This window comes from Ovis aries, chromosome 2 (assembly GCF_016772045.2).
Source record: "Ovis aries strain OAR_USU_Benz2616 breed Rambouillet chromosome 2, ARS-UI_Ramb_v3.0, whole genome shotgun sequence".
Taxonomy (NCBI): domain Eukaryota; kingdom Metazoa; phylum Chordata; class Mammalia; order Artiodactyla; family Bovidae; genus Ovis; species Ovis aries.
Window position 1 is genome coordinate 19,378,063 of NC_056055.1, and position 576,716 is coordinate 19,954,778.

The window sequence follows — 576,716 nt, forward strand, 5'->3', positions numbered from 1 at the left end:
CTGTGCCCGCGCAGCTGTTTATTTTATATGTATATTAGACTGAGGGAATAATGTTAGATAAAAAGTAAATATAAGCAATTTTCTTATTAGAGTTCAAAATCGGTCATAAAGCAGCAGAGACAACTCACAACATTAACAATGCATTTGGCTCAGGAACTGCGAATTAACATACAGTGCAGTGATGATTCAAGTAATTTTGCAAAAGAGATGAGAATCTTGAAGATGACGAGCACAGTGTGTGGTCATTAGTATTTGACAATGACCAGTTGAGAGCTCTTATCGAAGCTGGTCTCTTATGACTATGAGAAGTTGCTGAAGAACTCAACGCTGACCATTCTATGATTGTTCAGCATTTGAAGCAATTTGAAAAAGGAGAGAACACTTTCAGGATGGAGTCAAAAGAGATGTGACATTGGGACAAGTCAGAGAGACTACAATCATGAGTAGGATCAAGTGTGTGATTGCTAGCATAAAGATGGAGGATGCAATATGAAATGAGAAAAGCAGCTGATTTTAAACAGGGGAGAGATGCTTCTGGCTAAAAACCAGCAAGGAGACAGGGGCCGCAGCCTTGTTATCACAAAGAACTGAATCTGCCAGTAACTGAATGTGCTTAGAAGCAGACTCTTCCCAGAGTCTCCTGGTAAGAGCCCAGAGGCAATATGGCTTGTTGATTTCAGCCTTGAGAAAGTCAGAGCAGAGCCTATGTTGACTTCTGACCTACAGAACTGTAAAATAATAAATTTGTGTTGTTATATACCACTAAGGTTGTGGTAATAAGATATGGTAGCAATGGAAAATTAATACACTGTTCATTTTGAAAATATATATTTAGACTAGTTTTACTTTAGATTTTAGAGTGACTGAGTCTCTTCCTTTGGGCAGTATTTTCCTGGAATTATTGTGTGTATGTATTTGTGTGTGTTATTTCTCACCATTTAATAGATAAGAACTCTAGGAATAAGAGTCGAAGGAGAATTTTTCAAGAAGGCTATTTTCTAAACTTCTAGTCTAAGTGTTAGAAAAAAGGGGTTAAAAGTAAAAAACAGAAGCAGAGTCACAGATACAAAGAACAAAAAGTGGTTGCCAGCAGGAGAGTTGGGGAGGTATAAAATAAAGATTAAGAGGTACAAACTACCAGTTAAAAAATAAATAATTCAAAGGAATATAATATACAGCACAGGGAATATAGAATATTTTATAGTGATTTTGTATAATGTATAATCAATAACAATAGAATAATTGTTTTACACCAGAAACTAACATACTATTTTTACTCAACTAACAAACATTCTATTTTTACACAGCTTCAGTAATGTCTGACTCTTTGTGACCCTATAGACTATAGCCCACCAGTCTCCTCAGTCCATGAGATTCTCCAGGCAAGAATCCTGGAATGGGTTACCATGCCCTCCTCCAGGCATCTTCCTGGCGCAGGATTGAACCCACATCTCCTGCACTGCACGTGGATTCTTTACCCACTGAGCAACCAACTGCACTTCAATTGAAAAAAAAAAAAAAAGTAGCCCTTGGTACCGTATAAAATCTGCCTAACTCACTATGATTTAGGGTCCACATAAAGGTTTTGAGACTACGGTAATAAGTAAAATGTTAGAAATAGCATTTGTGCTATTTTTATGTAGCAAAAACTCCAGTATTCTAGTATTCTTACCTGGAGAATCTAATGGACAGAGGAGCCTGGTCGGCTATAGCCTATAGGGTCATAAAGAGTCAAACATGACTGAAGCAACTGAGCATGCATGTAGTTGAGTTAAAATAGTACATTAGTTTCAGGAGTACAACAGTTATTCTGGAATCTTCCTGTTACATATTTCACTTTGGAACCTGAATTAGTAGTAGGTTGCTGGTTGAAGACTCAGAATTGAACTCCTAGTCATCTTCCTTTTCATGCTTTAAACACACACAGATTTTGATGTCATTTAAAAATTTAAAATTCTAATTTTTTAAGATCAACTGTCTCTACTCTCTCGTATCTTTTTATGGTAAAATATTTATTAACACACAAAGAGAAGGAAAAAAAAATATTGTTCAGGTAATCACTCATTTGCCCTTGGTGTGCTGTTTCTTTATAAAGTAACTGAAAATGCCACAAACTACTTAGAAATCAATTCCTGAAATCTTAAGTACAAGGGATAAAAGGAGTGTGTGAGTGATATGTGTCTGTGTGACATGTGTCTGTGAGACAAACTTGTCAATTAGAATGTAATTTCCAAAAAAGCTCATTTTTACTGATAGTTTCTAATGAAGAAACTGTATAATGGAGAATTAAAATTTTTAAAATTGTAATAATGAGTTTGATTTAACTTCTAACTCGAAGGAAATTAAACATTTTGAAACATTATTTTTATTACTGATAATTGCAACCAAGAAGTAAATATATTTTAAATTATTTTATATGATGTTCATTATTCTGGGCATTTTGAGAGGAAAAAGATGCTCAATGAAGTGTAAGGAAGAAAAAACTAAAGTTTATGAAATAGATTATTTTATTCAATGTTTAAATAATTGGCATTCAGTAAGTCTCATCTACTAATGAGGAACATGGTTTATAGTAAATCAGACCTTTTCCAAAGTTATATAATTTTCAGCAGTAAAAAGTGGGACTCAGTTCTAAGAATGATGGTCATTTAAATTCATGCTTTATACAGGATGAGACTCAGTTTGTGACTTTTATAAGACTAAAATTCAGTTCTTAATATAATGTAGCTAAAAGTTTAAATAAAACCCCAAGAGTACAATGTTTAAAACAAGAAAAAGGAAGAATATAATTCAGTGCTATATACCTATTCATTATTTATCTACACATTCATCCATATAACAAATTTTAGTTGATTACCTATTACTGTGATCTCTCTGTAAGCATTAGGATAAAATAGAGAATAAGACAGACAAATTCTCTGTCACATTGAGATTATATTCTGGTGGGAGAATCAGACAATGAAGATAATAAAAGAAGTCCTTAATATATACCTCTATATTGGACCTAAGAAGAAAAATCAAGCAAGTGTATCAATCAGAATAACAATAGTAGTAAAGTGCCTGTAAAATCGTAGTAGTTCAGAACCCAAAGAATTATTTCTTACTCATTCTACCAGTCTCTCATGTGTAACCGGGAGAACTCTGCTCTCTACAGTTAGAATTTGGAATGACTGCATGGCCACTAGCTCAAATACTGGTATATAAAATGTTCACTTCAAACACTGGTGTAGAAAATATTTAAGCAGAAAGAGTTCTTAGAAATGTCTTATAAAACCGATTAAATCTTCTGTCCTAGATGTAAATGTATTAATTTCATAATACATTGGCCAGAGGTCACATACCACCAAAACAAGTTTCCAGGAAGTGAAAGAAAGTGAAAGTGAAAGCCGCTCCATTTTGTCTGACTCTTTGCAACCCCATGGACTGTATAGTCCATGGAATTCTCCAGGCCAGAATATTGGAGTGGGTAGCCTTTCCCTTCTCCAGGGTATCTTCCCTACCCAGGAACTGAACTAGGGTCTCCAGGAAGTACAATGTTTCAAATAACGGAAATGGGAAGAATTGGAAACTTATTGTTGAATGTCGTGCCCCTAAAAGATGTGCTGAAACCCTAACCCCTGGTACTTGTGAACGTGACCTTGTATGGAAATGGAGCCTTTGCAGATATCAAGCTAAGATAAAAACCATAAGGATGGACCCTAATCCATTATGACTGGTGTCCTCATAAGAAGAGTATAACATGGACACAGTGAGACACAGAGAAACACTACATGAAGATTGTGGCAGATACTGGAACTGATACATCTATAAGACAAAGAATGATGAGGGTTGCCAGCTATCAGCAGACAGAGAGAGACATTAGAACAGTTTCCCTCAGAGCTCTCAGAAAGAAACAAGGCTGAAGATAGCTTCAGTTCACACTGATAGTCTCCGAAAGTAAGAGACAACACATTTCTGTGTGGTAAGCCACCTAATTTGTGGGTGCTTTGTTATTAGCAGCCCTATAAAACTAAACAAGTACTAATGATTACCTAAAAAGATATAATGCAGGGGTAGCTAATGTATAACAAGAGAAATTCTGTCTAAGAAGGTGCTATTTGAGCAGGAATATGAAACAGAAGGGTTTCCCTGGTGAATCAGATGGTAAAGAATCTACCTGCAATGCGGGAGAACTGGGTTCAATACCAGGGTTGGAAAGATCCCCTGGAGGAGGGCATGGCAACCCACTCTAGTATTCTTGTCTGAAGTGTCCCCATAGACAGAGGAGCCTGGCAGGCTACAAGGCCAGGGGTAACAGAGAGGTAGACATGACTGATTAACTGAGCACATGAAACAGAAATGTGAAAAAGTGAAGGGGTGAGCAATATTAAATCTGAGGAAATGTGTGCTCAATGTCAGTTACCTTGACATTCATGTTACATAAGTTTTGACATATAAAAACCAACTTGAATCCATAAACTACGTACTAGGAATTTTCTAGGACTTAATAGACTTGTAAATTCCAGGAAGGCTTAGGAGAGACATTATGTTTGGCTTGCTTTTCTATCTACTATCTTCCTTGAGTTACTGCTTGTATATATTCAGTTCAATTAAGTTCAGTCAGTCAGTCATGTCTGACTCTTTGCAACCCCATGGATTGCAGCTTGCCAGGACTCTCCCTGCCCATCACCAACTCCTGGAGCTTACTCAGACTCATGTCCATTGAGTGGGTCATGACATCCAATTGTCTCATCATCTGTTGTCCCCTTCTCCTCCCACCTTCAATCTTTCCCAGCATCAAAGGTCTTTTTCAGTGAGTCAGTTCTTTGCATCAGGTGGCCAAAATATTGGAGTTTCAGCTTCTGTATCAGTCCTTCCAATGAATATTCAGGACTGGTTTCCTTTAGGATGGACTGGTTAGATCTCCTTGCAGTCCAAGGGAATCTCAAGAGTCTTCTCCAACATCAGAGTTCAAAAGCATCAATATTTCAGTGCTCAGCTTTCTTTACAGTCCAATTCTTACATCCATCCATGTCCAGTTCTAACTGTTGTTTCCTGACCTGCTTAAAGAATTCTTAAGAGGCAGTTCAGGTGGTCTGGTATTCCCAATTCTTGAAGAATTTTCCACAGTTTGTTGTGATCCACACAGTCAAAGGCTTTGGCATAGTTAATAAAGGGAAATAGATGTATTTCTAGAACTCTCTTGTTTTCTCCATGAAACAATGGATGTTGGCAGTTTGATCTCCGGTTCCTCTGCCTTTTCTAAATCCAGGTTGAACATCTGGAAGTTCATGGTTCACGTACTGTTGAAGCCTGGCTTGGAGAATTTTGAGCATTACAAGCCTGTGAGATTGGAGAAGGCAATGGCAACCCACTGCAGTACTCTTGCTTGGAAAATCACAAGGAAGGAGGAGCCTGGTAGGCTGCAGTCCACGGGGTCGCTAGGAGTCAGACACAACGGAGCTACTTCACTTTCACTTTTCACTTTCATGCATTGGAGAAGGAAATGGCAACCCACTTCAGTGTTCTTGCCTGGAGAATCCCAGGGACGGCGGAGCCTGGTGGGCTGCCATCTATGGGGTTGCACAGAGTAGGACACGACTGAAGCAACTTAGCAGCAGCAGCCTGTGAGATGAGTACAATTCTGTGGTAGTATGAGCTTTCTTTGGCATTGCCTTTCTTTGGGATTGGAATGAAAACTGACCTTTTCCAGTCCTGTGGCCACTGCTGAGTTTTCCAAATTTGCTGGCATATTGAATGTAGCCCTTTCACAGCACCATCTTTCAGGATTTGAAATAGCTCAACTGGAATTCCATCACCTCCATTAGCTTTGTTCATAGTGATGCTTCCTAAGGCCCACTTGAGTTCACATTCCAGGATGTCTGGCTCTAGGTGAGTCATCACACCATCGTGATTATCTGGGTCATGAAGATCTTTCTTGTACAGTTCTTCTTGGACTGCAAGGAGATCCAACCAGTCCATTATAAAGGAGATCACTCCTGGGTGTTCATTAGAAGGACTGATGCTAAAGCTGAAACTCCAATACTTTGGCCACCTCATGTGAAGAGTTGACTCATTGGAAAAGTCTCTGATGCTGTGAGGGATTGGGGGCAGGAGGAGAAGGGGAAGACAGAGGATGAGGATGGCTGGATGGCATCACCAATTCGAAGGACATGAGTTTGAGTGAATTCCGGGAGTTGGTGATGGACAGGGAGGCCTGTTGTGCTGCTATTCATGGGGTCACAAAGAGTCCGACACGACCGAGCAACTGAACTGAACTGAACTGAACTCTGTGTATTCTTGCCACTTCTTAATATCTTTTGCTTCTATTAGGTCCACACCATTTCTGTCTTTTATTATGCCCATCTTTGCAGGAAATATTCCCTTGGTATCTCTAATTGTCTTGAAGAGATCGCCAATCTTTCCCATTCTATTGTTTTCCTCTATTTCTTTGCATTGATCACTGAGGATGGTTTTCTTATCTCTACTTGCTATTCTTTGGAGCACTTCATTCAAATGGGTATATCTTTCCTTTTCCCCTTTGCCTTTCACTTCTCTTCTTTTCACAGCTATTTGTAAGGCCTCCTCAGACAACCATTTTGCCTTTTTGCATTTCTTTTTCTTTCAGATGGTCTTGATCCCTGCCTCCTGTACAATGTCATGAACCTCCATCCGTAGTTCTTCAGGTACTTTGTCTATCAGATCTAATCCCTTAAATCTATTTCTCACTTCCACTGTATAGTCATAAGGGATTTGATTTAGGTCATACCTGAATGGTCTAGTGGTTTTCCCCACTTGTTTCAATTTCAGTCTGAATTTGGCAATCAGGAGTTCCTGATCTGAGCCACAAGTCAGCTCCTGGTCTTATTTTTGTTGACTGTATAAAGCTTCTCCATCTTTGGCTGCAAAGAATATAATCAATCTGATTTCAGCATTGATCATCTGGTGAGGTCCATGTGTAGAGTCTTGTGTTGTTGGAAGAGGGTGTTTGCTATGACTAGTTCGTTCTCTTGACAGAACTCTCTTAGCTTTTGCCCTGCTTCATTCTGTAATCCAAGGCCAAATTTGCCTGTTACTCCTGGTATTTCTTGACTTCCTACTTTTGCATTCCAGCCCCCAGTGATGAAAAGGACATCTTTTTTGGGTGTTAGTTTTGGAAGGTCTTGTAGGTCTTCATAGAACTGTTCGACTTCAGCTTCTTCAGCATTACTGGTAGGGGCATAGACTTGGATTACTGTGATATTGGATGGCTTGCCTTGGAAATTAACAGATATCATTCTGTTGTTTTTGTGATTGCATCCAAGTAATGATTTCAGACTCTTTTGTTGACTATAATGTCTACTCCATTTCTTCTAAGGGATTCTTGGCCACAGTAGTAGATATAATGGTCATCTGAGTTAAATTCACCCATTCCAGTCCATTTTAGTATTAGAGGGCAATTATTGAATATTTAAATCAAAGGACTCTATCAGTATGAAATAGAAGGAAACTATAGTTTTGAAATTTCAGTCTAGGTATTTACCAAATGCTATTTTCAGCCAAGCAGTACTCTTGCCTGGAGAATCCCATGGGCAGAGGAGTCTGGTGGGCTGCAGTCCATGGGGTTGCTAGGAGTCGGACATGACTGAACGACTTCCCTTTCACTTTTCACTTTCATACATTGGAGAAGGAAATGGCAACCCACTCCAGTGTTCTTGCCTGGAGAATCCCAGGGATGGGGGAGTCTGGTGGGCTGCCATCTTTGGGGTCTCACAGAGTCGGACACGACTGAAGCAACTTAGCAGCAGCAGCAGTCCTTTTAACAAGAGAAATATCCTCCTCTACTCTTTAACAGGAGAAGTTCAATTTTAGATATTGCTGTTCAGGTGCTAAATCACGTCTGACTCTTTGTGACCCCATGGACTACAGCACACCAGGGTCCCCTATCCTTCACTATCTCCTGGAGTTAGCTCAAATTCATGTCCACTGAGTCGGTGATGCTATCTAACCATCTCATCCTCTGCCACCCCCTTCTCCTTTTGCTTTCAATTTTTCCCAGCATCAGGATCTTTTTAAATGAGTCAACTCTATTCACTCTTTAACAGAATAAGTTTGAATTTAGATATATTTTGTTTTAATTATCTTTGAGCTAGAAGGTTAAAATAGCTTTAATTAAGATCTTAATTTGTATTTCACTAAAAAATACTCTGCAAAAGTCATTAAGACATAACTCCTGAGTTTGAGTAGAGCAGATGAAAGGAAGATTAAGATATACATCACATAATTTACCAGTGGAAAATACTGTATTTTCTATTATGTTCTTTCAGGTCTAGGAGGAAAATCTCCTAGATTAATTTTAAGTCTCAAGCTGAGGTTAACTACCCTACTTGGTGAGCAATGGAGCAAGTTAAATCACCAGATTATATGGTTACAATTTCCTGAGGGTCATTTTTCTCAAACAGTGATTTAAAAAAAAAAATTAGGAAAGTCTATGAACATGTTTCTAATTTTAACAAAATTATGATATACAATGCTCTCAGGAAGTGTTGCGGTTTTCTCAAAAGTAGAAAAAAATGAATTATGGGCAGTAACTGGAAATTTTACTTATTTGTTATCAGATATTTCATGTCACTTATTTTGATACAAATGCAGCACAGTACCTTAGCAAGCACATGATCACTAGCTAGCTCAGTTAGTGCTGGCCAGCTAAGGAATATAATTTGGAATTATAATTGTTCCTCATCCCTGTGGCAGCCAGCACGGTTCTTTTTTTCTTCTTGTTTTAATGAGTTTGTCTAGTTATGAGCTAGTGTGTGTGTCTTTTTAATTCCATTTATATGCAAAAAAAAAAGTTTCCAGAAATTAGTTCAATAATCTGTTTCAATGTAAAAACTAAGTTAAGTGTGCAAGTAATTTCTGCTTAAGAGTTTTCCATAAGACAAACTTTTTTGGTGAGTTTGTATGATTTTTAGTGTCAATTCTTATTTTAATTTTTAAAGTTTAATATTTTTACTGTTATACACTAGACTGAGGTCTTCTAGAAAGAGTTTGACTTTTTAAAAAAAATTTCCTTAAAAGTCATTTTCAGATATGCTGTATGGAATGAAATGTGGGGTATTGGTAAATCCCCAGACTGTGCAGAATGCAGTATGTCCTAACTAAAAAAAGGAAGCAGTAAAGGGTGGGGACAAAGAACCTTCATTTTTCAAAAAAATGAAAGCTCAAGATGACCATTTATTTGTTCTAAATCTTATATTTATACTTTCGGAAGAGCTTGATGATTGACAAAGATAGATAAACAGACTGTCACTCAGCACATGGGTTTTGGGAGGACATATTAACACTTTAGAAAAAGTTAGATGTGAAATCTAAGTACTGATGGCCTCTATCCTTGGCAGACTCAATGATGAGAATGGTACTCAAATCATTCCCACCACACGTTGAAAACATCTGCTCTTTTTTTTTTCATTCTCCCCAAAATCATCCCCACTGTGTTAGTATACTGTATTGGTGTTTTTCTTTCTGGCTTACTTCACTCTGTATAATCGGCTCCAGTTTCATCCATCTCATCAGAACTGATTCAAATGAATTCTTTTAACGGCTGAGTAATACTCCGTTGTGTATATGTACCACAGCTGATGGACATCTAGGTTGTTTCCATGTCCTGGCTATTATAAACAGTGCTGCGATGAACATTGGGGTACATGTGTCTCTTTTAATTCACGCCCAGCAGTGGGATTGCTAGGTCATAAGGTAGTTCTATTTGCAATTTTTAAGGAATCTCCACACTGTTCTCCACAGTGGCTGTACTAGTTTGCATTCCCACTGACTGGTGTGAAGTGGTACCTCATTGTGGTTTTGATTTGCATTTCTCTCTTTTCATGTGTTTGTTAGCCATCCGTATGTCTAGCAGGGCAATTAAATTGGGAACAGGTGAGATGGGTAATGATACAGAAAGCTTGTTCTAGATCAAATGTAAATGTTCTCATCTAGGGTAAAATACAAATCAACATCTTGAAAACAGAGTTGAATTGTTATTATCTGTCAGGGACAAACAAAATGCATCAGCTGAGGGTAAAAACCAGGGTAGAGTCAGTATAACAGTATAACACTGTTCCCAAAGTTGGCTTGTTTAGCAGATATTATTTGAGACTAAAGCAGTAAATATTTTATCTATATATTATTATTGGACTTCCCTGGTGGCTCAGATGGTAAAGCGTCTGCCTACAATGTGGGGCATCCGGGTTTGATCCCTGGGTTGAGAAGATCCTCTGGAGAAGGAAATGGCAAGCCACTCCAGTACTCTTGGCTGGAAAATCCCATGGATGGAGGAGCCTGGTAGGCTACAGTCCATGGGGTCGCAAAGTCAGACACCATGGAGTGACTTCACTTTACTTTACTTTTACTTTACATATTAGAACTTTTACTATTCACACATATAAAACATTTATTGAGACCTATTTTATGGAGAAGGCAATGGCCACCCACTCCAGTACCCTTGCCTGGAAAATCCCATGGACGGAGGAGCCTGGTAAGCTGAGTCCATGGGGTCGCTAGGAGTCGGACACAACTGAGGGACTTCACTTTCACTTTTCACTTTCATGCATTGGAGAAGGAAATGATAACCCACTCCAGTGTTCTTGCCTGGAGAATCCCAGGGACAGGGAGCCTGGTGGGCTGCTATCTACGGGGTCGCACAGAGTCAGACATGACTGAAGTGACTTAGCAGTGGCAGCAGCATTTTATGCCAGACACTGTTCTACAAACTGAAAATGAAACTTGCACTGGAAGGAGAGATCTGTTCTTAGGCACTATTGCTAAGTCACTTCAGTCGTGTCCGACTCTGTGTGACCCCATAGACAGCAGCCCACCAGGCTCCCTCGTCCCTGGGATCTTCCAGGCAAGAACACTGGAGTGGGTTGCCATTTCCTTCTCCAATGCGTGAAAACAAAAAGCGAAAGTGAAGTGGCTCAGTTGTGTCCACTATTAATGGAATTCAATTAATTAGCCAGGGTTCAAATTTATAGCATTTATGGAGATAGAGCACCATCATCAATAACTTTTATTCTTGGTTCAGATTTTTTCCCCTCAAAATCATAGGCACTCTTCCATTTACTTCTTTCAGTTAGAGAAGACATAAACCTAATTTGTGCTATTTTGTATACAAGCCATGTTTTGATGTATACTTAAATATTTTTCTTTCCTTGTGGTTCAAATATTGTTACCAAAAAAAAAAGCAAAAAATAGACAACACTGGATCAGAGATCCCTTCATCTTATCACATGACACTAGTAATTTGACCTCAAAAGCAGTTAATGCAACCACCAATATTGGTAACATAAAAACATTTTAATATACCACATCTCTGTAGCAGCATCTTGAGCTCCTTTCTTTAGGTAATCTTCCTAATATAGCTTATAAAACAGTGGTTTAAATGCTGCTGTTTATATCTACATATTCGCATGTGTCTGAATTCTCAAAATACATAATGATGCCAAAACAGAACAGATAAATTGTCTGCATGTTAAATCTGATATGGAGTGTCAGCTCCCTTTAATTCAGCACCATTTCCTAAAATTGAAAAGACTGTATACAGTGTTCTTGTTATATTAACTGAGACAGGTAAGTAATTTTCCCCTGCGGTAAGTAATGTAAATCATTACTTTGAAAATCAAACAGCACATATATAATATGAAGCCAAGGGGAAGTTTGCATGGTTTTTGAAAGGGAAAATATGAGATAGGCCAGGCAGCTTGGGTTGTGCCCTCAGATTCTCTGGAGAATAGTTTCTGTTTTGCCATTAAAGTATTTCTTTGAAAAAAATTTCAGAATTGTTTTAATTAAGAGTAGTAGACAGTTATCATAAAGAATTCATAAGTATTTGTATTTAACTCACCTCATTTTATCAGTTTCTTTGCTCTCCTTGAGCTGAAGTTCGTCCTGTCTTTTTAGCGTTTCAGGTCATTGTGAGGACAGAATTTAACCTGCAGGTGAAAATGATCTGCTAGTGCATCAGTGAATCAAGGCCAGCTCTACCTCCTTTTTCAAATCACTTGGCGTTTCACAGGTTCTGTGGAGAGGCCTGGAAATGGCCTGACTGCACTGTGGGATGCATAAGAGTTTATTTGACTCTGGCACTCAACTTTCACTACTGTGGTTGAATTTTTTCCAGCAAGCCAGATGGTATTGGATTATATAGATCATAAAGAATAATTGGTATGTAATCATTCACCTAATGCCTTTTTTACTCTTATTTTGCATGGGACACAAAGATTGGTGCTTCTATCATAATATAGAAATTAGGCATATGAAGACAGAGGAAATGCCCTTTACCTGCTCTGAATCAGAATGAGGGATTAAGCGGGAATGAAGGAATGTTCTTAAGAGTCTATTTATGTATTTCTAAAGAGTTTATTTTCCCACTGTAGATGCGTTTCAGCCAATCAGTCAATACTCTCTGGATTGGTAAAAGTAGAAGATTAAGAAGATGGTGAAGAGGCAAAGAACTCATTCATTTTGTCTTTGTTTATTCCTCTTAAAAGAATATTTAGTAGTCTAATCTTCCTGAAAGGATCTCTCTATATCAACAAATATTTATTAAACATCTTTCAAGGAATGATTCTGTGGCTTATTATGACAAATCAGACACTTCCTTACCTTCAGAAACTTGGAATCTAGTGAGGAAGACAGATATGTGCACAGTTAGGTTCAATAAATGGTAAGAGATTTGTCCAAGGTCCAGTGCAGCCTTGTGTTGGGGGATTAACTCCATCTAGACCTGAAGCCAAAAAAAGGCTTTATATGGTACAGCAGCACCATGCATACAACTTTCTGCAACGATGATATTCTCATTGCACTGTCCAGTAAGGTAGCCACATGTGACAACTGAGCATTTTTAAAATGTGCTATTATGACAGAAAAACTGCGATTTTAAGTTCATTTAATCTTAGCTAATGCACAGTTAAATTTAAGCAGCCACAAATGGCTCATAGCTACTATATTTGCCAGGGCAGTGAGGGAAGGTACTTTGAGTTATTTTTGTCTTTATTCTCCTTTGTTATATTTTTATTCTGTAAGTATATGTTTGAGATGTGGGTGGAACTCTCAAATGAAAAGGAATAAATAGTTCGCTCCCATTTAAAAAAGCATGTCCTCTCTTTTGCTTGATGAAAGAGGTTTGATGACTAAGAACTACGTTGAATCTCATTCTTTTAATTCACTTCAGCTTTGGCCTTCCCAGGTGGTGCTAGTGGTAAAGAAACTGCCTACCAATACAGGAAACTTAAGATATGCAGCTTTGATCCCTGGGTTGGGAAGATCCCCTGGAGAAGGGCATGGCAACCCACTCCAGTATTCCTGCCTGGAGAATCCCATGGACACAGGAGCCTGGCACACTACAGTCTGCGAGGTCACACAGAGTCAGATGACTAAAGCAACTTAGCAAACATGTATGGGGACATTCAAATTCCAGATACCTGGATTTGCTTAGTTCTGTATAGGATAGCCAGGTCACTAGATGAGGAATGATTTCAGGATTCTTTGTTTACCATACTAACAAGCTTGCAAGTTGCTTTGGGGTAATAGATATGGAGAAATTATTTTAAAAATTGAAGGTACTTATAATCTAAAGAGAAAAGAATTCCTAAAAACTGGAAATTAGGTATTACATATGACTCCTCTTAAAATTCAATGTCAAATGTCATATTTTTATTGCTTATGAAGTTAACAGAGAAGGCAATGGCACCCCATTCCAATACTCTTGCCTGGAAAATCCCATGGATAGAGGAGCCTGGTGGGCTGCAGTACATGGGGTCGCTAAGAGTCGAACACAACTGAGCGACTTCACTTTCATTTTTCACTTTCATGCATTGGAGAAGGAAATGGTAACCCACTCGTGTTCTTGCCTGGAAAATCCCAGGGATGGCAGAGCCTGGTGGGCTGCCATCTATGCGGTCACACAGAGTTGGACACGACTGAAGTGCCTTAGCAGCAGCAGCAGCATGAAGTTAAAATTTTTTCTTTAGGTTTATTGGACTTTTGTATCCCTCCTTTTCTGAAAATTTCCTTGAGTTTTATTCCATTTCTCAATTTGCGTACATTTATTCAAATGTAAGGACTTTACAGTTTTGAGACATTATCCTTTGTCATATACATTGCAAATATGTTTGCAGTTTGAGCTTACATTTTGTCAATGGTACATTTTTTGGCAATGAAATATTTTAAAATTTACCTAGTGTTTGTTGGTCTACTTACCTAGTTTTCTTTTTTTTTATTTTCTTCCCCTGTCTGTTGTCACACTTAGACATGGTGTACTATACCAAGATTATTCGCTTCCAGAAATTGTTACATTTGTTACATTTAAAGCTTTAATTTTTCTGGCATTTACTATTATGTATGATGTGCAGTGTGAATCTAATGTTACTTTTCTCTCTGAATGGCTAGCTATTTGTCCCGGAAGCATTCATTAAGACATCCATCATTTTCTCCAATCTGATATAAAATGTCACCTTTACCATAAGCTGTTTAAAAGTTTTGTATTTTCTGTCTTGTTTTATTGATCTGCCTTTTTTCCCCTGAACCAGATGCCACAGTGTATTTTTTATTCTATGTTTCTCTAAATGTCAGTGTCAAGAGTAAACTGGTATCCTTTCTATCACACTTCTTTAAGATAAGCAGTTTATGTTGCCTTTTGTTTTTCCTGCATCGTTTCTCTCTCCTCCCCTCATACATACGTCAGTGTTCTTTGGATAGAATATGAATTTTTCATTCATTTAAAAATATATTTTGTATTATATATCTTTAATTTGATATTAATTTTTCCATTTACATTAAATTAAGTACTAGTTTGAAAAAATGTATATCCATCTGTATATATATGTGTGTCTGTATATACATGTGCCTCTATATATGTATATGAATATATGAGTGTGTTCATACAGATATACATCACACTTTTCTAGGTTTCAGTGCTTGTCATAAGTCCTTTTAAACTATTAATTTCCCTCCTAATTATCATACTTTTCTTTCTTTCTCTGTTCATATCTTCATTTTTTTTTTCCAAAATGTATGGAGACTGAGCATATTTTTTAAGATTTATTTTTGACTGTGCTGCGTCTTTGTTGCTGCATGAGCAGGGGCTACTCTTGTTGTGTTGCCCAGGCCTCGCATTATGGTGGTTTCTCTTGACGCAGAGCACAGGCTTTAGGGGCATGGACACAGTGGTTGTGGTGTGTGGGCTCAGTAGCTGTAGAGCATGGGTCTAGTTGCTCTGTGGCATGTGGGATCTTCCCAGACCAGGGATCAAATTCAAGGGCCCTGCATTGGCAGGTGGATTTTCAACCACCAGGTCACCAGGGAAGCCACTGAGCATATTTTTAATATTTTCTCATTGAGTAGAGTTGTTCTGTTGGCTTCACGTGTGAAATGTAGCTCGGTTTCATTTAACATTCTTGATTCCAATTTTTTTCTATATATGTCTCATATTTAGTGATGCAAAGAAGTAATATAGAAGTAAACCTGATTTGTGTCCTTATATAAATAATGTGTTCATTCTCATCCTTCTTTTCTTTGTGGTTCAAGCATTATTCTAGGGTTTCCCTGTATATAGTTCTTTATTTAAAATTGATGAGGACTTCCCTAGTGTTCAGTGGTTGTGAATCTGCCTGCCAATATAGGGGACACAGGTTCAATCCTTGCTCCTCCAAGAAGATCCCACATGCTGTGAAGCAATTAAGTTTGTGCAACACAACTACTGAGCCCGTGCTCTAGAGCCCAAGTACAGCAGCTACTGAAGTCCACTCATTCTAGAGTCTATGCTCTAAAACAAGGGAAGTCACTGCTGCTGCAGTGATAAGCTTGTGCATCATAACTGAAGAGTAGCCCCACCTCTCACTGCAACTACATTTTGCACAGCAATGAAGACCCAGTGCAGCCAAAAGTTAAGTAATTAATTTGAAAAAATAAAAAATAAAATTAACTTAGGGACTTCCTTTGTGGTCCAGTGGTTAAGACTCAGTGCTTTCAATGCAAGGGGAGTGGGTTTGATTCCTGGTTGGGAAATTAAGGCAAAAGAAAAAGAAGTTTAAAATTGATTTATCCCGGAATATGACAATTCCTTACACTTTTTATTGATAGTTCTTTTGATCAAGAACTTTTCCATTTATGTTTTTGGTTATTTCTTCTATTTTTTTCTTATTACAATAATATCAGATTACTCATATTATGGCTTTCCTTTAGTTTTCCTGATTTTATCATCTTATTTCACATTATTTATTCACATAGAAATTTCATCTGAATTATGCCGTTATCAAAATTGAAGGTTGCATCACTAAATCAACAGTATGAAGAAGCAATTCTTTGTTGACTGTCCTTAATGTGTACTTTAATGCTGCTTTCATAAAATAACATTGTTTATTGGATAGTTCCAGTGTTTTCTACATTTCCATGTGTGAAATTTAATATTATCTGAGACTCCCTCCCACAAACATAAAGAGAATATTTCCCCCTCTAATGTAATTGCAATTGTGTTTCCATATACTTCAGCTGTCATAATGCCAGGACCATGCTTGCCATTATAGTTTCTTTGTTTGTTTGCTTAGCAACTGTAATCTTAGATACAACATAATTGCTTTTCTCCTGTTTAATAAAATGATAGTCTTTTAAAATGTGGTTTTCATATTTATCTGTTCACAATAGTCATTGAGTATAATGAATTTTTGTAAACACATGAAATGTTTTCTATTTTGCATGCTTTGAATTCTTTAGGACTTGTTGTTCTTCTTTAGTAATTGTTAGGAATACAGGTTCTGCAGCTAGCTGAAATAGTTTTATACCCTGGCTGGGCAGCCAACCATCTGTATGACCTTTATTTTATCTAGGGAGCCTCTCTGCAACTCCATGTGCTCAACCTCACTATGGGGATAATAGCAGAGCATACATTTTGGGGCTCTTTTGAGGATTATGCAACATTCCTTTCTTCATTCACTCAGAAGATATTATTGAGTACCTCCAACTTACAAGCTACAGTCTAGGCAGCATGCATGGAACATAAACAAAATAGACAAAGTTTCTGTCCTCATGGAGTTAATTTGCATCCTGGTGGTAAAAAGATGAATAAACATACAAACAAAATAAATTTAGGATTGCTTCAAGACCCTGAATTTGCTCACAGATAAGAGAGAAATTGATTATATTTTACAATTCCTAGAGAGAGCATCATTTTGAAGTATAAGAGTTTAACCTATATCACCATTATCAGAGTATTTTGTGGTTTTATGCATGACTGTGGAAAGCCTGGATCCCACAGTGCTGACCACTCTTTGTCATGCTATTATATCAGAAGTGTGTGTGTGTGTGTGTTTGTTTGTGTATGTGAGTATGAGTTCAGAGAAGCATGAGGTATAACTCTAAGAACTATTCCTCCTAAAATGTTCTTCAAAGAGGACTCTAGAGGCCTCAGTCAGGCACTAATAACAATGGTGCAGTTTTCCAAAAAAGAGAAACAGAATATAGTTAGTCAGAGACCTTGGGAGATGCACAGGAAAAGACCCTGTATTGGGCATTTAAGGGAATGTAGATGATATGGATAGCTCGCTACAAACTCAAGGGATAACATCCATGCAGGTATTCAAAAATAAGTACTCAAAGAGTTTCAATTGTCCAGCGATACGGTTGTAATACAATGTGCATTTCCTGCCAGTGAGTGGTGGTTGATGAGTCGTTTGGATAAAAATGAATGTAACTATTAGCAAAGCTGAAGATGATATGGTTAATGTCATGGTAATCACTAAGGAAAATGGATGCAGTATAACTAACTGAGAGGTCTGATTTTTCTCCTCTATATCATAATTATCTAGTGAATATAAATCAAAATGTGTGATATCTTACCTCTCTGTCAAACTGCCCAAGCAAAATTAACTGACCAGAAAGGAAACCAACTGCTGATATTTGCTTCATTTGTACCATCCTGCATCAGCTGAATGATACAAATTAAATCGATCTCGGTATTTGCACCATTTTCAGATACTGTAGCAAGGTTCCTGATGAATCCATTGTGCTTGCACGCGTACTAAGCTGCTTCAGTCGTGTCCGACTCTTTGCAGTCCTCTGGACTGTAGCCCACCAGGCTCTTCTGTCCATGAGATTCCCCAGGCAAGAATACTGGAGTCAGTTGCCATTTCCTTCTCCAGGTGATCTTCTCAACCCAGGAATCAAACCTTCATTTCTTATGTCTCCTGTATTTGGCCGGTGGTTTCTTTACCACGGGCTTCCCTGGTGGCTCAGAGGGTAAAGGGTCTGCTACAATGTGGGAGACCCAGGTTCAATCCCTGGGTCAGGAAGATCCCCTGAAGAAGGAAATGGCAACTCACTTCAGTACTCTTGCCTAGAAAATCCCATGAACTGAGAAGCCTGGTAGGCTACAGTCCACGGGGTTGCAGAGTCGGACACGACTGAGCGACTTCACTTTCACTTTCTTTACCACTAGCACTACCTGGGAAACCCCCATTGTGCTTCAGTTCAGTTCAGTTGCTCAGTCGTGTCCGACTCTTTGCAACCCCATGAATCGCAGCATGCCAGGCCTCCCTTGTCCACCAACTCCCGGAGTTCATTCAGACTCACATCCATTGAGTCAGTGATGCCATCCAGCCATCTCATCCTCTGTCGTCCCCTTCTCCTCCTGCCCCCAATCCCTCCCAGCATCACAGATTAACAAATGAAAATTATGCCTATACTGACTGGCGTGTCTTATAACTAGGTAAAACCTGGAAGATAATTTCACAAGTGGTTTTGTGTCCTTTAATACTGTAACTTTCTGGGTTAGTAAAATAGTTTCCAGAAAACATGATCCCTTCCATTCAATATTCTTGCTCAGAAACACAATTATTTTTAGATCTTTATATAATACAGTAAAGTATAGAAAATAAAGATATCAGCAGACTTTTAAAGAGAATGTGAGTACTCATAAACATTTATTCATTCCAAAACATTTAGAGTGCTCAAAATCCACCCCCCCCAAATGATAAGCCGGTGTATAAATAATTGAAATTCATGTAATGATGCATTCAATAGTGATGGGTCTAGAGTATCAAAGAATTTATAAGGGAAAGTAGTAAGGCAAATTTTCCTGGATGGGACAAGAAACAGGACATTTCAGATAGAGATCACCATGTGCAAATTATTCAAGGAAATCAATGTTATTCTGAGTCTGGGTAACTGAGAAGACTGGTGAATCTGAATTATACGGTCCCATAAAGAGAATGAGGAAGATGAAAATCTCAGCTGAAAAAGCTTTTGCCACAGTTCCAACCATGGACATATAGAATGTTTAGAATGTTCCTTAGAGGAAAGGTCTGTGGTCTTACTGCTTTGTCAGTTGCTCAGTCTCCTCCTCATCTGAATAAAATTTGTGGGCATATAGATCAACATAAACTTAGGAATGTCACAATACAAATTTTCTTTGGAACTGTAACAAAAGAAGAAAAATGTAATTACTGGTTTCTTTTAGATTGTATAATCACATGCCTTTTTGCATTGTCACTAACATCATAAAAGTGATGTTACAGCTTAGAGTTTACAGTGTTCTTTTATATAATTTGCTTGTTTCATAATCACTACAACTATATTAGAAGAAATCTGAATTGAAAAGTACTTACAAGATGTAGTTTGGGGTTTAGACACAGTGTCATATATTAAGTGTTAAACATTGTTACATTTTTTTTTTCAAATTCAGACAATTTATTATTTATGAGTAGTCATAGCTCAGTAAAAAGCTCTCAAAAAAAGTAACCATCCTTGATTTGTAACACTGGTAATTTCCTTGGTCTATTTACTCATCCTATTGGTAATTTCAAGCCATGGACAGTCTAACAACTGGTTCATAAAATATCTGTGTGTACAATGATTGGCTCTCCTACACTGGCATTGAGCTGGTATACACACCATTGTATGCAGGCACATATCATGGGCAATGTTATTCACAACAGATAATACTACTAGAGTATTTATTGTGTGAATATTATCTATTATGAATAACACTGCCCCTGAAAAATATATGAAAAGAGATTATTATTGTCCCCATTTTCATATAAGGACCTGTTGTTTGAGAATGACTAAGTCATTGACTGCAAGTTCTAGAAGAGCAGAGTCAGAATTTGACCCCACGGTTTTTGACCAACCATTATAAACCTTTTCTGTATCAAAGGTTATATGCTGGATAGAGTGTTAAGGTCAAGCTGCCTACATAGGAAACATTTATAAGAAAGAAAAGAAGGGAAGGAAAGAGAGCCATAAACAGACATACAGAAAGAGACACAGAGCAAAAGGAGAGGAAACCCCTTCCACATCCCTCAAATAGAGACCTTTGTTAGCCTAACTAGGTCCATAAAGCATTTCAAGAGGTATACAGAGGATCTGTAACTCGTACAATAGTAAACCTATCCCATCTGATAGGAAAAAGAGAAGCAACAAAGGCAATAAACCTTCAAGACATCGAGATTCCTGGGCTGTATAGGTTGGTGAAGCTCTATGGATGCTAAAGGTATGTGGTTATTAAAAGGGTCTCTTTCTAGGTTCCTCAATAAGTTACAGAGTTTTGACCTTGGTTTTGTTTCCTCCCTCTGGATGAAGAGTTATAGACTTCCATGTAGGATAAAATAAACCTTTCCCCAAGTTATCTCATTTATCCATTTCTGCATTAAAGAAACTATAGGCCTACCAAGCCTTGCTGGTGAGAATTCCCAGACCTAAGGCAGGGGACGATGTTAGCAACAGTATAAACCATAATTCTTATTTTGATGTCTGCATCTCAATTCCCAGTGCACAATTTCTGCTTTAAGAGCTTGAATATCAAGCATGTTTAATGTGATCATCTCATGCAGGTTAGAAAGGAAATTAAGAGATCTTAGCAAGTGGCTGAGAGTTATAAGTCTTCATTAGTGACTCAGACCTGCCCTGGGCTTACAACAATCTGTTATAAAAGATCATGAGTTAGAGCTCACTTTATCATCCTCTTTTTCTCTGAAGAGAGGACTGAGGTTCAGAGAAGTTAAATAACTTTTACAAGTTCACATAGCAAGAAAGGGCTTCCCTTATGGCTCAGCAGTAAAGAATCTGCAGGCAGAAGACACATGTTCAACCCCTGGATTAGGAAAAGCCCTTGGAAAAGGAAATGGCAACCCACTCCAGTATTCTTGCATCAGTTCATTTCAGTTCAGTCGCTCAGTCATCTCCGACTCTTTGTGACCCCATGAATCGCAGCACGCCAGGCCTCCCTGTTCATCACCATCTCCCGGAGTTCACCCACACTCACGTCCATCGAGTCGAAATCCCAATCCCTGGGATTGCAGAGTCAGACACAACCACACAACTAAACAATAAAGAAACATTAGTAAGAAAAAGTAGGCAGAAATCCATGATCTGTAACTTCAAATCACATTCTTTATCCACAATACTATTCTGGAACATGGGAAACCACAAAAGTTTCAATATCCAATACTGTACTGCAAATTACTACACAATTGATCCATAGCATATTTTTTATCTTACATATCTGGGGGTTGAAAATGAAACAGTATCGGATCAGCTCAAATATGCTTTTCTCAACCACTTTATCTACCTATCTATTTATCTTATCTTTCTTTAAAACAAACAATACTACATGATGGATTCTCTGTCAGGAGCTGATAAATAAAAAACAAGAGCTCAACATTTTGGAAGTAGATACCCTTCATGACAATATTATAACATGGGTGATAAATTACAAAATGAGCACATAAAGGGAATAAATAAGCTTTGATTTGAAGATTTGAAAATGCTTTCACAGAATTAATGACATTAGATATGTAACAGAAGATGAGGAGGTATCCTTAAATAGGAAGAGAGAGAGAGTTTTAAGAACAATTTAGATAGGGCATGAATGGCTTCACTTCTGGAGAAAAGAATTCCTTTGGGGAAGAATGGGCTGCAGAGTTTTGTAGAAGCTCTTCATATTAAGGAATCTGACCTCAATTTGTAAGCAATGAGACATTAGAATACAGTGAAATCATTTCATTAATTTTTTTCAGGCACTCCAATGTTTCCTTTATTGCAAATTATAGATCAATGTACCATATACCTTATATTTAGACTGACATGTTTTTTTATTTTCCCCAAAGTCAAATCTATAGGTACAGTGCTATTGCTTTAGAATACCCCATATCTACTTTTTTCCCCCCATCCCATTTAATTTTGACTAAAATTAAATGAAAGCACTAAAGTTAGGCTAGGATAGAGAAATATTTGCTTCTGTACTTCTAGTGATAAATAATGTTCACTCACTACAGCACCAGAAGTGGGGATGGAATGGAGCCCAAGTATCAGCAAGACTCTTCCAGACTTGATGGGATGTATTGACTATGTATGGGCTTTGTGAATATGGAGTGATAAGGAGAGGCAGAAATAGAGAATAGCTGAAATTTCTAAAACTGGAAAACCATTAGTGCCAGCAATCAAAAAGATAGTAAAAGATAAAATGTCTTCTGATCTTAAGATGTGAGGCAAAGATGCACTGTAGAAATATATAATTTTATTGTTATTATGTGTATGACCTCTTAGCATACATAATATATATATGACCTCTTAGAAGTCATACATTTTAATTGCATGAATGTCTCCCTTCATAAAGTCCTTCAAATTAACCTGCTAAGTCGCTTCAGTCGTGTCCGGCTCTGTATGACCCCAGAGACGGCAGCCCACCAGGCTCGTCTATCCCTGGGATTCTCCAGGCAAGAACACTGGAGTGGGTTGCCATTTCCTTCTCCAATGCATGAAAGTGAAAAGTGAAAGTGAAGTCGCTCAGTTGTGTCTGACTCTCTGCAACCCCATTGACTGTAGCCTACCAGGCTACTCCATCCATGGGGTTCTCCAGGCAAGAGTACTGTAGTGGGTTGCCATTTCCTTCTCCATTCAAATTAACCTATTTATAAATAAAGTTGCATATTTTAATTTAGTGATATTTATAATTTGAAGCTAAATGATCAAATTGTATATGTGCACACTGACCAAGCAGCAGGTAGATCCAATATGTAATTAACTTAATGGATTTGGCTATTACATGAACCCACCATTAGTTAAAGAGCAAAGGAAAGATCAATTACTTAATACTATGAGGATTTTTACTATAATTATGAGATCAACTAAAATCTTAGGTCAGATTTCCTGCAAATGAATAACTATAAAACTGAAAAGATATATAACTTTGCTGTCTTAATTATCTATGAAAATAGTTCAAGAGAAATATAATTTTGCCTCATTTTTTGGACAGATTACCCACAAAACTAAATAATTTTGCTTTAATCTTGGGTCCACATTGTCTGCCTCAAAAGTCAATACTTGTAAGCATCTGACAATTATATATCTAGAACAGATTGGTGAGGAAGACTGAAGAAAATTGTGTGGCAGCTTCGTTAATCAGCAAGGCCTTTGGATGGATTTTATTCCACAGTTAAGTCTGATCCAGGATATTCTGCATTTAATGGAAAGAACTGGTTCAAGAAGCAAAACGTTCAGGCTGTAATAACAGCTCCGTTGCTAATTAGCCTAAGAACTTTGTCAAGGTAAAAGCTGTCTGAATCTTAATAATCTCATGTATAAATTACAAATAATGATGCTTGCCTTACCAACAAAACACTTTGAATGCCAAAGTCATCATATATGAGAGTGGAAGAATCTAGAACATACATCAGTATATAACAGTGTGAAGCTGTTACAATCAGAAAAGTGAACTGGAAGCTCTGTACAATTGAGAGGAGTAATTGCAGCTATTTTTCTATATAGTCTCATTCCTATACCTTCCACCTGCTTTTTTTTTTTTTAATCTAGTCTTGTTTCCATCACTGATTCTGCATAGTTTCAAACTTAGGTTGGAAAAAATATAGGCTAGATATATGTTTTCTGATCTTTGCAGACCAAAGATTCAATCTGTTAGATCCTTTGTGCTTTCTGAGGAAAATAACTACTGGGGCTGATTTGTTAATGTTTTGTATAGACCAACTAAGTTTAGCTTGAAATGAAAATAATATAAACAATCAAAGCAGTAGTAGTTAACTATTGAGTACTTTCTCTGTGCCAGATACTGTTTTAACATATTAACTAATGAAATTTTCTCTATAACCCAAGTAATTTTGAAAATTATTTACTCTCCATACCCTGACTCAATTAATGAAACTTATTCCTCTGTTTTTTTGACTTGAGTTTGAGGTTGGTCCGGTGACTGGCTTTGACCAAAAGAATATTAGCTGATGTCATGTGAGTGAGGGCTTGAAAAGTTATTGCATGATTGGACTTGTTCTCTTGGGCTTCTGTTACACAGAAGGAACTTGGCTGCTGATCCCAGGAGGAGTGGGATAAATATGCAAATCAGAGACATTCCAAATAAACAATCATTGGCTGGGTTTCATCTGATCAAGCATATCCCCTCTGACCACAGAAATGTGAATTAAGTACAGTTGACCCTTGAACAACACAGATTTGAACTATACTAGTCCACTTATATGAGGATTTTTTTTTTCAATTAATATGTACTATAGCACTACATACTATTTCTACCCTTTATTGACCCATCTTTGCATGAAATGTTCCCTTGGTATCTCTAATTTTCTTGAAGAGATCTCTAGTCTTTCCCATTCTGTTCTTTTCCTCTATTTCTTTGCATCGATCACTGAGGAAGGCTTCCTTATCTCTTCTTGCTATTCTTTGAAACTCTGCATTCAGATGCTTATCTTTCCTTTTCTCCTTTGCTTTTCACTTCTCTTCTTTTCAGAGCAAATTTTAAGGCCTCCCCAGATAGTCATTTTGCTTTTTTGCATTTCTTTTCCATGGAGATGGTCTTCATTACTGACTCCTGTACAAGAACACGAACCTCGGTCCATAGTTCATCAGGCACTCTATCTATCAGATCTAGGCCCTTCAATCTATTTCTCACTTCCACTGTATAATCATAAGGGATTTGATTTAGGTCATACCTGAATGGTCTAGTGGTTTTTCCTACTTTCTTCAATTTAAGTCTTAATTTGGCAATAATGAGCTTATGATCTGAGCCACAGTCAGCTCCTGGTCTTGTTTTTGCTGACTGTATAGAGCTTGTCCATCTTTGGCTGCAAAGAATATAATCAATCTGATTTTGGTGTTGGGAATCTGGTGATGCCCATGTGTAGAGTCTTCTCTTGTGTTGTTGGACCTCATGCGAAGAGTTGACTCATTGGAAAAGACTCTGATGCTGGGAGGGATTGGGGGCAGGAGGAAAAGGGGATGACAGAGGATGAGATGGCTGGATGGAATCACTGACTCCATGGACGTGAGTCTGAGTGAACTCCGGGTGTTGGTGATGGACAGGGAGGCCTGGCGTGCTGCGATTCATGGGGTCGCAAAGAGTCAGGCATGACTGAATGACTGAACTGAACTGAATAGCACTACATGATCCACAGTTGGTTGAATCAGTAAATGAATCAGAACTATGGATAAGGAGGGAGGGCTAACTGTAAATTTACACACAGATTTTTGACCTGAGTTGGGGGTATGTCAGCACCTCTAGCCCCTATGTTGTCTAAGGGTCAACTGTAAATGTTTATTATGTTGTATACCATTGAGATTTTATGATTATTTGATGCATATCATTGTTTTAACCTGTATGAGTGTTGACTCATACAATAAGGTGGTATTATTATCCCCATTTAATAGTGGAGGAAATTGGAACATAGAATAATGATTTTTAAGGAATCACACTACTAAAGAAGCACTGAGCAGGAATTTGAACCAAAACAATTTAGCTCCAGTACAGTAAAGACCAGGAAATTAGTGCATACTATTTGGATTCTTTTCTTACAACAAACTCAAAATCTACCACAGATATGTTTAGAGGTTTTGTTTATTTTTCTTTTTAAACACTTGTACTGATTAAAAAGAAATTCCCCAAAGCATATTGATAACAAAGACTGATGTCACAGGATTAGCAGTAAAGTGAAAATATGGACATATTTTAATATGAAATTAATATAGGCATATTATTAAAATAATTACTAAATACTATATTACTGTTTTAGTATTAAATAGCCCCAAGTTTCACTACTATTTTCTACTCCTATTCTATCCAATCAGTTCCATCTCTCCTTCTGTTAAAACTGACAAGTGTTTAATTTTTTTTTCTGTAATGTTAGAAGATGATTTCTTAAAAGTGCTTTTTTGAGTCTATGGGATGACATTTCCTTTAATTAGTACTCTGTTTTCTTTCCAGACCTTCACTATTTCTTTTTATGTATTCTTTGTCTTTGAATGAAGCAAGAAATATACATACTCAGAGCCTGTAGATTGTTCTTGGACACCCTCTAATATTTAGCTGGGTGAAGATTGAGTCTCTCTGATCTAAGGCAGAAGAAATGTTTATACTCCACAATTTTCAGCATAATTCCAATTTTTTAGCAGTTATTCATTTAAGTGAATCTTTTGTTTTGAGATAAAATTATCTTCTTTCTCTCCAGCCTTATTCTTTTGACTTGTGATCTAATGGGTGTAACACACATAACACACACACATACATACACATTTTCTGCTCCTATTGTTTCCGTAATTTCTTGGAATTTTATTCCAAAAGAGATTCTAAATACTAGTTCTGATTCTGCTCTGGAGCAGTGATTATATTTTGTTTCTGAAAGCATTTAGAAATTTGATCAGGGAGATATTTGTCAGCTCTACAAAATCATCACTTTTATAGCTGAGGCATGGTTAAACCCATACTTCTGATTAAAGTGAAGCTTCTGTAGCTAAATCAGAAGGCAGAAAATGACTAAGAAACAAAGTGACCTCCAACCTTCATTTTTTTTCTTCCTGGAAATTTCTGTTTTTAAATGTAGTATGTTGCCAGGAGGTAAAACCAGAATATGGCCTTAAGAGTATATTTATACTCAACTCATGGGTAGAATTATTGCCTTCCAGATATTGGAGTAGAATTTTCTTAAAGTTTAAATTTTTATTTGCTTTCTAGGTAACAAAACAGAGGTTAGTGGAAAGATAGCAGAGTCTTTTTCAGGGGTAAATAGATAGATATCCTATTAACTGGAGGTCTGAGGTTTTCTTTGAGCTATGCTATCATTTTAGTATTCTACTAATTTTTTTTCTCCACTATGACTAACTGTCCTGTTTTCCATGTATGTGGCCCACCAGGCTCTTCTGTCCATGGGATTCTCCAAGAATACTGGAGTGAGTTGCCATTTCTTTCTCCAATGATCTTCCCAATTCAGGGATTAAACATGCATTTCTTGCTTCTCTTGCATTGACAGGTGGATTCCTTACCACTGCACCACCTATTTTCCATGATCAATAATTATTTTAATTCAGTAATCTCACAATAGTGTTTGCAGAGCAAAAATACCATTGTTAACTTACCTCATTTAAACTCCTTTGGGAGTTTAGAACTGGAAAACCTTAGGAATTTGTAGGTCATTTCCTTTTTATAGATGAGGGCTAATAGTTTACATAAGACAAACAAAAATTTAGTGTTAAACAAAGGACTAAAACTTGGGCACTAAATCACTTAACCCAAGTTACACCTCTTTGGCATATTGATTATACTAAGCTGATTATTTTTAAGAAAAAGCAGACATAGGAAAAACTGAGTTATCCTTTTATAAGAAATATTTACATTTATCAGGGAAATATCCATTTATAAGGATATCTCCCTCCCTGAACCATGAAGAGAAGGATAATCAAATCTCTAGAAACCGTTATCAGTTGAGAAGAGAATGGCTTAAAACTGCATAAAAACCATATCCTTGTTACCATGCTTTTCCTAGTCACTTTCTATAACTGACCCCCCACCCTCAACATCTTTTTTTTTTTTCAGTTCAGTTCAGTTCAGTCGCTCAGTCGTGTCCGACTCTTTGTGACCCCATGAATTGCAGCACGCCAAGCCTCCCTGTTCATCACCATCTCCCGGAGTTCACTCAGACTCACATCCATCGAGTCAGTGATGCCACCCAGCCATCTCATCCTTGGTCGTCCCCTTCTCCTCCTGCCCCCAATCCCTCCCAGCATCACAGTCTTTTCTAATGAGTCAACTCTTCCCATGAAATAGCTAAAGTACTGGAGTTTCAGCTTTAGCATCATTCCTTCTAAAGAAATCCCAGGGTTGATCTTCAGAATGGACTGGTTGGATCTCCTTGCAGTCCAAGGGACTCTCAAGAGTCTTCTCCAACACCACAGTTCAAAAGAATCAATTCTTCAGTGCTCAGCCTTCTTCACAGTCCAACTCTCACATCCATACATGACCACAGGAAAAACCATAGGCTTGACTAGACGGACCTTAGTCGGCAAAGTAATGTCTCTGCTTTTGAATATGCTATCTAAGTTGGTCATAACTTTCCTTCCAAGGAGTAAGTGTCTTTTAATTTCATGGCTGCAGTCACCATCTGCAGTGATTTTGGAGCCCAAAAAAATAAAGTCTGACACTGTTTCCACTATTTCTCCATCTATTTCCCATGAAATGATGGGACCAGATGCCATGATATTCGTTTTCTGAATGTTGAGCTTTAAGCCAAGTTTTTCGCTCTCCTCTTTCACTTTCATCAAGTGGCTTTTTAGCTCTTCTTTACTTTCTGAGATAAGGGTGGTGTCATCTGCACACCTAAGGTTATTGATATTTCTCCCTGCAATACTGATTCCAGCTTGTGTTTCTTCCAGTCCAGCGTTTCTCGTGAGGTACTCTGTGTAGAAGTTAAATAAGCAGGGTGACAATATACAGCCTTGATGTACTCCTTTTCCTATTTGGAACCAGTCTGTTGGTCCATGTCCAGTTCTAACTGTTGCTTCCTGACCTGCATACAGATTTCTCAAGAGGCAGGTTATGTAGTCTGGTAGTCCCATCTCTTTCAGAATTTTCCACAGTTTATTGTGATCTACAGAGTCAAAGGCTTTGGCATAGTCAATAAAGCAGAAATAGATGTTTTCTGGAACTCTCTTGCTTTTTCCATGATCCAGTGGATGTTGGCAATTTGATCTCTGGTTCCTCTGCCTTTTCTAAAACCAGTTTGAACATCAGGGAGTTCATGGTTCACGTATTGCTGAAGCCTGGCTTGGAGATTTTTGAGCATTACTTTACTCATGTGAGATGAGTGCAATTGTGCAGTAGTTCGAGCATTCTTTGACATTGCCTTTCTTTGGGATTGGAATGAAAACTGACCTTTTCCAGTCCTGTGGCCACTGCTGAGTTTTCCCAATTTGCTGGCATATTGAGTGCAGCACTTTCACAGCATCATCTTTCAGGATTTGAAATAGCTCCACTCGAATTCCATCACCTCCACTAGCTTTGTTTGTAGTGATGCTTTCTAAGGCCCACTTGACTTCACATTCCAAGATGTCTGGCTCTAGATTAGTGATCACATCATCATGATTATCTGGGTCGTGAAGATCTTTTTTGTACAGTTCTTCTGTGTATTCTTGCCACCTCTTCTTAATATCTTCTCCTGTTAGGTCCATGCCATTTCTGTCCTTTATCGAGCCCATCTTTGCATGAAATGTTCCCTTGGTATCTCTAATTTTCTTGAAGACGTCTCTAGTCTTTCCCATTCTGTTGTTTTCCTCTATTTCTTTGCATTTATCGCTGAAGAAGGCTTTCTTATCTCTTGCTATTCTCTCAAACTCTGCATTCAGATGCTTATATCTTTCCTTTTCTCCTTTTCTTTTCGCCTCTCTTCTTTTCGCAGCTATTTGTAAGGCCTCCCCAGACAGCCATTTTGCTTTTTTGCATTTCTTTTCCATGGGGATGGTCTTGATCCCTGTCTCCTGTAGCATAAGACATTCAGGTAATGACTGGCTATTTCAAGACAATTACTTAGTGTTTCTGAGTATCCCCAAGGGATATGGGGGTATGTGTGCATGCTGTGCTAAGTTGCTTCAGTCACATCTGACTCTTTGTGACCCTATGGACTGTAGTCCGCCAGGCTCCTCTGACCATGGGATTCTCCAGGCAAGAATATTGGAGTGGGTTGTGATACTCTCCTCAAGGGGAGCTTCCTGACCCAGGGATCAAACCTGTGTCTCTATATATTATTAAACTTTTGTTGTTGTTGTTAGTGTTTCTTATATCAATATAATTATTATTTCAATTTAAGTATTGAAACCAAGCAGGATCCTGTGGAGCCCTCCCAGTTACAAATCCTTCCTCCACCCCCTGGTTCTTGTCTGTAAGAAATATGTTTTATTCAGCCTCTTAGACCTTTCCTGAGTTCCAAAGGGCAGACTCAAACAATTGCTAATTAGGTAAGTGAGGAAATGCAGAAATAAAGGAGGAACAGTCTTGAAACAATATTGCAGTGATGGGGGAAGGTCCTGGCTCTTCCTGAATAAATATACATAACGATATCTTTGAGTTCTTTCACAGAAAATAAGGTTCCCTCTCAGGTGGCAAATGGTAACCTCAGTCTAAGCACAAGATTCCTGGAATACCACCACCCCTTTACCTCATCACCAATTAACCAGAAGAAAGTCCCACACCCAGGAACCCTTACTCCAAATTTTGCCTATAAAAACTTCTTACCTGAAACCATCAGGGAACTTAGGTTTCTTTGTGCATGAGCCACTCGGTCAGCTTCTTGGCCCTGCAGTGGACTCATCTCTGCTCCAAACTTGAAGGTTTCAATTTGTTTGGCTTCACTGTGTATTGGGTACACAAACTTGCATTTGGTAGCAAGACCAGCCAAAGAACCTAGAAATGCAAGAGGAAAATTGTTCTGCCTATACAGTTTCAGCAAAAGCAAGAGTAAGAACTGACTCATTTGAAAAGCCCCTGACGCTGGGAAAGATTGAAGGCAGGAGGAGAAGGAGATGACAGAGGATGAGATGGTTGGATGGCATCATTGATTCAATGGACATGAGTTTGAGTAAACTCCAGGAGTTGGTGATGGACAGGGAAGCCTTGTGTGGTGCAGTCCATGGGGTCTCAAAGAGTAGGACATGACTGAGCGACTGAACGGAACTGAAATGAATAAGGTTTCAATGGCCACAAAAGGATCATAAACCAGTGAAACCAGCTGGACACTGGACCAGCTGGACAAGGATGCTGCAGCTGAGATCCAGAGACCTTTGTCAAAAACTGGCAGAAGGTAAGAATCTTACCATGTCAGTCTCCTGAATCTCTGCTGGCAGGGTTTGAAAGGTAGTGAAAATGGTGAGAGTCTTTTCTTTTACCAAATTTAGATTAGCAAGAGAAAATATTTAAGTGAAATTTTTTTCATTGGGTATAGCAACTTTGGTAAAAAGTTGTTATGGGTACTCTTGTTTTCTATTAATACTTTTCCTCTCAAAAAAAGTTTTATTATTTTCTTTTTTCTCTGCCATCTTATTTCATGTACTGAGAGCTTGGCTTTATGATTAGTGAGAATATTCTCTCCTGTCTCCACCAATTAAAAGATATATGTATATATATATGTATATATATATATATATATATATATATATATATATATATATATATATATGTACATCCTACACCAGCATGGATCTGGTAGACAGCAAAATGGTCTGTGGATCTGATAAGCCAGATAATCAGAAGCAAATAATACCATCATGGCCTGGGACAGCATCTCTCTTTGGGGAGTTTGTCATAAAAGAGTTTCACTCCATAAGAGTCCTTTGTTATCTCAACCTTCATCACCAAGTACTGCAAAAATCCCATTCCAGGGATCTGAAACAGCTTAGTGTTACAGATTACTGGGTTTATAGCCAGAGGCATCTCACATTAGTATGGGAAACTAGAGACCCTATTTTCACTATACCATTCTTACTGCCTGTAGAATAAAGGGCTTTTGCTTTCTTAGACTATCCATATTGAAGTGGACAAAGAATGTTCAAACTACCTCACAGTTGCACTCATCTCACAAACTAGCAAAGTAATGCTCCAAATTCTCCAAGCCAGCCTTCAACAGTATGTGAACCATGAAATTCCAGAGGTTCAATCTGGATTTAGAAAAGGTAGAGGAACCAGACATCAAATCGTCAACATCCATTGGACTAGTGAAAAAGCAACAGAGTTCCAGAAAAACATCTACTTCTGCTTTATTGACTACACCAAAGCCTTTGACTGTGTGTATCACAAAAAATGTGGAAAATTCTTAAAGAGACGGGAATAACAGACCACCTTACTTGTCTCCTGAGAAATCTGTATGCAAGTCACGAAGCAACAGTTAGAAGCAGACATGGAACAACAGACTGGTTCCAAATTGGGAAGAGAGTACGTCAAGGCTGTGTATTGTCACCCTGCTTATTTAACTTATATCTAGAGTATATCATGAGAAATGCTAGGCTGGATGAAGCACAAGCTGGAATCAATCTGGGAGAAATAGCAATAACCTCAGATAAGTAGATGACACCACTCTTATGGCAGAAAGTGAAAGAAAAACTAAAGAGCCTCTTGATGAAAGTGAAAGAAGAGAGTGAAAAAGCTGGCTTAAAACTCAATATTCAAAAAATAAAGATCATGGCATCCGGTCCCATCACTTCATGGCAAGTAGATGGGGAAACAATGAAAACAGTGGGAGACTTTCTTTTTTGGGGCTCCAAAATCACTGTGGATGGTGATTGCAGCCATGAAATTAAAAGACACTTGCTCCTTGAAAGAAAAGCTTTGACCAACCTAGCCAGCATATTAAAAAGCAGAGACATTACTTTGCCAACAAAGGTCCATCTAGTCAAAGCTATGATTTTTCCAGTAGTCATGTATGGATGTGAGTTGGACCATAAAGAAAGCTGAGTGCTTTAAAATTGTTGCTCTTGAACTGTGGTGTTGGAAAGACTCTTGAGAGTCCTTGGATTGCAAGGAGATCTACCCAGTGAATCCTAAAGGAAATCAGTCCTGCATATTCATTGGAAGGACTGATGTTGAAGTTGAAACTCCAATACATTGGCCATCTGATGCGAAGAAGTGACTTATTTGAATAGACTTTGATGCTGGGAAAGATTGATGGCAGGAGAAGGGGACAAGAGAGGATGAGATGTTAGAAGGCATCAGTGGCTCCATGGACTTGAATTTGAGCAATCTCCTGGAGTTGGTGATGGACAGAGAAGTCTGGCAGTGCTGCAGTCCATGGGGTCACAAAGAGTCAGACTCAACTGAGTGACTGAACTGAACTGATGAAAGTAACTAATTTAAGGGCCAGGTCTTTAGTTTTGAGTGCTGTAGAGTGAAAAATTTCAGACTGATACAAAACCCACAGGTCATTTTAAATGCTGTGATTAAAGAGCCCTCCTTCACATAGGCTCTTTAATTACCCTATATAATCTTACAGTTCCAAAACTGGAAAATAGTTCAGAAGGCCTTATCTATTTCTGTTTTCAGCTTCCCCTCAAGGGTTAAGATGCTGGAAAAAAAAAAAAAAAGGTTAATTAACAGGATAATGGGAATAAGCCAAGGGGAGAATCAAGGGACTCTTCTTGACAAGGTGGAATTTTTCTTAACAATTACTGCTGCTGTTGCTGCTGCTAAGTCGCTTCAGTCGTGTCTGACTCTGTGCGACCCTATAGATGGCAGCCCACCAGGCTCCGCCATCCCTGGGATTCTCCAGGCAAGAACACTGGAGTGGGTTGCCATTTCCTTCTCCAATGCATGAAAGTGAAAAGTGAAAGTGAAGCCACTCAGTCGTGTCTGACTCCCAGCGACCCCATGGACTGCTGCCCACCAGGCTCCTCCATCCATGGGATTTTCCAAGCAAGAGTACTACTGGAGTGGGGTACCATTGCCTTCTCCTAACAATTACTAATGTTACCTAACTCAAGTATGGGTGCTCAAAAAAATCAGTCTTAATTTGTCTCTCTTTGGTAGCAATGAGAGTGATTGAACAGAGAAATTATGTTTCAGCAGAAACTATAATACCCATTTGTAGGTGTTAGATTTCAGTGCTGTTCACTGTCTTTGAGATTTCATTATTTACTTTTAAACTGGGCTGTACCCCAGTTTCTAGATTCTAGTTTCCTCTAAATATCTGGTTTTGACTCTCCAAACTAATGTTTCCAATTTTATCCCATTCTTTTGACTAGGAATCGCTAAAAACAAAAATTGCCGTTTTATTCCCTACAGCCCTGCAAACTGAAGCTATAAGACTTGAAACAAACTTCAGAGAAATTATCACAACAGCTCATGTTTAGATAATCTTTGTACCTGTTGCTGTATGGTCCAGAAAGTACCAATTTACCTGATAACATCATTGGAGACATTCAAACTCCAAACCTGGAAAATCCATTTTGGAGGCAATCCATCCAGATTGCCACTGTCTGCCCTCTCTTTATCTGAAGATGCTTCAGGCCTGGCATCTAGAACTCTTCTTTCAACTGGTAGTTCTCAGGACTCATAACTTCACAAAACTCACAGCCTTCAACATCTCTGTCTTTAGCTGAAGATGGCATTAGCCATATCAGTTTTACTCAGTATCTTCAATGGGTAAAGAAGATATTCATGTTATTAAACTTTTGTTTTTCTTCTATTAATCTGTCTTATATCACATGATTTTTTGTTGGCCAAGGAAATTATACTGGACACTAATTGTGAAAAAGTATGAAGTTTGAATTGTAGGGAGGAAACTCAAATGATGAGCATATGTGTATATATATATGTATATGTGTGTGTGTATATATATATATATATATATATATATATAATGACAGGATGTTAAATATCATCTCATCTAGTACTAACAACTACCTTGCAGTATGTAATATTCCCCCTCATTGAAAGGCAAGAAAAATACTCAACTGAAGCATTCACTCACTTGTTCAAGGTCACACAACCAGTAAATTCAGAGCCTTCATTTTAATTCAAACTTGGAGAGTGTATTGAATCGCACTTCCTATTTTTATACACTGTTTACTTTGTCAAATTACTCATAATCCTGGCATCTTAGCTTCTGCATTTTTTAAAAGAAAAAAAAGAAGATGAAAAAAGTTATTACCTATCTGATAAAATTGGTGTAAGGATGAAATTGGAGAATGAATGTGGAAATGCTTTGAAAACCGTATTATGCAATACTATTAGATATTATTTATATCCTCTTAAAGTAGTCATCATCACCAGGTTTACCATCACATTTAACACTTAAATGCAGTCAAGCATGACAGAGTTAGGTCTGACAAGGGAGAGATAACAGCAAGCTAAAGTGAATGCTGCCTAATCCCTATCCACTCATCCATGGTTGCTGTGAATTGATAATACTCCTCCAAATTTTCAACCTTAGTTCAATAGCATCAAAAGTCCGATGAAAGAGTGAAGCTGTTCAGCCTCAAGCAGCATTTATCTGCAGAGGTCCATATCTTTTAGCTTACAAAGTTGTAAAAACAACTTGCCAAGATGAAAGACGTGAAAATATTTCCTTACGTTTATAGCAGGTTATCCTACACTGCAGATGTACTGACTTTGCCCATGCTGATAGGACACCTATTGGCCACTCTTAAGTGTGAAAAATGGAGATTTTGCCAAGTTAGGATGGGAGGTTAAAACAGTTTGTCTTTACCAAAGGGGACATTTTTTAAAAGTAAGAATGTTGTTGGAATTATTTTGTTGACTTCATGTATAGTTTCTCATCTTGATTTCCATGTATTTGTACTGTGTGTTCTTTAAAATAATTGTCATTTTTGAAGAATGGTATCTGTTTATATTTTGCAAGTATGTTTAAACATGTGGTTGAAAAATTCTGTTGAGTGAGGGAATTTTTTAGGGATACAAATGAGTCTCACACACTCTCAAATATGTTTAAAATAATAAGATAAAAATAGAAATATTAAAATAATATTTAGACTAGATTCCATGTTGTATAGCTTGTTGAGAAAACTTGTATAGAGAGAAGGATAAGCATCCTCCTGATAAACAGATAAAAAACTGAGGCTCAGAGAGATTTCATGTTTTCTTAATGTTACACAATTGAACTCCATGATGTTCAAGCTGGTTTTAGAAAAGTCAGAGGAACCAGAGATCAAACTGCCAACATGGAATTGCTGGATCATGGAAAAAGCAAGAGAGTTCCAGAAAAACATCTATTTCTGCTTTCTTGACTATGCCAAAGCCTTTGACTGTGTGGATCACAATAAACTGTGGAAAATTCTTCAAGAGATGGGAATACCAGACCACCTAACCTGCCTCTTGAGAAATCTGTATGCGGGTCAGGAAGCAACAGTTAGAACTGGACATGGAACAACAGACTGGTTCCAAATAGGAAAAGGAGTATGTCAAGGCTGTAAATTGTCACCCTGCTTATTTAACTTCTATGCAGAGTACATCATGAGAAACGCTGGACAGGAAGAAACACAAGCTGGAATCAAGGTTGCCAGGAGAAATATCAATAACCTCAGATATGCAGATGACACCACCCTTATGGCAGAAAGTAAAGAAGAGCTAAAAAGCCTCTTGATGAAAGTGAAAGAGGAGAGTGAAAAACTTGGCTTAAAGCTCAACATTCAGAAAACGAAGATCATGGCATCTGGTCCCATCACTTTATGGCAAATAGATGGGGAAACAGTAGAAACAGTGGCAGACTTTATGTTTTTGGGCTCCAAAATCACCACAGATGGTGACTGCAGCCATGAAATTAAAAGACACTTACTCCTTGGGAGAAAAGTTATGACCAACCTAGATAGCATATTCAAAAGCAGAGACATTACTTTGCCGACTAAGGTCCATCTAGTCAAGGCTGTGGTTTTTCCTGTGGTCATGTATGGATGTGAGAGTTGGACTGTGAAGAAGGCTGAGCGCTGAAGAATTGATTCTTTTGAACTGTGGTGTTGGAGAAGACTCTTGAGAGTCCCTTGGACTGCAAGGAGATCCAACCTGTCCATTCTGAAGGAGATCAACCCTGGGATTTCTTTGGAAGGAATGATGCTAAAACTGAAGCTCCAGTATTTTGACCACCTGATGCAAAGAGTTGACTCATTGGAAAAGACTCTGATACTGGGAGGGATTGGGGGCAGGAGGAAAAGGGGACGACAGAGGATGAGATGGCTGGATGGCATCACTGACTCGATGGACGTGAGTCTGAGTGAACTCTGGGAGATGGTGATGGAGACAGGGAGGCCTGGCGTGCTGCGATTCATGGTGTCGCAAAGAGTCGGACACGACCGAGAGACTGAACTGAACTGAACTGAACTGAAATTTAGGATTCAAATATATATATAAGGAAATAACAGGGAAGAATTTTATATTTTGGCATATTCAGAGAATCTTTATTTAAATAGATTTATTGGGAAGTTAGACATTTCATACAACCAAATTCCCAGATAAGGAATTTTTATTCCTTTGTATACCTCCCACTTAACTCTTTAGTTTTAGCACTTAGAAGAAAGTGTACTAGAGATGAATTTAATATTTACTTTCTCTTTTCCTTGATAACTTATTATCATTTAGGTCAGTGGACTTCAATTCAAAAATGCCTTTAGAATTATATACCAAGTGGACTGTTTGCCCCTACAATAAATGGTCTGCTGTATATTTGTATTGAGCAGAATTAATTTTTCTGCTTCTAAATTATTAATTGTTGTTTGCTTTCCATCATATCTATTTAGGAAGTAACATTCCTCCATCCTTTTATCACCAATCTCAATCTTTCTACTTTGCTATTGTAGGGGAGAAAAAAAAAATTCCCTCTTCAAGATTCTTGGCTGAGAATAGATTCGCAGGAAAAAAACAAACTGAAATTTAATAACATGTATACCTCCTGTATACATGGGTCATATCCAGGAAAACAAAGTAACTCCATGAAATGGTTCAATCCACCATCTTAAAATATTATCTCCTGCTAAAGACAAAATATCAGAGAAGGCAATGGCACCCCACTCCAGTACTTTTGCCTGGAAAATCCCATGGACGGGGGAGCCTGATAGGCTGCAGTCCATAGGGTCGCGAACAGTTGGACAAGACTGAGCGACTTCTTTCACTTTTCACTTTCATGCATTGGAGAAGGAAATGGCAACCCACTCCAGTGTTCTTGCCTGGAGAATCCCAGGGACAGGGGAGCCTGGTGGTCTGCCGTCTATGAGGTCACACAGAGTCGGACACGACTGAAGTGAGTTAGCAGCAAAGACAAAATATATTGGAGAGGTGGATTGGAGCAAGTTACAGGAGGTTTTCAGGAAAAGCATGGTAAATAAGGACATGTTGCTATTATGCAGATTTAAGTTATTGCCTTCTCTGTAACAGTCAAGAGATTTAGTAACCCTTCACTCTTACAAACAGGAAATTTCCCTGATAAATGTAAATTTCTCTTACAAAAAAATGTAAATTTCTCTTCAGATTGATTTTCAGAACTTCTTCTATATCTTATGTTTCTTAAAAATTGTTGTTGTTTAATCACCAAGTCATGTCCAACTCTTAGAGACCTCAGGGACTGTAGCCCTTCAGGCTCCTCTGGCCATGGGATTTTCCTGGCAAGAATACTAGAGTGGGTTTCCATGCCCTCTGTCAGGGAATATTCCTGACCTAGGGATTGAGCCTGGTCTCCATGTCTCCTCCATTGGCAGGTGGGTTCTTTACCACTAGTGCCACCTAGGAAGACCTTGCACACACCCTAATCTTGTCAGCAACTCCACTCTTTTGAAACTACAGAAGAAAGAACACAAGACTGATACTCTTGTCTGACTCTGCAATTTCTCTCTACTCACTGGGGAAGGTGGCACAGTTCTTGAGGCGCTAGGCTACTGTATTCCTCCTTTGCCTGGAAAAGTAATAGAGACACTCTTTCTCTTCCTTCACTCGGTCTCTGTATTTCTATTTGGCATTGGTGCACAGATTTTGGCAACATCTCCTCCACAGGCAGGCAGCTTCTTTACCACTGAGCCACAGTTAGCCCTAAATAATCCTTATGCCAAACAAGCATACTTGTGGATTCCTCTTCACTGTTCATTTGTTTTCAAATAAAGGCAACTTACTTAGAGTTGAGCATTTCCTTGAGTTAAAATCCACAAAATTTAATGAAAAAAAATTGCTAACATTGTAACTAAAGAGTTTGTTTAAATTCTGTTTAAATTCCATGTTTTCAGTTATATTCTGAGAGGTTATAATATATGTATATTTAATAAAACTTCCTAATAGTGACATGCTATTGGTTCTCAACTGAGAATTTATTTCATAATATTCATGATATGCTATGAATAATTTTTACTAGCCCTCTTTGTGTTTTGTTTTGTTGTTTTATTTTGCCACAACACAAATCTTGCTTAGTTCCTGAACCAGGGATTGAACCCAGGTCCTCCAGCAGTGACAGCACGCAGTCCTAAGCACTGGATTGCCAAGGAATTCCCTGGACCAACTCTGCTTAATTTTTTTCCACATTTTTCTTTTTTGGACTCTTGTACAAATCACTTTTCATTATGTTTGCACAAAGCATGGAATTTCAATACAAAGATGTACCAAATAGAGACACTGGAGAACTGGAGTTCAAAGGTGATTCTCTGAATAATAAAAGAGGAGTGATAAAAGGAATAGAAGAGAAGCCATTGTGGCCACCAGGGTAAGGCCTAATTATTCTTGCCCAAGGCAAAAGAGAAAAGGGTTCCTGGGATTTTTTTTTCCCTCTACATTTGGTACCTTTGATGTAAACAGATTCCAGTGAAAACTGGCCAGCCCCTTTCAGCCCAGTGGAAACGCCTTAGGGTCTGTGGAGGGGAGGGGTGAACTGGTCATCAGGTAAGAACTGAATTTCAGGTGTTTTCTCTGACTTGACACTAAATTAAGCCTAGAAAACATTAGTAAAATGGACGTAGGTGAGAGTGGTGGCAAATGCTAATGTGTGCACAGGTGCTACATTTTCAAGGGTAGAAGATAAAGAAGCCTTTTAGGAAAATGTTTGGTATGTCTCTGACTCTGAGGGCAGTTGGGGGACAGCTTACTTGCTCACTTTTTTACTTTCTTACATCAATCTTGACCCAGAATTCAGTCTCTTCACTGGTTTTCACAAGATAACCTCTTATACAGTAGAATTTTGTGACTTTCTTAAACTTTACTAAAGAACCAGATGGATGTTCAGAAAAAAACTGTACCAAGAAAGAGTTTCCTTTCTTTTTCACTCTTACCTTCTCTATTCCTCCTGTAATTTCATAATGTAGAAGAATTTTCTCCATTAATGTTTTGGTGCTGGCTACTGTGTCTACCTAAGAAAGCCTTTTAAGACATTTTTCATAATATGAATTATATTAGCTATTAAAATGCATGAATGGTTTAGTAGACTTTATTGTTACATACTCACATGAAATTCCTTTTACTTTTTAATTATGAAAATTTCCAAGCATATGGGAATAAATAGCACTTTACCCAGCTTTAAAAGCTATCAAGATTTTTCTACACATACTTTATTATTTCTCCCTCTTTTTTCTATCACTGAGATGTATCAAAATACTTTATTTTTAAATTCTTCAGTCTGAAAAAAAAGGACAGTTTGAAAATCCATAGTGCTTTATCATATATTTTACTTATTAACAAGTGTTTAGTGATATTTTATAACCAATACATATTCCAAGTTCTCTAGTTGTTTAAAATGTTTCTTTTTCATAAAAATCAGCATACTCTCCAAGTCCACTATATCTTCTAACATGTTTCTGCTTTATATATGAAAAATTTAATAGTTTTTTTTTTCTAGTTTAATATATTTGGGGTAAATCTACTGAAAGCAAAAATCAAATAGAAGAGGAATGTTGCAGATCTCAGGGAAAGAGCCAATTGTGAAGAATGAGGGTGAGAAAGAGGAGGCATATCTCAGCAAGTACAGCAACAAAATACAATTTTTAAAGCAGAGAGCATTGCCTTAGGACCTGTGCAAATTTCACTGTAGGCTATTTTTCAAAACTTAGAACTTTTCTGAAATTTTCTTAGTTCATTTTAACTTTGGGTTACTGTTTTCATCTTTTTTTTATGACCACATTTCCTAGATGTGTGCTGCTCATCTCTTGGGATATCATTTATTTCAAAATGAATTTTATGTTTTGAAAGTGCATGTTTGTTTGATAATTCTAGGGTCTTTGACAGCTAAATTGCTCTCTTATTGCTTGAATTCCTCACAATCTCCTTCCTGATTCTCCTTATTCTTTTTGTTTAGCCCACACTTCGGTTTCCAAAGGCTTTTTCCAAGTGTTCCCAGTTCTCAGATTCCCACTCAATGCATGATCTCCTGTAGGTGAGAATATAGCAATTTACCAAGGCCCCTCACCTTTTCTGCTTGTCACTGTTCTAAATACTGTCCAGTTGCTCATGATGTTGGGGAGTACTAATCATATTTATCCATATTTTGAGCTGGTGAGGATTACTTTTTTACCTAATTCTGTTTAAGATGTCCATATATTTGTTTTGATTTTATTTCACTATTTTCTCTATTTTTAAAGACAGGGAAATTTCTCTAATTTTAGGGAAATAGAGGATAGAAAGAAAGAAATAGATGATTGATAGATAGATAGGATGAATGTCATGTCTTTTGCCACTGGAAGAAGTATCTGTATACAAGTGATAAAAATTCGTTACACTTTGAGTGCACTAAGTTGTCATTTCTGAAGTCAAATTGATTATATTCTTTTCAGCCAAAGATGGAGCAGTTCTATTCAATCAGCAAAAACAAGACCAGGAGCTGACTGTGGCTCAGATCATGAACTCCTTATTGCAAAATTCAGACTGAAATTGAAGAGAGTAGGGAAAACCAATAGGTCATTCAGGTAAGACCTAAATCAAATCCCTTACGATTATACAGTGGAAGTGAAAAATAGATTTAAGGAACTAGAGCTGACAGACAGAGTGCCTGATGAACTATGGATGGAGGTTCGTGACATTGTACAGGAGACAGAAATCAAGACCATCACCAAGAAAAAGAACTGCAAAAAAGCAAAATGGCTATCTGAGGAGGCCTTACAAATAGGTATGAAAAGAAGAAAAGCAAAAGGCAAAGGAGAAAAGGAAAGATAAACCCATTTGAGTACAGAGTTCCAAAGAATAGCAAGGAGAGATAAGAAAACCTTCCTCAGTGAACAATGAAAAGAAATAGAGGGAAATGATAGAATGGGAAAGACTAGTAATCTCTTCAAGAAAATTAGAGATATCAAGGAACATTTCATGCAAACATGGGCTCAATAAAGGACAGAAATAATATGGACCTAACAGAAGCAGAGTATATTAAGAAGAGGTGGCAAGAATATACAGAAGAACTATACAAAATAGACCTTTATGACCCAGATAATCATGATGGTGTGATCACACACCTAGAGCCAGACATCCTGGAATGTGAAGTCAAGTGGGCCTTAGGAAGGATTACTATGAACAAAGTTGGTGGAGGTGATGGAATTTCAGTTGAGCTATTTCAAATCCTAAAGGCTGATGCTGTGAAAGTGCTTCACTCAATATGCCAGGAAATTTGGAAAAGCCAGCAATGGCCACAGGACTGGAAAATGTCAGTTTTCATTCCAATCCCAAAGAAAGGCCATGCCAAAGAATGAGCACACTACCCCACAGTTGTACTCATCTCACATGCTTGTAAAGTAATGCTCAAAATTCTCCAAGCCAGGCTTCAACAATACATGAACCATGAACTTCCAGATGTTCAAGATGGTTTTAGAAACAGTAGAGGAACCAGAGATCAAATTGCCAACATCTGCTGGATTATCGAAAAAGCGAGAGTGTTCCAGAAAAACATCTATTTCTGCTTTATTGACTATGCCAAAGCCTTTGACTGTGTGGATGACAATAAACTGTGAAAAATTCTGAAGGAGATGGGAATATCAGACCACCTGACCTGTCTCTTGAGAAACCTATATGCAGGTCAGGAAACAACAGTTAGAACTGGACATGAAACAATAGACTGATTCCAAATAGGAAAAGGAGTATGGCAAGGCTGTATATTGTCACCCTGCCTATTTAACTTATATGCAGAGTACACCATGAGAAACACTGGGCTGGATGAAGGACATCCTGAAATCAAGATTGCCAGGAGAAATATCATTAACCTCAGATAAGCAGATGACACCACACTTATGGTAGAAAGGAGCCTCTTGATGAAAGTGAAGGAGGAGAGTGAAAAAGCTGGCTTAAAGTTCAACATTCAGAAAACAAACATCATGGTATCTGGTCCCATCACTTCATGGCAAATAGATGGGGAAACAGTATTAGACTTTATTTTGGGGGGCTACAAAATCACTGCAGATGGTGACTGCAGCCATGAAATTAAAAGATGCTTCCTCCTTGGAAGGAAAGTTATGACCAACCTAGAACCAGAGATCAAATACCCAACATCCACTGGATTATGGAAAAAGCAAGAGAGTTCCAGAAAAACATCTATTTATGCTTTATTGACTATGACAAAGCCTTTGACTGTGTGGATCACAGTAAACTGTGGAAAATTCTGAATGAGATGGGAATACCAGACCACCTGACCTGCCTCTTGAGAAACCTGTATGTAGGTCAGGAAGCAACAGTTAGAACTGGACATGGAACAACAGACTGGTTCCAAATAGGAAAAGGAGCATGTCAAGGCTGTATATTGTCACCCTGCTTATTTAACTTATATGCAGAGTACATCATGAGAAACACTGGGCTGAAGGAAGCACAGGCTGGAATCAAGATTGCTGGGAGAAATATCAATAACCTCAGATATGCAGATGACACCACCCTTATGGCAGAAAGTAAAGAGGAGCTAAAAAGCCTATTGATGAAAGTAAAAGAGGAGAATGAAAAAGTGGGCTTAAAGCTGAACATTCAGAAAACGAAGATCATGGCATCTGGTCCCATCACTTCATGGGAAATAGATACAGAAACAGTGGAAACAGTGTCAGACTTTATGTTTTTGGGCTCCAAAATCACTGCGGATGGTGATTGCAGCTGTGAAATACAAAGACACTTACTCCTTGGAAGGAAATTTATGACCAACCTAGATAGCGTATTGAAAAATAGAGATATTACTTTACCAACAAAGGAGGTCCGTCTATCAAGGCTATGGTTTTTCCAGTGGTCATGTATGGATGTGAGTTTGGACTGTGAAGAAAGGTGAGCACCGAAGAATTGATGCTTTTGAACTGTGGTGTTGTAGAAGACTCTTGAGAGTCCCTAGGACTGCAAGGAGATCCAACCAGGCCATTCTAAAGGAGATCAGTCCTGGGTTTTCATCGAAACGACTGATGCTGAAGCTGAAACTCTAATACTTTGGCTACCTTATGTGAAGAGTTGACTCACTGGAAGAGACTCTGATGCTAGGAAGGATTGGGGGCAGGATGAGAAGGGAACAACAGAGGATGAGATGGCTGGATGGCATCACTAACTCGATGGACATGAGTTTGAGTGTACTCTGGGAGTTGGTGATGGACAGGGAAACCTGGCGTGCTGTGATTCATGGGGTCGCAAAGAATCAGACACGTCGGAGCGACTGAACTGAATTGAACTGAGACAGCATATTAAAAAACAGAGATATTACTTTGCCAAGAAAGGTCTGTCTAGTCAAGGCTATGGTTTTTCCAGTAGTCATATGAGAATGTGAAAGTTGGACTATAAAGAAAGCTGAGTGCTGAATAATTGATGCTTTTGAACTGTGGCCTTGGAGAAGACTCTTGAGAGTCCCTTGGACTGCAAGGAGATCCAACCAGTCCATCCTAAAGATCAGTCCTGGGTGTTCATTGGAAGGACTGATGTTGAAGCTGCAACTCCAATATTTTGGCCACCTGATGTGAAAAGCTGACTCATTTGAAAAGACCCTGATGCTGGGAAAGATGTAACACCTATAGATAGCAATGTTTGTTTTTAGGTTAAAGTTATAGTTATGCTTAACAATGTTATTATCACAATATAAATTCTAGATATACAAACACTGACTTTCAGGAATGTCTCTTTTAGAAAGGAATGAGTGGATTACTTTTGTTATACTTCTTAATGTGAGGATAAAGCTGATAGAAGTTGGGGGCATCTTTTACCTGTAGTGGTGGTGCTGGGTCACACTTTGATCCATAGAGTCACAATTGGTGTTCATGTAAGTCCCGTGAAGATAAGATGAAGAGTTTATTACGACAGAAATTAGGGGAGATAATGAACTGATATGAATATGAAAGAACAGTAGAAAGATTTCTTCTAAAATATACCCTTAATAAGCTATCTATGAAAGGTAGCTGGCTCTCAAGGACTGTCACCAATTTCTTTTGTGGGGTACTAATAGGGAAACATTGGAGAAGGCAATGGCACCCCACTCCAGTACTCTTGCTTGGAAAATCTCACGGACGGAGGAGCCTGGTAGGCTGTAGACCATGGGGTTGCTGAGAGTCGGAAACGACTGAGCGACTTCAATTTCACTTTTCACTTTCCACTTTCATACACTGGAAAAGGAAATGGCAACCCACTCCAATGTTCTTGCCTGGAAAATCCCGGGGATGGTGGAGCCTGGTGGGCTGCCGACTATTGGGTCGCACAGAGTCAGACACCTGAGGCAATTTAGCAGCAGCAGCAGCAATAAGGAAACACGATTACTTATATTAATGGGATTGAAACAAGGGATTACACATTACTAAAGACAGTTTATGAATGTTTTGTCTAAACATTACTCTCAGTTTGTACTCAGCCCAGTTGTTTGTTTTTCTACCACATTGGAATCTTTATTTTTTTTAACCCCCAAAATAACTGACAGAATCCAGATTATAAATTGGGATGTACACCACTGATTAAATGACTGTTATCATGATTTTTCTTAGTTTAGAATGTATACAGGGAAGGCTGAGTCTGCATGAAAGTGATTGTCAGTGTATTCAGTATACTTCTACATGCTGTCCTGGGATGAAGATATTCTCTAGTTTTCAGCATTGGAGATTGCAGCAGGATGTTTTGTTCACACAAGGAATTTTATCAGAAAACAAGTGTGTCCACAAACATCAGAAGGCAGCACCCAATAGGGATTCAAATAAGACAGAGAAAAATGTCTCGCTTGTCCAATGAACCAGTCTACTTCTTAAGAGCATCACTTGCTCCTGTATCAGAATGTGTCTTTAACCTGTGGCTTTATACTATCACTACCATATCCTTCATCTAGGGCCAAAGGAAGGCTCGAAGTGGGAAGACACTGCTATTGACTCCCGACCCTATATGCCAAGATATAGAAGTTCTCCAGCTGTTGCTCTATGGCTATAAGAATAGTAGAGACTTTATATTAGGAAACTTAATTCATAGATATATTCTTGGGGAAAATGGGTCAAGAGAGAAAAAAATACCAGCATTAAATTCCTAGGGTTGAGTAATATCCATTTCAAAAGGTGGCACTTTTAGGTTTTTGTATTAACAAAAAAAAGTAAGAAATAGAAAGATTATAAAAGGAAAATGAAACTTTACAGGAAGAGTTGATTCAGATGCATAGGCATTACTTCGCTGACAAGCATAAAGACATGAGATGGTATTAAAGATTAAATCTTAGGGCTACAGCGCCAAATGGGCTTTCAAGGTGGCTCAGTGGTGAACAATTCACTTGCCAATGCAGGAGATACAGGAGACCTGAATTCGATTCTGGGGTCAAGAAAATCCCCTGGAGAAGGAAACGGCAACTCACTCGAGTATTTCTTGCCTGGAAAATTCCATGGACAGAGGAGCCTGGTGGGCTATAGTCCATGGGGTCGCTAAGAGTCGGGCACGACTGAGCGACTTCACTTTCACTTTTCACTTTCATGCATGGAGAAGGACATGGCAACCCACTCCAGTGTTCTTGCCTGGAGAATCCAAGGGACAGGGGAGCCTGGTGGGCTGCCGTCTATGGGGTCGCACAGAGTCGGACACGACTGAAGCGACTTAGCGGCAGTAGCAGCAGCAGCTACATTTTCTATAAAGAAGGAGAACATATTCAGAAAAAAATGTGAAATCACAGTAGCTAATTGGATTTGGTAAAACAATTGAATGCTTAAAGTAAGTTTTCAATCAGAGACAGGTACTAGAATTGCTACATTTGATTTGGAATGCAATTACTGATTAGGGTTATGGGATACTGATAATCTCAGCAACTGCAAGGGGATAGTGTCATCTACATAATGCTTGTTATTCCCCCATGAGTACACGGCGAAAGCACACAGTCCTAACTGCTGGACCACCAGAGAATATTCTAAATGAGTTTCATCTGTACTTACATTCGCCAACTATTTCTTGAGCATCTTAAGTACTCTGGTAGGCATTGGAGAATCCAGTGATAAACAGCTCACTTTCTAGTGGGTAAGACTTTAAAAAAAAAATTGAACTTATAATAGTAAATAGCTTGTTGAACCTACATGCTGGCATATATACACATATGCCCCATTTAACTCTCATACTATTGATTTTGGCTTCATTTCCTTGCCTGTGAATATTATTTGAAATCTTGATTCTGTCATCTACTATATAAGCTCTGTTTCCTCTTCTTTTCTTTGCTCCCATTAACTCATTTTATGTATGGAATTCATAGCTATTTCATTTATATTGTCATTGAAGTAAGTAATAAACAATTCAAGAGCATAGCTTTGTGATTTTGTAGTGGAATTTCTTCTCCTTAAATTATAATCAGTAAAATATAGAGAAAATGTATCAAACTGCTTTTATCTTCAGTCTGATCATATACAAATTCATAAAACTAGTATTTATCTCTGGAGACCTATGTGACAATTAAATTGATATTCTATTACTGTATTCAAAGTTCCTGGCACATAATAGGGACTAACTAATTACTTAAGCACCAAACTATGACAAAGGACCTAAGTCATCCTTTCTGATTATTATTCATCTATTGCTCAAACGTCTATTGAATATCAAGTCTATTCCAAATATTTTACCAAAGCCTACAGATGTTCCGAACATTAAGATGCCTTTTCAAGTTTGTGATTAATTATGAAAGATAAATAATTGAAAAGCTTTCAAGCAAGATATGCATGCATATGTGCTCAGTCATATCTGACTCTTTGTATCTCCATGGAATGTAGCCCACCAGGCTCCCTTGTCCATGGGATTTCCTGGCAATAGTACTGGACTGGGTTGCCATGCCCTCCTTCAGGGGATCTTTCCGACCCAGGGATTGAACCCACGTCTCCCGCATCTTCTGCATTGACCGGCTGTTGCATTATCACTCAGTCATTTGGGAATCCCCAAGCAAGATATATAATAATATCAATCAATTTCATCCATATTTTTCTACATCATTTACAAATATGCTAGCTGATTCCTGTTGATGTCATTTCAAAACCTTGAGATCTAGCTTCATCATCTAAAGGTGAAGTTCAAATTTCAAATGATACAGAGCAAAACCTTTTAAAGTCAAATTTAAATCTATCTCTCATCTCACTTTATCTCCTTGTGCCTTGTGTAAACACTGCTCTCTAACCAAACCAACTGCTCACCATTTCACATGCATATTAAGCTCCCTTTTGCTGCTCTGCCACAGTTTTGCACAAGCACATTTTTCTTTCCAGGTCTGGAGTTCTCTTACTCTCTTTTCTTTACCTGGCAAATTCCCATTTCAAGAATACATTTAAAAATACCTACTGTTATGAAGACTTTCTGATTTTCCTAGGCAGAGGGAGCACTAGCCTCCTCCAGCTTTCTAAAATATATTGTATTTGCCTCTTCTATATTAAAGAAAGATATTAATCTTTGTACTAACATTTTCTTATGACAAAACTGTATGACAATATGTGAAATGTTCAATTTACTTAATCATTTTTACATTGTATAAATGTGTTTTGCTTTTTATAACTTTCTTTCAGACATATTTGTTCTTGTAATTTTAAGATAACTGACAAATGCTGAATTACTGAATCAACACTCCATAACTTTTATCTAGTTTCTGTCATATTGTTACTTTGACTGATATTTAAATGCACTGAAGTGTCTGGAACTGTAAAGAAGCCACTCTTTATGAATCAAAGGGTATTAATGCCATACAAATAATCACCACATTTCTTTCTATCTGAGTCTTGTTTGTTTTTTGATATATAAAGGAAGTCTAATTTAAGATGATAACCATCTGTGTGATATCTTCCCAGCAGCTGTTCTATCTTGCTCATTTTGAGAGTCTGATTTCTCTAAACCAAGAAAGGTTTTATGCAAGAAAGTTTTAATGATGCACAAATAATACACTTTAACCTTTAAAGCAAATACCTTGAAATTTACATCTTTAGATGGTTGTCACATGTCAAAATTTGTATCTTAAAGGATCCAAAGATGCTTTCATTACTCACAAATATTTTGACTTCTTTGGAACAGTCTCTGAAGACATATTAACAAAAATAATTATTTTACACTTTCTTTCCTACTAAAATATTCATCACCTCACTGATAAGTTGAATTGTTGACTGAGTTATTTTCTAATTGCCCAAAGGTTAAACATATCTTCAAATTATGAATGCTGAAAAAAAGGGTTTCTGAATCTGAAGTTTCCAAGGGAGGGTTTCAATTATTTTTAAGCATCACTGAAATAAGTACAATCTTCTAGAAGAAAATTACTTATAAGATGATGAACTCATTTTTTTCATTTTTTGTATATCTACCAACAAAATCTCCTTTATTGTCTTGGTGCTCTGTTATGGTCTTTACAGACTGAGACCTGGGGACAGGAGTTGACGAAAAGAGGGACGTGCCCAAGTCTCGAGTGAAAAAGGGTGCTTTATTTGTGGCAGCTTGTGTTTATATATCTTTATACAGTGAAGCTTTAGGTAGCAAAATTTATTGGCATTTCACAATTTTTAAAGAATTTTCACATGACTATTTTTCATTTCTTTCATTAGCATTATTCACTGCATTGTAAACAGGTAGTTTTTAAGCATCCTTATTCTACTTATGAAATGACAATCCACTCCAGTATTCTTGCCTAGAGAATCCTGTGCATGGAGGAGCCTGCTGGGCTGCTGTCCATATGGTCGCTCAGAGTTGGACACGACTGAAGCGACTTAACATGCGTGCATGCTTTGGAGAAGGAAATGGCAGCCCACTCCAGTATTCTTGCCTGGAGAATCACAGGGACGGAGGATCCTGGTAGGCTGCGGTGTATGGGGTCGCACAGAGTCGGACATGACTGAAGTGACTTAGCAGTAGCAGCAGCATTCTAATAATGATTCCATGACATTCAAGATATGATTTACTTTCGATACCAAAAGGACAGTAGATGATGAAACTGAGACTATACTCCAGACTCTTAATTTCTATTTTTAGTCTCTTTTTACTTCTCATACTGTCTTCAAGCTGTTAGGATTCCTTATCATCTGAAAATGCCTCCAGAACTTTGAGTTAATTAACCTGACATAGTAGAAGACTTTGTAAATTTCTGTACTTTATAATAAGTGGTCTCATGCCTATAGAGAAATATAATAGGCTTCAGTCTCTAGTACTTTTATATATATTTTTCCATTAGGCAGTATATTATCTATGATAATGAATTCTCATGTTTTATTGCATGTACAAACAACTCAGTCAACTTAGCGTATTCAGGGGTTTTAACCACCTTGAATAGTCTTCTGACTAATTAATTACTGAGCTAACTGCTTGCAGCCCCAAAAAGACATACTATCTTCCCAAGTCTGATAATATATATATTTTTTAACCTATGGATAAATATAAAAAATTAAATACCAAATCTTGCAATCTTGTATTATTTCAGGACTCTTAAAGCACTTTAGCCACTCAGAAGGCCGATGCTACAAAATGAATTAGGAAAATTGATTTATTAAGTCCCTTTCCATTTTTATGCATGTAACATAATGAGTGTCTCCAGATAAGGTACTCCAGGGAAACTGCTAGTTAGGATGCTCAGGAAAGTTTGAAGTCTCTAAGGCTGCCTTAGAAAGTTCTATGTTATGCCAGATGGTTTTCCAGAATTCTAAGATTATTATAAAATTCCCAGGAGCCCATGAGGCAGATCAGAAATTTAAGTAGAGTCTGGATCCCTTCTGCCACCCGGTGTATACTGTTGACTTTCAGAAACTTGATTTTGATTCAAGTTAGCAAATACTTAAATTCTTATCTACTATGTACCAGACACTTGGTGAGACTGGAAACAACAGTGACAAACCCATGGTCCCTGCCTTCAAGCATTTTATCCTCTAATAAGAGAAATAGGCAAGTAAACAAACTAAGTCTGGTAAGTACAAGAAAAAATATGTGCAAGACATGGATGGAAAGAAGAGAATAACAAAACTATGGAAGAAACTTCTTTCACACTGAGCCCCATTTACCTCCCTTCATCACTTGGCACAGTCTGGGGCTGGAAATCAAATTATTCCACAGAGTGATTCACTGAATTGCAAAGTACCAAATATGCATACCAGTATGCTGAGGTTTCCTTGGGACATAACATACTATCCTGAAATCTCCGACCCTGGAGAAAATTGGAAACCCCATCTAAAAAATGCTGTTAAACCCTTGACTTTAGAATTAGATGCCTGGATATGTTTCTCTTTTGTTAGCACAATAACTTAAAGACAAACCATTAGAGTCTATCTTTGTATGATTTTATCAAATGATTCCTTTGAATGATTGCACAAGGTAAGAAATAAGGTGTAAGTCATTGACACAAAAATATATTACTCAGGGACTAGTTGGGAATACAGATACAATGCTAAGTATATTCAGTGGAAAGGGATTTAAAAGAGGGGAAGTAGAGGTTTGGGCAATATTTGAAAGGGCTGTAAAAGCAGAGGTCAGGAAAGCTACTACTGAAAATATCAGCTTTTATTAGCACAAAAGTTGAGGAGTTTCAGGAAAATTCCAGTAAACCTAGAGTTACAGTCAGCTTGCAGCTGCCACCAACTACTGAGCAGAGAGCCTGGCACACAGTAAGCACTCTGTAAATAATGGAAGTTTTTATTTTTGTTGTTGTTGTTATTATCATCATCATCATCTTATTTGCTGAGTAAAGCATAAACTATCTGATACTCAACCTGGTATTTACTCTGAAAATATACTAAATTCAAAATAAAATGGCAATTCTTAGGGGAGAGTAATGAATAAACTGGCTTTTCTTTTCTGGAGAGTGGGAGTGTGGGAACACTAGAGTATTAACCAATCAAGGAGGGATGTATGGCTCTGTGTGTGTGTGTGTGTGTGTGTGTGAATATTTGAATAATACTTTGTCTCTCCTCATTTATCCTTTCAAGTCTTCCTCAAATGCTTTGTCATCGACAGACTCTCACTGGGATCAGGGTTCTAAGAGAGAGCAGGGATCTTCCCATCCCAGGAGTTGAATCCAGGTCTCTCTCATTGCAGGCACATTATTTACCACCTGAGCCACAAGGGAAGCCCAAGAATACTAGAGTGGGTAGCCTATCCCTTCTCCAGTGGATCTTTGTGATCCAGGAATCAAACTGGGGTCTCCTGCATTGCAGGCAGATTCTTTACCAACTGAAGTATCAGGTAAGCTCCTAGGAAATGCTATACTGCGTTTATGTTAAATGGATGACAGACTGTCATATGCTTGCCAAAGTTACTCCTAGCATATCTACAAATTGAATTGCTAATTTTCTTTTTATTGTTTATCAATATTTCCTTGTTTATATTTTAATTTCAAGAAGAATATATATGGAAAGAAAGGCAAGAGTTATTCTGTAAATGATAAGCCAATTTAAGAGATGGCACTTTAACTTTGGGTGGGAAAGTGACAACATTTCAAATGGTTCAAAGCACAAACTAAAATGAGACTAGACCTAGGTTTCAGCTCCACCTTTACCATTTATTAACTGCATACTTTTGAGCAAGATATCTAAACTTTTAAAATTTCAGTTTCCACATCTGAAAAATGGGGATGTGTGTGGATTTTTACTCAGTCCTGTGTGGCTCTTTGTAACCCCAGGGACTCTAGCCCACCAGGTTCCTCTATCCATGAATTTTCTGGGTAAGAATACTGGAGCGGGTTGCCATTTCTTACTCCAGGGGATCTTCCTGATTCAGGGATCGAACCCATGTCTCTTGCGTCTCCTGCATCATCAGGCAGATTCTTTACCACTGTACCACCTGGAAAATCCTGGGAGCAATAGTGCCACCTGGGGATAATATCCTTCAAGTTGCTCAACAGATTAAAATAAATAATGTATAAAGACTACTGGGCAGGGAGCCTGGCATCCAGTAAGCACTCAAAAAATAATGGAAGTTACTTTTGTTGTTGTTGTTATTATCATCATTATCATCTTATTCACTGAGTAAAGCATAGAGTATCTAATACTCAATCTGGTATTTACTCTGAAAATATATTCAAAATAGAATGGCAATTCTTAGAGGAGATTAATAGGCTTTATTTCCTGGAGAGTGGGAGTGTGGGGACACTAAATAGAGTATTAGCCAATCAAGGAGGAATAGGTGGCTATGTGTGAATATTTGAAAGGCTGTCAAAAACAGCAAGAAAAGCATGTTCAGGCTCATCAGTTCAGTTCAGTTCAGTTGCTCAGTCGTGTCTGACTCTTTGTGACCCCATGAATCGCAGCACGCCAGGCCTCCCTGTTCATCACCAGCTCCTGGAGTTCACTCAGATTCACATCCATTGAGTCCATGATGCCATCCAGCCATCTCATCCTCTGTCGTCCCCTTTTCCTCCTGCCCCCAATCCCTCCCAGCATCAGAGTTTTTTCCAACGAGTCAACACTTCTCATGAGATGCCAAAGTACTGGAGCTTCAGCTTTAGCATAATTTCTTCCAAAGAAATCCCAGGGTTGATCTCCTTCAGAATGGACTGGTTGGATCTCCTTGCAGTCCAAGGGACTCTCAAGAGTCTTCTCCAACACCACAGTTCAAAAGCATCAATTCTTTGGCGCTCAGCCTTCTTCACAGTCCAACTCTCACATCCATACATGACCACAGGAAAAAACATAGCCTTGAATAGACAGACCTTAGTCGGCAAAGTAATATCTCTGCTTCTGAATATAATGTCTAGGTTGGTCATAACTTTTCTTCTAAAAGGAGTAAGCGTCTTTTAATTTCATGGCTGCAGTCACCATCTGCAGTGATTTTGGAGCCCAAAAAAATAAAGTCTGACACTGTTTCCACTGTTTCCCATCTATTTCCCATGAAGTGATGGGACCAGATGCCATGATCTTCGTTTTCTGAATGTTAAGCTTTAAGCCAACTTTTTCATTCTCCTCTTTTACTTTCATCAAGAGGCTTTTAGCTCCTCTTCACTTTCTGCCATAAGGGTGGTGTCATCTGCATATATGAAGTTATTGATATTTCTCCCAGCAATCTTGATTTCAGCTTGTGTTTCTTCCAGTCCAGTGTTTCTCATGATGTACTCTGCATATAAGTTAAATAAGCAGGGTGACAATATATAGCCTTGACGTACTCCTTTTCCTATTTGGAACCAGTCTGTTGTTCCATGTCCAGTTCTAACTGTTGCTTCCTGACTGTGCTATGCTGAAGCAGCCGTGAAGAGATACCCCACGCCCAAAGTAAGAGAAACCCAAGTAAGATGGTAGGTGTTGCAAGAGGGCATCAGAGGGCAGACACACTGAAACCAGACTGACAGAAAACTAGTCAATCTAATCACACTAGGACCACAGCTTTTTCTAAGTCAATGAAACCAAGCCATGCCTGCGGGGCAACCCAAGACGGGTGGGTCATGGTGGAGAGGTCTGACAGAATGTGGTCCACTGGAGAAGGGAATGGCAAGCCACTTCAGTATTCTTGCCTTGAGAACCCCATGAACAGTATGAAAAGGCAAAATGATAGGATACCAAAAGAGGAACTCCCCAGGTCATTAAGTGCCCAATATGCTACTGGAGATCAATGGAGAGATAACTCCAGAAAGAATGAAGGGATGGAGCCAAAGCAAAAACAATACCCAGTTGTGGATGTGACTGGTGATAGAAGCAAGATCCGATGTTGTAAAGACCAATATTGCATAGGAACCTGAAATGTCAGGTCCATGAATCAAGGCAAATTCGAAGTGGTCAAACAAGAGATGGCAAGGGTGAACGTCAACATTCTAGGAAACAGCGAACTAAAATGGACTGGAATGGGTGAATTTAACTGAGATGACCATATCTACTACTGCGGGCAGGAATCCCTCAGAAGAAATGGAGTAGCCTTCATGATCAACAAAAGAGTCCGAAATGTAGTACTTGGATGCAATCTCAAAAATTGCATCAATTGGATCAATCTCAAGAATGATCTCTGTTCGTCTCCAAGGCAAACCATGCAATATCACAGTTATCCAAATCTATGCCCCAACTGGTAACACTGAAGAAGCTGAAGTTGAAAGGGTCAAGCTCATAAATGTGTGATAATAAGATATTTTGGGGAAACTGAAATAGTTCAGTTTAGCTGAAGTTTAAAGTTTGATAATGGGAAGTGTGTTATTTATGGTTTTCCAGAGAAACAGAACCAATAAGATCTATACGTATATATGATTTATTATAAGAAATTGGCTCACATAGTTATGGAGGTTGAGACATCCCGCCACCTGTCCTTTGCAAGCTGGAGACCCAGGAGAGATATTAACTTAAATTCCAGTTCAAGTCGGAAGGCTTAAGGATCAAGAGAGTTGATGGTCAAAATTCCAGTAAAAGTACAGAAGACCTCAGCTACGAAAACAAAACAAAACAAAACAAAAACAAAAACAAAAAAACAGTCAGGAAGAATGAATTCTCCCTTATTCTATATTTTACTCTATCTTGGCCTCCAGCGGATTGATGAAGAAAACCAGCATTGGGGAGGGCAATCAGTTTTATGCAGCCCACTGATGGAAATGTTAATCTCATCCAGAAACACCCTCACAGACATAACCAGAATAATATTTATCCAAACAAGGAAATGGCAACCCACTCCAGTATTCATACCTGGAAAATCCCATGGAGAGAGGAGCCTGGCAGGCTATATAATGCATGGGATTGCAAAGAGTATGATGTAACTTAGTGACTAAACAAACAACAACAAAAACAGTAGACAACCCTATGACCCATCACAGACAGGGGTTGCAGAGAAAGCATGACACAATACACATAATTTATCTGTAATGAATTGGGCTAAAGAATCTGGATTTTATTTTATAGGCAAATAGGTGTCAATGAATACCTTGACATATCAGATGTGGCTGAAGCAAGATCAGTCTGTTTAGTATGTGAAGAATGAATTATAGGGGGAGAGACCTGAATCAGAGAAAAGAGAATAGAGATAACTAGGCAGCAGTGGTGGGAATGGAGAGGAGAGGATGCCACTTGGCTTGATGTGTACACTAATGTTGAGGTAGAGGTATCTAGTAGACACTATAGATCAGAAGACACATCTAGACTGGGGATTTATAATTGGAAATCATCTGGTTGTAGAATGTTCATGGGAGTGGATAAATACTTCTGGAAAATGTGTAGAATAAGAAGAGAAATGGGCCACAGATGGAACATAAGAGGGGAAAGAGGTGAAAACACAGGATGGATGAAGGTAAATAGCAGAATGTGAGCCTGGTTTAAAGAATAAAAGCTTAATGCACATGGAAGTGGGAATAGAGTGGGGACAAAAGCCATCAGGGGGTCCCAGCTATCATCACAGACAGGAACAAAAGCTCAGGGATTTGAATGACTGGTCTTATATAAGTCTCAAAACTTTGCCACTTCCTTATTTTTGTTGTTTGATTTTCCCAGTCCATTTTACCACTGTGATCATCACAGAAGCCATACAAGGAACGTGTCTCTAATTATTTTGAGGCCAGTAAACAGAAAATGTGAAGAGACAGCATTTCCCCTGCAGGAGCCCAGAGGATGGAGTAGGAAAGCTTAACTGAAATGGAAGGAGACAACCATGCAGAGTTCATGCTCCAAAGGAGAAAGAGCATTGACACTGAACCTAGCCAGCCTTTTCCTAACAGACTGGTTTTAAGATATGAGAATGATTTAAGAAATCCACCTCAGATATGCAGATGACACTACCCTTATGGCAGAAAGTAAAGAAGAACTAAAGAGCCTCTTGATGAAAGTAAAAGAGGAGAGTGAAAAAGTTGGCTTAAAGCTCAACATTCAGAAAATAAAGATCATGGCATCTTGTCCCATCACTTCATGGGAAATAGATGGGGAAACAGTGGAAACAGTGTCAGACTTTATTTTGAGGGGTTCCAAAATCACTGCAGATGGTGATTGCAGGCATGAAATTAAAGAACACTTACTCCTTGGAAGTAAAGTTTTGACCAACTTAGACGGCATATTAAAAAACAAAGACATTACTTGGCCAACAAATGTCCGTCTAGTCAAGGGTATGGTTTTTCCAGTGGTCATGTATGGATGTCAGATTTGGGCTGTGAAGAAAGCTGAGCACTGAAGAATTGATGCATTTGAACTGTGGTGTTGGAGAAGACTCTTGAGAGTCCCTCGGACTGCAAGGAGATCCAACCAGTCTATTCTGGAGATCAGCCCTGGATGTTCTTTTGAAGGAATGATGCTAAAGCTGAAAATCCAGTACTTTGGCCACCTCATGCGAAGAGTTGACTCATTGGAAAAGACTCTGATGCTGGGAGGGATTGGGGAAAGGAGTAAAAGGGGATGACAGAGGATGGGATGGCTGGATGGCATCACAGAATCGATGGATGTGAGTTTGAGTGAATTCCGGATGTTGGTGATGGACAGGGAGGCCTGGCGATTCATGGGGTCGTAAAGAGTCGGACACAGCTGAGGGACTGAACTGAACTGATACACATGTTCCCCATCCTGAACCCCCCTCCCACCTCCCTCCCCATACCATCCCTCTGGGTTATCCCAGTGCACCAGCCCCAAGCATCCAGTATCATGCATCGAACCTGGACTGGCGATTCATTTCGTGTATGGTATACATGTTTCAGTGCCATTTTCCCAAATCATCCCACCCTCTCCCTGATGGTAAATTTTATATTACATTATTTTGGCATAATTAAAACTAAAAAAAAAAAGTCCTATAGATTTCCTTCTAGTTATTATGGCAAGAAAGGAGGTAGGTGAGTGGAAACAAATTTTAGTGATGGAAACATTTGGCAGGAATATCCCCTGGTGTCCGTTTTCCGAAACCTCATGGTAATGAAGTAGACACAGCAGGGTGAGGGACCTCTAACCTTTTGTGTTCAAATTTATCTGTCCCTGGTGGAAGAACAGAGGCTTCTGGGACTTGAGTTGAAGAAGTAAAGATTCAGGTAACTGCTTGGCAGACATTTATTATTGAAACCATCTTCCTTCCTATTTTATGTATATCTCTCATCAAATAGGAAACCATATCACTGCTGACTGTGGAAACCACTTTTCAGTTTAACTCGATAACCTTTGCCCAGAATCAACTCGCATTGACTTCAGTTTAGAGATAAGAGGCTGTTGCAGTATCTATGATCTCCCTTTGAAACCACACAGAGTATTAGACTGGCACATTTTCATGTAGTACTCTTAGTCTAGAATAAGTGTTTTCTCACTTATTGATATTCCAACAGGACTATTTCCTCTGTCTTTTGCAGTAACTTCACTGAAATTGTCTGCTAATTTGAGCAGTGTTATTTTTCACCAACTGAATTCTTAGGATGAGTGATTTTTTTTGCTTTATCTTTATTTGAATATTTGATGAATAAAATATTGTGGCTTGACAACATGCTTTTTTGGCTGTTTTGACTAGCAAATGAAACATTTGTCTCTTACAGGAAAGCAACCTCTTCCCAATACTCCAATTTCGTTTAGTTTTGCTTTTACAAATGATAGCCTCTCATTTTAACTCAGTGCTCTTGGATAAAGCACTGGACTCTTTCTACTTCTCCAAGACCTCATGGCTGGATTGTATGACTATTGTCTAGATTTATTGAAGGAAGTCATATTCACTGCAAATGTCACTTGCTTGATTCTCAAATGTTCAATAGCAACCTGGATTTCTATTTCTGCAATGTGGTCCCTGTACTTCAATTCCAGTGTTAGAAATGTTACCCCCATCTCTGCGCTATGCTTGGGCTTCTCTCCAACAGCTTACCTTCTCTGGGTCCCATACTCACTGTCCCTCCTCTTCTTTGTTCTCATTATCCCCCCTCTTCTTCTCCCCTCCCCCAGTTTGCTCTTATGACAATGTTCCATGATGACTTCTTTTCCCAAAAGATCTCAGAGATTTCCAAAAGCATTACTGAGTAGAAGCAGGCTTATTTTTTAATTTTTATTCATTGGTGAATGACTTTAGGAGTGGGGATTTCCACTAAATCAATATTTATCTATATTCATTAGGGTATATGTCAACACATATAAATGTATAGTATTTCTGTTGTGTGTGTGTGTGTGTTAGTTACTTAGTTAGGTAGTTAAAATAGGAAAAATGAGTCTGGAATGGTGATGGCTGGTGGCTAAAAGTCAAAGAAGGGAAAAGCCCAGGAAAATAGAACAAAGAAAGGTCTGAAGAAGGTCTGAAGACCAGAGTGAGAATGGCAAGTAAAACAAACAGCCTTCATGGCTAGTCCAGTTTACATAGGGAAGGCTCAGGGGGAGGAGAAAAAAAAAAAAAAAAAAACAAACCATTAAAAAAGGAGCCAAAATTGAGCAGGGGTGGGGAGGGTTCTTCTTTTCTCCTCATGTCTTTTGGGTCAGTCCGCCCTCATGCCTCAAGGATGCATTTTCCTTTGCTTGCCAAATAAAACTGAGCTGTAACATGGAGCTGTAACACTGGTCTGTCCATTGCTTCAAATTTTTGTTGCAGTGAGACAGAACCAGGGAAGTTACACACTCCCCTGACGTTTCCAGTTAAGCAAAATCAATAAGGATTAGAAAACTTATACCCATGCCTGCAGCAGTAACTAATATCAAATATTGAAAACATGAAAGAGTCTACTGTAAATTGAGTTCTAATTTTGAAAAGGGCAGAGAGGGAAATACTAGATATAAAAATAGTATCCCTTTCTGCTGATAGAATGCCTGTGTGGAAGATAGATCATACTTGATCTGGGAATAAAAAACAAAAACAGAGAACCCAGTTGAAGAAGGAATTCATAGGGCCTGGACTCCATCTTTGGAGAAGACAATGGCACCCCACTCCAGTACTCCTGCCTGGAAAATGCCATGGAGGAGGAGCCTGGTAGGCTGCAGTCCATGGGGTGGCTAAGAGCCGGACACGACTGAGCGACTTCACTTTCACTTTTCACTTTCATGCATTGGAGAAGGAAATGGCAACCCACTCCAGTGTTCTTGCCTGGAGAATCTCATGGACGGGGGAGCCTGATGGGCTGCCGTCTATGGGGTCGCACAGAGTCGGAGACGACTGAAGCGACTTAGCAGCAGCAGGACTCCATCTTAGGCCTGTTCATGCTGATCATGCTCAGCCAGCTTTCCAATGGACTCTGTGCTTAGTGCCTATGAAAACAACAACAGAAGGATAAGACCCCCTGAAGACAGGGGAACCTTGAAGATCATATCTAGGTTACTCATCACCTAAGAGAAAACATACACTAATCACCCCTTCCTCCAGACAGGCCATAAATTTTTCTGTATCTGAGTGTAACCTTGGGTTTACTGATTATTGGCTAATTGCTTGACTGTTTGAGCACATAAGCACATAGCACATGAATGATGGCGTTATTGGGATTGTATTTTCCTTAGTTTATGTAAGTCTCAAGGAATTTGGACTGGTGGGTTCAGACACGTACACATGGGGTATAAAAGATTTTCACAAATGTTGGTCAAGGTCCTTGGCTTAGAGGAGACTCTGCCTTGGGCCCACTGGTATAATAAACTGCACTCCACTATCTGCATTGTCCTTCTGAGTGAGTTTGTTTCCCGGAACACGTGGCTACAACACAGTTACAACTTCTAGAGAGCGCAGTTACAACCAAGGGGTGAAAGTCAGTAAGAAGAAAGATTGTGAACCCATATTACCTAAGAATGCCATGATAATTTGAAAGGCATAACAATTTGAACTTGTCTTATGAAATAATGGTCTTCTTCATCACTAGAAAGTTTAAGTAGAGGATGCTGGTTAGTGATATTGTAGACAATACTTCTTTATTAAGTAGTGATTGGGTTGGACAAATAAAGAAATACTCATTGGGTTCAAAACCAAAAATATGTTTGGATTTCTATGGTCTAAACATAATCAGTGAAACATAGTGGAAAAGGGTACTAGATTTTGAGTCAGAAAAGCTATCATTAATTTCTGGCTTTGTTATTAATTAGAAGTATGACTTTGAGCAAGTCATATAAGCTTGCTGCTGCTGCTGCTGCTAAGTTGCTTCAGTCGTGTCTGACTCTGTGTGACCTTATGGACAGCAGCCCACTAGGCTCCTTTGTCCACAGGGTTCTCTAGGCAAGAATACTGGAGTGGGTTGCCATTTCCTTCTCCCCATGTAAGCTTGCTGAGCCTTATTTCCTTCATCTATAAATGTTGATAACATTAATATCAACCCATGGGGGAAATGAGAATAAAATCTGCGAATAAGTGAAGTACCTAGGACATACAGGGTACTGAATGGATCTTTTGGATAATCCATAGCTATTGATTCTGGGCCATTTTTACCCAAGCAGCAATCTAAACTAGGAGGAGATGAGAGGTTGTTGCTGAGCTATGAAAGATGCCAGGATTCTTGTCCTCCAGAGGAAAGGAATTCAATCCAGGGCCAGTGATGAGGCTTGATTGCTTATGGCTTTTGTATAATAAAGTTTTATTAAAGTATAAAAAGGATAGAGAAATCTTCTGACATAGACATCAGAAGAGGGCAGAAAGAGTGCCCCCCTGCTAGTATTTAGCCAAATGTTATATAGCTACTAGCATGCTGCGAGAAAGGAAATGTCTCAAAACTCAGAGGCTGGCACCAAGCCCCTCACCCACAACACACATTTTGAGATAACACTGGCATAAGGTGGATTGTCCCTGGCCATAAAATGATTGGCATAAATCTTTTAGAAAGGCAGGTTTTCAAGCAAAGACATAGTCTCATTAACATATCTTGAGAGAACATTTGCATGAGTAAAACATACTGGTTTGTCAAGTAGATTCTGGGTCTTAGCTGAATGGACTTGAAGACAGAGTCTAGGGTAAATACTTTGTTCATTAACATAGCTTTTGAAAAATATTTCCATAAGAAAAATGCACTGGTTAGCTCAAGGTTTGAGAAAAGTTAAGTTCAAGTGGAACCAGATGTCATCAAGGCAACAGAGAATTTTAAAAGAAACCACGTGGTTTTTCTTTTTATAACCCTGTCTGCGCCAGGATCGAGTTGTCAAAATCATAACAGCAGTCACATTGTGACTTTAGTTCAGATGTCAGTTACTAAATTAATCAATAGACAGCAGAAATGCACCAAAAACGCAGTTCACAAAGATCTATTGAGTGCTTACTAGGAGTCAGACAGTGAATCTCATCCCCTAATACATTTAGAAAAAAAAAAAAAAAAAAGCCCTGAGGTAGCATGCAAAATAATGAATTAAGATTTTAAAGTGCACTTCAAATTTTGGCTGCTTTTCTCTAAACTTAAAATTAATCTTATTCTGGCTTTCAACATCTTCCTGGTGAAGATTATTGCAGCAAGGGAGCATCATGCCTAGTTACTTTAAAATTGTATCTTTGTTGGAAGTATATTAATATGTATTATACCACTGCTGTCCTTAAAATGAAAATAAACATTTTACCTGGTTTTCTTCTTTTTATCTAACTGAATTTTTGCATATTATTTTTTTCTCTTAAATATACACAAATGCTTAAGGGAGAATTTTAGCATAAGTTCACATTTTCTCAGCAAATCTGTCAGGAAACATTTTAATAAAGAAAACTTTTCAGTTTTTTTTTTTTAAAACATGGATAAGACACATCACACACAATTATTTTTAAATCCTTTTCAATTGAAGACTATATCAGTTGGGGCTCAGTCAGGAAACAAACACCACATTCATTTGAATAGGAAATTTCATTTGAAGAATTATTCAATTAATAGGAGTTCTTTGGAAGGAATGATGCTGAAGCTGAAACTTCAGTAATTTGGCCACCTCATGTGAGGAGTTGACTCATTGCAAAAGACTCTGATGCTGGGACGGTTGTGGGCAGGAGGAGAAGGGGATGACAGAGGATGAGATGGCTGGATGGCATCACCGACACAATGGACGTGAGTTTGAATGAACTCCAGGAGATGGTGATGGACAGGGAGGCTTGGTGTGCTGCGATTCATGGGGTCATAAAGAGTTGGACACGACTGAGTGACTGAACTGAACTGAAAGATAATTCTTAAAAAAATACAAGGAAAAAGCAGATACAGGGAGCAGACAGTAAGTACCCTGAGGACTAATGCAGAATACTCAAGGAAGGAAAAAAGTTACAAGAGGCACCTCCACCCTGAAGAATGAGATCTAGATCTCACTGCAGGAGTGGCTGTGGCTGTGGTCTCCTGGATGGTTGAGATGTAAGTGGGGATGCCACAAGCTGAGACTAGTAAACAAAAAATGGCTCATTGGCCTGCCCACAAAACATTCCAGGAACCTGCCTTCTGGGGTGCTGTTGAAGACTCTAGGCAAACAGCCCATTGGGGCATTTTCAAGACTGGCTGGGAAAGCAGTTGTGGCAAGAGTGGAACTTGCTGGGAACCCCACTGTGCTCAAACAAACCCCAGTTTGCACTAAATTTCATGGGAAACCACTGGTGGAAAATTCTGAAAAGGCAGAATGCTACACCTGCAGGAATTGTCCTGAACTCCCTAGAAATACAGCCATGGTATCAGTAAAACTCCCTGGGAGGTAAACACCACTGGGTGCTCTGTATGCTGACCACCACTGCAGCAGCAGGAAAGGAGCTCAGTAGGGTGAGAAGCAGAAGCCCCTTCCTCTGTAATGTCCCTCCAGCATCCTCTGCTGACAGAGTTTCACATCATGCCAGCTGGCGAGAGGAATGTTTACAGGATCTGACTCTCGTATCACGAAGCAGGGCAATAAAGGATGGATTTGTTGCTGAGAGGCAAAACATTGAAAACTGGCACAGAGGTCATTAATAACTTTTATCTCTGGAAATCTGGGTTGCTTGCAATGAATTATGCAAATTAACAGAAGTCTGAAAACTGAAAAGTAGAATAAACTTAGAGCTAAAGTAAGAATGCAGAATACAGGTAATACTGTGTATACTAAAGGATTAACCTTCTGAAAGAGAAGTTTTGCCTTTGCTCCTAGCCCTGTGAAGGAAACTTCTAGGCCTTTACAATGTTCTATCTGATAAATGTCTTTTGGGGGTCCATGGATCATACAAGACAGTGTATGCTAATGATGTGACTTATGGTGGAGGCCTTAAGTCAAGCAGAATTGGCTTGACTTCTGGAGGTGCTGGAGGTGAAGGTCAGCCAGGCAAGCAGTAACCCACGTCTATGGAATTTCCTCCAGGAAAGATTCTAGACATTGAAAATTGTGTGAACCTCTGTGGCTGGTAATACCCTGTTCTTGTTGTCACACATCATTGATGAAAGAAAGAATTGCCATCCACACAACTCCATTGTGACAGGAGAAATGGAAGCTTCACACCTGATTTTTCTTGGCTCCTGTTCCATGTGCCTTTTTCTATTCCTGATTTTAATCTGTGTCCTTTGACTGTAATAAAGCATAACATGAGATGCAGATTCAACCCCTGGGTTGGGAAGATCTCCTGGAGAAGGGAATGGCTACCCACTCCAGTATTCTTGCCTGGAGAATCCCATGGACAGAGGAGCCTGGCAGGCTATAGTCCATGGGGTTGCACAGAGTTGAACACTAATAAAGTGACTTAGCACAGCACAGCATAAGTGTAATAGCTCATGTTCAAGGGGAAAGAGGAATCACTGACCTTCTATTAGCTATCTGTTTATCATATTTACGAGCTATCTATTGCTACATAATATTCACTACAAAACTTAGCAGTTTAAAACAACACATATACATTATCTCACAGTTTCTGCAGGTCAGGAATCCAGGCCTAAGCCCTCTGCTTCAAAGTGTCTTACAAGACTAAAACAGTGCAAGTTGAAGCCATGGTCTCAATTGAAGGCTCAAATGTTTCCAAGCTCACTAACGTTTCTGAAAAGATTCATTGTCTCAAAGGTTGGTGTACAGAGGGCCTCATTTCCTTACTGGCTGTCGGCTGGAATCCACCCTTAGCTCTCTGCCACATAGTCTTGCCTAGGGCAGCTCAAAACATGGTGTCTTGCTTCATCAAAGCAAGTACAGGAGAAGAGCCAACAAGAGAGTACCAACAAGATAAAGTCACAATATTTTATGGTCTTATTTTGCAATTGACATCCCATGTTTTTGCCATATTCTATTTGTTGGAAGCACGTCACTAGGTTCAGCTCACTCACAAGGGACAGAATTCCATTAGAGTATGAGGAGACTAAGGTCATTGGGAGCCATTTCAAAACCTGCCTACCACAATCTTAGGAGGACTGATTAAAATAATGGCTGCGAAAATACTTAGAATGTATTTTTGCAAGAATTAGAGTTATTAGTCCACAAAATACAGTTTTTGCTCTGATCTTTAATTTGAATTCCTATCCTAGTAAGTTACATTTTTCTCCCATCTTATTGTCTAATTGGAAGTTAACCTGGCTGAAGCCAGGTTCATTCTAGGGATTAGAGCCCTGCCAAATCCCTGAACACCAAGCATTAAAGTTGATGTAATTATTTCTAGTGTCAGGCATTGCAGATTACTATGTAGCTTGATTCCCCATTACTGTCTTATTGTTGGTTTTGTTTCTGGCTCTGAAACAGAGCCATTTGCTGAACTTCTGGGGGCCACACCTTGTGTGCTATGCCAAATTCCTATGGTCAGCCTTCTGTGAAAGTACCATACTTGACAGGATTTGCTCCTCCCTAATTAAATGTGTGTTCTGGGGTCTGGGAAGGTTTATATCATGCTACATTCCAAACCAGGCTTGACCAGGGTTCTATAATTAGAACATGATGACTTTGTGAAAAGTGTGTGACCCCAGCATTTTCACCGTTTTAGGATAGAGAAGTAAGGGATAATTCAGTGAAATTACTGTGTGTGTGTGCACGCACACACACACACACACAGACACACACACACACACACACACACTATGGAAATGAATGAGCATGGGCATTTAAGAAAAAATAACAGTGGTTCTGAAGCAAATGTCTATGTCTTAATTGAGAAATCCAATCATGGAAACTAAGAGTGCCCATGAAGTTGGAAAGATTATTTAGCAAAGGAAAATATTCATGATTAATAGTTTTTCTGTAAAGACTGAACTCAGTTTCCTATGTTACTGGAATTTTGTCATTCTTAAGGTCAATTTCATTAACTCCATTCTCTTTTGGTCAAGCTAGACAGTTGATCTCCATAACACAAAAGGAATTTATAATGCACACTACTTTATGAAGAGTCAGTTACATAATTGGACCTTTACATGCATATGGAGTTCCTTAGGTTAACCAGCAGTTGTTAGGGCATAATCCTCTGTGAGTTTAAGTTCCACCCAAATTTTAGAGCTTCCTTTGATTCATTGTGGAGAAGGAAATGGCAACCCACTCCAGTATTCTTGCCTGGAGAATCCCAGGGACAGAGGAGTCTGGTGGGCTACAGTCCATGGGGTTGCACAGAGTCGGACACAACTGAAGCGACTTAGTAGCAGCAGCAGTTGATTCACTGAATGATTATAATAATTTTAACAGTGTTTCCCAGTCCTAGCTCAAACTTCAAACAATTATTTCATATAATCTTAGAGCAAGTTTCTGATTCTTTAAGTTATAAATGACAAAGATTCAAACTCCGGCAAGGCTTTAAGTGTGTTTACAAGGAGATTTTCCAATTCTGCTTCTCACTGCATGATTTTGCCTTTCTAGACCTAATATTACAAGGGGTTACAGGAAAGATGCTTCCATTGAGAGGCACATACGACTGATTAATGAAAAATTGAATCCTACTAGAATCTTTCAACCTTTCAAGAATCCACATCAAATTACTTCAGTAGACAAGGTTATAGTTACCAAACAACCAATAAAACTAAGAATGATTCACTTCTTTCTTGAAAAAAGCACCATCCAAAATTTTCTTCACATACTTAAGACTGTACCTCCCCAAACTGTTGTAGGCAGACTTCTAAGATGACCTTAAAATTCCCACTTGCTCCCCCACATCCACTCCATGCCTGCTCCAGGGTACACATGCTGTAATTTTCTCCCATTGAGTGAGCGTGGAGCATACAAATATGACTGATGTTACTTTCATGATTTGGTTACATTTTATTAGCAAAAGGAAAGAAATTTTAACAGATGTGATTAAGCTCCCTAATCAGTTAACTTTAAGTTAATCAAAAGGGAGATTATAATAGGTGGTCCTACCATAACAGGTGAGCCCTTTAAAAAACAGGTTAGAGAGGTAATAGACTTGAAATAGCAGATACTCTCTTTCTTCTCCATTGCTGGCTTTGAAGAAGCAAACAGCCATGACATCTATTGCTGCAAGGAATTGGATTCTGCCAACAGCAACATGAACTTTTAAGATCTCAGGACTCAAACCTTGGATATGACCATCGTCCCAGCTGACACCTTGATTTCAGGTTTATAAGACCGTAAGCAAAAAATTCAACTTACGCCGCACTCAGACAGTTGACCTATAACTGTGAAGTAATAAACACATGCTTTATGTGCCTAAATTTATGGTAATTTATTATGCAATAAAGAGATAACTCATATAGACTTTGATATCTGAAAGTGAGATAGTGCTATTAAAAAATACCTAAAATGTGCATGTGACTTTGGTACTGGAAATTGGGTGAAAACTAGAGCAACTCTAGAGGGCATGATAGAGAATACATAAATGGCCTTCAGCAGACTGTAAGTGTTATTACAGACCATAGAAGCACTGTTGCTGAGGGTTTAGAGAAGCGAGGAACATGTTATTGGAAGCTGGGGAATCCTTGTTATGAAGTGGCAGAAAACTTAGCCAGATTTTCTCCTGCAGTTAAGTGGAAAACAGAACTTGTAAACAATGTGACTGGTTATGTAGGTGAGATGATTTCCCAACAAAGTATTGAAGTTGCTGCCTGGTTTCTTCTTGAGGCTTAATGTAAAAGGTGAGAGGAAAGATAAATTGAGAAGACAATTCTTAAACAAAAGGAGCTAGGGCCATATTATTTTCAAAACTCTCAGCCTATCTGGATGACTAAAAAGTTGGTAAAAGTCAGAAATATCAGCTGAACCTGTGGCATGAAGAAAGCATTGAGTGTGATTGTACAACCTTTGGCTAAAAAGATTCTGAAAGATCAAAAAGTCAGAATATTCACTCACACTAAAGGCCCTTTATTAGATCCTCGTTGACCCCTTCAATCAAACCAGAGGCCTCTAGGAAATTTAAGAGTATTTGACTTTTAGCCATTTAGCAGGACCGAATGAGAGAGAAGGGATTATCTTTAAAAGATCTGTGGGTGTGGCTTTTGTTCAATGGCGTGAAACCCAGTGAAAATCCACACAAGATCCTCAGAGTCCTTACAAAAAATTGTTTCAGCAGAAACACTGCAAGCTTGGGCTAAAACAGGAAAAGTAAGAAAGGAGGTTGTCAAAATCCCAAGATTCTGCTGAAAGAATGCAAGATAGTGCAACCAGTCAGCTGAAAACATGTTCACTCATATAAAAGGAACGATGGATGACTCAGCGGGCAGAATGAAGAGCCCCAAAGCTGAGTCTGGAAGCCATGGAGGATCATTCCTGGGTTTTGAAACCTAATCAAGAATCTCTGGCTGGACTTCAGAGCAGAGATGGACTAGTGATTCTTTTCTACCTTCCATATCCCCTCTTAAAACAAAACAAAACAAACAAACAAACAACAACAACAAAAACAACCCTGGAATATTTATAGCTATTATGCTATGCCTGTCTCACCACTGTGCATTCACCACTAGGGGTTGATAACCTGTCTCTATAGTTTTATAGGTGTGCAGACAGAGAGGAATTGAGTCCCAGAGGTTAAGAGAATATATCTTAATATTTAAAATATTACATTTTACATGTACTTAAGAGATTACATCTGGGAGCCTCAAGCTCACCTGGATGATTTGGATGATGAGATTTTGAACTCTGAGCTGATGCTAAAATGGAATGAGACACTTGGAACCTTTGGAAAAGATTAATGAACTTTGCATGTGTGAGGAAAGTGAATCATTAGGGCCAGAATTTGGGCTCCTGTAAGAAAAATTGTAAAATTGCTCCTTTAAATGTGAAAGCTGTGATTATGATGACTATTATCATAATTATTAGATTATATTACATAATGATTTTTTGCAGATGCAATTAAAGTTCTCTGTCAGTTGATTTTACATTAATCTGAAGGGAAGTTATCCTGGGTGATCTGACTTAATCTGGTGATTCCCTTTAAAAGAGGGTCTAGGTGCTTCCCAGGTGGCACTAGTGGTAAAGACCATGTCTGCCAATGCACTGCACATAAGAGATGTGGGTTTGATACCTGGGTCAGGGTGCTCCCCTAGAGAAGGGCATGGCAACCCATTCCAATATTCATGCCTGGAGAATCCCATGGACAGAGGAGCCTGGCAGACTACGGTCCATAGGGTTGCAAAAGCAACCTATGGACAGGACTAAAGCAACTTAACACACATACACAGGGGTCAGAGAACTTCTCCTATTGGTCTTAACAAGTGAGGAACTATGTTTTCCCTCATAGCTCAGTTGGTAAAGAATCTGCCTGCAATTCAGGAGACCCTAGTTTGATTCCTGGGTTGGGAAGATTCCCCTGCAGAAGGGATAGGCTACCCACTCCAGTATTCTTGGGCTTCCCTTGTGGCTCAGCTGGTAAAGAATCTGCCTGTGATGCAGGAGACCTGGGTTTGATCCCTTCATTGAAAAGATCCCCTGGAGAAGGAAAAGGCTACCCACTCTAGTATTCTGGTGAGAATTCCATGGACTGTCTAGGCCATGGGGTCACAAAGAGTGGAACATGACTGAGTGACTTTCACTTTCACTTTCATGTTATAGAAAAAATGCATGAGAGGGCAAAGTAGCAAGGACCTGAGGCTGGTCTCATGTTATGGAGAACAGCCCCAGCTGAGAGCTAGCAAGAACATGGGGTCCTCAGCTCATAAATGAAAAGAACTGAATTCTCACAACAACCATACCAACTTGGACAGAGGACCCTGAGTTCCATAAAGGAAGGCAGCCTGGCTGACAACTTCATTGCAGCCTTGTCATACCCTAGCAGAAGAACCACTTAAGCTGAGCCTGAACACCTGACCCCAAAAGATTGTAAGATAATAAATATATGCTGTCTTATATATATATATGCCCTTATAAATATATGCCCCTGCATTTGTGGTAATATATTACAATAACATTAGACAACTAGTTAGTCAGGGTTCAGCCAGAGAAGCAGAAGCAGTAGGATGTTGCTTATGTAATTGAGATGGCTAGCCAAGCAAGTCTGAAATCCATAGGCTGGGCAGGCATGAAGGGAAGGGCAGGAATGCTTTATCAAATGTACTGAAACTGTTTTCTTCATTTTGTGGTTTGTCTTTTCAACTCCTGATGAAATTAATCCTTTTTTCCCCTTATATTTAGTGCCTTTGTGTTCTATTATCTTTTCCTAGTCCAGTGTAGGTGAAGACAGTCACCCATATTTCCTTCAAAAAATTTATTATTTCACCTTTCACAATTTGATATATACTACATCTAGGTTTAAATTTATATATGTTAGGAAGTAACGTCAATGTTCATTGTTTTCCAAATTGATATTCAATTTATCTGATGCTATTTTTTAAGAAGAAGATTTTTAACATTATATTTAAGTGATGTGTTTGTCATAAATTATTAGCTGGTTATATATTTCTAGATTTTCTATAATGTACCATAGGTCTATCTGTCTATCTTCTGTCAGTATCCCACTGTCTCAATTACTATGGTTTTGTAGCATATTTTGATAACTGTTAGTGTATATCCTCCAGCTTTGTTATTATTAAGAGTGCTTATGCAGATGGTGACTGAAGCCATGAAATTAAAAGACACTCCTTGGAAGGAAAGTTATGACCAACCTAGATAGCACATTCAAAAGCAGAGACATTACTTTGCCAACAAAGGTCCGTCTAGTCAAGGCTATGGTTTTTCCTGTGGTCATGTATGGATGTGAGAGTTAGACTGTGAAGTAGGCTGAGTGCCAAAGAATTGATGCTTTTGAACTGCGGTGTTGGAGAAGACTCTTGAGAGTCCCTTGGACTGTAAGGAGATCCAACCAGTCCATTCTAAAGGAGATCAGCCCTGGGTGTTCTTTGGAAGGAATGATGCTAAAGCTGAAACTCCAGTACTTTTGCCAACTCATTCGGAGAGTTGACTCATTGGAAAAGACTCTGATGCTGGGAGGGATTGGGGGCAAGAGGAGAAGGGGACAACAAAGGATGAGATGGCTGGATGGCATCACCGACTTGATGGATGTGAGTTTGAGTGAACTCCGGGAGTTGGTGATGGACAGGGAGGCCTGGTGTGCTGTGATTCGTGGGGTTGCAAAGAGTCGGACCCGACTGAGCGACTGAAGTGAACTGAATCTTTTTGATTAAGATTGCTATTATTACCACTGGTCCCTTGCATTTTCATAACAATTTTGGAGTCAGTTAGTCAATTTCTACAAAATAATTCTGGGATTTTTGATTGGTTTTTCACTGACTCAAGATAAATTTGGAGATACTTTGTATCTTTATAATATTACATCCATGATAGTGGTCTATCCTTTCATTTATTTAGCTACTGTTTCAATTCTTTCAAATTTTATTTTTTTTTAAATTTCTGGTACTGTGGTCTTACCTATAATGTTTTTAGATTTCAAGACACTTTATGCTTTTTATGTCACTACAACTGACATAATTAATTCTTTAATTTTCTCTTACCTTTTTACTAGTCTATAGTTACACAATATAGTTATAGCACTGGCCTTGTATCAGTGTCTTTGTTACACTCAGTTATTACTTCTAATGCTTTAGCTATAAGTTCTTTTGGAGTTTTCTTCATGGTAGTATTGAATAACTGTATGTTGCATTGAAGATACCAAAAATGAGGAAACAGTGAAACTCCCCGGTTACAGGACGACATACCCTTTTCTTTTCTTTTTTTTTTTTTTTGAGAGTGAAACATATAAGTACAGATCAAATTACATATTAATAAAAAAAAGCTGTGACAAACCTAGACAGCATATTTTAAAGCAAAGACATCAGTTTGCCGATAAAGATCCATATAGAAAAAGCTATGGTTTTTCCAGTAATCATGTATGGATGTGAGAATTGGACCATAAAAAAGGCTGAGTGCCGAGGAATTTTTGTTTTTGGATTGTGGTGTTGGAGGAGACTCTTAAAAGTCCCTTGGACGGTAAAGAGATCAAACCAGTCAATCCTAAAGGAAATCAATCGTGAATATTTATTAGAATGACTGATGCTGAAGCTGAAGCTCCAATACTTTGGTAACCTGATGTGAAGAGCCAACTCATTGGAAAAGACCCTCATGCTGGGAAAGATTGAAGGCAGGAGCAGAAGTGACAACAGAGGATGAGATGGCTTGATGGCATCACTGCTTCAATGGACATGAGTTTGAGCCAACTCCAGGAATGACGAAGGACAGGGAAGCATGGCATGATGCAGTCCACGGAGTCACAAAGTGTCGAACATATCTTAGCAACTGAACAACAAGCTTCATAAACCCCTCTGTGAAAGTGAAAGTCACTCAGTCGTGTCCCATTCTTTGCGACCCCATGGACTATACAGTCCATGAATTCTCCAGGCTAGGATACTGGAGTGGGTAGCCTTTCCATTCTCCAGGAGATCTTCCCAATGAAGGGATCAAACTCAGGTCTTCCACATTGCAGGCAGATTGTTTACCAGCCGAGCCACAAGGGAAGCCCAAGAATACAGGAGTGGGTGGACTACCCCATCTCCAGAGGATCTTCCTGACCCAGGAATTAAACCAGGGTCTCCTGCATTGTTGGTGGTTCTTTACCAACTGAGTTATGAGGGGAGCCCCATAAACCCCTTTGGTATATATAAATTCATACATAACTTTTAATATTGATAGTACTGTACTCCCTGTGATATCGTCTTTTGCCTTCTAATATATTTACCAAATAGCAGTTAATATTTACTTATTGCTTAAATGTTAAGAGAAAAAGAGAAAATCTATCAGGTTGGCTCTCTCGGCATAACAGGCCATCTTCTTCTTTTTTTCCCTAATGTTTTTAAAGTATGACTTCACTGTTCTCAGAGGTGTTTAATCCCATTTCATAATCAATGAAAAAGAGCATGGAAAGACGTATTGTTCAGGTGTTTTAACTAAGGTTAAGTGAGACTAGAGAGTCTGCTGGAGACATCCTGATAATTATCTCATTGTCTGTTATGGTGGTTACCACAGCAGTCTGCCTCATGCTTCCTCTTCACAAAATTTCATGTGCTATCTCTTTACTTAATTTTAAATAACAGCAATAAACAGCTATTTCTCAGAAACAAGTGACTGGAAACTAACACTTGGCAAATTCATGGCTCAGCTTTAATCCCCTCCCACCTCCTTTTTTTATTAACTAGACTGTTATACTTAAAATTAAATCCTCTCCTGGGCTCACAGCTGATACTACAAACACTGCTAATTGGACAGACTGAAGTGTGAAACTAAATATATATGTTGTCATTTTACTCAACAGTTTCTGGAAAACGTATTGCAGGTAAATCAGCAGGCGTTAGCAAAGCTTTCAAGAAAGTAAACATGAGCATATTAAACCTCATGATGGATATGTTTTCCTGCCAGAGCAAAGCAAGCATCTGACTTTTGTAACCATTACTGAAGCAGCATAGATTTGTCATTCTGAAAACAAGTGGGGCTTTTACCTTACACAATTTTGAATGTTTTGATTGATTTTTGGATAATAGCCTTCCCAACCATTTTTTCCCCCTCCAGCATTTTGTCCTTTCTGATTGTCCCAAAAGGAGTGCCAAATATCTCCTATTAAGTTATTTCAATATATAGTTTTAAATGTCTTTCATTGTGTTGATTATACAGGAGGATCTTGTGAAATATGTGTTTAATGGCCAAAGCAACAGGATATTTCACATTGTTTTTCATTCTGGAGCCTCAGTGAGATAGAAGCATTGGAAATCAGGTAACTAAATACTCAAATCAGACATGATTAAATGACTGAGCAACTAAGCACAACACAGCAGATACTTAGCAAAGAAAAACCTCATTAGAGTTTCTTTGGGACCCAGGGTGATATCTACTTATGTTGCAGAAACCAGTACTCAAGAACCCAAGTGTCTCACTCGGAGAGTTGAAGGACTCTGGTTTATTATGCCGGTGGGCCCAGAGGAGTTAAAACTCCAAGGTTTGAGCCCCAAACAAAGGGGTTACAAAGTTTTTATACCCGGACAGGCATGATTAAGCAGGTTTGCAGGGACTGGGTGATTGGAAAGAGCAGGACAAGTGTGAGTGAGGTAAGCTCCAGTTCCTAGTATTATAAGTCCCCACTTTCTGAGATTATGTGACCTACATGATCCAGACTTTGCAAGGAGCAAGCTGAGTTACAGAGGCAGAAGGAGCAGGAGGTTATGTAAACTTTTAACTTTTTATCTTCATTATCCCCCTCTTGATGCTTCTATCACTCATTGTAGAAAGCATCATTTCATGTTTTGGTAGGACATTCAGAGCTCCCCATCGTTTAGGGGGCTATATTGAGCTATTATCATTTGTAACTTTATGGATTCAATTTAGGAGGTTATGAACTGGGTAATGGCATGGAGAATACAAGGGCCTAACAAGAGCACCACAAAGAACATGAAGAGAGGAACGGTTAAAGGGAGAAGCCACAATGCCCAGCTCCAGATATTGTTCCAATTACCCCAGGAATTTGCTAGTTCCTCTCTCCTTTTCATGATTCATTCCTTTAGCTATTGGGCCAGGTCCCTGCTTGTTCCTGATTGGTTTATATGAAAGCAGCATTCTTCATTCAAGAAGAGATAGAGTCCTCCCTTTTCAGTTGTCAGTAGGTCTAGCCCTCTCCTATTCTGTAAAACCACCACAGGCAGAGAATCTAGTTGGTCCTATAAGGCCACTAAAGATTTGGCTACTCTCTCTACATCCTCTGTGAAGTCCTTGGATAGTGTCTGGTAGAAGGTAGTTGATGAAGCAATTACTCCTAGTCCCATGCCTATCCCAGTTGTAATTCCCAGACCAGCTAAGTAGGGGTATAAACTGGATGGCTCTTTTTGACTGTGTATGTGTCCACTCATCCTCCCACAAACACAATATGGGGCCACCTCTATCAAGGCCTTTTCTTTATTTGTGGGACAGATGCTTACTTGCAGACAGATGTCTACCAGTCAATTAGATGGGTATCTTCACCTTAGCTTTCCTCAATCCCCAGATGAGGTAAAGTGAGAGTTTGGTTGTTAGAGACAATATTCATCTGGAGATGGAGGAAAGCTAAGGTGAAGACACCCATCTAATTGACTGGTAGACATAAGTAAGCATCTGTCCCACAAACAAAGAAAAGGCCTTGATGGGGGCAGCACCATATTGTGTTTGTGGGAGGATGAGTGGGCCACTCACCTTTGAAAGCTTGATTACATTTGCCCCTGGCTAAACTACCTACAGGTTCAGTTCCTCCATCATTTATAAAGCATTCTGGAGCCTTAAGATAAATTGCCCTTAAGACTGGCCCTTGTAAGGGTGGATCTACAGGAGCTCCCATAGCTGTTGTTTTATTCAATAGTACTGGTATAACTAAGTACTATGGAGCTCCTAAGGATAAGCAAAACCAGCAATCCCTGGCCAGCTGAGGACTGATGTCATTAAGAAGGTGATGAGTTGCACTGAGAACCTGGTATAGACGAGGGTTTAAGGGAGAGTTAACTCTGTAACCTGGGCCATACTGCCATTAGGCAGAGCGTCAATTTTCTAGGGCCAAGTTGGTCCATGATTTCGTTTGTCTGCATTGTTGTCCCTGTCCAGTAGTCTTTTTTTTTTTTTTTTCATTTATTTGGAAGACAGACACCTGTTCTAGGTTGTAACATTTGCATGGCATTTGGGGGTACATGGAGGCACAGGGGCATGATGGCAATGCCATGGTGTTGGAATACTGCCTAGGCTTTGGATCCTCTGGTGGAAGAAAGGTAGTGGCAGCAGGGAGCATAACTGAAAAATATTTTTGGCACCCAGGTCCCCGGATATACATTTCATGGTTATGAAGGCAGTAGGTGATTGACCTATAGGATTGGCTATCTATACATTGTTCTATCTGATGGTTAAGTAAGTGATTTTTCCAAGCGTTGGCTGTAATGTTGACAGGTGTATGAGGGATAAGGAATGACACCATCTGTTTCAGAAAGGGACACCAAAAGGCTGTAAAGCAGCCTGCACATAACCGATAACTGAACACTAGCAAACGGTTTTCTCCCCCTCCTTGGGTTGTCACAGCTATAGCAACTGAGCCTATCATGAAGGGGGTCAGCTATACTGAGAGCGATTTAGTTAGTAAGGCAAATGGATCATAAGAGATATCTAATAAGAATGAGGCTTCCCACTATGGTGAGATAACAGACAGCTAACCGCAGCTTCTGACTCAAATCCCAGCCCTGGGGTGCGACTGAAGCTAGTCCTGTAGTGAAGAGCATAGCAATAATACCAATCAGGGATAGAGGCCAGGTTTGACAATGAAACTCCATTGATATTTTGATAGCCAGATCCTCAAACTTCCACCATGAGTTGACCAGCCAGCTGCTGGAGTGTGGCTGGAGCAAGGCTGAAGAATCCTCAAGCTTCTGCTGTGTGTTGACTAGTCAGCTTCCAGAGTGACTAGAGCAGGGCTTAGTGTCCTTTGTGGATGAGGGCCATTGCTTTTGGAACCAGATCTTGAGGGGATTTTCAGGGTCCTGAAATGCTTTCCAGGTGTTTTAATCACAGGAAGCTGCTGCTTTCTCGACTCTGGTGTGGTGGATCCAAGGGATGATGCCTGTAACTGTAACAGCAGTTGCGGTTGCCAGGACAACCATGTGAGGGCCTGTCCAAACTGGCTGAAGTGGTTATTTTTTCCAGTCTTTAACCCATACCTCATCTCCTGGCTGATAGGGGTGAACCCAATTGCCCAGAGAATGGGTGTCCTTTCTAAGGTGCCTCGGGAGACATGGAGGAAGACTTTTCCCAGTGCCTGAGGATGTTGGGACATCTTCAGGGCAGCTAATTGTTGGGGGTTTCCCTTGAGTTTTCCTATTACTGGGGTCGTTCTCCCATATAAGATCTCAAAGGGAGAATAGCCTGAGGATCTCAGGGTGTATTGGCCAAGGGTAATATGTCCAACCAAGATAACTGGGTCTCCTGACAGAGTTTAGCTAATGTAGTCTTGAGGGTCCAGTTCATGCATTCAACTTTCCCTCAGCTCTGTGGCCTGTAAGCAGTGTGAAGCTTGAGCTGCCTGTCTTGGATGAAACTGCTTTCATCAGTGAGCAGTTCCAGTTCTGGGCTCTGGAGAGGAATGTCCATCAGGTCCAGTCTGCTCGAGTAAATCTCATCTATGACCTCCTCATAGTTACGAGCAGGGGTTCCCGCTTCCATAGGTAAAAAGATGGCAGTGTTCAGCATCTGCAGTCTCGAGTTGGACCCGTGGGTTTTTGCAAAGCAGTCTTTGATAGTGAATTATCCTGGAGTTGGTCAGTCACTTATGCCCCTGGCTGTTCATCAGGGCACTAACAGCATGGGGAACCTTTACATTTATATTTTGTCCTTGAATAAGCTTATCTGCTTCCCTGACCAAAACCGCAAGTGGCAGCTGATGCCTGGAGACATGGCAGCCACCCCATGGCCACTGGATCCAGTCACTGGGACAGGTATGCGACCAGGCTGTGCCATGGCCCAACTGTTTATGTGAGGATCCCCAGTACAGTATGATTTTTTTCATGTACAAAGAGGTTAAAGTCCCATGTCACATCTGGCAGCCCTAATTTTGGAGTGCTGCTCAAGAGTCTCTTATCTCCTTGAAGGCCTTTTCCTGTTCAGGTCCCCACTCCAAGGGGTCCTTACTGGATCCTGCTGTGGCTTTAAACAAAGGCGTGGCAATTTCAGAGAAACCCGGTATCCAGATCCAGCAGAATCTGGCAGCTCTGAGGAACTCATGGACTTCTGTTTTGGGGTTCCGCCGAGGTATTGAACAGATAGGTACTTGACCTCCTGTCTGCAGATCTAAGACTTTTTCCATGACACCTTGTACCTTACGGTGGAGAGTAGAGCCAACAGGGCTTTGGTGCCTCTCCAGCAGTCCCCTTGGGTGGGACTGGTTGCAACAAGTCATCCACGTACTGGATTAGGATGCAGATGAAAGTTTCTTTGGGAAAGGCAGCAAAGCCTGGAGCCAGGGCTTCACCAAACAGGGTAAGTGAGTTTTTCAAGACTTGTGGCAGTTGGGTCCAAGTCAGCTGTGTCTTTCTCCTGGTGTGTGGGTCTTCCCATTCAAAGGCAAACAAGGGCTGGCTGGCTGTTGACACCTGGTGGCAGAAGAATGTGTCCTTGAGATCGAGGCAGGTGAACCAGCTTTCCAGAGCAGGTAAGAGACTCAGTAAAGTGTAGGGATTTGGGACCACTGGATGGACGGTGTTCACTGCAATGTTGACAGTGTGGGGGGTCCTGGACAGGGCGGTAAACATTCCCTCCAGACTTTTTGACTCGTAAGAGTGGAGTGTTCCAAGGAGACTGATGTTCAGTTAAGATCTCGGCATCTCACAGGTGCTGGATGTGGTTCTGAATTCCCAGGCATGCCTCCATGGTACTGGATATTGCTTCTAACAGGAGTGGCTCCTGACCTTAGGTCCACTATAATAGGGGCATGTTTTTTGGCCAACCTGGGGGCCTCTTCTCTGCCCAGACATCAGAGAATTCTTTTAATAGTCTGGGGGGATTTATTTGTTCCCTCCCTGAGGAATAGAGATGCCATTCATCTTCTCTGGGCATGGTCACTACCATCATCAGAGCCAATTGTCTCCCCAGGGTGAGACAGGCTTTCTGGGGCAAAGGTGATTTGTGCCCCCAGTTTTGTCAGTAAGTCTTTACTCAGCAGGGGAATGGGACATTCAGGTAAGCAGAGAAATTCATGAGTCACCAGATGGCCCCCTAGCTGACATGAACAGGGCTTGCAAAATGAGCAGGCTGCCATGTCCCCTGTGGCCCCAACAATAGTTGCTGTTTGGCTTGTGCGGGGAGCCACAGGTGTGGTTACCACAGAGTGCTCAGCTCCAGTATCCACCATAAAAGTCACTGATTGGCCCCCTACTTTCGTAGTGACTGTGGGCTCCCGGGGGCTCAGGATCAGTTAGCCCAGTCTTCCCTAGTCTGATTCTGCTCTGGCCAGGCTTATAAGGTTTTGGATGGCTGGTTCAGGTTGGTACCTTTCTTCGTTGGGTTGACTGAACTTCTTCGACCCTTTAGATATCCCTCTGGGATGAGGGCACTCATTTCTCCAGTGTCCGGTCTCTTTGCAGTAGGTGCACTGGTAGTGGCGTAGTGGTGGTCTCTTCTTAGTTTCCCCTTTCCACAAGGGAACAGTCTGTTTCACTTGATCGGAGCTCCTCAATGCCGCTGCCAGCAGGGCTGCTTTCTGTTTCCTTCTTTAATCTGCTTTTCATTGGGCTTCAAGGTCTAGGTTTGCAAAGACTTTGTTTGCTAACTCCAGGAGCTACGTGGCACTCATTCCAGTGAAACCTCCCAGCTTTTGGAGGTTTTGTTGGATGTCTGCACAGGATTGAGCCACAAAGGCAGCGTTAATCATCCATTGATTCTCGGGTGTCTCAGAGTCTAATGGGGTGTATGTCCGGAGCTCTTCACACAGTCTTTCATAGAAATTGGTGGGAGTCTCATCCACTTTTTGGATTATCATTGTAATTTTGGACATATTGATGGGCTTTTTGGCTCCTGCTTGAAGTCTATGTAGAAGGGCATCAAGGTAGTGACCCAGGGTTTCTTGTCCTTCTCTGGTATTGAAATCCCAATTAGGTCTCATCTCTGGCATCATTTCTTGTGCCCATTTATCTACATCTAAGACCTCTGCAGGTCAGGTGGTGTGCCTCCTCATTTGTCTCGGGCTCCTCTGCTCCAACTCAGCCGAGCCACCAGTCCGGCGGCTCAAGGGGCCAGCGTGGCTGGAATCTTGCTGGGGCTTTCAGAAATGTTGTAGAAACCAGTACTCAAGAACCCAAACACCACACTCGGAGAGTTGGAGAATTCAGGTTTATTATGCTGGTGGGCCCAGAGGAGTTAACACTCCAAGGTCTGAGCCCTGAAGAAAGGGGTTAGAGTTTTTATACTTGGACAGGCATGATTAAGTGAGTTTTCAGGGGCTGGGCAATTGTAAAGAGCAGGACAAGTGTGAGCGAGATAAGCTCCAGTTGTGAGTCCCCACTTTCTGAGATTATGTGACCTACATGATCCAGACTTTGCAAGAAGCAAACTGAGTTACAGAGGCAGAAGGAGCAGGAGGTTATATAAAATTTTAACTTTTCCTCTTCACTTAGGTAACAAGATTTTCTTTTCCAAAATTTTATAACTACATTCAACTTCCAGTTAGACATTATTGACTAACTTTTAATTTAGAAGAGACTCAAGTTAAGGATAATGTTAGTTTTCTCTTCATGACAATCTTGATTCATTTTCTTCCACCTGTGAGAATAAATTTTATAAAAGGCAACATCCAGGTACTCTTGATTTCTGGCTTCCACGTGGTTTTGACCAGTGACATGCACTACCAGAAGACTAGAAAACAGGAGAAGGAAGAGGCTGGGTATTTATTTCCTTTTCTCCTTTATACCAGGTCACAGTTATGTCAGTTGTTGTGTTCATCTATGCAAGACTTAGTCTTTTTGACAGACAGCCCCTTCTCTCAACAGACTCCAAATCACTGTTTCTTGCCCTTGCCCATTCAGCTATAATGGTACTAATGATCCACAAATTTGCTAATCTCTGAGCATCATTCCTCATTGGTTCTGTTAGCCTTGTCCACATATCTATAAATAATTCTTTCTTATACTCTCTAATTAAACTTTTGAAGATGAAATCTGTTTTCTGGTGGACTATTGAGAGAGAAAATAATTGGCAGCAAGGTTGGACTCAAGAATTAAAACCTCAAAATGGAATTCTGGGTTTTCTTGTATGTAATTGAATCACTGCATGGACAATATTGACACTGGTAATTGATATTACATAATGACAACAGATATTTTAAATAATCAACATTGGTTGCATCAGATGAAGAGTCAGTGGAGGGCAAGCCAATTAGAAGACAAGGGAAAAGTGGCACTTAAGAGTTTGTATTTGCTTTTTTTGTGTGTATGATGGCTTTTTATCTAAATAAAAAGATGAAAATGGAATATGAATGGCATGAGTGGACCGTGCTGGTCTGTGCTCATTTATATCTATATGCGTTTTATTTGTCCTTCTTTCCACTGCCATGTGCTTTAGGAGGTTGTCTTCTACAGATTGTACCACTAAATATCTTTGCTACCTGGCTACTATGTTAGTATTATCTCCCTTAATCAAGATTCATCTCTATAAGTTACCTTTCACTGAATTCTTTAAAAGTCTTTGTTGTGCTGTTTCCTGCCATGACACTGACTGATAAGACAAACTCCCCAAAGTACTAAATGGAAGCACTGGATCTTCTTGACTTTGCTCTTTGTAAGTGACATTGTCTTAGGAGACAGGGAGTCTGAAGTTAAGTACTGGTTCCTCTTTCGAGGAATCTTTCTGTGATTCTGTTTTGTTTACTGTTAGCAAAGAGCCCCTATTGTGTGAACTGCACATCCATATCGAAGACTTGGTATGGTATCTGGACAACAGGGGCCTGTTAGCATATGGACTTTATTGTTTTTCTGGGAACAACTGCAGCAAGCTGTTATACTATGAGAAATGAAAATGGCCATATATCATTTTCTAAAAATGGTGAGAAAGAAGAGAACACACTAAGAAATTAAGAGATAATAAAAACTTATATATCTTAGTTCAAGATACTGGATGACTATTGGTAAAGAGAAAAACTGATTCTGACAAAGGTGGAAGTTTCTTAAACTGTCCAGTTTCTGGGAAACATTTCAAATTGCAGGAAAGGGAATAAGCTATGAAAAAGATAAAGACTTTCTTCTACAGTGTTTGAGAATCATAATAGCTTGGGAGAAATCCACTTTGAAGCCTCAGTATTGGCTACGGTGAAAAGAGCCAACAGTGGCAGGAAGGGGACTGTGTACCATTTTTTATATTTGCAGCATCAAAAAGAAACAGTCAACATGGGCAGGTAACAGGTATAAGCTTGTAAAGACCTTAAAGGGAGAAATTTCTCATTAAAATTTCAGTTTTAGTATTTGTAATACTGGTTGAGGGGTCAGAGTGAATACCATTGTGACTGTTAACACTTTTGGTTTGGTTTAGGGATTCTTATTAGAAAAGACTCTGATGCTGGGAAAGATTGAAGGCAGGAGGAGAATGTGATGACAGAGGACAAGATGGTTGAATGGCATCACCAACTGAATGGACATGAGTTTGAGCAAGCTCCAGGAGATGGTGAAGGACAGGGAAGCCTATCATGCTACAGTCCATGGGGTCACAAAGAGTCAGACATGACTGAGCAACTGAACAACAAAGGGATTCTGTTATACGTATTGACTGTTATAGAAATATATTGAACCACTACTGTGTGCCAGAAGGTGTATGACACTTGATATACTTTATTTCATTAATGCTAATAACTTTTCAAAGTACTTCTATGCTTATTTTATATATAAATAAACTGAATATGAGTAAATTTTATTAACTCACCTAAGTTACAGACCTATTAGGTCCGCAAGTCTAGACTCAAAACTTATTCTCAGAAGTCTACACTCAAAACTTATTCTTAGCATATAATCAATTCTCAACATTCTCACTGGCTAAGTTCCAATATTGGTCAGAGATTGTGTTTTAGAATAAATTTCTTTCCTTTCACTGTAATGTTACCCTTGGGTTTTTTAAATATTTTATTTCTTTTCCTTTTTTTTTCATATAGCAACTATATGCATCTTCCATCCCAGGTGGAATGAGGACAACTTCAGAAAGGCTGAGGCCAACCCATAAAAAGAAATAGAGCAAAGAGAACAGAAAGTGAAAGATCGGACAATAGCTTAATAGCTTTTAGGCAGGATTCAGGCAAAATCTAGTTGGTTTGCATTGTTTTCTTCAGTTGGTCTCTGGTATGTTTCTGTCACCTGTGACAAAAGAATGCCAACTGTGAATTTCTGAGAAGATAATGATCATTATCTTGGGAGTCTGAAACATTAGCCTAATGACATGCTAATTAAATTGGCCTCTTTTTGCTGGTGGACTGGCTTTTGCATTGATTTTATTCTTTAGATATTTCCCAGTTTATGAAAACAAGAAAGCAAAACATTTTTCTTTGTAATTATTACCAAACACATATCTTATTGATAAGATACTTTAAAATCTTTCCTGTGATTTAGCATAGAACTCTAATATATTCCTAGGATTAGAGTTCTTTATGAATTTTTACCACTTAAAACCTTTTCTAGGGGATGGACCTTCTATTCATGAAAATACCAAACCTGTGCCTAAGGCTTCACTCTCCAATTTCAGGCCTTACAATTGACACCTGATTTTTGTCTTCCTGTATCTCCAAATAGCATCTCCTGAATATCTTATTACCTTTGTCCTTCCCCTTCTACTAGTCTCAACACAGTCAAACTTTCTATGATATATTTTGGATGTGAGCCCATCTTTTTCAACTCAACTACTATTAACTGCTGTTGACTTTATATCTTTTGTGCATGCCATGCCTAACTGGTTAAGTATTATTGCTCTCTGCTTTTCTTCTCCTACTCCTGACTCTTAATCTGACAGTTGCTGTTTCCAATCTCCTGGATCAACAATTATAACATATAATGCACTTTTGCCTCCATGCAATTCTTCCTAATATTCTTTTGGCAAGGAAAAAACATTATGGCTAGTCTTTTTTGCTAATGGAAGAGAAACATGACATTAACTTCTAAGATGGGTTTTAACAAAACATATTGAGATTTTTTCTACCCCATCAACTTATAGACTAAACAGGTGTGTGTCAGTGTTTGTGAAAACACTGATCTTCAAAAAGTTATGAGTGAGAGTTGGATCTGATAACACAAATTAAATATTCAATTTATAAACTATTCAATTGGCTGCTAAAGGAAGTGTTGGCCAGGAAAATAAGGCAGTGTTATCAGATCCCAAAGTTATTATTTTTTAGGCCACTTAAAAGAATGTGGTTAGAGGAAGAAAAAGTTAAATGAATCTTAAATCCCTTGTCCACATCTACTTTTTAAAGATTTAGACTATGATAGAATAGCAGATAATTTTTCAAAGGATTACTCTATAGAGGGTGGGACTATAAGTCCTACTCCCTTTAAGCCAACCAAAATTGAGGAGTGGCTATCACCCTAAGCTTTATGAAAGGGGTTTCACAGATACTGTCCAGAGGGCTTGGCGTATGTCTCCACTAATATCCAGATGTTAGTGGATCCATATACAATTCCACAAGGAAATGAAGGCATTAAGGGATAGGCTAGTTCTCTGTTACCCTGTGAGCAAAAGTAGAGGTGGCTTTGCTGGATCAAACATGACCAAATGGGAGAGAGAGAGCCATCCTGCCTGCAATAACTTCTGAAGTGGGAACGATAGTCAAATTAAGAACAGGGTGCATTTTAAACAGTTATAACAGCAACAGAAACAACAGTAAAAACAAGATCTGAGTGAGGTCTTGCACAGATCATGGAACATGCAGTTTGTTGTTCTTGGGGAACAAAGGAATCTAGGAAAGGACTAAAGAGCAAAGGAGTCACATTTAAACATCTGCTCTGCCCAGAAGGTACATAACCAATATGAAAGAGAAAAACAAAATATAGTGAAGCAAGGGCTTCTTCCATAATGTGGTTGGGGTCTCATCCAATCAGCTGAATGCTTTGAAAGAAAAACACTGGATCCTCCAAGGTAGAGGGGATTCTGCTTCCAGAGGACTTTGATCTCTAGCTGCCATGTCAACTCTTCCCTGGGTCTCTAGCCTCCTGGGCTGTCCTGTAGTTTTCAGATTTGCTAGTAATATGGGGTTACACAGAGTCAGGCACAGCTGAAGTGACTTAGCAGCAGCAGCAGCAGTACCCAAAATACAGTTAGCCAGGTCATTAAAATAAATTTCCCTCAGTCTATGTAGATGTATACCTTGGTTTTATTTCTCTGGAGAAGCCTGACTAACATCTATCCAACTTCTGAATCTATTCAATTTTCTTCATCTGACCATGGATAGACGGCAGAAAATGAACCTATACTTTTTTTTTTTTTGTTAACTTGATGAGGTAAGGAAATGGAAACATGAGAAATGGAAGAAGGACAACCTTCACTTTCGCCAGGTTCTCACTAATTAAAGGACTCAAGTGATGGAGATGATATTTACTTTATATCAGTTTTGATTAATATTTGGACATGGACTTTTTTACAGACCTTTTTAATGAAGAAAGAAAGTTCATTCAGAAAGAAAATTTCTCTTATAAATGTACAGTTGGTTCAATCTTTAAAAATGGAATTCAGTTATGCAACTGCCATCTAAATTAAGAAACAGAATGTTAGCAGTATAATTTCAAGGGTAGAAACAAACAAAATACATTTGCTTTCTCATTATAACCTGTGATTCATAATTATTTAACAGAAAGGTTGTAGAGTTAATATTTCCATCTGATTCTTCAAAATGCAAAAAGAGCAAAGTGCATGCCCATGTGTGTTTTTGTGTATGTGTGTGTATTCAAATAATAAAATGCTAGCATTTAAATTAAGGATTTGATTTTATGCTTTAGATCTCTTCTGATAATATATGCTACATGTTCAACATAATGTTCAAAGTGAATTCAAATATCCCTTATCACAATTTTTGCTAAATTCAAACATTTTTTAATTGTGGTTCATGGGGTCACAAAGAGTTGGACATTACTGAGTGACTGAACTGAAAACTGAACTGAACCATTATTTCTCTCAGCCAAACAAAACACGTGTCAATTCAGTAAAACAACTACTGTGAATTGAAGGCAGAAATTCAGTGAATCATAATTTATTTTCCTGATTTTCATTGAATTGGCTTAATTGCTTGAATTGACATTGACATGAAATGTCTTGTCACCATATAGAAATAGCCTCTTAATTTACAGATCAAGCTTTCTTTTTCTTATCCTAGGTAGTATTGTTAGGGGAAGCACACTGACTGAGACCGCTCACCCTGGCCAGGCACCATAGTAACCATTTGCATGAGTTGTTTTATGACAGGAGATCCTGATAAGGAATACAGAACTAATAAGCCACCACCAACTGGAAGAGTTCGGGAAAGGTCTAAAGGAGACACCATGTGTCCGTCCACTTCCCAGAATCCCTCTCACTAGCATCCATCTTGGCTGAGCAATGAGTGCGCCACCAGGAAAGACTCTGAATTAGAATGATTGGCCAAAGACCACCCAATCCCCATCACCATAAAACCCGTCATTGCAAGTCACGTGGCAGAGCAGTTCTCCTGGGTTCCCTTACCCTATTGCTCTCTACCCTGTGCCCTTTCCCAATAAAATCCCTTACTTTATCAGCACATGTGTCTCCTTGGGCAATTTATTTCCAAGTGTTAGACAAGAGCCCCATTTTGGGCCCTGGAAGGGATCTGCCTTCCTGCAACAGTATTTAATAATTGTTACTGTGTGGTTTTCTATTGGTGTAATGTGATAATTAAAGTAATTAAAGAAAAATCGCTTTTTCAAAAGACAGAACACTATAATCCATCATAAATGAGTAGTAAGTGTCCACTATTTATTAACTGGTTCCCATAATTAATTATTTAATCAAGGTATGGCTTAAAATCCCTAACAACAAATTGAATTTCATGTCTACAAATATCTCATGCTGATTTAGGAAACCTTTTCTAACAAATTTCTGCGTATTTTTAAAAACCCCAAGCAAGTTTTGGATTGTGAGTTTTCATTAAATTTAAGCCCTATGAAAAGGTAGCAAAGAATAAATCTGTAAATTGCCTATTAGTTAGCATAGCTCCAGGCACACAGGCATATTTATTAAATATTGTTTGGTAATTTCATGCTGGAAATGAGGAAATTAATAATATATAGCACAGTAATTGTGGCTTTAATATTTTTATGAAAATACATAAATTGGGTAGTAAAAATAACATTTACTATTATACAAATGTTTACGGAATGCATTCATATTTTCCAGTCCATTTTCTATTATTATACCATTTTACAGATGAATAAACAGGCTCAGTAAGGTATTACCATTGCAGGATCTATGCTCTGTTCACATTATAATAAATGAGATAGTTTTATTTTAATTAGACAGACTCACTATTGTTTCCCTAGTAGCAGCGCAAAGTAACAGGTGCCTCAACTACAAAGGCTGCAGGATGAGGACAGGAAGAAAACAATTCCTAGCTTAAGGCATTGAATTAGCCCATTTCTACCTAAACAATTACTCTGTTTACTAAATGTGAGTTGAGACTCAAATCCTAGCATTAAATGAATTCTGGTTAATTTACAAATTCCAGGGGAAAAAAACAATGGAGAAAATGTAGGAAATGTCAACCTGGTTGTGGATTTATTCCTCTAATTTTTTGCACCAATTGAAATGGGCTGGAGTTGTAATGGAATTAGCCCAGAAATGAGAATTTGCACAGTACTAATTTACAGACACTGGTATAGTCCAGTCTGTAAAACCATCTTTCTTCCTCTAGTTCTGATTTATGTCTGGTCCTTAAGAAGTATGGAACATTATGTTTCTAAACATGCAGTTTTTTTCATCTAAGTTATAGAATGAGACAGAAATTCAATGTTCTGTGGAATGCTTTTTTTTAAAGGAATTGCTTTACAATGGTATGTTGGTTTCTGCCACACACCAGTGCAAATCATATATGTATGTCCCCACCCGCTTGAGCCTCTCTCTCACCCTGACTCTGCGGAATGCTTTACACTTTAATTTTATTATAAAGCAATCTGTTGAGGATATTAGGTGTAGGTATTCTGCTAAATTGTATGCTACACTGTCAAAGAGGAAAATAGTATAATTAGCAAGATAAATAGCTTAGCAAAGTGACATTCATAAAATAAATAAAATAAATATACAAATACCCTTGAAGGGTTAGAAAGTGTTAGTCGCTCAGTTGATCCAACTCTTTGCAAACCCACGGACTGTAGCCTGCTAGGCTCTGTGCATGGGGATTCTCCAGGCAAGAATACTGAAGTGGGTTGCCATTGCCCTCCTCCAGGGGATCTTCCCAACCCAGGGATCAAACCCAGGTCTCCCACATTGCAGGTGGATTCTTTACCATCTGAGCTACTAGGGAAGCCCCAAATACTCTTATATATTCCTTGTGACTCAAATGGTAAAGAATCTGCCTGCAATGAGGGAGACAGATTCAATCCATGGGTCGAGAAGATTGCCTAGAGAAGGGAATGGCTACCCCCTCCAGTATTCTTGCCTGGGAAATTCTATGGACAAAGGAGCCTGGTGGGCTACAGTCCATGGGGTCTCAAAGAGTTGGACATGACTGAGCTACGAACACTTTCACTTTCATATATACAATTAGGAGTTATAAAATATAATGAAAAAGTGATTATTGTCTTAATAAATTTGTAAGACCCATATAAGTCATGGTAAAACATATTTATTAAGTAAAATTTGGGGCCCTGGTGAAGATGGTTACCAAATTACAAGATGAGACAATAAATTTTATTTCTTGCATGAGAATCCAGTGATTTCAGGGCCACCCAGAGGAAAGAAATTAAGCGACAATAAATGCAATCAAGAATATTTTTTAAAGTAGGTAGATAATGGGGGCTCAGTTCAGTTCAGTTGCTCAGTCTCATGTCCTACTCTTTGTGACCCCATGGACTGCAGCATGCCAGGCTTCCCTGTCCATCAGCAACTCCTGGAGCTAACGCAAACTCGTGTCCATCAAGTCGGTGATGCCATCTAACCATCTCAACCTCTGCCATCTCCTTCTCCTCTCACCTTCAATCTTTCCTAGCATTAGGGTCTTTTCCAATGAGTTAGTTCTTTGCATCAGATGGTCAAAGTACTGGAGTTTTCGTTTCAGCATCAGTCCTTCCAATAAATACTCAGGACTGATTTCCTTTAAGATTGACTGGTTGGATCTCCTTGCAGTCCAAGGGACTCTCAAGAGTCTTCTCCAATACCACAGTTCAGGAGCATCAATTCTTCGCCATTCAGCTTTCTTTATAGTCCAACTCTCACATCCATACACGACTACCAGAAAAACCATTCTTTTGGATAGACAGACCTTTGTTGGCAAAGCAATGTCTCTGTTTTTTAATACACTTTTTAACGGGAGTTACAGGCATATATTGCTAAAGTTATTTTGTTTTAATAACAGGGTAGACAACTCAATTTTGTCTTTTTACACACTTCATGAGGTTCTCACAGCAAGTGTACTAGGGTGATCTGTCATTTGCCACCTCCAGTGGATCACATTTTGTCAGAACTCTCCAATATGACCCATCCATCTTGGGTGGCCCTATATAGCATGGCTCATGGCTTCACTGAGTTTAGCAAGACCCTTTGCCACAAAAAGGCAGTGATCCATGAAGCTTACATAATAAAATATATTCATTTCCTTAGCAACAGTTAATTTTATTATTGTTATAGCTTATATATCACATTCAACATTTTAGAGCCCTCCAGGTTCTTGTTAATGAAGCAAACAAAGGAAACAGATATGTAGGTTTTAAGTGATTCTGAAAATTGCTTAGTTCTTTCCCAATCAGTGTAATACCTAAGTAAAGAAGCAGTACAATGTTTCTCACTAGAGTGAGGTTCAAAATCACCCAGGAAACTGGTTAAAACACAAATTGCTAGAGTTTCTGATTCAGCTGATGGTTTAGAGATGGAACAAAAATATGCACTTCCAAAAGCTGCAGATGCTGCTAGTCCAGGGACCTCACTTTTTGGACCACTGAAGGAGAAACTGCTCTGAAGTAAAGAATGCTAGGTTAAAAAATTAATTTCATCCCTTATTGGTACTGCAGAATACTTAGTCTGCTTGGTATCAAATCTATTCTAACCTTATTTTCTCAATTGTGAAAAAGGGAAAATTATACCTATAACAAAGCATTGTTGTGAGATTTAAGTTAGACTAATACATATTGAAAACACTTAACACAGTATCTGAAAAATGACAGATTATACAATAAATATGATTTCCCATTTTCTCTGTAGTAATGGATATTTCAGTGTTTTTCACTGTATCTTAACTTTCTTTTCCATTCCATTTATTAATGATTTCCTGATAATAGGTTTTAAACATGAAATACTTTAAGTACTGAATTTAAAGTATTAGAAAACTCTTTCCTAGGTACAGTAAGTCTCCTATATACAAATGAGTTCCATTCTGAGAGTGTCTTCATAAATCCAATTTGTTTGTAAGTCCAACAAAGTTAGCCTGGGTACAGTCTGTACTGTAATAGGTTTATAATAAAATAATGCATAAAAATAAACAAAAATAGAGAAAACATTTTAAATCTTACAGTAGAGTACCATGAAAAGTACAGTAGTGCCATATAACAGCTGGCAAACAGGGGCTGGGATTGAGTGAGCAGGCAAGAACAGTTACCAACTGGAGGGGAGAGAGGAGGTGGGAGATGGTAGACCTGAAGGATTGTAAGCAATAGGAGAAGGAGGGCAAGCTGCAATGTCACTCATGCCTGATGTTGACGGCACAGGTTCTGGTTCCTTATTGGAGATTCAGTTCTATCTACCCTCTTGAAAAAATGATCCAGTGATGTCTGGTTAAGAGCTCCTTTTTCCTCTTCACAGATGATGTGATAGCACTGGACTGCATTCTGAATGGCTGCCGCAGTCTTCATGTACTGCGCTGTTTGGGTCCTGTACCTCGAAAATTAACAATGTCTCCTTTATTTTCCAAATAAAGAAAATCCCCTTGACATTTCTTGTGCTGTGAGTCTCTTGGGTTCTTCAGTTACATCTTCTTCCTCTTGTCTCTCTTTGTCCTTTCTCTGAGACTCCAATTCCATTAAGTCTTCATTAGTGGTTCAGACTTGATTAGTGGCTTGGACTTCCCTGGTGGCTCAGATGGTAAAGTGTGGGCCTACAGTGTGGGAGACCTGGGTTCAATCCCTGGGTCGGAAAGATCTCTTAGAGAAGGAAATGGCAACCCGCTCCACTATTCTTGCCTGGAAAATCCCATGGGCAGAAAAGCCTGGTAGGCTACAGTCCATGGGGTTGAAAAGAGTCAGACAGGACTTCACTTTCACTTTCACTTTCTTTCTTCATTAGTAAGCTCCTCACGTTGCATAGCAAGGGGTGCAATGATCTTGATCTTGCTTTTGCAGATCTTCCTTGAAATAAAGATACTGTACTACTGTACTGTGCAGTAAAGTATATGAGCACACAAGCACTTGTAGAGGATGCACGCATGTGACAAAGCACGTGAACTAATTTACATGATTGAATATGCAAACGCAACTTTGCATCTTTGAAAGTTTGCCACTTGAAGGTTTGCCCGTAGGGGACTTAATATATAGGAAAACTAATTACTTAAAAAGTTTCAAGAGTGTTCTTCAAGACTGTACAAATTTGAAAATTCAAGTTTTATCATAGTTGTTAAACCCGAAATATGTGTAGAATATTGCATCATTATAGACTCTATTTCTTCCGTTTCCCTACCACTCATAAGACTTCTAAATGATTTTTTCAAATATTCTGGGTATCAATTGATTATATTACTACATAAAGAAAAATTTGGAAAAAAAGTTTTGCAAATTAATAAATTGATGGACCTGTCATAGACACAGAAGAAAATTTTATTTAGGAACTTACACAAAGCTTGGGCTTCCCTGGTAGCTCAGAGGTTAAAGCATCTGCCTGCAATGCGGGAGAGCTGCGTTCGATCCCAGGGTTGGGAAGATCCCCTGGATGAAGGAAATGGCAACCCACTCCAGTATTCTTGCCTGTAAAAATCCCATGGACAGAGGAACCAGGTGGGCTATACTCCACGGGGTAGCAAAGAGTCGGACCTGACTGAGCGACTTCACTTCACACAAACTATATTTTTAAACTATTGCCATTTTTATTTAGTAATTGATACACTTGTTTTAAAAACAGAAAATAATTTTCACAAAAAGAAATTATATTTTCTACTCACTATAAATATATAGTTTATGTCTTCATTGATGTTTCTTTGTCTTCTGTGTGTGTGTATTAAGACAACAGAGAGAGAGGATAGGCTTTCAGCTTGTTGGACTGGGGTCAGTTTTAAACTAGTAAATTTGAAAAAGTCAGTTTAATCAGGGAATCTTAAAAGTACGTTATTTATATCAAACTAGTTTAGACATACATGTTTACTGATTCAGCCACACTCTAATGTAGGGCCAAGGGAAATTCATAACACTTAAGCTGACTGGATGAAATTTCACTCTGTTATCTCATAAGCCATACTCTTATTGCATGCTCTAGAATCCCAGTTTTAGGTTTTAAGATGGGTGGAATGTTAGAGGAGAAGCATTCTGGAGTTTTATTACTTGTTATAATATTTTAAAGATGTTTGTAAAATTGTTTATGATATTTTAAAAGTTGTATTTACTGGGACTTTGCAAAACATTCAACTTAGAACTCATAGGAGTTGAAAATTTTCATATTAGTATTTTATAATATCAGATTACATAGTATCTTATTAAATTATATCATCAAAATAATGAGTACAGCTGTTAAAAACAGTGTTAGGAATAAACACAAGGGACTTGCCACTTATCTGGTGGGTGAAGAAAGGTAATATATACTCCTTGTTTTGCTACAATATATGATGATATTTTTTAAATTGGACCCTGATGCTAGGAAATATTAAAAGCAAAAGGAGAGATTAAACATGGCAGAGAATGAGATGATTGGATGGTATCACTGACTCAATGGACATGCCTTTGAGCAAACTCTGGGAGATAGTGAAGGACAGGGAAACTTGGTGCTGCCATCCATGGGGTCGTAAAGAGCTGGACATGAGAAAAAAAAAAAAAAAAAGAGTTGGACATGACTTAGCGACTGAACAACACAACAAGGTAGAAAATCAATATATCAAAAATATTTCATGGTTATTGATACTTATTGTACTATAACCCCTCACTTTTAAAATTCCTAATTTTGATTAATCTCCCTCGTTGTTGTTTATGTGTTGTTGATTAACTTCTGAAAGTGCATGGATATATATTTCAACGTCTCATGTATTTGTGAATGTTTTTCCAGTGTAATTTGTGAAAAGTGAAAAAGTGAAAGTGTGAGTCGCTCAGTTGTGTCCAACTTTTGGGACCCCTTGGACTGTAGCTCACCAGGCTCCTCTGTCCATGGAATTTTCTAGGCAAGAATTCTCTTCTAAAGGGGATCTTCCTGACCCAGGGATTGAACCTGATCTCCAGGGATAAAGTCGGTCTCCTGCGTTGCAGGCAGATTCTTTACCATCTGAGCCACAGGGAAGCCCTGTAACTTGTATACAACGGTTAATTCAGCTCTGTTAAGCCAAATAAATATATTTATTTCAAAAATATTTCCTTTTTGTAGCTCTATAGAAGAGGAAGTGTTATCTTTTGACTTTAGGTGTTGCCATGGATATGTTTAATATACATTTCTTTGTAGATTCATTACTTTATCTTTCTGGATTATTATAAATACTTGCAATATATAAATATTCATACACATACTTCTACTTATTTTATATTACTTGTTTAAATCAACAGTGTAGTTGTGTTTAAATTAATTCTGCTACGTATTTAGTTATAGATGCTAATCTTTCTTGAGAGATGATACACTAAAGTGCTTTAGAGAACAGACTGCAGAGTCTGACAGCCTCAGGTTTAATCCTTTCTATATCAACATAGCAACTTTGATCTGAAGCAGTTGATCTCTTGGTATGTTGGTTTTCTTGTCTCTAAATGGGCATGATAATCCTAACTCTCAGCCCTAGAGTTCTGTGAGGCTTAACTGAACTAATGAACAAATTTGTCCAGGGCAAGTTGACCGTGGCAAGCAGAATTTAAGCGACAAGCACAATGTGACTATAAGCTTTAACTTTACTTCTTTGCCTCGTGAAAACTTATTTTCTCAAAATTATTTATTCCCTTCGTACGCAGTATTCTTGATCTGTTCTTGAGGCCTCTAAGCTATTTTCTAAAGATTGAAATTTTCTCTCTGATTTGAATTTTTACAGTATCCAGACTTCTGTTTGCTACTTTCTTTGAAGTTCTTAATTGGTAATTGTGTTTTTAATTTTTATGCTCTTTTTATGTGTCAAATCTTCCCTCTCTGTGAGTGTATGGTTTATTTAAAAGTAACTGTATTTTCTCAAGCCCTTTGCATCATATGAATTTTAAGTTTCCTTCAATTTAGAACTTGTTTGCAATAAATATTTCAAGACATAACAGTAGAATCCGAAGAATGATGCCCAAATGCCAGAAATGTCAAAGACTTAACAATCAATAGATATGCAAATGAAATTAAAGAATGAACTGAGTCATAAAACATAAAAAAATTTAAAAAGCAAAGAAATTAATGGACTTGCTGGCAAAATAATTAAAGCCAAGCTCCACAAGCTCCACTAAAACTTGGAAGAGGCAGTGAAAGAAATGCTGGTGCAAATTCCAGTTAGTGGAATTTCTTGCCTGGAGAATCCCACAGACATAGAAACCTGGCAGACTACAGTTCATAGGTTGCCCAGAGTTGGACATGAATGAAACGACTTAGCATGCATGAATGCACTCTAGGCATATGGGATCTTAGTTACACAATCAAGGATGGAACTATAGCTCTCTGTATTGGAAGCAAAGAATCTTAACCACTAGACTGCCAGGGACGTCCCCCCATGTAGCATTTTTGAGTGAAATTTATCTTTTCAAATTAGGGACTGTTAACAGAATTTAAGCAGATTTTTCTGCACTAAATTCTTGATATAAATGAAATTTTAGAGTTAGCTTTTGATGACTGATTTATATGTTCCCATCTGTATTATGTCTAGATATTGTTTACAATTTCTGGAATGTGGTTGGCCCTGTTCCTAGTTTCTCCTTGATTTTAGCATTCCATTGACTAACTGAGTGTGGAAATGTGTATAAATGTACTGGATGTTTCTGTTCAAGTCACTGCATTTCCTTGAAGTCTCATCCAGCTACTTCAGTCTTCCACATTCAGCTTTATCTCTATATTGGTCTATTTTCTAAGCAATTTGTTTTGATATATTGCTTTATAAAAATGATTCTTGAATTTCATTTAGAACAAATAAATAAAAAATTTCCTAAAATGCAGTTCTCACTACTGTGGTAAATTCCCCCCACCCCCCATACTAGAATTAATATTTTAAGTTTCTTACAATGAAAAATATTTTTATAGGCCTGTTGTGTTATTAAGTGATTATTGTATCTGTTCATAGATTGCACAACGGCTGCATGTGTACACCTCATTTATGTCAGTAAGCAGGGTCAATGATATATTTTTGTTCTCCCTAACAATATGTTAATAATTTTTGCTAAAAGAACTTACAGTTTTTAAGCAGAAATGAGGTTAGGAGGGTGGTGAAGCTGGACCTTCATAAGTACTACCAAGTATTTGGAATCATTTATCTCAACTTTTGGAAACAAGAAAGAACAACCTGATTCTGTTGCTTAGTTGTCTAATTATATGTGGACAAATATATTTCTACAGCTTTTCAAAAGTTCTATAGAAGAAATTTTTTAAACCAGGGCTATCAGATTGAAATATGAAAGTCACAAATATGAGCCATATATGCCATGGAACGTTTTCTAGTCATCACATTAAAAAACAAGTAAAGTTAATATTAATAATGCAAAAATTAATATTTTATTTATCTAACATATTTAAAATATGTAATCAACATTAAACACTGATGAGATTTTACTCTTTTTAAAATACATATTCAGTGCAGTCTGGTATGTATTTTATATTTACAACACATCTCAATTTTGTCTAGCCAGATTTCAAGGGCATAATTGCCACAAGTGGCCTGTGGCTCCCATACTGGACAGTGAAGTTTTAAATCCTTACTAGAAAGAATGGATAAAGTACAGAAACCAAGATATACTTCTTCTTCACATGTTTCTGTTACTCACTTCATATTCCAGGGAATAATCCATCATTCCTTGTCTTCATCTGCTGTAACCATGTGGCATTAATTGGTATTATAGTCCTCAAAGTCATACAGTGTTTTTCTCAGGGAGGTGGGAGAGGCTGTGAGATAATAAAAGAATCTTAAAGCTAAACGTTGTGTTCAAGGAGTTTTGAGTCACCTGATGTGAAGAGCTGACTCTTTGGGAGAGATCTTGATGTTGGAAAGATTGAGGGCAAGAGGAGAAGGGGACTACAGAGGATGTAGTTGGCCGACATCATCAACTCAGTGGACATGAGTTTGAGTAAACTCAGGGAGACAGTGAAGGACAGGGAAGCCTGGCATGCTGTAGTCCCGGGATCTCAAAGAGTTGGACACAACTTAGCAACTGAACAACAAAGCAAAACAAAACAAACCAGAATAAAACACTAACTACCTTTCAGTCAGGGACACATGGATCTGTCCCTCTGATAAGTATAAATATGAGAAAGAGTGCTATAAAAGGTGTGATTAAAAATGCCTTACTATGTTTTCACTGAAGTGCTTGTTCTGCTTCAGGACTCCAACCTCACTTTGATTAGGGAATGTTCCTCTTTGGGACTGGCAGATAATTAATTAATATACTTATTTTCTAATGCTATTGCAATAGTGTGTTTCCACCTATTGCTTCTGCAAGTGGTTCAATAGGAAAAGAAACAGGAAACATAAACATGATCTGAAAGGCTCTATCATAATTTTTAATAAGCTAGAAAAAACACTTATCATATGGAAAGATGACTTGTTGCAATACTTATTTCTATGTTTTTTTTCAAGTTTAGTGACCATGTAATGATTATCTTTGCTACCTTTTCCTTTATCCTGAACAAATATGTAATCCCTTGCTCAACTAGTAAAACATATGCTAATCAACATTGTTTAGTGGTTATCTAATATTACCTTCTAATTCTTCTTTTTTTAAGTTTTAAACATCTTGTTCATTTTACTTTCATTATGTTTATCCATAGAGAAGTGATATTCAGGAAACTTCTTTCTCAATAAAATACATGAGTATGTAACAAAAGAAGTAATTATTCAATGAATTAATCATACCATTATGTTTGGTAATCAGGCATGTTATATCATTTCTTTGATGTGAACCTCAATTGGGAACAATCTATCTTATCTGTCATTGCATTGAATTTTATTAAAAATTAAAAGTCTCGAATCTGTAATGAAGTTAAAGATCAAGGACATGTCCAATAATATTTTATTCACACTGCAGCTGTGCTTTGGCCTTTACATACTTTACCTGCATTTTGAGATTAAAAAATCCCATTTTAGACTCAGATCTTTATACAGAAGCAACTCAGAAATAATAGTTTAATCCTTACATATTTTTATCAAATATTTAAAAGCAAACTCTTTATTAATGACTATGTGATACATTTAGCAAGATGATCAGAAGTGACACTATAAAAATATTAAGCAGCATTTTAGTGTCTATAAAATAAAGTACAAAACAGTACTAGATCTCTAATAAGAACCTATAAAAGTCTACTCTGGTGTGATATCATGGGAAAGGACAAGATTATTTGAAAACTGACTTGAATGAAGAGTGTGCCACAGACAGCATGAGATTTGAGCAACGCACTCCAGCACTTTTGCCTGGAAAATTCCATGGACGGAGGAGCCTGATAGGCTACAGTCCATGGGGTCGCAAAGATTTGGACACGACTGAACCACTTCACTACTTCTTCTTTCATGGGCTAATCCCCAGCCAAGTATGCCAGTACTTTAATTTTTATTTTTAAAAGTTGTTTTAAATTATATACCCTAAAGTCTGGGAATCCTGCTCTAAATTAAATTACAGAAATTTTTCTTTAATGGATGGGAAAAACTCACTAATTTTCCAGCCTGCATTACAGTTCTTGAGGCTGCCTATCTGTTACTTTCTAAGAGAAGATCAGTTTACAAACATTGTTTGATTGCAAAACAAAAAAAAATTCTGAAGAACAGCATCTTCTCTAAAGATTAGTTATGATAGTTGCTTCGTTTACTCACCACTTCTCATCAGGGATGGCTTTGAATCTCAAATTGGTCTATGTCTTTTTTAGGGCTTCAAACAAACCTGACCCAAATGAGTATAACTAGACAGCTAGTGTGGAGAGGACTTCAATTAAATGTTTATGAGCAGGAAAAAGCAGATGTTATCTAATAACACCTGTTCAAGGAACAGTCTGGGGGAAACCTGTAGCCTTTTGGCTGTACCTGCTGAAAACATCTGGAGTGGCCACCCTTACATTCAGATGCACATTGGCATCTGTGTCAAGTAACATATATCACACATAAAATCAATAACAACATGCCATTTTGTACAAACCAAATTTTTTAAGGAACCTACCACATTTCTTATATGCTATTTTCTGATCAAGTTTTCATATTAAACTTGTCACTATCCAGTAAAAAATCTTTGATAAATTTAATGAATTAAGATAAATGTTCCAGTGCATCATGTTCACTTATATAATTTATATATAAAAATCTGCCTAATTCAGCTCTCAGAATGTTATGTTTTGCCCCAAGCTGATAGTGATGGCAGGGAGGTCAGAGTCGCATCTTTTCCCATCCTCAGCTCTACATCTGTCCTTGTTAAGATCAAAGGGAATCTTGAGTGCTAACTGTGCCTCTGTAGGATGAGTCAGCCTGGCTGTTTCTGGAGTTCCATGGACAAGTATACAGCAGAGGAACATAGCGGGTGGAAAATAAACTGCTAGTGAATCGTTGACGCTGCAGATATGCCTTCTTTAAAAAAATATTTTTGAAAAGCAGCAGTGTAATGTTGAAGTTTACCTAAGGGAGTGGGATTACCATCCCTACTGCAGTTTCTGTCTCCATGCTACTTACTGTGTGGTTTCTGAGGGCAGCACCCCCATCGCATGACAGCTTGTGAGAATTGTAAAATGAGAATGTTTTGAACAAGATCCTAAGGTGATTCATATATATATTAGTTTAAGAATCACTGTTGGGTCCCATATTTTCCATCTTCTAAATTCCAGCTCATATTAGTTTCCTTTATTCTTGCATGCTGAGATTGTGTACCCATTGATGGCATATATTCTGATCCTCTGACTCTAGGGTGTTTGTGCTAAGATGTAGCATAAATAACTTGTGGTGATAAAAGTTTATCTCTTGATTAATCTCATTTTCCCCATCCTTCTTGAGCAAGCCTAATTTAGACCATTGCTACAGTTCAATGATCATTACAGTGAAGTTTCCCAAGTAATTAATATCCATCCTTCTCATAAGCACAGCTTCACAATGTCATGAAACTTAGTCCTGTGAACATGTTGCATCAAGTTCTGTTGAGCATCTCTGGTAGGAGATATCCTCAGCTGTATCTGGGATCATGTTCCAACATTTGCTCCTTGGCAGTGTAGAGTCACATTGCTAAAACTTTTCCTGGGTCAGCTTTCAGTTCTGTTCAGTTCAGTTCAGTCTCTCAGTCATGTCCGACTCTTTGCGACCCCATGAATCGCAGCATGCCAGGCCTCCCTGTCCATCAACCAACTCCCGGAGTTCACTCAGATTCATGTCCATCGAGTCAATGATGCCATCTACCCATTTCATCCTCTGTCGTCCCCTTCTCCTCCTGCCCCCAATCCCTTCCAGCATCAGAGTCTTTTCCAATGAGTCAACTCTTCGCATGAGGTGGCCAAAGTACTGGAGTTTCAGCTTTAGCATCATTCCTTCCAAAAGAAATCCCAGGGCTGATTTCCTTCAGAATGGACTGGTTGGATCTCCTTGCAGTCCAAGGGACTCCCAAGAATCTTCTCCAACACCACAGTTCAAAAGCATCAATTCTTCGGTGCTCAGCTTTCTTCACAGTCCAACTCTCACATTCATACATGACCACTGGAAAACCATAGCCTTGACTAGATGGACCTTAGTTGGCAAAGTAATGTCTCTGCTTTTCAATATGCTATCTAGGTTGGTCATAACTTTTCTTCCAAGGAGTAAGCATCTTTTAATTTCATGGCTGCAATCACCATCTGCAGTAATTTTGGAGCCCAAAAAAATAAAGTCTGACACTGTTTCCACTGTTTCCCCATCTATTTCCCATGAAGTGATGGGACCAGATTTAGGCATGCTAATTTGCTAAGTCCCAGGAGGTAATTTGTTGATTTGTCACAGCTATCTTGTTTGTGACCATCTGCCACCTTAGGAGCAAGTTAGTAGAATTAATTTGTGTCTATTCTGGAAGCATTTTTTGGAGGGAGGATCCTAACTATCTTCACTCCTCTGAATGAATTTGACACATGAATTTGAATTAGGATATATGATTATCAACTCCCACATTCCAGCTCTGAGTTGGGGTTGCCCTAATGGGTTATTCCTTAAGGATAGCCAATGCTACTTCCTTTTCTACTAAAAGTGAGATTTACATCAGGGAAGATTAGGAAGATGCCTGCAGATATTCTCTGCCAAATGAGGTTTCCTAGGAGAGTTTTACTGTAAATAGTCCCATTACTATTTTCTATAACCAAGCTTGGTTCTTCCTTTTCTGTAAAGCAGCTGCACGGTAAACAGCTCTTTTCAAAAGCTTCTTGCATTTATAACACATGTGAGGAAGATTTTTATTTTTTCTGGTGGTCAGAATTTGATTTTTGTACACCACAGGTGTTCATTTTATTGGGAACTCATTTGATTCTGCCCGGCAGATAGTTGCACACCCTGAAGCACTTTCTGTTTTAATGCTGCAAATGTCTCCTAAGCCTGAGTGGCTCCTTGACAGTGTTTTACACTGCCCTGCCGCATAGTCCTGTTAGTATTATAACATCTCTGTGGTACAATCTAGCCATGGTTTTCTGGCAATTCAGTTGCCAAGGGTATCCCCAGTTTCAGATGTGATATAGTCTCAGCACTTGCTCTGTTGTTTATCTACAACACAACCTGTGCCCTGAACCTGCATACAATAGAACCTGTATAATAAAATCTACAATAGAAGAGCAGATTCTGTTCTACAATAGAATCTACTGATAAAGGCGTTCTTTATCAGTAGATAATACTCATAAAGGGGTTCTTTACCAGTAGATAAAGGAAAATATGGGCTTCCCAGGTGAAGAGCTGGTAAAGAATTGACCTGCCAAGGCAAGAACATTCTTTGGCATTGCCTTCCTCTGGGATTGGCAAGAGACGCAAGAGATGCAAGTTTGATCCCTGGGTAGGGAAAGTCAAAGTGAAGTCGCTTAGTTGTGTCCGACTCTGCGACCCCATGGACTGTAGCTGGCAGGCTCCTCCGTCCAAGAGATTTTCCAGCAAGAATACTGGAGTGGGTTTCCATTTCCTTCTCCAGGGGATCTTCCCGACCCAGGGATCAAACCCAGGTCTCCCACAATGCAGGCAGACTCTACCTTCTGAGCCACAAGATCGCCCAAAGTAAGAAATGGCAACCAATTGCAGTATTCTAGCCTGAGAACTACTATGGACAGAGGAGACTGGCAGCCACAGTCCATGGGATCACAAAAAGTTGGACACGACTGAGCACACACAACACACAAGAAAACATACATTCTGCGCAGTCCTAGTATTGATCTCCTGCTGCTGCTAAGTCGCTTCAGTCGTGTCCGACTCTGTGCGACCCCATCAATGGCAGCCCACTAGGCTCCTCTGTCCATGGGATTCCCCAGGCAAGAATACTGGAGTGGGTTGCCATTTCCTTCTCTAGTGCATGAAAGTGAAAAGTGAAAGTGAAGTCCCTCAGTCGTGTCCAACTCTTAACAACCCCACGGACTGCAGCCTACTAGGCTCCTCGGTCCATGGGATTTTCCAGGCAAGAGTACTGGAGTGGGTTGCCATTGCCTTCTCCAATATTAATCTAAGACTTCCTATACCCTTTCTGCAAAACCTTTGATTTTAAAAGAAAGTTTGTGTCAATGGATAGATAATGTTTTCACACCAGCTTTCTCTCAGGTTATTCCTTACTTATATTTAGGAAAAATTTGGAGTAATTACTTTATGCAACTGTAAATGATGCCCAACTTTCTATCTGTAACTTCTAACCAAGAATAGTCAAGATAAGTACACCTAAGAAAAGCTTATAAAACCTTTTTATTTTAAAGTGTTATTCTGTGAACTAACACAATCAATATTGTGTAAATTTAGTATTTCCTTCATTTTTCATTAACCTTTCATCAAATAATTTAGCAGTCACTTGTGAGAACAAAATCTTGAATGAAATCTTGGGTAGTAATTTAGTCTAAGATGTAGATGGATATAGCACTGGAATTTAAAAGAGTCCTGGGCAAGCCCCACTGGTAACCTGTATGCTAGCTTGGGTCATCCTGCCCTTCAATGTTCCAATTATAAACTGGAAAAATTCTGTTCTACATAGAATGTATGTATGTATAAAGACACAATGGAATATTTCTTTTGTTTTATGAATTAAATAAGGTAGGAAAACCTACAAAATCACAGTTTTTTTTTCTTTTGAAATTTTTATTTCATATTGAGTTATAGCCAATTAACAATGTTGTGATATTTTCATGTGAATAGCAAAGGGACTCAACCATACAAAGACATATATCCATTCTCCCTCAATCTCTCCCCACCATTGAGGCTGCCATATAACATTGGGCAGAGTTCCATGTGCTACATAGTAGGTCCTTGTTGGTTATCCATTTTAAATATAGCAATGTGTACATGACCATCTTAGACTTCCCCCAGCAACTATGTTTGTTTTCTAAGTCTGTGAGTCTCTTTCTGTTTTGTAAGTAAGTTCATTTGTATCATTTCTTTTTAGATTACACATGTAAGGAATGCCATACAATATTTTTCCTTCTCTGCCTGATTTACTTCACTCAGTATGACACTCTCCAAGTCCATCCATGTTGCTTCAAAGGGCTTTATTTCATTCTTTTTAATGGCTGAGTAATATTCCATTGTACATATTGTACCCCATCTTTTTTATCCATTCTTCTGTTAGTGGACATTTAGGTTGCTTCCATGTTTTGGCTATTGTAAACAGTGCTGCCATGAGTATTGAGGTGCATGCCTCCTTTCAGATTATGCTTTTCTCTGGATGTATGGCCAGGAGTGAGATTGTAGGGTCATATGGTGGCTCTATTTTTAGTTTTTTTAAAGGAAACTGCATACTGTTCTCCATAGTGGCTATACCAATTTACATTCCCACAAACCATGTAGGAGGGTTCCCTTCTCTCTTCACCCTTTCCAGCATTTATTGTTTGTGGATTTTTTAATGATAGCCATTCTGGCTGTTGTCAGGTGATATCTCACTGTAGTTTTGATTTGCATTTCTCTAATAATTAGTGATGTTGAATATCTAATAATTAGTTGATGTTGATGGCCTGTTGGCTATCTCTGTGTCTTCTTTAGAGAGATGTCTATTTAGGTCTCCTGCCCAGTTTTTGAATGGGTTGTTTTGATGCTGGGTCATGAGCTGTTTGTAAATTTTGGAGGCTAATCTCTTATTGATCACATTTGCAAATATTTTCTCCCAATATGTAAGTAGTCTTTCTGTTTTTTTTTTTTTAATTATTTCCTTTCCTGTGCAAAAGCTTTTGTATTTAAGTAGGTCCCATTCCTTTATTTTTTTCTTTTATTTCCATTATTCTGAGAGGTGAACTGAAAAAGATGTTGTTGTGATTTATGTCAGAGAGTGTTCTGCTTATGTTTTCCTCTAGGAGTTTTATAGAGTCTGGTCTCATATTTAAGTCTTTAATCCATTTTGAGTTTATTTTTGTGAATGAGTTAAAGAATGATTTCATTTCTTTTTTTTTTTTTTCACATGTTGCTGTCCAGTTTCCCATTCATCATTTGTTGAAGAAACTTTCCAATATTGTGTAGTCTTGCTTCCTTTTTCATAGATTATTTGACCATAGGTCCATGGGCTTATTTCTGGGGTTCTATCCTGTTCCATTTATCTATATTTCTATTTTTGTGCCAGCACAATACTCTTTTGATGACCATAGCTTTGTAGTAGAGTCTGAAGTCATGGAGCCTGATTTCTCCAGCTCCATTTTTTTTTTTAATGCTCTTTATTTTTTTACTTTACAATACTGTATTGATTTTGCCATACATTGACATGAATCTGCCATGGGTGTACATGAGTTCCCAATCCTGAACCCTCCTCCCACCACCCTCCCCATATCATCTCTCTGGGTCATCCCAGTGCACCAGCCCCAAGCATCCTGTATCTTGTATCGAACCTAGACTGGCGATTCATTTCTTACATGATAGTATATATGTTTCAATGCCATTCTCCCAAATCATCCCACCTCTCCCTCTCCCACAGAGTCCAAAAGTCTGTTCTATACATCTGTGTCTCTTTTGCTGTCTCGCACACAGGGTCATCATTACCATCTTTCTAAATTCCATATATATGTGTTAGTATACTGTATTGATGTTTTTCTTTCTGGCTTACTTCACTCTGTATACAGCTCCATTTTCTTTCTCAAGATTGTTTTTCTATTTGGGGTCTTTTGTGTTTCTATACAAATTTTGAAATTTTTTTCTAGTTCTGTGAAAAATGCCATTGGTAATTTGATAGGGATTGCATTGAATCTATAGATTGCCTTAGGTAGTGTACTCATTTTCACAATATTGATTCTTCCAATTCACGAACATATTATATCTTGCCATCTGTTTATATCTTCTTTTTCACAATATTGATTTTCACAATATTGATTCTTCCAATTCATGAGCATATTATATCTTTCCATCTGTTTATGTCTTCTTTGATTTCTTTCATTAACATCTTATAGTTTTCAGAGTACAAGTCTTTTGTCTCCTTAAGTAGGTTTATTCCTAGGTATTTTATTCTTTTTGATGTGTAAGTTTTTAAAACCTACAAAATCACAATTTTAAAAATTTCATGAGAGAAGTGAGATCAAAGAAACCTACTAAACTAAAATTCTGAAACTGACAAGCTCCCTTTAAGAAAAAAACAAAACAAAACAGACATACTGCACTCATCATTGATGAAGAGGAAGGAAGGGAAGTATGTTGCTACAGTTCAAGTAGGAAGACAAAATATTATCTTTTAAAAAGAGAAGGGTCTATGCTGGCTAGCATGTCTGTGAACCATCCCTAGGATCCCTAGACACACTAGAACATGCAAATATCTGTAACTCTTTTCTAGTGTGCCTTAAAAGAACACAAATGTGAAAGATTGGAGGCAAGAGAATTGAGATACCTGTGTATGGCACCTGTGTATCAGGCAGGCTGATAGATGCAGAATGAACAGAACTCCACAAGTACTCCAGGTCTTCAGAGAGTATGAAGTGGTGACTACCTGTGTTTAGAGAACGGACAGGAGAGCTGGTGAAAGAGACTCCCCCTTGAAGTCTAGGCAATCACTGTATGTGATATCTGAAGCCTGAACAGAACAAAACAAATATCCTGGGTTTTTCACTGAGTATGAATCATGGTCAGACACAGCTGGAGAGTGTCAGGAGTACTGAGAGAACTCCATGAGTCATAGGTACATGGGTCTTACTGAAATATAAGGACCATCATGAAAATTGAGAAACCCCATAGGCATTTTGACACTCAAATTGAATATATGGCAGCAGGACTTTTGTGGCTTGGGCAGAGCCAGAAACCTGAGAAAAATCTGGGAGTTAGGCACAAGGCATAGAATGTTGGCAGAATCATGGTCTCCCAAAGATATTGAAGGATTTCTCAGGGGCTTCCCCAGTGGCTCAGCAGTAAAGAATTCACGTGCAAGGCAGGAAACACAGGAGTTGCAGGTTCAATCCCTGGGTCAGCAAGATCCACTGGAAGAGGAAATGACAACCCACCATAGTATTCTTGCCTGAAAATCCCATGGACAGATGAGCCTTGCTTGCTATAGTCCATAGGATTGTGAAGAGCTAGGCATGAATGAGCATACGTGCAAACATTCACACAGGTGTCCATAGTGGTATAGAATCTGCCAATGCAGGAGATATAGGAGATGTGATCCCTGGGCTGGGAAGATCCCCTGGAGAAAGGAATGGCAACTCAGTTCAGTATTTTTGCCTGGGAAATCCCATAAACAGAGGAGCCTGGTAGGCTACAGTCCATGGGGTCACAGAGAGTCGAACACAACTGAGCGACTTCACTTCACTATATACCTCTAAGTTAAGGTAACTTGTTATATAGCAGCAGTAAACTACCTGATGAAATCTAAGAACACAGTAAGAGAGCTTAGAGAAGTCATTCAACCATCCCATATATTATCCTGGGTATGAGGCAGCAGCTGCCTATTGCTGGGAGAGCCAAAAAACGAAAAGAGGTCTCCCTGAGGTGTATGTACATGGAGTCTGCTGGAAGCTGAGGGAAAGGTAGGAGAAATGAAATCCCTCAAGTTTCCCAGAACCCAAGATTTGCCAAAAGAGAGATTTTTTTCTGTCATCAAATAATCTGCAGTCTGTAGTAAACTAAATCTAACTAAAGTTACCAAAAAGCCTAATCCTTGCTCAATATAAACCAGATTGAATCGCTTCCCACCCCCAATCTGTCTACCCATCTGCCTAAAAGAAAAAGAGGCATGCTTGTTTCTGAGCATAAATATTATTTACTTTAACCTTTAATGTTATATTACATATAATATTGGCACTCAGTTTAAAAAATATGAGAATTCTGAAGATACAAGACCATATGCTTTGTCAAGAGAAAAAAATGTCCATAGACAGACTCAGAGATGGACAAATACTAGAATTACCAAATAAGTGTTGTGAGAACATAATTATAATAAATATATTAAAACAGCTAGTAGTAACAGTAGATAACATGCATGAAAAAGACATAGAGATGAGAATTACAAAAAAGAGAAAAACTAAAATGTTATATATAAGAAACACAACATAAAAATAAATACGGTTTTTGGATAGGCTAGAATCAGTAGACTAAACATACCAGGGGAAATAATCAGTAAGATTCAGTCAAGTCAATAGAAATGACCCAAACAGAAACACAGAGAGATAAATGAGTAATGGATAAGCAGTGCATCTGAGATCTGTAAGGACACTATGAAACAGTCTAGAGTGCATGTAATGGTATTTCTAGAAGGAGAAAAAAGAGAAAGAATGGAGCAAAAGAAGTGTTTGAGTGTATATTGGCTAATAACTTTTCAAAACTCATAAAATACTTTAGTCATAAACCCAAGATGCTTATAAAACATCAATTAGAGTATACTGACCCACTACAAAAATAATCATACCTCCAGACATCAATGTAGACACATTGCCACAGATGAAGGTAATGACACAATCCTGAAAACAGAATAAAAATATATAGTACACAAGGGAAACAACAATATGAACTATGGCCGAACTATTTTCAGAAACAACAGAAGCCAGAAGGCAATAGCACAGCATCTCTAATATGATAAAATAGAAAAAAAATAATCCCATCAACCAAGATTTCCATATCAAGCAGCACACTCTTCAAAAATTAAGGCAACATAAAGACATTTTTCTTGACCAATGAAAATTGATTTTGTTTCTATAAGATGTATAACACAAAACATGCTAAAGAAATGCCAAAGGACATTAGGCCAAAAGGAAATTATGCAGAGAAAACCAGACAGTTTGTGTAAGAATTGAGAATCTTAGGAAGTACTTGGCAAATGTGATAGGAAATAAAGAAGCTATATTTTGAAAAAAAAAAAATCCTCTCTTTCAATGTAAATATATCTATTTAAAGATTGTTAACTGTTTAAGAATACTGAGAATATAATATAGAGTTTATAATGGGTGTAGGTGCAAAATATATGAGAACAAGATGTTAAGGGTGGGAGGATCATCTTTGAAAGTGTATTGTTATAATAATCTTGTGTTGTTTATGAAGTGGTAAAATATTTTTCGAGGCAACTGGTGATAATTTAACAATGCATACATGGAGCCCCATATTATGAAGAGTTAGAACTAACTAAATCACACAAAGTAGCATAACTATACAGTCAAGAAGAGGTAAAATGGAGTTCTTAAAAACAAATAAACAAAAAAATTCTGATAACAGAAAAGAAACAAAGATTATGACCAAAAGAAATTAAACTGTAAGAAGACAGACTTCAGCCTAAACATGTGAGCAACTATATTCAATGTGAATGGACTAAGCACCTTAACTGAAAGGCCTGGACTGTCGAACTTGATAAAACACAAAGCAGTTGGTTGGACTAACTGACCAACTACATTTTTTTAATAAGAAATTCATTTTATAAGCACTGGCAGTTTTAAATGTGGAAAAATATATGAGTTATATAAATATAAATTTATGTATAATTAATCTGGCACAAGTCCTAATCATTTGGGTGGATGGATTTCATCTAGCCAAGGATATTTTGGGGTATATGTCTCCCCTTAACCTCTCTGACCTCAAGTCCATGCATCTGTGGAACTGATTCAATTTATATGAATCATTTTACCACATATAGCATGTTGTCACTTTGTAGCATTATGTTGTGATATATTGAAAAAAACAAACAAACAACCTAATTTCTTTACTCATGTTAAGCCATGCCATAGAAGGTTAACAGAAAGAAATTTTTCCGAAAAGGAGTAGATAGTGATGTTGAAGGCTGTTGATAGGCAGTCAATGAAGTGTATATGTCGGAGAGATTAACAGAAGAAAATTGCTAACTTTGGAGCTGATATGGGGCAGAAATCAAATGCCATGAAATTTCTAACCTCATTTGGACTCTAGTGTCTTTAATCATCTTTAGATAATCTTTAATCATCAGTCTACTGAAATAACTTTTGCCTTGTTGCTACTCACAGTATAAGGCTATTTTCATAAGTCTGCATATTTTGACAAATAGAAGATTTAAATATAGTGGCAGTCAAATTTCTAAGAAGAGTGAGGGTAAGGATCACATAGAGGTGACAGTATGGCCAAGGAGGCAGTGGTGAAGCAGAACAAAGGATGCCTGTGGAGGGAGGTTACAGCATGGTCTAAAGTCATGGAAATGGCGATGGACGTGGTTATAGGACTAACAGTTGTGGAAGTGGTGATCGAGTTAAGAGAGGCTATAGAGTGCCTCTCTTCTTTATGTATAAACAAGTAAATATATTGAGAATAATAGGGGCCAGGAAGGGATTTGGGGCTTCCCTGGTGATTGAGAGAGTAAAGGGTTTGCCTGCAATGTGGGAGACACAATCGAACTCAGGTTCGATTGCTGGGTAGGGATGATCCCCTGGAGAAGGAAATGGCAACCCTTTCCAGTATTCCTGCCTGGAAAATCCCATGGACGGAGGAGCCTTCTGGGCTACAGTCCATGAGGTTGCAAAGAGTCAGACACAACTGAGTGACTAACACACACATAGGAAAGGATTTGCATATAGAGAAAGAATCCTGGGCCGTTGAATTGGAAGGGAAGTTAGAAGTATGAAGATTTTTTTTTTTTTTAGTGCATATTGATAGAACTATTTGGAAATACAGATGTACATATTTTTCTTAACCATTATTTTCTATAGGCTGAGAAGGCCCAAAAGCAATGGTGCCCCAGTAGCAATGAGCACAGTGAGTACTGAGATCCTTGTTTCTAAATACCAGCCTTCAGATCATGCATGGATGTGACAGTTGGACTGTGAAGAAAGCTGAGCACCGAAGAATTGATGCTTTTGAGCTGTGGTGTTGGAGAAGACTCTTGAGAGTCCCTTGGACTGCAAAGAGATCCAATCAGTCCATCCTAAAGGAAATCAGTCCTGGGTGTTCATTGGAAGGACTGATGCTGAAGCTGAAACTCCAAAACTTTGGCTATCTCATATGAAGAGTTGACTCATTGGAAAAGACCCTGCCTCTGTGAGGGATTGGGGGCAGGAGGAGAAGGGGACAACAGAAGATGAGGTGACTAGATGGCATCACCGACTCGATGGACATGAGTTTGGGTGAACTCTGGGAGTTGGTGATTAACAGGGACGCCTGGCATGCTGTCATTCATGGGGTCGCAAAGAGTCCGACATGACTGAGCGACTGAAGTGAACTGAAAGGAATCAGAGCTCCTTATAAAAGTGGATGATTCTGGGACTGGGTCAGAGAAAGAACAAGATGAACCTGGAGCGTGTTGTGCCAAAAATAAGGAAATGCTAAAAGAAGATAACCTTTGCCAAAAGGCAAAGGAACAATCTTGAAAGAGATCCCACTTACCAAATACAGGAATATTTGACCAAAACATGTGCTTTATTATTTGCCATCAGTAACAGTGGTTTTATCTTCTGAGTTGCTTGTGGATATGAAGGCTGGAGGATCAATTTGTTAAGAAAAAGAATATTCATAGTCTTACAGTATCACCTCACAAAATATGTAATTAAAAAGGAAATACAGTCACTCTATGGTAGAGAAACCAGGCAGATAATAACTTGACCCAGTGTTCAAGGTTAACATAACCAGTGATAGGATGGGTCAGCATGATCTATCTCCTGAGGTGATGCGCCCAAAGAGCATATCACCTCCATGATATTCCAGCCCAGGGTACATGGCCTGAGATGGGTAATAAGGAAACATCAGATGGACTCTGGTTGGTTGTTATTTTATCAAATGAAATGTCTGTATTTTTTTTTTTAACTGTGAAAATAGGAAAAGTCTGAAAAACTGTTCAGGATTGAAGAAGATTGCAGAGACGAGACAACTTAATGCAATGCATGATCTTGGATTGGTTCCTAGACCAGATAGGAAAAAGAGACATGGTTGACAACTGATGTCTTTGAATTTGGTTCTGTGATCTGGATGGTAGTGTGCTATTGATGTTAACTTTCTAATTGGAAGGACTGAAGAGATGTTATATATAAGTAACTTCAAGCAAAATATTTACATACTAGCATGTTTGGAAATAATGGGCAATAAATCAATAGGAGAGATAGAGAATAAAACATTAACAATTAGGAAATCTGGACATAGGGGACTGTTTGTATAGTTATTAAAATTTTCTGAAAGTTTGAAATTAATTCAAAACAGATAATTTAAAATAAGTAAATATAGCAACCTCCTACATAATTAAAAATAGCATTTCCATGATGTTTTATTTATTACTAATAAATTGGAAGGGATAAAGTACTCATAAGATAGGATGGATAAACCAAGCAATTTAATATGATAAAATAAACCAATTAAATATGATAAAATGAATTGTGAATACTGTTTTCCATTGAGCAAGTTGCTAGGCAGTAAAATGAAGATAATTTAGATAAATATTGAATATATATATATATTTTAATTCAAAGTATTACCTTGTAGCTTTGGGGATTTTTTAAATTAAAATTTATCATTTGAACTATATTTTGTTGTTAGAAATAAATAACTAACATTTAAAACTAAGAAGGCATGACTGGGAATTTATCCAGACAACTGGAACTGAAGACAATATATTCCAGTGACAGCAGTGGAATTAGCTTTTGCCTCCACATTTATTATTTTACTTGTATATTGATTGACCAATTCAATCAAAGTGGAAGCAACAGTTATACGCTTCATGTCAGGAAAAACGGATGAAAATAAATGGACTCTGCCAAACAATCCTGTCTGTAACATGGTGCTAATTAATAATATGACAGATATTTCTTACCATCAGACTGATCAAATTTAATGAGAGCTTTTGAAACACTGGCACCATCTGCATATTTATTTTGTAAACTCATGAAGAACTGGGTAAATGACATCCAGTATGAACAATGTTAGGTAAGGGTGAAAAGTATTTGGAGAAAAATAGGAAAGATGAAGTATTATAGGTCAACTGAAAACAAAAGAAACAGGATGTGACAGCAATCCAGTATATGAAATAAATATGATTAAACTGAGCCCTGGGTTTGTGTGTGGAGGAATCATAAAACATAGCAGGAGTCATATTTTTCTTAAATGAAAAGAAATACAATATTAAAGACCACCATTAAAATAATGCAAAACAAGCTCCCAATTTGTAAGATGATTATACAAACTTAATAAATATCTACTAAAAATGTGAGTGATACTTATGATTATGAAGAATATGTGAGACACATTGTGTCTAATACTTTTGAAGTGAAGTGAAAGTCACTCAGTCATGTTCAACTCTTTATTACCCCATGGACTGTACCTCACCAGGCTTCTCTGTCCCTGGAATTCTCCAGGCAAGAATACTGGAGTGGATAATCATTTCCTTCTCCAGGGGATCTTCCCCACCCAGGGATGGAACCCAGGTCTCCTGCATAGCAGGCAGAGTCTTTACCATCTGAGCCACCAGGGAATTTAGATTATTTTTAACTAAAGTTGAAAAAGTGCAAGAGATGCAGAAATGAAAAAAAAAATGCATGTGAAAAATTCTTTTATTTTAAAAAGGAAAAAGAAACATTTCTTGTTTTGAGATTAAGGGAAATTAATTGAAAGGAAAACTAATATTCAGCCAACTATTGGGCATTAGTGCCTTGTGGAGTTAATTCAATACAGTGTATAACCTTTACTATGTGAAGGTGATAAGACTGATTTGGAATTATAAAGCATGTGTACTGAGTCTTTTATAAAAATAATGGTTATCGACTGGTAATTGTTCAACCATACTCTCTGTCTGAATCTTATAACCATTTATACTCAAAGAATACATTAGAAGCTGCATCTCCAGCCAGTTTTAGAATCAGGTCTATGATTGAGCTTCATCAGACTGCTGCTTTAATTGATTCAACTGATGACTGTCACAGGACAGCCTATAGGGCAGTGGTACTAAAAATATGATCCGCAGACTAGCAACATCACTGCCATATCTGGGAACTTGTCAAAATGAAAATTCTTGTGTACACAGACTTCCTGAATCAGAAAAGGAATGGGGCTGGCAATCTGTGATTTGTTAAGATTTGAAAGTGATTCTGATGTACAAGAAAGTTTGAGAACCACTACTATAAGTTGTTTTTTGATTTGTCCATGATGGTGGAGGAAATAAGAGTGGCCAGTAATTTCTTGAAAATATTTCTTGATCATTTGAATTCACAGGTCATTTTTAACCTTCCGACTGACAAGAGGTTTCTGTTGCTTTAAAAAATGTGCCCTTTACTTGGCATATCCTGCCCAGTACTCGTAGGAATTCCTTTCACTTTGTTGGACAATGTTGGAGAAAGAAAAATAAGCTGACACAAAGCAAACATTAAAGTTTACAGATTATTCATTAAGGCTAAAAGTCTTCAAAATCTCATTAACGTTGTGTAACAGTAATTTCAAAATGGAGGGAAATGGGCCAGGCTTTTCAATCTAGAAACCAAAGTGTTCTTTTTGTTATCTTCTGTTATTCCCAATATAGGGCTCTATTATTAGTTTTTAACAACTATTGTGTGCCCCTAAAACACAATAGATTCACCCCAGCAATGCTGCTTTTTTGCTTCCTGGCATTGCCCTCATCCACTCCACTGTGCTCTCACCATTTCCTTATTTTGCTTCTTCCCACCCAGCTCCTTATATAAAACTGCATACAATGTGACAGTTATCATGGTATACAAAACATATTTAGCCCTCCTTCCAGTGGCATTTACTGAATAGTTCCAGATGTTACCCTGGTTACCCATTCCTTCGCAAACAATAATGATGATCAAGTAATAACTAATATATAACAGGAGCTAATTTTGTGCAAGGGAACATCCTAAGAATTTTACTTTCATCTATGAACTTAATATGTAGGCAAAGGACTTGATAAAGAAAGAAAATCAGGAAGTAAAAAAAAAAAGAAAATTTTCTAAACAAAACAAAAAATACATAGAACATATTTACAAGATCAGTAGAATTATAATTGCTTATATCAACATAATAATTTTTACCTTCAGACATAATATTTGAAAGAAAATTGTAAGATAAGTATGTTTTAAGGAAAGCCAAATATGACATATAAAGGATTTCTTTGCATGTGACAAAGGACAGTACATAGGTTAATGTATGATGTGCATTAATATATGATGTGGCAAAGGATTATATGTAAGTACAAAAAGGAAAATATTGGAAACTATTTCACCGAATTAAAAAAAAAGTTAAATGCCAAATCAGTTTCCTGTAGCAAAAATGTATTCCCAAACACTCATTTTTATTTTCCTTTCTCTGGATTTTTGTTTCACAGATACTTTCTTTAGAAAGACACATCTTACTCCAATTGTTTATACCTCTTTTAATATCTCTTTTCATAATTCCATACAACCCATGGTGTACCTTGGTTTTAGAGTAAATTAAGTATCTCTAGTGAATATTTAAATAAGAGGCTTTTAAAAAATAAAAGCATAGTTTGTTTCTATAATGCTTGGAAATCCATTTTTTTCTAATTTAATGTCTTGGCCTATCACTTACTCACTATGTGATCTTAGAAAAGTTACTTTAGGGATTTCCCTGGTGGTCCAGTGGCTTGAGACTTCATGCTTTCAATGCAGGGGCCAGGGTTTGATCCCTGGTCAGGGAACTAGATCCAACATACCACAGCTAAGTTTGCATGCTGTAACTAAAGATCTCACAAGCTGCAATGAAGATGGAAGATCCTGCATGATACAATTATATCCGCGGAAGCCAAATAAATAAATAAACATTAAAAAAAGAAAAGTTACTTTATGCATGAGTTCATCTAAAAAATGGAGAAAATAGTAGTTTCTAAGTCATAGATTTATTAGAGGAACAATAGGGCTTAGTTTAATTCAGTTCAGTCACTCAGTTGTGTCCGACTCTTTGCGACCCCATGAATCGCAGTACGCCAGGCCTCCCTGTCCATCACCAACTCCCAGAATTCACTCAGACTCATGTCCATCGAGTCAGTGATGCCATCCAGACATCTCATCCTCTGTCGTCCCCTTCTCCTCCTGTCTGCAATCCCTCCCAGCATCGGGGTCTTTTCCAATGAGTCAACTCTTCACATAAGGTGGCCAAAGTACTGGAGTTTCAGCTTTAGCATCATTCCTTCCAAAGAACACCCAGGACTGATCTCCTTTAGAATGGACTGGTTGAATCTCCTTGCAGACCAAGGGACTCTGAAGAGTGTTCTCTAACACCACAGTTCAAAAGCATCAATTCTTTGGCACTCAGCTTTCTTCACAGTCCAAATCTCATATCCATACATGACTATTGGAAAAACCATAGCCTTGACTAGACAGACCTTTGTTGGCAAAGTAATGTCTCTGTTTTTTAATATGCTGTCTAGGTTGGTCATAACTTTCCTTTCAAGGAGTAAGCGTCTTTTAATTTCATGGCTGTAATCATCATCTGCAGAGATTTTGGAGCCCCCCCCCGCCCCAAAATAAAGTCTGACACTGTTTCCATGGTTTCCCCATCTATTTGCCATGAAGTGATGGGACCAGATGCCATGATCTTAGTTTTCTGCATGTTGGGCTTTAAGCCAACTTCTTCACTCTCCTCTCACTTTCATCAAGAGGCTTTTTAGTTTCCTCTTCACTTTCTGCCACAAGGGTGGTATCATCTGCATATTTGAGGTTATCGATATTTCTCCCGGCAATTTTGATTTCAGCTTGTGCTTCTTACAGCCCAGCACTTCTCATGATATACTCTGCATAGAAGTTAAATAAGCAGGGTGACAATATACAGCCTTAATGTACTCCTTTTCCTATTTGGAACCAGTCTGTTGTTCCATGTCCAGTTCGAACTGTTGCTTCCTGACCTGCATATAGGTTTCTCAAGAGGCAGGTCAGATGTTGTGGTATTCCTATCTCTTTCAGAATTTTCCACAGTTTCTTGGGATCCACACAGTCAAAGGTTTGGCATAATCAATAAAGCGGAAATGGATGTTTTTCCTGAAACTCTCTTGCTTTTTCGATTATCCAGCGGATGTTGGCAATTTGATCTCTGGTTCCTCTGCCTTTTCTAAAATCAGCTTGAACAGCTGAAAGTTCATGGTTCACAAACTAACAATAGGGCTAATATGTGTTAAATGCGTAGACTAGTATTCATGACATTATAAGTTCTCGGTTATTGTTAGCTATTATTATTGCTTTTATGATTACTATCAGAAAATGAATATAGAAAGTCCACAACCTCAGCTAGTAATTGCCTTTGTTTATATGAAATGGAAGGTTATAAGCTATATTGTAGCTAATTTAATGAACTTTATGAACTTGATTTTCCACTTTGCAATGACAGCTGCAAGCATTCTTATATGGCTTCAGGTAATGCCATGCACTCTTTGTGATGTATGGAGTTAAAGGCTATTAATTTATACTTTAAAAACAGCCAGGTCAGCCAATACTAAACAGTGAAATTTTCAATGCCTTGGCCCTAGTCCTGTTTTCCCCAGCTCTGTGTAACTAGAATTAAATCTTATCCCTGTATGTAGGTTGCCATGCCAGCCAGCTAGGAAGGGGCAGTTGACGCTAACTCTAATCAGCTGGGACTTGAAGCTATTTCCTCTGATCTGAGGGATAGGGTGGATCATTTTCTTTTGCCTCTTCTCCATTATAAAGTCAACTTCTCACCAGCCAAACCCAGAATTTCAGACTATCTGAACTTCAACTACTGTCAAAGCCTGAATAACCAGAGAGCTCCAAATATGGAACCTATTCCTAGTTTTAGTGATTCCCTAGGAATATGCTTCTTCCTGGATTCTCTCTCCTTAGTTCTGGCCCAGTTACTCTGCCAACTAACACATGACCTTCTGAAAAACTGAAGTTTAGATCTAAATATCTTCCATGTACTCATGCCAAAAGTTATGTTGGTCTTTGTTTATGCCAATCATGTTCTTCAGGACCAGAAATTTATTGGAAGCTCAGAGTCTTTAGCACATTTCCCCCCTGATATCACCCATCTGACCAGAATCCTAAAACTTTAACTTTTGCTTTAATTTTCCACTGTTCTCCAAAGCCTATTTAATAGAATAACTTCACCAACAAAGTTGTGGGAGCTTAGATTTAGACTCCTCCAGACATCATGAGTGCTCATGATTTTTCTCTTTCCTCCTAAGGGATAATATAATGTCATTTGCTTGGCATTTGGACAGCTCTCCCAGCCCAGAGCATGTATCTCTACCTATTCCTTTCAGCTATTTACCTCATTTTCCAGGAACATACCACACTGTATGTTGTTGGTGTTTTAGTTGTTAAGTTGTGTCTGAATCTTTTGTGGACCTATGGACTGTAGCCTGCTAGCCTGCTAGGCTGCTCTCCCCTGGGATTTCCCAGGCTAGAAAACTGGAGTGTGTTGCCATTTCCTTCTCCAGGGGATCTTCCAGACCTAGGGATTGAACTCATGTGTCCTGCATTGACATTGGGGGATTCTTTACCACTGAGCCACCTGAGAAGCCCTTATCATAGATATACAGAGATAATAAAACCAAAAATATTGTTACAGTCTGTGCCTTAAAGTATAGTGGAGTATTTCTCATACTCTATTTATGAGTGGTCCCAGCAGGATTAAGAAGCTTAATTTGTACCATCTTCTATGATGTTATACAACTACATGGAGGTAGAGGGTAATATTACTCTTGCTGCACAGGAGATTTAGCAACAACAAGCTGGATTTACACCCAGCAGGAACTCTACAAAAGGCTGTTCAATAACAGAATGAACATTAGTCTTAAGATCTGGTTCTCTATATAGAATATTTCCCATTTGTGTCTTCTGGGTAAGTTCTTAGCAAACACAGTAGAAATCTCTAGATGTAATTATAGTTCAAAGGGTGTAGGGAAGGAATTCTTTAACTTTTAATTAAAAAGTATCAGTTCCTATTAAGCACCAGCAGGGTGTCTATCACTCACTACAGGAATTTAAATCAATAATTTAGAGGAAGAATTAAAACATCAGCCAAAGAAAGAAGAGGTAACTGCCCTAGGAAATTTTATTGGCAAAGGCTAGAAGATGTAATCAGATCAAACCAAAGTTCATAGTACTCTTAATCATTAGGGAAATGAGCAATACATATTTATTGGGCAATCAAGTTTATTAGAATTGGAAGTGTATAAGAAGAATAAAGTGATAGCTTATTAGACTGTCAGTAAAGTAACATGGAGAAAACAATTTGGGGCATGCTAAAAATGTCAAATATATACATGAACGTGAAAGTGAAATTGCTCAGTTGTGTCCAACTCTTTGCGACCCCATAAACTGTAGCCTACCAGGCTTCTCTATCCATGGGATTTTCCAGGCAATAGTACTGGAGTGGGTTGCCATTTCCTTCTCCAGGGGATCTTCCCAACCCAGGGCTCGAACCTGGGTGTCCCGCATTGTAGACAGATGCTTTACCATCTGAGCCACTAGGGAAGTTGTCTCAAGTCCATACAACATATATGAAAATATATATAAAATTAGAGGTAGAAACAAACTTTGGAAAGGATTATAGTATGGGCTATAAGATATACATTATGTTTCACTCAGAAATACTGTTTTAAAGAGAAAAAGCAGAAATAGTCTTTTGAGCATTTTCCTTATTTGCAAAGCAGAGATGATGTTAATGTCTAACAAAAAATGACAATGAATGCATTACAGAACCACTCAATTAAATGTTATGCAGTGAATATATTATAATTCATATGAGTGATGAGCAAAATTTGAAAAAATAGAATTTAAATAGAATTTAAAATATGTACACTAATTATAAAAATGTGAATTATGTATGTATATAGACAAAGACCAAGGAAGATTATGCAAAAAGATGAAATCGCTCACTCTCAGTACATAAATCAAAAATGATATACTTTTCTTTAGGTATCTTCTATAAGATTGTTAAGATAACATTGAAATTTATATGTGTAAATAGATTGGTACCCTATTTTCAAGATTTTTCATGAAATTTTCAATCCTAACTCTTGTAAGTCTCTATATGAATTCTTCACAAGTGGCTAAAGTGGGAATTCATCTTTAATTTTCAAATTTAGAGTTAAGTTGGGATCTTTATGTGAAAAATATGTTAATACTTATATTTCATATATTTATACACATCATATGCAGTATATATTTTTCCAAAGATATAAGTTGAAGTATATATTATCTTCTTCTTTTATTCCTTCTCCAGAGTATTAAGGTTTAGCAACACATTTTAATTCAGACAGATTTCAAATATTGCTTCATTAACAGTCTCACATTTGGCATCCTTGCTATAACTGCAGTGTGTATTTTGTCAAAAGATGCTCTGTAACATCCCTGGAGACTTAGTTACTGTGTGCCTTGCCTGTAACCTGGGCAAGTATTAGTGTAATGTCTGATATAACAAGGGCATATTTTCTTTGAACATTTTTCAGATACTATTTGACAGAAATATCATAGTAAATTACTTCTGAAACCATCAATGCTTGGACAAAAATAATACACTTATAGAAATATGATAATATGAGAAAATATTATTTTATACTAAAAATGTAAACACTAGTATTCATGATTTTATAGCCACTTAGGAAAATATATAAATTTTAATCCTCTTTCCATATGTTATATTCAATTATATTTTATAAAATATACTAAATTTCAAGGAGGTATTATGGACCCTTGGCATTCCTAGAAGAACACATCTGTAGGAAATATATTTATTGCTTTATTTTTCTTAACTGCTCTAACTAATTTCAAAATGGTTTTGGGGGCTTCTTAAAAGAAACTTACGAATATGCCAAGAACAAGTGCACAGCAGCAAAAGGATTCAAAAATTAAAAGAAAAATGAAAAAACCAAAAACCATAAAACAAAAAACAAACATATACAAATTCTTCGTAAAGGAATCTGCTTGCAATGCAGGAGACCTGTGTTCAATCCCTGGGTTGGAAAGATCCCTGGGAGAAAGAATGGCTGCCCACTGCAGTATTCTTGCCTGGAGAATTCCATGTCGTGCAAAGAGTTGGACACTACCGAGCAAATAACACTTTCAATTTCAAAGGAAGTTGCAATATTATTAAACTTAATTCTATTTATTATTCTATTATTCTATTTATAATGACCAGAACAGAAAGGAACATGATGGTTTACAGAACTCTAATTTTAAAATATTTTCCTTATGTGCAAATACTTTACTAGCCCTTATCTTATTGAAGAATTTAGTGCAGGTTTCATACCATGCGATCCTTGCCTATCTTAGCAAACTCAGGCCCAAAACTTGAAGTCATCCTGGTCCCCTCTCTTTCTAACACCTGCCAAATCCAACCCATCAGCAAATCAAACAGGTCTACTTTCAAAATGTATCCATAATCTTACACTTTCTAACCACATTTACAGTTACTTTCCTAGTCTAAGACATCATCTCTGAACTGGATTATTTCCATAATGTTTTAATTAGTCTTGCTTTGGCACTTACTCCTCCACAATTTATTTTCATCACAGCTGATAGAGTGATTCTGGCATGCAAAAACAGATAGATCATTGCATTCCTCTTCTAAGAACACTCTGGTGGTTCTGTGACTAAAGAGTTATAAGGCCCTACCTAATTAGGCTCCTACTACTTCTCTCTTAAACATCTACTTTTTGTTTTGATTGTTTTGCTCTAATTGCACTGAATTTTATGCAGTTTCTCAGATCCACCAGGCATTTTCACACCTCAGGATATTTGACATTTTTTCCCCCCTTTGCTTGGCATGCTGTCCTCAGAGAGCTCCATGCATATCCTGCTCCCCCACTTCAGTTCTCTTATTTAATGAGTATGACCATCAATTATAAAGTCACACTCCTCTCTCCTACTTCCTGTTCTCTTATATTGCCTTACTTTGCCCTCCAAAGAATGTATTACCATATACTATTTGTATGAATACAATTAATTGTTTATTTGTGATAGGATGTATATAAGGAGAAACCAGAAGAGTAAAAAAGAAGTCCTATACTGGTGCTTTGATTTTGTTGAAGTAGCCAAATGGTATGGGGTAACCCTAAACTTCCACACATTTCCCTAGTGGATACTTTAAGCCACTTAAAAATAGAATCTCATCTCAATTCTCAATTATGCAGAAATGGCCTAAAGAGGTATCATTGTACTTTACATATCAGGTAGCATCTAACCATATGGGTATCACATATCCTTGGCACAGCTGTCTTGTTTTGGGTTATTTGTAATGTTCATGGATCTTCTAAAATATTTATCCTCTAATCTGAAGAGACTGAGTTTTCTTCCTTCTTCTACACTTCCTTTCTTCTTCCATATATATATATATATATATATATATATATATATATTTTTTTTTTTTTTTAAAGGTACCAATAGCCCCTTTCCTTTTCTGAATACATGAACTGTCTCTTGCAGACAGAAATCTTGCAGCCACTTGCAGTGGGTCTCAGCCTATCCAAAGCTGGAAAGTTTTGACTCTGAATATTCAGAATTACTAGTTTTGCTTCCTCCTTTAGTCTTCTGACTCCCACTTTCTCTGTGCTGATGGAGAAAGTGAATCTGTTTTCTGTTCTTGGTTAAGCCACAGCCTACTTTCCAGTACGGATCATATGACCTTTGGGCTAGATAGAACCCTGTCTCCACCATTATTCTCTGATGGATGAGAAACTGTTAAGATGAATTGTTTAAACTGGTTCTATTATAACTTCTGATTACATACTGTGAAGTGGCGAAAATTTGCAAATTTATTGTAAATAGGCTTTTTCCAGTGACCTGTTGGTTTATGCTTATCTTAAGATACAAAATATTGTAACAATGGCCTTTTAAAGCTGAGTTTTATTGAGCCTTATAGGGGTGTCATATGCCTTTTCTGTTACATGTTGTTATGGGGATATCTTATAGTCAGGAACTGTAATTGAGCAGAATGCCCCCCCTCCCCATCCCATGTCTTCTGCCTGCTTTTTGTTTGTAGAAAAGCTGTAGTCTCCCAGGCTTCCCTGAGTCACAATGGTTGGTTCAATAGTAAATGGCTGAAAGGATGTGAACATATAGTGACAACAATTCCAGCTTGGATGGTCATGGTTTGGAAAGTGAAAAACAACAATTCAAAGCCTATTGGATACAGCAAAAGCAGATCTAAGAGAAGTTGATAGCAATATGAGATTACCTTAGGCAACAAGAAAAATATCAAGTAAACAACCTAACATTACACCTAAAGTAACTAGAGAAAGAAGAACAAAGAACATCCAAAGTTCGTAGAAGGAAAGAAATCATAAAGAACAATAACGAAAAAAATTAAATAGAGACTAAGAAAATAATAGAAAAGATCAGTGAAACAAGAAGTTGGTTCTTTGAAAAGACAAACAAAATTGATAAGCCTTTAGCCAGACTCATCAAGAAAAAAAGGAAGAGGGCTGAAATCAATAAATTCAAATGAGGATGAACTTAAAACCCACACCACAGAAAAACTAGGGACCATAAGATACTACTTGTTGTTTAGTCACTAAGTCTTGTCTGACTCTTTGTGATCCCAAGGACTGTAGACTGCCAAGCTTCTCTGTCCATAGGATTTTCCAGGAGAGAATACTTGAGTGGGTTGCCATTTCCTTCTTCAGGGGATCTTCCCGACCCAGGTATCAAACCTGCATATCCTGCATTGGCAGGAATTGGCAGGAGGATTCTTTACTGCTGAGCCACCAGGGAAATCCCCATAAGAGATTATGACAAGCAACTAGATGCCAATAAAATGCACAACCTAGAAGAAATGGACAAATTCTTAGAAAGATCTAATCTCCTGAGACTGAACTAGGAAGAAACCGAAAATATGAACAGACCAATTCCAAGTGCTGAGAGTGAATCTATGATTTTAAAAACTCCCAAAAACTAATGTCCAGGACCAGATGGATTCATAGGCAAACTTTACCAAAACTTTAGAGAAGATTTAGCACCTATCTTTCAAAACTATTCAAAAAAAAATTCAGAGGAAAGAACAGTTCTGAATTCATTCTATGAGGCCACCGTCACCCTGATACAAAAAAAAAAAAAAAAAAAAACAGACAAAGACACTACACACAAAAAAAATTACAGTCAAACAACACTGAAGAATATAGATGCAAAAATACTTAACAAAATACTACAAAACTGAATTCAATAATACATTAAAAGGATTATACACCAAAATCAAGTGAGATTTATCCCAGAATTGTAATGATTTTTCAATGTCTGCAAATCAATCTGTGTGGTACACCAGATTAACAAACTGAAGAATAAAAACCATATGATCATCTCAATAGATGCAAGAGCTTTTGGTAAAATTCAGCATCCATTTATGATAGAAACTCTCCAGAAAATGAGAATAGAGGGAACATAGCTCAACAAAATAAAAGCCATATATGACAAACATAGCTAATATCACACTCAGTGGTGAAAAGATGAGAAAGCATTTCCTACAAGATCAGCAATAAGACAAGGATACTCACTCTCACCACTTTTATTCAGCATAGTTGTGGAAGTTGTAGACATAGAAATCAGAGAAGAAAAATAAATAAAAATAATCTAAACTGTAAAAGAAGGTATAAAACTGTCACTGTTTGCAGATGATATGATACTATACATAAAAAATCCTAAAAGATACTACCAGAAAGCTATAAGTGCTCATCAATGAATTCAGTAAAGTTGTAGGATACAAAATTAAGACATAAAAATCTGTTGCACGTCCATACAATAACAACAAAAGATCAGAAAGGAAAATTAATGAAATAATCCCAACCCCAATTATCATCACATCATAAAGAATAAAATACCTAGGAAATAAACCTACCTAAGGAGGCAAAAATCTGCACTCTGAAAACTATAAGACGCTGATAAAAGAAACTGAAGACAACATAAACATGTGGAAAGATATACCATGTTCTTGGATTAGAAAAATCAGTACTGTTAAAATGGTTATACTACTCAAGTTAATCCACAGATTCAAAGCAATCTGCAGATACAATGCAGTCTCTTTCAAACTACCAATGGCATTTTTCATAGAACTAAACCAAAAATCTTAAAATTTGTATAGAAAAAGCAAAAATCTTAAAATTTGTATAGAAATACATAAGGCCTCGAATAGTCAAAGCAATCTTGAGAAAGAACAACAGTTAGAGAAATCTGATCCCTGACATCAGACTACAGTCATCAAAATAGTATGGAACTGCCACAAAGATAAACATACACATAAATAGAACAGGACAGAAAATATATATGATCTAACTGCCCATCAACAGATGAGTGAATAAAGAAGATACACTACATATATATAATGGAGTACTACTCAGCCAAAGAAAAGAAAGAAATAATGCTACTTGCAGCAACATAGCTGCAACTAGAGATTATCATGTTAAATGAAGTAAGTCAGAAAGGGAAAGAGAAATATCATATTATATCACTTATGTGTGATACACATATAAAGGCAATGCCAAAGAGTGTTCAAACCACCACACGATTGCACTCATCTCACACACTAGGAAAGCAATGCTTAAAATTCTCCAAGCCAGGCTTCAACAATACATGAACATGAAAACAACCTAGATGTCCATCAGCAGATGAATGGATAAGAAAGCTGTGGTACATATACACAATGGAGTATTACTCAGCCGTTAAAAGAATTCATTTGAATCAGTTCTGATGAGATGGATGAATCTGGAGCCGATTATACAGAGTGAAGTAAGCCAGAAAGAAAAACACCAATACAGTATACTAACACATATATATGGAATTTAGGAAGATGGCAATGACGACCCTGTATGCAAGACAGGGAAAGAGACACAGATGTGTATAACGGACTTTTGGACTCAGAGGAGAGGGAGAGGTGCGATGATTTGGGAGAATGACATTCTAACATGTATACTATCATGTGAATTGAATCGCCAGTCTATGTCTGACGCAGGATGCAGCATGCTTGGGAATACATGAACTTCCAGATGTTCAAGATGGATTTAGAAAAGGCTGAGGAACCAGAGATCAAATTGCCAACATCTGCTGGATCATCGAAAAAGCAACAGAGTTCCAGAAAAACAGTGCCTTCTGTTTTAGTGATTATGCCAAAACCTTTGATGTGTGGATCACAACAAAATGTGGAAAATTCTTAAAAAGATGGGAATAGCAGACCATCTGACCTGTCTCTTGACAAACCTGCATGCAGGTCAAGAAGCAACAGTTAGAACTGGACATGGAACAACAGACTGGCTCCAAATAGGAAAAGGAGTAGTTCGAGGCTGTATATTGTCACCCTGCTTATTTAACGTCTGTGCAGAGTATATCATGTGAAATGCTGGGCTGAATGAAGCACAAGCTGGCATCAAGATGGCCAGGAGAAATATCAATAACCTCAGATACACAGATGAAACCAAACTTATGGCAGAAAGTGAAGAACTAAAGAGCCTCTTGATGAAAGTAAAGAGGAGAGTGAAAAAGTTGACTTAAAACTCAACATTCAGAAAACTAAGATAATGACATCTAGTCCCATCACTTCATGGAAAATAGATGTGGAAACGATGGAAGCAGTAACACTTTATTTATTTATTTATATTTTTTGTCCCCAATATCACTGCAGATGGTGATTGCAGCCATGAAATTAAAAAACTCTTGCTCCTTGAAAGAAAAGCTATGACCAAACTAGATGGCATATTAAAAAGCAGAGACATTAGTTTGCCAATAAATGTCCATCTAGTCAAAACTATGTTTTTTTTGGTAGTCATATATGGATGTGAGAATTGGACTATAAAGAAAGCTAAGCACCAAAGAACTGATACATCTGAACTGTGGTATTGGAGAAGACTCTTGAGAGTCTGGACTGCAAGGTGATCAAATTATTCAATTCTAAGGAAATCAGTCCCAAATATTCATTGGAAGGACTGATGTTGAAGGTGAAACTCCAATACTTTGGAGACCTGATGTGAATAACTGACTCATTGGAAAGGATCCTTATGCTGGGAAATTGAAGGTGTGTGGAGAAGGGGACAACATAGGATGAGATGGTTGGATGGCATCACTGACCTGATGGACACAAGTTAGAGCAAGCCATGGGAGTTGATGATGGACAGGGAAGCCTTGCATGCTGCAGTCCATGGGTTGCAAAGAGATGGATATGACTGAGCGACTAAAGTGAACTGATGTGTGATACAAAGGAAACTTTCTATGAAACACAAATGGAATCACGGATACAAAGAACAGATTAATGGTTGCCAAAAGGGAGGGGTTGGAGGAAGGATAGAGAAGGGGTTTGAAGGAAGGACAGAGTGGGAATTTGGGGTTACAGATATAAACTTTTACATACAAAATAGATACGAAACATGGTCTTACTGTATATGGCAAATAATATTTACATGTATATACACATATATGTATATGAATCACTTTACTGTGCAGTAGTAAGTAGCACAACATTGTAAACTAATTTTCAATTTAAAAAAAAAAGCTCATAAATAAACCCATGCATCTATGGTCAATTCAGTTCAGTTCAGTCGCTCAGTCGTGTCAGACTCTTTGCAACTCCATGAACTGCAGCACACCAGGCCTCCCTGTCCATCACCAACCCCGGAGTCCACCCAAACCCATGTCCATTGAGTCAGCGATGCCATCCAACCATTTCATCCTCTGTCATCCTCTTCTCCTCCTGCCCTCAATCTTTCCCAGCATCAGGGTCTTTTCAAATGAGTCAGCTCTTCGCATCATGGGGCCAAATTATTGGAGTTTCAGTTTCAACATCAGCCCTTCCAAAGAACACCCAGGACTGATCTCCTTTAGGATGGACTGGTTGGATGTCTTTGCAGCCAAGGGACTCTCAAGAATCTTCTCCAACATCATAGTTGAAAAGCATTAATTCTTTGGTGCTCAGCTTTCTTTCTAGTCCAACTCTCACATCCATACATGACCACTGGAAAAACTATAGACTTAACTAGATGGACCTTTGTTGGCAAAGTAATATCTGTTTTTTAATATGCTGTCTAGGTTGGTCATAACTTTCTTTCCAAGGAGTAACCGTCTTTTAATTTCATGGCTGCAGTCACCATCTGCAGTGATTTTGGAGCCCAAAAAAACAAAGTCAGCAACTGTTCCCACTGTTTCCCCATCTATTTGCCATGATGTGTTGGGACTGGATGTCATGATCTTAGTTTTCTGAATGTTGAGCTTTAAGCCAACTTTTTCACTCTCCTCTTTCACTTTCATCAACAGGCTCTTTAGTTCTTCTTCACTTTCTGCCATAAGGGTGGTGTCATCTGCAATCTGAGGTTATTGATATTTGTCCTGGCAAGTTTGATTCCAGCTTGTGCTTCATCCAGTCCAGCATTTCTCAAAATGTACTCTGCATATAAGTTAAATAAGCAGGGTGACAGTATACAACCCTTGACGTACTCCTTTTCCTCTTTGGAACCAGTCTATTGTTCCATGTCCAGTTTCAATTGCTGCTTCCTGACCTGCACATAAATCTCTCAAGAGGCAGGTCAGGTGATCTGGTATTACCATCTCTTATTTTCCAGTTTGTGGTGATACACACAGTCAAAGGTTTTGGCATAGTCAATAAAGCAGAATAGATGTTTTTCTGGAACTCTATTGCTTTTTCAATGATCCAACAGATGTTGGCAATTTGATCTCTGGTTCCTCTGTATTTTCTAAATCTAGGTTGAACATTTGGAAATTCATGTTTAGCATATTATTGAAGCATGGTTTGGAGAATTTTGATCATTACTTTACCAGTGTGTGAGATGAATGCAATTGTGTGGTAGTTCGAGCATTTTTTGCCATTGCCTTTCTTTGGGATTGGAAAGAAAACTGACCTTTTTCAGTCCTGTGGCCACTGATGAGTTTTCCAAATTTGCTGACATATTGAGTGCAGCACTTTCACAGCATCATCTATTAGGATTTGAAATAGCTCAACTGGAATTCCATCACTGGTCAGAATGACCATCATTAAAAAGTCTGTAAATCATAAATGCTGAAGACAGAATGGAGAAAAAGGAATTCTTTTTCACTCTTAGTGGGAATGTAAATTTGTACAGCCATTATGAAGTGTAGTATGGAAGTACTTTAAAAAGTTAAAAACAGAGTTGCCATATGATTCAGGGATCTCACATGCATATATCTGGAGAGGACTATAATTAAAAAAGATACATACACCCAGTGTTCTTGCAGCACTGTAATAGCCAAGACATGGAAAAAACCTCTATGTCCATCAACAGATGAATGGGTAGATTTTGTATACACACACACACACACACACACACACACACACACACACAATGGAAAAATATTCAGTCATCAAAAAGAATGAAATAATGTCATCCGTAGCAACACTGATGCACCTAGAGATTATCACACAAAGTGAAGTTACGCCAAACAGAGAAAGGCAAAGATCATATGATATCACTTATATGTGATATCCAAAAAAAAAAAAACAAAAACCCAAAACAAAACAAATGAACTGCTTTATAAAACAGAAATAGAGCCACAGATACAGAAAACAAACATGTTTACCGAAGCAGGAAGGGGGAGGGGAGGGATAAATTAGGACTTCGGAGTCAGTATATACATACTACTACGTATAAAATAGATAAACAAAAAGATCTACTGTATAACACCTGGAAGTATACTCAGTATTTTGTAATTATATATATATATATACATATATATATATTATATAAAATTGAATTGATTTGCAATACACCTGAAACTACCACAATATTGTTAACCAGCTACAATTTTTAAAATATTACAAAACAAATAATTTGGCTAGAACTGGTAACAATTTAAATAGTAAATCAACCTTTTGCCAGTTACCGAATCTTTATTTCCTTCCTGAAATATATAGGTAACATGATCTAACGTGCATTCCTGAGTTGTTTTACAGATCCTAAAACCCCCACCAAATGGAAGAAGCGAACTGCAAAATGACCAGTTACATGTAGCCTAAGACCAGCTGGAACCTAAGAACTGATAATGTTACTCCGTGACACTGTCCTGTTATCTCATCATCAACCAATCAGAGAACTATGCACCAGCCAACCATACACAATGTGATTCTTCTCCTTTCCCTCGCCCTTAAAACTTTTCCCTGTAACTCATCAGGGAGTTCAGTTTTCTGAGCACTAGCTGCCCCACACTTTTTGACTGGTGCCAATGATAAATGCTGGAACTGCCTTCACTACAATCCAGTATCAACAGATTGGCTTTAGTGTGGACCGATGTTTGGTAAAACAATCACTGCCATTACTGCTGTCCTGAACTTCCAAAAATAGAGGGTTGAAATTTTAACTCTTGATACCATTTACTGAATGGAATTAGAAGTCTTCCTATGACTTATGTGGTGTTTTATATTTTGGAAGGATATTTTTCAGAACATGATACGTTTTCTATAATGTTCTTAGGTTTGAGTTTCCCCTTAGAATGATAAAGAAAAGGTACAGAGTTATGACTCAAGTCATGTGAAAACTTCCTATAGCAACTTCCCTAAAAAATAAATCCTGGCATAATACTTAAACTGCATTTCCACATGCCAATCACAACACATCAGGGCTTCTCAGAGGCTGAGAGAGACCTAGGCCATGTTAACTTTCAAGGATCTCAGTATGTTATACCTAGAGCCAGAACTTATTTTTGACATTTAATATTTAATATTTAATCCTGTATACCAAGGATATTCATTAATGGTTTATTTTAACTAAGAAACAATAATGCAAGCACAAAATAAATAACAAACCCTGAATGTGCCGTCCAGCACCAAAGACTCCTTATACTCCTGTCATGGAGTATACTCCTGTCTGTTCAGTTCAGTTCAGTCGCTCAGTCGTGTCCAACTCTTTGTAACCCCATGGACTGCAGCACACAAGGCTTTCCTGTCCATCACCAACTCCTGGAGCTGACTCAAGCTCATATCCATAGAGTTGATGTCATCTAACCATCTCATCCTCTGTCGTCCTCTTCTCCTCCCTCCTTCAATCTTTCCCAGAATCAGGGTCTTTTCCAATGAGTCAGTCCTTTGCACCAGGTGGCCAAAGTATTGGAGTTTCAGCTTCAACATCAGTCCTTCCAATGAATATTCAGGACTGAAATATTCAGGACATAAAGAAAGCTGAGCACAGAAGAATTGATGCTTTTGAAATGTGGTGTTGGAGAAGACTCTTGAAAGTCCCTTGGACTGCAATGAGATCCAACCAGTCCATCCTAAAGGAAATCAGTCTTGAATGACATCCAACCATCTCATCACTGACTTAATGGACTTTGAGCAGGCTCCAGGAGTTGGTGATTGGCAGGGAGGCCTGGCATGCTGCAGTCCTTGGGGTCTCAAATAATCAGACATGACTGAGCAACTGAACTGATCTGAAGGTCAAGTGGTCTGGTATTCCCATCACTGTAAGAATTTTCTAAAGTTCTTGCTCTTATGGGAAGACAACATGGACTGTGGCATTGGTAGACCAAGGTTCAGATCCAGCCCTTGGTTCATTTCCAGCTGTCCCGTGTCAGGGAAGATGTTCAGAGACTCAACACACTCCTTCCTCTAGGACAGGATTTCTCTGCTATTCTTCGTGTTTGGAGTAAGATGGTGGAGTAGAAGGATGTGCACTCATCTTCTCTTGTGAGAACTCCTAACTACAACTCGCTGCTAAACAGTGGACTGGAGAATGTTGGATTGAATCAAATAAAGATATTCCACATCCAAGGGTCAAGGAGAAGCGCCAGCAAGATGGGAGGAGGGGCGAAATCATGTTTAAAATCAAATCCCTTACCTGCCAGAGACACTCAGAGGGCTCAATCAAACCTTGTGCAACCCAGGACCCAGAGACCCCATAGAGACCGAGCCAGATAGGCTCACTATCTTGTATCAAAGATACTTATAGATATCTAAGGGATCTGGTGACAAGCCATAAAATGATCTTATCTCATTTTTAAGTGGTTCCTTCTGACAATCCTGACGAGAGATTCAGGGGTCAACTCTTATTATTCCTATTAATTTTTATTTATTTTCTCCTCTGGCCAAAGCTATAATTTATCACAATATATTCTATTTATCTCTCCCTCTGTGATTACTGTGATTGGCTGAAGGAACCACATGGCAATCTGATACCCAACTACATACTTGATATCTCTGGATCTCTAGGAGGAATCTCAAAATTAACATGAACAAACAACTTTTTTTCCCCTCCAACTTTATTGAGGTACATTTGAAAAATGAAAATGATATGTATTTAAAGTATAAACATGATTATTTGATATACAAATTCACTGTGAGATATTTACCACAATCAGGTTAATCAACACATCAACCATCTCATATAGTTACCTCTTTTTTGGTAGTAACAATGCTTAAGATCTACTCTTTTAGCAAATTTGAAGTATACAAAATAATAGTATATTAACCATAGTCACCATGTTATGTGTTGGATCTTCATAACTTACTCATCTTATAACTGCAAGTTTGTATCCTATGACCAATATATTCCAATTTCCCTTACTCCCTAGCCCATGGCAACCACCATTCTACTGTTTCTATGAAACTGACATTTTTTGTTTTGATTGCTCCCATGTCAAACCTGTTTTCCTTATCTTCAGTTTCAGTTTCAGTTCAGTCACTCAGTCGTGTCTGACTCTTTGTGACCCCATGAACTGCAGCATGCCAGGTCTTCCTGTCCATCACCAACTCCTAGAGTCCACCCAAACCCATGTCCATTGAGTCAGTGATGCCATCCAACCATCTCATCCTCTGTTATCCCCTTCTCCTCCTGCCCTCAATCTTTCCCAGCATCAGGGTCTTTTCAAATGAGTCAGCTCTTCGCATCAGGTGGCCAAAGTATTGGAGTTTCAGCTTCAACATCAGTCCTTCCAATGAACACCCAGGACTGATCTCCTTTAGGATGGGCTGGTTGGGTCTCCTTGCAGCCAAGGGACTCTCAAGAATCTTCTCCAACACCACAGTTAAAAAGCATAAATTCTTTGGTGCTCAGCCTTCTTTATAGTCCAACTCTCACATCCATACATGACCACTGGAAAAACCATAGCCTTGAGTAGATGGACCTCTGTTGGCAAAGTAATGTCTTTGTTTTTTAATATGCTGTCTAAGTTGGTCATAACTTTCCTTCCAAGAAGTAAGCGTCTTTTAATTTCATGACTGCAATCACCATCTGCAGTGATTTGGGAGCCCAGAAAAATAAAGTCAGCCACTGTTTCTACTGTTTCCCCATCTATTTTCCATGAAGTGATGGGACCAAATGCCATGATCTTCGTTTTCTGAATGTTGAGCTTTAAGCCAACTTTTTCACTTTGCTCTTTCACTTTCATCAAGAGGCTCTTTAGTTCTTCTTCACTTTCTGCCATAAGGGTGGTGTCATCTGCATATCTGAGGTTATTGATATTTCTGCCAGAAATCTTCGATTCCAGCTTGTGCTTCATCCAGTTCAGCATTTCCCAAGATGTACTCTGCATAGAAGTTAAATAAGCAGGGTGACAATATACAGCCTTGACGTACTCCTTTTCCTATTTGGAACCAGTCTGTTGTTCCATGTCCAGTTCTAACTGTTGCTTCCTGACGTGCATACAGCTTTCTCAAGAGGCAGGTCAGGTGGTCTGGTATGCCTATCTCTTTCAGAATTTTCCAGTTTATTGTGATCCACACCTCATCTTACTAAATATTAATAAATGGTGCCCACTCTTCAAATTGTGGAAGACAAAATCTTAGCCATCATCAATGGAGGTATACTTCTTGGTGCTTTTGCTGTCTTTTATCCAGTTCCCTGGTGGCCTCAGACAGTAAAGCATCTGCCTGCAATGCAGAAGACCCGGGTTTGATTTCTGAGTTGGGAAGATCCCCTGGAGAAGGAAATGGCAATCCACTCCAGCACTCTTGCCTGGAAAATCCCATGGACGGAGGAGCCTGGTAGGCTATAGTCCATGGGGTAGCAAAGAGTCAGACATGACTGAGCGACTTCACTTTCACTTTCATCCACTTCAATGCCTAATGTTGGAGACTTAAAAGGCTCAGCCCTAGACCTTCCCTCATTCTTGACCTAAATTATCTCACTAGGAAATCCATTGACTCCTAGCGCTTTAAATGTCATCTGTAATATATATTATCTGCCTTTCTTTTCTTTCTTTCAAGATTGGCATCCAAAACATAAACAAGTTCCTACAGCTCTACTTTAAAAAGATACTCAAAATCCCTCTATTTTTTTTTTTGTTTACTCTGTGATGACCCTAATGCAGGACGTTATTATTTCTTTTAGGGACTACTGCAGTGACCTCCTAACTGGTTCCTCTGCTTTTTGTCTTTCTCTAATAAAATTTATTCTCTTTATTCAAGAAAAAATTAAAAAAAAAAACAAAATCAACATGATAAATTATATTATCTTACTCTCTTGCTTAAAAGCTGCCAATGGCTTCTAATTACATACATAATGAAATTCAAATTCCTTATACTGACCTACAGGGCTCTATATGATCTAGCCTCTCTCAACTTTGTTGATCCAATTTCTTACCATTTTCTTCTTTATCCTCTATCTTCAGTCATAGAAAACTATCCCCCCGCCCTCCCCGCCTTAAACATGGCAAACATGTTTGTGAATGTATCTGCACTCCCTGGTTTCCCTATGAGAAATGCTTTGACTCTAGATACAGAAGACTCCTCTTCCAACCAAAGTAAAATAATTCATCCTCTTTTACCTCCAGTTACTATATGGTATAACATCCTGTTCTATTTTTATTACAGCACTCTCTGAATTATATTTTATTTTTATTATTTTCTGCCAAGATAATGCTAGGATGTCAGCATTATAAGTGTAAGTATCTTGTATGTCTTGTTCACTCATCCATCCACAGAATCTACAACAGGGTCTAGCATTGCATAGGAATGCAACTTAGATTCAAGCGAATTAATGAAATATATGTCATTAACCGCTCTTGTTCCTGAATCCTCACATTCTTCAGAGTTTACAAAAGACTGACAAAATTAAATTCAACATATTAAATACTTCAATAACATAAAAACAAAACAAACAACAAAAAGCCTGACAAGCCATTTTATTGCTATTTTCATTTCTAATTGTATAATTTTGATGTGTATATGGCTTAAGTGTTATTGATCATTGTTTCGTATCAGGAGTGTCCAGCATATTTGGTTTGGCATTCCAAGGAGAGGTGTTTGGATGCTAGGTAAGCCTCAAAAGGCTCTAGGCTGTTTCTTTTGGGGCATAGATGTAATGTGGGGCATTGTGGCAGAGCTGTGTATGCAAACTATCTGCAGGTGAAAAGTGTTACTGTTGAAGCCATATTTTCATGAGTTAGAGAAGAGATAATCAGTTGAGTGAGGCAATAGAAATTTTCACCCTCACTTTTGAAGTTTGGGGGTAGCTTACAAAGATTAAGCTTCTACAAGACTTCTGGAAATTTTGCCCTGTTTCTTCACTAGATTAAGACACTGACTTTTCCAACATAATCCTAGGACACTTCCCCAGCATGAACTCCCAGGCATCCAAGGATCCTCCTCTTTACTTCAAAATCCTGACCCCACTCTAGTGATATCCTGAGTTCTCACAGGTACAGTCACTTTATTCCTATGTTCAGAAGGAAATTAAAAAAAGAAAAATGTCTAAACAAGCAACTGATAACCCTACTGTCCTTTTGATTCTTTCATAAGCAGTCTTGTTGGCTCATTAAATTCAAAGCCATGAGTCATTAAAATAAAATTCTTCTTTCTTCAAGGTCAGATAGCATAAAATATTCTCAGAAGGTGAAGGGGACATCTATGCATTATGACCCTCTAATACATCAAAATAAAGAAATGAAAACAAACCAGCTCTGCTTTATTAAAAGTCATATTTCATATTTCAGCCATATTAAAACAGGCTGAAAGTTTATGCTATTAAGGTTGAAAAAAAATCCTTCCTTCTCAGTGTTGAGGAATAGAATAGAATGAGTCAAGTAGAGGGGATTAAAGAGAATTTAGCCCTGCCCTTGGGGAGTTGCAGAACCAAGTGTTTAATCTTAAAGGGTGTAAAGAAGTTCCCCCGACCCCCCAGCCCTTATCCTTTTGTTGAGAGTGCAAAACTGGCATTGGTTGGTGTTAACCAGCTCAGTACAAAATGAGATTCAAAAGGAGCTTTAAAAAATTATATCCACAGGAAGCCCTGAAGCAGCACATTTAAAACAATCCTGCATTCCTAATTCAGAAGACAAGTGTGACCAAGGCAAAACAGGCAGATCAGCAGTTCCTACTCGCTTGGTTTCCCTGAAGGTCCTCAAAAATGAGACGTTCTTTCAGAAATGGATTCTGACTGAGGCATGATGCCACAGCACACTATATCATCCTAACAGGCTGGGACCTTTCCCAGGGGCTTGTCTTAATGATAATGCCACACTGGATGATGTCATAAAGCACATACTCACTTAGAAAGTTAAATCAAAGTGTGGTATTACAATACTTTCATGAGATTCTCATTGATTTTTAAATCTTTACTCTGATTTTTTTTTTTCATCCAAAGGAAACCCAGGAAAATTTTAAATTACTTCTCCTTAATTATAATCATATAGTTAAACAGACAAGAGATTTGGAAAGACAGTTTTGTATCAGGACTCATCTTCATCCCTTATCAGTTGACAATGGGTGGATAATGGAGGGTTGGGCCTCTTTGGTGGCTCAAGTGGTAAAGAATCTCCCTGAAACATGGGAGACCAGGATTCAATCCCTGGGTGGGGAAGATGCCCGAGAGAAGGGAATGGCAACCCACTCCAGTATTCGTACCTGGAGGATCCCATGGACAGAGAAGCTTGGCAGACTACAGTCCATGGGGTCGCAAAGAGTCGGACACAACTGAGTGACTATACTAGTACTATTAATGAGGAAAATGAAAGTGAAGTCGCTCAGTCTTGTCTGACTGTATGCGACTCTATGGACTGTAGCCTGCCAGGCTTCTCCGTCCCTGGGATTTTCCAGGCAAGAGTACCAGAGTGGGTTGCCTCTTCCATCTCCAAGGGATCTTCCTGACCCAGGGGTTGAACCCAGGTCTCCCGTATTGCAGGCAGACGCTTTACCCTCTGAGCCACCAGGGTTGATATCTAATCAGTTGATGACCACAGCCAAGTCACTAAACTTTCCTGAACTCCCATATCTTTATCTATAATAGGAATGATAATAAAAATAATTCTCATGCAGGGTTGGTGTGAGACTTAAACATTATGCACAATTCCTTTGTATACTCTAAAATCACCTTCCAATTCTTATTCATGTTTAACTTTCATAATCTCTACTAACATCCTGTAAGTGCAGGAGTTAGTGCCTACAGTTCAAATATGTGGTCTATGATCTACTAGCATTCTATGAAGATCACAGAATTTCAGTCTCTGGACTGGAATGCACTTGAGCAACATCAAATCAAAGCACTCATTCAGTAGTTCAACTTTCTCTACAAAGTCCATGATAACCAACTACCTGAACTTCTTCAGTTAACAGGTAACTCACTACTTCAGACGGCTTTAATCATTTGTCAGCACTAACTGTTGGAAGGGACATCTTCATCCTGAGCTAAAAGTGATTTCCTTCTAACTCATCCAGTCATTTTAGTACTACTCCAGTTTTTCATGTAGTCAGTCTGTCTGTTTTATATAAATCTTTATAATACAGAGTAAAACCCCCTTTCAGCAATATATCAGTAGTTAATAATTTGAAATTTTTCGAAAGATAATACTTTTACTTCATATCTGTAGTAAAATTGGATAAAACATACTCCATTATCTATTTTTCCCATGACAAATTGAATAGAAAAGTGGTGATGTACACCATACTTTACCCACTCCTATAGATGTCACAGGATTTAGTACCTCTAGTCTCAATATGTGGGAAATGTGTGCATATAAGTTAGTTAGAGGATAAGCTCAAATATTGCATAAATCAAAGGTTTGGGAAATCAACAACTTAAAGAGCTTTACTCAGAGGATAATTTCAAATTGCCCATTCCCATTGCTGGCAAGGCAACTAGGTTCAAAAAGGAACTATTACATACATCCTGACATTTCTTCATTTTATTTATACAAAGATACTAGATTGCTGATTGAAATGTGCTTGTATATTTGACTTAATAGCTAATTTTGTGACTTGGAAATAATCATCTTTGAGAATTTTAATTTCCATCTTGTAAAACTGAGTGATAGTGGTCAAGTTGGAATAATTACTTAGTATCTATTAGATCCAGTTTAAATGACTTATTTTGAGATATATTTAACAGAATGTATCCAAGATTATAATACTAAAACAAATTAATAAATAGTATTCAATCATCATAGACTAACAAATAGTTAAATTCCAGGGAATTTATTTCTTTTGAGTTAAGAAAAAGATACTCTAAATTCACATTTTCTTATATCACAAGATGTTCTTCCTATTTTACAATTGAGAAAGAGAAGCTCAAAATAATTAAATAATTTATCTAGCTCACATTGGTAGTGAAGGAACTGTCAATCAAGCAAATGACTGCTTACTATCAAGATAATTACTCAACACTGCTTCTGATTCAAGGATATATGTATATATTTTTGATTTTTGATAATATTATGCATGGTTTGTACATGTGGACTGTTTTATTTTCTTATATTTATAAACCAATTTAGGCTTAAATATGGGAGCGATTATTTCTACCAAAGCTGTGTTTATTAACATAATACAAAGAATATTTTCATTAATGTTTCTGACACTTTTCTAAGTGATATAGAGTTGGAAAAGATCAAAACAAAATTAAATTAAAATTTACAGCTCAATACAGAAGGTAAAGAGGAGTTTTCAAAAACACAGTTCACCTTTCATTCCATGTCTACTAATAATTTATTTGAAAAATACCAAACCTGACAAAAAATGAAACAGCTTTGATATTTGAAAGCAAAATAATTGAGTTTATTCATTCTCACCCATCCACAGCCAAGTTTTTAGGGTATGATGATTTATGCTTCTTATATCTTGCCCACCTCACTCTTGTTTGCTGGTTGGATATATTTAGCACTTCTATTCCAATGACATTATCAAGGTGACACTTAGTGGCTCTTCCTTTCAACAGTCAATGTACTGTACCAAAAATTATATATTAAAATCTAATGCCATGTTTTACCTTGAGGCTGAGTTCAGTAGGTAAACTCAAACTAGAAAATACTTCAAAGTAAACTTGAAATAAATAGCTTTCCATTAATCATATACTACATATATGGTATTATTTTTCTTTTCATTTAATTCACCTACATGTAACAGTACACTTTTTGGCAGTGGAAGCAATAGAAATAAATTAATAAAAGAATTGAATAATACAACCTTCTATCTTTGACTATTATAAATACAGTCTATCTATTCTTTTCAGGGTTAAATATACCCTTATTTTAAATGCGGGCAGGCAGTGGAAAATAAATTGTCTTTTCCCACCACCATTTTACTTCTGGGCTTTTTCTGTCCTGTTTTAAAAGAGTCTCAGATATGTGACTCTTGACTCCATTCTTTCTATAATAAAATGCTAAATCTGGTTTAGTGTGATATTATGAATCTGGAGATACAACCACATTTTCTCAAGAACCTATTAAACTCAGCCAACAGCAACTTATCATTAAATGCTTCAAAATAAAAATGTAGTCGGCTTCAAAATGCATAAGCATCTTGTGTGTATTGCAAGCCTTAAATATAAAAATTGGTAAGAGAGTAATATAAACCAAGCTGTTTTTAGTCAGGCAAACTTTAGTAAATACCTCACTTCCTATCTCCCGCACTATCACTTTTGAATATCTGCACAAAGAGTATTCCTTCAGTATTACTAAATTTAATTTAACTTATATAAAAGCATTTAGTGATATATATCTTACGTTCAAGATGATTTACTGATTAATACATTCAATTTTAAAATGCAGTCTATATTGTTAAGTGCAAAACAGTATGATTGGACATATAAACATACTTTAACCAATGAAAGAATATAGAAACATGTCATTAGATCCAAATATGAGACCAATTATATTATGAGTCTAGTAATATAGAGAATTGGTCAAAAAGTTCATTTGGATTTTTCTGTAAGATGTTACAGAACTTTTTGGCCAACCCAATATATTGAAACTTAAAGTATATATCATTCACAAAATCAATCACAGTTCTCTCAGCAAACAAATTAATTCTAAATTTGTGAACATCACAAAAATTATTGCTTCCCTAGTGATTCAGGTGGTAAAGAATCTGTCTGCAATGCAGGAACCTGGGTACAATCCCTGGGTCAGGAAGATCCCCTTGAGAAAGAAATGGCAACATACTCAGTATTCTTGCCTGAAGAATCCCATGGACAAAAGAGCCTGGCAAGCTATAGTCGCAAATAGTCTGACACGACTGAGTGACTAGCACTTTCAAACATTTGTTTTGTCAAAATATTTAAAAATTATTTTGGAAACATAATTTAATGGTTGCTTAATGTTCCATCAAGTGAAATATCTCTCAAAGTGTTGTCCAGGGACAACCTACAATAGGATCTTTTGGAGGTACCTGAAACAGAATTTGTGGGATAGGGGCTCAATAATATGCATTTTACTTAGAAGATTCTTACATGTTCAATTTTGAGAAGCCATAATTGATTAAATGTTTTAAAATCTATTTAACCATGTTTTCATTCTTCTAGGCAGGTTGTTTCCAAGGTTTATACACACACACACACACACACACACACACACACACACATATATATATATATAAACATTTATCAAATAATAGCATAATTGAAATTTATCACATACCATAAAAATCCCCTGCTTAAAACATACTTTAGTATAGTCATGGAGTTGTACCATCACCACTCTTTCATTGGGATATTTTCATTACCCCATAAACAAATTTTGCAGTCTTTAGTATGCATTCCTCACCCTCACCTCAGGCAACCATCTATCTGCTTTCTGTCTCTACAGGTTTACTTTCTCTGGATATCTGATTCATGGAATTGAATAGCATGTTGTCTTTTGTGACTTGCTTCTTTCATTTAGCGTGCTTTCAAGGCTCATCAATGTTGTGTCACATGTATCAGTACTTCCTCCCTTTTTTATTACTAAATAGTATTTCATTTCTTGATTATACCACCTTTGTTTACCCATTCATCAGTTATGGATATTTGGCTTGCTTCCATTTGTGGCAATTATCAATGTGCACAAACATGTTTGTGCATGCTTTTGTGGGAAAATATTTTTATTTCTCGGGTATATACTTAGGGATGGGGATGTTTAATCATATGGTGTCTCCATGTTTAACATTTTGAGAAAATACCAAAATTCACTTTAGAAAATTCTAAAGTGATGCACCATTTTGCATTTATATCAGCAAAGTTGGAAGGTTTCAATTTCATCCCTATCAATTCCTATGTCTGTATTTTTTGGTTTAGCCATCCAAAGAGTAAAAATTTGTATTTCATTTTGGTTCTAACTTGCATTTTCCCAATAATTAATTATGTAGGCATCTTTTAATATACTTACTGGCTATTTGTATATCTTCTTTGGAAAAAATATATTCAATTTTTTGTCTATTTTTTAAACGTGTTATTTGCTTTCACTTTTGAGTCCTAAGACTATTTATGTATTCTGGATATAAATCCCTCATCAGATTTATGGTTTCTAAAGATTTTCTCCCATTCTGTGTGTGTGTGTGTGTGTGTGTGTGTGTGTGTCTGTCTGTCTGTCTGTCTGTCTGTTTTTAAACTTTTTTGATGGTCTTGTTTGTAGCACAAAAGTTTTAAATTTTGATGAATCTAGTTTACCTAGTTTTTTTATTTTGATATGTTCTTTTGGTGTTATGATCTATAATACAATCTGTAATAATGTCATCTGCAAATAGAGGTAACTTTATATCTTTCCTTCCAACCTGAATACCTTTTATTTCTTTAGTTTATCTAATTTCCCTAAATATAACTTAGTGTACAATTTTGAGCAGAAGTAGTGAAAATGTATAATCTTCCAAAATTTAGGAAAAAAATAGTCTTTTACAATTTTGCATGATGTCAGTTCTGGGTTTTTCATAGATAACCTTTACAGGCTAAGGAAACTTCTCTTCCACTTCGAGTTTGTTGACTATGTTTTAACATAAGCCCATGTTAAAACAAGTGCTTTATCAGTAATCAATGGAAGTTATTATATAAATGCTATCTTTTACTTTACAAACATAGTATATTAAAATGATTAGTTTCAGAAATTTAATCTGCTTTGCATTCTTGGGACAATCCTACTTGGTCATTGTGTACAATTCTTTTTATATGTTGCTGAATTTGACTTCTTAGTGTGGACAAAAAAATGTCACCTGCCATATTAGTAAACAAAGGATGTTGTGGCCATCAAGCCATCAGCTACTGCAGCTGCCCTGACCGTGTGTACATCCTGAAGGATTCAGGATGGAGAAAAGTAGGATATTGGCCCTAGATAATTAAGGTACATATCAAAGGAATTATTTCAAGGAGCCCAGACTCTTATCTTCCCAAACAGAGAAAAAGCTAAAGTATTTAACTTGAGATGTTTGGTTTTCTTAAATAAACACTGCTGCTGCTGCTGTTGCTGCTGCTAAGTCGGTTCAGTCATGTCCGACTCTGTGCTACCCCATAGACGGCAGCTCATCAGGCTCCCCCGTCCCTGGGATTCTCAAGGCAAGAACACTGGAGTGCGTTGCCATTTCCTTCTCCAATGCATGAAGGTGAAGAGTGAAAGTGAAGTCGCTCAGTCGTGTCCGACTCTTCGCGACCCCATGGACTGCAGCCTACCAGGCTCTTCCGTTTACTAATCTTTTGATCTTCTGACTACCTGGTTTTTGTTGAAAAACTATATATCCAGATGCCTTCATTAATTCTTTGAAATAGTCACTTTCAGAGATATCTGAGAGAGGCTGCCTCCCGGGCTTATGTCTTCAGTTTATCTGCTAAATAAAGCATAATTCTCAACTTTTAGGTTGTAATTATTTTCATTTGACATTAACATTTTTGTTGAGAAATTTTTCATCTTTGTTCATATTGAGTATTAATCTCTGGTGTTCTTTTTTGTGTGTGATGTGTATCGTTTCAGTTTCAGAGTAAAACTGGCTGATTTGAGGCTTAAGAAATATGTCCTCTTTTATTTCTGAGCAGAGTTTGTGAAGAATTTGGATTAATTATTCTATAAAAACGTGTAGAATTCACCAATAAAGTCATTGGGAGGAGAACTTCTCTTTCTGGAAAATGTATAGTTATAATTTAAAGTCATTACTTATTATAGATTTATTCAGATTTTCTTTCCTCTTTTAAAAAGCCAGCTTCAGTACTTTTCTCTTTTGGGGAATTTATTCATCAAAGTTATTTAATTTGTTGGCATATCATTGTTCACCGAATTCCCTTAAACTCCTTTTTATTTCTGTAAAGTCAGTAGTACTGTCAATTATCTGATTCTTGATTTCAGCAATATGATTTTTCTTCACATTTTTCATCATTCTAGATAAGAGTCTGTCAGTTTTGTTGATCTTTTCAAACAAATAACTTTTATTTCATTGATTTTTTCATTTTGGTTCTCTCAATTTTTTTCTGTGTATACATAAAGATCTGCACATGTGTGGGACCTTCTATCTACTCAGAAATAGCAGAGCTTTCCAAAGCCCCATGTTGGCAATTTGTTTCTCAGATCTTTTCTTTTATGTTTTTGACCAGGATCTGGTTAGACCTAACTCATAGCATAGACTCAGGTAACTATGATGTTTTACAATTGCTGCTGATTGTTTTCAACAAATGCCCTAGGCTAGGGCTGTTTGCATTGAGAAAACTCAAAAAAAGATTAAATAATAGAAACACATTGAGTATGGGGATTTTCATCAGAGCTTCAAGGTAAACCAAACAATGGACAATGCTCTGGGAATGGGACTTTTTGAGGAGTTCTAATCATGCACTTCTGCTTATGAATGCAAGGTTGATGGTCTTCATTATTTCCATAGTTGTGAGCTGTTTCTTTGAAGATAGCAAGTGGAGAATTGGAGTAGGCTAAATTAAAAGGCTACAAACATGGCTGTTCTTCCCCAGGTTTAGCAGCTTTTATATATTAAAGGGTTCTTAGATTACTGGATATTTTTAATAATCTGAATTTTGAAATGTTAATTTTGACTATTTCTTTGGCCAGTGCTTTCAATGATTTTATTGAGGAGGGTAATTATGAAGATTATCATATTGCCATTTCAGAAGTCCTTCCCAATTTCAGGCTATTTATTCAAGCTATAACTTTTAAAAAGAAACAGTAGGTAAGAAATATGAATCATTTTTAATGTTTCATAAAAACTGCAAACTTTCTTTCTGTAAAAGTTTATTCCAGTTTACACTTTCATTAGAAATAATATGAGAGTGCTTCTCTTACTATTATCTCATTCAGTTCAGTTCATTACAGTTGCTCAGAGTTGTGTCCAACTCTTTGCAACCCCATGGACCAGCACACCAGGCTTCTCTGTTCATCACCAACTCCTGGAGCCTGCTCAAACTCACGTCCATTGCGTCAGTGATACCATCCAACCAACTCATCCTCTGTCGTCCCCTTCTGCTCCTGCCTTCAATCTTTCCCATCATCAGGGTCTTTTCCAATGAGTCAGTTCTTTGCATCAGATGGTCAAAGTATTGGAGTTTCAGCTTGAGCATCAGTCCTTCCAATGAATATTCAGGACTGATTTTCTTTTGGATTGACTGGTTGGGTCTCATTGGCAACCACAATAATGCACATTTATAGTTTGTGTGTAATGCCTAGTTTTTTCCCTGCACAATTCTTACTTTTCTTTTTTGTTAACAATAGCTCCTTTCTTTTTCAGAACTGCATCTCTGTATTCCTGTTGGTGTTTCTTTTCAGTATTGTCAACTGCATTACTTCCTTCCGTTGAATGTAGTCAGTGAGCCTGAATATGTTCTAGAATTCAATATTGCTGCCTGAGGGATAGTTTATATGGGTAAAATTTAAAATCCAGGAAGTTAAAACATGACCAGCTCTCAGAAAGTCAGAAGAGTTATACACTAGTTAACTGAAATACTGAACTTGTGATGTTTACATATATTAACGAGAAAAATAATGAAAATCATATAGACTGATTTAGATTAGTTTTCTCAGCAAGCTCCTTAGACAGGGTTTTAGGGACTATGGTTTGGATAAAAGCAAAATAGGAATAGTTATGAGATGAGTTGTTTAAGGGTAATCAGATTTAGTACTTTTATCATTGATAAGTCTATTTTAAATATGAGAGCAATACTTGCAGTGAAAAGAATATGTGGTGAGGAGGTGTCCAAAGGAAGATTGATAAAATGTAGAGGAGGACTGTGATTTAGGTGCATTCTGTTTTTTTAAGGGTACATCAGTTATGGGAAAAAAATCAAATGCCTGGATTCTGGTCATATAATTAAAGATTTCCAGAGAATCTCACTTCCTCCTTCATAATAAGAAATCTGACACAGTAGGAATTTTATGTTTCCAATGACATCAATTGCTTCCAACCCTACTTATATCTCTGATAATTAAAAACCTGCTCTGAGTGCCCTCATCAAGGGTCATGGCTCTTACAGCCTGTTGTATCAAGAAACTGTCCTTCTATGACTGACTTCTATTTAACTTAAATTTTGGTGGCCTGTTTTTGTTTCTTTTTTTAATCATTTAAAATTCTTAGGGTTTCTTGAAAATTTGCTTTTTGAGCTTTATAAAACCTTGTAAGGATGATATCTTCTAGAGGCTGAAATGTAAACTTACAGTGCTGTTCTCTATACTACACACTACTTAAACTGATATGATGTTTAGAAATTACTGCACCATTTTTATTTCTCTCTTACATGAACATGTACACATTATATTAATATCAGTGATTCTCATCTCTTTCAGGGGCACACACAATGGTGAAGGATTGTTCAGTTCAGTCATTCAGCCATGTCCGACTCTTTATGACTTCATGGAATGCAGCACGCAAGTCTTCCCTGTCCATCGCCAGCCCCTGGAGCTTATTCAAACTCATGCCTATCGAGTTGGTGATGCCATCCAACCATCTCATCCTCTGTTGTCCCCTTCTCCTCCTGCCTTCAATCTTTCCTGGCATCAGGGTCTTTTCAAATGAGTCAGTTCTTTGCACCAGTTGGCCAAAATATTGGAGTTTCAGCTTCAACATCAGTCCTTCCAATGAATATTCAGGATTGATTTCCTTTAGGATGGACTTGTTGGATCTTCTTGCAGTCCAAAGGACTCTCAAGAGTCTTCTCCAACACCACAGTTCAAAAGTATCAATTCTTCAATGCTCAGCTTTCTTTATAGTTCAGCTCTCAGATCCATACGTGATTACTAGAAAAACCATAGCTTTGACTAGATGAATCTTTGTTGGCAAAGTAATGTCTCTGCTTTTCCATATGCTGTCTAGGTTGATCATAGCTTTTCTTCCAAGGGGCAAGTGTCTTTTAATTTCATGGCTGCAGTCACCATCTGCAGTGGTTTTGAAGCCCCCCCCTCCTCCCAACAATAAAGTCTATCACTATTTCCACTGTTTCTCCATCTATTTGCCATGAAGTGATGGGACCAGATGCCATGATCTTAGTTAGGTGAAGGATTGTACTTCACTATTTTTGTTTGTTTGTTTGAAGTTAAATGTGGCCATGGGACTTATTTTGGCCAATAAAACTTAAACAGTGATATAATTTGGGTCTCTTCTGGGTGGAAACACTTAAAAATCAAGGCACAATTTCCAGCTATTTTTTTCTCCTATAGTGGACACAAAGATGGTATGGATGGAGGAATCTTGTTCAGAAATAGTCACATAAAATAAGAAACAGGCATGTTGTTTTAAGGCACTAAGATTTTGGAACTGCTTTAACTATAGAAAAATATAACAGAACCCGACTGATTACAGAGACAAATTCTCTTAATTTTTAAAACTGATTCGAATTTATAAAGATGAAGAGTATCCAAAGTGTGTGATATAGAGCACAAAATTATTAAAAGCAAAGATGTAAGCTGTCCTTGTCAGGGGATTATTTATTGTTATACACATGAGGTGTCATGGTGCTGTACCTTGAAGCAATTAATTTTCATCATAGATTCCAACAATTTTGATTGCGATATTCTGCCAGTTGAGGGCCTCGGAATGCTGGTTGCATTGGAGACACCACAGTTGCCAATGACATAAGACTTGGGCTCATAAACTAGAGAGACAGATTAAAACATCATGCACACCTTTAAGACGTCGGAGACATCAAAACTTTCACAAAAATGTAAAAGTGTACTTAATAAATGTGACTTGGCGTAGAATATGCCTCAAGAATAACTATCCTGCAGCAAATACATTGCCTTTCAGTGAAAATAAAAGGGAATAAGACAATTGCATGTTACATACTATAACCTTCCAAATTAAGAGAAATATAGCTTGTACCAGATTTCCCCCTTTATCTGATAAGCTAAGGGTTATCAAAAATTCTTTAGTAATAAACTTGACTTAAAATGAGATTAGTATATATGTCTAAGAGAGAGAGAGGTGTATACAGCTTCTTTGCTTTTATTGTGTTAAGAACTCATCATGAAATCTACATTCTTAAAAAATTTTTAAGTGTACAATATACTACTGTCAAATACTGCATGGGCACATTGTTGTAAAACAGATCTCTAGATCTTACTCATCTTGCAGAAGTTACTCTGTTTCCTTTCAACAGCAATTCCTCATTCTTCTCACACCTCCATGGCAACTACTACTTCACTCTCTTCCTCTATTTGTATGTATTTTACTATTTAATATACCTCATATAAATGGTATCATATAGTATTTTCTCTCCTGTGACTAGCTTATGGCAGTTAACTGTAATGTTCTCAAGGTTCATCCATGATGGGATATATGGAAAATTTTATTTCTTTTAAATTCTGGATAGTATTCTATTGTATGTATTTTCTTATCCATTCATTCAACAACATTTATTTAGATTGTTTCCATATCTTGGCTATTGTGAATAATGGTGCAATGAACAGGGAGTACAAATATCTCTTAAAGATCCTGATTTAAATTATTTGGATTGTATGTAGAAGTGATATTGATGGATCATACTATTATGATATTACTATCATACTAATACCATTTCTATTCTGTTGTTGTTGCACCACCAACAGTATCAGTTCAGCTCAGTTCAGTCGCTCAGTTGTGTCTGACTCTTTGCGACTCCATGAATCACAGCATGCCAGGCCTCCCTGTCCATCACCAACTCCCAGAGTTCACTCAGATACACGTCCATCTAGTCAGTGATGCCATCCAGCCATCTCATCCTCTGTCGTCCCCTTCTCCTCCTGCCCCCAATCCCTCCCAGCATCAAAGTGTTTTCCAATGAGTCAACCCTTCTCATGAGGTGGCCAGAGTACTGGAGTTTCAGCGTTAGCATCATTCCTTCCAAAGAAATCCCAGGGTTGATTTCCTTCAGAGTGGACTGGTTGGATCTCCTTGCAGTCCAAGGGACTCTCAAGAGTCTTCTCCAACACCACAGTTCAAAAGCATCAATTCTTCGGTGTTCAGCAGTCTTCACAATCCAACGCTCACATCCATACATGACTACTGGAAAAACCATAGCCTTGACTAGACGGACCTTAGTCAGCAAAGTAACGTCTCTGCTTTTGAATATGCTATCTAGGTTGGTCATAACTTTTCTTCCAAGGAGTAAGCGTCTTTTAATTTCATGGCTGCAATCACCATCTGCAGTGATTTTGGAGCCCCCGCACCCCCCAAAAAAATAAAGTCTGACACTGTTTCCACTGTTTCCCATCTATTTCCCATGAAGTGATGGGACCAGATTCAATGATCTTTGTTTTCTGAATGTTGAGCGTTAAGCCAACTTTTTCACTTTCCTCTTTCACTTTCATCAACAGGCTTTTCAGTTCTTCTTCACTTTCTGCCAAAAAAAACCCAAAAACGTTCAACTTCAGTTTCTTCAGCGTTACTGGTTGGGGCATAGACTTGGATAACTGTGATACTGAATAGTTTGCCTTGGAGATGAACAGAGATCATTCTGTCATTTATGAGATTGCATCCAAGCACTGCATTTTGGACTCTTTTGTTGACCATGATAGCTATTCCATTTCCTCTGAGGGATTCCTGCCCACAGTAGTAGATATAATGGTCATCTGAGTTAAATTCACCCATTCCAGTCCATTTTAGTTCTCGGATTCCTAGAATGTCGACGTTCACCCTTGTCATCTCTTGTTTGACCACTTCCAATTTGCCTTGATTCATGGACCTGACATTCCAGGTCCCTATGCAGTATTGCTCTTTACAGCATCGGATCTTGCTTCTATCACCAGTCACATCCACAGCTGGGTATTGTTTTTGCTTTGGCTCCATCCCTTCATTCTTTCTGGAGTTATTTCTCCACTGATCTCCAGTAGCATATTGGGCACCTAATGACCTGGGGAGTTCCCTTGGTATCCTATCATTTTGCCTTTTCGTACTGTTCATGGGGTTCTCAAGGCAAGAATACTGAAGTGGCTTGCCATTCCCTTCTCCAGTGGACCACATTCTGTCAGACTCTCCACCATGACCTGCCCGTCTTGAGTCGCCCCGCAGGCATGGCTTGGTTTCACTGAGTTAGAGAAGGCTGTGGTCCTAGTGTGATTAGATTGACTAGTTTTCTGTGAGTATGGTTTCAGTGTGTCTGCCCTCTGATGCCCCCTCGCAACACCTACCATCTTACTTGGGTTTCTCTTACCTTGGGCGTGGGGTATCTCTTCACTGCTGCTCCAGCAAGGCACAGCCGCTGCTCCTTACCTTGGACAAGGGGTATCTCCTTACTACCGTCATTCCTGACCTTTAATGTGGGATAGCTCCTGTAGGCCCTCCTGTGCCTGCGCAGCCACTGCTCCTTGGGTTGCTCCTCCTGGCCGCTGGCCCTGGCCTCAGGCGTGGGTGGCTCCTCCCAGCTTCCGCCCCTGGCCTCTGGCTCGGGGTGGCTCTTCAGGGTCACCACCCCTGGCCTTGGGCGCGAGGTGGCTTCTCCCGGCTCTCCCTGACCTCGGATGTGGGGTGTCTCCTCACGGCCACCACTGACCTCGGACGCAGTGTAGCTCCTCTCGGCCGTTCCTGCGCCATTGCAACCTGGCACTGTAGGCCACTGCCTCTGACCTCAGACGTGAGGTAGCTCCTCTCAGCCGCGCGTAAGTAAGTGTGCCAGCCGGCAGCTGCCTGCACTTAAGTGCACCAGCTCGCATGGAAAAAGCAAGAGAGTTCAAGAAAAAAATCTATTTCTGCTTTATTGACTATGCCAAAGCCTTTGACTGTGTGGATCACAATAAACTGTGGGAAATTGTGAAAGAGATGGGAATACCAGAGCACCTAACCTGCCTCTTGAGAAATCTGTATGCAGGTCAGGAAGCAACCGTTAGAACTGGACATGGAACAACAGACTGGTTCCAAACAGGAAAAGGATAATGTCAAGGCTGTATATTGTCACCCTGCTTATTTAACTTCTATGCAGAGTACATCATGAGAAACGCTGGACTGGAAGAAACACAAGCTGGAATCAAGATTGCCAGGAGAAATATCAATAACCTCAGATATGCAGATGACACCACCTTTATGGCAGAAAGTGAAGAGGAGCTAAAAGACCTCTTGATGAAAGTGAAAGAGGAGAGTGAAAAAGTTGGCTTAAAGCTCAACATTCAGAAAACAAAGATCATGGCATCTGGTCCCATCACTTCATGGGAAATAGATGGGAAACAGTGGAAACAGTGTCACACTTTTGGGGGGGCGGCTCCAAAATCACTGCAGATGGTGACTGCAGCCATGAAATTAAAAGACACTTACTCCTTGGAAGAAAAGTTATGACCATCCTAGACAGCATATTCAAAAGCAGAGACGTTACTTTGCTGACCAAGGTCCATCTAGTCAAGGCTATAGTTTTTCCAGTGGTCATGTATGGATGTGAGAGTTGGACTGTGAAGAAGGCTGAGCGCCAAACAATTGATGCTTTTGAACTGTGGTGTTGGAGAAGACTCTTGAGAGTCCCTTGGACTGCAAGGAGATCCAACCAGTCCTTTCTGAAGGAGATCAACCCTGGGATTTCTTTGGAAGGAATGATGCTGAAGCTGAAGCTCAAGTACTTTGGCCACCTCATGTGAAGGGTTGACTCGTTGGAAAAGACTCTGGTGCTGGGAGGGATTGGGGGCAGGAGGAGAAGGGGATGACAGAGGATGAGGTGGCTGGATGGCATCACGGACTCGATGGACGTGAGTCTGGGTGAACTCCGGGAGATGGTGATGGACAGGGAGGCCTGGCATGCTGCGATTCATGGGGTTGCAAAGAGTTGGACACGACTGAGCGACTGAACTGAACTGAACTTTCTGCCATAAGGGTGGTGTCATCTGCACATCTGTGGTTATCGATATTTCTCCCTGCAATCTTGATTCCAGCTTGTGTTTCTTCCAGTCCAGCACTTCTCATGATGTACTCTGCATGTAAGTTAAATAAGAAAAGGGTTCAATTTGTCCTTGTTCTCACCAAATGAATCTTTTTTAAAAACATGATGGACATTCTAACAGGTATAAGGTGCTATCTCATTGTGGCTTTGATTTGCTTTTCCCTGATGATGAGTGATGCTGAACATCTGTTAATATATCACATAGTGTTTGTAACAAACACTGTTTGTGATGTGGAGAAAGCAAAACTTTGAAATGTTTATTATTGCTCTAACTTAAACACTTTGAAAAAAGCACAAATTAAAGTAGTAGATTCATTCATCCAACAAATACTAAGTTCCTAATGTAGGTGAAGGATTACTTTTCATATTGATTACCGAGCAATTTGTAGGAGTATGTACGTAGTGAAGAAAGTTAGAATAAGTCCTTCAAAAAGTATTTGAGTATCTTTTTTTTTAAAAAAAAAAAAAAGGGAATACTCTCTTTAATTTTCTGCTTTTGTTGTTAAACCAGAGTAGGAGTTGGAAATCAGTCTCTGAATTGCTTGTTTCACCTCACCTAATAATAAGAGCTAAAGTAATCCAGTTTCTTAAAATAGCCCTAAATTCATGCTTGAATTTATTATTGAAAGAGTGTTTGACATTCTAGTATATAGGCTTTATTTATATGATGTTTCAAGTGACATATTGGTAAATAATCTGTTAAAACAGGGAAAAAAAAATGTTTGTCTAACAGTTTGTCAATCTTATCTTTTTAAAAATACAACTCAGTTTCATTGATTTTTCTGTTTTGTTTTATTCCTTACTTTCCTGATTTCTACTCTAACCTTCATTATTTTTTCTTTTACTAACTTTAGGCTTAATTTGTTCTTCTTTTCCTAGTTATTGAGGTGTAGTTTATTTGAGATCTTTTCACATTTTTATTGTAGGCATTTATTGCTAAAATTATCATCTTAGTACTGCTTTGCTGTACCTTATAAGTTTTGATATTTTGTCTTTTTATTTTCAATTATCTCAAGGTATTTTCTATTTTCCCTTTGACTTCTTCTGTGACTTATCAGTTGTTTAAAAATACATATTTGTGAAATACTCAGTTTTACTGCTATTATTGATTTCTAGTTTTATTATATTGTGGCTGGAAAAGATAACTTGATATTATTTCAAGTTTATTATATTTGTTTAGACTTGTTTTGTGACAACATATGATTGGTCTTAGACAAGAATGTATATTCTGTTGCTGTTGGGAGAATATTCTCTATATCTGTTAGGTCCTACATCTTTAAACTAAAATAAATCATTATATACAGTTACAGTAAATAGTGCAGTATCATTAATTCTCAAAAGATTATGCTGTCAACTTAAAAATATTCAAAATTGAAGAACTCAAATGAAATTGTTATCGACACTGAAGAATGATGCAAAATAAATTATGTGAAAGAATGTGTTTGATGCTGTTTCAATTTGCCATTTTTTTATAAAAGTCCAACAGATTAATTCCCTATGAAAGGCAGAATATGGACAATTTTCATCTACTTTATGTTTTTATATAATATTTAAGGGTCCTTCAATGGATTTTATTATATTTCTTATTAAAATGATTTTAAATGTTATATGAGTCACTAGGGATATTTTGCTAGGTTTTCTAGACATTTGAGCTGAATCTTGAAAAATTGATGTAAGAGCGAGGAACTAAAGCAAAAAATAAAAGGAGAGACTTTGTAAGAAAACTGTATACAATTTACAAAACCATAGGTTCATAAATAGAGTTATCAGGACTCTAACTTTTCTTGTTATTCACTAAGTCATGTCTGACTCTGCAAACCCATGGACTGCAGAGTGCCAGGCTTCCCTGTCCTTCATTATTTCCTGGAGTTTGCTCAAATTCATGTTCACTAAATTGGTGATGCCATTCAGCCATTTCATCCTCTCTCAGCCCCTTCTGTGCCTGCTCTCAGTCTTTCCCAGCATTGAGATATTTTCCAACGAGTTGGTTCTTTGCATCAAGTGGCCAAAGTATTGGAGCTTTAGGATCAGTGCTTCTAATGAATTTTCAGAGATGATTTCCTCTAGGATTGACTGGTTTGATATCTCTTGTTGTCCAAGGGACTTTCAAGAGTCTTCTCCAGCACCACAGTTTAAAAGCATCAATTCTTTGTCGCTCAGCCCTCCTTATGGTCCAACTCTCACACCTGTACATGACTTGCATAACTACTGGAAAGACCAAAGTTTGACTATATGGATCTTTGTCAACAAAGTGATGTCTCTGCTTTGCAATAAGCTATCTAGGTTTGTCACAGCTTTCCTTCCAAATAACAAGTGTCTTTTAATTTTCTGACTGCAGTCACTGTCTATAGTAATTTTGGAGACCAAGAAGATAAAATCTGTCATTGTTTCCACTTTTATTTGCCCTTAAGTGATGCAACTGGATGCAATGATCCTAATTTTTTAAATGTTGAATTTTAAGCCAGCTTTTTCAGTAACTAGAGAAGATAAGTAACTTCAGTAAGACCTGTGGTCAGTAACTGTACAATTTTTAAATCCAGATACTACTATGATATATCATCCCATATGAATTTAAATGATTAATAATATTAATTGTTTATATTACTAGTAAATGTATACTTAGCACATGATCATTATTTTTTATTGAATGGCCATGGTTTCCACTTTTAAAAGGCAATTAGCAAAAATAAATATAGGAAGTATATTTCAATTAGCATCATGTTTTATGATATAAACATGTATTAAAAAAATTCAAGCAAGCATCTTCGCTTTGAATCCGCATTATATAAATTATTTAACTATGTATTCAATTTTAAAATAGCACACTGGTTGAATTAACTAAAACAAATTGTTATTTTAATTTCTATATATATGACACAGATGTAAAACTCACTCAAAGTTTAAAAATAATTTGCTAACAGAATTTCATTGTCTTCAGCCTACATTTACAAAAGAGCTGGAAATGCATATCTCAACTGATTTAAAATATAGCACTCTCAAACACACAGAACGATAGCTTTTGTTCTTTAAGGAGTACAGCCTATTTTGAATATTTTAAAAATTAAACAGGAATCCTGCAGGAAATTCTCATGAAAATTATATGGGCATAACACATCAATAAATTATCTTAAAATGAATTTTATTATAAACAGAAATGCTTTTCTCAGATAGAATTCATCTTGAACTGAATTATTTTCTGTTGTGAACAATATTTGAGTGGGACCATAATTAATAAATAGAGAATGCAAATGAGTCATTGAGTTATTATGGATATTATACATTTGGATTGGGTAAGTTTGAGATTTCTTAATATGTGTAAACTAGCAAGAGGTTCTAGTATTTCATTAGATTTTTAAAACTTATAAATTCATGAATGTTCTATTATTACAGAATGGTTAATATAAATGGTACAACATAAGTTCAGCTTGAAAGCATATACTTTTTAGTATCCTTCCTCTTAATCACTTGTTTTGTGGAAAGTGTGGAAATAGTTCAGAATACCTCTTTGATCTGTTCTTAGTGAACTCCTGGCACCTAATGTTAAATATTACTTTACATATTTTTCCAGGTTGTTTAGGTTTTTACTACATAGGTAGTTTAAATATGCTTTTACTGCACAAATTCATGATTTTTTTCTTTAACAGTGTGTCAGCCTACTCTGGAAGTTATCATTGAATGATTTAGAATATACTGAAATGCAACACTTGGCAGTTTCTCAATCTCATTCTTGAAAAGTAGTTACATTAAAAAAATATATTGAATCATCTAATTCAAGAAATTAATGCAAAAAATTATTTTCCTTACCATTTAAAACATTCAATTCTATAATTAAGTCTCAAAAGATCATTCCATGAACAGCCTTCTTTAAACAGTTCACTCATATTCCACAACTCAATTACAATTAAAACTATATATCTTTAAAAGTTGTAAATAAATTGTTCTATACAAATACTATATTTCTATTTTATGTGCTGTGTTCCACAAGACACTTAATTGAAGTAAATTTTATCCAGGTATAAATTATTAGTAAACTGAAGTGTATTTGAAAGATCCAGATTTGCTAATAGATTTAAGAAAATTTTTGTAATATTTCATTTTATCTGTCAAGAATAATAGTAATAGTCAAGTTTCAAACTTATTTGAATGTATGTTATGAATTTTATTTAATAGTATTTATTTTATATGCTCGTTTTAAAATGCTGTAAAACATGGGAAGTAAGCATTTCACTGTTAGTTCAGTTCAGTCGCTCAGTCATGTCTGACTCTTTGCGACCCTATGAACCACAGCATGCCAGGCCTCCCTGTCCATCAATAACTCTCAGAGTCCACCCTTACCCATGTCCACTGTGTCAGTAATTTCACTCTTGCTGCTAAGTCACTTCAGTCGTGTCCGACTCTGTGTGACCTCATAGACGGCAGCCCACCAGGCTCCCCTGTCCCTGGGATTCTTCAGGCAAGAATACTGGAGTGGGTTGCCATTTCCTTATCACTTGCTGGAAAGTGAAATGTAAAAGTGAAGTCACTCAGTCGTGTCCGACTCTTAGCGACCCCCTGGGCTGCAGCCTACCAGGCTCCTCCATCCATGGGATTTTCCCGGCAAGAGTACTGGAGTAGGGTGCAATTGCCTTCTCCGAATTTCACTCTTAAGGACTTTCTAATTAAAGGTCGAGATTGGGTGGGAAATTGGGTTTGCATTAGCCACAAATTTCCTTTACCCTACCACTCCTGAAATATTTCCTGCTTTCATACATTCCCTACACTACATAAGCTTATGGTTCTTTCTGATCCTATTGGCCTATCTAGAATCTATCCTTCCACATAATCTTATATTACTCTTTTCTTTTGTTCTGTCAACTTTCTTTTGAACTGCAAATATAGGTAGCATATTTGTAGTTTAAAATAAAGTTGATTGTATATGTACATGTAGATAATTTATATCTAGGGCATGATATGTTTAGCCTTAAAATATTTCATGAATGAATGATTGTTTGGTTTCGATAAGCTAAAAATACTGGATTGGCCAAAAAGTTCATTCCAGTTTTTACATACAATGTTATGAAAAAGCTCGAACAAACTTTTTGATCAACCTAATATATGTTGTCAGTACACGTCTTTTTTCTGATTGTCAGACTTGTATTTCAAACTGCTTATAAACATGCTAGTAAAGTAATGCTCAAAATTCTCCAAGCCAGGCTTCAGCAATACGTGAACCATGAACTCCCTGATGTTCAAGCTGGTTTTAGAAAAGGCAGAGGAACCAGAGATCAAATTGCCAACATCCACTGAATCATGGAAAAAGCAAGAAAGTTCCAGAAAAACATCTATTTCTGCCTTAGTGACTATGCCAAAGCCTTTGACTGTGTGGATCACAATAAACTGTGGAAAATTCTGAGAGAGATGGGAATATCAGACCACCTGACCTGCCTCTTGAGAAATCTGTATGCAGGTCAGGAAGCAACAGTTAGAACTGGACATGGAACAACAAACTGTTTCCAAATAGGAAAAGGAGTACGTCAAGGCTGTATATTGTGACCCTGATTATTTAACTTCTATGCAGAGTACATCATGAGAAACGCTGGACTGGAAGAAACACAAGCTGGAATCAAGATTGCCAGGAGAAATATCAATAACCTCAGATATGCAGATGCCACCTCCCTTATGGCAAAAAGTGAAGAGGAACTAAAAAGCCTCTTGATGAAAGTGAAAGAGGAGAGTGAAAAAGTTGGCTGACAGCTCAACATTCAGAAAACGAAGATCATGGCATCTGGTCCCATCACTTCATGGGAAATAGATGGGGAAACAGTGGAAACAGTGGCTGACTTTATTTTTTGGGGCTCCAAAATCACTGAAGATGGTGACTGCAGCCATGAAATTAAAAGACACTTACTCCTTGGAAGAAAAGTTATGACCAACCTAGATAGTATATTCAAAAGCAGAGACATTACTTTGCCAACTAAGGTCCGTCTAGTCAAGGCTATGGTTTTTCCAGTGGTCATGTATGGATGTGAGAGTTGGTCTGTGAAGAAGGCTGAGCACCAAAGAATTGATGCTTTTGAACTGTGGTGTTGGAGAAGACTCTTGAGAGTCCCTTGGACTGCAAGGAGATCCAACCAGTCCATTCTGAAGGAGATCAGTCCTGGGTGTTCTTTGGAAGAAATGATGCTAAAGCTGAAACTCCAATACTTTGGCCACCTGATGTGAAGAGTTGATTCATTGGAAAAGACTTTGATGCTGGGAGGGATTGAAGGCAGGAGGAGAAGGGGACGACAGAGGATGAGATGGCTGGATGGCATCACGGACTCGATGGACGTGAGTCTGAGTGAACTCCAGGAGATGGTGATGAACAGGGAGGCCTGGCGTACTACGATTCATGGGGTTGCAAAGAGTTGGACACGACTGAGCAACTGAACTGAACTGAACTGATTTGGTATTTTTCAATGTCTGTCCCTATATCATACTTTTTAAAGTCCAAAACTTACCTAATTATCATATGCAGTCTTCATTCACATGATCCAATGACTGCCATTTTGGTGTCTGCTAACCACATTAATGAAATATTTGGCCAAATTAAAGGTATCTTATACAGGTAAGAAATCTGAAAGTCACATTCTTGTTTTCCTGGCCCCAGGCCCAAAGTCAATGCATCACCAAGTAATGTGAATCATCAATTTTAAAAAAGTCTTTTAAATTCATTCTCCTTGCTCTCAATGTCTACTTCTGTTTCTGCATTTCAATCATATCATCTCTCCTATGGGCCATATCAGATGTCTATCTTTTGGATCCCTGCCTTCTGCTCTTTCAACTCTTTCACTTTTAGAATTTACCCTCCACAAGCACAGGCTTGCAGTGCCCATGGTCATTTGCTGAAAAGTCTGTGGTAGCTCTCCATGGTATTAAATGCCAAAAAGGCTTTTAGTGACTTGGCTGCTAACTACTTTTCATGGCTCTTATCTGTCATGCCTACAGATGCACCTTATGCCCTAGTCATAATATATAACTCACACGACCTAGAGATTTTTAAAATTTATATACTGCTATACAGTAATATATTTAGTGCCTTCTTCTAAGAAAGCTTTTTTCCAAAGTTTCTTTATTCTATTTAAATCTTTTTTGCCCAAACTACTGCCTAAGAATCTCTAGAATAACATGAGCAATATAGAAATATCAAAATTCAAACAACAGAGGTGAACTCAATGGGTTCAAAATATCAGTTGACCATATTTGTATAGTATATACATATATACTGTCTTTTCTCTTTTATCTATCTTTCCATCAATTCCACATATTTTTCTTAAATGGCAGTTTATAGTCTATCCAACTTCCTCCAACTTGGTTCTTCCTCAAAAGTGTGGTGTTTTTTTTTTTTTTTCAAAACAAACACATTTTTATTGAAGTATACTTGATTTACAATGCTGTATTAGTTTCAGGAGTACAGCAAAGAGATTCCGTTATATACACACACACACACACATATATATATTCTGTACTGTGCTTAGTCACTCAGTTGTGTTGGACTCTGCAACCCCATGATCTGTAGACCACCAGATTCTGTCCATGGGGATTCCTCAGGCAAGAATACTGGAGTGGGTTGCCATGCCCTCCTCCAGGGGATCTTCCCAACCCAGAGATCGAACCCATGTCTCCCACAAAGCAGGCAGATTCTTTAATGTCTGAGTCAACAGGGAAGCCCAAGAATACTGGAGTGAGTAGCCTGTTCCTTCTCCAGGGGAACTTCCCAACCCAAGAATAGAACCAGGTCTCTTGTGTTACAGACAGATTCTTCACCAGCTGAGCTACCAGGAAAGCCATAGAAATGTATGTGTATATATATCCTTTTTCAGATTGTTTTCATTATAGGTGTTTACAAGTTATTGAATATAGTTTCCTGTGTCATACAGTAAGTCCTGCTGTGCACCTATTTGATTTACAGTAGTGTGTATCTGTTTCAAACTCCTAATTTATCCCTCCCTCCCTTTTCCCTTTGGTAAGCAAAAATTTGTTTTATATGTTTTGGAGTCTATTTCTTTTTTTAAATTAATTTTTACTGGAGTACAAGTGATTTACAATATTATGTTAGTTTCTTCTGTAGAGCAGTGAATCAGTTACACATACACATATATCCAGTCTTCTTTAGATTATCTTCTCATGTAGGTCATTACATAGTATTAAGTCACGTTCCTGTGTTATACAGTAGGTTCTTAATTAGTTACCTATTTTATATATAGTTGTGTGAATCAATTTGTCTTGTAAATATTCCACTTGTTTCATCTTTTTAGATTCAATATGATATCTGGCTGACTTAATTCACACTTAATATGATAATATATAGGATCATCTACATGGCTGCAAATGGCATTTTTAAAAACTTTCTTTAATGACTGAGTAATCAAACTACCACACAATTGCACTTATCTCACATGCTAGTAAAGTAATGGTCAAAATTCCCCAAGCTAGGCTTCAGCAATACGTGAACCATGAACTTCCAGATGTTCAAGTTGGTTTTAGAAAAGGCAGAGGAACCAGAAATCCAATTGCCAGCATCCACTGGATCATGGAAAAGCAAGAGAGTTCCAGAAAAACATCTATTTCTGCTTAATGACTATGCCAAAGCTTTGACTGTGTGGATCACAATAAACTGTGGAAAATTCTGAAAGAGATGCGAATACCAGATCACCTGACCTGCCTCTTGAGAAACCTATATGCAGGTGAGGAAGCAACAGTTAGAACTGGACATGGAACAACAGACTGGTTCCAAATAGGAAAAGGAGTACGTCAAGGCGGTATATCGTCACCCTGCTTATTTAACTTATATGTAGAGTATATCTTGAGAAACTTTGGGCTGGAAGAAGCACAAGCTGGAATCCAGATTGCTGGGAGAAATATCAATAACCTCAGATATGCATATGACATCACCCTTATGGCAGAAATTGAAGAGGAACTGAAAAGCCTCTTAATGAAAGTGAAAGAGGAGAGTGAAAAAGTTGGCTGACAGCTCAACATTCAGAAAATGAAGATCATGGTATCTGGTCCTGTCGCTTCATGGGGAATAGATGGGGGAACAGTGGAAACAGTGTCAGACATTTTTTTTTGGGGGGGGGGGGTCCAAAATCACTGCAGATGGTGATTGCAGCCATGAAATTAAAAGACACTCGTTGGAGGGAAAGTTATGACCAACCTAGATGGCATATTAAAAAGCAGAGATATTACTTTCCCAACAAAGTTCAGTCTAGTCAATGGTATGATTTTTCCAGTGATCATGTATGCATGTGAGAGTTGGACTGTGAAGAAAGCTAAGCGCCAAAGAATTGATGCTTTTGAACTGTGGTCCTGGAGAAGACTCTTGCTGGTCCCTTGGACTGCAAGGGGATCCAACTAGTCCATCCTAAAGGAGATCAGTCCTGGGTGTTCATTGGAAGGAATGATGCTGAAGCTGAAACTCCAATACTTTGGCCACCTCATGCAGTGTTGACTCATTGGAAAAGACCCTGATGCTGGGAGGGACTGGGGGAAGGAGGAGAAGGGGATGACAGAGGATGAGATGGCTGGATGGCATCACTGACTCGATGCACAAGAGTTTGGGTGAACTCTGGGAGTTGGTGATGGACAGGGAGGCCTGGCATGCTGTGGTTCATGGGGTCACGAAGAGTCGAACACGACTGAGCGACTGAACTAAACTTAACTGAACTGAATATTCTAATATATGATACTCCATCTTCTTTATCCATTCATCTGTTGATGGACATTTAGATTGCTTCCATGTCTTGGCTATTATAGACAGTGCTGTGGTGAAGATTGGGATGCACATTTCTTTTAGAAATAGAGTTTTCATCTTTTCCAGATATATGCACAGGAATGGTATTGCTGGATGATATGGTAGCTCTATTTAGTTTTTCTAAGGAAACTCCATAATATTCTCCATATTAGTTGCATGAATTTACAGTCTTACAAACAGTGTAAGAGGGTTCCCTTTTCTCTACACCCTTTCCAACACTTATTAGTTGTAGATTTTTTGATGATGTCCATTCTAACTGATGTGAGGCAGTACTTCTTTGATTTGTATTTCTCTTATAATTAGTGATGTTGAGTATTTTTTCATGTGTCTTTTGGCCATCTCTATGTCTTCCTTGGATACATGTCTATTTCAGTTTCCCCAATTTTTGGACTGGGTTGTTTGTGTTTTTGATACTGAGCTGTATGAGCTGTTATTATATTTTGGAAAATAATCCCTTGTCAGTTGCATCATTTGCAAATATTCTCCCATTCCATAGGCTACCTGTTTTACTTATGGTTTCCTTTGTTGTGCAAAATCCTTTAAGTTTAATTAGGGGTCATTTGTTCATTTTTTCTTTTTCTCTCCATTAATCTAGAAGATGGACCCCAAAAATATATTGCTACAATTTATGTCAATGAATGCTCTATTTCTCTAGGAGTTTTACAGTATCCAGTCTTCCATTTAGGTCATTAATTCATTTTGTTTCTTTTTCTATATGGTATTAAAGAATGTTCTAATTTCATGTTTTTTAAGATGTAGCTGTTCAGTTTTCCTAGCATAACTTATTGAAGAGACAGTCTTTTCTCCACTGTATATTTTTTTCCTCCTCTGTCATAGATCAATTGACCATAATTTTGTAGGCTTATTTCTGGGCTCTCTATGATCTATATTTCTTTTTTTGTGCCTGTACTATTCTGTTTTGATGACTGTGGGTTTGCTATATAGTCTAAAGTCAGGGAGTCAGATTCCTCAAGCTCTTTTCTTTCTCAGAATTGTTTTGGCCATTCAGAGTCTTTTGTGTTTCCATATAAATTTAAAAAAAAAAATTGTTTGCCCAAGCCTGTGAAAAATGCCATTGGTAAAATGGATAGAGAGTGCATTTAATCTGTAGATAGCCTTGGGTATCATTTTAACAATATTGATTTTTCCAGTTCAATAACATGGCATACCTTTTCATTTGTTTTGACTTCACGTTCTCTCATCAGTGCTTCATAGTTTTTGAAGTACAGGTCTTTTGTCACCTTAGGTAGATTTAATCCTGGATATTTTATCAAAATCCGAGACAGAGGATCCTGGCAGGCAACAGTCCATGGGGCTGCAAAAGAGTGAGACACAACTGAGCAACTAAACCATTTTATTCTTTTTGATGTAATAGTGAATTGTGTTATTTCCTTAATTTCTCTTTCTGACAGTTCACTGAATATTTTAATTTCCTTGCCTTTTTATATAAATTTAAGAATTAGCTTGTCAATATCTACAAAAAATCCTGCTGGGATTGTGATCAGGTTGTATTGGTAGATCAACATTTACATCCTAATAATATTCTATCTTCCAGTTCATGAACAGGATATAATTCTCTTAGTTTACCAAGAGTCTTTAATTGCTAATGGAATAGGTGTTAGATTTTATCAAATGATTTCTCTGCATCTATGAAAATTGGTCATCTTTTCACCTAGAGCTTTTAACATAACAATCATACATGTTTTATATCTTCCATCAGACAGTTTCAATATCTATGGTATATCTGAATCTAGTTCTTTTGATTTCTTGATCTCCATACAATGTGTTGGATTTGCTCTTCTCTCTCTCATTCTCCTTCTTCTTCATCCTCTGCTTTGTATTATCATAAGTATTGGAGCTCAGTGGAGAAATAACTCCAGAAAGAATGAAGGGATGGAGCCAAGGCAAAAACAATACCCAGTTGTGGATGTGACTGGTGATAAAAGCAAGGTCCGATGTTGTAAAGAGCAACATTGCATAGGAATCTGGAATGTTAGGTCCATGAATCAAGGCAAATTGCAAGTTGTCAAACAGGAGATGGCAAGAGAGGACATTGACATTCTAGGAATCAGCGAGCCAAAATAGACTGGAATAGGTGAATTTAACTCAGATGACCCTACTACTGTGGGCAGATATCCCTTACAAGAAATGGAGTAGCCATCATGGGCAACAAAACAGTCTGAAATGTAGTACTTGGATGCAATCTCATAACGAGAGAATGATCTCTGTTCGTTTCCAAGGCAAACCATTCAATACCAAAGTAATCCAAGCCTATGCCCCAATCAGTAACACTGAAGAAGCTGAAGTTGAATGGTACTATGAAGACTTAAAAGACCTTTTAGAACACTCAAAAAAGATGTCCTTTTCATTATAGGGGACTGGAATGCAAAAGTAGGAAGTCAAGAAACACCTGGACTAACATGCAAATTTGGCCTTGGAGTACAGAATGAGGCAGGGCAAAGGCTAATTTAGAATTTTGCCAAGAGAACTCACTGGTCATAGCAAATACCCTCTTCCAACAACACAAGAGAAGACTCTACACGTGAACATCACCAGACGGTCAACACCCAAATCAGACTGATTATAGTCTTTGCGGCCAAAGATGGAAAAGCTCTATACAGTCAGCAAAAACAAGACTGGGAGCTGACTGTGGCTCAGATCATGAACTTCTTATTGCCGAATTCAGACTGAAATTGAAGAAAGTAGGCAAAACCATTAGACCATTCAGGTATGACTTAAATCAAATCCCTTATGATTATACAGTGGAAGTGAGAAGTAGATTTAAGGGACTAGATCTGATATATAGACAGAGTGCCTCATGAAGTATAGATGGAAGTTCATGACACTGTACAGGAGACAGGGATCAAGAGCATCCCCATGGAAAAGAAATGCAAAAAAGCAAAATGGCTGTCTGGGGAGGCCTTACAAATAGCTGTGAAAAGAAGAGAAGTGAGAAGCAAAGGAGAAAAGGATAGTTATAAGCACCTGAATGCAGAGTGCCAAAGAATAGCAAGGAGAAATAAGAAAGCCTTCCAAGGCAATCAATGTGAAGAAATAGAGGAAAACAACAGAATGGGAAAGACTAGAGATCTCTTCAAGAAAATTAAAGATACCAAGGGAACATTTCATGCAAAGATGGGCTCAATAAAGGACAGAAATGGTATGGACCTAACAGAAGCAGAAGATATTAAGAAGAGGTGGCAAGAATACACAGAAGAACTATACCAAAAAGATCTTCATGACCAAGATAATCACAATGGTGTGATCACTCACCTAGAGCCAAACATCCTGGAATGTGAAGTCGAATGGGCCTTAGAAAGCATTACTATGAACAAAGCTAGTGGAGGTGATGGAATTCCAGTGGAGCTGTTCCAAATCCTGAAAGATGATGCTGTGAAAGTGCTACACTCAATATGCCAGCAAATTTGGAAAACTCAGTAGTGGCCACAGTACTGGAAAAGGTCAGTTTTCATTCCAATCCCAAAGAAAGGCAATGCCAAAGAATCCTCAAACTATCGCACAATTGCACTCATCTCACACACTAGTAAAGTAATGCTGAAAATTCTCCAAGCCAGGCTTCAGCAATACGTGAACCGTGAACTTCCAGATGTTCAAACTGGTTTTAGAAAAGGCAGAGGAACCAGAGATCAAATTGCCAACATCCACTGGATCATGGAAAAAGCAAGAGAGTTCCAGAGAAACATCTATTCTGCTTTATTGACTATGCCAAAGCCTTTGACTGTGTGGATCACAATAAACTGTGGAAAATTCTGAAAGAGATGGGAATACCAGACCACCTGTCCTGCCTCTGAGAAATCTATATGCAGGTTAGGAAGCAACAGTTAGAACTGGACATGGAACAACAGACTGGTTCCAAATAGGAAAAGGAGTACGGCAAGGCTGTATATTGTCACCCTGCTTATTACTTATATGTAGAGTACATCATGAGAAACGCTGGGCTGGAAGAAGCACAAGCTGGAATCAAGATTGCCAGGAGAAATATCAATAACCTCAGATATGCAGATGACACCACCCTTATGGCAGAAAGTGAAGAGGAACTAAAAAGCCTCTTGATGAAAGTGAAAGTGGAGAGTGAAAAAGTTGGCTGACAGCTCAACATTCAGAAAACAAAGATCATGGCATCTGGTCCCATCACTTCATGGGAAATAGATGGGGAAACAGTGGAAACAGTGTCAGACATTTTTGGGGGGGTTCCAAAATCACTGCAGATGGTGACTGCAGCCATAAAATTAAAAGACACTTCTTATAAAGAAAGTTATGTCCAACTTAGATGACATATTAAAAAGCAGAGACATTACTTTCCAACAAAGGTGTGTCTAGTCAAGGCTATGGTTTTTCCAGTGGTCATGTATGGATGTGAGAGTTGGACTGTGAGGAAGGCTGAGCACCGGAGAATTGATGTTTTTGAACTATGGGAATGGAGAATACTCTTGAGAGTCCCTTGGACTACAAGAGATCCAACCAGTCCATCCTAAAGGAGATCAGTCCTGGGTGTTCATTGGAAGGACTGATGCTGAAGCTGAAATTCCAATACTTTGGCCACCTCATGCAAAGAGTTGACTCATTGGAAAAGACCCTGAAGCTGGGAGGGATTGGGGGCAGGAGGAGAAGGGGACGATAGAGGAGAAGATGGCTGGATGGCATCACTCACTCGATGCACATGAGTTTGGGTGAACTCTGGGAGTTGGTGATGGACAGGGAGGCCTGGAGTGCTGTGATTCATGGGGTCAGAAAGAGTCAGAATACGACTGAGTGACTGAATTCAACTGATGAACAAACTTGATATCTCATGTAGTTAAGCCTGGAAACAGGCTCATCTCTTCCTTAGTAGCCTTCAATGTGGAAATTTAAGTCAATCCACTCAGGTTAAGGTTATTATGATTACCCACATGCACCATAGCCTTTCAATTCATCTAGAGTTTAACATTTAATTTTATCTTGTATAGCAATATTTTTTACCTTTTGACTTCCTAAGTGGACACCAATATCCTATTGAAGTTTTTAAACACAAAAATTGTTTAGAAGTATTTTTCAGACTGCTTAAATACATGTAAATTCAATTTCATCTTAATTGATTCACAGTTTCTAGATCTGTTTTCACTGGTTCTCCTTAGCATCAGATGTTTTGTGATTTTGGTGTACCTCGGTTTCAATAAGGATATTTTATTTTGACTTGTTTGATTTCATATTTGTTTTGTTGCTTTTAAGCATCTGTAAAAGATCTTTACATAGTCTGGGTGCCTGATCATCTCATGTGTATTCAAACACACACATGTGCACATACATGTCAATATAGTCTATGCTTTTAAACGTTGTTAATGATCATCGTTGTTGGATATATATGATGATGATGAAGGAATATGCTTCAGTGTATTACTGATTCCCTGCTCTACAGTAGAAACTAACGCAACATTGTAAACCAACTTTGCTCCATTTAAAATTAATTTAAAAAAAGAAATAGACTCAAAGAGATATAAAACAAACTTATGGTTACCAAAGGGAAAGGGAGGGAGGGATAAATTAGGAGTTTGAGACTAACAGATAAGCACCACTACAAATAAAATAGATGCACAGCAGGACTTACTGTTTAGCACTAGGAACTATATTCAATAATTTGTAATAACCTATAATGAAAAAATCTGAAAAAGAATATATATACATACAGTCATACATACAGAGTCCAGTTTGACTCTTTGTTCTAGCAAGAACACTGAAGTGGGTTGTCATTTCCTCCTCCAAGGGATGTATATATTTGTATATATACACATGTGGTGTGTGTGTGCTTTGTGCTCATTCATGAAGTTGTGTTTGACTCTTTGCAACCCCATGGACTGTAGCCCACCAGGCTCCTCTGTCTATGGAATTTTCCAGGTGAGAATACTGAAGTGGGTTGCCATTTCCTTCTCCAGGGGATCTTCCTGACCCCTAGAGATTGAATATGCATGTTCTGCATCTCCTGCATTAGAAGGAGAATTCTTTACTACTGAGCCACATGGGAAGTCTGTATGTTTACACAGATGAGTGTGTGTGTGTGTGTGTGTGTGTGTGTGTATAAAACTTTAAGGTGTTTAATTGAATCACTGTTACATTATCAGTTCAGTTCAGTCACTCAGTCATGTTCGACTCTTTGCTACCCCATGAACCTCAGCACGCCAGGCTTCCCTATCCATCACTAACTCCCAGAGTCCACCCAAACCCATGTCCATTGTGCCGGTGATGCCATCCATCTGTCTCATCCTCTGCCTGTCACCTTCTCCTCCTGGCATCAGTCTTTCCCAGCATCAGCGTTCTTCACATCAGGTGGCCAAAGTATTGGAGTTTCAGCTTCAGCATCAGTCTTTCCAAAGAATATCCAGGACTGATTTCCTTTAGGATGGGTTGGTTGGATCTCCTTGCAGTCCAAGGGACTCTCAAGAGTTTTCTCCAACACCACAGTTCAAAAGCATCAATCATTTCTTCAGCAGTCAGCTTTCTTTATAGTCCAACTCTCACATCCATACATGACTGCCGGGAGCCAGCATGAGGAATTGCACCCGTGACAAGGTCATGGGGCAGAGCTCTGATGGCAAGGCTAATCAGACCTCAGGTTTTCCCCCTGGAATTTACTGAGCATCCACCCCACCCAAAATAAGAATCTGCCTGCTTTTCCACTCTTCTAATATTCTCTGGAAAAAGTCAAATCAGGGCTTTAGTCTTCTGCATTTGAAAGGGATGTTTCAGTTAAACCCCCTCTGATAAGTCTCTAGCTTGCCTAACAGGTTCTGCCGGACCTCTTACAGCTTGTGAATTACTTACAGCCCCCCAACTGCAAGAGGCACAAAGCTTAAAAGCATCTTAAAGATACAGAGCCTTTTCTAAAGAGTTAAAAATTATATTGGTAGAGGGTTTTCACTACTGACTCAATGACTGCTGCCAGGCCTCCATATTCTTTATCTTTTAGGCATCTGGGAGGATGTTAATCAATGTAAATGGGATATGGAAAAAGATATATAGTAGTTTTGATGTTAGCAACACTAGACTTTTGAGTTAATTACTTTTCTCTTTGTTATATATCACTGCACTCCTCTTGTGTCCTTGCTATGTAAGAATGTAACTTTATTTAGTGCTTTCTGAGAGCGGCTCGAGACTTTGGGAAGATCAACACAAATAAGTCTTCTGGTTGACAAACCCTTATCAGAAAAAAGGCTGTAAAATGTTAATTGGCCCTTTTTGGCCAGAAGATGATGTAAATCACCTAAGACTTGTGTATACAATTAGGTATGCAGAGAGAAAAGCCTGGTTTTGATAAGAGTCTGGACTGCTAACACTGCATAATTTTGTATTACTCATTGATCTCCATGTTTTATCAAAAGTATTAAAGGCCTTCTGAACAACAGAGGCTGGAGCCAGTCACTGGACTGGTTTCCCCCGTGTCTCCTCTTTACTCTAATTTCAGGCTGAATTCCCATCTGGGGCATAGAGGCTCACTATGTCTACTTACTTGTCCCAGCTTTTAAGATCCACACTGGGGGAGCCCAAGGCGGGGCACCCCCCGATATTCAAGTGGGCACCGGTGGCCCAGCGTAGATGGTGCAAGCTCCTTGTCTGGAACTTTGTTGGCCTTCCCCGTAAGCCAAGTTATTCAGCCTTCTTTCTCCACTTAATTTTCCTACTACACTATTTCTTCCTAATCTAATCTTATATTAATAAATAAATAAGTTTTTTCCTCACCAAAGCCGTCCCTGCTTCGAATTCCCTGGATCCACTGGGGCTGGACCCCAGCACATGACCACTGGAAAAACCATAGCTTTGACTAGACAGACCTTTGCTGACAAAGTAATGTCTATGCTTTTTAATAGGCTGTCTAAGTTTCTGCTTTTTTTCTACCTTAAGAAGATAAAGTAATAGACATAATAGAATGAAAAGAGTTCTTAAATCTGTATTTCTTTTCTTTAAATCATTTTATAAATGAATTACATCCCTTCAACAATAACAACAAAAGTCATCCTACCCGAATTTGTTGACCAAGTCTAGCTATTTGATTTGAAATATGTACATGTAATAATATACTACATGTAAATTAGTATTTTTCTAGATGATTGATTCTGCTGCATTAATTTTTTCTCCACACTAATACTATACTTATTTAAATACTGACATTATAGCTTTATATATTGTTATATTTTGAAGAAATTTCTCTCAATATTTCCATGTTGCTGTGATATCTTGAGTATTTTTATACATTTTAATTTCATGAGGATAGTTAGAATCAACCCTATCAATTTCCACAGAATCCATATGGATATATTTCTTTCAAATATATAAAATTTATAGATATGTCAATAATTTAATCCACATACACATTCATACATACATGTATAATTTTGTTTTGAATTTTTCATTTATATTCAATATTTAAATTGAAATATTCAAATAAAACTTTAAAAATTCTTATGTCAATATCTACTATTAACAGGAACCTTTCATATATATTAAATATCTTTAGAGATTATAACATAGTATAATTAATGCTTTATTCTAGTTTTCCTTAAACTCATGTACTAGTCTGCTTAAAAAGTTGAATTCATAAAATACATAGGACTTCTGTATTTACCACTTGAATATTCAAAGAATATTAAATATTTCAATGTATATATAATTGATAAACTATCCTATATTCCAAAATTATACTTTATTTTGCTTTTATTATGACTTTTCCAACACTATTTAATTTGCAATTATAACTAAAATTGCAAAATGACACTTAAACCTTTGTCTAAATATATACCAGTTGTGTGCCTGGTTGCTCAGTTGTGTCTGACTCTATGCGCCCCTATGGACTATAGTTTGCCAAGTTCATCTGTTCATGGGATTTTCCAAGCAAGAATTCTGGAATGGGTAGACATTCCCTCCTGCAGGGGATCTTCCCAACCCAGGGATCGAACCTGTGTCTCCTGCATTGCAGGCAGATCCTTTACCATCCCAGTCATCAGGGAAGCCCAAAAGTGAATTGTTAGTAGCTCAACCATGTCCAACTCTGCGATGCCCAACAGGCTTCTCTGTCCGTGAAATTCTGGCAAAAATACTGGGGTAGGTAGCCATTCCCATCTCCATCAGATGTTTTGTGATCCCTTCTCCAGGGGATCTTCCTGATCCAAGGAATGAACCCAGGTCTCTAACACTGCAAGCAGATTCTTTACCATGTGAGCCTTACAAGTTAGGACTCATTATATCAAAAATAACAGAATATGTAACCCTAACTGTTAATTAACAATAAAGGGAGTTTAGTGACTCAGGTTACTTCTGGGTCTAGAGCTATGCTTGATTTTATATGCAGTTGGATGCAGTGTTCAGTAAAGCCAGAATGGATAACATATCTACCCTTCCTCCATTTCCTCCTTCCTCCTTTTCTCTTTCTTTTTATTATTTTTTGATAGTTAACTTATCTATGGTGAAGTATGAAAACCTTAGGTATATAACTTGATTAATTTTTATATACATATTCAGCAGTGTAATAACCTAGATCATGATGTAGACTATTTCTGGCATGCTCAGAAGTTTCCTTATATCACCTCCCAGTCAGTATTTCCCTCAATAATAAAACTGCAATCCTTACCATATTAGATCAGTTTTCCCTCTTCTTGAAATTCATATAAATGGGATCATCTAGCATGCAGTTTTCAGTGTCTGGTTTTCTAAGAAAGTCATTTGTAAAATGATCTCTTAATTTTACAGATAGATGACATATTGCTCACCCTCATTTTCTTGCATCTTTACAAAAAGGTTCATTGTTAATCCTGCTTCCTTCATTTCTTTATGCCATCAGACTTATGCTCTCTCTACAGTACACTGTTTCCTCTCTGTCTGCTTAACTGTTTTGTTCTCCTCCATCCATTCTCCAGAATAAAAATACTTTCAAAATATAATCTCATTCACATTCTATCTAACATTAACCTTGTGTGTGTATCTTAGTCGCTCAGTCGTGTCTGACGTTTTGCAACCCCATGGACTGCAGCCCGCCAGCCTTCTCTGTCCATGGAATTCTTCAGGCAATAATACTGGAGTGGATTGCCATTCCCTTCTCCAGAGGATTTTCCCAACCCAGGGATTAAACTCTGGCCTCCTGCATTGCAGGCAGATTCTTTACCATTTGAGCTACAGGGAAGTCTTAGCCCATCTCAAACTCCTCAAACATAGATATTTCCAAGGAGTTCAGTTCTCCTCCTCTATGATCACTCCCAAGTGACACTCAGAAGCATTACTAAATCAATGAAAATCATTCTAAATCTTTCATATGTCTAGTTTTGGATCCTCAGTCATAGATGCAAGTCCAGCTTTCCATGTGCCTGCTTTACATTATCGTTAGTATTTTCTTACTACCTTTCAAATGCTGACCATTAAAATGGTCAGCCCTCTCCTTCAAACCATCTTCAACTAATTTTTTGCCTTTGCAGATAATTGCACAAGACTTTTCCTGATATTAGAGGACTAGATCCTTGAGACATTCTCACGTATTTTAACAGTTGCCAAGTCCTACAAATCCTTCATTTTAATGTATTTTACACATTTTCTTTCTTTTCATGCCTACAGCCATTATCCTACTTTACTCCTCTGTGACTTTGTACCTGGACTGCTTGAAGTAGTCTCCTTACTCTCTTTCTGTTATTTCAATTTTAATGCACATCATACTCAGTCGCATGCTAATTGTCATGTATCAGAGTATATATACTGTCAGCCACAAGCTCTTGAACTATAATTAAAACAGACAATTAAAAATTGCTGACTTTAATTAAAAACAACAATATGAGCTGCAATCAAGACTCCTTATTCTTGAGTTCATCTATAGATCTGGTAGCCCTATTTCGTATCATTAATTCACTTAGTTGTTCTTTTATATGTCTATTACCTTTTATCACAAAGAAATCAACTTGAAAGTTGAAGATTTTTTGCATGTTTTTTCATTGCTAAATACCCAGTCCCTAAAAGAGGGTTGAACTCATAATAAGTACTCATTAAGTACTGGTGAAAGAGAGTGAATTGTTTTATAGTCAAATGGGAATATTTATTCCCCAAAGACAATGAATGCTTTTATTTTTCTATCATTGCTCAAGCTATATACCCTAAGTGTAATGCCCTTTCTATCTCTTTTTACATCATAAAAATACATAAGTAAAGATAGATCCTAACTATAGAAATTCTTTAAAGCTCATTTTAATCATGCCAACCTAATGTTAGTTCTTTCTCCTTTAAATTCCCATAGCACTTTGCATCACTTTTATAGAACCTATAATACTAGGCCCTTAAGACTCACTTGAAAAATTGCTTGTCTTAATTTCCCTAAAAGACATCCTTTGAGGCCAGAAGCTCTATTTTAGATATATTTAGAACCTTAACATTTAGTGGAATAACATGTTAATGGCAAACAGTCAATGCATACTTATTTAATTGGGCTAGGTATTATTTTATGTTCAACATAAATTTGGCAGAATAAATCAATGTTTATCATGTATGGAAATGTCAAAGGATATTGTGCTTAATTTTCTTATAACAGATTAATTTGTTTGTGTCTGCTAATAAACAACTTAGCTACTATCCCTGGGAATGAAGGAAATACTAATTTTATGAATAGTTACCAGTGTAAATAACCTCTGTGATTCCATGTTTAACATAGTATTTATTATTTTTAGATAGACTCATTTAGGAAGAATTGTCCTATTCTGGAAAAATAGTAATTCATGTTCTGTAAATATAAATGAAGTAGAGTTCATACTGTTAGCTAGTCTAAATTTCAGTTTGGACACTTAGCATGTTAATTTATGCAAATGCATCCCAAATTAATGTGTCACATATCCAGCAGGTTTTGAGAAAGTTATGGGAGTGTGTTCTCTGTTAGATTTATATGGTGAATATGTGAATGCATAAATATACAACCAGAGTGAAAAAATACGTTGTGGCACAATGGAACTCAGGTAAAATGTGAGCAGCATTCATTGATTCTGGAGAGTGCTAAAAATCTACATATATTTATGAGTAACAAAAATGTAAAATTTGTCCAGAAGCTATAGTCCAGATCAGTTTGAGAAGAAAAGGCTTTAAAATATAACAGATCAGTATTCACCTCCGTGACCTGTAGGTAAGTAAAGCCTACACCAAGGACGATTCTAGATTCATTCAAAGAGTGGTTATTTAAAATTAAGCACAGAGTTCATGTTAGTTTCTTCAATTTGAGGTGTTAATGGGGATCTTATGAAGAATAAGTGAGATAATGCAATAATTGTCAACATTTTAAAGTATAAAAGCTTCATATCAAAGCACTAGTGGATACCCAATCCTTATAGTAATATTTTTAGGCTCAATTTACAATTTAAAAAAATTCATTGAAAAACTACTGTGATTTTTTTTAAAGCTCTTAAAAAGAATTTTATTTTAGTTATTACAGTACTTACATGACTTTCAGCTTCCGTGGTGGCTCAGATGGTAAAGAATCTATCTGCAATGCAGGAGACTGGGGTTCGATCCCTGGGTTGGGAAGATCCCCTGGAGAAGGGAATGGCAATCCACTTTAGTGTTCTTGCCTGGAGAATTCCACAGATGGAAGAGATTGGCAGAGGATAGTCCATGGAGTCTCAAAGTGTCGGACACGACTGCGCGATTAATACTTTCACATTTATATGACTTTGAAAAAGCCATAATACATATTTTTAATAAGGTGCTATTTTCGTTGCCAGTGAGTATTTTTCCCTAATAATAGGATCAGCATAATATCATGCAATTAAATACTAAAATGTTCTTTCAGAAGAAGCTACAGCATTTATTAAGGTTATTCTTAGTTTATTACAGTCTTGCCACTTCTGGGTTAAAACCTTCTCTTTCCAAAGAGATCTAGGGTAATCACTTAATCTAAGTCTTGGTTTAAGTAACAGTAAGTGAATGAAATGGTAACATACTCAAGTAGTCTTTCCTGGGAAATCCCATGGACAGAGGAGCCTGGAGGGCAACAGTTGCAAGAGTCAGACATGTCTTGGCGACTAAACCATCACCACCACAAAGTGAATGAACATGGCTGTTGTTGATAATGTTGGTAATGATAACGTTTTTAATGAATCTTCCAAAATTTCACACACACACACACACAGACACACATGCAATTAAGACAATAATGTAATTTCTCATTAAAGGGAAACATTTGCATTTCACAAGCAATAGAACTTTAGTGTGGCATCCTGAATATACAAAATACCACTGATAATTTAAGGGTTTGTTTTTTTATTTCCACATGTCGTTCTTTAATCCAGCTGCAGATGAATCTGGCTGGATGCCCATAAGTGAGAGGAAATAGAAAATCACAGTTTAAAATATTTCCTTTATAATGACATTTTGTTGGCTGATTAATCTTTTCTGTTACAAAGCTAAATAACACCATATGTTAGCAGCAAGTTTATTGCTACAAGATACAAGAAAGATCTACCTCATGATAAACGATATGGATATTTTTTAGCTGAAAGTAAAAGGGAGAACAAAATGCTGTTGGAATCTTGTTTCCAAAACCATTTAGGTAGTTTGATTATATGATATATATCATAGAAATGAGGGTGTCTTCAGAGATCAGAGGAACACTTTATAAGTTAGGCTTTCTGAGTTAAGCCCATATGGGAAAACACAACTTTCCTTTAAATCTATGTGGATGGTGTTTTGGCAAAGTGAAACACTCTTTCCAACACAAGCTACTTGAAATTTAATTAAATACAATACTTAAACAACAACAAAAATATAAAATACATTTTTGATTGTGTATTAAAGCCAAATGAAGCTTAAGAACTAATTCTGTTTTATTTTCCAGATAGTTTGTATTTAAAACACAAACAGTAGCAAAACCACATTCGAGCAGAAGAAAAAAATGATAGTATAATGGAATTTTTTTTCTAGCATGTTATTTTAGATGTTTCTCTCAAATCAGTCAAAGTCATTTATTGAGTTCCTACTGTGTGCCTGTTATTTTATAGATTCTCAAAATATAGTAGTGGTCAAAAATAGATAAGATCTGTCCTCATAAAACTTATAGACTGGTTAGGGAAAATATGAATGAATGAACAAATCATTATACCAATATAATATAACACTGTATAATATTACCAATAATTACTAATGATTTCAAAATAGAGTAGTACCATAAGGAATTTCACGTAATGAAATTGAAGTATATAAATGCTACAAAAAAATAAAAATTAAGGGTGAAAAAAATGAAAAAAGGAAATGTTAAATAGCTCAGAAAATTCGTTCTTCCATTCCACCCAATAAACACATGAGACACATAAGCCTATCTTTTCTCAAATTCTCAGTTTAAGCATCATGCTCTGCTGAGTATATTTCTATTATGTACAAGGGTATATTTCACACCTGTAAAGGGAAAATCATTATCAACATTAATTTATTCAATTGTTTATTCACTACTTCAATTATAAATTCAGCAGACGTGCATTTAGTAAAGTCAATATAATTAAGATAAAAATTTGGATTCTGGAGTAATCCTGCCTGGCTTGAAACTTGGCTTAAATTTTATTTTTTAAATTAGCTGGTGCCCTTTAACTTTGTAATGATAGCACATGCCTTATAGAGTTTTGAGGGTTAAAGGAGAGAAATCATGATATGGCAAGTACATTCTAAAGCAGCTCCCAAAGAGTCATGCCTTTATGAAATCCCTACACCTTGAGTATGTAATCATGGGAGTAACATTCCATTGTGTTTACCATATTCTCAGGCTGAGGAACATGTCAGAGATTCTACACATGCTCAAGGTGCAGGGATTTCATAAAGGCATGATTCTTTCATAGTTTTCTGAATGTTGAGTTTTAAGCCAACTTTTTCACTCTCCTCTTTTGCTTTCCTCAAGAGGCTCTTTAGTTCTTTGCTTTATACCGTAAGGGTGGTGTCATCTGCGTGTCTGAGGTTATTGATATTACTCCCAACAATCTTGATTCCAACTTGTGCTTCATCCAGTGTGGCATTTTGCATGATGTACTCTGAAGCTGAAACTCTAATACTTTGGCCACCTGATGCAAAGAACTAACTCATTTGAAAGTCAGTTCCTGGGAAAGATTGAAGGCACGAGGACAAGGAGATGACAGAGGATGAGATGGTTAGATGGCATCACTGACTCAATGGACATGAGTCTGGGTAAACTCCGGGAGTTGGTGATGGTCAGGGAGGCCTGAAGTGCTGTAGTCCATGGGGTCGCAAAGAGTTGGACATGACTGAGCAAATGACTGAATGGAAACTGCTTATAAGTTAAATAAGCAGGGTGATAATATACAGCCTTGATATATTCCTTTCCTGACTTGGAACCAGTCTGTTTTCTGTTGCTTCTTGACCTGCATACAGATTTCTCAGGATGCAGGTAAGGTGGTCTGGTATTCCAATCTCTGGAAGAATTTTCCACTCCCAGATGGGATCCTCTTGGAGTGCCTTTAAATGAAACAGAACATAACCTGGGATGGAAGGCATTCCAGAGAAGCGGTTGCCTAACAAATCTTAAGTAATGATCCTTTCTATCACACACTTAATAATTAGTTTCAATGTATTTCTTGCAATAAAATATAAACTTTCTGAAGGCAGGGATTTTTGTCTAAATTCCTAACCTAAATGAATCCTTTAGTGTTAGTAGTTAGTCACTCAGTCATGCCCGACACTTTGCGACCCCATGGGCTGCAGCCCTCTGTCCATGAGATTTTCCAGGCAAGGATACTGGAGTGGGTTGCCATTTCCTTCTCCAGGGGATCTTCCCAACCCAGGAATCGAACCTGGGTCTCCTGCACTGCAGGCAGATTCTTTACCAACTGAGCTGCAAGGGAAGCCCTATGGTAAGTAAGTATTTAACATTTATCTGATTAATGAATTCCAAGTCAATCAAATGGATAAATTTGTGAAGGGTCACAAGAAAATCAGGCAGGAAGGATAAATTAGGAAGGAGTGGCATCTGTAAAATATTGATGGTCAGAGGGGCACTGTGTCCTCATAGCCATCAAGTCCCTATTTTTCAAAATCTGACTGTCTGGAAGGACAAAATAGTACACTCGGGTCAATGCATGGATGTTCATTCATGTCTGCAAACACACGTACAGCAAAGTTGTGATGTGTTTCTATTCTCATTCATGGCATGTTATGTTACCAGGTGACAGAAATCACCTGGATACATATCATAATCTTTGAGAGTACAATAAAAATTAGATTTGTATTCCTTGGAAAGATTAAAAATCTATGCAATGCAAGGAATCGACATGGAGTTTAGGTCAGTACAGGGGTTCTCAAGGATAAGCTCTAGATATTTTATCTTCAGCACACACACACACACACACACACAAAATTAAAAGACTTGAAGTTTTTCCTTAGTTGTCACTTCATTTCTCCCTTTTATTTATCATTCATCATTAAGCTAGTAGGCCAGTACAAGTATTTCATATAACCTACACCCCGGCCCCCGAGGCTGTAGTTTACCCATCCATCTCCCCTCCCCTGTAACCTCACTTGCTCTGGTCATAGCAGTGCTGTGGTCCACAGTGTGTGACCCCTTAGTTGGGTTTGTGCTTTGTCTTCATGTCTCATTAAATGGTATTTTTCCCCCATAGCAGTAAGTTGAATTGGTGTATCACCATGCAGTTACAGGAGAAGGCAATGGCAACCCGCTCCAGTAGTCTTGCCTGGAAAATCCCATGGATGGAGGAGCCTGGTAGGCTGCAGTCCACAGGGTCGCACAGAGTCTGTCACAACTGAAATTCTTAGCAGCAGCAGCAGCAGCAGCAGAAGCAGCAGCAGCAGCAGCAACACTCTCGATAAAGGCAAAAGGTGAAACCTTAGAGGTCATAAGCTTTTTTTCCTGGAAATGTTTACCGGATAAAAAATTAGTGAGGGAAGGCTGAGCACCGAAGAATTGCTGCTTTTGAACTGTGGTGTTGGAGAAGACTCTTGAGAGTCCTTTGGACTGAAAGGAGATCCAACCAGTCCATTCTGAAGGAGATCAGCCCTGGGATTTCTTTGGAGGGAATGATGCTAAAGCTGAAACTCCAGTACTTTGGCCACCTCATGCGAAAAGTTGACTCATTGGAAAAGACTCTGATGCTGGGAGAGATTGGGGGCAGGAGGAGAAGGGGATGACAGAGGATGAGATGGCTGGATGGCATCACTGACTCGATGGACGTGAGTCTGGGTGAACTCCGGGAGTTGGTGATGGACAGGGAGGCCTGGTGTGCTATGATTCATGGGGTCACAGAGTCAGACATGACTGAGCAACTGAACTGAACTGAATATTGTTTTGCTAAATACAGCATAAAATTGAAACATGCACTATTGAAACTCGGAATGTTTCTCCAATTGAGCAGTCAAAATTCATTATTTAAAATTTTTTTTTGTCTGAAATTCAGTTGTCTTTATAATGTACCTACTCTATACTAGAATACTGAAACCTTCTACATTAAAGATATGTTGTGTTTTGCAAACATATTTTCATCAGTAATTTACTCTAGTGAAGAAAATCTCTTGATTCAAACATTTCCACCTAACAGGAGGATTAAATAACTGCCTCAGTAAAACAATCAGAAATTTAAAACCACTGAGAGATCAGTGGACGGTCAATATATAAGTATATTTTGGATGGGATTTATTTCATATGTAATAAGGATCTGGAAGTTCTTATGTGAAACACAAGAAGTGTGAGTCTTTAAAACTGAAAGAATTATCAATCATGTTTTAATCTTACTCACTATGGGTTTAGTCAATGATGTGTAAAGTATGGGTATCATTTTGAATACTATATTGTGTAAGTATCATAGTGTGAAGTACAAATCAAAAATCAATTATCTTATTTAGAAATATTTAATAAAGGCTACATTGTAGTTAAACAAATTAAAATTTACATTAAAATATATATGTAAATAAACATAAAGGATTTTTATTGGCATTGTTGCTATTACAGTGGTTATTTTTATCTATGGTATAAAGTTTTTCCATCTCAGTACCTCGACTAGGCATTTCTGTACACACTAAGAAAGAATTAGTGTGAATGGAGACAGGATTGCGGCCTTGTCTCTGCCATCCATTTTATCTCCACTCTTTGCTCCTTCCAAGTGGAAAGCATGGAAATACATGCAACCTTTAGGGTTTTTAACACCTGACATACATGAGCTGCTTTTAATGCTGGGCGTCTGCTTCTCTGAGAGGGAAAAAATTCTGATGTGTGACATTTGCTATTCCCATAGTGTATACTTCCACTATGGTTAATTTCAAGATGCCAAATTATTTAATAGTTATTGGCAACATTTGAGAGTCAGTAGGAGCCCACAGGAGCCTGACCTGTGGGCATACCACAAGATACAATCATACCACAAGATACAGTCAAGTGTTCTACACAGGGAGTTTGGAATTTCTAAATAGTAAAGTGTGGGAAGATAGTAGCAGGTCATGACAAAAAAGGAGGTTGGGTAAATCTCTTTGAGAAGGATATTTTTCATATCAGCAAATTAGTATTTGTTTGAAAAAATAAGAGATATCAAGGGATTTTAAAGATTTGTCAAGATCAGATTTGTTAGTTAAAAAGATCATTTTGACAGTTATTTTGCATTTTGAAAGTCATGTGGAATTCAGGTTAGAAAAGATGAGTCTAGAGGAAGAAGGACATGGTGGAAGAAAGACTAATTTAAGATTTTGTTAGTGAAGTGCAGTGGAGAAAATGCAATCTGAAAAGGTCTTAGTGAAGGATTGAAAGTGAAAGTGAAGTCGCTCAGTCATGCCTGACTCTTTGTGACCCCATGGACTGTAGATTACCAGGCTCCTCCCTCCATGGGATTTTCCAGGCAAGAGTACTGGAGTGGGTTGCCACTTCCTCCTCCAGGGGATCTTCCTGACCCAGGGATCGAACCCAGGTCTCCCGCATTCCAGGCAGACGCCTTAACCTCTGAGCCACCAGGGAAGCCCTAGTGAAGGACTAGGTAAGGATTAGGTATCAATGAAACCTAGAGGAACTCTAGTCTACAGACTGACATCCTCAGTGCTGGGTGACAATATAGACCTTGGACTAGAACTGAGGTTGAATTCCAGATCCCAGAATTCCTACTGAGAGCAAATTGCGAGTGCATTCCCAAGTATATAGAGAAAGCATTCTGATTGGTGAAGTCAGTTACTAGAAGTGCAGAAATCATCAAAAGAAATAAATCAATTAGCAAAACCAGACCAAGGTTCTGGTAGGACCAGCAAGACAGCTGACTTGATACATGTATATTTAGTACTTGAACTCAGGGTTAAGTAAAGTCTTGATGAGGAATGGTCTGTTCTCACTCTCTGAATTGAGTCTGATGCTGTATATTTCAAGACTATTCAAATGATACCATATTCAGAAATTATTGAATCTAAGAACAGAGAGCTAGCAATGCTGTTTAGTGCAACATCATCCTTGATAAAAGGAAAGGGAAACTTTGAGTTTCACAGAATATACATTCCTTGCTAAAGCTTACTTGATGGTGGGGTCTAATTACCTGCAAGGGCATCATGGAAGCAGATTTATGGAATTATATTGAGACAAAACATTTTGGTGATTAGTTGTATTTTGAATATAATTAGACACTAGAAATGATTTCATGTAAGTAGGAGAACTGTATTTTACTATAATTTTTGGTATGCATATTTTTATACTTCTAAAGAGGATTTTTAAAAGAAATACGCTTTACCATGACATATAGAGTTTTTAAATATTAGGAAAATCTTGTAATCATGAGCACCAGTGAATATATCAACATTATATAGGGTAGGATAAGGAGGATATTTTCAAATGATTTCAGATTTCCATTACATAATAAAACTGTCAGTCAATAGTTATAATGATTTAAATATTAATGGATTATAGAGTAGTTTTAGAGTAGTATTAAAATTAAAATCTATCAAAGTTGATATTTTTGATTAGTATAAATGAGATATAAAAAATGGAAATTCATATACACTATAAAATGTATGAGTGGTTTTGAAAAAAGATGGCTGAATTGTTATGCTTTTTAATTTAATATTTCTGATTTGACAACTTATAACAATACAATTAATTAGAATACTGATAAAATAAATTGGTGAGACATCTTATGTTCTAGATAGATGAGCATCATTTTGAGAAGATGAATGTCAGGTTAATTCCATATGGTGGTTACTAGATAGCTGGTCATCATAATCTTGGATTATGAAAAAATATGTCATAATGATGAATAGTTACAGTGGTATAGCCTGTTGTCAAAAAACAGCTAAGTAATATTCAATGCCATAGTAAGTAGATATTTATCAAGAATACATTAGATGTCCTGTATCAAATATAAAGTTCCAAAATTTGCAGATGAATAAGAGAAAAATTTGCTTCTTGATGTTATAAACCTCACATGTTAATAGAAACAAATATGAAAAAAAGCATACGCTATGGAAGGGCTCTCTATAGTACATAAGGCTTTAGGCTTGAGCGAAAGGAATAGTTCAGTGTAGAAACTTCTGCATGGTGTACGGAAAGGAGAGGTAAGAAAATTAGATCTTAACAGTAGTTCCAGATTTATGGATTTTCCCCTTTTATCTTGTGTGGCTTACCTTTCTATACTGCATTAACTTTCTATACTGCATTTCAATCTTGAACAATATTTTTCCAAGAATTTTTGCTTTACCCAACAATACTTGCTAACATTATTTTGTTACAGAATTTCTCTCTCTCTCTTTTTGCAGCACATAACACATTTTTAATTAATTACAGCTGGGAAAATATTGGGACGTTGATTGCTTTAGTATGATTAAAAATTAATTTTCTAATTCAAAATGCAACCAAGAGTAGTTTCTTTCCCTATGGGTTAGTTCTTATCTAGAGAAAACAGAGTCACAACATCTCAGAGGACAAGTACACCTTGGAGTTTTAATGTCACCTCTTCCATATGCCCTCCCACACAGAGCCCGTTTGGGGAAAGAAGAAAAGGATCCTGTGCTCAGAGGAGACATAGGGCTGCTAGTACTCCCCAGCACCTAGACCCCTATATTGGCCCAGGCTGATGCTGAAGAGAGGAGTGGAGGTCATTCAGCAGGTAGGAACAGAGGAATGCTTGGGCTTTCTCATCTGCTCAGAGCAGTTTCCAGTTGACCTGACAGTAAAGGAACATTTAGTGGTGTATATAATCTTGGTGTTCCAGAGAGAGGAGGGAAGTGTTCTTTATTTAATGCCTCCTATTTGAAACTTTATGTGATAGTAACTCTACGTAGTAATAGTTATATAAAATTATACAGCTTAAAAATAAATGTTGCTGTTGTTATACAGTCCCTATGCAAAGCAAACAAACAACAACAACAAAAAACTCAAGTCACCATATTAAAGTAATGGCATAAAATTACTCATGATTTAGGGTTTGTAATCTTCAACTAATTACAAGCATTGCTGTCCCTAATTACTAATGACACATTGACATATTGTGTGTCCATAGTAAGAAAATATATTACAGGGTGGCATTTTCTTGGAGGACTCAGTTCAGTTCAGTCATTTAGTCATGTCCGACTCTTTGCGACCCCATGAACCACAGCATGCCAGGCCTCCCTGTCCATCACCAAGTCCTGGAGTCCACCGAAACCCAAGTCCATCTAGTCAGTGATGCCATCCAACCATCTCATCCTCTGTCATACCCTTCTCCTCCTGCCCTCAATCTTTCCCAGCATCAGGGTCTTTTCAAATGAGTCAGCTCTTCACATCAGGTGGCCTAAGTATTGGAGTTTCAGCTTCAGTCCTTCCAATGAACACCCAGGACTGATCTCCTTTAGGATGAACTGGTTGGATCTCCTTGCAGTCCAAGGGACTCTCAAGAGTCTTCTCCAACATTACAGTTCAAAAGCATCAATTCTCAAGGTGTCATAAATAAGGAATACTTCCTAGGATCCCTGATGATATAAACATACTCATTAATCCCAACACTCTCCTCTTTCAGGTTACCCTTCCCTTATTTAAACAGATGCTGGCTTTGTCTTCAATGCCTTTGGGGAGAGGGTAAGTGTGAGTAGCTAGCAGTTTTGTAATCAATTAATATTATTTAACCCGGAAGATCAAACTGAGAAAAAATAAGCAAACAACAACAATAAACAAACAAAAAAAGTAGAAGAGGTTAAAGGGTGTAGGGAAAATAAAGATTAATCAGGGACACAGAAATAACTAGTAGAAACACAAGAAGAATTTTCCAGGCTAGAAAGAGATATACATATATTGTTTTTCCAATCCTAGAATGGAAATTGATCTATTTCTCACAGTAATGAGTTTTTACACATGTATCTATACTTGTTACATAATAATATGTATTCCTTTTTATTTAATATATTGATTGTACTATACAATTTAAAATATAGGCTGTATGCTTCATTAAAAGCATGTAGAAAATATATTTTTATATCTCTAGTGTCTACGATATCGTTTGGCCCATAATATATTATTTGCTTAACACTGTCAGCTGATGAGTAAATTTTTCTTGTTTCATCACTGATACATATAATTTTAAAGAATAAAGATATTATTCTGTATGCTGTCTATCAACATGGCAAAGTTTGAATCCATCATTCTTGACATTTCTTTTCTAGCTCTGTTGTCCCTCCCTCTAATATGCAGTTAGGTAGATATCCAAAGGAAATAAAATGACAGGGTCTCAAACAGGTATTTGAATTCCTGTGTTCATTAAACCATTATTCACTATAGCCAAGATATGGAAAAAAATCTGTCTATCAACAGATGAATGAATAAAGAAAATGTATATGCATATGCAATGGTATATTATTCAATAAAAAAAAGGAAATGCTTAGTAAAATAAGCTAGATAGAGAAAACCGATAGTGCATAAACTCATTCATATAGGGAAGCCAAAAAAAACAAATTTATAGAGGTATAAAGTAGAATGGCAGTTACCAGAGGCTAAGACATGAGAGAAATGGGGAGATCTGGTCAAAAAGGAAACACATCTTCATTTACAAGACAAGTTCTAGGGATCAGAACACGCATACATGTATACCATGCACAGTATTGTGATGAGGGTTAAATATATTATATATGAAATTTGCTTACAGAGTAGCTCTTAAGTGTTCTCCCTGCCCCCTTTTCCCAGTTGTAACTATTTGAGCTGGTGGATGTGTTAATTAGGTTGACTGTGGAAACCATTCTATAATATATATGTATATCAAATTTTCATGTTGCATACCTTCAATATATACAATTTTATTTGTTAATTGTTGTTGTTGTTCAGTATCTAAGTCATGTCCTACTCTTTGTGACCCTATGGTCTGCAGCAAACTAGGCTTCCCTGTCCTTGACTATCTCCTGGAGTTCAAACTCATGTCCATTGAGTCTATGATGCCATCCAACCATCTCATTCTGTCTCCTCCTTCTCCTTCTACCTTCAATCATTCCCAACATCAGGATCTTTTCCAATGAGTTGACTTTCAACATCAGATGGTCAAAGTATTGGAGCTTCAGCTTCAGCATCAGTCAGTCCTTCCAATGAATATTCTGAGTTGATTTCCTTTAGGAATGACTAGTTGGACCTCCTTGCAGTCCAAGGGACTCTCAAGAGTCATCTTCAGCACCACAATTAGAAAGCATCAGTTCTTTGGTGCTCAGCCCTTCTTTATGGTTCAACTCTCACATCCATACATGACTACTGGAAAAATCATAGCTTTGATTGTATGGACATTAGTCAACAAAGTGACATCTCTGTTTTTTAATATGTTGTCTAGGTTTGTCATAGATTTTCTTCCAAGGATCAAGCAATTTTTAATTCTGTGACTGCAGTTACCATCTGCAGTGATTTTGGTGCCCCTTGCCCCCAAATAAAATCTGTCACTCTTTCCACTTTTCCTCCATTTATTTGCCATGAAGTGATGGGACCAGATGCCATGATCTTAGTTTTTTGAATGTTGACTTTTAAGCCAGCTTTTTCACTCACCTCTTTCACTTTCATCAAGAGGCTCTTTAGTTCCTCTTTACTTTCTACCATTAGGGTGGTATCATCTGCATATCTGAAGTTATTGACATTTCTCCCAGAAATCTTTGATTCCAGCTTGTGCTTCATCCAGCCTGGCATGTCACATGATGTACTCTGCATATAAGTTAAATAAGCAAGGTGACAATATACAGCCTTGACATACTCCTTTCCCAAATTTGAACTAGTCAGTTATTCCATGTTCTGTTCTACTGTTTCTTCTTTATCTGCAAACAGGTTTCTCAGGAGACAGTTAAGGTGGTCAGGTATCCCCATCTATTTAAGAATTTCTCACAGTTTGTTGTTAAAATCTTTAACATAGTCAAAGAAGCAAGAGTATATGTTTGTTTTTTTTTAATTATCTTGCTTTTTGTATGATCCAATGAATGGTGGCAATTTGATCTTTAGTTCCTCTGCCTTTTCTAAATCCAGTTAACACATCTGGAAGTTCTCAGTTCCTCTTTCCCTTAGTTAAGTGGAGAGAAAAAGGAACCTAACAAGAAGTATGTGATTCTGTGTGTATGTAGTAAAAGTTTCTTACTATATAAATTGAGCATGCTCAGTTGCTAAATTGTGTCCAGGTCTTTGTAACTCCATGCTCTTTGCAACCCCATGGACTGCAACCCACCAGGTTCCTCTATCCATGGAATTTTCCAGACAAGAATATTGGAGTGACTTGCCATTTCCTCCTCCAAGGGATCTTCCCAACCCAGAGACTGAACCCATGTTTCTGGTGGCTCTTGCACTGACAGGCAGATTCTTTATCACTTAGCCACCTGGTGTGCATGCTAAGTCACTTCAGTTATGTCTGACTCTCTGTGACCCTATGGATTGTAGCCCATCAGGCTCCTCTGCCCATGGGATTCTCCAAGAAAGAATACTGGAGTGGGTTGCAATGGCCTCCCCTAAGGTATCTTCTCTATCCAGGACTGAACCAAAGTCTCTTATGTTTCATGCATTGGCAAGTAATTTTTTTTTTTGTTTTAACCACTGAGACTCTTGGAAAGCCCCATAAATTGAGCCTTTTTTTTTTTTTTAAGAACTTATACCATTATGATAATGAGTCCTACTGCTTCACTGGACTTCATAGTAGTTCAGCTGGTAAAGAATCTGACTGCAATGCAGGAGACCCCAGTTTGACTCCTGAGTTGGGAAGATCCCACGAAGGAAGGCATGGCAATCCACTCCACTATTCTTGCATGGAGAATTTCCATGGACAGAGGAGCTTGGTGGGCTACAGTCCATGGGGTCACAAAGAGTCAGAAAACTGAATGACTAAGCACAGCACAGCATATTGCTTCACTTTCTTGTAAAATAGAATGCTTTTTATTTAAAACTTACAAAATGTGAACACTTTCTGGTAAAATATGCATTCATATATTATATAATATTTATAAATACATATAATACATATAAAATATTGTATAAACACTTTCCTCTAAGTTATAGAATAATTAGTTGTATCTCTTCACAAACAGATATCCTGAAAGTGAATCCCAAAATACATCAGAGAATGAAGTGGGACTGGGAGTTAAAGAACATCTTAACTTTTATATTTTAGTTGAAACATAATGTAAGCTATGCTTACTGAGGGCTCACCTCAATAACATGGATTTAAAAAACATCTTAACATTATATACCAGTTGAAGTGTAATGTGAGTCTAAAATTGGGCAAAATGTTCTGAGAATTAAAATTTGTAAACATATTTGAGGGGTATTTCAAAGGACAAAAGGAAAGATATATTCATTTGAATGCAGAGTTCCAAAGAATAGCAAGGAGAGATAAGAAAGCCTTCCTCAATGATCAGTGCAAAGAAATAGAGGAAAACAATAGAAGGGGGAAGACTAGAGATCTCTTCAAGAAAATTAGAGATACCAAGGGAATATTTCATGCAAAGATAGGCTCAGTAAAGGACAGAAATGGTATGGACCTAACAGAAGCAGAAGATATTAAGAGGCGGCAAGAATAACAAAAGAACTATACAAAAAATATCTTCACGACCCAGATAATTGCAATGATGTGAACACTCACCTAGAGCCAAACATCCTGGAATGTGAAGTCAAGTGGACTTTAAGAAGCATCACTACGAACAAAGCTAGTGGAGGTGATGGAATTCCAGTTGAGCTATTTCAAATCCTAAAAGATGATGCTGTGAAAGTGTTGCACTCAATATGCCAGCAAATTTGGAAAACTCAGCAGTGGCCGTGGGACTGGAAAAGGTCAGTTTTCATTCCAATCTCAAAGAAAGGCAATGCCAAAGAATGCTCAAACTACCACACAATTGCACTCATCTCACACACTAGTAAAGTAATGCTCAAAATTCTCCAAGCCAGGTTTTAGCAATATGTGAACCGTGAACTTCCAGATATTCAAACTGGTTTCAGAAAAGGCAGAGGAACCATAGATAAAATTGCCAACATCCTCTGGATCATCAAAAAAGCAAGAGAGTTCCAGAAAAACATCTATTTCTGCTTTATTGACTATGCCAAAGCCTTTGACTGAGTGGATCACAATAAGCTATGGAAAATTCTGAGAGAATTTTTATTCTAATTGTGGGAATACCAGACCACCTGCTTCTTGAGAAACCTATATCCAGGTGAGGAAGCAACAGTTAGAACTGGACATGGAGCAACAGACTGGTTCCAAATAGGAAAAGGAGTGCATCAAGGCTGTATATTGTCACCCTACTTATTTAACTTTTATGCAGAGTACGTTGTGAGAGATGCTGGGCTGGAAGAAGCACAAGCTGGAATCAAGATAGCCAGGAGAAATATCAATAACCTCAGATATGCAGATGACACCATCCTTAGGGCATAAAATAAAGAAGAACTAAAGAGCCTCATGATGAAAATGCAAGAGGAGAGTGAAAAGTTGGCTGAAAGCTCAACATTCAGAAAACTAAGATCATGGCATCCAGTCCCATCACTTCATGGAAAATAGATGAGGAAAGAGTGGAAACAGTGCTGACTTTATTTTTTTGGGCTCCAAAATCACTGCAGATGGTGATTGCAGCCATGAAATTAAAAGACGCTTACTTTTTGGAAGGAAAGTTATGACCAACCTAGACAACATATTAAAAAGCAACGACATTACTTTGCCAACAAAGGTTTGTCTAGACAAGGCTATGGTGTTTCCAGTAGTCCTGTATGGATATGAGAGTTGGACTGTGGAAGAAAGCTTAGCACCAAAGAACTGATGCTTTTGGACTGGTGTTGGAGAAGACTCTTGAGAGTCCCTTGGACTGCAAGGAGATCCAACCAGTCCATCCTAAAGAAGATCAGTCCTGAATGTTCATTGGAAGGACTGATACTGAAGCTGAAACTCCAATACTTTGGCTACATGATGCAAAGAACTGACTCATTTGAAAAGACCCTGATACTGGGAAATACTGAAGGGAGTTTGAGAAGGGGACAACAGAGGATGAGATGAGTGGATGGCATCACTGACTTAATGGACATGAGTTTGGGTGAACTCCGGGAGTTGGTGATGGACAGGGAGGCCTGGCGTGCTGCAATCCGTGGTGTTGCAAAGTCGGACAGTACTGAGCAACTGAACTGAACTAAATTGAACTCAAAGGCAGTGACAAAAATAAAAGATAAATTGAAAGTGAGACATTTGGGAGAGGAAGTGATCAATATTGGTTCCAATTTTTTTCTCTCTCAGAAGGAAGTGATGTTGATTTCAGTGATAATGTTTGGAGTGAGATCTATTTTTTCTTTTTTTTTTTTAAAGTGTTGCTTGGTCACATTTATAACTTGCATATCCAAGAAATAACGTGAATTTAAGTTATATGCAGTAGGATGACTGGAGTGGACTTATGGTTTTGGAGATGCTTAATGAAACCATAAGCTGAATGAAATTGCCTGGGGAGAATATATAAAGTGAGACAAGGAAAAGAGAAAAAGTAAAATAGGAATATAGCTTCATTTAGTCAGTGGCAAAGGAAAAGCACCAAGAAAAGGAGTATAAAATAGTAGAAGAGATATTGTTATTAGAAATAGTGTATTATCACTATTCAAAGGGAAAACTTTTCCAAGGGAAAATATTGATTAATAGCAATGGGTATTGGAAGGGGTTTTAGGACTTAGACAATTTAATGTAATTTTTATGATCATGTTGTCTTTGAATGAATAATTTCTTAGCAAATCATTCACTGTTCTGTACTTTTGTTATCTGACCGGCTATATGTAACATTCTGGAGATAGAGATGTAAAGAAACCCTTTGTTCTAGGATCCTTTTAGTCAGGAAAAGCGAAGACACATGATGATAGTGTAGGAAGTATACATATTTAAAATTATGTATGAGAGCTTGAAAAGTTGTACTTTGTTAGGGAATGCCAGTATTTCATGAAGGAAGGGATATTAACTGGTATTTCTAGGGCATTAGGCTTCCCTGGTGGCTCAGATAATAAGGACTCTGTCTACATTTAAGGAGGTCCATGTTCAATCTCTGGGTCAGGAATATCCCCAGGAGGAGGAAATGGCAAACTACTCCAAGTCTTGCCTGGAGAATCCCATGGAAAGAGGAGCCTGGCAGGCTATAGTCCAGGGGGTCACAAAGAATTGGGCACAACTGAGCGACTAACCCTTATCTTACCTAGGCAGAAGAAACAACTTGCCAGAGGCAGGGATTTGGTAGTCATATGGCAGGATGATGGATTCTGGGGTCTGTCTGTCTGTTTGCTCAGTTGTGTCTGATTCTTTGTGACCCCATGGACTGTAGCCCACCAGGCTCCTCTGTCCATGGAATTTTCCAGGTAAGAATACTGGAATGGGTTGCCATTTTCTACTCCAAGGATCTTCCTAACCCAGGGATGAAACCTGTGTCTCCTGTATCTCCTGCATTGACAGGTGGATTCTTTACCACTGAGCTACCTGGATCCTGGGACAGTCTGTGAGTGCATGGTAAAAACAGGAGAAAGAGCATCAGCAAAGATTAGGTTTGAAAGGTCAGCTCTGGTCAGGTGTTAATAGACTTAAATTAATAGAAAATAGAACTTAATTTTCTCTAAGCAAGGATGAAAATGCTTTGGGGATAAATTTTGGAACAACCAAATTTGTATTTAAGGACAATAACTCAGACTGGCTTGTGGATGCCAAATGTGAGAGGTCAGAAGTTAGAGGCAGGCTATCAGATAGGAGATACTGAAGTAACCATAACCACATTAATGGGAAATGGTGAGGACTAAGGCATCACTGACTCGATGGACTTGAGTCTAGGTGAACTCCAGGATTTGGTGATGGACAGGGAGGCCTGGGGTGCTGCAATTCATGGGGTTGCAAAGAGTCAGACACGACTGAACGACTGAACTGAACTGAAGGAGACGGGTAGGCTGCAGGCCATGGGGTCGCTAAGAGTCGGACACGACTGAGCGACTTCACTTTCACTCTTCACTTTCATGCATTGGAGAAGGAAATGGCAACCCACTCCAGTGTTCTTGCTTGAAGAATCCCAGGGGCGGGGGAGCCTGATGGGCTGCCGTTTATGGGGTCGCAGAGTCGGACAGGACTGAAGCGACTTAGCAGCAGCAGCAGCAAGGATAATCTATAGAAACTTAAATGGTTACAGGAATTGAGGAATGATAAAAAGAAATGCAAAAGCAATTTAATAAATAGAATTAACAGGCCTTGGTAACTGATTAATTTTATGTGAAGTAAAAGGGTTAATGAAAATTTCTACATTATATCCTTTTTGTGGAGTAAGTTGGGATAAATACTTGACATCGGAATAGATTCTACGCAAACAACTCACATCACTTTATTATTTTCTCTGTTGTGAAAAATTTTAAATAGTGGACTTTTATAGAATGTAGAGTCCTGATTTAAACATGGCATTGTTCAGGTATTAAAGCTGGTTATTTTAGAAAGAGTGTTTTTCAAAATATATTATTTTCCGAACATCAGTGGAAGTACACACACATAGATATACAAATGCACATATAAAATAACTTATCCCAGAGTTTATATAAACTAATATTTATCAGCTTTAAGAAACCGGGAGGACTGTAGGAAGTTGTAGGAAAGACTCTCTGATATGTTAATATACCAGGTTGCCTTTGTGTTTCAGTGCCCTATTGACATATCTAGAGTATTTCAAAGTCAAATGAATTTGGTAAATTCAGTCTATCGGAGTATATTCAGATAATATTCAGATAATAGCTGATTTAAAAGAGTGTTTTGCTAGTGGTGACTAATGGATCAATTTTAACCAGCAGAATTGTGCTTCCGATTATTTATTATTTATTTTTAATTCATGAATTTAAAAACCTAGTATGGATCAGCAAAGAGCTGACTCAATATAAAAGACCCTAATGCTGGGAAAGTTTGAAGGCAGGAGGAGAAGATGACAGAGAATGAGATAGTTGGATGGCATCACGGATTCAACAAACATAAGTTTGAGCAAGGTCTGCGAGATGATAAAGGACAAGGAAGCCTGGTGTGTTGCAGTGCATGAAGTCACAAAGAATTGGATACGACTGAGCGACTGAACAACAATGGATCAGGCAATGTTTTAGAAATACAAAGAGGGGTAAAATGTAGTTGAAGTTTAGGAATCAACTTGAGCTGGAAAAGAGAACTAATATTCATTAATTATAGGAAAGTTATAATAAATAAAAGAGAAGAAAATAAATTCCAATGAGAAGCAAAATAAGTATTGTTTGATTTTGCTTTGAGAAATGTTTGTGGCTTTAAGGGCCGCAAGAACTAAAGAGCCTTCTGGTAGGGCTGGTAAAGTTCAATTTCATATTAAAGTAAACTAAAAGGGCTAAAATATACTTTCTGTAAATTTTCACCTTTACCACTGTTCCAAGACACTTGTTTTCCCTTTCCTTTCATAATTTTTTCAAGATTATATATTCACCAGCTTCCTGATACTTAACTTGTCCAAAGTGAACTATAAGCAGCAGCGTGGTGTACCAATAGATAGAGTACCTATGTTGGAGGCAGGTTGTGGGGATAAACTGGATAATATATTTAAAATATCTACGTGACACTTTAGGCACTTATAGGTAAAAGATTATGACTATTTTCATCTCCATCAGAGTCATTCTACTTTCATATTAATAGCTATACACATGCTTCCATACCATCATCATGCTTGTTCTTAATACAAAACATGCATTTTTAGTATTTTCACTCAATTCATTTCTAATAATAATTTCTTAACTTCTACTAATGTTTTCTTACTACTCTTTTAAATTGTGCTTATTAAACCAAAACTTGTCTCTAATGCTGATAAAAAGGACAGAGTGCAAATTATCTTAGCATATACTCTAGTTAGAAATGGACATGGAACAACTGACCGGTTCAAAATTGGGAAAGGAATACAAGGCTGTATATCATCACCCTGCTTATTTAATTTATATGCAGATTACATAATGCAAAATCCTGGGCTGGATGAATCACAAGCTGGAATTAAGACTGCCAGGAGAAATATCAACAACCTCACATAGGCAGATGATACCACTCTAATGGCAGAAAATGAAGAACTAAAGAGCCTCTTGATTAGGGTAAAAGAGGAGAGTGAAAAAGTTGGCTTGAAACTCAACATGAAAAAACTAAGATCATGGTATCTGGTTCCATCTTCACAGCAAATGTGTGTATGTGTGTGTGCGTGTGTGTGTGTAAGTCATTTCAGTCGTGTCCAACTCTTTGCAATGCTATGCACTGAAATCCACCAGGTTCCTCTGTCCATGGCATCCCTCAGGCAAGAATACAGAAACGGGTTGCCATTTCTTTCTCCAGGGGATCTTCCAGACCCAGAGATCAAACCTGCATCTTTTATGTCTCCTGCATTGGCAGGCGGATTCTTTACCACTAGTGTCACCTGCAAATAAGAGGGGGGAAAGTGGAGGTAGTGACAGATTTCATTTCTAGGGCTCCAAAATCACCACAGATGGTGACTGCAGCCACAAAATTAAAGACACTTTCTTCTTGGAAGAAAAGCTATGACAAACATAGAAAGCATATTAAAAAGCAGTGGCATCACTTTGCCAACAGAGGCCCAAATATTCAAAGCTATGGTTTTTACAGTACTCAAGTATCGATGTGAGAGTTGGACCATAAAGAAGGCTGAGCACCAAAGGATTGATGCTTTCAAGTTGTGCTGCTGTAGAAGATTCTTGAGAGTCCCTTGGACAGCAAGGAGATCGAACCAGTCAATCCTAAAGAAATCAACCCTGAATATTCACTAGAAGGATCAATGCTGAAGCTGAACCTCTAATAATTTGCCCAAATGGTGTGAAGACCCAACTGGTATGAGGACCCTGGTACTGGGAAAGACTGAAGGCAAAAAGAGAAAGGGTTGCCAGAGGATGAGATAGATATACGGTATCATTAACTCAATGGACATGAATTTGAACAAACTCTAGGAGATAGTGGAGATCAGAGGAGCCTGGTATGCTGCAGTCCATGGGGTTGTAAAGAATCAGACATAATTAAGTGACTGAACAACAATAACAGTACTATAATAAGCTGCTTAATGAAAACTTCTAACAAATTCAATATAAGTGTCAAGTAGTTAGGATTCACATAGAATAGGAAATTCACATGGTTTAAATGAAAGAATTCAGTGAAGGATTTGGGCTGGTTTCCAGGAAAGAATGAGGTAGATTGCATCATCCAAAGTAACAGGAATGAGAAACTTACTACTTTTAAGGCCAATGTGTTGGAATATTATTCTACCTCAGTAACACCTGAAATCTTGGAGAATGGGGCCATCTGTTCGAAGTCATAGTCAACTGGCAGATTTATGCACTAGGAAGCTGATCTGGAGAAGCTTCTCTTCTCGCTCCTCTTACTCTCTGATTTTTGCTAGTGTCTCCCATTGACTAAACAAATCGTAGATAGCTGACAAGGAGGCCCAAGTGATAAAAATGAGCTGGAATCATCCTTCTCAGGTACAGAGTAGGGTAGAGAAGATGGGCATGGATCAGAGTGGCAGAACAAGAGAGAATAATCACCAATAGCAATGTGATGAACATTTTTGCTACTGTTTTTCTGAAGCTTTCATTACTCTCCAACATTCCTCTGGGTAACTAGCATTATATAGCTATTTAAAGCAACTCTATGAAGTTATGATTATTTTTATCTTCTGGTGAGGAAATTGAGGGACAAAAGCTAAGAAATTAATTCAAATTTATGTACCTTTTTTAGCTAGTGCATTCCTAGATAAATTTCCCTTCTCTCCAGGCCTAAATTTTATTTGAATAATCTAAGTGAAAAATGGTCTCCTCTGGTGGCTCAGATGGTAAAGAATCCACCTGCAATTCAGAAGATCTGGGTTCGAGTCCTCAGTCGGGAAGATACCCTGGGGGAGGAAATGGCAACCCACTACAGTATTCTTGTCTGGAGAATCCCATGGACAGAGGAGCCTGGTAGGCTATAGCCCATAGGGTCTCAAAGAGTTGGACATGCCTGAGCAATTCACATAGAATTCAAAATTGAACAAAAGTGAAGAATGCAAAGAAATAGAGGACAGCAATAGAATGGGAAAGACTATAGATCTCTTCAAGAAAATAAGAGATACTAATGGAACATTTCATGCAGAGATGGGCATAATAAAGGACAGAAATGGTATGGATCTAACAGAAGCAGAAGATATTAAGAAGAGGTGGCAAAAAACCAAAGAACTACACAAAAAGATGGTAATGACCCAGATAACCATAATGCTGTGATCATTTACCTAGAGCCAAATATCCTGGAGTGCAAAGTCAAGTGGGCCTTAGGAAGCATTACTGTGAACAAAGTTAGTAGGGGTGACGGAATTCCAGCTGAGCTATTTCACATCCTAATAGATGATGCTGTTAAAGTGCTGCACTCAATATGCCAGCAAATATGGAAAAATTGGCAGTGGTCACAGGACTGGAAGAGGTCAGTTTGCATTCCAGTCCCAAAGAAAAGCAATGGGCAATGCCAAAGAAAGTTCAAACTAACACACAATTGCACTCATTTCATATGTTAGCAAGGTAATGCTAAAAATCTTCCAAGCCAGGCTTTAACAGTACATGGACTGAGAACCTCCAGATGTACAGGGTGGATTTAGAAAAGGCAGAGGAATGACCAAATTGCCAATAGATCATATAAAAAAATAAGAGAATTCTAGAAAAACATCTACTTTTGCTTCATTGACTATGCTAAAGCCTTTGACTGTGTAGATCACAAGAAACTGTGGAAAATTCTTAAACAGATGGGAATACCAGGGCACCATACCTGTCTCCTGAGAAACCTGTATGCAGGTCAAGAAGCAACAATTAGAACTGGGCATGAAATAACAGACTGATTCCATATTGGGAAAGAAGTACTGTATAATGTCAAGGCTGTGCATTGTCACCTTACTTATTTAACTTATATGGAGAGTACATCATGTGAAATGCTGGCCTGGGTGAGGCACAAGTTGGACTCAAGATTTCTGGGAGAAATTCCAATAACCTCAGATATGCAGATGATACCACCCTTATGGCAGAAAGCAAAGAGGAATAAAGAGCCTCTTGATGAGGTGAAAGAGAAGAGTGAAAAAGCTGGCTTAAAACGCAGCATTCAAAAACTAAAATCATCGCATCTGGTCCCTTAACTTCATGGCAAATAGATGGGGAAACAACAGAAACAGTGACACACTTTATTTTCTCGGGCTCCAAAATCACTGTGCATGGTGACTGCCACCATGAAATTAAAATATGCTTTCTCTTTGGAAGAAAAACTTTAATAAACCTAAACAGCATATTAAAAAATATACACTACTTTGCTGACAAAGGTCCTTGCAGTCAAAGCTATGATTTTTCCAGTATTCATGTATGGATGTGAGAGTTGGACCATAAAGATGACTGAGTGCTGAAGAATTGGTGCTTTTGAACTGTGATGTTGGAGATGACTCTTGAGAGTCCCTTGGACTGCAGAGATTAAACCAGTCAATCCTAAGGGAAATCAACTTTGAATATTTATTGGAAGGACTGATGCTGAAGCTGAAGCTCCAATACTTTGGCCACCAGATGTGAAGAACCGACCCGTTAGAGAAGACCCTGATGCTGGGAAAGATTGAAGGCAGGAGGAGAAGTCTACAGCAGAAAATGAGATGATTGGGTGGCACTGCTGACTCAGTGAATTTTTGAGCAAACTCTGGGAGATGGCGAAAGACTGGGAAGCCTTGCATGCTGCAGTCCATGGGGTCATAAGGAGTTGGATATGACTGAGGGACTGAACAACCACAAAATGTAAAGTTCTAGAAAACAGAAGTTGAGGATGGCAGTGACTTAGAATCTTAATGCAGAATTGTATTGAATATCGTAAAGTGAGGAGATTTACAAGTGAACCTCAACAATGCAAAGTGTTTTTTTGAAGGTCATTTTGTAAAAGACCAACCCAGGACAAGTTTCTACTTTTTTTTTTTTTTTTTGCTTTTTACTTTCAAATAGTTTATATTTGTAAATTAAGAAGCTGCTTTTTTAAAAAAAATACTAATCAGGTATACCTGATTTACTGTTACATAGAGTAGTCATATTAAAGTTTTAAATTGTTTTCATTTCTGTTTCAGGAAACTGCTATTTTTGGTCTCAATTAATACCTTCAAAACTGTGTATTCATAAATATAGCACAAACACATCTCAGGTGTATGACAGTGCTTTGCTGGGATCAATCATTTAGCATAACAGCAGATAGTAGCAAAATCTATGTCCTGAATTATATTCTTATGACTTGTGAAAATTTGTCTTATTAATCAAGTGACAGAACTTTCCATTCATTTCTTTCCCTTTTTCTAATGTTTTCTTTCTCATATTTTTAATTCTTGGTGTCCACAAGTTACTTAAGAACTTCCATACCTGAACTTAAAAAAAAAAAAAAAAAAAAACTAACTAAAATTATGATGGGATAAAGGCTTTTATTTTCATTTTAAATATTTTATTCACTTTCAGATTTTAAAAGAGGAACAAGTTCACTGCATTAAATTTCTAAAATATAAAATATATATATATATACATACATATATATATATATATATATATATAAACATTTAAGAATCAGCTTACAGAGAATATCTACTCAGTGACAGTAACTTATCAAGGATGATTGATTGCACTGATGGCTGCAACTGATGGTCTCCCAATAAATACACTTTTGCCAGGGAATGTTTTAGGCATCTTTGCTCTTTGCTGAGTCTTTCTTTGAGATGGCCTGTGACCTGCTTTCCTCAACAGAATGCAGTAGAGGAGATGGTATGCCAGTCTGAGTCTCCACCTCAAGAAATCCTGAGGACTTCTTTCCTCTCCCTTGAACTCCTGCCTTTGCCATCACATACACACACTGATCTGCTGCAGGAGAAGAAACTATGTGAATCAGAGCTGTACTGCCCAGATATTGGGCATGCCCAGCCCAAGCCCCAGACACATAAGAAAGCTCAATAAATGCAACCACAGATGGCTTAGCAGCTGAGCATTAAGGCATATGCCCAACCAAGAGCTGAAGAATCACCAACTGACCCTTTTACTCCTCCAATTCTGAAGTGTAATAAGTACTTACTGTTTTAAGACATTGGTTTTTGTCATTGGATACACATATAAATGGGAATTCCCTGGTGACTCAGATGACCACATGATGCAAAGAACTGACTCACTGGAAAAGACCCTGAATCTGGGAAAGATTGAGGGCAGGAGGAGGAGATGACAGAGGATGAGATTTTTGGATAGCATCACTGACTCAATGGACTTGACTTTGAGCAAACTCTAGGAGATAGAGAAGGACATGGAAGTCTGGCATGCTGCAGTCCACAGGGTTACAACGAGTCAGATACAACTTAGTGACTGAACAACAGTACATATTATTACATTTATATCTACATAAACATTTGAGTTTCCCTGGTGGCTCAGTGGTAAAGAATCTACCTGCCAATGCAAGAGACATGGGTACAATCCCTGGGTCAGAAAGATCCCCTGGAGAAGGAAATACTTCTTTCTTCACTCTCAAAGAAAGTGAAGCAACTCACTGGAGCAACCCACTCCAATATTCTTGCCTGGGAAATCCAATGGACAGAGTAGCCTGGTGGGCCACAGTTCATGGGATTCCAAAAGAGTCAAACAGGACTTAGCAACTAAACAATAATGTTTACATGCACATTCACCATATCTACTTCTTATATGCATGTTATATTTATATCTTTAACAGTAATAATAATAATCACTACAACAACTATTTCACTGAGTGCCTTCTATTGTTCTACACTTATGTAGTTGTTTTACATATCATTTTTAATTGCAATAAACTAATGAAGGAATTATTATTACCTTCATTTCACAAATGAGAAAATAGTGATTCTGAGAAGTAAAGAGACTTCTAGGTTATTTCCAGTAACCAACTGCTGCCTCCACTTTTGCTGGAGACTCCCTGATAATACTACTCTGACTCACCAATAGCAGTGCTCACCATACTGGTCTATGCCGACCCTGCAACTTTCTGTTCTCTACCGATAAACCACCGAGTCAATATTCTCTCACTTTGTTGTTAGCTAAGCTAGACAATTGTTTCCATTCTCAGTGTCATTGCTAACATAGATTTTGTCACTCCTGACCTCACAGCTCTAATGAGGGCTTCTTCTCCTAAATTCAATGATGTTTGATTCCACCAGATCTGAACTGGAGATAAGGTTACTTTTCTAGAATCAGATCTCTTCCACACCTGGAAATGCTATTGATATTACTAATTAAGTTCCTCTTGGCCAAAGACTTTTGAGACAAACATCAATCTTCTACCCTTTAATTTCTTCAAAGTGAAAAGAGATAATTCTCTCTGGCTGCATCATCTTAAAGTTTGTAGTATGTATATACAGCAGAATATCCTGGATCCAAATTGTAGGAGTAACAGACACTATTTTATTGGACATAAATCAGATATTTTTTCCCCCAGTTCAACTTTTTACTATTAACCTGAATTGGAACTATATCCTAAGAACAAGGTATGCAATACATGGAATTGATACTTGGTATGACTAACCTTTTAGAAATTCAAACCTTAGGTCAGGAAACTCTAAGCATGCCACAGTGCCCCCAGGCAGGAAACATGTCTGTGTATGCCAGCATTTTATTTATTTTAACTTTTTTTTTTCTCATGAGGCTTTTCAGTTGTCTTGTGTAACTGTAGATGAAACTAACTACCTTGAAGAAGAAATGCCATCTCATTTCAAAAATGAAGCTTGATATAATGATGTAATGAAAACAAAAATCACCTAGAAGTCTATACCTACTTATACACATTGTTAACCTCTTTCTATCCCCTTTTATGTATCTCCTTCTAAGCATATTCATTTTAACAATATTAGTCTATCAAAAAATATGATTATCCATAACAAGTGGGACACTAACAATGGAAGTGTAGCAATGAATGAGCATTTCCCTTGCTTCATGCACCTTCCACTCTAGTAAGGGGAAACAATAATATGCTTGTTAACAAATTAGTAAATAAGAAAATATCAGATGCTAAAATGTTCCATGTAGAAGTAAATGGTGTAATATCATTGGGCATGACCAGAGAAGCATGATGCTTTACTAGGTTCAAGAAAGTCTTCACAGAAGGTGTTATTTTGGGTAATTATGTGTTTCATTATATTAGAATGCAAGTGTATTTTAAAAAACTGAATCATGTAAAACAAATAGTATACATATGACATATTTGCAGCTATGATGTATTAAAAATGAACCCTTATTAACCCTCAACTTATTTAAGAAAAGAAGTAAAATCATTCCTTTTGGTTTCTATTTCAGTTTGCTGCTATTTTCTCACCTTGGCTAGTATCTTCAGATCTGTGTTACCGATACAAGTGCATAGAGATCTCAGAGGTATAAAGGTGCTTGGCTGGGACTTATTGCACACTTTTGAAATCCTAGATTTCTTTCTTACCTGCTTACATTGTTTACCTAATTATTCTAATCACCCCATGATATCTAGTCTCAACTCCCATTATCCATTGTATAATCCTGTGAAAAAACCTCAGTCTTGGTTAAATCGATTCTCTGTTATTAACAGCTATACCTATGGTTGGAGTAAAACAAACAACCATGTATCACGGTCTAACTTTTAAGTCACAATAATAGGTTTACAGTGCCTGAAATGCTCACAAACAATTATGATCTATTTCTCTAGTCCACCCCTGTTCTTCCTCACTCTGTCTCAGTGAGTTCACATCTTGTCTTCTCTGATTAGGCATCTCCCATGGCCTCCCTGATACTTACTCTTTGTTGATGACATTACCTCCATTTCATTGAGAAAACAGAAATAATCAGAAAAAAATAGTTCTCAAAAGACCCAGCACCATATCAACTTACCTGTGGACATTAGTGTCCAAATACTTCCCCATTTATTACTGTGAATGAACTGGTCTTCATGGACAAGGTCAGCCCATCCACCCATGCAGTAGATCATATCTCCTGTCATCATTCTCTTTTCAGCTCATAGCTTTCATTTTTTTTTTCTTATCAATTGAGCATCTAGCAACAACACAAAAACTGCATTTGTGTGGGGCCCCAAAGTGTAATGACTTCTCTGCTCTCAAAGCCCCAGTGTATCTAACCTTTCATTCTTCTAGACGTGAAACCCTTACATGCGATCTTTCAACATTTTTTTTAAATTCCCAAAAACATGGCTTGCAAAAGCTGTCTACTATTATGTAAGATAACAACAAATATACATTCAATTGTTAAGTGTTTGGTTTATTTTACAATTTTTCACCATTATATATAGAATTGTCACATCCATATCTTTTCAGATAAACATCCATAGTTCCTAGTGATAAAATAATTGAGCCACTGGTTAGTCACATTTTCACCGTTTTTCAAATATTTTGTCAAGTCAATTTACAGAAAAGCTGCAAAAATTTCTCTTTCTTTCTTTAATTTTGCTGATTCACATACTTTATTTTCCTCCTTTTGACTTTTAGGTTAATAATTTTATATAATCAGTATGTCAGAGAAAAAAGATAAGCCAGTCAAACATACTTAATGTAGACATGAGGGAACTAAGGACCCCCTTTTGTCTTTTAACCTTCATACTAGCTTATTTAAATGGTTGATCCACTGCCTTTTTTATATATTTGCCTTTTACAGTGGATTTTTTTCTGTCAGTATTTTCTTATATTTGTTATAGTCTTTTATTTTCATTTAAAGAAGAAGCTTTAATCATTTTTGTTATTGTGATTTAGTGGTTATAAACTCTTATTTTTGCTTGTCTAGGAAAGTTTTATCTTTCCTTTAATACTGAAGGAAAAACTTGCTGGTAGGGTATCCTAGTTTGAGATTTTTTTTTTTCTTTTAGCAGTTTAAGAATATCATCCCACTTCCTTTTGGTCTGAAAAAACAACAACAACAACAACAGTTGATAGCCTTTGCAGAGGGTAAGGGTCGGCGGGGGGCGGGGGGGGTGGTTGCCCCTTGTATATGACTCTTTTATTTTCTTTTGCTGTTTTAAAAATTCTCTCTTTAGCTTTTGCCATTTGAATTGAGGTATGTCTTGGAGTGAATCTATTTGGGTTCATCTTGCTTGGGACTCTATTCTTCCTGGACCTAGCTATCTACTGTTTTCTTCAGGTTTTGGAGGTTTCAGCCTTAATAGTATCAAATATATTTTCTACCCATTTCTCCTTCTGAAACCCTATAATGCGAAGTTAGTACACTTGTTGTTTCAGAGGGCCCTTAAACTATGCTCATTATTCATTCCTCTATTTAATCTTCTAATTCCTTCCAGTGTTTTTCACTTCAGTTACTGTATTACTTATCTGATTGGTTCTTTATATTTTCTAGTTCTTGTTAAAATTCTGATTGTGTTCCTCTTTTCTTTTCCTGAGTCAGTGAGCATTTTTATTACTATTGCTTTGTCATATTTTCACCTGGTAAATTATTTACCTCCATTTCATTAGAATTTTTTAATCTGCATTCTTTTTTTCATTTGAAGCATATTCCTTTTTGTTCGTATTTTGTGTGATTTTTTTCTGTCTCTATAAACTAGGCAAAACAGTTACCTATCCCAGTCTTGAAGGTGTGTCCCCATGTGGGATTATACTAATGAAATCTACTTTGATGGGAGGGTTGGATATGAAATGAGCAGAGCCAGGCCACATCTTCTCCTGGGGTTCAATAATGGCCACTGTTGTTGTGGGAGGTACGGTTGGAGCAGACCCAGAGCCAGGTACAAGTCAAGGCTTCCACTTGGTTCAGTGTGGTTGCAGCCCTACTAGGGGGCAGAGCAGGGCTTAAGGGGCTAGAGCAGGAGCCCCAAGGTAATTTGGCTTCTCCCAGGATAATAGCAGTCTCCATCTTGGTTGGAGGCATAGTGGGGACTCAAAGGCTGGAAGATACACCTCTGAGCTGGCTCCACTTTCTTCCAGCTATGTGCATGTGTCTCGGTTAGAGGCTGGGTTGAAGCTCAAGTTACTGAAGTGCATTTCCGTACTGGTTTTGCACTCCTCCAAGTGTAAATGCATGCACATGTTGTGACAAGGGTGATCTCTGCTTTGTGGGGAACGGCACTGTGGCAGGAGGAGATAGAGCAGGAGTCTGGGCGGTGATTGAGGAATGTGCTGGGATGGTCCTGGCAGGCTGGCTAAAGCAAATTTCAAGTTGCTGCTTCTGCACTAGGATGAGGAGCAAGCAAGTTTATGCACATGCTTTGCAGGAGCAGTCTGCTTCTTACAAATTGCTGGTAAGACCCTCTAGTTTTCAGACAAGCTAAGGGAGCTCATCTTCAAGTGTTAGACCCCAGGACTAGGGTACCTAGTATGGGACAAACTTCTCACTCCCTATTGAGGATCCCTGAGCCTTTTTCTTGTTATAGCTATAATCAGAACTTGTTTTTAATTTTCTGTTTATTTCAAGAATTACCTTAGACCATCTTTTTAAAATATGGTTTCCTAATGCTTATTTGATGAATTTTTAAAAATGTATTTCTAGTTTTTATCAGATATATGGCCTACATAATTTCTGTCTCATGTAATTTATGGAGTCATTATATTTATGATATTTTAATTATATCAGTGTGGTGATAAAAAAGGTTTACAAAATAAAGTAAATATCTCAACATGTTTATTAATCATAACATCTGAGTATTCTATCTGTATTTATGTTTGTGTACACGTGAGCTATTCCTCCCGTCTTTATTCTGCTTCTATCAACTTCTCCATGACTTATTGAGTTGTCCTCTATAATTTCTAGAGCGCAGCACACACATTTTTATCTCTTACCTTTTTGTAATGGATTATAAACTTTATAAATATAAATTATTTTCTTCCAATTTAATGCTTTTTACTTCAAATTCTACTTTGCCAAACTCTAATTATGTGAATGCTACTTTATTTATAAATTTATTTATGTAAAATTATTTTCTGAAGTTTTAGTCCAAGTTGTTATTAACATATTGATATGCTTTTTAAAAAGGGGCTTTTAAAAATATTTTTTTAATAAACACATGTTCCCACAAGCTGTACATATAACTTGAGTTTACGTACCAAGGTCCAAAATTTAGTCAGATGGCTACATATGTAGGGTCTATGACAACAGACTAGACAATGAGGTCTCTAACTGGGTGTTCATTGTCTGTTTAAAATGCCAGCAGGAGATGAGACTGGTGAGAATGGATACTGGGGCATAATAAATAAAACTGACAATTACATTAGTTACACATGGAGTAATGGATAATTACTCTACCACAAATAGTACTCTGTGCTTTCTAGATAATTTTGCCTTTCCCATCCCCCTCAAATATCCTTTATTTTCTTAAACTTATTCTTGAACAAAACCGTACCTGAGTATGGTTTTGTCTACAGAAAGGGTGTAAAGATTGTTCTTGACCTAGAAGTCAGTTCTAAGTAACTAGAATTTGGGACTCAGATACACAAGTGGAAATAATATTCCCAATTTAAACTTTAGGCTTTAACATATATGAGGCCATATACTCTTAATAAGTTTTTTGACTTTGACTCAACTAAGTTCACAAAAACAATAATTCACAGCAACTACTGTTAAACAGTTCTGATAGTAGTTGCACATGTGTGCGTTCATTCACTTAGTAGTGTAACTCTTTGTGACCCATGGATGGTAACCCGCTAGGCTCCTCTGTCCATGGAATTTTTCAGGCATAAATAATGGAGTGGGCTGCCATTTCCTCCTCCAGGGGATCTTCCCAACTCAAGGATCAAACTCACATCACCTGCATCTTCTACACTGGCAGGTGGATTCTTTACCACTGAGCCACCTGGGAAGCCCTCTGATAGTAACTACTACCTATAAAACTACTAAAATCTGGTAGTTATTTTTCTGGTAGTAATTACTACCTATAAACTACTATCATCTAGGATGAAACATCTCTGAGATATTTGGAAAAAACAATGGTAAGATAAATTTTTTCCTGGTTGCCGCAAGTATCACTGCTTAAGTATTTCAGTCTCATTTTATAAGGCAGGAAGCAGGTAGTGAAAGAAGCATGAAACAAAAGACATCATGTGTCTCATGGAAATTATCGTTTCCAATTCATACTCTTGGACATGTTATTTCATCTATTTCAGTTTGAAGTTCTATGTGTGGATGATAAAAGCTGCTACTGAATATGAACTCTAGTATTATTGTATGCTATTTGATTACATGTTTTAATAAATTAGAAACACTAAACGGATTGAATCACAAAGGATGTTTCTAAGTAGGTATGCTATGCTATGCTATGCTATGCTATTCTGAGTCACTTCAGTTGTGTCTGACTCTTTGTAACCCCTCAGACTGCAGCCCACCAGGCTCCTCTGTCCATGGGATTCTCCAGGCAAGAATACTGGAGTGGGTTGCCATTTCCTTCTCCAGGCTAAGTAGGTATGGAGGCTAATAAACAGTGTAAATTATCATTAGCAGGAAAAGTAACTCATGTAATGAAAACCATAGAAAGATTTAATGAGAATATGCTCTGTATCAAGTGATGCATTTGGCACTTTGTAAAATATGAGTGTTACAGACTTTATTTTCTTGGACTCCAAAATCACTGTAGATGGTGACTGCAGCCATGAAATTAAAGGACTCTTGCTCCCTGGAAGAAAAGCTTTGACAAACCTAAACAGCATATGAAAAAGCAGAGACATTACTTTGTAACAAAAGTCCATCTAGTCAAAGCTGTGGTTTTTCCAGTAGTCAAGTATGGATGTGAGTTGGACCACAAGGAAAGCTGAGGGCTGAAGAATTGCTGCTTTTGAACTGTGATGTTGGAGAAGATTCTCGAGAGTCCCTTGGACAGCAAGGAGATCAAGGCAGTCAATCCTAAAGGATTTCAGTCCTGAATATTCTTTGGAAGGACTGATGCTGACACTGAAGCTCAGTGCTTTGGCCACCTGATGCGAAGAAGTGGCTTACTGGAAAAGACCCCAATGCTGGGAAAGATAGAAGGAAGGAAGAGAAGGGGACGATGGAGGGTGAGATGGTTGAATGGCATCACCGACTCTATGGACATGAGTTTGAGTAACCTCCGTGACTTGATGATGGACAGAGAAGCCTGGCATGCTTCCGTCTGCTGCTGTTGCTGCTGCTGCTGCTAAGTGGGGTCACAAGAGTTGGACATGATTGAGTGACTGAACTGGGTTCATTCATGTAATTAAAAGAAGGGAGAAAATGAGAGAACAGACATATGGTAGAGGAAGGCAGAGAAAGGATGGGAAATGACATATTTCTGAGCTTAGAAAGAGATGCAATAGACTAGTTTAAGAGAATGTGTAATTAGGAGCTGAAAGGAAATATATGTACATATGGGTTATCTTGAAATGTGTATTTAGATCCCTTTCATATCCTTTGAAAGAAATGTTAGACATAAAAAAACATTTAGGAAATGCTCTTTAGAAAGTGAGATTTTAGAATACTGATATACTTCAAGATTGATCCCAATAGAATGCAAGACTATAAGGGATAATCATGAAGTACTTGATTACATAAAGCAGTGATTATTTCTTGCTGTGGGACTTGCAGAAAGTTTGTGAAAAATGTTTGAGAAAGTTCGGCAGGATTTGCATAGACACAGTTGTAAATAAAAAGCTCTTATAGTACATGGGCTACTTGGACTAGAACTGATTTTGAAGACCTAGTAACCAATCATTTCCATTACAGACATAAATATATTTCTATATTAGTCATTTTACCTTGAACACTTGATTAGGTTTACTAAAGGTCTTTTTCTTTTCTCTTCTAATTATATTTGTTATATTTAGACAAACAATCTTAGTTGCTAGAGGCAATCTTTATTTCAAATAGATTGCATATGTAAGTTGGACTACAAGAACAGAGTTAGCATAAAGTTGTTAAGTTTATTTGTAGAGTAGTGTACTGATCAATTTAAAGTTGGGGTGTTCATATACAGCTTAAGGGAGCATTTCATTACCCAGTTGACATGTCTTATGGTAGTTTAACTGGACAAACACACTTGCTAAAACAAGCATTTTATAGAAGTTTGTTGCTATCATAAATTTCAGAGTTGATATCTCTATTTCTGGGAGATTAAATAACAAATCGTGAAACTACTGACTATCATACTGATTGTAAATATAACGGAAAGAATTGTAATTATGACAAACACAAACAGCAAATGTAATCTTAAAACTTAAAAAATGAATTACTCAAAACTAGATATTTTCTGCATGATATTCCTATGTTCATTATACTCTATGATCTCAGAATTATATATGATCTCCAAAGTGTTTATCTTTACCTAATTGAGATATTTAATAAATAGCCCATAATTTAAAGTCACATAATAGATTTGTTCTTCAGTATTACTAAAATAATTGGTTGACTACATAGGAAGAAGAAAAGAAAGAAAAGATAGAACAAAAGGAAAGGAAGGAAAGAAGAGAGAAAGGAAGGAAGGGAAGAGGAAATGAAGAAAGACAGATGGGCTCCACTATTTGGTACATAGTAATCTTCCATACAAAATAAAATTTGTGCTTATAGTTATTTTAACTATGACTAAATAAAAAATTTAGCCTTTAGCTTTGGCTAAATGTGCTCTATATTTTACACAATGGGAACAAAATTATATTCTTTTGGCTATCTCTGAACAAAGCAGAAAGATAATAAGGTCTTTATTAAATTCAATTGTACTTTACAATATGCCCTTTTTTATGCCATCACAATTGAAAGCCAATTATTTTTAGTAGGAAACAAACAGAATCCCTTGAGTATTGCATGTTATTTGGTCACTGAATTTACTGAGAAGAAAATAAGGTATGGAATAGATATTTTATATGATTTTTATATTTTTAATATGATTCACTCATTTACAATAAACATATAAATAAGTTTTCTCAACTATTTATTTTTGTGAGCTTGTAACAAGGATCTCAGGTTCATAATAAGTAAACTGAAAATTGGCTGAAAATATAGCACTGACCTTTGCAGAAGTAACCAGTGACTAGATCTTAAATATGCTTTAGGGACACTGAAATGTGTAGCATTTTCCCTGTAAAATGTGCTCATTACAGGTGTAAAATGGTTTTCCCTGTGTGTGGGATATCTGTCTGCTATTCAAATTTGGTCTTTCAGGTGAATTAAAAAATAAAATAAAACTACTCTAACAAATGGATATATGAATAAATGAATGAAATAAATAAATGAAAAATGGCTTCAGATATTATTCTTTTTAGTGAACTTATCTAACTGCAGGGGTGAGGAAGATACAGAAACTTTCTGTTGTAGAATGTGATAAGATAAACTTTTTAGCTATATTATCTATGCTTGTTCAAGAATATTTGAGAAAACTGGAATGGCATGATTTATAGGTATACAATAAATGTTTTCTCTAGTGAACAGGTTATAAAGTGATTCATGTGATTTTTTTAAAAGAAATTTAAATCAGTAGCACCAACCATACTGAACAGAACTAAAAAATATTATTGTAGCATGATAATGCACAATTAGAAACTGATTGACGGTTGTAGCATTTTGAAGTTTTGTTTGAAGAGGAGAGTTTATGCATTGCCTTTGCTCATTTCTATTCTATTGAAGACAATCACCTGGTAAAGACCACACCTTACAGTTTGTGGCAGCCATAAAAATATGCCTCTGAGATCTCTCACTGCAGAAAGTGCAATTGACTAATGGTCCTAGCTGCTGTGGTTTGAAATTCATCTCCACATTAACGCCAAAACTATTTGCCTCTCCTAGTCAATGGTTGAGAATGGATGAAAAAATTCAAGTCTTTCTAGGAGATACAGAGCTACTATGATGGGCAACTTTTGATTCTAGAACACCTGAAAACCTTGTTGAATCATCTTTACAACAGCACTGCAGTCTCAGATGCTTCACTCAAATTTTCTTGTTTTCTCCTTTCCTTCAATCCGTCATTCCTGCAGTGCTTTGCTTTCTGATAGCCCTCTCAGTTTCTTAGGACCCATCTCCTTTTCTTTTGAGTGTAGCCGGGGCATGTGAGCTGGCGCACCAAGCGCAGGCAGCTGCGAGCCGGCACACCAAGCGCAGGCGGCTGCAAAGAGCTACCCCACATCCGAGGTCAGGGGCAGCGGCCTAGAGTGCCAGGCTGCAACGGTGCAGGAACGGCCGAGAGGAGCAACCCTGTGTCTGAGGTCAGGGGCAGCAGCTGAGAGGAGCGACCCTGAGTCCGAGGTCAGTGGCGGCAGCCGGGAGGAGACACCCAGCGTCCGAGGTCAGGGGCAGTGGCCGAGAGGAGCTACCCCGCGTCCGAGGTCAGTGGCGGCCGGGAGGAGACACACCACGTCTGAGGCCAGGGGTGGCAGCTGGGAGGAGCCACCCACGCCAGCGGCTGGGAAGAGCAACTCCAGGAGTGGTGGCTCCGCAGGCACGGGAGGGCCTAGAGGAGCTATCCCACGTTGAAAGTCAGGAATAGCGGTGGTAAGGAGATACCCCTCGTCCAAGGTAAGGAGCAGCAGTTGTGCTTTGCTGGAGCAGCGTGAAGAGATACCACATGCCCAAGGTAAGAGAAATCCAAGTGAGATGGGAGGTGTTGCAAGAGGGCATCAGAGGGCAGACACACTGAAACCGTACTCACAGAAAACTAGTCAATCTAATTACACTAGGACCACAGCCTTGTCTAACTCAATGAAACCAAGCCATGTGTGTGGGGCAACCCAAGATGGGCGGGTCACGGTGGAGAGGTCTGACAGAATGTGGTCCACTGGAGAAGTGAATGGCAAGCCACTTCAGTATTCTTGCCTTGAGAACCCCATGAACAGTATGAAAAGGCAATATGATAGGATACTGAAAGAGGAACTCCCCAGGTCAGTAGGTACCCAATATGCTACTGAAGATCAGAGGAGAAATAACTCCAGAAAGAGTGAAGGGATGGAGCCAAAGCAAAAACAATACTCAGTTGTGGATGTGACTGGTGATAGAAGCAAGATCCGATGCTGTAAAGACTAATATTGCATAGGAACCTGGAATGTCAGGTCCATGAATCAAGGCAAATTGAAAGTGGTCAAACAAGAGATGGCAAGGGTGAACATCGACATTCTGGGAATCAGCGAACTAAAAATGGACTGGAATGGGTAAATTTAACTCAGATGACCATTATATCTACTACTGTGGGTAGGAATCCCTCAGAAGAAATGGAGTAGCCATCATGGTCAACAGAAGAGTCCGAAATGCAGTACTTGGATGCAATCTCAAAGACAACAGAATGATCTCTGTTCATTTCCATGGCAAACCATTCAATATCACAGTAATCCAAGTCTATGCCCCAACCAGTAATGCTGAAGAAACTGAAGTTGAACTGTTTTATGAAGACCTACAAGACCTTGTAGAACTAACACCCGAAAAAGATGAACTTCTCATTATAGGGGACTGGAATGCAAAAGTAGGAAGTCAAGAAACACCTGGAATAACAGGCAAATTTGACCTTAGAATAGGGAATGAAGCAGGGCATAGACTAATAGAGTTTTGCCAAGAAAATGCACTGGTCATAGCAAACACCCTCTTCCAACAACACAAGAGAAGACTCTACACATGGACATCACCAGATAGTCAACACTGAAATCAGATTGAATATATTCTTTGAAGTCAAAGATGGAGAAGCTCTATACAGTCAACAAACACAAGACCAGGAGCTGACTGTGGCTCAGATCATGAACTCCTTATTACCAAATTCAGACTGAAATTGAAGAAAGTAGGAAAACTGCTAGACCATTCAGGTATGACCTATATCAAATCCCTTATGATGATACAGTGGAAGTGAGAAATAGATTGAAGGGCCTAGATCTGATAGAGTGCCTGATGAACTACGGACTGAGGTTCATGACATTGTACAGGAGACAGGGATCAAGATCATCCCCATGGAAAAGAAATGCAAAAAAGCAAAATGGCTGTCTGGGGGAGGCCTTACAAATATCTGTGAAAAGAAGAGAAGTGAAAAGCAAAGGAGAAAAGGAAAGATATAAGCATCTGAATACAGAGTTCCAAAGAATAGCAAGAAGAGATAAGAAAGGCTTCTTCAGCAATCAATGCAAGGAAATAGAGGATAACAACAGAATGAGAAAGACTAGAGACCTCTTTAAGAAAATTGGAGATACCAAGGGAACATTTCATGCAAAGATGGGCTTGATAAAGGACAGAAATGGTATGGACCTAACAGAAGCAGAAGATATTAAGAAGAGGTGGCAAGAATACACAGAACTGTACAAAAAAGATCTTCACGACCCAGATAATCATGATGATGTGATCACTAATCTCGAACCAGACATCATGGAATGTGAAGTCAAGTGGGCCTTCCTTAGAAAGCATCACTACGAACAAAGCTAGTGGAGGTGATGGAATTCCAGTTGAGCTGTTTCAAATCCTGAAAGATGATGCTGTGAAAGTGCTGCACTCAATATGCCAGAAAATTTGGAAAAGTCAGCAGTGGCCACAGGACTCGAAAAGGTCAGTTTTCATTCCAAACCCAAAGAAAGGCAATGCCAAAGAATGCTCAAACTACTGCACATTGCACTCATCTCACATGCTAGTAAAGTAATGCTGAAGCCAGGCTTCAGTAATACGTGAACCCTGAACTCCCTGATGTTCCAGCTGGTTTTAGAAAAGGCAGAGGAACCAGAGATCAAATTGCCAACATCCCCTGGATCATGGAAAAAGCAAGAGAGTTCCAGAAAAACATCTATTTCTGCTTTATTGACTATGCTAAAGCCTTTAACTGTGTGGATCACAATAAACTGGAAAATTCTGAGAGAGATGGGAATACCAGACCACCTGACCTGCCTCTTGAGAAATCTGTATGCACGTCAGGAAGCAACAGTTAGAACTGGACATGGAACAACAGACTGGTCCAAATAGGAAAAGCAGTACGGCAAGGCTGTATATTTTCACCCTGCTTATTTAACTTCTATGCAGAGTACATCATGAGAAACGCTGGACTGGAAGAAACACAAACTGGAATCAAGATTGCCGGGAGAAACATCAATAACCTTCGATATGCAGATGACACAACTCTTATGACAGAAAGTGAAGAGGAGCTAAAAGCCTGTTGGTGAAAGTGAAAGAGGAGAGCAAGAAAGTTGGCTTAAAGCTCAACATTCAGAAAATGAAGATCATGACATTTGGTCCCATCACTTCATGGAAAATAGATGGGGAAATAGTGGAAACAGTGGCTGACTTTGTTTTTTTGGGCTCCAAAATCACTGCAGATGGTGACTGCAGCCACGAAATTAAAAGACACTTACTCCTTGGAAGAAAAGTTGCGACCAACCTAGATAGTATATTCAAAAGCAGAGACATTACTTTGCCGACTAAGGTCTGTCTAGTCAAGGCTATGGTTTTTCCTGTGGTCATGTATGGATGTGAGAGTTGGACTGTGAAGAAGGCTGAGCGCCGAAGAATTGATGCTTTGGAACTGTGGTGTTAGAGAAGACTCTTGAGAGTCCCTTGGACTGCAAGGAGATCCAACCAGTTCATTCTAAAGGAGATCAACCCTGGGATTTCTTTGGAAGGAATGATGCTAAAGCTGAAGTTCCAGTACTTTGGCCACCTCATGCGAAGAGTTGACTCATTGGAAAAGACTCTGATGCTAGGAGGGATTGGGGGCAGGAGAAGAAGGGGACGACCAAGGATGAGATGGCTGGATGGCATCACCGACTCCATGGACGTGAGTCTGGGTGAGCTCCGGGAGATGGTGATGAACAGGGAGGCCTGACGTGCTGTGATTCATGGGGTCGTAAAGAGTTGACATGACTGAGCAACTGAACTGAACTCAACTCAACTGTTCTCTGAAAAAACAAAAAAAAAACAAAAAAAACCCTTCATGTTTAATCTTGTCTTAGTGTCTTCTACCTACATAAGCTGACTTACTCAAGGCAAACATAATTTATATGCCCTCCATTAAATTTGGGTTTCTGGGACACACCAACTTGATACCACTGTAACAGAAATATAGACAAAGCCATTATTCTTGGAGTTATTCTATCCACTCATTGTTTCCTACTTTCTTCTGCCCTTGGTCAATAAAAGGTCAAAGGGAAGTGCATTTGCTCAAATATAGATATCCTTTTCTAATGTAATTCCCAATGACAGCCATGAGTATGAACTTACTCTGATACTATTGTAGTTTAGAGAGGTCAAGAGTTTTTCACTTCTGATTTTGAATCCAGTCACATTAAGGAGAGTCAGAGGAGACTAATATTGTTTATTGTAACAAAGGGGTAGGTTGAAAGAACAAAGGCACAGAAAGTTTCACTATAGTAGGTCTGAAGATCTTATGGAGGAAGAACCTTACAGCAACATCATTTCAAATAACTTAACTAGGCCACAAGTCTGCTTTGCAAAAACATGAGCTGTTACTAACAGCTTATCTCAATTATTCAGAATATTCTGGTATTCATTAGATATACCAATACTGGTTAGGAGATCTGAGCTACAGTCTTGAGATTGTTAGTAACATCAGGATCCCTAAGTGCTAATCATCAGATATATATCGAAAGATTTTCAAGATGTTAACATCTCAAAAAACAAAAACAAAATGGCACGATGATTAAGAGGGGAGTTACTGATGTCTTTGGTATGCTTCTGCCATTTCTTGTCAAGTGATTAAAACAATCATAAGATGAGGTGGATATGAAAATGTCTTCCTTAGAAAAACTACACGCGATATCTTGAAATGTTCTGCTGCTGTTGCTAAGTCGCTTCAGTTGGGTCCGACTCTGTGCGACCCCATAGACAGCAGCCCACCAGGCTCCGCAGTCCTTGGGATTCTCCAGGCAAGAACACTGGAGTGGGTTGCCATTTCCTTCTCCAATGCATGAAAGTGAAAACTGAAAGTGAGGTCGCTCAGTCGTGTCCAACTCTTTGTGACCCCATGGACTGTAGCCTACCAGGCTTTTCCGTCCATGGGATTTTCCAGGTAAGAGTACTGGAGTGGGATGTCACCGCCTTCTCCGTGAAATGTTCTAGTGCCAGCCATTCATGAAACTGTGTTTCACAAAGATTAAACAACGCCCATGTTTTTGCAAAGCAGACTGATGGCTGAATTTATTCTTTTATTAATTAATTTACTAATTAGCAATATGATTAATAAGTTTTGTGATGAATTCTGTAGTACTATTCAAATCCCTAAAGGATGATGCCGTCAAAGTTTTGCATTCATTATGTCAGCAAAACTGGAAGACTCCACAATGGCCACAGGAGAGGAAAAGGTCAATCCTCATCCCAATTCCCAAGAAGGGTAGCACCAAACAATGTCCTAACCATCGGACAGAGTCCACTCATCTCCCATGCTAGTAAGGTCATGCTTAAACTCTTCCATGCTAGGCTTCAGCATTATGCAAAACGAAATCTTCCAGATGTCAAAGCTGGGTTAGAAAAGGAAGAGGAACTAGACATCAAATTGCCAACATTCACTGGATTATAGAGAAAGCAAGGGAATTTCAGAAAAAACACCTATTTCTGTTTGATCGACCAGGCTAAACCTTTGACTTTGTGGATCATGACAAACTGTAGAAAGCTCTTAAAGTGATGGGAATACTGGACCATCTTACTTTCTCTCATGAGAAACGTATATACAGGTGGAGAATTAACAGTTAGAACTCTGCATAGAACAACTGATTGGTTCAAGATCAAGAAAGGAGTATGGCAGGGCTGTCTGCTGTCACCCTATTTGTTTAACCTACACACTGAGCGCAGCACAAGAAATGCCAGGCTGGATGAGCTACAAGTTGGAATTACGTAAGTGGGAGAAACATCAACAACCTCAGATATATGGATAATACCACTCTAATGGCAGAAAGTGAAGAGGAACTAGAGAGCCCTTGATGTGGGTGAAGGAGGAGACTGAAAGAGCCAGCTTAAAACTAAATATTTAAAACAAAAACGAAAACAAACAAACAAACAAAACTAAGATCATGGCATCCGGCCCAATTACTGCATGGCAAATAGAAGGGGAATAGGTGGAAGTAGTGACAGATTTCCTCTTTTTGGGCTCTAAAATCACTGTGGATGGTGATTGTAGCCATGAAATCAAAGGACAATTGCTTCTTGGTAGGAAAGCTATGACAGACCTAGACAGTTTGTTGAAAAGCAGAGACATTACTCTGCCAAAAAAGTTCCCTATAGTCAAGGGTATGGTCTTCCTAGTGGTCATGTATGGTTGTAAGAGCTGGACCATAAAGAAGGCATAATGTCAAAGAATTGATGCCTTCGAACTGTAGTGCTGGAGAAGATTCCTGAAAGACCCTTGGACAGCAAGGAGACCAAACCAGTCAATCTTAAGGGAGATCAACCCTGAATATTCACTGGAAAGACTGATGTTGGAGTTGAAGCTCCAGTATTTTGGTCACCTGATGCAAACAGCCAACTCATTGGAAAAGTCCCTGATGCTGGGAAAGATTGAGGATAGAAGGAGAAGAGGTCATTAGAGGATGAGATGGCTGGATGGTATCACTGATGCAATAAAGATAAACTTGGGCAAACTGTGGGGCTTCAGTAGACAACAAAATTATTCCAGTCATTCTATCAGTCAAGACTCCTAAAGAGGAGTCCTGAATTGGTAAAAAAAAAAATTAATAAAATCTAAAAAGGCAAAGATAATAAAATTTTTAAATTGCTGAGCCATTTTAGTAATCTATAAAATACTGAATCAATAAATAATTGAATGTTATTTTGAATATATTTATTCAGTAGTGATTGTTCATTAATGGCAACAATCATTGTGGCAAAGATACAGGCTTTTTGATACACTGATGGTCAATTTCTTCTTGGGATAAATAAAAAGCAATACATCAAAAGTTAAAATAGTCAAAGCTTGAATATCACTTGTACTCCATATAGATTCTGAAAATCTATACTAAGGAAAAGCTATTAACTATAGAATAAAACTTTATGTTCTACAGTGCAATGTTTATTATTTTAAAACATAGATTGGAAACATTTTTAGAGCATCAATGCAATACTTGTTATGGAAGATTAGTAAATGTGAAATTCTTCTGGCTTTGAAAATGATGTTTATGGAGAATTTGTAATGTTTAGATTAAGTAAAAAAATAATTTTAAATTAAGTAGAAAAAATAAAATCCAAATGTAAAGTTTATGACAGGATGAGCTTTAAATTTTTGAAAATACATGCCTAGAACAAGAGAAACGCACTTAGTAACTTATGTTCACAACCGCTGCTTCTGGGTGAAAAGTTATACATGATTTACTTCTCTTTACCATATTTTGTACTTCCCAATGTTATGTATGGACATCATTTTCATATATAAGTGAAACATTTTAAAAAATGGAAAAAATATTCTCCAGAAGAGGAAAATTACATTATGTTACCTTGGTTAAAAGCTATAAACTAAACTGGTCTGGAAATTATGCCAAAGTAGATTAAAAAAAAAAAAAGTGTAGAAATGATTAAATTTGCTTCTCCGTATACTTATGACACACACACAAATTATCCATTTTTCCTTACTTTGACAAAATACTAAGGGACATTTATCATCTCTGTTTCTTAAGTTAAGCAATATATGATAGGTTTCTAAAACAATCATATCTTTTAAACTTGACATGTAACATTTCAGGTTCATGTATCACTAGTGATACACATGAAAGTTTTTTTTTGTCTCTTCTAATCTGCAATGCCATCCATCACTTTCATAGATCCAGGACCTCCAGCAATCTAGGTTGACTGCCTTTGGATTCTGTCATTTTTTTCTCCAGTTAACTTTATTAGTGTTGATCATGCCTGACTTTACTAAGATTTTGTTGGCTCCTTTAACCTTAGCTTTATTGACCTGGAGTAGACAGCAGCCAGGTGATATCTTGGCTAAACTATACTTTTAGTCAATATCTTATGTTCTTGAGAAAAAAAAATAAGGCATTACACAAATAAGTTAAATGAATCTACCACAGGAAGAAAAATAAGATAATATGGGTAATGTTTCAAACAATTACATGTTTAGTTTAAGGTTAGATATAGGGAAAATAGCCTTAGTGTGCAATTATATTGGGCATAAAGTTAAACAGAAGGGAAGAATTTAGTAGACAAAAAGATAGAAGCTGAATATATTTATGAGAGTCGGTGAAATTGATGAAACAAAATCATGAAAGAGATAAGAGGACATAGGAATCAGTGCACATGTAGACAGATTGTCCTGGGACAGAAAGAGAAAGAATTGAAAGAGAAGAGAAGAGAAAGAATTAACGATACATTTAGATGCCAGCACATTTCTAAATGTAGTTGGGCAGCTGACTTTGTTCATAATTGGTTGTCTTTATGTTCCCTATGAAGAAGGAAGCCATTTAAGTAAAAGGAAAACTAAGTAGATTGAAAATTTGAAGCTGCTGATGACATTCTTATAAGAAAGAAAATGGGTAGATAATGGAGATGGTTAGGGAGAAGATAAGTACTTTTTGAGAATACATTACTGATGTTTGAAGGGAATCAATATATGGTTTCTCTTTGATGTATGTTGGCATCTTGCATTCATGAAGGACAATGAATTATTTCACTTAATTAAGCTAACGTAGTGTGCAATACGTGATAGATACTTTGCTAAACACTAAGAAGAACAAATTACAAATAAGATTTGATCTCACATTTCAAGGACCTGCCTAAGCAATACAAAAGTTAGGCATATAGATAATTAAAATGAAAAGCAGAAGTGTTATGCATGTATGGCTGTATTAAGAGCATGAGCTTTATCATCACAGTATCTAGATTGAAGTGGATCTCCATTAGTTTATAGCTTGACTTACTTAAACAGTTCCCTTAAATTGTGCACCCTTTGTTTTCTTAATCTCTAAAATCTGGCCAATAGATCAAATAGCTGGAACATATATGTGAATCACTTTATGACTAAAGTTCTATGAAAACAAAATTTTCTTCTTTTTAATTTATTTGTTTATTGAAGGATAATTGATTTACAGAATTTTGTTGTTTTCTGTCAAACCTCACCATGAATCAATCATAGGTATACAAATATTCCCTCCCTTTTGAAACTTCTTCCTATCTCCCACCCCATACCACCCCTCTTGATCAACACAGAGCCCCTGTTTGAGTTTCCTGAGCTATAGAGAAAATTTATGTTGGCCATCTATTTTACATATGATAATGTAAGTTTCCATGTTATTTCCCCATACATCTCACTCTCTCCTCCCCTCTCCCCATGTCCATAAGTCTATTTTCTAGGTCTGCTTCTCCATTGCTGCCTTGTAAATAAATTCTTCAATACCATTTTTTTTTCTTCTTCTTCTTTTTTTTTTAGATTCTATATATATTCATTCAGTTCAGTTCAGTTCAGTTCAGTCGCTCAGTCGTATCTGACTCTTTGCGACCCAATGAATTGCAGCACGCCAGGCCTCCCTATCCATTACCATCTCCCGAAGATCACTCAGACTCACAACCATCGAGTCGGTGATGCCATCCAGCCATCTCATCCTCAGTCATCCCCTTCTCCTCCTGCTCCCAATCCCTCCCAGCATCAGAGTCTTTTCCAATGAGTCAGCTCGTCGCATGAGGTGGACAAAGTACTGGAACTTCAGCTTTAGCATCATTCCTTCCAAAGAAATCCCGGAAATCCCAGGGTTGATCTCCTTTAGAATGGACTGGTTGGATCTCCTTGCAGTCCAAGGAACTCTCAAGAGTCTTCTCCAACAACACAGTTCAAAAGCATCATTCTTCAGCGCTCAGCCTTCTTCACAGTCCAACTCTCACATCCATACATGACCACAGGAAAAACCATAACCTTGACTAGACAGACCTTAGTCGGCAAAGTAATGTCTCTGCTTTTCAATATGTTATCTAGGTTGGTCATAACTTTTCTTCCAAGGAGTAAGCGTCTTTTAATTTCATGGCTGCAGTCACCATCTGCAGTGATTTTGGAGCCCCCCCGCAAAAAAAAAAAAAAATAAATAAATAAAATAAAGTCTGACACTGTTTCCACTGTTTCCCATCTATTTCCCATGAAGTGATGGGACCGGATGCCATGAACTTCATTTTCTGAATGTTGAGCTTTAAGCCAACTTTTTCACTCTCCTCTCTCACTTTCATCAAGAGGCTTTTAGCTCCTCTTCATTTTCTGCCATAAGGGTGGTGTCATCTGCATATCTGAGGTTATTGATGTTTCTCCCAGCAATCTTGATTCCAGCTTGTGTTTCTTCCAGTCCAGCGTTTCTCATGATGTACTCTGCATAGAAGTTAAATAAGCAGGGTGACAATATACAGCATTGACGTACAGAATACGATATTTATCTTTCTCTTTCTGACTCACTTCACTCTGTATAATAGGTTCTAGGTTCATCCACCTCATCAGAACTCACTCAAATGTGTTTCATTTTATGGCTGAGTAATATTCCATTGTTCTATGTACCACAACTTCTTCATCCATTCACCTGTCAATGGACATCTAGGTTGCTTCTATGTTTTAGCCATTGTAAGCAGGGCTGCAATGAACAATGGGATACATGTGTATTTTTCAATTTTGGTTTCCTCAGGGTATATACCTATGAGTGAGATTGCTGGGTCATAGGGTAGTTTTATTGCTAGTTTTTTAAGGAATCTCCATACCAACTTCCATATTGGCTGTATCAATTTACATTCCCACCAACAGTGCAAGAGTGTTCCCTTTTCTCCACACCCTCTCCAGCATTTATTGTTTGTAGACTTTTTGATGAGGGCCCTTCTGATCGATGTGAGGTGATAACTAATTGTAGTTTTGATTTGCATGTCTCTAATAATGAGCGATGTTGAGCATCTTTTCATGTGTTTGATAGCCATCTGTATTTCTCTTTGGAGAAATGTCTGTATAGATCTTTCCCCCACTTTTTGATTGGGTTGTTTGTTTTTCTTGTACTCAGTTGTATAACTGCTTGTATATTTTGGAAATTAATTCTTTGTCAGTTGTTTGATTTGCTATTATTTTCTCCCATTCTGAGGGTTGTCTTTTCACCTTGCTTATAGTTTCCTTTGCTGTGCAAAAGCTTTTAAGTTTAATCAGGTTCACTTGTTTACTTTTGTTTTTCTTTCCTTTGCCCTAGAAGGTGGGTCATAGAGGATCTTGCTGTGATTTATGTCATCAAGTGTTCTGCCTGTATTTATTCTAAGAGTTTCATAGTTTCTGGTCTTACTTTTAGATCTTTAATCCATTTTGAGTGTACCTTTGTGTATGGTGTTAGGAAATGTTCTAATTACATTATTTTACATGTAGCTGTCCAGTTTTCCCAGCACCACTTACTGAAGAAGCTGTCTTTGCCCCATTGTATATTCTTACCTCCTTTGTCAAAAATAAGGTACCGGTAGGTGCATGGGTTTATTTCTGGGCTTTCTATCTTGTTCCATTGGTCTATAATTATGTTTTTGTGCCAGTACCATACTGTCTTGATGACTGTAGGTTTTTAGTACAGTCTGATGTCAGGAAGGTTGATTGATCCAGCTCCATTCTTCTTTCTCAAGACTGCTTGGGCTATTTGGGATCTTTTGTGTTTCCATATGAAGTGTGAAGTTTTTTTGTTCTAGTTCTGTGAAAAATGCCATTAGTGATTTGATAGGGATCACCTTGAATCTGTAGATTGCATTTGATAGTATAGTCATTTTCACAATATCAATTCTTCCTACCCAGAAGCATGGAATATCTCTCCATCTGTTTGTCATCTTTGATTTCTTTCATTAGTGTCTTGTAATTTTTTGTGTACATTTATTTTGTCTCCTTAGATAAGTTTATTTCTAGATATCTAATTCTTTTTGTTGCAATGGTGAATGGGATTGATTCTTTAATTTCTCTTTCTGATTTTTCATTGTTATTATATAGAAATGCAAGTGATTTCTGTGTATTGATTTTGTATCCTGCAACTTTGCTAAATTCACTGACTAATTCTAGTAATTTTCTGATACTATCTTTAGGGTTTTCTTTGTACAGTATCATGTCGTCTGCAACAGTGAGAGCTTTATGGCTTCTTTTCTGATCTGGATTGCTTTTATTTCTCTTTCTTCTCTGACTGCTATAGCTAGAACTTCTAGAACTATGTTGAATAATAGTGGTGAATGTGAATATCCTTGTCTTGTCCCTGATTTTAGAGGGAATGCTTTCAGTTTTTCACCATTTAGAATAATGTTTGCTATAGGCTTATCATATATGGCCTTTACTATGTTGAGGTAGGTTCCTTCTATGCCCATTTGTTGAAGAGTTTTAATCATAAATGGGTGCTGAATTTTGTCAAAGGTTTTTATGCATCTATTAAGATGATCAGATGGTTTTTATCTTTTAATTTTTTAATATGGTTTATCACACTGATTGACTTGCATATATTGAAGAATCCTTGCATCCCTGGAATAAACCCAACTTGATCATGGTGTATGAGCTTTTTAATGTGTTGCTGAATTTTGTTTGCTAAAATTTTGTTGAGGATTTTTGCATCTATGTTCTTTAGTGATATTGGCCTATAGTTTTCATTCTTTTTGTTGTCTTTGTCTGATTTTGGTATCAGGGTGATGGTGGCCTTGTAGAATGAGTTTGGAAGTGTTCCTTCCTCTGCAATTTTTTGAAAGAGTTTTAGGATAAGCATTAGCTCTTCTCTAAATGTTGGATAGAATTCTTCTGTGAAGCCATCTGGTCCTGGGCTTTTGTTTTTTAGGGAGATTTTTGATGAAATTTTTGAGAAATTGATGACTTCAATTTCAGTGCTTATAATTGGGTTGTTCATAATTTCTATTTCTTCCTGGTTCAGTCTTGGAAGATTGAACTTTTCTAAGACTCTGTCCATTTCTTCCAGGTTATCCATTATATTGGCATACAGTTGTTCATAACAGTCTCTTGTAATCCTTTGTATTTTTGCATTGCCTGTTATAAGCTTGCCTTTTTCATTTCTAACTTTGTTGATTTGATTCTTCTCTCTTTTTTTTTCTTGATTAGTCTGGCTAAAAGCTTGCCAGTTTTGTTTATCTTCTCAAAGAAACAGCTTTTAGTCTTATTATTTTTTACTATTGTTTCTTTCTTTTCTTTTTCATAAATTTCTGCTCAGATCTTTATGATTTCTTTCCTTATACTATTTTTTTTGTTATTGTTGTTCTTTATCCAGTTGTTTTAGGTGCAAAGTTAGGTTGTCTATTCAATATTTTTCTCGTTTCTTGAGATAGGATTGCATAGCTATAAATTTCCTTCTTAGAGCTACTTTTGCTGCATCCCATAGGTTTTGAGTTGTGTTTTCACTGTAATTTGTTTCTAGAAATTTTCTTGATTTCCCTTTTGATTGCTTGAATAACCTGTTGGTTATTTAGAAACGTGTTGTTTAATCTCCATGTGTTTGTGTTTCTTACCATTTTTTTCTTGTAGTTGATATCTAGTCTCATAGTGTTGTGGTCAGAGAAGATGCTTGATAAAATTTTAATTTTCTAAAATTTACTGAGGTTTTATTTGTGACCCAAGGTGTGGTCTATCCTTGAGAATGTTCCATATGCACTTGATAAGAAGGTGTTTTCTTCTGCATTTGGATGGAATGTCCTGAAGATGTCAATGAGATCCATCTCATGTAATGTATCATTTAAGATTTGCATTTCCTTACTAATTTTCTGTTTTGATGATCTGTCCATTGGTGTAAGTGGGGTGTTAAAATCTCCTACTATTATTGTGTTACTGTCAATTTCTCCTTTTATGTCTATTAGTGATTGTCTTATGTATTGAGGATCTCTTATGTTTGATGCATAGATATTTACAATTGTTATGTCTTCCTCTTGGATTGATCCCTTAATCATTATATAGTGTCCTTCCTTATCTTGTAATCTTTTTTATTTTAAGGTTTATTTTGTCTCATATGAGGATTGCTACTCCAGCTTTCTTTTGTTTCCCATTTGCATAGAATATATTTTTCCATCTTTTCACTTTCAGTCTATATGTGTCTTTAGGTCTAATGTGGGTTTCTTGTAGACAGCATATATATGGGTCTTGTTTTTCTATCCATCCAGCCAGTCTTTGTCTTTTGTTTGGAGCATTTAATCCATTTCCATTTAAAGTAATTATTGATATACATGTTCCTATTGCCATTTTCTTAATTGTTTATGGTTGATTTTGTATATCTGTTTCCTTCTCTTGTATTACTTAACTATATAAGACCCTTTAACATTTGTTGTAAAGCTGGTTTGGTGGTACTGAATTCTTTTAACCTTTGCTTGTCTGAAAAGCTTTTAATTTCTCCATAAATTTTAAATGAGCTCCTTGGACAGGTACTGTAATCTTGGTTGTAGATTTTTCCCTTTCAGTCTTTTAAATATATCCCACCATTCCCTTCTGGCCTGCACAGTTTCTGCTGAAAGATCAGCTGTTAAGTGTATCAGATTTCCCTTGTATTTACTTGTTGCTTCTCCCATGCTGCTTTTAATATTCTTTCTTTGTGTTTAGTTTTTATTAGTTTGATTAGTATGTGTCTTGTCATGTTTCTCCTTTGGTTTATCCTGTATGGGGCTCTTTGTGCCTCTTGGACTTGATTGACTATTTCTTTTTCCATGTTGGGGAAATTTTCAACTATAATCTCTTCCCTAAGGTTTGTTCTGTGGTAGTCTAGGATCTTGGAGTCAGTACTCCCACTCCAAAGACTCAGGGATTGATCTCTGGACAAGAATGAAGATTCCAGAAGTGGTTTGTTATGGTATTAAGTGAGATTAAAGCAAATATTCAAAAGCAAGAAATCAAAGATGAACACCAGACAAATGCCAGTTACAGAATCAGGCAAATAATAATTAAAATAATGGAATTTACACATATACATATACACCCATAGCAAAGTCAAAACATTCCAACAAAAATACAGTATAGGAGACTGACCTGGTGAACAAAGGAAATAAAAAATTATGTTTGCTATTTGAGAACGAAACTAAGGCACAAGCTGGAAAACAAAACTAGAGCAAGATGCCAAGTGGAGAATAAAGCAGTGAAAACAAGACTAACAAATAAGTTGAGAGGAAAGGAAAGAAAGAAAAGGAGAAGGAATAGGTATGTAAAATTAAATAGAGGTAATGAAGAAGATTCATATACATTACAGATTAACTGCAAGGGAAAAGAATGGTAGGAGAAGTAAACAAAGGAATAAATGTAGAAAAATATAATAGGCTTAAAAATTAAAATTAAAATTCTTAAAAAAAAAAAACAAGAAAAAAAAAAAAACAGAACAAAAAAATAAATAAAATAAATAAAAAGGAAAACTCCACAGAGCTGCAAAAGCCCAGTGTAGAGGCAGAGGTTTATAGCAACAATAAAAAGTGTGACTGAATATGCACATATACATATACACCTATAAGCAAAATCAATACAGTCCAAAAAATAAAAAATAAAATAAAGTGCAATAGATTGACCTGGTGAACAAAGGAAACCAAAAATTATATCTACCAGAATAAAATTATCTAAACAACAAGCTGGAAAACAAAACTAAAGCAAGGGCCAGTTGGGGAATAAAACAATGAAAATAAAACTAAGAAAATGTTGAGAGGAAAGGAAAGAAAGAAATAACAGATATGCAAAGTTAAATACAGGTAGATGAAGAAGATTCATATACATTAAAGATTAACTGCAAGGGGAAAAGAATAGTAGGAAAGGCAAACAAAGGAATAAATGTAGAGAAAATATAATAGGTTTAAAAAATTTAAAAATAAAATTATAAAAATGAGAGAGAGAGAGATAAAAAAGTAAAACTCCACATAACTGCCACAGCCTAATGTAGAGGTAGAGGCTTATAACAACAATAAAAAATATGACTGATAAAAAGAAAAAAAGCACAAAAATTTAAATAGATTTCATGGTGCCAATAAAATCGACAACTACAAAAGGGGTGGAGGAGGGGAGGAAAAAAGAGAAAAAAAAATCCAAAAAATCTATAGAACAAGTGAAAACATAAGAATAATAAATGCTTTTCTTGAGTCACTGCTTTCAGAGTCCTTTCCCATACTGGGAATCACAGTCCACCTCACCTCCCTAGGATGTCCTCCAACACTGTACTGATCTCTGGACCTACTGTGGGGGCAGCTCAGATTCTAATCTGGTCCTATTCCTATGTGTTCTTGCCTCCAGTGTCCAGAGCTATGAGAACTAGTGTGTTTTCTTTTGTGGGCACTCTCAATGACCTTTTGCATGTTCCATAGACACAGAGTCTGCCTAGTTGATCATGTGGATTTAATCTGCAGCTTGTGCATCTGGTGGGAGGTTTTGGGTCTTCTTCCTTAGCCACACTGCCCCTGGGTTTCAATTTTGGTTTTATTTCCACCTCTTCACTTGGGTCATCCACTGTGGTTTACTCCTGAGGCTGCCTTGGAGGACTTGGGTTTGCCCCTGTGAGGGCCAGGTGTGGAGGTGGTGCAGCTGCTTGGGTTGGCAGTGGTTCTGAAAGTACCAGGAGTGGGGGTTGGTGGCTAGGGCAGCAGGAAATACAGTGCTCTAGAAGGGTATGGCAACCAGTATTGGTCAATAAGCTCCAGTATTCTTGCCTAGAGAACCCCTCTCCCTGACAGAGAAGCCTGGCAGGCCACAGTCTAAAGGGGCACAAAGAGTCAGACATGACCAAAGCAACCCTGTGTGCATAGACACAAGACATTTTTTGCCTGTGGCAGCTTTGCCCCAGTGAGATTTGAGTGTGAATGTGATGCAGCCCCTTGGCTTGCGGGGACCCTGGAGGCGCCAAGTTTGCAGGGAAATGGACTGCCGCAGGAGTTATGGCCCTATTGGGGTATTTTTTGAGCCTCTTCAAGCCTCGAGGCTGGTCACCAGAAGGCCTCTTTGGCCTGTCTTTCTCCGTAGGTCCACCTGTTCAGGCACTTAGAGGATGCCCTTGCCCTGGGGTACTTCTTTGTTGCTCGGCATGTCAGGCACATAGAAGGGGCCCCCTGGCTGTGGTCTTACTGTGTAGATCAGCACGTCAGTCACTTAAAGGAGCACCCTGGGTGAAGTCCTGCTCTGTAGTTCAGTGTATCAGGTGTTTGATGGGCCAGCCTCTCTACTGTTCAGCTGCCAATGCTGGCATGTTGGGGGGAGAGATGGCTCCACCTCCTATGGGTGACTCAGAAGTATCACCTTGCTTCCATGGCCTCCTGGCTTTCCTCCACAGGCATTTCCCGCCACAATCTCCCCTCTCACCTCCCCTTGATCTGTCTCTTCATAGTCAACAGCAGCCCTCACTCTGGGATTGCTCCACAATCCTTAAACTCCAGCTCCCAGTCACTGTGCCTGCCAAGAGACTTGTGTCTCTGTCTGGGGTATGTATGACTGTGGCAAGGACTGTCTGATTCTCATTCCATTTATACTGCCACAGATAGCTGTTTCACTCTGTCTTAAATGTTTCTCCTCTGACTCAAACAGTTGGCCTGATGTAGGAATTGGACCCCTGCTTCAGTTCCCCACCCACTGAAGGCAGGTCCAGTCCTACTAACACTCCTGTTTTTCCCCCTAGTTCCATTGTCCTACTGAGTTTTGTGTGGTTCTATATATTCTTCTCCTCTGCTCAAGTTCTCCTGTCTGCTTTCAGCTAGTGTTCTGCATTCATTTCTGTGTCTGAAGATTTATTCCTGATGTATCCATGTCCACCTACTCCACCATCTTGTCCAAAAACTAGTTTTCTTTTATTTTTATGTCTTATGTAAATAATTTGAAAAGCCTTTAAAAATAAAAGTAAGAAGAAAGGGGGAGAAAGAAATAGAGTAAAAGGGAAGAGAAGAGAGGGTAGAGGAAGAGAGGAAGGAAGAGAGAGTGAGGGAACAGATCCACATGGATTCTCCTGTTAGAGTTTAGACATGTTTCCCAGAGAAGGTGAACTTTGCCCCAGGCTTTGAATAATGTAGCCATTGTTAGGCAGATTAAATCCACATGATCAACTAGGCAAACTCTGTGTCTATGGAACATACAAAAGGTCATTGAGAGTGCCCACAAAAGAAAACACACTAGTTCTGATAGCTCTGGACACTGGAGGCAAGAACACATAGGAATAGGACCAGATTAGAATCTGAGCTGCCCCCACAGTAGGTCCAGAGATCAGTACAGTGTTGGAGGACATCCTAGGGAGGTGAGGTGGACTGTGATTCCCAGTAAGGGAAAGGACTCTGAAAGCAGTGACTCAAGAAAAGCATTTATTATTCTTATGTTTTCACTTGTTCTATAGATTTTTTGGATTTTTTTTCTCTTTTTTTCCTCCCCTCCTCCACCCCTTTTGTAGTTGTCGATTTTATTGGCACCATGAAATCTATTTAAATTTTTGAGCTTTTTTTCTTTTTATCATTCTTCACTAGCTGTCAACACAAATAACTTTATGTTTTAACTTAAAATAAGATAATTTTTCATTGAAACACATTCAGATTGCTTTCTAAAAACCTTTGTGAAATTTCCAAACCATACATGTAGAGTTTGATAAAGTGATAAACACACAGAAGTTACATTATTTTAACCAGGAATATTATTACAGATAATAATTATTTAAGCAAAATTTATCCTCTAAAGCATTCAAACATGAATGCATACAAGGGGCAAATATAATCTCAAGTAAGATTAATCAATATCAATATTAAAACATAATAGTTTATGTAGAGTACATAACTCTCCTCTAGCTAGAAAAAAGTTAACCAATTAACGATAGCTGACTAGTAGTGCTAATGGTTTTGTTGGTTCTAGTGATTTCTTTACTTTATGGTTCTTGTGAATCAGAGGAAGCAGAACAAATATGTTTGTTATGTGATGTTTTCTTGTGTAACACTTGTTAATGTTATGTTTTGCAATATATAGTTAAAAAATAGAATCTATTCACTGTCGTTTTAAACAAACTTAGGTTGATTAGAAAGTTTGTATATTTTTCATCTTTCAAGTATTTCAAACACATCGCTTCATTTTCTCTTCACAGAAATCCTGTGCAGTGTATGATTTCAATCAATCATTTCAAAGATGAAAAAATGGAGCCGTCCTTTCTTGTCTGGAAAATTCCATGGATAAAGAAGCCTGGTGGGCTACTGTTCATGAGGTCATAAAGAGTCAGTTGCAAATGAGCACAGAAAGCTTATGCAGGCAGAGCAAGGATTAGAATTGAGTTTTGTAATCAGAGTGACTTGGTGAAACTCATCTAATTTATTGAGCAGCAAAACTTTTTCTTACTGGTAGATGTGGATAATATCTGATCTCTCTGTAAAAATACTGAAATAGTAATTAGAAGATAAGTATATCACTGTGTGGTCTCAAGCCTTCTAGATATAACCCCTTTCCTTGGTATTTATGAGAATGATAAATTTTGAGAAAGAAGTTATCACTGCATTGGTCTTAGAAATGACTATAGTCTTCAGTTACATTCAAGTGAAAGAAGCCTGAGTGGGGGAAAAAAATCCATATGCTAATTTCACTATGTTGATATTATTTGAATTTTAAAATTGAAAACTAAAATAGATAGTAAGTGATTTTCACAGAATAGGATTTTGTGGATTTTTAATTTAAATTGAGGTCTGTCCAACTCTATTATTCTATAACTATGGTATAGTGGGCCTTAGAAGTCAAGAGGGCCTTAGGAAGCATCACTACAAACAAAGCTAGTGAAGCTAATAAAATTCCTTGAACTATTTGAAATTGAATTATTTCAAATTCTAAAAGATGATGCTGTGAAAGTGCTACACTCGGTCAGTTCAGTTCAGTTGCTGAGTCATGTCCAACTCTTTGTGATCCCATGAACCACAGCACACCAGGCCTCCCTGTCCATCACCAACTGCTGGAGTCTACCCAAACCCATGGTCATTGAGCTGGTGATGCCATCCAACCATCTCATCCTCTGTCATCCCCTTCTCCTCCTGCCCTCAATCTTTCCCAGAATCAGGGTCTTTTGAAATGAGTCAGCTCTTTGCATCAGGTGGCCAAAGTATTAGAGTTTCAGCTTCAACATCAGTCCTTCCAGTGAACAACCAGTACTATTTCCTTTAGGATGGACTGGTTGAATCTCCTTGCAGTCCAAGGGACTTTCAAGAGTCTTCTCCAACACTGCAGTTAAAAAGCATCAATTCTTTGGCACTCAGGTTTCTTTATAGTCCAATTCTCACACCCATACATGACTATTGGAAAAACAATAGTCTTGACTAGACAACATGCCCCAAATTTGGAAAATGCAGCAGTGGCCACAGGACTGGAAAAAGTCAGTTTTCATTCCAATCCTAAAGAAAGGCAATACCAAAGAATGCCCAAACTACTACACAATTGCATTCATCTCACACACTAGTAAAGTAATGCTCAAAATTTTCCAAGCCAGTCTTCAGCAGTACACTATGAACTGTGAATTTCCCAGATGTTCAAGCTGGTTTTAGAACCAGTGATAAAATTGGTAATATCTGTTGGATCATTGAAAAAGCAAGAGAGTTCCAGAAAAAACATCTGTTTGTGCTTCATTTACTACACCAAAGCCTTTGACTGCGTGAATCACAATAAATTGTGGAAAATTCTGAAAGAGATGGGCATATCAGACCACCCGACCTGCCTCTTGAGAAATCTGTATGTAGGTCAGCAAGCAACAGTTAGAACTGGACATGGAACAACAGACTGGTTCCAAATAGGAAAAGGAGTACACCAAGGCTGTATACTGTCACCCTGCTTATTTAACTTATATGCAGAATACATCATGAGAAACGCTGGACTGGATGAAGCACAAGCTGGAATCAAGACTGCTGGGAGAAATATCAATAACCTCAGATATGCAGATGACACCACCCTTTTGGCAGAAAGTAAAGATGAACTAAAGAGCTTCTTGATGAAAGTGACAGAGGAGAGTGAAAAATCTGGCTTAGAACTCAACATTCAGAAAATTAAGATCATGGCATTTGGTCCCATCACTTCATAGCAAATAGATGGGGAAACAGTGGAAACAGTAACAGACCTTATTTTTCTGGGCTCCAAAATCACTGCAGATGGTGACTACAGCCATGAAATTAAGAGACACTTATTCCTTGGAAGAAAAGTTATGACCAACTTAGTTAGACAGTATATTAAAAAGCAGAGACATTACTTTGCCAACAAAGGTCCATCTAGTCAAAGCTATGGTTCTTCCAGTAGTCGTGTATGGATGTGAGAGTTGGCTGACAAATAAAGCTGAGCACTGAAAAACTGATTGTTTTTAACTGTGGTGTTGGAGAAGACTCTTGAGAGTCCTTTGAACTGCAAGAAGATCAACACATTCAATCCTAAAGGAAAGCAGTCATGAATATTCATTGAAAAGATTGATGCTGAAGCTGAAACTCCAATACTTTGGCCACCTGATGTGAAGAACTGACTCATTGGAAAATACCCTGATGCTGTGAAAGATTGAAGGTGGGAGGAGAAGGAGACAACAGAGGATGATATGGTTGGATGGCATTACTGATTCAATGACGTGAGTTTGAGTAAACTCTGTGAGTTGGTGATGGACAGGGAGGCTTGGCATGTTGCAGTCCTTTGGATCACAAAGAGTCAGACACGACTGAGAGACTGAATTGAACTGATTGTATTGTGGATAAGTGTGAGCTCTGGATCCCAAAGCAATGCAATTTTAAATCCTAACCTCTACCATTCACTCTAAGACCCTGGACAAGTTACTAAGCCCACCATTGTTCATCCATAAAATTTATATAACTGTACTATAGTCCAAGTTTGTAATGAGGTTTTAAACACAGCCTGGCACACTCTGAGAAACTCATAAATATTACTGGTGGTAGTTTCTTCTTCTCCTTTTTATTAACAACATCCTCTTATCATCTTGGGATTAAAAAAAAAATTGTAGACCTTTTACTTTTCCAGATATATTTAACTGATAGAAATTCAGAAGTTTATTACAGCTTCACACACATAAAAGGAATAAAGCCCATTTAAAGAATTTTTTAGATGTAAGTACAAGTATTAAGGCTCCTTTCTGCAATGTCTAATAATGATTTAATAACCCCAAAATAGCAAATATTTTGCTTTCTATTTTATTGAAGCTGTAATACATTTGTGATTGTGAATAGATAAATTTTCAACTTCAGATTCATATTATATTCTTCCAAAATAGATGAACAATATTAATCATATTTTCTAGCAAATTTTGATATGTCCTTTAAATGCTTTTTTACCCATTTTAAAAGTTATTTATGTTTATTCATGAGAACTAAGGATCAGAACTGAGTGCATAATATTAAGCAAAATTTGGTATAGTATGTGAAGAGGCTTTTATGGACAAATCTAACTTTGGGGTAAATTTAGTGTGTATATATATATATATATAGTTCACTTATATATAACTATATACATAGTTACGTATAACTATATATATAGTTCAGTTATATATATATATATATATATATAATATATATCAGTTTCGTCACTCAGTCGTGTCTGATTCTTTCTGACCCCATGAATTGCAGCACGCCAGGCCTCCCTGTCCATCATCAACTCCCAGAGTTCACCCAAACTCATGTCCATCAAGTCGGTGATGCCATCCAGCCATCTCATCCTCTGTCGTCCCCTTCTCTGGCCCCCAATCCCTCCCAGCATCAGAGTCTTTTCCAATGAGTCATCTCTTCACATGAGGTGACCAAAGTATTGGAGTTTCAGCTTCAGCACCAGTCCTTCCAATGAACACTCAGGACTGATCTCCTTTAGAATGGATTGGTTGGATCTCCTTGCAGTCCAAGGGACTCTCAAGAGTCTTCTCCAACACCACAGTTCAAAAGCATCAATTCTTCAGCTCTCAGCTTTCTTCACAGTCCAACTTTTTCATCCATACGTGACCACTGGAAAAACCATAGCCTTGAATAAACAGACCTTTGTTGGCAAAGTAATGTCTCTGCTTTTGAATATGCTATCAAGGTTAGTCATAACTTTCCTTCCAAGGAGTAAGCGTCTTTTAATTTCATGGCTGCAATCACCATCTGCAGTGATTTTGGAGCCCCCCAAAATAAAGTCTGATACTGTTTCCACTGTTTCCTCATCTATTTCCCATGAAGTGATGGGACCAGATGCCATGAGCTTAGTTTTCTGAATGTCGTACTTTAAGCCAACCTTTTTACTCTCCTCTTTCACTTTCATCAACAGGCTTTTAGTTCCTCTTCACTTTCTGCCATAAGGGTTGTGTCATCTGCATATCTGAGATTATTGATATTTCTCCTGGCAATCTTAATTCCAGCATGTGCTTCTTCCAGCCCAGCTTTTCTCATGATGTACTCTGCATATAAGTTAAATAAGCAGGGTGACAGTATACAGCCTTGACCTACTCCTTTTCCTATTTGGAACCAGTCTGTTGTTCCATGTCCAGTTCTAACTGTTGCTTCCAGACCTGCAAAAGGCAAGTCAGGTGGTCTGGTATTCCCTCTGGAAAGTTGTTGTTGAATCACGACACCAGGATTCTTGACCCCCGGAGGAGAAGAATTCAATCTGGGGCCAGAGATGAGGCTTGATAGCTCAGAGCTTTTGTGTAGTAAAGTTTTATTAAAGTATAAAGGAGATAGAGAAAGCTTCTGACATAGACATCAGAAGGGGGCAGAAGGAATACCCCCCTGTTAGTCTTCAGCTGGATGTATATAGTCACCGGCAGTCTGTTAATGAAAGAAAGGAATGTCTTAAAACTCAGAATGGTACCAGGCCCCTCACCCATAAGATGTATTTTGGGATAACCTTGGCACCAAATGATTCATCTTGGGCCATAAAATGATTAATTTGAATCTTGAAGAAGGGCAGATCACCATACAAATAGTTTCATTTACATAGATTAGAGGAACAATACCTGAATATAACATACTGGTTTATCAAATAGGTTCTGAGCCAAAAGGAGGAGGAACAGACATGAAGACAGAGTTTGGGGTAAATGTATAGTACATTAGCATAGCTTAAAATAAACATTTCCATAAGAAAAAGGCATTGGTTAACTTCAGGTGAAACCAGGTGTCACTATGGAAACACAGAATTTTAAGAGAAATCGCCTTCTAAATTTGTATAGATAAAGAAAAAATATCCCTAGCTTGTTTCCTCCTGCCGCTTAAGAGAGATAAAAATGTCTGACACTTGCAGGCTATTTCCTCCGTTTGGAGACCCCTGGCGTTCCTGCCTGTTACCCTCTCACCTCTCTATAAATAGCTTTCCTGGTGGCTCAGATGGTAGAGAATCTGCCTGCAATGCAGGAGATGGGGTTGGATTCCTGGATTGGGAAGATTCCTTGGAGAAGGGAATGGCTACCCACTCTGGTATTCTTGTATGGAGAATCCCATGGTCAGAAGAACCTGGAGGGCTCCAGTCCATGGGGTTTCAAAGAGTTGGACATGACTGAGCAATAACACTTTCATATATTTTTATATATATATGTATATTTCATCTCTATAAAACTGATATGCATAAATATATAACATTTTTATACCATTTATAGTAATTTCCTTCTTTAAAGAGGGCTTCCCTTTTGGCTCAGAGGTTAAAGCGTCTGCCTGCAATGTGGGAGACCTGGGTTCAATCCCTGGATCGGGAAGATGCCCTGGAGAAGAAAGTGGCAACCCGCTCCAATATTCTTGCCTGGAGAATCCCATGGACGGAGGAGCCTGATGGGCTACAGTCCACGGGGCCGCAAAGAGTCAGACACGACTGGGAGACTTCACTTTCATTTTCTTTAAAGAAAGTGTTCAAATTATAATTAAAAAAATTAAAATATGTACATATATAATTGTTTCCAACCTAAAGTTTATCCACGTATTTACAAACTTGTAGATATATCGGAGAAGGCAATGGCACCCCACTCCTGTACTCTTGCCTGGAAAGTCCCATGGATGGAGGAGCCTGGTAGGCTGCAGTACATGGGGTCGTGAAGAGTCAGACACAACTGAGGGACTTCACTTTCACTTTTCACTTTCATGCATTGGAGAAGGAAATGGCAACTCACTCCAGTGTTCTTGCGTGGAGAATCCCAGGGATGGGGGAGCCTGGTGGGCTGCTGTCTATGGGGTCGCACAGAGTTGGACACGACTGTGGCGACTTAGCAGCAGATATATGTAATCATAAGAGACTTTAATGGATATATCTAATTTTGGGGTAAAATATCAGTTCAGTTCAGATTATTTCAGTCACTTGGTCATTTCTGTTTGCTACCAAATGGATTGCAGCATTCCAGGCTTACCTGTCCATCACCAACACTTGGAGCTTGCTCAAACCCATGGCCATCCAGTTGGTGATGCCATCCAGCCTTCTCACCCTCTCTTGGCCCCTTCTTCTCCTGTCCTCAACCTTTCCCAGCATCAAGGTCTTTTCTAATGAGTCAGTTCTTTGCATCAGGTGGCCAAATATCGGAATATCAGCTTCAACGTCAGTCCTTCCAACGAATTTTCAGGACTGACTTCCTTTAGAATTGACTGGTTGGATCACTTTGCAGTTGAAAGGACTCAAGAGTTTTCTCCAATACCACAGTTCAAAAGCATCGATTCTTCAGCATACAGTTTTTCTTATAGTCCAACTCTACCATCCATGTATGACTAGAGGAAAAACCATAGCTTTGATGAGACAGACCTTTGTTGGCAAAGTAAAGCCTCTGCTTTTTAATATGCTGTCTCAGTTTGTCATAGGTTTTCTTCCAAGGAGCAAGCATCTTTTAATTTCAGGCTAATTGTAGTCATTATATGAAGAGATTTTGAAGCACAATAAAATGTAGTCTGTCACTGTCTCCACTGTTTACCCATCTATTTGCCATGAAGTGATGGGACTGGATGCCATGATCTTAGTTTTTTGACTGTTGAGTTTTAAGTCAGCTTTTTCACTCTCCCCTTTCACTTTCATCAAGAGGTTCTTCAGTTCCTCTTCACTTTCTGCCATAAGGTGGTGTCACATGCGTATCTGAGGTTATTGATATTTCTCTAGGCAAAATTGACTCCAGCTTGTGCTTCATCCTACTCAGCATTTCACATATAAGTAACATAAGCAGGATGACAATGCACAGCCTTGACATTCTCCATTCACAATTTGGACTAGTCTGTTGTTCCACATATGGTTCTGTTTCTTCTTAACCTGCATACGGATTTCTCAGGAGACAGGTAAGGTGGTATGGTAATCTGATCTCTTGAAGAATTTTCCACATTTTTTTGTTATCTACACAGTCAAGGCTTTGGCATAATCAACTAAGGAGAAGGAGACTGTTTTCTGGAATTCTCTTGCTTTTTCTATAATCCAATGGATATTGGTAATTTGATTTCTGGTTCCCTTATTTTTATAAATTCAGCTTGGACAACTGGAAGTTCATGGGTCACACACTGTTGAAGCCTGGCTTGGAGAATTTTGAATATTACCTTGTTAGTGTGTGAGATGACTGCAAATGTGCAGTAGTTTGAACGTTCTTTCATATTGCCCTTCTTTGGGTTTGTAATGAAAACTGACTTTTCCCAGTCCTGTGGACACTGCTGAGTTTTCCAAATTTGCTGGCATAATGAGGACAGTACTTTAACAGCATCATCTTTTAGGACTTGAAGTAGCTCAGCTGAAATTCCATCACCTCCACTAGTTTTGTTCATAGTGATACTTCCTAAGGCCCACTTGACTTTGCACTCCAGGATGTCTGGCTCCAGGTGAGTGATCAGACCAAAGTGGCTATCTGGGTCATAAAGATCTTTTTTGTATAGTTTTTCTGTGTATTCTTACCACTCCTGTTTAACATCTTCTGCTTCTGTTAGGTCCATAGCATTCCTTTTTTTTATTGTGCCCATTTTGTATGAAATGTTCCCTTGGTATCTCTAATTTTCTAGAAGATATCTCATCTTTCCCATACTATTGTTTTCCTCTACTTATTTGCAAAGAGTAGCGAGGAAGGCTTTCTTTTCTCTCCTTGCTATTCTTTGGAACTCTGCATTCAAATGGGCATATTTTTCCTTTTCTCCTTTGCTTTTTGCTTCTCTTCTTTACTCAACTATTTGTAAGGCCTCTTAAGACAACTATTTTGCCTTTTTGCATTTTTTTCTTGGAGATGGTCTTGATCCTTGCCTCCTGTACAATGTCACAAAGCTCTGTCCATAGTTTATCAGGTATTCTGTTTATCAGATCTAATCCAATCTATTTGTCACTTCCACTGTATAATCAGAAGGGATTTGATTTAGGTAATATTTGAATGTGAAAGGTTGTTGTTGAATCACAACGCAGGGATTCTTGGCCCCCGGAGGAGAAGAATTCAACCCGGGGCCAGAGACGAGGTTTGATTGCTCAGAGCTTTTGTGCAATAAAGCTTTATTAAACTATAAAGGTGATAGAGAAAGCCTCTGACATAGGCATCAAAAGGGGGCAGAAAGACTACCCCCTTGTTAGTGTTAGCAATGAAGTTATATACTCTCCAATGAATCCAAAGAATGTCTGGAGGTTGTAAAGACCTCACCAGATCTACTCCCATAACTTACATTTTAAGATAACAGAATTAGCCAGAAGATTTAATCCAGTGACTGTCCTCAGGCAGAATACATTATTGTTATATAATTGTAAGGAATGTAGAGAAGGAAAATAAAAAGTTTGTCCTTTCTTCCTCCTTGAGAATTCCAGACCCCTCTCTCCTTGGGGACCCCTAGACTTCTTATCAACCTGCCTAGGAAATGACTCTCTCATTCCCCCCTTTTCTTTTAGGAGAATTATGTTGCCTAGGGAAAAGGGGCGTCATTCTCGTTCCATAACTCTTTCCGAGCTGAGAAGGGGCGTTGTCCCTAAATTGGTGAGGCAGCATATTCTCCTAATCCTCATATTGAGGATATCTGATCCAGGGGCCCCAAATAGTAGTTGGAGGAAGGTGCAGCAGTAGCAGGAGTTTGAGCAACCATTTGTAACTTAAAAGCTTTCATGCAGCTAGAAACAAATCCAGTTATGCAATTACAGATGCAGGGAGCAAACAGCAAAAACAAGTTAAAATCAAAATTAAAAGTCACATTATGTCCATAGTTAAAGTACAAAGTGTTGCACCAGTCCATTTTAGGGTTGATAGATGTTATCAGATGAAGAAGAGGCATCGCATGTGATTGTTGTCGAAGGTATTCACAGACTTGGAGAAAGTCCTTTCCTTGAAGTGGAGATGTCCACCATGGGAAACCTTCCACTGATGAAGAGAATCTTTATAACCTCCTTAGCCTGTTCACTACGACAGGGGAAATCCTCAATCCATCCAGTAAAAGTATCTACCCAAACTTGTAAGCAAGAATATCCATTAGCTTTTGGCATATGAGTAAAATCAATTTCCCAGTCCTCTCCAGGATAATTCCCACTTCGTTGTAATCCAGATTTTGCTAGCTTTTCAGTCTTTGGGTTATTTTTCTGACAAATCTCATACCTTTTGATAATATTCTTTAAAGTTTTCATTACATTTTAACCTTCAAACGAACAAGAAGCCATTTGGTAAATACTCTCTGCACCCTAATGAAACTCTTATGTAAACCCTTAAGAATTTTCTATTGAACATTTTCAGGAATTATCAATCATCCATCCTCAGACTGTAACCATCCTTTATCAGTAATCTTTGCTCCTCTTTTCTCATATCTTTCTAATTCTTCCTCAGTATATTGCAGTTTTTCCTCTTCCACAGGACCTGTCCAGTCTGCAGTGAAAGGGTTTCTTCAAATGCCTCTTTTCTGGCTTGACAGCCAGCCAGCTGATTACCGCTGGCTTCTTTACTCCCATCTCTGCTGTGCCCTTTGCAATGCATAACGGCTACTTCTTTAGGACAACATACAGCAGTTAAAAGTCTCTCGATCTCCCCGAAATGCTTAATAGGTTCTCCTGTTGCCGTTTTAAACTGTCTTTCTTTCCATATTGCAGCATGCACATGTAAAGTCAAATAAGCATACTTAGAATCTGTGTAGATATTTATCCGCTGCCCTTTGCTTAACTCTAGAGCTCAGGTCAGAGCCACATGCTCCGCTAACTGAGCACTGGTTCCCTGGGGGAGAGATTTTGCTTTCAAAATCTGTTCAGCAGTCACCACGGCAAAACCTGCTTTACGCTTTCCATCCCAAATGAAAGAACTGCCATCTGTAAATATTTCCATGTCAGGATTGTCTAATGGGGTATCCATTAGATCTTCCTGAGCTGCATAGTTTATATAGTTAGGATTTGAGAACAATCGTGATCAGGTGTTTCATTTTCCTTCTCAGGAAGGAAAGTGGCAGGATTTAAATTTCCACAAACTTTAAGCTTAGTTACTGGTCCTTCTAACAACGACTGGTATTTAAGAAGCCTACTCTCTGTCATCCAAATATTAACCTTAGAATTTAAGATTCCACTCACATCATGAGAAGTCAGTACAGTAAGGTTTCATCTATTAATTATTTTTAAAGCTTCAGGTGCTAATAAAGCCACTGCCCCAATTACTCTTAGGCAGTGGGGCCACCCACGTGAAATTACAACTAATTCTCTGCTTAGATAAGCAATAGGTTGCTGGTGAGGCCCTCAGGGTTTTGTCAAAATTCCCAAGGCCATACTTTTTCTTTCAGTGACAAACAAATTGAATTCTGACCCTGTGGGCAAGCTCAGAGCTGGAGCTTGCAGGAGAGCAGTCTGAAGAACCTTAAAAGACTTTCGAGTTTCTGGAGACCAAATCAGTTTGTCAGTTTGGGCCTGCTGAGTTTCAGCTATAAATTTATATAAAGGCCAGGCAAGTTCCCCATAATCCGGAATCCAAATGTGACAGTAACCTGTGATTCCCAAAAATCCTCTCTATTGTCTTTAAGTCATAGGTAGGGGATGGTTTAGTATAGGTTTAATTCTCTCAGGGCCTATGGCTCTAGTCCCTTCTGATATGTTTATGCCCAGATATCTAACTGATTGTTGACACAGCTGAGCCTTTTCTCTTGATGCCTTATAACCACAGCCTGCCAGGAAGTTTAAGAAATCTTCTGAGGCTCGCAAACAAGCTTCCTCTGTCTCAGCACAGAGCAGAATATCATCTACATATTGTAACATCACTGCTTCAGAGCTATTAAAGTTTTGTAGATCCCATGACAAACTTTGTCCAAATAAGTGAGGACTTTCACGAAATACTTGGGGCAAAGCTGTCCAGGTTAACTGAGTAGCTGGCTGTGTAGGGTCTTCAAAGGCAAATAGAAATTGACTTTCTTCCGCCAAAGGCACTGAATAGAAGGCATCTTTTAAATCAATTACTGAGAAATATTTGGCTTGTTCAGGAATTTCAGACAATTGAGTATAAGGATTAGGCACCACGGGATGTCAAGGAACTCTAGCCTCATTTATTATATGTAAATCTTGAACTAGTCTCCATTTACCATTTGATTTCTTTATACCCAAAATAGGACTGTTGCAAGGACTGTTACAGGGAATAATAATAGTTCCTGTTCCTTTAAATTTTTGATGATGGGTTTTAACCCTTCCTTAACCTCAGATTTCAGTGGATAGAGCTTCTTACGTGGAAATAAGTGAGGATCTTTGAGCTTGACAACTACAGGAATAACATTTTGTGCTCGACACACAGATTTTCCATCAGCCCATACTCTAGGATTTACATTTTGTTCAACTAAAGGGAGAGAAAGGGAGGGCTTCATATTCATGAAAACAGAGGCATGGACCTTGCTCAGTATATCCTCCCCAAAAGGGGTGAGGGAGATTCTGGCACGATCAGAAACTTGTGTGAAAATAGCATAGAATCCCAGTTGCAAGATAAAGAATAACTGAAATAATACCTTTTGGCTCATCAGACAGTCCCATTACGGAAGCTGACCGGGAAGAAAGTGGGTCAGGGGCATCAGTAAGCACAGAGTAAGTTGCCCCAGTATCTAAAAGGAAATTGATGGATTGGCCCCCCACAATTATTAATACCTGGGGTTCCTCAGGTGTAATTAGGATGAGAGCTTGTGTGGGGACCCCCGGGCACCTTCAGTCCTGATTGTCTTGAGAGTCCGACCCTGGAGACCTACGCCTCTGAGGGCAGTCTCTCTTCCAGTGTGGTCCTTTGCAGACCGGACATGGAGCCGGGGGCGGCTTAGATGCCTGAGGGCAATCCTGCTTGAGGTGCCCCTCCTTTCCACAGTAATAACAAGCCCATCCCTTTTCACCTGGGTCCCTCTGGGCATTTTTCTCTGACTGTTTAAGAACGTTTTTCATAGCCATTGCAAAGGCTTCTGCCTTTTCCTTTGTCTTTTTTTTTGGCCTTTCTTTCTTTTCCTCATATTCCCTACCATAATAGACTGAGCCAGTTGTAGAAGAGTATCAAAAGACTGATTTGGTCCATACACCTGGTTTTGTAGCTTATGGCGGATATCTGGAGCCGACTGAGTGAGAAATCTATCTTTTAAGATCACTTTTTCCTTCTTCACTTTCGGGATCAATCTCAGTGAATCTGCAAAGGGCTTCTTTTAGTCTGTCTAGGAATTTACCAGGAGCTTCCTTCTCCTGTTCTATGTCTGCCAATTTGCTATAGTTTAAAGGCTTAGAACGTGCCTGCCTGAGTCCTTCAAGAATACATCTGACAAAATGACTCTGATCTCATCTTCCTTTGTTCCTTACAGAACCAGTCTAATTATAAAACAGTATTATACTTAAGAGACCCTCCAACTGGCCACCATTCGCCATCCTCCAGTGGATACCGTGGACATGCAGTATCGCATAGGAAGACCAGGTGTGTCTCCTTTAAGCCCTGGGGATCAAATCTATCCCAGTTTTTCAGGATACATTTCAAAGGAGTGAGGCTGGAATTGTTAGCTCCCATATGTAAGAGAGAAAAAAAGTGATCAGCGCCATTTTTCTACCGGAGGCGTCCCTCCCTGCTCTAGATGGGGGTGTAGACAGACTTTGCACCAAAAGCTTTTCCATCCTGGTCGGACTTAGTCTGTCTCTTACCGACGTGGGTGCCGTCTCGACCCTCCTGGTTCTACCACCAAGATGGGGTGGGGATGTACCAGGGGTAGACCTGATAGCATCTCTACCTGATGTCCAGCTCTTCACCTTTAACCTTGCTTGCCTCTGATGCCACCTGGGGTGCAATCAGAGTAACCTTCCAGAATGCCTCCCAAGCTAAGACCGTTGGGGGAAACATTCATCATCTGAGTGCCTGTGCACGACCTTGAGTATATTCCTGACCACAATAAGACCAATATGAACATAAAGCTGAGATGTTCTTTTCAAGCATCAGCACACCAGTATGAGAGCCTCCTCTGGTGTACTAAGAGCCAGTGTTACCAAAGGAAAAAACCCATTGTGGTCCCAATCTGAGTAACCTTTAACCTCAGAGATGTTCTTGGAGCTAGAGCTCCATCTAGTTTCCGAACTTCCGATTCCTAGCGAGGCTAGACGCTTTCTTGACTACCAATCCAAGTTTGGGACCTAAGCCACAGTACACAGTAACAGTATAGATCACAAGTCCCTTGAAAGTCTAAGATCCGATAGATTAGGTTAGTATTTCTAATTGCCAAGGAGTTATGAAATGGTCAAAGAGACCGAAAAGTTTGACTGAGATAGGAGTGTTCGGTCCAAACGCTTTGCCCATTTCTGGTCGGTTCCCAAAGGAGTCATTGGGTGTCTCTTGGCATTGGCAGGTCGGTATAAACCCCCGACAGGTTTCTGCCATAAGTCGTATGAGATCACCATGGAACTGCAGAGCGGGGCTCCTTACTTGCTTCACGCAGGGCATGTCATTAATTCACACAAGAACACTGTAGAGTTAGTAAAGCACAGCAGAAAACGTGTTTGCTAAGAGAACAAAGAACTAGAGCTCCAAGCATCCTTACCTTGTCCTGAAGGATCCCGGACGAGCCCCCAAGATGAAAGGTTGTTGTTGAATCATGACTCCAGGATTCTTGGCCCCCGGAGGAGAAGAATTCAATCTGGGGCCAGAGACAAGGTTTGATTGCTCAGAGCTTTTGTGTAATAAAGTTTTATTAAACTATAAAGGAGATAGAGAAAGCTTCTAACATAGGCATCAGAAGAGGGCAGAAAGAGTACCCTCTTGTTAGTGTTAGCAATGACATTATATACTCTCCAATGAATCCAAAGAATGTCTGGAGGTTGTAAAGACCTCACCAGAGCTACTCCCATAATTTACATTTTAAGATAACAGAATTAGCCAGAAGATTTAATACAGAGACTGTCCTCAGGCAGAATGAATTATTGTTATATAATCATAAGGAATGTAGAGAAGGGAAAAAAAAAAATTTTGTCCTTTCTTCCTCCTTGAGAATTCCAGACCCCTTTCCCCTTGGGGACCCCTAGACTTCTTATCAACCTGCCTAGGAAATGACTCTCTCAAATTGTCTAGTAGATTTCCCTACCTTCTTCAATTTAAGTCTGAATTTGGCAATAAGGAACTCATGTTCTGAGCCACAATCAGCTCCTGGTTTTGTTTTTGCTGACTATATAGAGCTTCTCCCTCTTTGGCTGCAAAGAATATTATCTATCTGAGTTTGGTATGGATCATCTGGTGATGTCCATCTGTAGTCTTCTCCTGTGGCATTGGAAGAGTGTGTTTGCTATGACCGATGTTTTCTATTGGCAAAACTCTGTGAGTCTTTGTCTTGCTTCATTTTGTACTCCAAGTCCAAATATGCCTGTTACACCAGGTGTCTCAACTTCCTACTTTTGCATTCCATTTCCCTATGATGAAAAGGACATCTTTTTTGGGTGTTAGTTCTAGAAGGGCTTGTAGGTCTTCGCAGAACCCTTCAACTTCAGCTTCTTCAGCATTACTGGTTGGCACATAGACTCGGATTACTGTGATATTGAATGGTTTTCCTTGGAATTGGACAGAGTTCATTCTGTCGTTCTTAAGATGGCACCTAAGTACTGCATTTCAGACTCTTTTGTTGACTATGAGGGCTACTCCATTTCTTCTAAGGGATTCTTTCCCACGGTAGTAGATATAATGGTTATCTGAATTAAATTAACCCATTCCAGTCCATTTTAGTTCACTGATTCCTATGATGTTGATATTCACACTTGCTATCTCTCCTGTTTGACTACTTTTAATTTACCTTTATTCATGGATCTAACATTCCAGGTTTCTATGCAGTTTTGCTCTTCACAGCATTGGACACCATCACCAGTCACATCCACAACTGGGAGTTGCTTTCGCTTTGGATCCATCTTTCATTATTTCTGGAGTTATTTCTCCACTCTTCTCCAGTAGCATATTGGGTACCTGCTGACCTGGAGAGTTCATCTTTCAGTGTCATATATTTTTGTCTTTTCATACTGTTTACAGGGTTCTCAAGGCAAGAATACTGAAGTTGTTTGCAATTACCTTCTCCAGTGGACCACGTTTTGTCAGAACTCTCCACCGTATATGCTGCTGCTGCTACTGCTGCTAAGTTGCTTCAGCTGTGTCTGACTCTGTGCGACCCCATAGATGGCAGCCTACCAGGCTCCTCTGTCCCTGGGTTTCTCCAGGCAAGAATACTGGAGTGGGTTGCCATTTCCTTCTCCAATGAATGAAAGTGAAAAGAGAAAGTGAAGTCACTCAGTCATGCCCGACTCTCAGTGACCCCATGGATTGCAGCCCGCCAGGCTCCTCTGTCCATGGGATTTTCCAGGCAAGAGTACTGGAGTGGGGTGCCATTGCCTTCTCCGTATATATATACATTTATATATGTGTATATATATATATAAACTACATTTCTATAAATCTCTTTTAGAGATTTATAGAAATGTAGTGGCTCAGATGGCAAAGAAATATATTTTCTATATTTCTTTATTTTTCTGTCAATGTAATGACGTTTTGATATACTTGCGCATGGTCATCATAGTTATAATTTTAAGAATGAGCATTATTTCTCACCTAAGTTTTTCCAGTAGTCTGTATGGATTTGAGAGTTGGACTATAAAGAAAGCTTAGTGCCAAAGAATTGATGCTTTTGAACTGTGGTGTTGGAGAAGACTCTTGAGAGTCCCTTGGACTGCAAGGAGATCCAGTCCATCCTAAAGGAAATCAGTCCTGGGTGTTCATTGGAGGGACTTATGTTGAAGGTGAAACTCCAACACTTTGGCCACCTGATACAGAGAGCTGACTCATTTGAAAAGACCCTGATGCTGGGAAAGACCGAGGGCAGGAGGAGAGGGGATGACAGAGGATGAGATGGTTGGATGGCATCGCCGACACAATGGACATAAGTTTGGGTAGACTCCAGCAGTTGGTGATGGACAGGGAGGCCTGGCATGCTGCAGTTCATGGGGTTGCAAACAGTCAGACACGAATGAGTGACTGGACTGAACTGAACTGAATGCTTGATCATTAGAATATCTTGGGATGAGTGTGTAATTTCTTGTAAATTCAAGATATTCTGATACAGAAAGTCTAATAAGGGTTCAAGAGCCTGTACTTGAACAAGTATCATGCCTAGCTCCTTTAGTGTGGTCTATATGAAAAACAATTACTCTAGTTGAAGAACATCTTTTAATTAATTAGTCATTGTGGTGTAATCATATTATAGCTGAATATTTTCCCATTACTAAAATAAATCACAATGGTCATCATTATAGGGATATTATTTTATAATTATTGCCTTAGGATAAATATTTATAATTTAAATGAGAGGACTCAAAGTTTTTTATCATTTTAAGACCCTCAATATCTATTGCAAATTTATTTTCCATAAACTCCTAGTTTAAACTGCTTTAAAATTATATTTAATTATTTAGTTTCCCTGAAGGCTTATAGAAATATTGAATATCATGTTTTGAAAAATTTATTAAAGTTAAATTATGCCTCTACAACTCTATTTCTTTGACTACTAGCAGAAGTTTAAAGAGTTTAATGATACATATATTTCCTACATATCCTCTTTGAAATTTTATTATTTTTATTTTTAGTTGGTGGTATTCACATAGTATATACATCACTGGTTCATGTTAGTTTTCATATAATATAAAATATATACCAATTATTTAAATAGATGCTTTCAGGATCAGATAATAGATACAAATGAAACTTGCTTAAATTATAAAGAAGTAATGTTTCTCCCTTAAGAGTCCCAAAGGTCCAAAGCTCCAGAATTAAGAAAGGCACTAGATGGGTAACATCAGATCTCCAGCTTGGTTTCTCTGTGATAATCCTAACTGCTCCTTCCCTAGCATGTTGACTCAAACTGGGGGCAGTTCTGGGTATTGCATCCAGAGCCAGTAATTTACAGAAGAAAAGAGGTCAACTCATTCAGTATGTATTTCTTGGGAGTAAACACACCTTTGCCAGAAAATTGCCAAAATACTTCCACTGTTATTTTCAAGAATTAGATCACCTTACTTATTTAAAGTGAGGCATTAGTGAAAAAAATATGATATTGAAATGTTGTTGCTGAACCATGAAAGATGCCGGGATTCTTGGCATCCAGAGAAGAATTCAATCTGGGGCCAGAGACAAGGCTTGATTGCTCAGAGCTTTTGTATAATAGAGTTTTATTAAAGTAAAAAAGGGATAGAGAAAGCTTCTGACATAGACATCAGAAGGAGGCATAAAGAGTACCCCCTTGCTAATGTTAGTACTGAAGTTATATGTCTTTTAATCAGTTATTACAATGAATCAAAAGAATGTTTCAAGTTTGTGAAACATTTACCAGACCCACTCCCACAATTTACATTTTAGGATAACAAGATTAGAATCAACAATAGGAAATACCTACAAAGGGCCTAGAGGAGCTATCCCACCTTGAAGGTCAGGAAGGGCAGGAGTGAGGAGATATTCTACCTCCAAGGTAAGGAGCAGCGGCTGCGCTTTGCTGGAGCAGTGTGAAGAGATACCCCACGCCCAAGGTAAGAGAAACCCAAGTAAGATGGTAGGTGTTGCAAGAGGGCATCAGAGGGCAGACACACTGAAACCATACTCACAGAAAACTAGTCAATCTAATCACACTAGGACCACAGCTCTGTCTAACTCAATGAAACTAAGCCATGCATATTGGACAACCCAAGATGGGCAGGTCATGGTGGAGAGGGCTGACAGAATGTGGTCCACTGGAGAAGGAAATGGCAAACCACTTCAGTATTCTTGCCTTGAGAACCCCATAAACAGTATGAAAAGGCAAAATGATAGGATACTGAAAGGGGAACTCCCCAGGTTAAGAGGTGCCCAATATGCTACTGGAGACCAGTGGAGAAATAACTCTAGAAAGAATGAAGGGATGGAAGCAAAGCGAAAACAATACCCAGCTGTGGATGTGACTGGTGATAGAAACAAGGTCCGATGCTGTAAAGAGCAATATTGCATAGGAACCTGGAATGTCAGGTCCATGAATCAAGGCAAATTAGAAGTGGTCAAACAGGAGACGGCAAGAGTGAACGTCGACATTCTAGGAATCAGAGGACTAAAATGGACTGGAATGGGTGAATTTAACTCAGATGACCATTATATCTACTACTGTGGGCAGGAATCCCTCAGAGGAAATGGAGTAGCCATGATGGTCAACAAAAGAGTCTGAAATGCAGTACTTGGATGCACTCTCAAAAATGACAGAATGATCTCTGTTCATTTCCAAGGCAAACCATTCAATATCACAGTAATCCAAGTCTATGCCCCAACCAGTAATGCTGAAGAAGCTGAAGTTGAACGGTTCTATGAAGACCTACAAGACCTTGTAGAACTAACACCTGAAAAAGATGTCCTCTTCATTATAGGGGACTGGAATGCAAAAGTAGAAAGTCAAGAAACACCTGGACTAACATGCAAATTTGGCCTTGGAATGCAGAATGAAGCAGGGCAAGGCATAGAGTTTTGCCAGGAAAATGCACTGGTCATAGCAAACACCCTTTTCCAATAACACGAGAGAAGACTCTACACATGGACATCACCAGATGGTCAACACCGAAATCAGATTGATTATATTGTTTGCAGCCAAAGATGGAGAAGCTCTATACAGTCAGCAAAAACAAGATCAGTAGCTGACTGTGGCTCAGATCTTGAACTCCTTATCGTCAAATTCAGGCTTAAATTGAAGAAAGTAGGGAAAACCGGTAGACCATTGAGGTATGAACTAAATCAAATTCCTTATGATTATACAGTGGAAGTGAGAATAAACTGTGGAAAATTCTGAGAGAGATGGGAATACCAGACCACCTGACTTGCCTCTTGAAAAATCGGTATGCAGGTCAGGAAGCAACGGTTAGAACTGGGCATGGAACAACAGACTGGTTCCAAATAGGAAAAGGAGTATGTCAAAGCTGTATATTGTCACCCTGCTTATTTAACTTCTATGCAGAGTACATCATGAGAAATGCTGGACTGGAAGAAACACAAGCTGGAATCAAGATTGCTGGGAGAAATATCAATAACCTCAGATATGTAGATGACACCACCCTTATGGCAGAAAGTGAAGAGGAACTGAAATACCTGTTGATGAAAGTGAAAGAGGAGAGTGAAAAAGTTGGCTTAAAGCTCAACATTCAGAAAATGAAGATCATGGCATCCGGTCCCATCACTTCATGGGAAATAGATGGGGAAACAGTAGAAACAGTGTCAGACTTTATTTTTTTGGGCTCCAAAATCACTGAAGTTGGTGACTGAAGCCATGAATTTAAAAGGCATTTACTCCTTGGAAGAAAAGTTATGACCAGCCTAGATAGCATATTCAAAAGCAGAGACATTACTTTGCCAACAAAGGTCCGTCTAGTCAAGGCTATGGTTTTTCCTGTGGTCATGTATGGATGTGAGAGTTGGACTGTGAAGACGGCTGAGAGCCAAAGAATTGATGCTTCTGAAGTGTGGTGTTGGAGAAGACTCTTGAGAGTCCCTTGGACTACAAAGAGATCCAACCAGTCCATTCTGAAGGAGATCAGCCCTGGGATTTCTTTGGAAGGAATGATGCTGAAGCTGAAACTCCAGTACTTTGGCCACCTCATGCAAAGAGTTGACTCATTGGAAAAGACTCTGATGCTGGGAGGGATTGGGGGCAGGAGGAGAAGGGGACGACAGAGGATGAGATGGCTGGATGGCATCACTGACTCGATGGACGTGAGTCTGAGTGAACTCTGGGAGTTGGTGATGGACAGGGAGGCCTGGCATGCTGCAATTCATGGGGTCACAAAGATTCGGACAGGACTGAGAGACTGAACTGAACTGAACTGAACAAGAGCCACTCCCATAATATAAATTCTAGGATAACAGGATTAGCCAGAAGGTTTTCAGGAAGAAACTGTCCTCAAACAGGACACATTGTTGTTGTATAATCCCTACTGCTGCTGCTTAGTCACTTCAGTCCTGTCTGACTCTGTATAACCCCATCGACTGTAGTCCACCAGGCTCCCCCTTCCTTGGGATTCTCCAGGCAAGACTGCTGAAGTGGGTTGCCATTTTCTTCTATAATGCATGAAAGTGAACAGTGAAAGTGAAGTTGTTCCCTAGTACAGAGTTTAGACTGAGTTGTGTTATTACTAATACTAAGGAATGTGGACAGAAAAAGTTTGTCCCTTTCTCCTCCTTGAGAATTCCAGACCCCTAACTCCTTGATGACTCCCAGACTTCTTATCAACCTATCTAAAAATTGACTCTCTTACTATCATGTTCAGTTCAGTTCAGTTCAGTCGCTCAGTCGTGTCTGACTCTTTGTGACCCCATGAATCACAGCACGCCAGGCCTCCCTGTCCATCACCAACTCCTAGAGTTCACTCAAACTCATGTCGATAGAGTCAGGCATCCAGCCATCCAGCCATCTCATCCTCTGTCATCCCCTTCTCCTCCTGCCCCTCCCAGCATCAGGGTCTTTTCCAATGAGTCATCTCTTCACATGAGGTGGCCAAAGTATTGGAATTTCACTTTAGCATCAGTCCTTCCAATGAACACCCAGGACTGATTTCCTTTAGGATGGACTGGTTGGATCTCCTTGCAGTCCAAGGGACGCTCAAGAGTCTTCTCCAACACCACACTTCAAAAGCATCAATTCTAGAGTGCTCAGCTTTCTTCACAGTCCAACTCTCACTCCATACATGAGCAGTGGAAAAACCATAGCCTTGACTAGACTGACCTTTGTTGACAAAGTAATATCTCTGCTTTTCAATATGCTATCTAGTTTGGTCATAGCTTTTCTTCCAAGGAGTAAGTGTATGTTAATTTCATGGCCACAATCACCATCAGCAGTGATTTTGGACCCCCCCCCCCAAAAAAAAAAAAAAAACAAACAAACCAAAATCTGACACTGTTTCCATTGTTTCCCCATCTATTTCCCATGAAGTGATGGGGCTAGATTCCATGATCTAGTTTTCTGAATGTTGTACTTTAAGCCAAAATTTTCACTCTTCTCTTTCACTTTCATCAAGAGACTGTTTAGTTCCTCTTCACTTTCTGCAATAAGGGTGGTGTCATCTACATATCTGAGGTTATTGATATTTCTCCCAGCAATCTTGATTTCAGCTTGTGCTTCTTCCAGCCCAGCGTTTCTCATGATGTACCCTGCATAGAAGTTAAATAAGCAGGGTGACAATATACAGCCTTGACATACTCCTTTTCCTATTTGGAACTAGCCTGTTGTTCCATGTCCAGCTCTAACCGTTGCTTCCTGATATGCATATAGGTTTCTCAAGAGGCAGGTCAGGTGGTCTGGTATTCCCATCTCTTTCAGAATTTTCTACAGTTTATTGTGATCCACAGAGTCAAAGGCTTTGGCATAGTCAGTAAAGCAGAAATAGATGTTTTCCTGAAACTTTCTTGCTTTTTCCATGATCCAGTCAATGTTGGCAATTTGACCTCTGGTACCTCTGCCTTTTCTAAAACAAGCTTGAACATCTGGAAGATCATGGTTCACATACTGCTGAAGCCTGGCTTGGAAAATTTTTAGCATTGCTTTACTAGAGTTTGAGATGAATGCAATTGTGCAATAGTTTGAGCATTCTTTGGCATTGCCTTTCTTTGGGATTGGAATGAAAACTGACCTTTTCCAGTCCTGTGGTCACTGCTGAGTTTTCCAAATTTGCTGGCATATTGAGTGCAGCATTTTCACAGCATCATCTTCCAGGATTTGAAATAGCTCAACTGGAATTCCATCACCTCCACTAGCTTTGTTAATAGTAATGCTTTCTAAGACCCAATTGACTTCACATTCCAGGATGTCTGGCTCTAGGTGAGTGATCATACCATTGTGATTATCTGGTTTGTGAAGATATTTTTTGTATAGTTCTTTTGTGTATTCTTGCCACCTCTTCTTAATATCTTCTGCTTCTGTTAGATCCATACAATTTCTGTCCTTTATCGAGCCCATCTTTGCATGAAAATTTCCCTTGATATCTCTAATTTTCTTGAAGAGATCTCTACTCTTTCCCATTTTGTTGTCTTCATCTAATTCTTTGCATTGATCGCTGAAGAAGGCTTTCTTATCTCTCCTTGCTATTCTTTGGAACTCTGCATTCAGATGCTTATATCTTTCCTTTTCTTCTTTGAATTTGGCTTCTCTTCTTTTCGCAGCTATTTGTAAGACCTCTTCAGACAGTCATTTTGCTTGTATGCATTTCTTTTCCATGGGGATGGTCTTGATTCCTGTCTCCTGTACAATGTCTTGAACCTCCATTCATAATTCTTTAGGCACTGTATCAGATCTAGTCCCTTAAATCTATTTCTCACTTTCACTGTATCATCATAAGGGATTTGATTTCGTTCATACCTGAATGGTTTAGTGGTTTTCCCTACTTGCTTCAATTTAAGTCTGAATTTGGCAATATGGAGTTCATGATCTGAGCCTCAGTCAGCTCCTGGTCTTGTTTATGCTGACTCTATAGAGCTTCTCCATCTTTGGCTGCAAAGAATATAATCAATCTGAATTCAATGTTGACCATCTGGTGATGTCCATGTGTAGAGTCTTCTCTTGTGTTTCTGGAAGAGTGTGTTTTTTATGACCAGTGCATTCTCTTGGCAAAATTATATTAGCCTTTGCCCTGCTTCATTCCGTACTCCAAGGCCAAATTTGCTTATTACATCAGGTGTTTCTTGACTTCTTACTTTTGCATTCCAGTCCCTTATAATGAAAAGGACATATTTTTGGGGTTGTTAGTTGTAAAAGGTCTTGTAGGTTTTCATAGAACCGTTCAACTTCAGCTTCTTCAGCATTACTGGTTGGGGCATTGGCTTGGATTACCGTGATATTGAATGGTTTGCCTTGGAAACGAACAGAGATCATTCTGTCATTTTTGAGAGTGCATCCAAGTACTGCATTTTGGACTCCTGTTGACCATGATGGCTACTCCATTTCTTCTAAGGGATTCCTACCCACAGTAGTAGATATAATGGTCATCTGAGTTAAATTCACCCATTCCAGTCCATTTTAGTTCTCGGATTCCTAGAATGTCGACGTTCACTCTTGCCGTCTCCTGTTTGACCACTTCTAATTTGCCTTGATTCATGGACCTGACATTCCAGGTTCCTATGCAATATTGCTCTTTACAGCATCGGACCTTGTTTCTATCACCAGTCACATCCACAGCTGGGTATTGTTTTTGCCTTGGTTCCATCCCTTCATTCTTTCTGGAGTTATTTCTCCACTGGTCTCCAGTAGCATATTGGACACCTACTGACCCCGGCGAGTTCCCCTTTCAGTATCCTATCATTTTGCCTTTTCATACTGTTTATGGGGTTCTCAAGGCAAGAATACTGAAGTGGTTTGCCATTCCCTTCTCCAGTGGACCACATTCTGTCAGACCTCTTCACCATGACCCTCCCGTCTTGGGTGGCCCCACATGGCATGGCTTAGTTTCATTGAGTTAGACAAAGTTGTGGTCTGTGTGATCAGATTGGGTAGTTTTCTGTGATTTTAGTTTCAGTGTATCTGCCCTCTGATGCTCTCTCATAACACCTACCATTTTACTTGGGTTTCTCTTACCTTGGACGTGGGATATCTCTTCACGGCTGCTCCAGCAAAGCACAGCCACTGCTCCTTACTTTGGACGAGGGGTATCTCCTCACAGCTACCCCTCCTGACCTTGAATGTGGAGTAGCTCCTTTCAGCCCTTCTGTACCCACGCAGCTGCTGCTCCTCGCATGTGAGATAGCTCCTCTTGGCTGCGCCCCGACCTCAGACGTAGGGTAGTACCTCCTTGCCGTTCCTTTGGCGACACAGCCTGGCACTGTTGTTCGCCGCCCCCAACCTTGGGAAGGGCTCAAAAAATATCATGTTGGGTGACTCTAAATGGTAGCTTTATTCTTAGGACAAAGATAGAATTATGCATAAGTTATGAAACTGATGTTATTTCCAGAAAATTGGAGAGAAAAGACTTTTTTAACAATTAGAGAAATAGGGAAAGCAATAGAATGGAAAAAACTAGATATCTCTTCAAGAAAATTGGAGGTATAAAGAAAACACTTCATGCAAAATGAGCACAAAAAAGGATAGACATGGTATGGAGCTAACAGGAAAAGAAGATTTCAAGAAGAGGTGGCAAGAATACATAGAACTACACAAAAAAGATCTTCATAACCCAGATAACCATGATGGTGTGATCACTCACCTAGAGCCAGATATTGTGGAGTGTGAAATCAAGTATACCTTAGCATCACTACAAAAAAAGCAGATGGAGGGGATGGAATATCAGTTAAGCTATTTCAAATCCTAAAAGAAGATGCTGTTAAAGTGCTGCATTCAGTGTCAGCAAAGGTAGAAAACTCAGCAGTGGCCACTAGACTGAAAAAGGTCAGTTTTCACTCCAATTCTGAAAGAAGAGCAATACCAAAGAATGTTCAAACTATGGTACATTTGAGCTCATTTAACATGCTAGCAAGGTTATGCTCAAAATCTTTCAAGCTAGGCTTCAGCAGTACACTAACCAAGAATTTCCAGATGTACTAACTGGATTTAGAAAAGCCAGAGGAACCAGAGATCAAATTGGCCACATTCATTCCTTCATAAGAAAACAAGGGAATTCCAGAAAGACATCTACTTCTGCTTCATGGAATATGCAAAAGCTTTTGGCTGTGTGGATCACAACAAACTGGAAAATTCTTAAAGAAATGGGAATACCAAACCACTCTACATGCCGGCTGAGAAACCGATATAGTCAATAAAAAACAGAAATGGACATGGAACAATAGACAGCTTCAAAATTGGGAATGGAATATGACAAGGTGTATATTGTCACAATGCTTATTTAACTTATACACAGAGACATCATGCAAATGCCAGGCTAGATGAATTACAAGCTGAAATCAAGATTGTTGGGACATATATCTGACAACCTCAGATATGAAGATATTACTCTAATGGCGGAAAGGGAAGAACAACTAAAGTATCTCTTGATGAAAGTGAAAGAGGAGAGTGAAAAAGCTAACTTAAAACTCAACATTCAAACAGCTAAGGTCATGGCATCTGGTCTTGTCATGGCTAATAGACTGGGAAAAAGTGGTAACAGTGACAGATTTTATTTTCTTGGGCTCCTAAATCACTGCAAATGGTGACTGCAGCCATGAAATTAAAAGACACTTGCTCCAAGGAAGAAAATCGATGAAAACCTAGATGGCATATTGAAAAGCATAGACATCATTGACAAAGATCCATAGAGTCAAAGTTATGTTTTTTTCCAGTCATCATGTATGTATGTGAGAGTTGGACCATGAAGATGACTGAGTGCTGAAGAATTGATGCTTTTGGACTGTAGTGTTGGAGAAGACTCTTGAGAGTCCTTTGGACTGCAAGGAGATCAAACCAGTCAATCCTAAAGAAAATCAACCCTGAATATTCATTGGAAGGACTGATGTTGAAGCTCAAGCTCCAATACTTTGACCATCTGATGCGAAGAGCTGACTCAATGCAAATGACCCTGATTCTAGGGAAGATTGAGGGCAGGAAAAGGGAGTACCAAAGGATGAGATGGTTAAATAACATGACTAACTCAATGGACATGAATTTAAGCAAACTCTGGGAGATGGTGAAAGACAAGGAATCCTGGAATAATACAGTTCATTGAGGTCACAAATGGTCAGACACTAGTGAGTGAACAATAACAAACTGGATTTAGGAAGTAAAAATAAAGAAGTGGGCAACAAATAATGCCTAATAATGTTTCTTATTAATAACCATTCATAGGTAAATTACCTTTATTTTTTCCTAGTTCCAAGTTTTGATATTATGTTCTCATGATTACTAAGAAAGCATGTCACTCAGATCTCATGTAGAACCAGACGTGAGAACCTAGCTATTTAATAGCCTACACCTACCACTGTGAACCCACTATCATTTTCTTGCAGGCTAATCCAAGTGCATGACTAAGCCAGGATGCAGGAGGTAATAGTGCTGTATCCTTCCTACCTAAGGCTTAAATTTTCCAGCAGGTAGCCTCTGCTAATGAACACCAATTGTCTGACTTTTTCACAACTTTTGAAGAATACTTCAATAGAGTCAAAGTTATGTTTTTTTTTCCAGTCGTCATGTATGGATGTGAGAGTTGGACCATGAAGATGACTGAGTGCTGAAGAATTGATGCTTTTGGACTGTAGTGTTGAGAAGACTCTTGAGAGTCCTTTGGACTGCAAGGAGATCAAACCAGTCAATCCTAAAGAAAATCAACCCTGAATATTCACTGGAATATTCTGCCCAAACTGCACAAACTATTCTTCCCTTTCTCCTTTCACAGGTATCTGATTGCAGTGTGGTCTAAAGACTCTTCTAGCCTACTTCCGTCCCCTTTCTTTATCCTTCACAATAATTTTCCCCAATAAATTTATTACACTTCTAATTCTACTTCTTGAGCACCCAGACTGACATATTTGATCCTTTCCATTATGTGATATTTATGTAAGGTATTCCACCTCTACTGATATTTTTTTATTTAACTGTTGAACTTATTTAAATGATGTGTGCTCTGTACCAAACTTGGTTTCACAACATGAACTTTTTTTTTACAACATGTATATAAATACAGTGAAAGTATTAATATTCAGGACAAAGAATATTACCAGGGAAATAGAGAGACATGTTGTAAAGATGAAATAGATGGTAAATCAAGATGACATGATGATTTTAAATATGCATGCACTTAATACATGAAATTAAAATACGCTTACTCCTTGGCAGGAAAGTTATGACCAACCTAGATAGCATATTTAAAAGCAGAGACATTACTTTGCCAACAAAGGTCCGTCTAGTCAAGGCTATGGTTTTTCCAGTGGTCATGTATGGATGTGAGAGTTGTACTGTGAAGAAAGCTGAGCTCCAGAAAACTGATGCTTTTGAAGTGTGGTGTTGCAGAAGACTCTTGAGAGTCCCCTGGACTGCAAAGAGATCCAACCAGTCCATTCTAAAGGAGATCTGCCCTAGGATTTCTTTGCAAGGAATGATGCTGAAGCTGAAACTCCAATACTTTGGCCACCTCATGCAAAGAGTTGACTCATTGGAAAAGACTCTGATGCTGGGAGGGATTGGGGGCAGGAGGAGAAGGGGACGACAGAGGATGAGATGGCTGGATGGCATCACTGACTCGATGGACATGAGTCTGAGTGAACTCTGGGAGCTGGTGATGGACAGGGAGGCCTGGCATGCTGCGATTCATGGGGTCACAAAGAGTTGGACATGACTGAGTGACAGAACTGAACTGATATAAAAATAAAAGAAAAATTTTACTTTTCTCAAGCACTCGGAGCTTTAAAAGAAGAATTAGGCAGATGAATACATAATGATGATACAAAATGTAAAACATTCTAAAAGTGATACAAACAGAATTTGAAAACTCAGCACAAAAGTATTCATGGTGGTAGAAGTCAACATAGACTCTCAGAAACTTCCTTTTAAAGTTGAATTCCTTGGTGGAACATGGGAAGATGGGTTTTTATGTTGTATTACTTACAGCAGTTCAATCCAGTCATTCAGTCTTGTCCAACTCTTTGCTACTGCATGGACTGCAGCAAGCCAGGCTTCCCTGTCCATCAACTCTCAGAGCTTGCTCAAACTCATGTCCATCGAGTCAGTGATGCCATCCATCTGTCTCATCCTCTGCCAATGCCTTCTCCTCCTGGCATCAATCCTTCCCAGCATCAAGCTATTTTCCAATGAGTCAGTTCTTTGAATCAGGTGGCCAAAGTATTGGAGCTTTAGCTTCAACGTCAGTCCTTCTAATGAATATTCATGACTAATTTCCTTTAGGATTGGCTGGTTTGTTCTCCTTGCAGTCCAAGAGACTCTCAAGAGTCTTGTCCAACACCACAGTTCAAAAGCATCATTTCTCTGGCACTCAGCTTTCTTTATGGTCCATCTCTCGCATCCATACATGACTACAGGGAAAACCATAGTTTTGACTAGATGGATCTTTGTTGGAAAAGTAATGTCTATGCTTTTTAATATGCTGTCTAAGTTGGTCATAGATTTTCTTCCAAGGAGCAAGCGTCTTTTGATTGCACGGCTGTATCACCATCTGCAGTGATTTTGGAGCCCAAGAAAATAAAGTCTGTCACTGTTTCCACTGTTTCACCATCTATTTGCATGGAGTGATGGGATTGGATGCCGTGATCTTTGTTTTTTGACTGTTGAATTTTAAGTCAGCTTTTTTTAACTCTCCTCTTTCACTTTTATTAAGAGGCTCTTCAGTTCCTCTTCTCTTTCTGCCATAAGGGTGATGTCATCTGCACATCTGAGTTATTAATATTTCTCCTGGTCATCTTGATTCCAGCTTGTGCTTCATCCAACTTGGCATTTCACATGGCATACTATGGATATAATTTAAATAAGCAGGGTGACAATATGCAGCCTTGACATACTTCCTTCCCAATTTGGAAAGAGTCTGTTGTTCCATGTCCAATGCTGTTGCTTTTTGACTTTCATATGGGTTTCTCAACTAACAGGAAAGGTGGTCTATATTTTTAAGAATTTTCCACAGTTTGTTGTTTGTTGTGATCCACACAGGGCAATGCTAGTTATAACAAGATAGATCCATAGAAATATATATATATATATAGTGACTAAAATGACATAGATATTTATTTTTCATTTATGTAACTATTTAATTCTGATGTTCCTGGCTGTTGGGGCATTCATTTGGAATTCACCTTTGCAGCTGGAGATGTGGGCATGTGATGCTGGAGATACAGTATGTAATGAATAGAAGGGCAAATGGAAATTGAGTGGGCAAGAAATAGTGTCTAATGCTACAACCTTTCAGGCACAGTTAGCTAAATATACTTTTCCTCTTTGAATGGTTTGAAGAGTAGATTTTATATAAGTGGGGTGTCTATCAAAGTAAGCCACTTAGATATCCTTCAAGAGAGAACTTGATGTTTCTAGCCAGAAGGAAAGGGGAAAGCAAGACCATGTATGGGGTATTTTTTTAGTGAGACCTAGAAATGATATGTCTCTTTTGCTCTCATTCTGTTGTCTGCGATCCAGTAACAAGAGTGACAAGGTATATCCAGCTATGTGGGAAGGAGGGAAAGAGTGTCCATGTGCCAGAGATGACAAGAAAACTCTTAACAGTCCCTTCCACACAGGTGAGAACATGTGTATGATGGTGACAACTGAGTTGTTAAAACTTCTTGGGAGATTTGCAGAAGTAAGAATTCAATATACTTGGAATATAAGGTTCAGGGTAAAATGAAAGATAATAAATGTAGTATATTTAGTAATTAAACTTCAATTTATGCAAAGCTTTTAAAGCTTATTTTATTCTGTTAATTTATATATATATAATTCAATCTATTTGGGGCATCTCATCTTATCTCTTGATCAATATTGCTATTTTTGTGACATTATTGTACTGTTCTAATTATTTCAGGAGCATTGCATTGCAAAGAGAGCTTTTTTGAGTAGGACTATTTGGTATAATTATTTCTTAATTACAAACAACTGTGTAGATTTAATCTAAAGCTAACCAATGTCTATAGTTAATCTGACCTTCATTTGTTCAGGGTTACTTCAAGAAGAAAATTTACATTCTAATGTTTTATTTATTCAGCAACACATGTCTCAAAAACAAAAACAAAAACAAAAACAAAACAGAGAGAGAGACTAAAAAAGCAGGATAGTAAAAGTTCTCTGGCAAAAAAAAAAAGAAAAAGAAAAAGAAAAAGTTCCATTCTTCCTAGGATATGTCTTCACATAGACTCTCTCTAACATGAAAAAAGGCAAAATGATTGTCTGAGGAAGCCTTACAAATAGCTGAGAAAAGAAGAGACACTAAAAGCAAAGGAGAAAGAAAAGATATACACATTTGCTTGCAGAGTTCCAAAGAATAGCAAGGAGATATAGGAATGCCTTCCTCATGATTATGTAAAGAAAGAGAGGAAAACAATATAATGGGAAAAACTAGAGATCTCTTCAAGAAAATTAGAGATACCAAGGAAACACTTCATGCAAAGATGTGCATAATAAAGGACAAAAGCAGTATAAACCTGACAGAAGCAGAAGCTACTAAGAGGTGGCAAGAACATATAGAAGCACTATACAAAAAAGATTTTCATGATCCAGATAACCAGGATGGTGTAATCACTCACCTAGAGCCAGACATCCTGGAATGCAAAGTCAAGTGGGCCTTAGGCAGCATCACTACAAATAAAGCTAGTGGACGTAATGAAATTCCAGCTGAGCTATTTCACCTCCAAGTACTAAAATATACTGTGAAAGTGCTGCAATCAATATGCGAACACATTTTGAAAAAGCAGTAGCTCAGGACTGGGAAAGGTTGGTTTTCATTCCAATCCCAAAGAAAGGCAATGCCAAAGAAAGTTCAAATTACTGCACAATTGAGTTCATCTCACACGCTAAAAAAGTATTGCTTGAAATTCTCTAAGCCAGGCTTCAACAATACATGAACTGAGAACTTCCAGATGTTCAAGCTGGATTTAGACATGGAAGAGGAACCAAAGATCAAACTGACAACATCCATTGGATCATAGAAAAAGCAAGAGAGTTCCAGAAAAAGCAACTACTTCTGCTTTATTGACTATGCCAAAGGCTTTGACTGTGTGGATCACAACAAACTGTGGAAAATTCAAGAGATGGGAATAACAGACCACCTTACCTCCTCCTGAGAAATCTGTATGCAGGTCAAGAAGCAACAGTTAGAACTGGACCTGGAACAACAGACTGGTTCTAAATTGTGAAAGGTGTACGTCAAGGCAGTTTATCATCACCCTGCGTATTTAACTTATATTCAGAGTATATCATGAGAAATGCCAGGCTGGATGAAGCACAAGCTGGAATCAAGATTGCCGGGAGAGATATCAATAACCTCAGATATGCAGATGACCCCAACCTTATGGCAGAAAGAAAAGAAGAGCTAAAGAGCCTCTTGATGAGAGGAAAAAGCTAGCTTAAAACTTAAAATTCAGAAAACTAAGATCATAGCATCCAGTTTCATCACTACATGGCGAATAGATGGGGAAACAATGGAAATAGTGACAGATTTCATTTTCCTGAGCTCCAAAATCACTGCAGATGGTGATTGCGGCCATGAAATTAAACAACATTTACTCCTTGGAAGAAAAGTTATGACCAACCTAGACAGCATATTAAAAAGCAGAGACATTACTTTGCCAACAAAGTCCATCTAGTGAAGGCTGAGGTTTTTCCAGTAGTCATGTATGGATGTGACAGTTGGATTATAAAGAAAGCTGAGTGGTGAAGAATTGGTGCTTTTGAGCTATGGTGTTGGAGACGACTCTTAAGAGTCCCTTGGACTGCAAGGAGATCCAACTAGTCAATCCTAAAAGTAATCAGTCCTAAATATTCATTGGAAGAACTGATATTGAAGCTAAAATTCCAAAACATTGGCCACCTGATGTGAAGAACTGACTCATTTGAAAAGACCCTGTTGCTGGGGAAGATTGAAGGAGGGCGAAGACGGGGATGACAGAGGATGAGATGGTTGGATGGCATCACCAATTCAATGTACATGAGTATGAGCAAGTTCGAGGAGTTGGTGATGGACAGGGAGGCCTGGCACACTGCAGTCCATGGGGTTGCAAAGAGCCAGACATGACTGAGTGACTGAACTGAACTTAACTGAACTGAAAATCACTGCCTATGATGACTACAGTCATGATATTAAAAGAAGCTTTCTTCTTGGAAGAAAAGTTCTGACCAATTTAGACAGCATATTAAAAAGCAGAGTCATTACTTTGCCAACAAAGGTTCATATAATTCAAAAACCAAAGTTTCTCAAGATGTACACTACATATAAGTTAAATAAGCAGGGTGACAATAGACAGCCTTGATGTACTCCTTTTCCTATTTGGAACTAGCCTGTTGTTTCATGTCCAGTTCTAACTGTTGCTTCCTGACATGCATACAGGTTTCTCAAGAGGTAGGTCAGGTGGTCTGGCATTCCCATATCTTTCAGAATTTTCTACAGTTTATTGTGATCCACACAGTCAAAGGCTTTGGCATAGTCAACAAAGCAGAAATAGATGTTTTCTGGAACTCTCTTGCTTTTTCAATTGTCCAGTGGATATTGGCAATTTGATCTCTGGTACCTCTGCCTTTTCTAAAACCAGCTTGAACATCTGGAAGTTCACAGTTCACGTACTGCTGAAGCCTGGCTTGGAGAACTTTGAGCTTTACTTTACTAGCGTGTGAGATGAGTGCAATTGTGTGGTAGTATGAGCATTCTTTGGCATTGCCTTTCTTTGGGATTGGAATGAAAACTGACCTTTTCCAGTCCTGTGGCCACTGCTGAGTTTTCCAAATTTGCTGGCATATTGAGTGCAGCACTTACAAGCATCATTTATCAGAGTTTGAAATAGCTCAACTGGAATTCCGTCATCTCCACTAGCTTTGTTCATAGTGATGCTTTCTAAGTCCCACTTGACTTCACATTCCAGGATGTCTGGCTCTAGGTGATTGATCACACCATCGTGCTTATATGGGTTGTGAAGCTCTTTTTTGTACAGTTTTTCCATGTATTCTTGCCACCTCTTCTTAATATCTTCTCCTGTTAGGTCGATACCATTTCTGTCCTTTATCGAGCCTATCTTTGCATGAAATGTTCCCTTGGTATCTCTAATTTTCTTGAAGAGATCTCTAGTCTTTCCCATTCTGTTCTTTTCCTGTATTTCTTTGCATTGATCACTGAGGAAGGTTTTCTTATCTCTCTTTCCTATTCTTTGGAACTCTGCATTCAAATGCGAATATCTTTCCTTTTCTCCTTTGCTTTTCACTTCTCTTCTTTTCACAGCTATTTGTAAGGCCTCTTCAGACAGTCATTTTGCTTGTATGCATTTCTTTTCCATGGGGATGGTCTTGATCCCTGTCTCCTGTACAACGTCACGAACCTCTGTCCATAGTTCATCAGTCACTCTATCAGATCTAGGCCCTTAAATCTATTTCTCACTTCCACTGTATCATCATAAGGGATTTGATTTAAATCATACCTGAATGGTCTAGTGCTTTTCCCTACTTGCTTCAATTTAAGTCTGAATTTGGCAATAAGGAGTTCATGATCTGAGCCACAGTCAGCTCCCAGTCTTGTGTTTGTTGACTGTATAGAGCTTCTCCATCTTTGGCTGCAAAGAATATAATCAGTCTGATTTCGGTGTTGACCATCTGGTGATGTCCATGTGTAGAGTCTTCTCTTGTGTTGTTGGAAGAAGGTGTTTTTTATGACCAGTGCATTTTCTTGGCAAAACTCTATTACCTTTTGCCCTGCTTCATTCCACATTCCAAGGCCAAATTTGCCTGTTACTCCAGGTGTTCCTACTTTTGCATTCCATTCCCCTATAATGTAAAGGACATCTTTTTGGGGTGTTAGTTCTAAAACGTCTTGTATGTCTGCATAGAACTGTTCAACTTCAGCTTCTTCAGCGTTACTGGTTGGAGCATAGGCTTGGATTACTGTGATGAATGGTTTTCCTTGGTAATGAACAGAGATCATTCCGTTTTTGAGATTGTATCCAAGTACTGCATTTTGGACTTTTTTTGACCATGATGGCTACTCCATCTCCTCTAAGGGATTCTTGCCTGCTGTAGTAGATATAATGACCATCTGAGTTAAATTCACCCATTCCAGTCCATTTTAGTTCTCTGATTCCTAGAATGTCAACGTTCACTCTTGCCATCTCCTGTTTGACCACTTCCAGTTTGCCTTGATTCATGGACCTGACATTCCAGGTTCCTATGCAATATTGCTCTTTCCAGCATCAGACCTTGCTTCTATCACCGGTCACATCCACAACTGAGTATTGTTTTTGCTTTAGCTCCATCCCTTCATTATTTCTAGAGTTATTTCTCTACTGATCTCCAATAGCATATTGGGCACCTACTGACCCAGCGAGTTCCCCTTTCAGTATCCTATCATTTTGCCTTTTCATACTGTTCATGGGGTTCTCAAGGCAAGAATGCTGAAGTGGTTTGCCATTCTCTTCTCCAGTGGACCACATTTTATCAGACATCTCCTCCATGAACCGTCCATCTTGGGTGGCCCCACACAGCTTGGCTTAGTTTTATTGAGTTAGGCTGTGGTCCATGTGATTATTTGTGTGCAGAATTAACTTGTCAACAGAGTGCTGTTCAGCTCCAGCAAGGAGGCTACATTTAAAGAACAATTTCTCCAGAATTTCAGCTCTCAATGAACATCAAAATACAAAGTTATTAAAATGTATAAGATATTTTAAATATATTATATATATATGGAGGAAAATAATTCTTGAAATAAAGGCTCCTTATTCCTATAACAAATGATGTAAAATTTAGCTTATGATATTTTAACATCTATCCAGGTTGCTCAGAGAAATATATATTTTTAGGTCCTTCTATATTTACAGCCATTGTTTCCAAAACAAATGGATGAGGCTGTTGTTTTTTATTAATGATGATAGTATATATACAGATTGTTACACAAAATGTGGCAAATATCAAAAGTTGCTATCATTATTGAAGAATTTTATTTATGTAGGTTTTTAAGTGAAGTTAAAGCGCTTGTCATGCAATTCTTTCCTAGTGTTCTTCACTTTGAAGAAGGCAATAAGGAAAAAGAAGCAGAACCCTAAAAGGAGAATAATCTCCACAAGAAAAATTTTGTTAATGTTATTGACCATAATTTTGATATTTATGACCAAATATTATCATATTGACCATGATGATATTTTGCCTGCAATGGCTCCCTATACTCACAATAACTTTACCATATTATAAGCTAGTTTAATAATCTTCATAAACAGTGTTTTTGTTTCTTATTCTTTCTCTACAATATCCTGTTTCAGCCCTAGTTGGAAATTTGAATATCTCAGTGTCCGTAATGAGAATCCAGGACTGCGAATCTGAGAGCACAGGCAAGTGTCAAAGTTTTCAACTTATATGTTATTATTCATCTAAGCAGTCCAAAGTTTTTGCAGGGGAATTTATGGAAGGCTTCACCTTCAGCTCCTCATTTGACAAGAAACAAAAGACACCTGCAGGGTTCTGCTTCTCACCGGGGTGACAAACACCCTTGCAGTGTCCTTGCCCACCAAAACAAAGCAGAAGGAAACAAAGAGCAGAGAATAAACAGGTCTACTTCAGCAACAGATGTCACCAGCAGAAACTGCTGTCATGTCAGTTGGCTATCTTCTGAGAGCCCACAAATGGAATTTTCCTCATATCAGCACTTACAGCACTAATGCATCTTGTCCGTTTTCCTGTTTGTTTCTCCCATGAGCTATAGATCTAAAGGCAAAATTAATGTCAGGTTCATCTCTGCACCCCCATTATTAAATATGGAGATACACAAATCTCACTAGATACTGAGTTTTTGTCTGAATGTGTGTAATGTGCTGTGTGCTCAGTTGTGTCTAACTCTTTATGGCCCCATGGACTGTAGCCTGCCAGCCTCCTTTGCCCATGGAATTTTTCAGGCAAAAAGACTGCAGTAGGGTGCCATTTTCTACTTCCAAGGATCTTCCCAACCCAGGGATTAAGCCCATGTCTGTCTCCTACTTTAGCAGGAGGATTCTTTAACACTAAGCACAACCTGGGAAGCCTGTCTGAATATGTGAGTTAAAGATTTAAAATCTTACTTTCTCCCAGCCATTCCAAAGTTAACTCTGATTCTCCAAGTTCTTTGTTTATAATGATTCTTGAGTCAGTCTGAAATTAAACTGAAATAAGGACAGTAATAAACTCATTCTTTAGAGGTGACTGTGTGAGCTAAGATTTGACACCATCTTGGTCCCTAGAGTCAGAACCCTCTCCTTCCTCACAAGTCTTCAAGACTCCTTTGATGCCTAACAAAGAGTCTGCAATGTTGTTTCAGCTAAACCAGTCTTGCTTAGATTGCACTTTCCTCCAAACATTTACAGCAGTCATAAGAGAAAAAAAAAAAAAAGGATCTGGCAGGTTGAGTTTTATACATGGCATGTAAGACTAAATAACAAAATACTAACCTAGGATTACAAAGGGCTTCTAAGAGAGTGAAGAAAAATAATATTAAGAAAGCAGTATGACAATGTATGGAACTTCCTGACAAGAAAGTAGAGCAAGAAAGGTGTGTGTCTAAACCATTTTTAAAAATAGAAAATGAGAGAAAGTAGATAAGACTGTTAACATTTATTGAGATATTTCACTGTTTTACATACATTGATTGATTGTATGTTAGTTGCTCAGTCGTGCCCAACTCTTTGTGACCCCATGGACTGCAATTCACCAGGTTCTTCCTCTGTCCATGAGATTTTCCAGGCAAGGATACTGAAGTGGGTTGCCATTTCCTCCTCCAGGGGATATTCCCAACCCAGGGATCGAACCTGGGTCTCCTGGCAGGCAAATTCTTTACAGACTGAGCTACAAGGGAAGCCACAATAACCTTATGAAGCACTATCATTACTAATAGTTTTATAGATGAGGATCCTAAGACACAGAGAAAATAAAACAATGACTTGCCTAATGATCACATAAACTGGACACACAAAGTCAAGAGATTAAGGTCCAGAGCCTGTGATTTCAACCTTAAAAACCTTGCCTCGTGCAGGGTTAATTCTGAGAAATGTATATTGCCAAAGGTAATGGTTAATGGTTTCCAGTCTGATCACAATCGCCAATGATAATAACACCGTTTCATTTGCTTCACTCAAATTTCAGCCACCCCTGTTTCAGTTGCTTCCCTAAAGAATACTGGTCAAACATGGTATGTAAGAATACCTCCTAAGCATCAGCATCACATTGCTGATGTGCACATTTCTCAAGTTCTGTTTCAACCAAAAGATATTGATTTTGTCAGGCTGTTTTGAAAAATACACCACCCTATTTCTTACAATGCCTGTTCCACCCTTTTTGTTCAGGTTATTCTTGATTAAATAGGTAGGCAATTTTCTTACAACTACCAATTTATATTCACTTTCCTCTTATTATACTCTTAATATATCCAATATATCATAGTCCTTAAAAAACTGTGTTCATCTTTGCATGTCCAAAGATTATAGTAGGTTCTCAATAGTTATTAGTACTTAAAAGAATGATTGGGAGATTAAGACTAAGATGTTTTACCAAATGTAAATCTTCCAGGATGTCATGAATCTCAAAGCTAGACAATCAGGTTTTGTACAGCGAGGAATTGTGGTCAATTTCCTGTACTAGAGCTTCATTGTAAGTCTAATTATTTTTGAATATGCCAAAGATATTTCTGAAAAATAAAGATTGTGTCAGTTTTATCCTATTTAGCAAAACTTTGCACAATATTAAAACCTGATTTTAGCATCAAAGCAGACAACTAATTAATAAAATGAGAAAATAAATTAACTAGATTTAATTGACAAAGGATTTTTAAAAATTAGCTGTTATTAGACATCATTTGGTTGAATTTATTCAGACGGTCAGCTTGTGGATCCCTGCATGAAGGCATAGAAATGTTCTGATGATGAATTGGTGCCCATAAACATACTTCACTTTCTAAAATAGGTGATATGTAAACATAAGATATTTCTTATACCTGTCAATAAAAGAAGGTACAGAATGAGATATTTTATTGTTCCCATTCTCATGTTACTTTCTTTTCCCCTTCAGACAAACATGAAGAAAAGCATAAAAATAAATCTATCCACAAAATGACTGGCTCACAGGATTCATTTTCACTGTAACCACAGTTCTCCATCTCAATATACTATACAAGGTAAACAAAGCAATAGGATATAGAAGTACCTGTGTAAATGTATTCTCCTATTTCCTCTACCTCGAGCTTCAATAAATCTGGGATATATAAAATTATTTCTATAATCAACTGAAAGAGCTAAAATGGAGCATATACCTTTCTTTAAAAAATGGCTTGATTTTTTCTGATTACAAAAGTAAAACATAGTTGAAAAATTCAGATAATACAAAGGAGTCTACAGTTGAAAGTAAGGTTGCTGGGCATGCTGGAGTGTGCTTGTAGTCCTAGTTTCTTGGAAGGCTGCGGCTAGAAGATCACTTGAGCCCAAGAGTTCTGGGCTGTGGGAATGCTATACCAATTGGGAGTTCACACTCAATTCAGCATCAGTTTGGTGACCTCTGTGAGTAAGGTTCACGAATGACACCAAAGGCATAAAACATCCACTGTTAATAGTATAATGTATCTACTTAAAATTCTTAATATCAGTTCAGTTCAGTTCAGTTCAGTGGCTCAGTCATGTCTGATTCCTTGAAACCCCATGGACTGCAGCATGCCAGGCTTCCCTGTCCATCACCAAATCCTGGAGCATGCTCATACTCACGTACATTAAGTCAGTGATGCCATCAAATCATCTTAGTCTCTGTCATCCCCTTTGCCTCCTGCCTTCAATCTTTCTCAGCATCAGGGTATTTTCCAATGACTTGGTTCTTCCCATCAGCTGGCCAAAGTATTGGAGTTTCAGCTTTAGCGTCAGTCTTTCCAATGAATATTCAGGACTGATTTCCTTTAGAACTGACTGGTTTGATCTCCTTGCAGTCCAAGGGACTCTCAAGAGTCTTCTCCAACACCACAGCTCAAAAGCATCAATTCTTCAGTGCTCAGCTTTCTTTATAGTTCAACACTCACATCCATATATGACTACTGGAAAAACCATAGCTTTGACTAGATGGACCTTTGTCAGCAAAGTAATGTCTCTGCTTTATAATGTGCTGTCTAGGTTGGTCACAGCTTTTCTTTCAAGCAATAAGTGTCTTTTAATTTCATGACTGCAGTCACCATCTGCAGTGATTTTGGAGCCCAAGAAAATGAAGTCTGCCACTGTTTCCACTGTTTCCCCATCTATTTGCCATGAAGTGTTGAGCCCAGATGCCATGATCTTAGTATTTTGACTATTGAGTTTTAAGCCAGCTTTTTCACTCTCCTCTTTCACTTTCATCAAGAGGCTCTTTAGTTCCTCTTTTCTTTCTGCCATAAGAGTGGTGTCATTTGCATATCTGAGGTTATCGATATTTCTCCTGGCAATCTTGATTCTCAGCTTGTGCTTCATTCAGCCTGGCATTTCACATGATGTACTCTGTATATAAGTTAAATAAGCAATGTATATAACTTAAATAAGCAATTTCGTGTTTTGAGCATTGACTTGGATTTCTGTAATATTGAATGGTTTACCTTGGAAATGAACAGAAATCGTTTTGTCATTTTTGAGGTTTTCCACAGCCTTGCAGGAGACATTCAGACACAAAAAGGCAGGTCTGGCTCAGTCTCTGTGGGGTCTCTTGGTCCTGGTGTACACAAGGTTTTGTTTGAACCCTCTGAGCATCTCTGTCAGGTATGTGGTTTTATTATAAATGAAATTTCACCCCTCCTACGCTTTTGTTGGGGCTTATCCTTTGCCCTTGTATGTGGGGATCTTTTTTTGGTGGGATCCAACATTCTCCTGGCAGAAAGTGAAGAATAACTAAAGAGCCTCTTGATGAAAGTGAAAGAGGAGAGTGAAAAAAGTTGGCTTAAAGCTCAACATTCAGAAAACTAAGATCATGGCATCTGGTCCCATCACTTCATGGCAAATGGACGGGGAAACAGTGGAAACAGTGGCTGACTTTATTTTTGAAAATGAAGTCGCTCAGTTGTGTCCGACTCATTGCGACCCCGTGGACTGTAGCCCGCTAGGCTCCTCTGTCCATGGGATTCTCCCAGCAAGAATACTGGAGTGGGTTGCCATTTCCTTCTCCAGGGCATCTTCCCAACCTAGGAATTGAACCCTGGTCTTCTGCATTGCAGGCCGACGCTTTATCCTCTGAGCCACCAGAGAACCTTAAAGGTTTCACACAGCGGGGCATCCGGCGCCACCCGCCAGGGCGAGTGCGGACACCCCACATGCGCCCGAGGATTCCCACCCTCCCCCAGGGACGCGGGGTGGTGGGGGGAGGTGGGGTGTCGCGTGCACGCACCGCACACGGCCACGGCCCACAGGACGACCGCCGGGTAGCCCCCTCCCAACGGCCGCGGCGACAGTGACCGTGGCCGCGCCACCCCGGCCCCTTGGGGGACAGCGGAGTCTGGGGGAGATGGGAGGCACCTCTCGACTCCCCACGGGCCCGACCTCCCCGACCCCAAGGCGGACGGGGGACCCCCACCAGGGATCTTTAAACCTCCGCGCCGGGACGCGGTACCTGGAAAGGGGGAGGCGGGCGAGGGGCACGCCGCGCCCCACGGGCCACCGCCCGGACGCCGACCACCGACCACCAACCACCGCGTCCCAGCCCCCGGCCGCGCGCAGGCCTCGGTGTTGCCGGCCCGTGACACACGGGGGGGCCCCCCGCCGTGCGCTGGTCGATCGCCGCCCGGAGGGCCCCGCCGGGCGCCAGAGAACCAGCCCCACCGTCCCCCCGAAACGGAGCAGAGCCCTCCCCACCGCCCCGCCCTCACACTCCCCCTGTACGGGCCCCGGCCCCGCCGGACCCCATCCTCTCCCCCAACCACCGCGGCGGGGGGGGCCCTACCCGCGCCCGCGTTCCCGGGCACCCTTACCCCCACCACCACGGAGGGCAGAGGGAAGGGGCTCCGACGGGAAGCTTTGCGCCAAGCGGGCAGGGGGTCGAGAGGCCGGGGAAACCGGACAGACCCAAGCCGCCAGGAGGCATGTGTGTGTGTGTGTGTGTGTGGTGGGGGGGGGGGGCGGTGGCGCTCTAAAATCACTGCAGATGGTGATTGCAGCCATGAAATTAAAAGACGCTTACTCCTTGGAAGAAAAGCTGTGACCAACATAGACAGCATATTAAAAAGCAGAGACATTACTTTGCCAACAAAGGTCCACCTAGTCAAGGCTATGGTTTTTCCAATGGCCATGTATGGATGTGAGAGATGCACTATAAAGAAAGCTGAGCACTTTTGAACTGTGGTGTTGGAGAACTCCAATACTTTGGCCACCTGATGTGAAGAGCTGACTCATTGGAAAAGACCCTGATGCTGGAAAAGTTTGAAGGCAGAAGGAGAAGGGGACGACAGAGGATGAGATGGTTGGATGGTATCACCAACTCCACGGACATGGGTTTGGGTGGACTCCCGGAGCTGGTGATGGACAGGGAGGCCTGGCATGCTGCGGTTCATGGGGTTGCAAACAGTTGGACACGACTGAGCGACTAAACTGACTAACTGACTGAACATTCTCCTGTTGATGGTTGTTCAGCAGTGAGCTGCAGTTTTGGAGTTCTTGCAGAAGATGAGTGAAAGTCTTTCTACTCCACCATCTTGTGCTTAACATACACATATTATAAATACATAAAACACATAAAATTTTATGAACACATAAAATATTTATTTTAAAATGAAACAAATCACTCTAGACCTACTCTCTGGAGCGTCTTTCTTTTTAATATACTGGTACTTCCTCTGTCAACGCTAGAGCATCTAGGTTCTTTTAACAGTTAAATACGATCTCATTGTCTAGGTAGACCTTGTTTTCTGTAACCACTGTTCCAGATTCTAATAAAGTTGAAGTGTGTGTGTATGTGTGAACTCATAAAAAAAAAAAAAGCTATATCCCTATAACCCAATTGATTAAATTATATTTAAAAAGTGATGATTTTGTCAAATTGTTTTCACAGAATTTTGTATGAATTTATATCAGTAATCAACATTAATGTAATTATTCTTATGTTCTTCAACTTCTGGAATTTTCCTGGCTATTTATATGGTTACTTTAATTCCAAATAAGTTTAACATTCAACTTCAAAATAATTCTTCTGTTCCTTATTACTTTACTGTTATTACATTTTCAAAAATAAAATGCAGATTAGAGTTAATAGCATTTCATAACCAGGAATCAGGTATGTCTATTAATCAAGGTTTTACTAATGTAGTGCAGTTAAATTCTTCTTTACATAAGAACTACACATATCTTATAATTCTATCATGTTGTGTTGATGTTATTGTGGCCATTATGCTACCATGAATAAACTGATTTCTTATTTTATATTTACATATTGTACACTATATGCATAATGCATAACATATATTTATTTGTGGGGGCTCCCCAGTGTCTCAGTGGTAAAGAATTCACTTTCCAATGCAGGAGACACGGGTTTGATCCCTAGGTCAGGGAAATCCTCTGTAGAAGAAAACGGCAACCCATGACAGTATTATTGCCTGGGAAATACCATGGACAGAGGAGCCTGGTGGGTTACATTCCATGTGGTCCCAAAAGAGTCAGACATGACTCTGAGACAAAAACAACAACAAATTTATTTGTAGTCAACAACCTTAACAAACTCTTATACTGTAAAATATATACATATATTTTGAAACATTATTTCAAGGTATAAAAGTCTCCAGGCTTCCTCCAAATAGTGTTACATTTGTCTCCTGATATTTATTAAACAATATGTTATAATAATATATACCAACAAATAAATATATAAAACAGTGTGTTTTTGCTAACTTGTGCTCTTCTTTAATGACACTGACTAATATTCAGAATGGTACATGGCATCAGTGAAGATTTTTCGTTTTTAATATTATATAATAAACTGATTAGTCTTATGTAATAAATTTTGAACTGTACTTAGCTGCATCAAATATTAAGATTTTAAACATGGTGTGCTGCTGTTCATGGGGTCACAAAAAGTCAGACACAACTTACTGACTGAGCAGTAGTCTGTGATTCCTTTTTATTATGTATTAGCTTCATATCTGTACCCATCTTTTTTGTTTCAATGTTCATGTGACATTTAAATACAAATACTGACATATGTATTTGTCTGATGATTTTCCAACTCCTCAAACTCCCCTTCCTCCATAATTTAGAAGAATTGTAGCCTAGTTTTACTAGTGGTTACTTTCACGACATTAAATTAAATTATTCTCAATATATAAGGATGAAGGAATAATTGAACCAGTTAGGGTTCAGGCAGGAAAGTAAAAGTTACAGTAAATGTTTGAAGTAGAGAGCTCTGAACAAAGGAATTTAGAGGTTTACACGGTACAGGAAGGGTGAGCAGGTAAAAGAGAGTGAAGCAACAGCAGATCATCTGAGTTGCTAACAACACCAAAGACTCTCCACCCTTAGTGGAGCCACACTCCAGGACCCCAGCTGCTTGCAGAACAGAAGTAGCAAGTTATAAGGACTTACTTGCAAAATGCTGTGGATTTTAAGAATAGCAGGAATGCTCCCACAAACTACTTCAGCTGCCCAGAGATTGTTCAGGTGATTGCAAGATCTTTCTGCCTGCTTTCAATAATTATTAATGACAATAAGGGCTTTTGTCTTTTGAGCAAGTTCCTCTCACTGATAGATGCTAATCCAGAAACAAACATAGAAAATGATTTTGGGACATTTATTTCTAAATTTCATCCCTGTGATAGAAAGAATAATGTAGAAGAGTCACAAATGGACAGTCAGCCCCAGAGAGTAAGGAACACTTTATATCAAAAATCTGTTACAATGAAGAATAAAATAATGCTGATGCCTTTCCCCCCTAACTACCTGGAATCCCTTTTCATCTTAGATTTTTATGGAAAGATTTACCCAAGCTATTATCAAAAAACTCCTTTTACATTATGTATTTTATATTTAAAAATGCATTGTATTAAATACATTATTTTGCTACCACAACTAACTTTATTATTATTATTTTTTAAGGTTTTGAATCCATCTTTGATTGGGCTTCCTAGGTGGCACTAGTGGTAAAGAACCTGGCCTGCCAAAGCAGGAGACATGAGACATGGGTTTGATCCCTTGGTTGAGAAGATCCCCTGGAGGAGGGCATGCAATATATTTCAGTATTCTTCCTGGAGAATCGCATGGACAGAGCAGCCTCGTAAGCTACAGTCCAAAGGGTTGCAAAGAGTTGGACTCAACTAAAGGGATTAGCATACCTGTACTTACATGTTGAGTGAGAAAGCTGCAATTTTTCATCTTGGGCTTCCCAGGTGTTACAGTGGTTAAGAATCTGCCTGCCAATGCAAGAGATGTGGGCTTGATCTCTGGGTTGGGAAGACCCCTTGGAGGAGGAAATGGCAACCCACTCCAGTATTCTTGCCTGAAAAATTCCATAGACAGAGGAATCTGGTGGGCTAAAGTCCATGTTGATTGAACACACATGTACTTTTAATTTGATTGGTTCTGTATTTTAGTATTCTATCACTTTACTTTTCCATTTCCAAGTAGTTTTTACTAAGACTAAATATGTGCTGACTGAAGTATATCTTCAGGTATATCTATTAAAATGTGTAGATTATTTTGTTAAGGATATTAGGTAATATTTACTCTAGATTTCTGTTGTCTGTTCTTCATATTTATAATTTCTAATTACACTTCAATCTTTTTCTCTTGCATGTTTATGCTGTAATTCTATATTATTGTAATTTTATCTCTTTTGTATGTCATTATTTCATTTCTTTTCAAAGATGTAAATTTTTGAATTTTAGACCTTTTACCTGTGATGATATCTATGTGATGGATATCTGCTTATAAAACATAGAAATCTACAAACTCAAAATAATGATATAGAGAAAGAATTGTATAAATATAATAAAATGTTTGCTGAGGAGTGATAATGTTAATATAAGTGATAATGTTAATACACTTGTTGACTCAATCTAGAAATGAAACTTTTCTAGATTTCAACTTTCCCCTTTATTTTTGTCCATTTTGAGAGATAGTATAGTTAATAGAAATAGAAAATAAAATAGGTGGTAGCTCACAGCTACTCACGGTTGAAAGGAGATAGCATAGGCAGGAACTTCATTAAGTATAGACCTTAAATCAAGTATATGTATTATACATAAACCCAATCTGAGTTGTATTAGATACAAAACCACTGAAAGAACTTTGATTCATATTTAAGGTAAAACTGGATGATAATATCTGCATTTAAATAATTTAATTGTAAAACATAGCTTTTAAAAAACATTTAAAAAGTGTTTAATGGTGGAATCAAAGCTCAAAGTTTTGGTTTACTAAAGTGAAAAAATACTGTTTATCAGTAGAAGCATTTTATTTTTTATCACCTGTTAAGAAAGATATAATGACTGTTTTAAAATTACTGACTGCAACTTCTTTAAAACATGAAATGGTATCTTTGCTGATAAAACTGAACCAGAAATAACAGCCTGCTCATCAAAAAACACTATTTTCTAGCATTAGTGAGTGAAATCTAGGGCAAGGACACTGACATAAATGTTAAAACAGGGTGTGCCAATTATACAAAATCTAAAAGGATTCTTCAATGAATATTTAAATTGTGAAACACTAATTTTCAGCAACTTTCAACCTACTGTTTTCCAACTGCTATCTATCCAGTACCTTTGTTATTTACATACGTGGTAGATTTCTGAGTTTGTTGTTCCTACATAAATACGGATGAGATTGATGGAGGGTGTATGCAGCATAGGAAGGTGAATGAGGAACATGATTAAATAAACCTTATGAATTTAAAAACTATCTCACATGGAAATGGATTAAACACACTGTTTATGCCCTTGCATGTAATTGTGAGATTTGAGAAAAAATAAATGTACAAGTGAATAAATTTTATAATTTGCTTTTTAAGGTTGCACAAGTGGAATTATCTCTTTAACAGCATTTAGTGATAAAGCGTGGAGAAGGCAATGGCACCCCACTCCAGTACTCTTGCTTGGAAAATCCCATGGACAGAGGAGCCTGGTAGGCTGCAGTCCAGGGGTCGCTAAGAGTCGGACGTGTAGGACGTGACTGAACGACTTCACTTTCACTTTTCACTTTCAGGCATTGCAGAAGGAAATGGCAACCCAGTCCAGTGTTCTTGCCTGGAGAATCCCAGGGACGGGGAAGCCTGGTGGGCTACCGTCTATGGGGTTGCACAGAGTCGAACACAACTGAAGCGACTTAGCACCAGCAGCAGTAATAAAGTGAATGGAAATGGGTGATTTATATATTTTTGATAAATAAATACTTATAATCCTCACATTAACATCAATGACTTCAATATGCCATCTACAAACAGTGACATGATAAAATAATATGGTTCTTTCATTAATTTTCCTTATGCCTACTGCCTAGTTGAATCTCAGTTTCTAAGGTAATCTTAGTTAAATATAGTTTGATATGTGGGGCATTTCTGTCCAGAGAACAGCTTCTGAATGATGCTTCCAAAGTTTTCTTCTAGCATATCTACTGTGATGTCTGACTTCCACTTGTTTCAAGAGTTTCACATTAATGTAGAAAGAGGTTTCAAATATCAATAAAGTAGGAGACTCTTCTAATATTATAGACTTCAAAGATGCTTACCTCATTGGAGTCTAAAACTCCAATCTTAATATCCTTGTTTCCAGTCTTATAAATAAGAAAATTCCCCTTAGTACTTCTCTTCCTGTCAAGTAGTTAAGACTCTGAGCTTCCAACACAGAGCTCTGTTCAATCCCTGGTCAGGGAACTAGATCCCACATGCCACAGCTAAGTGTTCCCATGCTGTAACTAAACCTGTGCACAGCCAAATAAATAAATACAAATGAAACTTTAAAAAAGAAAATTCCTGTTGATACTTAGACTTTTGTTTTGGTTTAAAATGTTTTCTTTTACAGTTTTAGTATGATCCATGTTGTTACCTTTGATGATAATTACAGTGAAGATCTATTTCTCTTTCTATGGAGGAGATAAATTAGATTTGTACATTATCTCTTACCAGCACCTAAAGAGTTGACCAGAGACAAAATCCAGATACACATATACTGAGTCCACTAAAAAACAATTAACTCCGAAGATTGTCAAAACTAAGTACAAGTCCCTTAGATATGAATGAATTCCATTCCAAAAACACGTTTGTTAAGTTCAATGTGTCTGAAAATCCAGTGAAGTTAGTATAGTTCGGTTCAGTTCAGTAGCTCAGCTATTTTCAACTCTTTGTGACCCAACAGACTGCAGCATGCCAGGCCTTCCTGTCCATCACCAACTCTGAGAATTTACTCAAACTCATATCCATTGAGTTGGTGATGCATCAAACCATCTCATCCTCTGTCATACCCTTCTCCTCCTGCCTTCAATCTTTCCCAGCATCAGGGTGTTTTCAAATGAGTCAGTTCTGCCCATCAGGTGGCCAAAGTATTGGAGGTTCAGCTTCAGCATCAGTTCTTCCAATGAATATTCAGAGGCCCAACTAATACAATCATCTATATTGTTCTATATATAAAACTTATGTATATTTAGAACTTATATTTATATAACATATATATAGGACTTATATTTATAAAACATATATATATATGTATACACATATATGCATACATATATGCTGGCTTAAAACAGCATTCAAAAAATTAAGATGATGGCATTCAGTCCCATCACTTAATGGCAAATAGATGGGAAACAATGGAAACAGTGACAGATTTTATTTTCTTGGGCTGCAAAATCACTGCAGATGGTGACTGCAGCCATGAAAATAAAAGACACTTGTTGCTCGGAAGAAATAAGCAGAGACATTGCTTTGCAGACAAAGGTCCACCTAGTCAAAGCTATGTTTTTTTCTGGTAGTCATGTATGGACCATAAAGAAGGCTGAGGGACAAAGAATTAACACTTTTGAGCTGTGGTGTTGGAGAAGCCTCTTGAGAGTCCCTTGAACTGCAAGGAAATCCAACCAGTCCATCCTAAAGGAAATCAGTCTTGAATATCAATTGGAAGGACTGATGATGAAGCTGAAGCTCCAATACTTTAGCCACCTGATGTGAAGAACTGACTCATTTGAAATGACCCTGATAATGGGAAAGATTGAAGGCAGGAGGAGAAGGGACGACAGAGGATTAGATGGTTGGATGGCATCACTGACTTAATGGACATGAGTTTGAGCAAGCTCTGGGAGTTATTTATAATCAGGGAAGTCTAGCATGCTGCTGTCCATGGGATCACAAAAAGTCAGACACCATTGAGTGACTGATCTGAACTGATATAATTCTATACTGTAACAGCTTTATAATACTTTTTATACAAATAACACATTAAAAAAATAAAGAAAAAAATTTAGCATTACAGGACAGTGCCTGAAAAGCACAGAAGTACTGTACAATAGCTGCCATACAGGGTCTGGCAGCAACCAAGAGTTACTGATTAAAGGAGGAAGAGGAAGTGAGAGATGGTAGAGTTAAAGGATCATTAGCAATAAGAGACAGAAGGCAAGCTTCAACTTCACTGATATGGATGGAATGCATGTTCATATCTTTGAAAGCCTGAAACTTGAAGTTTCATATATAGGTGAACTTGCTGTAGGCAATCATGTGAAAAAAGGAGTGGACTCCAAAAACTGAGCAATTCATTTCATAAATCACTGCAGGAGTTAACAAATAAACAGAGATGAACAATACAACAATTGAAAGGAAAAATACATTAGAAGGAATCAATAGCAGAATAACGAAGGCAGAAGAACAGATAAGTGATCTGGAAGACAGAATGGTGGAAATCACTGCCATGGAACAGGATAAAGAAAAAAGGAATAAAAAGAAATGAGGAGGGTTTCAGAGACCTTTGGGAAAACATTAAACACAACATTCACATTATAAGCATCCTGGAAGGAGAAGAGAGAGAAAGGGTCTGAGAAAATATTTGAAAAGATTATAATTGAAAACTTCCCTAACATGAGAAGGGAAATTTAAGTCCAGGAAGCACAGAAAGTCCCATACAGGATAAACTCAAGAAATAACACGCTGAGACACATATTACTCAAAGTGAAAAAAATTAAAAGTTAAAGAAAATATCAAAATCAACAAGGGAAAGGCAACAAATAACATACAATGGTACCCCTTATAGACTAAGCAGCTGACTTTTCAGCAGAAACTCTGCAGGTCAGAAGGAAGTGGAATGATATATATTAAGTGATGAAAGAGAAAACCCTACAACTAAAATAATCTACCTAGCAAGGCTCTCATTCAGATTTGATGGACAAATCAAAAGTTTTGCAGACAAGCAAAAACCAACAGAATTCAGTTCCATCAAAACAACTTTAAAACAAATCCTAAAGGAACTTTTTTAGGCAGAAAAGAGAAGGTCACAACTAGAATCAAAAAAATTATGAATGAAGCTCATCAGTAAAGGCAAGCACAAAGAAAGGTAGGAAATCATCCAACACAAATATGATACCGAAACCTTCAATTCATCTTGATGAGCATTTTAATTATCCCCCCCCCCTTTTTTTTTTTTTTTTGCTATTTCAGTAAAGCCATAATAAGCAATTACTTACAAGTCTTTCTGTGGGCATATGCTTATCTTTATCCTGCATAAATGCTAAAGAGTGTAACTATTGAGTTATATATTATATAAATGCTTAAACTTTAAAATAAACTACCAAAATGTTTGTCAAAGTAGTTGCACTAATTTACATTTCTAACAGAGAAGTATTGGAGTTCTAGGTACTCAGCAATCTAAGCATTTGATATTCCAGTTTTTATTCTTTTAACAATTCTTGTGGTAATGGAATATCTCATTGTCATTTTAATTAGCATTTTTCCAATAATAATTGATATTAGCCATTTGTTGTTATTCTTTTGTGAAATAGCTATTGAAGTTTGGGGAGATGTTTTCTTAGTATTGTTATGTGAATTCTTCAGATATTCTGGACATAAATCCTCTGTCTGATACATGTAATGCAAATAATTAATTCTAGTCTATGGTGTGCCTTTTAACTTTCTTAATACATTTCTTTTTGAGAAGATAGTATTTTCTTTAAATGAAATAAACTTCTTTGTGGGAAGGTTTCTTAAATATGAATTTATTGTATTGAGTAGATGTAGGATGAAACACACCTCTTTTACCTTCAGTCAGTTTTGGTAATCTGTTTCTCAGAGATTTTGTTTACTATAGTTAAGTATAGAACTTATGGATATAAAGTTGTTCATGATATTTCTTCATATTCTTCTAATGTCTTAAAGTATTGCAGTGCTGCTACTGCTGTCCTTCAGTTGTGTCTGACTCTGTGCAACCCCATAGACGGCAGCCCACCAGGCTCCCCATCCCTGGGATTGTCCAGGCAAGAACACTGGAGTGGGTTGCCATATTGTAGTGATACACACTTTCACTTTATAACGAAATTTCTCACTTCATTATGAGATTTCCACTTTACTTAGGGTTCAGAGAACTAGCTTTTGTCTTTGTAATTTTCTTTATTGTTCATGTGTTTTTATTTCATTGATTCCTAGTCTTTATCTATTTTCTTCTACTTAACTGATATAAATATTTTCATTTCTTACATAAATATTTAAAACTGTAATTTCCACACTAAGCAGAGCTTTAAACATTGATTCAATGAATTAAAAAATATTGTGTTTCCACTGTCATACAATTTGATATGTTGTGTTTGTACAGTCAACTCAAAGAATACTAAATTTTTTTTATGATTTCATTTGTGACCATGAAATATTTAGAAATGTGTTGTTTAATTCCAAATATCTATTCTATTTCCTCAAAGAGCATATATAGGTACACAAACACACATATGCATATGTTGTATGTATATATATACCTATATGTGTATATATGTATGCATATGTGTATATATATTCACATATGTGTATACATGTATACTCCAAGGATGCTGGGCTGACCCAGGAGTGATAGTAAGGAAGCCCAATTTTTCAGAAAGAATGAGTAGAATTAAGACAGCTAATTGTGAAATCTAAGGGAAAAGAACCTTCAAAATGAAAAGGGCTATTAAAAGAGACAAATTCTGCATTGTCAAGGAAGAATTAACATAAAAGTAAGGCTTCTGGTGTTGAATTTGACATCTGATTGGTTATCTCATAAAGCAGTGATCATTTGAGGTAATAAATCTTTTTTACTATGTCTTCCATCCTTCCTAATTCATTAAGTCTCCTGTCAACTGAAGGAGTAAGTTGCTCATGTACAAAGGGGTTCCTTAGCAATTGACCATCATTGCTCCTGAACTGTGATTAAGAGGTCTTGGCAACTCTGTCAGATAGGGGACATCTGTAAATGACCTAAAGGAATGAAAGAAAAATAGAGGAATATGACATTTAGGTACAATGCCTTTTCACTTGGTTTTCTTGAATCAGTAAAACGGGTGTATATTGTATGTGTGTGTATTTTGTAATCACAGAAATGCACAGCTTGCAGTTTGTAAAAGCAGTTGCGATTTAATCTTGGACTTCAGTCATTTTTCCCTTAGATAAAACTTTGTCACTAAATATTTTGCAGCTAACAGCCACAAGTGAAAAATTAATAAATAGAAATCTCAATTAAATAGAGCTGGGAAAGCAGAAGGGTGAGCTCTCATGCCCTGCAATGATAGCAGAGCCCAAAAAGAAGAATTCTCTTCCCTCCTAACAGGAACTCAGCCAATGAAAAGCTTTGGACACTTTACTGTAGCCCTTCCAACTTCCTTTTCTTCTCTAAGAAAGTGTTCTCCTCCCCTTGCTATGTGGGGACTTGCACATGGCTTCCCAAGTTGCAATTATATACTAATCCCAAATAAATCCATCTTTAATGGAGAAACAATTGGAAGTTGTTTGTTTCAGGTCAGTATAGCCAAAACAATAGTCTGTTAATACAGGCTATGGTGATGATGATAGTTCAGTCGCTAAGTCATGTCCGATTCTTGTGACCCAATGGACTGTAGTTGACTGTTAATCAGTAAAGCTTGCTTTTCACAAATAAAAAACACAGGCGTTAGAAAACTTGATCTAGATAAGTTAGTTAATTAAATTTCTGGGCTAATATGTTGTTGTTTTCTTCATTTTTATTTCATTGCTTTTATTTTAATTATGTTAAATATAGCCCAAGAGGAACGCAATTGAATCCCTGATGTCACTCCAAATATTTTCTGATAAACTAAACATTGCTAAGTAGTGTTTGAAAGCACATTTAAAATGATACTTATATTTACTAAGAGACATCTGAGATCAGATAATTTGTTGGGAGACAAAGAGGATTAGCCTAGGGGATAGTAGATATTTGTCTCTAAGGAAATAGTAGCTACAGGAATGAAATTATGAAATCAAACTGTGATTTTAATTGAAAGTGAGACAAGAGCATGCCTTTTTTTAATGAATTGTTATTTAGTATGACTGAGCTATCTTGTTAGGCTTTTATTTCAGTCCTATAACTGTACCTTTGTTATACAAATTCAAAACCAATTTATGAGGCAATTTAGATTAAGAAAAATTATATGTTGAAGATAACTACCTGGATATTTTGGGACACTAAACATTTCTGAACAGAAAGATATTTTTTCAAAACATGTAAAGTATGCATTCTTTGAGGCTTTCTGTTTAAATATGTGCATACATTAAATGAAAATGCTTCTACACATTTAACATCATTTTCCTTGCTGTAATAATTGAATGCTAAATTTTAACTTTTCAGATTTTGAGAAGTGTTTATTCTTTTCAATGTTAAATATTTAAATTGTCCACAGAATTGTATTGTCCTCAAAATTGATAGCCTCTTATCTAATTAATTCACTTTAATTTTGCTGCTCCAAATTCTCTAAAAGTTGAGTACCTAACATTAGAAAAGATAGAAAAAACAATATGAAAATTACTTAATTCATGAAAAAAAATAGTAAAATGAAACATAGGAAGAATGAAAGGACTGACAATATTCAGGTATAGTAGTGATGAAGGTTGTGTGTGTGTGTGTGTGTGTGTGTGTGTGTGTGTGTGTGTTAGTCACTCAGTTGTGTCTGACTCTTCAGACCCATGGACTGTAGCCTGCATGCTCCTTGTCCATGGAATTCTCAAGGCAAGAATATTGCAGTGGGTTGCCATTCCCTTCTCCAGGGGATCTTTCTGACCCAGGTATAGAACCCGGGTCTCCTGCACTGGTGACAGAGTCACCTGGGAAGCCCATATGATGGCTCTGCAAAGACATAAAATCTTTAGGCAACCTGTTAAATATAAGAGAATTAACATTTTTAATAGATGTGTTGTTTCATTTATGGATTTTCCTCCATTTTACAGGCAGGAAATCAAGGTACCCTGTGGCAGTTGTGATAAGAAAGGATTTAAATCGCAGTCAGCTTGACACCTGTGCTACTGCTCCAGTCACATCATAATGTGAGGATTGCTCCCTCCCCAGTCCTTCTCAATAGCCTTAATGTGACTCTCTTTGACATACAATGGTAGTTAATTAACAGAGTTACATGTTATATCAACACTTCACAGCTGTTGAAACCTCCTTGCCTGGAGGATTCCATGGATAGAGGAACCTAGTGGGCTGTAGTCCAATGGGTGGCAAAGAGCCAGATACTACTGAAGTGACAGCACCCATGCATACACTCACAGTTGTTAAAGACAGTTCTGGAAGCTCATTTTAACCTCTCAATTGCCTTGAAGTATTAGGCCTCAGAAGATTAAAGTGCTGAGAACATGAAAGTGACATATTGAATGCCACATGTCTAGAGCGTGACTGTAGAATATTTCTTAAATTGTGATCCTGAGGAAAATAGCTTGTTAACAGAGTAAAAACTCAAATGGCAACAACTTGATAAACAGCTGGCATGGTCTACATTAGGCCATTTGATCTGGTTGGTGTTTAGTGAAAGAACACATAGGTGTATAGACCAGAAAAATATCTACTTTTGGGAATGACCAGTGCAAATGTTTATTGCATGAAATAATGGAAGAAGTAGAAAGACAAAGGAGAAGGGAGGTCCCTAAAGTTGAATATAGGTAAGTCTAGTTGTCTGCAAAATTGTATCTGGATCTTGGTATGAAAACAAACAAACAAAACTATCTATAACTATATAGCAATTCCCTATTCCTCCTCAGTATATTCTCTCTTTCTTCCATTGTACAGAAAGTCACCAGACACAGCTCAAAACTTTTAATCGAATCCTCGGGTTGATGAAAGCAAAACAAATTGATTTAGTATTCACAGTTATAAACTGATAGCATCTCTTCAGATGCTTTGCACAAGACTCACTAGATCAATTTGTGGGGCTCAGTGTGAAATGAAAATACAAGGTTCTTTTATTTAAAAATTAATAAGAATTTCAGAAAGTGAGAGAAGAGCATTAAACTAATCATGAAGCCCTGAGTGACTATACAGATTGCATGTCCATGTAACTGACCCTGTTCTTGCATTAAGTCTTCTCTTATCAGGTTTCCCAGTGCACGTGTGCACACACACACACACACACACACACATACACTCTTCTTTGCATATTCCCATGCCCTGTTGAAGATGTATCATTAGTGTCAGAAGATTGCACATTTTACTAGTTAAAGAAAGCAAAGTTGCGTTCATATTTGCCATGCTAAGGATACAGAATCAAGAAAGGGAGTGTATAATTCTATTTCCCCATCACTCAGATTCAACTTAGAAGACACATATGTTGCTTTAATTTGTTATCTTCTTACAACCCAGGCACTGAAATTTACTTTGTTTGAATCTGTATTTTCCTGTTCAAGGTCACTGCTTTATTGGTAAAGTGAATGTGAAAGTGAAGTCGCTCAGTCCTGTCCGACTCTTTGCGACCCCATGGACTGTAGCCCGCCAGGCTCCTCCGTCCATGGGATTCTCCAGGCAAGAATACTGGAGTGGGTTGCCATTTCCTTCTCCATTTAAGGCCCTACTTATTTGTTGTCAGCAGAGATTACCGCTATCTTCAAATCTCCTGTCTCTAGAAACACACATGTTATTACTATGCTGTTCAAGAGAGGTTTTGATTCTTTCCAGTAACTACATTTCTGTGTATCTTGAAGGAAAGTCTTCTTGGAGAAGGGAAATTCAAAGGTATAGTACATGGAATTCCTGCAATGGTCCATTTTGATTTTCATTTTGAAAGCTAATGGATATGGTAAGATAAATAGTCTTAGCCTTCTATTACATTCTAATAAGCTTAAAAAAATAAAGATCATATTTAAAATCTCAGAAAATAAAATAAGGATCCTTTGCCACCTGAGGTGCAGAATGCTGAAAAGTTCATTTTTTCCATCATAATAAAAAGACAGCATCTCTGTCTTGTCATTATGAAAGCATCTCTTTTCATAATGACAGTGCTTTATTCAGAGAAAACAAAACAAAAATACATAATTGAACTACTAGAACAAATAGATTAGTTTATCACATTAGTAGGATACAGGATTAATATATAAAGTAATTGTTATATTAGTAATAAAAAATGGAAATTGAATAAAAGTGAACACTACTCTTAAAAGACATAAAATACCTAGATATAAATCAAGCAAAATATGTAAAATTTAAGATGCTGAAAATTAGAGTGCATGTATATACACACACACATATATAATAGTTTCATGGATTGATGATGATAAAAAGATATCAAGTCCTATAAAATTAATCTATAATTTCAACTTTGGTTTTATTGATTTTTTTCTATTGTTTGTCTATATTCTTTTTCATTTGTTTTACCTCTAAGATAAATAACTTCCTTCTGCCTATCTTGGGTTCTATTTGGTATTTGTTTTCTAATTTCTAAGAGAAAAGTTAGGTTATTATGAAATCATTTTTCTCTTTTTTGATAAAGGGATTTAGAAATATGTATTGTCAATATGTACTCATATGTATTAATATATATTTATTGTGTAATCCAATACTACTTTATTTTTGTTCCCCTGAAAATATATGACATTAAAATAAACATCACAGTATGGACTAAGTACATGAAAAAAATTAGGAAATCAATAGAAATTGATCTTTGGGAAACCAGATATTGAACTTATTAAACAGAATTTTAAAATTATTTTATATATATATATATATGTATATATATATGTTTAAAGAAGTAAGAAAATTTAGTAGTGATTTGTTATGAAACAGAAGATACCAGTGGAAAGAAAAATAGGAATTTTAAAAATAGAAATGCTGGAACTGAAATGTGCAACAACTAAAATTAAATATTAGCTAAAGGAGCACAGAAACTGATTTGAAATGGTAGAAGAAAGAGTCAGTGAACTTGAAAATTGGTCAGTTGTGATTATACAACTTAAGGAGAAGACTGAAAGGAAAACAGAGCCTCAAAGATCTGTGGGATGCTGTTAAATATCCAACATATGCATAAAATGAGTCACCAAGGAAAGATAAGAAAGAAAAAATATTTGAAAAAATAATATGTGAAAACTTTACAGATTTGGAGAAGATACAGTCATCTATACATCCAGAAGCTCAAATAAGATAAGCCCAAAGAGATCCACTCTGAGATACATCAAAATCAAATAGTTAAAAATTACAAAGAGAGAATCTTGAAAGTAGAGAGAGAAGTGTCTCTTCATTTCAGACATACAAATGATCTGCTGTGATGTTAAAGCTAACTAATCATCAGGGAACTCTGATCAACTAAAGGCCAGAAGGCAGTGGGACGCCACAGAGTGTTCAAAAGAAACTGTCAACCATGGATTCTGTATCTGTCAGAACTCTCCTTCAAAAATAAAGGAGATATCAAGACATTTTTAAATAAAACCTAGACTGAGACAGTTCACTACTATCTTAACTACCCTACAAAAAATAACAAAAGAATCCTTCAGAATGAAATAAAAATACAGTGATGGTATCTTGAATCTACATTAAGAAATAAAGAGCGCCAGGAAAGGTAAAAAAGTTACCAGGTAAATATAAAAGATGGTATAATTCACTTTTATATGTAAATTTTAATATCTAATTTAAAAGACAACATAAGGTAATAAACACAAATCTATGTTTATGAATACAAAATGTATAAATATGTAATTTCTGATCATAACAGTATAAAAGAAGGTGGGACATGGAGCTGTATAGGAAATAATTTATATGTTATTGAAAAGTGTGGTGTTAATTTTAACTAAATTATTATAAAGTAAGATGGTAATTGTATTCCCTAGAGGAATCACTAAGAAAAATTTATCAAAGATATATATAAAATAAATAGTAAGAATGATAAAATAGTAAATTAAAATCTATCACAAAATGAGGCAGCAGCAGAGGAAATGAGGAAAGCAGATATTAAGATATATAGAAAAATAAGGTAAAATGGCAGAACTAAATCTTCCCTAATCAGAAATAACAAGAAATATAAGTAATTTACACTTTTCAATTAAAATGCAGAGATTGGCAGAATGAATCTTTTAACATAGTGCTTGAAAGAGACACGTTTCATACTCGAAGACATAAATCAATTTTATGTGATGTGCGTGCATGCTCAGTCTCTTCAGTTGTGTCCAACTCTTTGTGACCCTATGGGCTGTAGCCCTCCCCCTCTCTCTACCCCCAGGCTCCTTGGTCTATGGGATTCTCCAGGCAAGAATCCTATCGTGGATTGCCATATCCTCCTTCAGGGTATCTTCCCTACCAAGGGATCAAACCCATGTCTCCTGTGTCTCCTGTGTGCAGGCAAATTTTTTACTTACTGAGCCCCCTGGGTAAATAGTTGGGGAAACAGTGGAAACAGTGGCTGACTTTATTTTGGGGGGCTCCAAAATCATTGCAGATGGTGATTGCAGCTATGAAATTAAAAGACGCTTACTCCTTGGAAGGAAAGTTATGACCAACCTAGACAGCATATTAAAAAGCAGAGACATTACTTTGCCTACAAAGCTCTGTCTAGTCAAGTCTATGGTTTTTCCAGTAGTCATGTATGGATGTGAGAGTTGGACTATAAAGACAGCTGAGTCCTGAAGAACTGATGCTTTCGAACTGTGGTTTTGGAGAAGCCTCTTGAGAGTCCCTTGGACTGCAAGGAGATCCAACCAGTCCATCCTAAAGGAGATCAGTCCTGGGTGTTCATTGGAAAGACTGATATTGAAGCTGAAACTCCAATATTTTGGCCACCTGTTGCAAAGAGCTGACTCGTTTGAAAAGACCCTGATTCTGGGAAAGATTGAAGGTAGGAGGAGAAAGGGACGACAGAGGATGAGATGGTTGGATGGCATCACTGACTCAATGGACATGAGTTTGGGTAAACTCTGGGAGTTGGTGATGAACAGGGAGGCCTGGCGTGCTCTGGTTCATGGGGTCTAAAAGAGTCAGACACGACTGAGCAACTGAACTGAACTGAACTAAACTGAGCCACTTGGGAAGCCCATTGCATGTGATACTTTTTCTTAATACCTTAATCTTCATTAAAGTTACTAAACAATTACCCAGATTTTACCTTAAATTTCTGAGAATCAGGGCAGTTATATCACATTTTCATTTCGATGCCTTAGAGATTTTTGAAGATTTTGATTAAATGAAATGAATGTGTTCTAGTTCAGAGAACTACATCTTCAATTGCTTGTTTAAATTAATGTTGATAACTTAAAAATACATCTCGACTATTGTGATCATGATAATGAGACTCCTTAAGGATAAGAATAAGCACTGGTGTCAGTTCAGTCATAATCTACATTTGTTAGAGACAAAGAAGGAAAGACATAAGGGGAAGAATGAGAAATAATGATTTTATTTCATGTTTGATGCAAAAGTAACATTAAGAAGGACACAAAGAAGTAAAAAGAAAATGATAGAAGTGTTGTCTTGCAATGTGGTGGTGATTGTCGCTAAGTCTTGTCTGACTCATGAGACCCCATGGACTGGAGCACACCAGTCTCCTCTACCCATGGGACTATATAGGCAAGAATACTGGAGTGGGTTGGCATTTTCTTCTCCAGGCATCTTCCCCACCTAGAGAGGGAACCGAGTGAACGTGGTCTCCTACACTGCAAGTGGATTCCTTACCGCTGAGCCACCAATAAAGTATATTTTAAAATATGTTTATTTTTTTCAAAAGGCCATGCTGGCACTGATCACTTATAAAATTATTAATACTAGTTTAAGACCAGACTAGATTTTACATGTGGGACCTTGACAGAAATGTTAGAAATGAAGAAGAAACAATAGTGACAGACTTTCCTTGGAAGGAAAATACTTGGTAAGTAATGTCCCTCAAGCTTTATTACTTGTCATAAAAACTTGAATAAGCATCAATGTTGTTGAACATTTGAGAGAGTCAGTTGAAGATAACATTTGGTAGAGTGTAAGGGACACATACAGAAGGATACAAATATTTAAATAAAATAACTTACCAGAATCTATTAATTATTCTTGTATAACATATGATCAACCATGACAAATTCAATATATCATATAGTTGCTTTGGGGACAATATGGTGTCAATATTACTGATTTAGATGAGTTAGTTTGAATTGTGAAGTTCTGAGTCCTTTGATGAGTTTATTTCATTGAGCACTCTTTTTTTAATATAAATTTATTTTAATTGGAGGTTAATTACTTTACAATATTGTATTGGTTTTGCCATACACCAACATGAATCTGCCACAGGTATACACGTGTTCCCCATCCTGAACACCCCTCACACCTCCCTTCCCATTACCATCCCTCTGGGTCATCCCAGTACACCAGCCCCAAACATCCAGTATCATGCATTGAACCTGGACTGGCAATTCATTTCATATATGATATTATTGAGCATTCTTTTCATGGTTAGAGTGAGGCCATTGAATTAGGTGAGCGAGTAAATGCTCACTTCATTTAATAACATGATACTGAACTAATGCTGTTTTGTTTTTGTTTTTTTTTAATGTTTTCCTTCTCAAATCTGGGCTATGTCTTCCCTTCACAGGGTTTTTGCAATCTCAAGGCTGAGTTAAGTTCATTCAGTTCAGTTGTTCAGTCGTGTTTGATTCTTTGCAACCCCATGGACTACAGCATGCCAGGCTTCCGGTCGATCACCAACTCCTGGGGCTTGCTCAAACTCATGTCCATTGAGTCAGTGATGCCATTCAACCATCTCATCCTTTGTTGTTCCCTTCTCCTCCTGCCTTTAATCTTTCCCAGAATTAGGGTCTTTTTCAATGAGACAGTCTTCCACATCAGGTGTTCAAAGTATTGGAGCTTCAGCATCAGTACTTGCAATTAATATTCAGGATTTATTTCCTTTAGTATTGACTGGTTTGATCTCCTTGCAGTCCAAGGGACTCTCAAAAGACTTCTCCAACACCATAGTTCAAAAGCATCAGTTCTTCGGTGCTCAGCCTTCTTCTCAACTCAGTAGTCATCCATACATGACTACTGAAAAAGCAATAGCTTTCATTATATGGACATTTGTTGGCAAAGTAATGTCTCTGCTTTTTAATATGCTGTCTATGTTGGTCACAGCTTTTCTTCCAAGGAGCAAGTGTCTTTTAATTTCATGGCTGAAGTCACCATCTGCAGTGATTTTGGAGCCTCCAAAATAAAGTCTGCCACTATGTTCATTGTTTCCCCATCTATTTGCCATGAAGTTATGAGACTGTGTGCCATGATCTTCATTTTCTGAATGTTAAGTTTTAAGCTAACTTTCACTCTTCTCTTTCACTTTCATCAAGAGGCTCTTTAGTTCTTTGCTTTCTGCCGTTTAAGGGTGGTATATTCTGCCTAACTGAGGTTACTGATATTTCTCCCAACAGTCTTGATTTTAGCTTGTGCTTCATCCAGCCCAGCATTTCGCATAATGTACTTGGCATGTAAGTTAAATAAGTAAGGTGACAATATATAGCCCTGACATACTCCTTTCCTAATTTGGAACCAGTCCATTGTTCTATATCCGGTTCTAAATGTTGCTTCTTGACTTGCATACAGATTTATCAGGAGGCAGGTAAGGTGGTGTTGTATTTCCACCTAATTAAGGATTTTCCACAGTTTGTTCTGATCCACATAGTCAAAGGCTCTAGTGTATCCACTGAAGCAGAAGTAGTTTTTTTTTTATGGAATCTTCTTGCTTTTTCTATGATCCTGTGGATGAGGGCAATTTGATCTCTGTTTCCTCTGCCTTTTTCTATATCCATCTTGAACATTTGGAAGTTCTAGGTTCATGTACTGTTGAAGACTAGCTTGCAGAATTTTCAGCATTACTTTCCTAGTGTGTGAGATGATAACAATTGTGCGGTAATTTGAACATTCTTTGGCATTGCCTGTCTTTGGGATTGGAATGAGAACTGACCTTTTTCAGTCCTGTGGCCACTGCTGAGTTTTCCAAATTTGCTGGCATATTGAGTCCAGCACTATAACAGTGTCATCTTTTAGGATTTGAAATAGTTCAGCTGGAATTCCGTCACCTCCATTAGCTTTGTTTGTAGTGACGCTTCATAAGGCCCACTTGACTTCAGACTCCAAGGTGTCTGATTCCTGGTGAGTGACCACACCATCGTGGGTCATTAAGATCTTTTTTGTACAATTATTCTGTGTTTTCTTTCTACCTTTTCTTAATATCTTCTGCTTCTGTTAGGTCCTTACAATTTCTGTCCTTTATTGTGCCCATCTTTGCATGAAATGTTCCCTTGGTATCTTTAATCTTCTTGAAGTCTTTAGTCTTTCCCATTCTATTGCTTTCCTCTAATTCTTTGCACTGATCACTGAGGAAGGCTTTCTTATCTCTCTTTGCTAGTCTTTGGAACTCTGCATTCAGATTAATATATCTCTCCTTTTCTCCTTTGCTTCTCTTCTTTTCTCAGCTATTTTTAAGGTCTTCTGAGACAACCATTTTGTCTTTTTGCATTTAGCTTTCTTCAGAATGGAGAAGGAAATGGCAATGGAAAAGGAAATGGAAAAGGAAATGGAAACCCACTCCAGTATTCTTGCCTGGAGAATCCCATGGACAGAGGAGCTTGGTGAGCTACAGTCCACAGGTCACAAAGAGTCGGACACGACTGAGCGACTTCACTTTCTTCAGAATAGTTATGATTACTGTCTCCTTTACAATGTCACAAACCTATGACCATAGTTCTTCAGTCACTCTATTTGATCTAATTCCTTGAATCTATTTCTCACTTCCACTGTATAATCTTAAGGAATTTGATTTAGGTCATACCTGAATGGTCTAGTGGTTTGCCCTATTTTCTTCAATTTAAGTCTGAATTTGGCAATGATGAGTTCATGATCTGAGCCACAGTCAGCTCCTGGTCTTGTGTTTACTGACGGTATAGATCTTCTCCATCTTTGGCTGCAAAGAATATAGTCAATCTGATTTCGGTGTTGACCATCTGATGATGTCCATGTGTAGAGTCTTCTCTCGTGTTGTTGGAACTGTGTGTTTGCTATCACCAGCACATTCTCCTGGCAAAACTCTGTTGCCTTTGCCCTACTTCATTTTGTACTCTGAGTCCAAACTTGCCTGTACTCCAGGTATCTCTTGACTTCCTACTTTTGAATTCTAGTCTCCCATGATGAAAAGGACATTCTTTTTTGATGTTAGTTTAAGCTTGAGTTCCATGATAATTTTAGTTTTCCAATCTGTAATGCTGGATTAACACACAACGATATTATCTCCTTTCTCAACTCATTGAATTAATAACTTGTCCAATACTCAGCTTTATTCTAAGTGTGCTCTTTACAAAACCCAGAACTATCTATTGTTTGTTTCAATTTACCTGTTTCAGGTGTGACGCTTCAGAAATTGTCTCTCATCCACCATGACCTATTTTTGACTGTAGCTATAAGACTAAAGACTGCCCTTAGCAATAATTTACTGAGAATGTTCTATGTGCCAAACACCATGCTAGATACTGAAAATATAGGGCAAACATGACCCACACAGTTCCTGAGCAATTATAATTTAGAGAAAGATACTGATAGGCTCCCAGGAAAGTGTAATGTTGTCAAGAATTTCACCTGATATAGATGATACAGGGAATAGAAACATATAGAAAAAGTATTTAACTAAACCACTGAGAAGGTGGATGAAGAAATCTTGGCAGTTATGAAAGCTACCTAGTGGAAATGACATCTAAGTGAGGCCTGAAGTATGAATAGTAATTAGCCAGATGGAATAAGTCATAAAAAATACATATACATAGGAAATAATATGCCTGAATGTCTGGAAGTAATAGAAAACATGAGATGTTAGAGGAACTGAATATAATTTTATGTGCTATAGCATTGTGTGTGTGTTTATGTGTGTGTGTGTTTATGTGTGTTTGCATGTATAAAGCCTACCCAGGGAAATACAAAGGTAAATGGAGACCAAATCAAAGTATTTGTTTATAAAAGTCACCTTTTGACATTGAAGCAAAATGTCTGATTGCTCACTTTATGGTACACTTCACAAATCTTTCTGCCAGAAATCATAACTACCACATTGAGTCTTGTTCCTTAATACCAGGATTCTAAGAGACCCCTATTCTCACTTTCTACAGAAAAGAAAGCTTGAAAAAGTTAACACTGTAATGTTTATGTAAAAAGAAAGTAAAGCAGAAAATTGGCAAGTACTCTCGGTTAATATTATCTGCTCCCTGTGTATTACTAACATGATTTCTCTGAGCAGCAGATATTAAGGAATAAAAATATGTTTTTTCAGGGTTTACTATGAAGTCAAATCACAGATTCAATTTCCAACAAGTTCAAGAATGTTCTGCTTAGCAAAATTAATTCTAGCAAAACATATGTCCATAATACATTAGAAAACATATATATGGCATCTGTTGTTGACTTATTTACTAGAAAATCACCTTCATTTACTGTTACACTGTGAGTTGAGTTATAGAACTAAATAAATGTTTAAACCTCTCTTCTGGGCTTCCTTTATAAACAGTTGTCTGAATTAGCCTTGTTTTTGGTGGGAATAGTCAGTCTTATCTGTTTAGACTTACTTATTTCTAAGGTGACTAACTCATTTTGAATTGATATATTCAAATAAATAAATTTTCTTCTTTCCACGATCCTGAAAAAAATCACATTTAAAAAATCTTTTTTTGATTTCTAACATTCTGGAAAATGGTCAAATTATTTTAAGTGTTTGTTTTGAGTTACTGCTGTTTTTTGAGAACAATAGACTAATTAGTAAAATCCTTAAAAAGGTAACACTGCTTTTCAAGGAGCAGTATAACTATTCAGTTCTATAATTTACTGTAGAAGCATACATTGTTGGTTAAGTAAAATTTACATATAGTGCATTTAATTAGTCCCCCAGACAAATTCAAGGTGTGGATTTTACTGATATAAATTTATTTTACTTAACTCTACGTGATTGTTAGGGTCTTAAATATTAGTTAGTCCATTTTTAAACACTGTGTTGAGGTAGTGTTTAAGTAATGTTGGTGGCTAAAATGAAAGATTTTTTTTAAATTTTTCAAAATTTTTAGCTTCTGAAATACAGAAGTACATAGTGAATATGAAAAAAATCCAAACCCTGTCGAAGCCCATCAACTAATGCACCCCTCCTGAAAAACATTAATAATTCATGGCCAATGAAGACCTATCTTTTGTAGTTGCCCTCCCTCCTGTGATTCTTTATTTCTTATATTCTCTTCATTGGGATAGCTTTTACTCAGAAGGGAAAAAAAAAAAAAAATCTGTTCTCTAAGACAGTGCTCAGTATTTTAAGTCTTCTCCCTGAAGATTTACAAATACGCATGGTTTTAGAAAGAGATCAGAGATCACTTCCCAAAGTACTCACCGGAGCAATAATTTAAGTGAAACACTTTCCTCCTCTATAATGGCTGGGAGGCAGTGTACTGTGGTAGGAAAACGCTAGGCTAGTTGTCAAGGGACAAGAGATCTTATTTCAGATCAAAAATAATAGAGTTTGCTTCTTTGCCTCAATACTTTTTTCTGTCTTTATCCTCCTCATGGGTTTTATTGGTGGAGGAGAATATTTCTAGCTGGTCAAAACAGATTCAAAAAGTTTAGTAGAAATATCTGCAAGTATTATAGTTTCCATATAGGTAAATTTGAACAAATAGATGCTGAGAGTTTTAATCTTGTCCTGATTAATTTTGAGGTGTTCAGGATAACTTTTTTACTGCTCTGAGGCATTCATTACAAGGTTAGCTTTTCTAGTCTAAATCCCTCATAGACATATGAGGGATGTGGTTGACAATTGAACTAAGTACTTTTATTTGTAAATGATTAAAATATATTCTTTTTAAGTTAAATAAAGAAGAGATTTACTGAAGTGACATTTTAAAAATCACTCAACTGATGGTTGAGGGGCAAGCTCAGAAAATGGACAAAACTACAGAAACACAAAAGTCTTGTCACAAAACCATTCTACCGAGGAAACCTGTGTGACTAAGAGAGACTAAAAGTTCAGACTGTACAACTGTCACTACTTTCCCTATAAAATGGTTGTTGTGGCTACCACTGCTTCATCTGCCTCAATCCATTCTTTCTACTTATCACTAGCGCCCAATTTGGAGTCCTGGTCAGATACAGGTGAGTATTAGAGTCTCAGTGATGCTTGAAGGGCTTCTGCTGAAATTATGTTGCCTAAAAACCATCAAGTCATGTGTTTCTCTTTCTAAAGAAGCAGTCCTGTTTGCATGATTATCATCTGAAAATACATTTTGTCTTTAATTTTGAGCTGCTAGTGACACATTAGGTCCAAAGTACAAAGATATTGAAATGAAATAGTTTGTAAGTTACTGAACAGCATTTACATTATAGGCTGGTATATAATTTATATAACTAATATCCAAAAACATGTAAGTTCTATATAGAAATTTGTTATAGAATGTACAATAGGAATTATACATTTTTTTATCTCAATAAAAGTAATAAGTCCATGAGCTGAAACATTCTTAGAAAATAGCATTTTTTTTCCATGTTGAATAGATAAGAATGTTATTTTGTCTTGCTCTCTTGTCAATATCTGCCTTAATGACAAGCCATTTTAATATATTCTAGGGTTAAATATAAAAAGAGATGTATTACTATATAATCCTAACATTCACTTATATAGTAAAATACATAAGTATTTTCTAAAGTTAAAAAAAAAGAAATATTTGAGCTTAACTCAAATTAACACAAGATGAGCAGATGCAGAAATAAAACTACAGTAATAGAAAAAAAAAACCCGATATTTTAAGAAATATTTGAGTTTAATGTCACATTAAATTTTAGGAAGATACAACTAGTAATTTCAAAAAATAAAATAAATTATTGGTATATAAAAGTGGTACTATTTTTTCTATATTCAAAATTGCAATATCATAATTCATCTCTTATTTAACATTGACTAAGCTGAGAAAAAGGAAAATATCTTCCCATTTCAATAGAATACATGTCTTTGAGCTGGGCTTTGACAGACTGGATTCTATTTGTGTGTCAGAAATGATTTTATTTTGTGACCTTGAACAAGCTGCTTAGGTTCACTGTCTCATAATTTTCCATAAGCATAATGAGTTTAGCATTACTTATTCCTCCATTCTGAAGACTGATCGAAGTGCTCTTTCAAAAAATGATGTATATTAATCTCATTAGTGTTATTTTTAATATTTCATGTCTTCTTCCTAGGATACTTGTGTGAAAATACTTCCACAAGACTTTCAAAGAAAGATCTACACTAATATCTGTGGTTATCATAAATGATAAGAATTGACTTTCATCGTGGAACTCATGTAATAAATAGTACAATCAATCACAAATGGTCTATTCAGAAATTTTGCTCATTAAATTAAACAGTTCATTTCCCAAATTTTGTGCTTCATAGAAATTGCTTTTCTGCCTAATCAATCCTGTCATCAACTGAGCAATTATCTTACCCATGGATATTCTAGATGTTTATCTGTCATGAGCTTTAGGTTTCCTTCTGTAGATTAAATATTGTAGTTAAAAAATGTATATTTCTGCAATCATATTTCTTTATAAAGAATCATTAAGAGTAACGACTTGTCCACTTAATTGTTTGGAGAACTTTCAATAAAGCAACTTATTTAATGTTATTTTCCTTTACAAAAGAATATAATATTGCTTCATTAATATTATAGTATCAGTCTTAGAATATATTTCATAACATTAAACATTTTGAAAGATATGTGGCCTGTAGAAAGGGTGAGGCCAAAAGTTATCAACACTGAAGTTTGATGTTGGCAATGGGGACACCTCTAAGCTCACTGATTATTACTTAAATTTAAAACATTAATAGGTTAACAACGTTTATTTTTTCAGGACTCTTGACAATATTTATATACAAATTGTCTAACTTGTTCTAGGTGGGAAAATGTTTCCTTTAAAATTCTTTTAGAATTTGAAGATTTCTTTACTTGTTAGATAGAGCCTGAAGTGAAATTCAGTTCTATTCTTGAATTCTGTATATCATTAACAGTATTTAATGGCATTCATTTGATGATTTTTGGGGGGAGAGGCTATTACTCAGCTTTATTTTACTCATGTGTAGCACATGATTGGAGAATCGATAAATAATAACTGCTTCAGTGGAGAATGATGGATATATTTATAGGTTTGCTTACAATTTACATGTTCTAGAGTCACTAAGAACCAACTTTCTTCCTTCACAATTTACCTCTATTATTCATATTTTAACATTCCTAGCATGGCTGACAATTAGCATACTAAAGCAGGAGAAAAATGAATCATCAGTCAGTTCAGTTCAGTTGCTCAGTTGTGTCTGACTCTTTGCGACCCCATGAATTGCAGCACGCCAGGCCTCCCTGTCCATCACCAACTCTCGGAGTTCACCCAGATTCACGTCCATTGAGTCAGTGATGCCATCCAGCCATCTCATCCTCTGTCATCCCCTTCTCCTGCTGCGCCCAATCCCTCCCAGCATCAGAGTCTTTTCCAATGAGTCAACTCTTCACATGAGGTGGCCAAAGTACTGGAATTTCAGCTTTAGCATCATTCCTTCCAAAGAACACCCAGGGTTGATCTCCTTCAGAACAGACTGGTTGGATCTCCTTGCAGTCCAAGGGACTCTCAAGAGTCTTCTCCAACACCACAGTTCAAAAGCATCAATTCTTCGGTGCTCAGCTTTCTTCACAGTCCAACGCTCACATCCATACATGACCACTGGAAAAACCATAGTGTTGAGTAGACAGATCTTTGTTGGCAAAGTACTGTCTCTGCTTTTCAATATACTGTCTAGGTTAGTCATACCTTTCCTTCCAAGGAGTAACCTTTTTTAAAAAATTAAAAATACCCACAACAGAATAAATTATCAATCACCACCCCCTCTCAAATTTTGGATATTTCTATTTCATGAGCAACTAATGTATCCTAGACATTTTATTTAAAAAATCATTTTATTTAATCCTCAAAACAGCCAAGTATATTGTACAAAGAGCTTGTTTTGTTTGAGAAGAAGGAGGGATTTGGCTAAATCACCAGTCACATAGCAAATAAGCGGCATAGATCAAACTAAACGTCAGAGCCATTTTACTCCAAACTCAAGGCTACTTTCAATTCTCTCTATTATTGGAGACTGGTAATCAATGCAACTTTATCAAGTCATTTGTCTTTTAAAATCAGGAGAAACATAAGAGAGGATAACTAAAAGAGAGCAAAGGTATATGGATAGACCTAAACCGGATTATAAAAACTTGCATGTCAATCTTAACACATTGACTAGGACCTTAGAGCTGAACTAAACTGAAAGTCTGACCAGCGTGTACAGCCTAAAGTCTAGAGGCTTTGCACTTCAATGACTGCCAGTGTGCATCCAGATAAACAACAGGGTAAAGAAAAGTGAGCAGTGTGTCCTGAATTTATAAATCAGGGAAAATTACCAAGTGAACTACCTAGCAACTCCTATCTCATTTCCTATTCAAATAACATTAAAATGAACCGTAAGAGAAACCTCATGTGTATGTGTGAAAAATAAGAAATATCATATTGGTTCAAAGCATGGTCATTGGAGATACAAGTTACTGGACCACTAATTGAATCCCATTGTGTCGCAGTATTTACTCTTTTACAAAATGAGGATAATATTAATAAAAAAAAATTGGAAGTGGCAAATACTAAATTAATTGTAGTTTTTTTAATCTTTTTGTCTTAATGCTCCTAACTTCTCCTTATGAGTTAAAAGTAAGTGACATGTACAGTTCAAAAATATGTGTAAGAAATGAGTGGAAAGGATATAGATGACTAGGTGATGGTAAAAGAGTTTATGGATTTACTTTTGCTAAATAACAATTATGGTTAGCACCAGCAGGAAAGAGAACTCCTTCTTATTTCTTGACTTCCAACAATAATAATATTTATGGCAGAGTTGTTGGGGGTTAAATGAGTAATGTAAAGTGTCGAACAATATTAATATTACTATTTTAATCATCATATTATTAACATTAAGACATACACTATAGGGGTGTTTGGAAATTCAAAGAGATAATATTAATAAATCTCTTAGCCTAGTGCCAAATAATAATTATATTAATAATGTTATTTCTGACATATGTACACAGTCAGACTAACAATGTCTCAACACACACCAGTTCCTCTGTGTTTAACTTTTTCATGTCTTCAAATCAGTAGACTGTTATTGATTGGTTTCAAAACTTACCCAATATTTCATGAAGTACTATCTGATAATTATGTTATGAGAGTAAAATAATGAAAATGTTTATCTAACATTTAGCAAAGTGGCCCCAAAGTCTCCAAATTGGGAACATGTAGTTTATATGGACATAAAATTTTCAAGTGAAATTGAATTTTTCCTTTTCTAATGGTGCTAGCATTAGTATTAACTTCCAAAGTTCAAACTGACCAGGTGCTTGTTCTCAGTTGTAGCTTCCAGGCTGGGTCTCTGTTGCCTTCTTGCACATTTCTTCCTTGAAAATCCTCTGAGGAGAGTAAGAAATCATACTTTTCAACATAGATAGCTTCAACTCTGGCAAGATTTATTTCCCAAATTGCAGTGAAATAGCATTACTAAAAACTTCATTTTAAAACACTCCATATATGATATGGAGTGGGAGGTGGGAGGGGGATTCAGGATTGGGAGCTTGTATACACCCATAATGGATTCGTGTCAATGTATGGCAAAAACAATACAGTATTGTAAAGTAAAATAAAGTAAAAAAACCAACAACAACAACAACAAAAAAAAACCACTCCATATAAACCCCTGAGGAGTGAGTTTTAAACAGGAGAGCAAAAATAAACAAATGGGACCTAAATTAAAATTAAAGCCTTTTGCATTTCGAAGGAAACCAATAATATGAAAGACATAATAAATGTGAGAAAATAAGTGCAAATGATATAACTGATAATGTGTTAATACTCCAAACATATAAATAACTCATACAACTAAATATCAAAAAACAAGCTGATTAAAAGTTGGGCAGATGGCCTGAATAGACATTTTTCCAAAGAAGATATATAGATGACTAACAAACAAATGAAAAGATGCCCAACATTATTAATCACCAGAGAAATACAAATCAAAATCACAATGAGATATCACCTCATACTTGTCAGAATAGCTATCATCAAAATATCTAGGACTTTCTATGTGGTCCAGTGGTTAAGAATCTTCCTGCTAATGCCAGAGAAATGAGTTCGATCACTGGCCCAGGATCACTTGCTGCTGAGCAACTAATCCCAGGGACCACAACTACTAAGAGCCTATGAATCACAACTACTGAAGTCCACACACCCTAGAGCCTGTGGTCAGTATCAAGAAAAGCCACCACAATGAGAAGCCTTCATATTGCAACTGGAGAAATCCCATGTGCAGCAACAAAGACCCACTGCACCTCAAAATAAATAAATGAATAAATCTTTTTAAAAAATTCTATAAATAAGAAATGTTGGAGAGGATGTGAAGAAAAGGGAACTCTTGTACAGTGTCAGCAAGAATGTAAAGGTTCAGCCACTATGGAAAACACTATGAAGGTTACTCCAAAAATTAAAAATAGAATTATCATGTGATCCAGAAACTCTATTCCTGGGTATTAAAAAAAAATCACTAATTTGAAGATGCATGCACACCAATGATCATAGCAGCAGCATTTACACTAGCTAAGATATTGAAGCAACTCAGGTGTCCACTAACAGATAAATGGATAAAGAAGATGTGATACCTATAATGGAAATATATTCAGCCATGAAAAAGAATGAAATTCTGACATTTGCAACAACACATGGACGGAGGAGCCTGGTAGGCTGCAGTCCATGGGGTTGCAAAGAGTCGGACACAACTGAATGACTTGCCTTTCACTTTTCATTTTCATGCATTGGAGAAGGAAATGGCAACCCACTTCAGTGTTCTTGCTTGGAGAATCCCAGGGACAGGGGAATCTGATGGGCTTATGTCTATGGGTCGCACAGAGTCGGACATGACTGATGTGACTTAGCAGCAGCAGCAGCAGATAGACCTAGAGAGTATTATGCTTAGTGAAATAAATCAGAGTAAGACAAATATTGTATGTTATCACTTATATGTGGAAACTAAAAAATACAAAACAAATGGATGTATATAACAAAACAGAAAAAGACTCATAGATGTAGAAAAAGAAACTAGTGGATCCCAGTGGGGAAAGGGAAGGTGGGAGGGGCAAGATAGGGGTATGGGATTAAGAGATATAAACTAACACGTATAAAATAGATAAGCAACAAGTGCAGCATAGGTACTGTACAGCAACAACACTACAGCACCATTATTTTGTACTAACATTAAATGGAATATAATCTGCAAAATATTGAATCACTATGCCATAAACCTGAGACAAATAGGATATTGTCCATCAACTATACTTAAATAAATAAAGAGGATGGGAGTAAGTTGAAAGTATACCAACTACAACCTCCATGGGATATATTGAGTTTACTGTCTGAATCTTCCTTCAAGAAGGGAAGTACAGTCAGTTATTACTGTCCAACTATAGTGCCTTCAAGATCCTCTTCAGTTTAAGCTGAGATTACACCATCCAGAGGCAGCCCCAGTCAGCACCTGAGAAAAACAGGGATCCCTCATGGGAAACTTTTACTTGGGAGTTCCCCGTTGGGTTGGCCAACACTTCCTCAGATCTGTATCATGATCCAGATTATAGTCTGAAGCTCTCCCTGCCCAGTTCTGCTTCTTCTAACATCCCCTATCAGATCTGCATCAAAGTCTAGAGGCTTTCTCTGCTTAACTCAGCTGCTTTCCCCTTTTACAATTTTCCCCTGCAATGATTTACAGTAAGTCACTTGTATTCCAAGTTCCTTCTCAAAGTCTGCTTCTGAGAGGACCAGTCAACATACCTTCTCTGTCCAGTCATTATTCCAAGGGTTTAACACTCAGTTCTTATCCCCGCACTCAAAGGCAATACTGTTTTGACCCCGCTTATTACAGGGGCTTCCCTGTAATTTATTATAGGGGCTTTCCTGGTGGCTCAGACAGTAAAGAGTCTCCCTAGAGACTGAAGGAGACCTGAAGGAGACCCAGGTTTGATTTCTGGGTCAAGAAGATCCCCTGGAGAAGGAACTAGCAACCCATTCTAGTGTTCTTGCCTGGAAAATCCCATGGGTTGCAGAGCCTGGCAGGCTACAGTCCATGGGGTCGCAAAGAGTCAGACACGACTGAGTGACTTGACTTTCATTTATTACTATGGTGCTTTTCTGCTCACTGTTCTCCAGGCAAGCAAGCCCCCTTGGCTTTTCTTCAAACAATCAAAGACATTCCTGCTGCAGAACTTCACCTTCCCCCTGATTGGAAAGCTCTTATACTCTTAGCTAAGATTTGCATCATATCGTGCCTTACTATCACTCAGGTCTCTGATTAAATATCACATTCTTTAGTTTTGTCTGGATCATTTTTTAAAAAAAAAATACTCCTTCACTCCATCATCAATAAATTTATTTCTTTAGTCTTAATAACATTATTAGCATTTAAAATGTTATTACTAACATGTTTGTTTATTGAATGTCTTGCTCCCAAGAGATTAGCCTTTGCTCTTTTGTCTATCACTGCCTCTCTAGAGTTGTGGAGAATGTTTGACAGAAGCAAATTAGGTAAGTCGTATTTACTAATTTAATAATTAAATGAATTATTTTCAGTTTTGAGACTTAATTTCAATAACAACAACAAAAACTATGTGTCTTAGAGAAGCTGTATAATGTCTCTAAGGTAAGGTGGTTTTTCTATTTGCTAAGAACAGTGATCACTACCTCACAGCAATTTATAAGCATTACATAAAATGACATGAAAGTGAAATATACTTGATGCTCAGTAGGCCCTCAAAGTAGGGAAAACCACTAGGGCATTCAGGCATGCTGTAATTCAAATCTTTATCATTATACAGTGGAAGTGGCAAATATAGATTCAAGGGATTAGATCTGATAGACAGAGTGTCCGAAGAACTATGGATGCAGGTTTGTAACAGTACATGATTCAGTGACTAGAACCATCCCCCCCAAAAGAAATGCATGAAGACAAAATGGTATTCTGAGAGGGCCTCCCAAATAGCTGGGAAAAGAAAAAAAATGAAAAGCAAAGGAAAAAGGGAAAGAATGCAGAGTTTCAAAGAATATCAAGGAGAGATAAGAAAGCCTTCTTAAGTGAACAATGCAAAAAAATAGAGGAAAACGATAGAATGGGGAAGACTAGAGATCACTTCAAGAAAATTAGAGATACCAAGAGAATATTTCTTGCAAAGATGGGTACAATAAAGGGCAGAAAACAAAAGGACCTAACACAAGCAGAAGAGATTAAGAAGAGGTGGCAAGAATACACGGAAGAACTGTACAAAAAAGATATTTATGACCCAGATAACCATGATGGTGTGGTCACTCATCTAGAACCAGACATCCTGGAGTGTGAAGTCAAATGGGGCTTAGGAGGCATCACTACAAACAAAGCTAGTGGAGATGATGGAATTCAGGTGGAGCTATTTCAAATCCTAAAAGATGGTCCTGCTAAAGTGCTACACCATATGCCAGCAAATTAGGAAAACTCAGCAGTGGCCACAGGACTTGAAAAGGTCAGTACACATTCCAATCCAAAATAAGGGTAATGCCAGAGACTGCTCAAACTACTGTATAATAGCGCTCATTTCAACAACCTGCAAGGCAATGCTCAAAATCCTTTAAGCTAGGCTTCAACAGTACATGAACCAACTTTCAGATGTACAATCTGGGTTTAGAAAAGGCAAAGGAACAAGATATCAAATTGCCAACATCTGTTGAATCATAGAACAAGCAAGAGAGTTTCAGAAAAACACTTAACTCTGCTTCATTGACTACGTGATTATATTCTTTGCAGCCAAAGATGGACAAGCTCTATACAGTGAACAAAAACAAGACCAGGAGCTGACTGTGCCTCAGATCATGAACACTTTATTACCAAATTCAAACTCAAATTGAAGAAAGTAGGGAAAACTGCTAGACCATTCAGGTATGACCTAAATCAGATCCCTTATGATTATACAGTGGAAGTGAGAAATAGATTAAAGGGCCTAGATCTGATAGATAGAGTGCCTGATGAACTATGAAATGAGTTTCGTGACATTGTACAGGAGACAGGGATCAAGACCATCCCCATGGAAAAGAAATGCAAAAAAGCAAAATGGCTGTCTGGGGAGGCCTTACAAATAGCTGTGAAAAGCAGAGAGGTGAAAAGCAAAGGAGAAAAGGAAAGATATAAGCATCTGAATGCAGAGTTCCAGAGAATAGCAAAAAGAAATAAAGCCTTCTTCAGTGATCAATGCAAAGAAATAGAGGAAAAGAACAGAATGGAAAAGAGTAGAGATCTCTTCAAGAAAATTAGAGATACCAAGGGAACATTTCTTGCAAAGATGGGCTCGATAAAGTACAGAAATGGTATGGACCTAACAGAAGGAGAAGATATTAAGAAGAGGTGGCAAGAATACACAGAAGAACTGTACAAAAAGATCTTCACGACCCAGATAATCATGATGGTGGTGTGATCACTAATCTAGAGCCAGACATCCTGTAATGTGAAGTCAAGTGGGTGTTAGAAAGCATCACTACGAACAAAGCTAGTGGACGTGATGGCATTTCAGTTGAGCTGTTTCAAATCCTGACAGATGATGCTGTGAAAGTGCTGCACTCAATATGCCAGCACAGTGGGAAAACTCTGCAGTGGCCGCAGGACTGGCAAAGGTCAGTTTTCATTCCAATCCCAAAGAAAGGCAATGCCAAAGAATATTCAAACTACTGCACAATTGCACTCATCTCACATGCTAGTTAAAGTAATGCTCAAAATTCTCCAAGCCAGGCTTCAGCAATATGAGAACCATGAACTTCCTGATGTTCAAGCTGGTTTTCGAAAAGGCAGAGGAAGCAGAGATCAAATTGCCAACATCTGCTGGATCATGGAAAAGGAAGAGAGTTCCAGAAAAACATCTATTTCTGCTTTATTGACTATGCCAAAGCCTTTGACTGTGTGGATCCCAATAAACTGTGGAAAATTCTGAAAGAGATGGGAATACCAGACCACCTGACCTGCCTCTTGAGTAATCTGTATGCAGGTCAGGAAGCAACAGTTAGAAGTGGACATGGAACAACAGACTGGTTCCAAATAGGAAAAAGAGTACATCAAGGCTGTATATTGTCACCCTGCTTATTTAACTTACATGCAGAGTCCATCATAAGAAACGTTGAACTGGGAGAAACACAAGCTAGAATCAAGATTGCTGGGAGAAATATCATTAACCTCAGATATGTGGATGACATCACCCTTATGGCAGAAAGTGAAGAGGAACTAAAAAGCCTCTTGATGAAAGTGAAAGTGAAGAGTGAAAAAAGTTGGCTTAAAGCTCAACATTCAGAAAACGAAGATCACGGCAACTGGTCTCATCACTACATGGGAAATAGATGGGGAAACAGTGGAAACAGTGTCAGACTTTATTTTTCTGGGCTCCAAAATGACTGCAGCCATGAGATTAAAAGATGCTTATTCCTTGGAAGAAAAGTTATGACCAACCTAGATAGCATATTCAAAAGCAGAGACTTTGCTTTGCCGACTAAGATCCGTCTAGTCAAGGCTATGGTTTTTCCTATGGTCATGTATGGATGTGAGAGTTGGACTGTGAAGAAGGCTGAGCACTGAAGAATTGAGGCTTTTGAACTGTGGTGTTGGAGAAGACTCTTGAGAGTCCCTTGGACTGCAAGGAGATCCAACCAGTCCATTCTGAAGGAGATCAGCCCTGGGATTTCTTTGGAGGGGATGATGCTAAAGCTGAAACTCCAGTACCTTGGGCACCTCATGTGAAGAGTTGACTCATTGGAAAAGACCCTGATGCTGGGACGGATTGGGGGCAGGAGAAGAAGGGGACGACAGAGGATGAGATGGCTGGATGGCATCACTAACTCGATGGACATGAGTCTGAGTGAACTCCAGGAGTTGGTGATGGACAGGAAGGCCTAGCGTGCTGCAATTCATGGTGTCGCAAAGAATCAGACACGGCTGAGCACCTGAACTGAACTGAACTGAAAGCTTTTGACTCTGTGTGTCGCAACAAACTGTGGTAAATTCTTCAAGAGATGGGAATATCAGACCACCTTACCTGCCTCATGAGAAACTTGTATGTAGGTGAAAAAGGAATAGTTAGAACTAGACATGGAAAAATAGACTAGTTCTAAATTAGGAAAGGAGTAGGTCAAGGCATTATATTGTCACACTGCTTATTTAACTCTTATGCAGAGTACATCATGTGAAATGCTGGGATGGATGAAGCACAAGCTGGAATCAAGATTGCTGGGAGCAATATCAACAATCACGGATATGTAGATGACATAACCCTAATGGCTGAAAGTGAAGAGAACTAGATTGTGAATGAGCAGAATGAAAAAGTTGGCTTAAAACTCAACAGTCAAGAAACTAAGATCATGGCATCAGGTCTTATCAATTTATGGCAAACAGATAGGGAAACAATGACAGACTTTATTTACTTGGGTTCCAAAATCTCTGCAGATGGTGATTGCAGCCATGAAATTAAAAAAAAGACACTTGCTCCTTGGAAGAAAACTATGACAAAGCTAGACAGCATATTAGAAAGCAGAGACATCATTCTGCTGACAAACGTCAATCTAGTTAAAGCTATGGTTTTTCTAGTAGTCATATAAGGATGTGAGATTTGGACCATAAAGAAGGCTGAGTGGTGAAGAATTGAGGCTTTTGAACTGTGGTGCTGGAGAAGACTCTTGAGAGTCCCTTGGGCTGCAAGGAGATCCAACCAGTCCATCCTAAAGGAGATCAGACCTAGGTGTTCATTGGAAGGACTGCTGTTTGAAGCTGAAACTCCAATACTTTGGCCACCTGATGCAAAGATCTGACTCATTTGAAAAGACTCTGATGCTGGAAAAGATTGAGGGCAAGAGGAGAATGGGACGACAGAGGATGAGATGGTTGGATGGCATCACTGACTCAAAGGACATGAGTTTGAGTGAACTCTGGGAGTTGGTGATGGACAGGGAGTCTTGGTGCGCTGAGTTCATGGAGTCAAAAAGAGTCAGACACAACTGAGCGACTGAACTGAACTGAACTGAAGGCACAGGGGTGACTAGAGACTATTTACCCACAAAATGGAAAAGGCAGTAGATAGTACAAATGACTGTTGAATTCTGTTAAACTCTAAGTTCATTTCACTTTGAACAGCTAGTGGTCACTAGGAAGAATGGAATTTAAAGTGATGACCTAGAAATCAGGGGTAGTGTATAACCTGATACACATCTCTTGAGCCTCCCAGTCTGCCAAGAATTTTTAAAAACTCCTTTGATTTTGAAGCTACTATGTCATTAAATATCATTTTGTAAATTGCAGAGAAAAATAATATAGACTGTATATATGCTTAAAAATTTTAAATGTCACTGTAACTACTAGAGAGAGTAATAGTAATTTAGCAAAATCTGACTGCATTTTTTCAAGTCTGGGTATCAGACAGAGAGAAGTTGAAGAGAGAAAATGATTTATTTGTGTCTTCCCTAAAATTAGAATTTTCCTCTTCCCATATCATATTCTGATCCTTCTACCATTCTACTTTACAATGCATATCATCATGTTTTATTACCCATTTAACACATAAGTAATTGTATGATGATGATAATGATACTGTGGCTTTCCCTCTCTTTTCTCAGGGAGCTCTGCAGATAAATTATAAGCGATCGATTCCTGCTGAAGTGAATAGATGGCCTAGTTTTGCTGCAATATTCAAGTTCTTTTCCCTTGCAGTCAATTCCCAGTGTCCCAGTGATTTATCTACCTTTGCTAAATTTCGTGTTCATGTTCTTTTTACCAGTGGCATGGAATTTTAATTAGCTTTTGATAAAATGTATTAGGGTACTTTCTAAACTAGGCATGGAGAAAACTTACATTTTTTCTACCTCTACATGTCAAGATTTCTGCAAACTAGTAGAAGCTAAAAGGCATTAATAGTTTGTGCATTTTTAACTAAAGATATATTGGGCTCAATGTGTGATAATCCCTTGGTTATATCCTGTGAAATCCTAAATTCCATTAGGTTTCTCAGTGTAACACAAAGTGCCGAGGAACACCCAAATATCTGTTTATCATTGTTTTTGCCATTTTATTTAAAAGTAATTTGAAAGAGAAAAGTTTGCAAAAAATTGTAAGAAATAACTTAATATTTTCTGCAGATGTATTAATTTTTAACACTTTCCCACACTTGCATTATAATCCTCTTTATAAAACCCATAATACTTCACATGTATTTCCTAAAACCAAAGTTGTTCAATTACATATACAGCAATGTCTTATATTTTCTTTAGTGCCATTAAAAATACAACTAGTAATCTTTTAAACATTTTTTTGTGGACCATTTATAAAGTCTTTATCTAATTTGTTACAATATTTTTTCTATCTTTTTTTTTTTTTTTTTTTTTTGGCCATAGGTTATGGAATCTTAGCTCCCTGACCAGGGATCAATCGAACCTAGATACCCTGCATTGGAAGGTGAAGTCTTAACCACTGGACCTCCAGGGAAGTCCCACAGCTAATAGTTTTTATAGAATATTCATGAGCTTTCGTTTTGCTGATGTTTCTCTATGAGTAGATTCAAGTTGTGCATTTGGGGCTTGAACACTACATAAATAATGTATCTTTTTCAGAGTCTTACATCTGGTAGCATATAATCTTTATCTCTTATTCAAGATGTTAATTTTGATTGCTTGGTGTATTAATTATCTATTGTTGTAGAACAATGCATGCATGCTGAGTTGCTTCAGTGCAACCTTATGGACTATAGCCTGCCAGGCTCCTCTGTCCATGGGATTCTCTAGGCAAGAATAGTGGAGGGGGCTGCCATGGCTTGCTCCAGGGGATCTTCCCAACCCAGAGATTGAACCCATGTCTCTTACATCTCCTGCATTGGCAGACAAGTTCTTTACCACTAGCGCCACCTGGGAAACCCCATCATAGAACAGTAGGGCCATAAAACTAACATCTTAAAGTACATGCATTTATGGTATGACAGTTACATTGGATCTGCAATTTAGACTCAGCAGGTCTTTTGCTTCAGAATCTTTGCTGTAATCAAGATGTCAGTTGAGGCTGTGATATCATTTCAGAGATCAACTGCAAAAAGATCCCCTTCAAATCTCACCTGGTTATTAGCAGAATTCAGAACCTTGCAGGGCACAGGATTGAGGGCCTCAATTTCTTGCTAGCTATTAGTTTGAGGCTTCCTTCAATTCCAGAGAGCTCTCAATAGGCAGTTTACAGAAGCATCTTAATCAAAGTCAGCAGGGGAAAGAGTTTACTAGCAAGATGAATTATAGCCTTATCTAGTTTCTCTTATAGGTGATATCCCATAATGGTTTTTGTGTTCTATTGATTTGAATAGCAGTTTCTGTACACATCCTAACAAATATGTTTAGACACACCATGACTACCAGGAGAAGAGTATAATGGGTAGCCATTTAAGAATCTGTCCAATACTGTAAGATTTGTTGTGGTAGTTTTTGATTCCTTCATCACTTAAGCATCTTTCCTTTTGTCATTAATGAATTTATGAGGTGGGCTATCAGAGACTGTATAAATAACACATTCTACATCAATTCCTCCAATCTATGGTTTTAGTCAAATAAAGAGTCCGAAACTCAGTACTTGATGCAATCTCAAAAAGGCTAGAATGATCTCTGTTCATTTCCAACGCAAACCATTCAATATCACAGTAATCCAATTCTATGTGCCAAGCAGTAACGCTGAAGAAGCTGAAACTGAACAGTGCTATGAAGACCAATAAGACATTCTAGAACTAACACCCAAAAAAGATGTTCTTTTTTGGGACTGGAATGCAAAAGTAGGAATTCAAGAGACACCTGGAGTAACAGGCAAATTGGACCTTGGAGTACAAAATGAAGCAGGGAAAAGGCTAATAGAATTTTTCCAAGAGAACACACTGGTCATAGCAAACACCTATCTCCCAACCAACACAAGAGAACACTCTACACATGGGCATCAATACCAAAATGAGATTTATTATATTCTTTGCAGCCAATGATGAAGAAGCTCTATACAGTCAGCAAAACAAGATGGGGAGCTGACTGTGGCTCAGATCATGAACTCCTTATTGCAAATTTCAGACTTAAATTGAAGAAAGTAGGGAAAATCACTAGACCATTCAGCTATTATCTAAATCAAATCCCTTATGACAATAGAGTGGAAATGACAAATAGATTCAAGGGATTAGATCTGATAGACAGAGTGCCTGAAGAACTATGGACTGAGCTTTGACACTGTACAAGAGGCAGTGATCAAGACCATCACCAAGAAAAAGAAATGCAAAAAGGCAAAATGGTTGTCTGAAGAGGCCTTACAAATAGTTGAGAAAAGAAAAGAAGCTAAAGGCCACAGAGAAAAGGAAAGATAGAAGCATCTGAACTCAGAGTTCCAAAGAATAGCAAGGAGAAATAAGAAAGTCTTCCTCAGTGATCAATGCAAAGAAATAGAGGAAAACAATAGAATGGGAAAAACTAGAGATCTCTTCAAGAAAATTAGAGATACCAAGGGAACATTTCATGCAAAGATGGCACAATAAAGGACAGAAATTGTAAGGACATAACAGAAGCAGAAGATATTAAGAAGAGGTGGCAAGAATACACAGAAGAACTATACAAAAAAGATCTTCATGACCCAGATAACCATGATGGTGTGATTACTGGACTAGAAACAGGGATCCTGGAATGTGAAGTCAAGTGGGCCTTAGGAGGCATCACTACAAACAAAGCTAGTGGAGGTGATGGAATTCCAGTTGATCTATTTCAAATCCTAAAAGATGATGTTGAGAAAGTGCTGCACTCAATATGGTAGCAAATTTGGAAAACTCAGCAGTGGCCACAGGACTGGAAAGGTCAGTTTTCATTCAAATTCCAAAAAAGGCAATGCCAAGAATCTTCAAACTACCTCACAATTGGACTCAGCTCACACGCTATCAAAGTGATGCTCAAAATTCTCCAAGCCAGGCTTCAACAGTACGTGAACCATGAACTTCCAGATGTTCAAGCTGGACTTAGAAAAGGCAGAGGAACCAGAGATCCAACATCCATTGGATCATTGAGAAAGCAGGAGAGTTCCAGAAAACCATCCGCTTCTACTTTATTGACTATGCCAAATCCTTTGACTGTGTGGATCAAAACAAACTGCAGAAAATTCTTCAGGTGATGGGAATACCAGACCACCTTACCTGCCATCTGAGAAATCTATATGCAGGTCAAGAAGCACCAGTTAGAACCAGACATGGAACAACAGCCTGGTTCCAAATTGGGAAAGGAGTGTGCATCAAGGCTGTATATTGTCACCTTGCTTATTTAACTTATATGCAGAGTATATCATGTGAAATTCAGGGCTGTATGAAGCACAAGCTGGAATCAAGATTGCTGGGAGAGATATCAGTAACCTCAGATATGCAGATGACATCACCCCTATGGCAGAAAGTAAAGAGCCTCTTGATGAAAGTGAAAGAGGAGAGTGAAAATGTTGGCTTAAAACTCAACATTCAGAAAACTAGGATCATGGCTTCTGGGCCCATTACTTCGTGGCACATATATGGGGAAGCAATGGAAACAGCGACAGAATTTTTGGGCTCCAAAATCACTGCAGAGGTGACTGCATCCATGAAATTAAAAGACCCTTGCTCCCTGAAAGAAGAGCAGAGACATTAGTTTGCCAGCAAAGGTCCATTTAATAAAAACTATGGTTACTCCAGCAGTCATGTATGGATGTGAGAGTTGAACTATAAAAAAGCTGAGTGCCAAAGAATTGATGCTTTTGAACTGGTACTGGAGAATACTCTTGAGAGTTCCTTGGACTGCAAGGAGATTCAACTTGTCCATCCTAAAGGAAATCAGTCCTGAATATTCATTGGAAGGATTGATTGCTGAAGCTGAAATTCTAGTACTTTGGCCACCTAATGCGAAGAACTGACTCACTAGAAAATACCCTGATGGTGGGAAGGATTGAAGGCAGAAGGAGAAGGGGACAACAGAGGATGAAATGGCTGGATGGCAACACTGACTTGATGGATGTGAGTTTGAGTAAGTTCCAGGAACTGATGATGGACAGGGAAGCCCAGCATCCGTCAGTCCATGGAGTTGCAAATAGTTGGACATTACTGAGTGACTGAACTGACTGATGGTTTCAGTATCCATCAATGTTTTCCTTACCAGAATACAATTTACTACACTAATTCTAAAACAGTAATTTTCCAATTCCCATACTATTCTACTTTTGTTAGCATTCTATTATTAGAAAGGGCTTTAATCACATACTTATATACAATCAATGTCTATTTAAATACAATAGACATTGTATATAAATAATATATATATAATATACAATATGAAAATGTCTATTATATACAATCTATGTCATTTTTATGATTGCCTTTAATATTTTCTTTTTATCTCTGATTTTCAGCTATTTAATTATTATGTACTTTGCTGTGGTTTTCTTTACCCCAAATTTATTGTTATTTCTTGTATTGCTTTAATCTGTCCATGTATATTTTCTTCACATTTGGAATAGTTTTATCATTAGTTTTTCATTATTTCTTCTGTACCAGTTTCTAGCTTCAATAGCTCAAACAGACTATGTAATATTGACGTACAGCTTACTGAGGCTTTGTCGATTGCTTTTAATTCTTTTGTTCTCTTATTATATTTGGAATATTTAAAAATTCATTGACATTTTCTACTGTTGTTTCAAACATGCTATTTAACCTATAGTGTGTTTTCTTTCCCAGCTATTTTATTTTTGATTTCCAGCATTCCCCTTGAAATTTTAATACATTTTTCTCATCATATTGTATTTTCCTCTATGTTTGTTAAACAAATGAAATGTGTTTATTATAGCTCTGAGCACTCAACCCTTCTACCCATACATTCAGTGGTCTTCCCATTCTGACAGGTGGGAATAAAAATTATTCTCTGTACACTGTGGGAGTATTTTGCTATGTTGCTCTCCAGTGATTCTTTCCTCTTTCTCAAATAGTTTTCATTATACATGTGTGGATTAGTTTTCAGCCAAAAAGTTGAGGAGAACCTTTTTAGATCTCCTGAGATCTGTATGGAAATATCTCTCAAAATAGCCTCCTTTACAAATACTAGCTACAGTGTCTTTTCCATATAATAAAATTTATCATCTCTATAAGTAAGTCAATTGGTTCTCTTTAGGATAGCATTCCTTGCACTGGGACCTGAAAAGTCTTCACATAGTATACCAGGGCATTCACGGAACTGAACTCACTTTTCTTTTCACACACAGTTCTGCTTTCTAAGGCCAGAAAGTAAGTCTGGTTCTTCTTACAAAAATCACAATTACAAATCCTATTATAGTCTCTTTGTATATGTGTATGTGTATTATATGATACAAATATTCACTTAATTTTTTAATTTGCTTATTCATTAGTAATGTTCAATATTTACTGAACCAAGCATTTTTCTAACACTTCATAGACACTTTTAATCCTAGCACCATCCTGATCAGATACACATTGTTTTTTTTTTCAGTTTTTAAAATTTATTTTTATTTTTAAAATGTATTTATTTTTAATTGGAGGAAAACTGCTTTAGAATGTTGTGTTAGTTTCTGGCATACATCAGCATGAAACAGCCATAGGTATACATGTGTCCCTTCCCTTTTGAACCCCCCTCCCATCTCCACTTTATCCCACCATTTTAGGTTGTTACAGAGCACAGGGTTGAGCTTCCTGAATCATACAGCAAATTCCCACTAGCTATATATTTTACATATGGTAATGTATATGTTTCAAAGCTACTCTCTGAATTTGTCCACCCTCTTCTTGCTTCTATGTGCACAAATTTGTTCTCTACGTTTAAGTCTCTATTACTGCCCTACAAATAGGTTCATCAGTGCCATTTTTCTAGATTCTATATATATGCATTAATATACGGTATTTATTTTTCCCTGACTTACTTCACTCTATAAAACAGGCTCCAGATTCATCTACCTCACGAGAACTTACTCAAAATAATTCCCTTTTATCGCTGAGTAATATTGCATAGTCACGTATGATTGTGAGAGCTAGACTGTAAAGAAGGCAGAGCACCAATGAACTGATGCCTTCAAATGGTAGTGCTGGAGAATACTCCTGAAAGTCCCTTGGACAGCAAGGGGATAAAACCAATCAGTCTAAAGGAAAATCAACCCTGAATATTCACTGGAAGGACTGATGCTGGAGCTGAAGCTCCAGTATTTTGGTCACCTGATGCAAAAAGTTAAATTATTGGAAAAGTCCTTGAGCATCAGAGGGTGAGATAGCTGGATGGATCACTGATGGCATGTTGGCATTACTGACATGAATTTGGGCAAAACCTGGGGAGAGGATGAGTGAAGGTAGGCCTGGCATGCTGCAGTCTATGGGGTCACAAAGAGTTGGACATGATTGTGTGACTGAACAACAACAAAAATCGCATTGAATAAATGTACCACCAGTTCTTTATGTACTCATCTGTCAGTGGATAGATTGTTTCCATATCCTGGCTATTGTAAATAGTGCTGCAGTGAATAACAGGGTACATGTGTATTTTAGAATGGTTTTCTCAGGGTATATGCCCAGTTGTGGGATTGTTGGTAGAGTACCCAGATTTATTTTTTAAAGAAATCTCCTTACTGTTCTCCATTGTGACTCTATCAATTCACATTCTCAACAGCAGTGCAAGAAGATTCCCTTTTCTCCACAGTCTATCCAGCATTTTTTTTTTTTCTTTTTTGCATTTCTTTTTGAGGGTGGCCATTCCCACTCCAGTGCTCTTGCCTGGAAAATCACATGGATGGAAGAGCCTAGTAGGCTGCAGTCTAGGGATCGCTGAGTCAGACACAACTGAGCATCTTCACTTTCATTTTTCACTTTCATGCATTGGAGAAGGAAATGGCAACCTACTCCAGTGTTCTTGCCTAGAAAATCCCAGGGACAGAGGAGCCTGGTGGGCTGCCGTCTATGAGGTCACACATAGTCAGGCATCACTGGAGTGACTTAGCAGGAGCAGCAGCAGTAGCAGCAGCATTCTGACTGGTGTGAGGTGATACTTCATTGTAGTTTTGATTTGCATTTCTCTATTAATAAGCAATATTGAGCTTTTTTTTTTTTCATGTGATTATTAGCCATCTGTATGTCTTCTTTGGAGAAATGTCTGTGTAAGTCTTCTGCCCAATTTTGATTAGGTTGTTTGTTTTTCTGATATTGAGCTGTCTGAACATAAGCACTATTTTTAAATATTTATTTTTATTGATGTATAATTGACATACAATTCTGTATTATTATTACATCTAATCTATTTTCCACTATATTATTTTTGAAGTGTTACATCAATATGCATTAAGTGTGTCTAATCTGTTATTTTCATACTACCTTAGTCAGGTTTATTTATCAATTTAACACATCATTCATAAAGTAAATTTGGATTTTCCTTCATTTTTAAAGTTAAAGTTAGGTAGTATTAATACTATCTGTTCTTCAAAGATTTGTTGAATTCCCTTGTAAAATCTAGTACTAATACTTTCTAAATGGGATGGTCACTTGATGACCTTACTTGTTTGTCCATATATGTGCAAATTGGTCTCTTTAATCCTTTAATCTGTTATGATTGATTTTGTTAAATTGCATCTGGCTAGAGAATTATCTAGTTCATTTAGTTTGTTCTTCATATTTATTGTAGAGATATACCAGGTAGTAGGTAGAAATATAAGATTTTTAAAATTTCTTAAGGGTGGATATTTTCTATGTGTCATTTCTTATTTTCTATATCTGTGTTGTCTCCTTTTTTTTTAAATTAATCAAGTTAGTTACTGATTTGTGAACTTTGTTCAAAGAACCATGATTTTATTTATTAATATGATCTATTGATTTCCTGTTTTCTACCAATTATTAATTTTTTGCTGTGTTTTCTTTTGGACTGCATTGTTGATCTTTTCTAGCATTTTTAGTTAGGAATTTAAAACCACTGCTTAAAATAAATATGATGTGGATTCGATGTGTATTATTTTCATAATTATTTTTCAGAAATTCTCCATTTATTGTATTTTTTTTGCCCAGCATCATTTAACAAAAAGTTTTCTTTCTCATTTTTAATTAATTTAGATATTGCTTAATTATTTTTAATTTCTAGTTTATTCCATTATCATCAGATGGTGTTGTTCTTAATTGTTTTACATTAAGGGATTTATTGATCATTTTGTGATATAATATGCCATTTTTGGACTTCCCAGGTGGCACAGTGGTAAAGAATCTGCTTGCCAAATCAGAAGATGCACGTGATGCAGGTTCGAGCCCTGGGTCAGAAAATCCCCTGGAGCAGAAAATGGCAACCTACTCCAGTATTCTTGCCTGGAAAATTCAATGAACAGAGGAGCTTGGTGGGCTAGAGTCCATAGGGTTATAAAAAGTTGGACATAATTGAGTAAAGGAGCACACACATGCCATTTTTAATAACTATGATATATCCTTCAGAAGAATATATCTATTTCCTATTATCACAGTATTAATTGATATATATCCCTAATATATCCTTATCTTTATTCTTTCTTATTTTTTAATGTCTTGATGTATCTTGCATTGAGAATCTAATGTTAAATTGTTTAGTATTTAATTACAAGAGTCTTTATTTTCTTCTGCTGTCCTCTGTATTTTCTGCTTCATATAGGTGGTTCTGGGTACATAGAAATCCATATGCTATATGTATATTGTGAATTTTGGCTCAATAGTTTTACTAAATTGTGTCTCACAGTGGATTGCTCTGGACCAATTTTCCCAAGTCCATGTGGACTTTTTTTATAAGAACATTTTTCTTGTATTAAAATTTAAAGCATTATTCTGTTTCTTTGTTTTTCTTCTTCAGATCACCCAATTATGTATGTCTTCCATTTTAGTCACTTTTGATCTGATTCTTTAAGGATCTAATTTTTATTCTACTGGCCACTTTTCCTATCTTTCTTCAAAGTTCCTTACTAAATTGTCATTCAAATCTATACTCTCTTGGGCACTTTGTAATTTACTTTTCATTTTCATGATGAGATTGACTTCTAATAATTTTTCTCAAGTTCAGTCAAATCTCATTGTATTTCATGCTGTGTTTTTTAAAATTCAAATTGACTTTTAAGTTTTGAATTGTTGACCCCATTTTTGTTTAATATTTGTTCATGTTCGCTTGAAGATTTGGAATAATGTATTATAATCATTTTTCATTTTGAAGTTCTTTTATTGTGATAAATTTTTCTCATCTGATTTATACTCTCTCTCTATTTGCTTAATACAGTGGTTGGATTCAGTTCGTCTGACTTTTGCCTGTTTCTAGATATTCCATCCTGTTTTCTACCTCATCCTTTACCATTTCTCTGAGAAGCACCACACACCTCTTTATAGCTCTACTTCTAGAAAAAATAAGGCTGAGAGTGCCACCACTGGTCTAGGTCTCTTTGAATCCCTTTCTATGTTGCTAGTATTATGAACTACCAACTCCCAGATATGTGTTCAGCATCTGACTTTGATTTTAGACTCTATCTTCCTGTTGATGATTTTTTTCTGTGTTCTAACAGCCCGCCCCCCCCCCCCTTTGCAATCTCCTCTCTCTCCTTCTAGAACCAGACAGCCTAGAATGCAAAGCAAAGTGGGCCTTAGAAAGCATCACTACAAACAAAGCTAGTAGAGGTGATGGAATTCCAGTTGACCTACTTCAAATACTAAAAGATGATGCTATGAAAGTGTTACACTTAGCTTGTGAGAAAATTTGGAAAATGCACCAGTGGTCACAGGACTGGAAAAGATCACTTTTCATTCCAGTCCCAAAGAAAGGCAATGCTAAAGAATGCTCAAACTAGCACACAATTGCACTCATCTCACACACTAGCAAAGTAATGCTCAAAATTCTCCAAGCTAGGCTTCAACAGTATGTGAACCATGAACTTCCAGATGTTCAAACTCCGATTTAGAAAAGGCAGAGGAATCAGAGATCAAATTGCCAACATCTGTTGAATCATCGAAAAAGCAAGAAAGTTCCAGAAAAACATCTATTTCTGCTTTATTGACTATGCCAAAGCCTTTGACTGTGTGGATCATAACAAACTGTGGAAAATTCTGAAAGAGATGGGAATACCAGATCATCTGACTTGCCTCCTGAGAAATCTGTATGCAGGTCAAGAAGCAACAGTTAGAACTGGACATGGAACAACAGACTGGTTCCAAATTGGGAAAGAAGTACGTCAAGGCAGTATATTGTCACCCTGTTTATTTAACTTATATGAAATGTACATCATGAGAAATGCTGGGCTGGAAGAAGCACACGCTGGAATCAAGATTGCTGGGAGAGCTGTCAATAACCTCAGATATGCAGATGACACCACCCTTATGGCAGTGAAGAACTAAACAACCTCTTGAAAAAAGTGAAAGAAGAGACTATAAAAGTTGGCTTAAAACTCAACATTCATAAAACTAAGATCATGGTATCTGGTCCGATCACTTCATGGCAAATAGATGCAGAAACAATAGAAACAGTGAGAGAATTTATTTTGGGGGGCTCCAAAATCACTGCAGATAGTGACTGCAGCCATGAAATTAAAAGATGCTCAATCATGCTGTTTAACCATATCATTCTCTGCCGAACCCTTCTCCTTTTCCCAAGATTTCAATTTACAGATTTTTTTCCCCAGTTTTGCTATATATGTGCCTTAAGTAAGCTTCTTAAATTATCTTAGTACTTCAGCTTTCTGAAAATAGTAGTTAAATAAATGATATACTTAGTTGATCTGTTAAAAGGATTAAATATATATAATTTACCTAGTTTTTGCTTGGAAAGCTAGTTTGTGCCTGACAAAACTTAGGCACTTAGGAATAGCAGCTTGCTCTTACACATCAGCTGGATATAATTAAGAATACAGTGCTCTATGCCATGAACTGTGTGTTGAGGTGAAGTGATATGTTTTTGTTCAGTCACTCAGTCATGTCTGACTCTTTGCAACCCATGGACTGCAACATACCAGGCCTCCCTGTACCCTGCCTTTTCTTGGAGCCTGTTCAAACTCAAGTCCATTGAGTCAGTGATGCCATCCAAACATCTCATTCTCTGTCATCCCCTTCTCCTCCTACATTCAATCTTTCCCAGCAGGGTCTTCTACAGTTAGCTGGCTCTTCACATCAGGTGGCCAAAGTATTGAAGTTTCAGCTTCAACATCAATCTTTCCAGTGAATATTCAGGGTTGATTTCCTTTAGGATTGACTGGTTTGATCTCCTTGCAGTCCAAGGGACTCTCTAGAGTCTTCTCCAGCACCACAGTTCAAAGGCATCAGTTCCTTGGCACTCAGTCTTTTTTATTGTCCAGGTCTCAGATCCATACACAACTACTGGAAAAAAATATACCTTTGACTAGACGGACCTTTGTAGGCGAAGTGATGTCTCTGCTTTTTAATATGGTGTCTAGGTTTGTCATTGCTTTTCTTCCAAGGAACAAGTGTGTTTTAATTGCATGGCTGCAGTCACCATCTGCAGTGATTTTGGAGCCAAGAAAATAAAGTCTGTAACTGTTTTCATTGTTTCCCCATCTATTTGATTCAGCTAAAGAGTTTGGAAAAGCTTAGGATCATACAGAAATAGGCAGACTGTTAAAACAAATTCTAACTGAAAGAATAAGTTTGAGGGTTGCTTTTATAACATGAAACAAAGAAAAAAGAAACAAGAATGAGAGTTGAAAACAGAAAATGGAATCTAGTTGCTTCTGCCTTTATGGAACATCTGAGTGTGTGATAAAGACTGGGAAATCAATAGTCAGCATGCCTACCTGGTTCCAATATTAAAGAATGACTGAAATTTTTTGTTTTTTTATTTTTCAACTGAACCTTATAGATTTCTTTGCTTTAGTTAAGGGACACCATGGATTTTTGAGATTACATTTACTATGTTCACAGTTATAATAAATCAATACCTAGTGTGTAACATATGGTAAAAATGTATGTAATATTTGGACCAGTGTGATTTATATTCTCTTTAGGATTCTTGTGCTAGATTGTAGATTATATATTTTAAAGAGAGGGAATTACTTTTGGCAATTCAATTTTAAAACTATATTATGTCTGTCTTTCACAATAAACACTAGCTAAAATTGTGTCCATAGTGTGCATTTGTGGAAGTTCAGCTTTATATCAATTTTAAATTAAAAATTCTAAAAAGAATTTATACTACATTAAGATTTTGAAAGAAACAATTTAGTTGGCTATTCCAATCTCACATTAATAAACTTGGTGAGTTTTTAAAGGCACATTATCCATATTCCCACATACACATTTTGATCATTCTAATTAAATACAATTAAACTGAATAATGTGTATAGCTGGGAACCATCTGCCAACTCCTGATGTTGATTCACAATTTATTAACATTTCTTGAATAGAATCCAGAGGCAGATTTAGCAGAGAGTACTAAAGTCAGCAAAACTAGGGTCATATCCTGGCATTGCACTTTCTTCCTGGATTAAAAAAAGGACAATTCATTAAATGTCTCTGAGCTATTTAAAAGTAGTAATTTGCTATTTAAAAGTAGTAATAATAATATGAATCCCATGCTATTGATGTGAGATTCAGAAATAGCATATGTCATGAAATTTGGGTAATACATAGTTTCAATTCTTTTTAATATGAATACAAGATTTTAGCAAGGTACTTGCCAAAGGAGGGGAGGAACTACATGAACTGACCTTATATTTCTACTTTAAAAGAAATTAAATATATATGATGGGTTGAATTGTGTCCTCCCTAAATTTTTATGTTTTGACCCAATCCCTAATACCTCCGAATGAAACCATATTTAGAGGTAAGATTTACAAGGGGTGATTGAATTGAAAGAAGATCTTTAGAGTGGGGACTTATACAATATGACTACATCCTGAGAAGAGGAAGAGACACCAGCGCACAAGCACAAAATGGGGGAACAACCTGCATGCTAAGGAAAGAGGATTCAGGAGAAATCAAGCTTCCTGCACCTTGATCTTGGATTTCCAGCCTCCAAAACTGTGAAACTACAAATTTCTGTTTTTAAGCCATCCAGTTTGTAGTATTTTGTGATGACAGCCTAGCAAAGTAATACAATATTCTATTTATTATACAAATATCCTATTAATCTTATTAATACAATATCCTGCTTATTTCCATACACTGAAAAACAATTTTTGTTCTTTTGTACAGAACAAACAATATAGAAAAGAAAAATAGTTCTAAGACTGTAATGTTTGTTGATGTAATTTCAGTTACATAAAAGTGTTATTTTACTGATAAGACTTCATTTTCCAATATTCCCTGAATTGCTTTTCTCTATCTTTCCCAGAAAAAATTCCCATAAGCAATTTTTACTTAACAATTATGTTAAAAAGTCAAATCAAAATATCACTATTACAAGAAATTCTTGTTTTAGTTGAACACTGACCCTATGTAAAGTTCACATGTGCATCTGCAAATAATAATAATAATGGGATGGAAAACTGACAAACGCAAGAAATAATTTTTTATTTTTCTTGTACTATCACTTGTCAATAAACATGTATATGATTGTAACATGTTATAAAGAATAAAAGTCAGTGCCTTATATTTGATATATATTTGCTCAACTTCAATGCTTTTGCAGCATCTGCTTCATGGCAGTTTTCCTATGTCTGTTATTTCTTAAATTATTTTTGACTGTCTCAGTCTGCTGGACTTCAAGTTCTAACTGGTTAAAAGCATAACTAGTTAAAATCAGTCATTGTCTCTTTTACTCAGTTTAGCTCTTCCATCAAATATCTAGTGTTTTTCCTAAGAAGACTTTGAACCACTCATTTTAAAATAACTTGTATAACCTATTTAGACACACAGAAATATTTTCACTTCATTTTTATTTTAAATTGCTAAGATTGCAAACTTTAGAAAATAACAGAAAGCTCTTTTTTCTAAACCTCAGCACTTAAAATCTAAGTTATTGGCATGAAGAAAATTCTTTAATAAACTTATACACAAAATACTCTATTTCAATTTCTCTTTCAGACACTGTAAAATCTTAAATTCAAGAATAATCCAAGGAAAAAGTTTATTCATTATTCCAGCACACACACACACACACACACACACACACATGCACACACCCATCCACCCATATTGCTGTTTTCACGGAACCTCTTTGTTCAAATTTTATTATTATATTTTAGCACTCTATTCCAGAGAAGGCGATGGCACCCCGTTCCAGTACTCTTGCCTGGAAAATCCCATGGACAGAGGAGCCTGGTAGGCTGCGGTCCATGAGGTCGCAAAGAGTCGGACAAGACTGAGCGACTTTCCTTTCACTTTTCACTTTCATGCATTGGAGAAGGAAATGGCAACCCACTCCAATGTTCTTGCCTGGAGAATCCCAGGGACGGGGGAGCCTGGTGGGCTGCCGTCTATGGGGTCGCACAGAGTTGGACACGACTGAAGTGACTTAGCAGCAGTAGCAGCAGCAGGCAATATTTGCCCATAGAAAGCAAATGTTTGGGTGACCAAAAATTGGCTACAATAGTGAAAGTAATGGGATAAATGACCATAAGGAGTATGATGGGTTTAATCTGTTATTCCTAATTATATTGAAGAACTTGGAGAAATAAGATGATGAGTTTAAGCTTTTCATTATCTGCTCACACTTTGTTTGGTAAGGATCCAAAAAACTGATATGGGCTTCCCAGGTGGCACTAGTGGTAAAGAACTTGCCTACTAATGCAAGTAGATGTAAGAGACACAGGTTCGACCCCTAGGTTGGGAAGGTCCCCTGGAAGAGGGCAACCCACTCCAGAATTCTTGCCTGGGGAATCTTATGGACACAGGAGCCTGGTGAGCTACAGTACATAGGGTCACAAAGAGTCGGACACACTTGAAGTGATTTAGCACACACACACAAAGCTTCTATAACTGCCCTCAAAGAAACCATTGTGTGCTAATAACCATAGAATTGGCTCTTTTCAAAGTTAAATAATACTTTAATCCTAGAGAACAATTTATTATTCCACAAATTACAGTCACAGTCTTGCAGAGACCATTGTTAAAGTTAATGCTTTGATTGGGAAGGAGCCTCTGAAATTTTTCTGATGCCATTTGGACAATCTACAGGGAATATGAGAATTTTGAAGTCTTACATTGTTTGGCTCCCCCTTTCTGGTAGAAAGCAACATTTTTTCCACATCTAAGGTGAAATCTCTCCTGGAATGAAGACATGCAAGGAACTCTTCTAAGATAATCCTGTAACTGCTGCTCATCTATCTACACCACGTTTAATTGTTTCTAAGTGGGAAAAAATTGACCAGTGATTAAAAATATACCTAATCGAATTGAGTAAGTATATTTCTGAGCAGAAGTTTGAAAATGCAGTGTTTCAGTAAAGCTATTCACATATTTATCTCTCATTTGATATAGCATGATGAACTAATGAGAAACAATTAAACTTCTAATAAAATCCAGATAATACATTTCCATGTAAGGTCCCGTTTGATTTGAGGTAAACTGAGGTTTCACATAGGTTTCAAAATAAGAAATGGCTTGAGAGAAAAGATCAAATCCAGGGCTCTATCAGTAAAATATTATCTCAGTGTTAAATCCCAAGGGTGTGGCCACAATGCTTTTTTAAGACCTCAGAAAGATTTAGGATGGTACCTCATAAATCCTCTCAGCTAGACACAATGATTTCTAAGACTTTTATGGGCATTCTTCCTAGAACATCTCTTCTAAATAAGAGAGCTTCTAAAAGTCTTTTAAAATATAACCTCTCAGCACCTTGACCCTCAGCCCAAGGTAGAGGAAAGCTTGTCTCAAAGAGATTTATAAGTATGACTTGGGTCTAATGGAGTGGACTGTAATTTGATATACAGAAAGTCTACAAAGATTTCAAAGTTGCCAGTTTGAAAAGAAAAGAACAGACACCATCAATAAATGCTGGAGAGGGTGTGGAGAAAAGGGAACCCTCCTACACTGTTGGTGGGAATGCAAACTAGTACAGCCACTATGGAGAACAGTGTGGAGATTCCTTAAAAAATTGCAAATAGAACTACCTTATGACCCAGCAATCCCACTTCTGGGCATACACACCGAGGAAACCAGAATTGAAAGAGACACATGTACCCCAATGTTCATCGCAGCACTGTTTATAATAGCCAGGACATGGAAACAACCTAGATGTCCATCAGCAGATGAATGGATAAGAAAGCTGTGGTACATATACACAATGGAGTATTACTCAGCTGTTAAAAAGAATTCATTTGAATCAGTTCTGATGAGATGGATGAATCTGGAGCCGATTATACAGAGTGAAGTAAGCCAGAAAGAAAAACACCAATACAGTATACTAACACATATATATGGAATTTAGGAAGATGGCAATGACGACCCTGTATGCAAGACAGGGAAAGAGACACAGATGTGTATAACGGTCTTTTGGACTCAGAGGGAGAGGGAGAGGGTGGGATGATTTGGGAGAATGACATTCTAACATGTATACTATCATGTGAATTGAATTGCCAGTCTATGTCTGACGCAGGATGCAGCATGCTTGGGGCTGGTGCATGGGGATGACCCAGAAGGATGTTATGGGGAGGGAGGTGGGAGGGGGGGTCATGTTTGGGAATGCATGTAAGAATTAAAGTTTTTAAAATTTAAAAAATAAAAAACTAAAAAACTAAAAAAAAAAAAATGCAAAGAGATCTTTGAATCTCCAACTTCCTCCAGGCAGAAACCAGGCAAGGAGAGCTAACCAAGGAAAATGGAATAGTTAAGAGACTAGTAGACAAAGCTTAGTTGAGGAGAACCAAGGAATACAAACAGCTGATCAAGGGGGCAGGGGCAATTTTGAACCTGGTGGATTTTAGCATTGCTATGGAACAGAGACTTCTTTGTTTCTCCTATTTTGACACATTTATCCTTCTGTTGTTTGTTCAGTTCTCTTGCACCTGCATTATAATGTACTGGAGAATAGAATGACTTTTATTTTAATTCATAAGTCTTTGGATCATGAGGAGATGCACATACCCAAGGGAACTAATCTACACCCTGACCTCATTTAAAGGCAAGTGTATTTAGCTTCAAGTTGAGTCTTATGTAATAGTAGGATAAGGCTTTGGGGCTTCTGTGTCTGAGGGCGTTTTTTTGTGAAAGAAGAATGCTAATACTTCAGGGCCAGGTTAAAAATGGTAGCTAATCTCTAAGGACAGTCTGTAGCTTGAAATTACCAATAGAATACAGTGGGCACTGGCATTTTGCCAGTTCCATTCTTTGAAATTTAAGAGGACTGACAGCTTCTGCTTCATCTTCCTTAGAGCTCTTGCTTTTGGGGACCCTAACCCTCCATTGATGAAAGTCTATCTACTCTGCTGATAGAGACCATGTGTAAGAGACCCATGTTAGAAGCTATGTGGGAAGAAGAGGCACTGTGATTACAGAAACAGGAGGAGATTTAATCATGCCAGCATCTGAGCTGAATGTCATAGTGACTCTAGCATCAGCTGGGGCCTTCATGCAACTTCATGGGGTCAGAGGCCACCAAAACACTGCTGAGCTGATATCATCAACTGACAGATAATAGTGAGTGATGTATTAATTCATTAAGTTTATGAGCAGTTTGTTGTGCAACAGCTACCTGTGTTTTTTTATCTTTTTTTTTTTTTTTGGCTGAGATGATAAATAGAAGCTCTCATATTTATATTCTGTTTCTGAGGTTATATCAATACTCTTTCCTATTTCTAATTTATCCTGGTTCATAGATAACATTTCATTCACAGTGGTCAAGCTTTTTAGGATTATGTTGAAATCTAGATATGGGTTCAAAAATGTATAGCATTTATGTTTCTCCTTTACCTCCAAACACCTTACAGACATTGTTGAACTATGACATTATTTTCCATCAAGTTCAGACATGACTTAGAAATCTTCACAACATAGTAGTTTCTAAAAGCAATTGCTATTAGTAGATTAATGATGACATTGAAATCTAAACCTCCCATACTTATAACAAAAGTATTTCCACTGATATCAGAAAAAAAATTACATATGTTTTCAAAAGTATTACTTCATTCAGTTCAGTTCAGTCACTCAGCCGTGTCCGACTCTTTGCAACCCCATGGACTGCAGTATGCCAGGCCTCCCTGTCCATCACCAACTCTCGGAGTCCACCCAAACTCATGTCCATTGAGTCAATGATGTTATCCAACCATCTTGTCCTCTGCCATCCCCTTCTTCTCCTGCCCTCAATCTTTCCCAGCATCGGGGTCTTTTCAAATGAGTCAGCTCTTTGCATTAGGTGGCCAAAATATTGGAGTTTTAGCTTCAACAGCAGTCCTGCCAATGAACACCCAGGACTGATCTCCTTTAGGATGGACTGGTTGGATCTCCTTGCAGTCCAAGGGACTCTCAAGAGTCCTCTCCAACACCGCAGTTCAAAAGCATCAATTCTTCTGTGCTCAGCTATCTTTACAGTCCAACTCTGACATCCATACATGTTACTTCATACTCTTCTTGAAATTTCAGCAAATGCAAGGGACTAAAAATAATTAAGAGGTTTAAAAAAAGAGATGCTAATCAATATTTTAGAAATAATATGATTGAATTTATTGCCCTGATGGTTCAAGCGGTAAAGAATCTCCTGCAATGCAGGAGAGTTAGGGACCTTGGGTGCAATTCCAAGGTCAGAAAGATCCTCTGGAGTAGGAAATGGCAAATTAATCCAGTATTCTTGCCTGGAAAATCCATGGACAGAGGAGCCTGGTGGCTACAGTCCATGGGGTCACAGTGAGTCAGACATGACTGAGCAGGCATGCATGATAACTGATTGAATAATTGTATTCTATTATGTTAATTGAGAAAGAACAAAATTTGGGCAAAAATTCTAATTAGAGGGCATTAAAAATAAATCTTTAGATATAATCTTTAGATATCAATAGTTTGCTATTTCCTTTAGTAATAGAAGTAGATTAAAATGATGTCAATATATAAGAACATTTGCAGGAAATATGTAAGACTAAAAGAAGAAAAATCTGAAATTTCAATTTGATATATAAGGATAGAATGAAATCAAAGCATACTAAATATCTGAATGAGAAGCTCAAAATCACAAAAAAAACAATATTTTAAAATCAATGTTATATTAATGTGACTGTAATAAAATAATAATGACATTTTTCTTGGTACCTAAAACATACTCCAAAATATTTTCTGAAATAATCAAGAATTTTTGGTGTTTTAATAAGCTACATAAATTAAGACAGTATAAAATAAACACAATATCTTCAGGAAGAGGAAAAAAAAAAGAAATGGAATAGAGAAACCTAAAAATATACTCAAAGATGATAAATATTTATAGGGTAAATTTGGATTATTCAATAACTGGTATAGTGATAATTGTTTATGTACTGGAAAAATAAAGGAATGTTGATATTGGCACTACACACCAAAATAATATTATGTGAAGACTACATGAGACAAACAACAAAAAAACATGAAATATAGGACACAAATTGGGAAAATGAATGTATGATCTTAAGTGTTGCTCAACATTTTATAAGTAAAAGCAGAGAACAAGCATATTTAGAAATTTTATTTCTGTACTAAGCACGTTTTGATAACTCTACTTAGCTCTTAACAACTCTCCTTTCTCCTGTAAGTGCCTTTCTGCACTGGGTTCACAGAGATGAGAATCTAGTCATATTTAAGGATGATGCCACTTTTTTGGTCAGTTTCTAGAATAGTGCTTGGTAAATACAGGCATGAAATTGACAGATATTTGCCAAATAATGCTTAAGCTGGGCTATTAAATACTATATCTCAGAAACCCTGGAAATTCATCTCAGAGCCTGTTGATTGCATCCTTCTAACTGGAACACACACCTAAAACATGATGAGAAGATAGAGGTCACTTACTTCCCCCAAAACACAACACACTTCATTCTTAGAGACAAAAAAAATGAGGAGATAAAATGCAGAAGCTAGATATTTGAATGTCCAAAAATGGAGAAATTACACAGAAAAAATAGTGTATTCACACAATATATTACTGTATATTCAATAAAGAGCACATACTCTAAGCATACTTAAGAACAAAGTAGGAAAAAAGCATACTATACACAAGCTAAGGACAAAATAATACACTAACGTTTATTTCATATTTTGAAAGCAAAATGTTTTATATTATTAATAACTTACTACATAACTGTTCAGAATAATAATAGTAAGAGTGTACTTCCAATTATATAATGAGGGTAAGTGAAAAGAATGACAGTAATCTTATAAAGAATAGAAGGGAATAATTGGGAATATTCTGTTATGAAGTAACCACACAATCAGTGAAATGTTGTAATGTTAATTAAAAATGGATTTTTTTCTGATATATCAGTTAGTAAGGGCTTCCCACGTGGCTCAGTGGTAAAGAATCCACCTGCCAATGCACGAGACAAAAGAGTGGTGAGTTGGATCCCTGGGTCAGGGAGATTCCCTGGAGAATGAAATGGAAACCCACTCCAGTATTTTTGCTTGGGAAACCCCACAGACAGAGAAGCCTGGTGGGCTGCAGTCCACTGGTTCACAAGAGTCGGTTATGACTCAGTGACTAAACAACAACAGTTACTCCCAATTTTAGTTGTTTCATCCTAAAACAGTTTTCATGAAACTACACCTGTGTTTTAAACTATAAAATATGTTGCAAACTTAAGTTTCTCTTATTAACATAGTAATACACATATATGACTACTGGTTTTTAAAATATATATATTTAATATCCTTTGAATATCACTTTGAATATCATATATTTGATATCCTTTAATATCACTGAAACCATACTCAAAGAAAACTAGTTAATCTAATCACAGGACCACAGCTTTGTCTAACTCAATGAAACTAAGCCATGCCCATGGGGCCACCCAAGATGGGCGGGTCATGGTGGAGAGGGCTGACAGAATGTGGTCCACTGGAGAAGGGAAATGACAAACCACTTCAGTATTCTTGCCTTGAGAACTCCATGAACAGTATGAAAAGGCAAAATGATAGGATACTGAAAGAAGAACTCCCCAGGTCAGTAGGTGCCCAATATGCTACTGGAGATCAGTGGAAAATAACTGCAGAAAGAATGAAGGGATGGAGCCAAAGCAAAAACAATACCCAGCTGTGGATGTGACTGGTGATAGAAGAAAGGTCCAATGCTGTAAAGAGCAATATTGCATAGGACCTGGAATGTCAGGTCCATGAATCAGGGCAAATTGGAAGTGGTCAAACAAGACATGGCAAGAGTGAACGTCGACATTCTAGGAATCAGAGAACTAAAATGGACTGGAATGGGTGAATTTAACTCAGATGACCATTATATCTACTACTGCAGGCAGGAATCCCTCAGAAGAAATAGAGTAGCCATCATGGTCAACAAAAGAGTCCAAAATGCAGTACTTGGATGCAATCTCAAAAATGACAGAATGACCTCTATTCGTTTCCAAGACAAACCATTCAATATCACAGTAATCCAAGTCTATGCCCCAACCAGTAACGCTGAAGAAGCTGAAGTTGAACGGTTCTATGAAGACCTACAAGACCTTTTAGAACTGACACCCTTTCATTATAGGGGACTGGAATGCAAAAGTAGGAAGTCAAGAAACACCTGGCGTAACAGGCAAATTTGGCCTTGGAATGTGGAATGAAGGAGGGCAAAGACTAATAGAGTTTTGTCAAGAAAATGCACTGGTCATAGCAAACACCCTCTTTCAACAACACAAGAGAAGACTCTACACATGGACATCACCAGATGGTCAACACCAAAATCAGATTGATTCTATTCTACTCTTTGGAGAAGCTCTATACAGTCAACAAAAACAAGACCAGGAGCTGACTGTGGCTCAGATCATCAACTTCTTATTGCCAAATTCAGACTTAAATGAAGCAAGTAGGGAAAAGCACTAGACCATTCAGGTTTGACCTAAATCAAATCCCTTATGCTGATGCAGTGGAAGTGAGAAACAGATTTAAGGGACTAGATCTGATAGACAGAAAGCCTGATGAACTATGGATGAAGGTTCGTGACATTGTACAGAAGACAGGGATCAAGACCATCCCCATGGAAAAGAAATGCAAAAATGCAAAATGGCTGTCTGGGGAGGCCTGACAAATAGTTGTGAAAAGAAGAGAAGCGAAAAGCAAAGGAGAAATGGAAAGATATACCCATTTGAATGCAGAGTTCCAAAGAATAGCAAGAAGAGATAAGAAAGCCTTCCTCAGCGATCAATGCAAAGAAATAGAGGAAAAGAACAGAATGGGAAAGACTAGAGATCTCTTTAAGAAAATTAGAGATACCAAGGGAACATTTCATGCAAAAATGGGCTCAATAAAGGACAAAAATGGTATGGACCTAACAGAAGCAGAAGATATTAAGAAGAGGCGGCAAGAATACACAGAAGAACTGTACAAAAAAGATCTTCATGACCAAGATAATCATGCTGGCGTGATCACTCACCTAGAGCCAGACAACCTGGAATGTGAAGTCAATTTGGCATTAGGAAGCATCACTACGAACAAAGTTAGTGGAGGTGATGGAATTCCAGTTGAGCTGTTTCAAATCCTGAAAGATGATGCTGAGAAAGTGCTGCACTCAATACGGCAGCAAATTTGGAAAACTCAGCAGTGGCCACAGGACTGGAAAAGGTCAGTTTTCATTCCAGTCCCAAACAATACTCAAACCACCACACAATTGCACTCATCTCACATGCTAGTAAAGTGATGCTCAAAATTTTCCAAGCCAGGCTTCAGCAGTATGTGAACCGTGAACTTCCAGATGTTCAAGCTGGTTTTAGAAAGAGCAGAGGAACCAGAGATCCAATTGCCAACATCCACTGGGTAATCAAAAAAGCAAGAGAGTTCCAGAAAAACATTTATTTCTGCTTTATTGACTATGCCAAAGACTTTGACTGTGTGGATCACAACAAACTGTGGAAAATTCTGAAAGAGATGGGAATACAGACCACCTGACCTGCCTCTTGAGAAACCTATATGCAGGTCAGGAAGCAACAGTTAGAACTGGACATGGAACAACAGACTGGTTCCAAACAGGAAAAGGATAATGTCAAGGCTGTATATTGTCACCCTGCTTATTTAACTTCTATGCAGAGTACATCATGAGAAACACTGGACTGGAAGAAACACAAGCTGGAATCAAAATTGCCAGGAGAAATATCAATAACCTCAGATATGCAGATGACACCACCCTTATGGCAGAAAGTGAAGAACTAAAAAGCCTCTTGATGAAAGTTAAAGTGGAGAGTCAAAAAGTTGGCTTAAAGCTCAACATTCAGAAAACAAAGATCATGGCATCTGGTCCCAACACTTCACTGGAAATAGATGGGGAAACAGCGGAAACTGTGGCTGACTTTATTTTTGGGGGCTCCAAAATCACTGTAGATGGTGATTGCAGCTTGAAATTAAACACGCTTACTCCTTGGAAGGAAATTTATGACCTACCTAGGCAGCATATTCAAAAGCAGAGACATTATTTTGTGAACTAAGGTCCATCTAGTCAAGGCTTTGGTTTTTCCAGTGGTCATGTATGGATGTGAGAGTTAGACTATAAAGAAAGCTGAGCACTAAAAAATTGATATTTTCAACTGCGGTGTTTGAGAAGATTCTTGAGAGTCCCTTGGACTGCAAGGATATCCAACCTGTCCATCCTAAAGTATGTCAGTCCTGGGTGTTAATTGTCAGGACTGATGTTGAAGCTGAAACTCCATTATTTTGGCCACCTGATGCAAAGAGCTGACTCATTTGAAAAGACCCTAATGCTGGGAAAGATTAAGGGCAGGAGGAGAAGGGGAGGACAGAGGATGAGATGGTTGGATGGCATCGCTGACTCAATGGACATGGGTTTGGATGAACCCCAGGCATTGTAATGGACAGGGAGGCCTGGTGTTCAGTGGTTCATGGGGTCGCAAAGAGTCAGATATGACTGAGCAACTGAACTGAACTGAATGAAAGGCTAAGTTATTGCTTTGAGATGACTGATTATAATTCTGTATAACTTCTCCTACATAAAGTGCAATTGTAATACACAATCTATGGCATAGACTATAGTGTTTCTTTAAAATATAACATTAAATTAAAAGCACTTTCAAACATGAATGAAAGAGAAATCACCTAGATTTTTATGGATTTTTTCCTAAACATTTCCTAAAATTAATGCTACAAGATTTTGGAGACAAACCTTTTCCAAACACTTCATTGAATATTCATAGAAACCCTGCCATATTTTCACAGGTATATTTTACTTCTTGCATACTAGTTAATGAAACCATATGCTTGTTTGCATTAAAAAAAATAACCTCTTTAAGGAAACTTAATTAATTTTGGTATGCATTGTAACTCAACTGGTAGAATGGAAGAGTCCAGATTTCATGAGTGTTAAGTATTTACCATAGCTGGGAAGCAGTATTTATGTCAAATAATTGATAGTGTTAGTTAACTTCTCTCAATTAAATGTTGACCTGTGAGGAGATCTACACACTCTATACTTACTTGCTGTTTTTGGCCCACCAAATGTACCCTCTTCAGGAGTCTTGGCATTCTCTTTAGAAAGTAGATATATTCAATAACAAATATCCTCAGATTTGGGTCTATGGTCAAAACAGAAGACAGAAGTCCCCTTCCACATTTGGTTTCATTTTTATCTTTAATTTGTGTTCACAAACATGTAAAGAGGCAAAACTGATTAAATAAACCTTAAGATTCTGTAAATGTTTTTAACTTCTCAGTTCAGTTATTCACTAAACTTTTGAAACTGAACTAAAAATTGTTGGTATTCCCAGACAATACATTAATTCAATAAAAAGTAATCAAAGAACAGCACTTAAGTGGCTAATAAATCACTATTTAATTATTTAAATAAGCAATATGAAATCTAGAAGGAAAAAAATAAATGCAATAGTATATTAATAATTCTCTCAGCCTTAGAAGGCTTCCCAGATAGCACAGTGGTAAAGAATCTGCTTGTAATGCAGGAGACACAGGAGATGTGTGTTTGATCCCTTGGTCAGAAAGATCTCCCGGAGGAGTGCATGGCACCCCACTCCAGTATTCTTGCCTGGAGAATCCCATGGACAGAGGAGACTGGAAGGCTATCGTTCATAGGGTCATAAAGAGTTGAACAGGACTGAAGTGACTGAGCATGCACACACTCAGTTACTTAAGTGACTGGGCATGCACTCAGCCTCCCTTCTGTGTGTGCTGTGCTTAGTTGCTCATCATGTCTGACTTTTTGTGATCCCATGGATTGCAGCCCACCAGGCTCCTCTGTCCATGGGAATTGTCCAGGGAAGAATACTGGAGTGGGTACCATGCCCTCCTCCAGGGGATCTTCCCAACCCAGGGATAGAATCCAGGTTTCATCTGAGCTATCAGGGAAGCCCCATAGTCCAAGAGTGCTCATATATCCTAATTTTTGAAGATTTTATGATTTTAGTAACTATTTATAAATCTGTATACTAAAAGCAAAAAAAAAAAATTACTTTTTTTAAACCTTAGGTTTAAAGTTTACCACAGTTTACCCCTGTGCTATCTGGGAAGCCTTCTAAGGCTGAGAAAATTATTAATATATTATTGCATTTATTTTTTTCCTTCCAGGTCTTATATTGCTTATTTAAATAATTAAATAGTGATTTATTAGCCACTTAGTGCTGTTCTTCGATTACTTTTGATTGAATTTTTTAACATTTTTTTTAACCTTAAAAATTCACAATGTTGAACTATAAAGTCATAATCTAACTAATATGGTAATTTCTATAATAATATGTACAAATATTTCTGTTTTTAATTATTTCACATTGAGGCTTTTTTGAAATATACACTATAATTGAGAGTTATTTAATAAGATTATCTGCCTAAAGATTTCATAAATGAAACTCAAATTTAACTTATTTTATTATAAGATATTTAAATGTCCTATCTTGATTGATTGTGACAAGCATATATGATTCTGAGTTTAAAACCCAAATTTCAATGGATTACTGGACTTTAAAAAATGAAAGTATTAATATTTATACTACTGAAAATCTTTGTGCTAATGTATTCCTATTAATATTTATTACTTAAGAGTTTTTTTTTTCAGTTAATAGACTGCCTCAGTAGCATATAGCAACTAATTTCATATATTGACTAAAATTATCCAAATTAAAAAAAAATGCATCTTGAAGTTTATATCTAAACTACTTTCCCACACTCCAAGTATTTATTGATAGCGTATATTTGATGCAACTGGAAGTTCTTGGGATTGGAGCTAGAGGAGCTTAGCCTATTCTATTTGAATTCTACAATTAAAAGTTGCTATAAACCATGGGAAATAGATGGGGAAACAGTGGAAACAGTGTCAGACTTTATTTTTCTGGGCTCCAAAATCACTGCAGATGGTGATTGCAGCCATGAAATTAACAAAAGCCTACTCCTTGAAAGGAAAGTTATGACCAACCTAGATAGCATATTGAAAAGCAGAGACATTACTTTGCCGACTAACGTCCATCTAGTCATGGCTATGGTTTTTCCTGTGGTCATGTATGGATGTGAGAGTTGGACTGTGAAGAAAGCTGAGCACCAAAGAATTGATGCTTTTGAACTGTGATGTTTGAGAAGACACTTGAGAGTTCCTTGGACTGCAAGGAGATCCAACCAGTCCATTCTAAAGGAGATCAGCCCTGGGTGTTCTTTTGGAAGGAATGATGCTAAAGCTGAAACTCCAATACTTTGGCCATCTCATGTGAAGAGTTGATTCATTGAAAAAGACTCTGATGCTGTGAGGGATTGGGGGCAGGAGGAGAAGGGGACGACCGAGGATGAGATGGCTGGATGGCATCACCGACTCAGTGGACGTCAGTTTGAGTGAATTCCGGGAGTTCGTGATGGACAGGGAGGCCTGGCGTGCTGCAGTTCATGGGGTCACAGAGAGTCAGACATGACTGAGCGACTGAACTCAACTGATAAACCTGGGAGTTAATTTTTAAAGTTCATTATAATTATTCTCCAAACAGCTTTATAAAGTGCAAAAATGTCAGGTTTAGCATTTTTAATTTCAAAACTAGAGTACTTAAGAATTTTACAATCACTTCATTTTCACCATACTTTTGGTTCTAATTTTCCAAAGTGGATTACAAACCAGCCCCTGCATTTCTCAGGGAGAAAGATGAAATCATACCTAATCAGTTATTTTGAAAAAAGTGATTGTAATTACCTCAAAATATAATGCCTCCATAGGAAGTAAATTTTAGACTAATTGCAAATGAGCTCATTTTAAATGAGTATTTTTACTAACTCTAAGAAGTAAACTTCTTTGTCATGGGTAGGTCACATAGATCTAGATCTGCATTGTAGTATTTTTAAATTTAGAATCTAATTTTTCATTTTGCAAAACTCAGGTAAGATGATTATGGTTACTTGTTGCAATACTGCATAAATACATACCTGGCCAAAAAATGAGAGTATTAGAGTAATTAACATGAATAAAAGGATATAAAAACATGAAACAAGAATAAAACTCATGAGAAAAATAGCTCACTTACAAAGAAAGAAATTAGGGAATAATTATACCCAATATTAAAGTAAATTGGACTCTCAACCTTTTTGATGTTGTTCAATATTACAGCAAAAGATTCAGTTATCTGGTTGCAACTTATTTTTCCACATTTGTCAGCACTTTTATCCTGCATTCCACAAAATTTATAATAAATATCCATACAGATTACCCGTCATCCCTCAGCACCATGTTCATTTGTCACTCTGCACTTTATCACGTACCACACAATATATAGTATTGTTTAAGATGGCAAAACATTCAAAAGATCCAATAATGTAACAGTTATAAGGCCAAACACAGTAATATTAATTCTATAGGTTATTAAAACATAAACATGTTTATAAGGCTTTGCTAATTTAAAAGGTATTTAATATAACTTGAGTATCATATTAATATCCTCATTTAAAAGTAAGCTAGCTTATGTTAGGGTATACATAGAAGACCATCAAAATATATAGACAACATAAGGTTAAAATGAATGGAATAAAAGTTTTTATTTTTGGAATAAAACTTTATTTTTTGTTTATAATTTTCTGGATTGTTTAATTGCATGTATTCATTTTGTAATAAAATAAGTTAATATATTTTTTTTTAAATCTAAGATATGTATTTTAAATTATATTTTCTGGCCTATTGACTGATATGTCATAAGTCCTGTCACAGAAAAAAGCTCTGATTTATGTAAAGGGAAATGATACATAATATATGTTTCATTAGGACTTAATTCCATTTGCTTTCAGATGTACTTATGAAACAAAATATTTTTAACTTTTATTCTGCATTCTCCAATAGCTCCAACTTATCTTGACCAAATACCAGTTCTAGGGCCAATTATTCTTCCTGGGGGCCATGGTTACTTTTATTGAAGAATAGCATTTGAATCTAAGATCTGGATGCTCAGGTATGTTCACTGTTACTCAGGCATCATTGCTTCTAGGCCCTTCAACTGACAAAGCAAGGAGATATTTGTATGTATAAAAATACATGTATACACAATAGCCCACCAACCCAATAGGCATATATCTCTATATGTAATTCTATATATCTATATTAAGTTACCTGAGTTCATACTGATGTCTCCAATTCTAATCTCCTTCCACATGGAACATTTTAGCTTACTTTTTACCTCTTTTTCTTATCCATAACTTTTTATTTCACCAAGTTCTGAACATTTGCTTTCATTTATTTAATTGTTCAATTATAATATAGACATTCAGTGGTTTCTAAACTATTAATGCATACTTCCATGAGAAACAAGTTTATCCACAACAATACAATGATTAGATATAATTTCTTTGTCTGTAGTCTTATGTTGTTTTGTTTAGTTGCTAAGTCGTGTCCAACTCTTTTGTGACCACATGGACTGTAGCCCACTAGGCTCATCTGTCCATGGGATTTTCCAGGCAAGAATATTAAAGTGAGCTGCCATTTCCTTCTTCAGGGATCTTTCTGATTCATGGACTGAATACACATCTGCTTGACAGGCAGATTCTTTACCAGAGACCCACCTGGGAAGCTCCTTTAGTCTTATGCATGTGTCCTAACAGTTGTTTCTGACTCTGTGTCTGATTTCAAAAGCTACTTAGTAGAACCTTATTCCTCATCTCCCTTTAATAAGTTTGTTTTATACATTGGTACTACATTTAAATTTTTGGTTACATTCTGCATTCCATCCTGAGATTCCCCAACCTAATTTATTTTTAAATTTTGTATACTTCAAGGTTTATTTAAAGTTGTAATGTTCTGTGTAATGCAAAAGTCTTTGATTTTTGACAAGTATCTAATGTCTTATGGGGCTTTCCTGGTAGCTCAGATGGTAGAGAATCCTCCTGAAACATGGGAGACCAGGGTTCAATCCCTGGGTTAGGAAGAGCCCCTGCAGGAGGGCATGGCAACCCACTTCAGTATTCTTGCCTGGGCAATCCCCAAGGACAGAGGAGGCTGGTAGGCTACAGTTCATGGGGTCACAAAGAGCTGGGCATGACTGAATGACTAAGCAAACAGCACAATGTCTTATATTCACCATTATAGTATTGCGTAGTATAGTTTCACTCCTCAAAAATCTCTATGCTTCACCTATTCAGCCTCCTTCCTCCTCATCTTTAGCTCCCTGGAAGCCGCTGATTTGTTTGTAATCTCTACAGGTAGGTTTGTCTTTTCCAGAATGTTATATAATTCAAATCACAGAGTAATGTAGTTTTACAGATTGGTCTCTTTTACTTATTAATATGTAAATTCATCCATGTCTTTTCATGCTTGATAGCCCTTTTTTAATCAGTGTTGTTATTGTTACTGTTCAGTTGTTAAGTTGTGTCTGACTCTCTGCGACCCTATGGACTGCAGCACCTCAGGCCTCCCTGTCCTTCACTGTTTACTAGAGTTTGCTCAGATTCATGTCCATTAAGTTGGTGATGCTATCAAACAATCTTATCCTCTGCCTCTCTCTTCTCCTTTTGCCTCCAATCTTTCCCGGCATCAGGGTCTTTTCCAGGGAGCTGGCTCATTGCATCAGGTGGCCAAATTATTAGAGCTTCAGCTTCAGCATCAGTCCTTTCAATGCATATTCAGGATTCATTTCCTTTAAATAATACTATATTAAATGGATATGGTCTACCCTGATGGCTCAGATGGTAAAGAATCAGCCTGCAATGCGGGAGACCTGGGTTAGATCCCTGGGTTGGGAAGATTCCCTGGAGGAGGGCATGGCAACCCACTCTAGTATTCTTGCCTGGGCAATCCCCATGGACTAAGGAGTATTGTGGGTTACAGTCCACAGGTTGCAAAGAGCTGGACATGACTGAGCAACTAAGCACAGCACAGCACATATGAATATAGCAACAGTTTGTTTATCAATTTACCTATTGAAAGATATCTTAGTTGCTTCTGCTTGTTGGCAGTCATGAGTAAAGCTGCTATAGTGGTGGGATGGGGTGGGAGGTGGGAGGGAAGTTCAAGAGGGAGGAGACATATGCATACCTACAACTTATTCATATTGATGTATGGCAGAAACTAACACAATAAAACAATTCAGTTCAGTTCAGTTGCTCAGTCGTGTCCAACTCTTTGTGACCCCATGAATCGTAGCACACCAGGCCTCCCTGTCCATCACCAACTCCCGGAGTTCACTCAGACCCACGACCATTGAGTCAGTGATGCCATCCAGCCATCTCATCCTCTGTCGTCCCCTTCTCCTCCTGCCACCAATTCCTCCCAACATCAGAGTCTTTTCCAATGAGTCAACTCTTTGCATGAGGTGGCCAAAGTACTGGAGTTTCAGCTTCAGCATCCTTCCCTCCAAAGAAATCTCAGGGCTGATCTTCTTCAGAATGGACTGGTGGGATCCCCTTGCAGTCCAAGGGACTCTCAACAGTCTTCTCCAATACCACAGTTCAAAAACATCAATTCGGCACTCAGCTTTCTTCACAGTCCAACTTCACATCCATACATGACCGCTGGAAAAACCATAGCCTTAACTAGACGGACCTTTGTTGGCAAAGTAATGTCTCTGCTTTTCAATATGCTATCTAGGTTGGTCATAACTTTTCTTCCAAGGAGTAAAACAATTATCCTCCAACTAAAAAGGAAAAAAGAGTGCATGCAGATATTAGGATGAACATAAATGTTCAAATCAGTTGAATAAACACCTAAGAGTAAAAATGTTGCATTGTACAGTAAGACTACATTTAGCTTTATAAGAAACTGTCAAACTTTCTTTCCCAGTGAATGTACCATTTTGCACTCCCACTAGCAAAGAATGAGAGTTCTTACTGCTCTAAAACATTACCAAAAGTTGGTATTGTCAATTTTTTTGGATTTCAGCTTTAATCTGCAGTTCCATAGTGATGAAAGCTATTGAGCATTTTTGTATGCTGATGTGCCATTTGATATCTTCTTTGGATAACTGTCTGTTCAACTCTTTTATCCTTTTAAAAATGTGTGTGTATTGCATAATATTCTTTTATTTGTTTATCTTCATAACAACAAAAAATAAAGGACAAAATTTTTGGTTTCATTGTTTTTCCTCTGTTGCTTTTGGTTCTCTATTTAATTAATTTATTTTTAATTTTTATTTTACTCTGCCTTCTGCTTATTCTAGATTTAATTTTTTCTTCTTTTGTAGTCATTAAGAGAAAAGTGATATTATTGATTTAACTTTTTTTTTCCTTTAAAATATAAGCATTTGCAGCTGTACATTTCTAAGCTTGAAAGCTAAATCTCAAAGATTTTGCATGCTATGCATTCAGTTTAATTCATCACAAGGTGTTTTTACAGTTCTGGTTTTATATCTTTCTTGATCTATTGGGTATTTAGGACTGATTTAAAATTTTTCACAGATCTTTGAGTTTCTCAATGTTCATTTTGTTAGTATTTCTAATTTTATCCCATTGTTTTAAAGAATAAAATTAGTATTATTTCTCTTCTTTTAAATTAATTAAGGTTTGTTTAATGTTCTAGAATATTGCCTATTTTGAAGACTGTTTCATGTGCACTTGAGAAGAATGTATATTCCACTATTCTTGGGTGATTTGTCTATAGAGGTCTATTAGGTCTAGTTGGTTTATATTTAAGTCTTCTATCTCATGAATGATTTTCCCCCTAGTTGTATCAGATATTGAAAGCAGGTTATTGATGTTCCCATATATTGTTGTTTAATTGTTTAATTCTTTCATTTCAGTCAGTTTTTCAAATTTCTTTTTACTTTTTTGCCAGGCCACAGGGCGTGTGAGACCTTAACCAGGGATTGAACCATACTCCCTGCATTGGAAACACAGAATCTTAAACACTGAAGTATCAGGGCAGTGCCATATTTCAGTCATCATATTTTGGGGCTCTGTTGTTAGGTGAATATGCATATATAAATGTTAAAGAAGTCTGATAGATTTGCTTTTCAGTTCAGTTCAGTTCAATTCAGTTCAGTTGCTGAGTCGTGTCCGACTCTTTGCGACCCCATGAACCGCAGCACATCAGGCCTCCCTGTCCATCACCAACTCCCAGAGTCCACCCAAACCTATATCCACTGAGTCGGTGATGCCATCCAACCATCTCATCCTCTGTCATTCCCTTCTCCTCCTGCCCTCAATCTTTCCCAGCATCAGGGTCCTTTCAAATGAGTCAGCTCTTCGTATCAGGTGGACAAAGTATTGGAGTTTCAGCTTCAAAATCAGTTGTGCCAACGAACACCCAGGATTGATCTCCTTTAGAATGGACTGGTTGGATCTCCTTTCAGGCCAAGGGACTCTCAAGAGTTTTCTCCAACACCACAGTGCAAAAGCATCAATTCTTCAGCACTCAGCTTTCTTCATAGTCCAACTCTCACATCCATACATGACTACTGGAAAAACCATAACATTGACTAGACGGACCTTTGTCAGCAAAGTAATGTCTCTGCTTTTGAATATGCTATCTAGGTTGGTCATAACTTTCCTTCCAAGGAGTAAGCACCTTTTAATTTCATGGCTGCAATCACCACCATCCACAGTGATTTTGGAGCCCAGAAAAATTTCCACTGTTTCCTCATCTATTTGCCATGAAATGATGGGACTGGATGCCATGATCTTCGTTTTCTGAATGTTGAGCTTTAAGACAACATTTATACTCTCCTCTTTCACTTTCATCAACAGGCTCTTAGTTCTTCTTCACTTTCTGCCGTAAGGGTGGTGCCATCGGCATATCTGAGGCATATCTCCCAGCAATCTTGATTCCAGCTTATGCTTCTTCCAGACCAGCGTTTCTCATGATGTACTCTGCATGTAAGTTAAATAAGCAGGGTGACAATATACAGCCTTGACATACTCTTTTTCCTATTTGGAACCAGTTTGTTGTTCCATGTCCACTTCTAACTGTTGCTTCCCGACCTGCGTACAGGTTTCTCAAGAGGCAGGTCAGGTCGTCTTATATTCCCATCTCTTTCAGAATTTTCCACAGTTTGTTGTGATCCACACAGTCAAAGTCTTTGGCATAGTCAATAAAGCAGAAATAGATATTTTTTTCTGGAACTCTCTTGCTTTTTCCATAATCCAGCATATGTTAGCAATTTGATCTCTGGTTCCTCTGCCTTTTCTAAAACAAGCTTGAACATCTGGAAGTTCATGGTTCAAGTATTGCTGAAGCCTGGCATGGAGAATTTTAAACATCACTTTACTAGCATGTGAGATTAGAGCAATTGTGCTGTAGTTTGAGCATTCTTGCTATTTAGTAAATCCTTGCTGTTTATCTAATTTATATAAACTAGTGTGTATCTGTTAATGCCATTTCCTAATTTATCCCTATCCTCTTCTCCTTCAACAATCATAAGTAGTTTCTTTTTTTATTTTTATTTTTGCTAGTGAGTCTGTTTTTGTTTTGTAAACAAATTCATTTGCATTGCTTTTTGTATTAAACAATTAAGTGACACCACATAATATTTGTCTTTCTCTAACTGACTTTTTTCACTTGGTATGCTAATCTCTACATCCATCCATATTCTACAAATGGCAGTATTTCATTCTTTTTTGTAGTTGGGTAATTAGAAAATGCAGAGGAACCAGACGTCAAATTGTCAACATCTGCTGGATCATGGAAAAAACAAGAGAGTTCCAGAAAAACATCTCTTTCTGCTTTATTGACTATGCCTAAACCTTTGACTGTGTGGATCACAACAAACTGTGGACAATTCTGAAAGAGATGGGAGTACAAGACCACCTGACCTTCCTCTTGAGAAACCTATATGCAGGTCAGGAAGCAACAGTTGGAACTGGACATGGAACAACAGACTGGTTCCAAATAGGAAAAGGAGTAGGTCAAGGCTGTATATTTTCACTCTGCTTATTTAACTTCTATGCAGAGTACATCATGAGAAACGCTGGTCTGGAGGAAGCACAAGCTGGAATCAGGATTGTCTGGAGAAATATCAATAACCTCAGATATGCAGATGACACCACCCTTATGGAAGAAAGTGAAGAAGAACTAAGAGCCTGTTGATGAAAGTGAAAGAGGAGAGTATAAATGTTGTCTTAAAGCTCAACGTTCAGAAAACGAAGATCATCATGGCATCCAGTCCCATCATTTCATGGCAAATAGATGGGGAAATAGTGGAAACATTGTCAGACTTTATTTTTCTGGCCTCCCAAATCACAGCAGATGGTGATTGCAGCCATGAAATTAAAAGACGCTTACTCTTTGGAAGGAAAGTTATGACCAACCTAGGTAGCATATTAAAAAGCAGCTGCTACTGCTGCTGCTAAGTCGCTTCAGTCGTGTCTGACTCTGTGCAACTCCATAGACGGCAGCCCACCAGGCTCCCCCATCCCTGGGATTCTCTAGGCAAGAATACTGGAGTGGGTTGCCATTTCCTTCTCCAATGAATGAAAGTGAAAAGTGAAAGTCAAGTCACTCAGTCATGTCCGACTCTTAGCGACCCCATGGACTGCAGCCTACCAGGCTCTTCCGTCCATGGGATTTTCCAGGCAAGAGTACTGGAGTGGGGTGCCATTGCCTTCTTCAAAAGCAAAGACACTACTTTGTCAAGAAAGGCCCATCTAGTCAACGTTATGGTTTTTCCAGTAGTCATGTATGGATGTGAGAGTTGGACTGTGAAGAAAGCTGAGTGCTGAAGAATTGATGCTTTTGAACTGTGGTGTTGGAGAAGACTCTTGAGAGTCCCTTGCACTGCAAGAAGGTCCAAACAGTCCTCTCTAAATGAGATCAGTCCCGGGTGTTCATTGGAAGGAATAATGCTAAAGCTGAAACTCCAATACTTTGGCCACCTCATGTGAAGAGTTGACTCATTGTGAAAGACCCTGAATCTGGGAGGGATTAGTGGCAGGAGGAAAAGGAGACAACAGAGGATGAGATGGCTGGATGGCATCTCCGAATTGATGGACGTGAGTTTGAGTGAACTCCCGGAGTTGGTGATGGACAGGGAGGCCTGGTGTGCTGCAGTTCATGGGGTCACAAAAAGTCAGACACGACTGAGGGACTGAACTGAATTTTCTGTTTTGTACATGCAGAATGTTCATTTATACAGTTATTTGTTGATGGACACTTAGGTTGCTTCAATGTCTTGGCTATTGTAAATAGGTTTGGTAATGCATTTTTAATAAAACAACAATAATCACTTTCTAATAAATTAGGAACATTTAAGAATGATTATATTTATGACTTCTGCCATAATAAATTGCGATTAATTGCATCAAAGTGCCAGTTAGTGAAATACATTTAAGAAAATGCAAGCTTCTTCAAAACTGCAAGAAAAAAATTAAAGTTTGTTCAGATGTACATAGACCTTCCCTAAAATTCCTACATGCATACATACACACACTAATAGTGAGTGGAGGAGCTAGTAGAGGTAGTTGTGATGTGTTTTATGTATCTGTGTGTCTCTCAGATTTACTTGTCTTATGGTTACAGACATTAGAGTTACAGCATTAAACATTTCAAAACAATCCAAAATGCTTAAATGTGGTGGCACAGATAGAGCAAATATATTAAGTATACAACACAAATTATGTTTAATTATCAGAATCCTTCTCAGTAAAAGCTATCAATTCTGTTAGAGACACAAGTGATATTTTGGAAAGATAAAAGTTATAGGAACATTAAGGATTTTTAACCTATTTATTAACTGTAATCAGAAACAGAAATATTAACTCCAAACTGAAAGTTAATTCATGAACTTGTAATTTGTCATGTCAATATGTTTTATATTAGCTTTAGTTGCATAATATCACTAAAGTTGATGGAAAGCCTAATTATGAATAAGACTTTGTGGTTACACTTTAAACTGAAGAATGCACCTCAGAAATATTTTCTGAATTGGCTTATCTCTAAAATATAATATAGTATTACAAAATTTATAATTAGCCTATATAAAATTTGTTTAATATATAGAGACAAAGTGAAAAGTAATGCCATTTCAAGTTTACATTTGTTTAAGTCAAATACCAACTGCTTCTATATACAAAAATAACACTAAAAATACAGTGATACTCCAACTGCCAAAGACTCTGTCAAACAGTATTTAAAATGATATGGTTAGTCTCCAAATGGAAGTGACTAAAAATTGAGGTTAATATTCCTATTTTATATCCTTTCTTTAAAACTTAAAGACATGACATAACCTAGAGAAATCAAATATTCAAAGGTAAGAATTATGAGAAAGAGAGCAAATAAAGCACAATTTTCTATATGGAATTAAATCAATTAGTCATGGTGAAAGTCTCAGTGAAAGAGAAAATCAGATGATGCAATAAGAAAAGCATGGCATCTAGAATCAATGTCATCTAGATTCAGTAAGCTTTAATTTCTACATCTCTAAAATATTATAATAGCTATAATATATAATATAATATATACAATATATAATATATATAATATATAATATATATAATAATAATATATCATATCTATTTTATGTGGTTATAATAAGGATTATATTAGGTAATATTTGTTAGGTTCCTTTGGTATAATACTCACTATATAAAGAGATATAGTTTTCCTAAACTTTTTGATATCTTATTTTTCCAAATACTACCACCATTAATAGCAATAATATGGATAATATAATACATCTTAACATTTAATGAGTACAACTATAAATCTTTCACTACTAATACTATATAGTACATATACTACTGGTAGTATATACTTGATATAGGGGAAAAGTGATTCATTCATTACATATTGCCCTGTGTGTGTGTTAGTTGTTCAGTCATCTCTGACTCTCTGCAATTCCATAGACCATAGCTCATCAGGCTCCTCAGTAGCCATTCCCTTCTCCAGGGGATCTTCCAGACCGAGGGATTGGACCTGGGTTCAATTTGCCCTAATATCCCCAATTTTATAAGTGAGAAAACCTAAGCTAACCTCCTCAAGAAAGCTAAGTAAAACAATTAAGTTTATTCAGCTAATAAGAAGTAAAGCCAAAATATGAAACCAAGCTGACTGGCACCAAAGAACTCATGCTTAGCCTCTCTTTGAGGGGCACAGGGTAGGGAATGTTTTAAAACTGTCATTGTCTTCAAAAATAAAGATTTGAAATATAGTAGTTACATGCCTGGAGAATCCCGAGGACTGGGGAGCCTGGCGGGCTGCCCTCTATGGGGTCGCATAGAGTTGGACACGACTGAAGTGACTTAGCAGCAACAGTTACATGCAGTTATACTTCATATAGATCACAATAGGAAAATAGAACTTGTAAATGAGTTAAAATTAAGTCAACCATATCTCTGAATATGTGAAGAGTCCTATTACAGCCTCTATAGGTGGCATAGCAAGTGCATCAGCAGGCTGACTCATACTGTGTTTTCTGTTTTTTTTTTTTTTTTCCTTTAGCAGAGCTGATATATGCCATTGAGGCAAATAGCATGATATCACTCCACCTCCACCTCTGGCCTTGAAAAGATATCTGTAGGTAATTTCATATGTATTTAACAATCTAATACTCTTATAATATTCAGATATGAGCTCTGCCAGTCAGTCTTTGGGGCATTATGAAACAAAAGTACTGTGGGATGACTTTCCAAATGAGATGTTCACTTGATCTAGATTACCACTAACTGTTATATTTAGTCCATACTAATTTTTTATGTTACTGTAGCTGCTCTACAATGCAATTAAAATGCCCTTAAAGAAAAAAATAATAATTTCACAAATGTAAAATGGATATATCAATCAATTACTGAAAAGTAGACCACATAATATCCTGCTTTATGACTTAAACTACAGCAATTATATTAGTCATCATTACAGAGCACCTATCTTATGTAGGTGTATGTAGGTGTATGACAGTCATATTACTGTGTGTTTGACAGACTTCAATCTCCATCTCCCTCTTCATTTGAATATATAAACTACTTGGGACTTATGCTCCCTAACACTGCTCTTTTCCTTGTCTTTTTTTTGTTGCCACCTTCTATCTTACAATTTACTTGTTTGTTTCTGACTCTCAGTTAACCTTTGACATTAATTCTTTTTACTGTATCTTCAGAGACCTCAAGGTTAGCTTATCCACAACTGAGTCTCTGGTTTCCTTGGTCTCAACTCTAATGAGCTTCACCTTTAATACACTTAAGCCATCTATTCCCTCAGCCTACTCTGTAAATCATCATCACTTGGAAGTTTTCCACTAATTAAGTATTTAATTCTTACTTCTTTACAATAACCCATCATTTGACAACATCACCACCTTTCAACTTTATTTCTGTTATTCCTTTTACCTTTTCTTCAAGTCCATTGACACTTCTTTCCATTTTTATAGTATTATTTTTAATGATTTCTATTTACTGTATTTTAATTAAAATTTTTTCTGGATTTTGCAGTGAACAATCTAGTGTTCCAAGCACTTTATTGTTTCTGTTCTAAAGTCTATCCCTCCTTAAATAAACAGATTTTATGACTTTGATATCTGCCCAAAGGCAAGAAAAATGAGATTCTCTGCCAACATCACAGTGCACCTGGTTACCATTAGAGTCTACCCTTTATATGTTAGATTAAATGGTTAGTTGACATAAACTTACATTGCTATCTCAGCATTGCCCTGAAATGAAGAGAGTTGGAGCTATAGGTGGTCTCAGCAGAAGATGTTTGACGAGAATTCTATGTCTGATGAAGTTTATGTGTACATTGTGTAGGAGCCAATTTTGCACATCCTGGATTTTTGGCCCAGGCACTGCATGACTTACAAGTTGTGCCTGTACCTAGACTCATTTCCATTGTTATAGGATAGTTGTACTTCCAAATCAAGGGCAATCTAGTCACTGCTATTTGCCTTAGATTAGCTGCTGCTGCATTAAATTTAACCTTATTAAAAACTGCTTTCAAAGGCTAGTGATTCAGTCAAGAAATAGAAGCTTATGTTGGCTTACTGTCTACTTCAGTCCTTAAGAATTACAATTCGGGGGACATTAATTGAGGTTTTATATCTACCCTTTTTTCTCCATCTTTTTCAGAAGAAGTGACCACAGATCTGCACATTTCCAAATTTTCTCTTCTACAAGTAAATGATTCTGGCATATGAATGAACAGTTTCTAAGTTTCAAGGCCATTTGGGTGTACTGCATGATTCTTATATTTGTTATTAATTTCAGTAGTTATCAGGATGTGGGAGGAGTGAATTTGTTTCCTTTCATTGTCATAATGTATTGTTAAATTGGTTTACTAATACAGTTGATCTTTGAGTAACAGTTTGAATTGCATGGATCCACTTATACCCAGATTTTTTTCTATAGTAAATACTACAGACTGGCGTGTCAGTGGTTATTTACTCTGTAAAATGTGGAACTGTAGATAGAGATTAGCAACAGTCACATATACAGAAGGGTGATTAAAAGTTACACAGGAATTTTCAACTCACTGAGGGTTGGCACCCCAATTTCTGTGTTGTTCAAAAGTCAAATGTATTTTGTTGAGGATTTTCACATCTATGTTCATCAGTGACATAGAACTATAATTTTATTTCCCTGTAGATTTTTTGCCAGATTTTGGTATAAGTGTAAGCTGACGTCATAAAATGAATTCAAAAGTGCTTCTTCAATTTTCTGAAATAGTTTGAGAAGAATACTGTTAACTCCTCTTAGATGTAATTAACCTGTGGAGCTATCTGGTCCTGTGCTTTTGCTTGTTGGAAGTTTATTGTTGTTGTTCAGTCGCTAAGTCACGTCCAACTCTTTGCGACCCCATGAGCTGCAGCATGCCAGGTTCCCTGTCCTTTACTGTCTCTTAGAGCTTGCTCAAATTCATGTCCATCGAGTCAGTGATGCTATCAAACGATTTCATCCTCTACTGACCTCTCCTTTTGCTTTCAGTCTTTCCTAGCATCAGGGTATTTTCCAGTGCTTTAGCTCTTCACATCAGGTGGCCAAAATATTGGAGCTTCAACTTCAACATCAGTCTTCCAATGAATATGCAGGGTTGATTTCCTTTACAATCGAATGGTTTGAACTCCCTGCTGTCCAAGAGACTCTCAAGACTCTTCTCCAGCACCACAAATTGAAAGTATCAATTTTTGTGTGTGTGCTCAGGCATCTTTACGGTCCAACTGTCACATTCATATATTACTTCTGGAAAAATCATAGCTTTGATTATATGGACCTTTGTTAACAAAGTGATATATCTGCTTTTTATACTGACTCAATATTATTACTAGTAATTGCTATACTCATATTTTGTATTTCTTCCTGATTCAGTCTTCAAAGATTGTACATCTCTAGGAATTTATCCATTTTTTTCTTGGGTGTCTATTTTGTTGGCATATTTTATGGTTGGTAATATTTTATGGTTCTTTGTATTTCTGCAGTGTAGGTCAAAATTTCTCTTTCAATCATTATTTTCTTTCCTATTTATTATTTTATTTTATTTAGGTTTTTTCTCTTTTTTCTTGATGGGTCTAGCAAATTTGCTTTGCTCTTCAAAGAAACAGCTCTTAGTTTCATTGATCTTTGCTATGTGTTTATATCTCTAATTCACATGTTTTCACTCTGATCTTTAGAATTTCCCTCCTTCTACTAACTTGGGATTTGTTTTTCTTTTTCTAGTTCCTTTAGGTATAAGGTTATGTTTATTTGAGATTTTTCTTGTTTCCTACAGTAGGCTTGTGTCCCTATAAACTTCCCTCTTAGAATTGCTTTTATTGCAGCTCATATATGTTGGATCACTGTGTTCCATTTTCATTTGTCTCCAGATATTTTTAGATTTATTAGGTGACTCACTGGATATTTAGATACCAATGATATTTTTCCTTCTATAATTTTCATATTTTTTAATTGTGATATTTTCTGCTTTGCCGGGGTCCAGCCCTGGTGGATCCAGGATGATTCAAAGGCGAGATGGAGTAGGCGAGGAAAAAACTTATTTATTTATTAATATAAGGTTAAATTAGGAAGAAATAGTGTAGTAGGAAAATTAAGTGGAGAAAAGAGGCTGAATAACTTGGTTTATGTGGAAAGCCAATAAAGTTCTAGACAAGGAGCTTGCATCATCTACATTAGGCCACCAGCGTCCGTTTGAATATTGGAGAGTGCCCTGCCTTGGGCTCTCTCTCTTATGGATCTTAGAAGCCGGGACAAGTAAGTAGACATGGTGAGCCTCCACGCCCCAGATGGGAATTCAGCCTGAGATTAGAGAAAAGAGGGGACACAGGGGAAACCAGTCCTTCCAATGACTTGCCCCCCCTCTATTGTTCTTCAAGGCCTTTTATGCTTTTGATTATACATAGAGATCAATGGGTAATACAAAGTTATGCAGCGTTAGCAGCCCAGACTCTTATCGAAATCAGGCTTTTCTCTCTGCATACAAGTCTTAGGTGATTTACATCATCTTCCAGCCAAAAGGGCAAATTAACATTTTACAGCCTTTTCTGATAAGGTTTGTCAACCAGAAGGCTTATTTGTGTTGATCTTCCCAAAGTCTGGTGCCTCTCTCAGAAAAACACTAAAGTTACATTCTTACATAGCAAGGACACAAGAGGAGTGCAGTGATATATAACAAAAGAAAAGTAATTAACTCAAAAGTCTAGTGTTGCTAACATCAAAACTATTATATATCCTTTTCCATATCCCATTTACATTGATTAACATCCTCCCAGGTGCCTAAAAGATAAAGAATATGGAAGTCTGGCAGCAATCATTGAGTCAACAGTGAAATCCTGTCACCAATATGATTTTTAACTCTCTAGAAAAGGCTCTGTATCTTAAAGATGCTTTTAAGCTTTGCACCTCTCGCCTTTGGGGGGCTGTAAGCAATTTACAAGCTGTAAGAAGTCTGGGGAAACCTGTTAGGCAAGCTAGAGAGCTATCAGAGGGGTTTAACTGAAACATCCCTTTCAAATGCAGAAGACTAAAGCCCTGATTTGACTTTTTCCAGAGAATATCAGAAGAGTGGAAAAGCAGGCGGATTCTTATTTTTTGGGGGGTACATGCTCAGGAAATACCAGGGGGAAAACCTGAGGTCTGATTAGCCTTGCCATCAGAGCTCTGCCGCATGACCTTGTCACAGGTGAAATTCCTCAGGCTGGCTCCCGGCACTGCTTTTTAACATTTATTTTTAATTTGCATTTTTTATTTAACTATGGTGTAGTTGCTTAACTATGTTTTGTTAGTTTCAGGTGTGCAGGAAAGTGGTACACTTATACATTTGTTGTAAAGCCAGTTTAGTTGTGCTGAATTATTTTAGCTTCACTTCAGTTCAGCTCAGTCACTGAGACATGTCCAACTCTTCACAACCCCACAGACCACAGCATGCCAGGCTTCCCTGTCCATCACCAGCTCCCAGAGTTTACCCAAACTCATGTCCATTGAGTCAGCGATGCCATCCAACCATTTCACCCTCTGTCATCCCCTTCTCCTCTTGCCCTCAAGCTTTCCCAGCATCAGGGTCTTTTCAAATGAGTCAGCTCTTTGCATCAGGTGGCCAAAGTATTGGAGTTTCATCTTCAACATCAGTCCTGCCAAAGAACATCCAAGACTGATCTCCTTTAGGATGGACTGGTTGGATCTCCTTGCAATCCAAGGGACTCTCAAGAGTCTTCTCCAACACCACAGTTCAAAAGCATCAATTTTTCAGTGTTCAGCTTTCTTTATAGTGCAACTCTAACATCCATACATGACTACTGGAAAAACCATAGCCTTAACTAGATGGACATTTGTTGACAAAGTACTGGTTTTTAATATGCTGTCTAGATTGGTCATAACTTTCCTTCCAAGGAGTAAGCGTCTTTTAATTTCATGGCTGCAATCACCATCTGCAGTGATTTTGGAGTCCCCCAAAATAAAATCAGCCAGTTTCCACTGTTTCCAGTCTATTGCTATGAAGTAATGGGACCAGATGCCATGATGTTAGTTTTCTGAATGTTGAGCTTTAAGCCAACTTTTTCACTCTCCTCTTTCACTTTCATCAAGAGGCTCTATAGATCTTCTTCACTTTCTGCCATAAGGGTGGTGTCATCTGCATATCTGAGGTTATTGATATTTCTCCTGACAATCTTGATTCCTGCTTGTGCTTCCTCCAGCCCAGTTTCTCATGATGTACTCTGCATAGAAGTTAAATAAGCAGGGTGACAATATACAGCCTTGACGTACTCCTTTTCCTATTTGGAACCAGTCTGTTTTTCCATGTCCTGTTCTAACTGTTGCTTCCTGACGCATATAGGTTTCTCAAGAAGCAGGTCAGGTGGCCTGGTATTCCCACCTATTTCAGAATTTTCCTCAGTTTTCTGGGATCCACACAGTCAAAGGCTTTGGCATAGTCAATAAAGCAGAAATAGATGTTTTTCTGGAACTCTCTTGCTTTTTCAATGACCCAGCAGATGTTGGCAATTTAATCTCTGGTTCCTCTGCATTTTCTAAAACCAGGTTGAACATCTGGAAGTTCATGGTTCACGTATTGCTGAAGCCTGGCTTGGAGAATTTTGAGCATTACTTTACTGCATGTGAGATGAGTGCAATTGTGTGATAATCTGAGCATTCTTTTGCATTGTCTTTCTTTGGGATTGAAATGATAACTGACCTTTTCCAGTCTTGTGTCTACTGCTGCATTTTCCAAACTTCCTGGCATATTGAGTGCAGGACTTTCATAGCATCATCTTTTAGCTTAGCTTGTCTGTAAAGCTCTTTCCCCTCCAAATTGGAATGATAGCCTTGCTGAGCAGATTATTTTTGATTATAGATTTTTTTCTTTTCATCAATTTGACTATATCAGGCCACTCCTTTGTGACCTGCAAAATTTCTGCTGAAAATTCAACTTATAGTTTTGTAGGAGTGTCCTTATCTATAACTAGCAGTTTTCCCCTTGTTACTTTTAAAATTCTCCCTTTAAGGTTTTGCGTTTTAATTATAGAGTTTCTTGACATTTGCCCTTTTGGGTTCATATTGTTTGGGACTTTCTGTGTTTCCTGGATCTAAAAGTGTGTCTCCCTCCTCAGGTTATGGAGAGTTTTAGCTGTCAACTTATTTCTTTAAAGAAGTTCTCCTCCACTTTCACTCTCTCTTCTCCTTCTGGGATCCCTGCAATATAAATATTAGTTTACTTGATGTTGGCCCAGAGATCTCTTAAAGTACCCTCATTTTTATTTATTTATTTATTTTTCTGTTTGGTCTGAACAATTTCTACTACTCATTTTCCAGTTTATAGTTTCATTCTTCTGTTTCATGTAATCTACTGTTTTAATCTAATATAATACACTTTTCCCGTGTAACATTTTTTTATTTCAGTTATTACATTATTCAGTTCTGTTTGGTTCTTCTTTATGTTTTCTCTTTATTAAACTTCTGACTTTGTTTATCCATTCTTCTCCTTAGTTCTTTAAACATTTTTAAGATCACTGCCTTGATTTCTTTATGTTAGGCTGCTTACTTTCACTTTGCTTAGTTCTTCCTCTGGGACTTTATCTTTTTCCTTCATTTGCAACATATTCCTGTCATTTTATTCTGCTTAATTCTGTTTTAGTTTTTATGTAGTAGGTAAGTTGGTTATGTTTCCTGATGTTGGAGAAGTGCCTCTGTATAGGCTGCACCATTTGGGGCCTAGTATCACACTACCCTCTAGTAGTATATGGTCTAGTCTAGTGGCATCCTATATGTGAACTGCATTGGCCCTTCTGGTTTCGTGGGGCCAACTACCATAGGTGTGCTGGTAGGTGAGGCTAGACTCTGGTTTGGTTAGTTACCAGGCCTTGCATTGTGCTGAGGTTGCTGGCTTATTGGTGGGCAGAGCTTGGTCCTTGCATAGCTGGTTATAGTCCTGGGGGGTTCCAGGACTGATGATGGCCTGCTGATAGTGCAGAGCCAGGTCATAGCTGCAGGAACATAAATCATATGCTTTTACTTTTTCAAATAAATTGCCATCTATTCAAGGACTTTTGTTCTACTACCCTTTCATCTCTAAAAACTTTATATTGAACTTAGTCTAATTATAATTAAAAAGTGACAGAAGAACCCCAGAGAAAACAATGATTTTAAATTCAGATGCACATATCTACTACAAACACTATTAACTAGAGAAACTGGAATAAGATATGGACTGAAACAATTTCAATATCCTGGTTGTGATAATTGCATTATATTTTTTCAATTTGTTCCCACTGGATGAAACTAGGTAAAGGATGAATGGAATATATTTGTATTAACTCATAACTATGTAGGGATTTATACACATAACAGAGTTATCTCAAAATAAAAGTTTAATTAAATTTTAAATATCGAAATCAGACCTGTTCTAGTGTGAAAAAATGAATAACACATCAAAATTATTATTTTCTTTATAAAGATTTATATATGTCTGTATATATATGCATATATATAATACATAAATGTACTGCAATAGAAATGATTCATCATTTTGATAATCAATTTAATATCAATTTTTGGCTTAAGTTCTCAACTTGACAGGATGATTTCTCTTAAAATTTATTAAGGGAATAATTTTTATTTTTATAAATAAATTCACAAATAATTTTTTACAAATATATTTATGAATAAATCTCTATTTGTATGTATCTTAAGACAGATAACTTGAAAACAGTGAGTTTGAGTGTCATACATTATATGTTTGTTGAATCTGGAATAGTTTACACAACTTGTTCTCTCTATTGAACTCATTTATAAATGTCTATTCATGAAACTGAATAGCATTGCTTTCACAGTTACTGTCATTTAGGTATACTCCTCTTCTTCACAGCAAATATTATTGATTTCTCACATAATCATGGTATTATTTATATGCATCTGGACATTTTGATATATTGTTAGTCATCAAATAAAGAATATAAAGACTTTGAATAAATGGATGACAAGATTTTAAAATTAAAAAAAAACATAATTTTAATGGGTCTATTTCTGTATACTTTAAAACAGATCAATTACAAATATATTGAATATCCTACAACTAATGTTAAATTAGATGTATTAGAGTAATAATTATTATAGGTATCTATCAGGGTCCTGATAGGAAGTGAGTGTCAAAATAAAAAATAATAAATTGCAGAGAGTATAATAATCATTTCTGAAGGATGTAGGGAAATCAAAATGATATTGCATTAATTTGGGGCTAATAATTGTGAAGCTATGTATCCCCCTTAGGAATCAAAAGATAAGGGACCAAATAGAAAGATTGGCTAGTGCAGCCCCCTAACAGGAATGTAGCTGGTCCTGGATGACTTTGGGGAAGGTGCCAGAGGTGCCTTATCCTCCTTCCCTTATTGACATTTCTTAACGGTGCCACTTTGGCTGAATCCAACAGGAAGCCAGAAGTCAAGAGAACCAGCCAATTCAATCAATATATGTCAATTTCCTGAGGCAATGTGGGCTGAGAATGATGAGGCCTGAGTCTTGAGATGCCGAGCTCATAGCATGTTTTATATCTAATAAGATAGCAATATTTTTACTCTGTAAAAATCTAGAGCCATTTGATACAGACCATTTAAACTTATGTGAAATATTCACAGCAAAACAAAACAAAAACTGTCCAACTAGGATGGACAAATTTAATTTCCGTAAACTTGAAATATCCACGCTCGCTAGCTTTCCCCTCCCCCACAACACAATAAAAATGGTGCAGTCACACTAACGTGCATCATCAGTGTGCTAAGGGTTCTTTCAGTATGCTATAGAACATTACTAATTCATTCATTACTAAAGTCATTCAATGGACTTTTTTAGAGCACCTTCTATGTGCCTGGAATTATATTAGGTATTGGGACACAAAGATGAATAAGCCTACATCTCCAGGTACATATATCTCAACTAGAGCAGTATTTCTTATTCTTTCACATGTTTTCAGTGGAAGATTTTCCCCCTTCCCATGACATTCAATTTTTTTTTTTTAATGAGTACTTATTGCACTTGCCTTGATCCTTAAGTTGCATTTTAAATCTACTCCCTTTTCAGAGGGCATTTGTATTGAGTTCTCTGCTCATTTCTATTTCTTCAGATTAGACTGAGTGACAATGGAACACATGGAAACAAATTAACATGGTGGACCGATGAATTACAGGCAAAACTAGTGTACTGCCTTTAGAGTTTTAACAAAAAAGCAAAAGAGAAGCAAATGCCCAGGGTCTTGCTGAAATGTCAGTATTGGCTTACTCCAGCTCAGTCTTCCATTTATCCTTTCCTTCACAGACTGTGAAAGTGAAGTCGTTCAGTCGTGTCCAACTCTTTGCGACACCATGCACTGTAGCCTACTAGGCTCCTCTATCCATGGGATTTTCCAGGCAATACTACTGGACCACTCCAGTACCACACCAATAGTACTGGACCTGGATCGAACCCGGGTCTCCTGCATTGTAGACAGACGCTTTACCATTTGATTCACCAGGGAAGTCACAGACTGTGGTCACTACTAAAGTTACCCTATTAACCCTATTAGTGTAACTCTTTATGTTTGTTCTCATGATTTCTATTATTTTGATAAAACTTTGCTATGATTTTTTGTTGTTGTTGTTAAAGTCCATCACTCCTACATGTGACACTTACTCAATTCCTGCGTGTAGCTGCTGCTGCTAAGTCGCTTCTGTTGTGTCTGACTCTGTGCGACCTCATAGACGGAAGCCCACCAGGCTCCCCAGTCCCTGGGATTCTCCAGGCAAGAACACTGGAGTGACTTGCCATTTCCTTCTCCAATGCAGGAAAGTGAAAAGTGAAAGTGAAGTCGCTCAGTCCTGCCCGACTCATAGCCACCCCATGGACCGCAGCCTGCCAGGCTCCTCTGTCCATGGGATTTTCCAGGCAAGAGTACTGGAGTGGGGTGCCATTGACTGTGTGTAGTGGTCCCCAGTAAAACCAGTTTGGACTGATGGAAATAGTTTTAAAAAGAAGCAATTTAGTAGGAGGGCTGGCATGTATTAAAATTACTTTCTATGGACCTGTTTTTTGTGAATAGGTGTAAATGAATCATTTTAATGAAAGTGTCAGCAGGATTGTTTCAGATGACAGAGTTGATCATTCTGCCCACTTGCCAAGCCTAGGACACAAATTGGGAAGATAAGCTCTAAATCTTACCTTCTGTGATAATTTATGAACCTTTTGTTATGCCTGCTACCCTCACCAATCACTGGTCATTGCAATCTAAATAAAATTCTGAGTAAACACATTATATTTCTTTATATTGATATCCCCATTCTTCTTCAGGCTAAAATCCAGACTGGTCACAGACTATCCCTCAAAACTCACTCCTTGTATGTCCCCAAACAAGGGGACAAATTGCCAAATTCTTTGTAAGATTCTAAGATTTCTATTCTATTCACACTCTTGTGACTTGTCTCATGTCCTTTGCTTTAGCTAGAATATCTTCTCCTCTAAGTGCCTAAAACCAGCATAAATTGCAAAAATTAATCAAGTCTTGCCTCCTCTCTAAGAATCCCCTCATTTTGTAAACATGTTGTGATACCTTCTCCCTTTAGTGTTCTCACTGTAATCATTACATACCTTCTTGAAATACTTTTTTTTTTTTTCCTGCATGGGTGTTTGTATTTCTCTTACACCAGTCTCCATATTATAACTTTTGCAGCCTTATTATTTTTGCTTGATATTACATTTTTCATAAGGATGAAACTTATCTTTTTATATTTATGGCTCTCATAGGAATAGAAATTATTGGGCAACAAATAAATACTTGCTGAATAATTATATTTGCTAGGAAGTTTCTGGAACATCCAGAAAAACAGCATTGCTAAAAAATATAATAACTATGTTTCCCCATCACTATTCATAGAGAAATTATGTGCATAGTTTATAGACTCCAGTTATTTTATTGAAAAATTAGCTGAGGTAGGAAAAGTATGAATAATTTAGTTTCTATTATTCTAGTATATCTTGCCTTCTCAAGAAAGGAAATGAAAGAGAATGTAACAGAAACAAAGCAAAACTCATTTGGAATTTTGTATTGATTCTTCTTTTTGTGGAAGCTATTAACATGACTATTTTACAGAATTTATCTATAAATAAATTTGGTCTTAGGAAGAATAATAATTTAAGCACAAAGTTTCAGATGTTTGTTCTAATCGTAAAAGCATAATGAAAGTTATAAATCAGTAATGTGCCAGCTTTGAGATACCCTTATTTTCCCTGTTAGTACTTTTCAAAATTTTCTGCCTCTTGTTTAAATCAATTACATCCACTTTTAAAACTCACAGAACTTTCATTTCAGAGATATCACCTGTTTATACTTAAGAAATATAGTGATTGAAAAAATTGATATATAGCCATCAGACTAAGAAATACAATTCTTAAAGTAAAACAACTTATTTTTATTAATAACTTTCCTGCAGTTATCCTTAGAGAAATCACACTACTTCTTAGGTTAAAAATAGATAAAGATGAAAAAAACAAAAAATCTAACTTTCTATGTTGGCTTATCTATCTGATACTGAATATACAAAAACGTTAAATATTACAATGTCTATTTCCTGTTACATTCTAAAACTGAAAGCTCAATAATACATTAACTCAATACAAACATAAGCAGTGTGTATAAAACATATACAAATAAAACAAAAATGAATTATTTTTAACATAATATGGGTAATAGAAATATGAAAAGGCAAACCACAGAATGGGAGAAAATATATGAAAATTCTTATTCCGAGCATATAAATAACAAGCACAAATTAGTCAGAAAAGAAAATTGGTATGCAATTTTATAACTGTTTAAAAACCTTGAACATATAATTCACATATGAGAACATTCAAATGGCCAATAATTACATATGAAAATATTTAACATCATTTTGCATATAAAAATACATTTTGAAATCACAGTGAAAGAAAACTATAGATCTGCATCTAGTCTTCAATTATATATGTAAGATCATGGATATCCACATAAGTAAAATTAATTCAGGCATATGTTTTAAGAGGGGGCATTTTAATAGTCAAAAGTATACCTCAATTCAATAAAGCAAAAACAATAGAAATAAAAATAACAAAATATCATGGAAATAAATATATCTGTGTAATTGGAACACATACTGAGAGGTTTTCTAATAATTTATAGAGGGAAAGCCATATGTATTGATATTCACTTTATTTATTTTGTTTTTAAAACAAATGCATTTTTTTAATTGCTTTTAAGTTCATTCAGTAACATAATTGCTAACATATTTCTGGGTATAAATCTTAATGCATTTTGTTTAATGAATAGATAAAATATAGTAAGTCCCCTACATAAAAATGAGTTCTATTTTGAGAGTACATTGTAAGTCTAATTTGTTCTCAAGACCAACAAAGTTAACTTAGGTACCCAACTAACATAATTAACTATATAATACTGTACTGTAATAGGTTTATATTTCTTTTAAAAAACAATACATACAAAATCTAAAACACAAATAATATTTTTAATTTTGTATTTTGAAGATTTAAATTTTTTGCACCCAAAGATGGAGAAGCTCTATACAGTCAGAAAAAACAAGACTGGGAGCCGACTGTGGCTCAGGTCATGAACTCCTTATTGACAAATTCAGACTTAAGCTGAAGAAAGTGGAGAAAAGCACTAGTCTATTCTGGTATGACCTAAACCAAATCCCTTATGATAATATAGTGGAAGGGAGAAATATTTAAGGGACTAGATCTGATAGACAGAATGCCTGATGAACTACGGACAAAGGTTCATAACATTGTACAGAGGACAGGAATCAAGACCATCTCCAAGAAAAAGAAATGCAAAAAAGCAAAATGGCTGTCTGAGGAGGCCTTACAAACAGCTGTGAAAAGAAGAGAAGCAAAAAGCAAAGGAGAAAAGGAAAGATATATCCATTTGAATGCAGAGTTCCAAAGAATAGCAAGGAGAGATAAAAACCTTCATCAGTGATCAATGCAAAGAAATAGAAGAAAACAACAGAATGGGGAAGACTAGGGATCTCTTCAAGAAAATTAGACATACCAAGGGAATATTTCATGCAAAGATAGGCTCAATAAAGGACAGAAATGATATGGACTTAACAGAAACAGAAGATATTAAGAAGAGGTGGCAAGAATACACAGAAGAATTGTACAAAAAAAAGATTTTCATGACCTAGATAATCACGATAGTGTGATCTAGCGGAGGTGATAGAATTCCAGTTGAGCTATTTCAAATACTAAAAGATGATTCTGTAAAAGTGCTGCACTCAATATGCCAGCAAATTTGGGAAATTCAGCAGTGACCACAGAACGGGCAAAGGTCAGTTTCCATTTCAATCCCAAAGAAAGGCAATGCCAAAGAATGTTCAAACTACCACAGAATTGCACTCATCTCACGCACTAGCAAAGTTATGCTCAAAATTCTCCAAGCCAGGCTTCAGAAATACATGAACTGTGAACTTCCAGATGTTCAAGCTGGTTTTAGAAAAGGCAGAGGAACCAGAGATCAAATTGTCAACATTGGGTGGATCATCGAAAAAGAAAGAGAATTCCAGAAAAACATATATTTCTGCTTTATTGACTATGCCAAAGCCTTTGACTATGTGGATCACAACAAACTGGAAAATTCTGAAAGAGATGGAATACCAGACCACCTGACCTGCTTCTTGAGAAACCTATATGCAGGTCAGGAAGCAACAGTTAGAACTGGACATGGAAAAACAGACTGGCTCCAAATAGGAAAAGAAGTACGTCAAGGCTGTATATTGTCACCCTGCTTATTTAACTTATATGCAGAATGCATCATGAGAAATACTGGGCTTGAAGAAGCACAAGTTGGAATCAAGATTGCCAGGAGAAATATCAATAACCTCATATGCAGATGACTGATGACACCACCCTTATGGCAGGAAGTGAAGAAAAATTAAAGAGTCTCTTGATGAAAGTGAAAGAGGAGAGTGAAAATGTTGGCTTAAAATTCAATATTCAGAAAGCTAAGATCATGGCATCTGGTTCCATCACTTCATAGCAATAGATAGGGAAACAGTGGAAACAGTGGCTGACTTTATTTTTGGGGACTCCAAAATCACTGCAGATGGTGATTGTAGCCATGAAATTAAAAGATGCTTACTCCTTTGAAGGAAAGTTATGACCAACCTAGACAGCATATTAAAAAGCAGAGACATTACTTTGGCAACAAAGATCCATCTAGTCAAGGCTATGGTTTGTCCAGTGGTCATCTATGGATGTGAGAGTTGGACTATAAAGAAAGCTGAGCAGTGAAGAATTGATACTTTTGAACTTTGGTACTGGAGAAGACTCTTGAGAGTCCTTTGGACTGCAAGGAGATCCAACTAGTCCATCCTGATGGAGTTCAGCCCTGGGTGTTGATTGGAAGGACTGATGTTGAAGGTGAAACTCCAGTACTTTGGCCACGTGGTGCAAAAAGCTGCTCATTGGGAAAGACCCTGATGCTGGGAAAGATTCAGGGAAGGAGGAGAAGGGGACAACAGAGGATGAGATGGCTGAATGGCATCGCCAATTCAATGGACATGAGTTTGGGTAAAGTCCAGGAGTTGATGATGGACAGGGAGACCTGGCGTGCTGCGGTTCATGGGATTGCAAAGAGTTGGAGGTGACTAAGCGACTGAACTGAACTGAAGGTTTAAATAAAAATTTTCATTTTAATGACAGTTAATCATGCCTGATTACTGGTTCGGTGTATAGTGGAAAAACAAACGGAGTGATGATTTAGAGGCAGATTTCTTTAAACAAAGAAGGAAAAAGGTAAATAGGAAATGAGGAAGGGACAAATGGAAGAAACAGAGAAAAGGAGTGAAAGAAAGGAAAACAGAGTTTTCACCTTGTTAAATCTATGTTAATGAGTGTTTTGAGCTTGGATTTCATTATCTGTAATGAACTATGTAATAATATACAAATCAAATTCAGTTACTATTTGTCTGAAGCAATGCTATATTCTAAATAATTGGTCTCTATTTATATGCTAATGAAGTTGTAGTAGGTCTATTTTAATTCTAAGATATGTTTATTAATGTAAGATTTGGGTTAAGAAATTTATGTGCATTTTCTTAAAGAAAAAGAGAGTAAACTGCATATTAACACCCAAAGTCCTCACAGTTCATCTTCCAAATTATATTTAAACTAACAATAAAGTGAAAAGCATTTTAATAATTATTATACAAGTAAAAAGAAAAAAAGCAATGTTTGACAGTTTTTGAAAAGTAAAATACCAGATTCAAAAATACCACTTTCTGCATTTTTTCCTTTTGCATTCTCTGATAATTTATTAATCAGACATTAAAATAAGGATTCAAAATTCATTAAGCCACAGAATAACACTCATATATGTATCACTGTGCTAAGTATCTGCAATGACTATGTTGGAAAATAATTTTAACAACCAGAAATCAAGAACTAGAATGCACACATGAAACCAATATTATTCTACCAAAAGCAAATGTATTTTAAACTATTAAAAGTTTTGTCTGACAATAGGTAACTTTGACATGTCATTAGTAGCTTTGACTACTCTGTTATCTAATTTTTAAAAGAATCAGATTTAAATATATAACTGTCTCATAAAATTCAGTTCAGTTCAGTCTCTCAGTCGTGTCCGACTCTTTGCGATCCCATGAATCGCAGCACACCAGGCCTCCCTGTCCATCACCAACTCCTGGAGTTCACCCAAACTCATGTCCATCAAGTCAGTGATGCCATCCAGCCATCTCATCCTCTGTTGTCCCCTTCTCCTCCTGCCCCCAATCCCTCCCAGCATCAGAGTCTTTTCCAATGAGTCAACTCTTCGCATGAGGTGGCCAAAGTATTGGAGTTTCAGCTTTAGCATCATTCCTTCCAAAGAACACCTGGGACTCATCTCCTTTAGAATGGACTGATTGGATCTGGATTAAGAAAGTGAAAGAAAGTGAAGTCGCTCAGTCGTGTCCGACTCTTTGCGACCCCATGGGCTGTAGCCTATCAGGTTCCTCTGTCCATGGGATTTTCCAGGCAATAGTACTGGAGTAGATTGCCATTTCCTTCTCCAGGGGATCTTCCCAACCCAGGGATCGAACTCGGGTCTCCCGCATTGTAGACAGAAGCTTTACCGTCTGAGCCACCAGGGAAGTTTTAAATTTGGATTCAAATATCGAGATTCACTTACTTTCAAAGTGTTCCATTTATCCTTAAAATGTCATTAATATACCACCTGTTACAGTGGCTAGCTTTTCTTTTCCTTTATGTTCTTGCTCTAAAACTAATAAGAAACAAACCATCCCTATGTTTTCAGAATATATTGCAATCCTCTAGTATGAGTTCTATCCTTCAAGACAACTGGTCTTGTCAGTTGGTGACATTCTGTCCTGTTTGTTATGGGAATTGGTCTGTTTAGATATTTCTGGGAACATTAACTTTCTCCTTTTATCCCATCCTCTTGTTTTTCCATTTCTATCAGTTATAATTGCAGCCAAACTATTCTCTCTAAAGCCTCTCATCTCTTAGGAGCTGTCATCTTTCAAGTTTTACATTATGGATCTTTTCCTGGAACTTCTGAACTCTGCTGCTTTCAGGTGCCCTATTTGACTCTGGCTCTTCCCGATCTGTCAATTTCTGTGAGGATTCCTGTAATTTCTGTTTAACCCACTTTATCCATCTTGATCTCACTTAAATGCAAGGTATGAACACCTCTACTAGATTCCTCTATCTTCTGGGAAATATCTTTTTAAACACATTTTCTGGATTAGTTGTCATTTTTTCTTTCTTTTTTCTCTCATAGGCCTGGGCAATATATTTCAATTCATATCTCATCAGTCCTCGTTTTCCAATACAGAGTTTTGTCTCTGTTATTCCTTTTTTTTACATCATTTGTAATACGCTTAACCTCTAGCAATTCATCCAAATTACTCTTTAAGTGTTCCACTAATTCATAGCTCCACTGGTTTCTGTTTCAGAAAAGCAAGTCTTTTTATCCTGTGTTTCTCTAGATATCCGGAGACCTTGGCTTTCCAGATCTCAGGGTGTAGTTTGCCATGAAACCTAAATTCTCTGATGGGTCCAAGAAAGGTTATTAATTTTTAGTTTCTCTTGCTTTACCTTTTGTATAAATGGCAGTGACGTCCTCCAAACTCTTTTATTTCAAGTTTAAATTAGAGAGCTTTGTTTTAATTTGTAATCTTTCTGGTTAATTCTGATATTTTTATCTCATTTTTTTGGTTGACCTTTTACTTAAATATTTAATACATGGTTATTTTATATTTTATATGTGAATGTTTGGATTATTTGGTGTCTAAATATGCTGTTTGTCATGTTTTATTTTGGAAAATTAAGTACCAACTTCTGTTAAAGCTGCCTTCCTCTGAAGGAAATTTCAGTCTGATTCTGCTAGGCTAGTAGGTAATACTTGCACTTAATGTCTTTCCTTGGGGTTTACCCAGTCTCAAGGCTACTAGATATTTTATCCCTAGAAACATGTAAAAATAAACTAACAATACTTCTTCTCAAATGGGACTTTTATTTCCATTTTCTAGTGAGAGCAAATCATTCATTTTCCTCATGATATTTTCTTCTCTTCCATTCCAGTCCATTTTACTTTTAATTTTTATTTGATTTTATTTCACCCTGTAGTTCCACTGAAGTTGCAGCCACTACAAAGGACTTCTTTTAGGTTCAACTGTTAATACCAAAAATTTAGAAATAAATCCCTCAATATTTATGTTTCCAGAAAGGTTCCCCCCCCCCCGGAATATTCTTTGCCTCTGATTTTGCTCATAACAGGCTGTATTGCTGTTCCTTGAACATGCTGTGTGTGCTTACACTTCATAGATGTTTGCAGTTGTTGATTTCTTTACCTTCTATTTTTCCTCATACATTAAGATGGCTTTCTTTTATATCACTTTTTCTGGTCTTCATTTCCATGTTAACTTATTTCTCACTGACTACACATTTTAAAATTGCATCTTTTCCTAAAACTTTGTATCCCATTTTCTTCTTCTGAAGGGCTTCCTGAGATTTATTTATCTGTTTAGTATACATCATCATATAATAGTCTATAATTTTTAACTAACATTGTTTTATTGTATTTTCTCAAGGAGAGTGAATGATTTAAGAGAGCAAATAACTTGTCTATTAAATTCCTGACATATATCCTAAAACACAGTTAGAGTTCAATAAATATACGTTAAATACATAAGTGAATTAAGTGGTAAACTGTGTTTATCGTCCTGAATATAGTGGTGATTTGTCTTTTTTTTTTTCCTATTATTAACTTCCTCACATTCCTCACTTAGGAAATTTGGTAAGAAACTGAGTCTGATTCCTGCTCAGAAGATCAGTTTAACAGACTGACTTTCAGGGCCTCCTATGCAGCTTGACACATAACCAGCTTGATGCATCATCAGCTACCTACTTGAATTATGAGTTAGGGATCCAAGTGAGACAGCAGTAACAGATGAAAATGTATGAAGATGAGATGATACTAACATTCAGTTTATTGGGGAACTGGGATTAAGGTCTCCAATGGCAAACTTTATTGTTCAGTACTTGTGTGAAACCACGGTATTTAGTATCGGCAGCAACTTGGCAGTTCTCATCTGTCTATATATCATGCTTTGGGTAGATTCTGGCTGCTGCTTGATTCTATGATTATGCTTTTCCCCAGGTTTGGCATCACCCTTAAACAGTAGAAATAGACACACAGACAACAGTAATTATATTTTCCAACACTCTGCTGCAATCTTAATGCAAGCCTCATTAACCTGAGTTTATGCAAGCACCTCTTACCTGGGTTTCCTTTCTGCTTCGAACTTCCACAACCATTCTTTCCCGTTCTTCACTCAATTTTCAATTCATCTTCAAAAAAGTTATTAAATAACATTTAATATATAAAGAAATATAGCTCTAATTTACTCACTACTTTTCGAGTAATTCTAGTCCACAGGTTTTGTTTTGTTTTATTTTTTTGTTTGTTTGTTTTTTGAGATCTTAGGCTTCTCAATGAAAATACGTGTTCTCTCCCACTGAATGTGTATAGTCCTATACTCAGAAAACATTTGTATGTAATACATTGAAAGTTACTTAACTTATGTTGATTTTATAAACAATATGTATAAATGTCTGAATCTTTATATATCATTTTTGTTCAAAGTTAATAGCTACTTAATATAAAAGGCTTACTGTATCTAAATTGTGCCAATTAAGTTGTTTTATACTTTTTCAGAAGCCAATTTCATATGAAATTCATTGTTTTTCTTGAGATGATAGTTCATATTATGGAGTCATCTTTAGTTTTGCAAGGCAAGTGTATTCCTGAAATTCATTATATTTTTAACTATACTTTAATTTTAGAGCAATTTCCGTTCAGCAAAGTTGAATGGAAAGAGTTCCTATATACTTGGCAAAATCTCCTACACTATGAATATCACACACCACAGTGATATAATTGTTATAATCATGAACCCATATTGCACATCATTACCACCTAAAGTCCATAGTTTACATTAGAGTTCACTCCTGGTGATGTACAGTCTATGGATTAGTAAGGGTTAGTCACTCAGTCAAACCCAATTCTTTGCCATCTCATGGACTGCAGCCCACCAGTCTCCTCTGTCCATGAGATTTTCCAGGCAAGGATACTGCAGTGGGTTGCTATTTCCTTCTCCAGGGGATCTTCCCAACCCAGGGATTGAACTCAGGTCTCCTGCACTGCAGGCAGATTCTTTTCTGAGTGAGCTACAAGGGAAGCCCTATGGGTTGGGCTTATATAAAATGACATGTGGCCATCGATATAGTATCATATAAAGCGGTTTCACTGCCATAAATATCTTCCATGCTCTGCCTATTTATCTCATTCACTACCTTTCACTTTTAACTCAACTTTTCCCCCCAACTCACAATGTTATAACTGTTTTGCTGTACTTGATTGAAGGGACAAAAGAAGGTTTACATTCATTCTGAGCTCTCCTACTTCACTTGAACACTGTAGATTTAGCCTATATCTATGAAAATAACATCTATTTCATGACTGAACGGTAGTATTTTCATATGAAACTTGAACTATCAGAACTGGTTTGAAGAAAAATACTCACAATGTGCCTTACAATAAAAGGGTATATCACAGCAAAACAGAATTATGTAAAGAACTATATTACTGAATTTATGTTGCAAAATTTTTCTTTGTCTTCAAATAATTGTAGCCTTCTTTGATAGACAACAGCATTTGATTCCATTTACATCAGCAAAGAAAGCATTATGAAACTTGTAGCAGTTCTATATTGACACAAAAATGCTTACTAAAAATGACCTCAGAAAACCTCAGGGGTATACAGTTGGCATACAAACCTCATGCATATGGAGATCTAGATTGGGCTATGCTGATGCAAGTTGACCCTGGAACATGTCTCCTAACCTCCTCCTGGGACTAGTTAAGTAGTCTAGGCGGTTTTTGTTTCTTTGTTTGTTTTTAACCTAGAGATTGCAAAGGTGTAAGAAAGCATATAGAAACAAGCTAGAAATCTTCAAAATTGTCTTATAACTGTCTGAAGCTAAAGTCCGAGAGAAGAGCACCACAAAGCTGCATGACAGATGGCATGGACATAGGGAAAAATGAGGGATGAGAGATTGGGGGCAGGAGGAGAAGGGGACGACAGAGGATGAGATGGCTGGAAGGCATCACTGACTCGATGGATGTGAGTCTGAGTGAACTCCGGAAGTTGGTGATGGACAGGGAGGCTTGGCTTGCTGCGATTCATGGGGTCGCAAAGAGTCGGACCCGACTGAGCGACTTAACTGAACAGTAATGCATATCTAAGTATGAATTCAGCTTAGTTACATTTAGCATAAATCCGTACTTAAATGATACATAAATGCTTAGTCACTCAGTCATGTCTGACTCTTTGTGGCCCTATGGGCTGTAGCCGGCCAGACTCCTCTGTCTGTGGGGATGCTCAAGGCAAGAATACTGGAATAGGTTGCCATGCCTTCATCCAGGGGATCTTCCCAACCCAGGGATGGAACTGAGGTCTTCCGCATTGCAGGAGGATTCTTTACTGTCTGAGCCACCAGGGAAGCCCTCAGTGACATAAGTTTATGTCAAAGTACATACATATATACTTATGTCAGAGCTGAACTTTCCTTTTTCCCCATGGGATGCTTCAACATATGTAATATAAAGCATAGCTAGTATAGAGTTGATAGAATAATTGTTAAAATAATCTGTTTCAAATATCTTCCACTGCTTCAAGTCACAAAACAGCTCAGCCACTCAGAAAACTTATTATTTTTCCAATATGCCTGAAATGTGTCTGATTTCCTTTTCTTGGTAATACAATTATAACCTTTTCAAGTTGCTATAGAGGCAACATTTTTAGTTTTACTTTTTCGCTTGGTCAGTTTTATATGGTTCTAGCCTTTTCACTTCAGCATCCTTCTCACTGAAACACTCAGCAGGAAAAACAAAAGTGTTACAAGATGGAGGCAGTTAAAATGGTTCTGTCACTTTGTAGAGTCTGTTTCCATTTAAGGGAAATACATATGATTCAAACATGACATTGATAATAATTTGTTACTTTAGAATATCATAAATTATTTCTTCATATGATGCAAACTTGCTCATCATTTATGTGGAGTGAAATCCAGCATATTAACATAATTTTATAAGAATTTTTGATTCTTTGAAGAATCAGAGAAAATTATACATATAGATATTTCGTGTTTTAATTTGTACTGGGTTCATGGGGGACTAGAAGACATAAGCTAATGATTGTTTACTTCATTTATTAGAGGTGATATGTTTATTTTATTAGTCAAACATATCATATTTGAATCCTAGCTCAACAACTTTCCAAGTAGGACATCTCAGATTGATTATGACATTTTTGAAACTCAGCTTTCTCACATTTAAATGAGAATAAGCTCAATGTTACTATGTATTACATGAATTAAAAGTTAAGATATATGTGTCACATATACAAAATATGTATATAAGTATATATGTAATCTAACTATTTGCTTCATGAATTAAAAGCTCATGCTATTAAGCTGCTAAATTGCTTCAGTTGTGTCTGACTCTGTGTGACCCCATAGACGGCAGCCCACTAGGCTCCCCTGTCCCTGGGATTCTCCAGGCAAGAACACTGGAGTGGGTTGCCATTTCCTTCTCCAATGCATGAAAGTGAAAAGTGAAAGTGAAGTCGCTCAGTCATTCTGACTCTTCGCGACCCCATGGACTACAGCCTACCAGGCTCCTCCATCCATGGGATTTTCCAGGCAAGGGTACTGGAGTGGGGTGCCAGTGCCTTCTCCGGAAAGCACATGAGATACATATAAATAGAGATATTTACAGTATTTAAAACCACACCCACACACAGTTTTAAACAGTATCAGATAACTAGAAAGTGCAGAAAGCACGCAGTAAGTTATATTGAGCTTTGGGAAAAAGACAATCTCTCCTACAAAGGGTACTGGGAAAACTGGAATGCTCCATGTAAACCAGTGAAGTCACAACACACTTTCATACCATACACAAATAAATTCAAAATGCTTAAAGACATAAACTTAAGACATGAAACCATAAAACTCCTATAAGAGAACATTAGCAAAACATTCTCTGATGTAAGTGGCATCAATATTTTCTTAAGTTAGTCTCTCAAGCAATAGAAATAGAAGCCTAAATAACCAAATGGGGGGAAAACATAAACAAACTTATAAGTTTCGCATAGCAAAAGAAACCATAAACAAAATGAGAGGACAACCTATAGAATGGGAGAAAATATTTGCAAATGATCTGACAGAGCAGGATTTAATTTCCAAAATATACAAACAGCTCAAACAATTCAACACACACTCATAAAAACACACACAACCCAATCAAAAAATGAGCAGAAGAACTAAATAAATATTTCCCCAAAAAGGACATAAAGATGGGCAAGAAGCACATGAAAAGATGCTCAATGTTGCTAATTATTAGAAAAATTCAATCAAAACTACAGTGAAGAACCACCTCACACTGGTCAGAATGCCCATCATTGCTGGGGTCCAGCCCCGGTGGATCCAGGGTGATTCAAAGCGCAGACGGTGTAGGCAAGGAAAACATCTATTTATTAATATAAGATTAGATTAGGAAGAATTAGTATAGTAGGAAAATTAGGTGGAGAAAAGAGGTTGAATAACTTGGTTTACATGGAGAGCCAATAAAGTTCCTGACGACGAACTTGCACCATCTATGTTAGGCTGCCAGCGTCCATTTGAATATCGGAGAGTGCCCCACCTTGGGCTCTCTCTCTTACGGATTTTAGAAGCCAGGACAAGTAAGTAGACATGGTGAGCCTCCACGCCCCAGATGGGAATTCAGCCTGAAATTAGAGTAAAGAGGAGACATGGGGAAACCAGTCCTTCCAATGACTGGTCCTGGCGTCTATTGTCTAGAAAGGCCTTTTATACCTTTTTGATTGCACATAGAGATCAATGGGTAGTACAAAATTATGCAGTGTTGGCAGCCCAGACTCTTATCAAAACCAGGCTTTTCTCTCTGTATACCTAGTTGTATACACAAGTCTTAGGTAATATACATCATCTTCTGGCCAAAAGGGCCAATTAACATTTTACAGTCTTTTTTCTGATAAGAGTTTGTCAACCAGAAGACTTATTTGTGTTGATCTTCCCAAAGTCTGGTGCCACTCTCAGAAAGTACTAAACAAAGTTACATTCTTACATAGCAAAGATACAGCAATTTATAACAAGTAAAAGGAGTACAGTGATTTACAACAAAAGAAAAGTAATTAACTCAAAAGTCTAGTGTTGCTAACATCAAAACTACTATATATCTTTTCCATATCCCATTTACATTGATTAACATCCTCCTAGGTGCCTAAAAGATAAAGAATATGGAAGCCTGGCAGCAATCATTGAGTCAACAGTGAAAACCCATCACCAATATGATTTTTAACTCTCTAGAAAAGGCTCTGTATCTTTAAGATGATTTTAAGCTTTGTGCCTCTCAAGGTTGGGGGGCTGTAAGCAATTCACAAGCTGTAAGAGGTCAGGGGAACCTATTAAGCAAGCTAGAGAGCTATCAGAGGGGTTTAACTGAAACATCCCTTTCAAATGCAGAAGACTAAAGCCCTGATTTGACTTTTCCCAGAGAATATCAGAAGAGTGGAAAAGCAGAGTACAAAGGCCAGCAGATTTTTGGTTTTGGGGGTACATGCTCAGGAAATTTCAGGGGGAACCCCTGAAGCCTGATCACGTCCTTGTGTTTTGTCAGGCTTCCTTCCTCAGGACCTTGTCAAGGGCAGGATTCCTCATGCTGGCTTCCGGCACATCATTAAAAAGTCTACAAATAACAAATGATGGAAAGGGTGTGGGAAAAGCGAACTCCCTTGAACTGTTGGTGGGAATGTAAGCTGATGGAAACAGATAGGAAAATAGTTCAGTGGCTACTCAAAAAACTGAAAATGGAGTTGCTATATGATCCAGCAATCCCATTACTGAATATATATCTGGACAAAACTATAATTCCAAAAGATACATGCACTCTTTTGTTCATAACAACACTATTCACAATAACCTAGATATGGAAACAATCTAAATACCCATTGACAGGTGGATGGATAAAGAAGATGTGGGGCGTGTGTGTGTGTGTGTGTGTGTGTGTGTGTGTAAGATGGAAAACTACTTAGCAATAAAAAAATAAAAGAATATCATTTGCAGCAAAATGGATGACACAGTGTCATACTAAGTGAAATAATTCATAAAGACAAACACCATACGATATCACTTATATGTGGAATCTAAAATACGACACAAATGAACTTATTTATGAAACAGACTCACAGACATTGAACAGACCTGTGGTTGCCAAGGGGGAGGGGATTTGAGGAGGGATGGAGTGGAAGGTAATGGTTAGCAGATGTAAACTATTATATAGAGAGAATGGATAAACAACAGTTCTACTTTATGGCACAGGGAATTATATTCACTACCCTATGGAAAACTGAAACAGAAAATAATATATTTTATATATAATAAAATAATATATATAATATATATAATAAAATAAAATTATATATATATATATAACTGAATCACTTTGCTGTACAGCAGAAACTAGCACAAAATTGTAAATCTGCTATTCTTCAGTGAAAATTTTCATATAGGTCTAAAAACAAAGATATGGCATTTGATAGGCATTCTAGAAAATCTGTTGTATGAATTAGTACAACTGTTACAATTATTATAGTCATCATTACTATCATTGTTTTATTATGGTTTGATGCATTTCAATGATATGGAACTACTATTAATGTTTTAAGTACACAGTACTCTTTTTGTTTTGTGTCACTTTTCATATCATTCCCTTTTCCCCACCTTTGAAATGAGTTTACTATTTTTTCTACCTAGTGATTACCTGCTCTACTGCCATAACTCATAACCAGCATCATCTAGTCTTTGACTTTATTTGACAAAAACCCTGATACTTGAGTTGTATCTAAAATACTAATTTTACTTTTAACACAAGTTTGGTTCAGTTCAGTCACTCAGTCATGTCCAACTCTTTGCAACCCCATGGACTGCAGCATACAAAGCTTGCTTGTCCATTACCAACTCCTCGAGTTTGCTCAAACTCATGTCCATTGAGTCAATTATGCCATCCAACCGTCTCATCCTCTGTCATCCCCTTCTCCTTCTGCCTAAATCTTTCCTAGCATAAGGGTCTTTTCCAGTGGGTTGACTCTTCACATCAGGTGGCCAAAGTATTGGAGCTTCAGCTTCAGTATCGGTCCTTCCAAAGAATATTCAGGACTGATTTCCTTTAGGATTGACAGGTTAGATCTCTTTTCAGTCCAGGGGACTCTCAAGGATCTTCTCCAACACCACAGTTCAAAAGCATCAATTCTTCAGCACTCAGTTTTCTTTTATGGTCCAACTCTCACATCCATACAAAACTACTGGAAAAATCACAGCTTTGGCCATATGGACCTTTGTTGGTAAAGTAATGCAATGTGTCTAACATAAGATGTTTGACAACTAATGCAAGGTGCTTTAAAAGTTGTCTACATTGATATCTCTCAGTAGACTATTAGGTCATTGAAGGAAAGGGTACAGATCATTTATCTATTTTTCTTAAAGATCCAGCATTCTCTATTCTGCTGAAAAATGGCTGATTTCATTATTTCTATTGTTGCAAATCAATACTACTTTTTTCTAATGCATTCAATATTCTCTGTCTGGTATCTCATATTTGTCTTGAAGCCATACTAGAATTAATGAGATGCAGAGAGAGGAGAGCATGGTCTCTAACCCTACATGTCAAGCTTCATTTCATGGCACCTATAATATTTAATGGTAGATGAGGAAGTAATTTAACTGAATATCACTGCAATAGCAATTCAGGCTACTGTCCATTGCATGTTTCTCTGAAGGGAAGACACATTATATTCCATTTAGGACAATCAGGATGATTGTCTCTCTTGGAGACATATACAATGTGAATAGTTTAAAATATAATTTATTTTCAGGCTGAGGATTTAGTACTATGGTGATTCTTAGAAAATAAAAATAAGCTGATATCCCTTACCATCGTTCTTCTTGTTGTAAAGCATGCATTTTTACAAAGTTGTTAATGATGTGGGTATTGTACATTTTCAGAGCCAAAGCACAGATAAATTGCTTTTAATCATGAATAATAAGCTAGGTTCAGATTTGAATAATCCCAGGTGACAAATTTCCTTCCTTTTTTCAAAGAATTCCACCAAAATATATTTTCTTTCTTTGCTCTCTTATTGTCTGGTGTTAGCTAATTGTATCTCATATGGACCTATGAAATTATGATCCTTAATGCCCATCATATCAAGAACAGAGACTTTCTGGTCATCCTCATTTGTCTTCGACTACTAAATCCATTCTTCCTCCTTGTAGGTCATAAGAGTCTCCATACTGGTTTCAACCTATCCTTGAACAATGATGTGTTGTGGAAAAATTAAAGATTCTAACTGCTTTAAAGCTGTGTACTGATTTGGTTGAGCTTGCTCTTTCAGATTGAATCATTGGACATAACTTCAAAATGACACATGCATTCAAAGCTTTATTTACATAAGCTTTATGGAAAGGTCAGTAATTTAAATTGAATTACTATTAAATTTAATAAATTCAATTTATTAAAAATTGAAAATTTTACCAAGTGAAGAATTTTCTGACATGTACCTCTCAAGAACTAATATTCCTTTTTGAATGTGACTAAGATGCATAGTGGAAAGATTCCTATTATTAGCCTTTCTAATGTTTTTAAATTTTATTTTATTTAAAAATTGTGTTAAAATACACAAAACATAAAATGTACCATCTTAACCACTTTTAAGTGCACTGTCAGATGGCATTAAGTGCATTCACATGGTTGAATCATCACCATCAAGCTCTGGAACTTGATAACTGAAACCTACAAAGCTGAAACTTGATAGCCATTAAATAATAATTTCCCTTTCACCCCTCTCTCCAAACCCTGGCAATAACCATAACTCTGTCTATATGGATTTGACTATTCTTACTGCCTCATGTAAGTGGTATTTGTCGTTTCGTGACTGGCTTACTTCACTCAGCATAATGCCATTAAGGCTCATCCATGTTATAACATGTATGATTCCATGGTTATAGATATGTATATGTACTGTTAATACACATTAACAGCAAGCTACCAGTCCAGTGACATGATAGACACCAGTCACATGTGACTTTAAAACTGAAATAAGGCTGGAGTGACTTAGGATCTAAAATTAAAATTTATTTTAATTAATTTAAGCTTGCATTGACACATATAACTGACTGGTGGCTATTCTATTAGCAAACTCTATATAACCTTCATCTATTATTTTCTCATTTTATCAATTTTAGATATTATTTTTATTGATATATTATTGTTTAGGTCATATACATCTTCCTCCCATTCAACCACCAACACATTAAAAAATAAATATGTCAGTTATCTTCATAACTTTAAACTAATGCACCAATCTTTTATGTCCTTTTAACAGCTATAAACTAAGCTGCTAATTGGTATTAACACTCTTAAATTTTCTTATAGCTTTTTGGACTTTTATTTTGCATGCTAGCAAGGCTTATAACAATTATATTCTCTTTTGTAATTATAATTCAGGCTCCACTCTTTTGAGCCAGCAAATATTATCAACTATAACTCCTAACAATCATTTCATTTATCTCTTTCTCATAGTGATTTTTATTTCATTTCTCTATATTTTAAAATCAGTATTTTTTTCTGGCACTATTAAAAATTATCTTTAATTTTTTTCATCTTCTTAATTTAATGAAATATAAGGTTATTTTGTTTCTGACACATCCCTGCAGTAGCCTGCATTCTTTAGCTTCAATCTGTAATGGTTGATCTCTGCAACTGCTAAACAATAACAACTTGGCCCTTTCATTCTTTGCTTTGCAGAATTCTTTACATGGCTCTCTATATCCTATGTTTCTACCTTTTACTTCTTCATATTGAGTGGTTTATCGAGTAACATCTCAAGAAAGCATGAGTATGCTGTAGATTAACTTTCTAAGCCATTACCTATTTTTAAATTTTTCTTTTTCACTAAAACAAGCACATTTGGTTACAAAACTGGCTTGTAACCCAAAATTAGCTTGATACAGAATTACAGGCTGAAATAGCTTTCCCTCAGAACACTGATTTTACTGATCAGTTGTAGTCTTGTCTCACTATGACTTTTGAAAAGCTACATGCCAAGTATATACTCTCTTTTTTAGGTGACCATATGTTCTATCTGAAAGCTTTCAGTATCTTTTGGTTTATACTTGACTTTGTATTAAATGACAGTAGATTTTATATTCAGTTCAGTTCAGTCGCTCAGTCGTGTCCGACTCTTTGCAACCCCATGAATCGCAGCACTCCAGGCCTCCCTGTCCATCACCATCTCCCAGATTTCACTCGGACTCACGTCCACCGAGTCAGTGATGCCATCCAGCCATCTCATCCTCTGTCGTCCCGTTCTCCTCCTGCCTCCAATCCCTCTCAGCATCAGAGTCTTTTCCAATGAGTCAACTCTTAGCGAGGTGGCCAAAGTACTGGAGTTTCAGCTTTAGCATCAGTCCTTCCAAAGAAATCCCAGGGCTGATCTCTTTCAGAATGGACTGGTTGGATCTCCTTGCAGTCCAAGGGACTCTCAAGAGTCTTCTCCAACAGCGCAGTTCAAAAGCATCAATTCTTCGGCGCTCAGCCTTCTTCACAGTCCAACTCTCACATCCATCCATGACCAAAGGAAAAACCATAGCCTTGACTAGCCGGACCTTAGTTGGCAAAGTAATGTCTCTGCTTTTGAATATGCTATCTAGGTTGGTCATAACTTTTCTTCCAAGGAGTAAACATCTTTTAATTTCATGGCTGTGATCATTAGAACTTATTAATTCTTTGAGATACAGATTTAGGAAAAAATTCAAACTTTTTTGGGATATGTTTTTTGTTTATGAGGGTTTGTTGTTCTAATTATTTGGAATCCTGTTCATACTCAATAAGAAACTAGACTTTTAAATTTATACCTTATCAAACCAAGCTTCCTGAGCTTTACCTTCTTGAGAAAAATCTGTCCATAAACTGCAATATCTTTTTGGATATTTCACACATATTAGGGTAAATCTCAATATGTGATACATGTATTTCTGAAGACTGTAGCCTCTCTAAAATTCTACTTCTGATAATTAAATGATACTAACAACTTTTTTAGATGATTTCAATAAATAAATATACATTCCAAACGAACTTAAGTTGTATCCAACATTACCATACACTTTAATTAATTTGCTAATTGAGTAGTCTTTTTCTCTCTCCTATTCCTTGAAGTGTGGAAATGTCCCATATTCAACAAAGAAATGTAGAAATGAAAGTGTTTAAATTTTGGATACTGAAATAATGGAATTTAGGATTTTCAGGCCATACCAAGACCCAGTCAATATCTCTCTCATGTATTGTTTAAGTTTGCATCAGTTTAATGAAAATATTTTATGGAAATCCCCAGGAAGATATTCAGCATAATTATTTTGACTACTTAATAATACTCAATAATTTCCTTTTCTCATGCCTCATATGTATAATTATTTAAATATTTTATTTTATGCTTTTTTATTGCAATATCCTCGACTTTGGGAACAGGCATATTTTCTTGAGATAAGGATTATGATGATCCATGATTAATAAATGGCTCTATGCTTACCTTAATCTCAGAGAATAACCCAAGTATCCTAGTAGTACTTTACTAAAATAGTTAGAAAACAACCAAAGAATAGGACCTAGGTCTACTAAGCTACAGTTTTTGTTTTTGCTTCTTCCACTAAAATACTCTATCACAAATAAAGTAAGTTCCTTCTCTCATAAACTAAATGAGCAAAGGACCTCAGAGGAATAAGAAAATTAAGCTATTTTTCTTATATTGAAAAATTCATCAAGTCTCAATTTAGAAAGGGAAGGTCAATAAAGAGCAATTACATGAGCATTCTGCCTAGGGTATTATGCCAAATTCTTAAAATGGTGAGCTTAAAGTTTTCAGGTAACTTTTAATGTAATATTTTTCTTCACCTATGGTAATTTATTCTAGTTATTTCTCTCCCATATCATCAGTGGCTCACAACTGATTCAAAACTGAAATGTTCTTTGAGATATGTCTCTTTTGATTTTCATGTCTGTCAATAGAATTTTCATAAAGCAAAAATACTGTTGGGAAAGGAAGCACACATGACAATAATCTGATAATCTAGCTAAATTTGAATTGGCTCAAAACAAAATCACAGTGACATCTAATTCTTTGGATATACCTGGGGAAATCTAAATCTTTTCCCTTTAGGTCAGGTCTTAATTAGGATCAACATGCCAAATATCACCTGAAGTTTCTTTAATTTTTATCTTGAAATTTCTCATAGCAGCATAAAATAATTTCTTATTAGATAATTTGTATTTTCCTTGCACTCTTAGTTTCAAGTTTGTAAGTTTCCATTGAAAGGACAGAATTTTTAAAATGAGAAACCTAACTTGCATTTCAGAATGTGCACTAAATTTTTAAAATTGTTAGCATAACAAGTTCCCTTCCTGTTTACCCATATGTCACTATAAGCCATATTTCTATTCTTTATATTGATTAGGTTTCTTCTGCTTCATTTGGGTGGTCAAGGCCTGAGATTTCATCCTTTCATTATTTTCTCAAGCATTTATTCCCTTGTGATTAATTGGCTCTGAGTTATCTTTGAATCTCTTTCCATGTGCCTCAGATGGATGGGATTTATTTCCTGTAGGAAGCTTCTTCTGGGAAACAAGAAATGAGCTCTGAATAAAACCTCAAAATTAATTAAAATGTATGGCTTATCTCAAGAGCAATAGCAGCATGATATATTCAAACAAATTTCCCTATTGTATTTCTATTTTTCTTTCCCTAGACTGTTGGTGGTCAAAATGATTAAGAAAGATACAAATACTTCTGCCAGTTTTAAATGCACCTAAGTAAGTTCAGTACTTGGAGAAGGCGATGGCACCCAACGCCAGCACTCTTGCCTGGGAAATCCCACGGGGGGAGGAGCCTGGTAGGCTGCAGTCCATGGGGTCGAGAAGAGTCGGACTGAGCGACTTCACTTACACTTTTCACTTTCATACGTTGGAGAAGGAAATGGCAACCCACTCCAGTGTTCTTGCCTGGAGAATCCCAGGGATGGGGGAACCTGGTGGGCTGCCGTCTATGGGGTCGCACAGAGTTGGACACGACTGAAGTGACTTAGCAGCAGCAAGTTCAGTACTATTGTAAAAAGAAATCATGAATGGCATGTTTTCCTAATTGTTTTGGAAGATATGATTTTGTTATCCATTTAGCTTTTGTCATCTTTGCTTCTAAAACTAAAGAAAACAACTTGATAACAGTTTTCTGATGATAAATAGTTAACCAATAAGCATCTCTAGATCACCATCAAAAAAGTGAGCATTTTCTGGGGAACTTTTTAGAGCAAAGCTGATGCTACCTGTGAATGTGCTGGTGTGTGAGTGGAAGTATGTGTTTCCTTGTATACTAAAGAACAAAACTGAACTCCATGTGCATCCTAATCACTCACTGCTCTCAACACATATACTGCTCTACAGAGTAGCACGATCAGATCATTGCTGTAATGATTAATGTGTGTACATGTGTCAAGTGTGTTATGACAGCAAGAATGTTGGGAAATAATCTTCAAGTGAGTGAATAGATTTTTAAGTGTTGGGAAACAGCAGTATGATAGAAAACAACCACTCAAATGTGTTGGAACATCAAGATAATGCTTTCTAATTAAGGGAATATCAAGTTATTGGGCTTCCCTTATGGTTCAACTGGTAAAGAATCCACCTGCTTTGCAGGAGACTTGGGTTCAGTCTCTGAGTTGGGAAGAGACCCTGGAGAAGGGAAAGACTACTCACTCCAGTATTCTGGCCTGGAGAATTCCAGGGACTATATAGTCCTTGCAGTGGCAAAGAGTAGGACATGACTAAGTGACTTTCACTCAAGTTATAGAACAACCATAAACAAAGAAGAGGTAAAGCCTGAAAAATCTGTTGTCAAATGGGAGATGTGTAATTATTGGTTTTTCCCTTTTTAATAGTCTAGGACTCTTGCCTAGTGAGTATGGTGTCAATGAAAAATTACATAAGCAGGATTACTCCATCCATAGGAACTGACTGTATTTATTTATTTATTGCTTTTAGGGGATTCCCTGGTGGCTCAGAGGGTAAAGCATCTGCCTGCAATGTGGAGGCCTGGGTTTGATCCCTGGGTTGGGAAGATCCCCCAGAGAAATAGCAACCCACTCCAGTACTCTTGCCTGGAAAATCCCACAGATAGAGAAACCTGGTAGGCTACAGTCCATGGGGTCACAAAGAGTTGGACATAACTGAATGACTTCACTTTATTGCTTTTATTTAATTTTTTTAATTTTATTTTTTTCCTTTACAATACTGTATTGATTTTGCTATACACTGACATGAATCCACCACAGGTGTACATGCATTCTCAACCCTGAACACCCCTCCCACCACCCTCCACATATCATCTCTCTGGGTCATCCCAGTGCACCAGCCCCAAGCATCCTGTATCCTGTATCAGTTGACGTATAGTCATTTAACAGCATTGTGTTATTTTATGGTGTATAGCAAAGTAATTCAGTTATATTGTTTTCCATTATGGTTAATTACAAGATACTGAATATACTACCCTATGTTATACCATGGGACCTTGTTTTCTGTTTTAATATATACTTGTGTTTGCTAATTACAAACTCCTAATTTATCCCTCCACCTCCCTATGGTAACCATAAATTTGTTTTCCATATCTGTGAGTCTGTTTCTGTTTTGTAAATAGGTTCATTTGTATCATATTTTAAATTCCACATAGAAGTAATACATGATATTTGTCTTTCTCTGCCTGATTTACTTCATTTAGTATGATTACATCTAGGTTCATCCATGTTGCTGCAAATGATGTTATTTCATTCTTTTTTAAGCCTCAGTAATATTCCATTGTGTATATATATATATATATATATATATATCATATTTTCTTTATTCATTCATCTGTTGATGAATATTTAGGTGTCTAATTTGAAAATATACATGCACCTCAATGTTCATAGCAGCACTATTTACAATAGCCAAGTCATTGAAGCAGCCTGACTGTATTTCTATTAGAAGACTTCCTTTAGAATAAATCTAAATGACTTTCTGTCTCTGTGGTTTCTACTGACCAGAAGATGCTCTAGGAATTAAGCTCTGTGTTATACTGTAACTTTTAATCAAATTGGTCTTTCAAATGCAAATGTGTCTCAAGGTTTTTATTTTCATTTTTCTTTTTGTTGTTGTCATTTTTGGAGAACTAACTAATACAAAACACTCCAAGACCCAGCTATAGGACTATTTTATAAAATATATTTTCTTTTCATTAGATAAACTCAAAGTTATGTATACCTCAAAACAAGCACACATGCACATATACACATAAAGAACAAATGAAATAGTCTGCCTTATTTAGCCTTATATAAAAAAACAATCTTGACACACACATGCTGTAATGCCATGTGACTTACAAGAGGATATTGTTCAGCCCATTAACCCCTCCCATTCTCGTTATGAGAGTCTGAGACATTACTAAGGATCACTGGTAATATTATCTCCTATAAAAGTCAAGTACTTGATATTTATGTTTTAAATTTTTCTCAAGAGGTAAATGTTATATAAACCTCAGAGGCACTGAGGTGAGTGTGATGAAATGTGATTTAAAAATCTCAATAAGGTCACCATTAAAAAAGAAAATAAATTTAAAGAAGCATAGAAAAATTTTAATGTGATGTGATAAAGTATTCTGATGCTTTTAGATAAGGATATTTTTATTTACTTCTTTTGTTTTCATCCTAATATTTTGATGAGACCAATGTTATATCTTAAATATAAAGTTATTTTAAAATTAATATTCTTTATTTGATAAAAACAAAATATAGTTTTGACAATGGTATCATATCAAAAGAGGTTAAATTCAGAGGAAAAACATTTCACAGCTCAGAGTTTTGAGGTGCTAATTTTTTTTTTATAACTGATTTCATTCACTGACTTGTCAAAAGTCAATTCAAGCTTAGTTCTGCAAGGAATATGATACTGCATGGATTTATTTTTTTAGAGATAACGATTAAATATTTAACAGCATCTGAAAACTGCCATCACAATAGGATTCTTACAGCAAGATTAATCTGAGATTGGAGTACAATATGCCTGAACAGTTCTCTAATAATAATAAAAAAATTATTTGTATTGTGATTAGAAAATCATTCTGCTGGGTTAAATCTGCAGTCAGTCAGTAAATTCAGTCACTCAGTGGTGTCCATTCTTTGTGACCCCATGGACTGCAGCACACCAGGCCTCCCTGTCCACCACCAACTCCTGGAGCCTCCTCAAACTCATGTCCATCAAGTCAGTGATGCTATCCAACCATCTCATCCTCCATCTTCCCCTTCTCCTCCTGTCTTCAGTCTTTCCAGCATCAGTGTCTTTTCCAATGAGTCAGTTCTTCACTCCAGGTAGCCAAAGTATTGGAGCTTCAGCTTCAGCATCAGTCTTTCCAATGAATATTCAGGACTGGTTTCCTTTTGGATTGACTAGTCTGATCTCCTTGCTGTCCAAGGGACTCTCAAGAGTCTCCAATACAACAGTTCAAAAGCATCAATTCTTTGGCACTCAGCTTTTTTTATGGTCCAACTTTCACATCCACACATGATTACTGGAAAAACCATAGCTTTGACTAGACAGATCTTTTTTGGCAAAGTAATGTGTGCAGTTCAGAAGCTCATAGGCTGTTTTGTTGTTTAGTTAAACTGAATATATTTTGTCTTTGAAAGTAAACTTTCTAAATTTTTGAAACTCAACATTTCAATATGCTCAGTTCTATTTCTTTTGATCAATTTTGAGGAGGCTCAGGGTGAGTGTTATCAAGAATAGACTCACATGAAGCATGGCCCCTAGGCACTTAAGAACACAGACAGACACTGATGGAAGACATATTTAAGAGATTTTATTAACTTTATCTTGTTACAGTATTAGGAATTTTCAAGTTCACTCCTGACTCTGTGATTCTTACACAAAGATTTTATAAGCCAGACTTGACCTCCTCAGTACACTGCCATTCTGTTCCAACAAAATATAAGTTATATGACTTGAGATTGAGGATGGAGATGAGGATACCCAGAGAGAATATTATCATTAAAGGAGACTAATCAACTACTAAAATTCTACCTTTTTGTTCTGAGAACAATCCTTTAAAAGTCTTCTTAAATCTAGACATTAAAAAAAATTATTGACATATATTCACAAATCCATGGAAATCTAGTCTTTACTATGTATCTTCAGCTTTTAGAACTTTCTTCTTTATCAGCATTGTTAGTTCAGGAGACAAATGTAAAGGCTGCATACACCAAATACATTACCTGTGGACTTTGATAATTCAGACATTTTTCCAGGTAACTCAGTTCTCTCGGTAAGGAAATGCAAGTTGATGACTACACATTACCTAATTCTCTACATAAACGACCCCTATTCCCTGTGTCCGTATCCCATGAACAGTAGCCTGCCAGGCTTTTCTGTCCATGAAATTCTCCAGGCAAGTATACTGGAGTGGGTAGACATTTCCTTTCTCCAGGGAATTTTCCAAACCCAGGGTCAGAATCCAGGTCTCCTGCATTGCAGGCAGATCCTTTACCAACTGAGACACCACAGAGTCCCATGAAGAATCCTACTATTTCCCTAAATTCAGCAAATCTGTTAAAAAAAATCTTATCTCTTATATTTCAGTCCTCTTACAGAACCTGTACTGCTCTGCCTTATAAAGAAATTCCAATCTATTCAAAATCAACACCATATTTAAGGTGGAATATTTACAGTTAAAGGGGAAGATGAAAAAATTAGGATAACAATTAGGGAAGGCATGATATTCATTACTTTTCATCACCTCCTTCCCCAGGAATCCATTGCTAATTTTCTCTCCCCCACTTTGTGAAATGAAGACACAGCTGTATGGAGTATTAATTCATTTGACCTCCCTTTATAGTCAACTTTTGATGGGGGTCAGTCCATGGAAATTATAAGCAAGGAACAGAAGGTGGGAGAAGAGAGAACTCAAGATATTTAATACATGTACCTTCCCTGTCCTATATTAGCTGTATCTCCTTATGGTTACAAAGACTAACAGGATGTCACTCTATCAAAACACCATGCCTCAATTTAGCTTTATTAACCCCATTTAGCCGAGAGGAGCTACTCCACATTCAAGGTCAGGAGGGGTGGCCGTGAGGAGATACCCCTTGTCCAAAGTAAGGACCAGCAGCTGTGCTTTCCTGGAGTGGCTGTGAAGAGATACCCCATGTCCAAGGTAAGAGAAACTCAAGTAAGACGGTAGGTGTTGCGAGAGGGAATCAGAGGGTAGACACACTGAAACCATAATCACAGAAAACTAGTCAATCTAATCACAAGGACCACAGCCTTTTTTAACTCAATGAAACTAAGCCATGCCGTGTGGGGACACCCAAGACGGATAGGTGATGGTGGAGAAGACTGACAGATATGGTCCACTGGAGAAGGGAATGGCAAACCACTTCAGTATTCTTGCCTTGAGAACTTCCTGAAAAGTATGAAAAGGCAAAATGATAGGATACTGAAAGGGGAACTCCCTGGGTCTGTAGGTGCCCAACATGCTACTGGAGATCAGTGGAGAAATAACTCCAGAAAGAATGAAGGGATGGAGCCAAAGCAAAAACAATACCCAGCTGTGGATGTGACTGGTGATAGAAGAAAGGTCCAATGCTGTAAAGAGCAATATTGCATAGGACCTGGAATGTCAGGTCCATGAATCAAGGCAAATTGGAAGCAGTCAAAGAGGAGATGGCAAGAGTGAACATCGACATTCTAGGAATCTGCGAACTAAAATGGACTGGAATGGGTGAATTTAACTCAGATGACCATTATATCTACTACTGCAGGCAGGGATCCCTTAGAAGAAATGGAGTAGCCATCATGGTCAACAAAAGAGTGTGAAATGCAGTACTCGGATGCAATCTCAAAAAAGACAGAATGATCTCTGTTCATTTCCAAGGCAAACCATTCAATGTCACAGTTATCCAAGCCTATGCCCCAACCAGTAACACTGAAGAAGCTGACATTGAATGGTTCTGTGAAGACCTACAAGACCTTTTAAAACTTACACCCAAAAAAGATGTCCCTTTCTTTATAGGGGACTGGAATGCAAAAGTAGGAAGTGAAGAAATACCTGAAGTAACAGGCAAATTTGGCCTTGGAATATGGAATGAAGCAGGGCAAAAGCTAATAGAATTTTGCCAAGAAAATGCACTGGTCATAGCAAACACCCTCTTCCAACACACAAGAGAAGACTCTACACACGGACATCATCAGACGGTCAATACTGAAATCAGATTGATTATATTCTTTGCAGCCAAAGATGGAGAAGCTCTATACAGTCAGCAAAAACAAGACTGGCAGCTGACTGTGGCTCAGATCATGAACTCCTTATTGCCAAATTCAGACTTAAATTGAAGAAAGTAGGGAAAACCACTCGGCTATTCAGATATGACCTAAATCAAATCCCTTATGATTATACAATGGAAGTGAGAAATAAATTTAAGGGACTAGATCTGATAGACAGAATGCCTTATGAACTATGGACAGAGGTTCATGACATTGTAAGGAGACAGGGATCAAGACAATCCCCATGGAAAAGAAATGCAAAAAAGCAAAACGGCTGCCTGAGGAGGCTTTAGAAATACCTGTGAAAAGAGAAGTGAAAAGCAAAGGAGTAAAGGAAAGATATACCCATTTGAATGCAGAGTTCCAAAGAATAGCAAGGAGAGATAAGAAAGCCTTCCTCAGCGATCAATACAAAGAAATAGAGGAAAACAATATAATGGGAAAGACTAGAGATCTCTTCAAGAAAATTAGAGATACCAAGGGAACATTTCATGCAAAGATGGGCTGGATAAAGAACAGAAATAGCATGGACCTAACAGAAGCAGAAGATATTAAGAAGAGATGGCAAGAATATACAGAAGAACTGTACAAAAAAGAGCTTCAAGAACAAGATAATTATGATGGTGTGATCATTCAACTAGAGCCAAACATTCTGGAATATGAAGTCAAGTGGGCCTTAGAAAGCATCACTACGAACAAAGCTAGTGGAGGTGATGGCATTCCAGTTGAGCTGTTTCAAATCCTGAAAGATGATGCTACGAAAGTGCTGCACTCAATATGCCAGCAAATTTGGAAAACTCACCAGTGGCCACAGGACTGGAAAAGGACAGTTTTCATTCCAATCCCAAAGAAAGTCAATGCCAAAGAATGCTCAAACTACTGCACAATTGCACTCATCTCACATGCTAGTTAAATAATGCTCAAAATTCTGCAAGCCAGGCTTCAGCAATATGTAAACCATGAACTTCCAGATGTTCAAGCTGGTTTAGAAAAGGTAGAGGAACCAGAGATTAAATTGCCAACATCTATTGGATCATCAAAAACACAAGAGAGTTCCAGAAAAACATCTATTTCTGCTTTATTGACTATGCCAAAGACTTTGATTGTGTGGATCACAATAAACTGTGGACAATTCTGAGAGAAATGGGAATACCAGACCACCTGACCTGACTCTTGAGAAACCTATATGCAGGTCAGGAAGCAACAGTTAAAACTGGACATGGGACAACAGACTGGTTTCAAATAGGAAAAGGAGTATGTCAAAGGCTGTATATTGTCACCCTGCTTATTTAACTTATATGCAGAGTACATCATGAGAAACGCTGGGCTGGAGGGAAGCACAAGCTGGAATCAAGATTGCTGGGAGAAACATCAATAACCTCAGATATGCAGATGACACCACCCTTATGGCAGAAAGTGAAGAGGAACTAAAAAGTCTCTTGATGAAAGTGAAAGAGGAGAGTGAAATAGTTGGCTTAAAGCTCAACATTCAAAAAACGAATATCATGGCATCTGGTCCCATCACTTCATGGGAAATAGATGGGGAAACAGGGGAAACAGTGTCAGACTTTATGTGTTTGGGATCCAAAATCACTGCAGATGGTGATTGCAGCCATGAAATTAAAAGACACTTACCCCTTGGAAGGAAAGTTATGACCAATCTAGATAGCATATTCAAAAGCAGAGATATTACTTTGCCAACAAAGGTCCATCTAGGCAAGGCTTTGGTTTTTCCAGTGGTCATGTATGGATGTGAAAGTTGGACTGTGATGAAAGCTGAGCACCAAAGAATTGATGCTTTTGAACTGGGGTGATGGAGAAGACTCTTCAGAGTCCCTTGGACTGCAAGGAGATCCAACCAGTTCATCCTAAAGGAAATCAGTCCTGGGTCTTCATTGGAGACACTGATGCTGAAGCTGAAACTCCAATACTTTGGCCACCTCATGTGCAGATTTGACGCATTGGAAAAGACTCTGATGCTGGGAGGGATTGGGGTTAGGAGGAGAAGTGGGCAACGGAGGATGAGATGGCTAGATGACATCACCAACTCAATGGACATGAGTTGAGTGAACTCCGGAAGTTGATAAAGGACAGGGAGGCCTGGCATGCTGTGATTCATGGGGTCGCAAGGAGTTGGACATGACTGAGTGACTGAACTGAACTGAACTGAAACACATTTATTTTGTTCATTTACCCTATGTATAGTAATATTGACTTCTCCCTTGCTATGAATGTCTGATTCCACCCTGTTAGATTTATGACTTTCAATCTTGAAATAAACTTCTTTTAGTATTTTTAAAGTTGATTTATTGAGTTGTGTGCATTTGTTCAACAAAGTAATGTGTTATCTTGTCTTCTTAGTTTTCAATGTTATTATGGATATGCCTTCATTGGTAGTTGCAATATTGAAGCTGTTTTAGGAGATGTTTGTCAGGTACCAATTTAAATCTTACATATTCAATTTGAAAATAATATATTTAGGATTATGATGAATTTTTTTTCTAAAAATTTAGAATTGGTGTTTGAAATATAATTATGCCTATAGTATTCCCCTGCTTAAAATATTTTAATGACCTGCATTGCTCATAGGATAAAGTTAAAAGTTGCTTTACAATTGTGATTCTCAAAATGTGATTTTCTCAAAATCTTTTCAGTAGATTTGAGTAGTCAAACCGATTTTCATAATAATACAAAGACAGTATTTGCCCTTTTTATTGACCTAACATTTACAGTCATGCTTCAACAACCTGGACATATAAAATCCTTCTGCCTTAGCATGAATTCCAACAGCACTGACAAACTAGAGTAAGTAATCAATGAATTCTTCATCACGTGAACTTGCCAAAAAGTTTTAAAAAGTATCAAATTTCACTTCAGAATGTACTTAACAAAGTGATAAATTTATTAATTGTACCAAATCTCAATCCTTGAGTATATGTAATTTCTTATGAGATGACTTCCCAGATAGCTCAGTTGGTAAAGAATCTGCCTGCAATGCAGGAGACCCCAGTTTGATCAGGGAGGGATCGGGAAGACCCACTGGAGAAGGGACATGCTACTCACTCCAGTATTCTTGAGCTTCCCTTGTGGCTCAGCTGGTAAATAATCCGCCTGTAACTTGGGAGACCTGGGTTCAAACACTGGGTTGGGAAGATCTGCTGGAGGGAAAGGCTATCCACTCCATTATTCTGGCCTGGAGAATTCCATGAACAGTATAGTCCATTGGGATGCAAACAGTCGGACAGAATTGAGCAATTTTCACTTTCATATAGAAGTTCATATAAAGTACTACAGTATACGAAAGTGTGATTCTATAGCTTTTGTAGTGAATTAATGGCTTTTAAAAAAATGTAACAAACAAATACTATTTTTATGTAGCTTTTTAATGAAACATCTTTTTTTACTTAGATGAATGACTAAGAGGAAAAGCTATCATTATTTAATCCTGAGTGGGACTCTAAAAAATGGCAGGTGTGCTTTAAATATATCAGCAAAACTATCATTTCAAGGAAGGAAACTGAAAATATGTTCCCAAAGATAGAATTTGGCTTTTCAGGCAAAAAAAAAAAAAAAAAAAAAAAAGAGAGAGAGAGAGAGAGAAAGTTTTGGAAAACGTATCTACCACAAGCTTAATACTTTTTAAATAATAAAGACTGTTCTGTGAAGCCTCGTGATGTTATTAATGATTATCTTTTTAAAAAATATTGTGTAGTAAAATGAGTCTCCATGAAAGAGCTGCATAATGAGTCAGTGAACCAATGTTTTCCAAATAACTGACATGCAATGTTATGAAATTATGTGTGGGCAAAAGATTAGATTAATTCAAGAAGTAAGACAGAAATGTATTTTAATCTAACCTTGCAGAAAATTAATTTATATGATTTTAGGTTTTATATTGAAACTCACTTTTATGAAATTACTAATCAAATTTTGTATCAAATACCCACAATTATTTGAAATATCTATTAAAATACTCTTTTATTTCCCAGCTACAAATCTATGTGAGATCAAATTCTCTTTAAGTATTATGAACCAAGGAATATAAATAAAGAAAACACAGAAGATTATGTGATCATGTAGTTGTTTTATCTATTAAGCCAAAAAATCTCAAAGAGATTTTTTAAATGTAATACAATGTCATTCCTTAAACTAAGTTTTGGATTTGGAAAATACGATTGTTCTCATAAAATTATTATTTATGCTAATTCTGCTGTTTATTATTGTTACTTTAAAATGAACTATTTGTAACTCAAGACTTAATTTCTAATATGGCAACACTTATAGATACAGTCCACATAATTAAAGGCTGTCAGGGTGCTCAGTGATCTTTAACATTTCAAATAATCAAAGATTAATATGTTTTTGAGTAAAAAAAATGTAATATTTCATTCATACCTATTTTTCCAGCCTTATATACCACCATTATCATCTCTCTAAAAATATAAAATATCAGTTCTCATACTGAGGAAGCAAACAAGTTTCCCTCTGCTTCAAATACTTTACCAGATTTTCTTGCCTTTTAAATGTGGGACTGAGTAAATCGTGAATAATGTCCTTGACTATTGCTTATTTCTATAGTTCATTTAATATGGCACAGTGGTAGTATGAGTATATATTTGGGATCTATGGAAGTTTGAGAGCATAGATATCTACTATTCTTATTTTTTATTTAATAAACATTTAGGTTTGATTGAGGGAGGGTAATGGAAATGAATAGTTGGCTTAATTAAAAAAATCAAGTATGATTTGATTTACCTGTATGAGACTAGACTTCTCAAAAAAGCATAGAGACAATCAACAGCATGTATCTTATGAATTTTTATGGAAACTAGAATTAGTGGATTTGTAAAGCACTTAATACTATATCTAGAAGGTTGAAAATGACTTTTAATAATGGCAAAAAATATCTATGCAGAGGTAAAATTTTATGATAATAAACAAAACAGATGTCTGAAAACTTTCAGGAGTGAAACAGCTGAAAAGAAGTTCAGAAGCCAAGTTCAAATCATCCTATACCTTATATATCCATGCAGAGAGATCATAAGAACCTGTAATTTATAAAAATTGCCAAAAAGTCATACTGTAGATATTATCACACTTAATGGAATAGAAATCATGATTATGGCAAGGAAAGAGTATGCCTTATCCACAGGAAATGTCCAAAATATAAAAGATATCAGCAGTAGACCAATAAATAATTTGTATGTATAGAAATACAACTGATACAGGAAATTGATGAAAAATTTCAGGGTGAGGATAAATTAAAGGCTAGATATGATATTTTGAGGGATAATTTGGAATATTGGAGATTTTTAAAAAAAGAATAATTAAACTAAGAGTGATCCAACAGAGTAAGTTTATTTAATTATAGTAACTTTCAAACAATGACTTTGAAATAAACTAAATTTTATAGGAACAAATGAAAAAATATTTATTTCTATTATAATGTAATTATGAATATCAGGATGATTTTTCTCCCATTCTTAATTGAAAGAGAGGCTTCTATGTCAACCCATTAGTCTTTTAAATAGTTCACTATCATATAAAAGATATTTCAAGTGTAAAAATTATCAAACACCATAACAATTAGTTACAGTATATGCTAGATAATATATTAGACTGGTTTCAGTCTTTTTCTAAAGGAAAAGAATATGTGGGTACAGAATTATTTTGCACAAGATACTTTGCATTTGCATTTTACCTATTTGTAAATCTTTATCTTTTAATTAATTTATTTTTAATTGAAGGATAATTACTTTACAGAATTTTGTTTCAAATAATTTCAATCATTATTTGAAACTATGGGAACTATAAAAATATAAGGAAAACTCACATCAATTCTACCATCTACTAAAGAGTAACACTAAGTATATATATCTTTAATATTTCCTCTTTTTAAACTCACTAAATTTTATTTAAAACTTACTATTTTATATTTATTTACTTCTTATTTTGATATATATTTAGACTTAATGAGGAGTTTCAAAAGAACTACAGAGAATTTCAGTATGCACTTCATTCTAAATTCCTCTAAGGATAACATCTTACATAACCATGGTACAATGATCAACAGTATGAAATTGATGGTGTTTTGATGCTATTAACTAAATTGTAGAATTGATTCAGATGTCATCAATTTTTCTGATAATGTCCTATTATGGTTCCAGGATTTTATCTAGGATAGATTATATTTAGTTGTTATTTCTTCTTAATCTTCTTCAGCTTATAATATGCCTCAATCTTCTATTTTATAGCCTTGACACTTTTGAAGACTACTGTTTAAATATTTTGAATAATGTCTCTCAATTTGATTTCATCTGATGTTTTATCATAATCAGATTATGCTATAAAATATTGGGAAAATAATCATGGATATACTTGAACAAAATTGAAAGTAGGCCCTTAATTTTGAAACTTGATTTTCTCAATATATTATGTCATATGCTTTTTGGTCATATCAGTGACAATTTTCATGGACATTCTTTTCTCATTGAGGAAATTATAAGGAAGTAATCAAATCAGTTCAGTTCAGTCACTCAGTCATGTCCGACTCTTTGCAACCCAATGGACTGCAGCATGCCAGGCCTCCCTGTCTATCACCAACTTCTGGAGTTTACTCCAACTCATGTCCATTGACTGGGTGATGCCATCCATCCATTTGATCCTCTGTCGTCCCCTTCTCCTCCCACCTTCAGTCTTTCCCATCATCAGGGTCTTTTCAAAGGAGTCAGTTCTTCACATCAGGTGGCCAAAGTACTGGGAGTTTCAGCTTCAGCATCAGTCCTTCCAATGAACACCCAGGAATGATTTCCTTTAGGATGGACTGGTTGGATCTCCTTGCAGTCCAAGGGACTCTCAAGAGTCTTCTCCAATACCACAGTTCAAAAGCATCAATTCTTCCACACTCAGCTTTCTTTATAGTCCAACTCTCACATCCATACATGACTACTGGAAAAACCACAGTTTTGCCTAGACAGACCTTTGTCGGCAAAGTTATGTCTCTGCTTTTGAATATGCTATCTAGGTTGATCATAACATTCCTTCCAATGATTGAGCATCTTTTAATTTCATGGTTGCAATCACCATCTGCAGTGATTTTGGAGACCCCCAAAATAAAGTCTGTCACTGTTTCCAGTTTCCCCATCTATTTTCCATAAAATGATGGGACTGGATGCCATGATCTTAGCTTTCTGAATGTTGAGTTTTAAGCCAACTTTTTCACTCTCCTCTTTCACTTTCATCAAGAGGCTCTTTAGTTCTTCTTTGCTTTCTGCCATAAGGGTGGTGTCATCTGCATGTATGAGGTTATTGATATTTCTCTCAGCAGTCTTGATTCCAGCTTGTGCTTCTTCCAGCCCAGCATTCCTCATGATGTACTGTGCACTTAAGTTATTTAAAAAGGGTGATTATATATAACCTTGATGTACTCCTTTCCCGATTTGGAATCAGTTTGTTGTTCCATGTCCAGTTCTAACTGTTGCTTCTTGACCTGCATATAGATTTCTCAAGAGGCAGGTCAGGTGGTCTGGTATTCCCATCTCTTTCACAATTTTCTGCAGTTTGTTGTGATCCACAAAGCTTTGACATAGTCAATAAAGCAGAAATAGTTGTTTCTCTGGAACTCTCTTGCTTTTTCAATGATCCAGTGGATGTTGGCATTTTGATCTCTGGTTCCTCCACCTTTTCTAAAACCAGCTTGAATATCTGGAAGTTCACAGTTCACATACTGTTGAACCTGGCTTGGAGAATTTTGACCATTACTTTCCTAACATGTGAGATGAATGCAATTGTGTGGTAGTGTGTGCATTCTTTGGGATTTGCTTTTCTTTGGGATTGGAATGAAAACTGACCTTTTCCAGTCCTGTGGCTGAAGTAATAATTAGATTACACACACACACACACACAATATGGCAACATATACATAACATAAAAAGGTAGTTATAAATCATTAATGATGTTTAATATCATCATGGATGACTAGTTGGCTAGTCAGAATTTGAGATGGCTTTGCAAGGTACAGGAAAGGGTACTAATTTAGGTAGGTTGTAAGTAAGCATCAGGCAAAAAAGGTGATTTAGAAATATGATGGGCACAGGATGGCAAGAAGATTATCCAGCTAATTTTCAAAACTTTTCACAAGTCATTATATTCTAACAGCATAACTATGAAGTATCTCTCATTAACTATTTTAATTAATGAAATCAATTGAGACAAGAAAGAAATTTAATTATTCTTTACTAGACTGCCTTCCGTAAACAGAGTAAGAAGAACCAAATTCAGACAATTTGAATTTCTAATTTTATTGTTTTTCTATAATATTTGGGCTTTTTATTTTAATAATATTGTGACAGTGTTATTTGCTCAGTCGTGTCTGAATCTTTGTGAATCTACGGTTTATATAGCCCACCAAGATTCTCTGTCCATGGAATTCTTCAGGTAAGAATACTGGAGTGGGTAGCCATTCCCTTCTCTAGGGGATCTTCCCAGCCCAGGGATCTAACCCATATCTCCTGCATTGCAGGCAGATCCTTTACCATCTGAGACAATTTGGTATAAATTGGTGATGTAATAAAAATAATTCCTTCTAAATCATAATTTCTCTGTTTCAAATTTCTATTTTTAATTTCCTCAAGGAAATCAACCCTGAATATTCACTGGAAGGACTGATGCTTAAGCTGAAGCTCCAATCCCTTGGCCACCTGATGTGTAGGGCTGACCCAGTCTTTCCTGATGCTGGGAAAGATTGAGGGCAGGAGAGGAAGAGAGTGACAGATGATGAGATGGTTGGATGGCAGCACTGACACAGTGAAAATGAGTTTGAGTAAACTCAGGGAGATACTGGAGCACAGGGAAATCTGGCATGCTGCCGTCCATGGGGTCTCAAAGAGTGGAACATGACTGAGCAACTGAACAACAACAGTTTGCTTGATCTCTTAAACAGCTGAGACAGTTAACATTCTTTGCTTTGGTTCAGAAATTATATTTTTAAGTCTTTGAATACCTATGAATATTTCCTTTTGGTTGTCTTTACATGTAAGAGAATACTTGTATAAGGAAATATTTGAGGGTTAACATCTTTCATCAACATGCTACAGATACTGCTCTTATGCAGTTCAGTATTACTGAGAAGACTGACAAAACCCAGATATTTATCATTATTTCTAGATTACTTAGTAAGACAACAAAACATATAACAAATTTTAAAAAATAGTTTGATGCACAGAGATTTCATGTAATTTTAATAGGCAGTGCAGTCACATTTTCTGTACAAATATACACACACATTATTTTATCTCATGCCCACTATTATCCATTTGCCTAGGTCTCCCTATGTGATCCACAAGTAATCCTTGTTATTAGTTTCTTATGTATCTTTCCAGCATTTTATATTTATATATCATACATGAAATTTCTATATACAGTATATTTTCTTATTGAATACCAAATGAAGTCTAGTATTTATACTGTTCTATATCTAACATTTTCATATAAAATAAACATTGCAGATCTTTCCATAGAGAGTTTCATTATTATTATTTTTATAAATATATTGCAGTCTAATGTCTTGTATATAGACTTCAGAGTCAGGAAAAATATTTAGTAACTATGAAAAGAGTGCATCAAGACTGTATATTGTAACCTTGTTTGCTGCTTCATATGCAGAGTACATCACGTGAAACGTCAGGCTGGATGTTTCACAAGCTGGAATCAAGATTGTCAGGATAAACTCAACGACCTCTGATATGCAGATGATATACAATAATACTAATTCACTAGTACTAAAACCTAGACAGCATATTAAAAAGCAGAGACATTACTTTGCCGACAAAAGTCCATAAAGTCAATGCAATTGTTTCTCCAATTATTATGTATGGATGTGAGAGTTGGACCATAAAGAAGGCTGAGCACTGAAAAAGTGATGCTTTTGAACTGTGGTGTTGGAGAAGACTCTTGAGAGTCCCTTGGACTGCAAAGAGATCAAACCAGTCAATCCTAAAGAATTAAACCCTGAATATTCATTGGATGGACTGATGCTAAAGCTGGAGCTACAATCCTTTGGCCACTTGATGCAAAGAACCAATTCATTGGAAAAGACCCTGATGCTGAGAAAGATTGAAGGCAGGAGAAGAAGGGGACAACAGTGGGTGAGATGGTTGGATGGCTTCACTGACTCAATGGACATGATTTTGAGCAGACTCCGGGAGATGGTGGAAGACAGAGAAGTCTGGCCAGCTGCAGTCCGTGGGGTCAAAGAGTCAGACATAACTGAGTGACTAAACAATAGCAAACATGGCAGAAAGTGAAGAGGAATTAAAAAGCCTCATGATGAGAGTGAAAGAGGAGAATGAAAAAGCTGACTTAAAACTCAGCATTCAAAAAACTAAGATTATGGCATCCAGTTCCATCACTTTATGGCAAATAGATAGGGAACAAGTGGAAACAGTGACAGATTTTATATTCTTGGGATCCAAAATTACTGCAGGTGATGACTGCAGCCATGAAATTAAAATGCTTGCTCCTTGGAAGAAAAGCTATGACAAACCTGGACAGTATCTTAAAAAGCAGAAACACCACTTTGCTCACAAAGTTCTGTATGGTCAAAGCTAGGCTTTTTTCCAGTAATCATGTATGGATGCGAGAACTGGACCATAAAGAAGGCTGAGCACCAAGGAATTGATGCTTTTGAATGTGTGGTGCTGGAGAAAAAACTTCAGAGTCCCTTGGACTGCAAGGCGATCAAACCAGTCAATCCTAAAGGAAATCCACTCTGAAAATTGTTTGGAAAGACTAATTCTGAAGCTGAAATTCCAATACTTTGGCCACCTGATGTGAAGAGTTGACTCACTGGAGACCCTGATACTGGGAAAGACTGAGAGCAAGAGAAGGGGGCACCAGAGGATGAGATGGTTTGATGGCATCACTAACTCAATGGACGTGAAATTGAGCAAGCTCCTGGAGATAGCGAAGGACACTGAAGCCTGGCATGCTGCAGTCCATGGGGTTGCAAATAGTCAGACATGACTTAGGGACTGAACAACAACAACAGTGATATACATTAGGATAAGAAATCAGATAATTACTAACAATTTATTTTCATCTAAATGAATGTGTAGTGAGACAATGAAAAATTGTGTGGAGTGAAATTCAGTGAAACTGTTAGTTACTCAAGTCATTTCAGACTCTTTGAGATCTCAGGAACTTGTATCCCACCAGGATCCTCTGTCCATGAAATTCTCCTGGCAAGATTACTGGAGTGGGTAGCCATTCCCTCCTCCAAGGTATTTTCCCAATCCAGAAAGAATATTCTGACTTTTTCATCTGTCTAATGTCCTTGGCACTTAATTACAAAATGTCATTATTGCGCCACAATCACTGCACCTAAAAATTTTTAAAATAATTCTAAAGGGAGCTGTTGTCCCAGTTGAGAATCACTCTATCATAGAATAACTAATACTAAAATTTCTGCCTCATGAATGTTTGATAATGAATGAAAACACAAACTTTCCTAAGACTAGAGTAGTTATAAAGAGTAATTGTGATTTGTATCCACCTACCTTTTGATTAGTCTTGTCCATCAATTGAATGACCTTTTGTCATTTGTCCTTTTGTCCATTGAGAGAATGTTAGAGAATGTTGTGAATCAGCTAGGTCTTTTCACACATCATTTCTGCAGTTGGACCAATGCTGTGTTTAAGGTTGGCTTAAAAATGTACCATCTGGTATATTCTGAGATTGATCTAGATGGTAAGATGTTATAGTAAATGACCTTCTGACACTCAGATGTTACAATTTCTATTATGAGATATTCACTAAATATTTATAAAAACCCTTAGGATAACTGAAGAAAACAAATCCCAATTATAATGTACTTCCCATGCTGCTGTTTCAAACAATTATCTGCTTTCATAAAGACAACATTTTTTGGGGAAATAAAAGGTTTGAAGAGTTTGGGTTGTCATCCTTTCACTCACATTTCACAACTGATTTTGAGAAATAAAAGGACGTGTCATATTAACTTTGCTTGTGTTGAATGATGTAGATTGTAGTTTCTGTAACTAAGCACAGCCCAATTAAAGTCATGCATTCAGTGCTAAAATGTGACATTATATCAAATACTAGACATTTTAATTCATATTTTAGTACTTTCAGGTGGTTGTATAAAAACATTAGTCATCATAAGCTGTTCTGTGCTCAATAATGTAAGATCACATGCCTCTTCAACTTACCTCTGGAAATCAAGATTCATTCTGCTTGATGCTCTCATCTCGCCATAAGTTGTGAAAAACAGAAATACAAGATCATAATTTAATTTCACATCAGCTTCTAGTCTTCTAAAATTTTCTTCTTTTGAAATACATATATACAAGTAAATGTATTCTCATTATGAAATAAGTGATTTTAAAAAGTTTGATAAACCAAATAACTGTTGGGCTATTTTATAAACTAACCATATTTTAATTATAAATATATATATGCATTTTGTGAACCTTGACTTTATGGATATTGATATTTTTATTGGGTTCATTTGCGAGCACCCTGATGAAAATGTTATCTTGTTATATATTAAGAACCTTAAAATGTCTGACTTTTGAATAAAAAAAAATATTTGGGAAATATTTTCTTTGCTAATTATTACCTGAGGAAACTTGGTCATATTATTTAAACTTGCTACACTTCTATTTTCTCATCAGTAAGGTATAAATACAAGCATCTTTCTTCCAAGGCTAATGAAAGGAATCATCATTAAATATATATTTTTTGTGCACATAAACCCTTGGTAAATGCCATTTCTTATAATACCACTTCTCTTTTATATAGGGCTTCCCTGGTAGCTCAGACAATAGAGAATCTGCCTGCAAATAGGGAGGCCTAGTTTCAATCCCTGGGTGGGGAAGATCTCTGGGTAAGGGAATGGCTACCCATTTCAATACTCTTGCCTGGAGAATCCCATGGTCAGAGGAGCCTGCAGGGCTACAGTCTCTGGGGTTGCAAAGAGTCAGACATGAATGAGTGACTAACACTTTCATTTCACTTATATGTGATACTATTTTCTTTAATCTCAGCCATAATGATTCCTCTGTTCCCACTTTTTCCAAACACTGTCAGTTGATGTCTTTTTCTCTTAGGCAGAATGTGAAATTACTATTGATAAAATTCACAGGAGTCTTAAATGCAGCATATTCAAAACAGATACTTTAGCCCAAATTACTGAAGGGTTTCATGTGAGACCACTGTTGTTAGCAGTGCATACTGAGAAAAAAGAATTTTCCACATATTCTAAGTTTTTTAAATTTTAGAGAGATTTAATATACAGGTTATCTCCTGAAGAGACAGTGAAAATATTCTGGAAACCTAAGGCCTGGGAAGTAAACTCTAACCTAGCTATTGTTTGTGGAGAAGGCAATGGCAGCCCACTCCAGTACTCTTGCCTGGAAAATCCCATGGATGGAGGAGCCAGGTAGGCTGCAGTCCATGGGGTCGTGAAGAGTCAGACAAGACTGTGATTTCACTTTCACTTTTCACTTTCATGCATTGGAAAAGGAAATGGCAACCCACTCCAGTGTTCTTGCCTGGAGAATCCCAGGTAGAGCCTGGTGGGCTGCCGTCTGTGGGGTCACACAGAGTCGGACACGACTGAAGCAACTTAGCAGCAGCAGCTATTGTTTGAGAAGAAAATCTAACTCTAGCCCTTCTATCGAAAGGCTCTGTGCTTTTTTGATTTAACATTCAGTTCAGTTTAGTCACTCAGTCATGTCCGACTCTGTGTGACCCCATGAATTACAGGACGCCAGGCCTCCCGGTCCATCACCAACTCCCGGAGTTCACCCAAACTCATGTCCATCGAGTCTGTGATGCCATCCAGTCATCTCATCCTCTGTTGTCCCCTTCTCCTCCTGCTCCCAATCCCTCCCAGCATCAGAGTCTTTTCCAATGAGTCAACTCTTTCATCAGGTGGCCAAAGTATTGGAGTTTCAGCTTTAGCATCAGTCCTTCCAATGAACACCCAGGTCTGATCTCCTTTAGAATGGACTGGTTGGATCTCCTTGCAGTCCAAGGGACTCTCAAGAGTCTTCTCCAGCACCGCAGTTGAAAAGCATTCGTTCTTAGGCACTCAGCTTTCTTCACAGTCCATTTTCACATCCATACATGACCACTAGAAAAACCATAGCCTTGATTTAACATTATGTTGCCATTATTACAAATTCTTAATAATTTTTAGCAAGAGTTTCTGTAAATTATGTAGTTGGTCTTGCATACACCAATGAGAACATAGATCCTACAAAATGTGCAAAGATAATGTGAATATCCTAAGCAAAACTTTACCATACATATTTTATGATTCCAATCAGGTAAAATAAAACAGACAAAATGAATTAATTTAGTTAGAAGTCAGTGGAGATTTTAATAGCTAGAATTGGATCATGAGAGATTCTGTGATATAGGTGAATCACATTTCATAATTGCAGTCTCATTGACACTTGTATGTTCACTTCATGAAAATTTATTGAGCCATATTCAAATACTTATTCATGTTGCTTGTGTATATTGCACTTCAATATAAAAATTAAATGAAGATCACTGAAATCTTGTTGTGTGAAAATAAGCAAATAGAAAAAGGGAGAGGAGGAAGAGGGGGAGTAGAAGATATGAAGAATGAGTTACGAAATTTAAATATAACAGAATAATAAGCCAGTCCTTGTTTCATATAGTCCCCTCTTTCAGGATGATATAGTGCTCCCAGACTACCAGTTCTTAGTCTCCCTTCCTTGGCAGTATGTCATCATGATACTCAGGATTGGACATTTATAAATACATGGAGCTGTTCTTTGTTTTGTATTTTTAAAATGTTTAATTAAGTTATCAAGCTAATTTATATATGATATAATTCACCTATTTTACTTTCACAACTCAATAAGTTTTGATGACCATGTACCACCAGGAAACCATCATCACACTCCCACACCCCCAAAGGTTCTTCAAGCTGCTTGGAAGGAAATTCCCAGCTATCACCACTAGCCTGAGGTAACCATCAATATTTTTTCTATTACCATTGTTGTACATTTTCAAGAATATGAAATACAAGGGGTAATATAGTAGGTATACTTCTAAGTTTGGCTTCTATAACACATCATAAAGCTTTTGAGAGTCATCCATGTTGTTATATGTATTAATAGGATTTTTTTCCTTTAAGTTGCCAAGTAGTATTTTCATTGTAACAACATGCCAAACGTTGCTTGTCCATTCATTAGTCTGTGGGTGTTTTGGTTATTACTACTTTTTGGTGGTTGTGAATAAAGCTGCTATAACATTAGTGTACAAGTTCTGTGTGGATTTGCATTTTCATTTCCTTTTTAGTAGATACATAGGACCGTTGTTGCTAGGTATACTTAATGAAATTGTCAAAATGTGATTCAAACTGGTAATACCATATTGTATTCATACTGGGCTGGGGAAGGAAATGGCAACCCACTCCAGTATTCTTCCTGGGAAATTTCACGGACAGAGAATTCTGGTAAGCTACAGTCCAGAAGGTCATTAAGAGTTGGACATGACTTATTAAATAAGCACACACACATTCACATTGGAATTGCCAGGTGGCTCAGCCGTAAAGAATCTGCCTATCAATTCAGGAGCCACAGGAGACACAGACTCAATCCCTGGGTTTAGAAGATCCTCTGGAGGAGGGAATGGCAACCCATTCCAGTATTATTCTTGGAAGATCTCACAGACAGAGAAGCTTGGCAGGCTGCAGTCTAGGTGGGTCACACAGAGTCTGGCACAACTGAGCATGTGCATATTTTTTATTCACACAAGTAATGTATGGTGGGCTTCCCAAGTGGTGCTAGTGGTAAAGAACTTGCCTACCAATGCAGGAGACATAACAGATGCAGGTTTAATCCCTGGATTGGGAGGATCCCCTGGAGGAGGGCATATCACCCTACTCCAGTATTCTTGCCTGGAGAATCCCAAGGACAGATGAGCCTGGTGGGCTACAGTCCATGGGGTCTCAAACAGTCAGACACAGAACAGAAGTGACTTAGCACAGCAGGCAAAGTATGAGGATGAATTATTCCAGATCCTCTATGATACTTGTTATTGTCATTATGTTTGATTTTAGCCATTTTAGTTGGTGTGTAGTTGTAACTTCTTGTGATTTTAATTTGCAGTTATCTAATGTCTACCTCCAGAGAAGGCAATGGCAACCCACTCCAGTACTCTTGCCTGGAAAATCCCATTGACGGAGGAGCCTGGTAGGCTGCAGTCCATGGGGTCATGAAGAGTTGGACAATTACTGCAAAACTTCACTTTCACTTTTCACTTTCATGCATTGGAGAAGGAAATGACAACCCATTCCAGTGTTCTTGCCTGGAGAATCCGAGGGACGGGGGAGCCTGGTGGGCTGCCGTCTGTGGAGTCACACAGAGTCGGAAAGGACTGAAGCAACTTAGCAGCAGCAACAGCAATGTCTACCTCTGTTTCATTGACTACACTAAAGCCTTTCACTGTGTGGGTCTTAACAGACTATGGAAAGCTCTTAAAGAGATGGGAATACCACACAATCTTACCTGTCTCTTGAGAAACCTGTATGTGGGTCAAGAAGCAACAGTTAGATACATGTCTGGAACAACTGATTGGTTCAAGATGGAGAAAGAAGTATGACAGGGTTGTGTGCTGTGATCCTGTTTTTTTTCACCTATACACTGAGTACATCATGAGAAATGCCAGACTCTATGACTGACAAGCTGGAATCAAGATAGGCAGGAGAAACAGCAACAACCTCAGACATATGGATAATACCACTCTAATGACTGGAAACAAAAAGGGACAAAAGAGCCTGTTGATGAGGGTGAAGGAGGAGAATGAAAGAGCCAGCTTAAAACTAAATATTAAAACAAAAACAAAAACAAAAACACAAAAACTAAGATCATGGCATCAGGCCCCATTTAAAAAAAAAAAAAAACAAAAAACTAAGATCATTGCTGCTGCTGCTGCTGCTAAGTTGCTTTAGTCGTGTCCAACTCTGTGCGACCCCATAGACAGCAGCCCACCAGGCTCTCCCATCCCTGGGATTTTCCAGGAAAGAACACTGGAGTGGGTTGCCATTTCCTTCTCCAATGCATGAAAGTGAAAGAAAGTGAAGTCACTCAGTTGTGTCCGACTCTTAGTGACCCCATGGACTGCAGCCTACCAAGCTCCTCTGTCCATGGGATTTTCCAGGCAAGAGTACTGGAGTGGGGTGCCATTGCCTTCTTCGTCAGGCCCCATTACTGCATGCCAAAAGAAGGGGAAAAGTGGAAGTAGTGACAGATTTGCTCTTCTTGGGCTCGCGAATCATTGTGGATGGTGACTGCAGCCATGAAATCAGAAGATGATTGCTTCTTAGCAGGAAAGCTGTAACAAACCTAGACAGAGTTTTGAAAAGCAGAGACATTACTCTGCTGATAAAGGTCCCTGTAGTCAAGGCTGTAGTCTTCCCAGTGGTCATGGACGAGTGTGAGAGCTGGACCGTAAAGAAGGCAGAACACCGAAGAATTGATGCATTCAAACTGTGGTGCCAGAGAAGACTCTTGAAAGTCCCTTGGACAGCAAGGAAATCAAACCAGTCAATGATAAGGGAAATCAACCCTGAATACTCGTTGGAAGGACTGATGTTGAGGCTGAGGCTCCAGTATGTTGGTCATCTAATGCAAAAAGATAACTCATTGGAAAAGTCCCTGATGCTCCAAAAGATTGAGGGCAAAAGGAGAAGAAAGCATCAGACCATGAGCTGGCTGGATGGCATCACCGATGCAAGGGACATGAACTTGGGCGAACTTCATGAGATGATGAGAGACAGGGCAGTCTGGCATGCTTCAGTCCATGTGGTGGCAAAGAGTCAGACATAACTGGGTGACTGAGCAATGATGACTACATTTTAGATTTCTTCTTTAGATATATTTTAATGTGCTTATTATTCATATATCTTCATTGAAAAGTTCCTTTTAAATGTTTCTCTTATTAATAAAAAAAATTGATGGTTTGACTTATTTTCAGTTGCAAGAGTTCTTTATGTATTCTAGATATAAGACCCCTACCAAATACATGTTTTGTTAATACTGTCACCAGTCTGTGGTTTGCCTTTTCATTTCTTTCTTTCTTTTTTCTTATCTTTCAAATAGGAAAACAAATTTTTATTGATAATGCTCAATTTATAACATTGCTTTTTAACAGTTCTTTTTAAAGCATATCTAAGCCTTCTCCTCATGCCCCCAAACTTCCCCAGCATCAGAATCTTTTCAAATGAGTCAACTCTTCACATCAGGTGGCCAAAGTGTTGGAGTTTCACCTTCAACATCAGTCCTTCCAATGAACACCCAGGACTGATCTCGTTTGGGATGGACTGGTTAGATCTCCTTGCAGTCCAAGGGACTCTCAAGAGTCTTCCTCAACACCACGTTCAAAAGCATCAATTCTTCTGTGCTCAGCCTTCTTTATAGTACAACATTCACATCCATACATGACCACTGGGAAAACCATAGCCTTGTCTAGACAGAACTTTGTGTACAAAGTAATGTCTCTGCTTTTGAATATGCTGTCCAGGTTGGTCATAACTTTCCTTCCAAGGAGTAAGCGTTTTTTAATTTCATGGCTGCAGTCACCATCTGCAGTGATTTTGGAGCCCAGAAATATAAAGTCAGCCACTGTTTCCACTGTATTCCCATCTATTTGCCATGAAGTGATGGGACCGGATGCCATGATCTTGGTTTTCGGAATATTGAGCTTTAAGCCAACTTTTTCACTCTCCTCTTTCACTTTCACCAAGAGGCTCTTTAGTTCTTAACTTTCTGCCATAAGGGTGGTGTCATCTGTATATCTGAGGTTATTGATATTTCTCCCAGCAATCTTGATTCCTGCTTGTGTTTCTTCCAGCCCAGCGTTTCTCATGATGTACTCTGCATAGAAGTTAAATAAGCAGGGTGACAATATACAGCCTTGATGTACTCCTTTTCCTATTTGGAACCAGTCTGTTGATCCATGTCCAGTTCTAACTGTTGCTTCCTGACCTGCATACAAATTTCTCAAGAGGCAGGTCAGGTGGTCTGTATTCCCATCTCTTTCAGAATTTTCCACAGTTGATTGTGATCCACACAGTCCAAGGTTTTGGCATAGTCAATAAAGCAAAAATAGATGTTTTTCTGGAACTCTCTTGCTTTTTCAATGATCCAGAAGATGTTGGCAATTTGATCTCTGGTTCCTCTGCCTTTTCTAATACCAGCTTGAACATCTGGAAGTTCACAGTTCATATATTGCTGAAGACTGTCTTGCAGAATTTTGAGCATTACTTTACTAGCATGTGAGATGAGTGCAATTGTATGGTAGTTTGAGCATTCCTTGGCATTGCCTTTCTTTGGGATTGGAATGAAAACTGACCTTTTCCAGTCCTGTGGCCACTGCTGAGTTTTCCAGATTTGCTAGCATATTGAGTGCAGCACTTTCACAGAATCATCTTCCAATATTTGAACTAGCTCAACTGGAATTAGAGTTCTTATATCAGGATTATAATTACTGACAAACTTTACTTTTTGTACATAGTATAAGATAAGTTTTGAGGCTTATTTATTTTTAAATGAACATGCAGTTATTTTAGCACATTTTCTTGAAAAGATGATCAATACCATACTTGTGGAAGATCAGTTGGTCAGCCAATCTCTGGCCCTGACCTTGTCTCCCTTTATAGTCTTATAAGAATAAGTTTTTGTATTTTATTATTTCACTATGAGCTTAGACCCTGCCAACTTTCCCCACGCCTCCTCACACACACACACACACTGTTTTCTTCTCCTTGGATGGGTGCTTCCAAAACACTTAACTGGGGCCCCAAGACAAATCACACCCTCCACTTCTCTCCCTCCATCACCTAACTTCACTTCATTTCAGTCACTCAATCATGTCCAACTCTTGCCACCCCATGGACTGCAGCATGCCAGGCTTCCCTGTCCATCACTAACTCCTGGAGTTTTCTCCAATTCATGTCCATTGAGTTGGGGATGCCATCCATGCATTTCATCCTCTGTGTTCCCCTTCTCCTTCTGCCTTCAATCTTTCTCAGCATCAGGGTCTTTACCAAGGAGCTAGTTCTTTGCATCAAGTGGCCAAAGTATTGCAGCTTCCTCTTCAGTATCAGTCTTTCCAGAGAATATTCAGGACTGATCTCCTTTTAAATAACTAGTTTGATCTCCTTGCAGTCCAGGAGACTCTCAAGAGTCTTCTCCTATATCACAGCTCAAAATGCAAATTCTTCAGTGCTCAGCTTTCTTTATGGTCCAACTCTCACATCCATACATGACTACTGGAAAAAACATAGTTTTGACTAGACTGATGTTTGTCACAAAAGTAATGTCTCTGCTTTTTAATATACCATCTTGTTTTGTCATAGTTTTCTTCCAAGGAGCAAGCATCTTTTAATTTCATGGCTGCAGTCACCCTCTGCAGTGATTTTGGAGCCCAAGAAAATGAAGTCTGCCATTGTTTCCATTGTCTCTCCATCTGTTTGCCATGGAGTGATGGGACCAGACGCCATTATCTTCGTTTCCTGAATGCTGAGTTTCAAGCAGGCTTTTTCATTCTCGTCTTTCACTTTCATCAAGAGGCTCTTGAGTTACTCTCTGCTTTCTGCCATAAAGGTGGTGTCAGCTGCATATCTGAAGTTATTGATATTTCTCCCAGCAGTCATGATCCGAGTTTGTACTTCAAGCAGTCCAGCTTTTTGCATGATGTACTCTGCATACAAATCAAATAGGGAGGGTGACACCTTGAAATACTCCTTTACCAATTTGGAACCAGTCTGCTGTTCCATGTCTGGTTCTAACTGCTACTTCTTGACCTGCATACACATTTCTTAGGAGGCAAGTAGGTGGGCTGGTATTCCCATCTCTTTAAGAATTATCCACAGTTTGTTGTGATCCACACAGTCAAAGGTTTTGACAGTAAATAAAGCAGAAATATATGTTTTGTTTTGTTTTGTCTTCTGGAAATCTCTTGCTTTTTATATGATCCAAATGGATATCGGTAATTTGATCTGTGGTTCCTCTGTCTTTTTAAAATCCAGCTAGCACATCTCAAAGTTCTCATTTCACATATTGTTGAAGCCTCGCTTGTTAAATTTTGAGCATTACTTTTCTGGTGTGTGAGATGATTACAATTTTTCAGTATCTTGAACATTGTTTGGCATTGCCTTTCCTTGGGATTGGAATGAAAACTGACCTTTCTCAGTCCTGTGGCCAGTGCTGAGTTTTCCAAATTTGCTGGCATATTGAGTGTAGCACTTGCACAGAATCATGCTTTAGGACTTGAAATAGTTCAGCTGGAATTCCATCACCTCCACTAACTTTGTTCCTTGCTTCCTGTGGCCCACTCGACTTCACACTCCAGGGTGTCTGGCTCTAGGTGAGTGATCACACCATCATGGTTATCTGTTTCTTTAAGATCTTTTTTGCATAGTTCTATGTATTCTTGCCACCTTTCCTTAATCTCTTTTTCTTCTGTTAGGCCCATACAATTTCTGTCCTCAATTGTATCCATCTTTGCATGAAATTTTCCCTTGGTACCTCTAATTTTCTTGAAGAGATCTCTAATCTTTCACATTCCATTGTTGTCCTCTCTTTGCACCTAGCTTGGTCCTCCAAAAAGAGGAAGAAACAATACATGAATTATGATAAGCTCAGCCATTTCTACTCTGGTGATCCACTTGCCCTTCCTTCAGGCAGAAGCTGGCCCAAATTATCTTTTAAGTCTAAGCCATGTACTCTATCTTCAAGAATGTATTTGTTTTGGAAACACTCCATTTCTGTACCCTCCCATATATCTGCTGCTGTGCCAAAATGCCCAAGATTACTAAGAAGGACTAAAGTGAAATTGGTGGTCAGCTGACATGAGCCTAATCACAGCCAACACACGTATGTATATAAAGAGCAGAGGTACACAGTATCACTGCCAGGATTTCAGGAATTACATCCTACAGTATTAATCTGACTGGTGACTGAGGTTGCAGTAACGGCCCAGTGAGAACTGCAGCATCAAAGATATGCTCAAGAAAGGGGCATTCTGGAATTTTCTGATGCCTGTCCACAAGCCTTTCTCTGGACAGCATGGAAATGAGGTGGAATCAGTTCCCCTGCAGCCTTTACTGTCCTATGAGAAGATCTAATCCCTCCCCACCTTCTTCCCATTCTTTTGGACAGCTTAGATTTCAGGGAAAATTAAGGAGTATTTTGGGTCCATACCTGTCTTGATCTTGAGCCCTGGGCCAGGCTCCTCAAAAAATGTTTCAGGGTATGATGGGCAGGTGTTTGGTAGGTGGGCATACGGCTTTGCTTACTTCCAACTATCCCATTACAGCTTCAACATAGTAACAACCCTAGTCACTAGCTGCACTCTCCATGGTCTTTGCACCACCCAGGGGTTGCATACTGGGCTTGCCCAATATTTACATGTCTTCTTCTCCACTGCTCTGGAGAAAGTACCAGAGGATGCCCCTCAATAAAAGCATCTGTGAATTAGCCATTCTCATATCACTCCAGGGATATGTTTACTCCCAAATTCAGTTGACTGATCTCCTGCAATATTATGTAACAGCTCCCCAGGGAGGGCACAATCCTCTGTTCCATCCCTTTCCCACTAATCCAAGTCCTTGACTAAGGGTTTGTGGACAAGAATATCAAAGTCAATACTGTGTCTACAGACATAGCACTCTCAAAATCAAGCAGCAAACAGGCCAAACATCTGAAATACTTATTGGGTTACTACATGGCCAAGATTCTGTCCCAGGTGGATAAAACCTTGACTTTGATGGACAGCCATTCATCTTCTTAAAGCCCAGGAGGCTAGGGTGGAAAGAAGAGGTTGGATCTGAATAGCTCTTCTTGTTTTCTTCCCACGTTGATCTTCCTCAACTCATCCATGTACCTCTCTGTTCAAGATCATTTGTCACCACACTCTCCCTGAATCTAGGCTGAGTGAAGGAAAATCTAATTAACTCCTTAGTACAATAAATTAACTGGGAAGATAGAGATAGCACTTATTTTTTGGAAGGTGGATAGGGTTAGAAAGCTGAGAAATTAAGACTGGATCACATATAGTCTTCGTGGTTGTGAGGAAAATAACAATAAAATAACTTACATCAAAAACAAGTATCAATGATCTTATATGTGTAAATCTGTTCCCAATCTATTATATCATTTATCTATATATCTCATTTTACCCTAACCTAACATTTTACTGGTTCAGTTCAGTTCTTTCACTCAGTCAGGTCCGACTCCTTGCAACCCCATGAACTGTAGCACTCCAGGCCTCCCTGTCCATCACCAACTCCTGGAGTCCACCCAAACCCGTATCTATTGAGTCGGTGATGCCATCCAACCATCTCATCCTTTGTCATCCCCTTCTCCACTTGCCCTCAATCTTTCCAGTCATCAGAGTCTTTTCAAATGAGTCAGCTGTTCCCATCAGGTGGCCAAAGTTTTGGAGTTTCAGCTTCAACATCAGTCCTTCCAATGAACACCCAGGACTGATCTCCTTCAGGATGGACTGGTTGAATCTCCTTTCAGTCCAAGGGACTCTCATGAGTCTTCTCCAACACCACAGCTCAAAAGTATAAATTTTTCAGTGCTCAGCTTTCTTTATAATCCAACTCTCACATCCATACATGAACCAGAAAACCATAGCCTTGACTAGACAGACCTCTGTGGACAACATAATCTGCTTTTTAATATGCTGTCTAGGTTGGTCATAACTTTCCTTCCAGGGAGTAAGCGTCTTTTAATTTCATGGCTGCAGTCACCATCTGCAGTGGTTTTGGAGCCCAAATAAACAAAGTCAGCCACTGTTTCCATTGTTTCCACATCTGTTTGCCATGAAGTGATGGGACCAGATGCCATGACTTCATTTTCTGAATGTTAAACTTTAAGATAACTTTTATACTCTCATCTTTTATTTTCATCAAGAGGCTCTTCGGTTCCTCCTCACTTTCTGCCATTAGGGTGGTGTTATCTACATATCTGAGGTCATTGATATTTCTCCCAGCAATCTTGATTCCAGTTTGTGCTTTCTCCAGCCCACCATTTCTCATGATGCACTCTGCATAGAAATTAAATAAGCAGGGTGACAATATACAGCCTTGATGTACTCCTTTACTGATTACTGTGGTTGTATATCAAGTCTTAAAATCAAGTTGTAGAAGTCTTTTAGAGCTGTTTCTGCTTCAAATTTTTCCATTATTCTAGATCCCTTTGAATTTCCACATAAATTTTCAATTTTAATTAGGTTTGCATTAAATCTAAAGGTTAGGAGAATTTGATGTCTCCTCAATTATGAAAATAGGATCTCCTTTTTAATGTCTTCTTTGATCCCTCTCATCAAGGTTTTATAGTTTTCAACAGAAATGAAAGGTTTTATATGTTTGTTGCACATAATTGAGTGAATTTGTTTCTAAGTATTTCATGCCTTTTAACATTATTTAATATGCTATTTTAAGATTAAATTTTTAATTGTTTTAACTAATATTCAGAAATATACTTAATTTTTGTATGTTAGCCCTGTGTATTGTGACCTTGCTAATTCTTATTCTAGTAGTGTTGTCATAGACTCTATAAGAATTTCTATACAGAAAATCATTGCATTTGTTATATGTTGGAATTTTTCATTTTTAATATTTTTGCATTTTGTTTCCTTATATTGCTCATTATTATTATCATTATAATAGAGAAAGGGGCTATATTATAAAAGAGAATAGCGATAACATCTCTGCCTTATCCTAATTTTAAGGAGAAATTGTTCAATTTTTCACTGTTTAGTTCAGGTCAGTTCAGTCGCTCAGTCGTGTCTGACTCTGCAACCCCATGAATTGCAGCATGCCAGGCTTCCCTGTCCATCACCAACTCCCGGAATTCACTTAAACTCACGTCCGTCGAGTCAGTGATGCCAACCAGGCATCTCATCCTGGGTCGTCCCCTTCTCCTCCTGCCCCCAATCCCTCCCAGCATCAGAGTCTTTTCCAATGAGTCAACTTTTCTCATGAGGTGGCCAAAGTACTGGAGTTTCAGCTTTAGCATCATTCCTTCCAAAGAACACCCAGGACCGATCTCCTTTAGAATGGACTGGTTGGATCTCCTTTAGAATGGACTTGGTGGATCTCCTTGCAGTCCAAGGGACTCTCAGGAGTCTTCTCCAACACCACAGTTATGTTTGCCATTAACTGTGGGTTGTTCATGGATGACCTATATTGGGTTGTGAAAATTTTCTGATATTCCTAGTTTGCTGACAGTTTTTGTTATGAAATGGTAAATACTGTAAGATATTTCATAAACATCAATTGAGAAAATCATTTGGTTTTCCATTTATTTTCTTAATGTAGTGAATCATATTGCTTGATTTTCTAATGGCAAACCAATTTCTAATTTTGAGTAAATCACACTTAGTCATGAAGTATTTTCTTTTTGTATATTTCTGGATAGGATTTACTAATGTTTGTTAATGATTTTTGCACCTATATTTTTGAGGATTACTGATTAGCACTAGTCTTTTCTTTTTGTAATGTTTTAGTATCAGGTTAATGTTGACCTCATAAAATAAGTTGGGGATGGTTGCTCTCGGGAAAAATTCACGTAAAATTTTACTATTTCATCATGAGGCGTTAAATAGAAACCACCAGTAAAGGCATCTGGATTTGATGCTTTTTGGGAAAACTTATTGTTCCTTTATTTTATTTTTTATAATATAAGGGTTTTGTTTTTTTTTTTTAAATTAAAAAATCTTTAATTCTTACATGCATTCCAAAACATGAACCCCCCTCCCACCTCCCTCCCCATAACATCTCTCTGGGTCATCCCCATGCACCAGCCCCAAGCATGCTGCATCCTGCGTCAGACATAGACTGGCGATTCAATTCTTACATGATAGTATACATGTTAGAATGCCATTCTCCCAAATCATCCCACCCTCTCCCTCTCCCTCTGAGTCCAAAAAGTCCATTATACACATCTGTGTCTTTTTTCCTGTCTTGCATACAGGGTTGTCATTGCCATCTTCCTAAATTCCATATATATGTGTTAGTATACTGTATTGGTGTTTTTCTTTCTGGCTTACTTCACTCTGTATAATAGGCTCCAGTTTCATCCATCTCATCAGAACTGATTCAAATGAATCTTTTTTACTGCTGAGTAATACTCCATTGTGTATATGTACCAAAGCTTTCTTATCCATTAATCTGCTGATGGAGATTCCTTAAAAAATTGCAAATAGAACTACCTTATGACCCAGCAATCCCACTGCTGGGCATACACACCGAGGAAACCAGAATTGAAATATAAGGTTTTTCACATTATTTTTGAGCAAGCCTTGGTTGCTTGTATTTTTTAAATAATTTTTAAATCACATCTACATTGTATAATCTATGGATTTGGCTTTTAAATAATATTCTCTTATTATATTTCTAATGTCACTGTTCTATATAGTGATACCTCATTTTTTTATTCCTTTTTTAGTAACTTATGACTTTACTTTTTTTTCTTTATCACTTTGCTTAGATGTTTGTCAATTTCAGTGACCATTTTAATAATTCCTACATAGCATCAATGGTTTTCTCTATTATTTTTCTATTCCACTGATTTCTGTTCACATTTTTATTATTACTTTCATTCGGCTTACTTTCTGTTCACTTTGCTTTCTTTGTCTAGATTCTCAATGACTTTGGACTTTTCTTCTTCACTATTAGCATTCAATACTATAAATGTCCCTATAAGTATTTCTTTAACTATTGCCCACGTATTTTGATATCTTCTATTTTCATTTTAATTCACTTCAAAATAATTTTAACTTCATTTAGATCTCTTCTTTGATTAATGCCATTTATTAAAAAATGTTATTAAATTTTCAATAATGTAAGAAAATTTTTAGTTACCCTTCTGCTATCAGCTTCTAGCTTAATGACATTTTAGCCAGATACTATAGTTTATATAATTTCAATATTTTTAATTCTTGAGATTTATTTTTATGGGCCAGAATATTGTCTGTCTTCATGAGTTATCCATATGTTCTTGAAAAAATATGTATCCTGTTGCGGTTGTGAGTTCTATAAATGTTGAGTGGGTTGATTTGTTCCTAGCATTATTCAAGTCCATTAAATCTTTACTGATTTTTTTGGCTATTCTTCTGTCAATAAGAGAGAAGCACAGAAATGTGTTTCAAATTTCTATTTAATGTTTTTTACTTGGCCTAGAGAGCTTCTGTTAACATCAAGTACATATCTGTTATCAATTCATTCTTTCATCTTTTGCATGTCTTATGGGATTTTATTCTACCTTAATGTTTGAAAGACATTTTCTCTGGTTTTCCGTTCTAAGCTGAGTGTGTGTGTGTGTGGTTTTTTTTTTTTTTTTTTTTTTTTCCTCCCATGGTTAACTTTAGACTTTACAGATGCAATTTTCTTGTCAAGTTGCTTGCAGATGTTTTCACAAGAGGGTTAAAATTTAGATTGTTGATTCAATTTTAGATTTTATTGCATTCCTTCAGCGTGCATTGGATTTTGATCTGGCACACTGAAAAATCACTTGTGACTAGTGTGATTCTATCAAAGCTGTTATAATAGATTCAGAGCAGCTATACAGTCCCACCGACTTAGCCCCATTATTAAGCTGTAAATCCTTTTGTAGAAGAACATTACAGGGACATTTTTCTACCTCAGTTCAGTTCAGTTCAGTCCCTCAGTCGTGTCTGACTCTTTGTGACCCCATGAACTGAAGCACACCAGGCCTCCCTGTCCATCACCAACTCCCGGAGTCCACCCAAACTCAAATCCACTGAGTTGGTGATGCCATCCAACCATCTCATCCTCTGTGGTCCACTTCTCCTCCTGCCCCCAATCCTTCCCAGCATCAGGGTCTTTTCATATGAGTCAGCTCTTCTCATCAGGTCACCAAATTATTGGAGTTGCAGCTTCAAAATCACTCCTACCAATTAACACCCAGGATTGATCTCCTTTAGGATGGACTGGTTGGATCTCCTTACAGTCCAAGGGATTCTCAAGAGTCTTCTCCAACACCACAGTTCAAAAGCATCAATTCTTCAGCACTCAGCTTTCTTCACAGTCCAACTCTCACATCCATACACGACCACTGGGAAAACTATAGCCTTAATTAGACAGACCTTTGTTGACAAAGTAACATCTCTGCTTTTTAATATGCTGTCTAGGTTGGTCACAACTTTCCTTTCAAGGAGTACGTGTCTTTCAATTTCATGGCTGCAATCACCATTTGCAGTGATTTTGGGGCCGAGAAAAATAAAGTCAGCCACTGTTCCACTGTTTCCCCATCTATTTCCCATGAAGTGATGGGACTGGATGCCATGATCTTAGTTTTCTGAATGTTGAGCTTTAAGCCAACTATTTCACTCTCCTCTTTCACTTCTATCAAAAGGCTTTTTAGTTCTTCTTTGCTTTCTGCCATAAGGGTGATGTCATCTGTATATCTGAGGTTATTGATATTTCTCCCAGTAATCTTGATTCCAGCTTGTTTCCTCCAACCCAGCATTTCTCATGAAGTACTCTCCTTAAATAAGCAGGGTGACAATATACAGCCTTGAAGTTATCCTTTTCCTATTTGGAGCCATTCTGTTGTTCCATGTCCAGTTCTAACTGTTGCTTCCTGACCTGCATACAAATTTCTCAAGAGGCAGGTCAGGTGGTCTTTTATTCTCATCTCCTTCAAAATTTTCCACACTTTATTGGGATCCACACAGTCAAAGAATTTGGCATAGTCAATAAAGCAGAAATAGATGTTTTTCTGGAACTCTCTTGCTTTTTCAAGGATCCAGTGGATGTTGACAATTTGATTTCTTGTTCCTCTGCCTTTTCTAAAACCAGTTTGAACATCTGGAAGTTCACAGTTCACATATTGCTGAAGCCTGGCTTGGAGAATTTTGAGCATTACTTTACTAGCATGTGAGATGACTGCAACTGTGCAGTAGTTTGAGCATTCTTTGGCATTGCCTTTCTTTGGGATTGGAATGAAAACGGACCTTTTCCAGTCCTGTGGCCACTGCTGAGTTTTCCAAATTTGCTGGCATATTGAGTGCAGCACTTTCACAGCATCATCTTTTAGGATTTGAAATAGCTCAACTGGAATTCCATCACCTCCACTAGCTTTGTTCATAGTGATGCTTCCTAAGGCCCACTTGATTTCACATTCAGGATGTCTGGCTCTAGATGAATAATCACACCATAGAGATTATCTGCGTTGTGAAGATTTTTTTTGTACAGTTCTTCTGTGTATTTTTGCCACCTCTTAATATCTTCTGTTTCTGTTAGGTCCATACCATTTCTGTCCTTTATTGAGCCCATCTTTGCATGAAATGTTCCCTTGGTATCTCTGATTATCTTGAAGAGACCTCTAGTCTTTCCCATTCTATTGTTTTCCTCTATTTCTTTGCATTGATCACTGAGGAACGGTTTCTTATCTCTCCTTGCTATTCTTTGGAATTCTGCATTCAAATGGGTACATCTTTCCTTTCTCTTTTGCTTTTTGCTTCCCCTCTTTTAGCAGCTATTTGTAAGGCATCCTCAGACAGCCATTTTGCTTGTTTTCATTCCTTTTCTTGGGGATGGTCTTGATCCCTGTCTCCTGTACAATGTCACGAACCTCTATCCATAGTTCATCAGGCACTCTTTCTGTCAGATCTAGCCCTTTAAATCTATTTCTCACTTCCACTGTTTAGTCATAAGGGATTTGATTTAGATCATACCTGAATAGTATAGTGGTTTTCTCCACTTTCTTCAATTTAAGCCTGAATTTGGCAATATGGCATTCATGATCTGAACCAATCTGCTCCCAGTCTTCTTTTTGCTGACTGTATAGAGCTTCTCCATTTTTGCTGCAAAGAATAGAATCAGTCTGATTTTGGTGTTGACCATCTGGTGATTTCCATATGTAGAGTCTTCTCTTGTGTTGTTAGAAGGGGGTGTTTGCTATGACCAGTGCATTCTTTTGGGAAAACTCTGTTAGCCTCTGCCCTACTTCTACTTCATAGGAACACAAATTCTTCACAGCCTTGTGGGAGCACAGGACATTCCATAACCTTTTTTGTCCTTATTTTCTTGGCCCTATGGAGTTTTACCTCATGTGCATGCAAATCAGCACTTATTCAAAAACTGAAGAGGATTACTCTGCCTATGTCAGGAAGTTCCATTTTCTTTAGCACTTCCCCCCCAAATTTTCAATACTTTTCCCTCCTTGAATTCTGGTCTCTGTCTTCTCAAATTCACCTGACTGACATCCTATTTTTGTATTCTCTTTCCCTGCTCTACAGTTTGGAAACTGCCTTCAGCTAGTAATCCAAAGTGATCATTTATTTCTCTTCTATCTGAAATCATAATGTTGTCCTGCCTGTTTTCCAGTGTCTGAAAAAAATGTGGTTTCACATATTTTTCTGGTCTCAAAATAGCAAGCATTTCTATAAATCTAAAAGTCTGTTTTCTCACTGTTCCTTTTTCCTCCCTTTTAGAATGTATGCTTCATGTGTACTGGAAACACTCACATTAGTTAAGATTTAAAAGCATTAGACTTGTTTGAACATTTAAAGTCTGATGGGTATGTATGTTACATGTATAGACATTTTCAGAGTAGCATGTATATACACATCAGAATACACTGTAGTCAGTGATTAAGCATGCCAAGGTACAAGATACAGACAGACTGATCCAGGAATAACTCCACAAAGATTCATACAGTTAATTCTAGGCCTCTTCCTCCCAAATCTTGCAATTACTGTCCTTGGTTGCCACATTTTGAAACATTTCATGGTTTCTCTGGTATTATTTCTCCCTTGCTAAAGTACTTTAATAAAATTTAGATTGTTTGACTGAAAAACATGTTTCTCACTATCTCTGGCTAACAGGATTTAAGAATAATTAACTCTAATTTGTTCACAGAAAACAAAGTCCTACTTTTGGTATACATACTTTGGTATATGAATATAAATATTTTTATATACACTATGTTTTTTTCCAGTAGTCATGTATGGATGTGAAAGTTGAGCCATAAAGAAAGCTGAGCCCTGAAGAATTGATTCTTTTGAACTGTGGTGTTGGAGAAGACTCTTGAGAGTCTTGGACTGCAAGGATTTCAAATCAGTCGATCCTAAAGGAAATCAGTCCTGAATATACATCAGAAGGACTAATGCTAAAGCTGAAGCTCCAATACTTTGGCTACCTAATGCAAAAAACTGACTCGTTGAAAAGGACCCTGACGCTGGGAAAGATTGAAAGCAGGAGGAGAAGAGGATGACAGAGGATGAGATGATTGGATGGCATCACCATCTCAATTGACAGGAATTTGAGCAAGCTCCAGGATTTGGTGATGAACAGGGAAGCCTGGCATGCTGCAGGCCACGGGGTCACAAAGAGTCAGACACTACTGAGTGACTGAACTGAACTGAAGTACAAATTGTACTCTATTTAGCTTGCAAACATTCCAAGGTCTGGGGTATAAAATAGTATGCAAGCATCTCTGGCATCTGATGTTTTCGATAATTAGTTCAAAATTAAAAATTCAACTTAGAATATTTTTCATTAACGAAAATATTCATTACAAATTAAATATTTATGTCCTCCCATGCCAAAATTCACATTTGAAACCCAACCCCAAGGGTGATGGTGTTTGGGGATGAGGTCTATCAGAGGTAATTGGAGATGAGGTTATGAGTGTGGACCTTTGGAATGGTATACATTCCTAGATAAGGGGGCCTCCCTGGTGGCTTAGCTGGTAAAGAACCTGCCTGCAATGCAGGAGACCTGGATTTGATCCCTGGGTTGCAACGATACCCTGGAGAAGGGAACAGCTCCCCACTTCAGTATTCTGGCCTGGAGAATTCCATGGACTGTATAGTCCATGGGGTTGTAAAGAGTCGGACACAACTGAGCAACTTTCACTTTCCCTGATAAGAAGAGACACTTGAGAGCTGGCACTCTCTCTCAGCCATGGTAGCCATGTGCATGTTAGGAGAATTGCTCTCACCAGAACCTGACTATGATGGCACTCTGATATCAGACTTCCGGCTTCCAAACTGTGAGAAAATAAATTTCTGTTAAATCTCTCAGGTCATGGATTTTGTTATGGAAGACTGAGCTTTCCAATGCAATGTTTATGATATAATTTAAGTGAGAAGAGCATTTAATAAGCCTATGTATATAGCATGATCACCATTTTATTTTCAATCTATATACATACAGCATTATTTTATACGAATGCATCTACATGAAAAGCAGGTTGTGAGATTGTGTGTGATTGTTCTTGGTTTTAATTTAAATATTATGCCATTATATACAATGTAGAAAAGTCTACAAACATTTTGAAATTGAACTTTATCGTATATTCTATCAATTCTCTTCCCCATACTGCGTGCTGTTTCTCATATGTAAATAATAAGCAAAGCCAAGACCTGGTTCTTACTGTGGGTTTCTGCTTCCCTATTATCACCCAGGAAGTCTCTTATCCATCCAATTCTGTCTTATTCCCAAAATGACTGCCTCAGGCTGGACCTCATTTTCTTTTAGTTATGAGTGCCCTCCTTACTTGTACTGTAGCCAAACTGACTTACCTTTCTAAAACATAAATCTGAGTGTTTTTAAAGTTTCCCTTAAAGGCTTCCCATTAATACACAAAATAAAAATAAAACTTATAGTTAGTTTCATTTAAATACTGCAGTCAAGCAAATTACTGAGGAGGAATGATTTTTGGCTTTTTGAAATCTAGCTTGCTGTGACTTCTCAATTGAGATGCCAGCAAACTGCATTCCTGTGACTTGGGAAAGAAAACATGGATATGTTTAAGTGCCACCTCAGGCAAACAGCTTACAATAAGCTCTTCAACGGAGTATGTTTTGGCACAATCATGACTTTGTTTCCTTCTTGAGAGAGGTAGGCCAAAGAAATTGGGTGTTTAGTGACTGATTATCTGTATAGGATAGTCTGTGTAGGTTTATATAACATTGTGTGTGTGCATTCAGTCACTCACTCATGCCTAACTCTTTGTAATCTTATGGGCTGTAGCCTGCCAGGCTCCTCTGTCCATGGAATTTTCCATGCAAGAATACTGTAGTGGATTTCCATATCCTTCTCCAGGGGATGTCCCCAAACCAGGGATCAAACACACATGCTCTTATATACCATTAATTCATATGAATTATACTTTGGCCATCTGATCCGAAGAGCTGACTCATTTGAAAAGACCCTGATGCTGGTAAAGATTGAAGGCAGGAGGAGAAGCGGATGACACAGGATGAGATGGTTGGATGGCATCACGGACTCAATGGACATGAGTCTGGGTAAACACCAGGAGTTGGTGACTGACAGGGAGGCCTGGCATGCTGCAGTCCATGGAGTCGCAAAGAGTAGGACATGACTGAGTGACTGAACTGAGCTGACTGATGCTTGCAGAGCTCTTTAGAAAGTCTAACTTTAAGGCATGAACATAATAAACAAAAGATGGGTATCAAAAATAATGTAATATCATTATTTTTAATTTCAAAAGTTTAAAGTGTTCTATTCAAAAATTTTGTATTGAGCATTTCCTATTTTACAGGGACTCCAGTTTTAGAAACATGAATATTAGTCAGAATGTAAAATGTATTGCTTTACATAATTAATATCACTGTAAATAATATATTCCTGTAAAATATTACCAAGTTTAGCAAATCCAAATTATTTCAAGTTTCTGAGTTAGGGAAAAAAAAAATGTTTCCTGTACACCATTTATCATATCTATCTACCTGATCTAGGCATAAGCATTTTGCAATGTAGTATTCAGTTTGCAAATGCTCCTGATATTGGAGTGGAGTAGGAGACATAATGCAAAATGCAAAAGTAGGAAGCCAAGAAACACCTGGAGTAACAGGCAAATTTGGCCTTGGAATATGAAATGAAGCAGGGCAAAGACTAAAAGAGCTTTGCTAAGAAAATGCACTGGTCATAGCAAACACCTTCTTCCAACAACACAAGAGAAGACTCTACACATGGACATCACCAGATGGTCAACACTGACATCAGATTGATTCTATTCCTTGCAGCCAAAGATGGAGAAGCTCTATACAGTCAACAAAAACAAGACCAGGAGCTGATTGTGCCTCAGATCCTGAACTCCTTATTACCAAATTCAGAAAGAAATTGAAGAAAGTAGGGAAAACTGCTAGCCCATTCAGGTATGACTGAAATCAAATCCCTTATGATTATACACTGGAAGTGAGAAATAGATTTAAGGGTCTAGATCTGATAGATAGAGTGCCTGATGAAATATGGACTGAGGTTCATGGCATTGTACAGGAGACAGGGATCAAGATTATCCTCATGGAAAAGAAATGCAAAAAAGCAAAATGGCTGTCTGGGGAGGCCTTACAAGTAGCTGTGAAAAGAAGAGAAGTGAAAAGCAAAGGAGAAAAGGAAAGATATACCCATTTGAATGCAGAGTTCTGAAGAATAGCAAGAAGAGATAAGAAAGACTTCCTCAGTGATAAATGCAAAGAAATAGAGGAAAACAACAGAATGGGAAAGACTAGAGATCTCTTCAAGAAAATGAGATACACCAAGGGAACATTTCATGCAAATATGGGCACAATAAAGTACAGAAATGGTATGGACCTAACAGAAGCAAAAGATATTAAGAAGAGGTGGCAAGAATACACAGAAGAACTGTACAAAAAAGATCTTCACGACCCAGATAATCATGATGGTGTGATCACTCACCTAGAGCCAAACATCCTGGAATGCGAAGTCAAGTGAGCCTTAGAAAGCATGACTATGAACAAAGCCAGTGGAGGTGACAGAATTCCAGTTTACCTATTTCAAATCCTGAAAGATGATGCTGTGAAAGTGCTGCACACATTATGTCAGCAAATTTGGAAAACTCAGCAGTGGCCACAGGACTGGAAAAGGCCAGTTTTCATTCCAATCCCAAAGAAAGGCAATGCAAAAGAATGCCTAAACTACCACACAATGGCACTCATCTCACATGCTAGTAAAGTAATGCTCAAAATTCTCCAAGTCAGGCTTCAGCAATACATGAACCATGAACTTCCAGATGTTCAAGCTGGTTTTAGAAAAGGTAGAGGAACCAGAGATCAAATTGCCTACATCTGCTGGATCATGATAAAAGCAAGAGAGTTCCAGAAAAACATCTATTTCTGCTTTATTGATTATGCCAAAGCCTTTGACTGTGTGGATCATGATAAAATGTGGAAATTTCTTAAAGAGATGGGACTACCAGACCATTTGACCTGCCAGACTACCTGTCCTGCCTCTTGAGAAATTTGTGCGCAGGTCAGGAAGCAACAGTTAGAACTGGACATGGACCAACAGACTGGTTCCAAATAGGAAAAGGAGTACGTCAAGGCTGTATATTGTCACCCTGATTATTTAACTTATATGCAGAGTACATCATGAGAAATGCTGGGCTGGCAGAAGCACAAGCTAGAATCAAGATTGCCAGGAGAAATATCAATAACCTCAGATATGCAGATGACACGACCCTTATGGCAGAAAGTGAAGAGGAGCTAAAAAGCCTCTTGATGAAAGTGAAAGAGGAGAGTGAAAAAGTTGGCTTAAAGCTCAACATTCAGAAAACGAATATCATGGCATCTGGTCCCATCACTTCATGGGAAATGGGGAAACGGTAGAAACAGTATCAGACTATTTTTGAGGGCTCCAAAATCACTGCAGATGGTGACTGCAGCCATGAAATTAAAAGACACTTACTCCTTGGAAGAAAAGTTATGACCAACCTAGATAGCATATTCGAAACCAGAGACATTACTTTGCCAACTAAGGTCCGTCTAGCCAAGGCTAAGTTTTCTCCAGTAGTCACGTATGGATGTGAGAGTTGGACTGTGAATAAGGCTGAGCGCTGACGAATTGATGCTTTTGAACTGTGATGTTGGAGAAGACTCCTGAGAGTCCCTTGGACTGCAAGGAGATCCAACCAGTCCATTCTAAAGGAGATCAGACCTGGGTGTTCTTTGGAAGGAATGATGCTAAAGCTGAAACTCCAGTACTTTGGCCACCTCATCTGAAGAGTTGACTCATTGGAAAAGACTCCGATGCTGGGAGGGATTAAGGAAGAAGGAGAAGGGGACCACCGAGGATGAGATGGCTGGATGGCATCACTCACTCGATGGACATGAGTTTGAGTGAACTCTGGGCATTGGTGATGGACAGGGAGGCCTGGCATGCTCCAATTCATGGGGTTGCAAAGAGTCGGACACGACTGAGTGACTGAACTGAACTGAGGAGACATAATTACTTCATCCATGATAACTGAAACGATAGTATACAAGTACAACTTAAAGGTGAGGGTTTATACTTGGTAAATTTTTTATTCACTACACAGGACTGGAAAAGGTCAGTTTTTATTCCAATTCCAAAGAAAGGCAATACAAAAGATCCTCAAACTACTGCACAATTGCACTCATCTCACATGCTAGTAAAGTAATGCTCAAAATTCTCCAAGCCAGGCTTCAGCAATACATGAACCGTGAACTCCCTGATGTTCAAGCTGGTTTTAGAAAAGGCAGAGGAACCAGAGATCAAATTGCCAACATCCGCTGGATCAAGGAAAAAGCAAGAAAGTTTCAGAAAAACATCTATTTCTGCTTTATTGACTATGCCAAAGCCTTTGACTGTTTGGATCACAATAAACTGTGGAAAATTCCCGGACCACCTAACCTGCGTCTTGAGAAATCTGTATGCAGGTCAGGGAGCAACAATTAGAACTGGATATGGAACAACAGACTGGTTCTAAATGGGAAAAGGATAACGTCAAGGCTGTACATTGTCACTGTGCTTTTTTAACTTCTATGCAGTGTACATCATGAGAAACACTGGACTGGAAGAAACACAAGCTGGAATCAAGATTGCAGGGAGAAATATCAATAACCTCAGATATGCAGATGACACCACCCTTATGGCAGAAAGTGAAGAGGAGCTAAAAAGCCTCTTGATGGAAGTAAAAGAGGAGAGCGAAAATGTTGGCCTAAAGCTCAACATTCAGAAAACGAAGATCATGGTATCCGGTCCCATCACTTCATGGGAAATAGATGGGGAAACAGTGGAAACAGTGTCAGAGTTTATTTTTTGGGGCTCCAAAATCACTGCAGATCGTGACTGCAGCCATGAAATTAAAAGATGCTTACTCCTTGGAAGAAAAGTTATGAGCAACCTAGAAAGCATATTCAAAAGCAGAGACATTACTTTGCCGACTAAGGTCCGTGTAGTCAAGGCTATGGGTTTTCCTGTGGCCATGTATGGATGTGAGAGTTGGTCTGTGAAGAAGGCTGAGTGCCGAAGAATTGATGCTTTTGAACTGTGGTGTTGGAGAAGACTCTTGAGAGTCCCTTGGACTGCAAGGAGGTCCAACCAGTCCATTCTGAAGGAGATCAACCCCAGGATTTCTTTGGAAGGAATGATGCTAAAGCTGAAACTCCAGTACTTTGGCACCTCATGAGAAGTGTTGACTCATTGGAAAAAACTCTGATGCTGGGAGGGATTGGGGGCAGGAGGAGAAGGGGACAACCGATGATTAGATGGCTAGATGGCATCACTGACTCGATGGACATGAGTCTGAGTGAACTCCGGGAGATGGCGATGGACAGGGAGGCCTAGCGTGCTGTGATTCATGGGTTCACGAAGAGTCGGACACGACTGAGCAACTGAACTGAACTGAACGGAAGTTTTAGTTATTTTCTAAGCAAGGAGGTGTTTGACAATTACAGATACCTTAGACATTAACTAGACTCTCAGATTCCTGAGGAGCATAAGCCCTGGGAAAGAGGAGATAAACAGATAAAGATGAAAAAGTAATTTTTGCAAAATCGTCTTTCTCAACAGGCTTTATTTCCTAGTTGTTGAGCTGTATTATAGAACACAGAGCCACATATAAATTTTATTTTCTAGGAATTTAAAATAAACATAAGCATAAAATAAAATAAGTATTAAAAAATACACTCTGCTTTTTATCATATCACGATCATATTAATATAAAGCAAACCTCTGTCTCAATATTGGCTAAAATAGAGTTGTAAAAGAATTGATTTACTCAACCTTATTTTGAGATTAAACATAAATATTTATGAAGTACATTTTTAAGGATTATATATTTAAGATAAAATTTTATTGCTAGTATATTTTGATTATATAATATATCCTTTATTTTTAATTAAATGCAACCCTTATTGGCTATGAGTTGCACTTTGCTTATCAATAGCAAAGGCAGTAAATAGATTTAAGGTAAGATATCAATACATAAACATTCTTAATGAAAAATCTTCCACATAATTCATCGAATCTTCTCCCTTCAAAGAAGTGATGCATGGAGAAGAGCAAGGACAAACAAATCAAACTATTTAAATAAAGAAAAGCCATTAATCTGGGCTACAGGTATATATTCCAGGAAAGTAAGTAGAACAGACCTTTCTACAAATGCCTGGCATTCCTTTCCATTACTCTCTGTAACTTTTTGTTTGTTTGTTTGTTTGCTTGATCTTTTTACATAAATCTGATTATAATTTAGTGTTGTAGGCCCTCATTAGTATGATATGCTGCTGCTGCTGCTGCTAAGTCCCTTCAGTCGTGTCCAACTCTGTGTGACCCCATAGATGGCAGCCCACCAGGCTCCCCCATCCCTGAGGTTCTCTAGGAAAGAACACTGGAGTCAGTTGTCATTTCCTTCTTCAGTGCACGAAAGGAAAAGTGAGAGTGAAGTCACTCAGTTGTGTCCAACTTTTAGCGACCCCATGGACTGCAGCCCACCAGGCTCCTCCATCCATGGTATTTTCCAGGCGAGAGTACTAGAGTGGGTTGCCATTGCTTTCTCCAAGTATTATATGAGAAGACAATAAATATTTAGTAGGATCAATAATAGTGATATCTAACATTTAAGAGTACTCTGAAAATTAAAAAGCACTTTTTATACACATTGTTTCTTTAATTATCAAATTGTTCAGTCACTCAGTCATATCTGACTTTGCAACTCCACAGATTGCAGCATGCCAGGCTTCCCTGTCTTCCACTATCTTCCAGAGTCTGCTCAAGTTCATGTCCATTGAGTCTGATGCTATCTAACCATCTAATCCTCTGCTGCCCTGTTCCCCTTTTGCCTTCCATCTTTCCCAGCATCAGAGTCTTTTCCAGTGAGTCACCTTTTCACATCAGGTGGCCAAAGTATTGCAGCTTCAGCTTCAGTATCAGTCCTTCCAAGGAATATTCAGGGTTGATCTCCTTTAGGATTGATTGGTTTGATCTCCTTGCAGTCCAAGAGACCCTCAAGAGTCTCCTCCAGTACCACAATTTGAAAGCATCAGTTCTTCAGTGCTCAGCCTTTTTTATGGTCCAACTTTCACATATGTATATGGCTACTGGAAAAACCACAGCTTTGGCTATAAGGACCTTTGTTGGTAAAGTGATGTTTCTGCTTTTTGATACACTGTCTAGGTCTGTCATAGCTTTCCTTCCAAGAAGCAGCATTGTCTAATTGCATGGCTGCATTACCATCCACAATGAGTTAGGCGACCAAGAAAATAAAATCTGTCACTATTTCCAATTTTCCACATCTATTTGCCATGAAGTGGTGGGACCAGATGCCATGATCTTTGTTTTTTTAATGTTGACTTTTACCAAATAACCTTTAATAAATAAATGTACTTCTCCAAAAATATTTTCCAACTAATCATCCACCCACTGTTCTCTCCTTGTGGTATTATGAAGGTAATATTTACAAAAAGAGAGTCTATTGCAATTATTACTAAGCCAGTGAGTTAATTAAAACATAAAAAGTACATGAAAATGAAACCAATCTAACACATAAAATTATTTCTTTGGCATTGACTTAGGATATACCTTGGGCTTCCCTGGTGGCTCAGATGGTCAAGAACCTGCCTGCATTGCAGGAGACCTAGATTTTGTCCCTGAGTTGGGAGGATCCCCTGGAAAAGGGAATGGCTACCCACTCCATTATACTTGCTTGGGGAATTCCATGGGCAGAGGAGACTTGCAGGCTACATTCCATGGAGTGGAAAGAGTTGGATACAACTGAAGGACTAACACTTTTACTTTTCACAAGGATATACATTTCCATATATACAATCAAAGGAATAGCTTTTTTTTAAATGTAATGTTAGTCATGACTGTATAAAGAAAATGGAAATTTATGCCAGTTAATACAGCAAACAGAACTGAAGACAAATAGTAAACTAAGACATAATATATGTAAAACATATAAAATTAGTTAATTTTCAATTTGTGTGTTTTAATTTATGCCTGATTTTGTCCTAATTGGATGTGGTAGACATAACACACAAGAAGCTTCAACAAAAAACAAAACAAAACCCTAATGATCCATGTATTGGACATGAAATATAAAGAAAAAAAACAGAAATGGCTGATAATATATAAAAAGTTGCTCAGTCACATCAATAATTAAACATGCAAATAAATAATAGTATATAGATCTCTCCTATCATGATTAAAAATTCTCATAACAGCATTATTTTTAACAGTAATAGTATAGGATAAATCAAGATGTTCTTACAAGAACACTGTTAGTTGAAAACAATGAAATAAATTAGAGTTCGAAATGTGTCATAACTTATCCATCAATGTGAGAAAGTGAGCACAGTATTAAACAAAATGTTGTAAATAGCACATTTTATGTATGTCGTTATGTATATGTAGAGACTTTCATTTTATATGCAGTATCTCAGATGAATACATACATATCAAATATTGGAAAGGATTCAAATCACAAATATTTGTATTAAACCAAAGATTTTACTTGGAGAATCCAGACACGCTTATTATGAAAATATTCATTTTAAAATAAGTTTTGGGCCTGCTCTACAACTACAGAAGGAAGTAAAATTATTAATCTTTTTGCAAAAGTATGAAAATACTTTCTAAAAAGAATTCTGATTAAGATAACCCTTTTGAAACTTTTATCTCTTATTCAATGTTAATTAAGTACGATTGGGACAGAAATGCTACAACATTAACAAATATCCTTTCAAAACAGAGCAGAACCTCAAATCTAAAAGCAATTTTTCTCATGCTGTATGTTAATCTTCAAACAAGGAAGACAAAAAAAAATGCTAAGTAGATGACTCTATTGAGAAAACAAGGTAAACAGAAGAACAGATCAGAGCATTTAATATACACATCTGCAGCTGCTTTAAATGCTATTTGATAGGTAGTGCACTTATAAATCTGTTGGAAAGAACTGATCATCCAGAAGAACATACACACACACGCACACATGCACAAACATCTTATGAATTCCATTCTATGTGTGTGTATTTCTGTTAAGTAGAAGAGCTATAGGGTATTTGTGGTTTACAACAAAGATATTTAAATCCTCTATGTCATTATGTTACCTTTAAAGATATTCTTAGAAAAAAAAAATTATGTCCCTTGTACCAAGCTCTAACAGAAAAATGCTGTCACAATTCAGATTGCATATTTTAAATATATTTCCACAAATAAGTCCAACAGAAACCTTTTACAAGAAGTTTTTTTTTTTTTTCTTGGCTGCAGCACGAAATCCACTGAACTGTCTCTTTTCTCAAACATAACTTATATCCCCACTGATTATTTATAAACAGATTACCCAGTTTATAAGTTTTCTAGGTGTTTAACTTCTTTCTTCTTACAGTTTTTCTTGTTTTTCAAGTGGGTCAATAGCTATGCTACTACCCTTAGAATGCAGCTCAAATGGAGCATACATTTTGAAGTTCAAATAGATCATACTGAATATATTAACTAGGTCACACATTAGATATGAAGTCTTCAACAAACAGTTTTGAAAAGTCCATTGTCTAGGAAATAAAAATAGTGACTATGGACTACTTATTATGCACTGGTCACTCATCTAAGCTGCATTAACTCCTGCATCTTGTGTTTCTTGCCCAGACTCCTGAACAAGTTGAGCAAGAGCTTGGACTTCTGATAAAGCTTTTCCAATATCACTATAATATGAAGGAACCTTGAAAACATTATGTTAACTAAACACCTAAGGACAAATATTGCATGTTTCCACGTATATGAACTGCCAAGAATAGTGAATTTATAGAGGTAGGTAGCAGAGTACATATTACCAAGGACTGGTCAGGGGTAATGGGAATTACTGTTTAATGGTTACAGGACTTCTGTTTGATGATGAAAAGTTTCTGGAAATGGAAAGTGGTGATGACTGCACAACATTAAGAATGTAGTTAATGGCAATAAACTGTACACTTAAAAATATTTAAAATGGTAAATTTTGTATTATGTATGTTTTACCACAAAATAATTGCCCCCCAAAAGTCATTTTATGGATTCCATTCTACAAAACAAATTTTAAAACACCACTTCTCCCCATTTCATCATTTACTTCCTTACTTCAAGTCACTCTCATCTTTAATCCAAAATTTTGTACTTGACCCACACTGATTTTTCTATTTCTGTCCTTGGTCACTTCATGCAGCTCCTTACAAAACATCCAGTGCCAGCATTTAAAGCATAAAACAGATCATGTTACACTTGAAATCTTCCAGTGACTGTTTCACATAGAGTCACCCCCAAAGTTCTTCACATAGGTTTTAAGGACTTACATGATCTGATTTCCCCATTAACTTTTTGTCATACCAAAGTAAGAGTGATGGAAGTGGTCTGCCCTGAGGAGAGGTAGGTTTTGTCATTGACATTGTGTACAGATACATGATGACAGTTGAAAGCTAAACTGCTTTTAGTCAGTTTTATTACAAGTTATAAGTTTTCTACCCCTTTAGGCTTCATCCAGGATTGGGCATCTGCCAAAGACTCCTTGCTGTTCCTTCGGACTCTAGCATTTTTCCTTTTTACATTCCACTCTGTCTACTTTCATTGCATTACCTATTGATGAAATTGACTTAACAAGTGTAGACTCAGGGCTATTGCACTTGCTGTTCTCTCAGGTTGGAACACTAGGTTTCTGTTAGCGAGGCAAGCTTCCTCATCTACATCAGGCATTATTTCACAAATCACTTTCTCTATATGGTCACCTTGACTACTCTTTTGCAAAGTACACTGTCACCATCATACCCTAAATACTTTCCATATTCATTTCTTTGCAGGTTTTACCATCTAACAGATATCTTTCACTTATTTACTGTGATTATCATTATCTTGTCCACAGAAGTAAAAACTTTTGAGTGCAAGGATTTTTCACCTGGGGGTTCAATGTTATAAGTCCAACAAAGAGAGCACAACCTGGCTCACACTAGATACGTGATAAATTCTTGTGAGTGAAGGGAGGAAAGAAGGAAATCATTGATGTTTAACCATATACCCATTAGATCTAAATATAACTATCTGCTTATCCAGAACACATATGAAAATATCAATTATCACTAGTAATTGAAACAAAATAAAGTTAATGATAAGCTTTCATTTTATCAATTATCAAACTGAGAAACATATATAATCGCAAATGGGTTAGTAAAGGAATATTATCCATCAGCGGGCAGACTGAGTACTCATATCTTTATCCATTAGAGAGCAGACAGAATGAAAACCACAGTCACAGAAAACTAACAAAACTGTTCACATGGATCACAGCCTTGTCTAACTCAGTGAAACTGTGAGCCATGCTGTGTAGGGCCACCCAAGACAGAGGGGTCACTTTGGAGAGTTCTGACAAAATGTGGTCCCTTGGAGAAGGGAACAGCAAATCACTTCAGTATTCTTGCCTTGAAAACCCCGTGAACAGTATGAAAAGGCAAAAAGATATGACACTGGAAGATGAACTCTCCAGGTCAGTAGGTGCCCAATATGCTACTGGAGAAGAGTGGAGAAATAGCTCCAAAAAGAATGAAGAGACAGAACCAAAGCGACACACAATTGTGGATGTGACTGGTGAAGTAAAGTAAAGTTTGATGCTGTAAAGAAAAGTATGGCATAGGAACCTGGAATGTTAGGTCCATAAATCAAGTTGAGAGAGTAAATTCTTCAGTTCAGTTCAGTCGCTCAGTCATGTCCGACTCTTTGCGACCCCATGAATCGCAGCATGCCAGGCCTCCCTGCCCATCACCAACTCCCCAAGGAGGTAAAAGGAGGTCTCAAATAGGAGAAAATGACAAACTTTTTTTTTTTTCTACTTTGCTTTGTCTTCAGTTAGGTTCAGTTCAGTCGCTCAGCTGTGTCTGACCCTTTGTGATCCCATGGACTGAAGCACACTAGGCCTCCCTGACCATCACCAACTTTCAGAGTTTACTCAAACTCATGTCCATAGAGTCAGTGATGCCATCCAACCATCTCATTCTCTGTCATTGCCTTCTCCTCCTGCCTTCATTCTTTCCCAGCACCAGGGTCTTTTCCAATGAGTCTGTCACTGTTTCCACTGGTTCCCCATCTATTTGCCATGAAGTGATGGGATCAGACCCCTTGATCTTTGTTTTTTGAATGTTGAGTTTTAAGCCAGCTTTTTCACTCTATTTCACTTTTATCTCTTTAGTTCTTCTTCACTTTCTGCCATAAGGGTGGTGTCATCTGAATATCTGAGGTTATTGATACTTTTCTCGGCAATCTTGTTTCCAGACTGTGCTTCATCCAGTCCAGTACTTCTCATGATGTACTCTGCATATATGTTATAAACAGGGTGACAACATATGGCCTTGACATATTTCTTCACAATTTGGAAACAGTCTGTTCTTACAAACTCCAGTTCTAAGTGTTGCTTCTTGACCTGCATATAGATTTCTCAGGAGGCAGGTCAGGTGGTCTGATATTCCCATCTCTTGGAGAATTTTTCTCAGTTTGTTGTGATCAAAGGCTTTGGCATAATCAATGAAGCAGAAGTAAGTAGACGATTTTCTGGTACTCTCTTGCTTTTTCAGTGATCCAACGGATGTTGGCCATTTGTTCTATGGTTCCTTTGCCTTTTCTAAATCCAGTGTGAACATCTGGAAGTTCACAGTTCAAGGACTTTTGAAGCCTGTTTTGGAAAATTTTGAGCATTACTTTGCTAGTGTGTGAGATGAGTGCAATTTTGCAGTAGTTTGAGCAATCTTTGGCATTGCCTTTCTTTGGGATTGGAATGAAAACTGACCTTTTCCAGTCTTGTGGCCACTGCTGAGTTTTCTAAGTTTGCTGGAATATTGAGTGCATCACTTAAACAGCATCATCTTTTAGGATTTGGAATAACTCAACTGGAATTTCATCACCTCCACTAGCTTTGTTTGTAGTGATGATTCCTAAGGCCCACTTGACTTTGCACTTCAGGATTTCTGGCTCTAGGTGAATGATCACACCATTGTGATTATCTGGATCATGAAAATCTTTTTTTTTTTTGTATAGTTCTTCTGTGTATTCTTGCCACTCTTCTTAATATCTTCTGCTTTTGTTAGGTCCATACCATTTCTGTCCTTTATCGTGCCCATGTTTGCATGAAAGTTTCCCTTGGTATCTCTTATTTTCTTGAAGAGATCTCTAGTCTTTCCCATTCTAATGTTTTCATCTCTTTCTTTGCACTGATAACTGAGGAAGGCTTTCTTATCTCTACTTGATATTCTTGGAACTCTGCATTTAAATAGGTATATCTTTCCTTTTTTCCTTGACCTTTCACTTCTCTTCTTTTCATAGCTATTTGTAAGGCTTCCTAGGAAAACCATTTTGACTTGTTGCATTTCTATTTCTTTGGGATAGTTTTGATCACTGCCTCCTGTACAATGTCACAAACCTCGGTTCATAATTCATCAGGCACTCTATCAGATCTAATACCTTGAATCTATTTATCACTTCCACTGTATTGCCTAAGGGATTGGATTTGGGTCATACCTGAGTGGTCTACTGGTTTTGCCTACTTTCTTCAACTTAAGTCTGAATTTTGCAATAACAAGTTCATGATCCGAGCCACAGTTAGCTCCTGGTCTTGTTTTTGCTGTGGTTATGAGAGCCGGCTCACTAAGCGCGGGTGGCTGCGAGAAGAGCTACCCACGTCCGAGGTCAGGGGCAGCAGCCTAGAGTGAGAGGCAGCGATGGCGGAGATACGACCAAGAGGAGCTACCCGGTGTCTGAGGTCAGGGGCGATGGCCGAAAGGAGAAACCCCGCATCCGAGGTCAGGGTTGGCCGGGAGGAACACCCTGCGTCCGAGGTCAGGGGCGACGGCTGAGAGGAGATACCCTGCGTCTAAGGCCAATGGCGGCCGGTAGGAGAAATCCCGCGTCCAAGGTCAGGGGCAGCCAGGAGAAGCCACCTCGCACCCGAGGCCAGGGGCGGCGACCCTGAGGAGCCACCCCGAGCCCGAGGCTAGGGACAGCAGCTGGAAGGAGCCACCCACGCCCGAGGCCAGGGCCTGCAGCTGGGAGGAGCAACCCAATGGTGGCTGCGCAGGTGCAGGAGGGCCTAGAGGAGCTATCACACGTTGAAGGTCAAGAACGGTGGCAGTAAGGAGATACCCTTCATCCAAGGTAAGGAGCAGCAGCTGTGCTTTGCTGGAGCAGCCGAGAAGAGATACCCCAAGCCCAAGGTAAGTGAAACCCAAGTAAGATGGTAGGTGTTGCAAGAGGGCATCAGAGGGCAGACACAATGACCATACTCACAGAAAACTAGTCAATCTAATCACACTAGTACCACAGCCTTGTCTAACTCAATGAAACCAAGTCATGACTGTGGGGCAACCCAAGACAGGCGGGTCATGGTGGAGAGGTCTGACAGAACTTGGTCCACTGGAGAAGGGAATGGCAAACCACTTGAGTATTCTTGCCTTGAAAACCCTATGAAGAGTATGAAAAGGCAATATGATAGGATACTGAAAGAAGAACTCCCCAAGTCAGTAGGTGCCCAAATGCTACTGGAGATCAGTGGACAAATAACTACAGAAAGAACAAAGGGATGGAGCCAAAGCAAAAACAATATCCAGCTGTGGATGTGACTGGTGATAGAAGCAAGGTCTGGTGCTGTAAAGAGCAATATTGGATAGGAACCTGGAATGTCAGGTCCATGAATCAAGGCAAATTGGAAGTGGTCAAACAAGAGATGGCAAGGGTGAACGTCGACATTCTAGAAATCAGTGAACTAAAATGGACTGGAATGGGTGAATTTAACTCAGATGACCATTATATCTACTACTGTGGGCAGGAATCCCTCAGAAGAAATGGAGTAGCCATCATGGTCAACAACAGAGTCCAAAATGCAGTACTTGGATGCAGTCTCAAAAATGACAGAATGATCTCTGTTTGTCTCCAAGGCAAACCATTCAGTACCACAGTTATCCAAGTCTATGACCCAACCAGTAATGCTGAAGAAGCTGAAGGTGAATGGTTTTATGAAGACCTACAAGACCTTTTAGAACTAACACCCCAAAAAGATGTCCTTTTCATTATAGGGGACTGGCATGCAAAAGTAGGAAGTCAGGAAACACCTGGAGTAACAGGTAAATTCAGCCTTGGAATGCAGAACGAAGCAGGGCAAAGACTAATAGAGTTTTGCCAAGAAAATGCCCTGGTCATAGCAAACGCCCTCTTCCAACAAAACAGGAGAAGACTCTAACATGGACATCACCAGATGGTCAACACCAAAATCAGATTGATTTTATTCTATGCAGCCAAAGATGGAGAAGCTCTATACAGTCAACAAAAATAAGACAGGAGCTGACTGTGGCTTGGATCATGAACTCCTTATTAGCAAATTCAGACTGAAATTGAAGAAAGTAGGGAAAACCGCTAGACCATTCAGGTATGACTTAAATCAAATCCCTTATGATTATACAGTGGAAGTGAGAAATAGATTTAAGGGCCTAGATCTGATATATAGAGTGCCTGATGAACTATGGAATGAGGTTCATGACATTGTGCAGGAGACAGGGATCAAGACCATCCCCATGGAAAAGAAATGCATACAAGCAAAATGGCTGTCTGGGGAGGCTTTGCAAATAGCTGTGAAGAGAAGAGAGGTGAAATGAAAAGGAGAAAAGGAAAGATATAGGCATCAAAATGCAGAGTTCCAAAGAATAGCAAGAAGAGATAAGAAAGCCTTCTTCAGTGATCAATACAAAGAAATAGAGGAAAACAACAGAATGGGAAAGACTAGAGATCTCTTCAAGAAAATTAGAGCTACCAAGGGAACATTTCATGCAAATATGGGCTCGGTAAACGACAGAAATGGTCTGGACCTAACAGAAGCAGAAGATATTAAGAAGAGGTGGCAAGAATATACAGATGAACTGTACAAAAAAGATCTTAACGACCCAGATAGTCATGATGATGTGATCACTAATCTAGAACCAGACATCTTGGAATGTGAAGTCAAGTGGGCCTTAGAAAGCATCACTATGAACAAAGCCAGTGGAGGTGATGGAATTCCAATTAAGCTGTTTCAAATCCTGAAAGATGATGCTGCACTCAATATGCCAGCAAATTTGGAAAACTCAGCAGTGGCCACAGGACTGGAAAAAGTCAGTTTCCATTCCCATTCCAAAGAAAGGCAATGCTAAAGAATGTTCAAACTACAGCACAATTGCACTCATCTCACATGCTAATAAAGAAATGCTTAAAATTCTCCAAGCCAGGCTTCAGCAATACGTGAACCATGAACTCCTTGACGTTCAAGCTGGTCTGAGAAAAGGCAGAGGAACCAGAGATCAAATTGCCAACATCCTTTGGATCATGGAAAAAGCAAGAGAGTTCCAGAAAAACATCTATTTCTGCTTTATTGACTATGACAAAGCCTTTGACTGTGTGGATCACAACAAACTGTGGAAAATTCTTAAAGAGATGGGAATACCAGACCACCTGACCTGCCTTTTGAGAAATCTGTATGCAGGTCAGGAAGCAACAGGTAGAACAGGACATGGAACAACAGACTGGTTCCAAATAGGAAAAGGAGTGTGTCAAGGCTGTCTATTGTCACCCTGCTTATTTAACTTCTATGCAGAGTACATCATAAGAAAGGCTGGACTGGAAGAAACACAAGCTGGAATCAAGATTGCCGGGAGAAATATCAATAACCTCAGATATGCAGATGACACCACCCTTATGGCAGAAAGTGAAGACGAGCTAAAAAGCCTCTTGATGTAATGAAAGAGGAGAGCGAAAATGTTGGCCTAAAGCTCAACATTCAGAAAACGAAAATCATGGCATCCAATACATCACTTCATGGGAAATAGATGTGGAAATAGTGGAAAAAGTGTCAGACTATGTTTTTGGTCTCAAGAATCACTGCAGATCGTGACTGCAGCCATGAAATTAAAAGACGCTTACTCCTTGGAAGAAACGTTATGACCAACCTAGATAGCATATTCAAAAGCAGAGACATTACTTTGCTGACTAAGGTCCGTCTAGTCAAGACTATGGTTTTTCCTGTGGTCATGTATGAATGTGACAGTTGGACTGTGAAGAAGGCTGACCTCCAGAGAATTGATGCTTTTGAACTGTGGTGGTGTAGAAGACTCTTGAGAGTCCCTTGAACTGCAAGGAGATCCAACCAGTCCATTCTGAAGGAGATCAGCCCTGGGATTTCTTGGGAAGGAATGATGCTAAAGCTGAAACTCCAGTACTTTGGCCATCTCATGAGAAATGTTGACCCATTGGAAAAAACTCTGATGCTGGGAGGGATTGGGGGCAGGAGGAGAAGGGGACGACCGAGGATGAGTGGCTGGATGGCATCACGGACTCAATGGACATGAGTCTGAGTGAACCCCAGGAGATGGTGAGGGACAGGGAGGCCTGGTGTGCTGCGATTCATGGGGTCGCAAAGAGTCGGACAAGACTGAGCGACTGAACTGAACTGATACAGCTTCTCCACCTTCGGCTGCAAAAATATAGTCAATCTGATTTTGGTATTGATCATTTGGTGATGGCTTTGTATAGAGTCTTCTTTTGTGTTGTCGGAAGAGGCTGTTTTCTATGACCAGTGTGTTCTATTGGCAAAACTCTGTGAACTTTTGACCTGCTTAGGTCTGTATTCCAAAGCCAATTTGCCTGTTATTCCAGGTGTTTCTTGACTTCTTACTTTTGCATTTCAGTCCCCTATAATGAAAAGGATATCTCTTTTGGGTGTTAGTTCTAGAAGATCTTCATAAAACCTTTCAACTTAAGTTTCTTCAGCATTATTGCTTGGTGCATAGATTTGTATTACTGTGTTATTGAATGGGTTGCCTTGGAAATGAACAGAGATCATTCTGTCATTTTTGAGATTGCATCCAAGTACTGCATTTTGGACTCTTTTGTTGACTATGATGGCTATTCCATTTCTTCTAAGGGATTCTTATTCACAGTAGTAGATATAATGGTTATGTTGATGTTCACTCTTGCCATCTCCTGTTTGACCACTTCTAATTTGCCTTGATTCATAGTTTCCCTGATAGTTCAGTTGATAAAGAACCCACCTACAATGCAGGAGACCCTGGTTTGAATCCTGGGTCAGGAAGATCACTGGAGAAGGGAAACTCATATTCTAGCCTAGAAATTTCCATGGACGGTATAATACAGTCCATGAGGTTGCAAAGAGTCTGACACGACTGAGCGACTTTCACTTTCACTATGTACCTAACATCCAGATTCCTGTGCAGTATTGCTCTTTACTGCATTAGACCTTACTTCCATCACCAGTCACATCCACAACTGGGTGTTGTTTTTGCTTTGGCTCCATCTCTTCATTCTTTCTGGAGTTATTTCTCCACTGATCTCCAGTAGCATATTGGGCACCTACCGACTTGGGGAGCTCATCTTTCAGTGTCCTATCTTTTTGCCTTTTCATACTGTTCATAAGATCTTAAGGCAAGAATACTGAAGTGGTTTGCCATTCCTTTCTCCAGTGGACCATGTTTTGTCTTAGTCAATATGAAAAGTACCTTGCTTGAGGAAATGCTTCTCTTTAACAATAACCTTCTGACTAATCTTATTAAGACATATATTGTGGGAGACTCTTCTATTGTTAGTTCTAATCTTGTTAATTTAAGGCACTTGTTGTGGGATGGGACTGTTAAAAGTATATAGCTCCCTTGTTAAGACTAGCAAGGGGGGCCACTCTCTGTACCCCTTCTGATGTCTATGTCAGAAGCTTTCTCTGTACTTTTTATACTTTAATAAAACTGCTACACAGAAGCTCTTGAATGATTAAGCCTGGTCCCTTGTCCTGAACTAAATCTTTTTCAGAGTAAATGCATCCAACATCATTCACTGTAAGCTATCAAAAGTAAATTGGAAGTGATCAAACAGGGGATGGCAAGAGTGAACACTGATGTTTTAGGAATCAGTGAAATAAAATGGATGGGAATGGGTGAATTTAACCCAGATGACTATTATCTACTTCTGTGGGCAAGAATCCCTGAGAAAAAATGGAGTACTCTTCATAGTCAATAAAAGAGTCTGATGCAATACTTTGGTGCAATTTCAAAATGACAGAATGACCTCTGTTTGTATCCAAGGCAAAGCATTCAATATCACAGAAATCCAAGTCTATGCCCCAGACAATAATGCCAAAGAAACTGAAGTTGAACAGTTCTATAAAGACCTACAAGACTTTCTAGAACTAACACCCCCAAAAGATGTCCTTTTCATTATAGGGTACAGGAATGCAAAAGTAGGAAGTTAAGAAATTCCTGGAGTAACAGGGAAGGTTGGCCTTGGAGTATAAAATGAGGCAGGGAAAAGGCTGTTTTGCCATAAGAATGCACTGCTCATAGCAAACACCCTCCTCCAACCACACGAGATGACTTTACACATGGTCATCATCAGACTGTCAATACCAAACTCAGATTGATTATATTCTTGCAGCCAAAGATGGAAAAGTTCTATACAGTCAGCAAAAAGAACACCAGGAGCTGACTGTAACTCAGATCATGAACTCCTTATGGCAAAATTCAGAACACAAATTGAAGAAAGTATGGAAAACCACTAGACTATTCCAGTATGACCTAAATCAAATCCCTTATGATTCTATAGTGGAAGTGGCGAATATACTCAAGGGATAAGATCTGATAGAGTGCCTGAAGAACTATGGATGGAGGTTCATTACATTGTACAAGAGGTGGTGACCAAAACCATCCCCAAGTGGAAAAAAAAAAAAAGGAAAAATGGTTGTCTGAGAAGGCCTTACAAATAGCTGAGAGAAGAAGAGAATATAAAGGCCAAGGAGAAAAGGAAAGATATACCCTTTGGAATGTAGAGTTACAAAGAATGGCAAGGAGAGATAAGAAAGCATTCCTCAGTGATCAATGCAAGGAAATCAAGGAAAACAATAGAACAGGAAAGACTAGAAATCTCTTGAAGAAAATTAGAGATACCAAGAAAAACATTTCCTCCAAAGATGGGCACAATAAAGTACAGAAATGGTATGGACCTAACAGAACTAGAAAATATTAAGAAAAGGTGGCAAGAATATAGAGAAGAAACATACAAAAAATGATGTTAAAGACCCAGATAACCAAGATGGTGTGATCACTCACCTAGGGCCAGAAATCCTGAAGTCTGAAGTCAAGTGAGCCTTAGAAAGCAGCACAATGAACAAAGCTAGTGGAGGTGATGGTATTCCAGCTGAGCTATCTCAAATCCTAAAAGAAGATGCTGTAAAAGTGCTGCACTCAATATGCCAGCAAATTTGGAAAACTCACCAGTGGACACAGGACTGGAAAATGTCAGTTTTCATTCCAATCCCAAAGAAAGGCAATGCCAAACAATATTCAAACTACTGCTTAATTGCGCTCATCTCACACACTATCAAGTTGAGTTCGGTTCAGTTGCTCAGTCGTGTCTGACTCTTTGCGACCCCATGAATCACAGCACACCAGGCCTCCCTGTCCATCACCAACTGAGTTCACTCACACTCACATTCCTCGAATCAGTGATGCCATCCAGCCATCTCATCCTCTATCATCTCCTTCTCCTGCCCTCAATCCCTCCCAGCATCAGAGACTTTACCAGTGAGTCAACTCTTCGCATGAAGTGGCCAAAGTACTGGAGTTTCAGCTTTAGCATCATTTCTTCCAAAGAAATCCCAAGGTTGATCTCCTTCAGAATGGACTGGTTGGATTTCCTTTCAGGCCAAGGGACTCTCAAGAGTCTTCTCCAACACCACAGTTCAAAAGCATCAATTCTTCAGCGCTCAGCCTTCTTCACAGTCCAACTCTCACACCCATACATGACACAGGAAAAACCATAGCCTTGACTAGACGGACCTCAGTCGGCAAAATAATGTCTCTGCTTTTGAATATGCTATCTACGTTGGTCATAACTTTTCTTCCAAGGAGTAAGCGTCTTTTAATTTCATGGCTGCAGTCACTATCTGCAGTGATTTTGGAGCCAAAAAAAAAAAAAAAAAAAAAGTCTGACGCTGTTTCTACTGTTTCCCTATCTATTTCCCATGAAGTGATGGGACCAGTTGCCATGATCTTCGTTTTCTGAATGTTGAGCTTTAAGCCAACTTTTTCACTCTCCTCTTTCACTTTCATCAAGAGGCTCCTTGGCTCCTCTTCACTTTCTGCCATAAGGGTGGTGCCATCTGCATAATCTGAGGTTATTGATGTTTCTCCCGGCAATCTTGATTCCAGCTTGGGCTGCTTCCAGTCCAGCGTTTCTCATGACATACTCTGCATATAAGTTAAATAAGCAGGGTGACAATAGACAGCCTTGACGGACTCCATTTCCTATTTGAAATCAGTGTGTTGTTCCATGTTCACTTCTAACTGTTGCTGCCTGACCTGCATACAGATTTCTCAAGAGGCAGGTCAGGTGGTCTGGTATTCCCATCTCTCTCAGAATTTTCCAGTTTATTGTGATCCACACAGTTAAAGGCTTTGGCATAGTCAATAAAGCAGAAATAGATGTTATTCTGGAATTCTCTTGATTTTTCCATGATCCAGCAGATGTTGGCAATTTGATCTCTGGTTCCTCTGCCTTTTCTAAAACCAGCTTGAACATCAGAAAGTTCACGGTTCACATATTGCTGAAGCCTGGCTTGCAGAATTTTGAGCATTACTTAACTAGCATGCGAGATGAGTGCAATTGTGCAGTAATTTGAGCATTCTTTGGCATTGCTTTTCTTTGGGATTGGAAGGAAAATTGACCTTTTCCAGTCCTGTGGCCACTGCTAAGTTTTCCAAATTTGCTGGCATATTGAGTGCAGCACTTTCATATCATCATCTTTCAGGATTTGAAATAGCTCAACTGGAATTCCATCACCTCCACTAGCTTTGTTCATAGTGATGCTTTCTAAGGCTCACTTGACTTCACATTCCAGGATGTCTGGCTCTAGATGAGTGATCACACCCATCGTGATTATCCAATCATGAAGATCTTTTTTTTTACAGTTCTTCCGTGTATTCTTGCCACCTCTTCTAAATATCTTCTGCTGTTAGGTCGATACCATTTCTGTCCTTTATCGAGCCTATCTTTGCATGGAATGTCCCCTTGGTATCTCTAATTTTCTTGAAGAGATCTCTAGTCTTTCCCATTCGTTGTTTTCCTCTATTTCTTTGCATTGACAACTGGAGAAGGCTTTCTTATCTCTTCTTGCTATTCTTTGGAACTCTGCATTCAGATTCTTATATCTTTCCTTTTCTCCTCTCTTCTTTTCACAGCTATTTATAAGGCCTCCCCAGACAGCTATTTTACTTTTTTGCATGTCTTTCCCATAGGGATGGTCTTAATCCCTGTCTCCTGTACAATATCATGAACCTCATTCCATAGTTTATCAGGCACTCTATATATCAGATCTAGGCCCTTAAATCTATTTTTCACTTCCTCTGTATAATCATAAGGTATTTGATTTAAGTCATACCTGAATGGCTAGCGGTTTTTCCTACTTTCTTCAATTTCAGTCTGAATTTGGTAATAAGGGGTTCATGATCTGAGCCGCAATCAGCTCCTGGTCTTGTTTTTGTTGACTGTATAGAGCTTCTCCATCTTTGGCTGCATAGAATAGAATCAATCTGATTTTGGTGTTGACCATCTGGTGATGTCCATGTGTAGAGTCTTCTCCTGTGTTGTTGGAAGAGGGTGTTTGTTATGACCAGGGCATTTTCTTGGCAAAGCTCTATTAGTCTTTGCCCTGCTTCATTCTGCATTCCAAGGCTGAATTTACCTGTTACTCCAGGTGTTTCCTGACTTCCTACTTTTGCATGCCAGTCCCCTATAATGAAAAGGACATCTTTTTGGGGTGTTAGTTCTAAAAGGTCTTGTAGGTCTTCATAAAACCTTTCAACTTCAGTTTCTTCAGCGTTACTGTTCGGGGCATAGACTTGGATAACTGTGATATTGAATGGTTTACCTTGGAGATGAACAGAGATCATTCTGTCGTTTTTGAGATTGCATCCAAGTACTGCATTTCAGACTCTTTCATTGACCGTGATGGCTACTCCATTTCTTCTGAGGGATTCCTGCCTGCAGTAGTAGATATAATGGTCATCTGAGTTAAATTCACCCATTCCAGTCCATTTTAGTTCACTGATTCCTAGAATGTTTACGTTCACTCTTGCCATCTCTTGTTTGACCACTTCCAATTTGCCTTGATTCATGGACCTGACATTCCAGATTCCTATGCAATATTCCTCTTTACAGCATCGGACCTTGCTTCTATCACCAGTCACATCCACAGCTGGGTATTGCTTTTGTTTTGGCTCCATCCCTTCATTCTTTCTAGAGTTATTTGTCCACTGATCTCCAGTAGCATATTGGGCACCTACTGACCTGGGGAGTTCCTCTTTCAGTATCCTATCATATTGCCTTTTCATACTATTCATGGGGTTGTCAAGGCAAGAATACTCATATGGTTTGTCATTCCCTTCTCCAGTGGACCACATTCTGTCAGACCTCTCCACCATGACCCACCTGTCTTGGGTGGCCCCATGGGCATGGCTTAGTTTCATTGAGTTAGATAAGGCTGTGGTCCTAGGGTGATTAGATTGACTAGTTATGGTGGGAAGGAAAGAGGACCTGAAAAGCCTCTTCATGAAGGTAAAGAGGAGAGTGAAAAAGCTAGCTTGAAAGTCAACTTTCAAAAAATGAAGATCATGGCATTTAGTCCCATCACTACATGGCAAATAGGTAGGGAAACAATGGAAACAGTGACAGAATTTATTTTGGGGGCCTCCAAAATCACTGCAGATGGTGACTGCAGCCATGGTGTTAAAAAATATGCTGGCTGCTTGCAAGAAAAGCTATGACCAACCTAGACAGCTTATTAAAAAGCAGAGCCATTACTTTGCTGATAAAGGTCCATCTAGTCAAAACTATGGTTTTTCCAGTAGTCATGCATGTATGTGAGAGTTGGACTGTAAAGAAAATGAGTGCCAAAGAATCATGCTTTTAAACTGTGGTGTTGGAGAAGACTCTTGAGAGTCCCTTGGACTGCAAGGAGATCAGACCAGTCCATCCTAAAGGAAACCAGTCCTGAATATTCATTGGAAGGACTGATGCTGAAGCTGTAACTGCAATACTTTGGCCACCTGACGTGAAGAACTGACTCATTGGAAAAGAACCTGATGCTGAAAAAGATTGAAGGCAGAAGGAGAAGGGATGCCAGAGGATGAGATTGTGGGATTGCATCACTGACTCAACTGACATGAGTTTGAACATGTTTTGGGAGTTGATTATGGACAGGGAAAACTGGCATGCTGCAGTCCCTGGGGTCACAAATAGACATGATTGAGTGACTGAACTAAACTGAGATGAATGCCCATTTTATATATATATATATATATATATATATATATATACATATACACACACACACACACACATATACATATACACACACACATATATTTTTTGGTGTATGCATGTTTACCTGTGAGCCATAAAGACACTCATTTTACAAGAGACTCTTCAGAAGCACTCTATTCATCTTTTACCATATTTTTGTGTATTAATCGGGGCTTCCCTGGTGGCTCAGATGGTAAAGATTTTGCCTTCAATGAGGGAGTCCTGGGTTTGATCCTTGAGGCAGGAAGATCCCTTGGAGAAGGAAATGGTAGTTCACTCCCATATTCTTGCTTGGAAAATCCTATGGATGGAGATACCTGAAGGGTTACAAAGGGGTTGCAAACAGTCAGACATGACTGAGTGTCTAACACTTGTGCATTAATTATGTGAGGCTATCACTACTTCTTATGAAAACAGATGCTGTATTCAAGAGTAATTTGATTACCTACAAAGGAATCTATGGCTCACTAAATTAGACTTCTGTGGAAGCATGTTTTTGGTTTAGTTGCAAAACAAGAACCTATGAATGATGACATTAAAGGGAAGTTGGACATCTGGAATACTGTAGCATATCTGTGCTTAATGCAATGTCCTAGACACTACTAAGTTCTGATTTAAACATGTGTTTGATTCTCTCAAAATGTTTGAGAGGTTTGTATCATGTTGGCATATTTCTCCATATATTAGGGTATCCACATTCTTTAGTCACTTGATAGTGCTTTCTAAAAGTGCTGCTTTTTTTTAACCTGGAAATTACTGAAGCATTTTTAAGCAAGGAGCAACCTTATAAAATTATTAATTTATAGATTCAAACGAGAAATGTAAATGAACTTTAGGACTAGGAATCTCATATGAAAATGAAAGTCATCATTTCAGAAATAAGAATTACAAAATCCGAGTGTCATATAGGTAAGTATTAAGTAAAATAGGCACATTGTTCAGTTGCTAAGTCATGTCTGACTCTTTGTGTCCCCATGGGCTGCAGCATGCCAGGCTTCCCTTTCCTTCATTAACTCCCTGAGTTTGCTCAAGCTTATGTCCTTTGAGTCATTGATGCCATCCAAACATCTCATCCTCTGTCACCCCCTTCTCTTCTTGCCTTCAATCTTTCCCAGCATCAGGGTCTTTTCCAATGAGTTGGCTCTTAGCATCAGGTGGCCAAAGAACTGGAACTTCAGCTTCAGCATCAGTCATCACAGTAAATATTCAGGGTTGATTTCTTTAGGACTGACTGGTTTGATCTTGCTGTCCAAAGAAATCTGAAGAGACTTCTCCAGTATCACAATTCAAAAACATCAATTCTTTGGCGCTTGGTCTTCTTTATGGGAATAACCTATAAATTAGTGCAAAAACACTCCAACTCATGTTATAATTATCACTATGTAGTAGCATTAATTTCATAATTATAAGTGGTGCCAACATTACATCATAAAGGTCAAGGAATGGGATCAGTCCCCTTCAATATTTTGCTAATTTTTAGATAGACTTTTTGTAGCTTAAAAAAACAGAAAGTACAACACTTATATGACATTGTTTGACAATTTTGAAACATTTCACCTAGAAGCAAATGGTGAACTCAGGTTGAATGAATGAACTGATGATGAGTGAATGCATGAATTCATTAATAATCTAATAACACATCTTACCCGTTTGGGCTGTTATAACAGAAATATCATAGATTGGGTGGCATATAAACAAAAACATTTATTTCTGAAAGTTTTTTCAGGGTGGAAATCCAGTATCAAGTCACCAGCATGCTTGCATTAGGGACCACTTCTGGTTCTGAGTTTTCACCATATTTACAAATGACAGAAAGATAAACTAACTCTCTGGGGTCTCCTTCATAAGGGCAATAGTTCCAATCATCAGAACTCTGTCCTTGTAACTTAATCACCCTCAAAGATGCCACATATTATCATTTTTGAGTATTAGGATTTCAACATATGTGAATCTTAGGGAAACATATTCAGATCCTAGCAATAATTTAAAAACCATTCAGTACAGTTCAGTCACTCATTCGTGTCTGACTCTTTGCGACCCCATGAATCACAGCACACCAGGTCTCCCTGTCCATCACCAACTCCCGGAGTTCACTCAGAAAACCAAATAACTTTTCTCTTACACTATAACATATAGTGTCACTAGTACGCTTAATAAAGACTCATCTTCTTTCCTGTTGGGTCTTGGAAATGAATCTCAAAAATATTTCTCAGATAATAAAGTTATTTTGTTGTCATTATCCTTTTAAGTTATTATGTTGATTGTTATATTTCAAAAGCTATCCCTACACTACTGATGTCACTATTAACATAACATATAATCTTTATATTGTTTAAAGCCATTTTGAGTCTAAAACATCATCCAGCTAGAAAATTGTGGCATTGTCTCTCAAATTCCTATTAAACTATTTAAAAACAAGAAATCAATTAAAATTGATGACTCCAAAAGGGAAGGCTGAAAACCAACATAATGCCTGATTATGAGTGGTATTTCACTAACTACAGGACAATGATGTTGGAGTCAGAATTCTCAGTGATGAACACAGGCTTTCCCACCATAAAAAGTCTACTAGATTGAAAGGAAAATGGGTGTCACTTCATCTTTCTGCCTCTTCCTGATATCTAGTTCAGTCACTCAGAGTCTGTACCAAAGAGATAACTGGGCAGTCAGCCATCTATTTCTCAACCATTGATTCTTCTAGTAGCTAGAGCTTTGTCCCTATATCCTAACAAATACCTTTATTTCTACGTGAATTTACTGCCTGAAGTTCTTAAAAAACAATTGCATAGAAAGTGAAAGAACCAAAGGATCCTAAGGTGATCATGCACAGTGAAGTTTAGTTCTAACAAGCATATCATTTAGGTAGGGTTGAAATTAGGAATACATCTGTTGTGGAATGCAGCTTGAAAGTTTACAAACGTCAGTCACATTTTCCATATAAAAGTATTTATTAGTTTTAATAATTACCTTTAAGTCATACATACTTTCCAGTAACACATTTTCCAATGTGCCGGTTCCCAAGAGAAAAACTTTTAATAACTCTACCATATTCTCTTCACTCAGCGTGAGTAAAAGTGTGGTTAATCACCTATCTACTTCTTCCAAGTATTTGACATGTTCAAGTATTAATTATTTCTACTTTGTAAATGATATGACCCATATCCAGCATAGTGTTTGGTAAATATTGTACTAGTGTTAAAGAAAGTACAAGCATGTAAACCTAGTGGCAACTTTCTATAATGGGGTAAAAATAAGGAAGGTGGACCATGAGGTAGGTGTGTGTTGGCACCAAGAAAAGTCACAATTATCAGCAGGATAAAATGAGAGATTTGGTGTCCCCATGAGAAAGATAAAGAAGGACTGACAAGAAGGGAAAATAGAAGCATGAACAATCCAGTGAATTTCAGGCTGCTGCTGCTACTAAGTCACTTTCAGTCATGTCTGACTCTGTGCAACCCCATAGATGACAGCCCACTGGGCTCCCTTGTCCCTGGGATTCTCCAGGCAAGAACACTGGAGTGGGTTGCCGTTTCCTTCTCCAAAGCATGAAAGTGAAAAGTGAAAGTGAAGTCACTCAGTTGTGCCCGACTCTTTTCGACTCCATGAACTGTAGCCTACCAGGCCCCTCTGTCCATGGGATTTCCCAGGCAAGAGTACTGAAGTGGGTTGCCATTTCCGTCTCCAGAATTTCAGACTACAGAGGTTTAAATAGGTATTAGAAGTCCTCAGGAGCTTCCCAGGTGATGCTAGGGCTGAAGAACATGCATGCCAAAGCAGGAGATGCAAGAGATGCATGTTTGATCCCTGTGTCAGGAAGATACTTTGGAGGAGGTCATGGCAACCCATTCTGATATTCTTGTCTGTAGAATCTTATGGATAGAAGAACCTGACAGACTACAGTCCATAGGGTTGCAAAGAGTTATACACCAATGAAGCAACTTACCATGTAAGTAATTCTTACCATGTAAGCGACTTACCACACATAAGCCCTCAGTGGCCATAGGAACTTCATGAAACAGGTTTGCTAATACTTAATTTGAATGTGTTTATATTGCTCTGATATCACATTCTCCTTCCTATCTTTTTCCAAATCTTCAATAACATTTAACAAACAACTGCATGTCTTGGGTTAAAGTGGTGTGTGTATTTTTGCGTGTGTGCAGGTGGTGGTTTGTTTTGCTTTATTTTTCCTCAGTTGAAAGGGTGACTCATTTTCAAGTCCTGATTGACAGTATTCTGGTCAGATTCTGAATATATTGCATGGCAAGAAAGCATATAAACCAATGAAGTAAAGAAATCATGGGAATATGAATCACTTTTACCATATTCCAAGCCACTTCAAAATACTTAGGGCCAATTCTGGAATTCCAGAGCATGAAAATTTCCATTTAGGCCAATCATATCTGGATCTCAAGTGGGAAGGAGGATATAAGACCCATGTAGCATGTGAGTTACAATGAATGAATTGATAAATATTTATAGCATTGAAGAGACCAGTGAAATCAAGAGACCATTTTCTAATTTTACATATAGGAAGGAGAGGCAAAAAGAAGTGAAGTGATCTGAATAAATACATCAACAAGAAAGGGGCAAAACCAAAAATATAACCCAGGATCTCTGCTTTGTAGCATTCAAGGGTATCAGCACTCTTTCCAATAGTCTAAGATTCTGTGATTCAAATCCCTCTGGTTTAAGACTACACACTCCGAATCTGCTTTAGATTTCCTATCTGAATGCATTTAGGTATATCAATGGATTTGAATACAAGGTCATATTTCAGAAATCATGCTCAGAATCCAGTGTTTTTTCTATTAGTTTATCCTGGTTTGTATGATATATGCTTAACTAGCATACTAACTTGGATAGAAATTTTCTTCTCTGGGTCTCTTAATATTAGTAGGTTTTTTTTTCTTTTTTTTTAACCTATATTGCTGAAGAAAACATATAAAATGAAAATAGATTTTCTAATTTATTGCTTCCTAAGTTTTAATGTAATGCCTCCCTTAGGTAGAAAAGTTATAAATAGCTGGAAAAAAGGAACTACAATATAAGTTCTATTACTAGAAATACTGAAATACAGATAGAATTTTGCTTGATTCTTCCAGAATTACTCACTTTATATTGTCTGTTTCCATTCTTTTTATAAGCATTAATATCAAGGATGTTAAGAATAGCAGCTACAGCATTTTTTATGAGTAAAAGTAGACCATGTTTCTATAAATAATGCATTTCAAATTAACTAGCTGCAACATCACTGACATGCAAAATCCTTCCTGGATCCAAGTTCTACACATAAAATATGTATACAAAATATAACCACCACCATCCATTACTACTATAGAATTTATTCTCTCCCAGTTGATTGATACCCAGTTTGTACTAAGAAATTGTTCAGCTATATAATTTAAATGGTGCTTATATTTATATTTTCCAACTTCTTAAATATTACAGAATATTAATAATTGTTTCCTGGAGGAAAAAAATGGTACCTATTTCTAAAATTATGCAATCTATTTGAAAAATCTTGATACACTGAAAAAGTGAAACAATTAATATAATATAGGTTCTTATACCTCAAATTTAAATTAGTAAATTCAGGAATTTACAGATGATAAATATTTGTGAATATATTTACTAGAAACGAAATTCTTAGAGACAAGAGTTCAGGTGACTTAGTCATGTTTTAATTTCTTCCTTCCTAAGGTGTACAACCATTTTCTTTATACTTCCCCTCTATATTAGCATTATTAAAATATTTGTAATTCTGACTGAGTCCCATATTTCTTATGTAAAAAGATAATTTAAAGGGTAAATTCTTATAAAACTTAAGTGTTTTTAAAGTGCCTTAATAAATGATATCTATTCCTTCTCCAGGGGATCTTCCCAACCCAGGGATCGAACTCAGGTCTCCCACATTGTAGGCAGACACTTTACCATCTGAGCTACCAAGTATAGATATGATGTCATGATTCTTAGTAAGAAATATATTGCTAGTCTTTGTTCCTTCTTGGGACTAAACTGAAATTTCTTAAGTGATACAGTTACTAAGTTGCCTTTGGATGTGTTAATGAGGTGACTTTTGAACAGCACCCACGGATGAAGGCTGGTTACCACGAGTACCAGTCAAATGATTAGAGGGTTGAACTTTCCAGTCTCACCCACTCTGACCTTTCAGAAAGAGCAGAGCTGGAGGTTGAATTTATTCCTCATGGACAATGATGTAATCAATGATTCCTGTGTAATGAAGTGTCAATAGAAATCCAAAAGTACTGGGTTTAGAGAGCTTCTGGGTTGGTAAACACGTGGTGATTTGGGGAGAGTGGCATACTTAGAACATAGAAGTTTTGTACTCTGTCCCATATACCGTGACCCATTCATCTCTATCATCTGACTGTTCTTGAGGTAGATACATTTATAATAAACTGTTGATCTAGTAAGCAAAATATTTCTCTAAGTTTTGTGAGCCACTCTAGCAAATTAATCTAACCCAAGGCCTTAGAACTTCCAATCTGTAGCTTGTCAGTCAGAAGCACTGGTAATAAATAACTGGGTTTGTCACTGGCAGTGGAAGTGGGGGTCAGAGTGGCAGGTAGTCTTGTAGGACTGAGTTCTCAGCCTATAGAAATTGATGCTATCTCTGGGTAGATGGTTTTAGAATTGAGTTTAATGGAGGGCACTCCATTGGTATCTGATAATTGCTTTTTCTTATAGGGAACCTCCTTGCCCCCTAATACACACATTGGAATCTCAAGGACCCAAAAGAGCAAGACAATGATTCATAAATGAGTAGTTTTCCAAATTTGTCAGTAAAATTTTAATAACCTTGGAATCTTCTGTTCTTGCTGTTTCAGAAAAAAAATAAATAAATAAATTCTGTGATTTTGAATGGTCAAATTCCGACCCGTTTTCCAGATACTTCAGGTTCCTGAAAGAAATGTGTGGAAGAGACACTCAGGGCAAAAGGCCATTTTATTTCTATTAAACTTCGGGGACTCATAACCAAGGAGTATTAGGCTGAACCACATATGAGCACAATAAGTGATTTTAAGGTTCATATCTTGAAAACAAAAAACAAAAAAACAGGCTACCCACTTTGTCCTTGAGGCCTTAGTAGAGTTTATAGGTAGGTATTCTGAAGGCAGAATCCTACAGCAGGTACTTCTGGGATCTGTGGCCTTGAACCTGTTACAAACTTACTTAGGTTTAGGTTTGCTCCATATAACCCAAGGATTTGAGGTCAAGGATTAAGAAGATGAGGCTTAGGAAGTGCCTACCATTGAGTGAGACACAGAATTAGGATTCAATAATAATACTTAATGTTATTATTTTCATTTTTTTATGAGTTCATGAACTCAGTATTTCAATGCTAGGATAAAAATATTAACAGACAAACTTAAAAAAAAAAAAAAGCCAGAGACTTCTTAAGACTCAAACATGGATGAAATAACATACCATTCTCCAGTCATTTTTAGGACAGGTCTACAACCAAGCAAGAAACAGCCCCAAACAGTCCTACCATATGTTGGAGAGCTCTTTGACTTCACATGGTACAACCAAGCTAGTCTGTTCAAATATGGTTCATGGTCTTATCTCCAAATCACTTGTGAAGTTTATCATAAATATTAAGTAGCAATGATAATATTATCAAGTTCACCAATGCAAATGTTTGGGTTAGATAAGGAATATTTCAAATTTTTATTCTGAATAAATAAGTGGAATATATAAATGCAAAACTTATTTATATCATAACTCTTAACTTCAAACTTGGACAAATGACAATACACACAAACAGAAACACACGTAAGTAAACTTAATCACTGTTAATCACTGTATTCAGGTTAATCTGAGTTACATCTGTTATATTATGGACATCTTAGTTATTTAATATGAATCTAATTTACTCCCTCTTCTTTACCCCACTTTAGACTGATTGTATATTTCAATAATAAAACAGCATTGAGAAAGGTCTGTCCAGTCCTAGTTTGTATTCTTTCATGAAATGCATGTTATTATTTTGGCCATGATACTTCCATATTTCATAATGTTGGTGACTCAATTTTATACACAATTACATCTAAGCTCCTTAAGTGGACACATACAATCCAACATTGACCACCTTTCTTCTACCTTCTCATTTTCTCTATTTCTCTGCTTCAGTTTCTATCCAGAAATACTGAACTGTTTCAAGTTGAAAACACAATATTTTACTGAATCTATGTCTTTGCTGATTTTTCTCTTTCTACTTGAAATAGTTTTATCTTGCTTCTTCAGTTGGCCCATTCTTTTTCATTTTTAAGATTCAGATCAGGAGTCACACTTAAGAAAATTTTCCTGACTGCCCATCTGGATACGCAAACACAAAGGCATACCCCTTTTGAGATGCATGTTCCTATTCTGGGTCTCCATGATACTCTGCCATTCACTAATCACAATACATTTTAATTATATTTTAAAGTTTATGTTTCCTTGCTTGCTTCACAAGAATATGACTGATGAAGCTGCATAATGCTCAATTCTCAGAAGGGTTCCACATCTGGGTTTCAATGATATACATTATTATTCTGAAAATTTTAATAATTGTATCTTGAATTTATGCTTTATAATGAAGTCTAATAGGAAAATGGAGTGAGTGTGTGTGTGTGTGTGTGTGTGTGTGTGTGTGTGTGTGTGTGTTGTGGTGGAGAAGGGTTTGGAGCTTGGCTAACAGGTATCTGGACTCCTATTGCCTTCTACCTCCACTGAATGGGTTCTCTGTCCCCATTCCTCTGCCACCTCTTTCCCTGGGCTTGTTCCCTGGGCCCCACTCCATCTTCTTCTCCTCCTTCTATTCAGTGATGACTGCAACACTGTGCTCCAGGTGAGGCTGGCTACTCTGGGTCAGGTGTATGGCTCTAGAGTGTCTCAGTTGGGAAGTCTCCACCCTAGGCTGGCATATCACTGTGCATTCAGAGAGTGATTTGTTCATTGCTGGTCCAGAAATCAAACAGTGCTTGAATAGATCACAAGCTCCTGACTGTAGGATATCCCTTGGGGGTTAGGTCAGTGAGCCACTGGAAATAAGGACATAAGAAATAACTAATTAAAAAAAATGAGTCAAGAAAGACACCTTATATTTTATTACATTTAATGTCACCTCTTTCCTGTTTTTTAAACAAAGGTCTCAGCATTTTTTTTGTTTGTTTTGCTTTGAGCCTTGAAATTTATAAACTTGTCCCAATCTAAGACTATGAGCTCCTTAAGTTTAAGACTTTCCTATGTGACCCTGTAACTGCTTCACATAGGCTTGTACCTATTACCTAATGAGAACACAATATATATTTGTTAAATGAAAAAAAAATTATTGCAAAATTCAATTCAACATCTCACATAGGAAGGTATGTTTGAATAGTTAAGCTCTCTGATGAAGGTCTATTTGTGGAAAACTTTCAACTTGTACATCACAACACATAGTAAATAGCACATAAAAGTTGTAAAAATGAAAATAACATTTTCTGTACACATAAAATTGACTTCATGCTCAGCCTCCCTCCTTTCAATGTATAAGAATTAAATCTTTTTGCAAAATAATTTTGCTTTCTGCCATATTTTAGGAGAAAAATGCTCTAAATGTCTGCTCTTTGATTTGGTAGTATGATTAAAGAAGTAATCCTCATTTGCTTTTATCAGTAAAGGGTTTTGTAACTACACCAAGAAGCAGCACACCAGTACTTGGGTAGAAAATGTATTCATAAAAGAAATACATATTTACAAATGGACAGTAGTGATTAAGTAAATCAAGAGATGAACTTCTCAATGTACTCTAGGACCTAAATCATTTGACAATTTAATATGCTTATGATGCCTATTTTATCACTATGTATATTGATTTCAGTCCTATTGAAAAGGGAAGAAAAAGCTTGAAGGTGTAGTGATTTTGTGAATAAGCATGCATGCAATATGTCTAGTGAAAACTAGCTAAATATCAGTTTGCAGTCTTTTAGTTTAGTTGCTGGTGATACAATATTGAAAGGTATTACAGTTGGGTCTTACACAGAAAAACTCACAAGCATTACAAATGCAGATAGCTGGATAAAATGCTTTGAATATAAAGGGAATTGTGCTAGAAACACTAATCTTTATTTTACAGAACTATTTCCTTGAAAACAGTTTTGTGTGTCAGAAAGTGCATGAGGCACTTGTGACCATTTGTGACTCCATGGAATATGCCAGGCTTCCCTGTCCTTCACTATCTATCAGAGCTTGCTCAAACTTATGTCCACTGAGTGGGTGATGCCATCAAAACATCTCATCCTCTGTTGTCCCTTTCTCCTCCTGTCCTCTGTCTTCCCAGTGAGAGAGTTAATTCTTAGGTAGGTTGATAAGGAGTCCAGGGCCCTCAAGGAGTAAGGGGTTCATGGCTCTCGAGGAGGAGAAAAAGGTCCAAGGCTTTGAGGGAGAGAAAGGACAAACATTTTTTCCTACACTGTTGTCTTATTCACATAAGATTTTTTTTCTTAAACTCTGAGTTTCTATGACAACAATCTTTAAGACTAGCTTTCTTTGAGTCCACAGCTAATGATTACACAACAAAACAATTCATCTTGCTCAAGGACATGTTACTCCTTAACTAGAACCTTCTGACTAATCCTGTTATTTTATGTGGGAGTGGGTTCAGTAAGACCTTCCTATTATTAGTTCTAATCTTGTTAATTTAAGCCATATATTTGGGATTGGGTCTGGTAAAAATTAGGGGCTTCCCTGGTGTGTGAGAAGATAAAGTGTCTGCCTGCAATGCAGGAGACCCGGGTTCGATCCCTGGGTTGGGAAGATCCCCTGGAGAAGGAAATGACAACCCACTCTAGCATTCTTGCCTGGAGAATCCCATGGACAGAGGAGCCTGGCGGGCTACAGTCCACGAGGTCGCAAAGAGTCAGACACGACTGAGCAACTTTACTTTCACTTTACTGGTAAAAATTTATAGGGCCTTGATCAGACTAGCCGGGGGGCATTCTCTGTCCCCCTTCTGATGTCTATGTCAGAAGCTTTCTCTGTCCTTTGTCACTGTAATAAAACTTCTGCCCCACGAAAACTCTGAGTTATCAAGCCTGGTCCCTGATCCCGAAGCTAAATCTTCTTTTGGCGACCATGAATCCAACACCTTTCATTGTAAGCTATCACGAGCATCAATGGCTTTTCCAGTCAGCCCTTTGCATTAGGTGGCCAAAGTATTAGAACTTCAGCTTCAGTATCAGTCCTTCCAATGAATATTTAGGATTGATTTCTTTTGGATTGACTAGTTTGATCTCCTTGAAGTACAAGGGACTCTCTAGAGTCTTCATCACAGCTCAAAACTCAATTCTTTGGCACTCGGCCTACTTTACAGTCCAACTTTCACAACTGTACATGACTATTGGAAAAATCATAGCTTTGGCAATAAAAAATTTGGTCAAAAAAGTGATGTTTCTGCTTTTTTATATACTGTAGAGTTTTGTCTCAGCTTTTCTTTTCTCCAAAGTGTAAGCATCTTTTAATTTCATGGCTACAGTCACCATCCACAGTGATTTTGGAGGCCAAGGAAATAAAATCTGTCACTGTTTCCACTTTTTCCCCATCTATTTGCCATGAAGTGATGAGATGGGATGCCATGATCTTAATTTTTTAAATGCTGAATTTTAAGCCAGCTTTTTCACTCTCCTTTTTCACCTTCATCAAGAGGCTCTTTAATTCCCCTTCACCCTCTGCCATTAGAGTGGTATCATCTGTATATCTTAGGTTATTGATATTTCCCCCAGCAATCTTGATTCCAGCATGTGCCTCATCTAGGCTGGCATTCTGTACAATGTACTCTGCACATAAGTTGAATAATCAGGGTGACAACAGATGTTGGCAATTTGATCTATGGCTCCTCTGACTTTCCTAATCCATCTTGTACATCTTGAAGTTCTTAATTCAGGTACTGTTGAAGCCTAGCTTGAAAGATTTTGAACATTACATAGCTAATATGTGAAATGGGGGCAGTTGTGGGGTGGTTTCAACATTCCTTGACATTGCCCCTTTTTGGGATTGGAATGGAAACTGACCTTTTCCAGTCCTGTGGTCACTGTTGAGTTTTCCAAATTTGCTGGCATATTGAGTGCATCACTTAAACAGCATCATATTTTAGGATTTAAAGTAGCCCAGCTGGAATTTCATCACCTCCACTAGCTGTGTTGCAATAAGGCTTCCTAAGACCCACTTGACTTCATACTCTAGGATGTCTGACTCTAGATGAGTCACCACACCATCATGGATATCTAGGTCATTATGGCCTTTTTTGTATAGTTCTTCTGTATAATTTTGCCACCTCTTCTTAATGTCCTCTGCTTCTGTTAGATCCATATTTTTTTTCTTTTTAAATTGTTTGTTGTACCCATTTTTTCATGAAATGTTCCCTTGGTATCTCTAATTTTCTTGAAGAGATCTCTAGTCTTTTCTATTCTATTGTTTTCCTCTCTTTCTTTGCATTGTTCACTTAAGGCTTTCTTATCTCTTCTTGCTATTCTTTGGATCTCTTCATTCGAAAGGGTGTTTCTCTCTTTTTCTCCTTGGCTCTTTGCTTGTCTTCATTCCTCAGGTATTTGAAAGGCCTCCTCAGACTACCATTTGTCTTGTTGCATTTTTTTATCTTGAGGTTGGCTTTGGTCACCATCTCCTGTACAAAGTTGCAAACCTCCATCCATTGTTCTTCAGGCACTCTACCAGATCCAATCCTTTGAATCTATTTGTCACTTCCACTGCATAATCAAAAGGGATTTGATTTAAGTAATACATGGGTGGCCCAGAGGTTTTCCTTACTTTCTTCAATTTAGGTCTGAATTTTGCAATAAGGCATTCATGATCTGAGCCACAGTCAGCTCCAGATCTTTTTTTTTTGCTGATGTTATAAAGCTTCTCCATCTTAGGCTGCAAAGAACAAAATCATTCTGAGTTCTGTATTGACCATCTGTTAATGTCCTTGTGTAGAGTCATCTCTTGTGTTGTTGGAAGAGGGTGTTTGCTATGAACTGTGCATTCTCTTGGCAAAGCTCTGCTTGTCTTTGCCATGCTTTATTTTGTATTCCAAGGCCAAACTTGCTTGTTACTCTGTGTAACTCTTGAAGTCTTACTTTTGTGATCCAAACGCTATGATGAAAAAGGCTTTTTTTTTTTTTTTTTGCTACTAGTTCTAGAAGATCTTGTAGGTCATCACAGAATCATTCAACTTCATCTTCTTCCCCATTAGTGGTTGCGGCATTTACTTGGATCATTCCGATGTTGAATTGTTTTCCTTGGAAACAAACTTTGATCATTCAGTTGTTTCTGAGATTGCACACAAGTACTTCATTTTGGATTCTTTTGTTGACTATGAGGGCTGCTTCACTTCTTCCAAGGGATTCTTGCCCACAGTAGTAGGTACAATGGTGATCTGAATTAACATCCTTGCCATCTCCTGTTTGGCCACATCCAATTTACGTTGATTCATATACCTAACATTCCAGGTTTTCTTGGCAAAATTATATTAGCCTTTGCCATACTTCATTCCGTATTCCAAGGCCAAATTTGCCTGTTACCCCAGATGTTTCTTGATTTCCTACTTTTGCACTTCAGTCCCCTAGAATGAAAAGGACATCTTTTTGGGGTGTTAGTTCTAAAAGGGCTTGTAGGTCTTCATAAAACCATTCAACTTCAGCTTCTTCCGTGTTACTGGTTGGCACATAGACTTGGATTACTGTGATACTGAATGGTTTGTCTTGGAAACGAACAGAGATCATTCTGTTGTTTTTGAGATTGCATCCAAGTACTGCATTTCAGACTCTTTTGTTGACCATGATGGGCACTCCATTTCTTCTAAGGGATCCCTGTCCACAGTAGTAGATATAATGGTCATCTGAGTTAAACTCACCCATTCCAGTCCATTTTAGTTTGCTGATTCCTAGAATGTTGACATTCACTCTTGCCATCTCCTGTTTGACCACTTCCAATTTGCCTTGATTCATGGACCTGACATTCCAGGTTCCTACGCAATATTGCTCTTTACAGCAATCAAATTCAAGCAACCAGATGTCAAATTGCCAACATCTGCTGGATCATGGAAAAAGCAAGAGAGTTACAGAAAAACATCTATTTCTGCTTTATTGACTATGCCAAAGCCTTTGACTGTGTGAATCACAATAAACTGTGGAAAATTCTGAAAGAGATGGGAATACCAGACCACCTGGCCTGCCTCTTGAGAAACCTGTATGCAGGTCTGGAAGCAACAGTTAGAACTGGACATGGATCAACAGACTGGTTCCAAATAGGAAAAGGAGTATGTCAAGGCTGTCTATTGTCATCCTGCTTATTTAACTTATATGCAGAGTACATCATGAGAAATGTTGGGCTGGAAGCAGCACAAGCTGGAATCAAGATTGCCGGGAGAAATATCAATAACCTCAAATATGCAAATTATACCACCCTTATGGCAGAAAGTGAAGAGGAACTAAAAAGCCTCTTGATGAAATTGACAGTAGAGAGTGAAAAAGTTGGCTGAAAGCTCAACATTCAGAAAACGAAGATCATGGCATCTGGTCCCATCACTTCATGGGAAGTAGATGGGGAAACAGTGGAAACAGTGTCAGACTTTATTTTTGGGGGGCTCCAAAATCACTGAAGATGGTGACTGTAGCCATGAAATTAAAAGACGCTTACTCCTTGGAAGGAAAGTTATGACCAACCTAGATAGCATATTCAAAAGCAGAGGTATTACTTTGCCAACAAAGGTCCATCTAGTCAAGGCTATGGTTTTTTTAGTCATGTATAGATGAGAGTTGATTGTGAGAGTTGGACTGTGAAGAAAACTCAATGCTGAATAATTGATGCTTTTGAACTGTGCCATTGGAGAAGACTTTTGAGAGTCCCTTGGACTGTAAGGAGATCCAACCTATCCATTCTAAAGGAGATCAGTTCTGGGTGTTCACTGGAAGGACTCATGCTAAAGCTGAAACTCCAATACTTTGGCCACCTCATGTGAAGAGTTGACTCATTGGAAAAGACTGATGCTGGGAGGGATTGGGGACAGGAGGAGAAGGGGACGACAGAGGATGAGATGGCTGTATGGCATCACTGACTTGATGGACATGAGTTTGGGTGAACTCCAAGAGTTGGTGATGGACAGAGAGGCCTGGCATGATGCAATTGATGGGGTCACAAAGAGTCGGACACGACTGAGCGACTGAACTGGACTGAACTGAACATTCCAGGTTCCTATGTGATATTGTTCTTACAGCACTGAACTTTACTCTCATCACCAGACACATCTCACAACTGGGCATTGTTTTGCTTTGGCTCAGCCTCTTTATTTCTTCTGGAGCTATTTCAGTGCCCTTCTCCAGTAGCATATTGGACACCTATGGACCTGGGGAGTTCATCTTCCATTTTCTTATCTTTTTGCCCTTTCACAATGCTCATGAGGTTCTCAAGGCAAGAATGCTGAGGTGGTTTGTCATTACACTCTCCAGTGGACCACAATGTGTTAGAATTCTCCAAGATAACTTAAGCTCCTCAGTAATGAAAGGCATTAAGCAATTAATTAGAGATATTTTTGTAAACATTTATATTTGTAATATGAGATCTATCCTAATTTGGGGAGCAGTACCATGAAAGACTTTCCTGGGTAAACTGTGTTTAAACTGAGGCCTGAGAATAAGGAGTAATTAGGTAGACTAAAATAGAAGTTGAAAGAGCATTTCCAACTTTGCTATTTTTGCTAACAAATCACAAATCTATTTCTAAAATGATGTACATATTTTGAAAAAGGAATGAAATAAATTTTGAAAAGCAGAATCACTAATTTGTAATGAGTGATGTGAAAGTGTTAGTTGCTCGGTTTTGTTTGACTGTTTGCAACCCTATGGACAGTAGACTGCCAGCTCTTCTGTCCATGTAATTTTCTAGGCAAGAATACTGGAATGGGTAGTCATTTCTTTTCCAGGAGATGTTCCTGACCCAGGTCTCAAACCCAAGTATCCTGCATTGCAGGCAAATTCTTTACCATCTGAACCACTGTGAGTGTAAATAAATTAATCAGTTGCATTTGTACTAATGTAGAAAGATTTAATTTGCTTAGCAAATTAATGGAGGAACTTTCACTTTTAATGGAATCTTGAGCTACTGAACTGAACTGAACTGAACTGAACTGTACTATTCAAAAGAATGACCGAGTAAATAAAACACTTATTAAAAAAAAAAGTAGCATTTCAATACAATTCAGTATTTAAGACTGGCCTTCTTGAAATTTCCTCTAAATTAATGGGATATTATACTACAATAGTGTTTTACACTCTCTGCAAGTAACTCAGCCAAGAATTCTTCCAAACTATGTACCTGCTGTAACATATTGGACAGATAATTTAATCTCTCTGAGCCTCTGTCTCCTCATCTATATTATAGGGAAAAAAATTTCCCCAGGCCATTTAATTCTGGTGAGCATTATACCTACTACTATGGGCAAGAATCCTTTAGAAGAAATGGAGCAGCCCTCACAGTTAACAAAAGAGTACAAAATGCAGTACTTGGGTGCAATCTCAAAAATCGTAGAATGATCTCAGTTCATTTCCATTCAATATCATGGTAATACAAATCAATGTCCTGACCACAAATGCTGAAAAAGATGAACGGTTCTGTAGAACCATTTATATAAGACTTTCTAAAACTAACACCAAAAAAGATATCATTTTCATCATAGGGGATTAGAATGTAAAAATAGGATGTCAAGAAATATCCAGAGTACATGCGAGTTTGGCCTTGGAGTACAAAATGAAGCAGGGAAAAGGCTAACAGAGTTTTCCCAAGAGAATGCACTGGTCATAGCAAACACCTTCTTCTAACAATACAGAAGACATGGGCATCACCAGATGTAAACTCAGATTGATTATATTCTTTGCAGTCAAAGTTCAAGAAGCTCTATACAGCCAGTAAAAACAAGATGTAGAGCTGACTGTGGCTCAGATCATGAGCTCCTTTTTGCTAAAAATCAGGCTTAAATTGAAGAAAGTAGGGAAAACCAGTAGGCTATTCAAATATGAACTAAATCAAAGCCCTTATGAATATACAGAGGAGGTGATGAATAGCCTCAAGGGATTAGAGTGCCTGAAGAACAATGGATGGAGGTTTGCAACATTTTACAGGAAGCAGTGCCCAAAACCATCCTTAAGAAAAAGAAGTGCAAGATGGCAAAATGGTTGTCAGAGGAGGCTTTACAAATAGTTGATAAGAGAACTGAAAAGTAAAGGTGAAAGGAAAAGATACACCCAACTGAATGTAAAGTTTCAGACAATAGCAAGGAGGAGTAAGAAAGCTCTCGTAAGTGAATACTACAATGAAATAAAGAAAAACAACAGAAAGGGAAAGACTAGAGTTCTCTTCAAGAAAATTAGAGACACCAAGGGAACATTTCATGTAAAGATGGGCACAATAAAGGAAGAAATGGTATGAACCTAACAGAAGCAGAAGACATTAAGAAGAGGTGGCAAAATTATACAGAAGAACTACAAACACACAAAAAAGCCTTAATGACCCAGATAACCATGATGGTATGGTGACTCACCTAGAGCCAGACATCCTGCAATGTGAAGTCAAGTGGGTCTTAGAAAACCTTATTGCGAATAAAGCTAGTGGAGGTGATGGAATACCATCTGGACTATTTGAAATCCTAAAATATGATGCTGTTTAAGTGATGCACTCAATATGCCAGCAAATTTGGAAAACTCAACAGTGGCCACAGGACTGGAAATGGTCAGTTTTCATTCCAAACCCAAAAAAGGGCAATGTCAAAGAATGTTCAAAACACCTCACAACTGCACTCATTTCACATATTAGCAATGTAATGCTCAACATCCTTCAAGCTAAGCTTCAGCAGTACCAGAACTTCAAAATATGCAAAATTGACCAGGAAATTCAGAGGAGCCAGAGATCACATTGCCAACATCTGCTGGAACACAGAAAAAGCAAGGTAATTAAAAAAAAAAATCCACTTCTACTTCATTGACTACACTAAAGCCTTTGAATAGATGGATCACAGGAAACTGTGGAAAATTCTTAAAGAGATGGTAATACCAGATCACCTTAACTGTCTTCTGAGAAACATGTATGAAGATCAAGAAACAACAGTCAAGAATTGATAGTTAGACATGGAACAACGACTTGTTCAAAATTGGTAAAGATGTATGTTAAGGCTGCATAATTAACCTTGCTTATTTAACTTATATATGGAGTACATCATGAAAAATGTCACGCTGGATGAATCTCAAGCTGGAATCAAGGTTGCCAAGAGATATAACAATGACCTCAGATATGCAGATGACACCACTCTAATGGCAAAAAGTGAAGAGGAACTAAAGACCCTCCTGATGAGGATGAAATACAAAAGTGAAAAAGCTGGCTTAAGGCTCAACATTCAAAATACTAAGATCATGGCATCTGGTCCCATCACTTAATGGCAAATAGGTGGGGAAAAAGTGGAAACAATGACAGATTTTATTTTCCTGGGCTCCAAAATCACTGCAGATGGTGACTGCCTCTATGAAATTAAAAGAGTCTTGCTCACTGGAAGAAAAGCTATGATAATCCTAGACAGCCTATTAAAAAGCAGAGACATCACTTTACCAACAAATGCTTATATAGTCAAAGCTTTGGTTTTTCCAATAGTCGTGTACAGATGTGAGAGTTGGACCATAAAGGAGGCTGAGTGCTGAGAACTGATGCTTTCAAACGGTGGTGCTAGATAAGACTCTGAGGATACCTTGGAAAGCAAGGAGATCAAACCAGTCAATCCTAAAAGAAATCAACCCTGAATATCCATTGGAAGGACTGATACTAAATGTGAAGCCCCAAAACTTTGGTGAAGCTCCAACTCATTGGAAAAGACCCTGATGTTGGGAAAGACTGAGGGCAGGAGAAGTGGACAATGAGAATGAAATGCTTGGTTGGCATCACCAACTCAATGGACATAAGTTTGAGCAAGCTGCTGGAGATAGTGAAGGACAGGGAAGATCGGCATGCTGGAGTTTATGGTGTCACAAAGAGTAGGACACGACTTAGAGACTGAACAACAACAGCAGGCCATATGTGAGAATTAAATAATTACATGGAAACAGAACATTAAAGGTGTTATTCTATACTACATACTATGTAATCAACAGATTTTGCTTTCTTTCTTTATCTAATCATTTATCTTTTAATTCTGTTGACGAACATAGATGAAATTATCTGCTCTTCAACCATATGTAGCATAAAGATTTTATAGGCAAATCAATATATTTTCAAGTTGTATCTGTACTGCTTAGTGGTTGCGTAATTGTGCATAATTATCTAAATTCTCTGACCATTTATTTCTATGTATTTGAAACAGAAATAATATCCTTCAGAAGCATTGTAAGACCAATTGCATTATATATCTAAAATCAACTAGCAAGTAAAATTTATGTAGAGCAAATGCTTGTTTTCTTCTACTTTCCATTATTATTTATTAGACATGTAATAGGTACAATGGAGAAAAAATATGAATTAATTATCATCCTCTCCTCATGGAATTGATGTACTCATATGGGGAAATAACGCAAATAATTCGAATATATCCTAAAATGTGCATTTTTACACTAAGAAAAACATAAGAGGAAAATAATGTATAATAAACATTCAAAAAATGAAATAACTAAAATGAATAGTACTGTCTTCCAGAGAAAAATATTTTTATGTTTCTGTTTATCTTATTTATATCAACATTTATCTATATTATCTTGTGAATGAAATGCAGTTACTTTTCAAGAGACTATGCTTGATTTAAAATAGGGATGTTAGTTTAGTATGATAAATGTTTTGTTAAAAATGATTTGGTGAATTTAGAATTTAATCACAGAAATTTGTATCCACATACTCTACATTACAGTTGTCAACTTTATTTTTGATGTTACTGTCAAATGAAAAGGAACTTCAATTTTACCAAAAGGCATTATTTTTCCATTATTAATTTCGACTCCTAGCTATTATACAATGCTGCTGCTAAGTCACTTCAGTCGTGTCCAACCCTGTGTGACCCCATAGACGGCAGCCCACCAGGCTCCCCCATCCCTGGGATTCTCCAGGCAAGAACACTGGAGTGGGTTGCCATTTCCTTCTCCAGTGCATAAAAGTGAAAAGTGAAAGTGAAGTCGCTCAGTTGTGCCTGACTCTTAGCAACCCCATGGGCTGCAGCCCACCAGGCTCCTCCATCCATGGGATTTTCCAGGCAAGAGTACTGGGGTAGGGTGCCATTGCCTTCTCCATTATACAATATGGATGGTCAATACAGTTAAGAACTAAAAATGGTGGAGAAATTACACACAATTTTAAGGCCTAAGAGAGCTGCACAAGCAAAAAGGAGTAGAGGGACTAAATTTTTATACAGGAAAGCAGCCTTTAAGAGTAAACTCATGATTTCCAACACCTTTTTTCTTGGCAGGAATTTACTGAATCTTGTGGATTTGGCTTAGCTCTCCTGGAGAACAGAGAAACCAGCAAAGTTCTTGGTAGTCAGAAAGAATGAAAAGTGATAAGTTCCACACTTGAAGGGTCTAGGCAACAAGGATAATTCAAATATTCAATATCTAAATAATAATTTCATTCAGTTTACAACCCTTGGTCATTCTTATTGTGTTAGTGTATGTCAGGACAGAAGATCTGAAGGGAGAAGGGGTGAGACATACTGCTTTAAAACGTAAAGTTGTGTTTACTACTAGGATTCAGGCTTCCCTGGCAAGTCTGGCTGCCTAATGTGATAGACCTTTAAAGACCTCTTTGCATAATGGTTAGAGAAAAGTGAGAAATAAGTTATTGTAACCAAAAGCAAGTTGACAAACACTTCGGGTGAACCAATAAAACATTTTTAATTGTCAAAGAAGAGGGTCTATTATAATGCTTCTATAACTGCAATATACACTATGCAATGAAAGAGGTATTTAGGATTCTATTTTATGGTAAATATCAACCAAGTGACCATTTGTATTAAAGATAGAAGAATAAAATTTTACTCTATATCACATTATCTGAGGAAAGACAAAGCTAGCTAAGAGAATGTTATCTTAGCAAGCAAGTAGAATAGGCATGTAGAGAGTGAAAACACCATTATTAAAGGAAACAGGTAACACTGCGTAATGAACACTAGAATTAAAAAAAAAATGCCCACAATCAACTGCTAATTAAATTTTGTTAGAAAGTAAATTTCATATTTTATTTAGCATCATGCTTTTTCTAATATTTTAATTTTCTGTTAATATTAAAATATTAATATATCAAATATTGGAAAATAAAAATACTTTTCTGATTAAGTACATATCAAGATCATCATATCAAGCTTGCTTTGATGAAGACAGTATAGTAAAAAAATTAGACCTATGTAATTTTTTCTTTCCAACCACAGCTATGTAAAGTTTTGTATCTTTATACAGTAAAATGTTATGCCTAAAATGAAATAATATATTAGGAAAATATATAATGACATTCGATCTTTAATTTTCCTTCTAGTAGCCCCCATCCCACTCCAACCTGAAATGACTGAAATCAAGAAATCAGACGTCAGTACAGAGGTGCAGACAGAGAGAGCTCTAGGTAAAGCCCTTTAGCATAGGCTGAATTGTTGGAGGTAAAGCTTCCAAAAAAGAGACTACATTACCGTTCTTGTTTCCTTCCTTCCTTCCTCCTTCCTTCTTGCCTCCTTCCTCCCATCCTTTCATTCCTTCTTTCTTTCCTCCCTTCCTCTCTTAATATTTTTCTTGTCCCCAAGAAACATCATGGTATGGGGGGCAGCATTCAGGAATGTGAACCCAGTGGAGTCAAATAGAGGAAAGCAAAGTTCCTTTTCCTTTGATGGAGCTACAGTTCTAAGAAAATTGAATCAACCTTCCCTACCCTCTTGCTTGTTTTCTCTCTGTGTATTTTTACAACTCAAGAGTCACAAATTTCTGTTCAAAGGAACAAAAAGGGAGCCCAAGGGAATCAGAAGGTATCATAGAAATCACACAGAAGGATGAGATCAGGAAATATGGGCCAATACAGTTGATGAATTTTGGCGCTCACCTCCAAGGTATACATGCACAAATGTGATGCTAATGAACACACAAAAGACACTGAGAAACTGAACTAAGAAAGAGATCATCTTGAGGTTGTTCATTGACCATGAGGTGGAACACGTCCAGGAAAGATTTGAAGAGCTCCACAAAGGCTTTGAGAACTAAACTAATTTTGAAACCACAGCCAACAAAAGGGGAACTGGTATTTTTGTTCTATAGCTAAACAGGTAACGTTGCCTGCACACACGCATACACAAAAAAGACATTTTCCATAAGATTTAAATGATCCGGTGTTTCATAGTATAATACGTAAATACTCTAGAAAACAATCCAAAGTTATTTGGCAAATGAAACACCATCTGCACTTCTGCTCACATAGTTAAAGATAAGCAATGGACATGAATACATTCTGACAAACAAAGCAGCTATTATAAACAAGCTCAAATGAGCAACCAGGGACACTCTTAATACCAAGCAATAATAGAATTTTTTAACAATAAATAAATAAATAAAGGATATAAAGAAAAACCATGTAGAGATTTAAAACTGAAAAAAATACAATACCTAAAATGATAAACTTGCAGGGTGGATTTAATAACAGAATAGACATGGCATAAGAGTCAACTAACTTAAATCTACGCTTTAACCTCTGATCCACCAGGGAAGCCCAACGTAAATCTAGATGAGTGGAAATTATCCTATCTCAACAGTAAAAAGCATAAAACAAATAAGGGGAAAAAGTCCTATTTATTTGGGAAAGTGAAAGTGTTTGTCACTCAGTCATGTCTGACTCTTTGCTACTCCATGGACTGTAGCCCCTCAGGACCTCCAGGCAAGAATACTGGAATGGGTTGCCATGCCCTTCTGCAAGGGATCCTCCCAACCCAGGGGTCAAACCCAGGTCTCCTGCACTGCAGGCAGATTTTTTTTACAATCTGAAGCCTCCTGGGAAGCCTATAACAAAACTCTAGCATTTTTGTAATTGGAATCTTAGAAGTAGAGGGAAAAAGTGTCATTCTGAAAAATTATTTGTAGAAATAATGCCCCTGGAAATTCCTAAGGTTAGAAAATATACAAACTTTGAGAGTCAAGAGGCTGAATGAACCTCAAACTGATAAATCTATAGAAATGGAGAGTTAGATATATTATGGTCAAAGCTGAGAAATCTAAAGAGATAAAATCTTAATTTTTTTTTTTTTAAATTGGAGGATAATTGCTTTACAATGTTGTGGAAAGATACAATCTTGAAGCATCTATAAAAAGATAATCTATATCCTATAGGAGAACAATGAGTAAAATGACTGCATATTTTTCATCAGATATTGTGGAGTCCACAAGGATGTGACATAACATTTTAAAGGACTGAAGGAAAGAAACCCATAAATCTGTAATTCTACATTTAGTAATAATATTCCTCAGGGATAAAAGTAAAGTAATGACATTTTCAGATGAAGGACAGTTAAAACAATTCATATTAAACAGATCGTCTCAATAAATGTTTTCTGAAGGAAATTCTTCAAACTGAAGAGCAATGACCAGGAAAGATGCAAAAACAATGGAAATAGTAAATATCTGGTAAATATAACAGATTTTTCTTATAATTTTTAGTTCTTTAGAATTTTTCTGAAGATTCAGAGCAAAAAACCAATTTCTTCTGGAGTTTTCAATGTGTAGAATGTAATATATGAAACAAGTATAGCGTGAATAGCCCCATATGGTGATAGTATTTCTACATTAAAATTGAAGTGCTAAAAGGTGATAATGCTTAATAGACTATGAAAGGTTAAGTATGTGTAATCCCTAGAGCAATTGAAAGAAAAAAAATACAGATAAGGTAAAAATCATAATAGATAAGTTAAAAAGGAATACAAGAAAAGGTCAAATAACATTTTCCTCCCCCAAAATGGAAAAGAGCAAAAATAATATAGTTGACCTAAACATACACATGCCAATAATTGTACTAAATGTAAATAGTCTAAACATACTAATTAAGAGACAGAGATTGTCAGAATGGAAAAAAAATGAATCATATATGTGATATTTACAAAAACTGACTTCAAATATAACAGTGAGCTAAATTAAAATAATTGTCCAGGAATAGGAAACTAGAACAAAAACCCTAAATCTGGAAGAAACCTAGAATGCTTAATGATACTTTGCTAAATACATTATGACTGCATTAAGAAACCAGAGTTTATACATGAAAAAATTTTAAAGACAAGTAATTCCAAGTTATGAGATTAGAGAATCTTTTTATTTTCCCGGTGCTTTTCTTTCCTTTTTTTTTTTTTTTTTGCATTTTTTTTACATTTTCTAAAATGAATATTACTGATTTTTTCCTGAAATAATTTTTAATAAATGCTTGAGAGATAAAATGGAAACACAGATTTCCTTTCTTTTTTTAATCTATGGTTAAAAGTTTTAAGTATCAATTAAGGAAGTTGCATGCAGGCAGGGTGAGGGGGTGGTAATGGGAATGAGGAACATTTGTGTTTTAGAAGATGTCAACAGTACATATACTCAAGAACCTATGAGAAAGGAAATATGTACTGGAAACTGATAAGCTCAATTTAGAAAACAGTGAGGGAAGATTTGGACTGAGAAGTTAGTAATAATTAACTGAAAGCTGGAAGTTTAGGTACAAATTTCAAAAATGTTACAGGTAGAAATATAGCTTGGGAAAATGAACAGATAAATAGAATATAGATTTAAAGGGCGTGGTTTAAAAATCTGTTTATGAAAAGATAATTTATTTAAATGGCTGAATATATATCATGGAGTTTTATATTCTGAAGCCGTGGCATGAAGAGATTTATTACTAACATTAAGTGAGAATGGTAGATGTTATATCCTAAGGGCAGTGGTGTTAATATGCATATTTATAAGAACAAGAACTTCCTTCTCTGTATTTTACCACTTAAGTATACCTCTGATTGCTACAGTAATTTAACCTTCACCTAATTTCACTAAATTACTTGTAAACATCAGCTTGTAAAAGTTAATTGAAGAAAATGTAATTGGATACTTTAAGTATGGCCCTACTACTCTATTAAACAATTCTTTGTAACTGATAGTTTTAATGAGACATCAATTCAAAGAAAGCTTAGAAATATATATTACTGACTTTTGTTACTGGGTTTCAAATGAAGGAAATCCTGATGGGAAAAATAGCTGTATTTTTTAGTCAAGAAATATTTGTTGAGTATTGGCAAGGAATAAAGCAATCATTCATTAGTAGCCTCAATATTTTTTTCTTTTAACATTTATTCAACTACCACTGGTAGTTCAAAATTAATATCAATATTTAAAAAGGTAATTGAATATGGAGGGGCCAAAAAATTGACTATATCAGGAATACCATTTTTATTTAATTGTATAATTTTGGAATATGTCAAGGATAAGAGAAGTGAAAGAGTAAGACTAGATTAAAGGCTAGCAATGGAAGGAACATATAGCACAAAGAAATGCAATCAATGTAGGTGCTATATTTAGTCTTATATTTGAGCAATTTCAACCAGAGAATTTGACGTCAAACCCTAAACACAAGGAAACAGCTATTCCAGTTTATATCTGTGAACCCATAAAAGAGATGGTTTTCACAGTAGGACCTACAAAAATACATTGTAGAAGAGTAAAATTTTCCACCCCAATTTTCATCTCTTTTGTATGGGAGTTTAAGTTGATCGTTTTTTAAAACTAAGGTACCCAGCAATTATTTCTTTTTAACTCTGTTAGCTCTTTAAAGAATTTAAATAAAGGGCCCATTTCTGGAACAGAGCTATCACCAAAAATATCTATGATTATAGTAACTAGGTGTGGTGAGGGAAACTCAGCAGACCCTAGAGATCAGTGTCTACTCTGTGTCTCACGGTCTTTGCTTGGCCCAGCAGACTTTTTTTTTTTTTTTTACCATCTCCATGTGAATTGGTTTCCTCTGAAGTCTCCAAAACACTACCTCAACACCCACTTATGTCTTTAGATATATAGGTTTTTTAATGTGAAGTTTTCAGTCATTTTAATGAGGTACTCAGTTTTCCTGGGTCTCTCCGAGGTTTACATGTTGCTAAACTTTTGTTTGACTTTCTCCTGTTAATCTGTTTCATGTTAATTTTGTTCTTAGGTCAGCCAGAAGAACCTGGGAGAACAGCAGAAAATTTATTCCTCCTTGACAATGTGAAGCACACAAAATTAAGAACTGGTTCCAAGCTGGATCAAAGAGCTAGTTTAAGTCATAAGTGAAAGACAGTTTCACTATTTCCCAATGAGAAAGGAGCAAAATCACATTCTATTTACTGCTTGATATGTTAACATTTGGCTAAATAAATGTTACTTTCATTATTTACTAGTGTTAAAAGAATTAACAAAATAGAGTCATTTTGGCCCCCAGGACAGCAAACCCAAGAGCACAACCAGAAGATGACTTTAAAACAAAAAACTGAAATTTCTTTTAAAAATTTATTTATATTTTTAATGGAAGATTAATCGCTTTACAGAGTTTTGTTTTCTGTCAGACATCAATAAGAATCAGCCATAGGTATACATATGTCCCCTCCATCTTGAAACTCCCTCCATCCCCTTTCCCATCCCACCACTCTAAATTGTTACAGAGCCCCTGTTTGAGTTCCCTGAACTCATACAGCCAATTCCCATTGACTATCTAATTTACATATGGTATTGTGAATTTCCATGTTACTCTCTATATACATCTCACCCTCTTCTCCCTTCCCCCAAGTCCATAAATCTTTTTCTATATCTGTTTCTCCATTCAGTTCAGTCACTTAGTCATGTCCAAGATTTTGTGACCCCACGGACTGCAGCACATCAGGCTTCTCCATCTATCACCAACTCCCAGAGCTAGTGCAAACTCATGTCCATCGAGTTGGTGCTGCCATCCAACCATTTCATCCTCAGCCGTCCTCTTCTCCTCCTGCCTTCAATCTTTCCCAGCATCAGGGGCTTTTGTAATGAGTCAGTTCTTCACACCCAGTGGCCAAAGTACTGGAGTCTCAGCTTCAACATCAGTCCTTTCAAAGAATATTCAGGACTGATATCCTTTAGGATGGACTGGTTGGATCTCTTTGCAGTCCAGGGGACTCTCAAGAGTATTCTCCAACACCTCAGTTCAAAAGCATCAATTCTTTGGCATTCAGCTTTCTTTATAGTCCAACTCTTACATCCCTACATGACTACTGGAAAAACCACAGTTTTGACTAGACAGATATTTGTCAGCAAAGTAATGTCTCTGCTTTTCAATATGCTGTCTAGGTTGGTCACAGTTTTCTTCCAGGGAGCAAGCATCTTTTAATTTCATGGCTGCAGTCACCATCTGCGGTGCTTATGGAGATCAAGAAAATAAAATCTATCACTGTTTCCACTGTTTCCTCGTCTACTTGCCGTGAAGTGATGGGACCAGATACCATGATCTTAGTTTTTTGAATGTTGAGTTTAAAGCTAGCTTTTTCACTCTCTTCTTTCACTTTCATCAAGAGGCTCTTCAGTTCCTCTCCACTTTTTTGCCATAAGGATGGTGTCAGTTGCTTATCTGAAGTTGTTATTTCTTCTGGAAGTCTTGATTCCAGCTTGTGTTTTATACAGCCTGGCATTTCACATGATGTACCCTGCACAAAAGTTCAATTAACAGTGTGACAATATATAGCCTAGATGCACTCCTTTCCCAATTTGGATACAGTCTGTTGTTCCATGTCCAGTTCTAATGGTTGCTTCTTGACCTACATGCAGATTTCCCAGGAGGCAGATAAAGTGGTCTGGTATTCCCATCTTTTTCAGAATTTTCCACATTTTGTTGTGATCCACATGGTCAAAGGCTTTGGCATAGTCAATAAAGCAGAAGTAGATGTTTTTTGGGAACTTTCTTGCTTTTTCTATAATCCATCAGACGTTGGCAATTTGATCTCTGGTTCTACTACCTTGCCTAAATCCAGGTTGAACATCTGGAATTTCTCAGTTCATGTAATGCTGAAAGCTCACTTGGAGAATTTTGAGCATTACTTTGATAGCGTGTGATATGAGTGCAATTGTGCACTAGTTTGAACAGTCTTTGGGGTTGGAATGAAAATTTACCTTCTCCAGTTCTGTGACCACTGCTGAGTTTTCCAACTTTGCTGGCATATTCAGTGAAGCAAATTTCACAGCATCTTCTTTTAGGACTTGAAATAGCTCAGCTGGAATTCCATCACCGCCACTAGCTTTGTTTATAGTGATGTTCCCTAAGGCCCACTTGACTATGAACTGCAGCATGTTTAGCTCTAGGTGAGTGATCACACCATCGTGGTGGTCTGGGTCATTAAAATCTTTTTTATATAGTTCTTTTGTATTCTTGCCACCTCTTCTTAATGTCTTCTGCTTCTGTTAGGTCCATACAATTTCTGTCCTTTATTGTGCCCATCTTTGCATGAAATGTTCCCTTGGTATCTCTAATTTTCTTGAAGAGATCACTAGTCTTTCCCATTCTACTGTTTTCTTCTATTTATTTGCCTTGATCATTGAGCAAGTCTTTCTTATGTCTCCTTGCTATTCTTTGGAACTCTGAATTCAGGTGGGTATATCTTTCCTTTTCTCCTTGGCCTTTAGTTTCTCTTCTTTTCTCAGCTATTTGTAAGGCCTCCTGAGACAAACATTTTACCTTTTTTCATTTCTTTTTCTTGGGGATTGTCTTGATCATTGCTTCCTGTACAGTGTCACAAACCTCTGTCAATACTTCTTCAGGCACTTTATCAGATCTAATCCCTTGAATCTATTTCTCACATCCACTGTGGAATCATAAGGAATTTGATTGAGGTCATATCTGAATGGTCTAGTGGTTTTCCCTCGTTTCTTCAATTTAAGTCTGAATTTGGCAATAAGGATTTCATGATCTGAGGCACAGTCAGCTCCTGGTTTTGTTTTTGCTGACTGTATAGAGCTTCTCCATCTTTGGCTGCAAATAATAAAATCAATCTGAGTTCCATAATGACAATCTGGTGATGTCCATGTGTAGTCTTTGCTTGTGTCACTGGAAGAAGGTGTTTGCTGTGACCAGTCTGTTCTGTTCACAAAACTCTGTTAGTCTTTGCTCTCCTTCATTTTGTACTCCAAGGCCAACATTGCCTGTTACTCCAGGTATTTCTTTACTTCCTACTTTTGCATTCCAGTCCTCAAGATGAAAAGGACATCTTTTTCTTTTTTTGTTGTTAGTTCTAGTAGGTCTTGTAGGTCTTCATAGAACCAATTCTCAACTCCAGCTTCTTCAGCATTATTGTTCTGGGCATAGACTTGTATTACTATGATATTGAATGGTTTGCCGTGGAAATGTACAGAGACCATTCTGTCATTTTGAGAATGCACTCAAGTTCTGCATTTTGGGCTGTTTCATGTACTATGTGGGCTACTCCATTTCTTCTAAGAGATTCTTGCCCACAGTAGTAGATATAATGGTCATCTGAATTAAATTTTCGCATTCCAGCCCATATTAGTTCACTGATTCTTAAAATGTTGAAGTTCACTCTTGCCATCTGCTGTTTGACCACTTCCAATTTACCTTGATTTATGGACCTAACATTCCAGATTCCTATGCAATATTATTCTTACAGCATCAGAATTTACTTCCATCACCATATACATCCACCTCTGGGCATTGTTTTTGCTTTGGCTCCTTCTCTTCATTCTTTCTGGAGTTGTTTCTCCACTCTTTTCCAGTAGCATATTGGGCACCTACTTCCCTGAGGAGTTCATCTCTTAGTGTCATAAATTTTTGCCTTTTCACACTGTTCATGAGGTTCTCAAGGCAAGAATACTGAAGTGGCTTGCCATTCCCTTCTCCAGTGGACCATGTTTTGTCAGAACTCTCCACCATGACCCATCTGTCTTAAATGGCCCTACATGGCATTGCTGCCCTCCAAATAAATTCATCAGTGTCATCTTTCTAGATTCCATATATATGCATCAGTATACAATGCCTTATCTTTCTCTGTCTGACTTACTTCACTCTGTATAATAGGCTCTAGGTTCGTCCACCTCGTTTGAACTGACTCAAATGTGTTCCTGTTTATGGTTGAGTAATATTCCATTGTATATATATATACCACAGCTTCTTTATCCATTCATCTGTTGATGGACATCTAGGTTGCTTCCATGTTCTAGCTATTATAAATAATGCTGCAATGAACATTTTGGTATGTGTGTTGTTTTCAATTTTGGTTTCCTCAGGGTATATGCCTAGTAATGGGATTTCTGGGTCACATAGTGATTTTATTCCTAGCTTTTTAAGGAATCTCCATACCATCTTCCATAGTGGCTATATCAATTTACATTCCCACTAGTAATGCAAGAGGGTTCCCTTTTCTCCACACCCTCGCTGGCACTTATTGTCTGTAGACTTTTTGATGATGGCCATTCTGACTGGTGTGAAGTGGTATCTCATTGAGGTTTTGACTTGCATCTTTCTAATAATGAGCAATGTTGAGCATCTTTTCATGTATTTGTTAGCCATGCGTATGTCTTATTTGGAGAAATGTCTGTTTAGGTCTTCTTCCCACTTCTTGATTGGGTTGTTTGTTTTTCTGGTGAAATTTCTTGATCAGCACTATTGAAGATGAAAATCTCTGCAATATGGAGACTCTTGCCCCTTTCACCAAAAGAAAATGCCTGGCTTGAAACAACCTTTCCTTTTCTTTTGCTAATATTTTGTTGTCTTATCCTCCTTCTGTGTATGAAGTCTTCCGTTTTGTACAGCTTCTCAGAGCACCTACTTACTACTTGAGATTCTGTCAGTTCATGAATCTTTGAATAAAGCCAATTAGATCTTCAAATGTACTCAGTTGATTTTTGTTTTTAATGCTACAAATGGATTATGGTATGACTCATCATAATATTCATTTTTACTTTCTGACAAATATTTAAGTATTTATTAAAGTTGTCTACATTAAATATTTGTGAATTCAAAGTAATGAAATATACTGATCAATATAAATAAAGAACTTTCATTATTTTTAAAATAGACTAGGCTTGACATACAATATTATATTAGTTTCAGGTGTACAATATTTGATATTTTTTACATTATGAAATGATTACTATATACTTCTAGATAGCATCTGTCACCATAAAAAGTTGTTAAAATATTACTGACTATATTCTCTATGCTGTACTTCCTCATGGCTTATTTAGTTTATAGTGGAAAATTTGTACCTCTTAATCCCCATCACTTATTTTTTCAGTCCCCCCACCTCTCTCCACTCTGGTAGCTACATTTGTTCTTTGACAATTTGTGTTTCAGTGAAACATATAAATGAAATCATACAATGTTTTGCTCTGACTTATTTCACTTAGTATAATATCCTTCAGACCCATATCTGTTGCTGCAAATGGCAAAATTTCCTTCTCTCTTAGAGTTGATTAATATTCCATTATACATGTATTCATATTTTGTTAAACGTGTCCATATGTACATATATGTATGTGTACTACATCTTCTTTATTCATTCACCTATTGATAGATAGGTGAATCCATACCTTGGCTATTATAAATAGTGCTGCAATGCCCATATGGGTAGATACATCTTTTTGAACAGTGTTTTCATTTTCTTTGGATAAATACCCAGAAATGGAATTGTGGGACTGTATGATTTTTACTTTTTTTGAGAAATTTCTACACTGTTTTCCATAGTGGCTGCACTATTTACATTCCTACCAACAGTGCAAAAGTGTTCCCCTTTCTTCACATCCTTGCCAACACATTGTTTCTTTTTTTGATAACAGCCATTCTGACAGGTGGCTTTGATTTGTGTTTGATTATTGATATTGAGCATCTTTCTATTTGTCTGTTGAACATCTATAAGACTTCTTTTTTTTTAATTTTAGATTGCTTTTTTAATGTAAATTTATTATAATTGGAGGTTAATTACTTTACAATATTGAATTTTGTTTTGTCGTATATCAACATGAATCCACCACAGGTATACACGTGTTCCCCATCCTGAAGTCTCTTCCCTCCTCCCTCCCCATACCATCTCTCTGGGTCATCCCAGTGCACCACCCCCAAGCATCCAGTATCTTCATCAAAACTGGACTGGCGATTCATTTCATATATGATATTATACAAGTTTCAATGCCATTCTCCCAAATTATCCCACCCTCGCCCTCTCCCACAGAGTCCAAAAGACTGTTCTATACATCTGTGTCTCTTTTGCTGTCTCGCATACAGGGTTATCATTACCTTGTTTCTAAATTCCATATATATATGTTAGTATACTATATTGGTGTTTTTCTTTCTGGCTTACTTCACTCTGTATAATAGGTTCCAGTTTCATCCACCTCATTAGAACTGATTCAAATGTATTCTTTTTAATGACTGAGTAATACTCCATTATGTATATGTACCACAGCTTTCTTATTCATTTGTCTGCTGATGGACATCTAGGTTGCTTCCATTTCCTGGCTATTATAAACAGTGCTGCAATGAACATCGGGGTACACGTGTCTCTTTCACTTCTGGTTTCCTTGGTGTGTATGCCCAGCAGTGGGATTGCTGGGTCATAAGGCAGTTCTATTTCCAGTTTTTTAAGGAATCTCCACACTGTTCTCCATAGTGGCTGTACTAGTTTGCATTCCCACCAACAGTGTAAGAGGGTTCCCTTTTCTCCACACTCTCTCCAGCATTTACTGCTTGTAGACTTTTGGATCGCAGCCATTCTGACTGGCGTGAAATGGTACCTCACTGTGGTTTTGATTTGGATTTCTCTGATAATGAGTGATGTTGAGCATCTTTTCATGTGTTTGTTAGCCATCTGTATGTCTTCTTTGGAGAAATGTCTATTTAGTTCTTTGGCCCATTTTTTGATTGGGTCATTTATTTTTCTGGAATTGAGCTGCAGGAGTTGCTTATATATTTTTGAGATTAGTTGTTTGTCAGTTGCTTCATTTGCTATTATTTTCTCCCATTCTGAAGGCTGTCTTTTTCTAACACCATACACAAAAATAAACTCAAAATGGATTAAAGATCTAAACGTAAGACCAGAAACTATGAAACTTATAGAGGAGAACATAGGCAAAACACTCTCTGACATAAATCACAGCAGGATCCTCTATGATCCATCTACCAGAATATTGGAAATAAAAGCAAAAATAAACAAATGGGACCTAATTAAACGTAAAAGCTTCTCCACAACAAAAGAAACTATAAGCAAGGTATAAGACTTCTTTAGAAAAGTCTATTCAGATCTTCTGATCATTTTTTAATCAAACTTTTTTTTTTAACTGAATTGTATCAGTTCTTTATACATGTTAGATATTAACACTTTATTAGATATATCATTTGCAAATATCTTCTTCATTCTTCTTTCCCTTCATCACACAAAAGATTTTTAGCATACTGTATTTTTATTCATTTTTGGTTTTGTTGCCCTTGCCTGAAGTACATGGGGTCTAATTCCCTGACCAGGGATGGAACCCAGGCCCTCTGCACTGAGAGCACAAAGACTTAGCCACTGAAACACTAGGAAAGTTCCTAAAGGCCTTTCAATTTAAAAGTGAAACTGGCTTGTAACCACAATTCTGCCTTTCCTAAATATGCTGCAGATTATTACTAAAGTCAAAAAAAGGAAAATGTAGTAAACTTAGGCCAGAAAAAAAATGATGGAATAAAAATATAACACTTTACATGTATGAACAAAACTCTAAGTAGAAATTTAAATAAAATATTCCTTAAGAACTTAGGCTGCAAAATTTCATCAACAAAAGTTACACTAAGACTTTTCTTCCATAATTTTAAATTACTGAATAAAAGGGAAATTTCCAATGGATTATGAAAGAGAAATATTATACACCTAGAACTTTATATTAGCCAACTCTCTTTTCACTATAAGAGTAGCAGGCTTATAGTTTTGGATATAAACCATCTTATTTATTCTTGTTAAATTGTCATTCAATCGAGTGAGTCATTAATTGAAAATGAAAATCTAGTCTGTGAGAGTTTAATAAAAAATATCTGGTATTCTCTTAAACCATCATTAAACACTGCCATGTAGAACAGTATATTATGAATAACACAAGATGAGGAGTTGATTTCAACTCTATAATTTTAAACAAATTACTTTTCTTCACTTAATGATTTATGCAAGCAGTAGATCAGTACAATCAGCCTCTGTATCAACAGGTTCTGCACTCACAGGTTCAAGCTATTTTGGATTGAACTGAATCTGTGGTTGGTGGACCTGGGTGGAAACAGAGGGTCAATTGCAGTACTCCATTTTATATGAGACTTTAGCCTCCAGCAATTTTGGCATCTGCAGGAGTCCTGAAACCTATAACCACTGATGCTGAGGAATGACTATATCATAACCCCTGATACTGAGGAATGACTGTATCACCTTCTTTCTAAGTCCTATTTCAATGTGAAAGAGAGTTAAAATGCTATAAAAGATAAATATATTTTAAATGTCAATAAGTAGCAACTATTGTTATAAGTAATTCATATAATTAATTTATTTAGTTCTAGAACAGCACTGTAAAGCATGTAGAATTATTACTGACTACTTTGCACGTAAGAACAACTCTGGCACAGAAATGTTAAGTCAGATAGCATTTAATTGGCAGAGCCAGTTTTCAGGCTCAGGCATTCTGGATGTATATTCTGTGTTTTGAGCCATTATTAAAAGAGATTCTTATTACTTAACTTAAAAACTTGCAAATTATAAAGTATTCTCTTATACTTTGGTATTCTTGCAACATTTTAACATAGATTTTATACACTCTTTTACATTTTTATAAATGTAGTTGGCATAGTATAAGTTTCTCTATAAACTACTCTGTTAGGTTAAACTAATAAAACAACTATTCCATATTTATCAAAAACTAAACTTTGTCTTTTTGTCAAATTTTAACATTTGATCTTTTTTCTCAGTTTTTTTTTTTTTTTTTTTACTGTTCAGAATCTGATCCCAAAACATCTCCGATTTCTTTCTGTAATACAGAAGATGTAGGCTTCTTCTTTTTTCTATGTCTCCCCTATGTCATAGATAGAATTCTCAAATGAACATGAAAACTCATATCTTCTGATATACAAATTCTGATAATTTCTTCCCTTTGAGTTCAGGAAGAAACTGCACATATTTTGGGATACTGTGCTTGTGATTCAGTAACCTTATTATAGCAAAGGTGTATTAATATTGCAGATATAATAAAAGGCACTAATATATTGACTTTCTGGATATCAAAGATATCAAAACAGTCAATCCTAAAGAAATCAACAATGACTATTCACTGGGAAGACAGATGCTGAATCTGAAGCTTCAATACTTTGGCCACCTGAAGCAAAGAGCCTATTTATTGCAAAAGACACTGATGCTGGGAAAGACTGAGGGCAGCAGGAGAAGAGGGCATCAGAGGATGAGATAGTTGGATGCATCATCAACGCAATGGACATGAGTTTGAGCAAACTCCGGGAGAGAGTGAAGAACAAAGAAGCCTGCTGTGCTACAGTACCCAAGGTTGCAAAGAACTGGACATGACTTAGCAACTGAACAGTAACAAATATATTGACTTTAGGTTAATCAAAAGGGGCATTTCCTGAGTGGGCCTGATCTAATCATGTGAGTAGTTTAAAAGATAATCTAGAGTTTAGCAATGGAAAAAATCAGGAATAGCTGAAATGAGAGATTCTCCTGCTGAATTTGAATCAATAACCTGCCAAGTTTCAAGAAAACCAGGTGACTGGATTCCAAGGGTAGTATCTAGGCTCTGAGAGTGAGGTCCAGCTAATAACATGCAAGAAAATGTTGACTTTAGATTTTAAACTGCAAGGGAATGAATTCTGCTAACAACCTAGATCAGCTTGCCAACAGATGTTTCCCCAGTGATGCCTCCAGATGAGAAGGCTGACACTTTGATGTCAGCTTTGTGAGACCCTGAATGAAGGATTCAGATAAACTGTGACCAGACTCCTGAGCCATAGAAATTATATGGTTATAAATGTTTGTCCTTTTAAGCTGCTAACTTGGTGGTAATTTGATATTCAGCAAATAAAAAGTCAATATATTCTATATTTGTTTGCTTTCTTGAAGCCTTTTTATAAATTCAACTGTTTTTTGGTACTGATTATCTACTATTTTTATAAAAAGTGTCCATTTTACATTCACTGTTCAACTTCAATTTTCCTCCACTCAAAAGCCTTTCCTGATGATTTCAAATCACTGATCTTCCACAATCTTCTTGTAACTTACCAATCTACATACATAATTATATATTATGTAATACTAGTTTTATTTTCTACTTTTCTCTATTTCAAAATTGAGAACTTTTTTATTTTATACGAATTTTATTGACAGCTACTTTCAATCTGTGTAAGGCTAATAATGTTCACTGAACACTGTAATAGCATAGACAGTTTTACTGTAAAGTGTTTTAGTGATTTTCACTGTATAAAGTATAAGCAATGCATTTTTATTAATAAAAGAGGCAGCTATTAAACTTACTATAATTCATTATAAAAAGTATATTCTGAATGAATTGTCAACAAACTGTTGCTAACAGTTATCAGTACAATGAAATTTTAGATGATTTTTTTCTTCCAAATGATAGTAAAGTTCAAATTATTTATGATAAACCATACATTACTTTATAATCAAAGCAGTTCCCTTGTGAAAATTAGGAAGGGAATTGTGAGAAAATATATACTAAAATATTGACAGTGATTATCCTTGATTGATGAGAACATGAATAGTGTTGTTTTCTATTTTTATTATAGCAATTTAAAATAATAACTTGAATACATACTCTATACAAACAATTTAAACAACACAGGGTATATAGAGTAGAAATTGAAAATATTTACTGTAACACTTGCATTTCTATACTCAATCCTAATGTAACACTTCTTTCAATTTAAATATATTTTTAAAAAAAATGGTTCCATTCCCTCACATACAATAGTTGTGGGGGAAAGAATAGCAAATAATCTATATCCTGAGAGGTAGAGAAACAATTTAGTACTATCTTTACATATTTGTTATGTAATCAGTTTCTTCTTATTCATCTAGGTCCCAAAAGAAAGTGAGAAAGGAAAAGAAACTCCTAGCCAAAGCATGCAATTTGATGCATTTTGACATGTATATACATTTGTAAAATCACTGCTGACATGAAGGTACAGAATATTTTCTTCACCAAGTGTTTCTTTGCACTATTTTGCAATCTTTGCACACTGTTTACTGTCATTACAAGTTGATTTTCTTTCTCATATATATATATATATGTATGTATATAATCAGTGATCATAGACTTTTATTTCTGGCTTTCTTCACCTGGCTAAATGATTTTAAGATTCATCATGTTGGGTTTTTGCATCAGCAGCATGTTCATCTTTAGTGCTGAGTAGCATTCTTTTGCATAGATTTTCACATTTTGCTTAGCCATACACCAGTTGATGAACATGTATTGTTTTCATTTTTTCACTATTATGGATAATAGTTGCTATGAATATTCTTATGCAGTTCTTTGTTAAAAAATGTTTTCATTTCTCTGGAGTATACCTATAAGTTGAATGGATGAATTTGTGACAGGTGAATATTTAACTTTTAAAGAAACCATTGAACCAGATTTCCAAAGTGGTCATACCATTTCATATTCCTACCAGCAGGGTATTCTCCAACAAGTTGTTCTCTGTCTCACCAATTTTGAACTTAATTCTTTTTAATTTCAGCCATTCTAAGAGTTGTACATTAGTATCACATTGTGTTCTTAGATTGTAATTCCCTCATGACTAATGATGCTGAGAATGTGTGCTTATCAGACATTTGTATACTCTTTTATTAAATATCTGTTCATATCATTTGCCAATTTTTCTATTGGACTGATTCTTATTATATAAAAGTTCCTTAATATTATGGATACAGGTCCAGTCATTTGTAAGATTTATTAATAATATTTTCTTCAGAACTGTGTCATGCTATTTATTTTCTTCATGATATTCTTTCACGATCAAAGGTTTCAACTATGATAAATTCTGATTTATAATTTACTGTTTTAATTTTATGCTTTTTCCTTTATACTACTACCTAATAAATATTTGACAATATTAGTCATAAGGGCTTCCCTCATAGCTCAGTTGGTAAATAATCTGCCTGCAATGCAGGAGACCCAGGTTTGATTCCTGGGTCTAGAAGACCCCTGGAAGAGGAAATGGCAACCCGCTCCAGTATTCTTGCCTGGAAAATCCCATGGACAGAGAAGCGTGGCAGGCTACAGTCCATGGAATTGCAAAAGTCGGATGTGACTTAGTGACTAAACAATCAAAATCATAAACATTTTTATAGAAATTTTGTAATTTTAGCCTTTATATTTAGAACATGGCTCATTCTATGTTTATTTTTCTGTAGAGTAATGAGGTAAAGCTTAAGGTTCTTTTTTATTCATATGGCTTTTCAGTTCTTCAGGCACCAATTATTTCCAAATCTTCCCATTTTCCATTTAATCACCTTGAAAACTTTCGGGAAAATCAATGAAAGATCCATTCAAGTTCTATTTCTATACATTCTATTTTTCTTTTGATTTAGCATCTATCATCTTGCCAAACCACTTTCTCTTAAATAATGAAGTTTTAGAATAAGACTTGAAATCAGGTAATATAAGCTCTACAACTTTTTCTTCTTTCTAAAAATACCTTTGAGAGACTTCTAGTCTGGATAAGTTTGTGTAGAACCATTTTTCACCCCCTCTGCTTATCAAATATAACTATAAAATCCTAGAAATGACACAAGAAATAAACATACGAGAATTCTGAAGATAGTAATAGAAAGGTAAGGAGTTGGCTGACCACAAGAATGAAAGAATAGCATTATTTTAGTGTGTCTGGTGTTTCCCAACAGAGAGAAGCAGTATATTAACAGGTGTCTTCCACCCCCAACTTAGCAACAGAGGCAGCCTAGGTAAGCTCATCCTTTCCACCACCAAAGACAATTCCCTATGGCAACAACAGGCAAGCTTCACAGAACTGTCAAGGGGTGCCAATTGGGAGCTCCAAAAAGAAGTGCTCAGGGGAAGCATTCTTGATCCCACTGAGGCTTAAACACTCTTTATTGTCTAGAGATAAAAAGGTGGAAGACTGGACTTTGCAAGAGAATCAGCCACAGTAGATTTTGCAGCAATTCACAATCGTGGGATTCTCCTCCCCTGCCCAGGGACACAGGCAGAAAAGGAAATTGTGCCCTAGTCTGGGAGGCCCATTTATTTCCACAGGTTAAAACTTTTTTCTCCCAGCTGGAGATATGAGGGCAGCCAAGGAGCACTTAGACAAACACAGCTTCCTCTACTCAAATACATAATTTTAAGACTGCAAAGAAAAAGATGGTATAATGATTCTAAATGTATACACACCAAACAATGAAAACTCAACTGGCATGAAGGAAAACTGATAGAGTTGAAAAAATAAAACAGACAAATCTGAAATTATACTTGGGGGCTTTAATCCACCTGCCACCCGTCCTCAAAAACTGAAGGAACTCTTTAGAAAATCAGCAAACACATAAAGGACCTTAACAATGCCAGCAGCCAAATGAATATATTATACATATATAGCATATCACCCTTAACTAAATAAGACTGCACATTTTTTTCAAGTATTCTTGTAACATTCAACATTAGCCCTATCCTAGTCCATTAAAAAAAAGAAAGAAAGAAAAACAAACAAACAGAACTTCAATACATTGAAAATATACAAAATGTGTTCTCTAACCATAATAAAATCAAATTAAAATCAATTAAAAAAAGACAACTGTCAGATGACTTTATATCTTGATTATACTGGTAATTAAAAGAATCCACGAGGGTAGTAAAATTGTATATTTTTATGCACATATATTGAGCTTAAATACTTGAGTATAGTGTTAAATAATGGTAGAACAAGCATCATTGTCCTGTTTTTAATCTAACAGGAAAAACCATTAAAATAAAAAAAAAGAAAAAAAAAGTGTGTATATATATATATATATATATATACATATTTCAACATCAAGTATTCATGAGCTTTATATTTCTCCTAAGTGCTGCTGCTGCTGCTACTAAGACGCTTCAGTCGTTTCCGACCCTGTGCGACCCCATAGACCACAGTTCACCAGGCTCCTCTGTCCCCGGGATTCTTTAGGCAAGAATACTGGAGTGGGTTGCCATTTCCTTCTCCAATGCGTGAGAGTGAAAAGTGAAAGTGAAGTTGCTCAGTCATGTTCGACTCTTCGCGACCCCACGGACTGTAGCCTACCAGGCTCCTCAGTCCATAGGATTTTCCAGGCAAGAGTACTGGAGTGGGTTGCCATTTCCCTCTCCAGAATGACTTTTACCAAATTGAGAGTTTCTTTTTGTTTGCTGAGTGTTTTTGTTAAAGAATGAATAAGGAGTGTTCTGTCAAACTATTTTTCTGCATTTATTGAAATAGGTTTTACCTCCTTTGCTAATGATGAATTATGCGGATTAATTTAAGTACATTCAAATGTCCTTCTATTCCTATTTGCTAAAAAGGTATTATCCTCTTAATTATTGTTGGAGTCAATTTGACAAAACTATTAACGATTTTTATGTTTATATTCATGGTGGATATTTGTCTGATATACATATATTTTTTGTATGATTTTATTGTCAGGCTGTATATTCAGTTGTGAACATGCTAAATTGCTTCAGTCGTGTCCCACTCTTCTTCAATCCAAGCAAGATTACTGGAATGGGTTGGCATCCCTTCTCCAGGGGATCTTCCCCACCCAGAGATCTAATCCTGGACTCAGTCTCCTGCATTGACGGGTGAGTTCCTTACCACTAGCGCCACCTGGGAAGACAGAGTTCAGTTCAGTTCCGTTCAGTCGCTCAGTCGCGTCCGACTCTGCGACCCCATGAATCGCAGCACGCAAAGCCTCCCTGTCCATCACCAACTCCCAGAGTTCACTCAGACTCACGTCCACTGAGTCCGTGATGCCATCCAGTCATCTCATCCTCGGTCGTCAGCTTCTCCTCCCACCCCTAATCCCTCCCAGCATCAGAGTCTTTTCCAGCGAGTCAACTCTTCCCATGAGGTGGCCAAACTACTTGAGCTTCAGTTATAGCATCATTCCTTCCAAAGAAATCCCAGGGTTGATTTCCTTCAGAATGGACTGGTTGGATCTCCTTACAGTCCAAGGGACTCTCAAGAGTCTTCTCCAACACCACAGTTCAAAAGAATCAATTCTTCCGAGCTCAGCCTTCTTCACAGTCCAAATCACATCCATACATGACCACAGGAAAAACAATAGCCTTGACTAGATGGACCTTAGTCGGCAAAGTAATGTCTCTGCTTTTGAATATACTATCTAGGTTGGCCATAACTTTTCTTCCAAGAAGTAATCGTCTTTTAATTTCATGGCTGCAGTCACCATCTGCAGTGATTTTGGAGCCCAAAAAAATAAAGTCTGACACTGTTTCCCCATCTATTTCCCAGGAAGTGATGAGACCAGATGCCATGATCTTCGTTTTCTGAATGTTGACCTTTAAGCCAACTTTTTCACTCTCCTCTTTCACTTTAATCAAGAGGCTTTTTAGCTCCTCTTCACTTTCTGCCATAAGGGTGGTGTCATCTGCATATCTGAGGTTATTGATATTTCTCCCATAAATCTTGATTCCAGCTTGTGTTTCTTCCAGCCCAGCATTTCTCATGATGTACTCTGCATAGAAGTTAAATAAGTAGGGTAACAATATACAGCCTTGATGTACTCCTTTTCCTATTTGGAACCAGTCTGGTGTTCCATGTCCTGTTCTAACTGTTGCTGCCTGACCTGCATACAGATATCTCACGAGGCAGGTTAGGTGGTCTGGTATTCCCATCTCTTTCAGAATTTTCCACAGTTTATTGTGATCCACACAGTCAAAGGTTTTGGCATAGTCAATAAAGCAGAAATAGATGTTTTTCTGGAACTCTCTTGCTTTTTTGATGATCCAGTGGATGTTGGCAATTTGATCTCTGGTTCCTCTGCCTTTTCTAAAACCAGCTTGAACATCAGGGAGTTCACGGTTCACATATTGCTGAAGCCTGGCTTGGAGAATTTTGAGCATTCCTTTACTAGCATGTGAGATGAATGCAATTGTGCAGTAGTTTGAGCGTTCTTTGGCATTGCCTTTCTTTGCAATTGGAATGAAAACTGTCCTTTTCCAGTCCTGTGGCCACTGCTGAGTTTTCCAAATGTGCTGGCATATTGAATGCAGCACTGTCACAGCATCATCTTTCAGGATTTGAAATAGCTCAACTGGAATTCCATCACCTCCACTAGCTTTGTTCGTAGTGATGCTTTCTAAGGCCCACTTGACTTCACATTCCAAGATGTCTGGCTCTAGATTAGTGATCACATCATCATGACTATCTGGGTCGTGAAGATCTTTTTTGTACAGTTCTTCTGTGCATTCTTGCCACCTCTTCTTAATATCTTTAGCTTCTCTTAGGTCCAGACAATTTCTGTCCTTTATTGAGCCCATGTTTGCATGAAATGTTCCCTTGGTATCTCTGATTTTCTTGAAGAGATCTCCAGTCTTTCCCATTCTGTTGTTTTCCTCTATTTCTTTGCATTGATCACTGAAGAAGGCTGTTTTATCTCTTCTTGCCAGAGTTAGTTGGTCTCAAAAAGTGTTTCAGAGAGAGAGTTCTGTTCTCTTCTGCTTTATCAGAAAGAAAAGAAAAGAAATAATCAGGATTGAATGTTGGAACTCTCAGTGAAAACATCTAACTATCAAGTTTACTTTGTGAGAAGTTTTTTTGATAATCCCTTTTTTTTCACATACATATTGGACTTCTCTGGTGGCTCAGATGGTAAAGCATCTCCCCCAATGCGGGATACCTGGGTTCAATCCCTGGGTTGGGAAGATCTCTTGGAGAAGGAAATGGCAACCCACTCCAGTATTCTTGCCTGGAAAATCCCATGGATGGAGGAGCCTGGTAGGCTACAGTTCATGGGGTCACAAAGAGTCGGACACGACTGAGAGACTTCACTCATATGGGGGAAAGAAAGAGAGAGAGGGAGGGAAGGAAAGAGAGGAGGTCAAAGATCTGCAGAAGTTAGAATTTGAGCTAGCGAAGATTGATTGCTTGTTAACTATCTGTTGGGCAAGAACATGACTCTGCTCTTTCAGCAGGTCCTGGAGCAGGTGCAACCACTGATACGCTGGGATTGTTAAGTACAGCAATCTGGAGACTCATTAGCCGCAAGTCTTGCTGGGATAAGGAAAACGAATTCTAGAAGTTTCCCGAGCCCATCATCATAAAAACCAGTGTCCTAGTAGTTTCAAAAGGGCCACAAAGCAAATCAGACCCCCAAACTTCAGCAACCAACAGCAGCTAATGAGGTGTGCAGGAAGAAAATCACTATAAGAGATTTCTCAGTCAGAGAGACCATAAAAATACTTCCAAAACTACTTCCGGTCTAAGCCTGCCAGCCAACCCCAGCCAGCCTGCCTCTGAAGAACCTCAAGCATCACCACTGGTCTCCAGACCTCCATGCCTGCCGCACTAACAGCTCTGCCATCCGCCCACTTAGGCTCCTGAAAGGTGTAAGGCCGTCCTGGGGGGCCGCCCCTCCACTCCCTGCCAGCAGGTGGGGGAAGTCCCTAACGGAAGGAGCCTCCCAGATCCCGGGGACCAATGACAGTACACTTCACCAGCTAAAGCCGCCCCACCCCAGCCACGTAGAAGGACCTGTCAACCCAAAACGCCTCGGCCTGGTTGCCGGGGTCCAGCCCCGGTGGATCCAGGGTGATTCGAAGGTGGGGACGGAGTCGGCATCTTTGGAAAAATACATATTTAATCACAGATAGAGAGAGATTAGAAATGGATAGTGTAGTAGGAAGATTAGTGGAGAAAAGGAGGCTGAATAACTTGGACTACGTGGAATAGCATCCATGCTCCAGATGGGAATTCAGCCAGAAAAACGGGAGCAAGAAAGAAGCGACATGGGGGAATCAGTCTTTCCGGAAACTGATCCGATTTTTTTTATTTTTGGGTTTGCTTATATACCTTTTGTTACACATAGGGATGAATACAGAGTCACATGGGGGTCAGCAGTCCTGACCTTTGTCAAAATCAGGTGCTTCACATAAATGTATTAAAAAAAAAAGGTCTTAGGGATATTACATCATCTTCTGGCTATGAGTGAGACCTGCTTACATTTTATGATCCTTTCTGATAACCAAAAAAACTTATTTCTTCCAAGGGTGTTTTTTCTTAAACCAGGCACCACCCTCCAAATAAAGTTACATTCCTATAGGGTGAGGGTGTAGTGAGTTACAATCAAGAAAGGAATTTATTTAACCCAAGGTTACCATGATTAGTCTTAAAGGTTAATACTTATTTCTCCTATATGCTTAAAGGTTAATACTTATTTCTTCCTATATGCTAGTTATATTCATTATAAGGGTAGGGAACATGGAGATTTAGCAGCAAACATCAGCCCAACAAATGAAAATCCTTTCACCAATGCTCCCCTTAAGATCTATTTAGTCTTAAGATATGATAAAGTTACATTCTTACACAGCAAGGACACAGTGATATATAACAAAGTACAGTGATCTATTACAAAAGAGAAAATCCATTAACTCAAAAAGTCTAGTATTGCTAACATCAAAAACTACCATATTTCCTTTGCTATATTCCAAATACATTGATTAATATATTCCCAGGTACCTAAGGATATAGAGGCCTGGCGATGATCATTGACTCAACAAGAAGAAAAAGTCCTATGCTAATTAAGACTCTCAAAATACTCCAAAACTCTCTGTGCTGTTTATGGTTGAGAGGTAGTAAACAATCATGTGCCTAGTGGCGGCAGTAAGGATAATCCTGTCACACAAGCTAGTCCGTCAGCAGAGAGGTTTGACCTGAGACATCCTTGTCCCACCCAGAGCAGGGAATTAGCAGCAACTATTGACACAACAAATGAAGAGATCCTTCACCAATATAATTCCTAACCAACTATACTAATAATTTTAACTCCCCAAAATAATTTGCCTTTAGTAAGTCTAAAACATCTCGTGCCTCTCAGGTTGGGAGGCTGTAAGCAATCACATGTGGCCGGACAAACCTATACAGGTGGGCTAGATAACCTTCAGAGGAGTCCATAAGCTGAAACACTCTTGTCACACCCAAGAATTTTTATTGCCTTGGAGCTGCACGTTTACTCCTTCTCAGAGAGAAACGGTTATGGGGGAGAGCCCCTGTAAAGTCAGAGGTGTAGGTGAGAGCATAAAACAGACTCTGGTTTTGGGGTTAGATGCTCGGGAACAGGGGGTTTCCTGAGGCTTGATCACGCCTTTGCGTATGCCAAGCCTCCTTCCTCATGACCTTTGCCATGGGCGGAATTCCTCACGCTGGCCCCCGGCACCTGGTGACCTATCCGAACCCCCGTCCATCTAGCCTGACCATCCCTCGCAATGAATGTATAAAAGCCACCCCCAACACCGTCTGGGCTCGGACTTCCTCGACTTGCCTCACTCAGGTCCGGGAACCCTGCCTGGGAGCGCTTTGCCATTAAAAATCCTGTTAGACACTTTTTTGGTGTCCTGGTCTTTTACCAAACAAAAGGTGCCAATCTTCGTCCTTTGCCTTGAGCCCTCAGTATCACCTTAATGGAGGCCAAGCTAAGGAAGCAATTGCAGTTCTGGCAGCCAGCCTCAGTATAGCTTCCCTGAGGTTTCTGTGAGGCTGCAGGCCTCGTCCCCTGGCTTCACAGTGACCCGGAGGCCTGAGGGGGCCCAGGCTCTGGGAACACACATCCCTCCCCTGTTCTGCAGGGAGCCCACCTCTGTCCAGGGTGCGAGCCTCTTGGAGGCTGGCCCATGCTCCTTGGAGAGGCCAGTCAGACGTTCAGTACCTGCCATCTGTGCCCACCAGCAGTGGTGTGAGCCTCGGCAGACTCAAAGCCTCGGCTCTGCCTCACGGTCTCAAGCAGAACAGGGGTGAACTTCCATGTAGTTCAAGTGCAGCGTCGACTGGAAATGGGGGGGTCCCTGACTGACAGGCCCCATATCCTGAAGTAAGCCCTGTGGAGGTACTGGAGGATGCCTGGAGCCGAGGTCCAGTGCGGCCAGCTCATAGCACCTCTGTGCCCTCAGGTCTGTGCACTCCAGTTAGCAGCTGTCAACTGCTCGGTGTGGGGTTGGGGAGGGTACGTAGTGTCTTCAGCAGCTCTGTCTTCATACCTCAGATTTTCTGAGTCAAAAAGATAGCTTTTCTCCTTTTTAAATTTTGTATAGAATCTTCCCTTTCTGTTTCATTAATATGTACTTTTATCTTCATTTTATTTTTCATTTCTACTTTTAGTTTTTATTTTATTTTATTTTTTAAATGCAGAATTTTGTGTTATAAAACCACTGTTTATTTTTTACCTGCATCACTCGGCCTGAGGGATCTTAGATCCCCTACCAGGATCAAACCTTCACTCTAAGCAGTGGAAGTGCAGAGGCCCAACTACTGGACCACCAGGAAATTAATTCCTTTGTCTCAAGTTTTGTAGGCTGTATTTTGTGTACCACTATCACTGCAGATGGTGATTGCAGCCATGAAATTAAAAGACGCTTACTCCTTGGAAGAAAAGTTATGACCAACCTAGATCGTATATTCAAAAGCAGAGACATTACTTTGCCGACTAAGGTCCGTCTAGTCAAGGCTATGGTTTTTCCAGCAGTCATGTATGGATATGAGAGTTGGACTGTGAAGAAGGCTGAGCACTGAAGAACTGATTCTTTTGAACTGTGGTGTTGGAGAAGACTCTTGAGAGTCCCTTGGGCTGAAAGGAGATCCAACCAGTCCACTCTGAAGGAGATCAGCCCTGGGATTTCTTTGGAAGGAATGATGCTAAAGCTGAAACTCCAGTACTTTGGCCACCTCATGAGAAGAGTTGATTCACTGGAAAAGACTTTGATGCTGGGAGGGATTGGGGGCAGGAGAGGAAGGGGATGACAGAGGATGAGATGGCTGGATGGCATCACGGACTCGATGAACGTGAGTCTGAGTGAACTCTGGGAGTTGGTGATGGACAGGGAGGCCTGGCGTGCTGCGATTCATGGGGTCGCAGAGAGTCGGACACGACTGAGCAACTGAACCGAACTGAACTGAAGATGAAATTGTTCTATAATATCTCCTTTGGTTATTATTGGTTTATCTGATGGGTTTTTTAAAAATGGATTTAATTGTAAATATTTAGTTTTCCCACACATGGTTAATAATATCTAATTTAATTATATTGTGATCAGAGTTTTTTCCCATGTGATTTCAATTCTATTAAGTTGGTTTAAACTTATGGCCCAGTTTATGGACCATCTTGGTGAACATGAGTGCCTAAAGAATGTGTATTCTGACATTATCATATGTAATATTGTACAATAATTTTTAGAAACAAGGTTGTGGATGTTGATTACATTAAAGTTTGTTTGTTTTTTGGTCTAGTTCAGTCATCTGATCAAGGGGACTGCTAATTCCAAAGTTATAGTAGAAGATTTTAACTAGTTTTTTCTTTAATATTGTAGCTTTTGCACCATGAACATTATCTTATCTCATATTAAAATAGGTAATCCAGTCTTCTTATGCTTATGATTTGTATTATACATAATTTCTACACATTTACACTCACTCTATCTGAGCTTCATATTTAAATTTCATCTCATATTTAACATAGGTTCTGCTTAATTAGGGGTTCATCAATAAACACTGTGTGTCGTTACTGATGTCATTTGGTTAAGTTCACCATTTTATTATGTAATTTCTGAATGTATTTTCTATTTTATTACCCTTTCGTGACTTTCTGTTTCTTTAAGTGAATTTTAGAATTCCACTAGAAATTATCAATTTGGATTTTTTTAGTAATTGATCTAGGATTAAGTCTTTACGGTGTATATAGATTTAATATTTTACTACCTCAAATGATACATAGAAAACCTACAACCATGTGGATCCATTTAGCATAAATTCATCATTCTATGTATGTTAATTATAATTAATGCTAAAAAATGTTATACACAGAAAAGACACTCTAATATTTTTTGCTTTAAATAGTCATGTGTGTGTTAGCTAAACTAAGAGAAAATCATATTTTATCAGTATATTAATTACTTATGTTGTTCTTCCCAGATAGTCCCTAGTTTATTTTCCCTCTAGGATTTTTTTTTTTCAACTGCAAGAAATTCTTTCGGTGTTTCTTTTAGGTGCAGTACTGGTGTAAAAGTTTCTTATTCTTTTATTTGAAAATGTCTTTATTTACCATCCATTCTTTGTTTTAAACTTTTTAATGTTACATTAGTGTACAGCTAATTAACAGTGTTGTGGTAGTTTCAGGTAGATAGCAAATGGACTCAGTCATACAAGTATCCATTCTCCAAACTCCCCTCCCATCCAGCCTGCCACATAACACTGGATAGTTTCCTGTACTATATTGTAGGTCCTTGATTATCCATTTTAAATATGGAAGTGTGTACTTGTTATTCCAAACTTGCTAAATATCCCCTTCTCCCAGATAACCACAAGTTTGTTCCCTAAGTCTGTGAATCTGTTTTGTTAATAAGTTCATTTCTATCATTTCTTTTTAGATTCCTCATATAAAGGATAGCATACAATATTTCTCTTTCTCTGTCCTACTTTCTTCTCTCAGAATGACAATATATAGCTGCTTCCATATTGCTGAAAATGGCATTAATTCATTCTTTCTAATGGCTGAGTCATTCAGTCAGTCAGTTCAATCATTCAGTCATGTCCGACTCTTTGCAACCCCATGGACTACAGCACTCGAGGCCTCCATGTCCAACACCAACTCCCAGAACTGACTCAATTTCATGTCCGTTGAGTCGGTGATACCATCCAACCATCTCATCCTCTGTCATCCCCTTTTCCTCCCACCTTCAATCTTTCCCAGCATTAGGGTCTTTTCAAATGAGTTAGTCCTTCACATCAAGTGGCCAAAGTATTGGAGTTTCAACATCAACAACAGTCCTTCCAATGAATATTCAGAACTGATTTCCTTTAGGATGTACTGGTTGGATCTCAGTGCTGTCCAAGGGACTCTCAAGAGTCTTCTCCAACACCACAGTTCAAAAGCATCAATTTTTCAGCACTCAGCTTTCTTTATATTCCAACTCTCACATCCATACATGACTACTGGAAAAGCCATAGCTTTGACTAGATGGACCTCTATTAGCAAAGAAATGTCTCTGCTTTTAAATATGCTGTATAAGTTGGTCATAACCTTTCTTGTAAGGAGCAAGCGTCTTTTAATTTCATGGCTGCAGTCACCATCTGCAGTGATTTTGGAGCCCCCCCCCAAAATAAAGTCTGTCATGGTTTCCCCATCTATTTGCCCTGAAGTGATGGGACTGGATGCCATGATCTTAATTTTCTGAAAGTTCAGTTTTAAGCCAACTTTTTTACTCTCCTTTTCACTTTCATCAAGAAGCTCTTTAGTTCTTTGCATTCTGCCATAAGGGTGGTGTCATCTGCATATCTGAGGTTATTGATATTTCTCCCATAAATCTTGATTCCAGCTTGTGATTCATTCAGCCCAGCATTTCACATGATGTACTCTGCATATAAGTTAAATAAGCAGGGTGACGATATACAACCTTGATATACTCCTTTCGCAAGTTGGAACCAGTCTGTTGTTCCATGTCCAGTTCTAACTGTTGCTTCTTTACCTGCATACAGATTTCTCAGGGGGCAAGTAAGGTGGTCTGGTATTCCCATCTTTTGAAGAATTGTCCTCAGTTTGTTGTGATCCACACAGTCAAAGGGTTTGGTATAGTTAATAAAGCAGAAATAGATGTTTTTCTGGAACTCTCTTGCATTTTCTATGATCCAACAGATGTTGGCAATTTGATCTCTGGTTCCTCTGCCTTTTCTAAACCAGCTTCAACATCTGGAAGTTCACAGTTGACATCTGTTGAAGTCTGGCTTGGAGAATTTTGAGCATTACTTTGCTAGCCTATGAGATGACTGAAATTGTGCAGTAGTTTGAACATTCTTTGGCATTTCCTTTCTTTGAAATTGGAATGAAAATTGACCTTTTCCAGTCCTATGGCCACTGCTGAGTTTTCCAAATTTGCTGACATATTGAGTGCAGCAATTTCACAGCATCATCTGTTAGTATTTGAAATAGCTCACTGGAATTCCATCACCTCCACTAGCTTTGTTTTTAGTGATGCTTCCTAAGATCCACTTATCTTCACATTCCAGGATTTTCGGCTCTAGTGAGTGATCACACCACTGTGATTATCTGGGTCATGAAGATCTTTTTTTTATAGTACTTCTGTGTATTCTTGCCACCTCTTCTTACTATCTTCTGCTTCTGTTAGGTCCATATCATTTCAGTCATTTATTATGCCATTTTTACATGAAAAATTCCCTTGGTATCTCTAATTTTCTTCAAGAAAACAGAAGATGGCAAGAGTGAACATCAACATTTTAGGAATCAGCTAAATAAAGTGGACTGGAATGGTTGAATTTAACCCGGATGACCATTATATCTACTTCTGTGGGCAAGAATCACTTAGAAGAAATGGAGTAGCCATCATAGTCAACAAAAGAGTCCAAAATGCACTTCGTGGATGCAATTGAAAAAATGACAGAATGATCTCTGTTTGTTTCCAAGGCAAACCATTCAGTGTCACAGTAATCCAAGTCTTTGCCCCAGACCAGTAATGCTGAAGAAGCTGAAGTTGAACAGTTATATAAAGACCTACAAGACCTTCTAGAACAATACTCAAAAAAGATGTCCTTTTCATTATAGGGGACTGGAATGCAAAAGTAGGAATTTAAAAAATACCTGGAGTAACGTCAAATTTTGCCTTTAAGTACAGAATGAAGCAGGTCAAAGGCTATAAGAGTTTTGCCAAGAGAACACACTGTACATAGCAAACACCCTCTTCCAATAATACAAGAGAAGATGCTATAAATGGACATCACCAGATGGTCAATACCAAAATCAGGTTGATTATATTTTTTGCTGCCAAACATGGAGAAGCTCTATACAGTCAGCAAAAACAAGGCCGGGAATTGACTGTGGCTCAGATTATGAACTCCTTATTGCCAAACTCAGACTTAAACTGAGGAAAGTAAAGAAAAACACTAGACCATTCATGTATGAACTAAATGAAATCCCTTATGATTATACAGTGAAAGTGAGAAATAGATTCAAGGGATTAGATCTGATAGAGTGCTTGAAGAACTGTGGATGGTGGTTCATGACATTGTACAGCAGACAGGGATCAAGACCATTCCCAAGAAAAAGAAATGCAAAAGGCAAAATGGTTGTCTTAGGAGGCCTTACAAATAGCTGAGAAGAGAAGAGAAGTGAAAGGCAAAGGAGAAAAGGAAAGATATACCCATTTAAATGCTGAGTTCCAAAGAATATCAAGGAGAGATAAGAAAGTCTTCCTCATGATCAATGCCAAGAAATAGAGGAAAACAAGAAAATGGGAAAGACTAGAGATCTCTTCAAGAAATTTACAGGTACCAAGGGAAATTTTCATGCAAAGATGGCACAATAAAGGACAGAAATGGCTGAATAGTATTCCAGTTTATATATGTACTGCACTTTTTTTATCCATTCCTCTGTTGATGAATGTATAAGTTGCTTACATGTCTTGGCTATTATATTTACCAATCATGCTGGTTGATATTTATACTTCATAGAAAATTCTGTACTTGTTTTCTGCCTTCTTACTTCCATAACTTCTGATATGGAGTCTGTGATGATATGAATTATTCTTTCCTTATGTATAATATGACATTTTTAAGTTAATTTCAAAATTTTCTCTTTCTGTTTGATTTTTAGCAAATTGATTTGTCTTTACTAATATTTAGTGTGTTTTTTTAAATATTATTCTCCTGTGCATTTACTCAGCCTCTGGTCTGTATAAAAGTATGTCTTCCATAAATTTGGTAAGTTTTTGTCCATTATTTTTCAATTTTTATTCTATCTTGATGTCACTCAACTAAAGCTTCTTTTGCTCAAATTACATGTAATTTATGCTTTTGACATGTCCTACAGGTTCCTGAAGCTCTTCATTTTTTTCCAAACATATCTTGGCATTCTGAAGATTGTGTTATTTCTATAGATCTACCTTCAAGATTACTGATTCTCTACTCTATCATCTGTATTCTGCATACCCAAAGAATGTTTTATGTAGATATGCATTTTTATTGTTTTTTAAATCATATTAGATTTTCTAGATTTTTATGAGTATTTCTTCTTCATATACCACACACATATACCTCCCTCAACACACACACACACACACACACAAACATACACATGCTCGCTGCTTTAAAAGTCCTTCTATGATAATTCCAACATCTGGATAATCTAAGGGTTCAGATATGTTGATAATTTTTTCCTGTAAGAATGAGTACCTCTTAAAAAAATATTTATTTGACTGCACCAGGTTTTAGTTAAGACATGTGTGATCTTTAGTTGTGTCATGTGGGATCTAGTTCCCTGACCAGGAATTGAACCCCAGCTCTTGCACTGAAAGCATGGAGTCTTAGCCACTGGACCACCAGGGGAAGTCCCAAGAATGAGTAACACTTCTAATTCCTCATACGTGGGTAATTTTGACTATATCCCACTAATTGTGAATGTGATATTATACATGTGATATATTTGCATTTGGTTATATTCTTAAGAATGGTGATATTTGCTTTGTTTAAATAGGCAATTGGTTTGATTATGTTTAAATTTTAAATATTACATCTCAACTCTAAGTTCAGTTATTTTAGAATCATCACAACTACTTTGAGTCTGCACCATACATTTATGAGTTAGGAGCCAGGCTGAGACTTGGGTAGAGCTTATACTCATAACTTGGGTTTCCTCCTCTGTGACATTCTCCTTTCCAGAGATCTCCTCTCAATTTTTTCAAAATACAGTTGCTTTGAAATATGTCTTCTGGTTTTTCAGGTAAGGAAGTCTGCAGAATTTCTCTAAGAATTATAGTCACTTCACAAATTGAAAATGTTGGCCTAACTTCAAAGTATAATAAAAGCCAGGAGGAAAAAGCCACATATTCACACAGTACCATTCTTTTTTGACAAGTGTCAGTTCAGTTCCTGAATGTACCTGCATTTGATTACTCTCCATTGCCTTCTAGACGTTCTTTATTTAATTTTTTGTAGTTTATCTGGAGTTTATAGTTGTTATACACAGGAGGGTTGGGTCCAGTAGGAGCTACTTAATCATGTTGGCAGTGATAGTCCTTGTCTTAATTTTTTTTTTATTACTTGTTATTTCATAACTCCATGCAGGGAAACAGGAAAATAGGAGCCAGAAGTTTCAAGAACTGGGGCTGGCATGAGTTTCCTACAGTGAATAATATTTGTCCTCAATTTTGGGGAATGCTGATACATTTGCCCAGATTTCAACAGTTGCAGTATGTGTGTGTGTGTGTATGTATATAGGAAAGGAGTTCTGAATTATATCTTACAACATCTCTTTATAACTTTTTATCCTTGATATATATTAATATTATCTCCTGTTCTAAGTGAGAGTAATAGAAAGGTTGTAATTTGAACGTATTTAAATGTTCACAAAATAACAAGGCTTCAAATAAATTATTTTCTTATCTCATATTTTATTCCATTATAATAATTAAATTAATACTTATATTATTCCATTATAATATAATAATGTTATATAATGAGACAGTAACATTATATTAATGTTACTGAGCTCTAAAAATATGAAAATATCTTCAGTGGCAGCATATTCTGGATATGTCCAGAAAAATAGCCTGGATTAATTTAGATCTGTAGAATCATCAGCAGAAAACTCAAAATTGCTTTCATAAGTATTCCAGGGGAAGTAAAAATCTATATATAATCTTTATATTGACATTTTATTCTTCAGAAATGCCATATGCTTACTAATGCAAGATAAAGTAGACACCTTAAACTTATTTGTAAGGGAAAATAGCATCTCAGTGTCAGTTCCTATGGTGATTGATTGATGAGCACAAATTAAAGTGCATATCTGTATTAATTAATGACTTGCAATGAATCAATCAAAGATGAATAGGTCAACCAAATAAATTTTTCTAAATATACTGCCATTGGTATTTCATTAGGAAAAAAATCACAGCTATCAAAAAAAAATTGGTTCAGACTTCAAATGCTTATTGGGTCATTAAATATTCTAGATACATCCTCATTTTCAACTCTTAAGTGATACAGTGAGGCAACTCCATAAAATTTGAAAATGAGGGAATTAATTTACATGGACCTCTGAATAGTTAAACAGTGAACAAACATTTAATAGGGAAATTTGATAAATTCTTAAAGATTTAGGAAAAGTTTATGGATTTCTGCTAGTCAAGCTGTCAGAGTATAGCTTAAGGCCAAACTCTGTAGAAGCAAGACAAATTTAGGTCATAGAAAATGACATTAATTGTCACAGAGGGAAAATCAATAGCCATAGAAGATAAAACAACTTAAAGAAAAGGAGTCTATTTACTGAATATTGAAATATTCTAATGTTGAAAATAATTGTTTTCAGTTTCACTGAAATTGCAATATTCAGTACATATTGAGCATGGTCAGTGTGAAATCAGAAAGTCAAAGAAGCTATTATCATTCGTATTCTTATGTAACTGGAAAAAATAGTAAAACAGGTAATAACTGATATGTGTATTAACTGCTCGCTATATCTCAGGCTTCACATGCTTTTTCTTTCAATGCTAATGGCAGTGCACTGTTTTTCAATTGTTGTTGCTCAGTCACTCAGTCATGTCCAACTGTCTGCAACCCCGTGGACTGTAGCCCGCCAGGCTCCTCTGTCCATGGAATTTTCCAGGGAAGAATATTGGAGTGGGTTGCCTTAGCTTTGTGTAAATTAATAAATTGAATTTATTTTGCCTACTTTAATATTATATACATATATTACTTTATATTTGTAAGATTAGGCACATAAGGGACAGATTTTTTTTTCTGGGCATTGAACAACAAGCCTGAACTTTCAAATAACTTTTATAATAGTGAACATGTCCAAAGTAGTTGAGATAATATTTATTGTTGCTGTTTAAATTCATCATTTTACCTCTTGCTCTTTAATTCAATGACATTGATTCTCATGTAAAAATATATTAAAAGATATATGAAGCTTAAAATTGGTATATTACTAACAAGCATAGAATGCATTTCAAAAAACATGACTATAATAAAATATAATTTGCCATTCACAGAATAAGTTAAATGGTGAGTTATGGAACTGCAGTAATAGCCAAAGTCATCAGCAGTACTATACAGAATAGGCAAATTGAAATTAATGGAGGACAGAAAATGTCACGCTGTTGGAGCAATGAAAATAACAAGAATAAAACATAAAACTGAACATATGCTGAACTGTTAGCCCAAGAAGGAGATTTTGAATTGCAAGGGAGTAAGCCTAAACTGATTCATGATGGAAGATAGAGGAAAGGAGCTTAGCTGGGAAAAAGGATGAGATTTTGGGTATTGTATTCAGGTTAGAAACTTATTTCCTTTAGCAAATAATGATTGTTTTTCTTTCTGGATAAATTTAGGATTTATTTTTGTCCTAAGGAATAAAAATTTTTCCAATTAGTTAAATATACTATAGCATATACAAAATTTTTATTCATGTAGAAGGAAGAAGGTTACTTATATTTTTCAATGGTTCCTGTTTGAATAAGTACAAACTTCTATTACTGTTGCTAGATAGTTTAAAATTTATCCATGAGAAATAATGATATTTTTTCATATTTTATATTTATGCAGGTGTGTATATTTATGCACTGTACCAGAGATTGATTTCTCCCAGGTTACATACTTAGCTAGAATTCATATTGAAAGTTTCTGACTTTGTCTGCTTTTCACTTCCTTATAATACATTTGCAGTGTTAGGTTGTGTGGTCCTTGATTAGGAGATAAGGTATATGTCCCTTCCAGGAGAAGGAAATGGCAACCCACTCCAGTATTCTTGCCTGGAGAATTCCAGGGACAGGGGAGCCTGGCTGGTTTCTGTCTATGGTGCCGCACAGAGTTGGACACGACTGAAGCGACTTAGCAGCAGCAGGCTTGAATTCTTAATTTTTTGTGTGTATCTTGTCAGAGGGCTTTAGTATTTATAATTTTGTCATCTGCAGAAAGCAGGCGGTGTTATTGCTAATCTTTTGAGTATTTGAGAGAATTTTTATTTCATGCTGGAAAAATATAGTTGGATTTATATTACTGGTTTGTAATATATTCATATCAAGGTGTATTAACATGTATTTCATTTTATTTTTGACTTTTATGTTGAATTTAATGTTGTAGAGGCAAATTCTGAAGCCAGTTTAACAGCTGTTGCTTTTTTGCATGTGACTTGTTTTTAGGACATATTTACTGATATTGTTAGTTGATTGGTTGTTTACCTTGTTTTGTTCCTTTTCTTTTTGTCTTGTTTTTATTTTGCTGATTTTGCCCTCATTTCTCCTTAAGATTATAGTGCTTGCATTAAACCTTCATAAATTTCAGGACAAGTTTCAGTTGGTACTCAAGTGTAAATGAATACATTACTTACAAAATAAATAAATAAATAAATTTATTTAATAAATAAGTAAAGCAAACCTCTCTGAAATTAAATTGTTTGCAGTTAACACATAGATTCTTTACACATTGTCCCAAATAAAAAGTTGTTGATAATCAGAAATTATACCAAACCATTTAAAATACTTCAAGAGCATTGTTCTTAATTAATGTTTTTGTGTATCTATGTATGCATACATAATTTAATTGAAAATAATTGAAAATGTAAAAATATTTTTAAATACTTAAGGAGTTGTGTTATTGAAACGGATTAGCTGACTCTTTTGTGATTCAAAGTGAGAGAGGAATATACAGTTGGCATAGGTTTAACAGTAAGTTATTAACAGAGATACAAATAAAAAATTATGGATGGCTGAAGGAGAGATTGCTATTTACTTGAAATGAGTAATTCATTGCATGTCTTCGATAACTGTTTTAATATTCCCAAAACAAAAGGTTCTTCATAGGAAATCCATATAATCCATTTACCTATTATAAAACTTATATATTACTACTCTAGAACTAATAATTTTTATTTGTATGTGTCAAAGATTTAGGTTAATTTCTATAATTTAAATGATCTGTATTTTTGGTTGAAAATAAAGATTATATATGTATTATTTTAACTTTTTTAAATAGAATTTTTAAATAATGCTATAGAGAAGGGATGTATATTAAAGTTTCTTCCTTCAAAATAAATCCTCCTATAGAGAAAAGAGAAGGAAAGGAGGAAATATTTTCTTCTTTTCTTCTTAGTTTAGGCCCTCTTAATTTAGGTCCTCAATCTAGTCATACTAACCTGGTCTTACAAGATGCTATTGCTTATATGTGGGCACAAGTATCATCTTATTGGTAGAACTAACTCAGAATTTAATATAAATTCATATATTTATTACTTTAAAAATTGTCCTCATTTCTTTATTTGTTATCATAAATTTATTCCATTAAAGTATATGATGAATATAAATCTAGATGTTTTCTTTGTCCCTAATATGTTAAGCCTGGTTCCAAATAGGAAAAGAAGTATATTTCCTTTCAATATAGAAAGCTGTATATTGTCACCCTGCTTATTTAACTTATATATAGAGTACATCATGAGAAACACTGGACTGGAAGAAGCACAAGCTGGAATCAAGATTGCTGGGAGAAACCTCAGATACTCAGATGACACCACCCTTATGGCAGAAAGTGAAGAAGAACTAAAGAATCTCTTGATGAAAGTGAAAGAGGAGAGTGAAAAAGTTGGCTTAAAGCTCAACATTCAGAAAACTAAGATCATGGCATCTGGTCCCATCACTTCATGGCAAATAGATGGGGAAACAGTGGAAACAGTGGCTGACTTTTTTTGGGGGGGCGGGCTCCAAAATCACTGCAGATGGTGATGGCAGCCATGAAATTAAAAGACGCTTACTGCTTGGAAGGAAAGTTATAACCAACTTAGACAGCATATTAAAAAGCACAGACGGTACTTTGTCAACAAAGGTCCTTCTAGTCAAGGCTATGGTTTTTCCAGTAGTCATGTATGGATGTGAGAGTTGGACTATAAAGAAAGCTGAGTGCTGAAGAATTGATGCTTTTGAACTGTGGTGTTGGAGAAGACTCTTGTGAGTCCCTGGGACTGCACAGAGATCCAATCAGTCCGTCCTAAAGGAGATCAGTCCAGGGTGTTCGTTGGAAGGACTGAATGTTGACGCTGAAACTCCAATACTTTGGCCACCTGATGTGAAGAGCTCACTCATTGGAAAAGACCTTGATGCTGGGGAAGACTGAAAGCAGGAGGAGAAGGGGACGACTGAGGATGAGATGGTTGGATGGCATCACCCACTCAATAGACATGAGTTTGGGTGAACTCCAGGAGTTGGTGATGGACAGGAAGGCCTGGCACGCTGCGGTTCATGGGGTCGCAAAGATTCGGACACAAATGAGCAGCTGAACTGAACTGAATACATGATAAAATGTTTATCCTCATTGTAGTTCAATGAAAAACGAACTATTGAAAAATGGTATATAGTACCGAATGTATATTCTGAACCCCATTTTCCAGGAATGTTTTCCCACAATAAGCTATGCTCTGACACTGACTGGGTGTCCTATGAGCTCAGTCATTCAACCGTGTTTGACTTATTCGACCTTATAGACTGTACCCTGCCAAGCTTCTCTGTCCATGAGATTTCCCAGATGAGAATACTGGAGTTGGTTGCTATTTCCTCCACCAGGGGCTCTCCTGACCCAAGGATCAAACCCGCATCTGCTACATCTGCTGAACTGACAGGCAGATTTTTTACCACTGAGCCACCTGAGAAGCCCCTGGGGTGTCCTACAGTGCAGCTCAATTCTGGCATTGCATCCCAGAGATAGCATCAGATCTCACAGGTTAAAGACTGCCCCTTAGATTATAACCTGTCCTAACCAATGGACTATAAATCAGAAGTCCCTACAACTCCTTCCTTGGATCGATTAATTTGCTAGAGTAGCACACAGAACTCAGAAGTATTTTACTTACTAGGGTCTTCAGTGTATTATAAAATAATGCAATTCAGAAACAGGTAGATGAAAGAGATGTATAGGGAAAAGTATGTGGGAAAGAACGCAGAGCTTCAATGCCTTTTAGCATCTTTCTCCCTAAATCTGCACATTCACCAACCCTCATATATGCAGAACCTAGTCCTTTTAAGTTTTTATGGAGACCTTTATTACATTGACATTTTGGATTAAATCACAGGCCATTGGTGATTGATTCAACCTCCAGCCCTTCTCCACTCCCCGAAGATGGAGGTGATGATGGGGAGACTGAAAGTCCAAACGCACTTGTCATGATCACATGGTCTGCTGTCCAAGTAAACAGCCCCACCTCATGAAATACTAAAAACACCTTTCTGGCTCTTGTCACTTGGGAAGTTACAGGAGTTTTAGGAGCTCTGTGCCCAAAATGGAACTGAAGGTCAAATATATATACATATATATTAAATTATATATAGAGAATTTTTTACTATAAATCAGAATATCACAGTAATATTTCAGCATTCTGGCTACAGATGTTTAGTAGTAAGAGCATGTGTTAGGAGCCAGGCAAACTATGACTTTAAGGTTATAATTTACTTCTGTGACCTTCAGCTTTCTTACTTCTGATGAGTAGCTTCCTGAATATGCTGTTATATTGATTAAAACTATTAAAAATAGAATGATTAGGAGAATGAATTAGCAGTATTCTGAATACTTCAATTATAGAGCAAGGCCAAATCCACTGTGAAAAATGGAAGTTCTTTTAGACTTTTAAAAAAGAAAGTATTCATAGATTATTGATACTAATTATTTGTTCCCTTCTAGGGCATTTTAAAACTTTTTGTGAAGTCATTTAACTTGTATTTGTTTAGCTGGGACTCTATCAACAAAAGTAAAATCTACTATAAATGGTGCAACTGATTTTCTATGCTTCTATTTTGGAAAATATGAGCCAATCTGTCACCCACTTATGGTAGATATGAAGGATATTAGGTTTTTGTTTATGCTTGATGCTTTAATCCTGGCTTCATCTGCTAATCCTCTGTCATGGTGGTGGGATTTTTAAGCCACTTAAACGCTGCTCCAATTAACTTAAGCTATGTGAACTTAAGTTACGTTAAATCCCTAGGTCTGGATTTTCTATGTGGTAAAATAGAGATAAAGGTATCTAATTGAAGAGGTGTGTGAGGATTAAAATATATGATGTATAGAGAGTACATGCTAAAGTGACTAAAATTATGCAAAAATTAGATAATTGCTATTGCACACAAGCAAAGGCTCACTACTCAACAGGAATAGAAGCCAATGCCATGGCACCAGCTTTTGAGAAATTAAAAAGCTTTATTTTGAGGTCAACTGACAAAGACATGGAGAGGGGAGAGCTAATATCTGTCTCCTTGCTTTGGCTTTTGGTCAAAATTAAATGAGTTAGGGCAAGAGAGTGGAGATGCAATAGCACTGGCAGGGTGGGTTTACATTGGAGAGTTTGGGAACTTAGCCATTTATAGTAAGATATAACAATACCATTATACAGTGGAAGTGAAAAATAAATTCAAGGGATTCGATCTGATAGAGCACCTGAAGAACTACGGAAGCGGGTTTCTAACGTAGTATAGGAGGTGGTGATCAAAACCATCCTCAAGAAAAAGAAATGAAAAAAAGGTAAAATTGTTGTATAAGGAGGCCTTACAAATAGCTGAGAAAATAAGAGAAGCTAAAGGCAATGCAGAAAAGGAAAGATATACCCATCTGAATACAAAGTTAAAAAGAATAGCAAGGAGAGATAAGAAAGCCTTCCTCAGCAATCAGTGCAAAGAAAAAGAGGAAAACAATAGAATGGGAAAGAAAAGAGATCTCTTCAAGAGGATTAGATACCAAGGAAACATTTCATGCAAAGATGGGCACAATAAAGGACAGAAACAGTATGGACCTAACAGAAGCAGAAGATATTAAGAGGAAGTGCCAGGAATACATAGAAGAACTATACAAAAAAAAATCTTAATAACCCAGACAACCATGATGGTGTGATCACTCGCCCAGAGCCAGACATCCTGGAATCCAAAGTCAAGTGGGCCTTAGGAAGCATAACTATGAATAAAACTAGTGGCGGTGATGGAATTCCAGCTGAGCTATTTCAAGTCCTAAAAGATGATGCTGTGAAAGTGCTGCACTCAATATGCCAGCAAATTTGGAAAACTCAACAGTGACCACAGGAATAGAAAAGATCAGTTTTCATTCCAATAACATAGAAGGTCAATGCCAAAGAACATTCAAACTGCTGCACAATTGCACTCATTTCACATACTAGCAAAGTAATGCTCAAAATTCTCCAAGCTTGGCTTCAACAGTACGTGAACCAAAAACTTCCAGGTGTTCAAGCTGGATATAGAAAAAGCAGAGAAACCAGAGATCAAATTGCCAATGTCCACTGGATCATAAAAAAAGCAAACTAATTCCAGAAAAAAATCTACTTCTGCTTTATTGACTACACCAAAGCCTTTGACTATCAGGATCAGAACAAAATGTGGAAAATTCTTTGAGACTGGAATACCAGACCACCTTACCTGCCTCCTGAGAAATCTGTATGGAGGTCGAGAAGCAACAGGTAGAACCAGACATGTAACAATGGAGTGGTTCAAAATTGAGAAAAGAGTATGTCAAGGCTGTATATTATCACCCTGCTTATTTAACTATTATGCAGAGTACATTATGTGAAATACTGGGCTGGATAAAGCACAAGCTGGAATCAAGATTGCCAATAACCTCAGATATGCAGATAACATCACCCTTATGGCAGAGAGCAAAGAGGAACTTAAGAGCCTCTTGATGAAAGTGAAAGATGAGAGTGAAAAAGCTGGCTTAAAATTCATCATTCAAAAAACGAAGATATTGGCATCCTGTCTCATCACTTCATGGCAAATAGATGGGGAAACAATGGAAACAGTGACAGACTTTATTTTCTTGTACTCCAAAATCACTGCAGATTGTGATTATAGCCATGAAATTTAAAAATGCCCCTTGGAGGAAAAGCTGAAACAAACCCAGACATATTTAAAAAAATACCTAGCTTATTTAAAAGCAGAGACATTGTTTTGCTGACAAAGGTCTGTCTAGTCAAAGCTATGGTTTTTCCAGTAGTCAGGAATAGATGTGAGAGTTGGACCATAAAGAAGGCTGAGGGCTAAAAAACTGATGCTTTTGAACTGTGGTGCTGGGGAAGACTCTTGAGAGTCCCTTGAACTGCAGGGAGATTCAACCAGTCAATTCTAAATTAAATCAATCCTGAATATTCATTGGAAGGACTGATGCTGAAGCTGAAGCTCCAATACTTTGGCCACCTGATGGATAGAGCCGACTCCTTGGAAAAGACCCTGATGTTGGGAAAGATTAAAGGCAGGAGGAGAAGGGGACAACAGAGGACGAGATGTTTGTATGCCTTCACCAACTCAATGGAAATGAGTTTGAGCAATCTCCCAGAGATGGTGAATAACAGGGAAGCATGGTGTACTGCAGTTCACGGAGTTGCAAAGAGTCAGACATGACTGAGGGACTGAACAACAACAATGGTAATCAGACTTCAGCACTGGGGCTTCCCTGGTAGCTCAGTTGGTAAAGGCTCTGCCTGCAATGCAGGAGACCTGGGTTCAATCCCTGGGTTTGGAAGATCCCCTAGAGAAGGGAAAGGCTACCAACTCCAATATTCTAGCCTGAAGAATTCCATGGACTGTACAGTCCATGAGTCAGACACAACTTGGCAGATGGTGCCATAATAATTATGGCATCATTAATGTAATGAACATGAACTTGGGCAAACTCCTGGAGATGGTGAGGGACAGGGGAGCCTGGCCTGCTACAGTCCATGTGGTCTCAGAGTTGGACATGACTGGGCAAGTGAACAACAACAGTAATAATAATGTATATTTTAGCAACTTATTAATTTCTGTTCTTATACTTATTTTTATGTAAGAAACCCTATATTCAAGAACTAGTTAAGACATAAATGAATAAATAAACTCAATGTTGCAATGATTTTACTTTCATCACTTTGACGTTACTCATAATTTTGTTGTTAGTAATTTCTCTTTTACCTTCCCAATATTAATGTTCCCAATTTCAGATAAAAACATCAGAGATTTGTTTTGTTTCATTTTGTTTTTAGCTCAGCATCCCAGCTTTCCCTGATCCCTCTGCTCTGTAAATTTGAATAAGGCAAAAATGTCTCTTTCTTTTCTTTCCAAGTATTGAAAGCTAAATCTCGGAATGAAAGAAAATGGAAACTAAATGAAAAGCCCAACTAATTTTACTTAAGCAGTTACAGCTTTCACAGTGAATGATTTGAAACTCTTCAGTGTTACTTAGTGAATGTAATCACATGTATTTGTCTTGTTGAGAATTATATTGTGACATATGCATGGTAAGCAGGACTGCTATTATATAAATTTCCCAAGATTTATCACTTGCAGTTGCAGAGTACAAATTGAAAGCCTGCTTGGAGTTTTCTTGAACAAAATATTTTCATTATTTAAAGAAACCTTGTGTATGTAAGTTATTAACTAATTAATAAGACTAATAATTTCATTAAATTTAAACATTATTTGAGTTCAGTGACAGAAATGCCTACAATGTTTAGTAAGTGAAATAGAAGGGGAAAATGGGATGGTGTTCTGAAGTGCATGCTGCTGCTGCTGCTAAGTTGCTTCAGTCGTGTCTGACGCTATGCAACCCCATAGACAGCGGTGCACTGGACTCCTCTGTCCCTGGGATTCTCCAGGCAAGAGTACTGGAGTGGGTTGCCATTTCCTTCTCCAATCTGAAGTGCAGGACAGGATTCAAAGTTCACTGGTGGCAAAATATAATAGTCTATGATACAGTTTTCCCTTCTTTTATTTCCCTAATTGTTTTAATTCATCTATTTTTTTTTCCAGCATACACTCTTATATGTCTTCTTCTATTTTCTTCTTATTGCATTTCTCCTATTAGGATTACATTTCCTTTCAGTTGATGCTTCAGTATTATTTCTTTTGTCTTCTTGAAATGGCAGCGTTGCATACAAACAGAATGAGAGGAATGTCATGAGGTGAATGATTTGGATTGCAGTAAAAGAGAAGGGTGCTTCCCTGGTAACTCGGCTGGTAAAGAATCCTCCTGCAATTCAGGACACCGCAGTATGATTCTTGTGGTGTGAAGTTCCCCTGGAGAGAAGGGATAGGTTACCCACTCCAGTATTCTTGGGCTTCCCTGGTGGCTCAGACGGTAAAGAATCTGCCTGCAATGTGGGAGACCTAGGTTCGATCCCTGAATTGGGAAGAGACACTGGAGGAGGGCATGGAAACCCACTGCAGTATTCTTGCCTGGAGAATCCCTATGAACAGAGGAGCCTGGCAGGCTACAGTCCATGGGGTGACAAAGAGTCAGAGTCACAACTGAGTCACAAAGAGTCACAACTGAGCAACTAAGCACAGCACATCACAGACACATAAGGAGATAGCATACTAAAAAGCAGAGACATCACTTTGCTGACAAAGGTCCCTATAGTCAAAGCTATAGTTTTTCCAGTAGTCATATAGCGATATGACAGTTGGACAGTAAAGAAGGCTGAGCGCTGAAGAACTGATGGTACTGGAGCAGACTCTTAAGAATCACTTGGACAGTAAGGATTTCAAACCAGTCAATCCTAAAGGAAATCAACCCTGAATATTCACTGGAAGGATTGTTGCTGAAACTGAAGCTCCAATATTTGGCCACCTGATGTGAAGAGCCAACTCATTCGAAAAGACTCTGAAGCTGGAAAAGATTGAAGGCAAAAGTAGAAGAGGACAGCAGAAGATGAGATGGCTAGATTGAATCACTGACTCAATGAACATGAATTTGAGCAAACTCTGGGAGTTGGTAAAGGACAGGAAAGGCTGGTGTGCTGCAGTCCATGTGGTCACAGAGATTTCATGACTGAACAACGACAAACACATAAGGAAGACTCCATGGATCTGCTCAAATCCATGTTTGGTAGAAACCCTAGGGTACATAAATCAGGAAAAAGGCAATGGTGAAAAGAGGCCTCTATTTATAGTCTTTCAACTGATTTCTTTTTTCTTCAGTAGTTAAATATTTACCATTACTGTTCATCAGCGCCACAGTTGGTTCCATAATTATTTGAAGAATATCCAGAGTTCAGGTAAACAATGAGCACTAGTTTTATATTTTTTAAACTAACATCATGATTAAAGAAAACATTTCTATTTTATTTTACTCCCAAATAATTTAAATGAGTAATTAAATAGTATGGAGGACGTTAAGTTTTCCACACGTAAATTTCTGGATGGCAATGAAATGACACTAGCTGACTGCAACTTGCTGCCCAAGCTGCACATTGTCAAGGTGGTGGTGAAAAAATACTGCAACTTAAATATTCCAAAAGGAATGACTGACATCTGGAGATACCTAAGTAATGCCTACAGTAGGGATGAGTTCACCAACACCTGCCCCAGTGATAAGAAGGTTGAAATACAGTGATGTAGCCAAGAGACATACCAAATAAAAGAGCACTTACAAGAGACGTGCCTACCAAAAAAAAAAAAAAAAGCTTAACTAACAGTAAGATATTATCTTGAAACTGAGTTTATTTCTACATTTTTGCTAGTAAATTCTTGGCTTCATTCATCCCTTATAAATTCAATTTTATCTCCATAATTTAATAAGAGTGTAGCTTTAGGATATCTCCTGCTTAGGGGAAACTATTTCATTATTAATATTACCTTAGAATAGAAATTAATTTCTAATTATGTACTGAGAAACAATTCCTTAAAAATCCTCTGAAATAAAGTCAATATTATTTCCAAAGATGAAGCTTTAATTGCTGCTTTGTCATTTAACCTATTTTATTGGCAAGACTCACTGTATAAGAGTTGAATGATTATAACATTTTTATCTGTTCTCTATTTCATACTCATAGGCACCCTATATTCAAGATAGGCTAGTAATATTATTTCTACTTTTAATATGACCAAATAATATCTTAGTAGCCCACTAGCGTAAATCTAAAATATTCAGTTTAGTTCCGTTCGGTCGCTTAGTCATGTCCGACTATTTGTGACCCCATGAATCACAGCACGCCAGGCCTCCCTGTCAATCATCAACCCCCAGAGTTCACTCAAACTCATGTCCATCGAATTGGTGATGCCATCCAGCCATCTTATACTCTGTCATCCCCTTCTCCTCCTGCCCCCAATCCCTCCCAGCATCAGAGTCTTTTCCAGTGAGTCTACTCTTCGCATGAGGTGGCCAAAGTATTGGAGTTTCAGCTTCAGCTTGGTAGACTATAAATAAAACATAGGTCTTGTAACACCAAATAATATGTATGTCTTTCCTAGCAAAACATACTTTGTCTATTAGTAGGGATTTGTTTTCATTTTAGAAGATACATTTTTCAGCACTCTGTTTAAGAAATCAGTTTATGGTTGTATTTGTACATGTTCTGCAAACCAGTTGGAAATACATCAAATGTCACTTTTATAATGTGAAATTATTTTTTTAAATGTTTACCATTTTTTATTTTGCTACTTACTAGCCATGTGACCTTAAACGTTGCTTAACAGCTCAGTCTGTTTTCTCATGCCCCCCAAAATGGAAATGATAATTTTACCAACCGCAGACAGTTTCTTTGTAGATTATATGAGCCAATATATTTAAAGTACTTAGCATAGGGTCTGGCACACTGTAAATGCTATATAAATGTTAGTTATTTATAGCATCATCATCATTAATCCTTTTTAAAATATGGCATCAATACTTGGATGAGGAATAAAGTTTGCCAGTGTGTTTACATGATCTTTTAAGACAAAGAATAAATGTCAAAATTATGTAAGAAGTGAATAAAAGGGTTCTAGTAAAAGAATAAGAAAAGTTATAATTAAGGAATAAAACTAGGTCTCAACTTTCCTTTGATTAAAAGTAGGAAACATAAATTGTATATTTATTGATAACTGAATAATGTAACAAAGTCTAGATTTAAAATATAGCTGTTAAAGAAGCTATATGAGGACTATTACACAGTAAGTATTAGAGATTTTCCTATGTATGTTTAATATTGATTGCCTTCAAATGTCACCTGAGATGAACAGTTATTAATCAGGATATTAATAGGAAAATGGTAACAGTATGGTGCTTCAAACACTGATCCTCATTCTCATTGTGATATAGTGATGTAGCTAGAGATGCAGAACATGGTATAGTTGATCTTAAATCTATAAAATAATTAAAAGATTAGCACAGTTGCTCAGTCATGTCCGACTCTTTGCAACCTTATGGACTATAGCACACCGGGGGCTTCCCTGTCTATCACCAACTCCTGAAGCTTACTCAAATTCATGTCCTTTGAGTTAGTCATGCCATCAGACCATCTCATCCTCTGTTGTTTTGAAAATGAGTAAGGAGGATTACAGACTTCAGTGTTCAGTTAGAATATAGTCATAATCAGCTGTGGCCTCTTTTTCAGCTGTAGCTACAAAGTGGCCTTGAAGGTTTATCTTCTTGGGCACATGACAATGATAACCAAACTTCCCAGGAAGTTAAGTCCCGAGGTAATTGTTGGATTAGGAATAAACCTTTGCAAATTCAGTAGTTTTCCGGAAAGGAATTTAGAGATATGGTCTGCAACTGTCCAAGAAATTCCCAGCTTAAGGAGCAGTGTAGAAGATCCTGAGTGAAGAGGTACAGTAAAGAAAATAGTTACAGTGAAGTTGAGCAGAATTCAGTAGGGAATCTTAAATAATACAAAAAACAAAATATACATGAAGAGTTCTTAGCCCTGACTTTCCAGAAAAAAAAAAAAAAAATCTTAGTTCTAGCTATGGGCTGTCTTAACAGATAATTTATTTTTCAGGTTATTTTCTCTAAATATTACAGGTAGATCTTTAGGGAGATAGGTACAATTGATATTCTCTGAGAGTTGCACATGTACCGTCTCTTGAGTTCAAGAAAACACCTTGTATTCCTAGCTTTTGATCTATGATCTTCCCAGTTTTGATTCCTTTTCTAGTCACCAGATCAAATATTTTAGTGATATTATTCAGAATTTTGGCAAAGTTTTAACTATGACATATAAAACTCTGTGTACTTTTTATGTTTCTCTTATGAATTAAAGTGAGACCTAAGTAAGGCAGATAACAACATTCCAGTATTCTGTGGATAAAGATAATCAGATCGTCTAAGTTTATATCTAGTTCTTAGTATTCTTCCAAAGTTTGATGGTTTTAATAAAGTGAAAACTGTCTTATTGTAGTTTGATCTCTGACATTGACGTTGTAGTAAGAGGTTTGCAAATCTTTAAGAAAACTTTTGGTGATACTGAAAACATAATATTGATCAGAATGAACAAAAATAAAAAGCTCCGTATTTTCCCTTTCAAAAGATTTGGGTAGTTATTTCTTTAATTTATGGCCAGGTAGAATATTCCAACTGTAATAAAGGTGGCCTGAAATGTTTTAAAAGAAGGATATTAAGATAGTATAAGAAAGTACAACTTTTATAGTCAAGAAAATATTTTTCAATAGCATTTGCCTTTATTATACATTATTTCCCTGGATGTGTACTCAGAGGTAAAAAATGTTTTGGTTCTTGTTCTCCATCTGCTCAGGGCTTTGCAAACATTTTAGTGATTTATATGTTTCTTAGACATGAGTGAGATTGAAAACTTTCCTGCAGTACTTCTACTGTTTTTAGTTCCAGTTTTCCATACATTTCCAATTGATCAATTTATTTAAGAAGTTTGCTACCTCTCCAAATAAATGGGTTTTCATATATATTAACATGTATTGCATCAATTTCCCAGGCAGTATCAGACAGGGAAAATACACAAAGCATGTGTTAGCAATCAATGCTCACACACACATGGATCATATATTTGTCATATATATTATGCATGTATATATTTTACACATAATTCAATAGAGTAAATAATGTATTATTTATTATATAGGTGTTTTGTAAATCTGACTAGACAGCAGCATTCGAAACCAGTTATAACTCTTCCTTCAAATTGGTCATTGGACATTATATTGGTCTGTGAAATAGCATATATATTTCATATATGTGGCTCATATATCTCTTCATTAGTAGCACATACAAAGATATGAATCTAGTCACATTAATAGTAAAAATTCCATTAAAATAATTCTTTATTCACCATGTGTTCTTTGTTTATGCTGATGACCATTCATTATTGAAAAGGAAGGAGTTAGCATTAGACCTACAATCTCTTTATTCTCTATTTGGAAGACCCAGGAAAGAGAGAGAAATGAATTCTAAAATCCACCTTAATCATTCTGATTACAGAAGTTCTGATAAGTATACCATTAGGGCTTAGTAGAAGGAATGAGCTTTTCTGTGAAATGCTTTTAGCAGTATATACCTGTCTGCATGTATCTTACCTGTCAAACTTCGAAATCCTTCTGAGTTAGGAAAAGGAAGAAGCATTAGCAAGTATGCTGTTATTGGTCATCCTGTGGGTGACCCATATATCTGAGCTAGAAAAACCCTACCATGGTGGGAAGTATGTGGATCCAGAGAAGGGATAAACTGTGGCAAACAAAGGATGTTCATTAGTGAATCATGAACTTAAGTAAGAATACGATCAAATTATTTACACAGGAGTACCTCAGAACAAGAGAAGATTGCTAACTATCTCTGTCCAATGCCACTAGGCATTCACTAGTGGCAGATGCTGGAAGAAACTTCTGGATCCATTTTTCCCAGAAAAGAAGAATTAGGCTCTTGATGATTTATTGACTTTGCCCAAAAACTCCACCTAGATAATGTGGTGAAAAGAGGTGACATAGTACTCTTGATAACTCAGCTTATCACTAGCCACCTACTACCATTTGATTTATGGTTTATACTCTATATTTACCATTCTGGTTATTTTTCTGATTACCTGGGGAAAATACTACCAATGAATCAAAGAGGGTGGAGAATACTGAACAGCAGAGCTTCTGTCATTTTGTGTGGCTGTTAATCAAAGTGATACAGCTGAGACAGCTGCCTGGGTGTGACAGAAAGCAGATTGCTTCTGCTTCCCAACATGTCAGAAGTTTGTTTGCTACTTTGAATATATGGAATGTCAATGTCAGTGGAATGCATTTAAAGAAGGTATAAATGGAGCCTGAAGAGCCTCAACAGAGTTTGCATGTGCTTTGGTGTCCTGATTATACCAACAATGCCCTCTGGAGTTACATAGGGGATATTTACATGATACTTTATATCACAGCAGTTGGGGATACACTAGGGGATCAAATATATCTAAGAGTTTCACAGGGCACAGTGTTTAAGGGAATATAGCTACCAGAAGTGAACAAAACCAATAAAATATAGATAGCAGTAATACATATTTTAGATTGATAGAACTGACCATTCAGCCTAAGATAATCTGTGAAAGATTTAAGGAGTTAGTCTTGTAATACTAAGTGTGGCCAAAATGACACTACTAAGATTTGTCATTAGGTGTCAAAGACTTGCTAAAACAAATAGAACACTAGTGAGAACTAGAGGGATCTCTATTTCAGGAGAATGACCCTATTGCAGGAATCAACCTGGAAGATTTAGTAAAGATATAAGCAAATGGATAAATTGAATAATAATTCTTATGGAAAATCAATAGCAATGTTGGAAGAAATCTTATACTTTCATATAGAAAGGACTTTAGAATATAGCATTTTTAAAAGTCAATGGTTAGTGCTAGAGGGGAACAGGAAGGTGTATTGGTGGGATCTGTTGCAAGTCTAATTTAAGGCATGTTGTCAGTAGAAATTGTGGCAAATACTATTCTCTGATGCCATTGTTCACAAAATAGCACTGAACTTTTCTTCTCTATGATGAGTTGATTGGAATTAGGTAGACCAAACAATGGCACTTTTTCCCTATTATAATATTACATAATGGCACTTGGAAGCCAGTACTTATAAAACCTATATGATATATTTGGAATATGGTTATGACTACCAAAAAGATGAAGTCCACAATTTACTGAAATAGGAGCATACCAATTAATGAGGGTTTTGATACATAAGAATCTCTGTTGCAAAGAATAATTATGCTATATATTTTTCTCTTTTAATGAAACCACTGGGGAAAGGGCAGTAAGCTCTGCAAAACACAATATAAAGATGAAGACACATTGCCCCTAGAGAAAGGATTAAAAATAACCTCTATAGTCAATGGAGAGGGGAAGAAAACCACCTGTGTTCATATCATTAGACGTTTCCTATCACTGGGGAAAGGTTAGAAACTATGAAAATCTCAACCTTTTAGACCCAGGGAGATATATAGATATATAGATATAGATAGATATATGGAGAAGGAAATGGCAACCCACTCCAGTATTCATGCCTGGAAAATCCCATGGACCGAGGAGTTTGGTGGGCTATACAGTCCATGGGGTCACAAAGAGTCAGACATGATTGAGCGACTTCGCTTCACTTCATGTGTGTGTATATATATATATATTTTTTTTTTTTCTTTTTTTACCTGTTTGCTATCACCATCTTAGAAAATCTGAAGCAACTGTCAAGAACTTAGCTGAGCCTGTTAGAGCTGAGCTGCCAAGAGTCAGAGTGGGCAATACAGATAACAAGTTGGAATGAAAGTAACATTGAAGCCCTTAATCTCTTACTGCAATAGTGTAGAAAGAAGTTAAACTGGAGAAAGCAGCTCCCTGTTCCATGTCCTCATATGGAATGGCTCAGCTGCTGAAAGTTGAATCAGCAAAGATACTGTGGTCATCTCACTATAGGGTAGGGACCCTGAACAAATAATGCTTGCAATATGATGGACCTGAATGCTAGAAGAGGGGTAGAGAAAAGGGATAGAAGTGGATAAATACTGAGTCAGAGTAGTGTCTTTGACATTTCCTTTCTTTCCCTATTGAAGAGGCCTCAAAACAGGCGTTAGGAAGGTGTTTGCCAAATGGCCCAGGTAAAGAAGCTTCTTATGAAGCAAAACTAGTGAAGGTTACAAAATTCCAGCTGAGCTATTTAAAATCCTAAAAGGTGAACTTATTAAAATGCTGTGCTCAGTATGTCAGCAAATTTGGAAAACAGCAGTGGGCACAGGACTGGAAAAGGTCAGTTTTCATTCCAGAAGAGCAATCTCAAAGAATGTTCAGACTACCATACAATTGTGCTCATTTCACATGCTAGAAAGTTTAGGCTTGAAATCCTTCAAGCTAGACTTCAACAATACATGAACCAAGAACTTCCAAATATACTAGCTGGGTTTAGAAAAGGTAGAGGAACCAGAAATCAAATTGTCAACATTTGTTGGATCATGGAGAAAGCAAAGAAATTGACTTCATTGCTTCATTGACTATGCTAAAGCCTTCGACTGTATGGATCACACAAACTGGAAAATTCTTCAAGAGATGGGAATACTAGACCACCTTACTTGTTTCCTGAGAAACCTGTATCAGGTCAAGAAGCAACAGTTAGAACCAGACTTGACTCAATGGACTGGATCAAAACCGGGAAAGGAGTACATTGAGGCTGTATATTGTCACTCTGCTTATTTAACTTATATGCAGAGTACATCATGCAAAATGCAAGGCTGGATGAATTACAAGCTGGAATCATGATTGCCTGGAGAAAAATTCATTAGAATTGTTCCATACCATCTTACAGAAAAATCCAACAAATTTTTTGGCAAACCCAATGATTAAATAGCAGAGATTTCTCTTTTGGGCTTTCTCTTGAATCTGAAGTTGTTAAGGTTTGCCTTTACTTTAGAAATAAAAATATTCTTGAAAAAAACTAGAAATAAAATACTTTTGATAAAACAAAAGATGAAAAATGATATTACTAATGTAAATCAATAAAATGAGAAAATACATTCAAAACAAAAAATTCACTTCTATGAATTTTCCAGGTTTAAAGAGTAAACTATAGAGCTGAAATGAATGGTGCTGAAGATCTTAAAAGTATATCAGGGATCTCAGTTTTGCTATTGTAGATATTATAACCCTCAACTTGTGAAACTTTGCCAGCAAAAATACTTCATATATTTAAAATAATAGTTACAATCAGCTTTAAAAGTATGAAACACTCTTCAAAGAACATTTCTTTTATTCATGACACTTAAAAAGCAATTTATTTTCCTGTAAAGATATGAGCAGATCACTCAAGCCTTTTATATATACAGTTTCAAAGTTGGTATATACATTGTCACCCTACTAATTTTAGCATGATGATAGTGATGATTCCCAAGCGGTGCAGTAGCAAATAAAGAATATGCCTGCCAATGCAGGAAACACAGCAGATATAGATTCAACCCATAAGTTCAGAAGATCTCCTGGAATAGGAAATGGCACCCCACTCCAGTATTCTTTCCTGGTACCAGTAATTGAGCAGGTAGCTCAGCTGCCTACAATGCAGGAGACTCTGGTTCTATTCCTGGGTAAGGAAGATCCACTGATAGGCTCCCCACACCAGTATTTCTTGTGCTTCCTTGGTGGCTCAGCTGGTAAAGAGTCTACCTGCAATGCAGGAGACCTGGGTTTGGTCCCTGGGTTGGGAGGTACCCTGAAGAAGATAATGGCTTTCCACTCCAGTTTTCTGGCCTGGAAAATTCCATGGACTGTATAGTCCCTGGGGTTGCAAAGAGTCACACATGACTGGGCCACTTTCACTTTTTCTAGTATTCTTGCTTGGGAAATTTGATAGGCAGAGAAGCCTGGTGGGCCACAGTCCATGGGGCCACAAAGAGTCAGACACAACTGAGTATCTGAGCACAGAGCACAGAGTTGATTTACATTGATAGTATTGACCAACTTGGTCCTGAGAACTTTCTTTAATGTTACTTCATTTAGTTTTTCTTTAACAAGGAAGAATAAGAGTTAGTCGCATGCCATGTGATATTGGAGAAGACTGGAAGGTCCCTTGGACTGCAAAGAGAGTCAATCTTAAAAGAAATCAACTCTGAATATTCATTGGAAGAATTGATGCTAAAGCTCCACTACTTTAGCCACCTGATGCGAAGAGCCAACTCATTAGAAAAAAACCTTGAAAATGGGAAAGATTGAAGGCAGGAGAAGGGGACACCAGAGGATGAGATGGTTGGATGGCATCACTGACTCAATGGATATCAGTTTGAGCAAACTCCGGGAGATGGTGAAGGATGTGGAAGCCTGACATGCTGCAGGCCGTGGGGTTGCAAAGATGGAGTGACTGAACAACAACAACAATGATAATCCTCATAAAAGTTAACTTTCCTATCAGTGTCTTCTTCCCAGGAAACTCAACCTAAGATAATTGATATCAGAAGTGGATCAAAAAAGTAGGTGATAGGGTGATGTGTTATGGCTGGATTGCTTGCTGCAAGACTGGCAATAAGGATGTCCCATTGATGTTTCCTATTGGTGGACACAGCTAATTTCTGGCCCAGGATAAAAGTGCAATTGTTAAAATTTTTATTTTTGGCAAACTGCAATGGTATTCTGCTGAGAAAGAATGTGTTAGTTGTTATGAAGTATGCAGCATTAGAAAATGTAAGAAAAATAGTAACCGTAAGGTCAGTGGTATTAGGTAGTTATTACTAAGCACTGTTAATGTTGTAAGTGATCAAATGATGAGAGAAATTATTAGGCAAATAAAATCTACATGCAAAAGCCAGAGAGTCTCTGTAGTTTAATTTTGTATGTGCATCATCCCTTTCAGGGGAGAGCAGAGAAAACTGAGGACTTGGCTTGGGGATAAACCACCAGATTAGCTGAGCTTCCAATGAGGTAGGTCTGATATGCCAAGGTCAGGGTCCTATTTGGGGTAAAGAGGGACCTTGATAAATGAGATAGGAAATTTGAATAGGTGCACTGAAAAGTCTCAGAAGTCCATGTTCTTCAGGACCCTCTGACCTTGTATAAATGGCCCAGTGCATGCATGCTCTCAGTAAGTTGTGACGGAGTCTGTGACTCCAGGGACTGTGGGCTGCCAGGCTCCACTGTTCATGGGATTTCCTGGGCAAGAATACTGGAGTGGGTTGCTATTCCCTTCTTCAGGGGATCTTCTCATCCCAGGGATTGAATCCACATCTCCTGTATTGGCAGGCAGATTCTTTACCACTGAGTCACAAGGGAAGCCCCAAATGTTCCAGTATTTCCTGTTAAATTCTATCACTGCAACTTGGTTGAAGAGGTCAAAGAAACTTCTCCCTAAGAAAATATGCATCTCTCAAGATATGTACTCAGTTTCCCACCTTGACTAAATACCAGTAAAAAGAGTTGAATTACAACTGGTTTATTTAAGGATAAGCAGGGTGTCATTAAAAATGAAAGGAACTATAACTTCAAAAAGTAAGAGTTAACTAGTGCATACTAGCAGAAGCTGGGAGAATGTGCAGAGGATATATTTCTGAGTGTATTTGATCAAGGGATGTTGAAACTAAAGTTGAATTAAAGCTTATTAACCTGTGAGTATCTTCTGAAATACAAGATTTAATATACTAACAGAACCCTTGGAAATAATATAAATGTGTTACTAGGGTGGCTTTTAAAAGAATGAGAAAAATGACCCTGTAACATAATTCAATTATTAGTTTTTCCAGGTTATTTTATAGATTCACTTGGATTTTCTACCTCCACATTTTATGTAAATAATAATAACTGCTATTATTATTAATTGATATCCAAATTATATTTCATGACACATCAAATTTATCATGAGCTTGTCAAGATTAAATTCTCTTTCAGTTCAGCTCAGTTCAGTCACTCAGTCGTGTCCGACTCTTTGCAACCCCAAGAATCACAGCACGCCAGGCCTCCCTGTCCATCACCAACTCCCGGAGTTCACTCAGACTCATGTCCATCGTGTCACTGATGCCATCCAGCCATCTCATCCTCAGTCGGCCCCTTCTCCTCCTGCCCCCAATCCCTCCCAGCATCAGAGTCTTTTCCAATGAGTCAACTCTTCACATGAGGTGGCCAAAGTACTGGAGTTTCAGCTTTAGCATCATTCCTTCCAAAGAAATGCCAGGGCTGATCTCCTTCAGAATGGACTGGTTGGATCTCCTTGCAGTCCAAGGGACTCTCCAGAGTCTTCTCCAACACCACAGTTCAAAAGCATCAATTCTTCGGTGCTCAGCCTTCTTCACAGTCCAACTCTCACATCCATACATGACCACTGGAAAAACCATAGCCTTGACTAGCCAGAACTTTGTTGACAAAATAATGTCTCTGCTTTTGAATATGTTATCTAGGTTGGTCATAACTTTTCTTCCAAGGAGTAAGCGTCTTTTAATTTCATGGCTGCAATCACTATGTGCAGTGATTTTGGAGCCCCCCAAAATAAAGTCTGACACTGTTTCTACTGTTTCCCCATCTATTTCCCATGAAGTGATGGGACTGGATGCCATAATCTTCATTTGTAACTCTAAATTATTTTTCTTCTTCATGTTGTTTGAATTGGGATTCCTAATGTCCTAATTCTTCTGTCTCATCTAACTTTTATATTATATTTCTGACTTAACTTCTCTTTGTTTCTGTTTGTTGTTGTTTCGTTGCTAAGTCATGTCCGACTCTTTGTGACTCCTATGATCTGTAGCCCCTCAGATTCTGTCCATGGGATTTTCCAGACAAGAATACTGGGATGGGTTGCCATTTCCTTCTGCAGGGGATCATTGTCTAAGGCTAATCATATCATATGAGAAAAGGCAGAGAAACCAGAGATCAAGTTATAAACATCAGCTGGATCATCAAAAAAGCAAGAAAATTCCAGAAAAACATCTCTTTCTAATTTATTGACTATGCCAAAGCCTTTGACTGTGTGGATCACAAGAAACTGTGGACAATTCTGAAAGAGATGGGAATACCAGACCACCTGACCTGCCTCTTGAGAAATCTGTATGCAGGTCAGGAAGCAACAGTTAGAACTGGACATGGAACAACAGACTGGTTCCAAATAGGAAAAGGAGTATGTCAAGGCTGTATAGTGTCACCCTGCTTATTTAACTTATATGCAGAGTACATCATGAGAAATCGTGGGCTAGAGGAAACACAAGCTGGAATCAAGATTGCCAGGAGAAATATCAATAACCTCAGATATGCAGATGATACCACCCTTATGGCAGAAAGTGAAGAAGAACTAAAGAAGCCTCTTGATGAGAATGAAAGAGGAGAGTGAAAAAGTTGGCTTAAAGCTTAACATTCAGAAAACTAAAATCATGCCTCTGGTCTCATCACTTCATGGCAGATAGATGAGGAAAGAGTGGAAACAGTGTCAGACTTTATTTTTTTCTTGGATCCAAAATCACTGCAGGTGGTGATTGCAGCCAAGAAATTAAAAGACACTTACTCCTTGGAAGGAAAGTTATGACCAACCTAGATAGCATATTCAAAAGCAGAGACATTACTTTGTCAACAAAGTTCTGGCTAGTCAAGGCTATGGTTTTTCCAGTGGTCATGTATGGATGTGAGAGTTGGACTATAAAGAAAGCTGAGCACCAAAGAATTGATGCTTTTGAACTGTGGTGTTGGAGAAGGCTCTGGAGAGTCCCTTGGACTGCAAGGAGATCCAACCAGTCCATTCTAAAGGAGATCAGCCCTGGGATTTCTTTGGAAGGAATGATACTAAAGCGAAAACTCCAATATTTTGGCCACCTCATGCGAAGAGCTGACTCCTTTGAAAAGACCCTGATGCTGGGAATGATTGAAGGAAGAAGGAGAAGGGGCCGACAGAGGATGAGATGGTTGGATCTCATCCAACACATCACTGACTCAATGAACATGAGTTTGGGTAAACTCCGGCAGTTGGTGATGGACAGGGAGGCCTGGCATCCTGTGGTTCATGGGGGTCATAAAGAGTCAGCCACGACTGAGTGACTGAACTGAACTGAATCATATCATAGGCTTGGAACATATTGGTTCTTGCATAGAGATTACCTCCTCAGTCTTCTGAATATTCAACTATTCTTCTGAAATGAATATTTCCCTTTGGGTTTTCAGTACCCTTAGCACTCTGGCCTTTGAAAAGAAAATTTAAAAATAATAAAATTTTATTTATTCTATTATACTACCATCTCAAGATGACATCCTGTTTTTTAAATATCTTTTCCATTCTAGCAAAACTTTAAAAAAGTATTTAAAGTATTACCTCCACTTATTTGTAATTTAGTCAGTATTAAAACTACTATAATTCTAATTAAAAAAAGTATCATCTACACAAATTGTTCATCTCAAGTCAGCAATAAGATCTTATTTAACTAAATACCTTAGACATGCTTTATTATTTATCTTGATACAGCCTTGATACTTGAAACTTTTTCTTCCCGTGACTTAAATAAGAAACCAATCTCCTACTTTTCCTCTTGACTTTCTAGAAGTGTGTAATTCTTTATTCAGATGTGAAATACTTGAGTTCCTCAATACAAGTCTTCTGTTCTATCCCTTTTTCCTTACGTGATATCCCTAGGAAACCTTATTCATATCCAAGATGAAATTGCCACTTATAAAAACAAGCCATCATAACTTCCATGCCTGTGATCTATCACTTCTCTGAGCTTGAGTCTTGTATTTAATTGTTTACTTGAATTCTCCTTTTGGATCCTTAAAAAGCAGGTAAAATTCAACATGTCTAAAATTGAATTCTTGAGTTTTCCATCCAATTAATAGAGTTATTTGTATTGTTCTTAAAGTTCACTAATGGCACTGTCATCCAACTATAATGTATATAAGTTATGCAAATATAAGCATTATTCTATCCACCTATCTACCTCTCCCATAACCAGTGTATTGTATATACAACTTTGGTAGATCAGATTATAGTTCCAATTCTTCAGTCCCCTAGAATAGGGTAGTTTATTCATGCTATTTCCCATTTTATTTATAACATTTGTCTCATACTTCTCCACTCTATGGATGTGATTAATTTTTCCCTCTTGTACTTTTGTGAACACAATTAAAATAGCAAGTTCCAGGTAGCTGTACCTCTTTATCCCTAGCCTTGGAGGAAAGGCACATAGAACAGACCTGAACCCAGCCTTGTCTCTGACAAGTACAGTTGAGATATAATAAATGCTGGTTAATTTTCATGCCTACAAATCTATAATCTATGAGCATGAAAATGTTGTAAGCCAGAAAGATTGTCAAGCAGTTTTTTAAAAATAATATGCCATAGAACCTGATGATTAAGATTATTAATCTTATTAATTGTACCTCTTCAATATCTCTTGAACTGATTTAATTTTCTGCATTTCTTTCCTCTAATCAATTACTATTATCTCTTAAATACTGAAATGATTTCCTAATGACTCTACCTGTGTTAATTGTCTCATCAAGTATTTTCATAACTTTGTTCCCAGCACTATCCTTTGGAGATATGAATTTGATCAAAATACCTTCATTTTCTTCCAATACTCCTTTATACTTACACACTTCAAATGGTATTTTTCTTCCTTTTAATAAAAGAGACAAAATTTTCGAAAACCTTTTATAATCAGGCTTGTTGCTTACATTTTCTTCCATGATGCCCCACCCCTTTACTTCAAACTGACTGTTTTGTTCCTTTATACTTGCATTTTACTGGCATTGGAATTGTACCATGTTGTTTCTTCTGACTGGCATATTTATCCAGTTGCTATTTTTCTAGTTAACTCTTTGCCTCTGTTCAAATTTCAAGTAAATTATCCCTTTTTCAAAAAATAATCCGTGTATTTCCTGACCAGATCAAACTATATCATACCCTCTCATTACATTTTGGCTTTATAGTACTTTTAACACTTGAAAATGTATATCTATGAATCTTATTTTTATTTCTATTTTATCTGAAAATGTAAGTCACTGAGAGCATGATTTATAGACAATGCCTGGCCAATAGGACGATGCCTGATATATAAATTTACTCACTGAATATGAAGAAGATTTTGTTTCAAACATTGCCTCCAGAATAAGTCACACCAAAACTTACTGCTAACAACTTTTGCATTGATGTCTCACTTAGCCACATCTCACTTATTTTGAACTGAGACATCTTTGTTGAAATTGTTGCTTGGTGTGCAGGCATATATAGTTGCTACATCTGATCTTGCATATATGCAATCAAAGTTTTTTCACTTTGCAAATCAGTCAATTATGTTTTATTGTTGCCTTGATTGTGTTAGATTACAGTGACTCATTTTTAAAAGAATTTTTTCTTCTTGATCTCTTAAAATGTGGCTCAGACTGAATGCTAAAATGAAGTTAAAGCCTGGATTATTCTATTTTATTTCTGTACTTGTCTATAAGCAAGCTTTAACTTCTAAAATGAGGACTTTTTAACTTTATTATTTTTGACATGTTTGAGCCTTATATAATTTCATTCGTAAGAGAAAGCAAATCAAAAAGAAATTAAGAAAATTTGTGAAGAACATGTTATTAAATGTGAATATTCACTAAGAATATATATATATATATATATAATGAAATCTATTCAATTTTTAAGAAGATACTCTGTAATTTTTTTTTTTTTTGTCTTTTCACTTGTTCAAGCAATGGTTAAACCTTCTAGAAAGGGTTAGTTCAGTTCAGTTCACTTCAGTCGCTTAGTGGTTTCCGACTCTTTGTGACCCCATGAATCACAGCATACCAGGCCTCCCTGTCCATCACCAACACCCGGAGTTCACCCAGATTCACGTCCATTGAGTCAGTGATGCCATCCAGCCATCTCATTCTCTGTTGTCCCCTTCTCCTCCTGCCTCCAATCCCTCCCAGCATCAGAGTCTTTTCTAATGAGTCAACACTTTGCATGAGGTGGCCAGAGTAATGGAGATTCAGCTTTAGCATCATTCCTTCCAAAGAAATCCCAGGGCTGATCTCCTTCAGAATGGACTGGTTGGATATCCTTGCAGTCCAAGGGACTTTCTTTTTTCTTTTTTTTTTTTTAATTTTAAAATCTTTAATTCTTACATGCGTTCCCAAACATGACCCCCCCTCCCACCTCCCTCCCCACAACATCTCTCTGGGTCATCCCCATGCACCAGCCCCAAGCATGCTGCACCCTACGTCAGACATGGACTGGCGATTCAATTCTTACATGATAGTATACACTTTCAAGAGTCTTCTCCAACACCACAGTTCAAAAGCATCAATTCTTTGGCGCTCAGCCTTCTTCACAGTCCAGCTCTCACATCCATACATGACCACAGGAAAAACCATAGCCTTGACTAGACGGACCTTAGTCGGAAAAGTAATGTCTCTGATTTTGAATATACTATCCAGGTTGGTCATAACTTTTCTTCCAAGGAGTAAGTGTCTTTTAATTTCATGGCTGCAGTCACCATCTGCAGTGATTTTGGAGCTCCAAAAAATAAAGTCTGACACTTTTTCCACTGTTTCCCCATCTATTTCCCATGAAGTCATGGGACCAGATGCCATGATCTTCGTTTTCTGAATGTTGAGCTTTAAGCCAATACTTTCACTCTCCTCTTTCACTTTCATCAAGAGGCTTTTTAGCTCCTCTTCACTTTCTGCTATAAGAGTGGTGTCATCTGCATATATGAGGTTATTGATATTTCTACAAGCAATCTTGATTCCAGCTTGTGCTTCTTCCAGCCCAGCGTTTCTCATGAAGTGCTCTGCATATAAGTTAAATAAGCAGGGTGACACTATATAGCCTTGACATACTCCTTTTCCTATTTGGAACCAGTCTGTTGTTCCATGTCCAGTTCTAACTGTTGCTTCCTGATCTGCATACAGATTTCTCAAGAGGCAGGTCAGGCGGTCTGGTATTCCCATCTCTTTAAGAATTTTCCACAGTTTATTGTGGTCCACACACTGAAAGGCTTTGGCATAGTCAGTAAAGCAGAAATAGATGTTTTTTCTGGAACTCTCTTGCTTTTTCCATGATCCAGCGGATGTTGGCAATTTGATCTCTGGTTCCTCTGCCTTTTCTAAAACCAGCTTGAACATCAGGAAGTTGACGGTTCACGTATTGCTGAAGTCTGGCTTGGAGAATTTTGAGCATTACTTTACTAGCATGTGAGATGAGTGCGCTTGTGTGGTAGTTTGAACATTCTTTGGCATTGCCTTTCTTTGGAATTGGAATGAAAACTGACCTTTTCCAGTCCTGTGGCCACTGCTGAGTTTTCCAAATTTGTTGGCATATTGAGTGCAGCACTTTCACATCATCATCTTTCAGGAATTGAAATAGCTCACCTAGAGTTCCATCACCTCCACTAGCTTTGTTCGTAGTGATGCTTTCTAAGGCTCACTTGACTTCACATTCCAGGATGTCTGGCTCTAGATGAGTAATCACACCATCGTGGTTATCTGGGTCGTGAAGATCTTTTTTGTACAGTTCTTCTGTTTATTCTTGCCACCTCTTCTTAATATCTTCTGCTTCTGTTAGGTCCATACCACTTCTGTCCTTTATCAAGCCCATCTTTGCATGGAATGTTCCCTTGGTATCTCTAATTTTCTTGAAGAGATCTCTAGTCTTTCCCATTCTGTTGTTTTCCTCTATTTCTTTGCATTGATTGCTGAAGAAGGCTTTCTTATCTCTTCTTGCTATTCTTTGGAACTCTGCATTCAGAAGCTTATATCTTTTCCTTTCTCCTTTGCTTTTCACTTCTCTTCTTTTCACAGCTATTTGTAAGGCCACCCCAGACAGCCATTTTGCTTTTTTGCATTTCTTTTCCATGGGGACGGTCTTGATCTCTGCCTCCTGTACAATGTCACGAACCTCATTCCATAGTTCATCAGGCACTCTATCTATTAGATCTAGGCCCTTAAGTCTATTTCTCACTTACACTGTAGAATCATAAGTGATTTGATCTAGGTCATACTTGAATGTTCTAGCAGTTTTCCCTACTTTCTTCAATTTAAGTCTGTATTTGGTAATAAGGAGTTCATGATCTGAGCCACAGTCAGCTCCTGGTCTTGTTTTTGTTGACTATATAGAGCTTCTCCATCTTTGGCTACAAAGAATAGAATCATCTGATTTTAGTGTTGACTATCTGGTGATGTCCCTGTATAGAGTCTTCTTTTGTGTTGTTGGAAGAGGGTGTTTGCTATGACCAGTGCATTTTCTTGACAAAACTCTATTAGTCTTTGCCCTGCTTCATTCCGCATTCCAAGAGCAAATTTGCCTGTTACTCCATGTGTTTCTTGACTTCCTACTTTTGCATTCCAGTCCTCTATAATGAAAAGGACACCTTTTTCAGTGTTAGTTCTAAAAGGTCTTGTAGGTCTTCATAGTACTATAAGCCATTTAGCTTTGACTGTCATTTAAAATTATTTTTTAGTTCCCAACCAAAATTATTGTCCATTTTTTTCAGATAAGAGGTTCAAAATTTAGCTCACTTGAGCATAAGAGTCCATCTCCTCATTCTTGCAAACTTGAAAAATCAGTGTTGTTATAAACTATAGGATAGGGAATATCATGCATGGCATAAGATGTGTCATTAAAACCAGAAGAAGAAAGAGGAATTCCATTTTTTTCTGATCCAAAAGAATGGACTAGAATCAAAGGAAATAGAACATGGGCAAAGAAATAGAGCATGGATATACCCACCTCTTTAAGCCAAAGTCCAACATGGGAAATATATTAGAAACTGAGGAGAAAACTGAAAGTAGAACAGATTTTCACCTGTTCCTGTTTGGAACCCTAAGAAGAAAATCATTATACAAGGAAATCTCTTGTCTACATAATATTGGTGAAGAGTCATAAGACAGCAACAGCAGAGGAGGAAAGCTAGATTATCAGTGTTGCTTTTTGGTGTTTAGGAGATCAAAACATCTCTTTGCACTCCAGTGAGAGGAAAGAGAGGTGCAAAGAAGGCTATTAGACAGTCAAAGGTGTAGTGTACATCCCTTTCAGTCTTAAAATTTTTAGTGTTAAAATCATGTTTATAACCTGAGAACACTTATTATTAGCAATAGACCTGATAAATAATTTGAGTAGTTTGCATTTAAAATGTAGTAAGACTTCCAGTTTCAGCCTGCCACATAAATAACATAGACTTCATTACTTCCTTCCTCACAAGAAAACCTGAACAAACTGAAAATCAAAAACTCTTTTTTGATCCATCACATAATTAAAGTCACAAAGAAAATCACTAACACCCTAAACTAAAAAGATAGATGAATACAGAGAACCATGTCTTAAGCTGAGCAGCTGCTGGAGCCAAAAACTTATAGGAGAACTTAAAGATAATTTCTAATTGCTGGAAACTGAGCCCTGTCAAGCTTGAGAGAGGAAACACCTGAAAGCCCAACTTTAGGAGGAATTCAATACTATTCATGAGTTTTACTTCTAGAGCCCCACCAGGTTCTCAGAGTGAAGACTGGAGAAAAATCCTCTCTACCCTCCAAGAAAAGGAGGAGGAAAGTAACTTTTTGAAATATGCTCAGATACTTCTGTCTCCTAAACACCCAAAGGCTGCCATTAGAAGAAACTGTGTTAACAGGGCCCAGCTATCTCGGGAGAAAGGAAATGTCTGACTACAGCCTCCTTTCACTTTAAATATACGGAAGGAGAAAACCCAGCTCCAACTTTACCAAGCTTTCTGATTTCAACTAAATGGAGGAAAAAAAAAAAAAACCCACAAAACAAAACTGAGAAGCATTTGTGAAGGTCCATATCCTGGTCCATAGAATTACTAGAAGACTAAGATTTAATTATAGAATTTTAGAATGCTTCACCTGTTCCATTCCTTACCATCACATTAATAATGTTTCTTTAGGGTTAGAAAGGAAATAACTGCAAAGCTCAGACCTTATTTAATAAAGAGTCTCTTGAGAAACCAAAGACCATAAGGGAGACATAAACTAGAGAAATTTTAGAATTTGATGCTATATCTAAAACAAACACTAGCCACAGCCTAAGTTCTAGGCAAACAAGCATAAAATATCACAGTGAAGACCTGTTTATATGCATTGAGTGCATGCTCAGTTGTGTCAGAATTTTTGTGACTCCATGGACGGCAGCCTACCAGTCTCCTCTGTTAATGGAATTTTCCAGGCAAGAATACTAGAGTGGGTTGCCATTTCCTACTCCAGGGGATCTTCCCAACCCAGGGCTCAAAGCAGTATCTCTTACTTCTCCTGTGGTGGCAGGCAGATTCCTTTCCATTGAGCTAACTGGGAAGCCCATAAAGACCTGCTTACCTCAGGTTTGTTTTTTTTTTTTTTAAACCAGTGTATCATGTTGAACTTTCAGTGGAAAATCACAAGACATAATGAAAGACAAAAACAGTCTGAAAAAACGAGATACAGCACTGAATATATATATATATATATATATATATATAAAATATATGTATATATGTGTGTGTATATATATGTGTGTGTATATATATATATATATATATATATATATATATATATATATATATAAAACAGAGATTTTGGAATTATCACAAAAGAATTTAAAGCAACTATGATACAGAGGATGAGGTGGTTGGATGGCATCACTGACTCAGCGGACATGCTGCTGTTGCTGCTGCTGCTGCTGCTGCTGCTGCTAAGTCGCTTCAGTCATGTCCAACTCTGTGCGGCCCCATAGATGGCAGCCCAACAGGCTCTGCCATCCCTGGAACTCTCCAGGCAAGAACACTGGAGTGGGTTGCCATTGCCTTCTTTAATGCATGAAAGTGAAAAGTGAAAGCGAAATCGCTCAGTCATGTCCAACTCTGTGTGGCCCCATAGACGGCAGCCCAACAGGCTCTGCCGTCCCTGGGATTCTCGAGGCAAGAACACTGGAGTGGGTTGCCATTGCCTTCTCTGTTGGACATGAGTTTGAGCAAACTCCAGGAGACAGTGAAGGACAGTAAAGTCTGGCATGCTGCAGTCCATGGGGTTACAAAATTTGATATGACTTAGTGACTAAGCAAATGATTAACAGGTAAAGAACTATAATGAAAAATGTAGATTTAGAAGAACACATAGGCAATGTAAGCAGAGAGAGGAAGACTCTAAGGAAAGAATCAAATTGTAATTCTAACCAGTGACATAAATGAAAAATGCCTTTGATGGTTTCATCAATAGACTGGACACAACCGAGACTCAGAGAGCTTGAAGACAGGTCAACAGAACTTTCATACTGAAAAGAGAAGTGAAAAAGTATAAGAAAAGCAACAGAATGTTCAGGAGCTGTGAGGTAGTTACAAACTGTTCCATGGGCATAGAGAAAACACAACAAGAAAGAAACAGAAGAAGTATTTGAACTTGTAATAGCTGACATAATTTTTAATTTTCTTCCAAATATATGACAGACAACAAAACCCCAGATTCAAGAAGCTGACAGATCACAGACTAAGGTAAATGTAAAACAAAAACAAAAACAAAAAAACACCTAAAAGTAGGCATATCATATTCTAACTGTAGATAATCAAAGATAGAAAAGTTGAAAAAAAAAAAAAAAAACACAACAGTGAAAAAAAAAAACACCTTATCCTATAGAGAAACAGAGAAAAGAATTAGGCCAAATTTCTCATACAAGCAAAGAATGAGTGGAGTGCAACATTTAAATACTGAAAGAAAAATTAACCTAGAATTCTCAATGAAATTCTACTTTGAAAGTGAAGAAAAAATAAAGACTACATCAGAAAAATAAAAATTAATAGAATTAGTTTTTGGTAGACTTGCCTTCTAAGAAATAATAAAAGCTTACTGAAAAAGAAAATTACATAGTTCAGAAACTCAAAGCTACATGAAGAAAAGTGTTAGAGAAGGAATATATAAAGGTAAAATAAAATATTTTCTGATTCTTAATTGATATACAATTAAATTTGTTCAAGTTAATAATAGCAACTTGGGTTTTTATAACCTATAAAAAGTGAAATGTGTGAAAATACTGTTATAAAGTATCAAGATAAATCAGAAATGCTTTTAAGGTTCCTGCATTAATGTGAAGTGATATTATTTGAAATAGACTCAGATTTATTTTAAGTGTATATTACAACTCTATGACACCACTAAGGGAAAAAGAGAAAAAAAATATGTGCTAACAAAGGAGAATCTCTTCATTGAAAAAGCAAGAGAGTGTCAGGAAAAAATATCTACTTTTGCCTTATCGACTTTATTGCGTCCAACTCTTCATGACCCTACGGACTGCAGCAAGCCAGGCTTCCCTGTCCATCACCAACTCCCTTGGTGATGCCATCCAACCATCTCATCCTCTGTCATTCCCTTCTCCTCCCACCTTCAATTTTTCCCAGCATCAGGGTCTTTTCCATTGAGTCAGTTCTTTGCATTAGTTGGCCAAAGTATTGGAGTTTCAGCTTCAGCATCAGTTGTTCCAGTGAAAATTCAGGACTGATTTCCTTTAGGATGGACTGGTTGGATCTCCTTGCAGTCCAAGGGACTCTCAAGAGTCTTCTCCAACACTGTAATTCAAAAGCGTCAATTAGTTGGTGCTCAGCTTTCTTTATAGTCCAACACTCACATCCATACATGACTACTGGCAGAACTATAGCTTTGACTAGATGGACCTTTGTTCGTAAAGTAATGTCTTTGCTTTTAATATGCTGTCTAAGTTGGCCATAGCTTTTCTTCCAAGGAGCAAATGTCTTTTAGTTTCATGGCTGCAGTCACCATCTGTAGTGATTTTGGAGCCCAAGGAAGGAAAGTTTGTCACTGTTTCCATTGTTTCCCCATCTATTTGCCAAGAAGTGATGGGACTGGTCACCCTGCTTATTTAACTTACATGCTGAGTACATCATGAGAAATTCCAGGCTGTAGAAACACAAGCTGGAATCAAGATTGCTGAGAGAAATATCAATAACCTCAAATACGCAGATGACACCATCCTTAAGGCAGAAAGTGAAGAGCAACTAAAGTGCCTCTTGATGAAAATGAAAGACTGTGAAAAAGCTGGTTTAAAACTCAACATTCAAAAACTAATATCATGGCATCTGATCCCAGTCAGTCTCAGTCAGACATGACTGAGCAACTGAACTGAACTGAATGTTGGGCTTCCCTGATGACTCGGACAGTAAAAATTTGTCTGCAATACAGGAGCTCTGGGTTCAAACCCTGGGACAGAAACATCTCCTGGAGAAGGGAATGTCAGCGAAATCCAGCATTCTTGCCTGGAAAAGCCCATGTCCATGAGGTTGCAAAGAGTCAGACATGACTGAGCGACTATCACATTTTTCTTTCACCAATATTAATTACTCTAGGAAACTTAGATTTTAAGACTTTAGTAGAAAACATAGTCCAGTTCTCCTGAGGTGCTCACTTCACATGAGAAACATAAAGCCTGATGTTGTTATTTTGCCTGCCTTTTTTTTTTTTTTTCCTGATGATCGGCAGGAGTTCTCCCAGTTAATGACAGACTTCCTTCCTGCAGAACACTTTTATGTTGATGAAATATTTTAGTCAGTAGCAGTAGCAGACTTTCTTCCAGAAAGTCCTTTCAGGTTCTTACTATGTTTTATGTCTCAGAATTTCCAGGGAAGAGAGAAGCTCTTTTATGTATTGAATATGATTATGAGGAAGTGAAAATGAAAGTCACTCAGTTGTGTCTGTTTCTTTGCAACCTCATGGACTATACAGGAATTCTCCAGTATTCTGGAGTGGATAGCCTTTCCTTTCTCCAGGGGATCTTCCCAAACCAGGGGTCGAACCCAGGTCTCCCACATTGCAGGTGGATGCCTTACCAGCTGAGCAACAAGGGAAGCCCATGTGAAGACTCATCATGGTCTCAGACCCAAATTCATAAGCCTGTCATGCACAAATATAAAAGGTGACCTTCCAAGTTTTAATTTTTTTAAATTTATTGAGGTATAGTTGATGTGCAACGTAAGTTTCAAATGTATAATATGGTGATTCAAATTTTTAGAGATTATATTGGCTATGGAGTATAATATATTTTATAACTATAAAATATTGGCAATATTCTCCTGTGTTATGTAATATATCCTGTAGCTCATTTATTTTATGTATAGTAGTTTGTACCTTTTAACCTCCTACTCCTAACTTGCCCTTCCCTGCTTCCTTCTCCCCACTGATAGCCACTAGTTTGTTCTCTTTATCTGTGAGCCTCTTTTTCCTTTATTCATTACTTTTATATTTTAGATTTCATATGTATGAAATATCACACAGTATTTGTCCTCCTCTGTCTGACTTGTTTCACTAAGCAAAATACCCTCCAAATGCATCAGTGTTGTTGCAAATGGGAAAATTTCATTCTTTTTTTATTTTTATGGCTCTGTGGTATTCCATTGAGTGTATTTAATGTATCTATGCATTCATCTCTTAATGAACACTTAGGTTGCTCCTATATATTGGCACTTGTGAATGATGCTGCTGTGAGCATCAGGGTAAATATATCTTTTCAAATTAGTGTTTTCATTTCTCCAGATATATACCCAATAGTGGAATTGTGGTTTTAATTTGCACTTCTCTTGTTATTAAAGATGTTGAGCATTTTTGTGTTTTTTGTTTGTTTGTTTGTTTCATTTGCTTGTTGGCAGTCTGTATGTCCTATTTTGAAAACTGTCTATTCAGGTCTTCTCGTTTTTATTAGGTTGTTTGTTTTTTTGATGTTGAGTTGCATGAGATGTTTATATATGGATGTTAACACCTTATTGCTCTATTATTTCATATCATTTGCAAATATTTTCTCTTACTAAGCAGACTATCTTTCATTTTGTTGATGATTTCCTTTACTGTGCAAAAGCTTTTAAGTTTAATTAGGACCTGTTTGTTTTTGCTTTTATTCTTTAGCTTTGGGAGACAAATCAAAGAAAATAATGCTATGGATTTTGTCAAAGAGGGTTCTGTCAGTTCTTCTAAGAACTTTATGGTTTCTAGCCCTACATTTAGGTCCTTAATCCATCTTCAATTTAAGTCTGAATTTGGCAATAAAGAGTTCATGATCTGAGCCACAGTCAGCTCCCGGTCTTGTTTTTGTTGACTATATAGAGCTTCTCCATCTTTGGCTGCAAATAATATAACCAATCTGATTTTGGTGTTGACCATCTGGTGATGTCCATGTGTAGAGTTTACATTCCACTCTGAAGACACACAGGATTTCTGAGCTATTACAGGTTTCCCAGACACTTTCTAAGCTGGTAGAGGTTTTTATTTTTTGTTTATTTATTTAAAATCATTTCTTTACAAAGTCAGGTCAGCCTTTTTGAAAGGTGCCAGTTGTGGATCTTTAGTTCCATCAATATGCCTTATTGAGTTTAATTTCATCATTTCTATGTTCTAATGGGGATTATGGTCTATCGTCTAGTGTCATTGTTTGAGCTTCCTGGGACACCATAGAGTCAAATGGTAAGCTAACACTGACTTTAAGCTCTCTCCATTTATGGTAACTTGAGATATCCTTTCCTTACTTTTCTCCCAAATCTAACTGTGAATAAATGTTTTAAATTTAATTTGTGATTTAAATGTGTTTGTGTGTGTGTGTGTGTGTGTGTGTGTGTGTGTGTGTGTGTGTGTGTTTACAGGGAGGATAGTAGGAGAAAAGGGGAAGGATGTCTAAAACATCTTGACAGGTCATAGAGTTAGAAGGAACTCTAAGCCATTTCCTGTAATGTTGTTGTTATTCAGTTGCTCAGTTGTGCCCCACTGTTTGTGCCATCCTGGACTGAAGCACGCCAGGCCTCCCTGTCCTTCACTATCTCCTAGAGTTTTCTCAAGTTTATGTCCGTTGAGTTGGTGATGCCATTCAAACATCTCATCCTCTATCACCCCCTTATCCTCCTGCCATGTATCTTTTCCAGCTTCAGAGTCTTATCCAATGAGTCGAATCTTCAATTCAGGTGGCAAAATTTTGGAGCTTCAGCTTCAGCATCAGTCCTTCCAATAAATATTCAGTGTTGACTTCCTTTAGAATTGTCTGGTTTAATCTCCTTGCTGTCCAAATGACTCTCAAGAGTCATCTCTGCAAATCAATCAATGTAATTCACCACATTAACAAATTGAAAAATAAAAACCATATGATTATCTCAATAGATGCAGAGAAGGCCTTTGACAAAATTCAACATCCATTTATGATAAAAACTCTACAGAAAGCAGGAATAGAAGGAACATACCTCAACATAATAAAAGCTATCTATGACAAACCCACAGCAAACGTTATCCTCAATGGTGAAAAATTGAAAGCATTTCCCCTAAAGTCAGGAACAAGACAAGGGTGTCCACTTTCACCGCTACTATTTAACATAGTTCTGGAAGTTTTGGCCACAGCAATCAGAGCAGAAAAAGAAATAAAAGGAATCCAAATTGGAAAAGAAGAAGTAAAACTATCACTGTTTGCAGATGACATGATCCTCTACATGGAAAACCCTAAAGACTCCACCAGAAAATTACTAGAGCTCATCAATGAATATAGTAAAGTTGTAGGATATAAAATCAACACACAGAAATCCCTTGCATTCCTATACACGAATAATGAGAAAGTAGAAAAAGAAATTAAGGAAACAATTCCATTCACCATTGCAACGAAAAGAATAAAATACTTAGGAATATATCTGCCTAAAGAAACTAAAGACCTATATATAGAAAACTATAAAACACTGATGAAAGAAATCAAAGAGGACACTAATAGATGGAGAAATATACCATGTTCATGGATCGGAAGAATCAATATAGTGAAAATGAGTATACTACCCAAAGCAATTTACAAATTCAATGCAATCCCTGTCAAGCTACCAGCCACATTTTTCACAGAACTAGAACAAATAATTTCAAGATTTGTATGGAAATACAAAAAACCTCGAATAGCCAAAGCAATCTTGAGAAAGAAGATTGGAACGGGAGGAATCAACTTGCCTGACTTCAGGCTCTACTACAAAGCCACAGTCATCAAGACAGTATGGTACTGGCACAAAGACAGACATATAGATCAATGGAACAAAATAGAAAGCCCAGAGATAAATCCACACACATATGGACACCTTATCTTAGACAAAGGGGCAAGAATATACAATGGAGTAAAGACAATCTCTTTAACAAGTGGTGCTGGGAAAACTGGTCAACCACTTGTAAAAGAATGAAACTAGATCACTTTCTAACACCATACACAAAAATAAACTCAAAATGGATTAAAGATCTAAATGTAAGATCAGAAACTATAAAACTCCTAGAGGAGAATATTGGCAAAACACTCTCAGAAATAAATCACAGCAGGATCCTCTATGATCCACCTCCCAGAATTCTGGAAATCAAAGCAAAAATAAACAAATGGGATCTAATTAAAATTAAAAGCTTCTGCACAACAAAGGAAAATATAAGCAAGATGAAAAGACAGCCTTCTGAATGGGAGAAAATAATAGCAAATGAAGCAACTGACAAACAACTAATCTCAAAAATATACAAGCAACTTATGCAGCTCAATTCCAGAAAAATAAACGACCCAATCAAAAAATGGGCCAAAGAACTAAATAGACATTTCTCCAAAGAAGACATATGGATGGCTAACAAACACATGAAAAGATGCTCAACATCACTCATTATTAGAGAAATGCAAATCAAAACCACAATGAGGTACCACTTCACACCAGTCAGAATGGCTGCGATCCAAAAATCTGCAAGCAATAAATGCTGGAGAGGGTGTGGAGAAAAGGGAACCCTCCTACACTGTTGGTGGGAATGCAAACTAGTACAGCCACTATGGAGAACAGTGTGGAGATTCCTTAAAAAATTGCAAATAGAACTACCTTATGACCCAGCAATCCCACTTCTGGGCATACACACCGAGGAAACCAGAATTGAAAGAGACACATGTTCCCCAATGTTCATCGCAGCACTGTTTATAATAGCCAGGACATGGAAACAACCTAGATGTCCATCAGCAGATGAATGGATAAGAAAGCTGTGGTACATATACACAATGGAGTATTACTCAGCCATTAAAAAGAATTCATTTGAATCAGTTCTGATGAGATGGATGAAACTGGAGCCAATTATACAGAGTGAAGTAAGCCAGAAAGAAAGACACCAATACAGTATACTAACATATATATATGGAATTTAGGAAGATGGCAATGACGACCCTGTATGCAAGACAGGAAAAAAGACACAGATGTGTATAACGGACTTTTGGACTCAGAGGGAGAGGGAGAGGGTGGGATGATTTGGGAGAATGGGAATTCTAACATATATACTATCATGTAAGAATTGAATCGCCAGTCCATGTCTGACGTAGGGTGCAGCATGCTTGGGGCCGGTGCATGGGGATGACCCAGAGAGATGTTGTGGGGAGGGAGGTGGGAGGGGGGGGTTCATGTTTGGGAACGCATGTAAGAATTAAAGATTTTAAAATTAAAAAAAAAATTAAAAAAATTTAAAAAAAAAGAGTCATTTCCAGCACCATAATTTCAAAGCATCAGTTCTTCAGTACTAAGCTTTCTTCATGGTACAATTCTCTCATCTGTACATGACAACTGGGAAAACCATAGCTTTGATTATATGGACCTTTGTTGGCAAAGTGATATCTCTGCTTTTAATATACTGTCTAGATTTATCAAAGCTTTACTTTCAAAGAGTAAGCATCTTTTAATTTCATGGCTGCAATCACTGTCTGCAGTGATTTTGGAACACAAGGAAATTAAAATCTGTAACTGTTTTCACTTTTTCACCACCTACTTGCCATGAAGTGATGGGACCAGATGCCATAATCTTAATTTTTTGAATGTTGAATTTAAGCCAGCTTTTCCACTATCCTTTTTCACCTTCATCAAGAGGCTCTCTAGTTCCTCTTCACCTTCTGCCATTAGAGTGGTATTATCTGCATATCTGAGATTGTGAAAATCTCTCCTGGCAATCTTGATTCCAGCTTGTGATTCATCCAGCCCAGCATTTTTCATGATGTACTCTGCATATAAGTTAAATAAGCAGGGTGACAATATACAGATTTGATATACTCCTTTCCCAATTTGGAACCAGTCCATTCTTCCATGTCCAGTTCTAATTGTTGCTTCTTGACTTACATACAGGTTTCTCAGTAGGTAGATAAGGTGGTCTGTATTCCCATCTTGTGAAGTATTTTCCATAGTTTATTGTGATTCACACAGTCAAAGGCTTTGGCATAGTCAATGAGGCAGAATTAGATCGATTTCTGGAATCTCCTTGCTTTTTCTATTATCCAACAGATGTTGGCAATTTAATCTCTTATTCCTCTCCTTTTACTAAATTCAGCTTGTGCATCTGGAAGTTCTCTGTTCATGAAGACACCTAGCTTGAAGAATTTTTAGTATTACCTTTCTAGCATTTTCTGTATAACATGAGATAAAGCTTTAGAACTCCTGTGGAGGGGACTGGTTCTTGATACTTATGGAATACGTGAAGGTCTGTTAAGCAAAAAAAAAACCAGAAACTATTATTAAAAGGGGATGAAGGAGTGTGCTTGTAAGGATTTAAAATGTTTTGTGTAATAATGAAATTGCTTGAATATGGTGTGTTGGTGTTCTTTACATACTATGTACATTTCCTCAGAAGTAATACTTCCTCAATAGCATAGACTTTAGGTTGTTCTGTGCCTGTAAAGTCATATTTATTTTTCTGGAGAAGTATTTGCTTTGTGTCGTTTTGTTTATGAACACTTTCAAAAGACTGCAGGATAGTGCAGCAGGTCTTATTTCTGAGAGAATCAAGTTGGAAAGATTTATTAAAGTATCTGGATAGAACTTAATAAGTCTGTCTTGGATTTAACAGATAGTTTTCTGAATTTTATTTTACATGGATTTTTGAATAATGGGACATGTACCTGGGGTTTCCCAGTCAATAATTTGGAAAGAGTTTTAGATAGACACTATTATCTTGTCCTTCAAAAAAAAAAAAAAAAAACCTGATTACATGTAGTTTATCTCCTTGGATCTTCTTGCTAATTTAGAAACTAGATCATTACAGGAAAAAAAAATCATTATTTCAAATATTTTTGAGATAGGATATATGATCTTGGAAGTTGCTCAGTCTTTTGAGTTGAGACGTAACTCTTTTCCCTTCTAAGGGTTCATTCTCTGAACTGGATTCTGAGCATATTATATATGCTCAAGAGCACCCTGAGGTGAATCTGAATTTTGACACAGGAAGAGTGGCAGGAAGAGAGGAAACTTTCTGACTTGTTAGAAAGGCATCTAGGAAAATCTTCCTGCTCAAAGCCTGGTAAGGAAATCCGCAGCATCACTAGGAACATGTGACCTACCTCAGACTTACTACACAGTCTCCATCTAGATAAGTTTCCCAGATGATTTATAATGAACATTCCAGTTTAAGAAGCCCTGTGGTTAATGAATTGAACAAGATGTGTCAGAGCTACATATTTTAATTTCTGTCATATCTGTTTGCTAATTTTAATTATTTGTATAATCTATTTAATACTATCCATTTATTATCCTCGAATCCTTAGTAAAGAGCTATTAAACTACTTCAATCTAGTCTGTTTGCAGAAGCAAGTTAAGTCATGCATGTGCATCTGCTTTGGGTCAAGAGTGACAAGATAGAAATAAGTGCCCTCAGAGGTCACTGTGATAAGAAACATGAACTTTAACACTTTAAGTGTTAAGTACTCCAAAATGCAGAAGATACTGAGAGGCTGCACGGTTAGTAGCCTATAGATAAAATAGCTCTTGAGATTCACAGGTAGTGGCACAGACAAGATCTGATTTGACTCTACACTGTGTCAGTGGTTGGGACTGGATAAATATTTGTTGAATTAAGTTGAATATAGTGAATAAAAGCTTCTTGTCATGTGGATTATTTCATTATTTATTCATCAATGTAATTATGTTAAGCCACCTCTTTGAATCTTCTGCAAATTAATCTTCATTCTGCCCTCTAAAACTTTATACAATGAGCTTATGTTCTTATATAAAAGCAGCCCTTCAGTATTTGAAGCTCTCTGTTATTATATTCCAAGCTCAAGTACCCAACACTTTATCTCTTCTACAGGCTAACCACACACACATTTTTTCAAATATCTTCCCTTGAATTCATTTATCCAGACCCTTTATCATTGTGACCACAGTACTCTTATCAAGCATTAATGTTTTTTTGTCTCTTTTGAGAAAGAGATACAAGAGTTAGATAGGCAAGGGAGAGACTGTTTTCCTCTTCATATCCAAAGTATATTCTGAGGATATCAGAGTTCTAAAGAGTTGAAAGAATTAAGCTGAAGAAAACTCATATGAAGTGTTTGAATAGACAAAAATCAATGACTGCTGGTTAAATGAGAGGCACATAGAAAATACACTGTAAAATGAATTAAATGGTAATTGAAAATACCTACAGAAAATCTGATTAGAATCTGGGGAATCTCAAAGGTAGCTAGATAATAAGAAATGCATTTCCAAAGCCCATTTAATTCTGTCAGTGTATCTTAGTCAGTAAATTTGCAGTTAGTTTCATTAAATGAATTAATTTAAATACATCAAACTTTTCATATTAAAGGTAGTGTTGCAGGAAACTTTTGCATGCACTTGGAGTTATTTCCCAAGTGGCTCTACAGGGATAGGTTGTTTTAACTAATTTTTAGAAGTTTAAAAATATTTTATTAAACTCAGTCTGCCATACTTTGCAAAATTTATAAACTTAGAATGCCATTTATTTTACATGAATTCAAGTTATAAACTTATAGATGGTTCAGGTATAGTATACTTTCTCCTATACTCTAGGAGAGTATTCCAAAATATTATCTTGAAGTTTCAAGTTATTGGGGATTATATCATTGTAGTCTGTCAAAAGGAAGAATCAGTTTTTGTAAAATATAAGTTCAGGTGTGTATATAAATAAATAGAAAGAACTTTTAAAATATTTAGGCATGAAATAAGAAAGTCAAGGATTGGAGAAGTAGCTGAGAACTTCCAATATATTGGGTTGGTCATAAAGTTCATTTGAATTTTTCTGCAACATCTTACTTTTTGATCAATCCTGTACTTGGATATAATCTAAAATAAAGAAACCAATATATGTTAGTAAATCTACTTTTATATGCTCAGTGAGAATATTATTAGGACTCAAATGATCACAAAATGAAATAATTATTTCCAACATAATGAAATTAAAGCTTATGATGTAATAATATACCCTCAAGGACAGGGACAAAAAGAGCAGAATAAACTGAGAATCAGAGACCCATGAGAAAGAATCAAAATTATAATCTTAAGAAACAACATAAAGCAATGTAATAATAACATATAAGGTTCAAGAAGACAGTTTTTATCAGTGGTCATTTTAGATGGATTTGGATAGCTGGAAATCTATTATTAATAGTGAAGACTCAAAGAATGAAAAATAAAATCTTAGAGTAACATATGGATTAATATCTATAGTTGAATTGTGATCAGGGTTAGTAGCCAGGAAATCAGGGTTTACAGAGCAATATATAGAGATTAACATTTAGGCTCTAAATATGGGCACACCTGATTTAGTTGTGAGCTGTGCCTTTAGAGAATACAGGCATGTAGATTAAATAAATTAATGATTTTGCTTAAATAGTATCACACTGTTCCTGTCCTTGTATAGAAGAGGAAGATAAGGCATATAGAACAATGAGGATGCTACCTATGTTAAATAAATTGCTACAGATTTTAATTGCAATAAGTATAGAAAGAGATCAAAGTAAGCAATTGCTACTGGAAAAAGATAAAAATTGACTTGGTCATTCAGGGATCTTTGAAGAATGCACTGTCAAGCTGTGTCTCTGTGTGTTTGTTCTAAATAGCTCTGGTATAAATCTTAGCTTGGCCTTCTAAATACCTGTGTGGCCTACGACATGTTACTTAATTTCTCTGTACAATTGCAGAATAAGAATAAGAGTATAAGTTGTTCTGTCATTATGTTGTAGCTTTCTCATTTCTTTCACTAAAGAATTAAAATATTATATGGAAATAAACTTGAAAATGTTTTTTTATTTTTTAATATGTTGATATGTTCTACTATACAGCTGCTTTCAAGCCATAGTCTTTAATTAGTTCTGTAATGACATCAGAGTGCTTCCTTGGTGTCTCAGTGGCAAAGAATCTGCCTGCCAACATAGGAGATGCAGGTCCAATCCCTGGATCTGGAACATCCCTTTGGAGAAGAAAATGACAACCCACTGCAGTATTTTTGCCTGAGAAATCCCATGGACAGAGGAGCCTGCAGGCTACAGTCCATGGGGTCAGAAAAGAGTAGGACATGACTTAGCAACTAAACAACAAATTATATCAGAGGGGATATGATGTAATGTGTACAGGGAGCTATAAAAATGAAACACTGTGTTAATCTTCATCTTGAAACTCTCAATCTCTTATGAATCATATTGTCGTCTGTAGTGTCCTATGAAGTCAAGAACTGAATTCCACAGTAAGAGACAATAACTTGAAGAGACTTGCTAAAGGTCACTGAAGACTAAGGCTTTTAGCATCCAAGAAGCTAGGATTAAAAAAAAATAATGGATACAGAGGACTACTTTGAACTCAGATTAAGTATGGTTTATTCTTTCGGAAGAATGTTGTATAATTATGGGCCTGAGATAGAATACAAACATATGTTTGAGCATGAAATAGACTGCAGAGCAAGATGTTAGGTTACTGGTTGAGAGAAAATGATGTGATGAATCAGGATATGGTGTGTATTTGAGTGTGTGAGTGAGAGTGAGAGAATAATATTTTCTATGATTGTGTCAAATTATTACATTCTGTAGAAAGAATGATTCCGTGTCAACCAGAGCCAATAGGAACAACTTAAATCCCACAAAAGTATTAGTGTAAGTAATAATTAAAGTTTTGTTTTTACTTATCTGGGAAATTCCGAGGCTTCAAGCTTGGAAATAGCTAGCATAGAGATAATTTTTTTTAAAAGGTAAAATATCAATAAGCCCAGGTATTATATAGTACTGGAGAGTCTAAAGGTGGCAGTGTAATAGGACAGTAGCTAAGATGAGTGTGAAAACAGAAGCCAGATACATTTAGAAGTACAAAAGTCTATAAGCAATAAATGCTGAAGAGGGTGTAGAGAAAAGGGAACCCTCTTACACTGTTGGTGGGAATGCAAACTAGTACAGCCACTATGGAGAACAGTGTGGAGATTCCTTAAAAAACTGGAAATAGAACTGCCTTATAACCCAGCAATCCCACTGCTGGGCATACACACCGAGGAAACCAGAATTGAAAGAGACCCGTGTATCCAATATGTTCACCGTAGCACTGCTTATAATAGCCAGGACATGGGAGCAACCTAGATGTCCATCAGCAGATGAATGGATAAGAAAGCTGTGGTACATATACACAATGGAGTATTACTCAGCCATTATAAAGAATACATTTGAATCAGTTCTAATGAGGTGGATGAAACGGGAGCCTATTATACAGAGTGAAGTAAGCCAGAAAGAAAAACACCAATACAGTATACTAACGCATATATATGGAATTCAGAAAGACGGTAATGAGAACCCTGTATGCGAGACAGCAAAAGAGACACAGATGTATAGAACAGTCTTTTGGACTCTGTGGGAGAGGGCGAGGGTGGGATGATTTGGGAGAATGGCATTGAAACGTGTATAATATCATATATGAAATGAATCACCAGTCCAGGTTCAGTGCATGATACTGGATGCTTGGGGCTGGTGCACTGAGACCACCCAGAGGGATGGTATGAGGAGGGAGGTGGGAAGGGGGTTCAGTATGGGGAACATGTGTATACCTGTGGCGGATGCATGTTGATGTATGGCAAAACCAATACAATATTGTAAAGTAATTAACCTCCAATTAAAATAAATAAATTTATACTAAAAAAAAAAAAGAAGTACAAATTTGGAAAGACATATCTTCCCTGGTGGCTCAGTGGTAAAGAATTTCCTGCAATGTGGGAGACATAGGTTAGATCCTTGGGTGGGGAAGATTCCCTGGAGAAGGAAATGGCAACCCACTCCGTATTACTACCTGGAGAATCCCATGGATAGAGAAGCCTGGTGGGATACCGTCCATAGAGTCACACAGAGCTGGATATGACTGAAGCTACCTAGCACGCACACATGTGCATCACAACATAGAAATTCTTTCATGAGAAAAAGTAGATTGATATATCCATACTACAGTTTCCAGCATGATAGGTACTCTAGCAATCCTAGAAATGAAAATGCATTCCTGAAGTTAAAATTTGATTCCTTATATGCAACATTCAGGGACTTACCAGATGGCTCAGTGGTAAAGAATTTGCCTGCCAATGCAGGAGAAATGGGTTCCATCCCAGGCTTGTGAAATTCCCCTGGAAAAAGAAATGGCAACCCATTCCAGTATTCTTACTAGGAAAATCCCATGGATAGAGAAGCTTGGTGGGCTACAATCCACGGGGTCACAAAAGAGTCAGGCATGATGTTGTTTAGTGACTAAATAACATGCAATCCCCAAGGGACATATATCTGATTCTTTTAACATGAAGTTAGAGGCTCTTTAAGCTTGTCAATCTGCTTTTAAAATTCCCTCTTCATGTTTGGGAATGCATGTAAGAATTAAAGATTTTAAAATTTAAAAAATAAAAACTTTAAAAAAAATTAAAAAAAATAAAATTCCCTCTTGATTCCTTTGAATTTATGGATTCCACATTGACATAACTATCATTGCTTATTTTACTAAATTATATTTACATGTGGTTTTTATATTATATGTTCAACTGATGAATATTTCTAGAGTAGGAAGTACCTTTTGGAGACAAGGCTAGCAGGGGTTGTGTTAAATTTTCTGTCATTTGTGACAAAAGTTATTTGTTAATGCTGGTCAAAATATCTGTGATTTTTTATTGAAATCATTAGAGGTAAAATATATATAATGTATGTTTCCAGCTTGTCAAGTTATAATTTTTCTTTCTACCCCTACATTTAAGGCTTTAAGTTCTGGTATTAAATTTACTTTGTTTAAATTCCAACTCCAATACTGAGTAGTTGCATGACGTTAATTGAATTATTTCTTCTCTCTATGACTCTGTTTTCTAATCTGTAAAGTTGCGTATATGCTTCAAATGGTTGTTATGAGGATTAAATGGAATATTATTGTAAACTGATTAGAAGAGTGCTTGGCACATAATGTGCATACAACAAATGTTTGATATCATTGTCATTTTGTCAATCAAAAGGAAAAAAATACTCATCAAGTGAAACTAAATATTTTCACACTTATGTCAATGTCCTATAATAAAATTTAAGAAGTTGTCAGGATGAATGCTGATTAAACTCCATGGCTTACTAAGATTTTCCCTAAATTTTATTTTAAAATTTATACCTTACAATTGCTGCTGTCATATTAATAAATATCACACAATGCTTTGGATTTTTATATCCCACCTTTACCTTTGGGGCTTCCCTGATAGTTCAGTTGGTAAAGAATCCACCTGCAATGCAGGAGACCTGGGTTTGATTCCAGGGTCAGCAAGATTTGCTGGAGAAGGGATAGGCTACCCACTCCAGTATTCTTGTGTTTCCCCTGTGGCTCAGCTGGTAAGAATCTGCCTGCAATGTGGGAGACTCTGGTTCAATCCCTGGGTTGGGAAGATCCCCTGGGGAAGGGAAAGGCTACCTAGTCCAGTATTCTGGCCTGGAGAATTCCATGGACTATATAGTCCTTGGGATTGTAAAGAGTCAGATAGGATTGAGTGACTTTCACTTTCACTTTACTATTTACAAATAGTGAAGGGATCATTTCATGTGGAAAGCAATACAAAATGAAATTTAGATCATGTTTAATAATTTACCTTTACTAAAATTCTGACCGTGAAGATAGAGTCTTTTAGTATTTTCAGAGCTGTAGAACTCCAGGTGGGCAATTTAAAATTAACGGCACTGGCTGCAGATACAATTAAGCACAAACTATTACACTTAACACAGTCTTGCTCTCTCTGACCATGTCTATGCCTGTGCATTTGCACATGCTCACATTTCCTGTATATCTTTCTCCTTTCTCACCTCTTCTAAATACTATCAAGGAAAATAAGTACTGAAATAATTAACTATTTTTTCGAATGATTTTATAATTTACAGTTTTCTTTCCGCAGCTGTAGTTCATTGGCATACATAGAGCTGTTCACTAATGAAACGTTTCCCTCAGGTTATCTTTGTGTATTCAGGTATAAGCAGCAGAGCATATGATTTTTCTTTTTGGGTAACAGTAAATATTTTGAGAAATTTCTAATGTGCAGTACAAAACAAAATTAATTATCATATTTAACAATATTCATTAAAGGATATATTATATTTGAACAGGGAGGCCTGGCGTGCTGCGATTCACGGGGTCACAAAGAGTCGGACACGGCTGAGTGACTGAACTGAACTGAACTGAGCTGAAGTTCTGACATACAATAATACTAATTTACAATTGAAATTAATCTTTATGTATGAATTAAAGGAGGCATAACCAAATATATGTGATTTTCATTGTTGTGATTCCTATTTCAGTTTTTTTCTAAAACTAATAAACTTTTTAGGAGTTTTAGGTTAACTGCAGAATTAAGCGAAAAGTGCAAAGAGTTGCCTTATACACGCTATGAAACCCCTCCAACATACACACACAGGATTAGCATCCTACATAGCACTGGTGCATTTGTTATAATCAATAAGCCTACATTGATACATCATTATCTCCCAAAGTCCATAGTGTACATTAGGATTCACTCTTAGTCTTGCACACCATTGTAGCATTTTAGTTTTGATCAATAAAAATAACTTTTAACATTCACACCTATATCTTTATCCATCTTCTTAAGACTTTCTGTATGCCCTGAAAATTTACCCTTCTGCCACCACTTTAGTGAACAAGTGTTGAAACCATATCTATACTTCTCAGGCCAAAGGAACTCCAGTAGGATAACAGTTTTTATTAATCCCAGAATACAAATAAGTAAAAGTAGTAACATCCATCTAGTCAAGGCTATGGTTTTTTCAGTAGTCAAGTATGGATGTGAGAGTTGGACTATAAAGAAGGCTGAACACTGAAGAATTAATGCTTTTGAACTGTAGTGTTGGAGAAGACTCTTGAGAGTCCCTTGGACTGCAAGGAGATCCAACCAGTCCATCCTAAAGGAGATCAGTTCTGGGTGTTCATTGGAAGGACTGATATTGAAGCTGAAACTCCAATACTTTGGCCACCTGATGCAAAGAGCTGACTCATTTGAAAAGAACCTGATGCTGGGAAAGTTTGAAGGCAGGAGGAGAAGGGGACGACAGAGGATGGGATGGTTAGATGGCATCACCGACACAATGGACATGGGTTTGGGTGGACTCCAGGAGTTAGTGATGGACAGGGAGTCCTGGCATGCTGCAGTTCATGGGATCACAAAGAGTTGGACACGACTGAGCGACTGAACTGAACTGAACTGAGTAACTGTATTCACAGTCTTACAAATTCAGTAAAGTATGTTTTAGATATTTAATGCATTACTTCACATAAAAAACTCTCGATTTGTTATCGTTCCCAAGGTGGACTAAATATTCACATTGAGACACATCACAGAAGATGCTTTTCAAAATAAAATACCTCATATAATATGAGAAGCCATCAAAAATGGCTTAAAATATGTTACTAAGATGATCTAAAATGTTAGATCTTCTTGCAAGTTATTATGTGTTCATTTTAACACTCGTATACCATGCTTGATTTTGGCTTCGCAGGTGGTGCTGTGATAAAGAACCTGCCTGCCAACGCAGAAGACAGAGAAGACGTGGGTTCAATTCCTGGGTCAGGAAGATCCCCTGGAGGAGGGCATGGCAACCTACTCTAGAATTCTTGCCTGGAAAATCCCATGGACAGAGGAGCTTGGTAGACTACAGTCCACAGGGTTGCAAAGAGTTAGATACAACTGAAGCAATTTAGAATATTGAGCTTATTTGCTCAGTCATGTTGGACTCTTTGTGACCCCATGAACTGTAGTCTGTCAGGCTCCTTGGTCCATGGATTTCTACGGGCAAGAATACTGGAGTGGGTAGCCATTCCCATCTCCAAGAGATCTTCCCAACCCAGGGATCGAACCCAGGTCTCATGTACTGCAGGCAGATTCTTTACCTCTGAGCCACCAGGAAGCTCTTCACATTCATAGTATATATATACATATATATATATATATATATATATATATACATATATATATATATATGATTTTTAAAGATTTACTTTATCTTGAATCAGTAATGAATATATTGGTAGATATGTAGATAAATTATAATATTTAAAACCTTTAACATCTTAAAGATATACAGTTATTAAGAGTCAAAGTTCTAGAGTAAGATTGTCTGGTTTGGAATCTCAGCCAAACATGTAATATCTGTATGATCTGGGGCAAGTTGCTTTTCACCTTTAAGTTCAGATTACTCATCTGGAAAATTAGAATAGCCATGGCAACCACAATATAGCATAATTCACGTGGTAAATGAAGGACTTCCCTGGTGATCTGGTGGTTAAGAATTCACCTTGTGATGCAAGGGATGCTGGTTCAATCCCTGGTTGGGAACTAAAATCCCATATGCCATGGAGCAGCTAAGCCAATGCACCACAACTACTGAAGCTCATGCATTCTGGAGTGCTCACACCATAATTAGAGAGTCTGTGTGCCACAATAAAAGATGCTACGTGCCACAACTAAGACCCAGTGCAGCCAAATAAATAAATATTTAAATGGAGTAAACCAGATAACTGCTGTCAAGATCTAATCAGAGTGACTAAAACTTAAGTGGTCAGTCATTTCTACCTGATTTTTATTGTTGTATCTGCATTTATTAACTCTCAGTTTAAAGACAGTGTGTGAATTCTATATCTCCAAAGAGGTAAAAAGATATGTGAGTCTCTAATACTAGATGTAAAAATAACTTAAGATGTGCACATATACAATGTGTATATACTTGTATAAATTTTTTCTTCCATATCATATTTGGAAAAGAGTCCAGTGATTATGTGCTAAGCTAATTATGTGGATTAAGCAGTAGTACTTGGCAAGCATTGCATTTTTGAATGATTACAGCATGCCTCAGGTGGCATTAAAACATACCAAGCTGAAGGCTATCAATTTTACCACCTGGGAGGTGTTCTAATTAACCAAAAATGCAGAACCTAGAATGGCTGTTCCATTACTGTCAATAAGAGCAAACAGTTGGGTCCTTAGATTTATTAGCCTGCAAATTGCTGACTGTCAGTTCCAAAATACCAACTGTGCTTTCCATTTGCAAGGTTTTTTTCAGTGTTTTGCTGAAGTATACTGTTAATTGTAGAAGAACAAATATTAAGTGGTAATAGAAGGGCCTGGGAATCAGGGGGCAAAATTACCTGCTTGGAAATGTAGCTCCCACATTTTGCTATGTGACCTTGAAGAATTAATTAATTACAGCATATTTCCCTATATATGCATTGAAGATGGATAATTTCTTTATATATTTTAGCAGAGTTTAGTGAAAATACACTTAATGTGTCTGGAATAGTTTTGAACTGTAATAATCACAGGCGCTATTTTTTTCCTACTTTTATCTCTCGTCCTTCATAATATACCCAGGAATTTAATCAAACAAATGATTCCATTTTAGACAACTGCATGTTTTATTTATTTATATATTTTTAATATAAATTTATTTATTTTAATTGGAGGTTAATTATCTTACAATATTGTATTGGTTTTGCCATACATCAACAAAAATCCACCACAGGTATACACGTACGTGTTCCCCATACTGAACCCCCCTCCCTCCTCCCTCTCCATACCTTCCCTCTGGGTCGTCCCAGTGCACCAGCCCCAAGCATCCAGTATCATGCATCGAACCTGGACTGGTGATTCATTTCATATATGATATTATACATGTTTCAAAGCCATTCTCCCAAATCATCCCACCCTCGCCCTCTCCCACAGAGTCCAAAAAACTGTTCTATACATCTGTGTCTCTTTTGCTGTCTCGCATACAGGGTCATCATTACCATCTTTCTAAATTCCATATATATGCGTTAGTATAATGTATTGGTGTTTTTCTTTCTGGCTTACTTCACTCTGTATAATTGGCTCCAGTTTCATCCACCTCATTAGAACTGTTTCAAATGTATTCTTTTTAATGGCTGAGTAATACTCCATTGTGTATATGTACCATGGCTTTCTTATCCATTCATCTGCTGATGGACATCTAGGTTGCTCCCATGTCCTGGCTATTATAAGCAGTGCTGCGATGAACATTGGGGTACGCGGGTCTCTTTCAATTCTGGTTTCCTCGGTGTGTATGCCCAGCAGTGGGATTGCTGGGTCATAAGGCAGTTCTATTTCCAGTTTTTGAGGAATCTCCACACTGTTCTCCATAGTGGCTGTACTAGTTTGCATTCTCACCAACAGTGTAAGAGGGTTCCTGTTTCTCCACACCCTCTCCAGCATGTATTGCTTGTAGACTTTTGGATCGCAGCCATTCTGACTGGCGTGAAATGGTACCTCATGTTTAGTCTTATTTTATTAACTTATTAGGGGATAATATTGCCCAGTCTGCAATAGTACAATGTTATTTATTCTGTGTAATGCATAACTATTTCCTCAAATTCACATTTTTTCCCCTGAAAGCATTAACAGGTTAATAGTAGCAGCAGCAGTGTATCTGTTCATTGTTAAGGAAATCAAAGTGTTCCACAGAGAGAGACCTTTGTATTTATAATAAAACTTCTATTTTACTCAGTAGAAAAGAAGAATACCTGTGATTTCAGCCCTACTGTTGCATCTAAAATGTTTACAGTGACACAGTGACACCTTTACTTCATTGCTATTTTCAATGATCCATACTGTAGAACTGCTTTAAAGAAGAGCATGGTTTAAAATGTTTCTAAATCAGTAACCAAATCCTTTCCTTTGAATGAAAAACAAAGTACATCTAAATCTATGCTGAATTATTCAAGATGATAAAGGCAGTTTTATGAAATGTTTTAAGTTTATTTGATAATCAGGAAGCCCTTTGAAATAATAGTATGAAATGTAATCCTCATAAAAAGTAAAAAACAAAAATATGAACTTATATTAGGAACATGGTTACTATAGTCTTCAAATAAAATAATCATAAATTAATAAGGATTTTTATCAACTTTGTTGTGATGATATTGTATAGATTTAGGTCTGCCTTCATAGTTCCAGTATACAATTTTTCTCTGCCTGGAGCTTGAAGTTATATTTTTGTAGCCATGTGAAAGCTACCCACTCTAACTTCTGAGGCAGAATACAGATTCTCAACATCCCCACTCTTGTCCTAGCCTAATAAGGACGTTATCAAAAGGCAAAAAGATAGGACACTGAAAGATGAACTCCTGACGTTGGTAGATGCCCAATACGCTACTGGAGATCAGTGGAGAAATAACTCCAGAAAGAATGAAAAGACAGAGCCTAAGAAAAAATAACATCCAGTTGTGGATGCGACTGGTGATGGAATTAAAGTCTGATGCTGTAAAGAGCAGTGTTGCAAAAGAACCAATGATAGGTCCATGAATCAGGGCAAGTTGGAAGTGGTCAAACAGGAGATGGCAAGAGTGAACATCAACATTTTAGGAATCAGCAAACTAAAATGGACGAGGATGGGTGAATTTATTTCAGATGACCACTATATCTACTCCTGTGGGCAAGAATCCCTTAGGAAAAATGAAGTAACCATCATGGTCAACAAATGAGTCCGAAATGCAGTACTTGGATGCAGTCTCAAAACTGACAGAATGATCTCTGTTCGTTTCCAAGGCAAACTAATCAATATCACAGTAATCCAAGTCTATGTCCCAACCAGTAATGCTAAAGAAGCTAAAGTTGAAGTTCTATGAAGACGTACAGACTACTGAGAACTAACACCTAAAAAAGATGTCCTTACCATTACAGGGGACTGGAATGCAAAAGTAGGAAGTCAAGAAATACCTGGAGTAACAGGCAAATTTGGCCTTGGAGTACAGAATGAAGCAAGGCAAAGGCTAATTAAGTTTTCCCAAGAAAATGCACTGGTCATAGCAGTCATAGAAAAAACCCTCTTCCAACAATACAAGAAAGATTCTACACATGGACATCACCAGATGGTCAATACCAAAGTGAGATTGATTATATTCTTTGCAGCCAAAAATGGATAAATTCTACAGAGTCAGCAAAAACAAGACCAGGAGCTGATTGTGGCACAGACCATGAACTCCTTATTGCCAAATTCAGGCTTAAATTGAAGAAAGTAGGAAAACCACTAGATCAGTCATGTATGACCTAAATCAAATCCCTTACAATTATACAGTGAAAGTGAAAAATAGATTCAAGGGATTAGATCTGATAGACAAAGGGTCTGAAGAACTATGGACAGAGGTTCCTGACATTGTACAGGAGGCAGAGATCAAGACCACCCCTAAGGAAAAGAAATGCAAAAAGACAAAATGATTGCCTGAGGAGGACTTACAAATAGCTCTGAATAGAAGAGAAATGAAAGGCAAGGAAAAAAGGAAAGATATACCCATTTGAATGCAGAGTTCCAAAGAATAGCAATGAGAGATAAGAAAGCATTCCTCAGAGATCAATTAAAACAAATAGTGGAAAACAGTAGAATGGAAAGTCTAGAGATCTCTTCAGGAAAAGTAGAGCTACCAAGGGAACATGTATGGAAAGATGGGCACAATAAAGGACAGAAATGGTATGGACCTAAAAGAAGCAGAAGATATTAAGAGGAAGTGGCAAGAATACACAGAAGAACTGTATAAAAAAGATCTTCACGACCCAGATAATCATAATGGTGTGATCGCTCACCTAGAGCCAGACATCCTGGAATACGAAGTCAAGTGGGCCTTAGGAAGCATCACTATGAACAAAGCTAGTGCACGTGATGGAAATCCAGTAGAGCTATTTCAAATCCTGAAAGATGATGCTGTGAAAGTGCTGAACTCAATATGCCAGCAAATTTGGAAAACTCAGGAGTGGCCACAGGACTGGAAAAGGTCAGTTCTCATTCCAATCCCAAAGAAAGGCAATGCCAAAGAATGCTTAAACTACTGCACAGTTGCAGTCACCTCACATGCTAGTAAAGTAATGCTCAAAATTCTCGAAGCCAGGCTTCAGCAATACATGAACCGTGAACTTCCAGATGTTCAAGCTGGTTTTAGAAAAGGCAGAGGAAGCAGAGATCAAATTGCCAACATCCGCTGGATCATGGAAAAGGCAAGAGAATTCCAGAAAAACATCTATTTCTGGTTTATTGACTATGCCAAAGCCTTTGACTATGTGGATCACAATAAACTGTGGAAAATTCTGAAAGAGATGGGAATACCAGACCACCTGACCTGCCTCTTGAGAAAAATGTATGCAGGTCAGGAAGCAACAGTTAGAAATGGACATGGAACAGACTGGTTCCAACTAGGGGAAGGAGTACGTCAAGGTTGTTTATTGTCACTCTGCTTATTTAACTTATATGCAGAGTACATCATGTGAAACGCTGGGTTGGATGAAGAACAAGCTGGGTTCAAAGTTGCCAGGAGAAATATCAATAACCTCAGATATGTGGATGATACCACGTTTATAGCAGAAAGTGAAGAACTGAAGAGCCTCTTGATGAAAGTGAAAGAGGAGAATGAAAATGTTGACTTAAAATTCATCATTCAGAAAACTATGATCATGGCTCCTGATCCCATCACTTCATGGCAAATAGATGGGGAAACACTGACAGATGGGGAAGCAGTGACAGACTTTATTTTTTTTGTGCTCTTAATCACTGCAGATGACTATAGCCATGAAATTGAGAGACACTTGCTCCTTGGAAGAAAAGTTATGGCCAAACTACACAGCATAATAAAGAGCAGGGACATTACTTTGCCAGCAAAAGTCCATCTAGTCAAATTATGGATTTTCCAGAAATCATGTATGGATGTGAGAGTTGGACTATAAAGAAAGCTAAGCACAGAAGAATTGATGGTTTTGAAGTGTGGTGTTGGAGAAGCCTCTCTCTCTCTCTCTCTTTTTTTTTTTACTTTTACTTTATTTCACTTTACAATACTGTATTGGTTTTGTCATATATCAACATAAATCCACCATGGGTGTACAGGGAGAAGACTCTTGAGAGTCACTTGAACTGCTGAGATCCAACCAGTCCATCCTAAAGGAAATTGGTCCTGAATATTCATTGGAAGGACTGTTGTTGAAGGTGAAACTTCAATATTTTGGCCATCTGATGCGAACAACTGACTCATTGGAAATTACCCTGATGCTGGGAAAGATTGAAAGCAGAAAGAGAAGGGGATGACAGAGAATCACATGGTTGGATGGCATCCCCAACTCAATGGATATGAATTTGAGTAAACTCCTGGAGTTGGCGATGGACAGAGAGGCCTGTTGTGCTGCAGTCCATGTGATGGCAGAGTCAGACATGACTGAGGGACTGAAGTGAACTGATCCAAATAAGGATGTATTTTTCAAAGTAGTGAAAAGTGAAAATGTTAGTTGTTCAGTCTTGTCCAGCTTTTTGTTACCCCATGGAGTGTAGCCCCCCCAGGCTTCTCTGTCCATGGAATTCTCCAGGCAAGAATGTTGGATTAGGCAGCCATTCCTTTCTCCAGGGCATCTTCCCATCCCAGGGGTTTACCTTGGTCTCCTCCATTGCAGGCTGATTCTTTACCATCTGAGCCACCAGAAAAGCCCAGCAGGTGAAATGAAAAGACTAATAGTTCTGTTGGAAGATCAAGCATATTTTTCCTGTATTGTTTTTGTTTTGTGTGTCTGTGTTCCTACATGTGTATGTTTTATAAAATCTATTAAAATTCTACCCTAAGTTGGGATAATAGCAAGGAAGGAAATTATTGCTTTATGGTAATATAAAATGCATGCTTTTTCTAAGTTTAATTGTGCTGTAAAATACACTCACCAGAAGCTATATCTGATCATTGAACACTAAACATGTAAGTACAAATTGAGATGTGATATTAGTTTAAAAATAGCACACTGGATTTCAAAGATCTTTATTTTTAAAAAATGGTTAAAAATAGCTCAAATGATTTTCTGTTGAATACATAATATTTTGATAACTAAAACATTTTATTAAAATGTTTTGTTTATTCTAATTTACTTCTTTAAATGTGGCTTCCAGAAAAATTAAAATTATATATGTTGTACATACACACATACACATACATGTATGTATACACACATACATATCATTTGGGCTTCCCTGGTGTTTAAGATGGTACAGAACCTGCCTTCATGTAGGAGACTGAGTTCAATTTCTGGGTCAGAAAGATCCCCAGGAGAAGCAAATGACTACTGATACCACTGTTTTTGCCTGGAGAATTCCATGAACAGAGGAGCCTGGTGGTTCTACAGTCCATGGGGTCACAAAAAATTGGACAAAACTGAACTACTAAGCAATATATATATAGTTAGTTGCATCATCTGTGAAATACCAACTACAAAACAACTATATATTTAAAATCTGTAAGATGTATAAATAAAGCATGTTTCTAATGCATAACATTGATGCTGCAGGTCACATGCAGTTCTGTGAATAGCATATTTAAATTATTATCAGAAATGGCCCAAGGATGTGTTTTGTTACCCTAAAACAATAAAATGGCCAAATATTTTTACGAGCAAAATGGATTTATTTGGGAGGATCAGAGAACTGCAGTTCATCCTCTGCAACCACTGGTGAACCACAGCATGTCTGGTAAAGCAAAGTAGAGGAAACTTTTTCATAGAGAAGGGGAAGTTGGGAGGGACTGTTATAAACAAAATGTCCATTGGAGGAAACTTAGAGTTCAAGGTATGGAGCTTTTTACTGGCTGAATTGCGACAGTCTCTCATTGGCTAAGCTGTTACTAAAAAAGAGAAAATCAATTTTTCTTCTAGATTGACAACAATTCTAAACACATACACAACATGAATAACAAGCTAATTTGTTCACATATAAAATTTTTATTTGAAGGTAAAGAAGTAAGGATAGCCATAATATTCCTAAAACTAAGTAAGTGAGATTTTTTTCCTTTAAATTGTGAAGCTTGTTATAAAGCAACAGTAAATTAAGAGAGTGCAATATTAGTGAAAAGAGAAATTAGACTATTCAGCTGTATATTCCACATTTAGAGGGAACTTTGTAAATGTGAGAGGTGTCACTGCACAGAAGAAGGAGAAAAAGCTAATTTATGATGAAAGTGAAAGAGGAGAGTGAAAAAGTTGGCTTAAAGCTCAACATTCAGAAAACTAAGATCACGGCATCTGGTCCCATCACTTCATGGCAAATAGATGAGGAAACAGTGGAAACAGTGGCTGACTTTATTTTTCTGGGATCCAAAATCACTGCAGATGGTGATTGCAGCCATGAAATTAAAAGATGCTTACTCCTTGGAAGGGAAGTTATGACCAACCTAGATAGCATATTAAAAAGCAGAGACATTAATTTGCCAACAAAGGTCCGTATGGTCAAGGCTATGGTTTTTCCTGTGGTCATGTATGGATGTGAGAGTTGTACTGTGAAGAAAGCTTATTTTGAACTGTGGTGTTGGAGAAGACTCTTGAGAGTCCCTTGGACTGCAAGGAGATTCAACCAGTCCATCCTAAAGGAGATCAGTCCTGGGTGTTCATTGGAGGGACTGATGTTGAAGCTGAAACTCCAATACTTTGGCCACCTGATGCGAAGATCTGACTCATTTGAAAAGACACTGATGCTGGGAAAGATTGAGGGCAGGAGGAGAAGGGGATGACACAGGATGAGATGGTTAGATGGCATTACCAACTCGACAGATGTGGGTTTGGGTGGACCCTGGGAGTTGGTGATGGACAGGGAGTCCTGGCGTGCTGCGGTTCACGGGGTCACAAAGAGTCTGACACGACTGAGCAACTGAACTGAACTGAAAATGGTGTAATGGAGTAGAAAAATATTCTTTTTTCCACAGGGAAAAATGAAAGTGGATGTCTGTATAATAACAACCTGGTATCAATTCCATATAAATAAGGGGCTTTAGTATTAAAGAAAAAACTTTAAAGCAATGTTAGCTATTAGTAGTGTCTATGAAACTGGAGTAGGAAAATGTTTTCAAGCAAACATACATATATACTTATTCCTGTAACATAAAGTAAACTTTAAAGGAAAAATATTGATAAATTTGACTACTTTAAGATTAACTTTCATTTATTAAAAGAAGCCATAAAGTAAATGAAATGACATAAATTGAAAGTGCATATTTGCAATCCATTAAACTAACAAAAGGTTAATATTAAGAATAAAAACATGATTCCTGATACTCAGTAAGAAAGATCAAAACCAAAAAGAAAAAAATAAACCACATAAATATGAAATTTGTATAACAAGCTTGCCTAGACACTTCATTGAAAGAAAAACATGACACACCAGTGAATACATGAATGCCCTATACCCATTTCCAGCATCAGTATTCACCATACATACCACATCTCCACACCAAAAACAAACAAAAGAAAAACTATTTACAAGGCTTTAACTGTAGGACTATTATACTCCTTTTAGGCATGTGCTTTCTGATGTAAATAATATGGGGCATACATAATCTAAGACATGAACATTTTTCTATAATTAATAATGTGCGTGTGAGCTAAGTGATATGTAAGACAGTGAATAGTATTCTGGTTTTTGATAGAAAAAAAAACTGGAAAAACATCCAAGTATCCATTTATTAAAGAATAGCAGCAAAATTATGGTGTTTTTGTAAATGAAATATTATTCAATAATGAAGATGAGTTAACTGAATTTTTATACATCATTATGGTTGAATGGCCCATGCATAATAATGTGTATCAGGACAAATCACAAATTTATGCAGTATGAATCTGCTTATACAGAATCTCAAAACAAAAGCTAAGAAATACTAGAGAAAATGCAATTCATATATACAAGGAATATTATTCAACAGCAAAAAGGAAAAACAATTTCATGCAACTAGATGGATACAAGTCAAATTATTATACTCAATAAAAAAAAAAAAATCCAAGCACAAAAGACTAGATACTGCATCATATACAAACTACATTTTGGCAAAAGCCAAAATATCGGGATGGAAATCAGCTAGAGACTGCAGGAAAGAAGAGAGAATCAGTCTCAAAAGAACCAGATGTAACTTTGAATCGGGATGGAAATGTCCCATATGTTCATTTTTTGTATTGGGTATGTGAAAAATATACATTTTCTAATAGAATTTGTATAAATTTAAAAGGCTGTCTATTTCAATAAAGCTGACATTAAAGAAAACTGAAGAGAATTCTGTGACCTTCCAGTAGTTAAGACTTAATGCTTCCACTGCAGGAGGCACAGGTTCAATTCCTGGTCAGGGAACTAAGATTTCACATGGCCCAGCCAAACTAAACTAACTAAATAAATAAAATGTATGAAGTAAATAAATGCATAAAAACAACTAAGATACAATATTCAGGAAGTATGTGTATATAATCAAATCATAAATACAAAAGAATTATAAGCCTATATTTATCAAGATAGCCACTGATGTAAGAAATGAAAGGAAGATGGGCTCAGAGGAAACTGATTTTAAAGTTATATTTGAGCTCCATTTCTTAAGGCTGTTTGTTATGAAATTGTATTATTTTTTACTACTACCATTAAAATTGTATTATATGTATGAACTTCATATCACCCATAATGATATGAACTGTAATATATATATATATATGAAATAATTAGGGTTTTTTTTTTGCCTTATTTTAAATTTTTACTTTATTTTACTTTACAATACTGTATTGGTTTTGCCATACATTGACATTAGGATGGAGTTAAACAGAAAAATTGAGCACTTTTTAAAAACTACAATTATTTATTTATTATTATTAGTGAAGAGATGAAGCAAGGTTGTTCAAAAGTTTTACCTAAAATAGATATAGCAGTACACACCTATGAGAATGACATAAAGGATGAATACCAAGTATTAGTAAGGATAATAAAGGAACTCTTTTTTTTCCATTATGGTATAAAACACAGAGAATGAAATCTACCCTATTCATAAATTCCAAGTGTACAGTATTGTTAATATAAGCACAATTTTGTATAGCAGTTCTCTGGAGAATCCCATGGACGGAGGAGACTGGTGGGCTTCAGTCCATGGGGTCGCGAAGAGTCGGACACGACTGAGCGACTTCACTTTCACTTTTCACTTTCATGTCTCAGAGAAGGAAACGGGCAACCCACTCCAGTGTTCTTGCCTGGAGAATCCCAGGGATGAGGGAGCCTGGTGAGCTGCCGTCTATGGGGTCTCAGAGTCAGACACGACTGAAGGGACTTAGCAGCAGCAGCGGCAGGACTTTTCCATCTTGCATGACTGAAACTCTGTGTCCATTGCAAGGCAACTCTCAGTTTCTCTTCTCCTCAGGCGTTAGCAACCGTCATTCTACTTTCTACTTACATGAAATTTGACTACTTTTCGTATCTTATATAAGTGGAATCATGTAATATTTGCACTCTGTGATCAGCGTATTTTACTTAGCATGTGGCCTCAAGATTTATGCATTTTGTAGTATGTAACAGGATCTTCCTTTTAAAGGGTGAATAATATTCTGTTGTGTGTACATGCCACATTTTATTTATTCAGTTCAGTTGAATCGCTCAGTCATGTCTGACTCTTTGCAACCCCATGAACCGCAGCACGCGGTTCTTATCTGTCCTTATCTGTCGGCAACTACCGGATTCTACCCAAACCCATGTCCATTGAGTCGGTGATGCCATTCCACCATCTCATCCTCTGTCGTCCCCTTCTCCTCCTGCTCTTAATCTTTCCCAGCATCAGGGTCTTTTCAAATGAGTCAGCTTTTCGCATGAGGTGGCCAAAGTATTGGAGTTTCAGCTTCAACATCAGTCCTTCCAATGAATACCCAGGACTGATCTCCTGTAAATGGATGGACATGAAAGTTTTTTTCACCTCTTGGCTATTGTGAATAATGCTGAAATGAACATGGGAGTGCCAATATCTCTGAAATTCTGTTTTCAATTCTTCTGGATAAATCGTCCAAAGTGGGATTTCTAGATCACATGGTAGTTTTATTTTTATTTTTTTTGAGTAATCCCAATACTGTTTTCCATAGCAGCTATACCATTTTACATTTCTACAAACAATACACAACAAGGGTTGTTTTCAGACACTCCTGCTAACATTATATTTTAAATAATGAACTTTCTAAGAGGTATGTGATGATACATAATTTCATTTTTTTATTGTTTTTCTTTAATGATTAGTGATATTAAACATATCTATTGGCCATTTGTATGTCTTTTTAAATAAATGCCTATTCAGTATTTACCCATTAAAAAAATAGGTTATTTGCTTTTTTTAATTGAGTGGTATGAGTTCCTAGTTTATTTCGGAAAGTAACCCCTTACCAGATATATGGTTTGCAAATATTTTCTCCCATAAATAGGTTGTCTTTTTAAAAGTATTTTTATTTGGCTGTGCTGGGTCTTCACTGTTGCACAGGCTTTTCTCTAGTGTGGCATCTTCAGCTTTGTTCTTCTTGATTATTTTGGTTATTCTGGGCCTTTGGTGGTTCCATTTGAATTTTAGGATTTTTTTTTTTTTCTATTTCTGCCAAAAAAATAAATGTCATTGGGATTTTGATGAGGATAGCATTGAATCTATAGATGACTTTGGTAGTATGGACATTTTAACAATATTAAGCCTTCTCATCCATGAACACAAACGTCTTTCCATTTATTTTAGTCTTCTAGTTCATTTCAGCACTGTTTGGTAATTTTCATGCTTTCCTGGTGAGATTTATCCCTAAGTTTATTTTTGTAAACAAGGAAAAGGGCCTTCACTAAGAAACCTACTGTGTTGGCACTCTGAATCCAGACTTTCAGTCTCCAAAACTGTAAGAAATAAATGTTCATTTATACCACTCAGCCTGTATTTTTGTTTTTGTTGTTATAGCACCTTGAACTGACTAAACAGAAGGTACTTGTTTTATTTGTTCATGGTTTTATTTAAATACTATCTAAAACTGTGATATAACTGAAAAATTACAGACGGTGAGATGTAATAAGGTTTTACTGCTAATTTATAAAACTAAAGTAACAGGGTATCAAACAAACTGTCTAAAAATGAAAGATTTAATAAAGGAAATTCAAAACAGATTATAATATCTGTAAATTCATTGTAGTCAAATTTCTTCACTTTAAAAGATCTTTTCTATTCTAATATCCCTAATTGTAATGTAACCATATGAAATGGAACAAATTTCTCTATTTCAGTTAAATGTTGCTTTTATCTATAAAATTAATTATATTTAATAGCACTTCTATTCATAAAAGTTGACATGGACACTATGGCCATTATTTTTAAAAAAGTCTATTTTTCTATCTGTATGTGAGAATAAAGAGAATTTAGCTTATTTATTTTTATTTACTGAACTTTTTCTCATTCTTAAAAATAATATACCTATATATACACATTTATATACATTATATATACATATATAAATTCATATTTATACACACATATAAACAGATATATATGTACATATTTATTTAAATTAGCTATTAAAATAATAATTTGTGCAAGGGCGTTGGGCAGACTTATTTTAAAATAGTCTGTATCTTTAATTCTGTGGTTTAAAGTGGTTATCTGTATAACTTTGAATTGGAAGGGAAAAAATAATTCTATAATAACATCAGATTATAAAAGAGAATATACATAATCACCAGTACTTAACACATAAATACTATTTAGTGATGCAATATGACATTCTTTTATACAGAACATCTTTTCATCTAGGTTCTTAATACTGTTTATGAAATCAAATATATTACTTTGTAAGCTCTCACACAAGATGTCAGAATCTTTACATATTTTGCTTTCTTCTTGGGTATTTCTCTATTCATTTTATTTGTGATGAATTTCAAGATTTACTTTAAGACTCTGCTCAAATAAAATCTTCTTTCAAGCTTTTCAAAACTTCATTGTTGAGTTAATCATTTTCTCCTTTCTATTTCCAAAAAGCTTTATAAATAACTTCTTTGACTGTAATGAAATATGTGCAATGTCTAGCCAATAGCAGGTCTTAATAATGACAATTATCTTTTGTCTTCTTTACTATGATACTTTACCAATATTAAATTGTTAAAAGATCTCCACTGCACTACTGTGACTTCTTAATGTCAGTCTTTTTATTCCCAGTGTTCAACTTAACGCCTACAACATAGCTGATTATTCAAAAAATGTTTGCTCAAAAAAATGTTTACAAAAAATAATGTGTTTAGAGTGACAAAAGAAGAAATGTTCAGAAAATGAATCACCTGTGTTAAATGACTCCCTATTTGGGGAAGAAATCTGATGCAGAAAAATTACATTTTTTAAAGATGAGTATAAGTATATGAATAACAAGTATTGGAAAGAAAACTTTTACAAAAATAAAGACTATGAAATTCACATTTTTTAACAGCATGAAGTAAGACAATCTGAGTGCTGTTTAAGTCAACTCAGCTCAATCCTGTAAAACTTAATTGATCTCCATATATATATATATATATGGAGATATATATATATACATACACACACATATATCATACAGTGTTGATGTTGTGATATTTTCAAAGTTGAACAAAATATGTCTTAAAATTTCTACTACTACTTAGGGAAAAACATAAATGTAGAAAACAATAAAGAAAAACGAAGTACATTATTTCTATCTTTCTTTTCTGTTTATTGGAACACAAGTTTATCTGTGAATCCAAAGAAAATCAGGCATAGACATTTTCCTTAAGTGACATTTTGTATATCTTTTAACAGTTCTTTAAGGGAAGTGGGATTAGAAAGATTACATTATTTATTCCCACTTCCCAGGTAATAAATAAATAAATTGAATAGCTTCTACCTTCGATAGTTCTATCAAGAATGAGAAGGATTCTCACATGGGGATTCATCAGAATGTGTAGGCTCTACAGCCATCTGATTACAGTAGCTGAAGCAATCCCTCTAATGCTACTACTTTCAGATTCTCTTTTATGCCTAGAAGTCTACTAAGTACATTATATGAATCAATCTATTAAAAGGTTACTCACTTAACCCTTTCCCACTTAGATATCTTCAGTGCCTTACTATGTAGGTATTTTATTTATGAACAGAAGGTAGATACATTTTTAGCTGTATCTTGAATGATATATCAAAGTTATCAAAGATAATGTAACCATATGTCTTAACTTGCCCAGAAAGATTCTGATATATGCTTGTCAACCTGATGTAATTATTAATAGCACCACTTTTTATTTTCCAAAGTGTCTCAGTTTGGACAATAAATTATATGGTCACTATCTTTATAGACCTACTGGTGTTTCAGAACTTCTGAAACACTTCTTAAGCAGTGAGAAAGGCTTCATATATCACGACTTGACTAATTCAGAGTCATTCTTTCTGGTTTAACTCCAAAGATTCCTACTTATATATTTTTGCACCTTGTTACAAAATTAGTAAATCTGAATTTAAATGTGATCATGCCACTCTTCTGCTAATAAAATGTAAAAGGCTCCACAAAATCTACAGGATGAAAGTTAAATCTCTTCTCTGCATGGAAGATATAAATAATCTGATAACATCAAAATGTTTCCTGCTCCTTTTTTAATACTTACTGAACTCTAGACCTATTAAGTTTCTTGTGATTTGTCAAGCATGCCTCTTTCTGATGCTGCTGTGATTTTGCTCTTGCTAATCCCTATATCTGAAATTGATTTCAGTTCTTATTTGTCTACATTCTTTCTCATTTTCATCTTTCTCATTCCCATCAACCTAGCTATAAGATTGTCTTTTTTTTTGTCGCGAGTCAAGCACCTCCTCCTCCTTAAACATAGCGGCATTAGGTACATATTTCTCAGTCTAGTACTTATAATGGGCTCTTCCCTGATAGCTCAGTTGGTAAAAAATCCGCCTGCAATGCAGGACACCCCGGTTAGATTCCTGAGTCAGGAAGATCTGCTGGAGAAGGGATAGGCTACCCACTCCACCATTCTTGGGCTTCCCTGTGGCTCAGCTGGTAAAGAAATCGGCCTGCAATACCAAAGACCTGGGTTCGATCCCTGGGTTGGGAAGATCCCTTGGAGAAAGAAAAGGCTACCCGCTCCAGTATTCTGGACTGGAGAATTCCATAAACTGTATGGTCCATGGGGTTGCAATTAGTCAGACACAACTGAGCGACTTTCACACACTCACTCAGTACTTATAATATCCTTGAATTTAAAACTTAACACTTCTGTTTTTCATTCACAATGGGCAACTTTAAGGACTATATATTATTGTTAATGTTTTACTTTGCCAGAAATCACTGATACTTTGACATACCAAATAGTTAATAAACAGTTCCAAAGAGTGAATAATTCTCTTCCTCTATTCCACTGATGAAGTTTACCATCTGCTCTGCAGGTGGGCTGCATTTCCAAGCAGCAGGACTCCCAAGATGATGAAAGCCAGGGGTCTCTGTTGGCTTCAGACCTTCCATCAGAAGGAGTTGGGTTTCCTAGCAGCACTAGTTCCAGGCAGTAGATATTCCCTGTGCTACATTTCTGGAACTGCATGGCCAGGCAGGAATTTAGTTCTGACTCTTTGTTCACTCCACATTACTGAGGGGATCATTAGTATATTTTCCTCTGCTAACTAACATGCTTGAAATCAGTGGGTTGCCTCGTCTGATTTGAGGTGGTGAGACAAATATGTCTACAATGACCATAAGATAATTATTCAAAGTTAATAAAAAAGTGAATGGTATTATACAGTTGTATTGAATTGTTTCCTTTAGTATGAACTGAAATATTAATAGAAATAGTTTATATACAGACATAATAGAAATTTTCTTGCAAAATTTCGTGAAAAGATGATTTATTGATTTTGGAGTTGGATAACATTTAAAAAACCAATTGATTGCTTAGGTTTTTGATACTTCTGGGTCTTGTTGGAGGATAAAAAACTTTTGAAATTCTTCAGTTTTTCTCTTCTCCATTGATTTTTCTAAGTGAACTTGCAGTACCAGCCTTAACTGTATTTTAAACACTCCAATTTTAAATAATAATAAAAAAAAATCTTCAAAAGTCACAAAGCAGTCAGATTGCATAGATTGGAAGGTATGTTTTGAGGTGTATTGGAATATATATATATATATATATATATATATATATATATATATATAAAATATATGGAATTCCTAGCTTTTTAGTCATCCAAGATAAAAACCAAAATCAAACATCCTTCTCTCTTGGTTAAAAATATTTTTATCTGTAATAGAAAACTTACAACTAGGACATACTTGGTAAATGTGTAAACATTCAGACAGGGAAGCTAAGTGCTATCAGTAAAATTGACAGTAGGCTGCCCAGCTATGTATAGCGTTAGCACACGGTCTCATCTCTGTAACACAGAACTGTTGGAGTACCCAAAGGAGATAAGAAAACATTTTCATAACTGTCAGAGTCCATGGCCATATAAATAGGGAAACAATTGAAAACCACTTTGCAAACTGCCAATAAGAAGGCACTTAGGAGTTTTTAGTTTCTTCCTAATCAACCCCCTTTCCAGACAATTATTTTCTTGATGGATGTCAAAGCAAATAGTTAAGGGCTGAATAATCATCATGTTGCAATGATTAACTTTCAGTTTATATATTTTGATACTTAAATAAACAAGTTATTAAGAAACACTAAGTATATTTAAAATTTTTATAACCACATGATTGTAGTTTATTTCTTAATACTTATAATTTTCTTCAAGGAATTTATACCTATCCAAAAATATCGTCAATCTTATTTTCTCAGTAGACAAGGAACTTGAGTAAAAATAAACAGTCTGAAAAAAATATGAAGTAGGGTAATACAGAGGAGACAGAAAATTTATTGATATCCTCAACTGACTCAAGGCTGGCTTTAGCTATCACTTGTAAGTTTGAGTGCCACACTTTGCTTTTGAGAAATTAAAAGCAGATTCTGAAAGTGCTAAAATAAGAGATTACATTTAATCTGCAATTCTTCCATTGTTCTTCAAATCATAGGCTTGGTATCTACACTAGAATCTGGGAATTGTTTAATTATTGCTAGGGCCTACATGGGGCTCATTGTTAAAATGGCTCATTATGTTGACCTTGCAAACAAAGGATAAAATCACAGTGACCCTTGAGACTTTCCAAATTGTCCAAACAACATTCTGTTTTCCTGCTGGTACCTACCTTCTCAAGGCTACAAGACCAGCAGATTTCAGACCTCAGGGTACATGACTGCAGGACTCAGCTACAGGCTAAAAATTCAAGAGAATGAATTCTCGTCCCTTCAGAGAATGTTTCATTGGCAGAATATAAGAAAAACACTGTCAGAAAGAGAGGTCACTGGTTCTTCTCAAGGGCTAGTCACTCTCTCGTTTTCCCTCTAATAAATTTCCTTTTCTTGCCTGACTGCCCCGCTCACTCTTTATCCACACTTTCCTTAAAATTATATTCTCTAGCCTTGACATAACACTGACATTAATGTAACTAACTTGTTCTTCTTCTATTGGCCAACTCCAGCAAAATGTCCTTGAGCTAATATAAAACAGAGTGTATGATTATATGCTCACATCTATAATAATGATTCTGGTGTTTATCAAGTTAACTTGATTTTTCTAAAACTTTATGAAAATTTCCAAACTTTCTCCTTTTTGAACTAATTAAATAGCATGATACGTAATTGCAAGTTATTATGAGTATGTGGAATTAGTATGTTCTATTCCTCTGTGATTTAAATTCCTAATATTATGGAACAGTATCTGAATTTACACCAATGTATAATAAATCCTTGGCACATTAAAATCTTTCATGTTTGACAAGTTATTCTTGTCGCCAGAATTATTATTGAAGTGGGAGGGAAAATGTGAATCAAACTTTTTGAAGCCTTTTCTAGGCAGACATTTATTATATATATGTTGGAACTACATTGTATAAGTTTCACAAATGCAATTTTTATAAGTCATACTAAAGTTATGACACACTTTTTTTCTATGAGAAACTTACCACTTTCCAACAGGGATTGGATGATAGCCAATTATCTTTGGTTGTTTTGCATGAGTTTTCTGGACATATTTCAACTTTTTAAAGAGAAATATAGTTTTATGTATTTGCATATTGTTCCAACTTATTTTTCAAAGTAGCCATGCTATATAATATGTAAGTTAACCATACAGAGATATATTTTAACATCTTATTCATCTCTAGGATTGTAATATATAGCATATACCTTGCAAATGTACATGCTCAATAATTTGTTAAATTTTTGATGGCTTGAAGGAACATGATTCTTAATTTGTATATAGTTGAGAAGCACAACAATTGAATAGTTTGATAACATTTTTGTGAGAATTTTATAAGGGTGGAATTGTAGGGGAAATCAGTGGGAGGAAGACATAAAGGAAGCCCTTGAAATAATGCAAATGCTAGATGAAGAGAATCTAGATTAGATAGGATTTCCAGAAATATGAATATGAATTCCCAAAATATGGCAAAGGATTGTCAAGAAATTGGATAAGAAAACCGAAAAGAAGTCTATTAAATGTAAGTTAAATATAACAAAAGATTGGCAGTTGGTATTCCTTTTCTACTCTATGGTAAATCTGAAGAGTATGGAATATTTTTGCCTGGAAAATTCCATGTACAGAGGAGCCTGGCTGGCTATAATCCATGGGGTTGCAAAGAGTCAGACATGACTGAATGACTGAGCATGCATGAGCACATGCACAAGGAAATTTTCTCCATCACCCAAATCATAAACTGAGTGCAAGGACTTTGTTTTCCCATATCTGTTATCATGCATGTCTTATAATAGTTTCTCACTTATTTTTCAATAAATATATGAATATAAATTTTTTTTAAATCTATAGAATGTCTCAGGGACAACAATAGAACTCAGATCAACTATGTTTTATGTTTGAAAAAATCCTTGAAAAAGCAGCAAAGTACCACTTATATAGGCACAAGGCTCCTATGCCAACTAGAAGCACAGTTAAAAAGTTAAAAATAGCTTTGCTTATGTACTTCAAAATGTTCAGCAATCAGTATCCAGTGATGGTGGAGCCATTCTTCCTCATTCCTGCTTGGCACATGTCTTATACCTGTGGAGTTATGAGAGAGAAATCAACATTCCATTTTAATTAGCAGCTGAATGTAGTTATTTTAAGGAAACTCAGAATGTTGCACTGTTTCAGCATTTTGAAAACTGCCCATATCTGAATGAGAACAATAAGTAGGCATGAAAGACCCCTATACAATCCTCAGCTGATTAATCAACTTAGAGTTTGAGACAGCTGTGCAGGCAAACCGTTTTGCATCTGAATATACCATTTTATGATACTACATATTCTTGGTAAATAAACCTGAAGAAATGCTATACTTGTGCTCTGAGAATATTGTCAAGATTCTTAGATGGCAGTTCATTTTGATTAAAATGTATCATCCCAAACTTGAGACAGATTGTTATCTTGGCATTGTCCCATGTGTTTGGGAAGCATAAAATGCTCAAATGAAGTGTTCACCAAGTCTTGAAAATGATAATACAGAAAAGAAGCATCCCAACATTTTGGGAGAAAGATTGGAAGATATTTTGTTGAAAAAAAAAAAAAAAAGTCAGTACACAGAGTAAAACTGCAATTTTTGTAGTATTGTGAGGTTGTTAAATTTACATTTGTTCAATAGAGCCTCAAAGTCTCTGCAGTTCAACCAAAGACCTCAAGGAATTGAAACAGAGAAGTTTATTACAGGTTCTGGAGGAGGTACACACAGCACAGTCTTAAGGGTCACAAGTAGAGAGAGTGCAGCAGGACCTGTGGATTTTATTAAGGTCTGTGAGTAGAGTGCTTTGGGGTTCCTAGGCTAACGTGGGATTGGTCAGTACAAACCAAAGAGCAAGTTTTGCTAAGCTACCATGGGACATGCAAGAGGAAGACCCTGGGAAATGGAGGAGACTGTTTATCACAGGACCACTTTGTCAGTCCTGTTAGGAACTTACATTACTTGTGACTGTGGGCTGTTATCTGGAGGATGTGCTTGAGGTAGAGACTAGTGTCACTCCAAGGCCTCTGCCAGGCCTCTTGTTCACACTAAATGGGTGTACTGAGAGCCAGGCTTCAACAATATGTGAACCGTGAACTTCCTGATGTTCAAGCTGCTTTTAGAAAAAGCATAGGAACCAGAGATCAAATTGCCAACATCCGCTGGATCATCGAAAAAGCAAGAGATTTCCAGAGAAACATCTATTTCTTCTTTACTGACTATGCCAAAGGCTTTGACTGTGTGGATCACAATAAACTGTGGACAATTCTGAAAGAGATGAGAATACCAGACCTCCTGACCTGCCAGGAAGCGACAGTTAGAACTGGACATGGGCAAAGAGACTGGTTTCAAATAGGAAAAGGAGTACATCAAGGCTGTATATTGTCACCCTGCTTATTCAACTTCTATGCAGAGGACATCATGAGACACACTGGAATGGAAGAAACACAAGCTGGAATCAAGATTGCTGGGAGAAATATCAATAACCTCAGATATGCAGATGACACCACCCTTATGGCAGAAAGTGAAGAGGAGCTAAAAAGCCTCTTGATGAAAGTAAAAGAGGAGAGTGAAAAAGTTGGCTTAAAGCTCAACATTCAGAAAACGAAGATCATGGCATCTGGTCCCATCACGTCATGGGAAATAGATGGGGAAACAGTGGAAACAGTGTCAGACTTTATTTTTGGGGGGCTCCAAAATCACTCCAGATGGTGATTGCAGCCATGAAATTAAAAGACGCTTGCTCCTTGGAAGAAAAGTTATGACCAACCTGGATAGCATATTCAAAAGCAGAGATATTACTTTGCTGACTAAGGTCCGTCTAGTCAAGGCTATGGTTTTTCCCATGGTCATGTAAGGATGTGAGAGTTGGACTGTGAAGAAGGAGGAGCGCCAAAGAATTGATGCTTTTGAACTGTGGTGTTGGAGATGACTCTTGCGACTCCTTTGGACTGCAAGGAGATCCAACCAGTCCATTCTGAAGGAGATCAGCCCTGAGATTTCTTTGGAAGGAATGATGCTAAAGCTGAAACTCCAGTACTTTGGCCACCTCATGTGAAGAGTTGACTCATTGGAAAAGACTCTGAGGCTGGGAGGGATTGGGGTCAGGAGGAGAAGGGGACGACCGAGGAAGAGATGGCTGGATGGCATCATTGACTTGATGGACGTGAGTGTGAGTGAACTCCGGGAGTTGATGATGGACAAGGAGGCCTGGTGTGCTGCGATTCATGGGGTCAGAAAGAGTCAGACACGACTGTGCGACTGAACTGAACTGAACTGAACTGAGGCAACAATGTTGTGAAATAATTTAGGTAAACTCTCATAAGTAGGCTTAAGCAAGTAGGTTGAATGGGGGCAAAGTGATGTGGATCTAGAAAGTATGCCTGGGTTCAGTGCCAGGGTCCAGCCCCGGTGGATTCAGGGTGATTCAAAGTGTGGATGGAGCAGGTGAGAAGAAACTTATTTATTTATTAATATAAGATTAGATTATGAAGAAATAGTGCAGTAGGAAAGTTAAGTGGAGAAAGGAGCCTGAATAACTTGGCTTACAGGGAAGACCAATAAAATCTCAGGACAAGAGATCTGCACCTTCTACGTTGGGCCACTGACACCCACTTGAGTATCGAAGGGTGCCCCACCTTAGGCTCCCTTTCACATGGGTCTTAGAAGCCAGGACAAGTAAGTAGACTTGGTGAGCCACCCCACTCCAGATGGGAATTCAGCCTGAAATTAGAGTAAAGAGGAGACACGGGGGAAACTAGTCCAACGATTGGTCCATCCTCTATTGTTCAGAAGTCCTTTTATACTTTTTGATTATACATAGAGATCAATGGGTAACACAAAGTTATGTAGTGTTAGTAGCCCAGACTCTTATCAAAACCAGGCGTTTCTCTCTGCATACCTAGTTGTATACACAAGTCTTAGGTAATTTACATCATCTTCCAGCCAAAAGGGCCAATTAACATTTTACAGCGTTTTTTTCTGATAAAGGTTTGTCAACCAGAAGACTTATTTGTGTTGTTCTTCCCGAAGTCTGGTGCCACTCTCAGAAAGCACCAAATAAAGTTACAATCTTACATAGCAAAGCTAAAGCAATTTATAACAAGTAAAAGGAGTACAGTAATTTATAACAAAAGAAAAGTAATTAACTCAAAAGTCTAGTGTTGCAAGCATCGAAACTACTATATATCTTTTTCCATATCCCGTTTACATTGATTAACATCCTCCCAGGTGCCTAAAAGATAAAGAATATGGAGGACTGGCAGCAATCATTGAGTCAACAGTGAAATCCTGTCACCAATATGATTTTTAACTCTCTAGAAAAGGCTCTGTATCTTTCAGATGCTTTTAAGCATTGTGCCTCTCGCGGTTGGGGGCTGCAAGCAATTCACACGCTGTAAGAGATCTGGGGGAACCTGTTAGGCAAGCTAGAGAGCTATCAGAAGGGGTTTGAGCTGAAACATCCCTTTCAAATGCAGAAGACTAAAGCCCTAAATTGACTTTTTCCAGAGAATATTAGAAGAGTAGAAAAGCAGAGTACAAAGGCCTGCAGATTCTTATTTTTTGGGTGGTGGATGCTCAGGAAATTCCGGGGGAACCCCTGAAGACTGATCACGTCCTTGCGTTTTGTCAGGCTTCCTTCTGCATGACCTTGTCACGGGTGGTATTCCTCACCTGGCCCCCGGCAGTTCAGAGTTAACTAGGTTCAAACACCTTCAATGTATTACTTTCCCTTGTGACCTTGACCGAGTTCATTTATCTTTTCTCTAAACTTTTGCTTTTTATCAATATTATCATAAATATACTCACTGTAAAGATTTTATATTAAATAAAACAATGCGTTAAGTCTGTGACTTACTGTGGTCCAAGTATGCCTAACATAATCTCTTAAGCCCCTTAAAAGCATAGAGATTTTTTTAGCTAGTTATAGAAAGGGAACCCAGATTTAAAATGGAGAGGGATTTATGTAAAGGAGGCTCTCTATCGGTGGCTTTGATCAGGAGGATTCTGTAAAGTAAGGACCTAGAAGCTGAGAACAGTCCCTGATTAAGAGAAAATAGAGACTTTAATGGTAAAATAGCAAATAATTGAATTCTGCCAATAATAGAAATAGGCATGGAAGTAAATTCTTGCATAGAACATAGCCTTGTTGACACCTTGATTTCAGTTTGATAGACAGAGGCAGAGAAATTAGTCAAGCCTCCATGTACATCTGACCTGCCATGCTATGAGATAATAAATAGGTATTGTTTAAAACATCTACCTGTGGTAATTTGTCATTAATCAAGAGAAAACTAACATATCTTTTATGTTTCTATTACTGTTAAATTCCCATCTTGTCTATATTTATCTTTCGATAATCATTTTACTCAAAACTTTGAAGATGCCGTTTCATTGTGTGTTTTGTTTTTTGGCAGAAATGGGTTGGTTTGTTTGCCTTCTCTTTTAAGAGGTTGAGTTTGGAATTTTTTTGTGTGTGTGATAAGTGTATGATTTTTATTGACATGATCTTTGACTGGTAGTCATATAGGCTCAAACACATTCTAGGGGCAAAAATTAAAATCTACATTTTCTTACTCTCCTCCCCAACATCTTATCATTTAGATGTCCTCTTTCACATCTTCATGTTCATCCTTTTGCTGTCCATTGTGGTTATTGTCATTTTCACAGAAGTTTTTTTTTTTTTTTTTTTTTTTATCTGTGTATAGGATTATTGAAATGATTTACTTTCTAATTGTAATTTTCTCTTTCCTGTAGATCCTTCTATTTAGAGAAGATCTTTCAATATTTCCTTTATGATAGGATAGGCTTAGTGTTGCTGCATTGTTTTAGTTTTTTTTTGTCTGAGAAATTCTTTCCCTCTCCTTCTATTCTAAATGATAATCTTGCTGGGTAGAGTGTCCTAGGTCAGAGATATTTCAGTTTTATGACTTTGAATATATCTCTATATTGCCATCTGACCTGCAACATTTCTGTAAGGAAATAAACAGATAGACTTCTGGGGATTCCTTTGTGCTTAATTCTTTGCTTTTCTTTTGCTACCTTTAGAATCTTCTGTTTGTCTTGAAGTTTGCCATTTTTATTATAACATGTCTTGGTGTAGATCTGTATGCATTTATCCTGTTTGGAACCCACTGTGCTTCATTGTGAATCCATGCAGGCAATGTCCTGCCCTCTGTGAGTGTGAGCACAGGGAAAAATGCTACAGTAGGGGTCCTGCCTCTCCCATTGTGCATCCCCAAGAAAATGGCAACTAGGCTCTAAGGCTGTCCAGTCTTCCTCTGCATACATCCTCAGTTGCAGCCACACTTCAGCTTGGGAATTTCTCTGTCACGACATATGTAAATAGCTGTATTGTCTCTAAATGCTGACTTTTTAAAGGAAGGGGAGTTTTCAAATTGAACTTACTTTCATGGTTATTTCCAAGGTTTTGTTTATTGTTCATTATCCAGGCAAAATAAATGAAGGATCAGATCAGTAGCGATTGGTATGCATCTAAAAATCTGTGCTATTATATTTACTTTTGGTATGTGAGGGCATCATGTTTTTTTTTTTTTTTTTGCATCTCTGATAATTTTGTAAAAAACTATTTTCTTAAATATTGTTTCAATAATTTTTGTATTGTTTCCACATGGAGAGTTTTTCAAGACACCCAGTTTTCTGAGCAGATATATAAGTAGAAAATGTTTTGAATATGATTTAATTTGTAAGGTATGTAATGCAGAAGCAATGAAGACAGTAAACATAATGAATAGCAGTCACATTTGCATTTTTGTTGTTCTTTCAGTAGTGTGGGGAGTGAATTGAAAGATGTAGGACACTAAGGTGAGAATGAAAGTCTCAGCTAGAAAAACAGTATTATCGACAGAAAAGAAAGGAAGATACACGAGAATCTTGAGTGCTAAACTCAACAAGAATTTGTAAATTGTTGGACTTAAAGAGAAAAGGAGGTAATTAGATTTTAAATAATTACTTACTCGTATTAAAAGTTTGATAGATTTTCTTCTAACCAACACAAAAAGGAATCAGAGAGAAGTAGACTGAGGGATAGTAGCGGCACAGAAGTAACTATTTTAGCAGGAATGTTTTGAGATCAGTTGCATGGAGACAGAACAGTTCAACTAGACATTGGCATTGCTGATTTAAAACTCAAAAGAGATTATAGCCAGAGATATATGTATTAAAAAATAAAACTATTAACAAAAGAAAAACTTAGCTTTATTACTGGGTAATATTAAACAGGCAGAGTTTATAGTAAACAGAGAAGAGGAAAACCCTGGGTCAGATCAGTTAATTGTTATATTGAAGAACAGGGATTAGACTTGGGGAAAATGACAACTTTCAATAATATGCTCATTTCATTTCTGCCTCCTAGTTTCTCTTTTCTAAATGCCATTGATAATGGAGAAAAACCAAATTCCTCACATTGTTAACGTCACTTATTGTTCAGTCACTCAGTCGTGTATGACTCTTTGTGACTTAAGGGACTGCAGCATGCCAGGCTTCCCTGTTTTTCACCATTTCCCAGAGCTTGCTCAAACTCATATTCATTGAGTCAGTGATGCCATCCAATCATCTCATCCTTTGTCATCCCCTTCTCCTCCTGCCTTCAATCTTTCCCAGGATCAGGGTCTTTTCTAATGAGTCAGCTCTTTGCATCAGGTGGCCAAAGTATTGGAGCTTCAGCTTCAGCATCAGTCCTTTCAGTGAATATTCAGGGTTTGTTTCCTTTAGGATTGACTGGTTGGATCTCCTTGTATTCTAAGGGACTCTCAAGAGTCTTCTCCAACACCACATATAAAAGCATTGCTTCTTCGGTGCTCAGCCTTCTTTATGATCCAAATCTCACATCCATACATAACTACTGGAAAAAAAGAAAAAAAAAAAACATAGATTGGACCATAATGACCTTTGTTGGCAAAGTAACATCTCTGTTTTTAACCATGCTGTTTCAGTTTTTCATAGTTTTTCTTCCAAAGAGAAAGTGTATTTTAATTTCATGGTTGCAGTCACCATCCTCAGTGATTGTGGAGCCAAAGAAAATAAAGCCTGTCACTGTTTCCATTGTTTCTCTAACTATTTGCCATGAAGTGATGGGGCCAGATGCCATGATCTGTGTTTTTGAACGTTAAGTTTTAAGCCAGCTTTTTCAGTCTCCTCTTTCACCTTCATCAAGAGGCTCTTTAGTTTCTCTTCCCTTTCTTCCCAAAAGCAGTGTCATCTATGTATCTGAGGTTATTGATATTTCTCCCAGTAATCTTGATTCCAACTTGTGCTTCATCCAGCCTGGCATTTTTCATGTGTACTCTGTGTATAAGTTAAATAAGCAGGGTGACAATATCCAGTCTTGATGTACTCCTTTCCCAGTTTAGAACCAGTCCAATGGCCCATGTCCAATATTAACTCTTCCTTCTTCACATACACACAGGTTTCCAAGGAAGCAAGAGAGATGGTTTGATATTCCCATCTCTTTAAGAATTTTCCTTTTTTTTTTTTCTTTGAGAATTTTCTATAGTTTCTGGTGGCCCATATTGTCAAAGGCTTTAGTATAGTCAATGAAGCAGAAGCAGATGATTTTTTTGGAATTATCCTGGTTTTCCTATGATCCAATGGATATTGGTAATTTGATCTCTCATTCTTCTGCATTTTTTAAATCCACCTTGACTTCAAGTTCATGTACTCTTGAAGTCTTGCTTGGAGAATTTTGAGCATTACTTTCCTAGCATGTGAAAAGATTGCAGTTGTACATTAGCTTGAACATTCTTTGGAATGGCCTTCCTTTGTGATTGGAATGAAAACTGACCTTTTCCAGTCCTATGGCCACTGCTGAGTTTTCCAAATTTTCCTGCATACTGAGTGTACCACTTTAACAGTGTCATCTTTTAGGATTTGAAATAGTTCCGCTGCAATTCCATCACCTCCATTAACTTTATTTGTAGTGATGCTTCCTAAGGCCCACTTGACTTCATACTCCAAGATGTCTGGCTCGAGGTGAGGGATCACACCATTTTTGTTATCTGGGTCATTAAGATCTTTTTTTGTATAGTTCTGTGTTTTCTTGGCAGCTCATCTTAATATATTCTGAACCTGTTAGGTCCATACTGTTTCTGTCCTTTATTGTACCCATTTTGCATGATATGTTCCCTCGGTATCTCTAATTTTCTGGAAAAGATCTCTAGTCTTTCCCATTCTATTGTTTTCCTCTATTTCTTTGCATTGATCACTTAGGAAGCCTTTCTTATCCCTCCTTGCTATTCTTTGGAACTCTACATTCAAATGGCTATATCTCCCCTTTTCTCCTCTGCCTTTAGCTTCTCTTTTTTTCTCAGCAATGTGTAAGGCCTCCTAAGACAACCAGTTTTCCTTTTTGCATTTATTTTTCTTGGGGTTGGTCTTGACCCCTGCCTTCTGTACAATATTTTGAACATCCATCCATTGTTCTTCAGGCACTTTATCTATCAGATCTAATCTCTTGAATCTATTTGTCACTTCCACCATATAATCATAAGGGGTTTGATTTAGGTTATACCTTACCACCTAACCTGCCTCTTGAGAAACCTATATGCAGGTCAGGAAGCAACAGTTAGAACTGGACATGGAACAACAGACTGGTTCCAAATAGGAAAAGGAGTACGTCAAGGCTGCATAGTGTCACCCTGCTTATTTAACTTATATGCAGAGTACATCATGAGAAACACTGGGCTGGAAGAAGTACAAGCTGGAATCAAGATTGCTTGTAGAAATATCAATAACCTCAGATATGCAGATGACACCACCCTTATGGTGGAAAGTAAAGAGGAAATAAAAAGCCTCTTGATGAAAGTGAAAGAGGAGAGTGAAAAAGTTGGCTTAAAGTTCAACCTTCAGAAAATGAAGATCATGGCATTCGGTCCCACTTCATGGGAAATAGATGGGGAAACAGTGGAAACGGTGTCAGACTTTATCTTTTTGGGCTCCAAAATCACTGCAGATGGTGATTGCAGCCATGAAATTAAAAGATGCTTACTCCTTGGAAGGAAAGTTATGACCAACTTGGATAGTATATTCAAAAGCAGAGACATTACTTTGCCAACAAAGGTTCATTTAGTCAAGGCTAAGGTTTTTCCAGTAGTCATTTATGGATATGAGAGTTGGACTGTGAAGAAAGCTGAGCATCAAAGAATTGATGCTTTTGAATTGTGGTTTTGGAGAAGACTCTTGAGAGTCCCTTGGACTGCAAGGGGATCCAACCAGTCCATTCTAAAGCAGATCACTCCTGGCTGTTCTTTGGAAGGAATGATGCTAAAGCTGAAACTCCAGTACTATGGCCACCTCATGTGAAGGGATGACAGAGGATGAGATGGCTGGATGGCATCATCGACTCTGAGTTTGAGTGAACTTCAGGAGTTGGTGATGGACAGGGAGGCATGGCATGCTGCAATTCATGTCACAAAGAGTCAAACATAACTGAGTGACTGAGCTGAACTGAATGGCCTTAGTAGTTTTCCCTACTTTCTTTAATTTAAGTCTGATATTTGCAATAAGGAGTTTATGATCTGTGCCACACACAGCTCCATCTTGTTTTTGCTGACTGTATAGAGCTTCTCCATCTTTGGCTGTAAAGAATATAATCAACTCATTTCAGTATTGACTGTCTGGTGATGTCAAAGTGTAGGATCGTGTCTTGTATCATTCAAAGGGGGTTTTTGCTATGACCAGTGTATTTTCTTGGCAAAACTTTTAGTCTTTGCCCTGCTTCATTTTGTACTCCAAGGCCAAACTTGTCTGTTTCTCCAGGTATCTCTTGACTCCCTACTTTTGCATTCCAGTCCCCTATGATGAAAAGGATATCTTTTTTTGGTGTTAGTTCTAGAAGGTCTTGTAGGTCTTTATAGAACTCTTCAACTTCAGCTTCTTCAGCATTACTGGTTGGGGCATAGACTTGGATTACTGTGATACTGAATAGTTTGCCTTGGAAATGAACAGAGATCGTCCTGTCGTTTTTGAGACTGCACTCAAGTACTGTGTTTTTTTAAGTGAATAAAAACACATTCCACAATTTAATTTCAAAATATTACTATACTTCCTGGGAAGAATATAAGGTTATTGGTTTTAAAAGTTGCAACCTGATCTCCCTTCAGAACATTTTACACCTAAATAATCCTTGGAAATGTTATCTACCTGATTACTCAGATGGTCAGTTATTTTTCTCACACTGAAATCAAATTGTAAATTTCTGTGGACAGTTATACTTTATTTCAGTTATATACATGTATATATATGAACACCAAATATAGGATGTTTTTCATAGAAACACTTTGATTTCATGCTTAAGTTCTGCGACACAGAATTGCAGGAGATTTTGCACAAGAAGCAGAATAATTCACCCAAGTGCTAAAAATACACTGAAGGCATATTCCCCATCCATAATTCATTAGAAATAGTATTCAGAAAATATTGAAGCTATGAAATGAGATGAATATTATAACGTGTTAAAACTGTAGGTGACCTAATTCAGATAGCAATATCAAGGATTTCTCTTATAACATATGTTTTGTTCTGTTTTATGGTGCACCTTATTTGCAATATTGCTTGGAGGATATTGTTGGATAAAAGTGTAAAAGTTTCCTTCTGCTGTGGTCTCCAAACATTATTTGTATGCACCCTTTGTGAAACCTTAACTATTCACATATTTTCACAAAATAGCTTCCTCTACTTATCATGTTCCAACTGAAGATATTTTATACTGATGAATGAAAGCTTCTTTCATGAGTAACAATGCTCAACTCACCATAAACAGTGTGGTGAAGAAATACCTTTATGTATCATTTTAAACTAAGAACAGTTGAATTTACAAATGTCTTTTACAAGACAAATATTTTATCACTACATACTTTTTTGGTCTTCAATATGTTTGGTGGTATATTTCTGATTTGCTCTGCAGTTGGTTAGAATTAATTTCTGTTTATTAACTACAATGAGTTTATTAAGAAGGAGATCCTTGTGAGAAAGACAAGAATGCAAGTTTCATATTTGATTCCAAGTACACTGTTAGATGAAATTAAAAGGTGCTTACTCATTGGAAGAAAAGTTATGACCAACCTAGACAGCATATTCAAAAGCAGAGACATTACTTTGCTGACTAAGGTCCGTCTAGTCAAGGCTATGTTTTTTCCAGTAGTCATATATGGATGTGAGAGTTGGACTGTGAAGAAGGGTGAGCACCGAAGAATTGATGCTTTTGAACTGTGGTGTTGGAGAAGACCCCTGAGAGTCCCTTGGACTGCAAGGAGATCCAACCAGTCCATTATAGAGGAGATCAGCCCTGGGTGTTCTTTGGAAGGAATGATGCTAAAGCTGAAACTCCAGTACTTTGGCCACCTCATGCAGAGAGTTGACTCATTGGAAAAGACTCTGATGCTTGGAGGGATTGGAGGCAGGAGAAGAAGGGGATGACAGAGGATGAGATGGCTGGATGGCATCACTGACTCGATGGACATGAGTTTGGGTGAACTCTGGGAGATGGTGATTGACAGGGAGGCCTGGCGTGCTGTGATTCATGGGGTCGCAAAGAGTCAGACACGACTGAGTGACTGAACTGAACTGAACACTGTTAGAGATATGTGCAAGTAAAACAGACAAGGAAAGTAGTTAATAAAGGGTGATTATCAAATCAGTTACTGCTAGGGAAAGAAACTCAATTCAGCTTTGAAATTCTGGAAAACAGTAAAGAACATGTCCTAAAGTTAGCAGAAGTAGAGAACATGTGGGGATCTGTCTATATCAGACATCTCTCCTTCTGTCATAGGTTGAGACATGCTTCCAAAAGAAATTTCAAATTCCTGCACTTCCAGTTTGCCCTGCTTTGGTTTAGTGTGCTCCTTCAACACTCGGTCGGAGAGTCTCAGGTTTTCTAATAATCCCCATTGATTATGTAAGGGTGAATGATGAGATGATCTGGGCAAGATACTCTCAGTATTTCTTGTATGTGCATGATTGCAAGTACATCTGTGCATCTGTTTTTTATTAAACAGTCACTGATTTTGAAATTTTATAAATCAAGAATAGAAATCAATACTATCAGTAATTGCTATAACAACTGAAAGAATACATCAAAACTATACCTTAATAAATAGACATAAAGTTTAAGAAGAAGAGGATGACAGAGGAGAGATGGTTGGAAGACCTCATAGACTCAATGAATATGAGTTTGAGCAAACTCTGGGAGATAGTGAAGGACAGGGAAGCCTGGTGTGTTGCAGTCCATGAGGTTGCAAAGAGTCAGACATAAATGAGTGACTGAACAACAATACTTCACTATTCACTTCTGGAGTAGGGATAGGCTACCCACTCCAGTGTTCTTGGGTTTTCCTTGTAGCTCAGCTGGTAAAGTATCTGCTTGCAATGTGGGAGACCTGGTTTCAATCCCTGGGTTGGAAAGATCCCCTGGAGAAAGGAAAGGCTACCCACTACAGTATTCTGGCCTGGAGAATTGTATAGTCCATGGGGTCCTAAAGAGTTGGACATGACTGATTGACTTTCACTTTTTTCACTTTCACCATGGCCAGTGACCAGTTTTATTACTTCTTCCAAAGTCAGTTATTGGTCGCTATATACCTAGTCAGTTCATACACAAACAGCTAATCATATAGTGATAAACCCATGTGATTTTTTTTTTCAATAAACGTGGGTAGTCAAAAGAAGGATTGGCCAACAAAGATGAAAGTGCAGCAAGAAAAAAAGTGTGATAAAGCTGAAATTGAAGTTGGAATTGAACATAAATGAAGTTCATCAATGAAACTGATGACCATGAGAGTATTGGCCCAGCCATAGTTTGAGAGGCTCTAGATACAAGGATAGAGGAACTTAAAAAGGAAATCAATGAGAAAGTACTTGCGCAAAAGAAGAGAAGACATCACAGAGGAAGGGATGCCAATAGAAAACTTCACATTAAAATAATTCTTGGAGATATTTCTTGACATTCAAAGTGGAAAGAATAAAATGTTGGAAGCTAATCGAAAGTTAGGAAGAATATAATAATTCACCAAGACATAGAAAAGATGTTCACGTTTATCACAAGTTATCCAATGAAAAGGAGGCAAGCTCTCCTCAAATTATTCTTAATAAGTTTTTACAAAGAAATAAAATTTTAATTATAAATGTTTCTAATATTTGAAATTACAATGTATAAGATAAATATTAGGGCTTTCCTGGTAAATGCTGGTGGTTCAGCAGTAAAGAATCTGCCTGACATGCCAGAGATGTGGGTTCAATCCCTGGATTGGGAGAAGGAAATGTCAAACCACTCCAATATACTTGCCTGGAAAATCCCATGGACAGAGGAGCCTGGCGAGCTACAGTCCATAAGGTCATAAAAGGATCAGACATGACTTAGTGACTAAACAAGATAAATATTATTTTTACTATTTTTATTTTCTTATATGTGTATAAATGACAATAAATTAGTTTTTAATGCATTGACAAACAATTTTAAAGTTCATGAAATGATTATGAAATTTTCCATTTACTATTAAGATTTCTTCACTTAACTTTGTAGCATTATTTTTGTGGTACTACACTAATATCCAGCAGTGTGCAAGTGTCTGCATGCATGCTAAGTCACTTCAGTCGCATTTGACTCTTTGCAACCCTGTGGATTGTAGCCTACCAGGCTTTCCTGTCCATGAAATCTTCTCAACCAAGGGTTCAAATCCCTGTCTCATTCATTGGCAGGCAGATTCTTTACCACTGAGCCGCCAGGGAAACCATATATATATATATATATATATATATATATATATATAATGTTTATATGTTAACTTCAAACTCCTAATTTCCGCCCCTCCCTTTCCCCTTTGGTAACTGTGTTGTTTCTTAAGTCTATGAGTCTGTTTCTGTTTGTAAACAAGTCCATTTGTATCATTATTTAGATTCCACATATAAAAGATATCATATTGTATTTGTCTTTCTCTGTCTGACTTATTTCACTTAGTATGATAATATGTAGGTCTATTGGTGTTGCTACAAATGGCACCTTTCATTATTTTTTATGGCTAAATAATATTCCATTGAAATAGGTACCATATATTCTTCATTCATTCTTCTGTTGATGAACATTTAGGTGGCTAGTGTTACAATAAACATTGGGGTGCATGTATCTTTTTGAATTATGACTTTCTCTGGGTATATGCTTAGGAGAGTGATTTCCATACAAATTTAATTTTTTTTTCTCTAGTTCTGGAAAAAAAAAATGCCACTGATAATTTAAGGGATTGAAGCTGTAAACTGCTTTGGGTGGTATAGTAATTTTGACAAGATGGATGCTTCTAATCTAAAAATATGGTCTTTCCATCTGTTTATATCATGTTCAGTTTCTTTCATCAATGTTGTAAGGCTTTCAGAGTAGAGATATATTGCCTCCTTAGATAGCTTTTATTGTTGTTGTTCAGTTCCCAGTCTTGCCCGACTCTTTGTGACCTCATGGACTGCAGTACAGCAGGCTTCCTTGTCCTTCACTATTTCTTGGAGGATGCTCAAACTCATTTCCAATGAGTCGGTGATGCCATCCAACCATCTCATCCTGTTGTCCCCTTCTCCTGCTGCCTTCGATCTTCCCAGCATCAGGGTCTTTTCTAATGAGTCTGTTCTTCACATCATTGGGTCAAATTGCTGGGGCTTCAGCTTCAGCATCAGTCCTTACAATGAATATTCAGGAGTGATTTCCTTTAAGATGGACTGGTTGTATCTCCTTGCAGTCCAAAGGACTCTCAAGAGTTTTCTCCAACACCACATTTCAAAAGTATCATTTCTCCAGCACTTAGCCTTCTTTATAGTCCAACTCTCATATCCATATATGACTACTGGAAAAGCCATAGCTATGACTATACGGACCTTTGTTGGCAAAGTGGTATATCTGCATTTCAATACACTGTCTAGATTGGTCATAATTTTTCTTCCAAGGAGCAAGTGTCTTTCAATATTATGGCTGCAGTCACCATCTGCAGTGATTTTGGAGCCCAAGAAAATAAAGACTGTC